The sequence below is a fragment of the Chionomys nivalis genome, chromosome 24, assembly GCF_950005125.1.
Source record: "Chionomys nivalis chromosome 24, mChiNiv1.1, whole genome shotgun sequence".
NCBI classification, from domain to species: Eukaryota; Metazoa; Chordata; class Mammalia; order Rodentia; family Cricetidae; genus Chionomys; species Chionomys nivalis.
The window spans coordinates 37,797,964-38,368,927 of NC_080109.1; the positions used below are offsets into that span (position 1 = coordinate 37,797,964).

The 570,964-nt window shown below is 44.1% G+C and overlaps 5 protein-coding genes and 1 pseudogene across 11 annotated transcripts; 4 read left to right on the plus strand and 2 right to left on the minus strand.

Moving 5' to 3' along the window:
* The first annotated feature begins 21,695 nt into the window (after positions 1-21,695).
* On the plus strand, positions 21,696-279,643 carry Kcnmb2 (potassium calcium-activated channel subfamily M regulatory beta subunit 2). Its single transcript, XM_057757021.1, has 5 exons — positions 21,696-21,956; positions 248,620-248,742; positions 259,023-259,193; positions 261,518-261,713; positions 278,096-279,643. Exons 2-5 carry the CDS (start codon positions 248,687-248,689, stop codon positions 278,378-278,380), a joined length of 708 nt encoding a protein of 235 aa, XP_057613004.1. The 5' UTR covers positions 21,696-21,956; positions 248,620-248,686; the 3' UTR covers positions 278,381-279,643.
* LOC130865900 (cyclin-dependent kinase 1-like) lies at positions 53,157-54,271 on the plus strand (annotated as a pseudogene).
* Positions 279,644-382,305: 102,662 nt separating the features above from the next.
* On the minus strand, positions 382,306-410,864 carry Zmat3 (zinc finger matrin-type 3). Of its 2 annotated transcripts, none has more exons than XM_057756967.1 (6): positions 410,694-410,864; positions 406,561-406,887; positions 392,649-392,768; positions 390,860-391,026; positions 390,640-390,740; positions 382,306-388,998 (listed from the first exon to the last, which is right to left on the minus strand). In XM_057756967.1, exons 2-6 carry the CDS (start codon positions 406,828-406,830, stop codon positions 388,790-388,792), a joined length of 867 nt encoding a protein of 288 aa, XP_057612950.1. In that variant the 5' UTR covers positions 406,831-406,887; positions 410,694-410,864; the 3' UTR covers positions 382,306-388,789. The 2 variants fall into 2 exon arrangements, with proteins under 2 accessions (XP_057612950.1, XP_057612951.1); XM_057756968.1 differs by lacking the exon at positions 410,694-410,864 and adding an exon at positions 410,346-410,597.
* A 29,540-nt stretch (positions 410,865-440,404) lies between these two features.
* Pik3ca (phosphatidylinositol-4,5-bisphosphate 3-kinase catalytic subunit alpha) lies at positions 440,405-515,684 on the plus strand. Of its 2 annotated transcripts, XR_009056277.1 has the most exons (22): positions 440,405-440,744; positions 481,650-482,077; positions 482,572-482,781; positions 483,740-483,990; positions 485,688-485,933; positions 486,614-486,699; positions 491,953-492,058; positions 492,662-492,814; positions 492,899-493,033; positions 497,331-497,455; positions 498,861-498,942; positions 499,322-499,486; positions 499,694-499,797; positions 501,096-501,267; positions 503,145-503,251; positions 503,662-503,783; positions 505,203-505,281; positions 509,638-509,808; positions 511,281-511,398; positions 511,498-511,649; positions 512,315-513,436; positions 514,670-515,684. XR_009056277.1 is itself a non-coding variant. In XM_057756904.1 (21 exons), exons 2-21 carry the CDS (start codon positions 481,726-481,728, stop codon positions 512,583-512,585), a joined length of 3,207 nt encoding a protein of 1,068 aa, XP_057612887.1. In that variant the 5' UTR covers positions 440,405-440,744; positions 481,650-481,725; the 3' UTR covers positions 512,586-515,684. The 2 variants fall into 2 exon arrangements, 1 of the variants encoding a protein (XP_057612887.1); XM_057756904.1 differs by having other exon boundaries at positions 512,315-515,684.
* A 7,207-nt stretch (positions 515,685-522,891) lies between these two features.
* Kcnmb3 (potassium calcium-activated channel subfamily M regulatory beta subunit 3) lies at positions 522,892-538,326 on the minus strand. The gene is made up of 4 exons (XM_057756739.1): positions 538,265-538,326; positions 529,017-529,190; positions 524,530-524,728; positions 522,892-523,311 (listed from the first exon to the last, which is right to left on the minus strand). The coding sequence occupies exons 1-4, from the start codon at positions 538,324-538,326 to the stop codon at positions 522,892-522,894; spliced, it is 855 nt and encodes a 284-aa protein (XP_057612722.1).
* Positions 538,327-553,309: 14,983 nt separating this feature from the next.
* Znf639 (zinc finger protein 639) lies at positions 553,310-563,799 on the plus strand. Of its 5 annotated transcripts, none has more exons than XM_057757294.1 (7): positions 553,310-553,358; positions 555,870-556,076; positions 557,137-557,206; positions 558,040-558,108; positions 560,263-560,373; positions 562,166-562,300; positions 562,576-563,799. In XM_057757294.1, the coding sequence occupies exons 4-7, from the start codon at positions 558,051-558,053 to the stop codon at positions 563,727-563,729; spliced, it is 1,458 nt and encodes a 485-aa protein (XP_057613277.1). In that variant the 5' UTR covers positions 553,310-553,358; positions 555,870-556,076; positions 557,137-557,206; positions 558,040-558,050; the 3' UTR covers positions 563,730-563,799. The 5 variants fall into 5 exon arrangements, with proteins under 5 accessions (XP_057613277.1, XP_057613275.1, XP_057613278.1 ...); XM_057757292.1 differs by lacking the exon at positions 553,310-553,358 and adding an exon at positions 553,371-553,490; XM_057757295.1 differs by lacking the exon at positions 553,310-553,358 and adding an exon at positions 553,412-553,490 and having other exon boundaries at positions 555,878-556,076.
* Positions 563,800-570,964: the final 7,165 nt, after the last annotated feature.

Below are 570,964 nucleotides of genomic sequence, written 5' to 3' on the forward strand. Positions count from 1 at the left end.
GCAACCTGAAGCCTTTCCAGCCCCGTGCAGGTCTACTTGAAGCCAAGCGAATTCTGTGACCTCATATCAAGAAGGGCAACAATGTGAAATTTCCTTGGAATTGCTCCATAAATCTCTAACAGAGTCAGCCTGGTTCGTTCAGGCGACACTCTCGTATGTGAAGACAAAACCCCACATAGTTTCACAAAGGAACTAAAGAGGCAGCAGGCAAGCAGGTTTTCGAAAGTATGGTCAGTTGTCTCCGTCATTTGCTTTCCCATACTCATATTAACATCCATATTAACACAATGGAGGAATTGCTAAAGCGTTGATTGGGCCCAGAGCACAAATCACCCTCATTCTGTCTTGAATAACGCTAAACAGAGTATACATGGCAAACAATGTTTTCAACAATATTTAGGCTTATTGAGTTAAATACACCAAACGACCTTTGTGTATGATTTTAATTACACCAAAATGAGCAGGAGCAACTGTGAGTTTCCTTCTGTATTCTGCTTTGCATTTTAACAGATTCTTTCAGATATCCCTTTGTGTGGTTCTCACAACGCCCCTTAACAAGTGGAGGTGACTTATTAGTGTCCCCACATTTTCAGACGATGAAGTTGAGTGCATGTGACTTTTCCAGTGCGGCTTCACAATTACAGTGTTCGAAGGTCCCCAGTGGTAGGTGCGATGCTGGAATCCACGCTTCACAGCTACAGAGCCAGTACCTCCGCCTCGGATCTAGGCTGCTAAGCATTAGCCAGGGCCGTTTATTAGGCTCTTCCCCAGAGCTGCTGGCCTGCATTTCTCCAGGCCTGGCCAGCATTAGTAAAGGGGATTTCAGAGATGGTAGCTGACCCAGCAGTCAGTCAGCATGTGTTTACTGAGCAACTGCTAGTTGCCCGGCACTTGCTAATTGTTCTAATAAAGATCGCTATGAAAATAAAAAGGCATATCCAGTTTAACTTTGCCCCCAGTAAAAGACATACAAACAAGTGTAATAGTGTGTCGCACATGGCTGAATGTCCCCAGGACATAAGAAGACCGGTGACTTTCCCTCACTTTGACAGGGTAAGGACACTCTAACCTCTACTGAAGAACAACATTCTAACTTAGACTATTCTACTTTATATTAACTAAGAGTATTCTAATTAGATTGGGTAAGGCTGGGTACAATTTCCTAAGCGTGTGGCGCTAAGATGAGCTTTGGAGATGGGGTGTGTGACATTCATGACCATGGGTTACGTTTAGCAAACTCGGATCCGATCCACTGAGTCACTGACAATATATGACAGTTTTCTTTTTTAATTTCTAATTGTGCGAGTTGACCAGAATTAGGACTAATCACGGTGAGTTAATTGCGAGCAGTGTGAGCTAATCGTCGCTCGCCTTGGAGAAGCACCTAGGGCAGATGTTTGGCCGAGTAGCAGGTCAACAATTTGGTAACTAGTAGTCTGACAAACAGAGAGGATGACAGAATGATGTTCACAGGAGGATAAGAACCAGGTGCACACCTGGACTGTAACCAGTGGCAGATGGCAGAAGGAAGAGCGGGAGAAAGAAAACGGGAGAAAGCTTCTTAGCTAATGCAGTTCTGGATCTGTGCTTACCTACTTAACTCCTGTGGATCCCCTTAGGAGAAGTTTCTCCCTAGACACTCCCAAGCCTTGTAGTGCAGGGCCTATGGGTACAGCCTCCACAAACCAACCTTCCTGAGAGTCAGCAGGCAAGGAAGGCACCCCAGGAGACACTAGCTGATCTGTATGAAATGCCACGCACAGGTGGAAGACTCCTTCCGGGTCACTTACCACAGCTTCTTGCAGCATCTCTTCTTAGCCAGGGCTTCACCCCATGCTGTGGGGACACAGTGGCAAGAACAAACAACACAGCCGACACAGGCAACTAGGGTTCAAGAAGCAGAACCAAGTAAAACCCATTAACAACTTCATTCGGTGTGCACAAATGTGGGTTGGGAAGTAAGAGAGAATCCAAGCGTACACAAAAAGACAGGTGCTATTGTCGTCAGCAGTGGGCCTCTCAGCAGGAAGTCATCACCTTGTCTGTCACTAGGGAGAGCAACTGAGGCTGTGCATCTGTTCATGCCTTCATACATGATTCAGTTAACATAGACTGCACATGTCCCCTTAGCTAGGTACAGTTCTGAATACGGGACATATGCAGGAAAAAGAAGCACAGAGATGCCAGAGAGATTCTTGGGCATCTTGGAGGGGGGCGTTGAATGTGTCTAGAAAATGAGGATTTCCAAATGAAGAGAGAAGTATGTGTGGTCATGGGAAGCAAAGAGGGAGCCCCAAGGAGCAGAGAGGTCCAAAGTGCCATGGAGTTTGAAGGGAGGCCTGCACAACCATGTTAACTGTGGCTACTTAGGATAGACGGGAGATGGAAACAACTGTAAGCGCCCATCAATCGGTAAAAGGACAAGAACCACATGGCACCTGCTCACAGCCAAATAGTACCCAACCACACAAAGTGAATTTTGATCAACTACAGCAACAGGGATGGAACCAGAGGTCATGCGTTAAGAGAAAGAAGTCAGGCTCAGAGAGACACATCAATCCTGATGTCACTCATTGATGTAATGTCAAAGAACTGATCTTAGGAAGAAGAGTTGGACAGACATAGGTAGATAAAGGGTGAGCAGAGTTGACGGGCATAGGTAGACAGATGGACATAGGTAGACAGACGGACAAAGGTAGACGGGGGTGGGGGGACTGGTGGGTCTCTGAGATGGCTTCCTGTTCCAGACAACACTGTAAGGCAACGGCAGGAAGGAACGGGAATGGGTATCTAAATATGATCAAAAGGAAAAACAGGAGGACCCAGGGTCCCTGTAAAACTGGTCCCAAGCCAGTTTCCAAAGAGCAGGCTCCTCGTCTTGGGGCCCCTCCCATCCCAATGGGATAAGGCTGTCACTTGCCCCCTCTTCATAGCTTGGTCTTCTGTCTTTTCTCAGCATTTAGCTCTTTGTGCCAGGGAAGAAGCCTGGCAATCCCCTCGATGATCAACAGCACCCTGTTACAGTTAGTGGGGGACTTACCGGGGATTTGAGACACTCTCTACTCAAGCTCACGCACTGGGCTGAACACCACAGAGAAAGACTCAGAAGTGGCGTTCAGAGGGCCATATCTGATCAAGGGAATACTTCAACCACAGCTAGCAGAGAGGGAACTCCACTAGGTCCTACCTACACCAGGAGTGTGGGGGTTGGGCTGGGGATCTGAGGGAGTAAGATGCTTTGATATTTATAGCTGGATAGAGATTTCTCACTTGAGAACCAGGGCAGAGGCTCAGCTGGCACTCCTAAGTCCAGAGGCAAGGCAAACCGGACCTCAAAGAACCAGCCCCCAAAGAACTGATAATGGCTGCGGGGATGGAGGGTGGGAGGGGGCAGATTTCTGACTCACACACGTGGGAGAAGTCCCTGGAGAAGGTCTCCTCTCTGTTCATTAGCTTCCTCACCCCATACCTAGCTCCTGGGCTGTGAACTTAAGTGTAACAACCCAGGAGTAGACAATATGGCTAACAAAACCCTTGATGAGCTTTCTTTCTCTTTCCTGGCGAATTCTAGCATGCAAGCAGAACCTGAAGTTCTCTTGAAACCAAGCTTGCTTTCAGTTCAAGGTGGAGACTGCCTAAAATTCAAACAGAGGCAACAATGAATGAGCTACAGGAGAGAAAGTTTTTGTGGGAAAGCCTTGTTGGGCGCTGCTGCTCCCCACCCCACGAGGGCCTTTAGCTATTTGTCTGTAACCCACATAGCTGTCACTGAGGTGGCAGAAACAGGGTATCCCTTAGCCAGACTATGGGATGGGTGGCAGCTCTGACATTACAGATGTCACCTCGACCGACATGTGTTTCTCCCACCTCCATCTACCCCAATGGAGCCCCCACACGCCCCTACTATGTGTACAAAGCTCTCCTGGCCTTGCAAAGGACACTCATCTCAGGAGTCCCCACGTTGATAGAGACTGGGGAAAAGAAGAAATGGCGAGGCAGGAGTGCTGGCTGTAGGGATGTGGGTGGGGCTACGCAGTAGAAGGCTTGCATAAACAGGCACAGTCCATGGGGTCCATTCTTGGCAAGGTTAGTCAGTCAGTGAAGATAGTAGAGGACAATTGCCCCAGTCCTGGTTTTCCAGGCATCAGTAACAGCTAAAGGCAAAGTTAGATGAACTTGCTTGTGGGGCGGGCCGGAGATGGGGCTCCCACTGGGTCTTGATGACCGCATCTCCAAGTCTCTTTCTCTGTATTCTTTCCTCCTGCTGCCTGTTTTTGTTCCTGCTCCATGGTGCCCTGAAAACTGCTTTTGTTTTCTCTTCCCAGCAGCTGGGACATAAACAGGCTGATGGGAAAGAGCACTCCATATCCTCTAGATGCACACATCAGGTTTGCTTGCAGATTAGACGTTTGAAGGGGAAAGAAGGCTAGCAGGGGTTCTCACTCCAGAGATTTTATTTTTTCAAATGATGGGTCTTACACAGACAAAATAAGATTAGGAATTGATTAAGGTCACAGGGCACCAAAGAGTCATATAGAGAAAAAATATTCTGAGCAGCCTCCTGCTTTCTTCATGGTCAGTGATGAGGAAAAAGAGGATGCAGGGACCCAGGCTCACATCAGTGAAATCTCCAGAGGACTGTCTGGAGAGGGAGATAAAATCCTGGAAGATCCTCCAATAATAGATCTTCTTTTGTCTACAGATGGGTTAGTGATCAGCAAGAGCTCCCTCCCCTTCATTGTGCCTTACCCATGGGATCGCCATTCCACAGGCTTTAAGAAAAAAATACCCAATGGCTAAGGATGTGAGCATTTCCTTAAGTGTCTTTCGACCATTTGTGATTCTTCTGTTGAGAATTCTGTTTAGATCTGCATCCCATTTTTAATTGGATTATTTGGAATTTTGATGTCTAGTTTCTTGAGTGCTTTATATATTTTGGAAATCAGTCCTCTTTCTGATGTGGGGTTTTTCTCATTCAGTTGGCTGTCATTTTGTCTTATTGACTGTGGTTTTGTTTTTTTTGTTTTGTTTTGTTTTTTTGCCTTACAGAAGCTTCTTAGTTTCAAGAGATCCCATATATTCATTGTTGTTCTCGGTGTCTGTGTTACTGATGTTATATTTAGGAAGTGGTCTCCTGTGCCCATGTGTTCAAGGCCACTTCCCACTTTCTCCAGCAACTGATAGAAGCAGATGCAGAGATCCACAGCTAACACTGGACCAGGGTGCAGTTGAAGAGAGGGAAGAGGGATAATATGAACAAAGGGGTCAAGGCCATGATGGGGATACCCACAGAAACAGATGACCTGAGCCAGTGGGAGCTCACTGACTCCAGACAGACAGCAAAGAAACCTGCATAGGCCCAAACTAGGCCCTCTGAACGTGGGTGACAGTCGTGTGGCTGGTGTAGTCTGGGGGGCCAATGGCAGTGGCACCAGGATTTATCCCTAGTGCTTGAACTGGCTTGTTTGAGGGCATTCTCTTTGGAGGAATATCTTGCTCAGCCTAGATACAGGGGGAGGACCTTGGCCCTGCCTCAAAGTGATGTACCAGACTTTGTTGACTCCCCATGGGAAGTCTTATCCTCTCTGAGGAGTGGATGTGGGGGTTCAGTGGATGCAAGGTGGGGGACACGGGAGGAGGGGAGGGAGAGGGAATTGGGATTGGTATGTAAAATGAGAAAAGATTGCTTTAAAACATGAATAAAAAGAAAATACGAGAGAGAGAGAGAGAGAGAGAGAGAGAGAGAGAGAGGACAATGTCTGGATGTTTTGATGTTGTCTGCATATGGGTTGGCCTAAATAACAACTGAAGGATAAAACAAAACTAAACTAAACTCTTTGTTAAACTATGTTTTAATAAAAGTTTTCTGAGAATTTCATGTTTAAGATATTTGACGTTGAATTTTGATAAACAATCTTCATGAAATTTAAGTCGTTTTCTGTGGTTCGTAAGGTTTTACTAGATGTTAACTTTCATCAAAGTCCTTTCAAACTTCTACTATGATCATGTAGCGTTCCCCATTGAATTTGTTGAAGGCTGTGCTGCTACACTGGTAGAAGTCATGCTTCATAAATAAAGCCTTCTTGGGAGCACGGATTATCATTCGGGACTGTGGTTTCTTTCCTCACATTTAACTTACAGTCTTTAAAGGCGTCATCTTCAGTGAGCCTGGTCTGCAGCGATCTCCGCTGCCCTCACAACGTTTTCAGTAGTGCTCAATCATGGTGGGTCCTCGTTATCCTGAGTTCATAAAGCCACAAAGAGTGAGTTCTTACTCACAGTCTTATGCTCTAGATGACAAATAGCTTTATTCCAATCTTTAGTTTTATGGTTTAGATAAAATTCTGCCTGCACATCTGCTTGTAGGGGCCATCTCACATAAGCAACTCATCATGTCTGGCTTCTGCTTCTAGGGGTCATCTCATCTGCGCAACTCATCATGCCTGGCTTCTGTGATGACTGGTTTATAAAGTTCTTGTTTTCTTTTGAGGTCAGCTTTAGTGGGTTATTGGAAAATCCTGCTTTAGCTACATTTTCAAATTATTTTTCCTTTTTCTATTTTCTTGTGTATATTTTGTGTGTTTGTGTACATGCAAGAGTATGCATGCATGTGTGGATATGTGTGCATGTGTGGATATGTGTGCATGTGTACTTGGAGGCCTGAAGCTGATGCTGGGAATCGTCCTCTGTTCTTCTACATTATTCACTGAGGCAGGGTCTCTCAATCAAATCCAGAGCTCACTCTGTGGTTCAACTAGTTAGACAACTTTCACTGGACACCCCACGTCTACCTTCTTGGTACTCAAATTATAGGTAGGCTTCCAAGTCAATCCAGTATTTCATAGCTTTTTGGGGGGAGCTGAATCCTCATGCTTGAATGCAATGCTTTGACCACTGAGCTATCTGGCAGTCCCCAAATTTTATTTTCCTCTCCTGTGTTTACAGTTGCATCTTTTTTTCTCTCATATATTTTTGCTCACTGTGTTTCATTTCACCATGTTTGGAGAAGCTATAATGATCTATAAAATCTAACTTTTAAATTAATTTCCTATTCAGTTTTCCATTTGCTATTTTACTAGTCGCTGGTGACTTTTAATGACTTTTCTATTGTCTAGTTTCTTCTTTATGTTTTATGTTGGAGGATTTTCTTAAATTTTGTTTTTATTTATATGTAAATATACCTTTATATTATGATAGGTGCCGTGTACATGAGTGCAGTTCCTGCAGGGGTCAAGAAAGAGTGTCAGATATTCTGTAGCTGGGGTTACAGATGCAGTGAGCTGCCTGGTGTGGGTGTTGGGATCTGAACTCAGATCCTCTGCAAGAGCAGTATGTGCGCTTACCCACTGAACAGTCTCCGTAGTACTTCATGTTGCGTTTTAAATACTAAAGACATTGCATGCTTTATACTCAAAACAGTGTATCCCATGCACATGGTCTGCATGGGAAGCTGTCACATGAGGGGATTCCCATGTAGTCTTCTATACAGAAGCAACCATTTCTTTTGACTGCCTTGGTTATCTCTGTATTGCTTATTTCCACCTTTATTGTATTTGAAAATAAAAAGTACATAAGGTCAAAACTTAAAAAAGCAAAATGGAAGATAGGCATGGTAGCTGTCCCCTGTAAGTCCGGCACTCAGGATGCAAATGCGGGAGGATCACCGTAAATTTCAGACCTACTGAGAATAAGACCATATCTCAAAAAGGAAACAAGACTATAAAGGCCTTCCATGTTAATCAAGTCTTAGCTATCATCAAGACTGTTGCTTCAATTGTTTAATTGTTGCTTTCTCCACTCAAAGACATGCTTTATAGACACTGACTGATGTGCAACATCCTGCACCTCTGGTTTCACTTGAATTTTACCTCTTCAGTTTGGTTGATTTTTAGGTATTACTCCTGTGAAATAGTGTCACTTATTACAATTTTTGAAAGTTCTTAAATCCCCATAGTTTTTGTTTTATGTACTTAAATCAATCGGTAGTATTTGATTATTGAAACAGGATTATGGGTGTTGTGGCTTCTACAGATGTTCTCAAATTTAGGAATCTGCAATATTTCTTTTTATTTTGTTTTAAAACTTAACTATATCAACCACCATTAATACTTCAACCTCTGTTTAACTTGTGTTTATTTGGTATCCACTTCCTGCTGTATTTTCTATCACTTACTTTTATGTAGATAGTACTACTTGGATTTGACTAGTTTAGGCCAATTTCACATTCTCAAATTTTTTTTACAAGAAATAAATTAAAAATAACCAATACATTTTGTACTAAAATCACTTTAAAGTGAAAGTACTTCTGCTTTCTCACTTCATAAATATTGATTGCATGTGTGTTGCTTTTCTTTCCTGCTTTGCTAGTTTGATTCTGGCAGCATCTGCAGCAGTGTGTGCATGTTCTCTGGTATCCATTCGACATTGTCAGTACTATTCTAGTCCATCAATGCTCAGTTTCCCTTTTCCTAAGTTTATCTGGATTTTTATTTGAAATTCAACTCTTTCAATTGAAACAGTTTTAATTGAAATTCAATTTTAGGTTTGATTAAAATTTTTATCTAATTTTCATACAGGTCTGTATAATGTGTTTGGATTCAATCCACCCCATCCACCCCATCCACCCCATTCTCTCCTCTCCAAATGTTAGCCTGCCAACTTTATTTCACCCCTTCTCTAATTAATTAACGCTGCGTCCATTTAATCCTCTTCACAGGTAGCCTATCAGGGCCCTCATCCACGTAGAAAATTGACTCCTCCTCTCCCAGTAGCCATCAGCTAGAAATGGCTCCTCAGCTAGGGGTGGAGCTTCATGAGTTCTCCACCCACACAGGGACTTTGACTGGCTTGGTAATGTGCATATATCTTTTGTGTGTGTGTGTGTGTGTGTGTGTGTGTGTGTGTGTGTGTGTGTGTGTGTGGTTTTTCGAGACTGGGTTTCTCTGTGTAGCTTTGGAGCCTGTCCTAGAACTCACTCTGTAGACCAGGCTGGCCCCATACTCACAGAGATCCTTCTGCCTCTGCCTCAAGAGCACTGGAATTAAAGGCATGCACCACCACCGCCCAACTGGTCTTGTGCATGTCTTGAGCATGCAGTTCTAGGCATTGCGAGTTCACGCATGCAACTGCTCCATCATGTCCCACAAATCCTATTTTGTGACAGAATCCCACTTTTGGCTCTTACACTCTTCCCATTCCTTCCTGATGACCCTAACCTCGGGGTACAGATGCTTGCTTGGAGAAGCTATTTTAGACATTACATGCCAGGCATTCCCTACCAGGACCTGCCATCTGCTCAGTCAGGACACAGAATTTCTCTCTGCATCAGTTACTTTTCTTGTTGCTGTGGCAAAACAGCTGACAAACGAGCTGAGGGGAAACAGCTGATGGTGGCTCCCAGGTCCAGAGTGCGTCCCATCTTGAAGGGGGAGACGTTATAGGAGCGTGAGGCAGCGGTTTATGTTGTATCAGAGTGATCAGTATCAGCTCAATTTCTGCTTCTCGTCTTGTCTGGGAACAAAATGCCTGGAATGACCCCAACAACATTTCAAATAGGTCTTCCCATCTCAACAAATCTCATCTAGAAAATTCCTCACAGATTTGTTTCCATGGTGACTATAACTCCCAGGTTGATAATCATGACTGACCATCATATCCCAACAGGATCCTCCAAATATTCCCTTTGAGATTTAGGTCTTGAGTAGAGTTTTTTAGTTTGGTGCCTACCCTTCCCTAGCTTGGTTGGTTTTCTCTGACCACATCTAGAATCTTCTGTTCCAGTTTTTATCAGAACTCCTTCCCAAGGAGGATCATCCTGAATCTAGAGGCCTCTGTGTCATGCTGGCTGGCCTCTCCCTGTGAATGCATGTGTGATGTGTGGGTATGTAAAACATGGCTACTCTTCACCTAGCTGCATTGATTGGTTTTAATAAGCATCTATTTCATGCACATAAAGATCTCTCAGTGTACTGCTATTTTAAGTCTATCACTGGAAAAATCTAGGCATCCTGCTTGCAACAAGTTTTCATACTTTTTCTGTTCAGAGAAAGAAAACGTTGGTAATATAAAAAAAGTATATTATTATCTTCTTTAACTGTTCCTGTTCCACCCCAGTAGCTTCTATTTTTACCTGCTAGGGGTTTTGTATTAAATCCTCAAGTATTAGCATTTTCTGTCTCTTTATATTTTTGCTCTGTTCCTCAAAATATATCATGCACTTGATCTTAGATCTTGACAGTGACTAGTCTCTTTGATATCAAATTAAAAAAAAAAACCAACATCTAACTTGGAAAATTGCAATCAGAGCTTGAGGTTTCTTTAGTGGTACACACACACACACACACACACACACAACACACACACACCATTTGTCTCCTCTATTTGCTGGCCATGTATTCATCTTGGATAACCTTTTTCTTTTTAGATTCTAAGTCAATATAGATGGGCTATTATTTTTCTCTGTCATCTGACTGGCCATCATGTGTCCTTTAGAAGGATCCAACAACAGTGTATTGAAAGGGTGGTGGTGTCCACTCCCAGGATGCTAAGTAGACAGAGCGTCAGAGCACTTCCAGATACCTACAGTAGGGTACTCTCCTTGGCTTAGGTTAAAGAGGAGCCAACTACATCAATCTTGAGTATTTAGAAGTTTCTTGGAGACATCAGAGACCTCACAGTTTAAGAGACTCTCCCAGTGATATTCTGTTTTCTTAAGCTAGCTGTGAAACCTCAGCAGCCATTCTCCGGGCATTTGTTTCTTTTCTGAGATCTTTTCTACTGGACATTCAGCTGAACTTGAAGCCACTCCATCAACAAGCCATCAATTGATCTGCTCAAGGAAAGGCTAGCAGTGAGATACCATGAATGAATGTACGGTAACAGTCCCCTCTTCATCCATATGGCATTGAACCATGGGGCACATCTGGCTGTTTCCCTTGAGTGCTTCTGACCTGGTTAAATCATGCTGCCAAGCTTGGTTCTGCAAAGCACCATGTAAGAACCCCTAGGCACATCGGTTTTGACACATGTCTCAGTATTTTCAGGTTATTCTTGGTTTCTCTCACTATCTTTCATAACTTATAATATCCCATCCTCATTTAAAGTGATGTACTGTTTCTAACTACTCAGTGATTGAGGATGAAATCTTAATTTTGGAATTAATATAATTTTGAAGAATAAATTTTTGTATTCAAACCACACACACAAACACACACATCATACACATACGATCTGAGCTACTTCACTGGCAGGAAATAGTGCGCAGATTCAAACAGGGTGTGTTATCACACTCTTGTAATGCCTAAGTCGTAGGTGCTAAGTCTTCGGTGACAGAGACTGAAAGACAACAGTTCAAGGTTAACCTCGGCTACACGTGGAGTCCATCTTTAAGTAGATGTAAATCTTTCTCAACAAAACAAAAGGAAGCTGGTGGTGATGATATATGTCTTTAATCTCAGCACTTGGGAGGCAGAGGTAGGTGGAGATCTGTGAGTTTGAGGCCAGGCTGGTCTACAGAGTAAGTTCCAGGAAAGGTAGGGCTACACAGAGAAACCCTGTTTCAAAACAATAAATAAATAATAAATAAATAAAACAAAAAAAGAAATGAAAAATTAAAAAGCATCTCATAAACTCATATGTAAATCAACATGTGATTGAGTAAAATATTGGCAGGAAGCTGACTTGACTTGGGCAAGCTGAAGGTTTCCTTGCCCAGCCTCCCAGATCACACAGCTTGGCAAGACAATGCTTCTCTTCAGTGGAAGTGAGTTTCCTTGCACTTGCCAGGAAGCCACTTGAGCCTCTCTTTGCTCCAGCATTCCCGGTTCATGTTTTCTGTTTATTCTGACAGAGGAAGTGCCAGATTCCACATGGTTTCCAGTCAGAAAGATGTTTTGTTTCCTAAACTTTTCCTTGAAAGTCCGATTTAAGAAGCAAAATATATGGCCCAGCAAACCTCAGGGAGATTTCCAGCACCCACAATGGCAGTTGACAACCATCTGTAGCTCCAGTTGCAGGGAATCTGAAGCCCTGTTCTGGCCTCCCCAGGCACTGACAAAGGTGGTACACAGACATGCATGCAGGTAAAACATAAAATGGTTTTTTAATTAAAGGTTCAGTTTTAATGATGTCAAAAATCTGGCTTACACACCTGCTGCAGTTTTACAGAACACAGAATTTCACAATTTTTTTGTTCCCAACTTACAAGTTGAGCCTTTGTCCCCTAGCTGTCCCCTCTGGCTACATGGCACCTGCTTCTATAAGAGTTAAAGGATGATAAGGAAGGGAAGCCTGTGTGAGAGGGAGGAAAAAGCTCATCCTCGTCCACTCCAATGACCCTGACACAGTCCAACCCCACGCTGGGAGTGAGGCTGAGATGGCCCAGCTTTCCATGGAGCAACTTAGCAGTGTAGGGTGCTGATCACTGCATCCCGGCCATACCGTGGTAGGAATCTATCCCAAATAAACACTATGGAGATGTGCATAAAAACTTCTGAACAAAGCCTCAGGAGAAGCATTGTGCTTCGGGAACACAGAAAGGTCTGTCTGTTCGCCAGTGAGGGTCACAGGGTCACCTAAACAAGTGGGGGTGTTCTCTTGACAAAAGAAGCACTTCTTGAAAAGATTTGAGGATTTCGAAATAGCAAATGTAATTTTCAAAGAGAAAATGAATTCATGAAATGTTCAAGCAAGAGTATGCTAACTTTCAAAACTCTTCACAGCAGAAGTCCTTTCTGCTTTGTGGCTTAAAATCATTTCCAACATAACCCAGTATTTTTCAACAGCAGGTACTCATCTGTTTAGTAGCAGGCTGTGTGTGAGACTTTTGCTTTGTCTTTTGCCTTTTAATTTTTCGTATTTTATTTAACTTTCAGATTATTAAAAAGCCTTTGTATATGTACGTATAAAATCCACTTACACGTAGCACGTGAGTGAGGGTGTGTATGTGTGCTCGTGCACGCGAGAACAGGCGCTACCGTGGAGGGCGGCGGATAACACGGAGTGTCGCTCTTACTCTTACTTTGTTTGGAACAAGGTCTTTATTGCTCGCTGCTGCCCATGTCAAGCTAGCTGGCCGGAGAGTTTCCGAGGTTCTCTCTCCCGTCTCACTGTGGCCCTGAAGCCACAGAACGTGTCCCCACCTGCTCTGACTGGAATGGGTTTAGCGGCTCAAACTCAGGCCCTCACACGTGTATTTTAAGAGCTTCTCCCCTAAGCCACCTCCCCAAGCCTGTTCATTCGATGCTTAAGGTAGAAGAGACTGGAGCAGGTTTTGTTCAAGCACTTCCGTCCACATTTGGCTGTGTCCTCATTTGCAGGGTAGTCAAGTTCCCAGGTTTCGCCACCCTCCTTGACCGTCAGTGTTGAGACAGCCCTGCCAATATCCACTCCGTGGTCATTTTCATTCATGAGTTAAGAAATGAGAAAAATGGTTGAGATTTTCCAGACTGCTAGAATGTGGCAAACTCTTAAAAATTATCCATACAGCAGAGATATGACAAAATTATACAAATTCTACTCTTTTGACGAGCTGGGCTTTTTACAGCGCACATGTACTCTTTGTTAAGAAGCATGTTGCCCTGGACACAGCTCTTCCTCCTTCTAAGACGAGGCAGCATGATGTGAATTGGTAAAGTACTGACATGGCCGTGACGTCAGCATGCTAATGCTGTCCTTCTAACAGCAGAGCTGTTTGTGTTTTATTTTGTTCAGAAAACAAATGACTTTTAATTAGCAGACTGGATTAAAAGCAGCAGGTACCCCACCAACACTATATAACAGCAGCCCGGAACTCCACGGTTGTATAGTCTGTGTTTCTCAGGCTAGCATGAAAATCATAGCCAGGCCCCAGGAAATAGGAGAATCCAAATAAAATAAAACTCCAACTACCGTCAATGCTCTCCTTTATGTTTTATTTTAAAACTGATTTATGTCCAACATTCTGACAGGCTTCAGAAGGTTGGAAATGCAGCCCCAATCACCTGCCTGCCAAATGCAATGGCTCAGCCAAAGAATGATGGCCTCTGAGAGTGTTAAAATAGTTCATGTGACTGCTACCTCATGGCACCCAAGCCAGGGCCCTGGGCATTGGTGTGTGGGTAGAAAGGAGAGGGAGAAATGTAAAGAAATTAATATGTGTATATTGGGTTAGAAAGGCTCTCCATCTTCCATTTCCACCACAGGGACACTAAATTGTGTTGCATGGAATATGAAACCATGGGATGCGGGGGGGGGGGGGCGTTGCAGGAATTCCCCTTCCAGTTATTATAAAGAGGGGCAGGAAAACAGGTAGCGACTGGAAGATAACCCAAATCACAGCCTTTCTGACGCAGTCTGCATTTGCAGACAAGAGAAAGGATCCCATTAGGATCCCTCAGCAAAGACTCTTCAGTACTGAGTCTGCAGTTAGAAGAGGTAGGGCAAGCCTCGCTCATTTATCATCTTTGAGCAGGTTCACCTACTCTGTTTGAAAACGCAAAAGTGCCACAGAGGATTATAAAAACTATGTTTGCCAAAGAAAACCTATGCCGGTGATCTTGATTTTATGCTTTTAAATATTTTTAAAGAGTTTTTTGCATTTTAAATTTATTTTTATGCGTGTCCATGCATGTATTGCATGGCGAGGGGTGGATAGGTCATGTATGTGCATGTGTGTGGGTTCCTATGAAGGCCAGAGGAGGGCATCTCATTCTCCAGAGTCTCAAGCTATTATAAACCACCTGGCGTGGATTCTGAGATGTGAACCTGGGTCCCCTGCAAGAGCACTATGCTTACTGAGCCACTGAGCCACCTCTCCAGCTCGGGTTTTGTGTATTTTAAGTTAAACTAGTTTCAGCTGATGTTTGAAAGTATAAATATAATGCATATCTTACGGGTTTCGTGAGCATCACTGACGTACGCAGAAGGCTTCAATCAGAGGTCAAGTCTCCTGAGGCATTATCGCTTATGATAAACATGCCAACATTCTTCTATCTTCTTTAGAATACACAGTAGACTCTCATCACCCACAGCCACCCTCTCTTGCAATAGCAAGCACAAGTTCTAACTCCGTTCCAAGCACAAGTCAGTACCCGAACTTCCTGCCGACCCTCTCTCCCCAGCCTCCCATTATACTCACTGACTGTTTCAACTCTTCCAGTTCAGCCTATGGGAACGGACTTCTTGCTAGGCGACAAAAGCAAAACATGAAGCACCAGTTTTACTTTAAAGTCGGAAATGTCACCATGAGTGAGACCATGCCACGTGTGTTCTCTCTGTAGAACTTAATTTCCCTTTACACAGTCATCTCCTGTTAAATACACCCTATTGCAAAAGGCAGAATGTAGCGCTTTCACAGCTGAATGGTACTGTGAATATGGGCCTCGTTTGCTTTACCCACTGATCAGTTTTTTGTGACTAGTGTTGTCATAAGCGTGTAGTTCTGATGCATCTAACAGACTAGCTTCATTTGGGGAGGGGGCTGAATCCAGATGGCAACTCCAGTTTCCATAAAGTCTTGGCTTTGTTTTTGGAGAACCTTCAGGCTCATGGAATCAATCACCCATTTCCATGCTCCCTACCCAGCATGCACAGTCTTCCATTGCTAGCACCCCATTCCAGAGCCTGAATTGACAAACCACCATTGCACATTGTCCGGTACCTGCATTTCACAGTCAGACTGTCCACAGTGGTGTTCTACTCTGCGGAGCCTGGGAAAATGTACAGCAACAATGGTGTGCACTTACAGTGCTACACAAAGGATCTTCATTGTCCCTCAATCAGTCAGGCCCTGATGAACCATGACTATTCGCTGTCTCCCAAACCCTGTCATTTTCAGGTCAGATACATGGAATAAATGTTTAGCTCTCTCCCATGGGTGTTGCTTCCTCACTGATACGTATCTAGGTTTTCCCCCATATCTTTTCAGAGAACACTACTCACTTCTTTTTAGCACTGAGTCGACTGTACTGCCTGGTTTAGTGGAGTCTACCCGTTCACCTGCTAAGGACTCGGGCCAGTTTTGAGGTAGGTGATTATAAAGAAAGTGTGGTGAATTCTGAGGAGCTTTCTGCGGGAAGAAACATTTTTAACCCTACTGGATAAATTCCAAGGAGCCTTGGTGGATGGATCAAAGGTGTCCCAGGTCATTTATCCCACTGTAACTGAATTCTGTAGACTGGGTGACTTAAAAACCGAGGTAAATTACACACAGTTCTGGGGGTATGGAAGTTCAAGGGTCAAGGCCCACCTAGGGCTGCTGGAAGACTCTTCTTATTAGACTGCAGAAGGTGGAAAGGCAGCGCCAGACTTTGTTTGTAAATCAGAAAACTATTCCCATCACAACGTGCCCACTACCATGACAACATCATTCCTCTATGGGGTAGAGCCCCCAGGACTCTGAGCTCTCAGGATCTCTCTTAATGGTCCACCTCCTCGCTTTGCACTGGAAACCAGACTTCCACATGTTCACCGAGGGGAAGTCAAAGTCAGCAGTACACTGATTGCTGAGTCGTAATGTATACACCCGACCATCAAACCAATGTGCACCCTTACCAGACCACCAAATCACTCTCCTATATGCAGTACCAAACTCACCCTTACCAAAACACTAAATCGTCCTCCATATACTGTATCATGTTCACCCTCACCAAACCACCAAATTACCCTCCCCTACATGCTGTACCAAGCTCACCCTCAGCACGGTAAAGAGTCCCTGTCGCCACTTGTCTCAGCAACCCTTCAGTGTCATGCCTGTTCCCCTGACTCACGCTGCCTGAAGCCTAGAGACGGCCAGTTGTTTTTATCTGCCATTTCCCCGTGACTGTGGTCTGGAACAGCTTCTCATCTGCTTGGTTTTGGTCTCGTATCTTCTCACTGGCAAGTGCTATGTTAGATTTTGGGGCCTGTTTTTAACTGGGCTGGTTCCTTCTTGCCAAGCATTGAAAGTTCATTGTCTGGTTCAGACATAGTCCTGCGTGAGATGGATCTTCTGCAAACATTCTCACTTAGCTTGTGGCTTCTCATTTATTTATTTTTATAAATTCTTTTCAAAAATTTTCCTTCAGATGCTTATACGCCTGGGTTTCCCAAAGTAGTTTTACCTGGTAAAAGTGTTGGAAACCAGCTTTGTTTAATGCAAAGAACACCGGGTTATCAGTTGGAAGATGGACACACAGGCTGCACAATCCTGAAGAATTAAGTACCTGACTTCTCCCTTCAGCTATCAAAAGAGGAAGAGCTATTACTATTTGCCCTCCTGGACAGACAGCTCTGTCAGTGAAGCACTGCCAAACAAACATAAGAACTCATCTTAAAAAGCAAAAAAGAAGGGGGTATGGCAGTGTATGCTTCGGGAGGACCCTTGGGACCTCTCTAGCCAGTTAGCATTGCCTGCTTCATGAGTTCCAGGCCAGTGAGAAACCCTGCCTCAAAAGATAATGTAGATGGTGCCTCGGGAACAATATCTGAGGTTGTCTTCTGACCACTCCATGATGCACTCACGCGCACACATGCACACATGCGCGCGCACACACACACAATATACACACCTGCACAAAACATACACATACATACATACACACACAAGATATACACATCTGCACAAAATATATGCATACACACATACATGCAGGGATGGGGGAGAGGCAGTGAGATCTGCCTTGCCTCTCATTGATTTCATTCTGAAGATTAAAACCAGTGTAAAAGAACAGGGTACAATGGCTCATACTTAAAATCCTCATAGCCCAGAGGCCACAGCGGGAGGACTGTCATGGGTTTGAGGCCAGACTAGACAACAGTGTGAGACTGTCTTCAAAAAAAATAGATGAATTTAGTTTATACATGTAAACTTTTACAGAATTGTTATTTTATTAGCTAGCTCTCTCCCACTCTTTCCTCTTTCCGCCCAGGATTACACATTTCAGTCCACACTAGATAATTCCTTTCATATGAACCTAAAGTGGAAGGACGCTCACTGCAGCGTGAGTCAGCCTCTAAACTCACAGGGCGACAGGAAGGGAAGTCGCTGCTAAACTCTCCGCTATTCCTAGAAAAATGGAGCAGAGCAAATGTTCATGCTGCACTATTCAGAGTGTGAATTATACACCCCACAATATCATTATCACTTGGATCTGTAACCAATAGCTACACCTCCAAGTTATATATCTATCAAATGTTCATTTTAATAGTGATGACTCATAATGAATGGATGTTCTCATACTTCCATTCATTAAACTATACGCTTGCCGCCTGCGCATGTAAGCTGCCAATTCCAGGCTCACATCCCTGTCAACCAGTCTGTACTCCCCCCCCCCTTCTAGTATTCATTAACACATCCCCCCACACACACACATGCAGGCATGCACACTCACACATTCTCTCGAGAACAAGTTTTCTCCTGCACACTGGGAGAACAGATGCTGTGGAAGTGTTACCAAGTGGCAGAGATTCTGCACATCCTTCTCTTTGGATGCATCCCTGCGATGCCTGCCTTCTGTTGGTCCACACTTCCTCCTCTGGACAGGGAAACTAGGCAGGGAGACACCAAATGCTTTCTTCACACCAGCTCTTTTCAGACCGACAGAAAAGCTGTCAACGTCTGTGGCATAGGTTTCTCTCTTTTGGAAGGAGTAGACTTGTAAGATACAGAAACAAAGGGGGAGCTGTTGTGTGTGACCCAGAGGGAGAGATGCTTTTGCTCTCTCTGGTTTTTGTACATGCCCCCCCGCCCCCATTCCTATGTCCTTCCTTATGCCTTGGTCTCTAGTGTTGCTCTTTCTTCCTACTTAGCCATCCGCCTCTACTCCTGTCTGGGTACAGCCAAAGTTTATTTGAGTTTCCTTTGTAATGAACTTTACTTCTCCATAATGGGCCCCATGTCACATCCCTGAAAGCATGCAAGGACCACCCTTGTCCTTTCCCTTCAACACTGGATGCTCAAAAGGGATCACATTCTCAAAATCAAGCCTGTGTCTTCTTCCAACACAATGCCACCTGGAGATGTTCTTCCCTCTCTCCCTCTTCATCATCCTCTTACAACTCCTTCCTTCCCTTCTTGCCTCTCTACTCTCTTCCCCTCCCTCTTCCTTTCCTTTCCCTTGTCTTCTTCCTTCCTTCACTCAACCATGCTCCTCCTTCCTCATTATAAAAAACATCTAACCTTGACCCCACACTTAGGGGGATGCTTGACCCCACACTTAGGGGAATGCTTGCACCTCAGAAAGACCCAGACAACCCACATAGCACCCTCTAAGGCACCTCTAAGATCCTTGCCTGCTCCAGCTCCCCTCTGCATGCCTACAACAGGCTAGCTGCTGACCTATCACAGAGGATTGGGGGTGGGGGGTGGGGAATGGGAGCACCTTTTGGCCGAGGACCTTTTCTGCCCTCCTTTCTTCCCCTCTTCTCCTTTCCCTCTGTCCCTTCTCTCCAAATTACAGACATGTTGCTTACAATGGTGTAAGCTTCTCATCTGGAAAAGTCTAGAGTATGCAAATTTTTTCTCCATCATTTTAAAAGAGAAAATCATAAATATTCTTTTACTTTTAATCCTTCTCCCATTGCAAATGGTGGGAGATATGCTTACCTGTTTACCAAAAAACAAGGGGGGGGGGAGTTTCCACCAAATCCTAAAGAATTCCCTACTAATAGTTTCATTTCGTAATTGTGCCCTCTCATCAGATGGTGAGCAAGAGTGCCTGGAAGAGGCTGTGTCCACAAAGACTGAGAGCTGGATCAGAACTTCAGGGATGCGGAGACGTTAGAATGCTGCAGATTCTGACGTAATTATATTTTATCTTGGCCTTGCTACCAAATCAAAAGTTTAGACTGTTATCAGATAGCATCCTAGGAAACAAGAGAGATTTCCCCATCTTTCTGTAACTGCCTCTCTGATGTCCCCAACAATGTATTTTTAAGACCCTTTGACTAATAACTGGATTTGTTCTAACTCCAAGAAGCTGCTTCCATTTGGGAATGTGGAACCTGGGATAACCTACCTCCATGTTTTCCGGGCTTTAGTGATTCAAATTTGTCTTAAGAATAACCTCTTATTCCATTTGAGGTGAGAGCTGTGTTTTGTGTAAAGTGTGAATTGCTCCAATTACTGCGAGACTCAGACACTGATGACAGCAACTTCAGTTCTCTTCACAGCTGTGAATATTGAACTACTCGTGTAGAACACGCTTTGTCTTAGGTGACCAGGTGATGAGCAAAAGTTCTTTTCAAAAATGTTTCTTTTCTTTCTAAAGAACTAAAAAACAAAGAGAGAGAGAGAGAGAGAGAGAGAGAGAGAGAGAGAGAATCTACTTTCTGTTGTAGAAGGATTAGCTTTCAAAATTCAAATTGCACATTCAGAACCAGGATGAGCTCCCGAAGAAATCATGTAAGAACACTCACTTAGAATGAAATATGATTATGGTTTGTGATACAAGGAGGGTCTTTTTCCTACCAAATCACATTTTATCCCCCAAAAGACACCATAAACCAGTCAAATAACTAAAATTCAAATACAATCAGGGCATATTCAAACCAACATCCAGGAGCTTGGAAAAAGAAAGAAAGAGAGATGAAAGCAAAATCTTTAGGCAGATATAAGAGCAATTCTGATGTTCAGTTATTGCATGGAATAGGATATGGGTCTGCTCAATGCAGTACTTCCAAATTGCAAAAAATGCCCATAATTAAACTACGGTGACTTACAATCACTCCCCTTGAGGTGCTGCTCCAGAGGGCCATTGAAGTGGGTTTATGTTGTTTGTTGCCCACTGCTAGATTTCTCTTCCACAGTCCAACATAGAACATTCCCATCCATATTGCATCTGCTGTTCTCTAAGCCCCTCCCTTGGAGCCGACCACTCAGTTTCCATAGTAACTACTATATAACTGTGGTTCTGAGGTAGCAAGAGAGGAAAAAGAAAATCAGACGAAAAAAAACTAAACCTAGGTGGGTGGAGCATAAAACAATCTCTACCAGGAACTTTTGTTTGTGTGTGTGTGTTTTGTTTGTGCTGTGTGTGTTCCTGTCTGGAAGAATACTTTTTACAGTGATGTTTGCATCCATAGTCATGATTGTGCAAACAAACAGCATCAAAGCAGTGCACCGGTCCGGAGCCCCTGCACCCACCTTTCATTCTGCCCATGTAGATAGTAACGCAGGAAAAAGGATGACCTCCAACTGGAACAAGGAGCTTCGCAGCCCACATGCCCTAATGAGTTAATCTGTTTACTGATGCGTGCTCTACCCGTTTGATACATCATTTGAGACGTTAGGTAAGTTCATACCATAAGGCAACTTCAGTCACGCATGACAACTTTCCCTGTTCGAAAGGACGCTCACACCTAATTCCAGAAATAGCTTCTTTCTCTAACTTGAGAGAGCAAGAGTCCCTTGCTGGGAGAAAAAGGATCTCTTGGGGATTGCAAAGGTGTTTACTCCCGAGTTCACGCTCCCTTATTTACAGGCGGAGCTCTTCCGAAGTTAGAGGATTTGGAAATCTGACCCCATAGGGCAGGGTGGTGTCGAAGAGAGGGAAGTCAGATCAAACTGGCTCCCTTTTCAGTCTGAAAATTCGAAAGCAGTGGGAAGAAATGCTGGACCTATCACAGCGATGCTAACAGACAGCCTATTACAGTATTTAATAAAAACAGAAGCAGCATGCCTGTCATAGGCTAATAAATCCTACCTCCTGCCCGCTTTTAAAAAACAGTCTGAACCGGCTTCCACAGAGCTTCAGAGAACTAATCTTAAGCACGGCTGTCTAGCGTGCCCGTCACTCCTATTGTCCTTCCAAACTCTTGCAGACATTTTGAGCGAGGAGAATTAAAGCCATGAGTTAGCGAGGGTGTGACATCAATGGTCCACAAAGGCTGCCAGCACGAAGGGTAAAGATGAGTACGGGTGGCTGTGCGGAGGACGGCACGGGATCGATCTCATTAAAAATTAAGCGTGGCTTTTGAAGAAGATGTGACAACTACCTGAGGTAGGATTTGCATGGAAAACAAAGGAATCTGTTGCTGTTTGGTGCTTTTTGTTGTTTGATCGGTGCTGGGGTGCTGTGTGGGTCAGCGATAGCAGGCAGCCAGGTGCGACGGAGAGAGGCTGAGTCGGCTGGGGGGCTCCACGTTGACCTAAACGCAAAACACAGTGGGCAGTGTGAGGTTTTATAGCTGGAAAGCCTCGCGGACAGACTGGTTCCCGGCTCTCTTGGAGGCTGCTGAGTGTGCACTCCACGTTGCTTTCCGTGGAATAGAAGGCTTAGAGGTCATGGAGAAAGCAGTTCATTTCTTACCAGTGGTGCCAGATAGGCTGGGGAGGGGGCATTGAGAGAAGACTTTGGTGGGTGGGAGGCAGAGAGATCCAAGAAAAATAGACGAGGAAGCCGTGCTGAACTTGAAACCTGTTAGGTAAATATTTTTTTTTCATGAAGTCAATGTGCTTTGGTGGTCAGAGGGTAATTTGGAGATGGTGATGGATTTCCCCCCATAATCTACTACAAGAGAAAACTGGTTTCCTACGTCCATCTTGCATGTTGAAAAGCTGATCCACACCATTCCAGTTCCTCTTAATGGCTTTGCTAAAAACAGACCTGGAGTTGGGGACCAAAGAAGGGGCTTTTTCTCTCTCGATTCCTGTCCTGCCTTTTAACAAATGCTGGATCGCAGGTGGAAGTGGGGATTTATTAGAGGTTAAGGACTTGACCTTTTATTTCGTTAATGAGCAGCACAAAAGCAGAATTCTCCTTGAAGATGAGAAGGGTAGGTGGGTTCCACAGTCAGGGAGGAGGAGGAGGTCATGAGCAGATTTGACAAGGAACTACAGCTCCCTGCACCTCAGATGTGATCTGGGAAGCTCTGCGAGAGGGGACTGTAGGAACCACCCGCTGAGATTTTACAGTACAGGCAAAACTACAATGCTCCGAAACCCATGTTTCCGCAATTTGGTCTGTGGTGCCAGTTTTGTTCTGTCATTGCCTCTGACCCTCAGTGTGAAGTGGCAGGGACAAAGTGAGTGTGTTCCTCTGCTCTGGTAAGTCCTTTCCCTGTGGACTTCACTCACTCCTCGCTGATAGACAATGCTTTCTATCCAGAAAACAAGCAAACAAGCAAAACCTCCGAAACTCCGAGTTACAATGCGTGGATTTATTTACAATGAACAGCAAAGAAGCTTCAAATGTTCACATTTATAAAGAGTGCGATGTTCTCCACTGGTCTAGAACATCTGTATAATGTAGCATAAATTAAAAATAAGTGTTAAAGACAATTACAGTATGTTCGTTTTCAGGTAAATATAAATCCTGGAGATAAGGTTAAGTGGGATGCCTGTGTGTTTGAGTTCCTGTGTACACGTTACCACTTACACACAAACTCGGGATCATTTTCCCATGGCTGAGACACCTCTAGGCTTGAAGTTGTGTGTCTGTTCCTCACAGCCGTTTACTGAACCAGCTACCAGTCCTAGCTGCTCTTTAAGTGACCTGGGACACGTGGTTATGAATAACTGGATTTCCTGGTAAGATTCAGGGCTACTATGTAGTTTGTGCTTCTCTGTGGCTAGTGGAGGGCGTGACCTTGACCTTGTGAAGTCCCCGTCCCTAGCCAGTTGAGAAGAATCTATACCGAGAAAAAGACAGAGCTCGGGCTTCACAAGCACAGATTATGTCACAGAAGTTAGCAGGCAGGGGCTGCTGTATTCCTGGACTTTAAAAAGACTTTTCGTGACTTGAGTCTAACCAATTTTACCTAAATCTGATTGTATCAAGGATTTCTTTGAGGGACAACTGAGGCCACGAAAGCAACAGTGGAGGGACGATTTTATTTTGATCAACTGATCAACTAAAATGATTTCCACACTGTGCACAGATTTGTTGGGAAAGCCCTTACGTTAACTCTGGTTGGTGTGTGTCAGTCGGGATTGTACCTCATGAAAATGAAAACCAGGAGAAAACAGGGTGACTTGGGTTTTATTTTTGTCAGTTATGAGGAAAGGTGAGCTGAGTAATTTACTTACTTGGTCAGTCTACTTTGTGTGACAAATCCATTGCCCATTTATGATGTCGGTAGGCACCATCCAGAGCGTCCCCCATCATCTTTCCCTTTCAATTTCTGCTTCCTCTAGTAATGCAAAACAAAGCCTCCTCCAGCTATACAGGAAGTGTGCCAGGCATCCTCCCTGATATAAAAAACAAACAAGGCATCTGTCAGTCTTGTTATCTCCGTCCTCCTGGCAAGAACCCACCATCTCAGTGACCAAGGTACCAGGAACCCACAGCCGTCTTTCTTTTCAGTCCCTCTGGTCTATACCTGGTCTACACATGCAGCCTCCACTCTGTTTGTTATCTACTAGAAGTGACATTTCTCACACCGACACCACCTTCTCTTCCAGATCTCTCTTCTCTTGGAAATAATAGTAGTAAAATAGTCTTCCTCCTCCAAATCCCTGCTGTAGGATCAAGAAGAAAAGTAAACCACCAAAATATATCTGCAACACAGCTTTGATTACAAGAGCATATGTGCAACTGCACAATACAGTTCAGCTTACAGTATAGATATGCAATATAACTCTAATTCTAAGAATGCATGTGTGTTTGAAAAGATAGGGAAAAAATGGACACCAAAGCAGCAGCAGCAACAGCAGCAGCAGCAGCTTTCTCAGTATGGTGCATGCATTTTTGTACTTTCTAAGATGTTTTGTGGGAAGCGTTATCCCAATGGTCACAGGACACTGGTGTAGGAGTTCCTTCCGTTTGCGTGTTACTTTCATTGGTCAAGCCCTTCCCCTACAACAGGACACGTGTCCTAAAGCCCACCCATGTCTCCTTTCCATCCACGCTGCCATTTCACCTCCTAGCTTACTTCACGGCACCAACTATGTCTTCAGCTAAAATCCCAAAATCATTTGTTTGTGCAAGCAAGACAGTGCAGGTGAAGTATCTCTGCCAAGGCTCCTTGGGTTTTTGCCTTTTTAATATTCCTTGAGGAGCTCAGCATTAACCTCTCTGAAATACTGACTCCCTTGTCTTTACTGAGGTTATCTAGAGAGGAGGAGGTGTGTGTGTGTGTGTAAAATTCTATTTATTTTTCAGGGTTTTATTATCTTCAATTAAGTGTATATGTCTGTATGTGGGCATGTGATGGAGTTCAGGGGCCCACAGAGACTAGAGGCATGGGACTCCCCAGCAGCTGGAGAAAAGGCAGTTGGGAATTGCTGGAACTGAATTCTGGGAAAGCAATCCAGGCAAGTCCTCCCTGAGAGCAGCAAGCACTCAACCACCAACCTATCGTTCCAGCCCTTTCACTTATTTCTTAATGGAGGTCATTTTCAAATTCTTTTCCTCATTCTCTGCTAAATCTTAAAATGTTTGAGTGTTTCACGGATTAACTGTAAATCTCTTCTTTATCTGTATTTAAGCTCCACATATGTCAAGTCCTGTCTGGAGTCTTTTAAGACTATCCATGGACACACAGCTCATACATTCTCGGGCCTAACCTAGACCCTCTACTGACACAGCTAACTCCCTATAGACCAGCTCCTTAAACATCTTATAGCCGCCTCACTTACTGTGTTCTAAATCAGATTTCTGGATTCCTCCTGAGACCTCCTTCCCATGTCACTGGAGACTCCACTGTTCTGTTTTCACAGAAGCGAACTCAGGAAGTCTTTGAATCCCCACATCCCCTCACAGGCCATAGTGCCTAGACCTGCTGCCCGTCCCTTCAGTGTAGACATAATACCATCGTTGTTTGTTCCGTGGCCTTTCATCAACTCCCCAAAATTAGTGGACTTTTTTCACAACTCATCTCTTCCTCTCCTTCCTTCTGTTCGCATTCAATCCTGTCTCCCAAACCAATGTCGTATCCCAACTGAAATTTAACAATATCTCTTGTTCAAAAGCCTCCCTCCTCTGCTTACCCGTCTGCCTTCATGTTGCAGTCCAAATCTTGCAAGGACCACAAGCCCAGCTCTTCCTTCGCTCTTCCCAAACCACTGTAGCCACGGTGGCTGCAGGGGGAGTCCTCAGACCCACCCACACCTAGATCTTATAGCCTTTGTCTCCCCAGGCCCTTCCCTAGAAAACCCTCTTAATCCTGAGCCTCACTGCTTTAGGTCTCTGTTACAAGCCTTCTTATGAAGTAGGCACTCCCTAGGCTATGGCCTCGTGGTTGAACATGTCACCCAATGTAGGAGTTAAATGTTTTTCCTCATCAAAATCCACTGTCGTGTTAGATCCCAAGCACTCATTATTTTCAACCTTGGGGACTAAACTCTGTGCCTTAACATCCTGTTATGTTTTACAGAGAGACACCAAATACCTTGAATAAGCCAAAAGATTTACTAAGAGGATTTTCTTCCTTCTCTCTGCATAGGAGAGGACCACTTCTCTGATCCCAATCTATGTCAAAAGAAATATAAATTCAATTTGTCTGAATTTGCTCTTATCCAAACATTCGAAAGAACACAGCATGTCTCCTACAAATGACTATGACTGTAAAATGCCCCCATCTTTCCTCTGCTTTCCTGTGTTGATCCTAGAAGGAATAGAAAGACACATTAGAAGGTTCTAGGAGAATCTAGGATACTGGGAATCAACCAGTTATATCCAACAACTGTGTTATGTTATTAAGTCACATTCTCCCCTAATCCAAGAGGTCTGTTTAACAGTGGTCTCCTCCTATGTATAAAGTAAATATTCTCCACTAAATACATTACAATACGTTACCTTATTGCCCAAAGCACAAAGAAGAGATGGTGGCCACTATGTCTATAATGTTTTAGAGCCTGGGGAGGTGTGTGCTAGAGACACAGCACCCAAGAACAGGAACTTCTTTTCTTTTTTCTTGGGGAAAGTTTTCACTCTTAATGAGCTTCAGTTTCCTCATTGCCTTTGGTGATGAAAATGCATACATCTGGACTGGAGATTAAAGACGATCACCTGGCCGGGCAGTGGTGGCGCACGCCTTTAATCCCAGCACTTGGGAGGCAGAGGCAGGCGGATCTCTGTGAGTTCGAGACCAGCCTGGTCTACAAGAGCTAGTTCCAGGACATGCTCCAAACCCACAGAGAAACCCTGTCTCGAAAAACAAAAAAACAACAACAAAAAAAAAAAAAACAATAAAGACGATCACCTATGCCCCCTTCTCCATCAGAATGCCGGGAGCATAGAACTTTAAGAAACGTTTCTGTTATTGTTGCCTTTGAGTGCTACACCATGGCCAAGCTGTAGACATGGCCCTTCCCATTGAACAGAGGAGGAAAGTAAGATACAGAAAAAGCTCAGCCAACTGAGGCCAAGAGCTCAAAAACTCCCATTTACTCTCTTTTCAGCCATGTAGGCTCCGGTAAATAGATGAGGCTAGCCCCCTTAATGTAATGAGTGGCTAAAGGCTGCCGTGATTAGAGAATTTTTCATGGAATTTAAGAATAATTTTTTCCTTCTATGAACAATATGGGCAGTATTTCTTTTTTAATTTATTTATTTATTTATTTATTTATTTAAGATTTCTGCCTCCTCCCCACCACCACCTCCCATTTCCCTCCCCCTCCCCCAATCAAGTCCCTCTCCCTTGTTGGCCCTAAGAGCAATCAGGGTTCCCTGCCCTGTGGGAAGTCCAAGGACCACCCACTTCCATCCAGGTCTAGTAAGGTGAGCATCCAAACTGCCTAAGCTCCCACAAAGCCAGTACGTGCAGTAGGATCAAAACCCAGTGCCATTGTTCTTGACTTCTCAGCAGTCCTCATTGTCCGCTATGTTCAGCGAGTCCGGTTTTATGCCATGCTTTTTCAGACCCAGGCCAGCTGGCCTTGGTGAGTTCCCTATAGAACATCCCCATTGTCTCAGTGTGTGGGTGCACCCCTCGCTGTCCTGAGTTCCTTGCTCATGCTCTCTCTCCTTCTGCTCCTGATTTGGACCTTGAGATTTCAGTCCGGTGCTCCAATGTGGGTCTCTGTCTCTGTCTCCTTTCATCGCCTGATGAAGGTTAATATTCAGGAGGATGCCTAAATGTTTTTCTTTGGGTTCACTTTCTTATTTAGCTTCTCTAGGATCACGAATTATAGGCTCAGTGTCCTTTATTTATGGCTAGAAACCGAATATGAGTGAGTACCTCTATGGGCAGTATTTCTTTCCTAGGCCAAAGTACACTCCAGTTTTCAGGAGGTAACTTCAGTGGATGCAGATGTGCAAACTCAGTGTGACGGAGCAGTGGGAAACAGCATTTGTGAAGCCCTTACTCTGAATCCCAGCTCTGCCCGCCTGCCCTCTGCTGCCAGCCTCCTGAGCCCCTGTCTCCTCAGCAGAAATGCAGACAACATAAGTTTAGAACTCGTGGAGTATTAACAATTATGTGTTAAGACTGTGCCTGGTAAGGATTGAACATGTAGTACACACTGTGTATTGTGATCCGATATGAAATCACAGACATTAATTATACATATAAAATACACATAGAAATGTTGCTTTAAAAAATATACTTTGTGTCCATTTAGTGCCAGCAGTGAGGAAGCAGAGGAAGGTAGAACTCACTGGAGGCTGGAAGCCTTCCCATTCTGTCAGGTTCCAGGTGTGCCAGGGCTATACGGTGAGATTCTGTATCCAAAACAAAACAAAATAAAACAAACAAGAACAGCAATGCTTCCATGGGTTCTCATTTTGCTATGCTTTTGGTCACATTGCTTGATGCTGCAGCTTGAACTCAGGGCTTGGTGCACACTGGGCAAATATCCTCCCCTCTCTCCAGAGCTACATGTACAGAAGTGCGTCTCCTTGCTATCGCACGCCTCTACATCCATTCAGTAGGCAGCACACGAGTCATTAGCATCGAGGTATCACACAGGAGTTCATGGCTGTGAAACATCAGGCCATGACCAGGGACAGACCCTGCTGAAATGGGTGACATTTATTTATTTCTTATCAGGCCCCAAAGAGAGAAGCAGCCATGAAGAAAAGACAAGGCAAAAGTCCATCTCTCTGAAAGGCCAAAATCAATTTTATAAACCCAACTACCAAGACAAAATTTCAGCCAAGAACCCTAGGCTCTGACTTTTATCTGTTTCTTGTATCTTTGCTCTGCCTGTGACTGCAAGGACTGGCTCCCTAAGAAAATGTCCAGGTGGAGGCACTATGACACAAAATGATGTCAAATGACCTGATGCCATTCATGGCACTGTGTGAGGTCAAAGGCTAACATACATGCAATTGGCAGGTGACCTCACCAATTATCACAGGTCTAGCAAGGATGTTTTACTTAAACCATTGAGAAACTCTCCAGTGCTGACTCTGGCGGAGGTAGACACTCCCCTCTCTAGTCGGCAGTGACTTCTTGTGCTGTGACCCCAAATTCTGCAAGTCTGAAGCTTTATTTTAAAGCTAATGCCTTGGGGTTGTTTCCTTTAACTCAAACCCACCTTTGTAACAACAACCAGTTCTAGCTTTATAATTCCAAAGTATGAATACACCATTGTAAAAATTTCATGGCATCTTATGGGTTGACTTTTTAAAGATCTTTACAAGCTTTCCAGAACACCTTTACATAATTGCAACCTGGCCCCATGGGCTTTGGTTCAGGAGTTCTCCCCATTCCTCTGTCAGCAGGACCTTCCATGTTTCTTGAATGAATCCGTGATTATTAGTCTATACTTGATGTCTCTGTATCTGGCTGGACGTATGGACAGATGATTCCCACACCTCGGCAATAGATTGTTGAGTGACATATTTTTACAAGTGAACCTAGACCTATAACCTCCTCTCTGCTTGTCTTCTTACATCTTCTGTTTCCATTCCCAGGCCATGGCAAATGTATCCCCCCACCCCCAAGACAGCTCCTTCTCCCTTCCTCCTGCTGTTGGTCCATGGTTGCTGGCTATCCTTATCTCTGTAAGGCACATGGTGGGATCTTTCCTTCAGTGCTGACAGTTCACACAGCAAACACCCTAGCCCGTTCCTCATCAAAGCCAGGGTAGCAGTAGAGCTTAGATGAGAATTTCAGTGTAGCAGCAGGAGAGGGAATACTTTAGTAAAGAAGACAGTTGCAATGCCAGGCAGGTAAACTACAATTTAGATTTGCTGGCATGCATACAAAATAGGGGAGATGTCAGATGAGCCCACATGTAGATTCCCAGAATTTGTCTTGAGTGGGAAGCGAAGCCTGGAAAGGTTTTGGACCTGGAAGCTCATTTTCAGTTTGTATCCCCTTTGGTAAACTGAGGTAAGAGGAATAGTTAAGCTCGTGAGACTAAAAAGTTAAAGTATACTTCTTGACTCCTTATCTTTGCATAGGTGTTCCTATCTGTAACTGTGGAGACACGCAACAACCATATACCTGAGGATACCAAAGGAATGCTTTGGGCGTTGGCCCTTGGCCCTTCCCTTCCACCTCCTTTGAGGCAGGTGTCTTGTGGTTTAAGGCTGCAAGAGCCAGGCTTGCTGGCCTGGTAGTTTCTGGAGAGTCTCCTGTCTCTGTCCCAGGGGCGTGCTGATATGACACACACTACTGTATCTGGGTGTGCATGGGCTCTGCTCACCTGAATTCAGATCCTGATACTTGAAAGGCAAATACCCACAGAGTCATCATTGTACCAAGCTTAAAGTATAATTTTTAAGACAGTAATTAACTTATTATAGACTTTTTGAGAGCTGGAACACTGTTTTTATAAACTCCCAGGTGAAAAGAATTGCATTAAGAATATATATATATATATACATATATATATATATATATATACATATGACTTTAAGATGCCTTTAAAATAACATGATCAATATATTCATTCCTCTTCACCTGCTTCCCTGAGTAAAGCTATAGAGAAAACAGATAAATGTTTTATCTGTATTTACCAGGCCATGCATACAGCCAGGGATTTAGGATTCTACAAACCACATAAATCTTAATTCCACGGAATCCCCTCTGTTTGCTGTGGAGTAAACAGGGCTCTTCTAAAGGGGGAAGGCACGAGAAGTCTGCAGTGTCTGGTGGCGCCTGTTAGTTCCTAGACCACAAGACTCCCAAGAGTCTCAGTGATTGGGAATCATTTGCAAAATCCACCCACACCGGCTTCCTTTTAACTGTGTATGTTAGTGTGTCTGTGTGGGTAGAGTCCAGAGGCATCGGGTTTATTGGAACTGGCAGCCCCAGTTATTGCAGGCTGCCTGACATGTGTGCTGGGGACCGAGCCTGGGAGCTCAGCGTGTGCTTTTAACCGCTGAGCCACCTCTCCACTCCCTAAATAAGATTCTTTCAAAAAGAGGACCGGATTTGGAAAATGTTCAAAATAAAGACCCGTGACACTGTGGGTCGGGAATTTCAGTGAGTTCGGGGATTGTAGATCAGAGCTTTTCATTCCTCTTTCATTCAGTTTTTCCCTGAAAAGAGGGAAAAGGTCAAGTTCCTGACTTTTAAACCCTTATCCTGGAAGTAAAGTGTCTTTCCTAGTGAAACTCTTAAGAAGTTAAAAGTAGCAATTCAAGTGCAAATATGGACTCTTGCTTTGCATCCCCTGAGGGGCTCACTCTGCCTCTGGCTGTAGAAGGTAGGAGGGTTGATTACTTAAGAGGTCACCTGCGTGTTCTGAGCTGGTTTTGAACAGACAGCTAAAGACTTCAGACCACGTGAAGAACCTTCAGAATCAGGACTGGGGAGGCAGTTCAGTTGGTAAAGTGAGTGCCGTTGCCGTGTAAGCAGGAGGGTTTGTGTAGAAACAAACTGGATAGAGTGCCTGTACCTGCCATTCCCACACTGGGGAGGTGGAGGCAAGCAGGGACTGTCTGACCACACAGCCAGACCTGCTCAGTGAGTTCCAGGTGAAAGTAACAAAGGACCTCAAAAAAAAAAAAAAACAAGGCCCTGAGGGGACTGGAGCGGTGGCTCAGAGGTTAAGAGCACTGACTGCTCTTCCTGAGTTCAATTCCCAGCAACTACATGGTGGCTCACAACCATCCATAATGAGATCTGGTGCCCTCTAATGGCCTATAGGACATAAGTAGGCAGTACTTTTTTTCCCCCTGAGGAATGACATCAGAGGATGTCTGGCCTCCACACAGGGGCACCACCTCCACACCCACCCTCCCCTTGGGATGGGTCAGGACCAAATCATAGTCAGGCTTCCTGAGGGGTTGTACTTCTGGCCTTTGCACAATTTTCATCTCCTGATACATTCCAAATGAAGCAATCAGAAGAAGGAGGGGGGAAAAAACAGAACAGGAAACTGAAAGGGAAAATTTTGAGGCAAAATTCTAAAAGAATTAGTGCGTTTCCTCCCTCCCTGTGAGAATGACTGATGATCGGTTTAACTTTGCTTCCTAGTGATTTATTTGATCCCGTGTGCTGCCTGGGAACAGTCTGTGAGGCCGTGTTTAGACAACTCAAGGTAACTATTTGCTTTTAAGATGTAAAAATAGAGCAGAAGAGGAGCCACTTCTCTGCTGGAATGAATCAAAAGAGCTGTTGAGAGACAGTGCGTCGGAAGCAGGGAAGGCTGAGATAACATATTACTGAAATGGAGGGAATGGAAAGCACATAACCATAGCCCGGGCAGACAGCGAACTGGCCAGGGAAAACCCATCATAACCTACTTCTCCATCCCCAAGCTCTGTGTCTCCGGTGAGCGGATTTAGACTCTGCTGAACTGAAGCTGACAGAGTCTGATATGAAGAAGGCAGATGTGCTCTGATCTGGGCGCCTGTTGAGAAGCCGTCTTGTGGGTAATTTTGATTTTAGACACATGGCGCTATTGAGCGTGGCCACTAAAAGGAGAACTTCCTGTTAGAAGTGCCCAGGTGCCCACTTTGGTTTTCATCCCTTCTCCATCCTGTTAACTTTTCTTTATAGGCCCCATTCATTGAGCCATCGTTCACTTACTCAGCACTTCCTGTCAATACCCACTACGGACTAGGCAGTGGACAATCAGTAGGATGGTAGGAAGGCAGTCTCCCCCAACTATGGTAGAGTTTATAGCCATGGGGGAGGCACACAAGCAAATACGCCACTACATATAGAGAAGCACTCGGTGGGAAGTTTCTCTGAGAACAAAGATGCTAAATAAAAGAAACCTGTAAAAGTGAAAAGGGGGAACAAGAGAGGAAGTGGCAGAGGTTAGGGAAGACATTCACCAGAAGGTTTTTCTCTCTGTGTCTCTCTCTGCCCCTCTGTCTTGCTCTCTGTCTCTGTCTCTCTGTCTCTCTCTGTCTCTGACTCTGTGTGTGTGTGTGTCTGTCTCTGACTCTCTGTGCGTCTCTCTCTGTCTCTGACTCTCTGTGCGTCTCTCTCTGTCTTCTGTCTCTGACTCTCTGTGCGTCTCTCTCTGTCTCTCTCTGTCTCTGACTCTGTGTATGTACATGGAGGAGCAGAAACACAGACTGAGTCAGAGAAGACAGAAATGACAGAGATGGATGCAGAAAGTCAGAGATAGGAAAACAAAGTTTCCTGCATGCATGGAGCTTTTCTTACAATAACAAACAGTAAAAACAACAAACTAAAGAAAAGAAAGTCAGTGGTGGAGAGAAAGCAGAAACAGCCTGGACCCAGGTTGTGTGGTTCAAAGGCAGGGACCAAGCTTGTGAGAGGGATGGAGAGGAGAGGAGAGCCAGACCAGAGGGAACCTCACTGCCTCCACTATTCTAACTGTGAAGTTGGGATCTGATGTTTGTAATGCACAAAGGAATGTCTACTGTTGTGGAGTCGAAATGAAAAAAGGGTACAGGTGCCAGCTAGAAAGGCTGTGGATCAGTCCAGGTGGGAGGTGGCAAGGGTTCACAACCGGGGTGAGGACTTCACATTACAGAGCTGGCAATGAACTAAATGCAGGGCGGGAGGGGCATGAGAGAAACAGGAGGGAGGAATGATAACAGATCTTGGTCTTGAGAACAGGACTAATTTCCTTCCATAGAAAAGATTTGAAATTATAATCTCTGCTCATGGTCTCCACTGTGCTGTCTCTGTCTTGATTTTCGTTGTCTCTTTAGCTACTCCCAAATCATCTCCCCGGATGCGACCTTGTTACAGCAGCCATCTTTAGACCTCAAAATACAACTGGCCAAACTGTCTCTTGTCAAGATGTGTGAAATTCACTCTATGTCTTGTTTCTATCCCCATCCCACCAAAGTTGTAGACTTTGCAGTCAGTAATTGTCTTTCAGCTCTCTTTCAACCTCTTGACGTCTCTGAATTAATCCTCTCAAATTGTCTTTTGGTTGTCTGCCTTTTCCTCCCCCACACAAGTAATGTCCTTGCTCTTATGCTCTAGTCACTAACCTCATCCCTTCTTGTCTGATATTTTTCAAATCATAATTGTTGAGTGATATGTTCAAGAAAGATTTAGAGAACTTAAAAAAAAAACATTCGCTCATGTATCAAATATTGAATCACAATCTTTTGATTACAATGTAGAGATTTCCAAAAGAGATTATGACATACAAGTTTCTAGAAACACAGTCCCAGTCTCTTCATGCCCCATTCTTTTCTTCATAGTCTTCCCAAATAGCTTTAAGTGTGACCCTGGTGGAGAACCTTCATGACCACAAACTTAGGCTCTTACTTGACTCAGCAAATAAAGTCTCACAGACTGAGGGTCCAGGACCTCTAATTCCCAGTGTTTAGACAATTTAAACGCTGACCCATATTCCTCCATTGCCCTCACCCCGGCTACATCCCGCCTTTCTCCCCACCCTCCACACCCTCCACCCATCAGACATGTCTGTTGTATACTCATGCCTCTTTCGCTTACCCTCAAAGACTTCAAACATCTAGGGAAAGAGCTCCACCTCCTCTCAGTTTGACCTCTCTGAATCAGCCAGTCCACAAGGTCCTCCCGAGCAACACTGTCCCCTTATCTCATTTTTCTTCTCTAGTCTTTCTTTGCCCTGTGGGCTAGCAGGGATCTCTACAGTTTTTGAACTTTCTCTGCGTGTTCCACCTTTTCGTACCTAATTTATCACTTGCTTATATATAAATGTCTGTCTCTCTACTTTCGCATCAAAGGTAGAAAATTGCATTTTATAAAATGACAAACTGATGAAAAGTTGATCTTGTCTCCAAATCAATCTAATGTGTGTCTCTGAGTCCTTCCTGGACTCTACATTCTACATTCTTCACCCCACACTGTGCTCAGGCTTCCTTCCTCATTACTCAAAGCACCAAACACGTCTACAGTGCAACTTTAAAGAAAAATAAGCATCTTTTGGTCTCTTTGGGCTATTTTTCTTACCTTCTGTGCTACTATTAAAAAAAAAAAACCCACAAACAATTAACCCCAAGGAAACCCTCGACTTAAGAAGGTCAGTGCTGTACTGGTGTGGGGGTAACGGAGCCAGGAGAGGGCCCGCGATGGTCTTACTTCCGCACTGGAGGCTTTAATCAGGCCAAGGCAAAAGTTCAGACTTCCTTTGTTAAAAATGACTTTCCCCACCGAGGCATTATTTGAAAGAAAGTGCCCAGGGACTTTAGGGTATTCCCAAGGTGCTTTGGGGGCATAGTGAGTCAAGAGTGGAGCAATGCCGTGAAGTAGGGTCACAGTGCACTGGACATTCTCTTACAAAAAGGAAGGCCACAAACAGGAGCTAAGCGATTGACAAAACTCCCTGAGGAGCCTTAGTATGGGCAGGGTCCAGACCCCTTTAGTCAATGTCATCCAAGGCATTGACTATGTCAGCTGGCCTCTCTGTGCCTCAATTTTCTCCTGCGAAAAGTAGGGTCATGTCTGCCACAGAAGGCTTTGTGTGGGTTAAGGGAAGGTACGTAAGCTTAGTGGCTGACAATGTGGCTCACGGGTGTCTTTTACTGAGCCAGTCGGGCTTGGCTGTTGTGTCAAAGGTTACAGAGTTCAACGAGGAAGGGCTTTGGAATTTGCAAGTTGGGGTCTTGTTGATTCAGGGGCAAAGCTGGGGATGGTTTTCCACAAAATGGTTAGAAGCCCAAATGCAGCTGGCATGACAGTAAAGCACGGAGCAGGTGGTGGTGTGGAGGCAGGCTACTCTTTCAGAGAAAAAAGATTGCCCCAAGGAATGAGAGAAGGCAATTGGCCAAGGGCCAATATGCACATGGAAGGGGTTCAGATTTTTCTTCAAGAGGCTGGCTGTGGCACTGACGAGATGGCTTGGCAGCTAAGAGGATTTCCTGTGGAAGAGTGAGCAAACTGAGCTGCCTTTAAATCCATTTAACTCCAGCTCTGAGGGATCCGATGTCTTCTCCGAGCTGTATATGCAAGCACACCGACACACAACACGCATACAAACACACAGAGACACACAAACACACACACAGGGAGACACACAAGATTAAATAAGTCTTTTAAAAATATTTTTAAGAGGTTGATGATGAGGACACCTTAGAATCTGTGCTGTGTAGATGGAACACAGATACCCTCTCAATCCCTCCCGATGCTGCTACGCACATTGATACCTTTTATTTATTTCCCACTACTCTTTCAGCTGTGGGCTGGCTGTCCTTACTTCCAGTTATGGACAGAAAACTGAAGATAAAGCACACTGAGAGCTCAGAGCCCGAGTTTCTCACCTGCTCCCCTATCTCCAAACAGGGGCCACACTGTTTGGCTTAGTTATGAACGTGTCACTCCTGCCTTTGGAGCCGGAGTTATTGAGCTATGCATTTCCAGGGAAAACCAAGGAGAAAACCCAAGCAGAACCGTTCATTTTTACATAATAACTCGCTAATAAGACCTCCCAAATACACAACATACCACACACATCAATAGCACAAGGCATCGGACAACAGGCACTTGGCATGATATCAACCACCCCAAGGGAATGTGCTGTCACTGCTCACTTAAGTTCAGATCAACCCTAATATACCCATTTCTTACCCTTGAAGAAAAGAGACTCAGAAAGGGTGATGGTTTGCCTAAGCTTCACACCTTGTTTGCAATGCTGTTGAGGTTCAAGCTCCCTGTCCCTAAGACCCTGGAGCATTACAAGGAATTCTTGCTGGTCATTCGGCATTACTTTCTGCTTGTAGCTCAGCAAGTATGTACACGATAGATGATCTAGAGATCTGAACCATGATGTCCCAAAAGGACCAAGCCAGTAGCTCCAAGACACAAGGAGAAAAGCTGACTCAATCTGCTTTTCTATGCATTAAAATCTCCCTGTCCCTGTCCCCCTCCCTCCCTCCTTCCCTTCCTCCTTCTCCTCCCTCTTCCCTCTCTCTCCCCCCTCTTTTTCTTTCACTCGCTGCTAAGCAAACCCCCAACACCTCAAGAAGATACTATCCAGTTTTACAGGTTCATTATAATGGTGAATGTGAAGAATGACAGATTTAATGTCGTTCCCACCCTGAACTCTATTCTTAGAATGAGAAACAACAACAAAAGGCAAACAAGTGATGTGCTTTATAACAGGGTTCATAGACACAATTTTCCTTACTATATCAAGTTGTTTTTTGATCTTTCTCTTCTTGTCTTTTGAAACAAATGATGCAGGGAGGATGAGTATTTGAATGATGGAGAGAGTCTTCTGCCACCAATCTCTAAGATAATTCCAACTAGAAAGTCATTTTTGGATAAAATACTATCGTATATTAATTTTGTTTGCCTGGTAGTCCCCATAACCTCGAATGTCAAGGACACTATTCACATTCTGTTCTTGTCATCTCTTGGGTTTTTCAAGACAAGGTTTCTCTATGCAACTTTGGCTGTCCTAAAACTTAATTTGTAGACCAGACTGGCCTCGAACTTACAGAGATCCACCTACCTGTGCCTCCCAAGCACTAAGATCCAAGCCACCACATCCGGCTAGATTATTCTTCCCTTGTTTTCAAGTCAGTTTGATTCCAAGCACAGGACTGATTGTATCATTCCCCCAGACCAGGTAGCACTCAGAATGCAGAGCACAGCTCTTTCTATACCTATCAGATATTCTTGTAGCTGCTCTAATTCAAGCAAATATAATAATCATCCTTCTTTTTGACTTTTCTTTTAGTTATAGAAAATCAATCCCCTTTTTATCATGAAATGATTATAATTTATATTCAAAAGTATTGGCCTGGTAAGCTCCACACTGAGAGTCACAGTAGTTAACTGGATTTGTGAGTCAACACCACAGCCCTCTGACTGCCTTAGGGGTGCTGTTTGGAGTGGATCAGTGTTAGATGTCATACGTGTTTCATAGACTTAATCGGACCCAAGGCCTTCTCACTGGTAGAGCTTTGATAAAGAGAAGCAGAAAAGACTGCCCCGTTTAGTCTATCCTGGTGGATACTGCGCTAATTCATATAAGCAGCGTCAAGAAAGCATTACAGTGAAATTCCACCTGACCCTTCAACTAAAACTTGAACTTCTAAAACGTTCTCCATTTAAACCCACTAAAGATTTATGATAGACACATAAAACGTGAAGGAAGAAACATATTTCTTTGCTGCCCTACCTATGCACGCATTTGGCATCATGTTGGAAAGTAAAATAAGAGTTTGGGATTGTTCTTGGTCTGGATGTTTTTACAAGATTTGATGAAATATATATATAGATATATAAATATATATAGATATAGATATATGTATTGTCTATCTGAAGCAGGGTCTCACATAGCTCAGTCTAGATTTAAACTGATTATGTAGATGATGATGACCTTGAACTCTTGATCCTCCTACCTCTGCTTCCTGATTTCAGATATGTGCTGCCATATCTAGCTCGATAAAAGGCTTTTTGAAAGATGAAATAGATTCTAGAAAACAGAGTTTTTGAATTACCTGCTAAAAACAGTCAGAGACAGGGACAAATGACTGAATGCAAGGAAAGATGGGGAAGAGAGAGCATGAGAAAGAATCTTTGGCTCAGAATAGGAATGTCATCCATTACTAAGCGTCAACTATTCTCTCCCTCCCTTCCTCCCTTCCCCCCACCTCTCTCTCTGTCTCTCTCTCTGTCTCTCTGTCTCTCTGTCTCTCTCTCATGAGTTTGTGGGTATATGTGTACATGTAGAATTCAGAAGTCAGTGTTGGGTTACTTGTTCAGTCACATGCCACTTTATTTTTTACTATACCTTTTATTATTTTTATTTTAATTAAAATATATCGCTCCCCTACTCTTTTTTCCCTAAAATCCTTCCCATGATGCTCCCTTACTCCTCAAATTGGTGGTCTCTTTTTCTTTATTAATCCTATATATATGCGAAAATCTGGAACTACGACTTGTGGAGTCTGTTGAGTGTGACTTGGGCATATAAGATTTCAGGGTTGACTACTGGTATTAGGCAACCAGTTAGGGGGCTCATCCCTAGCGGATCAATTCCCTCTCTCAGCAGTCAGCAGTTGTGTGTTATTCTTTGGGAGTGGGACCCCATAAGATCTCCCCATTCCATGCTAGCGCATCTGTTGGTGTTATCATTGTTTGGATCTTGTTGAAGCAGCTGTATTGTTGAGATATCATGAATATAGCAGCACTGTCATCTCTAGGAGACACAATCTCACAGCAGACTTCCTGGTCCTCTGGCTCTTACAGTCCTTCCATCTCTCTTCCTTGATCTTCCCTGAGCTCTGGTTGTTGTATTGAAGAAGTTGTATTACAGACATAACCAATGGGACTAGGGTCCCCACAATCAACTTATCTCTCCATTCATTTTGAGTAACCAATTTCACTGGGCTGGCTGACCAGAGAGCTCCTGAGAATCTCCTGGCTCCACCTCCCCAGTGCTGAGATTATGGGCATATGCCCTTGCAGGTACTCATGACTGAATGGCAAGCACTTAATAGCTGAGCCATCTCTCCCCAGCTTCAAAGACACTAATGGAGCTGTAGAACTGTTCAAATAGGTTTTTCCAAAATATCACCTCTAGGATAAATGAGGGCAAGCAGAGAAAAAAAGGGTAGCAATCACTGAAAATCAATATAAAGCAGCCAGATTGCTTTAACAAAAACTCTTATACTTAATAATAACTCTTTTGACTACTGGTCTATGTATCAGGTGCTAGACAAAGCTCTCTACACGATTAGCTAATTTGTCGTTGGATGACAAAACTCTAAGTAGGGTTGCTGTTTAGTTTTCCTAGAATGAGTTTGAGGCATGAAGATATTCCACAACTTGGCTAAAATAGAACAGTGATTCAAACTCAGGTTATCTAACCTTCATCCCGGACTTTGCATGTTTAATCTCTGGTACAAAGCTATTCCAAATATTTATGCCTTTAAAACAATGACCTTCAGAGAATACGGTTATGAGCAATTCCAGTGGAAGTCTACTAAGGATTCAGATCTGAAATCCTTGCCGGTCAAATCCTGAACTGGCCATTGCCACCGAAGCACCACATCTATTCATCTCTTGCTGTCATAGGACGGGGATTAAAAAGAAGTGAAATTGAGAATGCTCATAATCATTCATATTTAAAGAGAAAAACATTTTTCTTATCAGAATCATCTTGGACATTACCAGAAATGACAATTCCTCCCATTTCTTTCCAATGGAAGAACAAGTAACGTACTGAAAACCCATTTAACTCCATTATTCAACTGCCAGTATTGGACTGCTGCCAATAGCAGCACATGCAATTTTGCTTCTCCTTAAAAATGAAGAACACAGCTTCATAGGACTTCTATGAAATCAGTATAGCTTCTAATCATTGGTAGAGTGTTTGCAAAGCGTGCACAAAGTTCTAGAGCACACCCTCTGCATCACACAAAGTCACTGTGATACTAGCACTCGGGAAGTGGAGGCAGGGGGATCAGAAATCCAGGTCACCTTCAACTACATAGGGAAATTAAGGCCAGTTTGCTCCATGAAGTTGCTTACAAATTTGTATTGATTATTGCTCAGGAAAACACACTATCTAATATCCAAAAGCGCATGGGTGTGTGTAAAGGGTGTGACCTCCTGCTTTCTGAAAATAACCCCTTTATGGGATAGAAACTGTCTCTGAAGGACTCCACAAGGCTTCTAAGGGCATATGACTAAACCCCAGATCCTTGTCATTTTAAATAGAAGTTCTTAATGATGACACATTAATAATAAAAAGAGAGATGCTACTAAGTATGGATTCATTGACCAGAAGGTGGCTCTCTAGAAGACAGTCTTTGCCACTGGGACAGACAAACCTGTCTGTCACTTGCTTCCCAGGTGGACTTTGCAGCTGAGAGGTTTCATGGCAGTGAGAGTCAAAAACTTTAGAGAGATTGTAGAAGAAGTTGTGGGCTGGCCTGGGAGCGGCAGGCTGCGTTCCTGCCATGCGGCTCCCAGCCGCCAGCTAGCTTATGCCCCAAAATAACAACACACAAACTGTATTCATTTAAACACTGCTTGGCCCATTTCTATTCATGTGTGTAGCACCCCAAGGTGCACTTACCGGGAAGATTCTAGCCTATGTCCATCCTGGGTCGGAGCTTCATCGCATCTGCTCTGGAGAGGAGAGCATGGCGTCTGTCTCTCAGAGGAGCTGCCCTGTATCTGAGCTCACTTCCTTTTCCTCCCAGCATTCGGTTCTGTTTACTCCACCCACCTATGTTCTAACCTATGAGGGCCAAGCAGTTTCTTTATTATTTAACCAATGACCTTCCTCCATCAAGAGATGAGTTCGTTGACTTTGTTTATTTACTTGTTCCTAATTGTTTTATTTTCATGAGTGATTGTGTGCAAGTCTACATGTTCATTCATGTGTGTGTACATGTACATGAAGGTATGTGAGGATGTGTGCCTGTGCACATTAGAAGCCAGAGTTTGACTTCAACCATCTTCCTTAATCATTCTCGGCCTTAATTTTTGGGAAAGTATTTCTCACTGAGTTGATCCATACTAGCTAACAAGGGAGGTCCAGAGATTCTCTTGTCTCTTCTTACCCAGGATGAGGATACCAGGTGTACTTTGCCACACCCACATTTTATGTGAGTTTTGGGGATCAAAACTCAAGGCCTCACACTTTCATGGCAAACACATACATACTAAGCCATCTCCCCATACCAACCTTTTGAAAAGCCTTTTTATTTATTTATTTGTTGTTTGTTTCTTGTGCTAAAGACTGGACTTGCAGACTCATGAATGTCGGGGAAACTATCTAGGGATGAAGTATGCATTTCCAGTTCACAAAGATAAGGTAATTTTTCTGTTGCCCATGAAACTTTCTCCAACCCAGGTTTTCCTTGCTAGTCAACAAATTCCCAGTGTGTACCCGAAGGTCTGGTAACATTGTGACTACTGTACTCATTCCTGGGTGAGCCATGTCACCTTGAGTAAGTCACATAGTCTTACAACCATCAGTTTCTACACCTAATAAATGGATTCTCACAATTCAGCCCTTACAGTTGTGTTGGAAAGTCCTAGCAAAGTGACATATGAAACATATATGCAGGTACAATGGGTAATTAATCAAAAGCAATCCTTGTTATGAAAGTACCATGTGTGTTCACAAGCCTGTGTCAGCCATATGTTTCATACTTAATAATCTTTCTTGTTCTGCCTAGCCAAAAAGTGTATGCTATGGAACAAATAGGGCTGGTAGCTCGCTAAGTCCCTTGTTCTTGATGCTCACTCCATCAACAAAAGTCCCCATCTTTGAAGCTTAGGAATTTTCAGTCATCAATTGAAAGGTAGAATGTGCCAAATTCCATACCCGACTCACAGTGTTTGTGTGCCCCAAGAATGGGAATGCTAATTTGCCAGAGAGCTTGAGATAGTATCATGTAAGACTAGATATTTGGTTTTTGTTGTTGTTTGTTTTGTTTTGGGGGACAGGGTTTCTCTGTGTAACAGAGAGGAAAAAGGTCCTGTGTATATATGTGTGTGTAGTGACCTGAAAAGAAAACCAAGTGTATGAGTCACTTTTGAGGCTCTGCCAAAATACCTGAGATAAACAACTTAAAAGGAGTGGGGCAAGTCTAGCTTCGTGGATTCAAACTGTGGACACTTTAGCTTGGACCAGCACAGGATGAAAGGGCATTCAGAGGGAAGCAGCTCACCTGGCAACTGCCAGGAAACAGTGGGGAGGGCAGGGCATATACATCCAAACCATGCTGCCAGGGACGACCTCCTCCCACTACCACCATCTCTTTGTAATGTCATCAAAGTACGAATCTATCAGTGTGTTAATCTACTGATGAGGTTAAAGCCCCTGGTACCCAGGCAGTTCCTAAAAGCTCGTCAGCTGTCGCCTAAGACTTTAACCCATTTAAGTCTTTGGAGGACATTTGAGATTCAAATCATGAATTCCTAGAGAGCATGGAATTGTGGCTGTTAAGAGAACAGAGACTTTCACAGAGCTGACTGTGAAACAAATTGTCAAGCCCTGCACGCCCTCCAGGATGATAAAGATATTGAGTTTGTTGTTGTTGTTGTTGTTTTTCAACCTGGAAACAACAACCAAAGCCCCTTTAGGACTTAAGAGAAATAAAATCATGGGTGTGAGAAGTGGGAGGGGAAAGACACACGAAGTCACAGTTTGAGAGATGATGGAAGGGGTCACTTGGATGATGAGGAAGAGATGATTACTTGGATGATGATGAGAGAGTCCATTCATGGGTTAGGAGGAAAGAGGCAGTGAGAAGGGTTAAAACTGACCACTCAGCAACAGTGAATGAACGAACCAGGACCCGGCCTGGCACACTGGTTATCAGTTATTTCCCCTCTTAACCTAAGACTCGACCTGGCCTTCATCTGCTGAAATTCTGCGTAGATGGGCACACCCATTTTACCTGCTAGTTTTCTTTGGTGTTTTTAATGTATATCAGGTATTAGAGCCATTTCCTTAGATCACGTAGGCCTCAGATCACGGCTGTGATGAATAACTGCTGCCTGACACACACGTTCCTTCTTCTGAGACAAGGGCACAAAGGTATCAGCTTAGAGAAGGAAGAACAGGCCAAAATAAGAGCAGAAATGTTTTGAAGGAAGAAGGGTGAGAGAACTCCCAGACGGTGATTTCAGAGTAAGAGAGCAGAACGGACAGGTTAGAGTGGAAGGCCGGACAGAAATGCAAAATGTCTCCTGCAGCTCTGAACAGCTGAGCAAAGAGCCGGGCGTGGGTCTTTCCTAGTCCGTGGGTCGCCCGACATTTGGTCTCCAACAGAGACCTTTTAAAGCGTGTTAGAGCAGAGATGGTCCTCCTCCCAACTGCTTTGGTTGGCACTCTCTGAAAAAATACAGCAAAGGGATCACTACCTTTTTGTTCCCCTTGGGAGAAAAAAAAAGAAATTTGTAAATCAGAGAAGCCCCGAAAGAAGGGAGTTGGGGAAATGTTCAATTTCTTCTTCATTACTATTACTCTGTGGACCAGATTGAATTATTGTATTTATTTCTTTATTATGTATACAATATTCTGTCTGAATGTATGTCTGCAGGCCAGAAGAGGGCACCAGATGTCATTACAGATGGTTGTGAGCCACCATGTGGTTGCTGGGAATTGAACTCAGGACCTTTGGAAGAACAGGCAATGCTCTTAACCACTGAGCCATCTCTCCAGCCCTTCTCTTAGGGTTTCTTATGACTAGTGTGAAGTTGTCTATTTAAACCAAGACAATTCTAAATTGCCCACAGAATGCACAGATAAAAAGTGTAATAATTTAGTTGTTATACTCTGTCCATTGTTTGAAATGCAGACAGAAAAAGGAAAGTCCTCAACCTAAACAAACAGCAAGGTGAAGCCTGTTAAAACCTCTAAAGACTTACTATAGGAAATTACGAAGCAGTGTAAATAGAGGCAAGGCCAGGGAGTCTCCTGCCAGTAGCTGGTCCAGCTCTGGGAGATGAATGGACAGATCATCTTTTTGGCCCTTTGCATTTCTGACTTTATCTCAGGTTTTGCCATCATTCTCTCAAAGCTCTAAAAATGGTTAAAAAAAATGCAATAGATCATATCTTTAGAAGTTATAAAGAACCTCGGTTTCAAATGCTTCTTCTAGAATGAAGTAAACATTGTTGAATTGACTCTCTTTCAGTGGGCATATCACCACCTTTGTTGGCTACACCCTGTCAGTTGCTATTTACTTTGGATGGTTGAATGCCCTGTTCCCCAGCACACAGCTCCAGGGAAGACAAGAACAATAGTCACTGTATTTTTGGACCAATGTACCTGGGCGTCTTTCTTTTGTGGACATCCTACTCTTGGACCACTGGAGGAGAGGGTAAAGGCAGAGAGGGAGCAGGAAGAGACCACACTGAGTGGTGAGGGCAGCGCACACTACATGTGAGCTGGAATCTCCCAGACACCTGTACTTTGCCCACAGCCCTTCAGTTAGTGAGGCTATTGTTGCCACACACACAGAGGCTGAAGAGAGCAATATTGCTTTGCATATTTCAAGAATGGTCTAAAAGATGGAAAGTTATGGCGAGGGCAGTGTTTTGTCTCTGGATCTCTCTTGCAAAGTCAGAAATGAGGGAATGCTTTTTGCATAAAGAAGAAAAAAGTAAGTAAGAAGTGATTTTTTTCTTCTCTGAGTTTGATTTATGAAGTTTTGATGATTCTCATGTGTATTTTTTCATATTTTAAAAATAGTATGGTATTTATTTGTAGGCCTCATATTCCAACTCAAAACACTGGTATCTTGAGTTTTTCTCAGCTTGTGAAATTCTCAATTATTTTACTGTCAGAATTTTCTCCCATTTGATAAATTTCTAAAAGAAGTTCTGTCTAGACATGTACCCAGAATTGGAAAAGAGACACAGGCACCTAGATGAATCGAGAAGGAAAACATTTTAACAATGTTTTTGTCAATAGATCTTTAGACATCACAAGTATTAATTATTCAAAACTGTGCTGGTCTCTACTCTGATTTTACACCCTAGTAATGGCCTCACAAACACTCAATAATGTCCTTACTGTTAATTATTCATGCACAGTGCTAGCCTTCATTCTGATTTTACACATGTGGGCATGGTCTCACAAACATTTCATAAAAATCTTTAATTTTCCACAACTTATTTTTTCTTCCTCCAAAAATTAGATTATGGCATTTTTGTGATGAGGAAACACATACAAATTCAAACTGACAGCAATCCATGGGTCCCTAATATTCAAGGATGCCCTGGGATACAACACTCACTTTATAAAATGATTATTAATGACCTGTCCACAGAACTACTTAAGGATCATTTCATTTCAAATTAGCCAGATTATGCAGACATAGTAAGGTCTAATATTCCTTCCAATAGAAAGAAACACACACATACACACACACACACACACAGAGAGAGAGAGAGAGAGAGAGAGAGGGAGAGAGAGAGAGAAAGAAAGAGATTCATAAAGACAGTGAGAAAGAATTGCAAAAAGAGGAAAGTAAAAAAGACAGTGAGCAAGAGAAAAGAATTGGCAAAGAATTGATGAAATTATTTCATGGCTTACAGAACCCAAAAATCATCCCTTTTTTTCAACTCTGTACTGTTTATCTGAAGTCCTTTCCCTATGGGGTTAATATTAAAGCTACAGCATTGTACTGGCAACAAGGCAGGTGGGAGCCAAAGCATTTGCCAACTGATGGAGAAGTCTAGGGTTGAGAACCTTCCTGGTGAACAGGAAACACTGATAACCAAAGGCAAGAGGTTCATATTTGGAGAACACCTTTTATAAAGCAAATAGCTCAAACTTAAACTGAATCTGACACCATGGTGAAGCCACTACCATCCACAACTTAACTCAGGCTTTTTCAACAAAGACAGAGATTGTTTTGTGGATGAGCACGCTCCCAATCAAATTTAGTCGATTAGCCAGTAGCCAATCAAACCAATAGAGTGCTATAGTTTCTTTTCTTTTGGGCTTGTTTAGAGATGCAGACCTCACTGGCATCAATGTCAGTAAGTGTGAACATTAGCTGACAGTTTTGTATCTGTTATGGATCAGGAATTCATGAAATGATTCTGTCATACCTTTGAAAATGTCTTTGAAATAACTTGATGAAGTAAGAGCTATTCCATCTTCAGATGTGCCCATTGAGACCTGACCTCAGTCACCTGCCCAAAAGAGTAGAGCTGGCAAATAGCACAACCAAGATGCATACCCAGCACTGTCTGGCCTCAGAATCAGCTCCTGTCCCCATGATATTGTCCTCTCATTAGGGACAGCTTTGTGTCAGGCCCCCGATGGTCCTGGACACTCAAAAACTCACAACAGAATGCCAATCTTCTGACACTAAAAACCACACTGTGCATACATAGCCTTGGAGTCCCCTAACATGCAAGGTCAGAGCGTGGTGCCGAGCAATGTTTGAAAATGTATCTGTCGAACTGAATCCACACAGGCAGACTCTTTGTTCTGATAATTCATCATCTCTCTCTACTATGAAATCCATAAAATTTAGTCATAAGGATAATGTTATTGAGCAAGAGCAAGATGGCATGATGAATAATAGATTTCAATCTATTAAGCACAGAGCTGCAGCAACCGTTTAACAGGATAATGCGGGGATTATTATAGAATCTAAAGAGATTACTGTAAGTGGTGCATGATCCCTTTCCTATCCATCAAAGTAAAACAATGCAGAGGAGTGGGCCTTCATGTGGATTTGCTGCTGTGTGAGAGCCATGTGGAGCTGTTGGCTATATTAGTTACAACACACATGCTCTGTTCTAAACAGCTATGCTGCCCAGCAAAAGCTAATCCGTTTGACCTTAAATGTGCTCCTGGCTGGAAATGGGGGTGAGGTCAAACCAGACAGTGTCTTCAATCTGCCTAGTTCAAAGACCAAGCTGTTAAAGGGTAGAAATGGACTCTATGTTCATGCAATTGGAAATTCTCCCTTCACTTTCTTCCTTTAATGCAATTAAATTTTACATGTATGAGTGTTATGTTTTTGTGCCCTGTGAGAGCAATGCCCACAGACTCTAAAGAAGGGAGTTGGATCCTCTGGAACTGGAATTACTGCCATGTGAATTCTGGGAGTCAAACTCAAGTCCTCAGAAAGGGTAGCCAGGGCTCTTCACCTCTGGGCTGTCTCTCCAGTTGTTTGTTTCCATAAATATATTGCAAAAGTGTTCCATGTCTGGATACTCAAAATATCCTTCATGACAAAGACCAGTAGCTTTTGAGCTCAGCTGGAGGGCAGATCTACATGTGTGAGGCCAAAGGAAGGGTGCCAAGGACCCTAGCAGGAAAGTAAACATGGACTGGAGGGATGGGTGAGTGTGGGAAACATTTGCCTTGCAAGCATAATGCCTGAGTTCAATTCACTACAGGCACATAAAAAGTTAATTGTGGCAGCTCATGCTTGTAATCTCAATGCTGGGGAACTGAAGGGTGGAGGATAGATGGGATTTACTGACCAGCCAGCCTAGCCTACTTGGAAAGTTTAGGACAACTGAGAGACTCTGTTACCAAGACTGGCAAGTGGCAACTTAGAAACAATGCCTAATTTCCGGTTATCCTCTGGTCTCTAAATGTACACATATACATGTGAACGTAAAACTGCAAGTGCGCACATGCACGCGCGCGTGTACACACACACACACCTGCACAATGCACACACACACAAATATATATATACATGCACACACATATGCACATGTGCAAACAGACACACACACACAAATACACATATGTACATACACACATACTCAATGAAACTACCGTCTCTCCAGGACACCAGACATGCCAAGACATGATTAAGAACATGGCAGTGTCCACGGAGTCAAAGAAACGAAACCACTTTCTGGAATTTTCTCATTGCACTCACAGTTTTAATGAAATTCATTTTGACGAAGATAAGACAAAAGCTAAAATACTACTACACAAACTTTCCACGGTTGCAATGAGAAAAAGTTCATGTGTGCATGTGGTACCTCTAACGTCACAGTGAACAAGCCAGCCCTAGTACTGGGCTCCACGTCTGCCTCTCTCCTATCAGCTGTTGTCTTAACTAATGTGTCCTCTCTGGATCTGAATTTCTTTGTCTATAAGAAAAGAAAATCAACTTAAAATTGTTGTCTAGCTCTAAAACAAGTGATCTCCTATGATAGGAAAAATATGTCCTGCCGTTTGTAGCCGTTCCCTGTCTTCTACAGTAGATAGCTCCTGAGGAGTAGACAATCTGTTGTTCTCAGCGGTCATAAGTGTGGTCACCCTGTTGGTACAGCTAAGCCAGTATTAAATTGTCTCATATATTTAAAGGGGAGAGATTGGGAAATCCCTAGAGAGAGCATTCTGAAAATGAAGCTGTAGCTCATGAAGCTAAGTGCTAGGAGTAGGAGGGGAGAGAAGAGCCAAGAGCAGAAGCTAAGAAAATGGAGCTTACGGGATTCCATTAATCCTTCCTTAGCTTCGGATTCTAAACTCTCAATAAACCGTATGCTCTCTGATGATGCTTGAGGGCAAGAGGACTTTTATTCTGAAGATAACTATGATAATCTCTGATGATGCTTGAATGCAAGAGGACTTTTATTCTGAAGATAACTATGATAATCTCTGATGATGCTTGAATGCAAGAGAACTTTTATTCTGAAGATAACTATGATAATCTCTGATGATGCTTGAGTGCAAGAGGACTTTTATTCTGAAGATAACTATGATAATTTCTGATGATGCTTGAGTACAAGAGGATTTTTATTCTAAAGATAACTATGATAATCTCTGATGATGCTTGAGTGCAAGAGGACTTTTATTCTGAAGACAACTATGATAATCTCTGATGATGCTTGAGTGCAAGAGGACTTTTATTCTGAAGATAACTATGATAATCCAGCCTCAGAGGCTTCAGGGAGGGAGGCAAGGAGAAGTGCTGTGAGCAACCAGTCTAAACTTGTGGGATCGATTGGCTAGCATCATAGTCTGAAGTAGCCCCTGGCTGGGCTTTGGCCATCTGAAACCAGGGGTGACTGCATGCAGGGTCAATCCTGCCTGTGACACTTGACACATCTCTAACTCAGACACATTTGAAGATAAAACAGAAAAGCTGGAACCAAGGTGGTAAACAGGGCACCAGGAAGAGCAGGCTCTGTAGATTGTCTTTAAGTACTTCTTTTTTTTTTTCCATTCAGAAAGAAAAGAAATTTAAAAGATATGTGCCAACTAAACACATTGAGGGCTAGATTCTTTGAAAGAGGCATTACTAGCTGGGTGGTGGTGGCGCACGCCTTTAATCCCAGAACTTGGGAGGCAGAGGCAGGCGGATCTCTGTGAGTTCGAGGCCAGCCTGGTCTACAAGAGCTAGTTCCAGGACAGGAACCAAAAAGCTACGGAGAAACCCTGTCTCTAAAAATCCAAAAAAAAAGAAAAGAAAAGAAAAGAAAGAAAGAGGCATTACTGAATCAAAGAATGTTCAAGGGAGACTGGGTAAGTCATGAAGTACCTACAGCCCTGCAGGAGTGAGGCCAACTGGGTCTGATAGCTTGGAGGAAGTACAAAGGAGGTTTGGGGAGTGTGGTGGTTGTGTTGAATGGTGTTTAAAGATTTTTTATATGGAAAAGGCACCAGGGTGTTGTCTCTAAAGGGCGGGAAACAAAAGTGAGACATACATCAAGGTAGAAATGAGGAAAAATCTGTAAAGCGCCCAGCATAGAGTAAGAATTGTAGAACTGAGCATTAAGTAAAACTAAATGGACTTTGTTTTTAGAGGTATCTACAGAATAGAGTTGTCACAGTGCTGGTGACGGGAAGGAGACAATTGTGATATAAGTAGGTAACAGTATTATGATGGATGGAGAACTCATTCAGCATCGGACCATGTCAAATCCAGGCCCAAAAGGTTCCCTGAGCCAGCTGCAAAACTTGGGTTCAGTTCTACGCACATTAAATGCTTTAAGGCAAAGCCACCTTCCCTGTTCTGAATGGTCTTGGTATCAGCTCCCTTCTCAAAAGATTCATCCTAGTCTTGACAGATCAATTAAGCCATATTGTGGGTTAAGTTCTAATAAAACTGAAGTATGGAAAAAGTAGTGCAGTCCTGAAAAGAAGGGTGATGTCCCAGGGAAGTGTCACGGAGCCCTGCAACAACACAGGTGGAATTCTGAAGACCATAGAACCCAGGATTTACAGGACGGGGTCATCTCACAGTGCATAAGAGCACTTGCTGCACAAACACCAAGATCTGAGTTCAAATCCCAATGTGAAAAGTTGTGTGTAGTCACATCTGTACCTGCAACCCTGGCACTGTAGGGGCTGGGGACAGGAGAACATCAGTGACAGGCTCCAGGCTCAGTGAGAGTTCCTGCTGCTGCAAGGGATCGAGGCAAAGAGTGACAGAACGGCTCAACCCAAGTCCTACTCTGACAACTGCATGCACTCATGGACACAAGCACTCACAGGGCACATGCACATGCATACACACACTCACCATACATAATCATTCACACATGCAGTCACTTATACATACACACACTTATTCACACATACACAGTCACTTATACACACACTTACACACACTCATTCACACATACACACCTGTACACACTCACACACACTCATTCACACATACACACTTATACACACTCACACATTCATTCACACATACACACTTATACACACTCATTCACACATACACAATTACACATACACTCACACACATTCACACGTGCACACTTATATACACACACTCACACACACTCATTCACACATACACACTTATACACACACTCACACACTCATTCACACATACACAGTCACTTATAGACACACACTTATTCACACATACACAGTGACACACTCACACACACTCATTCACATATACACAGTCACTTATACACACTCACTCACACACACTCATTCACACCCACACACTTATACACACTCATTTACACATACACAGTCACTTATACACATACACACTCACTCACACACACTCATTCACACCCACACACTTATACACACTCATTTACACATACACAGTCACTTATACACATACACACTAATTCACACCCACACACTTATACACACTCACACACACTCATTTACACATACACAGTCACTTATATACACACTCACTCACACACTCATTCACACATACACAGTCACTTGTACACACACTTACACACTAACTCACAGACACTCATTCTCATGTACAGTCATCATACATACTCACACACTCATTCACACATACACAGTCACTTATACACATACACACTCATTTACACATACAGTCACTTATACACTCACACACTCACTCACACATAGTCATTTATACACACACAAACTCACACTCTCTCTCACACACAATTTAATTTTTGAAGACGAGCTCTTCACAATGAGGTGATATGTACATGACTTCAGAGTTTACATATCTCTTGTTATCACATCACCACCTCCTCTTAGACCAAGCAGAGGCAGATGCTTTCGTCTCAGATCATTCAAGCTACTAGATAGCTACATATGAAACTCTAAAAGCCACAGAAATGAAGAATCATAGCAGAAGGCATAGGGTAGTGGCATCTGTCAGAAAAGAACAATGATCAACGTAAGACAGAAAGTGCGATACTGGCGTGGGCCTGAGTAACACTGTCTAAGAACAACACGTACAATCCTGTAGAAGCACAGGGGTGAGGAAGAGCCACTGGCCACTGAGCCATTGCTGTGCAGAGGAGGGCAGCTGGAACAGGGAAGGGGAGGGACGGATATTAATTAAGCAGCTAGTTTGGTGTATCCAGGTGTTAGATAATTTACACGGATCATCTCGGCTAATCATCCTCTTGAGAAAAAAGAAAATAAAGCATCCTCATTGTTTACACAAGAAAATTAGGGTGATGTTTAATACATTCGCTCGGTCGCCATATGGGAATGGACTATAGAAATGGATAACTATTTTGAGAAGTCACCAAAAGAATCTCTTAGAATTTTTTCGAGACCAAAATGATTGCGTTAGCAAGTCACTTTGTAGTCAGTGACTCCTCGGAAATGCTTTCTCTAGCGTGCAGGAAGAGCACGCTCCTTTTGCCTTACAGCAGTACTATGACAATATTAAAAACTAAGAGCCAACCCAGGCATCTTTTTACAAAATAACTTAGAATTAATCTAAATTCTAAATTAGTCGGAAGGAAATAAAAATGGTGAAAACTGTGAAATTAAATTTAGTCAAGTACCTTGGAAATACATTCCCTTTCCTTAAATTTCTATTACTGTCAGTTTTGTGTAAAATGGGAAGGATTTCATGAGATTCTCACTCAAGTTTATCATGTTATACTTTTTGAGTGCGAACAAGTAATGTATAAAATAGTTAAGAATAGCTTCCAATTTACAAAATACATTTAATATTATCAAATGTTAATCTCTATGGAAAGGTCTAGAACATGGTAGGTACTTTATACCACGAGCTTGTAAAAAGTAGGAAGTAGGTCCGCGCAGTCCGGAACTGCGGGGTGGCCGCCGCGGGAACAAGAGAGGGTCTGTTGTAACCTGTTGAGTAACTATGGAAGACTATATCAAGATAGAGAAGATTGGAGAAGGTACTTATGGTGTGGTGTATAAGGGTAGACACAGGACTACTGGCCAGATAGTGGCCATGAAGAAAATCAGACTTGAAAGTGAGGAAGAAGGAGTGCCTAGTACTGCCATCCGGGAGATTTCTCTATTAAAAGAACTCCGCCATCCAAATATAGTCAGTCTTCAGGATGTGCTCATGCAGGACTCCAGATTGTATCTCATTTTTGAATTCCTGTCCATGGATCTCAAGAAGTACTTGGATTCTATCCCTCCCGGTCAGTTCATGGATTCTTCACTCGTTAAGAGTTACCTGTACCAAATCCTCCAGGGGATTGTGTTTTGTCACTCACGAAGAGTTCTCCACAGAGACTTGAAACCTCAAAATCTATTGATCGATGACAAAGGCACAATCAAACTGGCATATTTTGGCCTTGCCAGAGCTTTTGGGATACCGATTAGGGTGTACACACACGAGGTAGTGACGCTGTGGTACCGATCTCCAGAAGTGTTGCTGGGATCAGCTCGTTACTCCACCCCTGTTGACATCTGGAGTATAGGTACCATATTTGCAGAACTGGCAACGAAGAAGCCACTTTTCCATGGCGATTCAGAGATTGACCAGCTCTTCAGGATTTTTCAGAGCTCTGGGCACTCCTAACAACAAAGTGTGGCCGGAAGTAGAGTCTCTGCAGGACTACAAGAACACGTTTCCCAAGTGGAAGCCAGGGAGCCTCGCATCCCACGTCAAGAACCTGGATGAAAACGGCTTGGATTTGCTCTCAAAAATGCTTGTCTATGATCCTGCCAAACGAATCTCTGGCAAAATGGCCCTGAAGCACCCGTACTTTGATGACTTGGACAATCAGATTAAGAAGATGTAGTTTTCTGTGGCAGTCCCTGCCTGCTGTGGCAGGGCCACGTAGTGACATTTACTGTTGGCTCTCTTCCTGTCTTGTATATTTTCTTCTGTTTGTTTGTTTGTTTGTAAACCATCACCTGGACTTTTCCTAATTTCATACATATAACTTAATTAACATGTAAATATTCCATATGAATTTAAATATAATAATTCTGTATATGTGTAAAAAAAAAAAAGTAGGAAGTAAGGGCTGGGGTGGAAGAAACCTCTTTCCACTGTCTGCTCTTTCTTTTTCACTAAACTATTTCAAATCAATTGGCACCATTCCATTAAAAAAAAAAAAAAGACAAATATGGAAAAGTTCAATGAATCCTAAGTCACACAAACTGCCACTGGCTATTCCAGTTCACCCCAGTTTCTGTAGTGCAAAATGCCTCTGAGTTTACACTTGGGGAGTGTCCTCCCAAAATGAGCTCACTCTGTCAAGAGGCGGGCGTAAGGCACAGAAGAATCACTCCAGGAGAAAAGAGAGAGCTTTCTGAGGAAAATCAATGGTGGCATGGCTGGAGGCACCTCGGTAGCACCCACACTTCTGCCCAGGAGTAAACGCGCATCTGCAGACACAAGGACAGCATGTTCTCTCGAGAAACTGCGGCTCTCCCAAGCATCCTATGTAGTGACCCTGGCAGGTCACAGGGTTGTCACTGATAAGACCACTTCCGTGTCCTCTAACACTGGGCTTCTATTTCCTAAGTCAAACCATTCGAGTCTCCCCTGGCTTGTTAGGACTCTCGTAAATCATGATCTCACGCTGTGAGTCTCTCAACAAGCAGAAGATTGGGGTTTGGGAGATACTGTGATATTTGGTAACGTTTCATTATAATTATTAATGAGGTCCACAATCCTGAAACAAGGTAATCAGAACAGAGAAGAATATGATTATAAGAAATTCAAAAAATATGTCCAAAGCCCTGAGAATACTGAAAATGGAAAAATTAAGCCAAGTGATAAAGAATTATCTCTTTGAAGCAGAGCAGATTCCTGCTGGTAGAGGGGAGGTAAGAATAATTTGAACCATCCAAAGACACTTAAAATCTTCTTAATTCTCCCATTCTCTTACATACATTTTCCGAGCATATAGAAATAATAATGTATGAAGTCTCTCAAAACCACCCAAAGCAAATTTATCAGTGTCCTTTTCAAGCTTATAAAACAATGATTCGTTTGTCTGTCTCCTAAAATGGCAAGACAAAATAATACTTAAAACACACAATAACGAGAATTAATTCTCTGTTGAAATGGCTATAGGTCTAAAATTAAATTAATCCATATCTGTAGATATCAGGGCTCACTGCATCTTAACAGGCAGCGTATGGCTTCACCAAGCAAAGGCACACATGCACACACACAATTGCACACATGAACTCTGTGCACCATCTCTTGACAATTTTATTTTTATATTATGTATATGGTTGCTCTGCCTGCATGTATTTCTGTGCACCACATCTGTTCCTCACGCCTGTAAAGCCAGAAGAGGTTGTTAGATCCCCTGTTATGGGCCACCATGTGAGTCCTGGGAACTGAACCCGGGTCCTCTGGAGAAGCAGACAGTATTCTTAACCACGGATCCATCTCTCCAGCTCTACCTACTTGGTGATTTTAGCTCAAAGAAAATTTGAATGGACTGTTACAAGAAAGTCACCGGGAACCATAACTCTGAAACCAAACCAGATCAAGTCAGACTATCCCTTCATAAACCAGACACATCCCATCTCCTTACAGAAAATAGCTTTTTTTTTCCTTACTGTTTCTAACCCAAACTCAGAGAGATGTTGGTTGCATTTACACTGCGTGCTCAGGCTTGAATCCAGAACTTCACCTTGCCACTGAATTACAGCGCAGTCACTTTGGGGCTGTGTTTTTAAACAAGCAAGCATCAAGATCCATGCTTGTACTTTCCATTTACGTAAATGTCTAAAACTCCGTGTGAATTTGACTCAGATGGGGATATTTGAACAAAACACCATTAAGAATATGTTTACATTGCAAACTTTGCGAAATGTGTAGTCACATCCCACAGATTAGTCGGCTAATGGCTCCAAGGGAACCATCACAGCAGACTACGCCGGTGTGGCAGGAATGAGAAGCTTTCACTTAGAGATAAACTTCCTATGCACTAGGGCTTCAGGTGCAGGGGCTGCATAATAATAAGTAATCACACGAACTAATGAGATGGCGTCCCCCCCTTCTGACCCTCTATGGAAGTTCTGAAACTAGCTCCCAACCTGCACATTGCAACTCCATCAGAGACATCCTCGAGACAGCACAAACCTCAGCTTTTTCATTTTCATTTTTTTTTCTCTCAATATTTGGACAGAAACAGAAGGTCACTATAAGCGGAGTTCCTGAGCTGGCCCATGGGTGAACGCACATCTGTGTATGGATGTCCCTGTCTCATATAAGATGGTGTGTTAATAGCTATTGCAGTGTGTGACCAAAATGCTCCCTGTGGATGTGTTCAATTGGTAGAGTACCTGACCAGCATGGATGGAGTCCTGGCTTTAGTCCCCAGACCTGCGTAAAGCAGACGTGGTGGCCACACTCCTGTAATGGTAGCAGTCAGGTACAGGCCTGAATCATGCTTCTTATGTGTTAGCAAGTGCTCTACCGCTGAGATTGTTTTTCTGAACTAGGTTTTCACTCTACAGCCCATTCTGGCCTTGGACTTGTAATCTTCCTGTCTACATTTACTGATAATTTGGATTATAGGCACATACCATTATGCAAGGATCAGAGAATTTTTTAAAAATTAGACAGGAGAGGGAAAGAAGGAGAACATAAAATAGAAAGGAAAAAAGTTATAGAGGGATGGAAGAAAATAGGGGCTCTGGTTCAAAATAATTGAGTTTCTGTAGTACTCAGAAGATTTCTAGAAGTAAATGACAGAAATAGAATTTAAATATATCCAAGCAAAGGAAAATACATTGGTTGATAGAAACAATGTAAAGAGCTACCTAGTCTTGGCATATAGCTAAGTCTAGTTAGTAAGATTTTTTTTCTCTTTTCACTATGTGGCTCTTTTGCTTTTGAAACACTTTTATTTTTCCAGAAGATTGTCTGCCTATGGTAGGATGCATTCTGGGTAGCCATCAGAAGCTCCAGATTTGTGTTGACTTTGTCATCAAATAAGCATGGGTTGAAACTGGACTCTCTGAACAAGGCGGACAATGAAGGCTGATGAGAAGCCAAGGACAATGGCACTAGGTTTCGATCCTAATACATGAACTGGCTTTGTGGGAGCGTAGCCTGTTTGGATGCTCACCTTCCTGGACCTAGATAGAAGTGGGAGGACCTTGGTCTTCATGTAGAGCAGGGAATTTGGACTGCTCTTCAGTATCGAGAGGGAGGGGGAGTGGACTAGGGGGAGGAGAAGTGGAGTGGGGATAGGGGGAGGGGAACAGGGGGAGGGGGCAATATGTGGGAGGAGGGGGAGGGAAATGGGAAACGGGGAGCAGTTGGAAATTTTAAGTAAAAAAGAATAAAAAAAAAAAAAAAGACAGAGGAATGACCTCTCCTAACATCCACATGTTCACACTAACAGGGTTCCAAGTGACCTTACTGACATCTGATCATGGTGATCAATTATGCCCTCAGAATAGCTCATTCTGATTTGCTCCCCTTATTCTATTCATTCTATGGGGGTGTGATACCTCAGAAGTGTTCTGTGATGGTGGACTTGGAATGGGTTGATAAGAGGAAGGTCAATTTCAAAGTAAAGTGTACAGAAGAGACAAAATGGTAGCTATCACCTCCAGTCCCCTATTGTAAGTTTCCATCATATGCCCTGCTAGCTCCTCCTTACCTGAGGTCATGTTATCTCAGTTGCTCACACACCCCAGGACTCAGGGTTTAAACACCCGCAGAATAAGAAAATATTTTCTCACAACATGGTGCATGAAACACAATACACACTCATTTAAAATAATAACTTACACAAAGCACCTTTTATAAACTGTTAAGAGAAATCACATGAGCATAAACATTTACAGAACTAGAGTGAGCTGTCTCTGACTTTCCTCAAGTTTGAAAACATCAACATGGCCCCCAAATTCAGCCATCCTAAGTGACAAGGGCTGTAGCAGCCAAGACTTCAGCCCCTGCCTCCTTCAGTTCACATCTTTTCATTGCATTCTCTCCTCATTCACGAAGGACTGAAGGTAAAGCTTTAAAATTCCTGTTAATGCCTTAAAACAGAGCTCCTGACCCCCAGGTGGAACCCTCATCCACCTATCCCGCATGGGACAGCAGAGCAGGGAAGAGGCCATGCTGCTAGCTGTCATGTGATTTTTCTCTGCTGTGACTCCCCCACCGATGACACTGACTCCAGCAACTTCAGGGTTCCTTGCAATCAGTTCAGCCTTTCACCTGTTTGTCTAAAATTTCATTTCTAAGCCAATTCTCAAAATGTTCTTCTTACCATGGGTTTGCAATTACATTGGAAAGAGAAGTAATTAGCAATAATAAAACTGGGAGGAAGATGGTGTTTTAATACATGTTTCTTATCACTCACAGTGTCCCGCAGTCAAAATTACTCCTTAGAATGTGTTTTACTTAAACTGAAAAATGGCATGGTAAGTGAACAAAACGTGAATATATTTGAGACAAGATAAGAGCAAAGGTTGTATTGTGAAAAGGAAGACAACGACAATAGCAGTTCATTTCCACGCTTTCCCCGCAGTGACCGGTGCCAACGACAGGGCCATTTCACATCTGTGAAAGTAAGTTTCCTTTGTGAATAACTGAGCGTGACAAAGACTTCTCCCCTAGTGTCACCACGTAGTTGTCACCTGCTGTTGCAGAGAGAGAAAAGAAGCATGAAAACATGATTCTAGAGCAAAGAGGAACTGGGAAAATGAGGAAAGCTGGCAGCTACAACAGCATGTCACAAAAATAATGACAGAAAATACAAAGCGTTCTACTTCAAAAGGAGAAGGAGGAGACAGAATCAGTGGGGTCTGGTAGGAAAGAAATGAGCTTTGGCCAAGAATGTGAGCCCCTGTTTTATAGTACTGTCCCGTATGGGATCAACCCCAGGTCCTGTGTACATGAGGCAAGCGCTCGTCCCTGGAGCTGCCTCCCAGTCTAACTCATAAGTTGTACTAAAGTCTACCTGCATTGCCTCATAGAGCATAACCATCCAACCAAGCAATGACACCAAAATGATATTTGCATCACTTTGCCAATTGGGAAACTGAGATTTAGACTTTGAAGCACTTTTCCCAGGAGAGCAAGGCTATCCATCTTCTGATTCAAACATTGTGTTCTATTTCCACAGCTGCTTCATTTCCTTGCACAGATTAACCACATTCTTTCAGAATTCTAGAATGCAGCATGCCTTTAAAAAGACCCTCTGGTCTATTTTACTGGTTGTGTTTTTACCTCGTGCCATTTCTACATGCTCCACTTGTGATTTTAATCCTCAGCCACTTACTCTGTAGCTCAGTCTCATCTAGAGGGTGATGCCATCTAACACTTCATTACTGAGGACCCAAGTTATGTTTGTGAAATAAAGCAGCCAAAGTCATATCTTAGGCTCGTTAGTTAATGGTGGCTTTAAGAATTGACAAGCATGCCATTCAGTGAAGTATCTGCCTAGAGCCAGAAGCACTGATTGAACACAGTTCCACCATGGCTTTTCAAAATGGGTGGGAACTAAGGAAGGGGTTTTATTGGTGAGTAAGCAGGAAAGACTTCAATCAGTTTGCAACTCAGTCATAAAGACAATCAAGATGCAACCTATCGCACCGTTCCAGGTCATCTTCCAGCAGGGAGAGGCTGCAGGTCTCTGGTCCTCATTCCATAAATACTTACCCCAAGGTCATTACTTCAACCACCCTGAAAATATAGACAAGTGGTTCTCGACCTGTGGGTAGTGACCCATTAAGGGTCAAACAACCCATTCACAGAGGTTGCCTAAGACTATCAGAAAGCACAGATATTTGCATTATGGTTCATAACAGTAGCAAAACGACAGTTATGAAGTATTAATGAAAATAATTTTATGGCTGGGGGTCAGCACAGCATCAGGAACTGTAGTAAAGGGGTTGCAGCATTAGGAAGGTTTAGAACCGCTGGTGTAGACCAGTAATTTCAATTCAGGACATTGGACAGCGCACGGGTTTAATGAAAAATAGAGAGCCATCTGCTGGCCAGGCGTCTATGAGATCTTAGTCCAATTTTACATGCTGGGATTCTAACAAAAAAGAAAAAGTCTGTGTGAGACTCTTTTTCTGACATTTTCCCCCACAATGAGGAGGTCTAAAGAAGCTGACTTCAGTATCGTCCAATATCCCAGTAGCCGAGACTTCTGTGTAACACTGCCGAGGTGTCCTTCCAGACAACCTCCAAGTGTCTGACGAAAGATGAGGAAATATTTGTAAGACAAACTTTGTAAATATACTTTTTGGCTCACAGAAATAATTCTGCAACTAGTTGGCCCAGTTAGTAAATGGTATTGTTGAATAAGAATGTTCCCTCCTCTGTAGTAAATTATATACCACACAAGCATGCTTATGAGGGCCTCATACACACACTTTACACTATACTCACACAAGCATGTGCACGGATGCCTCACACATACACTTTCACCAAGCAGCCTCACTTTTCCCCCACAGTATACAAGTCCCACTCCATTATCCCTCAAAATTGCCTTCTTGGAGAAATGATCAGAATGGGAAACCAGTTTGTTTGTTTGTTTTTGTTTTATTTTGTTTTGTTTTGTTTTAGACAGGGTTTCTCTGTAGCTTTGGATCCTTTCCTAGAACTAGCTCTTGTAGACCAGGCTGGCCTCGAACTCACAGAGATCCACCTGCCTCTGCCTCCCGAGTGCTGGGTTTAAAGGCGTGCGCCACCACCGCTTGGCAAGAATGGTAAACTTTTTAAATCTAAAATATAAACTCTCACATTTACGTAACAATTTAGAATGGAAGACAGATAAGGCGGGAGGAAGCCTGGGGATGCAGGATGGTCCCAGCAGGCGTGTGTGTAGTTGGAGCACTTTGGAGAGCGTCTCTCTAGGAACGCTGTATTTTATGGATTCTCACTGCTGGCATTCTTCAGAGATGCCTTGATTTTGAAAGAATTCATGCATTAATGTGTGCTTAAGATGCTGTCTTGCATAGACTCTTATAGTGACACTTCGAAACATTTGCAGATGGAAAATTGATAAGGTACTTGCTATTCCAAACAAACACAAAGACCTGAGTTTAATTCCCACCAGAACTGAAAGAGTCAGGGGTTCCCTGATGCCCGTGGGGTAAAGAACCAATACTTCAGGAGTGTGCACACCCCCTAACTTCTCTCCCAGAGCTCCCCTTTTTCTTTCCAGCTGCACTGAATACCTTTGCAGTGAGAGCCAGGGCAGCCTCTTGTCACTGCATCCCTGGCCTTTGCAGTGACCCAGGGCAGCCTCTTGTCAATGCATCCCTGGCCTTTGCAGTGAGCCAGGGCAGCCTCTTGTCACTGCATCCCTGGCCTTTGCAGTGACCCATGGCAGCCTCTTGTCACTGCATCCCAGGTCTTTGCAGTGACCCAGGGCAGCCTCCTGTCACTGCATCCCTGGCCTTTGCAGTGACCCAGGGCAGCCTCCTGTCACTGCATCCCTGGCCTTTGCAGTGAACCAGGGCAGCCTCTTGTCACTGCATCCCAGGTCTTTGCTCATCACTTCTCCTCTTTCAGAAAGAAGCAGGCATTTTCATGGTGGCATGGCCATAGATCTTTTCACTTCTTTAAAAAGGGCCATTTTATGGCGTTCCAGGCTAAATACTTTCTGTTTCTGTGAATTGGACTCATTTTTGCTTAAACCCATCTTTCCATTCTTCTACAAAGCAGGACTCCCAACAGTTTCTGATAACTAGTAGGTCCTGTCTTGAAACCTTCCGTAACACTTCATAGTCAGTTGTTCCTATGTCCCCTTGTGTCTTTCTCCCCCATTCCTCACACAGTTCACAGCAAAATGTCTCAGCCATTCAATAAATATGATTTACATGACAATGAATACACTGACTTTTCAGAAGGGTAGAACCACCTAAATGCCAAATGCTTTCTTTTTTCTTCTGGTATTAACGTAAGATCACCTGAGAGAGTCATATGGAACCAGTACACAGAGCACGGTTTCTTAGAACCTCACACGCACCCAGTTAGAAAGCTGAGGCACAGGGCTACGGTGTTCCAGCGGTATCTCCACGGCTGTTGAGGGGCCGCAGGATCGTTTTCATTTTGATTGTTGCTTTGCTTCCTCTGTCTTTTAGTTCAATGTCTTTAAAACTAAAACAGCGAAATTAAACAAAGGGAAAATCTAATATTTTTAGGCAAATGTGGGTCCTGTGGGAATGACCTTACCAACGTTACCCAATCTTCAGGATGCCATATCCTGGAGAACAGCAATCACCACATCCACAGAACCATATTGAGATATGGTGTGAGGCGTTAGGATTTCAAAGAATAAAGACCCAAGCAAGGTCTTAGAATCTCAAAGCAGGCAATCTGGAATCAGACAAAGCGAGGGATGTTTGGATTGCTTTGCTTGTTGCCTTCGTTGTTTAAAATTCCTCATAATGAGCATTATAAGAGATTGTCCAGTGATTGGTAATGACAGAACACAAACACAATCATGAGCATATCTGGAGAAGGAAAAGTTAGAATTACAACTCCAAAGGTTTGTAATCCAGAATCCAGTTAAGTCCTAGGGATGACTACAGTTAGAACTGGTGACATCGCTCCACATCTGGTCTTGAGAGTGCTTTAGTATCTTTTGAAGGTTTTATTCAGAAACCATTGCGCAAAGTACAATTCTGAGACAAGCTGAGTTCTGGGTACTTAGTGGTGGAGATAAAGTTCCTGATCTAAAGGAGAGACTAGAGTGATGGTTAAGAACACAAGAGAGCAATCTCGCCTAAAGAAAGTCGGGAACTGCTTCTTGGACAGTGGTGTTGCTATGAGAAGCAATGAGCAGAATTTACATTAAGACACTGAAAACCATAAAATGATGTTCTAATGTTCGATTCTTTCCAAACGTGCAAAATAAATGCACTCTAAGTTAGATGTCAATAAAAGTAGTTGAATTTAAAATTTTCAGAGTTCAGAGCAGAGGTCACTAAGAGGACAAGACTCAAGGAAACAGACATTGTTATCCCAGAAGATACAGGTCCCTGGAGAAGAAGAACCTGAGCAAAGGCTTGTTTGTAGAGGAATGGTACCAAGTATGGGTCAGCAGCAGCTTCTCCATCTCTGGGTCCTCTTCCACTTTGTTCTTCATAGAACACTTTCCTCCCACTGCAGAAACATTGACACCTTTTGTTCCATAAACATCTTTTCTCTCTACTTTGTGAACATGCCTTCTTTGTATTCAATTTGCCCTCACCGTGCCAGCTTCCATGGCCACCTTAGGGATCCCTTTACACACGTTCTCACTCCAGTAATTATTATGTGATGCCAATTGCCTTTATTCTCTTCATTCTGATTGCCAAGAAAGATATCTCCAAGGGGCTTTTACCACCCTTGAGTCAGGTGATCAGCCCGTTTCAGTCAGCTTTGATTACAGACGAGTGGTCACGTGACTCCTTAAGTTCCCCATTTCCATGCAAAATGGATGCAATGACATGAATAAGTTATTTTCCCAAAGTGCGCAGCTTCAGGAAGCTTTCGTTCTAATTGGGAGAGGCAATGACAAAAATTTAAAAACCAACAAGATAAATTCAACTGGTGACAAATGCTATAGAAATTAAAAAAAAACATTAAAAATTACTAGATGAAGGGAAGGGATCAGGTTGCTACTTTGACTGCATGGTTAAGTTGGTGGATTGCACGTTTACACCATAAGTAAGGTATACTGAGTCTTCTGTGTTCTCAACGAGTTCTCTCCACTAACCAGAGTGGAAATTAGCATACCAAGATTAAACTTCACAGGTGCCCCTCACCTTACAATGCAGTCATACCCGGATACGCTCATCATGCTAACTGAGAATATAGTGAAGTTAAAAAACTCACGTAATACTACTAGCCTACTGAGCATCATAGTGACATGACCCACTGTAGTGCTAGTGGTTTGCTCTCATGTGCTCTTATGGTTGGCAAGCAGGGCAATACTGCATGGCACTGATCACTGCTGCTCTGGGAAAAAAATGAAACTAAAAATCTGAAGTCCAGGCTCTGTTAAATATGTGTCACCTCACACCATTGTGTAGCTGGAGAATCGTCAGTCAACCAACTGCAAGCCAAGCATCATCTGTGCCCAGTGTCACAAGCTGTGGACCGGAGTTTCTGAAGACATGGGCGTGCATGCAAATCCAGGACATCAAGGGCACCATCTAGGAGAAGGCAGAAACACCAATAACTTGCTGTGATTCCTGCTCCAAAGCATCATTTAGTGGCTAAGGGTTAACTAGGGAAAACAGTTGCAAGAGATTTTATATAAATGTTCAGGACAAACAAAAGTACTGGGGAGTGCACTGGCTCCTGGGCACACCAGTGTCCACCAGCTCCACATTCTGGATGCTGAGCATTCTTAATACCTAGGATATCTACTCGTGTGCTTGGCAAAAGGAACCCCGTGCACCTGAACTTCACTCAGAAAGGTTGTATTTGCGTCTTTGTTACCCTCATTTGAAATATCGTTTAAAATCAAAGTGTTCATTTCAGCATTAGCCTAAGCATGTCATAATTCCCAGACCTGGCTCTCATGAAAAAATACAACATTTTGTTGAAGTCAGAACTTTGTCCCTGATTTGTAAGTTTCCTGTCACTATTTCTTTCATTTTATTTTATTCTTTTTTAATTAAAATTTCTGCCTCCTCCCCGTTTCCCATTTCCCTCCCCCTCCTCCCACATGTTGCCCCATCCCCCCACTCCCCTCCTCCTATCCCCACTCCTCTTCTCTTCCCCCCACTCCATTCCCCCCCCTCGATACTGAAGAGCAGTCCAAATTCCCTGCCCTGCAGGAAGTCCAAGGTCCTCCCACTTCTATCTAGGTCCAGGAAGGTAAACATCCAAACAGGTTAGGCTCCCACAAAGCCAGTTCATGTATTAGGATCAAAACCTAATGCCATTGTCCTTGGCTTCTCATCAGCCTTCATTGTCCACCATGTTCAGAGAGTCTGGTTTCAACCCATGCTTATTCAGTCCCAGTCCAGCTGGCCTTGGTGGGCTCCCAATAATCAGTTCCACTGTCACAGTGGGTGGGTGCACCCCTCGTGGTCCTGACTTCCTTGCTCATGCTCTCCCTCCTTCATCTGGACTACAGACACGTTTGAAAATTGTAGCCTGACCACCCCCTCCCCCATCACCAATTCCTCTGTCAGTTTAGGTATTGGGCTTGGCCCTGGAGAATCATCTTTTATTCTTCTGCACCCACGGTGCATGTTTCTATTGGCCTTCCCAAGTCAGGAAGATTTGTATATGATTCTGTTTACACACACACTTTTAAGAACCAAACAGCGATTTTATTTATGAAACAAGATTATAAAAAAAAAATGGTCCTGGTTAGAACATTATTTTTCTGACTGCAAAAACAATGTGTGATCATAAATAACCTAGCTAACTTTCCTGCGATTCCCCAATTGTAAAATTGGAGAAGGAAAGAGATGGCATATGTTAGTTCTACACAGAAAAAAAAAGAACTTTGTGATGTACGTCTTCTTTCAAAATAAACCAACCTTCTTCATGTTCAGCTGACTCTAGGAAGAAAACAAAATGCTGAATTCACTGAACTCAGTAGAATGTGTGGGTTAGGATATAGGCTGAAAGCACACTTACTTGAAAAGTCACGGTTAACTTGGAGTTAATGCTCCACGTTGAATGTGTGTTTCAGGAACTTTAGAGCACTATTAAAATTGCCATTATGCATATGGAATAACTGGCTGTTTAAAATGTGCTCTTCTTGCCACTCGCATTTCATGAAGAAACACAGGCAATTGCATTAGGCTGCACTGATCACCAGCCAAATTTTATTTTCTTGTCTAAACCAGAATTCAATTATACCGATATGAAAAGAGAACTTAATAACGCCGACTTCCAATCTCTTCTTGGCTGGGAACTTACCAAAAACATTATCTAATTCAGCAGTGGGAGATGATAGTCCATGGTTAGAATATTCAGTTAGAAATTTAATCTTTTGGTTTCCAATATGACTGAATTACTAAGTGTTTAACCAATGACGGCTTCCCTTTGGTGGGCTCTTTGCTCTGAAAACCTTTAGAGGACAGAATTTGGAAAGAGAGAATATGTTTTCTGCCCACAGTGACAACTTCCTCTCCATCTCTACAATCTTGATAGTTCCAAAGCTTTCTGGAGCCCAGATCTCAAAGTATGTGGCTGCTGTCTGCAATACACTCCGCAGGACGACTCTCTTGAAGGATAAATGAACCAGTGTGCTAGACAGCAATCAGGAAACTGAAACAGGGAATGGCCAGCATCCCTTGTTCCTTCGTTTCGAGGCAGGATACTCAGCAGAGGTTACAGTGTTCTTCCACGCAGAAGGCAGTGCAACAGACGGGTAAAAACGGGTTCTGTGAGGTCCCAACTAAACCATCTGTCCTTTCCCAGACTAGTTATCAACCAGAAATGGCACTGTTTTATAAATGGATTGTGTTGTCCTACTTCTCCAAAAGGACAAAGAGGATATACAGAAACCAAAGTCACCAGCCAGGGGACTGCCTTGGGGGGTGCTGCATTAATCCACCTCCAAAAGGTGATGAGGGAAGGACTCATTCAGGAGGACACAGCTGTTACATCTCAGTGACGGACAGGATCTGATGACTCCAGAGGCATCCACTGTTCAGCGTCAAATCCCTCAGAAAGTGTGAGAGCTGGTCAGAGGAAGGAGAATTGGAAGAGCATCCCGCCCTCAGACTAGTGTAGATTGGTGAGGCTCCATCAGCAACAAGCGGGAACAAAAGGCAGGACACTTTGCCTTAGAGAGTATTTATTCTGAAGTTGCAAGATACTCTTCCGAGTCCCTGCACCCTCACCCTCCTCCCAGTTTGAGAACCAACATGTATGAAAGAGCATCCCAATTTCTTGGTTTCAGGCCAGATAGATTTCTACTGCATAAATAACAAGTCAGTGTGCATAACAACTCCCGTCCAAACTTTTCTCTTGAAAAAGGGGTGATTTAATTATTACGCTTGCTCTTCGTCATTGGCACAGATCTCAAAAGCTTCCTTCCGCTTCCCTCAAACACAACAGAAACCATTTGAGACACAGCCATGTGTACATACCATCCTTGGACAGCCTGTCTACAGTGCTCTCTTTTCTAACAGGGAGTGTCTGTCTGCCGGTGTTTTCAGCGCTAGCAGCTGGGCTCCTCTTGACAGACTGAGAGAGGGGTCCGCAGGGGGAAAACATTATCATCTGATTAAGGCTTTCAAGCAAATTAAAACTCTCTGGACAGGATCATCTTTCCCTGTCTTAGATCGCAGTGAACAGAAAGAAGATCATCTCTCTGGGCAATTATCAACTCGGAAAAGTGCTTGTGGTTTGAGGTTCCAGCAGAACTTAGTGCACACAGCATTATTGTAACGTACTTGCCTAGACTCAAATTTCAGTGGCTCGTCTGTTCCACGTGACCCAATGTGACAATTGTGAAGACCTGTTTCCTCCCCTCAGGTCATCTCTTTGTTTGCACACAGCCAGTCTGCCTCATTTAAGCCCAAGCCTTGTATTAACCAGCCCTTTCAATAGACTAGACAGCTTCTAATTGCCCATGTCATGGCCACCATGCAGCAAAGGTAGGACTCTTATTTTCTACTTCTATTCTTTTGCAGAGACTTGGAGTCTTTTTGGAGGCGTTTGTATGGTTGGGAAGAAGAGGGAGTAGGAGGCTGGAAACAGATCCATCCTCTCCCCAGGGCTCTTAATATATGGAGTCTGGGCTATTTTATATAACACTACATCTAGGGTCAGTCTGCTGTCTTTTCCTCCTAGATGTTGGTGGACTGGCTTAGATCTGATCCACAGAGTTGGGGAGCTAATAAGAGCAGTCTGAATAACTTTGCTCTTTTATTATTAAAGCAATATAATGTTAGTTTTCTAGGGCACTGTCGTTTCACTTAAAGCCAGTATAAACTGCTTTATTAGAGATTATAGCACTGCTGGGACAGAAGGCAACAGCAATTATTTATACGATAATGTGAACTGATAATTTAGGAATAATTCATTCACATAAATGTTCCAACATTGCCATGCAAGTTTATTAGTGTGTATGGCGGAGTGGAAGTTCTACCCAGACGGCAAAGCCTCTTATAAAAGCAATCTGAAATTGTCTTATGATTTTTCTCCTGTATTGCAGAGTGGTATAGGAACACATTGAGATTTCAGCGTGAGGAGGTTGTCATCATTACCCTTCATGCTGTTTTGCTGCCCTGCTTTCTGCTCTTTGCTTCATTCACCTAAGCTAGGATGGCTGGGGCAAGCATGCTAATGGATGGAAAGGGGATTTTTGTGGAGGCAGTTCAAGTTCAGGATGGGAGAATTGATGGAGTGAGCTAAAGGGCCCTTGTAGCCCTGACTTTCTTTTACTCTAAATGCAAGATGAAAATAATTCCAAGCTGTAAATGCCAGCAGAGATCAAATTAGAAAATATTTTTGTGATACATCATTATCAAGGCAAGAAAAAAATAAAAGCACAAACTAGTAATCGTGGTCATGAATCACACATGCCAGAGAGTCTAAGGGCTTGCAGTGCACACTCCAGTGGCCATGGGTGTTTAAAAGCGATCGTTCATCGTTTGTCAGGAAAGGGGAAGGGGTTTGCAGAAGAAGACTGTCTAGAAGCAAAGTAACAGAGATGAAATGATTTTTATCAATAAAAGAAATAGCACTAATACGTGTGAAAAAAAGAAGTACGTGGAGAACCCGTGCTGATTTCCAGACAGATTAATGAATGGCTAAATGGAAAGATTAGGCATGCCCAGGATAAATTCTCTAAGATTCCTCCAGATATGTTTCTTTCTCATGTTGTTTTAACAGCCCAAAACACATGTATACATGTGTTCTCTAGGTTGTGCCCACTAGACATGCCATTGCTAACACACTACTGAATTATTTTCTCTATCTTAACTAGATAGTATATCAGCCCTTGTATCTTTACAGGGAAGCATGCCAATCTTTTCCCATACGGTTTCTGGGTTTGACGAGAAACTTTAAAATGATGCCCCCATATCTATTTTAGTGCAGTATGCTTCTATTCCTTAAATTCTAGTTCACCTGGATTTTATTTTGGATTTTTCAGGAGAATGAAGTCTTTATTTTTCTCCAAACATGTATAATAAAATACCCCCTCTTCCTTAGCCGATCTGAAACACTGTATTAGCTGTGCAATGTGGCAATGGGGCAAAGGGCTATTCTATCCTGATTCTGCCCCCTTGGTCTGTTCTTCACTGGGTGATATCATATGGATATCTTTAATGTGTAAGCTGTATGTTCCAAGAACACTCTTCCCCATATGCCTACATTAATCTGCTTTTAAACAGACAATCCATAATCAATGTCATAGACTATATTAAGACTGGGTTGTGTTGGGGGGCAAAGGTTAAAGGAAAGACTTGAAGTCTAAGGATGTTTCTCACTGAAGAATGATCTTCTGGGGATTGACCCTCTTTCTTTGGGTATCTGCCTTGGGGGTGTCCAGAGTGCTCTGCTTGGCCTCATACAATGCAGGTAATAAGCACAGCCTGTGCATGTTATCAGCTTCTGAGCCAGTGGATGTAGATGTGACCTGATTGACCCTTGCCTTTAACAGTGACCAGAAAAGATCTCCACAGGGGAAAAAAACTTTCATTCCAGCTATGAATGGTAATGAGGATAAAGCTAAAAGTCCCATCATCATTATATAGCACAACATAGAAGAGCCTTAGCACTTAATACAGACTAGGCAGTGTGTAGGACCCTTGGACAGGAAGATGATGAGGAATAACTAGAACTGTGCCCTGGGAATATATGGACAGCCTCAATCAACACCTTGATGTGGTATTCCCCTCTGTATGTGAATATGTTTTATTACCATTGGTTAATAAAGAAGCTGCTTTGGCCAGTGGCAGGGCAGAATATCGTTAGGTGGGAAAACTAAAGTGAATGCAGGAAAAAAGAAGGCGGAGTCAGGCAGACTCCATGTAGCCACCCAAGAAGCAAGAGTTAGCAAACCAAAAGTCTCATGGTAAAATATAAAATAATAGAAATGAGTTAATTTAAGATGTAAGAGATAATAAGACATCTGAGCATTATAGGTCAAAGATTATGTAATTAAATTGAGCCTCAGAGTCCTTATTTCATAAGCGACTTCGGGAATAAGAGAGCAGAGAAAACCTGGTCCAATGAAACTTTGTTGAGCTGGAGAAAAGTCCTCTGTCTATATAAAGATAGGATAGATGTGGAGTATTTTCTCTGAATTTGTCAAATGCAAATGGACTAGGCATTGTTGATGTACTTATAGCCTGTATATTTTATATATAGTTATTATACTTACTCTATATAGTTTTTCTTACATTAACTATAGCCTTCTTTTTTATTTTAGACAAAAATGGGAAAATATAGTGGTATATTATTTGTATCTTAATAAATAAGTCTTGCATGAAGACCAGAGGCAAAGCTAAAGCCACTAGAGGTTAGGTAATGGTGACATACACCTTTAATCCCAGGATTTGGGAGACAGAGGTAAATAGAACTCTGTGAGTTCAAGGCTACTCTGGGCTGCACAAGATCAATGCAGAAACAAATCCACGTGGTGGTGGCTCATACCTTTAATCCCAGTACCAGAGGAATATAAAACAGGGAGAGAGAGAGAGAGAGAGAGAGAGAGAGAGAGAGAGAGAGAGAGGCTTAGTCTGATTAGTTTGCAGTCTCCCAGCCTCGGTAGAGGTAAGACTTCTCTAGTGGCTTGGCTGTTTTACTTTTCTGGTTTCTGGGTTGAACCCCAATTTCTGTCTCTAGTTTTTATTATTTGTGCTACAGCACCTCTTCATTCAGCCCTTGGCTTTCTTCCTCTAGAGAAGCAAGTAGGTCTCTATAGAAGGTAATCCTCATGAAGATGCGCCATTGACCAAATGATTCCTGTGTAGCACTCAAATACACAAGTATGTATAAGGGATGGATGGATAAATAGATGATAGATAGATAGATAGATAGATAGATAGATAGATAGATAGATAGATAGATGATAGACTATTTTAAGTTTTATTGCTATCATGCATTTGTACATATACATATATATTATATTGCACATGCAGACATATGTGTGTACACATATACATTTCTCACAGTCACAGGCCACACTAGGAAAAACTGTTAGCATTGTCACTCCATACCTGGCACACTGAGACTAAGCTCCCTATTGCCAAAGCCCCTGGTGATGAGTGCAAGCCCCTGAGTCCCAGGAGCCTCATGGGTAGAAAGAATTCTTGTAATTTATGAGGTAATGGATGTGAGGCCTGTAGCAAGGGACCAGTCCATGTTCATCAGACAATAGGTATTCAGCTCACACAACTCTTAAGTGACCTTATGGATCCTAGAGAAATTTAGCAAATTTCCTCAGGCACATGTCAGAACTAAAATCAGAACTGAATCTCCTTCCCTCTCTCCCATTCTTCCTCCCTCCTTCCATGTGTGTGTGCGTGCGTGCGTGTGTGTGTGTGTGTGTGTGTTTGTGTGTTGACCAGAGGACAATATGCCAATTCCCAGGTGCTGTCCACATTTGTTTTTTTGAGATATAGTCTCTCATTGACTTGGAACTCTCTTTTTAAGGATTCTAGGCAATCAAACTAGGTCCTCATATTTGCAAGGCAAATTCTCGCTGACTGATCTATTACACTCACCCTATGGTTCTTTCCCTGAAAGTTATCTTCTAGAGCTCTGAGGACTCTAAGCAAGAAGGAGGTAAGTTTGTCAACATAAAAGCACTATTTAAAACTGCAATGCAGTGCAAATGTAAGGATGCCTTATCCTAACATTTCAGTAGCTCTCCTTTTTCTACTTCCAGTCCTAAGCAGTCGTATGTCCCATTTTGAGAGCCCCAGTTTCCCATTCAAGGTCTAAAAAAGTCATCAATTTTTGCTCATAAGTTTGAACCTGCGTGTTTCTACAACCAACACAGCAGTGTATATCAATAGAACTAAATGCTGTTTCCACACCACACCTGAACCCCTCCATGAACATCCTTGGTGTCCCAAACGCAGCAGGCAGACCATAGGGGAATAGAACCCAGTGGGCCCTCAGCCCAGGCCTGGCCTACATCCCTTCATAGCTGAGAAGAGATCCCAGAAGGCCATAAGAAAGGACAATGTCTTGTCCATGCCATAAGTTTTTATAACCTATGACTAGGCCAGCCATTCACAAATCTGTACTGGTTGGTTGGACAGAGCCTCACCCATCACTGAAGGAAGTCATAAGAGTTTAAATAGTTCATTCTGGGGTGGTTGTCTATACTCACAACCTCGTCTGTACCTGCAGCTTCATCTACACCCACAAACTCTTTTTACCCACACTCTCCACTGTACCCACAGCCTCACCTCTTCTATACCCATAGCCTTCCCTGTGCCTACAGCATCCTCTTTACCCCCAACCTAGTGTATACTCACAGTCTTATCTAAACCCACAAAGAAGTGATATCTGAGCTCCTATCACCATATTAACCATTACTGGTCCACAAGTGTAACAGTGAGGAGAGCAGGCATGAGATCAAAATGTCATCCCATTGAGATTTGGGCAGGTTTAAGTAGAGACTTGCATCTGGCCAACCTCATTCTTCCTTCTCTTCCCTCCCCCCCTCCTTTCATCTCCCATTCCCTGCTGGAAGTCTCAAGGACAAAGAGTCAGTTAAGAAAAAAGGAGGGGAAGGGAATATTTTCTGGGAGAGTGGGTGAAAGGAATCCGTCTGTCCATTTCCTTTTTTTTCCTTTTCAGAATCATAGTATTTCATTCAAAGTTTTGGTCTCAGGTTCACACTGATTTTGGGAAAGAGAGTGTAGGCACAGACTGTTTGTTTGTTCCTGGCTACCCAGACCTGAAATCACATAGAAACTGTATTAATTAAAACATTGCTTGACCAATCACTTAGGCTTATTGCTATCTAACTCTTATGTCTTAAATTATCCCATCATTATTAATCTGTGCATCACCAGAAGGTCATGGCCTATGGGCAAGTTTCCAGCAGGCTTCTGTAGGCATCTTTCTCCTCCAGCAGCTACATGGCATCTCTTTGACTCCGCCTACTCTCTCCTCTATCTGCTTGGAATTCCTGCCTTGCCCTTTTCTGAGTTGCAATAGACCCAAAGCAGCTTCTTTATTAACCAATGGCATTCACAGCATGCAGAGGGGAATCCCACACCAAGAGAGGAATTTATCAAAATTTTTAACTTTCAGTTTTGAACCCAGATATTACTTTTTATGTATTTACGACCTTACCTTCTACAACACAAGAGTTAAAAACTGCATTAAATTTTAATTAAACAAGGGAAAGTATCATCTGTTACGAACAAAATAATAGCTAGCATTCACTGAAGCCATCCTGTGTGACAGTCATCTCAAGAGCTCTATGCACCATATTGCCTAGTCTCTGCCAACACTAGGGTGCAGCCATTGCTATTAAATTCCTTCCAAGGCACAGAGTAGGTGAGAAATGTACCCAGAACCATACGGCTTCTAGTTAGTAAAGATGCTTAACCCAGAAAATCTGATTCCAGCATCCTCAACTAGCTAACTTTCATGTAATATACACTTCACTTTCAAAAGCAGAGTTATACCAAGCATGGTGGTGCATGTCCTTCTAGGCCAGTCAGGTCTACAAACTGGGTTCCACGCCAGCCAAAGTTGAGTAATGAGATTTTGACTATAGAGTCATGACCACGTTGCAGTGGAAACACTAAACAGGATTAGAATAACTTTTTACTTTCAATCAGGAAGACTTTTCTAATTTGAAAGAAAGAAAAGTTGAGTCTACTAATTTTATTTCGAATTTTCCTGTGAAGTTGCATGAACCTCAACCCACTAAACTACAAAATATGGAATACTAGTGACTGACAGCAAATTGCTTCTAAATTTCACTTCTGTTGGAATTTTTTTGAGACGGTTATATTTTATTTTGTTCAATGTTACAAGCTAGCAGGCAGAAATTAATACACCACAAGTCACTTGTGGGTAAGTTCTCTACAAATCAGTGTCTCCCATCCTAGTTGGTTCATCCTGGCGAGAAGGGCCAGAAGGGAATCTCAACTTGTCCAGTAGGATCAGCATCCAGCACCTGTTCTATTGCCTGGTTCCATGGAAGGTAATAGGACTGTTGCAATCTCTTGGCCAGATCCAGGGGTGAGAGGCAGCTGTCCCCGGGTTCTGTCGCGCACTCTGGACTGTCAGCAGTCCCTTCGCACCTGTACTTGTCACTCTTTACATAGAGGGCTGAGTCTCCACTCAGGCTGTCCTGTGAAACTCTGCCCTTTGATGTCTTCTGTCTGGGACAGTCGTCAGGATGAAAAGACAGTGTCCAACTTTCCCCTGGCCCCTGGCTTCTCAAAGCAGTTCTGTCTTTACCACTTTGAAGTTGGAGGTTCTACATAAAACTGGAGAAAAAATGATTTTCCTACTACTATTTTTTTCTGCTAAAAATTAATGGATTAAAAGATTCCTGGATTCTGTTTCACCCCTATGCAATTAAAAAAAAAACCAAATCAATTTGTATCTTTCCAGACATAGCCAAAAGAAAGCCCACCCTTATACACCTGTTATCAAAAACAGTCATTGTCTTCTCTGATTTCACTGGCCTTGATCGTAGGGAGCCTGAGTTGTCTTAAGTCACATGAGCATTTATAGATGACATTTCGGCTATGTAATATGTACTCTCCCAATCTAGTCCTCTCACAAATGCGTCAGAAGATGTAGAAGGGCCACATTGTTTCAGACTGTGAGAAAGCAAAATCCCACCTGGACACAATACCACACTGCTCACTCTCCGTCTCCCCAAGAGGTGGCCTTCATGAGGCAGAGGCTCACCCAGGACAAAGATACCATTTAATATCTGTGTTTACTCAGTTCTCTTAAGAGCTATGGATATGTTAAATGCACCAAAGTTAGGGGAATTTTACTTAAATTGCAGGACAGACAAGGCTGGGCTTACATTTCTCTTATGGCTACTCATCAGCACTAGCGATGAAAGACTCTCTGTTGGACTACAAACAGTTCCCATTTAATAAAACAGACTCCACCAAGTGATAAGACTTTATGTCCTAATACATTTATTGTTTGTGCCAAGATGTTTTGTTCCATTGAAATTATCCTTGGAGTATAGAAGCTGGGCCGTCAACATCAGCACCATGGCAGATAGGTGGCTATACAAAGTACAACCTGCACTTTGTACTGAGTCCTCATCTCTGTACAAAGGGCTAGGAAGCAGCTGTGCTCTCTGGAGCCGATGAAGCCTGCCAAAGCCATCTTTTTTCTTTCTGCGTGTGACACCTTTGCTGCAACATAGCATCAGAAAATACCATTTGTGAATTTCCAAATGTTTTAGCCACCACAGATACTGGACTCACTCGCCCATTCACCACGCAATCTCATTTTTAAAATGAAATGGAATGTTGGGGCTGTAGCTTCATGCTAGAGTTCTTGCCTAGCATGCACAAGGACCCAGGTGAAATCCTCAGTACCAAAAAATAAAATGAAATGGACTGGATGTGGTAACTCAAATCTATAATGTCAGCACTGGAGAGAAGACGGCAGAAGGATTGCTGTGAGTTTAAGGTTAGCCCTCTTGGGCTTCATAGTGAGATCCAGGTCAGCCTAGGCTACAGAATAAATATTTGTCTCAGGATGGAGGAGAAGGAAGAAGAGGAGGAGTGGGAGGAGGAAAAGGAGGAGGCAGAAGAGGAGTGAGGCCTCTGATACTGGGAAGAGTGCTGTGGCTGAAGTCGGCTAACCTTATCACAATACTCCTGAGTTTGGGGTTAATTTAAACTTGGAGAACAGAGCAATTTACTACTTGGGTACTTTTCAGTTTGAGCTATTATCCATTATATGGCACATATTCAACCTGCCGAGACAGAAACTGTTAAAATATTTATGTACATATTTATGGGGTGTGAAATGGAAAATGATACACCTGGGAACAAGTACCCAAAAATGAAAAGAGTATCTAATAAAACAAGCAAGCCACTGAGAAGTCACGTGGCACCCAGCTCTCTTCCTCCTAGAGGGACAAGAGAAGAAACTGTGTCTTATCTACAGCCATGTGATGCAGGATCTACACAGAAGGTGCTGCTCCGGAATAGATTCAGACCGTTTTGACTCGGCCTTTCACTGCATAAGTTACACTTCCTAAATCTGAGTATAAAGAGTTATTTCAAACTATCGATTGAACTCTCACGGCCATTTAACTAGAAACACACTAAATCGTTCTCTCGGTTTTGACTAATGGGATCACTCTTGCTTCTCGTCTTGACTATTCACGCCGTACAGTGTGCACACCATACTTTCCGAATGTCTCTTAGCCATCCTTCTCTCTGCTACCAGTGCCCCCAGGCACTGACCCTCTGGCTATGTCATAGTCTAACTCTCCTACCTTTCTTAAAATGAAAACCCAATCATGACATCGCTTTGTTTTAACTCTTTATGAACCATCTTTATCCACTGAATAAAGTTCAACACTTAGGACAAAAGAGACTACTTGCTACTTGGCTAAGACTTTTTCTTTAAAAGCATATACACCTCATTCCCCACTCCCCCCACAAACACTGAAATTTATCTTTGAGATTCACAACTTCCAGGACACCTTTCCCTCCTCCTTAGCTATCCAGAACGCCTGGATTGTTTGGTCAATAGGCAGGAAGCCACTGAGGCAAGAATGAGTGAAGAATATTCATCAGATAATGTGAAAAGCAACACGCAGAGCAATTCAAATGGGTTCTTACATCCTTATTGAGTTGGAAAGTCCACAGAGGGGGTGAAAACAGAGAACTAGTGTGGTCTGTCTTATATTTCAAAGCCACCTCTGGCTGCAGAATCGGAATGTTTGTGCAAGTGGAAGGGTAAGAAGAGCCGAAACAGAGCAATCAATTAGGAAGAAATAACAAGAGCTTGATCAAGACACTGCTGAAGAAGTGGCTGTTGATAGTGGGAAGTGGAGATGTCGGGAAGCAGAGATGGAAGGCAGCCGCGATGCTGAGAGGGAGGTGGGATGGGTAGAAGTTGCTAGGTTCTGCATATACTCTGAAGCCAGAGCTGACAGGGTTTGCTGATGCTCTGATGGATTCTGTGAGAAGAAGCCCGCAAGGGTGATCGCTCAGTTTGGGGTAAAAGGATTGGAACATCAGAGTAGCCATTGTCTGGGATAGAGGAGGAGGATGCTTCATGGAACCTAGCAAATTCAAAGCTGGTTCCTTCCCGGGGTTTTGGATTTAAAATGCGTTAAATTAAGAATGCCAGTAGGTGGATAGATCTGTGAGTCAGACACTGAAGAGGGAGCTGACAACTAGAGAATTCAATTTGATACTTGTCAACATACAGGCATTATTTATTAATATAGATAGAAAAGAAAAATGTTAAGACATTAAAAAGCACTAAAGAGTAAAATGAATAAAGATAGGAGACTGATGGAGATCTAAATTTGAACCGTAAGTAACACCCAGATTTGATCTCTGTATCATTCCAGGGATTTTGCTCTTCACTGCCTTCTCTGATGGAAATGTGTTGGCAGCTCTCATTTCCAAGGACACGCTGCTAATGGAGTTATTTATTAGGTTAATGTAGAACAGCAAATACAATTGTCTCTTCTAGTATTCAATCACTTGTGTCCCCTAGTCTGTGTCTGTGTAGTCATGTATTTGCAAACAACAGAAGGAAACTCAATATTCCAGTCTGATGGAGTCACCTAGTTTCAGATGGCTATCACAGCTAACAAGGGCTTGGGTACATCATCATACAATGGCTTCCAATTTCTAATGTGCTCGATCGGCCACTATGTCTCCTTGACTTTGTGCCTCACCTCATCTATCCACAGGCTATGCAGTTCAACCTTCATGTGCCTGATCTAAGTTTTGAGGAGCTTTGTTTAAAGAGGTAAATGGGTCAGTGTGGCCTGAACCCTGGTAGTCTGTTTCTTCCAGTTCTGTTTGTCACCTTCATGACGAGCTCAAGGTCCTTCTCAAGCTTTTGTAGCTCTAAAGTTTCACATGATAAGACCCATGGGTCTTTGTTCAATTTCTAAATGAAGACCCAGAAAATAAACGCCATTTATAGAATATAACACACAAAGTCATCCAGGCTGCGTGTGCTCCGGAATGAGGTATGATCAGTGGATCTGAGATGCCAAAGACACACCGCGGAAGAGGATGCTGACCCTGTGAATGTGTCTGGATTTGCATCCCACTCAGCCAGCTCATCAACCCCTGATAGCATTGAGCCTCCACTTGCCCATGTAGATGTGGGGGTGCTTACAGGTCATCTTTACGTCAAATCCTCATTCCCTCGATATTTTACTTTGTGATGTAAGTTGGTGAATCTGTTCATAGAGCCCATGTATCCAGATTCAGATAGCCTTTTGGGGTAGGATGCAGCATCAGAAGAACAAACCTTGCTGATTTTATATTCACTCGTCCTCACCCTTTACCTCCATTGTACATACAGCTCAGAGGTTCTCAACGTATGGGTTGCAACTTCTTTGGGGTCAAAAGACCTTTTCACAGGGGTCACCTAAGACCATCAGAAAGCACAGATACCTACATTATGACTCATAACAGTAGCAAAATTTCAGTTATGAAATAACAACAAAAATTATTTTATGGTTGAGATCACTACAACATGAGGAACTATATTAAGGGGTCACAGCATTAGAAAGGTTGAGAACCACTGGTAACTCAACTTATAATCCTACAAAAATTATCTATGCATATACAGACAGAGAGGAAGAGAGACAGAGAAAAACGGAGTCTCATATCCAGGCTGGTCTCAGATTCACTATGCAGCTGAGAACGAATCTGAACCTCAAGCTTTCCTATTTCCACCTCCTGAATGCTGTCATTTCCGCCACACACCACCTACACCACCCAGCCTGGTTTATGCGGACCTTGAAGTGAAACCAAGGGCTTTGTGCAAGTACTCCACCAATGGAGGCACATCTCCAGCCCTAAATCCATGCTTCATGTAAAAAGCCTGTAGGGGCTGAAGAGTGAATTCTAGTCTCTTTAATTCCAAGATGGTGTTCTTCCCTAACTACAATACTGCTCACCTCACCTTAGCCCTGCCCCCTACTGTACCCTCACTGCAGTCAGCCCCACCCCCTACTGCTTCCCTCACCTCAGCCCCACTCCCTACTGTTCCCTCACTTCAGCCTCCCACCCCTACTGCTCCCTCACCTCAGCCCCACCTCTTCTGCTCCCTCACCTCAGCCCCACCCCTACTGCTTCAGCACCTCAGCCCCACCCCCTACTGCTCTCTCACCTTAGCCCCGCCCCTACCGTCCCCTCACCTTAGCCCCGCCCCCTACTGCTCCCTCACCTTAGCCCTGTCCCATCAGCATAACACCATAGCAAACAGGAGCCAAAGGATGGTCTGTTTTCCATTCCTCTCCCAGAGGACTCTAACCTGCTTTAAAAGATTCTAAGTTTCCATTGTCTTGACTGACCTCTATCCCACAGTCCTACAGTGGCCACCATGGAAATTGTCAAACCCTTTATACAGTCAGTGAAGAGCATGGTTTACCAGGAATATTTGAGACTAGAGTCCAAAGAGCCTCTGTATACTCAGCAGACAGAACTTGTGATTTTGTTTCAGACGCTAAGTCTGATGCAAGTAGATCCCACAAATTTGTGCTCAAGCCAAAAGATAGAACTTAATAGAGAGCTTTGTCTAGTTAACACACCCTCCCTTGTCTCAAGCCATGATATCACATGAGTGCCATATGGACAGAGAGAAGGAGTGAAGGGTGGGTTCCAGTTTGAGACCCCGCTGCTGCAGATGGTGCTGCCGGCTACTCTCCAGGAGATGCCATACATCAGAGACTCACAGAAGAAAGTCTCTAGTCTCAGTCTTGAGATTCTTGTCCTTAACAGGTCTCCTAGGAGCACTTTAGAGACTTTAGCATGTGAGCTGTCACTTTTCATGCCCGCAGAGGGCCTCTGTCATTCTTAAGGTGCTTCTCAGTCACGAGGAAACCATTACTTTGCCCAGTCAGTTGTGCTGTGGACGGTCACTGAATGTTGTGTTGACTGTTGTGTTAATAGGGAAAAGGTACTCTCGGACAGCTCAGTAACTATACCATTACCACCACGTTCAGTTTAGGAGAAAATGACCCACAAGCGATGGCTACTAGGCAAGTGAAGCTTGCTTCTAAGTGTCATATCTCTTCCTAAGGTCCCTCCCACACCATCTGGGCAATAGAGTCACTCTACTGAGTCATCTGAAGGGAACTTTCCATCGGAATAGGATTGGCATGCAGAGCAGGAGTGTGGGGGACAAAGTCACATTGCAGTTTCTGCTCACTGACTCTAATACCACAGGCCCTAGCTGTGTGCTGCATTCAGAAACACTGGAGGTGCTGGAGTATGCTGCGTCACTAATTTCTCATAAATGCCTTTAAATGGGATGCTCAGAACTCCTTTTCCCACCATGCTCTGTGACTGGCATGGTTGCAGGCAAGGTTATTAGAAGCTGGCTTTCATCTTTCCCTTTCTGACAGACCTGCACTAGTAAACATGGGGTCTGTTTATAATCCCTGTGGCTCCATTTGCTTGAAGATGTTAGAGGAAAAGGAAGAGCAAGGAAAACAAACCATGGGGTCTGGGGATGTGGCTCAGTTAAGTGCAGTGCCTGCGCAGCACGCACAAGGCCCTGGCTTTCATTTCCAGCAACCTGGAAGCCAGGCAAGATGGTGCACACCTGTGATCCTAGACTTGGGAGGTAGAGGTGAGAGGGTCAGAAGTTCAAGGTCATCCTGAGCTATGTGGTGAGTTCAACAAGCCTAGTTACATGAGACTGTCTCAAAGGGAGGAAGAAAGGGAGGGAGGGAGGGAGGGAGGGAGGGAGGGAGGGAGGGAGGGAGGGAGGAAAGGAAAGGAAAGGAAAGGAAAGGAAAGGAAAGGAAAGGAAAGGAAAGGAAAGGAAAGGAAAGGAAAGGAAAGGAAAGGAAAGGAAAGGAAAGAGGGAGGGAGGGAGGGAGGGAGGAAGGAAGGAAGGAAAGAAGGAAGGAAGGAAGGAAGGAAGGAAGGAAGGAAGGAAGGAAGGAAGGAAGGAAGGAAGGAAGGAAGGAAAAGGGAAGGAAAGAGGGAGGGAGGGAAGGAAGGAGGAAAGGAAGGAAGAAGGAAGGAAGAAGGAAGGAAGGAAGGAAGGAAGGAAGGAAGGAAGGAAGGAAGGAAAGTTTGTAGCCTCAGTGACTTTGGATGTAGGATGCCCAGTTTTCCTAGAACTATCGTAGGTATTCTGACTAGTCTTTGTTCATTTGCTTTTATTCATGCATTAGGAGGAAATCTACCTCAAGGATACATATCAATGATGAAACAGACACCAGTGAGGGAGACAAAAGAGAAACTTGTGATTATAATGGTTAATTAATCAGGACAGAGGGAGGGAGAAGGGACGACCATGGAACAGCAATGTCTGAGCTGTGGAGTCAGGTGCTGTGCGATCAGTCTGTCAGGGTTAGATCAGAAGATGTCAGAGCTAGTGATCATAGCCTGAGAAGCAGGACAGTGTTGAGCACGCGGGGCCCTTGTGTTCTGGAATGTGGAACCATGTTGAAGCTAAGCATAACTTGGGGGAGATTCAATTCCTTGTGTCGGGTTAGCAGACTGTACACCCTCCTCTAAGCTGCTTAGTTGTTCCTAGGTCTGGCTGCATGTTATACTTGGGGGCAGGTGAACTTTAAGAAAGTCCTCAGAGCCCATCCCAAGAAAACTGATCTGTTTGGGTAGAGGGGCCCAAGGTTGGCATTTTCAATGTTGTTCAGGACCTATAAGGATGAGTCCACACTTCAGAGAGGGGGTTATGCTTTGGATGTTTGCCTGAGGGAATGTCCAAGGCCAGTTGTGTCTTCCACAGAGACTGGTCCACAGATGTGAGAGCTGATAGAAGAAGGAACCTGGTAGGTTGACCCATTGAGAGGGGATGTAATTTTCAAATTGATTCGCCACCTCTAGGTTTTTTTGGAAGTTTTTTGCCAGAGTTACAAAACTTGTGTTTTCAAAAACATTCTTTTTCTTAGCATCTTTGTTACGTCTCTCCCAGGATACAAGTTCAGATTGCTTCTTCTCCTTGGTATTGTGAATAATGTTACTAGAGATGTAGATGATTGGACAAGTCTTCAAAACCTGTCTCAAATTCTTCTGGATACACAATGAAATGAGAAGTAGAATTGTTGGATAATGTGGTCATTTTGTTCTTTCTTTTATTTGGGAATTCACTAACTTGATAAGAAGTACAAGGTGCCCTTTAGAAAATATGTCCTCATGAGAAACAGCTTTGTCTATTCTATAAAACAAAGTTCTATAAAGAATTTTCTTCCTGGATGATAGGATAGAATCTACTTCCTTGGCAAGAATGGAATGCTATGGGGACTCCGGGACAGAGGGAGCAGGAAAAAATAGACCAGAGAAATTGAATGGGTGAGCAGAGTCTTGGAGATCTGTGCCTTGCTGCTACCACCATGGTTCTGGTACTTATAGATTCTGGATTATGTGAAAACAACATAGGACCACTGGATAGCATAATCTTTGAATCATTGACTGTTCTTGTCTGCAACTGGGGTTGTTTGAATAAAAATGCCCCCCATAGACTCATAAAGAGTAGCATTATTAGGACGTATGGCCTTGTTGGAAGAAGTGTGTCACTGGTGACAGGCTTTGAGGCTTCAGAAGTTCAAGCCAGGCCCAGTATCATGCTCTCTTCCTGCTGCCTGCTGATTCAGATTCAGAACTCTCAGCTACTTCTCCAGCACTGCGTCTGTCTGTACGATATCATACTTATCACCATGATGATAATGGACTAAATATCTGAACTATGAGCCAGCCCCAATTAAATGTTTTCTTTTACAAGAGTTGCCCTGGTCACGGTGTCTCTTCACAGTAATAGAAACCCTAAGATAGCAGCTGAATCTTTGAGTATTATAGAAAAATTAAAAGCTCCATCTATTTTTCCAGCCTCTTCTAGGAAAGAGCTCTCCTTTGGAGTCATGAAGTGAGAAGGTGTAGGGAAGGCCCTCATCTCCTTCAAAAGCCAAAGTCACAGCAGCACCAATAAACTCCACTCACAAGCAATTAGTAAAAGTCACAAAAGAACAAAAAAAAAAACAATAGGAAAGCCATTATGCAAATATCCAGCCAATAATTGACTGCCCCCGTGAAAGAGTCTCAGCACAGAATAGAGGAAGTTGCTGGCTGCAAGGGTTTAGGTCAGACTGAATTATACCCACTGGTGTTAATAAAACTGCTTGGGATGGCTTTTCCTTGGGCTTACTGACTATTTCGCTGTGGAAAAGGAGGGAGGTGTAAGAAAGAGAGACTAGGGTTCACTCCCTCATCACCAGATTACCTGGTCACCAATTTAAATAGCCATCCATTTAGCAATATGGCAGAGAAATGGGGTAAATGCAAAGTATGGGCTTAGGAGACATAGAAGAGCTTGCCCACCTAGGGCAGGTACAGCCTCTGGTTTGAAAGTAGGATGCAACCACAGTGTATAAGCTGAAGTTCAATTATTCACTCAAAACATCTGGGCTGGGGAGACCTATTGTGTGCCTGGGACAATCCTGATATAATGATCAGTTTTAGTCAGATAAATTATTAGTGAATACAGGAAGGTGGCCTGAATAAATATTCATGTACCTGGAATTCTACTCTGGACTCCCCTGAGTCCCAGGGCTCAGTGAATAAGAAGAACAGCATGAAAAATGGAAGATGGGTAGAGCTTAGCATGTAGCATGTAAGATAGGCAGAGCTTAGCATGTAACAAGGAAGATGGGTAGAGCTTAGCATGTAGCATGTAAGATAGGCAGAGCTTAGCATGTAGCATGGAAGATGGCCAGAGCTTATCACAGAATGAAATGGAGTGCTGTCAAAGGTGAGTGTGTACAGCAGCCAAAGGGACCACCCTGCCAACCTTTATGTTTAGACAAGTTATATACTATTTCCACAGTCTCTAGAAGCTTCTTCTGGATAACCCAGTGATTGGCAGGTCCACTTGGATTAACTTTGAAATGAGGAGACAATGGCATTTGTTTTTTACCAGAAAAACTTATCAGGTAGAAACATCATGGTTTCTGTTAGTTCAGAATATCAGTGCTAGAGATAGACTCAGATCCTGTTCTTTTGACCAGTAATTGGGAGTCCCAAAATTTCCATTTCTGATTTTGCAAGTAGTTTGTCCTCAATGACCTACAAGCTGCTAGTTTCTATCTACCTAGCACTAAGAATTCCCAATGATTATGGCAACCAGAAGATTAGAATCCTGACAAAGAGGGTTGACAAAACAGATGTCACAGTTCTGGCAGAGGCTCTCCAGGGGAGGTGACATCCAAGCATAGCTTGTGGAGCAAGAGCTAAGGTTAGGGTCGCAAATTAAGAGGAACAGCGCAATGGCAGCACACAGAGAAGCCATGTTTTGGGAAAGGACAAGTGTGCTGAGAAGGGGACCATTGTTGATGAGGAGAAACATGAAATGAGTCTCTAAGGGTGGCAAGGGTCTCACACTTCAGTGGGCACCAAAGCCAGCTGCAGAGCGAAAGAGTGTAGGCAGATTGAAAATACACATTTCACAAGTTCCTGTATGAGGCTGACGCAGCCATTCTGGGACTGAACGTAGAACAGCAAATCCAGCAGGCAGTAGAGTTGAGAAAGGCGGTAGAGAATGGCAGGATTAAGGCTGCATTTCTGACCATTCTCAATGACTGGTTTAGGAGAACAATGAGTTGTTTGGAATGTGAAGGCAGAAGGGTTCAGTAAAGGAAGGTAGAGAGAGGTGCCATCTTCGGGCCAGATATGACACTGGATCTGAGGGTGCTGCTTCTAAACTTCCTGAGTACAAAGTAATAAGCAATGGCGTGTGACTTCACCTGTGTCTATCAACTGGCCCTGAAAACAGATAAAGGACAGAGATACAGTTAAGAACTGTTGGAGTGCATTGAGATCACAGAGGCAGAAGATGAAGACATGGGAATGAGTTGCGAGAAGGTGGCCATCAATCCACTATAGAACTCTTTCTTGGGGTAGAAGGGTTAATTGGAGAAACGGGCAAAGAGAAAGCAGAAAAAGAAAAACAAAAGTTCATAGACATCACCAAAAGTGTCCAAGAGAGAAAGAGAGGCCCCCAAGCCTCTCCAGACCACTGAGAAGAGTGACTAGAGAGGATTTGGAGAGATGAGGGATCTCTGGGTGAGCAGAACATTGTGGGAGAATGCTAGGAGAGTGGCAGAGACAGTGCCCACGCAGCGATAGCACATTTTATTCCAAGGAAACTCTATCAGGATTAGAAATTCCACTCTCTGGCTCAAGTGCCTTAATTTTATGTCCAGGGGCACATTTTAAAATGTCATTTCTATGGGAAAGTAGAGGGACAGATACTGAACTTGTATTGGTCTAAAGGGAAAGGGGCTGGCAGCCCATCCAAAGGTCTGAGCCAGGAGTCCTCACATGGGGGAACCACAGACCAGATGAGGGCGTAGTGACAACGGAGGCTATGTCCCACTCCTGTTCTTTGTTTATGGGTACTGTCTCTCATCTCGCTGTCTCCCTGTCCTCAGGGACTGAGTGAAGAGGAATGCCAATCCTTGGCAACTGTAATCACTGTTGGAGTCAGAGAGCAAATGGACAAGGTCGCTATAAAAGTAACTCTAAAATACAGAGGACCCTACCCAAACAGGTTAACTGAGTACCACGCAATCCAGACAGCAAGCTGGAAGAGTAATCAAATATGGTTTATAAAACACAGTAGTACCAGTCCTGTTGTATCTGGAAGACACTGCTTCTTTGGTTCTTACAATCATTCTACCTCCTCTTCACAGGCATCCCTAAGCCTTGAAGGGGGGGTGATAAATACATCCCATTTGTGGCTGAATACTCCAAAGTCTCTCATTCTCTGCACATTGTCCAGCTGTGTCTGTGTTAATTACCGTCTACCGCAAGAAGTTTCTCTCAAAAGGATTGAGGCATGTTCTGGTCTATGGGTATACCATAATAGTAGTAATTTTCTTCCTAGGTTCATAATTTGTCTAGTCTCAGGTCCTGTTCCACTTTAGCAATGTTGTATCCAGGTTCTAGCTCATGGAAAGAGCCTTAAATCCAATCAAAAACTGGTTAGTTACACCAATAACATCAGTGCCACCAGTGCACCAGTGCGTCTTCCAGGCAGGTCTCTGTTGTAGGTCACAGGATCTATAGCTGGGTGGTTCTGTTGATTAATTTTTCCTCTGATACACATACGAACTCACAGAAAGAGTGGCAGCATACACAAGACCTACAGGTTCACACTGGACATAACGCTGGGCCTGAGAAAAGGAAGCAGACACAAAGTCGTATGCCTAACCAAGGAACTGCTTAGAGCTGACACCTTCTGGGAAAAGGAAAACCCATTTTCTCCACTGGGGTGTCACTGGATGTATGAGCTACCCTCCAGGGCAGACCCCATGCCCATGAGTAGTTGACAAATACAAAACCAGCTCTGTGTCTTTCTGTGTTTACTTGTTCAGCTTTGCTATTTTGTTTGCCTTTATTGGCTTTCTTTACTTTCTTTCTTGCTGTTTGTTTTAATTTTCATTTGCTTTTTTGTTGTATTTTTTGTAGGTTGTTCTTTTGAGAGAGAGAAAGAACATAAAGCTAGAGGGAAGAGGGCATTGAGGCATGCAGATCCTTGAAGGTTGTATCTGGTCCCCAGCTTCCCTTCTTTCTTTCTTTCTGCTTCCTGTTCTTCACAAAATGAAGAGTTTCATGCCCAACATGGTCCTGCCACCTGGTATTCTCCCTCACCCTGGCCCCAGAGTCCATAGACCCAGGAACTAGGGACTGAAACCATGTGACCAAATAAATCTCCCCTCCCTCACGTGGTCTATAGACAGGTATTTTGTCACCATGATGGAAAAATAGCCAGCCCCTAGACAGGTCAGCTGCCCTGTGTCAGGCACAGTTTAGGGTGGGGACACACTGCAGGACAGCCACAGCCCCTGGCTTTGGGAACTTGCTGGGGAAAAGAGACTGAAGGCGTCAGAGCCAGTCCTCCCACATGGGCAGGGGCTGCAGATCTGTTTCACATGGGGAACTGATCTTCTTGAAGAATAAAAGACCAAGAGAACCACATGGATGTTAAAATACAGAGGTTACAGGGATTATCAAGTAGGCTGCCCATTGTGATCAGGGAGAAAAGAACTGAAGAAACAGCCCAGATGCGAAGCACGCGTGCTTAGTAGAGAAGAGGATCACTGTTATGTGTGATTATCAAAGAGTTATAGGCTTTAAACAGAGCAGACGGATACACTTCTGGGCTTGCAGGGAGTGGAATGAAATAAGACGAGCTCTAAGTCATATAACGTGAAGGTTTACTACAGTGTGAAAAAATTAAGTCAAGGGTTCTTCAAGCTACATCGATGAAACCAGAAAAGTCTAAAGCCATAATTACATGTAGAATGATGGGTCAGAAAAACATAAATGAATTTAAATTCTCCAACTACAAACCACAGACTCTTCTTTGACCCAATGAGTTGCTTAAAGTACAAATTTGTATTTCTTAGATATTTGTTTTTACTAAGTCTGTGTCATGTGAGGAGCAAAAAGTCTGCCTCTTGCAAGCAGAACTAGGAATGCTTTTAGGAGCTAGGGAACCCCTTTGGGACCAGTTTTCCACCCTCCCCATTACACACTGCCATCCTCGTCTGATAGCAGCTTAGCCAGGAGAGAATTTTCTGGGGCAAGAGAAGGGATCATGACCATCATCCATTACACATCTAACATCCTCATTAATACACACCTCATTAATCTTCACAATGTTCTCCCTGGCTCCTTTTATGGGTAGATAAACAAGGTCCCATAGAGAATTAGTTTTATGATGTCCCTAGACTTGAATATTATACAGCCCTTAAAATATTTTCAATGACTTTTTGTGGATATAGCATAATAATGGAAAGCATATAAGAATTAATTTCCAACTGTAAATGGTGAATAATGAGTGTTTTATGTAAATAATTTTTTAATTTAAGAAAATCAATTTTATTTTTTAGAGGACATGCTATAGCCATGATGGTGTTTTTGTCTATGTAGGCTGCTCTAACGAAACAGCAGGAACTAAATGGTGTTATAAAGCCACAGAAACTTTGATCTCACAGGCACGGAGTCTGGGAGGCTTGTGATTAAGGCAGCAGATTCAATGGGAGGTCCAGGGGAAGCCACTTACCTCAATGGATGGGGCTTCTCTCTGTTGCCCCACAATAAGGGGCTCAACTACTTTCTCTAGAGCCTCTTTGATTGGAGCAGTGATTCCAATTATAAAGCTTATATCCTCGTGAACTAAGCCCACCCAAGGTTCATCATGACCTAAGAAGCTAAAATTTCAATACATGACTTTTAAAGAGACACAGTACTCTAGCCTGAGCAACAATAACCAATATACAGAATTCACGATAAGATAATAACTTCTAATGAGCAAATAATATTTGATACCAACCTTGAGAGATAGACTGGACTTGTACAGGCAAAACTTAGGGGACAAGGAGCACGAAGAGTTGGCCACACACAGAGAAGGTCAGAGCACAAATTTGGGGACAGACTTGAGAAAAACAAGCCTAAGTAGATTGAAGCCATGTTGGAAATATTACTGCATGCCAGAGGAATGAATATAGATTCTGTTTAATGTACAATAGTCAACTTCCTGGTAGGACATTGTCATGATCAAAGGGATGACATGGGACCTAACCTTCTGAGATTATCTATAAAAGATGGAAGAGGCAAGAGAGACAAGTCGGGTGCGTAGGTCATTAGCACAGTTTAGGTCCAAGAAGCCAGAACCTGAATTAGCATCTTATCAACAAGGATGGAAGATGGAGAGTTCCCTTCTCTCCTCCGACCCACCCCTGTGCCTGCTTCCCACACTCCATCCATTTCACCATCACTGGCCTTTTTCTCCTCCTAGAAGCTAAGAAATTGCTGGCGTCCTTACGCACTCTGCTCTGGACATGGTTTTGCACTTGACATCCTTACTTGGCATTCTATCTTTTGTGTCTTGCTTTAAATACCTTCCAGGAGTTCTTCCTGCCTTTCTAAGGCAGTTCAGACCAGGCCTTCGTGTTCTGCTCTGCCACGTGACCCTGCACTTTCCCTTCGCTCCATTTCCCCTGACCTAACAGCTGGCTTGCAGCGCATTTTCATATCGGTTCCTTCGCAGTCTTTTACAAGCAGATTCCATCTTATCCCTCAAATTTCCCGTGAAGTAGGAATTGGTATTGCTTCCTATTTTACAGCGGAAACGCTTCTTTTAAAAGAGATTTTTTTAAAAAAATGGTTCTACGAGTGCATCTGTTTGGGTATATGCACGTAAAGGAAGGGGGAAGAATGAGAAATGGGGGAAGAGGAGGGAAGGGCAGGAGAAAAAGAGAGAAAAGAAAGAATTTTTTTGTTGTTGTTTTTTTGTTTTTTTCTTTTTTTCTCATTTTTTTATTCTTTTTTAATTAAAATTTCCAACTGCTCCCCGTTTCTCATTTCCCTCCCCCTCCTCCCACATATTGCCCCCTCCCCCTCTCCCCTCCCCCATCCCCACTCCTCTTCTCCTCCCCCCAGTCCATTCCCCCTCCCTCTCCATACTGAAGAGCAGTCCAAATTCCCTGCCCTACAGGAAGACCAAGGTCCTCCCACTTCTATCTAGGTCCAGGAAGGTGAGCATCCAAATAGGGTAATCTCCCACAAAGCCAGTTCATGTATTAGGATCGAAACCTAGTGCCATTGTCCTTGGCTTCTCATCAGCCTTCATTGTCCGCCATGTTCAGAGAGTCCAGTTTCAACCCATGCTTATTCAGTCCCAGTCCAGCTGGCCTTGGAGAGCTCCCAATAGATCAGTTCCACTGTCACAGTGGGTGGGTGCACGCCTCGTGGTCCTGATTTCCTTGCTCATGTTCTCCCTCCTTCTGCTCCTCATTTGGACCTTAAGAGCTCAGACGGTTGATCCAAATTGGGTCTCTGTCTCTCTCTCGATCCATCGCCAGATGAAAGTTCCCGTGCCATTCTCCTTGGCCTCTCGTCAGCTCTCATTGTCCGCCACATTCAGAGAGTCCGGTTTTATCCCATGTTTTTTCAGTAGCAGTCCAGCTGGCCTTGGTGAGCTCCCAATAGATCGGCCCCACTGTCTCAGTGGTTGGGTGCACCCCTCATGGTCCTGACTTCCTTGTTAAGAAAGAATTTTTATTTCATTTCCCATTTCAGTAGAAAACAAAAATAATAACGTTTGACTTTTATTTAAAGTTTGGTAAATCCTGTTTGAGGCAAATTTGCTAAAGAAATCTATAAATTGATTTAGTGGGTTATTATCAAGGCCTCAATTTAAAATGACAAGCAGAAGCCACCCAAGATGTCAAATGTGAAATCCAGCCAGGCTTGCCTTCTTCTCACAAAGTACAGGCATGGCCTTTCCTGGAGGATCCCTGCCCTGTTGTGTCTTCAAGAGTTCCTAAGTAACCAGATGCCTTCAAAACACAGAACACCACAGAGTGAGAAACTACCTCAGACTCGACAGCTCTCTAGTACCTGGAGTTCTGATGGGTCAGCACCCCTTTGTTTCTTCCCAATCCCCAGAACTATCAGCAGATAACCCCAGGCCCCTGGTCCTTAGGAGACTTGAGCCGTGAACATGAAGCTGAGCTTTCAGGCAGGACCCAGCTGTTCAGTAACCCAGCCTCCAAGAGTCTGAAAAGAGAGAAGCAGTCAGACCTGTCTGGCCTGTCTGCTTTTGTGTGCTGCCTGGTTGACAGCTGGCCCAGGAACAAGTCAACTTCTTAGAATGGCATTTCTTGGGCTTAGGGGATGGCTTTGCAGATGAGAGCTCTCGGTGAGCGCACCAGGTCTGGGTCCTCAGGACCCAATTAAAAGCCAGCCTGGATGGACATGCCTGTTACCCCAGTGTGGGGGTGGACAGGAGAACACAGGGGCTTGCTGACTGCCAGCTCAGAGCCAAGTTTAGCAAGAAACCCTGTTGAATTGAATAGTGTAGAAAAGGACAGAAGCAGGGCACTAGGGCATCTTCTGGCCTTTTCACACACCTGTGCTTATACACACACGCATTCACATTCACATACAAACATGCACTCAAAAGAGAAAAGGGAAACTTTTTTCATTATCGTTTTAATATTTATACAATTTCCCCTTTCAGTAGAAAATCAGAACTTAAAAAAAAAATGATGGAACTCTAGTGCCTCAAGCTTCTGACATTGAACTCTCTGCATTTCAACCATGAATGAAAAAAATTATATATGAAAGGAGAGGAACATGACTGATCCTGAGTTTTAGCATCAGATGAGTGAAAAAAAAAAGAAAAGAAAAATAAAGTAAAGGACACAACTGGTCCTAGGTGTGGTGGAGGAGAAAGTTTATTATAGATATGTAGGAGGGCACAGCCAGAGGCAGGGACATCTGGGAAAGTCCAGAGTGGACATGGCCCTGAGCCATATGAGGAAAGGGGTGAGGAAGAGAAAGAAGGGAGGGAGGGAGGGAGGGAGGGAGGGAGGGAGGGAGGGAGGGAGGCAGAAAAGAAGAACCAGGTGTAGCAAACAGGAGGCCCAAAAGAGAACAAGGTAACCAAAATGGCTGGATTATATAAGGAAGGGCACCTGGGGGAAGGGCAGCCCAGTCCTGAACTAGAGAAGTTTGGGGTAGAGGAAGAGTATGCTAATTATACCCTGTAACAGGTAGAGACAGAAGATGCTGGGAGAACCCGGCGACCAGGTCTGCTTTGATTGTTAAATAGTCCCAGGCTTGAGGACTAACATCCCAGCCTTTGTTGGTAATAAATAAATAATAAGGGACAATGTAGTCAGACTTTTCTGTGAGCTGTCAGCTCACAAATGGAAACTTATTATTAATTATGAAAGTTTGGCCATTAGCTTAGGCTTGTCCCACTCACTCTTTTTATTTATTTATTTATTTATTTATTTATTTATTTATTTATTTATTAAAGATTTCTGCCTTCTCCCCGCCACCACCTCCCATTTCCCTCCCCTCCCCCATCAAGTTCCCCTCCCTCATCATCCCTAAGAGTAATCCGGGTTCCCTGCCCTGTGGGAAGTCCAAGGACCACCCACCTCCATCCAGGTCTAGTAAGGTGAGCATCCAAACTGCCTAGGCTCCCACAAAGCCAGTACGTGCAGTAGGATCAAAAACCAGTGCCATTGTTCTCACTCTTATAACTTAAATTAACCCATTTATATTATATTAATCTACATTCTGCCACATGTCATTACCTCATCCTGCTTCTTCCAAGTCTGACAGGACACTGTCTTTCTTCTTCCCAGAGTTCTCTCTCTGCCCAGAAGTCCCTCCTATACCTCCTGACCGGCTACTGGCCGTTCAGCTTTTTATCACATCGGTCACAGCAACACATTTTCACACAGTGTACAAATATCCCACAACAGGGTGAAGCAATAGTCTCTATGACTACTTCCTGCTGACATTGGGGCATTGTGGTTGGGGTCCCAAGGAAGCTGGAATGCTGGTCAAATCCAGGGAGAGCAAGCTGTTTTCACTCCCTGTCCATCTGGAGGACTGGGGAAGGGCAGGAGGCAGTTCCAGCAGTTGGTGAGGCTGGACCACCTAAGCTAGTCACTTTGGAGCTGTCTGGGATGTGTATTATGAGGGGACACCTGGAGCTTGTGGGGAAGCAGTCTGCAACTGATTTGAAATTTGTTGGGACAGATAGACTAGAGACAGAAAGTAAAGCTAAAGAGTTTAGGAAAAAACTTTTATATTGGGTGTACGTTTAAAACTTCAATTCTCACGGTTTTCGAAGTTGGGGAGGGGAGTCCCAAGATCAGGGAAAGAGGGAGAGATCCCCCTTTAGGAACAGGCAGTAGTCAGGAAAACTTAGTCCGTTTGACCTGTAAAAAGTGGATCCAAGTTGATTCCCTGAAGTTTACGAGAATTTTAGATATATTAGCATTGTCTGCAATCTGTACTGAAATCCACATTGTAGAAAGAGCAGCAGACTCATGCCTTTGAGTCATAGGAAAAGCTTGGGGACCCAAAAAATGATTTTGGGCTAAAAGCATGAACACACTTTCCTTTATTCAGAGACTGGGTGTATACAGATGGAACGGATGTGTTTAGCACAATGAGAAGCACTTTTAAGTCTATACTTAGAGGACAACCAAAGGAAATTTAACATCGTGAGCTTGTGATTATGATAATAGTAGCCAGTGCTTATCGGAGTTCGATTAATAGCTTAACAGAACTCCGTTGATTAATGTTAAAACTCCGAACTTCTGAAGTCTTAATATAGCATAGCACAGGAAAGAAATCTGAAATATTTTTATATATGCCTTCAATCACTTCCTCATACCTTCACAAACTGTATTTACCCTCCCTAAAACACCTCCTTAGACCCTCACAGCTTATGTTTTCACACCCTCAGACCTTCATAGCCTGTACTTATGGACCTCAAAGCACTTTCTCACACCCTACAACTTATTTAAGCTTTTACATCCTTAGACCTTTACCGTCTGTGTTTACATACCTTAAAACGCCTTTCTAGACCTTTATAACTTGAATAAACTTTAAACTTTTTTCTGTCTAATCATGTACCCTGAGACACAGGTGGTGGGTTACTGAGAGCAGTCATTACAAAGGAAATGCCTTTAACTGTTCCTGTAATCTTTAGGAAAATAGTTCCGATTTCTTTTCTGCGCTATGTTATTGTTATATTAAGACTTTAGAAGTTAAGGGTTTTAACATTAATCAGTGTTGTTCTATTAAGCCACTAAAATTTAAATGAATAATAAAAAGTTACATTGAAACCTGTTTTGAGTTTAGCTCCTGTTTAAAATCTGATAGGAAAGCAAACTGTCTTTCTCAGTGGGAGGTACAGGTGGCCCCAGAACATGCTGACAATGTAACTGTTCATTTTTCCACCCTTTCCCTCATGAACCAAGGGTCATTTGTCTATGTCCTTCTGCATAGATCCAGCTAAGGGCAAAACCAAGACACTGGGCACCCAGTAAGACTTGACTTGGCCACAGACATTAGGCTGCTTCAACATCCCTCCCTCTTACCCACTGACCTATGAAACAGTCTATGGAAAATGGACGGCGCTTCAGAAAGAAACAGACAAGCGGTACCCAGCTGACGCAGCATTTCAGAATGCTTCCGGTGCTTGAACCCATCCTAGAAACACAGATGAGGAAATTGAAAAGCAGCCCCCAATGCTTCGTTAAGTCTCATGTATGTTGGCGTGCTCTCTGATCTTCGTAGCAAAGCAAAGGTCACGGTGGGGGGTGGGGGGAGGAGGCAGAGATGTCCAACAAGAGTTCTGCTGTGTATTAACTGGCAACCTCGAGCAAATCGTTAGTTTGTCTGAGCACTGGTCCCTCATCTGTAGAATGAAAGCTATAATGAAGTCTCCCTCAAGGTTTAGTGAGAAGACTTAAAAATAACGTGAGCCAATGCCCGTAAGGTACCTGGACACGTGGATGTATTCAGCAAGTGGTAGCTTGCTGTATGTAGCCTTGTCACCCTTACGCTGGCAACAACAATATTTAAGATTAACACGGGCATTTTGGAAAGTAAGTTTTGCCTACTTGACAGCTTCTTTTGTATTTATGTATGGCTTGGGTTTATGGGTGTTTGTATATTGAAATGTAATTCATTTTCCCTCAGTTAAAAGTCAACATTTCTGAGTTGATCGAAAGAAAAAAGGTTGAAATTCTCATTATTCATTTGGGATAGTGCTTATCTTCTTTGTGTCTATTTGAGAAGAGAGAAGGATAGAGAGAGAGGAGAGACAGGTGCAGTGGGCTCGTGCAGATCAGAGGGCAACCCGCTAAGAGATGCTCTTACCTTCCGCTTTTGAGGCAGGGTTTCTCTCATGATCTCTGCCGCAGTTACGTTCCAGGATAGCTGCTCCGTGGAGCAGGTAGATTCTCCTGTCTCCATTTGCCATTTTCTTTGGAGGAGTACTGGGAATACAGATGTATGGAATTACTTCCCACTTCTTCCGTGGGTCCCAGGAACAGAACTCTGGTTTGTTGTCCGGCTCTCGTGGTGGTGCCTCTATGGAGCAGTCTTCCCCAGCGCCCCTTTGTCCTTCCTTAACGGGGAGCTTTTACACTTATTCTCTTAAAGTATGTCATTTAACTTCGTTCCTTTTACAGTAGCACGCTACATGAAGCAAATTACCCGCCCCACCCCCAGCGCTCAGCCCCTTGTCCCTGAGAAGGCTTTCATTCACAGTCACAGGCGAGACCGACAGACCCACAGCCTCTAACTATGCACTGTCGTGTTGTACTGCCTACGTCATGTCAACCTCGAAGATGCTGATCTGCTAATACTGTACTTGTTTCTCTGACTCGCAAGACTCTATGGAGCTCTAGCCACGGGGCAGCCAGCCATTCTGTCCCGGCGTCGTAGCCACTGGATTTCCAGAGAACTAAGAACACAAATATTGCTGAAGAGGGGAAAGTGAAGCATGAGCATCCTGAAAACGGGGAAGAGTCACCAGCTGTGACAGCCCGTGGAAGAGACTCATAGGACCTCCTGGAGAATGCTGATGAACAAAGGTTTCCCCGGAATTATCTCCTGTTCTAAACAGCTCAAGGTGCACTCGGAACTTGCCCTGTATGGTGAGGGACTTTAGAGCAGAGTGTTGACTCTATCGGACACGGTCTTTCCCTTGGCCCTGCTCCAGAACTTCTCCCTCCGCCCTCTTCTCCCAAATCCTCCCTTGCATGCCGCTGCATCATTTAATGCTGAGAAGAGGATCCAATATAGACGACCAGGAGGACCTGCCTTCTTCTCCAAACACTAGACTTGATTTTCCCTGAGATTTGAAAGTTAATGGTCTTTGGAAAAGAATCCAATGAAAAGAAAAATGACCAACCTGTTTTCCGCCAATTAAAGTACATCTACCTTGACATTTTACTTCCTATAGTTCAGAGCATAAAGCAGAAAATAAACATGACATAAACTCTGTAGAGGGCAGAGTGAGGTTCAATGGTTGTGATCGGGCCATATTCCCAAGGCATTACAGTCTAAAAATAGTGGGGGAAATATGAGGCTTTCAGTGTCCAGTTCAGGATTTAATTAAAATGGATTGGAGATGCAACTGTCAAGAACTCACACTATAAACAGCAGTCTCCCCCTTCCGAGAATATTTTCTGGCATATTAACAAAATCTGTGGCTTTCACTCAGATGTAAAGAAGGAAAAATCATTTCAGAGGAAAGGGGTGTGCCTGTGTCATAATTCTTTAAAGAATCATAGTTAGTTGGCTGTGTAGAAAGAGCTTCCAACCATATGTAAGTTACAACCACTGTATATGTATCCAGGAAAAATACACACCTAGTTTAAATTCTTCAAGGCCTGGAAGTACACCTCACGTCACTGTAAGCTCTGCCTCCTTAGATACTTTCTCCTGATGTTACTAAAACACAATATGTACCTGTTGCATTGAAACAACTTTAATTCATTGGATTTAATGTAACTAGTGTCTTCACTTAATGTGCTCCTATTCTCTAATAATTTAAATGACATAATTATCAATGCAATAACCCCAAACTTGCTTCAGGCCACAAATAGCTTTCCAAAGCCCTCTTCTTTTTTGCTTTGTTTTGTTTTGACTCTTTTTCTATATATTTAAATTCCATCAACACACAACCCACACACTACACACATATACATTACACATACACACAACCTACACACACCACACACACAACACAACACCACGCAAACAAATAGTATTCTAAGGAAATGGATCAAGCTGAATAACAGTGAAATTGCCAAAATCTATCCAAAGCCGAGGAGTTGATGGTGAGGGCGGGTGGGTTGGGAAGCATAGTGGATACTGAGGTCACATTGAGTCTACCTTGAGTCAGAGACATCCAAAACCACACATAAGTGGTCCTGTTCTATGGAATGAGGTTGCCAGAACTCTAGATCCCAAGCATCTTTGCGCTTTGTTGTGATACACTTTGTGAGCATCTTTTATGTTAAATACTGACATGTAAACAAAGAGCAGTAAGACAACCCATTGATCTTGAAGAATCACATAGTGAGCACTTGTAAGCTGAGACAGGAATGGAAGGCCAAGGTGGAAGAGTGAGTTTGGGCTCATGAAAACAGCCAATCTGGAATTTCCAAATTGAAAGACACTCAGGTCAAAACAGAGTAAGGTTAAACCACCTCTACCCCCACCCTCAGTGGTTAAAAAGTATTTCATACTTCCACCCTCAGTTCTGTATGACCAAGTATTCATAGTAGCTAGCGGATATGGGTGATCATTGTTCTGACCTAGAAAGACACATAATGTTTAAAGCAATGCCAGTATGGCCTGGTGACTCAACTGTGTGTCCTGATACTGTAAAAAAAAAAAAAAAAAAAGACCTGAAAAAGGGCAACTTGAGGATAAGGGGCTTCTTTGGGTGCATAAGTGAAGAGTTCTGACCCTCATGGTGGGAGATGTCCTGGCAGCAAGAACTTGAGACATCTGGTCCATTGCATCTGCAATCAGGAAGCAGAGAAGGACAAGTGTAGATGCTCAGCTAGCACACTCACTTCCGTGTAGTTTGGAGTGCAAGCACGGAATGATACCACTCACTTTTAGGTCCCCCTACCCCAGTTAACCTAACCAAGATAACCCCTCACAGGTGTGGTTAGTACCCACCCTAGGTCATCCTGCATAGGCATGGCCAAAGGTTTGACCTCTAAGGTGAATTCCTGACCCTGCCAAGTTGACAGCGAACACTATCTCCTTCTGCACAATCAACAGACTCACATTTAGACTCCATCTAGTATTAGTCTCTGCCTTTCGTGCCATGGGAGCTCTCCCAGATATCTTGATTTTTCTCACTTCCGTGTGTGGGAGACCAAGTCCCCTTGTTCGAAGTTCCTTCTAGGAAACTTTGCAGCAATCTGTCATTTCTGCTCTTACTGAGCCCATGACAAGAATGGCAGTGCCAGAGGATGCCTAGAATGGCCTTTAGTCACCAGTGATCCCCACAATTCTCATCAATACTCACCTAGAAGCCACCACCAAATAGGCATATAACCTAAGTTAAAATTCATGTTGGAACATAAAGTCAGCATCCTTACCCATCAAGATTCCCACCCTGAGCCCTCTTGTGAAAGAATTCTACACTCATAGACTCTTGGAATTTGTGGATGCTAATCATTGAGGAAATGATCTCTTCCAAACTCTTCCCTCTACATTGTCACTGCTACTGAGGTTGGGTTGGATCTGGAAGAGCTGGTGGCTTGCCCTTGTTCTGATGGAAGAATATGAAAAGACACACAGGCCATTCCCTCCATCCTTGTCCTGTCCTTCTCTTTTATCTCTTCCAATGGCCATGCTTGGGCAGATGATGAAGCTATGAGTCTCAAATCTTCTAAGCAACACATCCCTTTACAGTAGTAGTCAACTTTCTAAGATCAGAAAGGCTAAAATCGTTTTAGAAAAATGCCAACGAAGTCAAATAGCTTTTGTGTTCTAAGAAGCAAATTAAATTATGTGGAAAACGATATCTGTAAAATACCTTCTTTTTCATAATGCTCAGTATGTGGGATATTATTTACAAGCAAGCAAACAAACAAACCCACACTCGTAGTATAAATAATAAAACTCAGCAAAGCAGCAAGCCTCACACAGTGGAGGTGTTTGCACTATCAGCTGCTTAAGCTTCACTTTGAAAAGGACGTTAGCGAGTGAATTAAGGAAAGGCAGAGACTCTTTTCATTCTTCCAAACACGATCCTTGAAGGTGAAAATTACCTCTCACTCATCGCCCAGCTCTCTGGGCTGTCTTCCTCTCTCAGTCTGTCCTCTCTGTGGCTGATAGGCCTCTCAGTACCTGGAGGAGTTTCTGGAAAGGTATCATTCATAGTGATACTTCCTGCCTGACATAAGCCAAAAGGGGAATGCCGAATCATTAGTGTTGTCAGTCACAGACACACTGAGAGCAAGGGCTAGAAGCCTAGTTTCATAGCTAAAAGGACATGGATGTTGTTTATCATTATAGTCGATGAACAGAGAACGTTCTACATCCGTGGTTCTCAATCTGGGTCACGACCCTTTTGAGATCAAATGACACTTTCACAGGGGTAACCTAAGACCATCAGAAAACACAGATATTTGCAATATTATTCATCACAGTAGCAAAAGTAAAGTCAAGACATAGCAATGAAAATAATTTTATCATTGGAGCTCACCACAACATGAGGAACAGTGCTAAAGGCTTGTAGTATTAAGAAAGTTGAGAACCACTGCTCTACAGCTTCCTGCCAGCACAGCTGGGATTGTTTGATATTCTCTTGCTGTTCATATTTAAACATGGAGGATAATGGATGGATGGATGGATAGATGGATGGATGGATGGATGGATGGATGGATGGATGGATGGATCAGATGATGGTAGATGGATAATAGATGATTCATAGATGCTGCCTAGATGGATGGACACATGCATGCATGCCAGATGGATGAGTGGATGGATGGATGGATGGATGGATGGATGGATGGATGGATGGTTGGGCATATGATGGTAGATGGATACTAGATGATTTCTGGATCCTGCCTAGATAGATGGACACACGCATGCATGCCAGATGGATGAGTGGATGGTGGATGGTGGATGGATAACAGATTATTGATACTTGGATGCACAGATGTTGGCTGACTAGATGGACAGATACATGTTTGCATGCTGGATAGATGAACAGATGATGGACGATGGGTAGATGGCAGATGATAAATGGATGGTAGATGATAATGTGTAGATAGATTTGACTGGAACCAGTGAAAACAGAATCTGAAAGAGAAACTCAAAGAAAACCCAGTGGTTGCAATTCTAGTTAAACGAATCAGTACAGAAAATTAAGACAATGCTACCAAAATGAAATTCATTCCCTTGGACTAATTTGGATTTTACTAAGAGTCAACTGCTCTGATAAAATACTAAAGTCACCCAAGTGTGCCCAACATAATGAAACTGTGTATATGGAAAAAAATAGCAATTCTAGCCCAGCTTCATTGCACACATAGCTCCCAGCTTTCGTGGAAGCTGTGTTCAGCTAAAATGAAAATGCGGACTGTTTAATTAGTATTCACAGTTGCAGGTCAACACCGCAACAGGTGTGGAAACAGTCTGAGACCAAAAATTATTCTGCTCACTAGGAGGGGAGGCCTGGCTGTGGTGGTTTTGACTCTTTGGAAGTAGGGAGAGCGCGTTGCTTCAGGAAAAGTGTGCATCCCCACCCAGAGGCTCAAAACACAGGACTCTGCCTGACTGTTGATGTGTTTTTCTGCTTTTGATTCCATAACAGGCAATGGCATAATCATAGTCACAAGGAGTGTATAGCTAGGATGAACAGACAGCACACACATAAAACATCCAGATGAACCCGAGACATTTCCCCAGCAGTGTAAATCCCAACTCCAGCCTCCCTCAAAAACACCCGGTAGACCCCTGCCACGTTTTTGATGTGAAATCTCAGAAGGTAGTGCTTAAGGCAGAAGAGCAGTCATGAAGCAGCTTGCGTGTCCCTGAAACTCTAAGGCCTCTATTTGAAGGTGAGGTCTTCAAAGGGGAAAACCTTGCTCTCTTCTGCCTGGCTAAGCAGGAAGATGGAGACCGACCATGGAGAGTGTAGCAGGAGTGATTATACAATAGAAATATGGATGCTTCTTTCCCTGCCCCACCCGAAGTGTACTGAAGCATTTGGTATATGGTTTGTCAGCTTGGGATACAGCAAGATATAATGTCCTGTACAACATCTACTGCTACCGTACCCCTCTACTGCGCTCAACAGTCCTGAGATGAGCCAGCTCCCCTGCCTGGGGAGGAAACTTCTCCAATCCATTTATCTGTGAGAGCGAAACCCCAGCACAATTCTAATCCACATGCTCATTTGTTCTCTGCCTTACCCGACTGGTGAAGCGACTCAGACAAGATGCCAGCAATTCAGGATTCTGGCCTGCGACAACCGCACGTGTCCCACATACGTGTGGATGTGCATGCACACACAGAAGCAGGGTTCTCGTTGTAAAAGTTGACTCCACCTAAGGCAGAAGGAAAACAAGAGACAGATTTACATGCAGCTGCTCCGAGAAGCTGCATGTCGCGAGCTCCTACAAATCGTCAGACACACTCGATGTCTGAAACTCTCCACACCAGCATCCCATCACACCTGGCACATTCCTGCTCTGTTTCCCTTGTCCTGGTCGGTCTCTCTCCAGGGTTCACGGTCAAGTTAGAGAACCATAAAATCCTGTAATCAGATATTCATTCTGTGTCTTCTACACGCACCAGTCATTTCTGAGTCTCTGTGTCTTTGAGTGTAAAATGATCTTTTAGCTTATTACTATCATAAATATCACTGGTATCACCAAAGACAAATGACTCTAATTACAAGTTTCCAGTGCTTCGATTGCTGCTCATTACCTACTAATTGATAGAGATTAGTGTAGCCACTGTGTGATAGCACAACTCGGTAGTGAAAAACTAAGGTTTCACAATTGTGCAGACATCACAGTTTCTGGAAAGGAAAAGAAAGGGTATTCTACCTCCACAGCTCACACTACATGTGGTTTGTTCACTTTTATATGACTCAGTTAGTACTTTAAATTAGATACAATAAATAAAGTCAATTGTTTGAGGACTTCATAAAGTGGAAATCTATATGGAGCCTTAGAAAGGGTGATCCATCAGCACCAAATTTCCTTCAAGTTCTCTAACCAAGGGAGTTGTCATGTAGACTACTTCCCATGTAGACACCCTTTCATTTTGGTGAATTATGTCTTTCAGAATCCAAATGGAGGGAGCATGCCCTAGTTCACTGCTTTGTAATGCCACTGTGTATTGGAGACTTAAAAGCTGTGTAATCAAGGAGCTGGGGAGATGGCTAAGTATGAGGGCCCAACCTCAGTCCCCAGCACTCATCTCGCCAGCCTGGTCTGCTGCATTGTGTTTATAATCCCAGTGCTGGGGAGCTGGATTGCTGGCCAATCAGCTTAGATTAATTGGTGTGCCCAGATCCCAGAGAGAGACCCTGTTGCGGTAAACAAGGTGGATGGCCCCAGAAGAACAACTCCCAAGGTTGACTTCTGGCTTTCACACATACACACACTCAGACACAAGTATGCCATGTACATCCATGAACACATATGCATATACATACATACATACATACATACATACATACACACACACACACGTACTAAAACAACAACTACATACTCAGAAAGAAAATTGCATTCCCTCAGCTTCTTGATACCTTGACAATTCCAGCTTTCCCTCATCTGTGTGGAGCAAATATAAAATACCAGCAGCAGCCTACATGAGTCCTTGCAGCCCCTTCCTGGGATCTATCTCTCTCTCTCTCTCTCTCTCTCTCTCTCTCTCTCTCTCTCTCTCTCTCTCTCTCGATGGCGACTCTTCTGAGCATTGCTGCATCATTTGCCGGGGTGGGAGGAGTTTTGTAGAATGGGCGGGTTTAAGTACCTCACGGCAGGATCTTTGAGGAGAGCTAACTTGTCACACAGTAGAACATAGATAACGGTGGCAGCAAGATGAATGGATTCATCACTGGTACCCAATACCCTTCAAGCACGACTTGAAGGACAGCATTTCCGGTTTCCCACCCATAGGTGGTCTTGCAGAGCAACACAAACATCTGAGTCCCCACACAGTCCTTCAAAGATACGTCACTGAATGTAAATAACCCAGTGTAAGTGAAATAGTGTCCACAATGTAAGAAACTGGTAAATGAAGAAACTACCAATAAACTCACAAGGCAAAACTGGGACCCACTAGGCAATCATGGTGATGGTAGAGAACAGTCATGGCTTCCACCAAATACTGTGCACGGTGGTTCTTTTCCTATTTTGATAGTCCATTCCTTCTCTCCACCCTTTAGCTGACGTGTCTGCTTGGGGCTCTATAAAAGGGACTTCATGATTTCAGATTTCTATCAGCCCCACCTCTTCTACTGTTTCTGTTTCTGTTGAAGGTCCCAGCTTCCTCCTAGCCATGCACCCTTGAAGTTTACTGGACTCCTCCCTGTTTCTGGAAACACATCTGAATGGGGCAGAAAGCCTGCTGATTCTTTTCCAGTTGGCATTGCTGTCATGTCCTTTTTACCATCAGCACCTTAGTCCAGACCTCATTGTGGACTCCACAGTGCCCAAACCAGCACCTTATCCCATCTTTGCCGCCCAGCCTGAGTCATCTTCCAAAGGGCAGGGCAGAGACCATTATTCTCAAGAACATTCTATTGCTACCCTTAACCTGGGTATAAAACCCACCCACACTATTCAAGACAGGTTTGTGAGATTCCTGGGCCCGGATTCCAGCCAACTTCTATCTTTGTATTCAGTTGAATGTTTTTCATATATCCTTCTAACTTACTGAACATCATTGAATTTCTTTTATGTTTCTTCTACTTTTGTTCCCTTTTACCTTGCTTCTCTCATTATCTCCACGTGTCTAAATCTGTTTTTGTGTCCAGGCACCAATCAAAAGCTAAGTCTTCTCTGAATATGTCCAGGTCTTTCTACTGAAAGCAATCTTCACGGCCTTCAAACACCCATGGTGTGTAATCTACACCTCGCTGTGGCGCTTCTCACTTAGTATGGTAAAGTATTTACTGCAAACCACTCTTCAGTGACACTTTCTTGTTACCCCAGAGCAGAAACAGGAGAACTGCCCCACATCTGAGGCAGCCCTGTATTAAATAGCGAGTTTCAGACCAGCCAAATCATGTCAGAAACAAAAGCCCCACTGGATATGAAATGAGAGCCCTTTGAGTAACTAAGTTAGGGCCCAACTTATATATGTTTCATTCTTTCCTTTTTTATTAGTTCTTTGAGAATATCATACAATGTATCAATGTATTTTGGCGGTATTCCCCCTCCCCCAACTCCTCCACAGTCCATCCCCTTCCCTCCCCACCCAACTTTTTGTTTGTTTGTTTTTAACCCATCAAATCCAATTTGTGCTGCCCATATAATCCTGGGTGTGTGACCCTCACTGGAACCTGTCAGCCTATCAGGAGAGACACCCTCAAAGAGAACTGACCGCCCCAGGAGCTACCAGCTGCCAGTAGATCTCAGCTAGGGGTAGGGTTGGGTGATCACCTTTCAGCCCCATGCTGAGATTTTTGTCTGGCTTAGGGAGAGCTTGGGCATGCTGTCAAAGCTGCTGTGAGCTCATGTGTACAACTTCCCTGTTGTGTCTGGAGGACACTGTTTCCTAACAGTAATCCACCACCTCTGGCTCTCACAGCTTTTCCGCCTCTCCCTCAACCACAGTCTCTGCACTTTGGGAAAGAGCGGGTATAGCATGATGTCCCTTTTACAGATGAGCGTATCACAGTCTCTCATTCTCTGCACCTTGACAAGTGGGTTTCTGTGTTAATTGCTATCTACTGGAAAAACAGAGTCTCGGTTGAGGTTTGAAAGGTGTACCAGTTCACGGGTGGAACAGTAAGTCATTAGGAGTTAGTTGTTGTAGTTGTTTTTTAACCCTTTTTACTCTTTGCTTTCTGGGGGCCTGTCATCCAGCTCCCAAATAAATACACGGAAACTTTTTCTTACTTATGAATGTGCAGCCTCAGTTTGGCTTGTTTCTAGCCAGTGTTTCTTAAATTATCCTGCCTCTCTTTTGCCTCTGGGATTTTTTATTTATTTATTTATTTATTTATTTATTTATTTATTTATTTATTAAAGATTTCTGCCTTCTCCTCACCACCACCTCCCATTTCCCTCCCCTCCCCCATCAAGTCCCCCTCCCTCATCATCTCTAAGAGTAATCCGGGTTCCCTGCCCTGTGGGAAGTCCAAGGACCACCCACCTCCATCCAGGTCTAGTAAGGTGAGCATCCAAACTGCCTAGGCTCCCACAAAGCCAGTACGTGCAGTAGGATCAAAAACCCATTGCCATTGTTCTTGAGTTCTCAGTAGTCCTCATTGTCCGCTATGTTCAGCAAGTTCGGTTTTATCCCATGCTTTTTCAGACCCAGGCCAGCTGGCCTTGGTGAGTTCCTGATAGAACAACCCCATTGTCTCAGTGTGTGGGTGCACCCCTCGCGGTCCTGAGTTCCTTGCTTGTGCTCTGTCTCCTGCTCTTGATTTGGACCTTGAGATTTCAGTCCGGTGCTCCAATGTGGGTCTTTGTCTCTGTCTCCTTTCATCGCCTAAATGTTTTTCTTAGGGTTCACCTTCTTAATTAGCTTGTCTAGGATCATCTTGCTCTATTTCTTTATTTCCTACTCCGGCTTGCTGTGTAACTGGGTGATTGACCCCTGGTGTCCTTTCTCCTTCTCCTTTTCTCACTCTTACCTCTCCTCTTTCTGTTTATTCTCTCTGCCCACCAGCCCCACCTACTTCTCTCTCCTGCCTAGCTATTGGCTGATCAGCTCTTTATTAGCACAATCAAGCAGGCAAAGTAGCACAGCTTCACAGGGTTAAACAAATGCAACTTATAAGAATGCAGCACATCTTTGCATCATTAAACAAATATCCCACAGCACAAACGAATGCAACACATCTTAAATTAATATTCCACTAAAGTTGCTATGTCTATAATGGCAATAGTTTATCTCCATGATCAGGTTCTTGACCTAGATAATAATGTCAGGTATCAGTTTTATCTTGTGGAATGGGACTTAAATTCAATCAGAAAGTGACTGCTTACTCTTGTAACATTCACACGGCCAATGCGCCAATGGTCACGTCTTACAAGGCTGGCCATGCTGTAGCCCACAAGCTTCACAGATGGATAGCATTGATGACGACTTTCCTCCTGTGTTAGCATGCATAGCACCTTGGCACACTGGGGAAGCTAGCTGGGAAGGATGAGGCACCACCTTGACTTCTCCATGTTCTTTCTCTTGGGTATGTGGTGTGTTCATCAAGAAAGTCTTATCGTCAAATTCTGGAGGATAACCAGAGCACTGGCAAGAAGACTGTAGTGTTTGTGGGTCTATGGGACCTCACTGGCCAATAACTCCAAAAGTAGAAGTCCATTGAAAAACAACCTATGATCCTGGGCTTTTTATCTGTTACCCTGAAGTGTCGAATAGGGCATTATCACCCCATTATAGGGTTACTCTATTTAAACTCTCTTTAGATATTTGTATGTATATATTTTGGTAAATGGCTACAGTAGCAAATTTCCTTAATTACTTTTCCAAAAGGTATACAGGGTTAGTTATTCTTCATAGCGTTTTCTCCCCCTTAAGCTCTGTCTTCTCACCTCCATTAACCTTCTTTGTTCCATTACCCTCCCCTTCTCTGTTGAGTTAAAATAGATTCTTCTTCAAACAATATATTCTGACTATAGTTCCCCTCCTCCTACTCTTCCAAGTTTCTCTGATCTCCCCACCTATCCAGATCCACCTCCTTTCTGTCTCTCCTTAGGGAAAAAAACCAGGCATCTAAGGGATAGTAATACAATAAAATAAAATGCAGTAGGATTTTTAAAAATTGAAAAAGGAAAATAAAGCCCAACAAGAAAAAGAGCCAAAGAAAGAGCACAAGAAACACATACAGACACAGAAACACACATTCTCACACACAGGAATCCCATAAAAACACAACACAAGAAGCTTAATATATACACAAGGGACCTGAAGGGAAAAAATTTTTTTCTAAGTCCCTGAATTAACATTATGAGACAAAGAACCTTCGAAGATTTCATTAGACCTGCTCTGTGTTGGCATCTACTACTGGGCACGGGGCCACTCTCAACAGCTATTTGTTGACCCAATGAGAGGCACTTGGAGAAAACTGACACCATCTGAAAATGGCTGTCAATGCTCAGAGCAGGCTTCTAGGTTAGGGATGGGGTGTGTGTCTATTCACCCATTCAGCTCTTGGTCCCCATCTGGTGCAGACCTGTGCAGGCCCTGTGCGTGCTGCCTTGGTCTCTGAGTTCATATGTGTGCCCGCCTTGTTGTGTCTAAGAAGGCCTTGGTGTCTTGATGTCCTCCATCCCCTCTGGCTTTTATACTCTTTTCGCCTCTTCCTCTCTGAACCCCGAGAGGAGGGATTTCAGGGAGGCATTCATTGCTCTCTTTTAACCCTGTATACTACTGCATTCTACCTTCTCCCCCTTGAAAGCCAACCCTCTTTCCCATGCCCCTAATGCCCTGAACTCCAGGGATATTCCAGGGAAATTCACATCAGAAGCCCTTGAATCAGAAGACAGAGTTAAGAGCACTACATTCCGATTCATCCAGAAGTTCTTTCCTCTAGTGGTGGGAAGAACACAGAAATCAGTGGGACAGGCGGGTTGCTCCATATCATTTTTATCCAAGCCTTTTAAAGCAACATTGGTCGGGTACTTCTTCCTGTGTCTTTAAAACATTCATGTTCTGCTGAGATGTTTTGTGATATTTTGAGAATCCAAGAAATATTTTCAAATAGTGTTTGGGCTTTATGAAGAAAGAAAGCCATATTAAAGAAATCCTACCTGACCTGTGTTTAGCCTGTACTTATGCCACATGACACAGCAAAAGTCTGGCATTCATTCCATTAATGTTCATGTTACTGTAAGAGGCCATCTGATTTTCCTGTGTGACTCTTGAGCACATCTACATTAAATATTTATGAGATCATAGAGAAAATAGCTGGAGACCCCAAAAGGAGAGTCCCAAACAGTTTGGCATCCAGTTCTGCCCACTCTCTCGTTATTCTACAAGAGTAACTCTAGAGAAACAGGACAATTGGCTTTGGGTTTAGACACAGGTTCAGTACTTCCTCTGATATTTGCTATTAGTTGTGTGACTCTGACAAACTCCTGTAATTTCTCTGGCACTCACTTTATCCTCTATGAGATGATTCAAATGTGGGAGAGCTCTTGATTAAAAACAAACAAACCAGTGTTTATAAAATCCAGTCCCGGGCTTCTCACCCTCAGAATAGCATCTGCACTGGAGAAGTCACTCCATCCAGTCTCCTAGGTGGAGTATTCATCTCTTGTATGTTCCTCTTCTTCTTCCCATGCCCTGTGAGATAGCACTCACTTCTAAGGCTTGCTACACTGTTACAAAGAATAGAATGAGCCCTGATGTAGCAAACACTCCCAGACCCACCAGGTTCTGGAAAACGCCAGGTCCTTTCAGAGCAAAGCTTCTCTCCGTCACTGGTTGAGTTCTCTGCTTGAAGAGTGCTCCCCTGACATTTACTTACAGAGAGTGTGACTGCCCCTGGGAATGCTTTACGTCAGTCTAGCGGTGTAGAGGAGGGAATTTCTTCTTGCAGTTGCACACACATCAATGTAATGCCTGGTACGGAACAGGTTCTCCGTGCATATTAGACTCTTAGTTTCTTCCCTGAACTCCAAAGGAAAACTGCCATTTAACATCCAGATCACAAATACCAGCAAGGTTCCTTGTGACCTCTGTATTTCTCCTCCCACCACAACCCAGTGTGACAGACACAAAGGTTGCCAGTCACAGGTCTTGAGTCCTCCTTTGCCTAACCACATTAAAAAATTTAGCCTGGCTGAAGTTAATATTATGTATAGAAAAAACAATGAACTTCCAACACACAAAGCCAGAGTACATGTTTGTAAACTCGAGATTAACTAACCAACCACATTTCTTTCATGAGTGTATTGAAGGGACTGCACCTAAAAACTCACGACCAGAACCCAAGGTCGCGGAATTTTCTAGTGTTTGACTCTGGAAGCTTTTCGGTTTTGCACCTAGGTATATGACCCATTGTGAGTCTAATTCTGTGACGTTTCTGGATCCATGTAATATTTCTATACATATGTGGAATCTGCTGTTCTAGCACCATGTGTTACAAACACGACTTCTTTCCACTGAAATGTCTTTGTCAAAGACCAGTTGCCTCTCCTCCAGGTTCTGAAGACATGTTCACTAATGCCTGCGTTTATTGTTTCACCGTACTACACTGTCTTTATAGAACACAGACAGCTCATATAGTGTGAGCCCTTCAAGTTTGCTGCCCTTCGGTGTCGTGTTAGTAACTCTAGAACCTTTGCCTATTTGTGTTAACAGTTACTACATTAACATCTACAAATAGCATTCTTGGATTTTATTCAGAATTTTAACTCTATAGTTAATCTGGGGGGTATTTGACATCATCACAATATCAAATCTTCTGTAGCATGAAACATTTCCCACTCATTTAGATTTTCTCTGACTTATTTTATCAAGGACTTTCCCAGATTCCACGCTTTGTTTCTTCAGTTAATCAGAGTTACATCTGACCTTCAGGAACACATGAATGGTGCGGTTATGCTTGAAATCTGATGTCCCTGGAAGCCTCGTGTGTAGGAGGCTTTGGATGCAGCTAGATGGGCTACAAGACAGGGCTTGCAGACTCTGATCTAACTGACGTATTAGCCTTTAGATGAAGTTCTAGTCTGAATAGATAGGTGGAATATCTATTCCACAGGTCTTCCACAAGGAGGCCTGTGGAAGCTGAGGACTACTTGGAGGAGCAAGCTCACTGGGAAGCTGCTTTGCTCCTGGCCTTTTCCTCTCTTTCTCTGTCTACTTCCTGATCACCCTGACCTAAGGCACTTCTTTCTTTCTTTCTTCTTTTCTTTCTTTCTGGTTTTTTTTGAGACAAGGTTTCTCTGCATGCCTTTGGAGATTTTTCTGGCACTCGCTCAGTAGACCAGGCTTGCCTAAAGTCACAGAGATCCACCTGCCTCTGCCTCCCAACTGCTGGGATTAAAGTCATGCGCCACCACCACCAGATGAAACTTTATGCTACCATGGGTTCCCACTGACATGACAGTCTTTATTTCAAGTTCAAATCAATAGATCCAGTCAACCACAGACTGACATCTATGAAACTGTGAACCAACAGCAATCTTTTCTTTGAGGTTTTTCTTCAGTGTTTGTCACAGTAGTGGAAAATATAAAAATTGCTGTATATTTAATCTTATTTATTATTTCTGTGTGTGTGTGTGCATGCACGTCTATGTTAACAAATAGTAGGTGTGGGGAACTACAGACTGGTTGGGGGGATGTGAGGCCTGGGATTAGCAATTTACATAGATATGTGGCAGGTGGACATTTTAATGGAAATATGAAGGTATCTATGCATGATATTGAAAGGATATGTATGCCATGGCCTATATATGGAAGTCACACAACAATATTGTGTGGTCAGTTCTCTCCTCCTGCCTTTACACGGGTTCTTGGTATAGAATTCAGCTTGGCAGGCTATATTTACCCACGGAGCCCTCTCACCAACCTAAAGTTTTCATTCCGAGTTTCACTTGTTTTGTTGTCGGTGCATGGGAAACATCTGACTTTTGCCCACCACCCTCACATCATTCATCATCATCATCATCATCATCACTTATCGTTACAGAGTAAGGTGTCCTCTATTCCTTTGGGTTTTCTACATTAATAACCTTAACATCCATGAGTAAAGGTAATTTTATTTCTTATTTAGCAAGCTACAAACATTTGTTTTCTCTTCCTTATTTTTACTTACATGTATGTACATGTGTCTGAATACTGACATGTACATATGGATGTGGGTGTCTGTGGAGACCAGAAGAAGACATCAGATCTCTTAGAGCTGCTGATTGTGAACCACCCAGTGTGGGTCCTGGGAACTGAACCATGGTCCTCTGAAAGGACTACTAACCACCGAGCCATCTCTAGAGTCCTTCTCATTCATATTTTTACTGCAGCAAGTAAGACTTTGGGTAACATGTTGAGTGGGAGTGGGGAGGAAGGAAGTTCTCAACTTACTGCCCATCTGGGGAGCAAAATGTTCTATCTCTTCCCTTGCTCTGGTGTTAAATGTGAGGTGCGAGTTCTTTATCAGGTGGAAGACTGTCAGGTTCTTTCTGTTGCCTGAGATTTTCCACCTGAGTGGGAAGACTTCATCTTTGAAGACTCACATTGTTCTTTTAACTTTTGCTTTTCATTTTATATGGTTCCAAGTTGTGCTTATCTATCCATATCAGTTTTATGTCCTTGTTTCCTAAAATGGTATAATTAAGCCATCTGGAAATTTTTTTATAAGATTTCCTAAATAGCTAAAATGTTGCTCCCAGGTAAAATAAATTTACAGCAGCCCTGGGTAAGCGGGAACAGTGGTTTGTTCTATGTATCTTCAGAAATTTTGTGGGGGAAACAACCAAGGAAATCAGTCTGTTTACAAATACCAGAGTCAGCCAGTGAAAGCCTTGGAGATCCATATAGAGACATGTTGACATTTAGTTTGTAAAAGTCAACTGATGAAATAGTCTGCAAGAGAAAAAGCAAAGATTTCTTTCTAATTGTTTGTTGATTGATAGTTTAATATAGTTACATAATAAGTTTCAGTCATCTTACACACACACACACCACACACACACATGGACACACACCCGGGCACACACAAACCTCATTTGTGTCTCTCATCTCCCTCTATTTCCCTCTGAAAGTCTTCTTTCCAACATGTCCCCCTCCTGCTAGGACAGTCAGCTAGGCAGGGACATGGATGCCCTGAGGAACTCGGTGTTCCAGGCTCCCTCCTCCGTAGAGTCACTCTTTGTCATCTCAACTGTACTGCTTTACGCTCAGATCACATGTCTCTTTGGAAAGTAAGAACTTCGGATGCAGGCGCCTTCACACACGCAGTTGCTAGAGGTAGATGGGAACTTGTCTTGCTACTGGCTGGAAAGAATACACATTCATAATACACATCCAAGAAGACCCTGTAAAACAAACACAATGAAACAAACACAAAAAACAAAACTTTGTTTCCATCCTCCCTAAGCAGGGGCTAAAATCCCATGCTTTCTTTTTTGGGTTTGACCCAAGGAATTTACTCAAAATTTCTTGCCCAAGGATAAGTTGAAGGCTATTGACTGGAGCAAGAGCGATTCTGTGACTACACCACTGATGAAAATGACACCCCACCCCATGTTCCAACAACGATGCATTGCCAGTAGTTTCTCAGGAGGGGTGAAGCCTCGTGGGTCATTCTCATCATGATGGAATGTCGAGGGGTGAAACTGCGCAGGTAACCACAGCTATGAGCTCCCTTGCATGACAAAGACAGTAGTCTGCTAGGTTGAAGGCAGAATGAAGACTGGAGCCATAGTCAGACTCATTCACAGTTATACAGTCTTGAACAAAGTGAATGGTCCTTCCTCCCTCTGCGGTTTCATTCTCAAGTGCAATGACCCATCACCACCAACCACCACAGATCCTGTCTAGCTACGTCCTGGGATTAATTCAGGGCTGTGTAAAATGAGGAGCATGGAACTTCCTTTTATAGGAAACAGGAGGAAGAAAGAATCATATTGAGAGGCAGAAGGAAGGGCCACCAGAAAGGGTCATTATGGACCAGCTGCTTCTGTGAGCCAGTGAACCCAGCCTGGGGCTATGGGGGCTTTGTAGAAGGACACAGGAAATGGAGATCTTTGTCTAACTACTGGGTAGGTGTGCTCCTGATGAGGCATGAATGGTACCTTCTAGCTGTGCAGGTAGTGAAATAGACATGAGGGACCCAAGCAAGGACACACGCAAGCAGGTTATGCGCTGAAGAAGGCACACTCTGAGCAATGCAGTGGGAGAAAAATATGGGCCAAAGACTGCATGACAGAATCAGGAAAGCAAGCACGTCTGTATCAAACTATCAACATCCGCCACACATTATAGCTCATACTCTTATTTCCAGCACTCAAGAGGCAGAGGCAAACAGATCTCTATGAGTTCAAAGCTGTTGCGGTCTATACAGCAAGTCCCGGACCCACCAGGCCTACATAGTGAAATCCTGTCTCAAATAAAAAGAATTCAACATCTAGCCAGGCGGTGGTGGCGCACGCCTTTAATCCCAGCACTTGGGAGGCAGAGGCAGGCGGATCTCTGTGAGTTCGAGACCAGCCTGGTCTACAAGAGCTAGTTCCAGGACAGGCTCCAAAGCCACAGAGAAACCCTGTCTCAAAACAAAACAAAACAAAACAAAAAAAAACAACAAAAAAAAAGAATTCAACATCTTCATGTGCATATTTAAATTTTAACTTAAGAAAAATCTGTGGGCAGTTGACAGGTCTACTAGAATTCTGGGACCTGTTAAAGGGGGTGGAGAATATGTTCTTTGTTTTGTGGTGTGTGTATGTGTGTGTTACAGGGTCTTCTTGGGTGCATATTATGAATACATATTTTTTTTCTACTTAGGAATAAAACAAGTACTCATTTCTCTCTGGCAACCACCTGTGTACGGGAGCCTACCCCCAAAGCTGACACTTTCCAAAGAAACATATGATCTAAACACAAGTCAATCGAATTCAGATCACAAAGGTGACAGAGTACAGAGAAGCGAGCCTGGAACACTGATTTCCTCGGGGCATCCACGTCCCTGCCTAACTGATAGTTCCAGGGAGACAGTTTCAGAATCACAGGGAAATCAAACAGCTGTAGGGCAGAGCCGGAGGCGCAGTACCACCTGTGCCAGGCAGCCGACTCCATTAAGGCTCTGGAAACAGCGAGTGTCTGGCAGGGGCCCCACATCCGAGACGTGGGCTGTAATGAATAATCAGGCATGTTAATCTGTTTCCTCCACCTTGTACAGCTTGCTTGCTAAAACGAACTCACACGTTCATCTTAGCCTGAACTCACAACGGCCAGCTACTTTGGCCAGGAAAGCTTAGGCTGACTCTCAAGGGTTGAGAGATATCTGTTTCTCTGAACTAAAGTAGCATAACAAGAAATCACTCATAAGGCAATGGTGTTGGTTCCTAAAGCCCAGGTCTCATAGTCCCTGCCAAAGTCACTGCTCCGGGATGGTAGCTCTGAGAACTGGTGGTCCCTTAGGGTGGCAGAGAAGCAGGTGGTCGAAGGGCTATGACATCAATCCCCCACAGCTCTGGGTGGTAAGGTAATGGTGTGTTGCACTGTTAATGAACTTGGTCTGGCCATGATGACAGAACTCGGTAATGAACGTTCATCCTCAACCCAATAAGGAGAAAAATGACTTCAATAAAAATGACATTGGGTTCACAGATAAATTATCTATATTAAAATGGCACTTTCCAGCAGTCTTCTTGTTATATATTCACATAATGAATATACCTTATGTATTATCCCAAATATGCCAAAGGAATATACCTTATATATTATCAGATAGATGCTAAAACGTGTTACGGGAAACAAGTAGGATCTGAGGTGTAATTGAAACTGTATGTGAAAGCATGTTTGTATTCTGACTTTGCTGCCACCGTTTATAATCCAACCTTCTCGAAACTGAAGAAACCTGGCCTGACTCTGGCTTGTGTACATGCTGGTGCCAGATGTTGGGCTAAGACAGAGAGAAGAGATCCATTTTGGGTAGAAAGCTCTTAGCCTGTGTCCGTTTCCATATTGCCCCTCCCCCTTCTCAGAGTCTAGAAATATATTTGCCGCAAAAGTTAGAGACCAAAATAAAAGGAAATTCACTCAGACATGGAGGATACATAGTAAGACTGCATATAAAAATTAAAAAATGAATATGACTTTTGTGTGGGGTAGAGGGAATAGTATATGAATATGGTATACATGTGTGTAATGTGTGTGTGTGTGTGTGGTGCTTATGAGGTGTGTGTGGAATGCGTGTTGGGGTTGTTATATGTTGTATATGTATGAATGCAAGTCTGCATGTATGCCAGAGCATGTGGAAGCTAGAAGACATCCTTGGGTACCATCCACCTTTATTATTTTGTTTTGTTGAGACATGGTCTGCCCCTGGCGTGAGGTGACATTAGACCAGGGTGACATGCCAGTGAGGTCTTTAGTCTTTTTTAGTGTTGTTTTGTCTTATTTTGGTTCCTCGTGTGATACGAATGGACTTTTTCTACCAAGCACTACCTATCCCAGTCTATGACTTCACCAAAAGTGTAAATCAATGAGGCAAAAGGGTGGGCAAAAATCTTCAATACTGTTGAATACAGAATACAGAAAATGTCATTCTCTTTTTACAGTGATTATCTTAGGTAGTCTGTTACAGTTACAAAAAGCTAAACAATGTACCACTTGTATTGAAAGGCCACGTTATAAATAAGCTATCTCTCTTTGTTAATTAGTACCGCTCTTTAGTGAGGTGGTCTGTTTTCTTAGAGGCTTCAATGGGAAGTCCCATTGCTATGCTGCGGTACGCATAGGTGGCACTTTGCTTCTCCGTCCTTCTAGCAATCTTCCTTTCGTGCTGCCCCACAAACACCTTTACACACCTGTCTTTATTCATCCCTTGCGGGTGTTTGGTTTGTTTACATATCCAGGTATCAGAACTTGTAGGTGGGATGTCTGTGGTAGGTCACTGTCTAGCTTTCGGGTCCCCCTGTCCTTGCCAAGGCTCAGTGTTATTTGATGCACGAATACTTGTCACTTGGTGGAATTGTCAAATGGTGGCATTTCATTGTCTTTGAAGTTTGCATATCTCTAAACACTTGTGATCTCTCCTGTCTTCAGATTACTCAAAATCTCTCTCTCTCTCTCTTCCTCTCTCTCTCTCTCTCTCTCTCTCTCTCTCTCACACACACACACACACACACACTGCTGTGATGCCATTGCATTTGAAGGAAACATTATCCACTTTCCCTGGGTCTCCTACCATTTCTTAATGATTCTAATTGCCCACAGTGAGTCTACATGTTGGTATTATTTGACACTCTGATGAAGGAAAGCAATCTCTAAGTTGTCATCTTCTGATAAGCTTCCTATTTGATTATGGTTTCATGTCAGCCAATCACTTTTACCCTTAAAAGTTTTTTCAGTCTTGTTTATGTAGTTTCTTTCTCTACTGAGAAATTAGAGATCTTTTCAGCAGACATCACCTTCTATGATATTTATATTTATGCTAGTCTGTTTTTAGACCTTAACTGAAGCACAATTAAAAAAAAAAAAAAAAACCTCAGGGAGAGAAATTGGAGTTCAACCTGAAGATCCAAAAAGCAAAGCAACCAGACACTGGCTCTTACCTCGACCTCAGTCCGAAATGGCAATCCTGCCTCCAGGAATCTTGGAATGAGACTGTATCTGTCAGTTGTCTCCTCCAGTTTTATAATCCTCTCTAGGGGTGGGATTAAAAGCATCCTCTCTAGGACTGGGGTTAAAGGCATGCACCACTGGGATTAAAAGTATGCATAGCCCAGTTTCTACGGCTACTAGTGTGGCTACTGGGATTAAAAGTGTGTGTTACCACTGTCTGATCTGAAAGGCTGACCAGTGAGGTTGTTTTACTCTCTGATCTTCAGTCAAGGTTTATTTATTAAAATACAACTGAAATGTCACTACACTTAACTTTTTATGAAGACAGATATGGTAGCAAAGGCCTTCATTCCAAGCACTAGATAGGTAGAGGAAGGAGGACCCAAAATTCAAGGTCAACCCCTGGTATAAAGCAAGTCCAAGGTCAGCCTGTGCATGCTGAAACCTTGTCTCAAAAACAAAACAAAAACAACAGCAACAAAAACTTCTCCATCTGTCTATCTCTCCCTACCACACACCCGTCTTAGGTAGAGTTCTGTTATATTGCTAGACTGGTCTTGAACTACTGGGCTCACAGGTTCCTCCTGTTTCAGCTTGCTGAGTAGCTTCAACTACAGGCAGCACTGGCTGGTGTGTCTGGCTTTAGAATTTATTTCAATTAGAGATGTTTTCCATGTATAGTGGCAGGGCTCCATGCGGCTCCACACTGAGGGCCTGTTCTCTGATCTACAAAATATGGTGGTTTGTGTTGCTGCTTTTAACATAGGACTGTGTCTCTGTTAATATGCATTAAATTTAGTTAATTTAATAACTTACCAGTTAAGAAATATACCCTCTTTGCAAGTTTCCCTCCCAAATGTGTCTTGTATGTTAACTGTGTTTATAGCAATAGATTAATTTACATGTTGTTAGGAAGCATTAGCACCTTTAAAACAGCGCCCTATGTTATGGTGCAAGCACAGCAGGAAGGTTCATCCCCACAGGCTTCTTTTATTCATTAGTAGGATTGCACAGGGGCCATGAACTGTATCCGTTGCTTTACATTCACAGTTTTGATGATATATTTTCTATTAGATTTTTTGATAATATTAAAAACGACTAGGCTTATTCAGTCCCAGTAAGCTTGCTAAACACTCCTTACTATCCACAGTTTAGTTGTGCGTTCTTTTTCCTGTTTGAAGTAAACGTTCATGTTTACAAATAATGACAAACCTTTCCTCTCTTTCATCCCACCCCCTTTCATCTCACTTCTCACTATGTAGTTACGGTGCCATGCCCAGGAAGGACTAGGGTCACCCTTGTTCATGCCCAACTCAGAAGCATCTCTATAAGACTGAGGTTTGCTCCAGCCTTTAAGAGACCGTGAAGGAGAGCAAAGGAAGGCCTGGTTCTCCCTGGGACTTGTAGAAACATAAACAGTCTTATCACTTCTGTTGTGCTCCAATAAAAGCAACAGTTGAGCTGATTATAATCTTCTGTCATGTATTGCGCTGATGTATTAATATCAACTCCTCTTTATATTTCGAGTGTTAAACTGAGCTTGGTGATGGTGTCTGTACATTACAACTGGATTTGGCTAACTTTCGTACCATTTCTATTCAATAGCCATCAATGAAATTGGCTTTTAACAAAGCATGTATGTGTGCATATGTACACGGGTGTGCATATGTGCATGTATGTACTGTGCTTATTCATGGTGGGCCACGGAATTGGCCTATCCTCATGAAATTAGGCAATCTCACCATTTTTTTTGAGAACTTCTTTATACCAGGAAAATCATCAGTTTTTGGTTTTGTGTGTGTGTGTGTGTGTGTGTGTGTGTGTGTGTGTGTGTGTGTGTTGTGTGTTTAGCTGAGTTCCTCTGTGAGCTGGGTTGGATGTCACAGCCTTAGTTTCTTCCAGAATGCTCTTTTCTTTTTTGGATGGATGATATGGATGATAGTAATTCACACACTTCTGAGAATCCTCTTCATTTAGCTGATTCTGTAAGCTCTCAGTAATTTATTCTATGCCCCCCATTTCATTCATTCTGTAAGCTCGCAGCAATTCCTCCCCCGACACACACACACACTGTATGTACTTTTCAGATCCCAGACACTTCCCCCTTCCATTCTATATTGTATATTTTTGGATCTTTAAAAATCTACTCTCACTATGAGTTGATCTCTAGTTTATGTTTTCAAAGATTTTTGTTTCCCTTGCTTTTGGGGGTTTGGGGTATTGCTTGTTTTATTTTATTTTTAGTTATTTTTGTTGTTATGTGGTGGGTATTTTGGGGGTTGTCTTTTTTAAACCAGGGTCTAACTTATAGCCCTGTGTGGCCCAAAGTTCACTATGTAGACCAGATTAGACTTGGATTCACAAAGACCTGCCTGTCTTTGCCTCCCTAGTGCAGAGATTAAAGATGCGTACCATCATACCCAGCTCAAAGAGGATTTTTATTTTACTTAATAAAACTGGTGAAATATTTTATTTTGAGGAGTAATAATAGCATCTCATATCAAGGTAAGAGGAACACAGCTAAAATGGTATTTAGGGAAAATTCATAATTTGGAACTCATTCAACACACAACAAGAAGATCCAAAAATTTGAATGGAGTGATTCAACTCGAAAGAGCAATAGTGAAGCCCAAAGAAACAGAGCAGCAAAGTAAAGAAATTAACAACAAAGATCACTGGGGTGGAGAAGCATAAGCCAAGACCAAACTCGTTCTTCTCAAAGCACGAGTACGTGCAGGTCTCCCAGTGTTTGACTTTATACTATATTCTAACACTGGTAGAAAAAAAGGAAAGAACTAGAATATCTGCTTTTTTCTTTTTAATGTTGGAGATTTGGTTGGGAAAATCATATCGAGAGTTTCCATGTCAACAAGCAGAAAGTGTAGCAGATCTTCCTGGCTGTATTTTTGGAGAGATGCCCTACGGTGTTCTCACCCTGGACAGCCTGAATGGGTGCCACTTGGGGCCACCCCACTTTCGCAATGTGTCTTCTCAGATCTCTCAAACAATCACGAAAATGAAAAGAAAGAAAATATGCAACATGTTTAGAGCTATGTTTGTAATATCAACCGTCCTCTGTTGAGGTCTTAGGAGAGTACATTGTATTCAAGAGGATTTCCTTCCTTTGAAGCGAATCTCAGACAATCCAATAAAACATGCTCGAGTACACATTTCACTCCCTTGAATGAGGTAGCACTGCATGAGCGAGAGTGGGCTCAGGTTCAGACTTAAAGTCCTAGCAGGCAGTTTCAAACCGTGGGCAAGAAAATCAGTGGCAAATAGCTGATGCAGAAGGATGCCTGGATTCCATCCATGTGATATGGAAAGAGAAATTGGAAACAAAACATCGCAGCTGTGGCCCAGATGGAGCATGGAGAAACTGAACGGGAACGCCTTTTGAGTATCTATAAAGAACCGAACACTGCAGGGGAGTACAGACCCTAACGGTTGCTCCCTTGTGAGCCTGCCCGATATTTTTAAAGGGACATTTCAGAAAACTAAACAAAACATACGCAAAATGAGGAATTTGGGCAAGATGATACACAACCGCAATGCCATCACTCGGGAGGCTGAGGCAGGACCAGCCTGGGCTGCAGAGTGGGCGCTTGTTTCCAAACTAACAATAAAATGAGTGCAGACAGAAAGGTGGCCTGCAGAAGTGGTGAACGAACCATTTGTTGGTCTGAAGAGTGAGGTTTCCAGAGATAGAGGGTAGCTAGGTGGTACCAGATGGCACCAGCTAAATGTCCAACATCAAATCCCACTTCTAAGCAGAAAACTAAGTCACTTGAGGAGTCCTCACTGGAAAGAGAAGCTGGGGCCTTCTTAAGACTTCCTGCATTTCACAGGTTGCAACAGGGCTGACTGTCCTTACAAGCAAACAAGAGATAACTCTCTTACAGGAAAATAAGAGGGTACCCCTTACAGTAAAGTAAGAGGTACCCTCTTATAGGAGAACAAGAGTCTCCCCCTTACAGGTAAACAAGAGGTGCTTCCTCCCATCCCCCACCAGGGGCTGGAACAGTATTGTAGCCTGGTGGATGTGGGCATCTTCTCCATGAAGGATGCCATGAAAATGTGAATCTCTCCATTTTGAAAGTGACAAGATTTACTTGCTCAGATGAGCAAACATGGCATAGGCATGTTAAAAATGTCTCACATGGAAAAGGATCTAGAAAATGCTGAACACAATTCCAATTCTACTGCTTTAGCATATGTACGTCCTGCTTAATTTCTAATAAGATGTCTTCCTGGTCTCCTAAATGTAACCCTAAGTCTGTTACTTGGGAGGAGGCCAGAAACCTCCAAGAATGGATCTGTGCAAACGGGCGAGCTCTTTCCTTCACAGATTAACGAGCGTTAATGTTAATGAATTCTGAATTAAAATGACATCCCTACAAAGTGGGAATTATCACCTGAGACTTCCGCTTGAGTAATGGCACAATGGCAAGTGTCAGGAATGTGGTAATTGCCCTGATAGAGGAAGGTGCCGGTGTTCTCCCAACCAGCAGCTGAAATGCTGCCCTCATTTCAGCCCAAGGCTCCAGGGCGAAGTTCAAATACCAAATACCATACGTCACAGTGATTAAAATGAGCCTCCCGTTGGCCCGAAGGAAAAGTGTGCAAAGCCCAAGTTTGAGAAAGAGGCTGTAGGTGAAAAGGACAATCTGGGTTTACCTTTCAGAGCCTCACTCTTCGCCTGAGTGGGTGTGGGGCTGTCTCTGCTGCTTGCCTGTCTCTCAGACCTTGACTGTTGCCGGATCTCTATAAGAAGAAGAAAATAAAGCACATGGTTTGGAAGCAGCTGGTCCAAGGTGACAGAGCCAATAAATGGCAGAGACAATGGCCAGCTTCCACTCAACTCTAAAGTTTTCTCTCCTAATTAAATTCCTTTCTTTAAATGCTCTGGAAAACTCATAAGCACAGTTGACTAGAAGACTCTCCTCACTCCCTCACTGCACACTCTCCTCAAATATTTACATTCTGATTCATAACTAGCAAAATTACAGTTGCAAAGTACCAACAAAAATAATTTTATGGTTGTGGGTTCATCACAGCATGAGAAACTGTATTAGTGAGTCTCAGCATTGAAAAAGTTGAGAACCACAGGTCTAGATGGATTCCATAGCGGGAAAGTATGGGGACCACACTTATGTCTTTCCAAAGTAATCCTAAGCCTCCATGCTGTAGTCAGTCTATACCATAGTATGGTATTGTACTAAGCACAATATATATGCTGAGGATATGGTGCCCAGAGGCCCATATTTAAAGACATTTAAAGGATTATTCAGATAAATGTCAAATGCTTACAATATGCCTAGACTAAGGATGAATGGCATATGTCGGAGCCAGTTCCCCTCCCCCCATCAGACCATTCCTTTGGACAGATGTCTGACTGAGCATCAAAGATATCCAAAAACAAAATAAAGGAGACTTCTTCCCCATGCCCCATGCTAAAAGCACCTTCTCAAAACAATAGGCTGAGACACTCTCAGAATTTCAGATCAGAAATCCAGCTCATCCAGGAAGCAGTTGCTCTAGAATCCATTGCATGTCCCCAGATCAGAGACCAGATCCAATGTGACAACCGCCACGTGAAATCACATGAGCATATGATGCGATTTGATTCCAAAGCCCATTCTCCATCCTCAGGTCGCGGGCCAGGCGAGGTATCTGTGAGACGCAGACCCACAAGCAGGCAGAGACATCCCTTACCTTCAAATGTTCTCATAAGCTTTGAAAAATCAGTGGCCTCAGCATATTGCTAAAAAAATCATTTTAAGGATAAATTTCTCCAAAACAACATTTGTCAACTGCATTTTAGTTTATCATATTCTTAAAATGTTGGTGTTCAGATAGCTGTGAAACATTTTCTTTTTTATTTGCGCACGTGTGTGCATGTGTGCCTGTGTGTGTGTGTGTGTGTGTGTATGTGTGAATATGTATGTTCTGCTCAGGGGTGGAGGCACACAGGGTGAGTGTGTAGGTCAGAAGAGAATTTCATGGAGTCTTTCCTTTCACCTTTACATGATTTCTGGGAATTGAACTCGGGTTGCCAGGCTTGTATGAATGACATGCACATTTACCTCCTTAGCCTTCTCATTGCCCCTCCTCCACACACAATGAGATACTTTCTAGTACTACCTCCTCTATTTAAGGTGTTTCAGATGAAAATTAAAGGGGCATGTGACCTTTGTAAGCTCAGTCCAGCATCGCACCATGCTGTAGCCTGGGCCCATTTTGACTGCATGACTTGATCCAGGATGGAAACCACTTGGTGTTTGGGGAGGAAAATACACAACTATTCTTAAAGCGAGTGGGATAAAAGGGAGGGTTAATGCATGGCAGATCTTGACATGAACCTGCTTCCTACAACAGAAGCCCCACAACAGTCTCTCTCGTCTCATTTCAAGTGATGTCGCCGTCTTTTTAGGGAAACACTTTTCACCAGCAAGAGGAAATGCCCTAGTTAGGGTTTCTACTGCTTTAATGAAACACCATGGCCAAAAACAGCATGTGGAGGAAACGGTTTGTTTGGCTTACACTCCCACATCATAGTCTATCACTGAAGGAAGCCAGGACAGGAATTCAAAAGCCATGCAGGAACTTGGAGGCAGGAGCTGATGCAAAGGCCATGGAGGGGTGCTGCTTCCAGGCTGCTCCTTATGACTTGCCCAGCCTGCTTTCTTATGGAACCCAGGACCACCAGTCCAGAGATGGCACCACTTGCGATAGGCTGGGTCCTCCCCATTAGTCACTAATAAGAAAATACCCTAAGGCTTGTCTCCATCCAAGTATCATGGAGGCATTTTTTTCATTGAGGTTCTCTCAGATGCCTTAAACTTGTGTCAAGTTGACATAAAGCTATCCAGCAAAGGAAAGAAGGCTGAAATTCTCACATGTGCCTGCCTACCCACTGGGACTGCCAGATGTTACTTGGTTGAACTTGAGTTACTTAACTGAGTTACTGTGTCTATCTGTCTCTGTTTCTCTGTGTGTATGTGTGTTACATGCATGTGAGTATATGTGCAAGTGCATGGGCTTGCATATGTGGAGACCAGAGAAGGATATTGGTGTCATCCTCCATTATTCTCCTGCCATATTGTCTTGAAATAGGGACTGCCACTGAAACAAAAGTTTGTACTTTGGGCCAGGCTAAGGCCAATGAACTTTCAAGACCTGCCTGTGTAGACACAAACTATTATGCTTGATACTTTATGTGGGTCCTGGGGATCCACATTCAAGCCTTCAGGTTTTCAGGGCCAGAATTCTACCCATTGAGCCATCCTCCTAGGCTTTACTTACTTAATTTTACTGGACATTACTTTTGTCACCTCAAAAGTCACATGAGTGATAGCAAGCACATCACAGAGTTTGTAGAAAAGCTTCATAAGATAATGAACCCCAAAAAAAGTGCCTAGTATAGCACCTGATGACAGTCAACAGTGAACCAAAGGTTTGTCATTGTGAATATTCTCTGTGTGATAGAGTTTGTTATGGTTCATACTGGAGAGCTGTGATCAAATCAAATCTAATTGGCTCATTATGGCCCTTTTCCAGGAGTCCATACAGAACCTTGACTCTGAGTCGAGGTATGTGACTTTGAGCATCCACAGTGACATAAACTCTGGTGGCCATATCAGTCACAGAATACAAGACCCTCTTCTTCGGGTAGTGGCAACAGTTATTCTATTAACCTGGTATGGTGGGTTATGAGTTAAATATCCTTTAGATCTAATCATCAGTTCTCCAAGGGAATGCAAACACTAGCTTGGTGAATCACACCGTGCAGATGAGTTCACTGCGGCCAGAGATACGAAAAGGATGCAGAGCTGGGAGGGCAGCTGCTCACTTGTCAAGGTACTGCTGCTTCACACGCAGGGTCTCAACTCACCATGGTTCTCACTCACTGCCAGTGTCTTCTTTATCCTGTTTAATAGTCCCTGTGGGGTCCAGTGAAGCCATTTGATTCTTCCAATAGGTCCTGTCATATCCAGTTAACAGCCTGATGTTGCCTACGTTATGAGCCTACCGTGCTCTGGATGTATTGATTTTTATTTTTGTCCAGAACCAGGCTCTTAACATCTTATACCCTAGGGGCAGTGGCATCTCCATCACTTCACACCGATAATGTACAAGGATACAGACAACTCATAAACAAGAGAGCATGCTTGTCTTCCTGTAACGCTAGTATTATTAAAAAAAAAAAAAAGAAGAAGAAGAAGAAGAAGCAAGTTTGTGGCTGGATTTGGCCCATGGGCATGGTTTGCCCACCCCCGCTCTGCTCCAGCTGGGAATGTAGTCCACGCACCAGCAGCGGTGACAACACCCACAATTCATGGAAAACACAGTACTCTGGACCCCTCCCCAAAGCCATCAAGTTAGAATCCGGCCTCCAGCAAGACACTCAGGAGTGCTGTGCACATTGACCTTTATGACTGCTCTGTGTGTCTTCACCTTGCAGAATACCTCTTACAATCCACATGCCAGACCAAATACAATACGGGCAACAAGGCTACAGCTGTCACTACAAAGCAAGATGACCCTTACTTTCCCATTTCCAGTTTTGTACACAGTGATACAAAAACTCTATATCTTGAAAAACAAATAGTAAGATAGCAGACAGCATTGAGGTTGAACTATCCAGTTGTATGGGTAACCAAGAGCAATGATGAAGGCCTGTGTTCCTTTGGTGCCTCTAAGGTCTTCTTGACTAATAACCCACAGGGAGATATTTCATCTGGTTGCTTTTCTATTGCTCTGGTAAAACACCACGACCCAAAGCAACTTGGAGCTGAAGGTGTTTATTTCATCTTACAACTCTCAGGCCACCCTCCATCTCTAAGGGAAGTAGAGGTGAAAACTGAAGAAAACATGGAGCAATGGTGTGTATTAGCTTGCTCCCGTGGCTTGATTAGTATGTTTTCCTATACAACCCAGGACCACCTGCCCAGGGATGGCAACACTCACAATGGGCTACACCCTCCAACAATAATCAAGAAAATGCCCTATAGATTTGCTTATAGACAATCTGATGGAGGGATTTTCTCAATTAAGGTTCCTCTTCCCAGAAAACTCTAGCTTATGTCATGTTGACAAAAATAAATCCAAAAAATCCTCCCAGTCATATCCCATACTGGACAGTGAGATTTTCGTTTGATAGCTCATCTCTCCCCGAGCATCATGGTTCATCCATGCAAGGTACTTTTGTTCCAGCTTCTCTTTGTGTATACTTTTAATTAGCTTACAAACTAAACTAGTGTGTTTATTTAGGACTTCTTCATGTATCCTTAGCTTTACTTAACCCACATTTAACCCTACTTTACCTTATCTCCCTACCCCCATTCCCACTTAAACTTAAACTGTACTTAAAAACTACATCCAGCGCTTGTTCTATGGTACTAAGAACTCAAGCTTAGAAAATGCTTGTTTGTGGAGCCAGTGAGATGGTTCAGCAAGTAAAGCACCTGTCACGCATAACTTGGTAATCCAAGTTCAATCCCCCAAATCAGCATCAATGTGGAAAAAAGAATGAATTCCACAAAGCTATCTTCTGACCTCCACCTGCATCCACCCATACAGCATGTGCACACCACACCACACCACACACACACAAAAACAACAACCACAACAACAACAACAACAATAATAATAAAACATTTGTTTGTGAAGCATAGCTTTTAATTTCTACTATTTCACAAGCATGAATAATAATATCCCTCATAGAAAGTGTAAGTATCACCAGGCGGTGGTGGCGCACGCCTTTAATCCCAGCACTCGGGAGGCAGAGACAGGCGGATCTCTATGAGTTTGAGACCAGCCTGGTCTACAAGAGCTAGTTCCAGGACAGGCTCCAAAGCTACAGAGAAACCCTGTCTCAAAAAACCAAAAGAAAGAAAGAAAGAGAGAGAGAGAGAGAGAGAGAGAGAGAGAGAGAGAGAGAGAGAGAGAGAAAGAAAGAGAGTAAGTATAAAATAAGAAACATGTAAATGGCTTGAAGTACAGGTTATTAACGGAGCATGTGCTTAGTATGAGATCATAGACATAGGTTCAAAATCCCCTAAAACAATAACTCAACTAAAATATGAAAATATTGTATTATGCCAGTGCAAACTGAATGGCCTTTTAAGCAGTATAACGTAGTAATTTCTGTATAAAATATAATCATACTATTTAACGTTTGCTGATTATTTATTTATTCATTTGAGGGTTTCTAAATGTTTTATTCCATTCGATCTTCACAACTCTAAATTCCTAAAATTAGCCCCAATTATTTTGTGGTTCTGATTAGCTTGAAATAATTGTGCATATTCATGAGATACATTGCGACACAACACCACGTGGGCATAGAGAGTGCCAATCAAATAAGGGTGTAGCATCCCTCTCCCTGTTTCTTTGTGAAACAGCCTTTGAGCGCTTCTAGAATTTAAAATATTTAGTAGGCTGTTGTGAGCTGTAACCGTGCCATTGTGCTATAGAATAGTAAAGTATATTTGCTCTGAGTTTTGTTATCCAACTTCCCCTTTCATACTCCCTTCAACCTTTCCACTCTCTAGTAATCCTAGCCCCACTTAGATACAATAAAACAAGTCTAAGTTAAGTAACCAGCCATCTGGTATACCAGTAAGCTATTATTGAGTACAAAATCACCCAGAAACATAATTGTTTAAAATTCTGTTCCAAACTTTTTTGGTCAACAATTTAAGCTGGGTTCCCCTGGGTTGATTCATCTATGTTCCATGTGGCTTTGCATCTGAGAGGACTGGGCCCCTCTTCCCATGGTATCTCTGCTTGACAAAAGTTAGCTCTTCACTTGATGAGATGACACAATGGTTCCGGTGAGCAGCACAAAAGACAATCCTTAATGAAAAAGTGTCTGTCAAGCCTCCCATTGTGTCTACTTGGGTCTCAGAGCTGAAGTCAACATGGCAAGACCTCAGCAAGAATATGTATCTAAGAGGCAAGGTTCCTTGAAAATTACTGTATTGAACGGTCTTATTCAGAATGCAAAGGCATGTTCTGGGTTGAAACCTAAGAATTGTGACTTTAGCACCCAAGATTATAACCAGCGCACAGTATTTGCCACCAAGAGTACACCCCCCACACACACACACACACACAAAATTCTATTTACATTGTGGTTTTAACTCTTAAATAACTGCTGTCTGAAACAGCACAAAATTCAGAAGTGCTTGTCCAGACAATTTCTTTACCACAGAAAATCCCAGGAAATGTATGGTAGACTTAAGAAAACACAGATTAATGGCAGAAGATTCGTTTTCACTTCTTAATATGAGAAAGATTGAACTTTACATAAATCTCTCTAGGGGTGGAGCTAATACTGAAAGTGACATTAATGCATTAAAACATGGCAGTGTTGCCTCACTCTGTGTAACATTGTACTGTCAACACACAACTCTCCAGTGAATGAGAATTCTGTGCATACAGGGCTCTCCCTCCAGCATCTGAAAGTTAGGCACGCTTTCTTTGCATGGCACAAAAGAATATTTAAAGGTGATTCAGTTGGTGCAAAATATGTATCAGAGCTGAGTCACTAGAAGCAAGAAAACTATTAGATTATGGAACGCAGCGAGGCGTTATGGATGTAGAAAGGATAGAAATGGTCCTGGCCACCATATGAAGGAGAACAGCAATTGGTAGGGTTTTAAGGTAAGGCCCCCTACTTTGAATGTCTGGCACTTGTCTGTTTTTTTTTAGGGTCCACAGTGCTTTTACACTGGAATCCCATGATGGGCTATGGTGGTTTGAAAGAAAATGGCCCCCAAAGGGAGTGACACTACTAGGAGGTGTGGCCTTGCTGGAATATGCATGGCTTTGTTAGAGGAGGCGTGACACCGTGGAGACAGACTTTGAGGTCTCTTATATGTTCAAGCCACACCCAGCATTTTGACCACTTCCTGTTGCCTGCCTATCAAGATGTAGGCCTCTTAGATATAGCACCATGTCTGCCTCCACACCACCATTGCCCTACCATGATGATAATGGACTAAATCTCTGAACTGTAGGCCATTGCAGTTAAATGTTTTTTTCCTTTATAAGACTGGCTGTGGTCATGGTTTCTCATCACAGCAACAGAAACCCTAACAGGACAGGGGCATCACCTCAGTCATGGGTAACTTATGTGCTTCACCCAGACCCACAAGATCATATTGACTGACCCCTAGGGTACCAGAGATATTGGAGAAAGTCTAGGACTAGGATTTTAATAGGAACATGAAACAGAAGTTGTGATGAGATTGGCATTGCAGAAAGATTGCTCGAATAAGAGAAGGTGCTGTGTACCAGTTGGTTGTACGAAGACAGAGCTGAAAATGCAGGTCTGACAAAGGAGGACTATGGAGTCAGAAAACCTGGCCATGCATTCCTCTGCACTAACATCTATGTTGGTCTGGGTGTTTCTTCTTCCACAAGTAATGGCTAAGGAATAAGATCATGGGAACTGGGGTAAAATCAGGAAAGTGGACCTGTATTTATTCTCTGTAATTTCTGTATTAATAAATAATACAAGGGAACTCTTTGTATCCCCAGATGACTGAGAAATACATAAAATAACTGATATTTACATTTGCTTCTGCCTTTTAAAAAATATTCCACAATTTACCAAAAATAAAAGAAAAAAGAAGAAGACAGGAAAAGGGAAAAAGAAGGGAATGAGAAAGACAGGGGGGAGGGAGGAAGGAAAAGAAAAAGATCAGGAAAAAAGCGGGGAGAAGGAGAGGGCTAGAGGTCATCTCTGTGTATAAATGATAAAGGCATGCTTAGAGAATATAGTGAGAAAATTAACTTAATGCAGCACTCATTGATGCTCTGTTAGTATCATTATGCAACGGATGTCCTAAAGAGACACACCGCTGCAGTCTATTGTCACCGAAACTCATCTATAGAAAAGAACAAAAGAAAGAATTTTAATAAAACAATTTGCCCTGAGCAATTGTGCTTCCTGTACTGTTCATGAGAAAGGACAGCTATTTGATGGAACCTGAGCCACGTCCTTGCTGTGGGACTCTTCCTGACTCAATGCCACTGAAAGTAAATTCATGGGCTCCCAAAGGTGCAGAATCCATCCTGCCTTGTGGCTTCCTTTTCTGACAGAGGTGATCAAGGAGGGGTCTTTCCCTGTGACTGTTTACACTGCAGGCTTCGAGGAATCCCCAGTGACCTTGAAGGTTTTGCCAAAGTCACTTCTCATAAAAATCACTTCTCTAAGGGCAACTTTGAAAGAATTTGCTAACAAAGGAAGAGGGGTTCCTGGGTGTGTCTATAATTCAACAGCTTGTGCTTTCAGATAAAAGGTGATTTTTTTTCAGTATTACTCCAAAAACAAAGGCAGCATCTGCTCAAAGATAGCTTAAACTTTTTACAATGTTAAAATAGTAAGCCAACAAACAGCAAACTAGCTACTTCTCTGAAAATCTTTTTGCTGTCTAGACTGAGGTCCTTAGGTTCAATAGGGCATTTTAGAATATTTTATCTCCATACAGTATTTTCCGTGACTCAAAACCACTCACATCTTTATAAGATGTACAGCTTTAATCCCAGCACTCACGAGGCAGAGGCAGTCAGATCTCCATGAGTTCAAGGCCAGCCTGGTTGCAAAATGAGTTGAAGGACTGGCTCCATAGCTACTGAGAAATCCTGTCTCAAAAAACCAAACCAAACAAACAAACAAAAAAAATGCCTTTCTATCTAAAAGAACCAACAAACCTATGTCTGCAGAAGACACCCAAGTCCAAGTTCTCAACACAAAGAGATTTCTTTGCTCCAAAGGGACAATGGGCGGGCAGGGAATAAGAGACAAAGACAGGAGGTAGAAGGTGAAGGAAAAGGGGAAGGGAACTGGGGGGGATATTTGCCCAGAGGGACAAAGGACTGCCCCTGGATAGAGAGGAGACAGATGTGATCCATAGGCAAATGCCAGTTTATAAAGGGAAAAGAGGAACCCCCATGTTAGGATGAGTTGGCTCTTTTGATTGGGCATGTTAATTAGTAAGCCTAAAGGGGACTTTTGATTGCTGGACTTCAATACTTTGATAGCTGGACCTTGGTAGTCAACCTCAGGAGGAGGAAGTGACCAAATGAGGGAATAGACCTTAGTGGCTAGCTTTAGGAATATAATCTATGGTTTAGCAAGGCAGAGGGAATGAGGGAAGGGCAAGGCCTGCCATAGCCCTTCATTGTCTCTACAAACTGTCTCAATTCCTAGAGGTCTGACAGAATATGCATGGGGATTACCTTCTGACACAGTAGCATTTTATCCTCAGACTACCTGTCACCAGTGATAGGGACAGAGGCTGCACCTTGAGAAGTCCCTCTTTTCATTGGGGACTTCCGTTCAGGCAAAACTGGTCTCTGTGGCTTCATCACAGAAAAGAATCTCAGGATGAAGCAGAGGTGAAGACTTTATTAAAAGGCATTATTACATAGACCCAAAGGCGAGAGTTAGTAGAAAGACTGCTCAGAGAAAGAATGAGACATGCCCAATGTGGCGGTGGGTTTCACCAGGAAAAACCACAGAAGGGTTTCTTTACAATAGGCACGTACAGGAGTTTGGGGACTCTCCAGTTACAGCACGAAAGGTTGCTAAGCACCCCTCCCCATTATAACGTTGCTCTCAGAGACTGTAACTTCCAGCTATGCTAAAAGTTGGAGGATTTCCTTCAGTAAACAAAGTTAGGTAGAATTGTGGGAGGGGCTTAGTTTAGGACTGCAAACGGAGTGCTAGAAACTCAAGGTCAGACATCCTGTTGGACCTAAGGAAGCAAGACCACTCACTGTCCTTGACAAGATGGCATTTGGGAAACATATATTGTCTCTGTAGAGAATCTGAGCTTCATCGTTCGTGTCTGAAGTCTTTTGACTGTCAGTGGGACAGGCAAACCAGACCTTCCTTCTTCATGCTCTGTGTCCCGTGTCCCTATAATCTATAATTAGCATCAGGCATTGCTCTGAATATTTACTACTGAGTTTCAAATAAGCAAGCCATTGTCCTTACCTCATAGTGCTTACCTTCTGTAATGACTATCTACAAATATGGGAAGATAGAACTATGTGGTTTAATACCAAGGGACAGCAGATGGTGAGCTGAGACCATAGCCATCTGCCAAGAGCTTTTCCTTGCATGGTTCCATCACTGCAAACCCTAGGATGGTCCTAGAACAGCTCCCCACATTCCATCCTCTTATGACTCCCACCAATGCAGACAGATGCATACAACACAGCTTTCTCTCCCACGAGCTCGGGTTGTCTAGTGCAAGGAAGTGATCCTGTGCCCACGGATTGCTGCAGGCCATCAGCAAGGGCTAATGTCAACATTCTAGAAAAGTTCCTTTTAAACATGCTTTGGAGATATTACAGATAATGGCAGTTCTAAGCACCAGCATGGTTTTGTTGTTGTTTTGTTTTGTTTTTTGAGAGCCAGCAGATCAACTTCTCCTAAATACACAAGGTAAGGGGGGAGATGGATAAGAACAGCGCTGCAGAAATAGTGGTTTTGTGTCATGTCTGCCTAAATGCATATGTGTGTATGTGTGTATATGTGTGGGTACATATGCATATGTATGCATGTAGAAGTTAGAAGACAATCTCACATGCCATTTTTCCACCCTGTTTTTTGAGATAGAATTCCTCACTGACCTGGCCCTCCCCAATTAGTATAGGCACCTGGCTGGTCAGTGAGTCCAGAGAGCTACCTATCTCTGTCTCCCCAGTGCAAGGGTCATCAGTGTAGGCCACCAGATTTCCATGGATTCTGGGGATTGAACTCAGGTTGCCAGGCTTGCATGACAAACATATTAGCAACTGAGCTATATCCTCAGCTGTTTCCATATTTTAAGAGTCACCTGATTCATCTTATGAAAAACATTAATAATAACTAGAAGAACAAAAATGTCATGACTATGCTTGGTAACAAAGTATCTGTAAAGAAGGGACCCTGAATGGTTGAGTGACTTTAAAAATGTGGGTGTGTGTATGTGTGTGTGCCCACGTGTGTGTGTGTGTGTGTGTGTGTGTGTGTGTGTGTGTGTGTACATTTGTGGAGGTACCTACAGAGATCATAATACGGGCTCAAATTCCCTGGGGGAATTTGAGGAACTGAGAGCTAGAGACCAAACTTGGGTCTTCCAGAAGAGCAGCAGTCACTCTTAACCACTGGGTGGTCTCTCCTGCCCACAGTTAAGTGAATTTAAAATTATTCAAACAGCCATATCCAAAATCATTGCTATTGCCAACTCACCCGAAAACTGTCTAAATGGAGGTTTGTCTCCTTCCTGACAGTTCCTGAATAAACACTCAGAGGCTTAATATTAATTATAATTGTTTGGTCAATGACTTAGGCATATTACTGACTAGCTCTCACAAATAAATTAACACATTTCTAATAATCTGTGTATCACCCCACGGCCGTGTCTTACCGGTGATATTCTGGCATGTTACTCTTTTAGTGGCTACATGGCATCTCTCTGACTTCTTCTTTCTCTCCATATCTGTTTGGATTTCCCATCTGGCTCTATTCTGCCTGGCCATTGGCCAAATTAGGTTTATTTATCAACCAATAAAAGCAGCACATATTCTCAGCATGCAGAAGAACATCCCACATCAAAATTGCACGGTGGAAACCTAAATCCCTCTTCTTCTGATTCATTTTCAGTGCTTATTTCAGCTTCCATGAAGAAGGATGTGTCGAGACCATTTACACTTCTGACTCCATCCTCAGTCCAAAATGCTCACTATGCTGCCTTCAGAGGCGATGTTGAAAAAACAAAGCCAAGGCCTTGGGGAACCTTTGCCTCAGAAGTCCTGTGGCTACCCACTGCTGCCTCAGTCACCATTCTATTACCAGTGCGTGACCCCTCAAAGTTGCTTTGCTGATTTCCCAATCTCAGCACCTCAGAATGGCGCTGGCTTTAGAGACAGACTCTTTAAGAGGCAATTCAGTTGAAATGAGACTGTTAGGATGCACTGAAGCCCAACCCGAGTGTCCCATCACGTCGTCCTTATCCAAGGATGGAGACTCTGGCTTTGTGTATGAGAGGCAAACATACTGCCTGCTGAGCGCCATCCCAAGCTGATTAATATCGTCTATGAGATTGGGATTCAGACACACAAAGGACCACTCGATGCTAGGGCCTTAATGTGTCCCCTTCAATAGCCAGGTGCTGCTAGTGTGGTAGTGTTAAGAGATGGGGCCACTCAGAGCTCCTTAGGCTGAGAGGGCTCCTGCCTCACAGACAGCGCATGCGTTGTGCAGGGCGGGGTTGCCTTGCCCTTCCTACTTCTACGGAGTCTAGATGCAGCAATTAGACTCTCAACAGATGCTGGTGCTTTGACTTAGTTTCTCAGCACCCAGAGTCAAGAGGAAATAAAACCTCAGTGTTAATAAGCTACCCGATCTCAAGTACTTTATTCTAACAGTGCAAACGGGGTCAACATAAAGACAGAGGTGGACATCCATCTGCAACCATCCAGCGAGTCCTGGAAGAGCCTACCCTGCTCATGCCTTGACCTTGATTTCCAACCTCCAGACTGGGAAGGAATCAGCTACCAATGGTTAAGCCATCCAGTTTGTGGTACTTCATTGCCACAACTATATTAAGGCATTGTACACCCCGACAAGGGCCTCCACCACTTTGGACTTTGCCCTATAAAGCCAGAGTAGCTTCCTGCCCCAACTTCTGCTTCTGCTCCTAACCTGTGGTTTTTGACAGAAGTTTGGGCAAAATAGTTACTTTGGAAACTGCTGGAGACCGACTATTTCCTCATATTCTTAAGAGTGTTTAGGAGGAGAGAGCTTGTATCTGTTTTCACATTAAAACAATATCATTTGTGGGTTAATCACTTTGGGTGAAACAGACACGAACCTGTAGTTCAGAATCGATTCCTAGGCTGTAGATCTTCCTAGACCCCACAAGTTGAGCTGTCTGTTCGCTCACTGAGCATCTATCTCCTGGGCCCCGTTCTCCCCGAGCCCTGCTCATACTGAGCCAGGCTCACCAGGCTACTCCTCTAGTCCTTTCAATGTGTGACTCTAAGACACAAAGCGGCAGGTGTGTCAAGAGAATGTGAGGAGCCCAGGACAGGCAAAGCCTTCCGGGGCATGGGTGGCAGTATGGGCCGCCATGTGTCCAGGGAGACAAAGGCTTTTGCTGTGTCTTCAGTGAAATATGGATTGAAAACAGGGGGTTGGAGGTGTGTTTCAATCTTAGGGTCTCTCTGCTTTCATTCTTGTGTTTGAACCTCATGCCATAAAAATGGAGAATTGTCTTTTAAATCACAGTCCTGGCAGAGTGGGGCTGGAGAACAGGAAGGAATGATAAGTATAGTGTACAGTTTGGAAGTTCTGTGAAGCCCTGAGGTAATGAGTCTCAGTTTCTCCCGGAGTGATGAAGTAATGAACCGGTGTATCAGCGTGATAACACACTATTAATGCAGTATTGGGGCTGAATGCCATCCTACTCTCTAACCCAGAGAGTGGGTGCTGAGTGAATACGAGCAGGTGCAAGAGCCAGTGCTCTCCTCAACACCAAAGCTACGACTAGATTATTCTAGTAACTGACTGCAACAGTGAGTGTCTTGGTGTGTGTGGGTGGGTGTGTGTGTGGGTGTGTGTGCTCATGCACACATTTTTTTGGTTTGGTTTTTTCAAGACAGGGTTTCTCTTTGTAGCTTTGTAGCCTGTTCTGACACTCACTCTGCAGATCAGGCTAGCCTCGAACTCACAGAGATCCAACTGCCTCTGCCTCCCTGGTGCTAGGATTAAAGGCATGCACCACCACGGCCCGGCTACATTTGTTAAATTTGTTTTTGTGAGTATAGGCATGTGTGTGGCCCATGGCAAGCTTGTGCATGTCAGAGGAGAAGCTCAGTTGTAAGTCCTCACCTTTAACCTTGTTTGAAACCGAGTCTCTTCTTGCTCACCACTCTATCCTCCTAAAAACTGGTCCTCAAGCTCCTGGGGGCCCTCCTATCTGCTTCCCTTGTCACCATGGGAACACTGGAATTCCATGTATGCACCACTGCACCTAGTATCAATGGGCTCAGGGATTTGAACTCAGGCCCTTGTGCTTGTTCAGTCAGCACCTGACACTCTGATCAATCTCCCCCGCCCATGCCTTAGTTTTCAACACCAAATGACTATGACATTAACGTATTTAGATATGATCATCACTTTTTTAATGCTGAGGTTTTTATAAGTGCACATTTCAATCATAAGTCACAGGGGCAAGGCTCACTTTCCCTTCAATAACGAAACTCTCCCGTCTATTAGCAAGGTTTCCCCCTCGCTCTTTTTTTTTTTTTTTTTTTTTTTTTTTTGTCTTTTTCGAGACAGGGTTTCTCTGTGGTTTTGGAGCCTGTCCTGGAACTAGCTCTTGTAGACCAGGCTGGTCTCGAACTCACAGAGATCCGCCTGCCTCTGCCTCCCGAGTGCTGGGATTAAAGGCGTGCGCCACCACCGCCCGGCTCCCCCTCGCTCTTGATTTTGATTTAGGAACAGAGGGATCTGAGTCAAATGTAAAATGAAAGTCTGGGCAAAAATGACATGAAAATCCTCTCTGAAGGAGTACACCAGGGGAGATGTAACCCTCTCAGACAGAAGGAAGACGGATGAGCATGTGACCCACAGGGGAATTCAGGACTCCGTCTTAGTTTATAAATAGTGGCTGCCACCTTTTATCACGTTCTTAAAATAGCCCAGAACATTAACAGAAAAGAACAGACAAATGGAGTGTATCGTGACAGATTTTGTCAATGAAAATAATTAACCTTCAACAGAAAAGGAGGAGAGAGACGAGTAGGAGGGGGAGGTTGAGCGGCTGTGAAGGTACCAGCTGGGATCACTGAAGCAAGCGGGATGCTGGTCTAAGGTCTCCGTGGGCAGTGACCATGGTGGGGGATGGGAGTTAGTCATGGGGACACCATTGGAATTCGACAGATGTTGGTTCAGCCTTAGCTGCGGGCAGCATACTGAGCTGAATTCTGCACATGAGTTGAATGAAGAGGAGTCCATCCCTGCCTGTCTGGGGACTGCTGCCTAGGAAGAGTGGTTATGCCCATCCTACAGGCAGGATGAGAGGGTTGTTGTGAGGTATAAAGCTACAGGGCTCAGAGTCTGAGGTCAGGAGGAGACTTAGGAGTGATTTGGAAGAGCCACGGAAAGGAGCCCTATTTGATGTGGGTCTTCCATGGAGAGGAAGATTGCAGTAGAAACTATGACGGGGGAAGGAAATGAGACAATAAACGACAATAAATGGAGATGCGCTCCCTTGATGCTTTTTGTTTGTTTGTTGTTTGCTTGTTGTTGTTGTTTTTGTAGGTACAGCGAGTTTTTACTGATTATTCTATGCTGGGGAAAAGTTTAAAAATCATTTATCTGAGGAAGGGAAATGGAGCCTAAACTTTATAGAAAGTTAAATATATTAAAAGAGGATCAATACCCTCTTCCAACTCAACTTACAAACAAGGGACCAAATCCATCATTGCTGCAGGTGTAAACTAGTTGGCAAGGACAAAAACATGCGCTACCAAGATGCTCCGGGAACACCTGTACGTCTCCAGGTGCTCCGGGATTGCCTGTGCGTCTCCAGGGGCTCCGGAATCACCTGTACGTCTCCAGGTGCTCCGGAAACACCTGTATGTCTTCAGGTGCTCCGGGATCGCCTGTGCATCTCCAGGGGCTCCGGGATCGCCTGTACGTCTCCAGGGGCTCCGGGATCGCCTGTGCATTTCCAGGGGCTCCGGGATCGCCTGTATGTCTTCCACCAGCAGCCCAGTCATCCAGCTTCCTGTGACATAATGAACTATCTGAGATAACACGCTTACAAAGGGAAAAGGTCAGTTTGGGAAGTTGAACTCTATCATCTCTGTCCTCGGGTTCGAATCAGGGCAGCGGGTCTCAGCAGGTATGACGGGACAAACTGTTTTCTTAGTAGCTGGGGTGAAGAATTTAGAGAGCAAAGCACCAGGGACCCACAGCCCCTTTCCAGGGCACACTTCCGGTGACCTGTCTGTCACAGAGACCCACTTCTTAATTCGCCACCTTCCAAGAGCACTGCCCTGGGGAACACGCCGTGAACACACAGTCCTTTGAGCAGCATTTTCATTTTTAATTTTATTAATATTGTCATTATTGTTGTTTTTAAGACAAGGTTTTTCTGTGTAGCCCCGGCTGTCCTGAAACTCACTCTGTAGACCAGGCTGGCCTCAAACTCACAGAGATCTGCCTGTCTCTGTTTTCTGGGTGCTGAGATTAAAGGCATGCCTACTGCTTCTGTCTCCCGTGTGCTGGGATTCAAGGCGTGCCCACCACCGCCCAACTGGAGTATCATTTTAAACTGGACAGCCACTGTGTCCTCTGCAGGGAGTCTGAGAGCATCTTGGGTACTCCACTTACTAAAACCATTAACTTCCGACTGGTGTGGACAGAGCCTAAGGAAGGGCTGCCATGTAAAACAGGGGGGCAATTTTAAAGCTAGGTGGCTTCTTAATGAACTTAGCAGCACTGTTAATGCCAGAGTTCCAAGGTCCTTGTCATGGTGATTGTGGGTGATTTTCAATTAAGCCACAAGTAAGCAGATCTAAGACCAGGTCCCGGGATGTAGCTTAGCTGGTAGAATACTTACCTACTATACACAAAGTCCTGTGTTTGTTCCCCAGTGCCACATAAACCCCAGCACTCAGGACACAGAGGCAGGAGGATCAGACATTCAAGATCATCTAGGACTACATGAGACCTTGTCTTGAAAACCTAAAACGGGGTCTGAAAACAAGGGCTGAAAAGATGGCTCTGCTGTCTGCACTGGCTGCTCTTTCAGAGGACTCAGGCTCAGTTCGTGAATCCACATGACTGCTCACAGCTGTCTATAACTCCAGTCCCAGGGACTCCAATGTTCTCTTCTTGGTTTCATAAGCAGTGGATGCATAGCACAGACACACACAGAAAACACGACTCATTATCCAAGTTGAAACAAGGCTGTGCCTTAGAACGCCTCAACATTGAAAAGCAGAAACAATTGTCAGCCCATTCTACAAGTGATAAAACTGAGGTTCACAGTCATGTAACTCTTGAATTTTAAACCAGGCTTGAATACATAGTAAGTGCTGCCCTGTCAATAGGGTTGTAAAGCCCCTAAATCAAAAATCTGTTTCTTCCTCGGAGTAGAAAGCTGAGACTGGGAGGTGCTGTGTTGGGTCATCTGTTTGTGGGTACTTGTTCTGATGCTAAAATCTATAGCTACTGGCTAGGATGTAGCTCAGTTAGAGTGCTTGCTCAGGAGGCATAAAACCCTGGCTTCTATTCCCGCACCAAGTAAACAAGGTGTGGTCAGAGGTGGGAGTGTCTTGTCTCAAAAATAAAGAACAAAGAAAACCTTCCAGGTCTTAGGGCTCCCACTGCAGATGTTACCCCAATCCTTGCTGACAGCTACTTAGTGAGATACTGATCTATGCTTGGCTACAGGAGAGGCTGGATGGAGCAACAAGTGACAACATACAGGGAAAACACTTTCAGTCCCAATGTGAAATCTGATGCCTTTGTTAAAACAATTAGCGCGTGCTCGCTCGTGCGTGCGCGAGCACACACACACACACAAGCACACACAGAGAAGCATACACATGACATACACACACCCAGGCACACACATGGCATACATACAGGCACACACATGACATACACACACCCAGGCACACACATGGCATACACACACACAGGCAAACACACAAGCACACACAGAGAAGCATACACATGACATACACACACCCAGGCACACACATGGCATACATACAGGCACACACATGACATACACACACCCCAGGCACACACATGGCATACATACCGGCACACACAAGGCATACACACACACAGGCAAACACACAAGCACACACAGAGAAGTAGATTACTTGGTTGCTGCTGGGTGAGTCTGCAAGGCTCTAAAGAGGTGCCAAAAGAATCAAAGCACCTGTGTGCATTACTTTAAGTAACTTCTAGGAGCACTGTAAGAAACATTCATGATTCAAGTTCCCCTTTCAGGGTAATTCCACTAAATTCCCAAGCTGAAGTACAGGAAGATGTACTTCTTGGTTGCTTGAGGGATGAAATAAGATGTTTCCATTGCATCCTTCCCTTAATTGTATAACCTTGCAGCGCTTACAGGAAGGATCTGACTCTCTGGCACTGTCCAACCTCTAGCAAGCCAGCCTGCCCCACGGCGTGTGCTCCCATCTGCCAGGCACAGCAAATGAACAGTCTAGACTCATTATCTCAGCCCCAGAGCCTCTGAGCATGAACTCCCAGCTCAGGGAGAAAACAGAGTCAGAAGGCAGAATGAATGGTCCACGCTGTCTTCTGACCAGTCGGAGGCTGGGTGCTTACAAGAGGCAGAGAGAGACTGCATGTGACCACGTATATTTTAGCTCAGTTCACGCTGCTGTGTCTATCCCTGTTTCCCTGGCTGACACAGAAGCCCGCAATAGCAGTACAGTTTCCTTCCTAGGTAACATGCAGATTAAGATGCTACTACAGTCCTAGGGATCCCTGGACCAATAGGTGAACACCTTTTATTCAGAGAACTCAAGACTCTAATTAAAAATGTTATCTTTCCCTCATCAGTTCTCACTGGGGATCACTGGAGAATAGAGTTGGCTTCCTTCGACCCCCACCCCTGCCCCAAGCCTTGCTACACTGGCTGACTGGTATAGAAATGCAGTCCTGGAAGAGCCCAAACAAGAAGTCTTGTTTTCTTCAGCATGAGTGGTTAAAATTGCCCAGGCATTTTCTGTACTGAGTGAGCGCTGCTCCTGTAAAGACTTATCCTCATTGGCTGCCACACCTAAGTGCCATGCCTCATTTGCAAAGGTAGCAATGGGTTCAAGCATGAGGCTAATGTGAGGGAAGGAGTTGAGAGCCATAGGCTTGGAGATTTTAGAATAGGTATTCTTGACCTCTGTGGACTCCGGGAGGGCATTGCTCCAGCCTTTGAAGCTTCTATGACTAATTGCAGCACCCATATTCCTAAAGAGCTGGTGGCTGAGTCAGGAAAGCAGCTAACAAAGAGAAGGGACTGCAGTGTGATGCTGTCAGGAGGGGTTCAGTTTGCCCAGGGATACACAGAGGGACAACACATAGGTGCGGGTTCTCCAGCAGATAGGGCTGAGGCAAAGCTGGTCCCCACCAGTCTCTCCCAGTGGCTGAGCTGGATGGTGAGTATCAAAAGACCCAGATACCGCCCCCCCCCCACCTCAACCCTAGCCACCAGGGAGAAACACACATTGAGCTGGGAGTCTGTCAAAGCAGGATCTCACTTTATTGCATCAGGGCAGGAACTTATATAGGGCTGAGGTGATGGGCAGAAGTCTTGGGAAGGGGTGAGGTGGAGTGAGGAATAAGGACCAATAATATCCTGCTGCGTCAGCTGTGGATGGGCAGAGGCAGGCCTAGGTCGGGCTGTGCTGAGTCACTCCTCTCCAAACTCATGTTAGGCTCAGGAAGTTACACTGGGCCTCACCAAACTCAAGTTAGGCTTGGGAAGTTATGCTGGGTCTCATGAGGCCTGACACATAGGGATTGCTATAAAAGAACGCCTTCAGCTCCTTCAGTCACACTTACCCACCGCCCAGCATCTGGGCCCTAAGGCCCCCTTCCCACTGTAATGTACAGCCCGGCACCTGCAGTGTTCCCTCTAAATGTGCGCTGCATCTTAAGCCCATTCAAGGCGTACACCTTCATTTCCTGCGCTAACACGGGCTCCTCGGCTTTATGAGAGTGCAATCCGAGGAGAGCAGCACTTGATGCGTACCTGCAGAGAAAACTGATAATGCACTCCAAACAGAGGCCTTGCTATCTAAAGGAGAGGAACTCGGTAAATCCTTAATACCTCCAGTGGATGGAAGCGATAGAATCTGGAGTCCCTCAGAAGGCAAGCCTCCAGGACACCCAGGAGGGTTGTTTAGGGTAGCCTGTGGGCATGCTTGTAACGAATTGCCTTCAAATATTAATGGGATGGCAAGATCCACCCTTAAGGAAGACGGTACCACCCCTGCACTTGGGTCCTGGAGCACATAAGGAGAGCGGAGCTAGTAAGCACACTCTCCCCTACAGATACAATGTGACCAGCTGCCTTGACTTCCCTGCCACACTCAACTGCACCCTCAAACCATGAGCCTAAATAAACACTCCCTTCTTTAAGTGGCTTTTGTCTGGGTATTTCAGCACAGCAGCAGGAAAATTTACTGAGACCATGAGTCTTCCAGAACCCTGGTCTTTCAGGGTCTGGATAACCGGTCCTCCAATATTTTCCATCCCATCTCAGGGCTGTGGCCCCATGCCTGTCCTCCAACACCTCAATATGTCCACAATCTGATCCTGCAGGATGCTCGCTACTGACTGCCACACAGTGACCGTTTTCTCGGTTCCGGGATCCAGTCTCTATCTTACCAAACACTGTTGCTGGCACAGTTCATGACTGGCTACCTGCCCAGCCGCCGTGCACAGTGGAAGGTTGCCTCACTTTTTATCCATAACCATAAACTTCGGTGGACCTAAGGGCAAACACATTCCCTATTGCACTGTAAAATGTAATATTCCTTCACTCTCTTTCTTATTGCTTCTCGCATTCCTAGACTTTCCTCCTGCAGCATCATCCTCAGTTGACGACCTTAATTCTGATTCCATTGAAGGAGGGTAGAGCAACTGTGTAGAGAATCCTCAGGGCCTCCAGAGTATCATTTCCCCCACCTCCCTGCACCTGTGCCTCTAAGGTTTCCGTGCTGTGAGTGACAGGAACCACAGGTGGGGCACCCTCGCACATCACCTCACAGCATCCCACAGCGGCACTCTTCCCCTGCCCTGTTGAACTTTGACCTTCAGCAGCAGCCCAAAGCCAGACTACCGTCTCCACTCTTTAAAGAACCTCCTCTTGGCGCCACCTCTCTGCCAGAACTGCCTCCTGTTCCTACTTTTGTTCACAACAGCATCTCGCCGTCCACCCTCTGGACTCCCTTCCCTATCTACGTCAGTCAGCTCTCAGCGCCGTAGAAAGTACCTGGGAGAAATGATTTACAAGAACGAAAGGTTTATGTTGTCTCCTGACTGGAGAGGTGTCAGTTCCAGGGAGACTGGATCTGTTGCTGCATGTGATGAGGCGGGATGTCATGGTGGCAAGAGTGTGGAGCGGAGGCTGTTCACCTCCCAGTGGCCGGGAAGCAGAGAGGAGAAGAAAGGGGCCAGGACAGGATATAACATGGAAAGCACACTGCTGTAAAAGGAGGACGCTCTACAGGGGCAGGCAATTGCATTGTTGATCTTCAGCACCAGATGTCTGGTAAAGGAAGGGCCTTGGTTAAAAAAAAAATACTGAATGAAGAATAATATAATTTTAAAATATTTTTTGATTGATTTTATTCACTCATCCCCATGTCCTATGCAAAGCTTGACAGCATTTTAAAGCCCAGGGAGCCTTTAAAAAAAAAAACACATTGAAAAGCCTGGTGTATTCCAGTTGCTGAGTAGCAACATCAGCCAAGACACCAGAACCTGAAGATGTTCAAAATGATGGAGTTTGTCCCTCTGCATTGAATCAGGCCAAGTACCAGGCATCATGACTGAGGGCATGCCAAGGAGACCAGGGTGGAGTTCAGTACCAAAGGACGAGGTGCTAGATTTCCAACAGGGATCAGTTTCTGTGTGTGTCAGGACTTCTGACACATCTGCATAGAGTGGGGTTAGGACACAGCTGAGCAAGGACAGGCATGGGCAAGGTAAGGGCGCAAGTCATCTCTGGGCATATTTTCATTGTTTAACATTCATAAGTTGCTTCGACAGATACATGGACAATATCAGTGTTTCCATGTTTTCCTGGAAAGGCGTATGTAAAAGAAAAACTCTGCTCTGGTCTTCTGACTACTTCAGAGGAGAAGAGGGGAGGCCCTACTTGAGAAATAGCCATCAATAATCAAGGTCAGAGTAGACTCCAGAGTGTCCAGGACATCACTGTACCACAAGCTTCGTGTATAGCTATGAAGGAATCTCAGACACTGGTTAGACTGACAGGAACACCTATTTTTATTTTTATTTTTTTGTGAAAGCTGTCTAGTTGTAATAGCTACAGTGCATTGAGTACATAACTAGCCAAGAATTCTGTGGTGGGGCTGTCCGGTATTTGCATGTCTCATGACTACGGAAGACACGTTACCGCCATTCTGAAGAAGAGAACCCTGAAGCCCTTAAAGGGTAGACAGCTTGTTTAGGCTCGCTCAGAGAGACCACAGTGGGGTCAGAGTTCATGCCTCGAGCCTGTGTTGATGATCTTATGGGAGAATGAAGCAGCTGTTGATAGGGCATCCAGCTTGGAAAGGAAAATGGGTTTGGCTTGGGAAATAGGCATCACGACCAGGGACAGGCTCAAACAAGGAACTGAGGCCCACCCAGCTCAAAAACCTGGACACACCTAATAATACGAGTCTCTCAACATAATGAACACAGCCTTCATGCCAGTGGGTTCTTTATTCAGGTCCTGGCTGATGGAGAAGTAGATGGCTATACGGAAATTCAGTCACACAGAGAGGGAGAACATACCCTGACCCTGAGAGCAGGGTCGTCCATCCCTCTCTTTCTCCCTAAAATCCAAGACGACTTTCGCATCCTGCCCCGCTCCCTCCATCTCCCTCTCCAGCTCCGCCTCAACACTGGAAACGGAAGGGACCTGCTCTGATGACTACAATTATACTCTGCCTTTCTTCTCCCCAGCTTGCCACTCAGCACCGTGCTCAAGGTTTACATGGGCACCTGGGGAGCACAAGCCCCAAAGAGTTATAAACTAAGTCACGTGACAACACGGATGACTAATATCTTTAAAATAATTGCAAAGCCTAACCAAATGACCTAAGGTGGCCAAGTCAACACACACACTAAACCATTTTTCCCCGTGTTGCTTGACACTCAGTCCTGGCCTTTTCATGATGACAAACCAAGTGTAGCACATTTCCCTCTCAGAATCCTCAAGGGACCATGGGAGACAGATCGTCCTACCGAAGTCAGATGAAGGAATGCTGATTCTGAGAAGGTAATTGTGCGCAGTATCGAGCTTGCCACCCCATGCTTCTTGTTTACCTTCAGCTTTGTAAAAACATTTGATCAGAAGGGGGTTTACCCTGGGGAGCATTTTGTGTATTCCAGTTATCTCCTTTCTGAGAGTCTAGAACCAGCACCCCTGAAGGTCCCCCCCAGGGTCCTGGAGACTTAGACCCCTTCAGAAATTTTCTCCTTACCTTACTGGGATTGATGTAAGAGCACAGTCTGCTTTTCTTGGTTCTCCTTCTAAAACAGGTTCCCCACTGATTCTCACAGCTCCCACAATCCCTGCCGTTGTTTTTGTTCATTTATTAACTGGCCCCAGATGGTCATCAGCTATATTAGCATGTATTACTAGTGTAATATAGTATTATTAACTAAAGGCTCAAATCATACCAGGAAAATGAACGTCTGAGTACTAAAATGTCTAGAGACGGCATCCACGTTTCAAGGACTTTTGACACAGAAGTTATTCCCTACTCTTACCTAGCAGGTATTAGTTCAAACAGAGATGACCAAATGCCAGAACAAGAAGCCAGGCAAGCACATGCAGACCTGAGATATGAACACACACCAAAGGACAATGGGCAACAACTGGCTTCTCCAGGGCTTCTAACGTTTAAGTTCATTGCCTACACTTTTTTTTTCTTTTTTTTTTTTTTTTTTTTTGATGAAGATTTGAGTGAGATGGAGTGGGGGCTTTCAAACGCCCCCGTTCTCAAGGTGCCCTCTCCTTGAAGTGTCTTCTAATACTATCTCAAAGCTCTCTGCCTCATGGTTGGATGAACAGATGCACAGTGGACTGAGTTTAGCAAGGAAGCGAGGGAGGGTAAGCACTGCCCAGACTTCGGGACTGTTATCAGGCAAAACAGGAGACCTTGAGGAGCCCTAGAGCATCCCCCCTGCACACAAATTAGTAGCTGATTGTTCCCACCTCTACCTTCAGTGGGAATAAGACTGGCACACAGCATTCCCAATCCCAATAATGTCACAGCAAAACCTGTGGGGGAGAGATAAGGTTAGTCAGCTGACCGGGTAGGCGAGCTGGGCTGCTTCCTTTAATCTGACTCTACCTGTGCCTGCCTCTTGGGGGCCAAGGTCTCCTTATGGCCCATCAGGCTAAGGACACACATTTTATTTTTCACATCCTCTGCTTTGATGATGACTTCTACCCCTCCCACCACCTCTTTCTGGAACCTGCATGAGTTGTTGAGAGAGGGAGAGAAAGACAGAACAAGAGAGAGAGCCTGTATCCATGTCTTGTATACGTGGAGGCCAGAGGTCAACCTCATTTTTTCAACTGCTTTCCACCCTTTTGTTATTGTGTTGTTTAGTTCTGAGACAAGGTCTCTCACTGAACCTGCGCTCACCATTTCAGGGATGCTGGTTGACCAGCAAGCCAGGGATCCACCTGTCTCCACTCCAAAACAATGGCTACAGGAAGGCCCTGTTGCACCTGTCATCTGTGCAGGCGTTGGGGTTGCAAACTCAAGCCCTCATCCTTGTCTAGCTGGCAATTTACCCGCTGAGTCGTCTATGCAGCCCAAGAGTTTTGATTTACCATTTTAAAAATCGAAAACATAGGACAACAGAAGCAAAATTAAAACACCTTATAATTTAATGGAGAAGGAAATGTTGGAATGCAATCTTCACACAAGTAAGCGGCAATTTAACTTCATGGCTCTCCTAGAAGTCCTTTCTCTACCATCTTTCCTCTCGGGACTCTCAGCGGCTCAATTTGCACAGAGTCTAGACAGCCTAAGGGCCCACACTGGCTCTCTCCTCACTCACCAGCCTTGTCTGAGGTTCATTGACAGCATCTACCCTATTGCTTCAGTGATGTATGTGGTAAAGGAAGAATGCCCTGCAAGGCTAACAAGGCTGTTAGAATAAACTCCCTGGCCCTGTTTCTTCAGTCAGCCATTTCTAGAGAACATTCAGAGACATGAAGGGCCGAGTGGAAGGGTTTGGGCAGCCCTGTTTGCCTGAGAACAGAAATGGTGCCAATCATTAGAAGCTCCAGGAGGCAGACAGTGATTGCTGTCTCTGCCAGAGCCCCAGCTGCCTGTCAGGACACCACAGGCATGCGAGAGCATGTAAGGACAGCAGTGCCTAGGCCCATATCCTCATGATAGCTGTCCAAAGCTTTGTCATGTACACAGTCACCTAGGTTTGGTTCCAAACCTCGTACTCCAGGCAGCTGGAGAGCAAAGAACATGTCGACTTATGACCCTGCGTCCACACTGACCCACAAGGTTAAACTTCCTCATTTGTGAAATCTACTGAGCACACCAATTTGACAGCATTACTTTAAAGAGTACGAACTAAACAACATCCTTGATAACTTACTTACTGCTTTTCTGAAATAATATTATAATTGCATCACATCCTCCTTCCTTTCCTCCCTCCAAGCCCTTATATATCCCTTCTGGTTCTCTTTCAGATTCATGACTTTTTTTTTTCACTAACTGTTGTTACATACGTATATGTGCATACATAAATAGTCTTAAATACATAAATAACATATGCTTAGCATATAGTGTTACTTGTAAGCATATTTTCAGAGCTGACCATTTGGTAGTGGATAACCAACTGATGTGCACTTCCCTGGGGAAGACTATTTCTCCAGCTCCCGGCATTCCTTAATTACCTGTAATTCTTTGTGTACCATTGAGGCCTTGTGATCTCTCCTCCATCCAATTAGAAAGCCTCTTGGTGTCGTCCTCATTCAGGTCGTGTTCAGGCAGCCATGTTGGTGAGATTTTATGGGTGTAGTTTCTGACGTTCCTAGGAGATATAGTCTCACAGCAAATTCCTTGTTCCTCTGGCTCCCACAATAATTTTCCCTCTCTTCCACAATAATCCCTGAGCCTTTGACACAAGAGTTACATTGTAGATGTATCCATTGGCAATGGTCCTTGATAACTCTTTAAAAAAAACATTTTGTTACATTTTAGTGTATATTCGTGTGTGTGTGTGTGTGTGTGTGTGTGTGTAAGCATGAGCAATTGGAGGTCAGAGGACAAAACATGGAAGTCAATTTGCTCCTTCGCTATATAATCCATGGATAAAACTGGGGTCATCATGGGCACATGCCTTTACTGGCTGAGTCATCTCACCAGCACAGTCCCAATGACATTTTAAAAATGGCACAGCCATTGCTTTTCCTGCTTGAGTGTGGCTAGGTATAAGTTGGAGGCTTGATGTAATGATTTAGTTTTTAATGTCAATAAGATGCAGCATAGAGCAACCTGAAAAGGAGAAACAAACCTCTCAATGGACAAATCGCCTCAGATTGACTCGTGCCTATGTCTTTGAGGAATCACCTCAACTGATGATTGATGTGGGAGGGTCTGGCCCACTTGATTGGCAGCACTCGCAGGGAGATGGGCCAGGCTCTTATACACAACAATCAGAGAATTATGATGGAGAGCAATGAGCTGGAGAGCAAGCCAGTGAGTGGCTTCCCTCCTTGACTCCTTCCATCGTCCTTGCTCGAGTTCCTGCCCTCACTGCCTCAGTAAGGAACTGAAACCTGCAACTTTTTCTCTCCCAGTTGCTTTTGGCCATGGCATTTACCACAGCAACAGAAAGCAAAGCAGGATGCCTGTTGACCTCTGTGGACTTGGCATGCCCACAAGAGTGGCTCTGTTCTGTTCCTGCCTCATCCCAGCCAGTGAATGGATTTCCAAGCGGATACAGCACTTTACAGTTGACAAAGCTCATTCATGCTGTCACTTCTCAGTTTTCACTCTCACTCTGGCAATTTCCCAACTCTCTCGGTGCTGCTGGGGGTGACACGTTCGTTAGAAGCCACAAGTTGAGTTTTGGATTTTGGCCTTGTCCCCTCAGCTGACAATATGCGGTTAGGTACTGTCTTGCCATGCTGGGCAATAGCCATTAGCTGTGGCTACCAGTTAGCCATGAGATCAAAGAGACACGACTGGTACTCTGCACTGCACACAGTGTGGTTGAGCTATGATGTGCAATGAGCTAAGCATACGAAATTTACTTTGACTCATAGTATTTTCAGAATTAAATGGGTTACTAAGAGCGTAACGCTATCATAACTTTGGGGCACCATCAATATGTTATCAATTCTGAATTTTTATCCTCTCAACTTCTATGGTGGATACCAGGGGCTAGGAATGTAGCTCGGTTGATAGAGGTAGCTCTGTAGACCAGGCTAGCCTGGAACAACAGAGATCTGCCTGTCTCTGCCTCCTGAGTGCTGGGATTAAAGGCGTGCACCGCTACAACCCCATTGGTAGAGTTTTTAGCGAGCATAGTTGAAGCCCTGGGTTCCATCCCCAGATAGTGTAAATTAGGCATGGTGTCACATATTGACAACCCCAGAACATAAGAGATGGAGGCAGGAAAGTGAGAGAGTTACGGCCATCCTCTGCATTAGAGAGGTTAAGGCCAACCAGATGCATGGCACTATATCTCAAAATAAATAAATAAATACACTCCAGCTTTATGGATGAGAAAACCTGGCACTGGAAGACAGAAGTGACTGTATATTCTCACACTGAAGATCCTGGATGAGAAAGAACTTGTGCCTCTAACACCCACTGAGGTGCTGCTATTTCTACCATAGCAACCCTGCTGCCTCCGGATGGCTTCAGAGGCTTGCTCACAGAGATGGGGTTATATTTTATAGCCCTTTTATCTTATCTTATTAGACAATGCCTTACATACAGTGGAAGCCCACTACATCTATATGACTCAAATGAATTCTGGTAATAGGTTTGGAGACCCTGAGATTTTCTGTTAACCAACAAAACTAAGGATTTTATTATACCATTCTCACTGTTCCCATGTGTCTTGAGTGTAAGGTGGCTTAAATCCTTTGTCTGACTGCTCAGAGCCCGCGGGTCTTTGGCTGTAGTGTTTCTAGGCGTTTCTATTGCCAGAATCTCACGTGATCTAATCAGATCATTCTCTGTTCCTTCGGCCAAGTGCAAGGATATTGTATACTAGTTACTTTCCTCATCCTTGAGACCAAATACCTGAGAAGGGGAGTCTAGGGGAGAAAACGCTTGTGTGGATACCAGTTTGAGGGGACAGCATGGCAGCAGGAGTGCGAGATAGGGGTCACATTTCTTCCATAGTTGACAGGAAGTGAACCTGGGCTATAGAACCTCAAAGGATGTCCCCACTGACTCACTTCCTGTATTGAGGCTCCACCTCCTGCATCCCTCATTGAGGCGTGGCTACCTGCACCAGCCCCTAGGTCTGTGCTCACAGATGGAGAAGAGGCCTGTGATTACAAGCTATGGAGTACCTTGATAAAGAATTAGGGGACAAGTCCGAGCTTATATTCGCTGTAGCTTCAGACACTATCTATCTTGTTATACAGGCATGGTGCTGGGGCTGAAGCCAATAGCATCAGTGTTTTAAAAGCTCATGAAACAGACTGCAATCAACAACCATAATTCCAAAGTTTAGCCCTATAAACCTGTGCTTAGTGACAAGATACTTCATCAGATAAAGGCACTTGGCATACAAGTCTGCCAATCTGTTCTATACCTGGAACCTGTGTCCAAATGGGAGGGCAGAACGGACTCCACCAAGTTGCCCTTTGGCCTTCACACGCTGGCCATGGAATGCACACTCCCACTTCATGAGAATAAATAAATATTTAAAAAAAAAAAAACACATACACCATAATGACCATTTTCACTATTAATTTCTTTTTTGGCATTTTTTGTACATGTATTTATTTTATTTAGATTATAGTCACCGTATCCCTTCTACTTGTCCACCTCCTCTTCCCACTGAACCCTATCTTCTCAAAGAGTAACCTTTCTTCTTTCCTCTGTGTCTGTGAGTGTGTCCACTGGGTTTCGTTAGGGTTGCCTGCAAGGTCATGATGAGGAATTATTTATAGGAACATGGGTAACGTAGCTGTACTGACACTAAGGAAGGAGACACTCTCCTCCAGCAACAGCTAGATGCCATTGCCGGCATGTCCATTCAGAATAACCCGTTTCCTGGTGTTTTTCTCCATCCTCCAGCTCTTATAGTCTTTCCATCCCTTCTGCATGATGTCCCCAGGACCTTCAGAACTTGACAGAGATAACCTATTTAGGGCTGAGCATGCTCCAGTCACTTGTTCTCAGTACTTTGACCAATTATGAGTTTCCTGCACCAATGGCTGCCTTCCACAGGCATATCACCTTGTGACCCTGAAGCATGAGGTTAGCACAGGCCACGCTGGGTGTTAGGATCGTTTTAAGACAGCCCGGAGGCAGAGCAGTGATTAACCATTCATCCTTGCTAGGTCATCAGCACTGGTTCCATTTTTAAATTACAAGATTAAGACTTAATATTTTAGTCCACCTTGTTCTGCGCAACATCATCTACTGGCTGGCAGGGCTAGGGAAACACAGATGGGAGTATTTTGTCAAACCATTATTAACTCCAAACCAGAATAATTTTTATCTCCCTACCACAGAGTTCTTCACAAATGTCCCCACAGTTTGGCAAGAGCTGTCTCCTTCAAAGTTTCTAGAGAAACAAGCTGTTGTGCGTAGGAGCCAGTGTGGGAAACTATTTACATATCTCGTAAATCCATTCAACATTTCTAAAGTAGATGTTCCTTTAGCCTTTCTAGTCACAAAGAATTGTTGTTGCTACATAGTAATAGCTGGTTAATCAAAGTAGAAACTCCCCCCCCCACGTGTACTGGAAAGCACCACTACTACAATCCCATGCTCTTGTAAAACCACTATGACATAGTGATCCGAAATCCAGCTAGCCTTCTCCTATAAGCTACTCCTAATCACTTCACTGAAAAAGAAACAAAGAAAACCTCGACAGCCACACACACACCTGCAAACAGGAAATTGGACTTTAACTCGAAAAGAATGAGAAATGTCTGTGTTCATCCATTCCAGGTTTGTGACTTTTATCTAGATAAAAGATCAGTTAGCAAGAGAAAAAAAATACATTTGAACTTCAAATAAGTTTTCATAATGCAGAAACTTCCATAAAGAAGTGGAAAGCCAAGCAAACACTGCCTGTGTGTTTGTAATGCTAGTTTTGGTGAAGAAATGGGTCTTCGTGGAGACGTGGGACAGGACTATAACCTATGGTGATGAATCATGAGGAAGGTCCCAGGGCCAGTCTGCTCATGTTCTTTGTGCCCTTAATCTTCAGAGATGAGGATGACCCTTCCTTTTGGTTTAGGGGAGGAATTTCTCTCATGAGGGACTTATGACTCCCCTCCAGAGAAGATCAGAAAAGTCCTTCCCAGGTTGAATGACTTGCTTCAGAGGAGGAGGGGAAGGGGAAGGTGGCCGTCCTGGCTGTGCTGTTCCTTCAGATGCTACAGGGTTACCTTTGGTGGGTGGCAGTGGAGAACCCTACCACTCAGAGGTGCACACACCTCCAGGCCCATTTCTGTATCTGGTGTGCCACTGTTGCGTTTATCTTTCATTGTAAGTACCTTCCTCAAACACAGACTGTGAGAGGGAAAGTTAGCTGCCAACAGGACTCACTGGTGGGTTAAGAGTGTATCTAAACATATGCTATCTGTCTAGTTTGGGGAACCTTGAATTTAAAAGAGGAAAAACCATCTTCCAGTTAGCTTCAGATCGTGAGTTTAGGTGAAGTACAACAAAGATGGATTTGTGGTTGTTGTTGTGGTGGTGGTGGTGGTTGTGTTTTATGAACTATGGAAGCAAGTGAGCAAGCCCCTTTGTGTTGCCTATGAGATTTATGTGGGTGTGGAATTTCTCTTAAGCAGGCTTGATTTAGGGAAACAAACCCCAATCAAGGACAAGATTGCCCAGGGTCAGTTACAAAGGAAAACGTAAGTGCCCTACACTTCCATCCAGGAATTTGCACAAGGATGATATAGGGTATCAGAATGGAGAGCCCTGCCTACATCTCTGACTGTCGCTATGATATTTTCCAAACTGAGGACAATGTCATTAAAAGAGAGCTAACTCTGGTTTCCCTCCACTAGAGGACAAGGAACTTCATGAATGACAATGCAGAAAGTCAGATCGGTATTCTCGGGTCACATCCTGATAAGAGGAAGATGAATGTTCAAACCCAAGTCTCCTTGTTGCATCCCATTACACTTTTATGCTAAACCTGTGCGTAGGCGTAGCAGTTTCTGCATTGCTGCGCGGTGGGAATCAAGTCGATTTTACTAACAAGGACTCTTGCAGAGATAGCTAGAGAAGCCTGCATCCTGCAGGAAGCTCAAGTGTCCTGCTGTTTGTAACAATTAGCATATTGCCTAGGATTCAAGTAAGGAGGAGACCTGCGAAGGCCACTGCAGACCAGAGGAGACACAGAGACCTGCAGTTCGCCTGCGGGACCTGGACTTACTGACGTTCAGGATTCCTCTGTTTCCCAACAACACAGACTAGTGGGCAAACACTACAGAAGTTTTAGGACCATTCGACGCTGTTAGAAAATATAACAGGCACACTGGCATTTGGCACTTGATTCTTTTTTTTTAAATTTTCTTCTCTGAAAATGTAAGTGAAGAAAAAGAATGAAAAAAAGATGAAATAAAAAAGTAAAACCAAACTTTTTGGTAAGAGAAGATTTCTACAAACTACGACTTATTTTTGAATAAGCTTTCTTCTTTGAAAAGAAAGTACAAGCGAATATAATCGGAAGGAAAGTACCCGTTTCTTCCTACTGAGAACTGCAGGCACACTGTTGCTAAGGTGACGCATCAGCTGAAGTTTCAGTAACATTCCTGGGCTTGTGAAATAAATATGAGGGCCGGAGCAAAGATTAGGCAAAAGTGAGAAAACCGAGTCCTGACTGGCAGCGCTCTGCCTTGGTTTTAAGTTTCCGAGGAGGCTCTCAGAAACAATGGCCGGGAAAGATGACTTGAGTAATGGAATCCCAAGCATTCAGGTGGAAGGTATTCCAGGGTCAGTAATTTCTGGTTTAGTTTGGGGACACAGCTTCTGCCTCCTTGTCTCTGGGCTAAAGAGTGCTCACATGGAAGTTGCATCCTGAATTTTTAAGCTTCAATATATGATTATATTGTTATGACAACTTCAGGAACTTTGTCATCAAACATTATTGATTGATGACATCTTGGATTCTGTATTAAGTGACAGAACAGTAAATCACAATTTATTGGAAGATTTTGATTTTATGGTGGGGAGAATCCACAAAATAGAACCTATGTGATACAGAGCTAGATAGACATACCGACTCTAAGGCTGATGGTACCAACCTTTTCACTGTAACAGCAAAACCTCTTCCTCCGAGGCCTGGGACATTTTTGTTTGTTCGTTTGTTTGTTTGTTTTATTCTGTCTGAAGTCTTAGAAGCAATGAAAGGAAATGGAAAAGTAAGTAGTGAGGGTGCATAAAGGTAGAATTTGTAATGTTTATTCTACAAATTAAGTTTCTAGCTCAAATTCCATATTTTTGTGAAACTTTTAAATTTAGCAGTACTTGTATATACGTTCATTCTTTTGAGACAAAGGGAGCTTTGATTATAAGGAAAAGTAGAGTTGAGTAGTTAATGTGTTGAGACCTCTCTGTGCTCCTGAAGCCCGGGTGTATTGGCTTTGGTACCCGTGCTTGTTGCTCCAGGAACAGCAAATGTTTAAAAGAAAACCCAAAGGAATGTAAAATGTAAGGAATAGAAAAAAATATTCTATTGTAAGGGTCTAGTGAATAATCCCAGTCCTCATGAAGCTGAGGCAGGAGGATTGCCACGAGTTCAAAGTCAGCCTCTGCCATAATGTGAGATCTATTCTCAACATCAGTTTTGGTGCAAAACACTTAGAGACGTCTCTATGTCTTATAAAATTCAAATGAAAAATTCTACGATTCGAGAAAGGCCAACCAAGCCTTGTGTGTTACAACGTACATTTCTATTTCTATGACTGGAATCTACTTATGCTATTCTCTCATCAAACGTGATAATAAAAGCAGAAACACATGCTGAGACTACAGTCAGTGGCAGAGTACATTGCAGTGGGGTACACTCACCCCTTGGTAGCCCCAGATGCAGGAACTGAGGGAACCAAATTTCCAATAAGAAAATACATACAAACACATATCTACGAAAAGCAACAAATTTCCACGTAACTTATGCACGTCTTCCTGTCAGTCATCTGCAGAGCACTCCGGAAGGTGTAAGTCACAGTCACGCTGCGTTGCTCAAGGGACAGTGGCAGCAAAAGTTGATCTTTCTCTTCTTAAAAACGTATTTCTTTCCGCTCCCTGAGTCTAATTGGAACTCTCATCACGCACTTGGGGCCGTGGGACGCACACCAGGTGGCACACCCCCAAAGGAAAGTGACTCTCCCTCCTCCAGTAGCCTCTCTCCCTTCCCTGCTGTGAGCTTGTGGGGGGGTCTCCTGAGGGGAGCACAGCTACGGAGAGTTCACGAGGAGGCAGAGGACAGCATTTCCTCCTGCTCTCCGCCTAGCGCCTTCCAGCACTGTGAATGCTAACCAGCAGGCAACGTGTCCTGGGCTTTTCAAGAATTTCTGGGTCTTACAACCAAGTGAGGGGCGCCTTAAGCAATAGTGTCTTACCACCTAGTTATGAAGGGCAGCTAAGAGCAATGTCAATGGCCTGTATTGTTTTGGGTGACTCTGAGATGTCCCTGGCCACTGGTTTGTGGGACAGTATCTGATTCATGACACTAAGGTTTTCATTTAATCCCCCATGTCTTCTAGGACTGTTCACTAATGTGTTGTATTTCTATTCAAACTCCATTTTGCAAATTGTATTTTTAATTAGCTCACAAGCTAGTGTGGTGTCAAGGTTTTCCATCCACCCTTAGTTTTGGTTACTCCACCCCTTAGTCTCCATTGCTCCTACTATCGCCATCCCTACTAATCCGTTAGTTCCTAGTACACTCCCTCTATTCTTTCGTGTCCCATGTACTCCATAATCAACTCTTATTATACTTTTAGACTGAATATTATAGGCCCCCAAGTAGCTTTTCACGCACAGTTCCCTTAGGTTAGGGATTCCTTGGGCCCCTTATTTCCCTGTTCCCACCACTCCACTAACTTCTTGACCCTTTTGCCTCCAGAGTTCTCCTCCCTGCTTCCATTTCATCTATATTTTATTCCTGCCTCCCAACACACACATACACACACACACAACACAACACAACACACATCAGTGCTCTGTTTCTAGTCTCCCTTCTTTCATGTAAAACACACAAAACATAATATTAAACCCAGGACCCACAAATAAGGGAGCACGTATGGTGTTTGTCTTTTGTAACCTGGGTAACTTCACTCAGTATATTTTTGTCCATCCATTTGCAAGTGAATTTCATTATTTTATTTTCTTTATAGATGGGTAATACTTCAATTTATGTATATAAACTACATCTTCATGATCTACTCTTTGGATAATGGCATCTAGGTTGTTTCCATTTCCTAGCTTTTGTGGATGGACAGGGAGAACCCAGATGAGCAGGTAGGACAGAGTTTCTGTCAGAGATTATTTTTGGTCCACAGTTGGTCAGACCCAGGGACATGAATTCCCCAGGATTCAGAGGGCTGGTTTATACGTTGACTTCATAATAATGAGCACATTCATAATCATGAGATTTTAAGAACACTCTTCTCCCACCTGAGGATGATTTGTGTGGTGTTCAAAGAAGGGATGTTTGGACAGTTAGTAATAATCACCTTGAATTTGCATAGCTGTTCAGAAGTTATGGAACAAGGTCACTCAGATGACCCCATTTAATACCTGGATCCTGCAGGAAGTGCCCAGCTCTCACTTTTTCTCTGAGAAGAAATTAGAGAATGCACATGTCTCCGTGTCTTGGTGCGATCTTGGAGAAGGAAGGGAACTGATTACAAATGGAGTCTTTCTCGCCATCATACAAAACATTTATTCCACAGCAGCCCCTTCAGAGGTGGAAATGAGACCAAGCAAAGGGACAGGGGGTGACAGCAGGGCCTGAGCAGCAGCTGGACCTTCCTTAGCTCGTGGGTGGTGAGACACACACGAAGCATCCACTAAAAGGAAATGGGATGTTTCCTCTGGAGCTGATGTTCTTTTGCTTTCTTATGTACTGTTGCCCTGCCCATTCTTATAAAGTTTGGCTGAACTGAGGTTCCAGAAATATCACCTGAAAAACAAGAAAGATTCTGCCAAAAGCACACCTAACTATTGCTTACATTATGGTATGATTGACATTCTGTACAAATTTAGATTATGTACATTTAAAATTACATGATAGAGGTTAAGTAACAGTGCAAAAGTATGTAAAATTACAAATCTCTGCCTCTTTTCTTTCTTTCTTTCTCTTGATTTGTTTTTCTAGACAGAGTTTTACTGCATAGCTTTGGCTGTCCTAGAACTCACATTGTAGACTAGGCTGGCCTTGAACTCAGAGAGATTCATCTGCTTCTGCCTCATGAGTGCTGGGATTAAAGGTATGATCCACCACCAACAGGCATCTTTTCTTAAAAATAAAAAAACAAAATGAAATTTCAGCATTGGCAAACAGAGTGATTTATAAATTGAAAAATCTTCATTGAGTGCTACTAATAGCCATTGCCTACTAGTACCCATTGTCTACTAATAACCATTGTCTACAAATACCCATTGTCTTTTGGTCAAAGCATGTGACCACACTGCTGAACATCACAAAATGATGGCTGATTATCTTGCTGATTATTTTGTTGTATTAGCACTCACTGTTACAGTTATATGTAGCCTTTTTATATTCCAAAACAGTTTATACCCTTTCATCAAGTTACAATAAAACAACCCCCCCAAAAGAGCTTGGTACAAAGATTTGATATGCTAAAACAATCAAAAGAAAGTCACATAGCTGCCACAAAACAATGAACAGCTGAGCTACTCTCAGAGAGAACAGATAATTCTGAGTCTAAACAAACACAAGCATCTTTAAAGAAGGAGAAAGAACATGGAAGGGGAGGGGGAGAGAGGAGAGAATGGGAGGAAGAGAAAGCTCAAGGGAGGAGGAAAAGGAGAGGGGTGAGGGAGGAGGGAGTCAGGGAGGAGATGCCAAAATAGACGGGGAGATCTGTTCTCTTTATATTTAGTTTTGGGGGGAAATTAGCCTTACACTATACAAATGATGCCTTATAAAAAATGTTTAGGAACAGATCACTCCCATGAAACAGGGATCTCAATAGAAAATCCTGTGCTCAGGTGCAGCACGTTGGAGAGTTCACCCACAGAAGACTTTGGTCTCACAGGCTCCTGGTTGGAAGGAAGCTTAGAGACCATGTGCTCTGACCAACTTCCATTTCAAACATAGAGGCCCCTGTGAAAATACCTCCAGTGACCCCAGTCCACTGGCTAGCAAGACTTGAGTTCACAAGCCCCTCTACACTCCCTATGCATACAGGTATGTTCACACACACACACACACATACACACACACACACGCACACGACATACAGAAAGAGAAAGGGAAGAGAGGAAGATGAGAGGGTAGAGGGGGTAAATATACTCTGAAATCAGGTTCTTAAAGCAACAGCACTTGCCTGGTGAATGCGACACTGAAACCTTCCCAGCTGCTCTGCAAGAGCCAAAGGCCCTCCCTGCAGCTCCTCATGACCTGGGACAGCCAATCTATGCTAACTCCATGCTGTCGGTGTTCTACGTGGGGTTTTCAAAGCAAAAATGGATTTCATTGGATGTTTTTTCTTTGAAATTCCAATAGCATTCACTTCTAAATAAATGTCAGTGTCAAAAATTTTCTAATCAAGGCATATGAAGCCCCCTAAGACTTGACTATCACACCTCCATCTTGTAGAGAAGCACATGTGGTCGGGACATGGACTTTCCACCCGAGAGTGTCTAATTCAAAAGGTACACGTATGTTCTCTCTCCTTTATTCCCACCTAAGCAGCTTCATCCTGGCCTCTTCCTTCTACTTTATCAGTCATGTACAGATAAAGGTAGCTGTGTGCTAATTTGTAAGATGACCACAGGTCTTCATTCCAAGGACAAGAAGGGATAGCTGCGAAGAGAGGATGGGGAATTACTCAGACTCCTGATTCCACTAAAGGTGTCATATAATGAAAAAAGATGGATGCCTATATGCTTCCGTGGTCGAGTACAGACTGACTTGATGGAGGTGGGTTTTGTATTAATCTGTTGTTTTTATTGGTTAATTAATAAAGAAACTGTCTAGGCCCATTTGATAGGCCAACCCTTAGGTGGGTGGAGTAAACAAAACAGAATGGGAGAAAGAAGCCGAGTCAGGGAATCGCCATGATTTTCCCACTCCAGACAGACGCAGGTTAAGATCTTTTCTGGTAAGCCAGCTCGTGGTGCTACACAAAATATTAAAAATGGGTTAGATCAATATGTAAGAGCTAGCCAATAAGAGGCTGGAACTAATGGGCCAGACAGTGTTTAAAAGAATACAGTTTCCGTGTAATTATTTTGGGACATAAGCTAGTCGTGCGGGCGGCCGGGTGGCGGAACACAGCCCTGCCGCTAACCCTGCTCCTCTTAGTTCAACACTGACTCTTCCACACAAAGCATTATTACCATAGAGTGAAGCCCTCTCAAACTTGAGTGATCCCAATGAGTGATTTCAAGTATTGATCATCATGAGGTGTTGACATAAAGGCTCACCAGTCTGGATGAGGGCATCCACCCACACACTTCTAAGAGTTCTGAGCTAAAAGAAACCCCAGGGGGCATGTCCAAGGTGACTATCTTATGCAACAAAAGAAACTCCTGTCTTTAGAAAGGACTCTTGGAACCCAGCCAGGAATCCACTGAGGCTGTTAAGCTGGGACTGGAGAAATACGGCTTTAGTAGTCAATAAAGCATTTACTTGTGATTGGGTAATTTCCATTTGACATATCTCCTTAGACAACAGTATAGTTTAAAGTGTTCAGTTAAAATAATGATATGCCCTGTATTTAATCTGCTTTATAATTTAATTTATGCTCCCAAGTCAATGTTCTCTGGTAGTTGAAACAGTCATAATAGCTTCCAAGGAAACATACAATTTTGTAAAAGACAAATTATTCTTACTTGTAAAATATATAGGACATTGTTTCTCTATGTGTTCTGTATACAGAGGTATACCGTAGGTTCAAAGCCATCCAGACCAGGGCTGTGCAAATGGCAACCATTGGTCATAGGTGGTACATTGTGAGTACTCAGCAGTCAGAAGTGTCTAGTGATGCTATGCAGCACTGCTATAGTCAGACATCTTCCCATCTTTAAAGACCCCACGAAAAGGGGAGAACATGAGAGTAAATCCCTCCACCTCTCTTACAAAGGGACAGTGTGAAGCTCAGAAGGCAAGTGGACCATCTCATGCTGTAACACCAGCTAATGGTGGACCCTCTCATGCCGTAACATCAGCTAACGGTGAGCCCTCTCATGATGTAACACCTGCTAACGGTGGGCCTTCTTGGTGCGGGAGAATTATCTGTATTCTGTCAATCATGTTTTAAATAAATGCTGATTGGCCAGGCAGGAAGTATAGGTGGGACAACCAGACAGGAAGTAAAGGTGGGGCAATGAGAACAGGAGAATGCTGGGAAGGAGGAAACCTATTCCTCCACAATCCTGCCCAGATCACAGAAGAAGCAGGATGTGACCTGCCCCGCTGAAAAAGGTTCTCAGCCATGTGGCTAACATAGATAAGGAGAATGGGTTAATATACATTATAAGAGCTAATACGAAGCCTGAGCTAATGGGCCAATCAATTTATAACTTATGGAGACCTCTGTGTGATTTTCTTTGGGACATGCAGACTGTAAGAACTGGGCAGGACAGAAAGCCCAACAAGCAGGCCCTCATATTACACCTTCTCATGCCGTAATACCAGCTAACGGTGGACCTTCTCATACAATAACACCAGCTAATGGTAGACCCTCTCATACATTAACACCAGCTAACGGTGGGCCCTCTCATGCCATAACACCAGCCAATGAAGGGGAAATTCTCCAGTTACAATCTTGTCCTATCTATCTATCAAGAAAAAATAAATAAATAAAATAAAAATAAAAAATTAATTATCCATTTAAATATCTTCTGGGCCACACCCACCCTGCACCTTCACAAAGTCTTTTAACTTCATTCCAGAAAGTAAGAATCGCTGCGTTTGAAGGGCCAGGCTACTTTCTACTGGGCCTGACTGACTGCCGTCCATGGCTGGCTCCTATAAAATGAAACTTTCACCGATTTCCAGATCATCTCGTTTCTATTTCCACCTCCCCAGGGAGCTGCCACCACCTCAATCATCAGGATCGGTCATATTTTCTTTTCTTCGGACTCAAAAACATACTTTTTTTTTTGAGTTTCTGGCTAGGATTCTCTGGTCCAAAATACCAGGCCCTTTCTCTCAGTCCCCTGAGAGCCTCTTCCTCTAACAAAAACACTGAACTTAGGCTCCTCCTCCAGTCATATCGGGAACCTATGATTCCATATTGGCTCTGCGGTGGCTTCACCCCCCACTCGGGTCAACACCTGTCATGAGTCCTTCGCCCATCAGCCCAGCATTGCCCACACATTTGGCTTCCTGGGAGTCAGTTCTACATCTCAAACAGCAAAGCAGAGAATGAACAAGCCCATAGAAACCACACTGTCACCTCCAAGCCATTTCATGGGAGTGGAACAGTTCCTGTGGTCACTGGGGATACCTGTCAGGAATCAGGCTGCCCAGGTATCAAATCCCCCTACGAATAAGATCAGCTTCACCAAGAACAGGATCAGACATCACGGCACTGTGCAGTGTGTTACTGCCTGCTGTGAGCTGACATGTAAGAATGGGCTGTGTTTTCACAAAATCGATGATTACAGAAATGTCGAAACTGGAGCTGAATCACACAGGAAGCAAGGCTTGAAAATGCGTACTCAACACCACACACACACACACACATGTGCACGCATACCAGAAGGGCTATGCAATGCTTGTATTTTGGGAAAGACTGGAAAAAGAATGCTTTTTATAGTTGTATATTATGGTCTCGTCCTTTCTAACAAAAAAAATTTAATTATCTATTTCTTAGCTTTGAAATATTTAGAATCAGTATAACTGAAATAATTACGCTTAACACAAAACATCCAAGTCAGGGGGGATGGGGAGCCATCTCCTCCAGGAAATAGGAGGGTAGGAGAGAGTTTGCCAAGTCCTCCTAAATGAATTTACCTCGAAAAATAGAAACAGAGGGAGTTACCTAGATGTTTATATGCGTGGAAACATACTGTGAACTTTATCAACCCCTGATTCCGTTCTTCTCATCCCTGCACCGTGTGAAAGCAAAGACACCTACAAGTGTTCAGAAGGGAAAAGAGAACTTGGCAGGTGGCAGGGATGTGTCCATGTGTGTGCTCCTGGGGACCAGGGGTCAGCCTTGGGTGTCCTTCTTCAGGCACCGCCATCTTGCTTACTGAGACAAGGCTTTTCATTGGCCTGAAGCCCCAGAAGTCCCCAGTCCTACCTCTGCTGGGCTGCAATTGGGAACAGAGGCTACTAAGCCCAGCTTTTTTTTTTTTTTTTTAATGTGGGTCCTGAGCATTGAACTCAGGTGTTATGCTTGTATGGTAAGCATTTTACTGACTAAGCTATTTCCCCAGGCCGGAAGGCTGCAAGGGAAACTCTTGTCCTTTCTGATCTCCAGTTAGTTGAGGTTGAACACAAGCTACAGCTCCATCACAGGCTCTGCTAGCTCTTCCTCTCCTCATGGATGCTCTGCACTTGGAGGCAGCAAATCTTTGCCTAGTGTTCAAATTTCCACCCAGCTCGCGTTCTGAAAAACACTTTCTTCGGTGGTGGTGGGGGCCATGCAATTCAGTGCTTTCGTTTTCAGCAAAGTTATCACATCCTAAAAGCACCTCTTTTGAGATTAAATGCGATAAGATATGCAAAATGCCCAGGGCAGTAGGGCCGCCTCCCACAGCAGCTGCTGGTTCCTTCTGTGATTAGGAGCTGTCTGGACTGTGAGGCAGTACTAGCTTCTCCCAGGGGCCAATCTTTTGGAGAGCGTTTAAACAACCTAGAGCATGTAAAAGGCACACACTCCTCTAAAGCCCAAGCAGGTGGCTAAGCAAGAATGTCTCCCTCATCTTTATGAGCATATGGTCTGACTTTCAATCAAAGTTGGGGTAGCTGAGTCCTTGGGAATGCCAAGAAACGAAGATGGTGCTCTTGCCTGGCGTGTATCCCTAGGCCAGGTCCCAACTACCAGAGCAGCTGTGTCCCAGACCTGACCCAGCCCTACCAGCAACTTTCTTTTCTCACCCCTCCCAGACCTCTTCAAGTTCACCCTATAGTCTAGGAAAAGCTTCCGTGTTTCCGTGAGGACCGAGCCTCTATTCCACCAATGATGTCCTGACTTATTTGATGTGTTCACACACCAGAGCTCCCTCAGAGTGAGCAAACCATGCCTTCCATGTACAAGTAGTGATGAAGGAGAAAAGGCCTGAAGCTGACTTCTAGACTCCAGCTTCAGGAAATCTTGTCACTTTTAGCAGACACAGTTGCTGTTCACTGCCTGTGAGATTCTCAGTGAAAGAGTTGAGCGCCTTAACCACTGCTTTCCTTGTCTGTGTAAATAAGATAAAAGTATGCAGATTTTAGCATCATTACGGTGGTTAAATACGAAGAGAGCTTCCAGATAAATGTCAGTACTACCTTCTTGAAAAGTCAGATGCTGTGTTGCTACTTGTGCTAGCTTTCTGTCAGCGTGACAAACTACCTGAGGGAACAAATTTACAGTAAGGAAACCTTTGGTCCGTGGTTATTTGATCTATTGCTTTGGGACCTGCTGTGGCATAGTGAATCTGGTGGAATCTGTGAAGGAAGAAACTGTTCCCCTGATGATGACCAGAAAACAAAAGGGACCAGGATCCCAATGACCCTACCCAAAACGCACCCCTGATGATGGGCTTTCTCCTAGTAGGCCCCACCTTTTAAAGTTTCATGACCTCTTGGCAACTATATGGGCTGGGAACCAAGACTTTGACCTATGATTCTTTGTAAAGCATTCCAGATCTAAACTACAACGCCACTCTGCGATTGCTGCTCTGAAGATCTACACTCACCACAGGGGTCAGGGTGAGAGAGACACTCACAGCTCTCTTGAGACTCTTCTGCCACCTGCGGTGTAGTGATTACTATAATCCCATACTTGGCTGCCCCTTAAAGCCATTGGAGAACTTTTAAAATGTCCTGAAGACATGTTATACCCACAGTTCTTAGCCCCTCTGTAGGGAGAATGCGAGCACCAAATATTTTTAAACACAATTCTAATGTGTGGCCGAGCATAAGAACTATTACAACAACACCAGAGTCTTTCAGAACACGAGTTTCTAAAGCGCTGGCTCCTCCCAAGCACACAGAAATCCAGCTCACGTCTGAGTCCTGTGAGCGGCAAGTTGAAAGCAAACAGACCTGAAGTCTAGCACATTTCAAGCAGGTGACAAGCCCTTGGGTCAGCTGTCTTGAATTCCTTCTGTTATAGTCTGGGCAAGGCAGCTGCTCAAGCTTTAGCTCGTCTTCAGCATCTATCCTAGGAATGTCTTCTTCAGATGTTTCTTGGGTGGGACTCCCAACTGCACCCTGTTTGGAGCTGCCCTATTTATGAACCACTGTGTGCTGAAATGTCCGTTTGGAAGCCTACTGCTTGTTCCTGTTCCCAATTTGACTATGAGAAGGACCACAGTGGGATGTCCCCAGTCTTCTGTTCACACCTTCTGGCTTCTTTGAGGTAGGCACTTCCTTGGTCCCTGAGCTAGGTGTGAAACACAGGCATCTCAGGATGACAGGGGTATGGTTTGTTCTTTCTGGGAATGCCCCTCCTGCGGGGCCTGGATGCCCAGACTGGCAGGGGGTGCCGGGATTGAGACAGGGAGGCTTCTTTTCAAGTGGAAGAACAGCAACCTTTATTTTGCCTCAGCTAAAGCCTTTTATACCTCTACTGCTTCTGTGGAAAAACACCGGCCAGAAAGAACACTAACATCCTTGTCAATTACAGACCACAAGGCAGTTCCTCTGCCGGTCAGGGGTAGTGAGGGCAGCTAGATCACAACATGGGAACCCTGCCAGCTGTGTCGGACAATGATGATGCCCGTGCTAGCAGCCAGCTCCCAGTATGCACCAACACTACGTACTATGTAAGAGTTCGCTGCTTAAAGAACAACCTTCTGTGTCTGTCCTTTAATTCTCTGGTCATGCCACCTATACCAAAAAACACCAAGACACTAACCAGTTCTAAAACTTGCTGAAGGTATATATGAACAGGGTGGCTGTAGGGGCGACACTCATGGCCATTAAATAGACCTGTTATAAACAAAAGAAATACAAGCAATCATATCTCAGCCAACTGAGAGCTCCCTATTTCACGAACTGTATTGGTTTCATTCTTTAGTCCCTTTCGTTCTTACCCATAAAGCCCCTAAAAAGCAGGTCCTATTTATTAGTCCTATTATTATTCGCCCTTGTGAAGAAACTGAATCGTAGTAAGAGGTTAAATAACTCCAAAAGTGGTCATTGAGAAGGAGGCCAGCATTGGAATACTGCTCTGTCAGATTTGCGGCTGTTCATTACTAAACAATATGGCACCAGCTGATCTGCCTGTAGGTAAAGGAATGAGTGAATGAATGAGTGAATGAATGAATGATGTTTGATCTCATTTTCTGTCCGCGCCTTTCTTATCAACATTCTCATCAAGCATCCCTGGTTTATAAGAAGCTTAACTCCCCTCCTAGGTGAAAGGGAACAAAAATAGCACTGTACAAGTTCTATTTCAGGGAGGGAGCAGGAAAATCAACATGAAGGAAATGAGTCTCTGCCAGCTCCCAGCTTGGGAGCTGGAGCCAGTTTGTTAGTTTGCAAAGGCGAGGGCTGGCTCCACTTTCCACTACTCTGTTTGATGCCTTTAAAATTCAAACAGGAAGCTTAGCATCTGCCTGGTGTTTTGGGAAGTCAGGAGGGCTACAAACACCAAACCCAAGATTTACTGGATCTTGTGGATTGTTTCTGGTTGCTAGGCAACAAGTCTTCCTGAGTTCCAAACATCCTGGCTAAGTCACCTGTGCTTTGGCTGTGGGAAGTGTTGAACATAGGCTACAACAAGTGTTAACACCAAACTTTTGAATTTTGTACAGGTTTTTTAAACTAGCTGTTAGTTCAGGGCATTAGCAAAAGCTGGGTTAGCACATGGTTAGTCTAGAAACGGCTCTTTATATATAGTAAGAGTTTAAACACAACAACCAGAAAGGACATTTCATATATTCATATATACATATATATATATATATGCACATATATCATGTTTTAAAATATTATGTTGCTCATTTGGTTGAGTTCGGTGACTTCAAATAAACAACAGAATTGCCAGGTAGAAGTTAGAAATCTTCTAAATAGAAATCAAAGCCTCCTAAAAACCAACACACTGACATCTCAGTCCCGGTGGTCTTGCTTGCCCTCATCTCGGGGTTTCTTTCGTAGTGTGGTGCTCATCCAAGCGGCTCCGCATGTATCTGGTTCCATCCTCATCGCAGTTCTAGAAGGGAAATGTTTTGAGCACTTTTACAGCCACAGCATCTGGGATCCCATGGGTAGAATTTCTTTCTAGAATTCATTCTTGGGTGCTGCAAGCTTTCAGAGGTGCCACAGATAAAACGCACTTTCTACAGGGGCCTCTTCCACCTCAGGCCCAGTTCTGGAAATGCTTGTTGCCTTTTCCTGAGCCCAAAAGCCTACTGGAGCCCCACCGCTAACCTGGCACTTGTACTTTTCACTGAGCCAACTGGTCTGGATCCCTCCCAGCCATGCCATGGTCCTCAAGGGTCTGGAAAAATGTTGTTAACCCTGAACACCACACCCAGGCAAGAGGAAGTCTAAGAAAGAATGGCAGGGCACCCAAGAGCTACTGAGTCAGCAAAGCGCAACTCTGGCTCATGTGCAGAGTGAGCGATACTGTCCTGGGTCCCTGGAGCTCTCCTCTGTCCTCACACAGTCCCTGAACTGCTCACGTCCAAACTGGGAGAGGAACCAGGGCAGTGTGGGACACTGGGAAAAATCTTACTAGGAGGGCGCACTTCTCAGGTAAAATGATTCCTAAGCACAATAGTCTTGAGTTCCAGAACTGTATGTCAGCTAGAGGAATTCAGAGGCCTGAAGATAAGGCTGTTACCAATGGGCTTCCCTTGGCATTGTGTATGTGCATGTGTGCGTGTGTGTGAGTGTACAGAAATGAACCCAAATGAATAACGGATTCGTCTCCACAGAACTGACTGAAGCAGGAAACGAAGGGGCTCAGTTCATTTCGTTTTACTATTACTTTCCTGTATGACGTCATTGTTATAATTCGGCCTCGGGCTTTGAGGTCTTACCCTTCTAATGCTTTCTCTGCTATACCCATCATGCATTCCTTCATCTTTCTGACCCACATTAATGGGCTTTGGTGACCTGCTTGTGTTGGAGCAGTTGGAGACAATGCGGCGGAGAACTGGATAGACTTGGGTCCTATCCTCACGGAGATGCTGTCAGCAGGGGGTCAGTCACCCATCCATGACATTACAGAACAGCGTGAATTCCTTCCTACCTTATGTTTGCTTACTATGGGTTGCACCCAGCTCCTACTACAGTCACAGAAGTCAATACTCCTTGAAAGATGAAGCAATGACTGCCTTCACGGTGAGTCGAAATTTAGGGAGATAACTTTGGGGGCCAAAGATTTGCCATGCAAGCCTGATGACCTGAATCCAGCCCCCCAGAGCCCACATAAAGGTGGAAGGAGAGAACTGACTCCATACGGTTGTCCTCTAGCTTTAGATATGAGCCATGACATGGTGCTCACATAGACCTCCCCCCAAAACACATGCACTGCAAACCCAGATCGTGAAGGACGCAGCATTTTCCCACTGTGTCCCGCGCCCTTATTTTTATCGTGGAGATAAAACGCCATAAAGCAAATAAAGCCATAATGCCAAGGCTGGCATTTGGTCTGTGTGTGTTATTCATGTTCCCTCATCCTCCACAGACAGACCCTAAGTCATCCTGAGCTGCCCAAACTTCCCCTTCCTGCAACACTCCTCAATTATGACACCAGCCTGTCTCGCTCCTGGCCTTGCCCCACTGGCCGTTCAGGACAGCTTTGCTCTAACCCTGTGCTATCCCAGCAGGAATGTGGGGGTTCCTGCTGCCTATTGCCACAATCTAATAAGCAGAAACAGACCGAATCTTCAGGAGCACTTCATGCAATCTGAGCGGACAGCAGGACAATACTGGGGAAAATTGCGTTACAGCTCATTTCCAGCCAGCAAGCTGGGGCACAGGGTGTGGGGAATGGAGACAAAGGCAGCGTTCAGTCTTGACCCTCTGCTCTGGTGCTGAGCCACGTTTCTGAGTCTGTGTGTCTGTGCCTTTCTCGAGGTCATTCCTGCATTTTCCCCTCACTCTGCAGCTATCAGGGCTCGAAGGCTTCTTAGAGTACTGAGTTCAGTTCGTGTCTGTCTCTATAACCCTTGTCTTCTCCAGGGGCATCTGGGGTGAGCACAGTTTAACTCAGAACGAACAGATCAGTGCTAAGCTACTAATAACATGTATACGCAGATCCTTCTATACAGTACGGAATTTCACTGTGTGTGCATCACACTGTGTGCATGTGTACCCTTACCCAGTCCCCATCAAAGTATAAACACTCAGGATACAAGTGGCATTCTGGGTCAGCTTTATTTGGGGCTTAGTGGCATTGCCAAGCCCAACAGGATCCTTCCTCCAGGGCCTTAGTCCCTCCGAAGAGCAGGAAAATAAATGAGCCTCCAGGATAGTGCAAAGTCCTAGAACTCAAGTGATCCCGGCATCATTGCTGTTAGCTCTGACTGGCCAGGAGATATATATATATACTTTTCTTTAATACTCTCCACTGAACGGCAATTTTCTATCAGACTTTGTTTAAAGTAGAAAGCCCTGACTCAGCATAATTGTGCCCTGTCTGCGTCAGTTGCAATTATCTGTCTGAGCTTTACCTCTCTATCTGCAGGATGGGAAGTAGAAATTCTGTAGCTACGAGAACTTGGGAAAACTGATTGCACGCTCTCAGGAGACACCAAGAACCTCTAACTCTTTCATTCCCACCCTTCCTCCATTGGATAAGATGTCTACTTGCTGCCGGGAGGTGGTAGCGCACACTTTTAATCCCAATGCTCAGGAGGTAGAGGCAGGTAGCTGTCTGTGAGATCAAGGCCAGCCTGGTCTACAGAGCTACTTCCAGGACAGCCTGATTTGCCTTCAAGACAGAGTTTCTCTGCCTTGAAAAGCCAATATATACATACATACATACATACATACATACATACATACATACATAATACATACATACATGTGTGTATATGTATATATGTGCATGTATATACATGTACATATACATACATACATGTGTATATATGTACACACACATAAATATAAATACACATAGATATGCATATGGCAAACTTCAGATCAGATCTACTTTCTACCTGGGTGTTGTGACTAGAATCTTACTCTTCTGCCATTTAAGTTTTAAAGTGTCTTCACTTCGAGGAAGGGCCAGAGGGAGGGGAACACCATATTAGGACATGTATGTATGAGGATGCCTTCAGGAGATCCACTATTTTGTATGCTAACTAACCTAAAAAAATGAATTTCAAAACCATTTTCACCTCACCATCCGCATTCACCAGAGATCACCAGTGCCATCTGAGGGCTTCCTGTCCCTTCTTCTCCAAAGAGAGCAGTGGCATTAACACCTTAAGGGAACTCACCACCTCGATGCTGTAAGCTATGGAGGTTGTGTATAATGGGTGCAAGTTGGAACTGATTAAATCTTGCATTTGGGGAGCTGGGAGATACTCAGCAACTAAGCCCAACTGCCACCCTTGCAGAAGGCTAGGTTCAACACCCAGCATCCCGATGGCCTTCTCCAGCACCTAGCACATACGTGCTATTCATAGATGTGTACAGGGAAAACACTCATGTACATAGCAAAAACAAACAAACAGCTCTTCTTAAATCAGACATTTTGCACAAAAGTCTTGTGACAGCAGGTGAATGTTGCTCTGTTAGTAGCTTATGTCCTCTAGAAGGAGACCAGGTAGCATCACTGAGCGTGGAAGCTAACGTGACTCAGTGAATTTCCTGCCAATGTTTGCAGGTGGTACTGGGTGGTCTGGGTGGTTGGGACATGCAACAGGCAGGCAGGAATGTTGCTCTTCTGGCACTTAGTCTAGGGAAGAAACGTTAGGAGTGGCAGATGACATTTATGGCACATTTAGCACCAGGTGTTGGGATGCCTGCTGTTTTCTTAAGGGCCCCAGAGAAGCTGAATTCATTCACTTCATCTTATAGAAGGCTACCTAAAACCAAAGAGGTGCAGTCATCCTTCCAAGTCACCCTTATGATAAATATCAGAGCTAATTCAGGTCAACCACAAAGACCACTGCTTCAATCACAGTGCAAAGGTCCTTGTAGGCAACCTGGAGTTTTCAACATCTGTTACGTTATTCAGAGATTTCTCTGTTCAGCTTGTGTTCCAGAGTACGCATATGACCCAGAGTAGCAAGGGTAGACATTAGCCCTAATACAGCACACATGTGACCCGGAGTAGCAAGGGTACCTTTAGAGAGTGCACAGCCAGGCATGGGGTGGAGAGAAAACATCCACTCTTCCCCAAGGCATCCAGGAAAGATTCCTTCAAGAAAGTTTCTTTGACCTGTGAGCTTGTGTCCAGTCAAAATAAGGGAGGATACCTGGGAGGAGGGAGCAAGCATATGATACAGATGGAAGAACATTGTGTCATGAATAGATATGAGACAAGGAGAGGCTAGGACATGGGGCTAGGAGAGGAGGCAGCCAAGCCCTGTTACCAGGGACACAGAACTGTTGTGTCAGAAATGTTCTAGGGGTCAAATAAGCTTGTAATTGCTAGAGTGTGCCCAGGCTATTTTGCCCCAGTATGAGCTTAACCACCACAGTGACCAACATCTACCATGTGCCAAAGCTTAGCACAGCCTCTGCCCTGAGGCTGGGCCTCTGAGAAGCTGAGGGAAGCCTGACCTTGGGAATCACAGCTGAAGTACTCCTCTGTCTAGAAAAAGCACGGCCAGTGTTCTGCAGCTCTGAGCCCTTCACCGGGAAGGCTGTATGTCACCCCGCCCCGCCCCGCCCCGCCCCGCCCAGGTGGCCAGAGAGCACAGAAGAGAAAGCAAACACTGGGTCTCCTTTTTAGCGGTAAATTACAGAGGGTTTTGAAGGTGCTAGCCTACTTTCCAGTGGGAGGGCTTCAAAGAGAGGAAGAGTTTCAGGATGATGTGAATAGCAGCTTGCGCTCCCCGGAGCTTTGTGCAGTGCTAAGCAAAGTGGCTGATTGTTGCCTCGTGGTTTTCAGAAACAGCTGTCTGTCTCCTTTTAGAGCTCTATTCCAGGGGGATGGCAAGAGCCACGGAGAGTTAACTCTTCACCACTCGGTTCCCTAGGCTAGGAGATGCATGAAGAACTGCCATCACTCCACCTGTCTCTCTGTCGGTCTGCCTCCCTGTCTGCCTGCCTACACAGTGCATGAATGTCTGCCTGTCTATTTGTTTGTCTTCCTGTCTGTCAACCTGCCTGCTTGCCGGTTTATCTGCCTGGCTTCCTAGCTATAGGCCTGTCTGCCCACATACCTCTCAGACTGTTTGCCTGCCTGTGTGTCTCGGCATTCCCAAAGCTCTGCTGTGTGAATCCTCACAGCAGACCTGTGGCTATCGCTCACCTAACGTCCATGTCCTCAGCACTATGATGGATGTCCCAAGTGTGCCTCAGGAGTAATGGGACAGGTTAGGTCCACTATCTGTGCTGCTTTACTGATGACTACGTACTAAATCTGGAAGCCATCCTGTGCTGCTCTGCTTAGATTTATTGGTGTACCCAGTTGGGACCTGCCTTCTTCTCAGTGGGTGGTTATTTATTAAAGGTTAGGTGCTTCTGGCATACTTAGATGTCGTGTGTGTTGGCTGATCTTCTGTCACCACCAGCTCAAGTGACACAATCAACAAAGAGTTGTTGGCATCCTGAGCTTCCCTTTCACAGTATGAGACAGCTGAATAGAGCAGAACAAGCCCCAGGTTCCTGGGAACAGCGGGTCAGTTTTTCAGGACCTTGGAGAGCCAAGATCTATAGTGGAGGATGACCCTAATCGTCACTGGAATAAGCTGCCAGGGTGTCTTCCCCGGTCCTGCGTCATCAATCCTTTCCCTGGTTGTAGGGAGGGAGGTATTCCTTACCATCAGCCATTCCCACCTGAGTACACACACCCCCATTTAGCAAAGCCAACAATTTGTCAAACTATAAGTGATTCTTCTGAATTGACTGCTTCATCCCAGTGTATAGTCAGGCTTCTCTAGACGAACAGAACCAACAGAATGAATACATATTAACAGGGAGGGGGTAGATTGGCTTGACTTGCACAACATGGTATGGGTAATCCAAAATGGCTGTCTTCACATTATAGAGGCTGAGGAGCTGCCAACTCAACCCATGAGGCAGCTGCCCCAGCAGCTCCACTCTGGTACTGAAGCCCTGGAGGATTCCTAAAGAGACACTCACATTTGGTCCACGTTGAAGGCCAAAGAAATGAGATTCTATTTTCAGTGGTGATTGGTGGCAGCAGCAACAATGGTGGGGATGATGGGGTAGATGACTCAGGAACAAGACTCAAAGACAAGCAAGCAAACAGCAAGGCTTTTCCCTTGGACCTCCTTATATCTAGACCATCTCTGAAAGGTACCACCCACATTCAGGCAAGAGGTTAGCCTAGTCTAGAGAATCCCTCACAGGTATTCCCAGAGATGTCTCTCAGAGGTGACTCAAGATCCTGTCAAGTTGACAATATTAGCCATCATGTCAAGAGACAGAGGAAGGCTCTCTGCAGGTACATCCCACACCTTCTAGCAGAGTTCCTGGGCTCTCTTCCGTTTGACAGTTCTGACATGGACACTATCAAAGGTTTGTGACCCCACATGTTGGAGATTGGCCTGAGGAGGACTCTGTCTATGTCAGGCTCTTGCTGAGGATCCACATGTTGTCTGTCACCGCCTTAGACTGTAGTTTTCACTTTGTCACTAGAATTGTAAACATGAAGGAATAAGACATAGATTTCTTCCAGTAAATTAGAAGAGTGGATGCATGTGGTAATACTTTTAAAAGCTGAAGTATTTTGTAAAGAATAAAGGTATTGAAAACAAAACAACAAAATGATCTTCTTTTTTTAAAGAAGCTAATGTACAGCCCCATGATGGCTATGTGTGCATCATGGTAAACCAAGTGTATATTCAGAGAGGTAGAGGCAAGGGGAACACTGTAAGGTAGAACGGGAAGGATTACATAAGTTATCTTGAATCAGTTTTCCTTGGAGATAGTGAACAATGACCAGAGTGGTGTCAAAGACTGAGCAAGCACTGTTCAGCAGAAGTCCTTGCATAAACACTTTTGTGAAGTTCCAGTGTCCTTTGCAATCACTGTTGTTTTGAGGCACGGGTGAGTGAAACACCCTCTTTTACAATCTCTAAATTTGTTTTCCTTTTTGCTGTTATTTGTTTTTGTTTTCTGTTTTTTTATTGATAGTTATTGAGCTCTACATTTTTCTCTGTTCCCCTCCCTGTCTCTTCCCTCTCCGCTTCAATTCTCCCCCAAGCTCCCCATGCTCTCAATTTACCCAGGAGATCTTGTCTTTTTCTACTTTCTACTTCCCATGTAGATTAGATCTATGCATGTAGATTAGATCTATGCATGTCCTCATTGTTGTCTAAGTTCTCTGGGATTGTGATTTGTGGGCTGGGTTTCCTTTGCTTTATGTTTAAAAACCACCTATGAGAGAGTACATGTGATAATTGTCCTTCTGTGTCTGGGTTACCTCACTCAAAATAATGTCTAGCTCCATCCATTTTCCTGCAAAATTCAAGCTGTTGTTATTTTTTCTGCTGTGTAGTACTCCATTGTGTAAATGTACCATATTTTCCTCATCCATTCTTCAGTCGAGGGGCATTTAGTTTGTTTCCAGGTTCTGGCTATGACAAACAAAGCTGCTATGAACATAGTTGAGCACATATCCTTGTGGCACGATTGAACATCCTTTGGATATGTACCCAAAAGTGGTATTAGTGGGTCTTGAGGAAGGTTGTTTCCTAATTTTCTGAGAAATCGCCACACTGACATCCAAAGGGGTTGTACCAGCTTGCATTCCCACCAGCAATGCAGAAGTGTTCCCTTTACCCCACAACCTCTCCATCATAAGTTGTCATCAGTGTTTTTGATCTTGGCCATTCATACAGGTGTAAGATGGACTCTCAGAGTTGTTTTGATTTGCATTTCTCTGATGACTAAGGATGTTGATCATTTCCTTAAGTGTCTTTCAGCCATTTGAGATTCCTCTGTTGAGAGTTCTCTGTTTAGGTCTGTACTCCATTTTTTTATTGGAAAAATGATCTTATGAGTTAAATACCATGCCCTTTCCCCTTCGGTGACTAAGAAATTAAATTTTGGGGGGTGGGGGTTGTATCACAGCCAGCCCTAGAACTGGCATTCCTTACCATCACAATGCCTTGGAATGACTTGGAGTCAGAGGGTTCCCCTGCATTTACACAATGGTGACTTTGAAGGTCCTAGAGCACCTTGGGTCAGGTGACATCGGACCCAGGCCAGAATGTGAGGCCCTTTTAGCAGCATCACTTTTTCCAGAGCACAGTTTACTTGAGAAAAAATGAACATAGCATAGTCTTTCCCTTCAGGCATTGCTTTATAAAACATAAGGCACTGTTTAGGGGGTAATAAATCAAAAGACCACCTTTCAGGCTCCTGTCGGTGTTTTATTTGGGCAAATTTTAATAACACTAAGAAAGTACTACCTATTCAAATTCCAGAATGATCAGGCTAATAAAAAGTCAGACCTACATCAAACATATGTGTGCATGTGTTTATGAAATATAGATCTCAACAGTAAGATGTTTCTAGAAAACCAAAGAGAAGAACATTTGTGTTTTCATGGTACAGTGTTCTGCCTCAGTTGCCCTTCAGTCCATTCTCAGATAGATAGGGATCTTTGAGGACCACCTATCTATTCCTAAGGAAACAGGCCTCCAGCACTGCCTGGCCATATTGCTGAAACTGTTTCTAATGCCCTCAGGTCCCACCCAGAACTTTTCTTGTGCCTTCTAATTATGTGTTCCTCAAGCCGACATGGCCATAAGGTGCTCCATGTAATGATGACGCTAACTGCAGCCACAAGTCAGAGTCTCCACCTTAGCATCAGCACCCAAGAGCCAAAGTTCTCCCCACCGCCCCACCGCCCCTCACCATAAGAGGAAAAGCAACTGGAGCCCAGCCCTTCCTCTGCTTACATCAAACAGCATAACTAATTCTACACCTGGAATTAAAACAACAGAGAGTCGTCAGGCGCAGGAGAATTGTCTGTATTCTGTCAATCATGTATTTTAACAAAATGCTGATTGGCCAGGCAGGAAGTATAGGCAGATCAACCAGACAGGAAGTAGAGGCAGCGTGATGAGAACAGGAGAATGCTGGAAAGGAGGAAGCCCATTCCTCCAGTCCAGCCCAGACCACCGAAGAGGCAAGATGTGACCTGCCCAGCTAAGAAAGATACAGAGCCACATGACTAACATAGATCAGAATAATAGGTTAATATAAGCTATAAGAGCTAATAAGTAGCCTGAGCTAATGGGCCAATCAGTTTATAATCTTATGAAGATCTCTGTGTGATTTTCTTTTGGGCTTGCTGGCTGTGGGGTATCGGGTGGGACAAAAACCCAACAAGCCGGCCCTCAGGTTACAGTCATCTTCTTGGCCAACACAGTAATGTGTTTCTGTGGCCCCCTGGAGCTTACAAAGCCCACATTATCAGCTTATTTGGGGAGCATTTTTTGAACACCTACTGCATGGTCAGCCATCTATTATAAGACAAGTGTACAGGAACCAAAGGTGTATGACAGCCTCAAGATTACCAGAGGAGGAGCAGGCAACTCCAGCAGTTACTGATGGGGACTTAGCTCAGGAAACAAAAGGAGACCCAGAACCAGTTTGTCAGTGTTGTTATCTTTTGGTTACAAACGCGTCTTTGTTCTGATGGCTACTGAAGAGTTAAAATGAGGCGAGCTATGGGAGCCCAGCCTCTGAACATGACATTGCTGATGCACACATAGCTCACAGCTGCTGTGGTTAACTCGACAAGGGCAAGCCAGTTGGAAACCCCAGCACAGAGGATGGAGGAGCTTCGGATACCCTATCCCCAGCCGAGGAGCTAGCAGCAGCTGAGGGATGCTGAGGCTGCAAGTCCCTTTTCTTTGCATGGAACTGGCCACATGCATGTTACTCATGCTCCGCTGGATGAGCCCACAAACACACGCATATAGGAAGCACTTACTGGATTTGGTGGATTATAAAAATAAAAATGAGAAAAGGAGCTGGGAGATTCTGTCTCAACCAATATGATAGAGAGGGGCAGAGGAAGACTCAATGCCAAACACATACACACACACACACGTGCAAATATGCATATATACATACATACACATAATATACACATATATGCACACACATACAGCATGACCAAGTGCATGCGATTTTGTCTATCTCTACCTCTGTACAATTTTCCCCTTGAGAAAAATCATCTTTTAGTTTCCAAGTTAGGTAGAATAGGATCATTTCCTCCACTTGACCCTAGGAACATAAGATCTGAGTTAAAGCCAATGATGGTATTGGATGATTCTGTCACTGAGACAAATTGGTTCATCTTTGGGGGGCTCTGTTTTCCAGGTGCAAGGTCAGAGACATTGTAGATTAGCTGAGTTTTGAGGGTGCCACTGCTACGGCCACGTGCTAAACTGGGGTGATGTGAGGACTGAGAACACTTTTGGGGTTCTGTGCATTATGCCATGCCATCTCGGGGACTCTGCAGGCCCTGCACTGCACTATGATCTCATATGTTCCTCTGTGCCCTCAATCACGTGTCGGCTGACAGCACAGAAACACATCTCCTCTGCCTTAGTTAACTCAGAGTTGAGCATTTGAGGTCCCGGGTGTACCAGGAGCTACTCCCCCATGGAGCCAGGCAAATCTCCGAGTGCTGGAAGATGGGATCTAACAAAAACGAGGCCGCCTGGAGACAGTGATGGTAACTAAGCGGAGAGACTCACAATCTCCAGGTCAGCACTGTGACTGTTTCCTGATCATCGCACCCCAGCCTGGATAAGCTGGTTCTCTCTGCATCAGGAGCACAGCGTTTTACAGCTGAGCTGCTTCTTGTGTTCTCTCAGCCCTGGCGATACTCCTTCCCTGACAGTTCCTGAGACCCAACCCTTCCTCTTCCTTCATCATACCCATCGGCCCTGGGAAGGCAGGAATTTCTGCCAGGAGGCCAGTCCTGGGCTAGCTAGCTAGTCTATGCCACAAGGGAGTCACAGAATGGTTAGCGTTCTTGGTAATCAGTTTCAGTATCCTCTTCAGCATCTGGAGACACCACATTCGACCTTTATCTTCAGGGACTAGACAAGAAAGAAACTTGCTGCATAACACTTAGGTGGCAACTGGCCCAACTCTGGGCCGGGGCTGTCAGCCATTGCAAAATGATCAGCTCTCGCATCAGAGGGGAAGTGCAGGGCTCTGCTTCACTGTGCTCCTTCCTCGAATTTGAAGTCCTTTCTTTTCAGAGTCTTTGTCTCCTTACAAAACTTGACTCTGAGATGCTTATGAGTTTTAAATGAATGAGCTCACGAGGTTTATAGTTCTTCTGGTTTGACATAAAAGTCATGATTGCAAATTAGAGACAGACAGCATATTCGCTGGCTTCTCTTATTTCCAAATCCAAATATTTCATTCCCCCGCCCCTGCACACACACATATTTAAAAAAAAAGAGATTGGCAGGATAACTCAGAGGTAAGGGTGCTTTTCTAGAAAGACTGAGGGGCAGAGATGGCTTCCCAGGACCTACATGGTGAAAAGAGAGCAAACTTCCAAATGCCACCCTCTGACCTCCATATACATGTTACCCCAAATGCTACCCTCTGATCTCTACATACATGTTACCCCAAATGATACCCTCTGACCTCCACATACACATTATCCCAAACGCTACCCTCTGACCTCCACATACACGTTATCCCAAAAGCTACTCTGACATCTACATACATGTTACCCCAAATGCTACCCTCTGACCGCTACATACATGTTACCCCAAATGCTACCCTCTGACCGCTACATACATGTTAGCCCAATGTTACTCTCTGACCTCCACATATATGTTATCCCATATGTACCTGTAAAAACACAATCACATCACTCCCACAATAATAAATTAAATAAAGTTTTAATTAGAAAAAGAAGAAATAAAAAGTAATTGTCATGTAGTAAATTAGGTTTATAAGGGTGCTCACTGATTTATTTCTTTTGACATTTGGCCCACAAACTTTAGTATATATATGCACGTATATGACTACCAATATAGTCCCAACACAGAAACCCCTCAAGCCTACTAATAACCATCTTTGTTATGGAGTCTCCCCCTACCTGGAGCCTTGGATAACCCTTTCTACTCATGCCTTTTCCAGAATGCCACATAAAAGAACCCCAGTGGTCACCTTGTCCCTGTGACTTATTCCGATGAGCACAATGGGCTTGCATTTGCTCACGGTGACCAATCCATCTTTTACCATAAGATAATGATCCATCATCCCTTGCGTTTGGGTAGGTTTACTTTATGGCAATAAAATGATCTTCTACACTCATCTGTGTTTCCACTTACTAACTGTAGGCTCAGTTCTGTAAAAACCTGCTCAGGGCACTATTTCACATTCCTGCCTGGCACAGGGTCTCTCTCCTTCAACCTGAGGCTTTTCCATTCAGGCCCCTGGTGTCTGCTTGTCTCTGTCCCCGTTGCTGGGACTAACGCTTGCTCACCCCTATGGCCTGCTTCTACCGTGGGTGCTGGAGACCTACAGTCCCTCCTCACATTAGTTCAGCAAGTGCTTTACCCACCACAGCATCGCTCCAGCCCCTCATCCTGGCTTTAAGTCATGTTTTCCACATGGGTAATGATTTGATTGTCTTTTCTGGGCTAATTTTGCATCACTGATGACAAAAGACATGCACATTTTAAAAATCAAATCGCTCATGCTCTTACTTTGTCTCTTACATATGCTGGATTGAATCCTTCGCCACTTGTGACTTACAAATAATTTTCCCTCCTTTCATAGCTTGTATTTTCTTTCTCATATAAACCGTAAATTATGAATGTTGGCGTCATGTCTAGGAACTCTGCCTAATTCCTGCATTTCTTGTCCCAAAAAGTTTCAACCCAGTGTCTATTCTAGTCACTTGTATAATGAAGAATGAGGCTAAATTAGAATTCTTCATTTGCACGCACTTGTTTCAACACCGTTGTTGGAAGAAAAACATCCTGTCTCCATTGAATTTTTTTTGTACTTTTGTAAAAAAAAGAAATCAGTTGGTCATTGTTAGGAAATGCCCTGGCACAGGCTCCCATGTTGAAGGTTGGGTTAATCTATGAGTGAGCACATAGCAGATAGGGCTTTCAGAATGGGCTTAGCTGGCTGGAGCAAGCGTCCCTGGAATAGTTCCTGTGAAGGGTGGATCTGTCCCTGGAATCGTCCCACTTTGAAGGCTGGATCCCTCCTTCTTGCTGTCTTTGCTTCCTGGATGGTGGGCTGGGTGGCTGTCCACTTGCTTCCTCCATGGTCTTCTCAGTCTGTCTCTGCCTTGCCTCAGGCCTGGAGCAGTGGAGCCCAGCCCTGCTTGAAAGAGTGACTCAAAATCAGCCTTGCCCCTTTTAAACTTCTCCCAGGTACATTGGCACGGGCCCAAAACCTGACCAGCCTGACTGGCCCAACTCTTCTTATGGACGACACGCTGAACTTGGCTTTAGCTCCTTTTATCTGCATGTCTTTTCCTCATCAATAACAAACGGTTTGATCACTCTGCCTTCATAGTAAGACTTAGACCTGAAGCGCAGTCCCTCTGATTTTATTTATGTTTCCAAACCATTTCAGATCTTCTAATTCCTTTGACTTTCCACATAACATCCAGAGCTGGGTAGTCCCTGTTTAAAACACCCTGCCAGAATTCCGATGGTGACTGCTCTACGCCTGCATATCAGTTTAGGGTCCACATCTTTACTGTATTGAGTATCAGCTTAAGAATTCTCTTATTTCATTTCTCAGTGTTTTGTGTTTTTTACCATATAAATAGATACATATTATTTTGAAGATTATTTTTAGCTATGAAGTGCTGGGAGTTTTTTTTCCTGGTCTCTTGCAAATAGATGGTTTTAATTCTATTATGGCCTGGAAACATATTTTGGATTATTTCAGGTGGTGGCGCACGCCTTTAATCCCAGCACTCAGGAGGTAGAAATAGGCGGATCTCTGGGAGTTCGAGGCCAGCCTGGTCTACAAGAGCTAGTTCCAGGACGGGCACCAAAGCTACAGAGAAACCCTGTCTCAAACCCCGCCCCCCCCCAAAAAAATCATGAATCAACTTGTTTAACATTGCTTTGATACAGAACATGGGCCATCTGGATGGATTTGCCACATGTGATCAGAAGGATCATTTCCTGTGCAGGGACTGGGCAGGACACTGCAAATGCCAACCAGACCATGCTGGCATGTGGTATCGTTTGGGATCACTGGTCTTTACTGATTTCATATTTACAGTTTCTGTGGGTTGTTGGTAGGGAAACTGTGGAATCTCCAACCGTAATGAGGAATTTCTTTTTTTTATTACATTTACGTGTGTATGTGTGTGTTAATGTATAATTTCACTTATCCCTGGATGTGTAGGTAGATGCCAGAAGACACCCTGAGGGGGGTCAGTTCCCTCCTTCCACAGTGTGGGACCCAGAGAGTGAGCTCAGGGTCTCAGGCCTGGCAACAGTCATCCATTCTGCTGAGACCTCTCGCTAGCCCTGAATGTGAATATGTCATGTCTAAGTTATACCAGGCTTTTGTTTTGTATATTTTGAAACTTGTTAGATGATTACACGTTGTGAACTATTACTTTTTTTTTCCTGAATTGACCCTTTTAGCACGGAATGAACCATTCTTTAGCCCCGATAACTGATGCTCCCAGACACTAATGTAGCCACTCCAATGCTCTCTTGATCAGAGTTTGCATGACAAAGCATTTCCATCCTTTGCTTTTACCTAACTGCATCATTTTGTCTGAAGTTTCTTTCTCCTAGTCTTATTACACTTATTTTTTAGATGTAGGTGTGCATATGTGTGTGCATGTGTGCCACAGGCACATGAAGCTCAGTGCACAGCTTGAGGGAGTTGCTTCTCTCCTCCAATCATATGAGTCAAACTCTGGCTTGGTGACAGGCACGTTAACCCGCCGAGCTATCTCTCTTCTGGTAGAAACCACACTGTGGATCCTGACAATCTCTATATTTTTTTTTTGATGTACATAGATCATTTGTACGCAGAGTTATTGTGGGTTTATTTCCACCATTTCATTGCTTATTTCCACCACTTCTCAATTTTTGTTCACCATCTGTAGAACACTTTGAGCATTTGAACAATTTTGGTTTTACTGTCTTTTTAAGACAAGGTCTTACTGTGTGGCTGAGGCTGGCCTCACACTTACAGTCTTCCTGCCTCGGCTTCCCAAGACCTTGGATTAAGATGTGTTTTGCTTACTGTGTCTGTCAACTATTTAAATATATTTAACACTTAACTTCAGTGTATGTGATTTGTCCTTTTACAGTTATTCTATTTATCATTATTGCTGCTGCTACTGTTGTTGTGTGTGTGCGTGTCACATGTACCGCAGCACACATGGAGGTCACATGTACCACAGCACACGCGGAGGTCACATGTGCCACTGCACACATGGAGGTCGCATGTGCCGCGGTACATATGTGGAGGTCGCATGTGCCACGGCACGTATGTGGGGGTCTCATGTGCCACGGCACACGCGGAGGTCCCATGTGCCGCGGCACACGCAGAGGTCGCATGTGCCACGGCACACGTGGAGGTCACATGTGCTACAGCACACATGTAAAGGTCAGAAGACAACTTTCAGAGTTAGTTCTGACTTCCATCGTAGGTCCAGGGATTGAACTCGAGTTGTTAGACTTGTGGTAGGCACTTTGCCAGCTGCGTCATCTCTCTGCCCTCCAGTGTGTTTTCACTGTCTCTAACTGTATCATTTTAAATGTGTGCTCTGGGTATTGATAACATATAGCATACAAATAGTTAATTCTGCATATGGAACTTGAAAATATCACCACTATATGCATCATCTTAAGCTCTTCCTTTTGTGTTGTAATTATTTCCATATCACACCTGTACAAATTGAAAACCCCATACATAATGTTCTTATTTTTCTTTCAACCATCAAATATTTAAGGAGCTCGTGAGAAGAATGCTGTGGCACTCTCTTTTCCTGCCTGTTTGAAAGCATCTTAGTGAAGGTTTCTATTGCTGTGATATAACATAACCAAAGCAACTTGGTTAGAGAGGGAGTGTTCCATCCTAATACTTCTATGTAGAAGTCCATTATTGAGAGACATCAGGGCAGGAATTCAAAGCAGGAACTGAAGTAGAAGCCATGGGAAAACATTTCTTACTGGCTTGCTCAGTCTGCCATCTCCTAGCACCCAAGGCCTTAACCCATGGGTGGTACTAGCCGCAGTGAACTGAACCCTCCTACATCTGCCGTCAATGGAGAAAATGCCCCACAGGCCTGTCTGGTGGAAACACTTTCTCAGCGGAGGCTCCCTCCTGCCAAACGACTCTTGCTTGTGTCAAGTGACATGCAACTAGCCAGGTTCCTTTCTCATTTTAGAGCTGGTCTATAGTGATACGTTCTTATTATTTCCTGTATTTGAACATGCTTTCACTTCCTGTCATTTCTGGAGGTTATCTTTACTCAGGGTAGAATTCCGAGTTGACAGGCGTTTCCCTGCTTGTTCCCCAGTGTACATGAGTCTGGGGAGCAACGGATTGCATTCGCAGACCAGAGCCCACAGTCCACTCTTTCCTGCCATCTTATGACAAGAGGTCCTACAAACCACACATTCAGGTACCCAGCAGCACCTCTCCGTCTCCCTTCCACTTCACTACAGAAAGCCTTCTCTAGAAAACCTAACGGGAGGCTTGGGGCTGGAGTTCAGCTAGGAGAATGCTTAATGAGCTTGTCCAAAGCCCTGGGTTCAGTCGCCAGCACCACAGAAAGCCAGGGTGTTGGCACATGTCTACCCAGATATGTAGCGGTGGATGCAGGAGGATCCATAGTTCAGGTCTTCCTTTACTACACTGTGAGTTCAAGGCCAGCTTGGGCTACATGAGGCCCTGTCTCAAAAAGGAGAGAGAAAGGGGGGAGGAAGGAGAAGAGAGAGAAAGAGAGAAGAAGGAAGGAGGGGGAGGGAAGGGGAAGAGAGATCAAGGTGAGCAGAAAGGAAGGAAAGAAATGTTCACTTCGGATCCCTTGAGATGCTGAGTTTATGATCACAGCCTCTATGTCAATAATTGTTTTTTCTCTTTACTTAACTAACCAAGAAGATTCTCTCCCTCCCTCCCTCCCTTCCTCCTTCCCTCCCCCCCCTCTCTCCTCTTCTTTGATCTTGCCATCTGTCGTGACCTTGCCCTGGCTAGCAATCACTATTTTGAAAGAAAAGATTAAATAACAAATTCTCCCATGAATCATAGTACCAAGTGGCCTCCCTCATTTGGGCTGCTAATTAAGCAGTAATTATTAAGTTAATAACCTTGGTCTACTTGTTGAATTAACGGGATATACCAAGGAAGAAATACCATTTATAATTCTTAATGTGTCTCAAATCTTTCTACTGACTCAAGACATCTTCCCCCAAATATGAGGTTCTCATATGCACAGAATCCTTTCTCTGCATCTCTCTGCTTTCCCTGTTCATGCTGGTGATGCTGGTTGGGCTTTAGGACTCAGTCAATCATCACCTCCTTTTAATATGTCCTGCATCGTTTCGTATTACTTATTATGTTAGGCTGGACAACAGGCATCCAAAGACGCCATGTTCTGTCCTAGACCAGGGATTATGTTACCATATTTCACAGAAGGAACTTTACAGAACTGATTCTGCTAATGACCTTGAGCTGGAGAGATGGCCCCTGTGTTAGTCTCCTAGGCCCAATGCATACATAAGTGGAAAACATCTTTCTGGCTAGATGGAAATATGACTCAAGAAGAAGGCTCATAATGGTGCAATGTTGCTAGTTTCAAAGGTGAAAGAGGGGAACAATAGGGAGAAAAATGAGTGACCAACTCTTAGCAACTCTATCAAGCCATGAGTAATGTCTTGTGGCGGCAGTGGGAAGCTAATACCACCCATCTGTGATGGGTGAAATGATGCCTTGAAGTTCTTGTTCTGCTCCACGCACACTGCTAATGATGCACACACCGCACTTTTCACACCATCCTGCCACCATCTGCTCCCGCGCCTATTTCTTGCGGTACACAGTGCCTGGAAAGCAGGTACAGGCGTCACGTGGGAACCTGGCATTTTGACTGCCTCCATTCATCACACGTAATAATTATTGAGTCATCTCTCCGTGCCAGGCTCGGGGACAGACTCTGATCGTGGTAGTGCATATTAATATTGCTTTCCTTCCAAGCCATCTCTGGACTGTAGCTTTTATTAATGAATTTATACAGGGATCAGCCATAATAAAGATGAGTGACTCACCTAGACTTGGACCCCAAAAGCACTGATCGCTTGAGATCTGGGAGTCAAAGGACATGAAGGATGTATTTGGTGCCATAAAAATCTTTGCAGTGATTCAGTGTGGTTATTTGGGGAAAGAACGGGCCAGCCAGAGGGGAGCACCTGCAGAAAATAGACGGGATCACTTAGTTTTCATATAGGGAACACTAGGCAGGGACATCAAGCAACACTGCCCTCCATCAGACAAATGTCTGTTTCTAAGTCAGGTTGTGAATCGTGTTAGCACTGTCTTTCCAAGAGGTAAAAACAACGAGATGGACTTCAGAATGAGTTTTGTCCTCCTTGGCTTACCTCTGTCAGAACTGGATCTAGGAGGGTCCGTCTCATCTACTCACTCCTCTGCCTCCACCTGATGAACACTCACTCCCGATGCGCAGCCCCACCCCAAGGTACACTTGTCCCCTAAGAGTGACTGTCCACCGGGGATGCTCTCTACACTGAAATTAAAAGAGCTTGAACACTTCAGACTTGGTGCCTTTTCCATCAATAGATTGAGAGCATCTCCACTTCTGGAAATTTCCTCAAGAATCAACCTTATGTCATCATTTTCATTTCCCGCATTTTTCTGAAAGCTCAACCTGATTGGAACCGAGGGACCATGTGTTGCTCTATAAAAGCATATCTAACCTCAGCTAACTCTTTTTATTGTATCTGTTTGGTTTGGGTTTTCCTAACTCTTAATAAGAAAGATGTATGTGTTATACTGGCCTATGACATAAATATTTTATTTTCCAAAAATACAATATAGTCTAAGCAAAAGTAGCTACCTCTACAATGTCAGGTCAGAAAACATTGCTCAGTCATTACAAAAGGAAATTGGAGCCGGGCGGTGGTGGCATACGCCTTTGATCCCAGCACTCGGGGAGGTAGAAGTAGGCAGATCTCTCTGAGTTTGAGGCCAGCCTCATCAACAGAGTGAGTTCCAGGACAGTCAGAGATACACAGAGAAACCTTGTCTTGAAAAAACAAAAACAAACAAACAAAAATAAAAAAAGAAAGAAATTGGAATGGGTGCTGGTAGATTTGCTAAGCAGGGGATACACACGCATAGGGGAAGAGAAAAAGAACGTCATGGCTCCCCAGTCATGTACCCAGAGCAAATGAGTAAGTCAGTCAGGCTGAACGCATCCTGCTGTCCAGATCCCCTGCTTCCCTAGATAATGTTTCATGTACCATACAGTCAGCCTGGTCCCATCTCACCATATTGATTAGGAAGATGGTTAAAAGGAATGGGCCTTGCAGAATCAGGGTCAGTGACTGCCAGCAAGCCAAAATCCAATAGAGTGTTTCATCCATTTTGTACCTTCTTCTATTTTTTAAAATCTGCAGCATAATCTATGATCGCACCATCTTTATCTCTTCGAGCCATTCCCTTTAGCGTCATGCTATCTTGACTTTCATATTTCATGGGATGAGATTTTCAGTTACGCCAGTGCTGGGCTGAAGTTGGCCAGGTCAAAGGCGTCTCTGCAAAGCTCTTTGCTAATAAATTACCAAACTGGAGGTGGACTGTGTCTGGATTCCCTTTCCTGGAGTATTTCACACCTTGCCTCGTTGCAGCTTGTGAGCTGTATTTCGACAGATTGGGAGGTTTGCTTTGCACAGTGATTATATTAGCAGCTTCCTTGTTGTCGTGATCAATACCTGACAATAAGCAAATTAAGGGGTGGGAGAGTTTGCTTTAGTTGATGTTTGGAGAGTACAGTCCTGCCAGGCTGGGAAGGTGCGGCAGCAGGAGCAGCCCACACATGCAGCGGTGGGAAAACACAACTGTGTGCATCTGGAGGGAGAGAAGGGGACAGGAGAGTGAGCTGGAGAGAAGGGGACAGGGGAGTCAGCTGGAGAGAAGGGGGAACAGGAGAGTGAGCTGGAGGGAAGGGGACAGGAGAGTGAGCTGGAGAGAAGGGGACAGGAGAGTCAGCTGGAGAGAAGGGGGAACAAGAGAGTATGCTGGAGAGAAGGGGGAACAGGAGAGTGAGCTGGAGGGAAGGGGACAGGAGAGTGAGCTGGAGAGAAGGGGACAGGAGAGTCAGCTGGAGAGAAGGGGACAGGAGAGTCAGCTGGAGAGAAGGGGGAACAGGAGAGTCAGCTGGAGAGAAGGGGACAGGAGAGTCAGCTGGAGAGAATGGGGAACAGGAGAGTGAGCTGGAGAGAATGGGGAACAGGAGAGTGAGCTGGAGAGAAGGGGACAAGAGAGTCAGTCTTTTCTCCCTTTCCCTTTTTGTTCCCTCGGGGCTCCCAGCTTACTGAGTGCTTCCAGCCACATTGAGGCTGAGCCCTCCTTCCTCTGGTGATCTCTCTGGGAACACTCTGAGACATGCTCAGAAACAATTCCCTAGGTGATTCTGAATCCAGTCCAGTGACCGTGAGGATGAAAGCCCCCTGGTAGTCACCCTCAAATATAATCCTAAAGGATGGTTTAGTTTGGAGCCTTCAAATTTTGCCTTTTCAAATCTACATTAGATTATACTGCAGAAAAAAAATCTCAGAGGCTTAGAATAAAAGGGCATTATTTCTCCCTTATACACAATACATTGATGACTGACAGGGGTCTTTTCAATATAGCCACTAAATGAGGTGATGAAGCCAACAGCATGGCCATTTTCTCATATCAGCAGCCAAGTACCATGGCAGAGTCAGAGTGACAGGCATCACTTCAGTTCACAGCAGAACATCCACCAAGAGCCGCAGGGAAACCATGTTCCCAATTAAAATGTACAGTGCACAACACTAAACGCAATCAACTGGGTGTTGCTGTAGAGCCATACACAGTGCTTTGCTATCACGTCATCTTCAAGTTATCAGTTGCATGCCCTACCCGTGATGCAGGTGCTCAGAATAAGAATTAGGAGCGGCCGAGGCGCCTGCTCAGTGTTGACAGTGCTTGCTTGCTGAGGACCTGACTTTGGTTCCCAGGATTTCACTGGATGGCTCCACAACTACCCATAACTCCAGTTTCAGGCTTCCAACATGTTATTCTGTCCTCTGAACAATCCCCTACACACACACACACACACACACACACACACACATGGCATACATACACACACATACACAACTAAAATAAAAATAAATCTGAAAAAAAGAGAGTTTCCAAGCATGGCAGCAATTAAGGCAGAGAATATCTGTATATTTCCTATTTTAATATATTAATTCTGTATCTATCATTGCTACATACACAAACATCTCCTCATTCAAACCTAACTATTCCAGAAATTCCTAATTTCCTGGCTTCCAAAATGTCTTCAATAGTATCTGGACTCTTCTTTTTTAAAAAAGTAAATCATATCAAAGTCTTCTCCGACTCAAGGCTTTTCTATGTCTACTCTCCAAACAATAAAAGGCCAGCTCTTCTCGATAGCTCAGGAAACTCCCACCTGGTCGCTATGACGTCTGCCACTGCCCACAGGACCCTTCTTCTGATCCTCAAAAGCCAAGCTTGTTCCTGCAATAGAACCTTCTATTACATCTTCCTGTGCTTTGCAGGTTCTTTCTGTAAACCCCGTGTGATTGACACCTCCTTGCCATCCTTCTATCAGTACCTCCTACAGAAAGGCTGTCCCTCACCACACAGGCTAAAGCTAAATTACCCCATCTGGGCTCACTGTGGTGCGTCCATTCACCAGGTATCTAAATGTCAGTTCTGTGTCAGACACTAGTACTGATACCTAAGAACTATGTGAACAAAGTAAGGAAGTGCATCTGTTTATCCAAGAAAGGCCTGGCATAAATATTATATTTATATCTTATAAAATAATAAGTAATAATAAAATAATAAAGTTGTTGCTGTGTTGTTTATTAAAAGATGATAGAAATTCAGAGCCAAGTAGGGGTGCTCTTGAACAGGACCCGGCTAGCCAGCGTCAGGACAGCATTGAATTGTTCCAATGTAAATTCTACCACTTTTGTGTGACTTCTCCTCAGGGTCACAGAAAAACATGACTAAGCTTTATGGAAAAGTTCCTCTCTACAAAAGTATTTCTGCCCCTCAGCAAACAGGGATGACAGATTTGTAGTGTCACTACCTGGCAGCCTTTTGGGAACTTTCTACTCTATGGCTACTGTAACACAGGTGAGACAGAGTGCAACACATTTTCTTGCCTCTTGTGAGTGGGTAGCTAGCACCTCCTACAACCACCACAACAAAAAAATAACAAGAGAAAGTTACAATGGACTTGACTGATTCATTTTAAGTTTAATTTATTTAATTAATAAATTCAATTAAATTTTCATGATGCAGAAGCCTTCAGAAATGAAGGCCCAAACACTCTAGATATTGTGCATTTTTGTGTGTGAGTCCAAGGAAGAATATCCAACCATGTAGAAACGGATAGAATGGAAGGGACTGATGTCATGGTAACAACCAGGGAGAAGCCGGGAAAGACCCGTCTTGCTAGATCTTTCTTGACCTCTGTGGAGCATCCTTTCCTACCAACAATGAGGCAGGACAATCAAGAATGAGAGACTTCAGTAGAGAAGAAAGAAATAAATTGTGCTATCTCTGTGTTTATGGCTTGCCTGAGTCTCTCCAGGATGCAGAGGTTTCCAGAATATAGTTCCTGATGTAAACAGTAAAAGATACATGTATGGAACCAAAACATATTTTCCCTAGCCCTGACTCCCCTCTAACTCTCTGTAATAGTTAATACATATACGCACTGTGTAAATGGTTGTCATTCTGTAGTGCTTAGACAACCAAGGGCACTACATAGTCAATGCAGATGCAACTGTCTTTCCAAAATATTTTTGATTCAAAGGGGAACCCATAGACTCCAAATACATATTAATTTATTAATTGATAATTTTTGTGTTTCTTCTGTTTCCTTTTACCGAAGTAAAAGTGTTTGAAGGCAAACGCCTTGATTTCTGGTCCACAGACATGCCTGTGACTTCTACAGGAGAGCCTGGAGCCTGGTTTGTGTTCAGCATTTCCTGTCTTAATGAACCTCTGGGTGACTGTCTGTGAGAATTGGCCTTCATTTCACCTTAAAAACAGCTCCTGACCCAGAGTGCGAAACCACTGCTGTGCTCAAATGACAGATAAATAGCTCAGTTAAGTTTTAGGTCTTAGTTTTTGGTTTCCAAGGACTGTTCTGGAAACAGATTCCAAAATAATCCTTTATTCCAACCAATCTTACCTTATTAATACCAGCCACTGAATTTAGTGCAGTGAATAGTGTCAATCACCTAATCATGTATACTAATCTCAAAGGCCTATGAGGACCATTTGTTCCCATTTCTAAAGACTTACAGAGATGCTCCTCAACCTTAGATAGTCAAGGTGTCTAAAACCCCCAGTGTCTGTACACCAACAAAGACCTTTCACCTTCAAAGATATATTTAATCATTGTCAAAGAATACTTCCTCTTTGCTTTGTCTCTACATCAAAGAGCAGTGGTTCAAATTCACCTCCGGGGCAGCCCTACTACCTGCAGTAACAGTACGCTGGGCTAGGAAGGGAGTCGGCTGCTGGTGGCAAGCTGGAAACAGACTTGAAGAAGGTAGGAAAGTTCTTTCTTGTCATAATGTGGCAGACGACAGAAAGCCACGGGGGAGAAGTGAGTAGCCTCCGCCCGGGCGGTCCAGAACAAGGCTCAGAACTGAAAGGGCCCAGGAGACAAACTGGATCAAAGTTCTTACACCAACAGTTGTCTACTTCAGTGGCAGAGCACATCCTCTGCAGGGTGCCAAGACCGACACCAAGAACCAAGGTCATGGCAACCGAAGGACCAAAGTCTTGGATCCAGTTGCTATCTAGATGAAAATGGGAGAAGTTTGTCTCTATAAAGCTACACTGCCTCGTGTATGAGCAAACATGCATGCAAGACTAGCCCACCTTGGGAGTAAGAGAACAGTCTGAGAGCATAAATTTAGAACGAGGTCATGTTCCAGGTTCCTCACAGTTCACCATGAAATAGCTCAACCTTTCTGAGATCAATTCCCAAATTTGACTATGGTAGACCTAGGCTAGAAGAATCTAAAGCAGAGGGGAGATGTGTTTCTGGGCATCATCTCCCTTCTACATGTGCTACACATAGCATGCTGGGCTTAGCACTGACTCATATAATCCCCCAATACCTAAAATCATTTGAAATGAGTTGTTTCAGCAATTTATATTACAACCCAAAAGTCAGAAACAAAGTGCGAGATGCAAACTAAGAGCTTCCGGGTTAAAGGAGAAGCAATTAGAGAGACAAGTGCCGAGTTGGTTGCTGAAAAGGAAGTTATAGGGCTGAGGACGGAGAGGCAGAGCCTTCGCCCAGCACTGAGGGCTGAGCGGCACAGCCTTTTCCCAGCACTGGATACTGAGCGGCAGAGCGCTTGCCTAGCGCCTGCAAAGCCCTGGGATGAATCCTCAGCACTGGAAAGATCATTTTAATGGACGAATTGGAGGAAAGAGAAAGGAAAGGAGAAAGAGGGAGAGGAAAGGAAAAGTAAGAATAAATATTAAAAGAACCAAACCCAAAACCCTAGCTGGGGAAACAGTCTAGCAATAGTGCACTAACCTTATACACTTGAGGTCCTGGGTTCAATCTCCAGTACTACAGAAGAAACCAATAAAATCCCTAGCAACAACAAAAAAAGACCCCAGAGCTTTGACAAAGACAACACAAGGGGCAGAGAAAGGCAGGCAGATTGGCAGGCCACAAATCGAGGGCAACCACCCTTTAGGGCCCAGTTATGCCCAGTCCTGTGATGAGACTTCTCATTTGTTTGATGTCTTCACATATCACACTCCCTTTTTTAGTGACTGTGACATGTCTGAGAGTCAAGGAACACAAGGCCTTCCCAGGACACAGGCTAGTGTGGCAGAAGGAGGCCCAGCCCTCTGTGGGCAGTCTTCTCCAGAACAACACATGCGCTTGAAACTCTATTTCAAGCATGGCAAAGAAGATGCCTCACAATCAGCCAACACTCTGAAGGAAACAGAAAACATCTATTCTGTGCCACACGCTAGGACTTAGTGACATTACTAGATACCTAGGCTACAGGGCAAGAGGACAAAGCAGCAGTGTTCGTCAAAGGGCCCAAAGTTCCCATCAGACTGGAGCAAAATCTTCTAGTGGTGGCCACAGTTTGCCACAAAACTAAACAGCAAATGAAACATGGCCTTTCCAACGTGTTAGTGAATGAGCTGTGTGAACACCCGGGCCATAGCGAGTGGTGGTTTGAACCTGGGAAGTCTTGATTCCAGCCTGCTATTGTTTTGCCAGACCACACTTCCCACCTCCACACCTGCTAGAGACTTCTAGTACTCTTCCCCCAAGCACAGTCTGTACTCCGTTTCTGGATGCTGCCTTCCTGCAGCTAAGTAGCAATGTCTAGCACCAGGCACAGGAGCAGTTACAACACCTGACAGGACGCCAGAGGCCCATTCGCCTCTGCCCACGCGGCAAGCAGATTGACAGATGGAATTGGATGACATTCAGAATGGACACTGGCTCCAGAGGAGATGCCTGGAAATGAGCCTCACTGGAGACAGATGCCAAAAGCACACACACACACGCATGCACACACACGCGCGCGCGCACACACACACATGCTCACATGCACACACACGCACACATACATACATGCACACACACATGCACACACTCACAAACATGCATGCACACACGCGCGCGCGCACACGTACACACACGCACATGCATGCACACACGCACACACACGCATGCTATAGAGAGCCATCAAAAATAAGCTGAGAAGTTAGAGAAAGGAATAAGGCTAATGAAGTATTTCCCTCAAAAGACATAACAAGGATGCTGAGTATTTTAAATGAATTGCTGATACCGAACACATGTAACCAGCTCTGGCTAGGGAAGCATCCAAGAAGTGTGTACATAAAGAACATCTTTCAGCCCCATCAAAGAACAGCAAAAGGATGTTTGGAGGAAGGATGAGTGAGACCTGGAATTTGTCTCCCAAATTCTACAGTCAAATATGGCTGGAGTGGTGAATGACAATGGCAACTCCTCCCCAGGCAGCATTTCAGAACCAGAGGGAGAACTGGTTTTCATTTACATTTTAACAGGCTACAGTTACAGGGAGTGTTGCTTTAGTATCTGAACCTCTTCCTCGTTATTTTTCAGGGAGTGTTACAGAACTGTGTCAGTGAGATCAAAGGTACAGTGAATGTTAACTTGTTTACAGTATCAAATATTTAGTCAATGGTTTGCAGAATCAGCACCATGTATTAAGTATTCACCAAACTCACCTCTGGCCTCAAGAAGCTTCTTTTGTTGTTGTTGTTGTTGGTTTTTGGTTTTTTTTCTCTGTAGCTTTGGACCCTGTCCTGGAAATAGCTCTTGTTAGACCAGGCTGGCCTCAAACTCAAAGAGATCTGCCTGCCTCTACCTCTGCCTCCTGAGAGCTGGGATTAAAGGTGTGTGCCACCATTGCCCTATCCTCAATAAGCTTCTAAGAAAGGGTGGAAGTAGGCAAATATATATATATATATATAATTTAATACAAAAATGGTGCTAATGGATATATGCATGCTGGCTTGATCTGGTGTTCATAAAGTGTAAACTGTGGGTGATGTCAGGAAGTCATCTTAGAGGAGACAGGATTATTCAGGACTAGAATCAAGTTCTACAAAGCGGAATCCATTGTAATGACTTCTGTCAAGGCAACTCAAGACATTCTTTAGAAGAAGGCTGCGTACCTGCTGACGCCATCGATGGTAAATTCTCAATGATGTGCTGAGAGATAGTTCTTGAAGCTAGATAGTAGTTCAGGGCTGTAATCTCAAAGCTCATAAAGGTAAGAGAGGAAAATTCAAGTTCAAGGTTAACCTGGGTTACGTAGGACAATGGAGACTACCTTGTGCTGTATAACAAGAACCTGGCTTAAAATAATTAATAATTATTATTATTTAAGTCATCAATGTTATCAATTTTCTGTCTACCCTTCCTCTCCATAATTCTCCCCAAGGTTTCACTCTGCTCTCAATTCATCCATGGTTTATAAATGGAAAAGGATAGAGACTTCCTTTGTCTTGACCCCACTTGTAAGGCCATTACCCAATATTATTTGAGTAGTGTCTGTTCTCCCTCTTCATCATATAAGTGCCATGAAGTCAGAGATCAAATCAGTCCACACCGTCCTTGCAAAAGCTACTGACTGACTTTCATTCTTTCCCAGTGTGTGGGAAATGAAGTTTTATACTAAGCAAGGATTTTTATTAAGAAACATAATTTCCAATGCCTGGTTGTAGATGGTGAGTGTAAGGGGCTGGGGGCTTAGGTTAGAACAGTTCTCTTAGTTACATAACAGGGGAAAATGTGTGTGGCAGAGATAAAAAGAACATGAGCAGAGAAATCAGAATAAGCAGGTCAGTGTCGACTCTATAAGCTACAGACTGTGTGACTCTGTGTGACTTTAGGAACTTTTCTAGTTACTTTTCTCATTGCCCCACCAAAAGGCCTGGCAAAAGCAATTTAAAGAAAGGTTTTATTTCAGTTCACAGTTCAAGGATACAATTCATGATGGTGGGAAAGTCGCAGAGCAAGAGTGAGGTAGCCAGTTACATTCTATCCTCAGTCAGGAAGCAGTGAGAGGAGGATGCTGCTGTGGTCACACTGTGTCAACAGTCAGGAAACAGGAAGAGGAGGAGGATGCTGTGGTCACATTGTGTCCACAGTCAGGAAGCAGGGAGAGGAGGAGGATGCTGTGGTCACATTGTGTCCACAGTCAGGAAGCAGGGAGAGGAGGAGGATGCTGTGGTCACATTGTGTCCACAGTCAGGAAGCAGGGAGAGGAGGAGGATACTGTGGTCACATTGTGTCCACAGTCAGGAAGCAGGGAGAGGAGGAGGATGCTGTGGTCACATTGGGTCCACAGTCAGGAAACAGAGAGGAGAGGTGAGTGCTGCTGCAACTGATTTCTCCTTTTCATTTAGTTCAAGATCCTAGTCTGTGAATGGTACCCACGTTTAGGTTGGGTCTTACAATGTCAATGAACCTGATCTAAGAAATCCCTCCTAAATATACCCGGAGATTTGTTTCCATGATGACTCTAAATCCTGCCAAGTTAGCGGTTGGGAATAGCCATTACAGGCACTATCACATAACCTCTCTGATGGACTGTCACTGGTAAATCTAGAACGAGAAAGTCTACTTGGCCCAGGTGACATGTTGAAGGAGAGAATTCTGCAGCAAGGGCAAAGAGCACCAAAGAGGCAGCAGCGTGGTCACACAGCCAGCGATAATAACCTCTTATTCCTGTGGCTTTAAGTGTTTCAAAGAATTTTCCTCTGGGGAGAACTCTCGATTCTTTTTCCCACTGCAGAGCTGAAGGAATTCCTCAAAGGCAAATGAATTATCTAGTTCAACAGCCTGGGTCTCGCCAAATTTTCCAGCAAATTAACAAGCAGCCCGGTGGAAGCTCTCCAGAGGGTAGATAACTTAACAGGGATGTTACCCTCGCCTTGCATTTGGGATGATGAGTGAACATTATTGCTGAAGGTGGAAATGCTCAACCTTTCTGACCTCCAGAAACAGCGCGCTATCATTGGAATGCCAGCAAGAGGAAGAAGATGCCCTTAGCGAGAGTTCATAGGCACACATGCTCACAGGGGCAGGCGGATGGCATAAAGATGAGAGCCCTCGAGTCCAAGAGCACACTAGAGATGAGGGCCATATGCAAAACCAGAGGGTACCATGGATGGCACCAGGGAAACCCGGCTGTGTATCAAGCCTCAAGGTGCAGCTTGGTCTTGCATAAATGATACAGTTAATAGCTTAGCTCCCACGAATGTGGAATGTTAACCGATTGTTAATACATTTTTATCACTTTTTAAGAGAAGGCAAAAATTCAAACTTTGTTTCAAACTTTCTGATTTCATGGCTAACAAATCTTATCTCCCCCCTTCTTCTCCTCCTCATTCCCCTCCACCATAACCAACTCTTCTTCCTCCTCCTTCTTTCCCTTGGAAACACTGACTGTGCTATGCAAAGCACAGCCTACAACGGCCAGCCAGTGAGCTGCTTTTTGTCATTATCTACCATCATGGTTGCCATAGTTACTTTTCCCATTGCAGTGACAAAATGCCCTGACACAGTCAATTTAAGAGAGAAGGAGTTTAAAATTCACAGGCAAAGTTTGTCTTAAGGCAGAAGGCTTGGTGGCAAGAGCCTGAGGCAGCTGCTCTCATTTCATCCACATTCTGAGAGCAGAGGAATGTTGGTATTTAGCTTGCTTTTGTCTTCATTCAATCCAGGACCCAAACCTAAGGAATGGTGCTGCCCACAGTGAACACCTCATCAGTTACTTGAATCAAGACAATCCCCTGCACACATGCTCACAGGCCAACCTGACTGAGACAACTCCTCATTGAGACTCTCTTCATGGGTGATTCTAAGCTAGGTCAAGTTCACAATTAAAGTAACCATCCCAAGAGATTTAGTTTTGAGGTGTGTGTATGCGTGTGTGTGTGGTGTGTGGTATGTGTGTATGTATGTGTGATGTGTATGCGTGTGTGTGTATGCGGTGTGTGTGTGGTGTGCCTGTGGTATGTCTGATGTGTATGCAGTGTGTGTGTGTGGTGTGTGTGTGTGTGTGATGTGTATGCAGTGTGTGTGTATGTGTGTAGCATGTGAATATGTGTTTGTGGTATATGTGTATGTGTGTGGTGTGGGATATGTGTGTATATAATGGACACAAATGTAGTATTGGTCTCGTTTGCTGCTACATCAGATCTATGAGCATGTGTGTTGAGAGCCTGTCATCTGCCCACCATTCTGCTAACACATACATTATTTCCTTTGCAATACTCAACATCAAGAGGTTTGGATGCTTACTGGGCTCCATTTTACAGGAGAAAAATCACAGGCTCAAGGGAACAAAAGAATTTAATTTTCTAAACAGCAGACCTAAGATACACATCATTCATCTTTCAAAAAAGAAAAAAAAATCAGGTCTACAAGAACTTAACAAGACAAGGCTCAGAAGCTGCTGGGCTGGGTAAAGAAAAGAGAGTAGGAGAAATCTTGCTGCATCTGGACACAGCCGATGTTGAGTCTATAGTTGAGGTCCAGCATCAGCTAAGCACCTGTACTTGAGGGTCCCCTCCACCGTGGCCAGAAATGTGAATCCCGGTGGATATTTAATCAACCTCTTTCCCTCATCTACAAAATGGTTACAAGTACTTTGAGGTCTGTGCTAAGAAGCAATGAGTACAGCCTGCGTAAATTCCCTAGAGGCTGTGGAGCCCGCGCGGGGAACTTAGCAAATGCTTCTTTACCTCCACTTCTTTTGAGAGGATAGGGACGCATTCCTTGTGTGTCTTGTCATGGCGATTTTTTTAAATTTAATTTTCTACAAAGGTCTCTAGTCCCCATCGAAGTCAGGCTTGTCCTGTTCTGCCCCTCTACTTTTCTCCAGTAACTGAGTCTGGCCTGCTCCTTCTAAGTCTTCTCCCTCTGCCTTTTCCCAGAGAGGCTCCTTTCCCTATTGTCCTGTGTGTCTGGACTGAGAGAACAATGGGAAAACCTTGACTTCTCTGGAATTCCCACTGTCACCCTGGGACTAAGGTTCCACAACTGTCATTCAGCTGTGAAACCACCCGGTGTACTCCACCACCCCGGGCAGACTCTTGGCTTAGCATGATGGCCTGCTGTGAACCGCCAGTGGCTACCTAGTGGAAAGTGAGCTTGCTTCACAGCCTATTCAAATCCCACTGGAATACATTCTAACCGCACCGAACCGTAGCTCGCAGGATGTGTGGAGCTGCCTATTAATTTAGAGCTACCCGACATTAATGGGTAACTAATCTGCATCATTCAGTTCTTAAGATCCTTATGTGGAAGAATAATAGCAAATTTTAACCAATTCATCTTTCCTAACTACTGTAGATGCCCTGATTTATGAACACAATGGGCAGGTGAGGGGAATCTAACCAACTGTTAATATCCTTCATAAAAACACATTTGACAAAGAAACGATTGCATCAGAAGTCATGAACATCTTGTAAAGGCAATTTCCCCGTCAGCACGTATTTCATGGACTAAAGCCATTAAAACCACTCTGTGGTGAATGGGTAGAGAAATCAGGGGCACTCATTCAGAAAGAGTCAAGCATAGCTCACATTCATAAAACCAGCAGTGGAAGAGTGCACTCTCCTTCAAGGCAGAGCTCTGTGTCTGGCATGACTTTGCACACCTTTGCACACCTGCCCTCCCTCATCAAGCCCCTGATCTGATGCCCACTCCATACTTGTAGGGTAGTGACTGTGGTATAGCAAAGAACTCCGGTGATACTGGCGGCTCCACAAATGTGACTCCCATTTGACCTCTTACACGCTTAGAGGACCCTGGGGAAAGATGACTTTTTTTTTTTTTTGTCAAGATGAAAGCTTAAGCAAGATTTTAAATCTTGTTTAGTTTTAAATTTTAAATCTCTGTTTAGATTTCCTGAGATACACACACACACACACACACACACACATTCAGGCGCTTCTATCCCTGGGATAATCAACATCTTCTCTGTTGAAATCTGAGGCTCATCTGGATCCTATAGTGTAATGAGGCAGTCAGCCAGGACTCTTGTAAGCTCCGTAAATAGAAGCTGTCAAAAAAAAAAAAAATCCCAAAGTGGTGCCAGCAGAAATAGCACCAAGATATGGCTGGGGACAGGCGATCGCTAACATGGAGTAGAATTGCTGGCCTCCCACACACTACAATTGTTTCAATCCCATGTGGGGTCTACTCAGCCATCTCTGTGTTATCATTTGTGTTGGCCAGAAAGTATCCAGTCCTCCCCTGATAAAGGGAAGCTGGGGTTGGAACCAAGGCCTTGTAATAGGCTTGTTTTGAAGCATGGGTAGACTCCAGGGCAAAGTAAATTGCATCATTTAAGGAATGGTCTAGGGCAAAGCTGCGTACTACAGAGAGTGACAGTCCTGGAAGGCAAAGCAAAGAAGGAAAGCATCTCCACATAGCGCTGTGCTCCTCACAGAGCTCACAGAAAGGGCCTGCAGGACTGTTGTTTCATAACAATGTATCCTTGGCTCAAACTTTCTAGAGACAATGTATCCTTGGCGCAAACTTTCTAGAGATAAGTGTCTATAAATATTTAAAATACACTAAAATAAACCAACTTTAGAAATTATGGACATGAATTCAATACTTAGGTTTTCATAAAGATAAAAAAAATTAAAGCAACACCCTTTATAAGGGCTGGCAATTCATTTTGATTGTCATCTTAATGGGATTTAGAATCTCTATGGAAATAAACCTCTGGGCATGTCTGTGAGGAAGTTTCTAGACTGAGTTAAAGGTGAGATTGGTACTAGTCCGTTGGCTGGGGATTAGCACTTCTAGCACCAGCGTTCATCTCTCTCTGCTTCCTGGCTGAGGGTGCGGTGTGACCAGCTGCCTCATGCTCCTGCAGCTGTAGCCCTCTTACCATGAAGGACACACCCTTGAACTACGAGACAAAATAAATCCTAAGAGGGCTTTGTCAGACATTCCGTCACAGAAACTAGGAAATGAAACCGCAAGCGTAGCCTCAGCAGGTATCAGACTGTGTCCATCCCTCTCCCGCGCCCCACCACCACCCCTGATATCAGACTGTATCCATCCATCACCTGCTCCCCGCCACCATCCCTGATATCAGACTGTATCCATCCCTTGCCTGCACCCCGCCACCATCCCTGATATCAGACTGTATCCATCCCTTGCCTGCACCCCGCCACCACGCCTTGAAGCCTTTTCTACCTCACAGCCAACAAGGGCTGTCAGGTGCTCCTGCAAGTGAGGTGAATCCCAGGCTCCTGATTTTGACAGAATTCTGCAGGCACAAACAGACTTAACCAGAAAGAGCCCTGCTTACTGTAGTTCTAATAGCAACATTTTTCAGTCTTGTGCGGTGTCCCTCACAAAGTTCCTCTGAATACGTTCTCACAGCTAATGGATTCAGTTGCCTGAGGGTAGGAAACACATGTGTCAAGCCAGCACGAGGGTGCAGCCTGAAAGGTTGGCTTTTCATTTACTTCTGTCTTTGGAGCTCATAGTGCTATAAGCTCAGGCATTAAATTTTGAGCATTTGATGCAGACTGATCAAAGGGAAGCCAGAGAAGTGTTGAACTGTATCGACCGCTGCTATTGCTACACATTTTCCTAAAGAAAAATAAAAGCAGTTTTGCTTGGTGGGAATGAGACGACGTTTGGTTATAAAAAAAATCTATTTCTGGCGATTTGTGCAGTAGCATTAACAGATTTTACATCATCACGTGTAAGCACCTGACCCTCTAGAAGGTCATATTCACAGCGATTGTTTTCTGTAGTGATGGGCATTAAATCTTATTTTAACTACTGACTGAGATGGAGAGAGACTGTAATCTCTTTGAGATTACTATATTTAGGAAGAAATACATTTAATGCTGCAAGATAATGACATGGCATTTCACATTAAATGAAGCTCTAATGGGTGTTTTGTTGTTATGCATGGTGCCTGGTGAAATTGTTAACATAGTGGAGAATGAGAAATACCTTTATCTTTCTTGGCCATCAAGTAGCAAGAACTATAGGGGGGACTATGATAAATAATCTTTTGAGCAAAAGTTCCTTTTCTGTGACTGGGTAAGCTGATATGCCAGGAATACTTAAAAAAAAAAAAAAAGACCATTAGTGTCAGCCATTAGAAGAAAGGAGACAGCTCAGTGGTAAAGGTACTCACTCCCCAGTCTGATCACCAGGACCCACATGATGGAGGGAGAAAACCGACTCTGAAAGTTGTCCTCTGAACTCTACTCAGGCACTGTGCTGAGTACACACACACACACACACACACTACATAAATAAAGTAACAAAAATAATTTAAAAGGAAGTAATAGTATTTTACATTTGTTTAATGCTTGCTGATTTTCCGTCATTTAGAGTATTTTAGGAACGGAGCACTGACCGTGGGCTGTACTGTTAAATGGACAGCAATGACAAGAACACACCATTCTGTTTCCAAGGGCACAAACGTCCTTGACAAACCGTCAAGACGGGAAAAGAGTTGATATCCACTTTGTCCATCTTCCCACTTCTCCTTATGGCACCTGGAACAGATCCTCACCTCAGTCGAGGCCAGAAGATGAGTCCTTGAAAGATTTAGTGGATTCCAGGATGAGACATCAGTACTACCAGCCTTCTCAAGACCTATGACTGGGCCCCAGCCAGCTGTCTATGCTGGCCGACTCCACTGTCTTTAGGCTGTCCTCTCTCTCTAGTGCTGGGCTACCCTGCCGACCCACTTGGATTTTCTCCTGTGATCCCAGTCCACAGAGAGGCATTGGTAGACTGAAGCTAACAAGCAGATTCCAGAGCCAGAGAGACTGGGTCCTACCAGCAGCTAAATGATCATGGAGATGTTAATTAATCTTTGTGCCTCAGTTTCCACATTCAAAAAGATATTAATAGACTCTACTTCACCATGTTGTTGGATTCTGATATAAATACTTAGGCTACCGCTTCTTGGACAATAAATGTCATAGCTGGAGCTGGCACAGGGGTAATAAAATACTTTCCAAGAATGAATGAAATCCTGGGTTTGATCCTCAATACTGCCTAAACCAAGGGCAGTGTTATAGGCTTGAAATGCCTGTAGAAGTAGAGACAGGGAAATCAGAAATTCAAGGTTATCCCCTGCTACATCCTGAGTTGAAGGATAACAATAACTTGAGATGCATTAGACCCTGAATCAGACAAAAGCATTGAAGTAGTGAGCTGAAAAGGATTGCTCAGTGGGTAAGAGCCCTTTCTGTCCAAACAGAGCAAATGAGGACCTAAATTTGATCCACAGAACCCACATTAAAAAGTTTGGCATACCTGTAACACCCCCCCCCATAGAGGTTCAGAGACAAGTGAACCCCAGAATTCACTAAGCACCCAGCCTAGACAAAATGACAAACCTTCTGGGTCAGTGAGAGGCCCTGTTGACAGGCAATGAAGCAGGGGCAGAGAGCAACAGAGGAAAGGCCTCCACATACTCACATGCATGCAATACACGTGCGTGCACACGCGCACACACACGCACACACACAACTGCACGTGTGAAACAAACAAACAAAAAACCACCACAAAAGCCAAAAACACTGACATAAGATTTGGCAAATCACAGTTCTAAGGGTTTTCTATACCAATTCAGCTAATCCTCGCAGCCCCGTAATGAAAATATTGCCTTCATTTTGTGAAATGTGAGAGAAATTAAATTACTGACAATCACTGAGCTAAATAAGAGTTCACAATCATTTCACCCCAAAATCTGTGGATTTAATGACTATGCCAACAGAACAGTCACTTTGTCTTGTGCTTGAATCTTTAGCCTTTCTTTGTGTCAAACACTTTTGACTGAAGAGCTTCCCTCTTGGGCTTACCATGACCTCCGCTGGTCCTGATGCTCCGTCACAGCTGCAGGCTCTCCTACCTCAAATCCTACCATGTGTTTCCATGGCAAATGCCCTGGGCTTGCTCCCCCACTTGACGACAGGTCTACTGTCGTGACGTTTCTGTCGTCAGTCCACCACCAGCTAGCAATGACTGCAAACAAGGCAAGTCATATGACTGACTTTGCTAAACTATCCCCAAGGCAGGTTTAGCAGCCAGGGTTTCCAGAGAGGACTCCAACATGGGACTTCTAAACTCAGACCAGAGCCTGGATAGATAGCTCCATCAATAATGTGCTTACCACACCAGTTCAATCTCCAGCACCCCCATAAAAAGTCAGGTGTGCTATCAAATGTTAGTAATCCCAGCTGGGGAGGTAGAGACAGTCAGATCCCTGGGGCTTAATTTCAGGCCTGTCTACGTTACTTGGCAAGTCAGGCCAGTGAGAACCCCTGTCACCAAACACTAGGTGAACACCCAAGGAAGACATATATGTTTGTTCACCAGCCTGTGCATGCGTGCATACCTGTGTGTACAAGAGCATAAACATGCTTGCATGCAAGAACCTAGTGAACCTTCCATATTTACATATGGAAGATATTCCATATGAATATCTCTTGCATACTTCTAGGCATACAGAGATTAAACTCTATGGAACTTGAGTCATCGTCATATTTAAAGAGATTATAGCCAAAACTGTATTCAACAATAGCAAATGAAAAGAAGACAAAGACTAATCGGCTGTGCAAATACTTTATTCATCTAAATATAGCAAATTCTTTCAAGTAAACATATGCTCTTTTCCCTCTTGATTTTTATGTCAAGATGCCTGCTTGTAAATGAGAGAGAAAAACTAACTTCTCACAAATCCCGTCTTAGTCAGAGGCCTATTGCTGTGAAGAGATACTATGACCAAGGCAGTGCCAATAAAGGAAGGCATTTAATTGGAGCTGCCTTAATCAGAGTCTAGTATCCTCATGGTGGGAAGCATGGTGGCGTGCAGGGCTGCAGACATGGTGCTTGAGAGGCAGTGAGACTTCTTCATCTTGATCCGCAAGCAGCAGGAAGGGAGAGAGAGCCACAGTGGGCCTGGCTCGAGCATTTGAAACCTCAAAGACCATACCCAGGGACGCACTTCCTCCAAGTAGGCTACACTTACTCCTACAAGGCACATCTCCTAATAATGCCAATCCCTTTGAGCCTATGGGGGCCATTTTCATTTAAACCACTACATCAGCTCGGACAATGCTAGATATCATGGGGCACAGGATGCTAAAGCCTTGGGCAATAAGCTCAAAATTCAAAGTCCAGAAATGAAAAATGATGGTTTAAGCATAGGTACAGTGAGGTAGACAAATGGGACAACCCTGCTTCCCATGCCTCAGTGGGGGCCGTACACTCTGGCTCATTCTCAGGTTTGGACTTGGAGCGGTGGTTTTCTCTAGGCCTAGAAAACACACAATTAACAATTGTGGATTGATGTCCCCAAATAGAAGCCAGCAACTAAAGACCGTGAGCAAAGCATCACACTTGGTATTACCTTGGAACAAAATACTGTTTTTGAGGGATCCACAGGCCTTGTGTCTTAGTCCATTCTGCTGAAATATTGACTGACGCTTGTGTTCTGCTAGGAGAGACCAGACAAGTGCTTGTACTTAGGAAACTCAGGGAAACTTATCTCTCCCTGATGAGTAATAATGGCTGTAACAACCCGAGGAGAATGCAAGCTAACAAACAAACCGGCACCAGTGGCGCCGAGGAGAACACGATGTGCTTTATTGATGACATTCCATTTTGTCAGATAGTGTTTTCAAACACCCGGAGACAGCATGGTCCAATGGAGATAGAATGGCTACCAGAGCCTGACAGACCTGAGTTCAAATCCTGCCTTTGCCACCACTCAGGTTTCTTATCTCTAACAGTAGGTATATTTAGACCTATCACAGAACTAGCACAGATACAATGAATTAAACTTGTCTTCCTCTCCTTCCTAAGAAAACCTTTAGAAGACCAAATTCTACTATGACAGGGTGAATTGGCATTCATAACACATGTGACATCTAACTGTAGCACCTGGCACAGAGCCATAAGCCCCTTTTGCCTTCAGAGAAGTTCTTCAACATCAGTGTCAGCTCAGCTCTCCGAAGCTGCCTTCCTCTGACCCTCCTCGCCTGTTCCGTAAGATGAGTGAGAATGTTTCTGGACAGCTATGTACAAGTTAAGAAAAAAAAAATGTCACCTAGATGCTGTCCTGTGACCCCTGCTTGTCCTGTGCCCTGCAGACTCACTCCTGGCTCTTCAGAAAAGTCCTGTGGAGGGAGGAGAAGCCAGGGTCTTTGAAGAGCTGAATGCCTACACTCACCAAGAATTTCCATAGTTTGAATCCAGGAGATGCTTAAAGCAATAAGCTTAGATAATTAACTAACTTGGCATTGCTCAAAGTCCTTAGTGCAGAGAATTAATTAAAGGAGCATTGCAATTGCTTGCATGGGTAAATTGGGGTGAAATCATGACAGCTGAACGGAACAGATTGGGAGACTGATGGATGGGGTGGACTTGTCAGAGTGCTTCTAACCTCAGGAGAAAGGCTGGGGTAACACTTCAGCAGTTTCTTCTTTGACCGTGGGAAGACTCCTAGAGTAACTATGTAAGACTACAGACACGGCTAAGCATGTAGCTTAGTTGGTAGGGTGTTGTCCTAGCACACACAAAGTCCTGGTTTCACCCCCAGATCCACGGAAAACAGGGCGAGTGGTGCACACCTGTAACCTCAGAATTTTGGAAAGTAGGGTAAGGAGGATCAGAAGTTCACGATAAGCCCAGGTGACCCGAGACACTGTCTAAGACAGACAGGCAGAGAGAGAGAGAGAGAGAGAGAGAGAGAGAGAGAGAGAGAGAGAGAGAGAGAGAGACTATACGTAGGGAGAAGGATTATTTCCCATTGATGTGGCTGTTACCATCCCAATAGGACTTGCAATGAGAGACACTCCGAAGGAGAAATTGTGGCAACTCTCCTCATTACTAAAGAAAGCCCTTGGGAAAGAAGCTAAGTGGGGGGGGGGGGTGCGAATAACCCACACTTTTGTCACAGTCTTATCAGCTAATGAATTCTGGGAGAAGGGAACATGAGGAATTAACACCAATGGTCTGGAGCAAGGAAGAACAACTTAGACATTAGTTTTTCCAAATGAATCTTAAGGTTAAATGATCTCAGCCTGCAGCATATGCAAAAGCCGACTCTATCAGCAACTGAGCTGAAGTGCTCTTCCTGGTGAGACATCAGTACAGCCACTCGGCCATCTGACTTACACGGGGAGCTCCAACAGCATCATGTTCTAGGGCCTGCTCCATGAGCCAGTTTCTGAGCTAACTCAATCTTCCTTAGGTGACTTGGGCTCTCTGTGGCCTTGTGCAGTCTGGCATGGGCTGGAGGCAACTGTGTACAGTTTTGTCGTCATTCAACACACACAGCCCATAAACAACCAGGTAGACTTTCTCACCCACACAGACCTAACCTCAGAGTCAGGCTTTCTGTAAGAGCCTGATTACACACTGCTCTGCAGGTGGGGGAGGTTACAGGTCTCCCAGCTGGCAGAACCTCATCAGGCAGCAGGAGGGGGCTTCTCGCACTAACAGCCCTACAGGAGATTGATAGCATTTCTCCAGTGTTACATCCTCATCAACTCTAGTGGGCAAATTGATTTCCTCTTTCTCGCACTGTTCATGTTCCTTTGACCTGCATTCCCCATAGCCTGCTCCTCTCCATGCATCTACTTATTTGAAGAGGAATGGGTTCTTCTACCCTAGGAAAGAAAAACAGCCTCAGGCAGGCTACCTGGGAGTTTCATACATGGGCAACTCAGATACTAGTTTGTGAGGTTTGGGTTTTCCCGCCTGTTTGTTTGTTTGCACCAATCACTCATTTCATATTAAGGAAGCCAACAAAGTCATTACTTGCCTACTTTACTCTGGACAAAGTGTATTATTAAGTGATCTGGGATCAAAGACATCCACCAGACACTGTGAAGTAGATTTCCTGCCTTAGAACAACTGGGCATGGTAAATGCCATGGTAAATATCCTTACTGGAAAGCCTGACACAGAAGTACGATGGGGAAGAAAGGATGTGATGCTTTTCTGTAGACTGTTCTAGAATCAAGCTGTTCTTGTGTTTTTACCACAGACCATAACTGGACTCTTTTGCATTGTTATGACAAGATGTCTGACTGAAACAAATGAAAGGAAAAGGGGCTTCTTTTGTCTCGTGGTCTCAGAGGGATTTCGACCCATGGTGACAGGAAAGGCCTAGTGACAGGAATGTATGGAGTCCATTCAGGTGGTAGATCAGGGAGCAGAAAGACCCAGGCAGGAACCAGAGGCAGGAATAATTTCACAGACCTCTAGTCACCTACAGTAGGCCAGCCTCCCAAAGGCTCCAGAGACCAAATCCTCCAAATGTAGGCTTCCATGGGACATTCTGACTCAGTAACCATCCCTGGGACCCAGAGACTCACCCCAGGGCATAATCACAGAAAATGTGCCAAGTTCAACCACAGTGCTATCCATCAATGGCTATTTCATTGAGTTTCTTGCTGAGCATCCAGCACTGTGCAGATTTCCCTCCCAGAAACGACAGGAAGAAGGAACTAGACTTAGCGCCTTCTTTCAGAGATCATCCCTAGTGTTACCTGTAGGAAGTACAACTCAAGTCAACTAATGAGCCAAATATGAAGGCTAATTCATGTTATAAACAAGCGATCACTGTCCACCAAAAGCCCCAGTCGAAATGGAGGAACCAGACCCACACATTTAGAAAGTTGAGATATAGAAGGGCCACATCTGGTGCCGTGCAGCTACAAAGACAGGTACAAGATGAGAAGGTTCAAGGAGCTTCTGGCCCAAGAACAGTAAGAGCAGGTGTCTGCAGAGAAGAGAGAGAGTGTCGGGCCTGGGAGTGAACCCCAGCTCAGTGCAATCTCTAACTGACTTGTCAGCTGTTTTCTAAATTTTCATAACAGGTGAGAAGGAAAGGTATGCTTTGTTTTTTGAGATGTGGTCTCTCATATTCCAGGCTGACCTCAGACTTGCTAAGTAGCCAACAATGACCTTGAACTCATGCTCCTTTTGCCACCACTTCCCAAGTGTGTTCTACCGCACCCAGTTTATATCTTGCTGAGGGTCGAATACAGGACCTCACCCATGCTAGGCAAGCACGCTAGCGAATAGGATATATTGCAAGCCCCCCAAAAAGGAATAGTTGATATGAAATGTCGGTATGAGAATAAACTGTTGGCACATGTCCCAGAAACGTGTGTATATGACCACTACAAGAACAGTATGGTGTGGCTGCAGCATGAGGTCAATTAAGAATGTGATGGATGATGGTACCCAAAGGGCAGGATGCAGCCAAGTTGTGGAAAGAGCCTACAGTCCATCGCGAAGGCAATCGGAAACATCAACGGTCGTTAGGTGTAAGCACTATTATCAGATGTACGTTTAAGAATGGAAAACGGAAAGAAATACAGTTTGTAGCCTGGGATGCGCATGAGTCGTCTGCCGCAATGAAGCTTTCTGAGGTGCTGAAACTAAGGGCGGAGTAGCCAGGAGAGCCCCTTGGCCCTCTGAAGGGTTGACATTATGAGCAAAGTAGCTGGGGAAAGGATAATCTCTGAGGACACCAAAAGGAGATTCTGCCCCAAACAGTTGGAGCAGGACCACTGGAGATGTCATGTTGTCTCTCTAATGTACTCAGAAAGAGTATTATGTGAGGATAAGAGAGTCAGGGAAGAATCAATCTGGGGACAAAAGCTAAACACCATTCAGTTTCAGGGAGGTACCCACTGCGGCTGGAGCCAGGAAAGGAAGCCACATAGGGTGGCGCTTTATACATTCCAGGACCCGGAGCTGAGGCTGGGAGAGCCGGACTTCTTTCCTTCTAGATGTCTACCCCTGAACTGCTCTGCACTATTTGACTCTGCTCAGGTGTCTGTTCTGTTACTGAACTCCACCATCAACAGTGCAGTGCTGGCCTGTCCATCACGTTCTCCTAACTCCACCATCAACAGTGTAGTGTTGGCCTGACCATTACATCAATATCAACAGTGCAGTGCTGGCCTGTCCATCACATTCTCCTAACTCCACCATCAACAGTGCAGTGCTGGCCTGACCATTACATCAATATCAACAGTGCAGTGCTGGCCTGTCCATCACATTCTCCTAACCCCACCATCAACAGTGCAGTGCTGGCCTGTCCATCACATTCTCCTAACTCCACCATCAACAGTGCAGTGCTGGCCTGTCCATCACATTCTCCTAACCCCACCATCAACAGTACAGTGCTGGCCTGTCCATCACATTCTCCTAACTCCACCATCAACAGTGCAGTGCTGGCCTGTCCATCACGTTCTCCTAACAATAACTCTGTCTGTAACAGCTGGAGCAACCATTTAAACTTACAGAGTACTTCACGTTTTTTGGAAACAGGCCTACACTTATCTGACGAATATCTCTGGATCTCACCCTCCATGGGAAATAGTCAAAGTCATGGGGGTGTGATCAGGGAGATGACTGCCTAAGGCGGGATCTGGTTCTGAAACCCTCTCGCTGTGTGTCCTTGGGGAGGTGTCTTAAATCCCCTGGGTCATAGTCTCCTCTCACCAAGATGGTAAAATAGCAATAGCACTGAGTGAGTTGATTACTGAATATATTTAGCATCTTCTTGTTGAGACAGACTCTGCTAAGACTTTATGTGTAGTGAGAGCCCAATCTCTCTCACAGGGTTTAACTTTGTTGTCCCCTGTAGTAGGAGGACTGGGCTGCGTCCCACCACCCAACTAGCTTATCCCCTGAAATAACCACACAGAAATTGTATTAATTAAATTACTGCCTGGCCCATTAGCTCTAGCTTCTTATTGGCTAACTCTCACATCTTGATTTAACCCATTTCTAATAATCTGTGTAGCACCACGAGGTCGTGGCCTACCAGCAAGATTCTAACCTACGTCCGTCTTGGGCAGGAGCTTCATGGCATCTCTCTCTGCCTGCCTCCTTTCTCCCAGCATTCAGTTCTGTCTCCTCGCCTATCTAAGTTCTGCCCTATCAGGCCAAGCAGTTTCCTTATTGATTAACCAATGAAAGCAACACAAATACAGAAGGACCTCCTACACCACTTATGGGACACAAGGGGTGTTTTTAAGGGCAGTTTCTATAGGAAAGAATGGGAAAATTTAATTTTTTTAAACTTTTACATTTTCCATATGCAAATATGTGCTTCTGCGTGTGTGTGTGTGTGTGTGTGTGTGTGTGTGTGTGTGTGTAAGCCTTGGGTAGATGACTAGAACCATTCTCAATTATACTTTACCATCTAATTCATTGACACGAGATACCCCAGCCAAACCCAGAGCTAACAGATATGGCTAGTCTTTCTAGCTAACTTGATCTGGGGCTTCCCTATCTCCACCTTCCTGGCATGGAATCACAGGAGGGCTGCCACACCTACCTCCATTTATATGGGTCCTGGGAATCTAAACTCTGGTCCTGGTTCCTGCCTGGTAAGCACTAACTGGCTGAGCCATCTCCCCAGACCAAGGAAAAGTTTGTTTAAAGGAACAATGAGGAATAGAGATAACTCAGTATTTAATTGCTAAGTCAAAATTTGAGAGCATGGTGCTTCAAAGTGCATGTGTATTCTGTAGGCTATCTGAATGCACATACCTAACATTTATATAATTTTTGTGAGGAGAAAACTGAGAATCTAGTTTCTTAGTGACTTTCACGTATGCTGTCCTGTCCCAGCTGCACCGTCAGCATCTGTGCTGACGGACCCTTGAGCTTCTCTCTCCTAAGGGAATCACACATCATCCAGCCAGTATCTCCCTATGCCTGTGCCTCCACTTCCAAGCAAATAAAGAGAAAAGCAATTGGAAACTCTACCGCTAGGCACACCTACAGTCACAATTGCTCCATTCCTGAGGAGTCTGTCCCTTTGTTTACATGCAGTAGCCTTTATCTCGTTACCAATTCTAATTTCTATCTGATGTTTTCCTTACTGCTCCCCTTCGGGCTGTGACTCCAATGAAAGCAGAGTCCATCTCCTTGTGCTCAAATGTGTGTCCTGTGGGCATGTTTGATAAATCATTCTCTTTATCAATATGTCAAAGTGAAGGTCTTCTCTGTTTGGGATTCTAAATGTCTCTGATGCCTGTATCTGTTTATCTACGTTTGAGAAATTTTTATGCTATAATTCCATTGAATAAATTTTCTGTCTTTAGTTTTTAATCTCATTTTCTTCTTGTGCCTGAGGGATTCTCCGTTATAGTCTTCTGATCACATCTAAGAGTTCTGGGGCACGTGGTCACGCTGATTTAGTGTTTTTCCAGTTCATGTTGAACATCGAGTTTCCTTGTCCTCCAACCCGACATTTTACCTTTTGCTTCAGTCAGTCCAGCGGTGATATCTCTACTGTCTTTTGTATTTGATTCATTGGTTTTTAATGCCAGACTTTTCTTCTTCAAAATCTCTTTCCTTCCTTTGTTATTTTCTCACCACATTGCCGATTTTCTCAGCCCCTTTTACTGGACTCTTCCTCCGGTTTTGACTTTCCTTTCCGGTCTTAAATTGGACCTCCCTGCTTGTTTGTACTCAGATATCTCACCAACATTTTTGGAAGTAAACTTTTGGAATTTTCCTCTAGTATCTTACCCACTTCAGTATCTTTGGATTCAGTAGTCAACTACTTGTGATCTTTTGGAGGAATCAGGTTGCCTTGCTTTTGTATTTTGCTGTTTCCTTCCCCCTCATCCCTAACTCTCTCTGCATTCTGCACAGCTATCGCTTTGAATGTCTCTTGTGGTTTTATTTGAGGATCTCCTCATGGAGCAGCTACTCTTGAGGGCTCATCCCACTGTGCAAGTGAAGAGGAAGCAAGCGTTGTAAAAATGGCAGCATCCTCAAGCCACACAGAAAGAGAAACACTTACGATCAGCCAAAGTCACCTGTAACTCAGTGATCATATGCCAGAAAATGAGACCCTCGTAGAAAATATACTGTCGTGTTGATGATTATTAAGTTAATATGAAAATAGCAAATAAATAATGTGAAAGAAAGGGGCAGGGGATTGGGGAAAATTGAAAAGTAAGGTTAAATAAGTGAAAAGAGAAAGGAATGAATAATGTTTTGGGGGGGAAAGGTAAGGTGTTAAAAAAAGAGAAAACAAAAAACTTCTCAGTAAAGAATTAGGCAAATGTTTAAAGGAGGGATAAAAACTAAAAACAGTTGTTAATGTTTTTTTCCTGAAATCATTCTTGCCTTCAAAGAGGCCAAACTTTTGCCAGTCTTTGTAGCCAAGCTATGACATGCCTATATGCTTAACCTGCTGTCCGACTGTGTGTCTGGCATGTTTATGTTTAAATTGACGTGAAGAAAACAATGTAACCAATCTTACTATGCCTCGGATTTCCCACTTCCTTTTACAACCTAAGCTAAATGTGTACCTTAACCCTGAAACTATCCCAGACCCAGAGTACTGTTCGTCTGTGAATGTGTTGTGAATGCTAAAGGTAACCAACAGGTTATAAGCAACCTGAGACAACAAATATCCCATAAATGTTGACAGCAACATTTGTATAGGTTGGTAACATCTGTGTGCAATTTTGAGCTTCTCTGCACTTTTAAGATCCTCTTCCCTACTTTGGTGACCTGAATAGGAATGACTCTCATAGACTCCTGTGTTGGAATGTTTGGCCCATAGGAAGTGGTGCTATTAGGAGGTGTGGCCTTGTTGGAGTAGGTGTGGCCTTGTTAGAGAAAGTGTGTCACCATGGGGGTGGACTTTGAGGTCTCGGATGCTCTAGCTATGCCCAGTGCAGAGTGTCTCTTTCTGCAGCCTGTGATCAGGACGTAGAACTCTCAGCTCCTTCTCCAGCACCATGTCTGCCTGCACACCACCATGCTTCCCTCCACCGCAATAAATGGCTCTGAAACACTAAGCCAGCCCCAGTTAAACGTGTTCCTTTATAAGGGTTGCTGTGATCATGGTGTCTCTTCACAGCAATAGAAACCTTAGCTAAGACACCCATCTTGGTGATTGTCTGAATTTTTTTTTCTTTCTGTTCTTTTAATCCTATGACTTTTCTATCAGCTAGCTCCTAACTATTCAGACCCTGCCCCAGTGACTTATAATGCCAATACAAACAAATAACTCAAATTCCTAATAGAACCTTAATCCTCATTCCAAAATTACACAATAAGATGGTGATCTTGAACTCATGAGTTCTATAATAAGATCTAAAGCCAATGGCCCAGGAGATGAGGCCAGGTAGCTTCTCCTGACTTCTGTAAAAGAACTCCATCCTTCTTTGGAGCAATTCTCTGAGAATTCACTCGCTGTGTTTCTGTCCATCATGCCTGTGTCTTTCCTAAAACTCTTATAGCATGGCTTCAGCTGCCACACAGTGGGCTCATTGTTCTCGCCAAGACGCTAAGGTTTATGCTGAGTTGAATCTATATTGGACAAGGATCTGATGGCCACCAAAGCTGTCTTCACTAGTAGCTTCCCTTCTTGCATGCTAGGGGCCTCTGTTGGCCATAGTTAGCTTTGCCATCTGTGGGCTGGCAAAGTCTCTTCCTTTCTAAGGCTTGGGAGAAGTAGCAAGGGTGTGAGTAGCCCTAGCTGGGATTTGACTGTTAAGTGCACTGAGAGTCTGGGTAGCAACCACAGCACTAAGTCTAAGGGGGGGGGGGGGGGGAGTGCAGACACCCTACCTGTCTCCAAAGTCTTGGGGATATTTGAAGTGTTCATCACCCCTATGAAGGCATGAACTTCCCAGTTCTCCCTCTAAGGCAGAGAACAGCAGCCAGAGGGCTCCAGAGATGGATCCACCCACTGACTTAAGGTTCAAGGCTATCAAATGTCAGTGTTATTATTAGTCAAGGAGATCTGTTCCCAGTCTTCAAGGGCAAAGTTACACACTCCCTGCCAGAGTAGAGCCTCATCTTGGGGCTGCAGCAGATTGCACTCAGACTCCCTGGCCATGATCTCGGGCCCAGGAACAGCTCAGCTCCCAACAATGTGTTCCTCCTCAAGGTGGATACTGACCACTGCCCTCCCAATCATAGGGAGTGGTAGATGGGGATTCCCCTCCATTGCTGAGCCACTGCTAAGGAATCCACTGTCTCAGCAAACACGGCTACATTGGGCTTGTCCTGCGCAGAGGATTATCAATCTCTTTTCATGAGAGCCACCCAGTTTGCCTTTTGGATGAGGTCTTTCCCTCTAGCAGCAGGCAGTCATGTGACTAGACCTTTGTCACACCAAGAATCACTCTTTGCAGTGCATCCTGTATCTTTTTCTCCGCACTTCTAAGAACCTCATCCCTCCTGTCTTAGGGTTGTTGCTATTGCTGTGAAGAGACACCATGACCATGGCAACTCATAGAGTAAAGCATGTAATTGGTGTGGCTCTCTTACGGTTTCAGTGGTTCAGCCCATTATCATCATGACGGGGGAGCATGGGGCACGCAGGCAGACATGGTGCCGGACCTAGAGTGCTACATCTTGCAGGCATCAGGAAGTCGACTGCCAGTCACACTGAGGGAAGAAGCTTGAGCAAAAGAAACCTCAAAGCCCTCCCCCACAGTGACACACTTTCTCCCACAAGGCCACACCTCCTAATAGTGCTACTCCCTTTGGGAGCTGTTTTCTTTCAAACCTCCACCCCTACCATGGTGATTCTCTGGGGCTCTTCCTTTTTCTTTGTCCTCCTTACGCTGTGACTCTTCCCCTGAGCACATCATGTGGTGAGTGTCTGGCCTGCCACCTTACCTGGAAGTCAGATTGGTTCCTCCTCCCAGCCCTTGTGCACTGTGCTGTAATGAACAACGAAACTGCAGCTTTTCCTGAACTCACTGATTCTAATTCATGGTTTTGTTTTATTTTGTTTTCAAACAAAACCTCAAAATTTGATTAGATCTTGGTAGGGGGTCCCACCCTTTCCTCTCCACCGCTTCTGAAATACTTAGACTAGTACCTGGGATCAAGCGGGCAAAACTAACTGTTTGCTAAAATGGTTATCACCAGTTCCAAGAGTGGCATTAATACAGCCAGGGAATCCAAAGGGTTCGATTCAGCTGGGGAGTCAGAGATAGGCATCTCCAAGATCAGTGAGTGTGGATGCTATGCCACATGTCTACACACGTCAGAAAGAGAATTTACTTGATTTTTGGCTAGGAGAAAGCCTGAAGGTGGAGAGACTTTTCAAGGTCATATGACTTGTGCAAATCAGTGGACTAGAGAGGCGTGAGTGTACCCAGCTCTATCCTGCAGGGACTGCTTAGTTCCTGCAGCTTCAAAGACAGCCTGTTCGTCACGCTTGGCCCTTGTTCTGGGTTGCAGGCTGTAAACAGAGTGACTAAAGCTTCTCTTCCATTTATGTGATGCATAACTGCGTACCATGCATCCCACCTTCCCCACATGGGCCATGTCCCAATTCTCAGCAAAAGGGAAGCGGGGCACGGCCAGCACCTCACAGGGAGCCTTCTCCTCATTGGCTCAGTCAGCAGCACTACCATCTGGGGTTGAAGCCACAGGAGACAAGCCTCGGCCCCCACATAGCATGGGCCCATGAAACCCCTCCATAACATACCTGGTGAGTTCGGAGAAGGGAAAAGAGAACACAGTGTACTGCGAGCATGCTCATGCTTTCATTAGAGCTGAGCGCTGTCTTTATTTTCTATGGCGTGTTGGTGGGAAACACTCTAAAAGTTGTGTGCTCAATCTTTTGTTTAATATAGAATGTACTTTTAGTTAGGTTTGAGTGCTTTTCTTGTTGGGGGATTTTTGGGGTTTGTTTTCTGTTTTCCTTTTTTGAGACAGGCTGATCTCAAATTCACTATAGAGCTGAGGATGACCTTGAACTTCTGATACTCCTTCTGTAATGATTGTTTTGTCTTTTTAAGAGACAAGCCACACCCACTCCCTCCCCCATCCACTGAGGGAGGCTGATCTTCAGCTTCCAGCCTGAGCTAACTCTTTTTGCTCTTTCTCCCTCTTCCTCTCAAAGAGGCAGCTTCTGCTTCTCTCTCTCTCTCTCTCTCTCTCTCTCTCTCTCTCTTTCTGCCTCTCTCCCCACTTCTTCCCTTCCCCCCACCCCACCCCCGCTTCTGTCTCTCTCTTCTCTCTCTCCCTCTCTCTCCTTTCTCTCTCTGTTCTTCTCCCCTTCTCTCTTCCCCCCATAACCCCCTGAATAAATATACAACCTCACTCTACATGTGATACCTATCCATGTCTCTTGCCCGCCCGGCACATGTCTCCCTGACAGGGACCAGCCACCGCTCCCGGGCCGGCAGCCATCTCTGCCTGGGACTGGCTGCTCTCAGGGCCCACTGCCTACTGCCACATGGCCTGCTACCACCACTTGGGGACCTACAGCATTTCTGTTGCCTGCTGCCGCTGAGTATCCTGCAGAATTTTTAATTTTTCCATTTCACTTTCCTCGACCTCCCAAGTGACAGGTGGCAGGTATGTTACTGCCATGCCTGGTTTAATATGATGCTGGTATCGTTCCTGCTGAGCAAGCACTTTGCCAAATGACTACATCCCCAGCCCACAGCTAAAACCACGTGAAGAACAATATTTAACCCAGAAGAGGTTCTAGTACGTTTTTGTTGTTCTTGTTGTTGGGTTTTTTGTTTGTTTGTTTGTTTGCCAAACAGAAAAAACAAAATGTCAATTTTACTATACTACAATTGAGGTTTACACAAAGTGTTTCAAAAGTAACTAACTGGAGGTAGAAAATGAGACTGAGCAGTGGGAGCTTGATCTTCTCTAGGCTCCTGCAAGAGCCTCTCTGTCACCAATCTTCCCTTTCATCAGCCTTTAGCAGTTGGGAGTTGGTCAAATCTAACTCCTGGACATGGCTACACCATCTACGATACCCCCTGATTTCAAAGTCCATGCATCACTGTCATCAAAGCTAATGGCAGGTCTCAAAACTGTCTTCATTCCTACATGATTTACATTTCAGGTCCCTCAAGGCAGGAATGGGAAACTAAGAAGGAAGAGTTTAAAAATCCAGCATCAAGACAGTAGTCTACCAGGCTCTCACACTAAGTAGAACACAAAGGTTCTGGCTTAGAACTTGAGGCAGTCACTCAACACAGAACCTAAGTTTTTAAATAGACTTATTTTAAAAAAGATCTTACATATATGAGTACGTCTGTGTGCAAGTATGTGCATGTGAGTTCATGGGTACATCTATGCGTAAGTGTATGCATGTGAGTTCATGAGTACGTCTGTGTGTAAGTGTGTGCATGTGAGTTCATGAGTACATCTGTGTGTAAGCGTGTGCATGTGAATTCATGAGTATATCTGTGTGTAAGTGTGTGCATGTGAGTTCATGAGTACATCTGTATGTAATGTGTATGTGAGTTCATGAGTGTATCTGTTTGTAAGTATGTGTGTGTGAGTTCATGAGTATGTCTGCATGTAAGTGTGTGCATGTGAGTTCATGAGTATGTCTGTGTGCAAGTGTGTGCATGTGAGTTCATGAGTACGCCTGCATGTAAGTGTGTGCATGTGAGTTTAGAGCTGGAGGAGGCCGCAGGAAGGCATCCAATCTCCATAGTTGGAGTTACAGGACTGTGATCTGCCTAATGTGGATGCTGGGTACTAAATTCAGGTCCTGTGGAAAAGCCATAAGCACTTCTGAGTCATCTTTCCATCCCAAACCTTGTTTGATATCTAAAAATTGGCCCAACGCTTTCTTGACCATGGGTAACATGAGTGAAACCTCTTCAGCTCTCAGCAGCAAGGCATTGTCCACATGTCCTTTTAACTGTCTGTCGTCTCAGAGACCCAGCCACATTCCCTCACTGTTCATAACGTCACCACCCACTGCAGGTGACTGTAACTTCCCATATCCGTTATTTTTGTCGCTTCTCTAAGGGTGACAAAATGAGTAAAGAAGCAGCTTAAGGATAGGAAGGAAGGCCACCCTTTAGAACCTTCTGAGTCCCGTGTGGCAGGGCAGGCATGGTCCCAGGAGCAGCTCTGCCTATTGTGGGAGAAGTCAGAGACCATACCTTTTTCACTTGGTATAGACAAGAAATCAAAGAAAGGCTATAACTGGGAGCAACAAAGACATGCTCTATGTGTCTGCTTCTGCCAGCTAGGCTCCAACTTCTAAAACACAGCACCACAACCTGGGACAAGGCACCCCACTTGACTCTATGGGACACATCTCAGATTCGGGCCATAACACTATTGTGGAACTTTACAGTCAGCATCACTGTGACCTTTGCCCGAGTGGAGCTTTTCTAGCTTCTGTGGGCTAGACGTGGCTTGAGTGTGTTCCCAAGTGTGCATGTGTCGGAGATGTGGTCCTCTGCTTGAGAATGCTGGGATCCAGTAGAACCTTTAGGACCCAGAGTGCCATGCAAGGTTACTAGTCACTGGGAGGCTGCCCTTAGAAAGGAGTGCTGTAGTTCCCAACAGAGGGGCAGTGGTCACTTCCCCACTCTCTTTGGCCTCCTGCCTGATCATGTGATCACTCTCTCCTACATGCATTGCCACCACATCATCATCCACCAAGAGGACAGTGCACCAGAACATAACAGATCCCAAAACCACATCCTTGAGCTTCCCAAACTGTGATCCAAGTAAACCTCTTCTCTTTATATGTTCTATTTGCTAGTAATGGAAAAATGCCTAATGCAATAATACTTGTGTTTACTCTGTGTGATGTATCACCACTATACCCTCCGTGTGTGTGTGTGTGAGGGGGGGGGTGTTGTACTATATAACCCAAAGTGGTCTCAAATTCATGATCCACCTGCCACAGCCCCTCAAGTGCTGGGATTACTGGAGTGTATCACCAGGCTCTACCGTCACAACCTTCAGAAGTTAGGAGCACTGAGTAGCATTTCAGTACTATATTTGAAGGCTGTGTTAAACAGTGAAATCACCCATAAAAATGTGGCACTAAATAGACTATAAAAAGACTTTGGGATATATAAATAATTTTAACTGCAATTGATTTTTGTAAACAGAGACTGTGCTTCATTTCCTGGATGCCCAGGCTGAAATAATCACACAGAAATTATACTAATTAAAACACTGTTTGTCCCATTAGCTCAGGATTATTATTAACTAGCTCTTGAAACTTAAATTAGCCCATAATGCTTGTCTATGCTTAGCCACGTGTCTTGGTACCTTTTCTCAGTGAGGCATTCTCATCTTGCTTCCTCTGCCACTTTCTGGTGATTCCATCTCTGCCTTTCCTCTTCCCAGAATTCTCTTAGTCTGGTTGCCTCATCTTTACTACTTGCCTGGCTACTGGTCAATTAGCATTTTATTAAACTAATACGAGTGACAAATCTTTACAGTGTATAAGAGCATTATCCCACAGCAGATTTTTAGGAGTCATTTTCCTTCACTTAATTTTTGTACCTTTTAGCATTTGCTAACTTTCCTTATTTCCATAAATCAGTTTAAGAAAAAGGAAAAATAACAACACTGGGTGGGGACCACACAGAAGTTATGAAATGATAGCTATAGTGAGATCAGACTTTGAAAATTGACTCAAACAGAAAATTTAAATAACTAAATAGATACCCTAATTAAAAATTTCACAAATCAATCATTTCTTTACAGATAAATAAGATGTAGAAGAGAAAAAGATGCATGGGTTTTAGTCAGTCAAAAAAAACATTACAGAAAACATAATTAAGGTTTACTTTATCACTATGTGTATTGCTTCCTGGTCCTAAGAGGAGCTGGGGCAATGGCTCAGCCTGTGAAGAGCTTGGCACTCAAGACTAAGAACCTGATCTTAATTCTTGGAATCTTTATTTTAAAAAAGCCAAGTATGACGGCACATACTTGCAATCTTTGTGCTGGGAAGAAGAGACAAAGGATTCTGGTAGCTCAACAGTTAGCTAGTCTGGCCAAACTGGCAAACTCAAAGTTTTAATCAGTGATAAATCTTGTATCAAAAATAAGGTGGAGAACTACTGAAGAAGACACTTGGGATTGACCTCTGACCTCTACACAATGCACACAATCATGTACATGCACACACAAAGAGCACATAGGGGCTTAAGTTACTGATGAGGATGTATGCCTGTTCAGATTCTGCTAGAGGGGTTCTGCATTAAGAAATGAGATGATTCCTTTAACCCCTTGGGTTCAGTACGAAGGGAAGATGCCAGGTGCTCAAAGTGAATCTGTAGCTGCTCCATCAAAGCCTGTCAGTATTAACTCTCATTAGAATGAATTATAACTTATTTAAAGAAAATCTGCAAGGATAGCAAAGGAATCGAGGAAAGGCTCGTGGCGAATGCACACTGGTTCCTATTCCTTGCTTCATGATGTGAGTATTTAAAGACCACTCCACATGGCTCCAGAACCATAGAGCTATTACATAGTCTGCTCAGGATGTCATCAAGAATAAGCAGTATAAATACAATGTTGTTTCTGTAAACACAGGAGGAACAAAATTATATTAATCTTATGTAATGCCATTTTTTCATAAATCTCTATTAACAGTTATCATTTATCTGAGTCAATATTTCCTGTGTTCCACCTACAATTCAAATTCTGATTCTAGGAAACAAAAGACAAATCTTCACATGGGATTAATGTGGTTGTATAGAAATTTAGCCTGTTGCAAGTTTTTAGGCCAAGGGCAGCAAGCAGTCACTTTTTTTTTTTTTTTTTACCAAAATATCACAAGAACTGTCTCTAGGTCACATACTAATATTCTCCTATGAAACCTTTGAGCTGAGCCGCTGGAGCTCAAATCACTCTCAGCTTTCATGATCCTTCTAGATGACCCATCAGGCCCTGCTTACAGCATTCAACTACTTTCCTAACCCAGAGTACCAAAGTCCACATTCTACCAACAAGTGGCATGGTAGACCTGTCACAGTGATACCCCATTCCTGGTACCAAGTCCAGTCTTAGTCAGGTTCCAATTCTGTGAAAAGACACCATGACCTTGACAACTCTCATGAAGAGAAGCATTTAACTGGAGCTTGCTTACAGTTTCAGAGATTTAGTCAACTTCCATCATGGTAGGGAGCATGGCTGTATACAGGAAGACAGGTACTGAAGAAGTAGCTGAGAGTTCTCCATCCAGATCCACGGGCAACTGGAAGAGAGCAACTCTGGGCTTGGATTGAGATTTTTTGAAACCTCAAAACCCACCTTCAATGACACACTTCCTCCAACAAGGCCACACCCCCTAATCCCTTCAAAGAGTTCCACTGCCTGGTGATCAAGTACTCGAATCTATGAGCCTCAGGGTGGCATGCTCATTCAAATCACAACAAACAGCAAAGGCTGGTAGTAAGAAATTCGTGGTGGACGACTGAGCAAGACACATGTCTAGGAGAGGGAGAGTGCCAGACATTACACCTCTAATCTCCACGCTTGGAAGGCCACAGCAAGATTGTGTGTGTGCTCAAGACCAACCTGGCCTACAGACTGCATAGCCAGACCCTATCTCAGAAAATTAAGACATCAATAAAAAGATGAGAAAGAACAGAATCTTGAGTGAGGCCAAGGCAAGGGAAAGCTGATGTGGGAGTGTCATATCAATCTGTTGATTTCATTGGTTAAGTAATAAAGAAACTGCTTGGCCCTCATAGGTTAAAACATAGGTGGGTGGAGTAAACAGAATAGAATGCTGGGAGGAAGAGGAAGTGAGCTCAGATGCAGGGCAGCTCCTCTGAGAGACAGATGCCATGCTCTCCTCTCCAGAGCAGACACGATGAAGCTCTGACCCAGGATGGACGTAGGCTAGAATCTTCCCGGTAAGCGCACCTTGGGGTGCTACATACATGAACAGAAATGGGCCAAGCAGTGTTTAAAAGAATAGAGTTTGTGTGTCGTTATTTTGGGGCATAAGCTAGCTAGGCAGCCATGAGCCGGGCTGTGGGAAGAGGCCCGCAGCTCCCTACTACAGAAAGCAGTTGATGGAAACAGGGGTGCACATTTCATGAGGAAGCACACGAGAGATGAGAAGAGGCACAGCTGCACATGTGGGGGAAGGCAAGATCGTCCGCTCAGGAGCAGGGAGTTCGGAGAGTTACAGCTGGAAAGAAGTACTCAAACTGGATGTTCCAAAGGGAAAGACGCTGGATTCACTAGTGATGTCAGAATGAGTGTTGAAATCTGCAGTCATTCGTTAATATGAACTACTGAAGCAAATCAGGATTCTGTGCCGTCTCTGCTACTACAGCAGCAGAAAAGAGAGCTGCTTCCATAGAAGGTTGGTTAGTCAGACAAGGACAATGAAGAGAAAAGCGAAGGTAAGCGGCCAGAGCTGTATTTGAGGGGTGAAATATTAATGAAAGACTATGAAATGAACTCAGGAGAGCAGCAGTACAGAAAGAAGCTCACAGATCTTTTTAAAAAGCAGTGATGTTGAGTAGAAGCTGTGTCTTAATCCTTAATAACTTCCTGTAAGAAGACGAAGCCAGACATATCACTTTGGAGAGGTGGGTCAGTTACTCGGGTTGGAAGGCAAGAGTCATGGGTGATCTAGACATCTGTACCTCTGAAGAGTGAAGTTTGAAAAGCCCCTGTCTAAACAAGGCGGGTCCCCAAGGAGGAAAGCAATGGTTGCAAGATGATGTTCCTTTTCAGGCAGGATGACATAAATATAGCAAACTCACTTTCAAGCAGGAAACCACAGTAAAAATGCAAGCTGTGATAAACACTACAGGGAAGGACACCATGGCTCAGGAACACTGAGTGACCAAGGGAAGCCAGAGAGTGATGAAGCTGGAATTAAATGATTTATGAATTGCCCGTTCTTTCCAACACTACCGATTTATCATTTTGCCAAACAAACACCAAATCTGCATCCCATTTGTCAGAAACATATGACTTTGCATATTTCCATTTTTGCACAAATAAACTCAAGGGTCATAGTAGCACACTTAATTATAAACAGATTTGTTATCAATGAAGCAGTTATCTTTAGTCCATTACAGAATACGATTTCTTGAGTCAAAGAATTGTGTTAGGGGACTGGCAGCATTGCTCCGTGGGTGGCATGCTTGCCTTGTATCCACATACCCCATGTTTGATCCCCAGCACTATATGAACCAGGCCTAACTCAGAGTGACATATGCGTGAATTAATACATGCCCCAGACCATGTGCTCATGACAGGAAACGGCAGAGGTAGAAGCGAAGTTTCAATACACATTAACTTGGGTGGATAACTGTACCAACACCAGCAAGCTGCCACTCCACGTGACCTTAGGAAAAGCAAATCAATGGGAGCAACACTAAATTTAGAACAGGGAGAACAGGAGGAATTGTGTGTTTATCCTCCCCAGTTCACATCTGGAGTGAACATGTAGTGGGGAATTAGCTGACCGCTTTAGTGTTAACACACTCAACCTAAATTGCACGCTGCTATTCACAAATTATAGTGTCATAATCAGATCACGGCAGTTATGTGCTGTCCTCATGTAAAATGGCAACATAGTGGACAGTAACACCCAGAACCCACTGTCCCCTCTAAGGATATTGCTGGGGCCATTAGGCACCTTCTATTGGTTATCAACCTACTGTTCCAGGACAGCTGTGCCAGCTCGCCTCTGCTACAGGAGGCTGAGTGACTGAGGGGAGACTTCTTCCAGCCTTGTTCATTTACCCTTTTATAAAGTGAAGCTTTCTGTGGCTTTCCTGTTCTATCCTTTTCCTTTATTTTCCTAAGAAAGCCAGAGAGGAGATAAACAGGGACAATCGCTGCAGGAAATGTGATTCAACTTGCCTCCTATGCAATCTGTCACAGATTCTCTTCCAAAAACCCCACCCACACTCTCAGTCAGTGACTGAGGCCAGCTTTTCATGGCTTCTCGAAAGAGGGGACCGCGGGGAGTGAGTGTGTCTGTCTGTACCTGTGTGAGTCTCTCTGAATGTGTCTGTGTAATCTGATGCCTATGTGTATGTGTGAATGGGTGAGCACGTGCACGCACACACATGAACGTGTGTGTGTGTGTGTGTGTGTGTGTGTGTGTGTGTGTGTGTGTATAAAGGTCACAAAGAGTTATTTTGGCTCATGGTTTGAAAGGATACAGTCATACTGTCAGGAGCACTGGAACAGCTGGTCACATTGTGTCCACATCAGGAGGCAGAGAGGGGACAGAAGCTGAGGATCAGTGCTCTCCTCCCCACCCCCATCTTTTTCATTCCATCCAAGGCCTGAGCCAAGGGGATGGTGCCAACCACATTGAAAACAAGTTTTCCCTGCTTGTAACATTGATGCTTTTTACTTTCTCTCTGTCTTCGCCTCTGAAGTCTCATTCACGATCCACTAGGCATCAACAATATAAGCCCTGAGAGCACAGAAACAGGCTCATGTCTCTTCCTCTACGAGATGGCATATCTCTTATCCACATACCCTCTACATCAGACTAATGTACTGCACAGGACCTTATGAAGGTGTGCTCTTCCTTGGTCTAGCCACTTGCAAACATCTGGGCTACAGCATCTGCATTTACTCGGCTGTGACCTAGACAAGCTGTTTCTGGGTCTGTTTTCCCAGGAATATCTTCACTCATTTTGCGTGGCATGGAGGTAGAAACATAAGCATGGGTATATGCACTAGAGCAATTTATTCAAAGATGCTTGCAGCAAACCACTAAGTGTTGTACCTGGCATTCAAATCTTTATACCTGCATGGCCTGCTCCAGCAACATCTCTATGCTGTTTCCCCCTCCTCTACTTCCTCTCCGAACCCTCAGACCCCAGACTTCTGAATTCAGCACTGCATGCCCACCCCAGCTCAGCCCAGAACATCCACAATTGTAGTTTGCATCTTGCAAATTATATCTCTCAATACCTTGAAAGCTACCAAGTCCTGACAGCAATATGAAGATTACGGTCTCCGTTCTAAATGCTGGTTTTTGTTCAAGCAAATGAGTCAGGGCTGAGATTTGTGTGCTGTATGTTTTTGGTTTTGGTGCTGGGCATTTCAGAAAGGAAAATTCAGCATCTTGGCTGGCAAAAAAATAGAATGAGCGGCGCGGTGGGAGGTATGGATTTTCAAAGGTCAAGAAGCCTTGCTGCTAGGACAGCAGCTTTGCCATTTCCCTTCCCCTGAGGGGCCCTGCCTGGCCTGTGGAGACAATGAGTTTCCGTAGGCAGCAGCAGATCTGCACTTTCTCCTCACAGCTCCTACTGACCTGGGTCTTAATTCCCCTCACATAATGCTAAGGGTAACCAAAGAGCAGGCGACTGTCTCACAGAGCAAATGAAAAGGAAGCCACTCATCAATTCAGAGCGTCTAATTTTTCATGGACTTCCGTTTTTGCATGAGTACAAAAAAAAAAAAAAAGCCATATTCCACCCCCAAACCAAAAAAAAAAGGAAAAATAGATGTTCAGTGGTGCCTGCCTCTGAGCAGCACACAGTAGTGTGCACAGTTATCCAGGACGTGGCCAATGAAATAAAACCAATGAACAACCCCAACCTTGTTACATTTCTGCCTTTGTGCACCTGCAGCCAATCCTCAGAGTGATGCTGAAAGTTAACCTTCCGTTTATAGTGCAAGATATTGTCAGTTTTTCAAATCGGCCCTCCCTCAGTGACCTCGCCAATCCAGCTTTCCGCTCCAGTGGTGTGTGCACAGTCCCCAATTTACCTAGAGCTTGCCAGAACCATTTCCTATGCTGGCCAATATTTTCCCATTAAGGGTGTATGTGACATAGATGTACTTTCAGATTCAGTGAGAGCTCTAAAAGCTCATATGATCTCATGAAAGTGCATTTTGTAATGCCCGGTGGTTTGTACTATGTGACCAGTTCTTGTACCATGGGAGGGTAAATGGAAAAGAGCCACACTTGTCTGCTTGATGAGATCTGACCCAGATTAAAGCACTGAGGGCTGAGAACGATTAGAGAGATGGATAGATAGATAGATAGATAGATAGATAGATAGATAGATAGATAGAAAGATAGATAGAATAATGATTAAATTAAATAAACCAGTGAATATATATACACATACATGTATATATATACACATATATATTGCACACACCCATACATACACATAACAAGGAACTTGAAGTTGCCATAACACTGGGCATCAGTGTGTTGGTCAGCGAAGGGCTACCTCAGGCCTGGGGTGATCAGAAGGTGAGGACCAACTGTGGCATTTTTCAGGACAAGGACCCTGGGAACCAGACAGATCTACCACAATTGTCATTTAACTGCTTTTATTTACATCATAAATGGCACATGGTTTTAGTAAAAGTTTTGAGACATTGGCTATTATTTTTAGCAACTTAAAAATGCTAGGCCATCATAAAATGGTTCTCAGTCAAAATTTTCTCCCTAACTGAAAAATAAGGTAAAAAAAAAAAAAAAAGTGTGAAAGTGCCGTCAGGGCTGCCAATCATGTCAAGAATGCCCCACATGGTTTACTAATGCTGAAATTTGCATAAAACCTCTGTTGCTAGGCACCTGTCATGCATTATCTCCTTTAACCACAGCCACGCTCCAGGTCCTTAGTTGGCTACATCTACCAGAGGAAACTGGGGCTTCCAGAAACTCTGAGTGCATCATAGCACCACTGAATCCACTTCTGGAACCTCAGTTTTTTTGTCTTGCTGGCACTGGGATATCACTGTGGGCAAATAAAGATACTCGCAGACACAGAAGTCTAACAGACACTCACAAAAATAATCGCATAAAATCCGGTCCACTCTGCGTTTGTTTGAAAAGCGTATATCTAATCATTCATTCGTGATTGTCCATGTCGCTCCCTGCATTAGTTACTGTTCTCGTGGCTGTGACAAAATTGGCAGAACACATCTAAGGAAAGACATGTTTACTTAGGTCAGTTCAAGAATTCTGTCCACTGTATCAGCAAAGTCATGGTGACAGAAAGGTGGCAGTGCGCATCCATGGGCAGGAAGTAGCTCCCATTCTTATAATTCAGTCCAGGAACCAGCCCAGCCCAGTCCGTGGTACCACCACTTTAAGGGGGCGGGGGTCTTCCCACCTCAGTTAGCCTTATCTAGATAGTCCCTCACAGATGTGACTTCGGGCTCATCTCCTTGGTGACTCTAGATACTGTCAGGCTGGCAACCAGTATTGACCACCACACCTGCTCACAGCAAAACCGGGACGTCCTTCCAGAGCCACCTCCCACTCTGCTTTTTCTCACACACCCTGCAGCCATGTCTCAGGAGAGACTGTCAGCTGACCTTCGAGGGGAAGCCAGCATCTCCACTGCTATCCAGTCATTCTCTGGACACCAGCATGGTGTCCTCTGCAGTCAATACTCATCTTGTCCCTCTCTGGAAACCCTGGCACTGGTCTGCAGCCTGTTTGTCACCTCACGTCCTGTAATGCCTGAACCCTTCTAGCAACTTCCATGTGAGTCCCTCTTCTCCAGCCACATTAGCCTCTGCGCTGTTCCTCAAAAATAAGAAGTACAATTCCACCTCAGTCTTCAGACTAACAGACGTGTTGCGGCCAGGACTTCTGCTCTTCTTAACTTCATAGCTGAACCCTCCCTCCCTCCCTCCCTCCCTCCCTTCCTCCCTCCCTCCCTCCCTCTCTTCCTCCCTCCCTCCCTCCCTCCCTCACTCCCTCCCTCCCTCCCTTCCTCCCTCCCTCCCTCTCTTCCTCCCTCCCTCCCTCCCTCACTCACTCACTCCCTCCCTCCCTCACTCCCTCCCTCCCTTCCTCCCTCCCTCCCTCCCTCTCTTCCTCCCTCCCTCCCTCCCTCCCTCCTTCAGGTTAAACTTTCCCACCTCCCTCCCTGTACCTTCTCTCCTTCCTCTGAATAAACCTCCCTCCCTTCCCTTTTTCTAACTAAACCCTCTCTGATTATATCCTCCCTCCCTCTGACTAACCTTCCCTCTGGCTACCCTCTGACTAACCCTCTGCAGTAATTTGGATATAATTAGACAGCCCCCTATAAATTCAGAAGGGGTGGCATTGTTAGAAGTGTGGCCTTGCTGGAGGAAGTGTGCCACTGTGTGGGGTGGGCTTTGAGGTCGCCTATACTCAAGCTATGCTCTGTGTAGACACAGTTCACTTCCTATTACCTGCAGATCAAGATGTAGAACCCTCAGCTCCTTCTCCAGCACCCTGTCTGCCTGCATGCCACCATGTCCTGCCATGATGCACTGTAAGCTAGCCCAATTAAATATTTTTCTTTATAAGAGTTGCTGTTGTCATAGTGTCTCTTCATAGCAATAGAAACCCTAACTAAGACAGCCTCCCACCCTCCCTCCTTCCCTCTGGCTAAGCTCTCCCTAACTCCTATTTTATTTTCCCTTCTTTGTTTCCTTCAGGTTCTTCAAAAAATGTCAGTTTATTAGTGAGGCCTCTAGGACATCAACTATCCACAGCCCCAACACCTGAGTGATACTTTCCAAGTCACAAGGACCAGATGGCAGGATAGACTCGTCTGTGGCTTCTCTTCATCTTTCTCCCTCCTTATATGTGCTGGGTTGAGTCATACAAAACTGCTATTTTGTAGGCCCAAACTACCAAATGTCTACAATTCCATGCTGATTGGTAGCTCTCTGAAGATTGGTGATTTTCTGTTGTATGTCCTATACAGGTAACGAGTACTCCATATACAACAGGTGTTTGATGTGTGCTTGTTAACACCAGTGGTTGAGGCAAGCTTTAATGAACTACACATAGAGGAGTGAGGAGGTGCCTTGCCAGTCAGGCAGTAATCACTTTCCCTCTGGGCCTAATTTAGCCTAGCTTGCCAGGTCTTACTCAGGACTGGGAATCAGCTGGCCTAATTTATCCTTGAGAGTCCCTGGAACTCAAAGCCAACTGTTCGTAATTCTGATTTGTGCCACTTCAAAGACTTCAAGTCTTAGCGCTTCGTTGACAATTTCAGAAGAGAAAGTATGGACACTTTATGCTTGTGAATCCCCTTGATATTCCACACAGGGCTGGGAAATCTGTGAACCAAGTCCAGCCGGTCGAGACGGCACACAGGCTGCGTCCAGATCATAGCCTGTGGCTATTTCCAGAGTGAGAAGTAGGAAGAAAGAGAGGAAGCCTACTTTCCCTCCCGAAACTGCCTCAGAGAGCCCTAACCAATCTCATTACATATTGGATATATTTTATGTCCCATTTATTATTCTCTTGTAATTCTCTGCTCTTGATGTTTTCTCAGTGATCAATATGACCTTTATGTACCTGCAGAAAATGATTTCTGTACTGGAGTAAACGCTCAATGATTTCAAGCTTGATTCCTCTGGATCTGAGTCCAGCATAACAGAGAGGCCGAACCCCGTTGTTCAGAACAGCGCATTTTTAACAGAATGAGGTAGTCACCACCAGGACACAGTTGCTGCTTCTCCCACTACCTTTATCAGATCCACGTTTGCTCCAGGACTCTGGGGGTCTACTGGGACATTAGCTTGCTCTTCTCTTACTGGACCAATTACCAAGCTGCATGAAGTTAGGCGTTCCACTCTCTGGTTCTTATCTGCAGACTGGAAGCCATACTATCTGCATTTCACCAATGAATTCACATCCAGAAGTATCAATTCAGGGCTAGCAAGATAGTTCAGCAGGTGGAAGCACCTACTGCCAAGCCCATAGACCTGATCTTGGTACTCATGTGGTAAAGGGTGAGAACCAACTCTCCTGTTGCCCTCTAGCATCCATGTGCACACTCAGACACGCAGACGCAGATAGATAACCGTAATATTTCACATTTAAATACTGATTCAAAGTCATTGCAGTGCAGGGCTTTCTGCTTCCGTCGCTGTCTTAGTCTGTTCCTAGTACTATAACAAAATGCCGCACGCAGGGTGATTTCATGGGGAGGGGAGGTGTTTACCTTCTCACGGCTCTGGAGCTAAGAAGCCCATGATCCAGATGCTGGCCTGGCATCAGGTTGGGGTTTTCCATGGGTAGGCATCATCTCAGGGCAACATCTAACATGTTACAGGAAACTCTGGTTTCCACTGTCTCGGCTGCTGCCTCAGTTCTTATGGTTTTCAGATTCAGGTGGGACACACAGTGGCAGGGTTAGCAGCCAAGAGTGTAGTAAGAGCAAGCGATGAAGCTTAATGCTTTTTTAAAAGAGAAAAGGTGGCGCCAAGCAGCAACAGCACAAATCATCACTTAGTGGGCTTGTATTTTTGTATTTCTCTTCGTCCTGTTGCCCCTTCCCTGTGCATAGGATTATGAATGGGGATTTAGGTACCCTGAAAACTGGACGATCACTGGGCTCATGATTCCCTGACCAGGCACTCTGAAGACAGTCTAAACTGACCCAGGTTCAAATACCACCACACATTCTTTTTGCCCCATGTCACGGCCCTGCCAATTTTCTTCACATCTTATATTTGAGGCCTGAAGCAAGCCCATCTGAGGAGACTACTGACACTTGTTATTCTTTATGTCCTGTTTTTGGTGGCCCCTTTGTCTATCCCTCACAGAGCTAACTTCCTATTTGACAGGAAAAAGAAGTCCAGAAGAGAGACTGTGGTGCATTAATCCTAGTCATAAAGTTCTGCCCCATGACTGAGTCACCCCCTAAAGTCCCACCTCAAAAGTACCAATGAATTTCAAGTGATGCTCAGACTGCAGTAGGGATGTAGCTTAGGGAATAGAATGCTTGCCTTGTATGTATGAAGCCCTGGGTTCCACCCCCAGCACTGTATGACCCTGTGTGGTAGTACACAAATGTAATCCTAGGACCAAGGACAACCAAACAGAGAGATCAGAAGTTCTAGGTCATCCTAAGTTACATATTAAATTAAGGCCCATGGGAAGAAGGGAGAGGGTAGAAAGAAATAACCTAACACTGATACTCTAGACCAAATAGACTTTTTAATAATTATTTTTCAGCCGGGTGGTGGTGGCGCATGCCTTTAATCCCAGCACTCGGGAGGCAGAGGCAGGTGGATCTCTGTGAGTTCGAGGCCAGCCTGGTCTACAAAGAGCTAGTTCCAGGCCAGGAACCAAAAACTACGGAGAAACCCTGTCTTGAAAAATCCAAAAAATAAAAAATAATTATTTTCACTAGAAAATAATATGTTCTTAAATTGGAAATAGCTTTCTTGACAGATAATCACCTGCCATCATCGGCTGTATTAAGCAAAACATGAACATTCTGTGGCAAACACGCACACTGCAGAGAATACGGGGAATGGTTTGGTGTGATGATTGTGAGTCTTGTCAAGCAGACTGTTCCTGACATAAACACAAATTCATTTACAAATGACAAGGCAAAAAAATAAAATTAGACCATTTGACTTGAGTTTTGACATGGGGAATCAGTAAGGACAGATCAAGGACTCTATGCTCCCAAAGCAGACTCCCAGGAACATAAGCATCCCAAATTACAGCGCCCTGTGTAGAAACAGAGGAAGATGGGCTGGAGGCATCACCTGGAATTCTCCAAACAAATTTCTCCAGTGTGCTCAGTGTAAGCACACTTTCCCTTCTCGCCACCCACAAACACTTTGAAAATCCCATGAGCACATAAGAGTAGAACTTTCTTCTCAGCCCCAGCGGGCAGCCATGACCTGCAGTGCCCTCTGTGGAATGTTTCTGACATCGTTCTCCCATCCTCTTCCATATTCTACCCAAGACCTTTTCCAAAACACCTTTCATTTTACCATATTCCCCAAGCTGTTAGGTGACACAGCTCTCTACCTGGCTCCCAGGGAGAAGGTGGGAAGGCAGTTCAGTTCCTCTGTCTCCTTAACCTAATTAGTCACCCAGTCCTGACCCAAAGCTTCCAAACTCTGCCTGATCTTTTCATTATCTTTCATTCTCTGCCTCAAATCCTCCTTGGATCGCTTCTGTGATATCAAATTCCCTGTTCCTGCTTTCATCCTTATCTACCTTATATCAGCACTATCTTCAGACACACACCAAATATTGTGATCACATGACTTACTTCTTTAGCCAAAATATGAAAATATGTGATTGACTTCCGTGTAAAATTTAGGGGCCGGGGAGACGGCTCCACTGAGAAAGCGTCCGCTGCGCGAGGCTGAGGGCTGGAGTTCCATCACAGCACTCGCCTAAAAAGGGAGGCACAGTGCTGAACACTTGTAATCTCAGGGCTGAGGGAGAGAGAGACAGGAGGACTCTCAGGTCTCATTGACCAGCTGGCCAAAGCAAATTCATGAGCCTTAGATTTAAGTGAGAGCCTTTGTCTCAAAAAATAAAATGGAACCACATCCAAGGTTAACATTCGACTTCCACATGAGCACATGTAAGCGCACACAGGCACCTGTACACATACATACACATACACACGCAATAATGATGATGATGATGATGATGATGATGATGATGATGATGATGATGATGATGGAGGAGGAGGAGGAGGGGAAAGAGAAGAGGAAGAGAAAAAGAAGAAAAGGAAGAAGAGGAGGATGAGGAGAAGAAGGAGAAGGAGAAGGAGAAGGAGAAGGAGAAGGAGAAGGAGAAGGAGAAGAAGAAGAAGAAGAAGAAGAAGAAGAAGAAGAAGAAGAAGAAGAAGAAGAAGAAGAAGAAGAAGAAGAAGAAGAAGAAGAAGAAGAAAGAACCTCAACTTTGGTCTCCAGCAGCAGCAGAAAGGTCACTTGACCCCAGAATTTTGAAGCCAGTCTGGACAAGACCCCATTACAGAAAACAAAAGTAAAAGATTAAACACTTAATAGAGTTAGTGCATAACAGGACTCTACCTTCTTCAAGACAAAATGTAGAACCTCTGTCTACCCTTTGTGAAGCTGATAACTTCCAAGAGCTGACACATCCTTCCATTCCCCTTATGAACCTAGCTTCTATGCAAGCCAGAAACAAACATGAACCACATCCCGAGATGCCTAAAGAGAAGACCCAGTAGCACTGTTATCCTTGGCATTGGTCAAGGGACAATAGAAGAACCATATTCAGAAAAATAACACTGTAAAGGCTCCACACGGGCTGCTGGGTGACGCCCCACTTACTCCCTTCCCAGCCTTGAGAAGGCAAATGGCTTCTCCATGCTATAGCTTCCTCATCCGTGGGTAAGGATTGTAGCAGTTTGTAGCAACTACATTAATTAAAATACACAGAGTGCCACTAAATAACAGATATTATAATTCCCATAGCACCTTTTAGGAGAGAGAAATAAAGCACGCAGATGAGGGTCTGCGGAGGTGACCAGAAAAAGAAGAGGAATTGAGATCACACCATGGTGAGAACAGCTGGACTGCGTGCAGTTCACAGAGAAGCAGTGTTGCCAAGATTGAACAGCTGCTTTAAAACATCTGGAAAAGAACCCAGAGAATAGATAGAGGAAGAGTAATGGGACTCTGAGGAGAGATTCTGGCGCAGATTAAGGGAACATTTTCAACCAAACAGAATGTCTAACAACGGGGTGGATTGTATCCGTGAGGTCCCTGCCTCTAAGGTATTTAGCCGTGGCCGGGCAACTGATACAGTGGAGAAGGGAGAGTCTCAGGTGACAAAAGTCTTCTGTGTCACTAACACCATGGTGTTTTAGGTTCTATCTGGAGTGAGTCTTACAAAGCATGACCATCACATCCATCTTCTAGTTGATCTGTTATCATGTTTTTACGGTAACCTAGGGTCCCAGTGCTGAGCAAATTCCTTGGAAACGAGGTTCCGGCTGGGGACTCAGGGTGGACATCCAGGACACATCCTCAGGCGGCAGCTACCTTTCCCACATTTCCTTTTCATATCCGTTGTGGGGTATTTTTACACTGAGTAGAGATGTATTGCTATGATTGATTTAATAAAAGACTGAATGGCTGATAGCTAGGCAGGAGGTACAGGTGGGACTTCTAGGCAGAGAGAGAACTCTGGGAAGAAGGAAGGCAGAGTCGCCAGCCAGACTTGAAAGAAGCAAAATGGACGGTATGGAGATGAGGTACTGTCACGTGGTAGGACATAGATTAATACAAATGGGTTAATTTAAGTTATAAGAGCTAGTCGAGAAGAAGCCCAAAATAAGGCCAAACTTTCATAATTAATAATAACTTTCCACGTCATTATTTGTGAACTGGTGATCCCAACAAGAAAGAACTGCCACAGACATCTCTTTAAAAACAGTCATCACCAGACTGTGGTGGCATCTGCCTGTCATCCTAGCACTTGGGAGACAGAGACAGACAGATCTCTGAGTTCAAAGGCCAGCCTCTACAGAGCAAGTTCCAGGTCAGGTCAGGGCTACACAGAGAAATCCTGTTTTGAAAAGCCAAAAACCAAATGAAAAATAAACAAAAACCACAGCAATCTTTTCCTGTTCATCAGTCATTCTTCTGCCTTGCATCCATTAATATATTTTGAAAACAGAATGGACCTTTATTTTGGCACGAATTATTTCTTTAAAGATTAATTTCATTACTGTTTTAATTATAGGTTATGTGCACATGAGAGTGCAGCTCCCACAAAGGTCAGAAGAGGTCAATGATCTGGAGTTACAGGGAGTGGGGAACTGCCTGGCATGGGTGCTGAGAACCAAACCCAAGTGTTCCACAAGACCGACATGTGCTCCTAACCACAGAGCCATTTCTCCAGCCCAATATCACTTTAAATAAGGTGAGAACAACAAAAATTTAACACAACCGAGGCTTTAGTGGGCCTGCATTAAAAAGAACTACTCATTTGAACTCTAACTTTTCCAATAATCTCATTTTAAGATGAACGGACTTGGGGCTGAAAAGATGGCTCAACCATTGAGAGTATTTACGCTCTTCCAGAGGACTGGAGTTCAGTCCCAACACCCACATCAGATGGCCCGCAGCTACCTGTAACTCCTACTCCAGGGCATCTGACATCATCCTCTGTCCTGTACATATGTGACATGCATTCACACAGACACACACACACACAAATAAAAAAATGTTATATCTTTTAAAAAGTATGGTAGGCAAGGTTTATAGCCAACTCAAATACACGCTAAATATACAGAAAAGTTAAGTTAAAGCTACATCATCTGGAAGCCAGATATATGTTCTGCAAGATAAGCATACTCATTTCAAACACATATGTGCACACGCGCACACACACAAATAACACTGTGAAGTCAGGGGTTACACCCATCCAGCTTAAGTGTCCTGATTGGTTCTCAGGTGGCCTTGTCTTGCCTCATTTTCACGCTGGGCTTGAATCCTCTGGAAATAATCAAGAAAGTCTTTCAGGAAACTTGATACCTGGAATGATTCATCTTGCATAGTCCTTGCCCTGCGTTTATGACTATGTCTTTCCCATAAAATCTCATTCCTTTTGGGGGTCTTTTTCCCAATAGTCTTTTTTCTTGTGTTATCTTACATTTTAAATTAATATGTAATGATTATGTGTATTTATAGAGTGTGATAATTCACTAACTAGTATTCTGTATGTAATGATGAAACCAGAGCAGAACATTTTCACCTCCTTAAACATCAATCATTGGCTTATATTGGGGTTCTTTATAACGTGTAATAAGCTGCTGTAAACCATAGTAATTCGGTGCCTTTTTCATTCCACCCTTGACCCTAACCACATACTTTAAGTTTGGACTCAAAATGAAATGAATGAGTGGTTCAAAGTTCCTTGCGGATGTGATGAAAGAATGGCTTAGACTAAATGTTTGCTGAAGGCTAAGAATGTCTGGCGTGGGGGTAGACAACTCAGTTGGTAAAGTGCTTGCCTTGCAAACATGAGGGCCTGAGTCCCATCTCAGAAGCCATGTGAAAAAGCCAGACATGGTAGCGCAAGCTTGCAGTCTGATGACAAGAGAGGGAGAGACAGGGAGAGATGGGGGGGCTCTAGTGAGTTCCAAATCAGTGACACTCTTTATATAAAATAATAATAATAATATAAATGATGTCTTAGAAATAATACCTAAGGTTCATCTCTGGCCTCCATGTGCACAGATATGCCCATGCACCTGCACACACAAACATATGCATATATATGCCCATGTACCTGCACACACACACGTGTACATATATGCCCATGCACCTGCACACACAAACATGTGCATATATATGCCCATGTACCTGCACACACACACGTGTACATAAATGCCCATGCACCTGTACACACACACACATGCACATATATGCCCATGCACCTGCACACACAAACATGTGCACATATATGCCCATGCACCTGCACACACACAAACACACATGCACATATATGCCCATGCCTCTGCACATACACACACGTGCACATATATGCCAATGCATCTGCACACACACACACACGTGCACATATATGCCCATGCACCTGCACACATACACACACATACACACACATGTGCACACATATGCCCATGCACCTACACACACACACGTGCAAAGAATGGCTGCAATGTAAGTTATTTGGTAATGGTAATAAAATAAACATAAATAATAAAAGTTGAAGTAGGTATTTTGGCATAGTCATATCAAACCATCCTGATAGGCAACAAGTAACCATTCAGGAGAGTATCAAGTAACTTGGGAGAGACAGTACAATGGGAGTTGGAGTCAAACTGATCTGTGTTTGCATACTAACTAGTTTTTCCTTTTCAAAATCTGAACGGAGGCTGTCTCTGACTCTCTCGACTGTTTGTGGGACCCTTTTTCTCGCATTGAGTATGTGCCTACTATGTCATAGCTGATTGATGTCCCTGGGAGGCCTGCTCTTTTGTGAAGGGGGGCAGAGGAAAGTGGGTATGGGGAAGAGGTGGGAGAGAGAGGATGAGGGGAGGGAAGGGAGACTGCAGTCATAATATATGGCAGAATAATAATTTTTAAGTGAATAATAAGAAAAGACTTGCATGACCTTGAGCAAGCTACTTAATTCCTCCTAACCTCAGCCTCCTCTTCCAAAAATTAAGAGTGCATACTAACACATACCTGGTAGGGCTATTATCCTTCTGGAGCTGAGACAGACCAGCTGAGGCAGCAGCTTTGGGAAGGAAAAGTTAACCTTGGCTCACAGTTCCAGGGTACAGTCCACCCTGGAGGGGGAATCATGGCGTCAGCAATCCTGCAGCTGATCATGCTGCATGCACAGTTAGGAGGCAGGAGAGATGCCTGCTGACATTCAGTTCCTGTCCTGCTTTTCCTTCAGTCCAGTTTCCACACCAATAGCTAATCCAGAAATCCCATCAAACACAAACACGTGCCCAGAGATTTGTCTCCAGGATACTTTTAGACCTCATGAAGGTGACATCAAGTTGGTGCTGGGATTCATGTAAATTACAGGACCTATTGCATACATGGAAAGAATGGAGAGTTTATGTTTGTTGTTAAAGGGGATGCAGTCAGGCCTGCAGAGGCTAAAATAACCCCTGGCAGCAGCCACTGAGGTTTGAATGTGCCATCTTCAGCGCAGTATTTACAAGCGTAAATCCACAAGAAACCTCAGACCTTGGCTTACAGGGTCCATTGTGCCAGAAGTAATTTTATCGCATGTTGAAATGCTAATACTTAGGGAACATTAGGCTAAATATAATGAAAGATACACTATGAGAATTAATCTCCCCCGCTCCTCTGTATTCTAAATGTAGTTCCTAGGCATTTTCAAATGATTCCTGTGGCTCTCACACTCCCGTTGATCAGCTGCTTCTCCCAGATGTGATGAGGGCATACAGACAAAAGGCTGGCTGACGGACCGGACAGTGCAAGAGGAGTGGGTGACATGGGTGCCTCTTGGCTTCTGTCTGGCTTGCTTCCCTCTTTTCCTCCCGGCACCTGGATCCTTCTAACCTGTATCTCAGAACTGCTCCCTGCCGGGTCAAGTCTATCTTCCTCAGAAAACAACTCCGTACCCTGACTGCTCTCTGGTTCTGGTTTCCAGCAGATGTCGGGCACAATGATCAGCTCACTTCCTTTGGGGGAAAGAATTTACATTCATTCCTGCTACTCCCATTTCCCGGCGCTCAACACGTCTCTCTCAGAAGCAGAACAATTACAGGAGACAAACATTGCAGCCTTAATTGTCACAGATAAGGAAACTGGGATTCAGAGAGGTTGACTATTTTAACGCCAGTCACACAGCAAAGAGAGTGAGTCGTGAAAGCAATACTTTCTGCTCCCTGATGCCCGGAGCCTCTCCCCAAATGGGTGAGTCTTGAGGAACAAGTCCAGACAGAGAATTCAAGGCTCTCCTCCCTGCCCCAGTTCCGTCAGCCACTCTCCTTCCTAGGTGCTTTCTCCTAGAATAGTAAGTTCCTAATGCAGAACCCAGAATTACACGCTACAAAATGTAGACAACATGCACTCTTGAAGCAAATCCTTTCAATCCTTCAGATCATTTGCTGACTCCCTCCTAACTGAATCATCTTCTCAATGGCGTCTTTCAGACAACTGTGAAGCTATGGATTTAAAAAAAAAAAAAAAGATGAAAAGTCTAATCTGCTATTTCTCAACAGTCTGTCACCATGGAATCAAACATTTGAGCAGGTTTTGCCTTGACCTGGCACCATCAAAGAAGAAACATTCCTTTCCGTTTATCTTTAGTTTCCTCTCACACTGAGTCTAAATAGCGTTGGAAATTAGAATGCCCTTTTCTCCAGCTGCCCACTGCCCTTTGGGCTCCAAAATGTCTCACTGTTACACTCTGCAAAAGAATGCTTCTCCCTCTGGACTGATTTGCTTCTGAATGGCCTTTTATCTACAACTGGAAGAGAAGCAATTCAATAAAACAAACAGAACAAAACATCCCCTCTCAAAATTGGCATCTCTGGGGCTAGAGAGATGGCTCAAGCAGTTAAGAGTACTTGATGCTCTTGCAAAGGACCCAGGTTCAGTTCCCAACACCCACATTCCAGGTCACAGCTGTCTGTAGGCTTGGTTCCTTTGGACCTCCTCGGGCACTGTGTACATGTGATGTCCATATAAATATACAAACAAACATTCATCACAAAAAAATACAAATAAGTATTTTTAATTTTTTTTTTTAAATTGACATCTAGCTCAAAATATCTCTGCTCTATCTTTCAGCTTGTAAATGCTAATATTCTGTGCTGGAGAGATTGCTGAATGAAAAATTTTTACACCCCCATAAACCTCTCGGCCGACACAAAAATCCAAATCAGACCAAATCAAACCAAATTAGAAAAAGCCCAGGTTTAATGGATATCAACGCTCCTGGGTGGCCTTCCAGCCCCAGAGAGGAGATGGGGAAGAAAAACCAGAAAACCATGAGTTTGTTCTCTGGGGGGCAATTTAAATACCCTGTGGGAGTGATCTTGAGCATCTCTGGGGAAGAGTCATTGTTTGGCAAGATTTCTTGGAGGTGGAGTTTGGACTAGGCAACTCCCAGGGGGAAAGGGGATTGGGATGGAGCTTCCACTCAAACACTGAACAGCCATTTAGGGGCACACTGCTCTCTCAGCGGACCCAAGTCAGGTGGTTCACAACTGTCTGTGACTCCAGTTCCAGGGGATTAGACACCTTCTTCTGGCCTCTGAAGACAGCCACAATTCACATGCACATTATAATATAATAATAAAATGCTAATAATCAGTTAATTTTCTGAATTCTAAAATCCCCTCAGTCAGGACAATGGCATATCAATTAACTTGGCCTGTTATCTATGTTAGGATAAGTAAATAGCTGTGTTTATAACATAAACACAATCTTCTGTAAGCCTGAAAATAAATAGGTATAAACAACAGCAACAAAGAGCTGCAAATAGTGTCAGCCTCTCAGAATAGCTCTCACAATGAGTGTAAAAGGCCACACGAATAGTTCCATCCTATAGGTGCAGACTGCCACTGGGAGGGGTTGGCCAGTTAGTAACAATGACAGCGAAGGAGCAGCAATGGATTTCAGACTCAGCCATTCTCCCTCCAAGATCTCCTAGGTCCACACCACCACCTTCTCAGACAACAGTATTCAAAGCAAAGCAGGCTCTGTTCTTCTGGTGGGAACAGAAGCCATCATGACAGACCCAGCCTAAGGCTGAGAGCTCTGGTTCCAGAATACCAGAAACAGATCATTTACACATATGAACACGGTCAGCGGCATTACTGGAAGAGGCTGTGGACAAGCTTAATCCCAGAGCATGCAGTGACCACTGTGGTGGACGGGTGGCACCCACAGGATGTACTCCCTTGGCCCTAAGTATCTCTCACTAACTTGCTGTGACAGCTGAACCTTCCCAGGATCACGTCCTTAGCTCCTCTTTGTGTGGAAGAAACAAAGGAGGCTGACGGCAAGACCAAGCTCCGCTCTGTCTTACACAGGTCTGAACAAGTCACTTGGCAAGATCAACAGTGACTTTTATTTGCCTTCCCATTTGGTGCTAAATCTCCCCTCGCTTGATTTCCCTAGATTTCCCACGAGCATTGCTGAGCGCTTCGTTGAAGAAATCAACAGAACATAAAATAGAAATTATATTTTAACCAAAGACAGATTCGAAGTCAAGTAACTCATAGGAACAGACCTTGGTGGCAATTTTCCAAACAAGAAGAAAGTATTTTTCAGATGAGAGAAACCTTGATTATTCTCTTTGAATTTCCTCATGTTATGTATGAGGAACAGGAGCGAAAGAGCCTCTGTTACAGACAAATTCCTAGTAAGCCAATGCTACTCTTTCTCTTTCTCTTTCCTTTTTCTTCATTCCTTTCTCCTGGAAAAATTAAGGTTTGTTATGTGTGTCTATGCCCTGTCTTGGGTACTGTTCTATTACTGTGAAAAGGCACTGTGACCAAGACAACATTTACAAAAGAAAGGATGTGAGAGCCAGGGAAGGGGCGGGTTCTGTGGAACCTGTCTTGTGGGCAGCTCCCAGACTGAGCCATTGCTGTTCCATTATGGAGACCCTCCCTGAGGATCTGTAGGTTGTAGAGGATAGCTGGGAGAGGAGGAAACAGTTTCTCCATTGGTGTAGGCCCTCCAGTGAGGTGCCCATGCTCCTATAAGTGATTCCTTAGCTATGTTCTAATAAGTAATCCTAATTAAACTCATCGGTTCACCAAAATTTTTACAGATTCATGAATGTCTACTTTGTTCAGCTTTTGTCTCTGTTACTGTGGTCAACCCATGACCAAAAGGAACTCAGGGAGAAAGGGGTTTGTTCCAGCTCACAGTCCATCACTAGAGTAGTCAGGGCAGGAGCTCAAGGCAAGAACCTGGAGGCAGGAACTGAAGCAGATGTTGTGAAGGAGTGCCGCTAATTGATTTGTTCCTCATGGCTTGCCCAGCCTATATATATAACCCAAGATGACCTACCCAGGGAGGACACTGCCCACAGTGGGCTCGGCCATCCCACAGCAACCAATAATCAAGAAAATGCCCCACAGACATGCACAAATGCCAATCTCATGGAGGCATTCATTCAGGCAAGTTTCCCTGTCCCCAAGTGATTCTAGATTGCTTGAGCTGGCTAACACTAACCAGCATAATATTAAACTGTGCCATTTTTCAAACTAAGTCCATTCTCTTATCGATTTAACATATATTTAATTCTCTCCATATAAACACAATGCTTTGACATTGCAGATGTCATTCAGACATTAACTCACACGCATGATGTCACTTCGCCTTCACACACCTAGTTTGCAGATATCCATGTCACATATATGCAGTTTCCTACATGCATGTATTACGTATAACATTCTTTCATCCTATCACCAAAAATGTAACAAATTATTAACTCATTCATCACAAAATTTCTATGAGGAAAATCCTATTGTTGTTCGACTCATTTCATATAAGACAGAGATAGAATAATAACAAATTCATCTAAGGCCATAGCGATGGTTATGAGTAACGTCTACATGGGCCTGCCCACCCGCATTCTGATCACAATGTTTTACTTCTTGTGGGTCGTTTTTTGTCATTGTTGTTTTCCTACTATCCTTCTCTCAAATCGGATGTGCTAAACACTGTAGCTACTCAGAGAATAAATAAGAAGATAGCCACAGGACTCATAAACAGTTTGTCTTCCTTTGAGGCAGGCTTTGGCATGTGGCTTTCTCAAAGACATACAGGATGAAAGGGTTGGCTTTGGAGGGGAACTGCAGCCTTGGAATAAAACTCTTCCTCACACTGCTTTGTGCTGTGTAGTTGGGAAAATGTTGCTTTTCTGAATGTCAGTCTTCTCTCTGGTAAACAGAGATCTATGAAGAGTCCCCGTTGGGATTGAATGAATGCGTTAGTTACATAGTTATATAGAAGCACCTCATTCTTCATGGCTGTCATTGTCATCTCCAGTTTTCTATAAAGAGCTCTTGTTAGGACTCGTTCCCCTTGATTCTTAGCTGAAATAGTGGTGATAGCTAATACAGACTCAGAGAATGAATGACAGTTCCAGCATGAATGTGTCATTTGTACCAATCTGGGCGGCTCACATGAGTCACGAGCAGGTTTTCTTACAGCAGCTGTGTATGCATGATGCCCAATAGAGCAAAATGTTTAACAATTACGCTTTTTTAAATATGTAACATAGAGGGAAGGAAAATGAACACCAGTTGTGATTATCCACTTGAAAAGCTCATTAGGAAATGAATTATGGAATAGTGGATTAATTAAGATCATGTAGAAATGTATTTTCCACTTCTGAAAAGGACTTTTTAAAAATGATATGAATCGCACATAATGGCTTGGTATGGCCAGTTTGAAAAAAATCTGCCATTTCCTCCAAGTGGAAAAACCTAACATTTACTGAGTTCCTGCTGAATGCCAGACATTACTTTCAATCAGCCCGTGGCAGTTCTGCCTGATGCCTGTTATTACTACCATATTCTTGATGAGGGAAATGAGGCTGAGGGAATTCAACAATGTATTTAGGTAACATAATCACTATACAAGGGCCTGGGGCTTTGACTTGAAACTAATTTCAGAGTTCTTCCCACTGAACCCGGAAAGGGCCATTTCTGGAAGATACTGAGACTGGAGATGGGATATTAGACATGTTTCACTCCTCGTGAGCATGCTCGGCCATCTCCAGCATCCAGTGCAGCGTCTCACTTCACCTGTCCCCACTTCTGGACTGAGAACTCTGTAAGAGGTGTGGTGACGTCAGCTATGTTCATCCATTCATCCCTAACAGCAGACTCGGGGCCTGCCACGTTGTTACATCTTCAACACACATGTCAGGTGAAGATTAAACGCTTAACTAAGGAAAAGCATGAAGGTCAACCAGTCCTCTCTTGTAGGTGGTAGCCTTAGAAGGAAAGGAAATGTTTTGGTCTTAGTCATACAGGGACAGAAGGAAGCTGCTCCTAGAGCTGCTGAGTAGATGCTCATAGGAGTCAAGTAAAGAACGGTACATCGTTTAACCTGGGCTGGCATCCTCCCAGAACACAAATCAAGCATATAATTATATGAGCAATCGTGTTCTGTGTGTCACAGGGCGGAGATCACAAGTGATCACCATCCACCTCCAGGCCCAAGGCTCCATGAATGGTCTCCCAGCTATGGAAAAACCATTTCCAGTAAACACCAGGGAAATACTTTGCCACTTGTCTGGCTCTTGTCAAGGAGACAACCTTTGGTTTCCTCATTAACTCTCCATTAGCTCCTCATTAACTGTCCATCTAAGCAGCAAATGGGGCCATTTGCTCTGCCTTCCAGACACCAAGAGGGAAGAAAGTCCTAATTCCTGTTAGATAGAAGGTATCATCAAGACTTCTCAGTCTTCCAGATCTCGAGATGAAGCCCACACTGAATGAAAGGGTGGAAAATAGGGACCCATGAGAGAGATGGAAGACACAGCTAGAAAGAACCAAGGTAGGATTGGTCACTAAGTTAATCTCCTAAAAAAAAAAAAAGAAAGAAAGAAAAAAAGAAAGAAAGAAGAAAGAGAAAGAAAGAAAGAAAGAAAGAAAGAAAGAAAGAAAGAAAGAAAGAAAGAAAGAAAGAAGAATGTAATCAGTGACATAAAATTAAGCAAATTGAGAGGTGTGGTAAGATGTGGAGAGACAATAACTATTTGAGACACACTAAGAAGGTCCAGCAACCCCTAGGAAAATGAGGCTCAGGGGCCAGTAGAGGACGGAGGTTGCTTTGTCTTCTGACTCCTCCTTGAAGAGCACAGTGCTTAGGGCAGGGCTGGGGTGATGGTGCTCACAGCAGGCAGTAGACTGGGGCGTGCAAGACACCTTAATAAATGCTTGGCAAGTAGACACCCAAATAAATGAACTAAAATAAAGTATATAGCTGATTTGGGAGGCAAACAGCAATAGTATTAAAAAATTGTTCCCAATAAATAATGTTTTCTAAACTAAATCACTTGATCTAAAATTACTACCATGCATTTCGCTTCTCCTCCAAAGGCCCTAGAGCCAAAACAACTCACCCCTTACAGAGGGAACGTACAATTTGCTGTCTGCAAAGACAAAGCCTCACGCATTAGAAGCAACCCTAAATGCCTGTGCTTAGAGTGACCTTTTGCATTGCCACTGTGATGTCATTAGTGTGATAATTTTATGCAAGATTAAGCATGTAATTATGTGTTAAATAGTTTCCTTGGCTCCTGTGTGCTCACTCAATAAAGCAGAGTGCATTAAGAGTGTCCTATACGTATAGCTCCAGGCCACTGACATTCTAAAACTGCTTCCTCTCTGCTCTTCCCCAGCTCCATATCTCACTCACACTTGCAGATGTACCCTCCAGGCCCAGCAACTGGGAGCGTCTAGCTCCCAGAAGCCACTGTGCAGAGTGGCCCTTGTAGAACAGTTGAAGTGTCTACAGTGGATGTCGCTTAAGTAAATTCAGAACCCAAGAGGTTGCAGCAGGGTTTCACACACTGGCTACCCCTCGGAATTACCTGGGTAGAAACCATGGAGATAGCTCACAGGACAAAAGCACTTGCTTCCACGCATGACAACCTGAGCTCAATCCCTGGGACCCATATGAGAGGCGTGAACTAGCTCCTGCAAGTCATCCACACCTGCGCATACGGCTCTGGCACTAGCATGTGGAATTTATTCATTTATTCACGTCTTTATTTGTGTATTTATTTATTTATCTGGACACAATGGGGGGTGGGCAATGTCAGAGACCCAAACCTAGAGCCTCCCCTCCTCCCAAGCAATTATGTCCAACCTACAGCCCACAGGGCATGCACACCCCGGGATAGTTGTGAGGGTGGCCCAACAGAGAATCATAAATTCACTGAAGACATTATGAGATTATTTTCTGTGTGTGCTGTCTTGTGATTCAGTTGTGTGATCCTGAGTGTGAACACTACAGATGACAATGTCATATTAGATGTCAAAAGGTTGGACGGACCTGAAAGACCAAGTACTAGAATTTTCCTTAAGATTTATTAGCTTAATTTGTATTTGTGTTGTGTGTATATGTGCCTGGGTGAGTTTATGTTCACCACATGCATGTGGCTATCCTAGGAGGTCAGAGGGTATCTGGTCCCCTGGATCTGGAGGTATAGGTGGTTGTGAGCCACATAATGTGGGTGCTGGGAACTGACACCCTGTCCTCTGAAAGTTCGGTAAGTACCTTTGGTACCTGACTTGGTAATATAATTTGCAACCCCAGAAATTTTCAATAGTTCCCCGAGCTGTCTCCAGCACATGATCACATTCAGAGGCACCGCCTTCCCAGTCCTCTTGCTCAGGACAAGTGTCAGAACTCGGTACTAATGAAGACGTATTTTGATTTTACCATCTCAATAGCTCTGACCGCCACCAGCCCCATAGGACAGGAAAGAATCGATTTGCTCCACGTTCAGGTACAAGGCAACTTAATTGGATTTTCTTCCATCCACTTGTTTTTAAGTTTAGTAGTAGGGAGGCAAAATGATGGGAAGCAATGTTTAGTATCGGCCTATCACATGCAAATATACCTGAGGTCCCCTTGCATAGCTTGTTTATCTTCCAAGCCACCAGGTGGCAGGAATTTTTCCTTCCGTATTTACACAGAAACTCAGAGCTGTTAATTGGCTTGTACAAAGTCACACAGTTGGTGATGCCGATGCCGAGAGGCACACAAACAGCTGGACCATCTGCTGTTCGTGCTCAGCTTCTTCTTAGGCCATGCTGCTCTTCCTAAAAGATCCATATTGAACGATACGGCAGCAATCTAAACTTTCTGTCTAAGTTAATGAGAGGAGAGAGGACACATAGCAGTTTGAAGAGATTCACAGGGCTGGGATATAGTTCAGTTGTTGGCATACTTGCCCAGCACGCATAAAGCCCTGAATTAATCCCCAGGACCCAAATGCCAACTATAAGGGCACACACCTGTCATCCTAGCACTCAAGAGACAGAGGCAGAAGGATCAGAAGTGCAAGGACATCTTCTGGTACAGAGTCAGTCCAAGGCTCAAACAAACAAATAAATAATAAAAACTGGGAAGCAGCAGAACACCCTAAGCTAAGGGAAGGATTGAGGAGATGCCAGCTGTCATTGTCAGAATACGCAGCCAAAGTCAAGGCAGCCATCTGATGGTCTCTTAAGCTGATAGAGCAGCAGAGCCATTTCCTGCCGACTGTTCTCTTTGCGTGGCGGGCATAGACCCGCTCTGCAGATGCTGATGCCTTACCTAGCAGGGAAGAGGGAGCATGTGCAGACAGGACCATCACTCCTTGCTTAGTCGGGAGAGTGGAGCTCCTCAGGGCCACTGAAGAAAGCTCCATAGAAGGGGACATCTGAGGTGGCTACCCAATAGAGAAGAGAGGCAGAGGGAATGGCAGCATCTGAATCAAGGCAGCAGAAACATTGAAGGTGGGCTTGGTTTTGGACTTGGAAAGGGTCTTAGACCAGTTCCCGAGACAAGGGAAGCATCCCCACTCTTGCTGACTCCCTGTTTTCTTTGAAGGCTGAGGAGTATACCTTTGTGTGTAGATGCATGCGTATGTGCTTGTGTGTAAGACCAGAGGTCAGCCTTAGGGTCATCCTCTGGAACTATCCACTTTGATTTTTAAGATAGGGTCTCTTGTTTGCCTGAAACTAGCCAAGTAGGCCAGCAAGTCCCAGGGATCAGCCTGCCTCCACTCCCCAGTTCTGGGATTATAATCCCACACCACCGTATCTAGATGTTATATGGATACCAGGGACCAAGTTCAGGACACGGGGCAAGCACTTTCCTGACTGAGCCATTATCTCCCTGTCCAGACACAGGTCTCTTAGGTCTGTGGTCTTAAACCACACCCGTCTGCAGCCATGAGTCGGTACTCTGCGGAGGTTCTTCACTTCAGAACCACACACAGTGCAGTGGACCTGACCTACCTTCTCCCCCGGCCCACAGTCTAACACAGCCACTTCACATAGGATTTAAAATTGCGGACGGGGCTGGAGAGATGGCTCAGTGGTTAAGAGCATTGCCTGCTCTTCCAAAGGTCCTGAGTTCAATTCCCAGCAACCACATGGTGGCTCACAACCATCTGTAAAGAGGTCTGGCGCCCTCTTCTGGCCTTCAGGCATAAAGACAGAATATTGTATACATAATAAATAAATATTAAAAAAAAAATTGCGGACTTTTATAAAGATTTCCCATGATCCTCTGTGCCACTTCACTGATGGCAACTCAAAGGAACTGTTTGTGTCTCCCCTCCCTGGGGGCAACTGGCTTCCTTAACTAACGGGTTAAGAGAGCCGTCTCCAAGTTGGGAGGATACCTTGAAGACAGCTTCTGTTGACGTGGTTTGAATTCTGGGCATTTCTTTTGAAGCCTGAAAATAGGGTCTGTATACTGTAACCTTTAAAAGAACAGAAACTCCGTTCATTTTAATTAACGGTAAACTTAGCGGGCTTTAAATAACGATTTGTCTTCATGAAAGAAAACTGGGGTAGAAAACTCCAAATCTGCTTATTGGAATAACCTCAGCAGCCGGTATGTCCCTTCCAGTGGGTTTCAGACAGTTAATTAAAATAAACATATCTTTCATCTTCTTTTCCTGCATCAATTTAAAACAACAGAGCCAACGTGCTTTCTGGTGACACCCAGTCAGAAAAGTACCCAGAGGACAATGGATCACTGCAGCCCCTTCATTTTGAAATATTTCAGAACACTTGGGATTTCTGGCCAGTAAGGGATAGCGTGGCAAGGCTAACTAACTTACCGCTTCACCTGCCCTCAAACTGGGCAGCTTATCTTTGTCTCCCCTACACCCCCAACCCTTTGAGGGCCTAACTAGAGGAGCCAGTGAAGTCTACAAGACTACCCTAAAATAACTTCGCAAAGTTCAAGTCAGTCCTATTCTTATGATGTGACGCTGTCAGTCACACCGAATCGCCCTGATCTCCTGGAGGCTGCCTAGGTAAAGAATGGATTTAGTCCGTGTTCTATGTCATACCTTCTAGTGGGCTAATTTTACATTCCTCATCCTCTTGCCTCCACTGCCCGAGTGTTGGGATTCCAGGTTACCACATCTAGCCTAAATTCAGTCTCTTCTCTTCCTCGAGCTGTGGAGGGAATCTGTCCAGGTGGGTCATATCCCTCCATTGTCCTAGGAGACCAAGAAAGACCTCTGCATCCCCACTGGTGACTAACCTCTGTGGTTTCTCCCTCCCTCCCTCTCTCTCTCTCTCTCTCTCTCTCTCTCTCTCTCTCTCTCTCTCTCTCTCTCATCTGAAACCAGGGTTTCAGAAGAGCCCAATTCCCAGGCTTGTTCTTATAAACTCAACCTGTGACGGCCAACCATATTCTTAGATTCATTGTACTGAATGTCAAAATAATAGAACTGAGAAAGACCTTAAATAATTTGTCTGAAATTCCACGGATACCAGGGAGAGTTGGAAACAGATTTTATGCTATCACTCAACTCCAGAAAGGTTATGTGACTTTATCAAGGTCAAACAGACAAAAAGCCAACCCTTTCTTCTGAGCCCTGGGAACCCTTGCTGTTCAGTGTTATCTTCAATATTGATCTCACCCTTGAGCTCCAGATTCGGGGTTCTGGGCGAGTTCTGGGCCCACTCAGATCCACTGATTCAGCTTTGCAAAGTCCTGGGGTCATCAGGGGTCACTTCAGAGAGAATGAGAACTCAGGAAGGAAGCATGCTCACCTTTCCTCAATATAACCAGGGACTGGGGTGTGTACACAGCTCAGGGGTAGAGCCCTACTCTGGGTGGAAGCGGAAAGCGTCATTGGTTATCTTGCAATCCCATCACTGCCCGCTCTTCTGGTTTTCATGGCCCTAACATAGATACATGGCTGTGGTCTCGTGTCTTGAGGATAGAGAGTGGAAGTGTGGTGTACCATGCGTGTAACAGAGAACACAGTCCAGTCACTAATACTATTTCCAGCCTCTCTTTCACCGTTCATATCACTCACTCCTATTAACCATGCACACCGAAGGGGTCACTTTTCAGCCTTCCTTGGTTTTAATGCATTGAGTATCATTTAACTTTCATGTTGAATTGTTATCTTTAAATGTTGTGTTTCTGTCTCTCTAGAAAATTACTAAGCAGAGGGCTGGAGAGATGGCACAGAAAGGACCTAAGTTTGGTTTCCAGCACCCACATCAGGCAGCTCACAACTGCCTGTACCTCCAGCTCCAGAAGATCTGATGCCTTCTTTGGTTTCTGGGCACCTTCACCCAAGTGCACACGTACCACATAGACACACACACATAAATAAAGAGAAAAAAAAGAAAAACTAGAAAAATAAATCTTTCTTAAAGAGAATGAAGGTAGAAAATACTGATAAATAGTTTACTTTGGTGCCGCTTAAAGACTAGGGAACACTTCTCAAAACCCAAACCAAAGAACGCCACCTGCCTGCCATCTCCTTCTTCCAGATCCAGGAGGTCAGGCTGCTGACAGCTGCTCGGCACATGTGGCTGATCTGTTGCCTACACTGGCAACTACACCCCTTAGGGACAAGGCTTTCCTGCTGTCCCAGCACTTGGGAAGCTGAGGCCAGGCTGGACTGCAGAACGAGACTCTGACTCAAAACCATGTCCCATCTGTGAATAGTAAAGAAAAATGTGAAGAGAAAGAAGTCGAATTTTAGTATCCAAAGCTCAACTAAAATTTGTTAAAGTACATCGTACTTGAGACAGAATCCATGCTGATTCTGTATTGTGAAGGAAGCATTGTGATTTCGACAGCAGTGAGAAAACCAGGATTCCAGAAGACAGGCTCCCCAACCCGTCAGTGTGGACAGTGAAGGATGGGGCCTTATAAAAATGGGATGCAAGGTTCTGAGGGCGGCACTAGGCTTCAGTGGGGTTTCTCCAGGGAACAGACCCAGCACCCCACAGTGTAAAAGCCCAGGATAGTTCAAGAGAGCTGAACCTCTGAGTTGTTGGTGTTGTCAGAGAGTTCCGAAACCCCAGAGGCAGAATTAACCCCAGTGTGTCCTCTGCAGGTCTCTCTGCCACTCCCCTAGGACTTCCACCGTGAGGAAAGGAGCGGCAGGACCAACATCCTCTAAGATGTTTATATGGACCAGTGGCCGGACCTCTTCATCCTACAGACATGATGAGAAAAGGTAAAACCCTTGACTCTGGGTGCTCCTGGGCAGACTTTACAGAAAGATGGTTACAGAGGGCAGTGAAGATGGTGTTAGCTGCCCTCTTTGTCGCTGTGGCCTGAGAACAACATAAGCAAGGGTTCACTGCAGTGTGTGCGTGGAGAATACAGTCCATCGTGGTGTGGGCTACATGGTGGCAGGAATGTGAGGCAGCTGGTCAGGTTGCCCTTGTAGTCAGCAAGCAGAGACAATGCTCCTGCTCTGTTTGCTGGCTCCTTATTCGACTCAGGAGCCCAGCCTCTGAGATGGGGCTGCCACATTCAAAGTGACTCGACCTCCCACACTTATACTCCCACCCACCCTTTCCTTCACCAACCATAGCACTTCCTGAAGACACTTAGTCAAGACTTGAACCGACTCCTGGTCTTACCATCCTATTTACCCAGACAGACTTCGCTCTGCTATCTGTGAATTTTCAGAACCTTGCGCTATGTCCAGGACACAGTGGACACTGAGGAAATTGACACGGCATTTCTAGGCAGCAATACTGAAGGAGGAAGGCTGAATTGCGAGAGGGCCCAGAGGAGGTTGGTAGGTTCATAGAGCCTTCAGAGGGGGTTGGTAGGTTCGTGGAGCCTTCAGAGGGGGTTGGTAGGTTCATGGAGCCTTCAGAGGGGGTTGGTAGGTTCATGGAGCCTTCAGAGGGGGTTGGTAGGTTCATAGAGCCTTCAGAGGGGGTTGTAGGTTCATAGAGTCTTCAGAGGGGGTTGGTAGGTTCATGGAGCCTTCAGAGGGGGTTGGTAGGTTCATAGAGCCTTCAGAGGGGGTTGTAGGTTCATAGAGTCTTCAGAGGGGGTTGGTAGGTTCATGGAGCCTTCAGAGGGGGTTAGTAGGTTCATAGAGCCTTCAGAGGGGATTGGTAGGTTCATGGAGTCTTCAGAGGGGGTTGGTAATGTTCATAGAGCCTTCAGAGGCAGTTGGTAGGTTCATAGAGTCTTCAGATGGGGGTTGGTAGGTTCATGGAGTCTTCAGAGGGCATTGGTAGGCTCATGGAGGCTTCAGAGGGCTTGCAGGAACAGCTGACAGGAGGGAACAAACAGGATGCGAAAGAAGGCAGGTGAGCAAGGTCACATGATGCAAAACTAAATGGTTATTCAGCTCAACCCTTTCTCCTTTGGATTTAGTGAGTTAAATATGTTCAAAAAATTATATAACCCTTACTCTCTGTCTCTCAGTCTCTGTCTCTCTGTGTCTGTCTGTCTGTCTGTCTGTCTGTCTGTCTCTCTCTCTCTCTCTCTGTGAGTGTGTGTGTTGTATGTGCTCATATACACATGCAAGTGTGGAGGCCATTGGGTGTCTTCTTCAGCCTCCCCTCCAACTTAGTTTTTGAGGTACAGTTTCTCCCTGGACCTGGAGATCAATTATTGGCTGGACTGGTAGCCAGTTGCCTACCTGTCTCCACTCCACACCCAAAGCTAGGTTTGCAGGGGTGAGCCACTGTGCCCGGCTATTTTTATGTGGGTGTTGATCCTCATGTTGGCATGGAAGGCACTTTACCCTTGAACTGTCTCCCCAGGCTCTCTACATCTGTTTAAATAGTTACACCCTCCCCTTGTTACCAGTGGTTGGGGTCCAAGCCCAGTGTTTCCAGGTTCTTGCTTTTTATACAAAGAATTGAAATAAAGACTCACACAGATTGCAAAGTAGCAAAGAAGCTTTATTCCAAAGCAAAGCAATGGTGCAGATCAGAAATAAGTGCATTGTGAGTGAGCAGGAGACCACATGCCTGATGAGTGCTCAGAGGCCCTGACTCCTCGCTGGAGCTTCCGTTTACCTAGTTGAAGAGGAGGAGATGCCTGTAACTAAGAAGTGTGGTGAGAGTGGTTCTTTCTTTTGATCGGTAGATTAAATCACAAAATAATTTTCTGCCACGTATGTCCATCCCATAATGCATCTGATTTTAATCTTATTCCTACTCAGGCACATAGGTATATGATGCTAAGTAGGGGAGTCTCCCTAAACGTTCACATGAGAAACCAGTTTTGTCTTATCATGCACTACAAGCCAGTTCGGGTCTGACAGCCCTCCTATCCTTATACACAAATGGGTTGGGAATTATCTATTTGGTGGTTGTCAAGGAAAGAATGTAAACAATTGTTTAAAATAAATACTTGCATCCTGATGCACCTGGGGGAGCCACAGGCTGCCACCAGGTTGCAAGTTGACATTTTCAGAGATTTCTATGTGCACACAGTACATGCTGTAGGGTCTCAGGCTCCCAAATGCCTTGTTAGAAGAGGGGTATGCACAGCCCAAGCCAGGTGGAGTCCCAGGCTGCTCTGCTATTCCCTATGCTTCCCCACCTCATGTTTGCTTTCTTCCTGTTCCTCAGCCTGGGACCCTAACCCACCGGACACGCACCACCCACACCCAGGCAGACACTCCTGGGCATGCATTTCCACACTAATTCTACATACCGCCAAGCTGATAATCACGATTAGTCGGCTCATGGATGAACTGAACACGACTTTCTTTGATTCTATCTGGGCTTCTGTGTGCTCTTGCTCAACCAGGCAGCAAAGATGGCGATATGGCCAAGGAAAGGCATGAACAAACCAAACACATTCAGCTGGGAATGCCGGCTTGCAGCAGAGGCTGGCCCTGTGTCCTATTCCGGCTTGCAGCAGAGGCTGGCCCTGTGTCGTGTCCTTAGGCTATTTCTGCTGTTCGCTGTGTAGGCCAAGGGCATACACATTGACAGTCTGTTCCACAAATGCATTTATTACTTTAAATCCCATAATTACTGAAATCATCCTTGAAAACAAAAAATAAAGCTATAATTTAGGTGTCAGAGAGTTGTACTGATGCATAAAAGCAACCGAGTTATATGTTCCTTTAATTCTCAAGAATTACCAGTTTGTCAGACCTGGGCTGGTTTTGGGTGAATACCCAATAATCACACCAAACAACAAACAAGCAAAAGCAAGGAAATGAGAAAATTATGTTTAAAAGCTGGGTTATTGTTCTTTTTTTTTTAAATAACACGCAAACTTTTCAATGTGATAGTAAAGACTGTTAAAAAGTGTTCAGCTTAAAGGAGACGCTCATTAGTGAGTCTGTGATGAAGTCCCTATGTCACCAAGCCTCTTTCTGATTGAACAGGATCCCTCATTGACCTTTGAGGAAGAAGGGAAAAGCAGTCTTTAAGAGCAATCATAATGTCGACAGGGTTCTGAGACAGAAGATGGATTAACAAGAGGAAAACAGGGAAATTCATTAAAAACCCGCAGCCCCTGTCACAGGGTGGTGCTAGCCACTGAAGGCTTACAAGCCTTCTTACAGAAGTGGTCCAGCAAAGAGTGACAGACTTCTTAGAAGCAGCGGGACTAAGGAGAGGGTAGGAGACCGCGGAAGAGTCAGCCTGGCTGGCCCGGTCACTGACCGAGGATTCTACTTCCCAACCCACCGAGGGCACCAGTAGGAGCGGGACAAAAAGTAGGACTGCCCCTTTCTGCACTAATCCTTCCCCAGATGTTAGGTAAACGAACACGGGCAGCCAGGCCCCTGCACTTCCATTTTCTTTGGCTCAACAAGGAGAAAGAGTTCTGTTTCTTTCACCTACAACCTCCTAGTCCAAAGAGAACTGTGCATTGTCTCCTTCAGGAAGTCCACTGCACTTCCTTCATGTGCAAATACATTTTACTTTTCCGCTCATAGATGGAAAGATTACGGTGTGTTGTTTATCAAATTTGGTTTGATATCTCTGCAAAATATCCTTCTTCTTCCTCTTCCTCTTCTTCCTGTTCCTCTCCTCCTCCTCCTCCTCCTCCTCCTCCTCCTCCTTTCTCTCTCTCTCTCTCTCTCTCTCTCCTCTCTCTCTCTCTCTCTCTCTCTCTCTCTCTCTCTCTTTGTGCATGCACACACATGCGCACATGTGTGTGGAGAGAGAGAGGTAGATGTGCGTGTGCCATGCTACACTGTGGAAATCAGAGGACAGCGGTAGGGGCGGGTGCTCTCCTACCTCCACACCTATTGGAGCTTGACTTCAGATCGGCAGGGTCAGAGTTGGTGGCAAGCACCTTTACCTGCTAGTCCCTCTCACCAACCCCCTGCTAAACTTTAGCAATGATTTATCTGATCATTCTTTTGTATTTTCTTCATAACTGGATCAGTGGTAAAGAATTTGCTTATTTTATTCTGTATTTGTGAATATTACATTCCTTTGTTACTCTTGCCCAACTATGTTAGCTTGTGCTTCAATAAATTAACACTGGTGATGGTGGACATTTTCAGTCTGACTCATTAAGTGAGCCTTTTTAACACATCAACATTAGATAATTGTATCAACTACAATACAGGTAGCTTTTCTCTCCCTTTTATTACATTGGAAATGAATCTATTTCTAATTCAATAATACCTTTTATTATGAATGGGTGTTAATATATTTCTAAGTTACATTATCACATTAGCAGTTTATAATGCTGTCCATATATTAATAAAAACATAATGATGACCAAAGTTATATTTCTAAGATATAACAGTAATAGCTTTTCATGGTAGACTTCAATTTTTAAAATATGGCTAGGTTTGGTGAACTAAGTTCTTTTAGATTTTATATTTGTGGTGACAAATGAGGCTGGCCTGTAGTTTTCCATCACACGTGGCTCTCACTGGTTTTGGTCTCAGAACTTTCCAATCTTATAGCCAGGTTGGCCGGCATTCTTTTTCTGAACTCGGGGATGAGCTCAACTGTTAAGTTGCTACATCATTTTAGTTCCATGACCAAAATACTTTGAATTATTTAAAACCTTTAGCTATTTCAAATTTCAATGCTTTAGAATAATTTAAGCCTTCTGGCTATTTATGAGTTGGTTTCAGTAAGTTACATATTTGCAAAGCCTTACTATATATTTCAATAAGTTTAATACCTAAGCATTTCCAAATGTACCACTGCAAAGTTGTTTAGCTGTTCCCTTTCTAAAGCATGCAGTACCCACAACTACGGTTTTTAATTTTTCATGTTTACCCAAACTTTATATGCTTTCTTTGTCACTCTTGTCAAAGATATATTCATTTCTTTAGCTTTCGAAGCACATTAGCCTTTGAATCCGTTGCCCCTCTTACAGTGACCTTCTATTGCATTATGAGTGCTTACGGTCTTTTCCTGCCTTAGTCCTTCTTTTTAACGTCCCACTTAGCTCCTAATTTCCTTAGATGCTGAGTGCACTGATTTTAGGGCTTTCTTATTCTCTAATACAAGCATTGAAAAATGTTTAAGCCACACCCACTGGATACTCCATGTTTTCCATATCGTTCATTTCAGCGTTCTTTCTTATTTGTCTGATTTTATTTTGTGGCCCATAAATTCTTTGTACGACACCCATACATACATGCATACATATATACACACAAATATATATTCTTTTGGTTATTTTTGTTATCATTTCTTTCATTATTGCACTAAAAGCGAATACCACAGTCAACATAATGATAGTTCCTATGAAAGGCTATTTAACAACCAGACTCATCAATATTCATGATGTTTCTAAAGTGCAGATCTACTTGTCACACTTGTTTCATTGCCTTTAATGTCCTCTTGAACTTCACAAGCTGATCTTTTTCTCTGGCTTGTGCACAGCTCACCAACCAAGAGCATTCCTTTCTCATCCTGGACCCCAGCAGCACTCAATCCTTCTACCCCATCTCCCAGAGACTCTTCTCAGTCCTTTGCCTCTCCAAGGCTTGGTTCAGACACCTAAGCCATTCCCACTTACATCAGTGGCAGGCTTCCAAACCTCCTTCACACATATACACATATATACACAGCCCTAGGCTGTGTATCTATCTGCCAGTGGTCCTCTGAATATCAGGAGATCCAGTACACCAGTGACCAATTTGCCTGAAACCAGTTTGACAAAGAACCCATTTGCTGATCAACCATTTTGGTGAATTTATTAAGTTTCATTGTGCATCAAAATTTTAACACAGTTATTATAACCCTACAGTGTTTGATCACAGTTCACACTAACTAACAAGGATCAATATGGTGACAGGCACCCTTAATTAGGGACCCCTTTCTTGTCTCCTGTATCTCAGAATCTGCAGTCATTGCCCCCTTTACATTCCTGCTGTCTTTGTCTGTGTCCAGACACTTTCTGAGGTCTCCTCTTGTCTCTGTTCCCTGTTCTGCTCCCTGGGGCCAGCTTTCTAGATCAGCAGCTAGGCTATGCATTTTGTCAATTTCTCCTTCTCAAACAAAGGCTCCCCTGCAGAGAGTCCTGATGTTCTCACCCAGAGCCTTCCTGTTGGGGAAAACAGGACCAGAACAAAGATAAGTTAACCATTTCTTTAATGGTTCCATGAGGACAAAATAAGAGCCATCTAAATAAATCAGAGACTCTCCAAAGAGTGCTTAGAAGTTTTCCTCCAGGACAGTAGAGATTGCTCAGTAAGAGCTTTTGCTGCTCTTGCGGAGGAGCCGCGTTCAGTTTCCAGCATCTGTACCAGGTCGCGCACAGCTTCATGTAACTCAAGTTCCCAAGGATTCTGTGCCTCTGCCTCCGCTGGCACCTGTTCTCTCCCTCTCCCTTTCTCTCTCCCTCTTCTTTTCCTCTCCCTCCCTCTCCCCCTCCTCACACACACACAGAGACCTATACATGTAATTTAAAATAAAAACATTTGAAAAAAATTCCCACCCAGTGGGTGGGGCCATCCTTGGGCTGGTGGTTCTGGTTCTATAAGAAAACAGGCTGAGCAAGGCATGAGGAGCAAACCAGTAAGCAGCATCCCTCCCTGGCCTCTGCATCAGCTCCTGCCTCCAGGTTCCTGCCCTATTTGAGTTCCTGTCCTGAGTTCCTTCGGTGATAGACTATGATGTGAAAGTGTAAGCCGAATTAACCCTTTTCTCCCCAGCTTGCTTTTACTCATGGTGTTTTGTCGCAGCAATAGTAAACCTAAGACTAACTAAATCCCCCAAAAGGATTTGAAAGTAAATCAGTATAAACTAAACAAGCCCCACAGGAAAGTGAAATTGTTTTTACATTTCTTAGAAGAACATATTTATGCACATGCCCTGGAATATGCTTGTTAAAATATATTTATAAAGGGATTCAGAAGCCCAGTCTTTTTTAAAAAAAAATCAAGCAATCTTAAAATACTGCTGAGAAGAACATCTTCATGACAACATACTTCATGATGAAACATATTAAAATGTGCCATTAACACATAGGGGAGAAAAATATAGCCATATCCACTATATTAAATTAATTCTGCTTAAAACAAGTCTTTGTGGAGTCTGTAAGTTGCTAAAGCAGGTAGGCTCTGTTCACAGCGTAAACTGAACCTTCAGGCCTCTCATGCCTTAGCCTCCAGTAACCCATCCTTGGATAGGCTGCCTCATGAACTGACCTGCTCCCCTTCTGTCTGTCCAGTCGACATGATCACCAGGTGTGCAGTGAGTCTCACTGCCGTCCGGGAAGACCATCTGCATTATGCATCTCCACAATTAGACGAGATCGGGCGCGTTCAGGGTGGTATGGCCATAGACGATCTCTACAATTATAAACTGAGTCTTGACATGAAATTTCCAAAAAATTATGTAGACATCGAGGTTGATTTTTTTTAAGTGTGCTAACTATTGCTTGGGGTAAAACAAAGCTTTACTGGAAAAACTGAACATCTGTTTACAAAACTTTTTTATGTTTTAGATTTACTTATTTTGGCTTTATGTGTATGCGTGTTTTGCCTGCATGTATATCTGTGCATCATGGGCATGCCCGTGTCTGCAGAGGCCAGAGGAGTGTATCTCAGGAACTGGAGCTACAGATGGTTATGAGCTCTCATGGAGGTGCTGGGAACTGAACCAGGATCCTTTGTAAAAGCAGTCATTGCTCTTCGCCACTGAGCCATCTCTTCAGCCCAGGCTTTTCAGTTTATATATGTTTGTTTATTACACATATGCCTTCATGTGGCGGTCAGAAGATAACTTGCCGGTGTCTCTCCTCTCCTGCATATGAAACCCAGGGCAAAAGCTTGGGCTTAGGGGCAGACAACCCAAGTCATCTCACCAGTCCCCTCCAAAGACTTCTATTGTCCCCTGGACTCAACGATAACTTCCATTCTCCAAAAGGATGTGGACAGAAAAGAATTGTGCCTTCCTACTCTTCACTCCCCCCACCAGACACAGCAACACTGCCTCCTTCTCTCAATGCCTCCTCCTCCTCTGCACTGACCAGCCACTGCCTCCTGAGGGGCTCGTGCTCGTCCTCTGAATGTCTCTCCACATGCTGCCTCCTCTCTCTTTATCCTGACTTCAACCAAGGTGCATCCCTCATCATCCTCTGCCAACACTACTGGAACCATCTCTTAGTACCTCCTCCTCCCTCCCTGATTTAAGACTTCTGTTTCTAATCTCCACACTGCAGGCGCAGCCATCACTCTGAAACTCAGTTCTGCCTACATCACTAGTTGACAGCTTCCCTTTAATTACAGGAGGAAGGCTACTTTCTAGAATGACTTTCAAAGCCTTCATGACCCCGCATTTCTCATCTGGCTGTGCTGTTTCTGTGGTGGGTGACTTCCTAGAGCCATCAGCATAGTACTTTCTGGTACTTGCTCTGCAGCTCTAAGCACCTTTGCTTCTGCAGTCCCTCAATCCAAATATCACCAACTCTACGTCCCACTGGCTAGACTGCAATCAACCTTGAACGTTCTGTTCCAGACCTTACTCTTCCAGGAAGTCTTTGCTAACATGCACTGACTCCCTGTCCTGGTTTCTGAAGCTGGGGAAATTGCCAAGGCACGGAATTGATCCACCAGGGAGCTCCCATCTCAGATGACACTAATTTTCATGTCTTTCCTCTTATTTAATAGGGGCCATGTCCCCAACACAAGAGGTTATAGTGCTCACAATACATGTGTGAACCTAACCTCCTCATTGGAATCTCATTCTTTTGTCGTATTAACATCCCCTGATTTATCTATCAATTCAAAAGCCATTTATTGGTGGATTTCAAAACTGTGTCCCTCCCACTCAAGCCTTTCATTTTGCTGTGAATATTCTGATTTCCTAGACACCTACAAGCCATATAGAACCTACCATTTTTCCTTTTACGTACCCATTCTAGAGCTTGCAAAGAACATTTATTTTCCAAATATGTTTTGCGATGACTCAGTCGGATCATTTTATGTGTTTCTTGTTCCGGCGGCAACTGACACCACCCATTCTATTCTATGGCAGACTGGTATGTTCGGTGTAGTGTGGCAGCCTAATAATCTACAATAGTGCAGATCATCCTCGCTGACTTCCATCTGCTGAGCGCATATCTCAACGGCAGCCGTCAGAGTTAAATACATGTTGATAAATGATATTAGCCAAGTAACAACAGGTTATTATTATTTCCCAGTGGGTTTTTGAAGCCACTCAGCCTTAGCCTGTCTCCCTGCTTCAAAAGTCAACCCTCCCACTGCCTTTCACAGCTAATGGGGACCAGTTTGTTCTTCAAGTTCATACAGGGTCAAGTTTAATGAGCTTTGATGTAAATCTTAAACTTTCCAAATAAATCTCAAAAGCGAATCATGGAACTGAGAGGGCAGGTGGGTGCCGGTCAATAGAATGTTTTTATAGGGTGGTTGTATAGTCTAAAGGCCCTGGGTTTGAGCTGGGAAGTCATGAGAAAATGTCTGTCATTCCAGGCATCTGGTGGCAAGAATAAGCAGAATAAAGTGATATTTACACACACACACACACACAGAGAGAGAGAGAGAGAGAGAGAGAGAGAGAGAGAGAGAGGGAGAGGGAGAGGGAGAGGGAGAGGGAGAGGGAGAGAGAGAGAGAGAGGTAGATTCAGAAATTATATATCAATACTGATCAACTTCATTAATATGAAGTTAACAAACCCAAGACATTTTTTGAGAGTTAAGGGAATTGCTGCCTTTCATAGAATGGGACAGAAAAAAGAATTACTTTACAGTTAGACATGAATCCCCAAAATACAGAATTAGGGATCATTACTGCTCAGGTATGGTACAGGTATGTATGTCTGTGTTCTCCTCTTTCTATGCATGTAGAGGGTGTGCGTGTGTGTGTGCATGTACATGTGGGTGTGTGTACATGTGTGTGTATGTGATGTGTTAAGTGCCAGGGGTTGTGCTGAGATTCAACTTCCCTCAGGTGTGTTTGGGGCATTCCTACAGGTTCTTCACCCTAGGAAGGCAGCGGCAGGAAGGTAACCTCCCTCGAGGGACATGTAATAGAACTGTGAGAGTCTCATGTAAGACTGTATTATTTTCAACCTCAGAAATATCTACCAGAAAATCAGGGACCATGACCTCCTGGACAAGAGGAAAACTGTGACAGCACTGAAGGCTGGAGAGGACCGGGCTATCCTTCTAGGGCTGGCCATGATGGTGTGCTCCGTCATGATGTACTTCCTGCTGGGAATCACACTGTTGCGCTCATACATGCAAAGGTAATGCCATGGCCACCGAAGAATCTACTGCCCTCTCCTCCTCTGTTCCCCATTGCTCATTCAGCCCTGACGTCATCTTTCTCGCCTTTTCTCTAATGTTATCTGATAATAATAATAATAAACGGAGGCTGTGTGCAAACTGTCTACTGTGAGCTGGCCACCTTCCACATATTGCTCATATCTTGCTCATGACTACTCCATAAGGGACGTATAGGTAATCCCATCATTGCAAGACACCAAGGCCCAGAGGATGTGATACAGGGACTTGGGAGATGCCTTCATATAAGCAATCTTACTACATAATCATGAGAACCTTAGTTCCAAACCTCGAACCCACATAAAAAGCCCAGGCATGGTGGCGTGCTCTTGTAATGCCAGTGTTGGAGAGGTGGAGACAGGCGATCCCTGGAGCTCACTGGCCAGCAAGCCTAGCCTAATTGTTGAGCCACAGCCCATTGAGAGACCCTGTCTCAAAAGAAACAATGTGGGTGACATTTGAGAAATGACATCTGAGATCATCCTCTGGCCTCAACAAACACACACAGAAATATATTCACATGAGCATGTACACATGCATCTGCACACACAAACATGCATATGGACACATGCAAGCATATCTGTACACATATGCATGCACATGTATACAAATATGAACATGCACACATGCGTGCAAATGCACCCACATACGAGTGCACATGCACACACACACACAATGTCATACAGTTCAGTGTGCCATAGCACAAGCATGACAGTTAAGCTTCCAAAGCCACATCCTACAAAATAAGTCTTGACTCTTTCTACTCACAAAGTCTGTCATGGACTTTTTTTTTTTTTTTAACTCGCCCTACTTCTCCATCACCCAGTTTCCTTGGAAACTTTCATATGCTGAAGCCAAAGAAGGTCAGAATTGATTGGTTAGAAGACAGACCCAGCGCTAGGTATTCTGAAACTCTTTAAGTGATTCTAATGTGTTGTGAAGATTGAGAGACTTAATCTCTTAAAGTAACAGAGTTTGAATCCTTTTCATTTCAATGTTTACCTTGGGTTTATTGAGTAAGGAGAAGCCACTAGGTGATGAAACCAAAGCGTGTCCTCCTGCATAAGCCAACTGAGTCTAGTCGCTGGCGCATGCAAAAGTACAGGAGCTATCCACATGTGTCCAGCAAAGGGCAAGGTTGTTATTCATTGTGAACACGTGTTTTCCGCTCACTGCAATACAGCTCATATCCAGAGGCACACATCGATTGCCTCTGTGTTACGTCCTAATTGCAAATGCTCGACTTGATCACAAAATGTAAGTTATTGTAAAACGAAATTCAACCAATGGTTAGCTGGAATCTCTCTGGCTAAAATGACCCCGAGCAACCTGATGGAGCCCTTTATCCACACTGAAGGGGTTGTCTTCTGTTGGTTTCCTGGGGGTACACCATGCCAGAATAAAGCAGAGCCTTAGAGCAGGGGAAAGCCACAGTTTCTGCCACTTACCAACTGTGTGTTCTTGACTATGTCACCTGATTTCTGTGGCCCTCTTTTCATTCACTTTTCAAAGGGATTAATAACCAATATGTAAAGTTGTTGAGAGAGAAAAAAGAAAGTAATTTGTGTAAATTGCCAGTTGGGAGAAAGGCGCCAAGTAGCCATTGCTCTTGACAACTTCAAAAGGTTGTCGTTATCTTATCTACCATGTTGGAATGAGTTTGTTGTACAGTACTGCCCTCCCTCTATCTTAAGTCCAACCCTAAACCACTCTGCCTTTTTGCCACCTTTTCCTAGTCACTACCTTAATAAAGACTCTTCTGCCTACAAACCAGGCTGTGGTGGAGTTTGGAATGGGAAAAAAAAAAAAAAACTGAGCAAGAGCTGTGCAATGCAGGCATACGGGGAAAGAAAAGGTTACGCTAGGCAGGTGGCACAGAGCTGCCGTCCCTTCCCTCAGAAGACTAAAGCAGCAGAATCACACCATTGATGCCAGCCCAGGCTGCAGAGCAAGACCGATGCCATTCTTGCCTACCTGGTGAGACTGCCTCAAGAAATAAGAACTAAAATAAAGCATTTGTTAGGCTTACCAGTGGATTCAATAAGGAGAAAATAATGGCTTAAAATATTAGTGAATATTAATATATTAGTGAATATAGTGGTTGTCACCAAGAAAGTTCTTGGGCACCAAAGCGTGTGCTGCTCAAAATCACAACATTGCACAGACCTATGGATCACAGATTTGGGGGAGTTCCATGCAGTTCAGTCGACAAGAGACAGTCCTCTGCAACCTCACCTTCCTGTCCGGTGCCTCCCACTCTGTGATCATTCTCGCTCTTTCTCTGCAGTGTATGGACAGAAGAAGCTCAGTGCACCCTGCTGAACGTGTCTATCACAGAAACATTTAACTGTTCCTTCAGCTGTGGGCCAGACTGCTGGAAGCTCTCTCAGTACCCTTGCCTGCAGGTGTACGTGAACCTGACTTCCTCCGGGGAAAAGTTCCTTCTCTACCACACCGAGGAGACCATGAAGATCAATCAGAAGGTAGGAGCTCTGCTCACTGCAACCGGGCATCTGTCCGCACAGCTTAGCCACCTCTCCTTTCTCTCTCTCCGCTTTTCCCCTTTGCAAATATTTCAAAGGAAACACACCAGGAAGTAGGCCCTGCTTGCTTCATTCACAGAACTCACTCTGGATCTTTCTATAGAAATGCTGGTTTTCCGTACAAGCAACGGACAAGTCATTCCTTCATTTCATGGCAGAGCAATTTAACTGTGTTTTCTGTTTGAGAGAATATTTCTATAAAGAACCTAAGTCTTTGAGAGCAAGAACAGAATTTAAGAAGGAATGTGCATGCCCAAATACCTACCGTGACTTAGAAGACATGGAGTAAAACTGGCCTTTTCTTTTCCACATTTAGTTCTGTGACTTTGGGTATATAACTTACCCTGACCCTTGGCCTGATTTTTCAAAAAGAAAATAACAGTCACTTACAAGGTCATTATTATAATTAAGGATTAGAGTAGAGGATGTTGTAGTACGAAATTGAACATGTGGTCAATAGTGCGTGTGTGTGCATGTGTGTGTGTGTCTGCACATGTGTGTATGCATATTCTTTCTTTACATATGCTATATTCATTGAGGCCTAATTTGTAATACTGCTCATATCAGTCACTCTTCTGATGCTAATACCATGACCAAGGACAATTGAAGGAAGACGGTTTATTTTGCTGAATTGTTCCATCATGGCAGGGAGGTAAGGCAGCAGGAGTTGAGAGACAAGAAAGGGAAATGAGATGAGGCTATCAGCTCCCAAATCTTGTCCCACACACACAAACATACAACACATTTCCTTCAGCTGAACTCCACCTCCTCATAATCTTCCCAAACAATGGCATCAACTAGGGACCAAATATTCAAATAACTGAGTCTGTGGAAGATGTTTCTCATTCAAAACTCCATACTAATGTATTAAAGTCTGCATGGATGGGTGCTTAATAAATATGCGTTATATTGTAGCTATACATAATATTTGCTTGATGTTAGGCATGGTGGTTTCAAGCCTATAATCCCACGCTCAAGAAACTAAAGTGGGAGGATTACCACAAGTTCAAAGCCTACCTGGGCTACTAAGCAAATACACAGCAAGCCAAAACCACGTAGCAAGATCCTGTCCCAAAATGTTTATATTTATAAGGTCTATGAAGGACTGTGATGACCAGTAAATGTTTAGTTGAACCAATCTGCCGTATGAATTTCAAGTGATATGTATATTAGGTTTGGGTTTTATAGTAGCCACTTAAATACCCAGAATATTCTTGAATAAGCCAAGACAATCTGATTCTGGCCTCCAATAGCACCATTGGTGCTCATTTCCAAGAAGCAAGTGAGCCTCATGAATGCTAATCGTTCTTGTAAAAACGATTGCGATAGCCATGCCTTCAGTGATTGCTTACAGGGGTTTAGGTAGCTTGGGTTCCATATTAGCACATGGGCAGCAAACGGTGTTGCCACAAAGGAGTGAAAACAAACCCACCTTGCAATTTAGTTACAACAACCTGAAAGAAGTCTTGCAAATATCTCTGAGGACTCTCCTTGACAAGTATTCCAGAGAGCGTTATTTGAAAAGGCTGTTTCTGATGTTCTTTCATTTGTGGTAGGCAGAAACCAGAGTAGTCACGACAAGGCTCCGCAAACCTGGAAAGCTTAGCCCTCCCCAGCTGTCTGTTTTCTCCCCGCCAGCCAGATTTCTAAACAAAGCTGGCTTGTGCTGGCAAGTACCTGGTCTCCGAGGAACTGGAAAGCCACAAAAGCTGAAGAGGAACCAGACAGTTAGGGCTCTTTCCTCTTCCTCGACCGGGTATCCCATCACTTGGGCTCTGGCTCCATTATTTAGGTGACAAACAGGGACTGTGGTTCCCATTATCAATCCCAGGTACATGTTTAGGATCCGGACCTTGTCGGCGCTCTGTGTGATCATGGGCCCCTTTTGGTTTCTTTGATCCACTATCGTGTTTATAAATGTGAGTCATGACCCCATCCAGAAATGTGCATATAATACAAAAGGAATAGCTCAAGTATTTATTGTCAAGGGCTCCCCATTAACCACCACAAGGGAAACAAAATGACACTTTCGTTTTCCCCCAAAATACCCTTCCTGCCCCTCCCAATAAACACAGGCATTGCTCCCTCCTGAATAACCACCTCCTGAGCTATCACAGCAACTGTCTCTGTGTTTTCCTTTGTGGTTCTTATCACCTAAGCACATATCCATAAATACTGTCTTATGTTCCTCCAACTTAAGCCTCTCTGTATACGGAATCACACAGACTGCACCCCTCTGTCTGGCTTCCTTCACAGAGCACGGTACTTGGCATCATTCTGTTGGGGTGAAATTCATTCATTTCCATTTCACTTGGAACGTCAGCTTAGTTTTCCACTCTCCAGCTGATAGACATTGAGTTTTCTACAGCTCAGGGCAAGCGTAAATAGCTCTGCTGCAGATGCTCTTGTGTATAACTCTCCGAGCCCAAGCCACCAGCCCCCACACTCTGTCAGGCGTAAAGCTGAAGGCAAGCTACCTGGGTTGTAACATGACATATGTGTGTCATAAAGCTCAGAAAATAATGGCAGGGCTTTTCCAATGCACCTGTAGTAAGAGGATTCTTCGTGTCCCAAACACTCACCATAACATTACAGTTGATGTGATGGGGGTCTCCTTCTGGTTTGCGTGGCTTTTTGAGTGTCTGCCATCCGAATTTCCTCTTCTCTTTCCTCCCCCAGGTTGTTCATTTTTCACATTCCTTGTCGGGTTGTTTAAAATTATAGACAAGGGGGCATGTGCCTTTTGTCCCAGCTACTCCAAAACTGAGGCAAGAGGATCATTTGAACCCAGGAGTTCAAGACCAGCCTGGGCAATCCGGTGAGAGCCTGACTCAGACAACAACAGTTGTGCGCCCAAGCCTGTTTCCTCCCTCTCTGGAGCGTCTTCGTATGGGAGACTTTTCAGTTTTACTGTAACCGTGTCTTGTCATTTTTTTCCATTTGGTTTAGTACTTTGGTTCTTCTATTTATTATTCTTCCTTAACCTTTTGTTTAACCTGGCCATTTTCCTTAATTAAGGATTACTGTTATTTCTTCCCCGTACACCATCAGTCTTCCTGAAACTGACCTTTATGTAGGGGTCGAGTCTGTGGGTCTCTTCACATTCATTTCTTGTTTGTAGGTGTTTGTTTATGAAAGGACAGCAACTGGCTCAGTCTATTCTGTGAAAGGCTACCCTCCTTCATGAGGTCGCTTGCAGGACCCATTTCCTCTCCTGGAAACTACTAATCTGCTCCTGCAGTGTCCAAGTTTAGCCCAAAGACTACTGTGGCAGTTTTGAGGCCATTTGTATGACATTCTTACCATTCTCTGTTGACCTAGACTTCGGCACAGATTGTGGAAGTTGGTGTGTGCAGTAATATGAACTTCCATGGGCCCAACAGCTCCGCATTTTCATTATGTTCAGCCTTTTATTCCGTCTTCCCATCTGCAGCCATTTTCCCACAGCCTGAAAAACAATCTCTCATTAGAGATGCGAGAACAGTGTCTGATGTGGAGAATTTCCTTGGTTTGTGTTGTCATGAAAGCATTTCTCCCGGGCTTTGCTTCTTGGAGGATGCATTCACGGAGCACACGTCTCTAGGTCGGCCGTTCCTTTGTTCCATTGTCTCTTGATGAGCAAGGATGCTGTCATCACTCAGCCCTCGGTTTCACTGCTGCATCTGTGAGGCAGTCTCGCCTGTTTAAAGATCATTTCCTGTGGTTTTCTACAGTTTATCACACTCCCAAGTGAGAAGTTACCCTATTCAGACTTCCAAGCATTCACAGAGTTCTTCCCCTTCCTTAATATTTTCTGGAACAGAAAGTATTACCAGGCTATCTCATTAAACATTGTGTCACCTCTCCCTTGCTCCCTCTTTCCCTTCTGGGACTCCAGGTGGCCGGATGCTGGACTTCCTCACTGAATCTGGTCCATTTCTCCCTCTTTTTTTTTTTTTCCCTCTCTTTTCCTCTTGCATCACTTTGTTAGGGATTTATACCTTTCAGAAATTCTTTTCTCAATTCTGAAAAGTTTATTGCCAGACTCATCCACTAAGTTCTGAATTTTTCTTACTATGTTTTCTTTTTCCAATGCTAAAATTTTATTCAATTCATTTAATAGTATTGCCTACTATCCTAATGTAAACTTATTTTTCCCATAAATGTGTGAACATCTACAAAACATGCTGAGTACCATCAGTAATAACTTGAAATGTATTTTGTCATATAAATTTAAAAGCAGCTGTAGTCTTCATTTTAAATGAATTAATTTTGCATTTATTGGAGCTGTGTGACAAAAATTACAGAAAGTCTCTAATGAATTACAGACCATGAAATATAAAGTATATGCTTATCTTCTAACAGGAGGAGCAAGTATCAAGTAAAACTTCCACAAATGTATGTAAAATATAAACAACATTTGATGTTTTGATATCACATGGAAAATGCAATTATTACCAATAACTATAATAATAATAATAAAAACAAGCTAGTATATATCAAATGGCTATTCTGAACTTGGAGTGGTCCTAAGCACTGTACATGGACAGTTTCATTTAAATTAATACTTCAGATACTCATTAATGCTTATAAAATGTCTACACAGAAAGATGGAAATATAAATATTCCTTCTTTTATCAGACACCATAATAAAATCTTAAGGCAACTTTTTGTTGCTGATGCTACTCCTATTATTTATTCTCTCTGTGTGTCACTAAGAGCTATTTTCTGTAAAATGCAAGTTTCATATTCTTACTGTTCTTATCTTCCAAATTAAATTTGGTAAGTAACTATAGAAAAGAAACAAACAAACAAACAAACAAAAAAAACACTACAGTCGAGATTTGTCTATTTTCTTCCCAAAGTTCAGCATACTATTTTTCAATGTTTTGTTTTGTTGTTTTTCTGCTTTTTGCTTTGGGCTTATGTTGGGTCACCTTCTCCTTAGCCTTGCTGTCTTCCTCCCCCTTAATGTACCTCTTCTTTCTCTTCTTTCTGCTCTCTCTCCTTCATCTCCATTTTTCACCCCCAGTTTTCATTTCCTCCTCTGTTGAAAATCTTTTACTGTCAAATAGCATCTGTTTTCCCAGTAAGACATCTAGAATTTGAATATACTATTAAAACTATCATAACAGAAGCACAAACATGCCGTCCTCAGTGAAAATAAAGCACAGTAACCACACACAAGTGGGCAGGGCACTTCCCAAGATGAATCCTGAAACTGGTAATATGGGACTTGGTCATGATATGTATTATACCCCAGCTCCCAGTCTGGTTAATTGTGGAGGCCATGGGAATGGCAATCAAGAAGAAACCTAATCCAGACTCTGAGGACTCTTCACCATTTGCTCGGTCTGTGGCTTCAGGAGCTCAGGCCAAACTCCTTTGCTTTCTTCTTCAGCATATCCAGGTGCCTGTTGTGTTGGCCCTGGTGCACAATTGCATATGAAAAGGGCTGTGTATCTAATATGTTCATTTCTTGAGCGTGGAGTAAAAGTGCATTTTCTTTGAAGGAATTGTCCCAAACAAGCTGAATATAATGAGAACAGTCGCCAGTACAAGTGTCATCTTGAATACTATAATTTTCCTTCTTTGCACCAACTTCCAATAAATTCATTTTCAGGATCAATCCACATGTTTTCACCAATAATAATAAATAAAGGGTAAGATGTGTGTACTTTATCTAAATGAGTATTACGCCAATACTCATATTTTCCCTCATGCTCCAGTAGTTGTGATAAACCTAGATTCCAGGTTTATTGATAAAACTCCTCCTCCTTGTCTGCATTCCAACCAGCGTCCACCATAAGCCGCAGCTTCTGTACGTCCCTGGCATCAAGGGCTGCGAGCGAGCACACAACACCACAGGCAGAAGCAGACAGGCCTTCACACTCCTCCTGATGTATTTTCAGTTCTAGAGTACTCATTTGGGTCTTCTTTGGTTGTTTCTAGTTTCTTATCATAGTCTAGTTCCTGTCCTTGGAATTCTTGTGCTTGTGTGAAGACCTTAACAGCTGCAGCCCTGTTCCACTTCAGCTGTTTACCTTGTCTTACCTTAATGAGCAGTTCGTTACATTTCAGGAAACATATTCTCATAGTTTTTAATAAATATTTTTAATTGAATATATATACATATATACATATTAATTGAATACATACATATTATATTATATTTTATATAGTGTATAATATATTATAACATACAATACCATACATACATATTAATTGAATATATACATACATATGTACATATATATGTGTGTATATGTATGTGTGTGTGTATATATATATATGGACGATGAGGTGTGTGCACAGGTATGTAGCACGGATAGAAGCCAGAAAAGGGTATCGGGTCCCTTGAAACTTGAGTTACAGGTTATTGTGAGCCATCCTATACTCCAGTCCTGGTAACCAAACTCTGATCTTCTACAAGGGCAGTAAATCACTTAACCACTGAGCCATCTCCATCTCTCCAACCTCTTCAAAGTGTTTTTTTTTTTTTTATAAAAACCTCTTTCAGCCTAAGTGGATGTCGTTTTCTTCCAGTGTTTCCACTCGCTTCTGCCAGAGAGGAAGGAGGGGCTGTAAAAGTCGGGGTTCAAGGTCATGACCTGAGTCCTTGGGAGCTCACAGACTCTGGACCAACAACTAGGGAGCCTGCATGGGACTGACCTAGGCCCTCTGTATGTGTGTGACAATTGTGTAGCTTGGTCTGTTTGTGGGGCTCCCGACAGTGGGATCAGGACCTCTTCCTGGCACTTGAACTGGCTTTTGGGGACCAATTCTCCATGTTAGATGACCTCACCCAGCCTTTATGCAGGGGAAGGAGCCTGGTCCTACTTCATCTTGGTGTTCGATGCTTTGTTGATTCCATGGGAGGCCTGCCCCTTTCTGAATGAGGAGGAGGAGCGGATGTGGGGTGGGGAGGGGGTTGAAGGGAGTTTGGGTTGGGGAAAAGGAGGGGAGGAGGGAGGTAAAATTGTGATCAGAATGTAAAATAAATGAAAAAAAATAATTAATAATTTTAAAAGAGAAAAAATACCCTCAGTGTCAACCTCATCTACCTGCTACTTCCTCCAAACTCACAAGAATAACAGGAACCCCATATACTGAGAAATAGCCATGCTTCTGCTGAGATTCTAGCTACTGCCTACGGTGTTAGAACTGAGACAGCAGGGGGCAAGAGGGATCAACTTAACCGTCTGCATCTTTGTGGAAAAAAAACATTCAAAATATCTGATTATACCTTTTCAGTTTCTCCCTTTAGTCTTTAAACCCAAGTCACATTGTATTCCTGTACTGCACGTAATGGCTTTGTGGGAGCCTAGGCAGTTTGGATGCTCACCTTACTAGACCTGGATGGAGGAGGGTGGTCCTTGGACTTCCCACAGGGCAGGGAACCCTGATTGCTCTTAGGGCTGACGAGGGAGGGGGATTTGATTGGGGGAGGGGGGAGGGAAATGGGAGGTGGTGGTGGGGAGGGGGCAGAAATCTTTAATAAATAAATTTGAAAAAAAAAAAAAGAAAAAAAATAAACCCAAGTCACAGCCTCTTGACAACAGGCAAGCTCAAGCTGCCAGACCGGAGAAGCCGGCTAGATTGGAGAAGCCGGCATGCTCTCTTGGCACTCTTAGTTGACCGTCAGCCTCTGGGAGCTGTGAGTGGCCTGGCCTCCCTCAGTCACTGGCCACTAGGCTGTCAGTAGAATGACAAACAGCGGTTGAGTGTTAATTCAGCATGGTTTGGGACTTTTCCTTCCCTCGGCCTCCAGAATGTCACTAGAACCATAAACAGCAGCTGAATATTTATTCACCGTGGCTGCTGCTTACATCCCAGACCTGATCTCCTTCCGGAGTTAAACTTTCCACTAAACACCAGTGACTCTCCACACATACTCATTGAAAGGTGAATTTAAGATGAAGTTTGTAGTGAAACAAAAGATTATATCCATTTTGATGCATGCTGATAAAGACATATGATAGGTATGATAAATACAAACATGTATGGCATTTATACATAACTTTCACGAGGAAGATGATTACTTCCAATGGGGCAGTCCATTGATTAGCCATATTCTCAACTCCAAATTCAGCATGGCTCTTCGTTCTGTCACCCATAAGCACGATGGATCTCCTAATTTCAGAGACTAATATATCTAGATCAGAGCTTCTCAGCTTGGGTGCTCTAGACGTTGTGATCATGACACAGAGACCCTCCCTCTACTGCCAGATGCTTGGTGGTGTCCCCACCCTCTTCCCACCATGTGATTAGCATTCTCCCTGATCAAATCGTGACAGTTAGACACGGTTGCAGACAGTGGCAGGCTGACTGCTTATATTTTGCCTAGCTTCAAGTTTTCAGGCCGTCAGATCTTTGTGGTGTCTTCAGCAGAGCCCTGGCAAGTCACAGAAACCAGAGAAGATAAACCTGAAGCAGCAAATGGAAAATGGTGTCAACCAAGTGCTCACCATGTAGAACATGACCACTACTGTAATAAGATGTCCAAAACATTATCTTGCTTACTCCTGCTCCTAAAATAATCATAGTCAGATTGTATCAAGAACTCACATTGTACCGGGTGCTGCAGAACGCTGATATTCTACATATCAGCATCAGCATCAGTTCCCTGTGTACCACACCATCATCATTCTCACTTTAGAACACTGAGGCTCAGAAAAGGAATTTCCCCGAAGTCCGGCATTCCCCAAGTGGCTAGGTCTGCATTAAAATCGAAAACTCTTTATCTTGCTATCTCCTGAAGAGGAAATATTCAACACATGCTCTTGAGAGAGCACAGAGGAAGAATTCAGACTTATGGCTCAGTCAAGTGCTCATTGCACAAGCATGGGGACCTGACTTTGATCCCTGGAACCCATATACGTAGCAGGATATGGTGTCCCGCATCTGTAATCCCAGCACTGAGGAGAAAAAAGTGGAGTTCACAGGCCAGCCACAGCCTACTTTGTAAGTTCTAGGCCACTGAGGGACAGCAAGCTCTGAACACAAACATCCCTCATTTTCTGCTTCCTGGCTGTGGATGCAATGCCATCAGCTGCCATTTTCCCTGCTGGAATAGACTGTTCCCTCAGACTGTGAGCCACAGTCAACCCTTTCTTCCTTAGAATGCTTTTGTTGAGTGATTTACCATATCAACAGGAACAGTAATGAATACACTGCTTCACGCTGGGCAGCAATGGTGCAATATGTAATCTCTCGGCAAGAATGACCAAAGTGAACCTCTCTGGAAAGAGCGGAAATGGAGGAAATAGTCATACTCAGCAAGGCCTGCCTTGTTCTTGCTTTGCTCAAACACTTCCAACGGTCCTGCTTGCCAAGTCCAAAATCCGCTGAAAGCCCAGACCAAACACATGTACACTTCATGTGGGAGGACCTGTCACTTATCGGGAACTCACCAAGGCCAGCTGGCCTGGGTCAGAAAAAGCATGGGATAAAACCGGACTCGCTGAACATAGCGGACAATGAGGACTACTGAGAACTCAAGAACAATGGCACTGGGTTTTGATCCTACTGCACGTACTGGCTTTGTGGGAGCCTAGGCAGTTTGGATACTCCTCTTACTAGACCGGGATGGAGGTGGATGGTCTTTGGACTTCCCACAGGGCAGGGAACCCTGATTGCTCTTAGGGCTGACAAGGGAGGGGGACTTGATTGGGGGAGGGAAATGGGAGGTGGTGGTGGGGAGGAGGCAGAAATCTTTAATAAATACATAAATAAATTTAAAAAAAAAGTGGTCCATGAGGAGGGTTCTCAGAAGAGGAAAGAAAAGGAGGTCCTGGTTTATGCTCCCAACACCTCTGTCCCTCACAAGTGTGTAGAACTCACAAGTCCCGAATAACACAAGGCTTCCTGACTTCAAAACCAAGATCATTGTGTTCACATGAGTGATTTTGTTTGTTTAACTCAGAACACATGGACTAAGGTACCCTGGGAGCTGATGAGCTTTTTAGAGCAAGATTCTGATGTGCCTCTGTGATGGTCCATCTTTTCAGAAAGGCTTTAGGCACTCTCCTCTGCCATCTCACCAACCCACCCTTGCTGTATTTTCTTTCTAACATCTGCCCTGCATTGTTTATGTTTTTGATACTTGTATATTGCCACCTTCTATATTGGCCCCATATTTTTTGGACTCAATGAGTATTTGGATTTCACTAAACATCTAACCTCTTCTTGAAATACAATAGCTCCTTTCTTATAAAATAACAAATAAAACACAAGACTTCCTTGAAGTCCCAAGGAATCGATGGTTCCTCCCCATCACTGCAAAAGAAAAAGCAGAGGCAGACAGTGAGGTTATTCAGCCAGATCCTGCCCCTGTTGCTGGCCCCATCTTCCATCTCAAGGATGACGGCCTGTCTCTCTGCTTCACATGAGCCTAGTGAAGCATATCTAGAAACACGACAGGTAGGTTTTTTTTTTTTAACTTCCTGTCTATCATGAGAATGGAAATAACTCTGTTGACATAGAAGGTCCTGGAAGTGAGGCAAAAGGAAGGAAAATTCAGTTGTGTTCCAAAGAACTGGAGAGAAGATCTGGCTGGTGGGTCTTCATTGACCACATAAGGGAAGAAGCAACCAGGAGATGCTAAAGATCAAGTTTCCACAGCAAGGAGAAGAAGGTTACGCCATGGATGTCCTCTGTGATTTTCATTACTAATAAGAAGTTTCTGCCATTCAGAAATCAGAGGGGCTAGGGGGAAAAGCCAGTTTTATTAACAAAACTCCAGGTTAAGAAAAGACTGTTATGGACTGTGCGATGACTCAGTAGTTAAAAGCACTGACTGCTCTTCCAGAGGTCCTGGGTTCAATTCCCAGCACCAATATAGTAGCTTGAATTCCAGTGTCCCCTTCTGCTGTGTAGCTGAACTTGCTGACAAAAGATTCAAGAATGAATCTTAAGAAAAGGGGTTGGGGTAGGGAGAAGAGACTGTTAAACCAACTCCTAATGATTTATCCATAGATCAACACACCTCTCAAATCTCGTCAGTGTTCGTCCCCAAATGCAATATCTTTATCACATTCTCTCTTTTGCAGAAGAGAAAGTGAAATGGTTGTAAGAGCAAGGGGTGGTAGGTGACTCCAGCGAAATTCCTTCCTGGATAAACAGGACGGCTGCACATATGAGCTCACAGCACTCGAGACAACATGCATGAGACCTGGGAAAGCTCAAACCAGACAAAATCCCAACATGGGGTCAGGCAGTACGTCGCAAAGTTTCCATCCCCTGGGAGAACTACGGGATTGACTACTGCTGAGACAGGGAGAGTTAGTTCCCTTTAAGTGTGTGGCTCTGGCTGGCTGACCGTCCAAGAGTATATACCTGGCACTAACTGGACTTTATTTTTGTTGAATGAAGGCATTGTTGAAAACTCCATGCATTTCAGATGCAAAGGACCCTGAGCGAGAATTCACCTGAAAGCTTCCTGAGGACTAGGCTTCCTGGTACCGGAAAGCACCAGGCAACCTTCCAAAGGAGAGAAATAATCAACAGTTCTACCCAACTATGAGCCGCAACAATGACCAGCAAGGCTTGATAGCCCTAAGAGTGCAGTAGTGGCACACATGCCTGGGTGATAACCAAAAGCTCTCTAAAGGGACGCAAGATCCGCACAGCAAGGAGGAAACTAGTCAAATCATGGAGCATCATGGAGCACTCTAAACATTTGTCGTTGAAGCCACAGACAAGTGTAGTCCTCATCCCTTATCATGGAACCTTCACTTTGCAACAGACGGAGACCATTACAGAAAACCACAACCAATCATAACGAAGAGTTGTGGACCCCAGTCCCAATGGATACATCTACAAAACAATTCCTACACCCAAGACTCAGAAGATGGGGCAGGAAGATTGTAGGAGTCAGAGGATCAGGGAGTTTGCTTTGAGATTGTGCCTCCAAGGAATATCAAAATTGGCATCCATGAAGTCCTACTAACACAGCTGTCCAAAGATGAGCTGACCAAGGACAGCAATATACATGCCAACATGGATGGTGAAAGACTATGGGGCCTCAACCTTAAATAAAGAACCACAGGCAGTTAAGGGATGCTGAGAGGGGGAGAAATCGTCTCCCCCAGGGGAAGAGCACACGGTTATCCAACACCATGTGGTCAGTCCTGAAAACATGCATGCAAGTGACATTACACAGATTGTGCAGGTTGTATTTAGAAATATAAATGTATATATGTATATGCATGTAACAATAATTAATGAAAAAAGAAGTCATACATTTGAAAGAGACCAAGGAGGGGTATATGGGAGGGCTGGGCGGAAAGAAGGGAAAGGGAAATGCTGTAATTCTATTATAATCTCAAAAAATAAGAGAAGTAATTAAAAAGATGAGGAGTCAAAGTTAGATGAGTATTGAATAGGGAATGGATCTGGGAGGATTTGAAGAAAGGGGGTAAACATGCTAAAAATATAATGCATAAAAATCTGAAAAACTATAAACTATAATATAAATAAAATGAAGAAAAAAAATAAGAGACCACAAGGCTGGGGAGACAGCTCAGTCAGGAAAGTGCTGATTGACAATCTGAAAAATTAATACATCCTCCTGGTAACAGTATTTACATACTTTGATCACTATCTTTCTGCTATATATCATTCCCAGTTTAAAAGTTAAATCTTTCCAATCCCACCCACACCCACTAAATAAAATAATTGCCTAAAAAGGATGAGATCTTTATTCTCATGATCATATTATAATTTCTAAATTAAGTGTAGATTGTATAGTAGTCAGATATTATTTATTGAACCGTGTTCTGTGTATTCTAGATCACTCACATAAAATGACCCCGCAAATACATGATGAAGGCAGGTGATAATTAAGTCGTCGTTCCTTGTTCTACCTACTTCTGTAGCAAGCATCTGGGTACAGCACAATAGCTAAATCTTTGCTTTAAATCCATACTCACTTCTGGAGAATACATAGGACTAAAGCTGGAGCTCCAGAAGTAAACACCCACACCCTAAGGTAGAATCCTGTTCACTGCACATCTCCAAAGGCCACAAGGCGAGCTGACCCTGTCAGAACCCCACAGCTGTTCAGCCCTCTTTAGAACTTCTATAACTTAGTATGTGGCACCCGATTAAAGCCTTCAGAAGAGCATGTGGGAAAATGTGATATTCTAGTAGGAAAATGTGCTAATAAAAATTTATGGAGGCCTTATGCATATTCATCATCTAATTCTGAAAGATAGCTGCCGGGAAGTCTCGATTAACCTCATTACGGAGATGAAATTGGTTCTGAGGGCCACGTGCCTACAGCCACCGGACCACATGAACTCAAGTCAGGAACTTGTTATACGACCTCATTCATTCCTTATCACAAGGGATCTGTCGACAAGAAAAAGAAATGAACAGCTGACATATGGTAGAGTTTTCATGGGCAGAAACAGAAAGGGGCAGATAACCACATCAGGTGGGCTCAGAGCACCCTAGACTCTGGCCACTAGCATCTGCGTGTTGCCCCAGTGTGTGCCCCTGGCACAGAGTTCCTGAGGGTAAGCGAGTGCGGAGTGCAGTCAGACCATACCTACACCTCTCAGGCCCTGTCATCTTTAAACTGGAATAAGAAGCTCCTGTATTACAACTTTGCCAGATGGTCTCAGAGCTACTTTATATCTTGTTTTGTTTGGAAGAATCTTACCTAGTGACAGAATTATTGTCATTTGCCTGACAGATGTTTCTTTAAAAAAAAAAAAAAAAGTAAGTTGAATTGATTCACCATAGCAGAAGAAAATAAAGAAAAGCTCCATTTTTAATGGCATGCCATATTTTATTGAGATCATTCCTGTAACGTAGCTCTGTTAGACACTGAAAGTACTTCCATGTAAGCACAAAAACATACCAAGACCTGATGACTTTATAATACAGATTGGCTCTGCCTGCATCCGGCCATAGAAGGCTTATCTGTGTTCGCTTTGCTTTGTTGTTGTTAAAATTGTTTGCTTCAAGAAACATTTCCTAAAACTCTTGAAGCCCTGATCTGCATGTACAGCTTTGCGATGAACAGAAAGTCCCACGATGTTTGAAAGGTACCATCCTGCTGGCCAGACCCTTAGCCCATGAAGCCCCTGGCCCATTGTCACCCCGAATTATCACTTTCTCTGGAGATACTCTCAGCCTTCTTCCCTGCCCCAGCCCCAGGCTAAGTCCAGCACTCTACTGTGTAGTGATGAGCGGCTCCCAGCCGCCTGGCTAGCTTATGCCCCGAAATAACAACACACAAATTGTATTCTTTTAAACACTGCCTGGCCCATTAGTTCTAGCCTCTTATTGGCTAATTCTCACATCTTAATTAACTCATTTCTAATAATCTGTGTAGCACCACAAAGTGGTGGTTTACCGGGAAAAATTCAGCATGTCTGACCTGGCGGCTGGCTCCACCGCGTCTGACCCAGAGAGGAGAGGCATGGCAATTGTCTCACTTCTCTCTTCCTCCCAGCATTCTGTTCTGTCTACTCCACCCACCTAAGGGCTGGCCTATCAAATGGCCAAGGCAGTTTCTTTATTAACCAATGAAATCAACACAAAACAGAAGACCCTCCCACATCACTACTGGGTTCACACGTGTCCGTGAATGGGCACTGACTCACAGCTGGTCACGTTTTAAAGTGTGTTGACACCATCTCTGCGACAGGAGCATCATATTAAGCAAGGTGAAAGGTGTGCTCGTCCTTTTCACGCCATTGTGACACGGCGCTGTCATCTACAACGTTCGTGCTTGAAAACCAGGCAATCGAGTTACCAAAATGAAATAAAATCATGTGTACTTGCACTTGCTCGTGCACACACTCAGGGTTCTGAGTCAGAATATAAGGCACTGGGCTGCATTCAGAGCTCATCCTCGGCCCCATGCCAAAGCACTGCCAGAATGCTCATCTTCCATTCTTAACTAATCAGAGAAACTTCTGCTATTTAGAAACCTCAAAAACCTCATGGTTACAGCTACACAAGTTCCTGATGCTGTTGATAAGTCAGAGAAAAAATTGTTCCAAAGAGACAAGGCCGCACTAGCTGAAACTTAACTTGTTTGTAATTTTCTCCCTGTGAGATGTATAGATGGAAATCTCTCCCAGATTCCAGGGTCCCACTCCAAATCCATACCAATGCATACGTACTACCCACAAGCCGCCTCGTATGACGGCGTGGAAAGAAAAAAGAGGGAGAGAGGTAGAAGGGACAGAACACAAGAGATCTCTGTGAGATGAGCCAATCAAAACAGCGTTGGGTCCTCAGGTCAGAGAGTGCACTCTGTTGCCATCCTGCTTTCTGTTCCCCTGGCTGGCAGGAAGGTGCCCGCTTGGCAAGCGGAGGCCCTCCCTTTCCTCACAGGCCTCTCTGCTCAGCCTCTCTGAATTCTCCAAGATCCACCAAAGCTGTAGCTGGCTTTTGTTTGTTTGTTTGTTTTGATTTGATTTGGGGTTTTTGTTTTGTTTTGCTTTTTCATAATAGTAACAAGATGCCCAAGGTAGCTTGGTTAAATATCATGTGGTCAAAACAAATATATTTTCATAAATTACTCTTTTATACTAGCATCGTGTTAATTACGTTTCCTTTTGTTGTGACAAAATTCCTGACAAAAGTGACCTAAGGAAGGATGGACCTGCAGCCTGGGGTCACAGTGTGGGTCACAGTTAGGGGAGGCACCGTCGGTTGTGAGCAGAGGGAGTAAGTGGCTCATCACATTGTAGCCACAGTCAGGAAGCAGAGAGGACTGGAGAGTTGCGCTCAGCTCCCATTTTTTTCATTCAGTCTGGCACTCCAGCCAAGGGACACATGCCACCTACCTTCCGTGTTACTGCCTCCTGAGATAGACCTTTCTGGAAACACTGCCACAGACATTCCCACAAGTGTGTTTCCGTGGTGACTCTAAGTCCAGTCAAGTTGAAAATTAAGATTAACCATCACAGTACATTATAACAATGTCTTATATTATATGGGCAGACAAAACTCAGGAAGATTTTCCCTCTGAGCCCCTGGACAAGTCTGCTTGAGAAGAGGGAATTAAGACCCACCACTCTTAGCGATAGCAAAAAGCACTACTTACTTTTTCTACATATGTGATGTGAGATTGTTATATCAAACAAACAATTCATAATCAGATTTTAATCAACAGCTAAGTCATTTATAGAGGAGTTACTAAGGCAAACTTTGTCTAGGAATCCTGAAACATCCCTTTTATCAGTATGTGACCTCTCTGGTCTTAGGAGACCTTAGTTTAAATATGTAAAAGTGAACCACCGTGATTGTCTCTCAGAAAAAGCTAGGTTGACTACTATCCGCCTGGCTCTCTTGGTGACTCTCCACCTTGCTCTTCACAGTGCTCCTATATCCCTAAGTGTGGAAACAACTTTGAAGAGTCTATGTCCCTGGTGAGTGTCGTCATGGAGAACTTCAGGAGACACCAACACTTCCCCTGCTATTCTGACCCGGAAGGAAACCAGAAGAGTGTCATCCTGACCAAACTCTACAGCTCCAATGTGCTGTTCCATTCTCTCTTCTGGCCCACGTGTATGATGGCTGGGGGCGTGGCAATTGTTGCCATGGTGAAACTCACTCAGTACCTCTCCCTGCTCTGTGAGAGGATCCAACGGATCAATAGATAAAAGAAAAATCATGGATAAGATATTTTTCTTTAAAGCTCAAATACTGTTTTCTGTCATTCTTCACCAAAGAACCTTAAGTTTTTAACGTGCAGTCTGTTATGGGTTCCTTACTGTATTATTATTCTAAGTAGAGCAATAACGCAGATGCTGTCTTATATGCAAACATGATGTCATTATTATTCAGGAGAGTTAACTGTTCCTTGTCAGTCGGTGGTTTCATTATCTTGTTTTGATGCTGGAACTAGTCAGTCCTTCTCTTTCCACCAGAATAGGGCTCAGCTACTCATTGCTAAGTCTTGTGGCAGAATGGAGGCACTGTCCACGTGACAAGGTCTGTGTTCTGAGTTTCCAGACCTCTTGAAGACCAGATTTTTCTTCATTTGTTGTTTACTAAGGCTACAGCCAAAAACGTGGTTTTTTTTCTTAATCTATATTGAGTCCTGTAGCAAGTGAAGGGGTGTTTTCCTGACTAAAGCATGTTTAAAAAAAATTTTTTTTATTTTTACTGTAGTGTTGTAATGAAGGGAGGAAGCCAGATTCTTTTCTTTCATTACTTTTTATTCGCTACTTCAGATTTTTAAAATGATCTCCAGCTCTATAATGTCTTCCGAACAGAGCCCTTTTCCATCTATGACCCTGCTACTGTGTGGGAGACAAAGGTGGTGAGTTTGCTCCTGCTGAACTGACTGGGTGTCGGTAGGTATTCCACTGCAATGCAAAAAAGTCTCAGCTGCAAAGATACTTATGTGAAATCTTAACTCCATTTCCTCTGGTCTGTTAGAGGCCAACGTTAATGTGGTAAAGACTGGTGAGTTCATTGCAATGGGTGAGTCTCTTACGGCAAATTATAGTGTAATATTACTCTGTGGGAATTTATGTTTCAGTGATCGAATGTATAGTCTCCTGAAAACTGTTGCCTGTTGGAGTTTTAAAGCTACGTGTGCAGAATCTTTGTCTCCTCTACATATTTTATTTTTCTATTCACTATTCCCTTTTTGTTCTATATTTTATATGCAGAACAGACATTTTCCTAACACGCATTTGAACTGAATAACAGAGTTAAAGGAAGCCTTTCTCCACACTGATGTTTACTCGTTCTGTTTGCAGGGAGGGGGGATGAGGGGTTGGTTTTAAATAAAGACATTCCATCCTTTATTTGATATCAGTATCTAAGAAGACAAACATCTATCTTTCTCATCTATATTTAAGTACCTTTTGTAACATAGTATTGATGTTTTTTAGGTAACTGCAAAATTTCACAAATCATTTGTGGGATGGAAGGTGAACGTAATGTGAGGAGCAGAATGGTGTAATTCATAGTCTGACTTTTCACAAGCAAGTAAATGCCTAGGGTGTACTCAGGACTTCAAATGTGTGATTAAAAATTTTTAAGACCAATTCAATCACAAGATTCAAATACTTCTTGCATTCAAAACAGATATGCCTGTGGCTGTTTAAACAATTCTAATTACTATATTTGAAAACATCTTATTAGACTATAAAGAAAATCCCTTTTTCTGACACCTAACGTAATATGTAATATCATAAACATTTGCAAAACACCGCAGAAAATTACTTATTTCTACTTCTTTCTTTAAAATGTATTTGTCAAGATGGGCGAAGAATCTTCAGGACCGTGGGGCTGAAGTTTGCAACCTTAAATATTCCCTAGGCTTCCCTTCAAGTGATCCACGGATGGAACACACGTGACGACACATGACGTGTATTATTTTTATCTTCTTTAGATTGCTTTCACTAAACAACCTAAGGCCTGGGGCTCTATGTCAAAAGTAAAACACTTGCCTTACCTGCAGGATACTCTAGGTTCAATCCGCAGTACTGAAAAAAAGAAAAAAAAAAAATCCCAGTTGTTGGGTTAGATAAGAATGTAGAAAAACAAAACCAAAAAAAAAAAAAAAAGCAAAAACGGCATCAAAAGGTGTTGACTAGGACCTTCTGGGATGTCAATCAGCATCAACACCTGTAAACTACCTTAGCCGCAAACACACCTGGATGCTTGCTCTCAGAGCAGAAGCCTCAGGAGTAAACGCGTTAGATGCCTTGCACCCGTACCTATTTGCCCTTCCTAACAACTCTATTGGAAGATCATTATGACCTTGGCCTACGGATCTTAGACAACTTCCCAGCAAATTTCAGTGATCATGGAAAGCAAAGGAAAGACTCACTGTGCAGTTTTTCCACTGTGGAAGCCATTACTGTGGCTTTGGCATCTTTTAAATTAACCCTGAGGAGTTCTGAGGTCTTGAAAGGATCATAGAAATGACAAAGCAAGAGAATGAAATGGGGAGATTTTGATCAAGCGATGGTGAGGAGGTGGCTCCTGAAGAAGTCATTTATCCTCTTGGCTGTAAATTTAGGTGTCCAACCATCAGATAGATATAGGGGCCCTTGTAACATTGGCATCCTGAGGGCCAGTGAGTTGGCTCAGCAGGTAAAACCACTTGCCAGCCAGCCTGAAGACCTGGGTTCAATACCTGGGACCCACAAGCTGGAAGGAAAGAAATCTCCATAAGTTGTTCTCTGAGCTACGCACCTGAACATCATAGCATACACACATTTGTGCACACACAAAACAAATAAATAAAAGCAAAATAAGACTAGAATTCTATGCTACGCGTGTGTAAAGAAGATCAACACTGGCCTTCAGGGACATTCTGATGCTCAAATAGAATCTTTACGTATTAATCTATGGGTGAAGAGAAAAACAGCCTCCCTGTGGTACTCCCAATAACCCACTTATTTCTTTAAGGACCCAGGGGCTTGTTTACACTGGCAACAACAGCCCGCAGTCTCCACATTATTCACCAAGAATGAGTTCCCCAAATGTTACAAATGTCTATGTGTCCAAATCACTTTCATTATCCATTTGGCACATCCCATCTAAAACTTTATTGATTTCAGATTGCCCGAGATGCAATTGTATTAAACCCCAGAAATGATAAATGTATCAATGACTGCTTGCAAATAGCTATAATAAAAAGATATGGTTCCGAGGAAAGCTACCAGCAAAGTGCCCGCTGACGCTAATGTGTGGGCATCGTAAATTCTTCTATGCAAGGTGGGTGACAGCCAGAGAGTTCCAGCATGCTGTCTTTCTCCCGTCGCTGCAAATGACCGAAGAAATACTTACACATGACATTCGGAAAACAAACGTTGCTTTCACACTGTTGTGCTATAAACAGCTCGCTGCCTTCCTGTGGGTAAAACATGTTGACTGTAATTGTTATGTTGACATTAACAGAGAGAAATGTGAGATGAGCAATTGACTGAAGTGAGTTTAGACAATAACTTTAACACAAACACAGTTACAATGCTCACTTCCAAAAAAAAAAAGAAAGAAAGAAAGCATGATTAATAGTTGAAGGTTGTTCCTCTTCTTAAACTTCTGGGTTTTTAATTTTATATTTATTTATTTTTATTTTACACATATTGGTGTTTTTCCTGCATGTGTATCTGTGCACTTTATGTGTGCCTGGTACCCTCGGAGGCAAGAGGAAGGAGTCAGATCCCTCTGTGACTGGATTACAGTTGGTGGTGAGCTACCATGTGGGTGCTGAGGATTGAACCTGGGTCCTCTGGAAGAGCAGCCAGTGCTCTTAAATGCTGAGCCTTCTCTCCAGTCTCCCTTCCTTCCTCAATTCCTTTCCCCATCTCCTCTTGTGTAGGAAATTGGCCAGAACGCTCTCACAATTCTGCCATAACCCTTCCAACACGCATACCACATGGAACTTTGACTTGAAGGGCCTTGCTTCCAGATTCTTTTGAAAAGGTGTCATTGTGGCAACAGAGTACCAGGCACCCACATGGTGCACACACACACACACATATATATATAAACAACCATATACACAAAAATAAAAATAAACAAATCTTTAAAGCAAATTCAATTTTACCAAAACTCATGCTAATGCATGACTCCCTCCCTTCCTAGCATCCTTGGTGAGAGCCATCTGATGACGAGGATGGCCACTGTATTGACTGCTACGTTGAAATACTTGAGGTGGGGTACTTTTGCAACAACACCAAAAAAAAATGTTTACTGAGTGCATGGTCTTGGATGCTCCAGATCGGAGGACTCTTTGGGTCATTGATGAGACCCCTGAGTGACAGTGTCAGGATAACATGTGAGCGGACACATATGAGCCAGGAATCAGAGAAAGAGAACGAGACTTGGCCTCACTTGGTCCCTTAGAAGGCATACCCTTGACGGCCTAAGGACTGTCCATTAGACTCAATAGCACTTCCCAGTGTCCCCCCCCCCAGATGGATCCAAACTGTGACAGTTACCACCTGAAATACAGCTGTTTGTTAAAAAGAAAAACAGCCATCACTTAATGCTAGAACACACATCAAAACTACTTCAAACCCCAGTCCTCCCACCATTGACTTACTTTCCCAGCGTGATATTTTAATGAAAAGTTGATGAAAGCATTGTAACATTGTGAATGAGCCATTTCCACTTGTTTAGAACGAAAGTCAACAGAAGTACGTCTGTTCAGCCAGGATTATTGGCATAAGTGGAAATTTGTGCAGGTAGCATAAATGACGTAGATTTCAAATGGTCAAAGATAGACCCATTATGACCTAAAGTTCGTGAGTGAAATCAATTGATGAGCCAGCTAAATAAGACACCTTGTGAATTCTAGTCCTGAGCCACGTGTCATGTTGAGTTGATCTTCTAGAAGGTAACACCTTCTGAAAATCTACAGCTGGCAGGAAATTGCTGAGGGCACAGACATTGCGGGCAAAACTTTCCTACAGCTGTGTTTGCCTTGGCTAAGGCATCAGCCTTTGGTGAAACTGTCAAAGACACTATCAGGCTGCAGATTCCAGCTGTAGCCAGACATTTCATGCACATAGAAAGGGGAGCTGTTCTCTCAGATAATATACTTTCTAAGTTGGGCTTTGAAAACTGTTCTTTAATTTAGATAAATGTGATTTCCCCAAGCCCTTAAAAACTATATGACTTGGTGCCAATATAGTTATGAAAGGACCGTGGAGAAGGCTTCAATGACATTCACATAATTCTACCAAAATGAGCAATGCCTGAAATTTCTTCAAGTAGTCCTCCTTCTCCCTCCCCTCTCTGTTCCCCTCCTCCTCTCCCTCTCTCTCTTCCCCTTCTTCCTCTCCCTCCTCCTCCCCTCCTCCCCTTCTCCTTCCTTCTCCCTCTCTTTCTTCTCTTCCTTTGCTCTCTCTCTCCCCCTCTTCTCTCCCCCTCCCCTACCCCTCCCTCTGTCTCCTCCCTTCCTTCTCTCCTGTCCCTTTCTCTCCCCCATTCCCCTCCCTCTGTCTCTTCCCTTACTTCTCTCTCTCCCTCCACTTCTCCCTCCTTCTCCTTCTTCCCCTCCCTTTTCCTCTCTGGGTCCCTCCATTACTGGGGACCTGACCTGTTTCTTCTAGAAGTCATGCTTTCTGGGGCCCTGGTATGTCTATTTGGCCCGACAAAGATGCAGTGGCTCTGACTACATTCTTCCTTTGGAGTAAATTAATGTAAAAAACCCATGAATAGGTGAGGTAGGTAAGGAGTTTGTGGGGGTAAGGTAGGGGTGTGTGAGGGGTGAAGTAGGGGTGTGAGGGGTGAGATAGGTAGGGGTGTGTGAGGGGTGAGGTAGGTAGGTTTGTGTGAGGGGTGAGGTAGGGGTATGAGGGGTGAGATAGGTAGGGGTATAAAGGATGAAGTAGGTAGGTTTGTAAGAGGGGTGAGGTAGTTAGGTGTGTGTGAAGTGTGAGATAGGTAGGGGTGTGTGAGTGGTGAGGTAGGGGTGTGTGAGTGGTGAGATAGGTAGGGGTGTGAGGGGTGAGATAGGTAGGGGTGTGAGGGGTGAGGTAGGAGTGTGAGGGGTGAGATAGGTAGGGGTGTGAAGGGTGAGATAGGTAAGGGTGTGAGTGGTGAGATAGGTAGTGGTGTGAGGGTGAGATAGGTAGGGGTGTGTGAGGGGTGAGGTAGGGGTTTGAGGGGTGAGATAGGTAGGGGTATAAAGGATGAAGTAGGTAGGTTTGTGAGAGGGGTGAGGTAGTTAGGTGTGTGTGAAGTGTGAGATAGGTAGGGGTGTGTGAGTGGTGAGGTAGGGGTGTGTGAGTGGTGAATAGGTAGGGGTGTGAGGGGTGAGATAGGTAGGGGTGTGTGAGTGGTGAGGTAGGGGTGTGAGGGGTGAGATTGGTAGGGGTGTGAGGAGTGAGATAGGTAGGGGTGTGAGTGGTGAGATAGGTAGTGGTGTGAGGGGTGAGATAGGTAGGGGTGTGTGAGGGGTGAGGTAGGGGTGTGAGGGGTGAGATAGGTAGGTTTGTGAGAGGGGTGAGGTAGTTAGGTGTGTGTGAAGTGTGAGATAGGTAGAGGTGTGTGAGTGCTGAGGTAGGGGTGTGAGGGGTGAAATACGTAGGGGTGTGAGTGGTGAGATAGGTAGAGGTGTGAGGGGTAAGATATGTAGGGGTGTGTGAGTGGTGAGGTAGGGGTGTAAGGGGTGAGATAGGTAGGGGTGTGTGAGTGGTGAGGTATGGGTGTGAGTGGTGAGATGGGTAGGGGTGTGAGTGGTGAGATAGGTAGGGGTGTGAGTGGTGAGATAGGTAGGGGTGTGAGAGTGGTGAGGTAGGGGTGTGAGTGGTGAGATAGGTATGGGTGTGAGTGGTGAGATAGGTAGGGGTGTGAGGGGTGAGATAGGTAGGGGTGTGAGGGGTGAGATAGGTAGGGGTGTGTGAGTGGTGAGGTAGGGGTGTGAGGGGTGAGATAGGTAGTGGTGTGAGGGGTGAGATAGGTAGGGGTGTGTGAGTGGTGAGGTAGGGGTGTGAGGGGTGAGATAGGTAGGGGTGTGAGTGGTGAGATAGGTAGTGGTGTGAGGAGTGAGATAGGTAGGGGTGTGTGAGTGGTAAGATAGGTAGGGGTGTGAGGGGTGAGATAGGTAGGGGTGTGAGTGGTAAGATAGGTAGGGGTGTGTGAGTGGTGAGATAGTAGGGGTGTGAGGGGTGAGATAGGTAGGGGTGTGTGAGTGGTGAGATAGTAGGGGTGTGAGGGGTGAGATAGGTAGGGGTGTGAGGAGTGAGATAGGTAGGGGTGTGTGAGGGGTGAGGTAGGGGTGTGAGGGGTGAGATAGGTAGGGGTATAAAGGATGAAGTAGGTAGGTTTGTGAGAGGGGTGAGGTAGTTAGGTGTGTGTGAAGTGTGAGATAGGTAGGGGTGTGTGAGTGGTGAGGTAGGGGTGTGAGGGGTGAGATAGGTAGGGGTGTGAGTGGTGAGAAAGGTAGAGGTGTGAGGGGTAAGATATCTAGGGGTGTGTGAGTGGTGAGGTAGGGGTGTAAGGGGTGAGATAGGTAGGGGTGTGTGAGTGGTGAGGTATGGGTGTGAGTGGTGAGATGGGTAGGGGTGTGAGTGGTGAGATAGGTAGGGGTGTGAGTGGTGAGATAGGTAGGGGTGTGAGAGTGGTGAGGTAGGGGTGTGAGGGGTGAGATAGGTAGGGGTGTGTGAGTGGTGAGGTAGGGGTTAGAGGGGTGAGATAGGTAGGGGTATAAAGGATGAAGTAGGTAGGTTTGTGAGAGGGGTGAGGTAGTTAGGTGTGTGTGAAGTGTGAGATAGGTAGGGGTGTTTGAGTGGTGAGATAGGTAGGGGCGTGAGGGGTGAGATAGGTAGGAGTGTGTGAGTGGTGAGGTAGGGGTGTGAGTGGTGAGATAGGTAGGGGTGTGTGAGTGGTGAGGTAGGGGTGTGAGGGGTGAGATAGGTAGGGGTGTGAGGGGTGAGATGGGGTGTGTGAGTGGTGAGGTAGAGGTGTGTGAGGGGTGAGGTAGGAGGGGGTGTGAGGGGTGAGGTAGGGAGGCGTGTGTGAGGGTGAGATACGGGTGTGTGAGGGTGAGGTAGGGAGGGGTGTGTGAGGGTGAGGTAGGGAGGGGTGTGTGGGGGTGAGGTAGGGGTGTGTGAGGGTGAGGTAGGGAGGGGTGTGTGAGGGTGAGGTAGGGAGGGGTGTGTGAGGGTGAGGTAGGGAGGGGTGTGTGAGGGGTGAGGTAGGGAGTGGTGTGTGGGGGTGAGGTAGGGGTGTGTTAGGGGTGAGGTAGGGAGGGGTGTGTGGGGGTGAGGTAGGGGTGTGTGAGGGTGAGGTATATAAGGAACCTGTGAATAGGTGAGGTACAGAGTATGAAAGAATGAGACTTCTCCCAGCTCTTATATTTTACACATCAAAAAAATTAACAAAGTTGTTTCTTTTGGACATTGATTATCACAATTAAATCAGGAAGAAGCATGCACTTGTGTGGCCTCACCTACCCCTGCAGTACCATGGTTAGGTCAGCACCCAGACTTCTCTATGATACCTTTGAGTTTTTAAAGTTTATCTTCTTTATTGATTCTTTGGGAGTTTCACATCATGCACCCTATTTCCGCTCACCTCCCAGCTCCCCCATATCCTCTCCTCACCTCTGCAGCACCCCCTCACAAAAGAAAACAAAATGAAGCAAACAAACAAACAAGAACAAAGCAAATCATGAACAACAAACCTCCCTCACTTCTCCTCTCCTGCCTCTGAACACCTCTTCTTTATTCCTCCTGGTGGCATTGGGGCCCTCAATGTGCCACACAGAACACCCTTTTTGTCCTGTCAGCTTTACTAGCAAATGCTCGTTACAATGAGTCACGTGTCTGGCTCAAGGCCTCTGGTTTCTGGTACACCGTTATCACTGGATCCTCCCAGGGACTCCTCTGCCATATCCCATGGCTGCAAACCTGGAGTCATGGAGATCCTGCAGGTACTGTTCCACAGGACCAATACTTTCACGAGCTCCAGCAGGTCCTAGATGGGGTAGATGCTAGCTAGGGTGGGCCAACCCAAAGCCCAGATGTGGGCCTGGATGGTAGCTGAGCTGGCCAGGGGGCAGAGTCAGCTCCTCTACCCCCATATCCTCAGGGTCAGGTCACTCTGGTGAGGTGATGGGTGGGGCCATCTCTCCTGAGTGCTGGGGCCAGCTCTCCCGTGAGGGTCTGAGCCAGCTCTCTTGCTGTAATGTCAAGACAGGCAAGGCCAGCTTTCTCTGGGCCAGCAAAGGGTATGGCCATCTCAGCGTGGCCCTCTGATTTTATCTCTCATAGTTCCTAAGGACCCCTGAGGTGACGTGGTCCACAGACATCAACAAAGAAAGACCCAGTTGCAGCTGGACCACGAACCCAGACATGGCCCTCTGCAGCAGCTTTTACCCTAGACATCATCTAAAGCTTCAGGCTGTGGCCTCAACCCTGAGCTTCTGTGTGACCTTTGGTGGCAATACGGGACTCAGATTTCAGCACAGACGCCAGATGCAGTTGTTGCTGTTATTGTTTTAAGCAAATCTAGTGTTTGCTTTTATGTGCATTGGTGTTTTGCATGGGTGTTGGGTCCCTAGGAACTGAAGTTAAAGACAGTTGTGAGTTGCCTTGTTGCTGCTGGGAATTGAACCCTGGTCTTCTGGAAGAACAGTCGGTGCTCTTAACTACTGAGCCATCTCTCCAGGCTCTGGTCCCCTTGATTTTCACCTTCCTAATTCAGCATCCTCCTGTCCGTCACCAGACCTCAGCCCTTCCCTTTTAACATTAGCCCTTCCTTCCCGAGAGCTACGCTGCCAGAATGAGCTCCTCTTAGTGAGCCAACACCACAGGCTTCGCTGTGCCCTCCGGGAGCATGGCAGAAGCCTCATCCTGCAGTCATTAACAGTGTGTGTCACTAACCAAAAACAGCAGCTGTGACATCTGACATCCGGTTGTCCTGAGAAGTCAGGCAGTTCAAACAGAGGACGCAAGATGTGTGTAAAATATGTCCATCCCTCTCCAACAGTAGATGAATGCAGAATTCTGTGCCGGTACTGTACTCTGATCCATCTCTAGGAAGTTATAACCATCTCGGCACTGTCAGCCTCTAGCGCAGTCCCAGAATCTGCCAGGAACAATCCTAGGCACCAGGCCTACAGGCCAGGAAAGGCCTTGGGTAGTAGTCTTGGTTTGAACCAGCGCAAGAAAAGAGCATTTCCTGTTGCAGCCTTCGCTGCCTTTGCAGATGCCAGTCTGGCCAGCTGACTAACCCACCCCATGAGCGCTAACAACCGTCAGGCTAGCCCATGGGCATTCAAGGTTGTTTAGGAGGTCTACTGGGTGTTCCCAGGAAGCAATATGCCCAAATCCTCCAACCGAAAACCAGTGAGTTTTTCTTTTAAGAAGGAAGTACTTGATTAACTGACCAAACAGAAGTTAAAATATAAAAATAAAAAATAAATAAATAAATAAACTTCACCAAGAGCTGAAGTCCAGGAGCTCTTTGGAAAACCAATACCAGCATGGAACCTTACCTCCGACTGTAGTGTGGCCAGCATCACTACCTACCAACCACACAGTCATTGATGGCCACTGTGGGGTGGAAATCAAGAAGCCAAACCTGCCATTTGCTGGCATTAAGAGAAACTTCAATTTTCATCCAGTGAGGGACCTAGACTTCATTAAGGGAGACCTACGCATCAAGAAAAGATAACAATATTTGTCTCTGCAAATGACTTAGACAGCGGCCTGACCTTCAGAGGCCACCAGTCAACTTACACCTCAGTCTAGCCGTTCCAACCAAATGTCACTCGGTGTTCTGAATTCCGGCGCCCTCTGAGCGTTTGCATACTGCTTTTCCCGCAGCACTTCTGCTCCGCTCCTCTCAGTTCACCCTGCCTACATCATTTGTGCTTCAGACCTCATGTCCAACCTCATCCACTCCAGAGAAAATGCCCAATGCACCCCCAGGCCCCACCTATCTGCCCTCTTCTACGCTTCTCTAATCCTGTCACATCCCTCCAAAAGAAATATTTATCAAGCCAGGCTAAGTGGTGCAGAGTCAAAAACCCAGCTTCTCAAGAGCCTGAGGCAGCAGGATCACAAGTTCAAGACTAGCCTGAGCAAATTTGAGGACCCATCTCAAAGTGGAAAAAAACAAAAAGACAAGAGATAAAGCTTAGTGGTCAAGCAGTAGCTAAGTATGCCCAAGCTTCTAGACTCACTCTCCATGAAAGACACATGCAAAGGATGAGAGGGAGAGGGAGGGAAAGGAAAGGATAGGGAGGGAGGGAGGGAGGGAGGGAGAGAGGGAGGGAGGGAGGGAGGGAGAGAGGGAGAGAGGGAGAGAGGGAGAGAGGGAGAGAGGGAGAGAAAAGGGAAGGAAAAACCACATCACACATTTCTCTGGAGATTCTTGGAGAGGAGTTTTGTCGTAGCTGTTTTTGCTTCTCTTTTCTATTTCCATCTCCTAGACCAGGTACAGAGGAGGGGGACTCAACAATGTTACTTAAATAAAGCAATGAACAATTGGATCATTGGAGCAGAGCATTGCTCCCAGAAGCTCTACCTACAAGACAGAACACCCGATAAGTGCACAGGTTGCTCCTAAACCCCTGGAGTCCATCAGGAAGATAGCAGATGGCCCCAGGCAGATGCTGTTCATCTTGAACATTGATTTCTCACTCAGCACAGGAACATGCTGAGAACCTGGGAGCCAAGAGCATCAGTACACGGGAACATGAAGGGTAAGCGACGATAAGAGGAAGAAGCTTAAATGTGTAGAAAGGGACACCTCAGAAAGGACAGGGTGCTCTAAATAAGTGCTCACATGCTCAGCGCCTGAACTCGCTCAGGCCTGGCTCTGGTTCTTCAGTGTGTCACCACCCTGGTAGCTGCAACACTGTGTGAAATATATTTAACTTGTTCGTCCATTTCAGCACTTACAAAACCAGCCTAGCAATAGCTGTGCCCAAGACTATGTGATACCATATATTAAAATGCTAAGCAAATTGACCACCATAGTCAAGAAAGAAGGCAGCTGTTTACTGATAATTCACAGTCTCAGGCCAAGACAATTATTATTATTATTATTTTTAAGAACTGGGAATTGAAAAACAGAAGCAGCTCTGTTCCCGTAGATCCAATCCCCCAGTCTCAGCCCCAGTGTTGCAACAGTACACCAGCAGCAGCCTTCCCTGCTGCACCCCATGTTTCCATCTCCTGTGGCTTCCACAGATCTCCTCTTCTAACACTCCTCCTTCCACTTGTTGCTCTGTCCCAGGCCCCATCTCCAGCAGGCGCCCTGTGCTAAACCAAGGGCTCCTCCTCCCGAGACAAGTAGGCTGGAGGTAGATGCAGGCATTTCCTACTGTTCCTGAGATCCAAGCCCCCAGTCTCATTCCCAGCTCTGTAGCAGGGAACTTGCCATGGTCTCCCTTTGTTTTTTCCAACCCCATTCCCAACAGATCACAAAGAACTTCTCCATCCTTCTTTCCCCTTTGTGGGGAGGGCTTCATCCCTCTACTAGAACCATCTGCAATGTCTGAAGACCCAGAAACCCCTTTAAATAAAGGTCTAAGAAACCAAGTGACTGAGCATCTATGTTTAAGGGCTCCACAAAACTATCTTAAAAGCAATTGAGTGTACAGGAGGTGCAGAGGATGAGCAGAGGTGAGTGTGGGGCACACTTAAACCAATCATTGAACCTTAGAGCCAAAAATTGGCGGCGATTGCCATGCGCCTTATCTGAGAATGCTCACACTCTATCCAGGGATTGCACAGCAGTTATTCATATTCATAATATGTACATAAACAGTAGCTACCAAGTCAGAAAATGGAAATGCTGCTTACCCCTCATTTTCTGTGTCTCATTCCCAGCCAACTGGGAAAAGTCACCATGCTGGAAACATTTCCTTCTCCCAAGAAAGGAAAGATAGCTGCAGATAACAAGGGTGTTCTCTATGATGTAACACTTCCTGCACTCAGGAAAAAATTAAATGCACAAAAATGGAGTAGTGGGGAAGGGGCTATGGTATGGTTCAGAACACACATACACACCACAAACACATCACATATACACACCATGCACACATCACACATACACACCACACACACACATCACACATACACACCACACACATCACATGTACACACCATGCACACATCACACATACACACCACACACACATCACATGTACACACCATGCACACATCACACATACACACCACATACAACACACATACACACCATGCACACATACACCCCACATACAACACACATACACATCACACACATCACACATACACACCACGCACACATCACACATACACACCACACACATATCACACATACACACCACATACAACACATATACACACCACGCACACATCACACACACACCATGTACATAGCACACATACACACCAAGCACACACCACATATACATACCACACACATCACACATACACACCACACACACATTACACATACACCCCACACACATCACATGTACACACCATGCACACATCACACATACACACCACACACACATCACACATATACCCCACACACATCACACGTACACACCATGCACACATCACTCATACACACACACCTGCACCCACGTACATACGGTGGGATAATTTGAGTTCTGCCTGACAGGGAGCACCTACTTCCTGTCTGATGTCGCTCTGTTCCTGACACTGTACAAGGGAGGGAGAAGCTTCTGGAACTACCCATTATCATACATGAGTCATCTTTGGTTTCTGTGACAAAGCACAAAATAAGCACATTCTATGATCAAAGAAAAGTAGGAGATGTCAATGTTTCCTCCTGAAACAAGACCACTGATATATGTAGTGTATATCAATGATATCAGTATCACTGATTTGGAAACTAGCTTTAAGAGTAGCAAGTTGGAAAGCACAGCATAGGTCAGGCACCATAACCTGTTCTTCTAAAACCCCCTAATATGAGCTTAAAGAGGTGGGAAGGCGCAGGAGAGATGACTCAGTGGTTAAGAATGCTTGTTGCTATTCTAGAGGACTGGAGTTCAGTTCCCAGCACCCTTGTTGGACTGCTTACAACCTCAGCTGCAGGGGGTTGGGCGCCCTCTTCTGGCCTCTTTGGATACCTTCATGCACATGCATACACAAAGACACATACATAAAAATAAAATAAATTTTCTTTATTAAAAAATATTTTCAGACAATATATTTTGACCATGTTTCCCCTCCCCAAATTATTCCAAGATCCTCCCTATATACACCCAACTAAGTCTCTCAACAAAAAGAAACAAACAACAAAAAAAAGACATAAAAATGTCAAAAAGATAAAAAGTTCACAAAAATATGTAGAGTTCATTTTGTGTTTGCCAACTAAACCCTGGCATGTGGCTTGCGCTGGAGTGTGGTTGATAAACTCAGTGATGCTCCACTGGACAAAACTGACTTTCCCTTTAACAGAGGGTATAACAACGGCAAATAACTTTAAAGAGAGAGAGATGGGTACACATAGTACCAGGCATGGAAGATGTGGCCAGCCCCTCCCTCTATGTCTGCTGCACAGCCCCTCCCATGTGCTTGGCTCAGTTCTGATTTCGATGGCCTTCAAAACTCCACAAGGACTTGTCTCACACACATTATACTATGAGGCCTTTCACCTAAATAAATAAAACACAGGATACAGATGTCACAATTTGTCGTGCGTGAAACCTTTCATGCATGATTTTCCAAATGTCACTGTCATCTCAACATTGGGGGTGGGGACACAGGGAGAGAAGGAAATGGATTTTTTTTTATCTTGACTATAAAATTGTGACTGTTGTGTCTATATTGATTGCAAGGTGGCTATCAGGCTTCTCCAGTCAAGATGTTAGTCAGAGAATGTTCTCTGTAGTTCATCAGAGTAAAAGAGGAAACCATCAGGATACCTGACTTCAGATACTAAAGACGTCATTGAACAAATGAGTCATGAGAGCCTGAAACATCACATAGTTAGTCAGATGTTTCAAAAACAATGAAAGGTAAGAGAACCCTGGTGACAAGGGATGCCAAAAGGACAGATGGAGAAAAACAACCGAGCACAGACTGAGGCTGTAAACTCACCTGCACTGTGAGTCCTCCTTGCAGAGAGAGATTTATGTCACTGATGCCTGTCCATCATTATGTCTTACCAGCTATAGGACAGGCACAAATTGCAGAAACAACTGTATGTGTCATGGTTTGGTATGAAGCAGTTCATTTTTATAAAAAGAAAGATTTATTTTATTTTTATTTGTGGCTGGCTGGGTGAAGGTCACCACGAAAGCCAGAAGAAGGTGTCAGATCCTCTGGAGCTAGAGTACAGACAGTTGTAAGCCAAACAGTGCGGGTTCTAGGAAGCAAATGCAGTTCTTGAAAAACAGCAAGCATTCTTAATGGTTGATCCAGCTCTCTAGCCCTGAATTTTCCTTTCATTTTTAAAACATTTGCATGTGTATGTATGTCCATATGTACAAGTGTGTGTGAGTGCATGTGTGTATGTAAGTATGTGCATGTTTATGTGCATGTGTGTGCACATTTGTGTGTAAAATTGAGAATGTTCTTTCATTTTCCGGCTGCCCAGACTCCAATAAACACACAGAAGCTATATTAATTACAATACTGTTTAGATAATGGCTCAGGTATATTTCTAGTTAAGCCTTACATCTTAGATTAACCATTTCTATCAATCTGTGATACCATGAGGTTGTGGCTTACTGGTAAGGATCTGGCATCTTTCTCCTTTGGCAGCTACCTGGCATCGCTGACTCTGCTTTCGTTTTCCCTGCATTCAGTTTAGTTTTCCCACCTTGCTATATTCTGCCCTGCCATAGGCCAAAGCAACTTCTTTATTAATCAATGGTAAAAAATAAAAATAAAAATAAAAATAAAATAAAAACAGCATACAGAAGATAATACCACATCGTCTCCCCTTTTCTGTCTAAATAAAAAGAAAGTTTTAACTTTAACAGTAAAATTACAACAAAACAATTATTAAGCAAGAAATATAGTTACAATATTTCTTTATGAGTTTAAAGATTCATATCTAATTTATCTTTTATCATAACTAAGGAAAACTATATCTATATCTATCTGTCTTCAGCTCCATTAAAGTCCCCAGAAGGATATAATATTACCTAAGTAAACAAAAAGTGCATTATAAACAACTTCCAAAACTCTAGAATTGACAGAGATATCTTGCTGCCTGGACAGTCACCCAAAGTTCTTCTGTAATGCTGGAGCATCCATCTTCAGCCTACAGGCCCATGGTAACTGACAGGCTTTTCCATGAAGCAGGAAATTTCAAAGACAGGTCCACCTACATTGGCAGTTTGTCAGTAACTTTCTTCTGAATCCTACAGAATGTCTGGCAGACTCTTTCATGAAGCAGGAACCCTGAAGGCAATGAGGGATGGAGACATACTGCTCCAAGTTCCTTTAGAAACTGGGAATTTTAAAGTTATGATTTAATGGATTACTTATTCAAAGATTGTTTTTTAATTATTGTGTTTTAATACTAAAGCTATATTATTTTTGTGGGTTTTTTGTGGGGGTGTTAGTGACTTTTCCTGATGTTTGGATTTAATACCCAACAAAAGCAACATAAAGCACAAAGGGATTCTTTGGCAGACAGTTTAAAGACAGTCCACACAGATTCCGTGTCAGCTGGCTCATATCCATCAGTAACCGCAGCTAGCTCCGGGGCGCCCAACGCCTCTGACCTCCGTGGAATGGGTCCCTGCATGCATATGCATATATCCACATGCTGGTACACACACCTCCACCTCCCCGCACCTAAGCAAATGCAATAAAAACAAACCTGTCAAAGGGCTCCCTACAGGAGAACAGGTGAGGGGTTACTTGCAGGAAGATGAACAACTAATCAGAGGCTACAACACTGAAGAAAATCTCTTCCTCCCCCTCGCAGATGTTAACCACCAATAATTCCACAGGAGAAGGGGAGTGTCATGAGCTCTCCGGTAACCACTAGCACAATTTTAAGGCCTCAGAAGTATCTGTCCCAGCCTAATGTTCATGAAGTGTGAAGGAATGCTTGGGGGAAAGTGTTTAAAGGGAAAATTTCTTTTTTTAAGATTTTTTTTTTAACCTGGGCAGTGGCAACACATGCCTTTAATCCCAGCACTGGTCTGCAGAGTGAGTTCTATCTAGGACAGCCAAAGCTATTGCATGCGAAAAAAAATTACTTTATTTTTAATTACATGCACAAGTGTGTATTTCTGTGTATGGTTATATGGGCATGTATTTAGGTACCTGAAGAGAGAAGAGGCACCAGATGTCCTGAACCTGGAATTACAGGCAGTTGTGATCCACCTGACATAGGTGTTTAGATCAAACTCAGGTCCTCTGGAAGGGCAGCAAGTACTCCTAACTTCTCAGCCATCTTCAGCCTCTAAGGAGGGAATTTCCTAGTAGCTGGTCACATTTAAAAAAATAGTGCTGAAATTACCTTGTGGCCCAAAGTGGCCGCAAACTGAACTTAAAATCCTCTTGCCTCTACCTCCTAAGCTCTAGGATTACAGGTGGTAATCAGTCCCGCCCAGTGACTACAGGAATCTAAGATACATGCATATTTTCACGCACCATTTGTATATATTGTATAAAAATCAGATACATCTCTGTGTCTAGAGAAGTGGGTGTGAGTTCACCAAAAACTGAGAGGGCCTGGTTCATCCATAAAAACCTGAGGTCTGATTCTCATCCTGTCCCTCCTTCTCTGAGCCCTCATCCACGAAACGGAGTAAGAACACCTTCTGTGCTATCCAAAGCAAGGGTCCAAAGTTGTCTACGGTCCAATCTCCACAGCCTGTTAGCATGCTGCCTTATTTCCCAGGTGCCTTTTGTTACAGGTCTTGAATAGAAAGGTTATCTGGTACTATGGCAAGGGGAGCAGGTGACTTCAAGTTCAGAGTCAGAGAAGATGGGACAACAATGTCAGAGCCAGAGGGGAAGGGTTGAAGAGAAGGAGCTGGGGTGCTCGGGTCAGTGGCTGAGTACTTGCCTCGAATGTGTGAGGGAATCAACCCTAAGCACCACACAAAGGTGGAAGGACAATGAGCCAAGGGACAATGACAGCTTACAGAAGCTGTGGTGACAAATACAGTCCTTCCCTTCAGCCTCCAGAGGCAATGCATTTGCCATCGACACCTTCATGTTAGCTCAGGGAAGCCCACCTTGAATTTCTAGCCTCCAAGTCAACAAGACGACAGATCCACGTTATTTTTAACACATCCGGGTGAGGATCCATGGAGAAGGGACCGTTACATACACTGTTGGTGAGAATGAAAATTAAGTATAAGTCAGCGTACCAACTACAGAAAGTGCGGCGAGTCACGAAAATGAAAGTCACGGCTGTAGTATGGTCCAGCTCTACCACCCTCAGGTATACACCCAACGGAAGCTGATTGTCAAGTCACAGCAATGCCCATACATTCATCTATTGTTGTGTTACTCATAAGAGCCAAGTGGTGGAATCAGCCTACAGGCCCATTGGCAGAGGAATGGACCAAGGAAAGGCGGCATAGAGGTGCCATGGGTCTTTATTAGATGCAATGGGTCTTTATTCAGCCATTTAAAAAGAAAAGAATTTATGTCATTTGCAGAAACATGGATGGAACTAGATTATACTGCTAAGTGTGGGGCTGAGAGGGGACCCAGCAGTTAAAAGTGCTTGTTTCCCTTGCAGAGGACCCCAGTTCAGCTCCCAGAACCTACACTGTGCAACTCACAACGTTCAGCTCCAAGCAATCCAACACCCATGAGAACCCCACACACGTGAACATACACACACAGAAAGAGATACACACAAACACACAAACAAAAATAAAATAAATCTAAATTTAAAGCACGAGCTGACCTCAGACAAATATTTCATGTTTTATCCTGTCTGTAGTAACGAGAGCTTAAACATGTATGTGTGTTTGTGTGCGTGTGTGTGTGTGTGTTAAAACCAGAAATGGGATCATTTGGGGGAATGAATGGGGACCATAAGAGAGAAGTAGGTGACCATGAAAGAGAGAAATGAGACATGAAGTTAGGTGCAATGGAACACATGCACATGAATATCAAAATGAAATCTATTTGTATAGTAATGTTTCATCACCTGAGGCCAGGGTCCCACAAGTCGACTGTGATATAGCTTTCACAGCCAGCAGTGGTACCTCTTGTAGAAACAGAGTGTAACTGTTCTCGGCTATGTAGACCATATGCTCTCTGTCAGGACAGCTCAGCCTGGCCACTTGGGTGTAAGAGCAGCCACAGGCAGTACATAAGTATAGGAGCATAGCTGTGTTCTAACGAACACATCGGCTCGAAGAAGGCTCGCATTCATGGAAGACAGCACTTTCTAAAACTTCTTTGTTAGGACGGCAGACATAAGAGTACCAGCTCACATCAGGGTGTGGAGTTCTACAGCATGCACATCATCGGGGTGTGGAGTTCTACAGCATGCACATCGGGGTGTGGAGTTCTACAGCATGCACATGGAGGTGTGGAGTTCTACAGCACAGCGTGCACAGTCTGTAAATCACAAAGCAGTGAGCAGAGGAGCGACAGCAAACATGCCAACAATAGGAACGAGGGGACGTTCCCATGCAGACCAGTCAGCCCTTGCTGTTAGGAGATTACCTGCTCACCATCATCATCATCATGTATGTCCCGGCAATGTTTAAGCATGCATGGGCAGCCTGTTTATGGCAGTTCTCCAGTTGTTCCTATCCTGGGCAGTCCAGATTCTTGTGTTATTGTCATACCCAAGGTTCTACAATCTTCCTTGATGCTATCTATCCAGAGTTTTGTGGGGGATAGGGGACTTCCTCTTCACCTTATCCCGTGTACTCTTCCATCTTTGTGTATCTGCCATTATTCATTCTCTAAACATGGCAAAAATATCTCAAGCATTATTACCGTATCCTGTAGATTATTTCCTTTTGTAGGTGGAGATGTTTCTTAATGTCATCACTGGGCAGCCTATCTCTTTGTGTGACACTAGAATCCTCCTGAGACATGTCATCTCAAACGCGTTCAGCCGCTGTTCGGAGGAGCATTTCATTGTCCAGTTTTCGGAGTTGTAAAGAAGGCAACTCGAGACAAGTGTCTCATACACTTGTAATTTTGTTGTTGTCGCTATGTCTCTTGCTGACCAAACCTTTGCTAGTGCCTGGAATGCAGCCCTCTCTATCTCTATCCACCCCTTGATGTCTGAAGTAGTTCCTCCTTTGAAAGGAGGGATTACCTGCTCAACATATGTTGTTTTTACTGTCTGGATCCTCCTTTAATCTGTATTCACATCCAGTGCAGTGTAAGTTTTGTGTGCTCTTTCAACTTAAGCAAATTACTTGAGACAGTTTCCTGGCAAGCATTCAGATAACACCCAATGGACTCACTCCAGTGTGTCGTGAAAAGCCAAACTGCCATGAGGCAATTGTTATTTATTAAGTTGGGGAAAAGTGATTATCTACTTGTTTTTTTACTAAAGGTCTTAATTCCCCCTTTCTGGTTCAGGGGACACAACCTACTCTCCTGAGACACAGAGAGGAGCAGAACCCTTCGCTCATTGTCCAAAGTATTCTCAAGAACGGGAAGGGAAGCGTTTTGCTTCTCTAGAGCACCTCTCATCTGCCATTTAAATTCTCACACATTTGGTGCTGGTTTGGGCTGCGGTAGAGAACTGCCAAAGTTATGTTCAAACTTTGATTCCATACCTTTCCAAACTTTACAATGTCTCCATTATCTCAAGAAATGTATCCTTTAATTTCCCCTTAATATACTTAATAACTTTAACAAAAAAAAAAAAAACTACACAAGTCATCATGGCGGTAGCTATGATGTTTTTCTCATCATGCCTCTAGAAACCATGGGCAAAGATGTTCATGTGCAACTTTCATACAGATTCACACTAAACTTGGAAATCAGAAAAAAATTAAAGGCATCTTCTGCACACGGTGGGAGGAGATTAAGTTCTCTGTCTCTACAAAAAGACTTATTCTTCTAAAAATATGCAGTAGTAAGAAGTCATTCAAAGTAAAATGTTAGTGACCAAGCCAGGCTTGATGGTACATGCCTGTAATCCCAGCTCCCATGAGGCTGAGACAGAAAAACTGAAAAGAAGTAAAGAAAAATCAGTGACCAGCAGAAAGATGCTGTGCACAGAAACTAACCTTGGGGAATTGAGTAAGGCACAGGCTCAGAGAACTAAATGGTTCAAGTAGGCTTCAACACTCTGGACCTTAAAGAAGCTTTTGTCCTTGGCATAGAACTTGAGAAAAGTCATCAAATTCTACTATATCTCAAATATAAGTGATGAACTCTAAAACAATTGATCTGTCTGCTCCCAAAGCAAATATTTCGTTGCTAATTTTAGTTCCCAGCTACCTCAAAACAAAGAATGAGAACACCTTAGAATGAGCCACGAACCAATCTGAGCCATACCAAGAGATGACTCTCTGTGCTATATTAAAGTGCCCTTTGTGGTTGTCCAATTGTTTGGCTAGTGTGTGTTAGTATCCATGGGGAAAAACCTAACTTCTGTAACTGCAAGACTGTAAAGCTTGTTAGGTGGCCAGTTTGTGACCTCCCTCCTCGGTTTCTTGAGTCACAGGGTGTATGCTCCCTCTAAAACATCTCATCTATTACAAAGAGACTTGATGAGCAAACATTGAAGGTATCCAACCAATATGATACATACATAAAATCCATTGTTTCTATTTAGTGTCAACAGTAGCTAGTTACAAAATATAAAATCCTTTCTCTGTGGCAAAATAGAAAATTGAAATACATAGACCCTTTAAGATCAAAGCAATAACACATAGCCAAGGCATCCAAGATTTTATCAACAATAGAAAAACCATACTCGTCTGAAAAAAAATGCTTTTGTAAAAAAGTCACAGTCAATTTATATAGCTAATGAAATGCTCATCAGATTGTAAAAACAGTTTGAGGGAGCTTGAGAAATAGTTCTAAATTTCTTCTTAAAGCATAAGTCAATAAACTGAAAATGTCTTCAAGAGCTAGTTTAAAGGAAAAAAAGGATGCAGGGAACCTCTCTATCCAGAATAGTACAGCAATTGTTTGGTACACAGGTACTGGAAAACACACGGAACCACACAAGGCAAGTCCAGAAACACACCTACTCTTTGTTTGACAAACTTGAGTGTTTAAGATAGCTATTCTTAGCTGTCAGAGTGACTACATCTGGAATTAATTAAAACCAAGTGGGTAGGTACACTTGTGAGAGGTTTTTTTCTTTCTAATTAAATCATGTGAAGTGGGAAAAATCCATTTTTAATTTGGGTCTTTTGAACTGGGCAGATACACCTTTAATCCAAATCTTTTGAGGTGGGAAGATAAGCTTTTAATCTGGGCCACGCCCTCTGCTGGCAGCCTATGTAAAGAACACGGAAGAAGGAAGCTTGCTCTCTTGCCTGCTTGCTCTCGCTCTCACTGACAAGTCCATCCCTTCACCGGCATTGGAGCCTACTTCTTTGGAATTTTGGCATCTACTGAAGAACAACTGAAGCATCCAGCTTCATAAACTAAATAACTGCTGAATCTTGGCCCTTCCGTTGGTAGACAGTCATTTTTGGACTAGAAGGACCATAGCCTGTAAGCCATTCTAATAAATTCCATATGTGTGTGTGTGTGTGTTTTGAAACACACACATATAATATATGAATAAATAACATGCATCATATAGAATACTATATAGGTGGTGTGTGTGTGTGTGTGTGTGTGTGTGTGTGTGTGTGTTTTGAAAGAAAATGACCCCCAAAGGTAGTGGCACTATTAGAAGGTGTGACCTTGATGGAGTACATGTGGTCTTGTTGAAAGAAGTGTGTCACTGTGGTTTCAAGGTCTCATATATGCTCAAGCCATGGCCAGTGTCTCAGTCTACTTCCTGTTGCCTGTATATCAACGTGTAGCAGCTCCTTCTCCAACATCATGTCTGCCTGCATGCCGCCATGCTCCCTACCATGATAATGGAATAAACTTCCGAAGTTATAAGCTGCTACCTCAATTAAATGTTTTCCTTCATAAGAGGTGCCATGGTCATAGTGTCTCTTCACAGCAATAAAAACCCTAACTAAGACAATATATCCAGGCTATCTAATAAATTCCATATATATTTACAAGTATATATATGCACATTATATCAGTTCTGTTCCTCTAGAGAACCTTGTAATAAAATGAGATTTCTTACTTGTTCTCATTTTGGTTTGGTTCCATATTTAGCTTCTTGAAATGGGATCTATTGCAGTTCATGCTAACCTTGAATTCCATATGTAGCTGAGGATGACCTTGAACTCCATAGGTAACTGGGGATGACCTCGAACTCTTAGTTCTCCTGCCTGTGCATCACAAGAGTATAGTTACAAGCCTAAGAAAACAGCTGGATCAAAGATAAGCGTTCATCTGGAGGGAACAAAACCAACTATCACACACGCCATCACTATAGCTCGCTGACACCTGGACCAAAGAGGCAAAGATAATGTGGCTGGGCTGGAGAGAAGGCTAGGGCCTGCATTTAATCCCCAGACTCACATAGAAAGTCAGATGTGGCAATACAAGCTTGTAATTCAGTGCCAAGGAGGTCCAGGCAGGAGACCCCCTGATGCTCACGGACAGACAGTCCAACTGGGGAACCCCAGATCAGGCACAGAAGCCCTGTCTCAGAGGAAATAGAAGCACTTCTCAGGATGAAGCCTGAGATTGTCACCTGGCCTCTGTGTACATCACACATGATTTGTACCCATACATGATGTGTACCCACTCAGGATGAGCACCCCACACATGATATGCACCCACACAGGATGTGTACCCACACAGGATGAGCACCCCACACAGGATGAGCACCCCACCCAGGATGAGCACCCCACACAGGATGTACACCCCACACAGGATGTACACCCCACACAGAATTACACTCCACACAGGGCGTACACCCCACACAGGATGTACACGCCACACAGGATGTGTACCCACACAGGGTGTGCACCCCACACAGGATGAGCACCCACACAGGATGAGCAACCACACAGGATGAGCACCCCACAAAGGATGTACACCCCACACAGGATGAGCACCCCACAGAGGATGTACACCCCACACAGGATGAGCACCCCATACAAGATGTACACCCCACACAAGATGTACACCCCACACAGGATGAGCACCCCACACAGGATGTACACCCCACACAGGATGAGCACCCCACACAGGATGAGCACCCCACACAGGATGTACACCCCACACAGGGTATCTACCCTACCCAGGATGAGCACCCCACACAGGATGAGCACCCCATACAGAATGGGCACCCCTCACATATGCAAACGCATATGCAAACAACACACACCTGAGATTATGTAGTTAAAGTTCCATTTCAAAACATAAATACAAATGAATTCATATAGATGAATGATTTAAGTGAAACCATAAAATATCTAAAGAAAACAAAGCTTTCTTTTTTATAACATAATTCTTTATTAATTCTCTGGGAATTTCACATCATGCACTTCAATCCCACTTACCTCCCAGTACCCCAAATCTTCCCCTCACCCCTGTAGCTTTTCCCAAAAAAAAATTAATTAAAAACAAACAAAACATTACCTTGCTCCTCCTCCTTTCCAGTACCTCCCCGTTCATCTTAGTGGCACTGGGTGCTGCAGGGTGTCACACATGCACACTTTTGTCCATCAGTTCCACCCAGCAAATGGTCGTTGTAATGAGTATTGGCCTGGTTCGTGCCTCTGGCACACCATCATCACTGGACCCTCACCAAAACTCTTCTTGGATATTCTGCTATTGCACCCACTGAGTCTTGGGGATCCTGAAGTTATAGTTCTGCAGGACCACTCTCTCCATGCCCTGCAGCAGGTCCTAGATGGGTAGATGTTAGGGTGGGCCAACCCAAGGCCCAGAATGTAGATCTGAGTGGCAACTAAGCAGCTGGGCAGTCCAGGCTACTGGGATCATGCCTCTCAAGTGAGGGGCAGAGCCAGCTCCCTATGCCATTAGAGCCAGCTCTCCCATGCCAATGGTAAGGAGTAGGGCCATCTCTTTCAAGTGCAAGGGCCAGCTCTCCCATGAGGAGGGAGGTGGAACCAGCCCTCCTGCTGCAGTGACCAGTGAGAGGCAAGGCCAACTTTCCCAAATCCAGTGTGGGGAAACCCTCAGATTTCAAATGCATAGTTTCTATGACCCCTGTGGCTACACGGGCCATGGACACCATCACAGACCCCAGCTGCAGCAGCATACTGCCATGGTCCTGGTGGTAGCACAGGCCACCCAGATCAGTATGACCCCAGTGGCAGAAAGATCCTTAGAAACCAATAAGGTCTCAGTTGTCTGACCAAATAGTAACACGAGCAACAGGCATCAACACAGACCCTGGCTGTGGTAGGACCACAGACCCAAACATGGTACCAGACCATAGTCCCAGGCATGGTCCCAGGCATGCCTCTGTAGCAGTCCAGGCCTAGATGTCACCATGGCCCAGGCCACTCAGATGGGCAAGGCCCCTGTGGCAGCAGGGCTCTTGGACACCAACATGGACTCAGGTGTCTGACCAGGTCCCCGTCATCTGCATGGCCTTCAGTGGTTATTGAAGTCATGGATCCTGGCTGCTACAGGGCCATGGCCCCAGACATGCCCACCCACCCATCCTTCACCCTCCCAGCAGCAGCTCAGGCCCGGATGTCATCATATCCCCAGGTGGCAGCACAAGTCACTCAGACCAACATGGCACCAGCAGCGGCATGGCAGGGCCCCGCCCTCAGACACCAAAATGGCCTGGTAAGCAGGCCTCCAACATCAGCCCATTCCACACCACCCATGCCTCTTCAGATCTGCCTCTATCACAGCACATGAACCATTCTGCCTCTCTTTCTCTCCTATTTCTCCACTGTGTACTTGCTCACCATAATGGCCCCCACGCAGAAGGTGAATGCCTTCAGGCAGGCTAGACCATGAGGACATAGGCTGCCCTGTGGGTATCTCTTGCCTGCCTGAGCTCCAGGACATCAGGAGGCCCTTGGATACTTTCAGACAGCCCAAACCATTGAAAATAGAGTTTTCTAATGGGGTTGGGAAAGACTTTATAATAAAAGTAAAAAATATGAAACAAAAATAAAAATGTGAATGTCCTACAAAATATTACAGTGGGAAATGTCACTAACAATAACATCTTTAAAAGATTGGATAAACAAGTTGTCCTGACTAGTTATATATCAACTTTAACAAGCTGGAGTCATCTTGGAAGAGGGAACCTCAATTGGGAGAATGCCCCCATCAGAATGGACTGTGGACAAGCCTGTAGTGCATTTTCTGGATGTGGAAGGGTCCAGCTCACTGTGGGTGGAGCCACCACCCAGGCAGGTGGTCCTGGGTGTCTAAGAAGGCAGGTAGTGCAAGCCATGAGAAGCCAGTAAGCGGCACTCTTCTATGGCCTCTGCTTCATTTCCTGCCTCCATGTTCTTGCCCTCCTTCAGGTCCTGCTATGAGTTCCTTCAATGACGGACTATGACGTGGAACTGTAAGCTAAAATAAAAGCTCTCTCTCTCCCAAGTTGCTTTTAGTCATAATGTTTTAGCAATAGAAACCCTAAGACATGGCATGTTTTAAATTTTAAATGTAGATAGATAGATAGATAGATAGATAGATAGATAGATAGATAGATGGATGGATGGATGGATGGATGGATGGATGGATGGATGGATGGATAGACAGACAGACAGACAGATTTGGCAGTTAATATCCCCAGTATTCAAAACTCAACCAAAAGATATCACTCAAACAGAAAAAACTCAAAAAGAATAAATAGGCAATTTGAAAAAAAAAAAAACCATAAGGCATTCAAGCAACTCGAGAAGGCATGATGACACGACCCTTCCCAAAAGGGATGGAATGTCATTGAAAAACAGAGACACCACTTTTTTTACCAAACTGAGAAATATTTTTAAACTTGCCCGAACAACCTTTGAGTTTGGGATGCTGCACAACTCATGTGTTTCTTATAGTGATGTAAACAGTCACAAACAGCCAGAGCGCCTTTTGGAAATGTGCATTAGAAAATCTTGAAAAGCATAAATAGCCTTTATGCCCACAACTAGCCTGCTGCTCATCCTAACAAAATAATTCAACATTAGCCAGTTGATAAAAGGGTGTTCACTCCATTCATCTGCATCCTCAAAACTAGACTAAATTATAAATTCAGCCGTTCATGATGAATAACAATGCCTCAGTATCTTGACAGCCAGACATAACCATGACCATCTAACTGTACACATGTTCATTTGGAAACATATTATTGAAGATTTTAAGATTTTTAAATGACATTTGAAAATAACGATAAATGAAAAAGAAAAAAGAAAAACTTAAACACAAAGTTGTTTGGAATCACTCTTAGGTGATTTTCTTGTTTATTTTCCTATCATGTACCCTATTATATGCATTTATTTGTGTGTACAAGTATGTATGTGTGTAGGCCCATGTTACACACCACGCATGTGAAGGTCAAAGGACAGCTGGGGGGGTCAGTTTCTCTGCTTCTATGTGAATTCATGGAACTGAACTCGTTGTCAGACTTGGCAGCAAACACCCTCACCAACTAAGCCATCCTGCTGGCCCAACCTATGCATTCTAAATGAGCTTGTTTCTTGTTACGATTGTGTGCATGTTCATGTATACATGTATGCACAGATGTACATGTATGTGCTAGAGGAGGCAGAGGTTGACAGGTGTCTTCCTCAGTTCCCCACCTTGTCTGTGAAGACAATGGTTTCCAAGGAGCCTGGAGCTCACCCATGGCCTGAGCTGGCTAGCCCACAAGCCCTAGGGATCTGCCTATTTCTGCCTTCCCAGTGCTAGGATTACAAGGGTATGTCACCACACTTGGGTGCTGTGGCTCTGAACTCAGGTCCTCATGTTTGTGTGGCCAACATTTTACCAACCATATTCTGAGTTTTAAGGCCTATTATGAATATTGAAAATTCTTTACTTATTTTTATTTTCTCTTCATCACCGGTGCCTATTTTATAATTTATCCCACTCTTAAATCTGGGATAACTTCTATAGTCATGGAATTTTCTGATCTTCAAAATTTGTAAGTCTTAAGTGCCACATTCATATAATCCTGCCACTCATAAAGCTGAGCCAGGAAGATGGTGAGTTTCCGGTCAGCCTTAGCAACATAACAAAACAATGTACTCACATGTGTCTCTGCTTCTCTGTCACACACACACACACACACACACACACACCACCTAGGGAAAACTGTATAGCAGAATTAACTCCATCAGAAAAGCAACTATCAAAATCCTTGTTCACTAACCTATGAAACAAAAACCCCTAGAAGAAAAGTCTGAAAAGGCCACGAAATTGTCTCTAAGGTCCCCATAAGGAGCGTCTCCCTCTCTGGCCTCAGCCAGAAGCTGTTCCTTTTCTCTCCCAGCTCACTTCTGCCCTGCTGGGGTCAGCACCTCCCCAAACTCCTGTCTGCACCCTCAGGCCCTGAGAAAACATCTGCAGTATTATTGATTGTTGAGATAGACATCTGCAATAGATTCCCAATGCGGGCCATTCCTTCTCTCCCTCCCAGCACATCCTTCGTTTTGTTTAACTCCCATGTCTCCTCCTTTAAGCCTTTCTTTTTCTCTCTATTTTCTGGTATCTTCCCAGGGTCTGAGGTCAGGGACCAGCCATCTGCTTGGACGCACTCATCTACCAAAAAGAAACTTCAGGTCTAAATGGAAGGAGTGGAAAGGAGGACGTGATCCCTGAACCATGTGTGCAAATGTTCCATTAGCACTTCCTATTCAGCATTTGTTGTGGGCAGGATGCTGTGCTCCTGGCTGGGAGCTCAGAACTCACAGTAGATACATAAATAAATTATGTAAAATGCTTGATAAAAAATAAGTGTGGAGGGATATGGTGCTTTGTGGACAAAGGTATCTGCCTCTATGTCTAGCAGAGTTCAGTCCAATCCCTTGGACACTTGAATGAAGGAGAAAACTGACTCCAGCAGGTTGCCCCTTGACCTCCATATGAGAACCATAGCATGTACCCTAGAATGTGGGCACACGCACATATACACCAAGTAAATTTAGAAATTAGTCAGTGGGTGGCATCTATTAGTCATGATTATCATCATATTATTATTTATGTAATTCTTATTTTCAAGTATATCACCTTGAACAGTGCATAAAATAGAGCACATTATACTCTGAAAATACTGTGATAACATTTAATTACATATGTTTATAACAATATTCAACCATGCCTCATTAAAATTTAAGAACAAAAGTTTGGAAAGGGAAGAAAAGGTAATAAAGCTTCTCTTAAATTTTTTTTAGATTTATTTATTTATTATGTATATAGTGTTCTGCCTGCTTTCTCATAGAACCCAGGGCCACCAAGCCAGGGATAGCACCACACACAATGGCTGGGCCCTCCCACATCAATCACTAATGAAGAAAATGTCCTACAGGCTTGCCTACAGATGGATCTTACGGAGGCATTTTTTTAATTGAGGACCTTCTTCTCAGATGACTCTAGCTTGTGTCAAGCTGACATAAACTAGTCCTCTAAGCAAACAGGTCTCCCAGGAAGAGAGAAAGGAAGGAAAAGCTCACTCGAGAACACCTACGAAAGAGCAATGGCAGACATCGTGTCTATATCATTCAAAGACTAGCTTGTCTCCATTTGTTAGTAAAAAAGGGGAAAACTAAGAATGAGAAGTTAAAACACTCCCAGCAAGCAGCTGGGCCTCCACATGGCGTCATTTATTGTATTCCTAGCTCAGTTTGTTCGGGGTCTAAATGGCTACGTACAGTTCACCAAACTATGACATAGAAAGACGGGGAGGGGGGGTCAAGGAAGTGTTAGACTCGTATAGAGTGGATCTCACCAACAGGGCTCTCCGGAGCTTGCAGTTTGAATCCAGACACCTGATTTGTTAGCTTAGGATTTCAAAAGCCACACAAAACACCAAAGTGAACAAGATAAGTCAGTGGTGGCTGGGTGGCATTTCCATAAACATCACACCAGTCATGTGACACATGCAGTCCCTCAAGGGGGGGGGGAGAGGAGAGAGAGAGAGAGAGAGAGAGAGAGAGAGAGAGAGAGAGAGAGAGAGAGAGAAGGGAAATCATCTTAGTTTCATTCTTTTCATTGACTTAACCGTGGGTTTTTTTTTTTTTTTGAGACAAGTTTCCACTGACATGAGAAATGTGTAGGTGTAAACCCTTCCCCAGACCTGTCTTCTCCAGGTCCATTTCCTGGGCTTAAGCAATAAGCTTCCTGGAATCCATTACGAGAAGGAAATGGCTGTTTTTTAATGTGTGCAGAAAAGGGAAAGAGGCTGAATTCACCCAGCCAGCTCATGGAAAATCTTCCTAAGTGCATCAAGAGAGGTCCCAACAGATCTGGAGATTTCTTACAAGAATCTGAGCCCCGGGAGACCAGGAGTCATTTCACCTGTACAGTGCTTGTTACATGAGCACAAGGATCTAAGTTCAGATCCCCAGTCCCTGTGTCAAAACCAGGCAGTGTGACCTGCAGTTCCAGCACTCAGGAGTTGTGGGATCCCAGGGGCCCACTGGCCAGCCAACCTAGCTGAATCAGTGAGCTCTTGCTTCAGTGAGAAAGCCTGTCTCAGAAACCAAGGTGGAGAGAGACTGAGGGAACTTGGGGCATTGACCCCTACATCCACCTGCTGGCTCACACACATGCATGTGCACATGCTATCCACATGGACACACCACATGAGCATATCCACATGCATACACCCTACACACACAGATACACACAAGAATGAGGCACATAAGGACAGAGTTCTCTACATTTTCTACCCACTGTCTTCTTAGTAGCTAGAGCCAGGTATGGAACACCATAGCTACTCAGTAAATACTGTGCAAAATTCCATTCTGTTAACCATAAATTCCATAGCAGGGATAAACCAGAAGATCCTTGAGGGAAAAGAGAGAAGGAGGAGGAAGTAAATGAAAGGAGAGAAAGTATAAAGGGACAGACAGAAGGAAAGAAAAAGGGGCCAGAGAAAATTCCACATCAGTAAATAAAAGCCCCACATTAAATAACTGATCAGAATAACATCACATCACACTACTTATTTGCACAGCCTTCAGAATGTAATTTCACCCTGGTTGTTATGGTTCCCGGGTCTCTGAAAGCTTCAGCTCAAATCTCCTCAAACTGTGGAGTAAATTGCTATAAAGTAGAAAAACAAATCAAACAATAACACACAAACCACTTTCAATTGGCTACCCATCTGTTTTTAAGATTTAAAATACATAATTAAAAAACATGTAGCTAATGTAATTATCTGGAGAAGAAAATTGCATGCACCCCCATTTGGGACAAATTTTAGAGGTTTTGGTGTCAGATGAAAACTTCTATTTTTAGCTCTGCTCATCGTCTACTTGTAACTTGGGGCATCACTGATGACCATAAACAATGAAGTCTTAAAAAATGAATGTTGTTTCTATATCAGTGAGATAGTCCCCACAAAGACCAAGCTTTAAGTTAGAAGGCTAGCTCAGTGGGTAAAGTATTTCTGGTATGAACATGAAGAACTAAGCTGGATCCCCAGAATCTACATGGAAAAGCAGGGCACAGTGGTACACAGTTGTAATCCCAAAACTGGGAAGCAGAGACAGGTGGATCCCCGGCACTCTGAACTAATAATGAGTTCCTGCTTAGCAAGTGACCCTGACTCAGAAAACACTTGGTACTTGAGGACACCCTTGTCAGTTGACTTCTGGCCTTGCACACGCACTCACACACACTGTGCTAGTTACTCCTTTGTCAGCCTGACACAACTAGAGTCGTCTAGGAAGATGGAGCCACGATTGGAAAACTGCCTGTGTAAGCCTGGCCCATACACAAGCCTGTGGGGCATTTTCCTTATTAGTGATGAATGTGGTAGGGTCCAGTCTATTATGACGGTGCTGCCCCTGGGTGGGTGGTCCTCCCTAAATAGCTTTGGCCATAGAGTTTTAGCACACACACAAGTTTCTCTTTAAGTGTCTGCATTAGAAATCCAGTGTTCTTTCTTCTGGAGTTTCCTTTTGCTTATCGGTAATTAATAAAGAAATATACAACTGACTAGGGCTGAGTATTCAGTAGTAGAGACCTTGCCTGACATGGATTAAACCCTGAGTTTGATTTCTCACGATTCTCCCCTCCAGTATCCAGGTCCTCACCAGACGGACAGTCAGCCTTCACTTGTGCTGCAACCCCCAGCTTCCACTGCTGTAGAAACGGTTGACTGACCCAGGCTGAAAAATGATGGATTTCTCCTGGGGCTAAAGGTGCACAGCCACACCCAGAAAATCCAATCTCCTCCAGGCTGGACCCACCTCCTGCTTTCTCCTTGGTGACCAGAATAATGAGATGCCACATAGCCTTTTCTCCCAAACTTCAGGAGTCATTCTTTCTTTACAAAGTGAAACTTCTATTCATTATAAAGAGCTCCTTGGGAAATGGTGACATGACAACCCATCACAACCCAGCTAGGGAGGAGCTTCCCTTTTGTGCTTCCTTTTGGATCAACCTGAATGGCATGTGACATCAACATCCATCTAGAGGACAAGTCTTGAGAGCCCTCCAAAGAGGTCCTGTCCCTCTTAAACTGTATCCCGAACCTTTAAAACTCTTCCTCGAGGAGCTTGCCAATAAATAAATTTCTTCCACAGGGAAAAACTTGTGAAAGAAAACCGACCTTAATATGTGTAGTCTGTAGTAAGTTCAGAATACACATAAATACAGCAAAATAATAATAAATATATCATTGCCTCCAACTTACAGCAGAAGAGACAAACCTGGAGAAGGACAGATACTTCCCCAGCTGCACACATCTGGCAGACACAGAGACAGATTTCTACATACAGGCATGTGATGTCATCCCATCCTACACAGAGCTGGTGTTAAGGATACACCAAGGAATAGTGACAGATATGGGAAGCTTCCATGAGCTCAGATCTTTTAATGTCGTCTGACCTGTGAGAGGAGACTGTGGTCCTCAAGAAGAGAGTGGAGTGTATACAATGAAATGGGAAACACCAACATCAGCCTCCCCAGACTCGCAGGATCGCTCTAACTGCCATTGCAGCCTCAGCTATGGACATGAGTTAATCATGGAGAATTTTAGTCCATAACATCAAGTGTTCTACCCATTATATGGCCTCTGAGTCCTGAAGCCAGTGTCTTGACAGCTTCTGGAAAACCAGGTTTTTGATTAGTTCATCACGCCTGGGAATACCCTATGCCCAAGCAAAAGAGTTGGTGAGGAGAAGTGAAGGCGGTGACCTGAACTGCCCCAGGTGGGCACCATTGTTTGAACTATCCAGTGTGAAGCCAGTGACCTGAACTACCCCAGGTGGGCACCATTATTTGAGATAGCCAGCGTGAAGGCAGCGACCTGAACAGCCCCAGGGGGGCACCGTTATTTGAGCTGTCCACTGTGAATGCTGCTTGTCACATGTAGCTAGTAAAACTGAGTCCTGAATGTGTAAAGTTATGTAGTTTTGCCTTTTAAATTGAAATAATTCTAAGTGGTTAGTGGTCAGCATTTGAGGCGGATCATTTTTCCCATCCCCACATATCCTCTCCTCATCTGGGCATCCTTTCTCATGTGGGGACCACTCAGTTTCAACTCAAGTCGAACCTAGACCCATGATGATGATGAACTGGACCCAACTCAACAAGTGCCACTAAGGAAGAGAGGTGTGGAAGGGTGGTGAGGTTAACCTTGATTACCAGTGTGTTGTTTATTTTTATGTTCCTGAACACGACCCAAAGCAGCTTAGAGGAGGAAAGGTTATTTTGGGTTACAGCTTCAGAGAGGACACTGTCCATCATGGCTGGGAAGACATGGCAGTAGGAATGTGAGACTGGCCTGTTAATTATGAAGCAGAGAAGTCATATCTCATCCACACACCACAAACAGAGAGAGAACAGGAAGTCAAGCAGGGTTATCAAGCCCCAAAGCCCATACCCAGGGACAGTTCTTCTAGTGAGGCTCCACATTCTAAAGGTTGCACAGCCTCCACAAGTGGTCCACCAACTGGGGACAAAGTATTCCAATACATGATGCTATGAGGGCATTTCTCACTCAGACCTCCACATTCAGTCCCTGGGCCCCTTAGGCTCGTGGTCATCTACAGATGAGAAATACACATATTCCAAGTCTGCATAGCTTTCAACATTTTCAAAACTGTCCTCTGAAACTCAGAACTCAAACTCAAAGCAAACTCCTAACTATAACCCCTTGCAAATATTTTTAATTATACACCCCCAAAATACAATGACACCTACACATTCCAAAAGGGAGGAATAAAGGCAGAGGAAAGAAATATTGGACCAAAACCCAGCAGGGCAAATACCAAATACTGTGGCTTCATGCCTCCAGCTTTGCTGACTGCAATATGCACCTCTGTCTTAGGGTGGTTCCAATCCCTGTGTGCAGCTCTCCGTGACAGATGTCTTACAGCTCTGGACTCTCAGCATCTTGGGATCACCACCAAAACCCAAACATCACAGCTCCATACAATGGTCTCCCAGGGCCTTCTCGTAGAAACTCCTACCCTTCCACATGCTGCCTAGACTTGCAGACTCTCTGAATTATGGAGGAAAAAAATCCACCAACTCCTCAATCTTGCATCATTTTTGTCTCCTGTGGTGGCGAGTTTTTTGTCAACATGACTCAAGCTAGAGCCATTTTGAAAATGAGAACCTCAATTGAGAAAATGCCTCTACCAAATATGAGGAAGCTTGTGCTGCATTTTCTTGATGGATGGTTTATATGGGAGGGCTCAGTTCACTGTGGGTGGTGCCAACCCTGGGCTGTTGGTTTTGGGTGACATAAGAAAGCAGGCTGAGCAAGCCATAAGCAAGCCATTTGGCAGCACGCCTCCATAGCCTCTGCATCAGTTCCTGCCTCTAGGTTCCTAGTTTCAGTTCCTGTCCTGAGCTCCCTCAGTGATAAGATTTAAGAGCTAAAATAAGCCCTTTCCTCCCTGTGATAGTCTGAATGCAATTGGCCCCCATATTTTCATAATCTCATACAGAGTGGCACTATTAGGGGGTGTGGCTTTGTTGGTCTAGTTATAGCCTTGTTGGAGAAAGTCTGTCACTGTGGGAGCAGACTCTGAGGTTTCCTATGCTCAAGATATCACCCAGTGTCAAAGTCTACTTCCTGTTGCCTTCTGATCAAGATACAGCAGCACCGTGACTGCCTGTACACAGCCATGCTCCCCACGATAATGATAATGGTCTGATGAAGACAGACACTAAAAAGAAATCCCACACTAGCTTCATCTACCTGGGCAATCACCCAAAGTCTCACTTGCAATGTTGGAGCTCAGAATTGAGTACAATACAGGGTTATTTATTTAGTCTTTGTCACCATCTAAGGTTTTGTTTAAATGAACTATTAGATCAGCTGTCAACTAGCTGTTCCTTGTTAGTCTGTAAAGACTCTATCATTTCTAAAAGTGCCTCATTCTTGGCTCTGTTATCAAATCATTTTCTTGAAGATATAATATGAAGAAATAAAACTGAGTTCCAATATCCAACAAATGGATGTATCACCATAACCATATAAGCCTTGCAGAATACATTCCATAATATTAACAAAAAGGTTACTAAAAGTTTCATTGTTAATGTAGTCTGCCATATGGATTTATTAATTACCTGTTATGAGATCCGGTAAATTGTTTTAGGTGTAATAATCTCTATTGTCCAGCAGGTGTGGTGGTTGCAGAGTCGCAACTAGCAGCAATGCAACCAGTGGTGACACGGACAGTCCTGAGCCGCTTTAGTTTCCGCCTTGGTACTGGTTAAATACTGAGAAATATGCTTTGCTTGACAAATTAAAAACAATTAGATCAATTCCATACACGGAGCAAGAAGCACAGAACTCATGGGCAGGGAGCACAAACCAGAAGCTGCACAAGAGATACCATGTGGCAAGGAATGAGGCAGTTAGGGAGGAGATGCTTGCAAGCTTGGGAAATTTCCAAGTCACTGCATACAGTGAACTCGGCTGTGGTGGAGGTTTTACAAAAAAAAAAAAAAAAAAAAAAAAAAAAAAAAAAAACACTTAAGTAAAAACCAGCCAAGTGGGCAAGGTTGGGACACTTTCTGGGCCGTGGACCGGTAGGCCTTTAGGCCATCCACCCGGTAGGTTTGGAGTCTGAATCCACACGGCGTACCAGATGAAGAAGGATGCTTAAAAGACATCCCACCCTAGCTCAGAATTGAGAGTAATAATGGGTTATTTATTTGGAGGTAGACTCACAGACCACAATCCTCTGCTGGAATGGGGAACAGCAACTGAATCCTGCAGCGGGAAAGGAAGCAGGATGAGCGCTTTACAGCGGTATAATAGTATAAGAGGCCACGCCCAAGTGGGCGGGTAACTGGCGGTAGGAATTCCTATAGCGCCTGCACGGTAGCTCAGAACCATCTGTAACTCCAGTACCAGGGGATCCAAAACCCTCTTCTGAATTTTGTAAGCAACAGGCCCTCACAAGGTGCACAGGCATACATGCAAAACAATCACACACATAAATAAAAATAAATCTTTAAAATGAGGTCATTAGGGTGACCTAATCTTGTAGTGGTCAGTCTTGATTGTCAAATCGATGGGATCTTGAGCCAACTAAAAGACACACCTCTAGGCAGGTCTCTGAGAGAACTTCCGGAAAAGGGTTAACTGAAGTAAGAAGACCTTCCTCAGAGTGGGCAATACCTCCAGGAGGATGGCCCAGACATAAAAAGGTCTGAAGGAAGAGCATTGTGGGTCACCTGTCTACCTGACTTTTGGAGTGTGTGTGTCCGTGTGTGTCTCTGTGTGTCTGTGTGTGTGTCTGTGTATCTGTGTGTCTGTATTTCTGTGTATGACTCTGTGTGAGTCTGTGCATATGTATCTATGTGTATCTATGTATGTGTCTGTGTGTCTCTGACCATGTTTCTGTGTCTCTCTGTGTGTGTGTCTGTATCTGTATGTCTATGTGTGTGTCTGCATATGTGTGTTTGTGTGTGCATATGTGTGTATCTGTGTGTGTCTGGGTGTGTATTCATGTGTGTTTCTGTGTGTGTCTGCGTGTATGTCTGTTTGTGTGTGCCTCTATCCTTTGTCCTCCTGCTCTGTCTCCTGCTGTCTCTGCTACCACTGATTCTATGATCTACCATAATTTACTGACATCAGACTCCAGCTTCCTTGACATTCTAGTGCTAACTGAAGTCCACTGACTCTCCAAGAATTTTCCATACCTCCAGTGTCATATTGGGACTGTCAAAGCAGTCAGATTTGGGAATGAGCAGCTACCAGATTTCCAGCATCCCCAGTATGCCAACAGCCATTGTTGTCCTGCCCGGGCTCTATTGTGTAAGAGATTCTAGTAAGTCCTCCTTTGTATACAAATACAGCCTCCTGACCTGATCCCTAGAACACCCTTCCTAATGTAATATACCTTCTAAGATTAAATGTAAATATAGAAGATTCATGTGAAGACAGTCAGAAGATGACCATCCACAAATGAAGAAGGGGCCCCGGTTCTCAAGGGGTTTCTGTTATGCTGGGAAAGTAAGCCCCCTCAGAAGTCCTTGAAGGGTTTAAAGCAGTAGAATCTAGCCTGATTTGCATTCTTGAAAGTTTATTTTGGATTTGGTTTAGAACTTGACCCTTAGCATTTGTCCCAGTCTCCAGACGTGACTCAGCTTTGAGTTTCAGCACTTCATGGAAGCAGCAATCGCTGTGATAAGAACTGTTAACTCTCTGGAACTTGCCCAGGTCAGTAGACACCCCTGTCTTGGCATGTTTTAAAAGCCTGTGCTTGGTGCACCAGGGTCAAGCCTGATTATTTTGCAGTCGCTGACTCAAATTCCCTAAGTGCCTAAGTGGCTCTAAGACAGAGGAACTGAGCAAAGGGGAAGCACATTAACCCTTTCAAGTCACCCGTTTCCCATTTCACTCATTATAACCAATGGGCTTTTGAATAACTAATGGGTTGTGAGAGGTATGGAGACAATTTGCTTCATAATCTGGCTGTAACAAAATGAGACAGAGGGTGCTGAGCCACAGACAGGATGACTATGACGTAATGAGGCCTCAAATAAAAACAGATCCGAAACATTTACACGTGAATGAGCGCGGTCATTTTAGGAGCCAATTTGTTTATTCTAACAATCCTCTAGTCACCTAGAATATATTAAAAGCTGCTACTGTCAGGAGCTGTCTACTCTGTTGTTAACTTGACACAATTTAGAGTTATTTTGGAAGAGGGACTCTCAATTGAGAAAATGCCTCCAGAAGGCAAGAATGCTGTGCATTTTCTCAGTTAGTGATTGACGTGAGAGGGTTCAGCCCGTGGGCAGTGGTGTCACACCTGGGCCTAGATTGTTTAAGAATGTAGGCTGACAAGGGCCAGATCGGGTCCATGGTCCTACCACAGTCAGGGTCTGTGTGGCCATCCATGGCCCATGTTTGTAACATGAGGGCTGGCTTGTTTGTTGTGGTTTCTGTCCCGCCCAGTACCCCACAACTGTTTAGCCCCAAACAAAATCACACATAGGTCTCCATAAATTATAAGCTAATTGGCCCATTAGCTCTAGCCTCTCACTGACTAACTCACATATCTTGATTAACCCATTTTTCTGATCTATGTTAGCCAGTGTGGCTCAGTACCTTTTTCAGTGAGGCAGATCACATCCTGCTGCTTTGGTGGTCTGGGCAGGAGTGGGAGGAATCAACGTCCTCCTTCTCAGAATTCTCCTGTTCTCATTACATCATTTTTACTTCCTGTCTGGTTTTCCCACCTATATTTCCTGCCTGGCCAATCAGCGTTTATTTATAATGTGATTGACAGAATACAGACAATTCTCCCGCACCACATATTACCACCGAAAGCCACAGGATGCCCAGTGTATGGGCTGCCACCGATGGCCATGTAGGTGTCCGAGAGCCTGGGTGGCCTCTGCTGCCATCCCAGGGTTATAGTGCTCTGCAGCCCCAAGCTGCTGCTGAGGGCCATGTCTGAGTTGGTGGCCCTACAGCCAGGGTCTGAATCAATGTCTGTAGCTCCTATTGCAACCAAGGGCCCTGTGGATTTCTGGAATCTGATCATCCACCTGAGACCATGTTGATGCCCAGGTGCCACGCTGTATCCAGGACCATATAGCTCTAAGTGGCGCATAATGCTATCTGGTGTCATGGTGACTTCCGGGTCACGGCTGCAGCTAGAAACCATGGCTGGGTCCGTGGCCTTACTGCAGTCAGGCTCTATGTTGATGTCTGCAAGCAAGAGTGAGTGTTACAGCTCTGGAGGGTAAGGTATCCTGACCTGTGGGGAAATCAGGCTATCTCTAGAGCAGCGATAGGACAGGCATCTGTACTGGTCTGCCCTTGGGGTCCTCAGCTTCAGCCACTAAGAGCACCTTCTGTGCACCTTAGCTACGTTCCCTCTTAAAAGGTGGGCCTTGCCCACCTCCCGTCTCTTCCTGTCTTTCTTTCTTTCTGCTTCTCTGTCTCTCTCTGTGTCTCTCTCTTCTCCTCTGCCACTCCTGTCCCCAGAAGCCAGTCTCCCCTCTTCCTCCCCCCCCCATTTCCCCATTCACTTTCCCCTGAGCTCTGTCACATGGTGTCTTTCTCTTGCATGCCACTTTTTCTGAATTATAGCAGCACTGCTACCTGGGGCCATGGTGACATCCAGACCTAAGCTGTTGCCGTGGACCATGTCTAGCTAGGTCTGTGGTCCTTCTACAACCAGGGTTTGTATTGATGTCTGAGGTTCCTGTCACCACCAAAGGCCATGTGGAGGCCTGAGATCTGGTGCCTTACTGGTGTCCCAGGTTAGGCCACCACCGGGGCCATGTCAATCGGAGTGGTCTACATTGGCAGCTGGGACAACGGTGACATCCAGACCTGCTTCTGCTGAGGACCATGTCTGTGTCTGTTGTCCTACCATTGCCAGGGACTGTGTTGAAATCTGAAATTCATGTTGCCACCAAAGGTTACACGAAGCCCAGGGTTGGGGTCACAACCTGTGGCCTTGTTGGTGCCTGGGGCCATGCCACCACCAGGTCCATCCTGATCTGAGTGGTCTGCACTTCCACCTAGAGCCAGGATATCATTCAGTTCCAAGCTGCTATCAAGGGCCATGTCTGAGTCTGTGGTCCTGCTGCAGCTAGGGACTGCATAGGAACTGCACATGATGAAATCAAAGGGCTGTGCTGAGCCAGGTCAGCCCTTTGCAGGCCTGGAAGAGCTGACCTTTCCTCTCACTGGGCACTACAGTAAGAGAACTTCCTCCCCACCCCACAGCGTAAGCAGATGCCTTTCTCTGCCTTGCCTGGTCCCACTGGGCTGGTTGCTCTCCCGCCCACAGGTCCCCACAGCAGCTTATGAAATAATCATTCGGAGGCTTAATATTACTTATGATTGCTTGGCCAATGGCTTAGGCTATTGTTAGCTAGCTCTTACACATAATTCAACCCATTTTTAATAATCTGTGTATTGCCACATGACTCCGTGGCATTACCTGTTCTCTAGTACGTCTTGCTGTTCCTGCGGCTTCCTGGCATCTTCTCGACCCCATCTTCTTTTCCTGTATCTCTGCTTGGCTATCCTGCCTAGCTATATCCTGCCCTGCCATTGGCCAAAGCAGCTTTATTTATCAACCAATAAGCAACACATACTCTCAACTTACAGATGGGCATCCTCCGTTAACCCCCACCCCCTCACTCAGGAGAGATGCCCTCCCAGGGGCAAGTGAGAACAAACCCTAATGGCTTGGGTATACAGGAGTTGGCTCTGCCCCTCACCTGAGGTAGGGAGCTGAAGATAAGGGTCTGGGGAGGACTGGCCAGCTCAATTACCACCCAGGCCCACAGCCAGGCTTTGGGTGGTCCACCCAAACATCAACCCCATCTAGAATATGCTGGCGTTCATGAAGGGACTGGTCCTGTGGAACAATACATGCAGGATCTCCATGACTCGGGGCAGGCACAGGATATCTGAGAGGAGTTTCCATGAGAATCCAATGATAATGGTGTGCCAGAAACCAGAGGCCTTGAAGCAGACCAATGATTCATTGCAATGAACGTTTGTAAGTAAAGCTGATTGGACAAAAGGTTCTACTGTGTGACAAACCACGACTCCCAATGCCACCAAGACAAGGGAAGAGGTATTGGAGAGGCAGGAATGGAGGACCCAAGATGATGTCTGCTTGTTTTGTTTTCTTTTGAGGGTTATTATTCTTTTTGTTTTTGTTTGTTTGCTTGCTTGCTTGTTTTAGGTTTTTCTTTTAATTTTCTTTGGGGGATGTGCTGCAGGGATGAGAGGAGAATCTAGAGGGACTGGGGGGTGAGCAGAGCTGGGTGCATGTTGTGAAATTCAATTCAATAAAGAAATTATGTTTAAAAAAGAATAATGTTGGTTGAGCAAACAACGAGGAGCGAGCCAAGAAGCAGCATTCCTCCACAGCCTCTGTTTCAGCTCTCATCCTGTCTGACCATACTCTCCACAGTGCGCCTCCTAAAGTGTCCACCGTCGTCTATGGGAAAACTCAGTGCTTCAACTCAAAAGTTTAAATGTTTGGGGCTGGAGAGATGGCTCAGAGGTTAAGAGCATTGCCTGCTCTACCAAAGGTCCTGAGTTCAATTCTCAGCAACCACATGGTGGCTCACAACCATCTGTAATGGGGTCTGGTGCCCTCTTCTGGCCAGCAGGTATACACACAGACAGAATATTGTATACATAATAAATAAATAAATATTTAAAAAAAAAAGTTTAAATGTTGCTGTGCTGCTTCAAACAGAAAAGCATTGCCACACAAGATCCTCTCTCTGCACGCCAATCCTAAATGATACAATGCTGTTAATTTTTCATTGCGGTGATTTGATAACTGCCCAATTCCCCCCATAGTCTCAAACATATGAACTCTTGGTTCCCCATTGGTGCTGTCTGAGGAGGTTCAGGCAGTGCAGCCTGACTGGAGAAAGTACGTCATTTTTGAACATTTGAGAATGCTTTGAAATTAGCAGCCTCGTGCCACTGCTTCCTGCTTCATACCTCTCTGCTGATGATACGAGCGCTCTGCTTCCTGCTCCAGCTGCCATGCCTGCGGCTTGTTGAAATGCTTTCCTGCCACAATGGATTCGTATCCCTCTGGATCCATAAGCCAAAGTAAACTTCTTCTATATATTGCTTTTAGTCATGATCCTTTATCATAGCAATAGAAAATAAGTAATGCTATTATAATTTGTGTACTTGTATAAGCAGTCAAATTCTTTTTTAATGAATATACTTAATTTCTGTCTCTGTTGGATGGTCATTTATGCCTTATATATATGCCACTCTTGCTTGTTTAGAACCATAATTTTCTATTATTCCAAAGAGTTTACCTACACTGTCTTTTTATAAAAATTAAATAGGTTTTGATATAATAAAGTCAAATATCCTTAATTAAAGACATTTTACCATACAGTTACAACTCTGAATACCCACTGGGCACAGTCTTTTGGCATGAGTTAATAACACCTCTGTGTTCGCTGTTTTAGTTGACCTAAAACCTCTAAGAACTGAGGTTCTTAATCCCTCCCCATCACAAAACTTTAACCCACAAATCAACCTAATAAATAAAAAATAAAAACAATTTGGGTCAATTTACATGATTTTTGGCTAAGATCTAGCAAAAAAAATAGGATTCGTACATGGTGAAAGAGACATGCTAACACATGTTTAAAATTATTTCACATGACTTTAACTAGGCAGCCCAGCTCATAGGGAAATAAAGTCTACCTTTTCATACCTTTGCATGTATGAAAACAATAGTGCAGGATTATGATTCTCGAAGACAACCAGCCTAAAAGTAACGTTTGATTAGGAGTGTAGAAAGCCACAGTCGGCTCCAAATACCAATTAGACAACATAGAAAATACCGAGAGGGGGGATAAAAATCTATATGACTTTGTTGGGGAAGGGTCTTTTCAAGCAGCATAGCTAGTACGATGTCCACCACGTGGGGCAAGTCCAGTTCAGCAGAACTCAGTAGCCAGTGTTGGTTCAAATTGAGAATCTGACACTGAGCTATTTAAGGCATATTTAAGCACAGAACAATTTAGAAAATAGTTTCCTGGTGTTATTTAACTCAATCCCATGTGTACAACAAAGCTCAAGCTATGACGACATTGAAACCCTTTGTAAAGAATATGTGACCTCTCCCATCAAGGTGGATTCTATTGATTGACTGAGAAACAATGCTGAAGATAAGGGTCTGGGGAGGATGAGACAAACGTAAGCCTCTGGGGGAGCCATGTAGAGCCCTGGTCGTATAGACAGTGCAGAAGTCACCAGGCTACTAGCTACATCATTTCCGGCCTTCCAGGCTGAAAAGAGACGGTCTGTATGTTTAAGGTTCCTGTTTCCCTTCTTTCCTTATCTGCAAGCACAGGGAACTCCTTGCCTCCTGCATGGCTTAAATTGCCTCTGGAGTTTTTTTCTCATGTTGTAGCAGTCTGAACTTAGACATGATTCAATTTCTTCTCTCAAATCAAAGCTGCAGGTTAAAAGGCTGTTCCTTGGCAGATGTCCTTAGGAAATGCCTGGCATGTAGGTCAAAAGGAATGTGTTTGCTAACTAGTAATCCCAGGTAGCGACCTTCTATAATCTGTCCTGAGCACATCAGCCCACTTCCAGGCTGCATTCAGGAACCACCAATGCTGAAAGTCTTTTTGTTGCGCTCTTACCCTGCCAGGTTCTTCAATGAGCTCGTGGTGTATCCATAATCACCAGACTAATAAATACAACATGACATCTATTGCTCAGAGAGCTAGCCATCATGGCTTGTTTCTTAAATGTATTTTAGTTGTCTTTCTATAGTAGCCTCTGCTTCAATACAAGGACTGCAGATACAGTAATGAACAAAACAAAGATTTTATGCTCTATTCTCATGAACTATGAAGCCATGCATGAAAAGATAATATTAAAAATAATCACACACCTCCAAGCCTAGCAAGCTTCTCCCCTTGTATTAAGGCTGGACAAGATAACTCAGTATAAGGAATTGGTTCCCAAGAACCATCCAAAGCATTAGGGACAGGCCCTGCCGGAGGTGAGAGAAGGGAATGGGAGGAGAGGAGGGAGGGGAAACTGCAATTAGGATGTAAAATAAATGAATAAATGTAATTAATAAAAATAATAAAATAGTTTAATGTGTGTAGCAATATTGTTTACATTGAAATTTTGTACTAGTTTTTACAAGTAAAATGAAATCTGGGCAAGTCACACCCAAAAAAAAACCATATGCAATGCCAAATGTTGTAAAACTAAAATTGCACAGTTATTAGGGTAACCTGGGAGAGAGTGTAAATGTCTTCAAGATCCAAGGCTTCTGGATAAGTTGACACACTGGAAGCTGCCTCCATGCGAACAGCTGAAGGGAAAGAGTCGGTCAAAGAAAAAAATAAAAGCAAATAAGGGCTCTAGAAATGTGCAAAGGTAGTGATAGGATTCGTGAAACATCTGGAAAAGAAGACAGGTGATGCACAGCAAAGAATCCAAGTCAAGCACACCCTGAGCCTGAGGTTAGTAGGTATCTCTCTGTAGCCACCTATCTGCTAGTCACAGTCAGAGAGCCCAGGAACTCTCAGGGTTCAGTGGTCTGTGTAGTGTGTGAATGAGCATAGCCACATTGGCTCATAGATTTGAATACTTGATCCCCAGTTGGTGGAACTGTTAGGGAAGGATTTGGGGGGTGTGGTTTTCTTGGAGAAGTAGCATCACTGGGAGTGAACTTCCAGGTTTCAAAATCCATACCATTCCCAGTTAGTTCTCCCTGCCTTGTGCTTATGGGTCAAGATGTGAGCCTTCAGCTACTGTTCCACTGCCATGCCTGACTAACATGCTCCATACATGATGGCCATGGACGCTAAGCTCTGAAACTGTAAAACCCAATAAGCTCTTTCTTCTACAAGTTACCTTGGACATGGTGTCTTATCGCACCAGTAAAAGAGTAACTAAGGGTGACTAATGCATGTGGTCTTGAATAAGTGAAGACAGGATTTCTGCCTGTACAGATCTCAGTGCTGTGGTTGCTTCTATACTCCCAATACTGACAGGAAACATCCCAGATGGAATAGTACTAATCCCAAGAATATATGAGCTAAGGACTCTTGGAGACAGAGAAAACCTTCCCTGTTCACAAACAGCAAAGCTACTTGTGGCCAACAGAGGAGACAAAGAAGCAGATTAATTAATTAATCAATCCAGGACCAAGAAAGGAAAATCAGCAACAAGAGAGAAAAGGAACGGCATAGATAAGAAAGTTATCAGTACGAATAAAGTAGACAGAAAAAGGAGAAAAATTTCAGCAAGGATATTGAAATTTTGAAGGGAAAAATTGCAATGTTGGAAATGAAAAACTCAACAAAGCAAATAAAGACCCAATGTAAAGATTCACCAGTCAGCTCACCCAAGCAGAGGGCTATCGGGGAGGGAGGGCAAGGTTGAGGACACGCTGTACCCAAACACCAATAAGAAAATAAATGAGTGTGACCACAACAGCTAAGGATTTGGTGATATGATTAAGACATTGAATATAAAATATGTATGTGTATGTGTATGTGTATACACCTACACATCTAAAGGAAGAAAAATGATCTAAGACTTCCTGAAAAAAGTATCATTAAACACAATCCTTAACTGTTTAATCTCTGACTTGAAAGGAAAAGAGATACAGGAGGATGAAAAGAAGCAAGACAGGAGGACACAGGAATCTAAGTACCAAGATGCTGACCTATGAGGTCTTATTGAACTTGACATGTAGTCAGAGGGGATAGGCTTCCAGCTCAGTTTGACCACTGTCATGTGACCATGGGATAGATAGAAAGATAGACAGACAGACAGACAGAGATGGGGGAGGCTTTTTGAGACAGGGTTTCTCTGTGTAACATCCTAGACTGTCCTGGAACTAACTCTGTAGACCAGGCTGGCTTCAAACTCAGAGATCCACCTGCCTCTGCCTCCCAAGTGCTGGAATTAATGCCATGAACCACTATTGCCCAGTTATAGGCAATATATTTAACCTTTCTTATCTCCAGTCTCCTTATCTAAGGAATGTGAATTATAGTGATTCTACAAGTTTGGAACATTGAATAGTTCATCACCTACTATAGTTATTGGCATGGAAAAAATATTCACAAAGTCGTGATTAATTAAAACATTAATTTCTGCCAAGTTTTGAATGGGTATATAGAACAGGCATTAAATTTTCCTAGTTCTTGTTCAGCCTGCAGAGGATAAGAGACTGTGGCATACTCATCCCTAAAAAGGGTGTATATATCACACCCCTCCCCAGAAAGGCTTTGGGAACTTCCCAGAAGAGAGCAGAAGGATTGTAAGATCCAGAGGTAGCAATGACTTCAAGAAAACAGAGTCTTCCAGACACAGTAGGGCAGATGCTCATATAAAGTCACAGCCACTGCGACAGCAGGCACGAGACCCGCACAATCTCACCACTCTCTTCTGGCTCAAGCCAGACAAATATCCATCATGAAAGGGGCGAGACGAGCATGAAATCCCACCATAGCTGAGGAGTTACTGGAATTTGACAGCTTCTGGGAAAGAGTCAGTCAGTTTTCTCTAACAGTGTGGCCACACTGGTAGGCTGACCACTTTCTAGGGCAACACAAATGGACTCCGTGAATTTAAAACAACAACAAAGTTGAAAAAGCAAAGTTGTTTGGGTAAGGAGGTGAGGGTGAATCTGGGAGGAGTTGGAGACATGGCTGTGATCAAAATTCATTATATGAAATTATTAGTTACTTCCCTATTGCTGTGACCATGACCACGGGAACTTAGAGAAGAGTCTATTGGGGCCTATGGCTCCAGGAAGCCAGAGTCTGTGATGTCAGAGCAGGTGTAGCAGGCAGCAGACAACTAGAACAGCAGCTGAAACTCACATCTTGAGCCAAAACCAGGAAGCAGAGAGCGCTCCTGTGAAATGGCCTGAGTCTTTCGAAACCTCAAAGCCCACCACCATTAACGTATGGCCTCCAGCAGGGCCACACACCCAAATCCTCCCCAAAAAATCACCAACTGGGGACCAATTATTTAAATTCCCAAGACGGATGGAGGAAATCTCACTCAAACCACTACAGAAATTCTCAAAGAATTAAAAATGTATAGTATTTTTATAAAAGATTTTGCTTCTTTGGGGCTGGAGTGATGGCTCGGGGCTTGGAAGCACTTAGCTGCTCTTCTGCAGGATCCGCATCCGGGTCCCACCACCCACATCGGGTGCCTCACAATTGACTGGGACTCCGACTCCAGGACATCCTCCCCAGGGAACCACACGCGTGCAACATACACACAGAGAGACACACATAAACAATTGCACACAGAGAGACACATATACACACAGAGAGACACACATACACACATACACACAGAGACACACATACACACAGAGACACACATACACACAGAGAGACACACATACACACAGAGAGACACACATAAACAATTACACACAGAGAGACACATATACATACAGAAAGACACACATACACACATACACAGAGAGACACACATACACACAGAGAGACACACACAGAGAGAGACACACATACACACATACACACAGAGAGACACATATCCACACAGAGAGACACACACATACACACAGAGAGACACACATACACACATACACACAGAGAGACACACATGCACACAGAGAGATACACATACACACATACACACAGAGAGACACACATACACATAAAAAAGATTTTGTCTAAAAAGCTGTTTCTAATTCTTACTTTATCAAGTTCTAGGCTCAGAGGAAAGTATTCTCCTGCTGGGAGTCACTTGTCCCCAAGCCTATATCTTCTTTCTTCATGGAAGGAAATAAATTACATCAAAAAGGGAAGCATGGGGGTAGGATAGGGGTAAGGGGAGATGGGGAGAGAAAAGTGAGAAGGGGAGGATGGGGGGAACTTGGGGAATTGGGATGGTTGGGATAAAGGAAGGATGGATATGGAAGCAGGGAAGCATATATCTTAATTAAGGGAGCCATCTTAGGGTTGGCAAGAGACTTGAACCTAGAGGGGCTCCCAGGTGCCCAGGGGGATGTCCCCAGTTAGTTCCTTGGGCAGCTGAGGAGAGGGAACCTGAAATGGCCCTATCCTATAGCCATACTGATGAATATCTTGCATATCACCATAGAACCTTCATCTGGCGATGGATGGAGATAGAGACAGAAACTCACATTGGATCACCGGAATGAGCTCCCAAGGTCCCAATGAGGAGCAGAGGAGGGAGAACATGAGCAAGGAAGTCAGGACCATGAGGGGTGCACCGATCCACTGAGACAGTGGGGCTGATCTATTGGGAGCTCACCAAGGCCAGCTGGACTAGGACTGAAAAAGCATGGGATAAAACCGGACTCTCTGAACACAACGGACAATGAGGGCTGATGAGAAGCCAAGGACAATGGCACTGGGTTTTGATTCTACTTCATGTTCTGGCTTTGTGGGAGCCTAGCCAGTTTGGATGCTCACCTTCCTAGACCTAGATGGAGGTGGGAGGACCTTGGACTTTCTACAGTGCAGGGAACCCTGACCGCTCTTCGGACTGGAGAGGGAGGGGGAAAGGAGTGGGGGGAGGGGGAGAGGAGTGGGAGGAGGGGGAGGGAAATGGGAGGCTGGGAGGAGGCAGAAAATTTTTTTTTCAATAAAAAAAAAAGGAAGCATAGAGCTGGAGAATGGCTCAGGGTTAAGAACACTTGTTGCTCTTCCAGAGGACCTGGTTAAGATTCTCAGCACCCAGTTGGTGGTTAACAGCTGCTTGTAATTCCTATATGGAGGAATCCACTCTGATGCCCTCTTCTAGCCTCTGAAGGCATCAGGCATTCACATATATACATGCAATCAAAACACACCTAAAATAAAAATAAATAAGTCTACAAAAAATATTTTAAGGAAACAAGACCTAAAGGGTTTGAAAAATTAGAAGAATTTGGAGAAAATAAAATCATTCTTAGTGAATTCTATGGATGATTACAAGTCCCTGCACAGCCAGAACCCTCGTGTCTCTGAGATGTTCTGAATCTCAAGCGTAAGGGGCTGTGCAGTGGAGGAAATAGGAGGGTGTATGTTATCTCGGGATCTTTTGTTTTTCTTGAAGTAACTCAAAGACATAAATAAAGGAAAGTAGGCTCAGAGCTGAGAAATAAATCTGGGGTAGGGACAGCCCTGAAGTTTCAGACAGGAAGACAAACTTGGTTCAATGATGTTCCCGTCTCCAAATGTAAATGGAACGACACACAGCAATAACAAAGTTTAATAACACCATCGCCTGTCCTTAGCCACCTTTCTAGATGCCCACACAACAGCAGTGACAACTCAGAGGACCCACATCACAAGAGAATGGAAAAGCTCCCTGTTTTATGAGAAAGGTGCCTCCTCTTTAATCGTCTCAGTGAGGGTATTAATATTTTAGGTTTTTTATAAAAGATTCAGAATTGCTTTTTTGAGTGACAGCCTCTTTCAAAAGAATCTCAGAGAGAGAAAACTTTTCACCTCTAGCTGCCTATACTGAATCAGTATACTGAGACTGACTACCATTTAAAAGGCAAATGTTGACCTCAGTGGAATCAAAGGTTATGGGAGATAATGCCAGAAGGACAGAGTTCAACAGCTTGGAGTCACACCTGGGTCAGTGCTGCAAGGAGAAGAGCTGGAAGGCATAGAAAGAGTTAAATTCCTCTGGATGAATATTTGACTTTTTTAACAGGCCATAATTACAAAGTAGAGGATCATTTGACATTCTAGAGACACTTGACTTACTGTCTCGGCACCAGCTATGCCTGCACCTTGTAAAATGTCTAATATACAAGAACCCATGTGGCCACACATGTGAACACATATGCACACACACACACACACACACACACATATATGCACACAGAAGAGCCACTTGTTGTTTGGTTGTTTGTATGTTTGTGGCTCCATATCCTTTCTTTTCTTTTTTTTTTTTTTTTTTTTTTTGGATTTTTCGAGACAGGGTTTCTCCGTAACTTTTGGTTCCTGTCCTGGAACTAGCTCCTGTAGACCAGGCTGGCCTCGAACTCACAGAGATCCGCCTGCCTCTGCCTCCCGAGTGCTGGGATTAAAGGCGTGTGCCACCACCGCCCAGCTCATATCCTTTTTCTTAAGAATCTCTTGCACAGTAACACTCAGAATCTTATGAACCAAAAAAGTGACATTTTGGCTTTTAATTTCTCAAGAAGGGTGAGCAGACAAAGAAAAGAAGACTGAATGCACATCTTGGTCCACTCACTGTTTTCTTAGACGGGGCCCCAAAGCAGCTGTGCAGCAGAGGACACCGGTGCTGACGTCAGTAGATGGACACCGTGAGCAAAAGATCAAGAACTGACTGGCAGGAAGGCACAGAACCAGCACTTTCCAGACTCACTTCCTCCCTGCAACTATGCCACACAGAACAAAGAATTGGAATGTCATTTCAAAGTTCTGCTGTCTTTTAATAGACTGTTAAAAGCTAACGCTTTAAAGAATAATGACTTACTTCATCCACAGATATTATAATTGTGTGACCTTGTCTACACCAAGATGTATGATAGAAAAAAGATGAAAGATAAATAAAATAGAGAGAGATGATGGATAAATAGATGATAGATAGATAGATGATAGATAGATAGATAGATAGATAGATAGATAGATAGATAGATAGATAGATAGATAGATAGATAGATGATAGATCGATCAGTCAGTGGGTGGGTGGGGGTGGGTGGATGGAGAGAGAGAGAGAGATTTGAAAAAATGGCCCCCATAGGGTGTAGCACTATTACGAGGTGTGGCTCATTGGAGTGGGTGTGGCCTTACTGGAGGAAGTGTGTCACTGTGGAAGTGGACTCTGTGGTCTCCTTTGTTCAAGCTGTGTTCAGTGTGGTACACACAGTTGCTCCTGTTGTCTATGGATGAAAATGTAGAACCCTCAGCTCCTTCTCCAGCACCATGTCTACCTGCACGCTGCTATGTCCTACCATGATGATAATGGACCAAACCTCTGAGCCCCCTCCCCACTTACCCAGACTTCTCGGGAGACCTCTGTATGCAAACCCATTTGGTGGCCAGCTTCCCACGTAGCTGTTAGATGTTCCCACCTGAGTCTGATTCTTCCAAGGCAGTAACACTGAATAGATTCATTCCTGCCACCTTCTCCAGCCCACTGATTCAGTAACGCTATTCAGCCAGCCTCCATCTGGTCCACGCTGATACCAGTTCCCCCTTGATGTTCCATGTTTCTCTTGCTCTGACATCTCTGGCTTTGTCTGGGATATAATTAATAGTTATTTGATTTTGAAGACTTATGTCCAAATTTTGTATATCATTGGGACCAGAAAGACTGGCAGAGAATCAAAGTACTTGTTTTGTAAAACCTCACTCACTGTAAAAGAAAGCATAAAATACTAAGCAGAGGACATATTTTTAAAACACATTTAATATTCCTATAGAACATCTTCCATATAGTCAAACCTCGTCTTCTGGCACAAATACAAAGTTTAAAATACTCAAATGACATGTGAAATATAAACATTTCCATCTACTAATTTTAAATATATATATATCCCACAAATTCTGTCCATTTTTACAAATAATTTGAAGCAAAACGAGGCATGATTGCATTTACCAGTAACCCCAGGCCTTGAGAGGGAAAAGCAGGGGGTTAGGAGTTCAAGGTCATCCTCAGCTATGTAGCAAGTTCAAGTTCAGCTCACCCTATATGAGTCACTGTTTCTCTGAAGTAACAATATCAATAGTAATCATTTGGACTGATATACAGAATCAAGGTATGTAAAATAAAATACGTAAAATAGGTATAAAACCATGATCATTGATCATTAGAAAATTTTAATGTGCTTTCTGAGTATTAAACTTAGTTTTAAGTTTTATATCAGGTAATCAAAAAATAGGTGAGTATTAGATTATACCAATTTTATTATTCAAAGAAAGGAAGGGAGGAAGAGGAGGAAATGGAGAACTCGTACTTGCAAAGGCTGTGTTTTCCTGAGAGCACTGGCTCCTCGACCTCATCAAGGACGCACTGCTCTTGTCCTCGTTTGTTCCTGTGGCTGTGATAAACACCATGACCAAAAGGAAGTTGAGAGGAAAGGGTTTATCTCACCTCCCAGAGTTAGTCAGTTATCAAGGAAATCCAAGGCAGGAACTCACGGCAAGAACCTAGAGGAAGGAACTGAAGCGGAGACGGTGGAGGATGAGGCTTCCTGGCTTGCTCCCAGTGACTTGCTCAACTAATTTCCTTAGCCAGCCCAGGTCCCCCTGCCTAGGGATGACACTGCTCACGGTGAGACCAATCGGCAATCAGAACAGTACCCCACAGAGACAGCCACGGTGCTGGCGAATGGAGGTAGCTCTTCAGTTGAGGCTGCTTCTCCCTAGGTGCGTCTAGTTGGCAACAGAGATTAGCCACAGAAGTCCTGTAATGACAGAGATGTTTCTCAACTTCAGCTCAAAACTCTGAAGTGGGATTCGTTATCTGTGCTGGAGATGCAGTCCAGTCCATAGCTAGGTAAGTCATAGAGACTTACCTAGCTTGTTTGCTAATTACATTTCCATGCTGCCAAACGTTAGAAACTACATTACTTGTCTATTGCGGTATATACTGCATGTGAGTATATATTAATGAATATAAATGAATTCAGTAATGTTCTTGCCTCAATAATCTGAACTAAATGCTAGGCATGTTTCCTGTCTCCCTTGCCTCACTAAGTGGTCATATTAGTGACAATGAAATTTCTCAGTACAAGAATCAAAATCACTGGTTTTAAAATAGTCCATGAATAGAAACTGGATTGAAACTTATTTCCAAAGAAATAATAATTGAAAGCACTATGCTTTATATGTAATATAATGTTATATATTATAATTATATTATAATCCTATGAAGCAAGGCTACACTCAGTGCCCTGCTGGTCTAGCATATAACAGATGTTTGATATTCACTTGCTTGTTCCCATTGAATTGTTCCAGCATTATTAGACCCAAACACCGTATGTTGAAGACCCCAAGACGTACAGGCATGTGACAAGATAGTAGAGTTGTCCTCTGGTTGACAGTTTAAGGCTCTGACTCACACACCCCAGAAGGGTTAAGAACATCTATCCCTGGCTTACCTGTGGTTACAGGCTGGGGGATACCCATAAAGTTGGTACCAGCCTCCTAGCAAAAATTGTTTTCCGACACTGTTATTTCCAAGTTCCTTCTCTTTGGTGGCCATGCAGTTGTAAGAACAGATGGGTGCTCCTAAGCAAGACTTAGTGCTCCTAGTGTCAAAATTAGATTAGCTATAGGGGTGTCCTGGAGCTTCTGGTTCTCAAAGCGAAACTTTATGCTATGGAAACTTAGAGCCACAAGGAATCCCTTGTCGTGACTGCTCATCCCACTCCTGACGACCTCTCCTTGGCGGAACGTGTATGTGTGTGTGTGTGTGTGTACGCACACGCACATGCCGGTGTACAATAGCAGCACATCTGTGGAGGTCAGAAGGACAAACTCCTTCCACAGTGTGGGTCCCAGGGATCAAACGCAGATAATCAAGTCCTTACCTGTTGAACCATCTTGCCATCCCTTGACAGATCAGTTTTTAAAATCCCATAACCTCCCTGTGAGCTTCCACCTGTCAGTCAAATTCCACCCCTGGAGATTGTATGATTCTGTCTTCCACAGGTCCAGTGAGAGCCTTAAGGTGTCTGAAGGCAGGTCCTGTATCACCTAATAGTTACTCAAGTTTCAGCAGCCTCTAACTTCAGCCTGCTTTCCACAGCCGGGAATCCCCTTCCTCATCTTGGTTCCCTTCATCTGAATGAGCTCAGGTACCTCATCCTTCTCCCGTGGGCTGCATGTGTTTACCCCTCCACTCACCTATCATCCTTCCGCCTGCAACTAAAGCGCATGCTTGCCTGACTAGTACCCTCAAGGAATTTATAGTACTTGGTGCTAACTAAAATCACACCCAAAAGCTAGTGAGGCAGAGTTATTTCTCTATTTCTGTGCCTCAAAACATTTGTTAACCGAGAGAAGAAGTTGACATCTACCCGGACAACACTAGTCACTCTAGCCTGAGCCTGCTCAAACTTCTGCCGCTCTACATTCAGTGACCCAGTACAGTCATCATTTTATGACTGTAATCGAGGGGAAAATCCACTTCAGATGCCCTGTGGATTGGGTTTCAATAAATAGATATAATGTTTCTGTTATAAAACATGCTCTCCATATTCTTTCTCCTTTCTGAACATCTATCACAAATGGCTGGGAAGAAGCAAATGCTGCCATACCATGACCACCTGGGTGGTCATAATATAAACTCTTCTCTAGTCCTTGAAATTCCAAACTAACATGGGCCATCACCTGTTAACCTCATTCTGACAAAATACTACAAGCCCATTGTGGGTTGAACGTGAATGTCCCCACAGGCAAGGGTTTGTGTTTAAACACTTGGTCCCCACTGGTGGTGCTGTTTGAAAGGTTATAGAACCCTTCCGAGGTCCAGCTTCACTGGAGGAAATGGGTCTTTAGGGGACACGCCTTGAAGCTTTTATAGAACACCCCACTTCCTGTTCATTCTGGGCTTCCTGTCTGCAGATGAAATGTAACCAGAGTCCTCACATTCCTGCCACCGTGTGTCCTTCCCTGCCGTAAGGGACTGTATCTCTTGTGGAGCATTCCTTCACGCTGTGTGAAGATGTGTCTCTGTGACTGGTTGGTTTAATAAAGAGCTGAATGGCCATTAGCTAGGCGGGACTTCTGGGGACAGAGAGCTCTGGGTACAAGAAAGGAGGAGTCGCCAGCCAGACACAGAGGGAACAAGGCATGCAGGTAAAAGCCACAAGTTACATGGCAACACATATATGAATAGAAATGAGTTAATTTAATTTATACGAGCTAGTGGACAAGCCTAAGTTATAGGCTGAGCTTTTATAATTAATAATGTCTCTGTGTCACTTTTTGTAGACTCAGGTAGTCCAAGGAAAATCTGACTACATGTATCACCTCAAACGGTGAATCAGAATAAACCCTTCTTCTTAAGTCACTTCTTATCAGGTGCTGGTCACAGACAGAAAATAACTAAAGCACTCATCATATCCTAAAGGCACTGTACTGTTTTACAGCCACTGGAGGACCTCAGAAATATGCATTTTTACCTAGTGTCACACAGTAAACCAGACCCAAGGATGCCACATTTGTGTCATGTGCCATGACATCTGATTTCAGCTAACAATCACACCTGAAGTCTATAAACATAATTCCATTTTTGACAGTCAAATGCCTTCTTTTTAGTGTGTGTGTGTGTGTGTGTGTGTGTGTGTGTGTGTGTGTGTGTCACACAGTGGTGATCAGAAGACAACTTGTGGTAGCCAGTTATCTCTTTCCACCCTTTCACCCTGTGGGTCCTAGGGCTTGAACTAAAGTCATGGAGTTTGGCAGCAAGTGTCTTTACCCATTGAGCCATCTCAGCAACCCAGCCAAGCACTTTCTAAATGCTCCAACGAATATCCATCCTTTGACCTATACATGAAAAACATCCTGTGGTTCAATAAGATTAAGAAACTGGTTTAGAAATTAAGAATCGTCATTAGCTTTGGTTTGAAAATATACAGCAATCTGTCTACAGAGCATTTCCTGACTCTTTTAACCCTATAAACCCCCACATGACAACCTCAACATGTATTAGAAGAACACAGTGAGACAAACGTTTGCCTCCTGACTTTCCCCCACTCATTCTAGCCACAATCATGCTCTAACCTGTAGTCAGCTTTACGTTTCCCTCCCTTTGATGGACTTCCAAACATATGAAGAAACCTCGAGAGTTCCTGCAGGATTTTCCAGGGACTGGTTGCATATCAGCCAACTGTTCTTTTCTAAAGGAAGATGGACACAAAGATGTAAGAAGAGGAAATACTGGCTGGGAATGCCAGTGGCTTTGAAGGCACTGCCGATCTTCCGTTCCTTGGAGCTTTCTGGCACAGTTGTAGAGATTCAGGTGTGATGTCACAGCAAAGCGATGTCTTCAGCAACCCACAAATGAGAGGAGAGAGTGTGGAGACAGGCAGCGCTCGCCCTGCAAATTGGTCATTCCTCTGGAGGGGCCAGTGTTGGAGGAAGAACCAGTTATCTTCCCTTGTCTGAAGACTCAGACAAGAAAAGGTGCCCTGTGCCTACTCGGGTCCTGGTATTTCTATGGTTGCTTAAAGGAAGAGGAATGTTCCAGAAGGGTGAACTGGCCAGCGCTGAAAGCCTATTTTCTCAGTGTTGACAAGGGGCTCTGACACACAGTGGAAGGAAAGTGCTTTTCTCCACCAAACAGAAAGGCACCCAAGGAGAAATGTTTACCCGGATACTCCTCAGTCCTTGTAGAACTATGCCCTAGGGACATTGAGAAAAGGAACTTTCCTCACTCCAGAGGTGGCCTTGCTGCCTTTTCCAGCATATGCCCAGCAAAAGAAAATATCAGGAGCTTTATAAATAAGTCTGTTTAGAAGAAATCTAACCCAGAGTTCAGATTGGCTGTGCTCTGAGACCCGCAAAGGTCTGCACCAAACTCTGGCTAGGTTTGTTCTGTGAGTAGCATTTCCAAACACTTCCTTTAAAGTGTGTACTAGTCAAGTTCCAGAAATAATTATGTGTCTAAAGAAAGGATCCTTCCATTGAAGATCAAGAAGAATTACAGGTGAACAGAGGGGGAATCAACAACACATCAGCCAGACTTCTTTTAGCCTTTACCCTGAAGCAAACCATACAAAATTAAATATTTAATAAATTCTCAGTCTGCATCCAACCATTGCAAGCAGAAAAATGCCAAGATGGCTTCTAAACTTAATCTTTAACCCTAGGTCCCTCGCCCAGGGATGCCGCTAATAGTGTGTGACAAGTGAGGCAAGCAGGACTGGCTTATGGGGTGACACAGAGCTCATGTATCCTTAAAGCTGCAGTAGTGTCAAATGTATTTCGGCTCATTTAAACGCTGTAGCTGCAGGAGCACTGAGAAATGCCGCGGGCGGGTGAGATCCATGCTGCATATTGTCCCTCAAAGAAGGGATGGATTTTTACCTGTTGCATTTTTGGAACAAATTAATAAATAACGCAAACAAAACATAAACACAAAACCTGCAGGGCCATACAGAATCCCAACAGGGAGAAGAGAGGGAGAGCCCCTTTGATGTTAATGGTCCATTTCGTAAAATTCTCAGCATGCACTAATGGAATAGCTTCTCCCGAAGATCTCCTGGCGGGCACCCCAACACAAAGCAATCCATACGGACCGTCATAATCACTTTCCTGCTCTAAAACAGAAGTACAGGTTTGGCACAGAACCCTTCCCTCCTGCTAACCCTCACCCCACCCCACCAACTTTCCATTTGTTCTGCCTTCCCACATCCTATCCTGGCTGCTGATGCGCAGTTCCCTGTCTGGACCACTTCCTCGGTAACGTCTCATACCCAAGCCTGTAAACCCTGTGCTGTCCTCTCTCCCCCTTTGTAGATATTCTACTTTCAACCCATTCCCTGGGAAACTACTAATAGATCAAAACTTGCTTTTGAGCTATAAGCTTTTCCATGAAGATTTTCTTGGTTCTGCTGGGCTAAAATGTTCTCTTCCTTGGGCTCCTAGGGTACCTTCCATCTTAGTAGCAAACAATAATAAATTAAAATTACTAAGTACTTGCTACTTACCAGGCATAGTTCTAAGTACTTTCATTCATTTGTTTTCTTACTACCCACCAGGTCAGTGCTATTGTTGTTATGCCCATTTTGCAAGTGAGAAAACGGACAAAGTGACTATCTTGCGCGGCCCACTTCAGTGGCCAGAGGCAAATACAAGACTGAAACTTCGCAATGTCAAGGGGTCTATCCCTGTGGCATCCATATGCTCTGAGAACTACATCATAAGGTGTTGTAATATGGAGCGGTGGGGCTGCGTCCCCAGCATCCGGCCATCCGCATGGCTTTTTTTACCCAAAATAATTACACGGAAACTGTATTCTTTTAAACACTGCTTGGCCCATTAGCTCTAGCCTCTTACTGGCTAGCTCTCACATCTTCCTTTAACCCATTTCTAATAATGAGTGTAGCCCCACGAGGTGTGGCTTACCAGGAAAGATCTTAACCTGCGGCTGTCTGGAGTGAGAAAATCATGGCGACTCACTGACTCGGCTTCTTTCTCCCAGCATTCTGTTCTGTTTACTCCACCCACCTAAGGGTTGGCCTATCAAATGGGCCTAGGCAGTTTATTTATTAATTAACCAATGAAAGCAACAGATAGAAAGATGACCCTCCTCCATCAATAAGGCCTTACCTCTATCTACTGGATCCACCATCAAAGGAACCAGCAGTATTTTATCCATTTATAGGTGAAGGGGCAAGTTTTCAGACACCTGCTCAAGTTCTTTATCAACATTTTTTTTTTTTTTTTGGTTTTTCGAGACAAGGTTTCTCTGTAGCTTTGGTGCCTATCCTGGAACTAGCTCTTGTAGATCAGGCTGGCCTCGAATTTACAGAGATCCACCTGCCTCTCTGCCTCCGGAGTGCTGGGATTAAAGGTGTGTGCCACCACCACCTGGTCTTTGTCAACATTTTGACAGTGAGCAATGGTCTCTGCTGTTCACATTCTTTTGTGCCAATTCAAAGACACAAAATTGAATTCATGTTACCTTCCTTAATTGGTAATGGTATGTGTGTTCCAGGGCAGCTACCATTAACGTGAGCAGAATCAGTTTTTTCTTGAAAAATTTTTATGGGTCTTTGTATATATTAACCTATTTAATAACACAATGTAACAGATGTATTCTAGGAGAAGATGGCTTTATGCATGAACTGCCTGCCTTCCAAGCATAGGGCTCTGAATTTGATCCTTAGAAACCATGCGATGGCAGGGGGAGGGAGGTGGGGGAGCAGGCATGGTGCCCTAGGTTGTGATGCCAGAGCTGGAGAGGCTGGAACTCCTGAGATCCACTTGGAGAGTTCTTGGTCAGTGAGAGATCCTGCCTCAAAATATAAGGTGGAGGGTGGCTAAGAAAGATCCCTTGTGAAGCCTGTATGGGCACAGGAACACACAAGCACCTCTGGACATGAACATATGCAAAATACATGTACATACATATAAGTAACAAGAGAAATAAGCAAACAAAAAGGACTGGCAATGTAACTCACTTGCCAATTGCTTATCAGGTCCTTGGTTTAGTCCTAGTACCAAAAGGGAAGCCAGATGTATTCTGCTTCCCTTCTACAGTCAAGAAACTGAAGCTCAGCGTGGTTAGCAAATTATCAGGTTCACACAATTCAGAAGCACAACTAGGGTTTATTGCCAAACCTGACTCGATCTGACCATGGAGATGAACAACCCTAGTACCAACCTGCGTTTCCTAGCCTCCATGTGGTTGGGGTGAATCATATGATCACAGAGCTATAAACAGAATAAATTATAAGCCCAAGACAACTATGTGTGTGCCTCCAGAGCTGAGGAACTTAAGAGTGGCACCTGAAAGGCATGAGTCATGGTGACAGGCTGCAGGATCCTGTATGCTGTGAATATGTTTTGCTCCCATAGGTTGATAAATAAAGCTGTTTTGACCTACAGCAAGGCAGGATAGAGCCAAGGGGACATTTAAGCAGAGATACAGGTGAAGAAGGGCAGAGTCTGGGAGACACCAGCTAGCCACCAAGGAAGCAAGACATGTAGAAAATGAGGTAAAGCCATGGCCATGTTGCAATACATGGATTAATAAAAATGGATTAAATTTATAAATTTAAATTATAACTGGTAGCTAGTAATAAGCCTGAGCCATTGGTCAATAAGTAATATTAAGCCTCTGAGTGGTTACTCGGGAATTGAAACCTCTGTTTTTAATTCAATTTCAAGGCGGGAGAGAAACCTGTTACAGTGGCATGGTCTCAAAATAGAGAGGCAGGATCCGTGAGACACCGTATGGTAAGTTTTCATTATTTTAAGCCTCTCACACTGGAAAAGTAGACATTTTGTCAAAAAAAAAAAAGGAATTTAATAAAAGAAGCAGAGTCAAAATAAAACTCACTCTCCTTAAAAAACTTACACAGGCCAGAATAGAGCAACTTAGACCTGAAAACATTGGAAGATGACAGTAAAGGGGAATGATTATAAAACAGCTTCCAGGGCAGTGCTGAAGAGAGGTGTCCCACTCGGGGACATATAAATCAAAAGCACCTTCAAGGCTAGTTGGCCCCCTAAACAAATGAATTGCTCAATAAGAGTTTAAGAGTTTGCAGCGTGCCTGGCTTCAGAATCTCCCTAATCTCCCCCTACAGAAGCATAGCAGTTTTAGGTTCAGGGGAGTCACACAAAGATGGGGACAGACCACCACAGTCTAATAAATAAGAAGCAAACTTTATTCCAGAAACCAGAATCCAGGAAAAGAAATAAAATAAAATAATCTCCATGGGGCACAAAAAGCTTATCAGCTAGCTGAGACCACAGCCAGAGATGGATTCTGTAAGGCTGTGGCAAAGGCAGGTTTCTGAACCCACCTTTTTATAGTAGGGGCACCAAGCATTAGGTCTGAACAAAGGAATTTTTACAATCTCAAGGTAAAACTCAGAGATTGCCTTACTTTACAATCTCCATTAACAGAGTTTTTCAGTTAAACTAGTGTTTGTACTTAATCTATTGTCTTCCTTGATACTCCCAGGTAGTGTTTACTGAAGCCCTGTGTTCTCCCCTTTGATGCTGCCAATTTCACATATATTTATAATATATAATCTAGAGGTCTATCTCCTAAATGTTGACTCTGCCCATATCCGTAGACTGGCTCTCAGTCTGCAGAGAGATGCTCTGGCCTTGTAAACAGAGCTATGGGTTGTAAAGCAGAGTAACCCACAGTTAATCCTCTGAAAGACGCCCCCCCTCCCCGAAGGAGGATGTCTTTCTTCTGGAGAGACCCCCTACCCAAGGATCAGTCGAGACCACTCGTGCGGATGCAAACAGCAAGAGGTTTATTCAGATGCACAGGTACCTGGGGCGGCAAAGTCTTTTGAATGACTCTCGCGCCCGCCAACTGGGGTAGGGGAATTTTTATAGGGGTTGAGAAGCAAAAGCGCAGGCACAGAAGCGAGAAGCGTAGTTACAGGGTTTTCATTGGTCAGTCTGAATGTGGCCGAGTCCAAGGCTAAGTCAAATTTTTAAATATCAGATATGAACTGACTTGGCTCGGTCTAGGATACACGGTTATTTTTCTCGGTGCTTTTTCGTTCCTCCTTCAGACAAAATGTCTGACCACAGATATCTTGTTTTGGCTGTCTCTGCATTTATTTTTATTGGCAGCCTCTCATACTGTCCTCAGTTGAACCCTGAACGTGTAGTACAAGCCTTGCAAAATGGCGTTACTGGTGCTAAGCTGGGCGGGGGTCCTTCATTCCCCCATTTCTCTTGTAACTTTGAATGGAATCTTTTATTTAGCTAGTTTAGGACCCTGGGACCTCCGGGTCATATTGTCTCAATTGATGATATTGTTGGGTTAGTACCAAAGTCTGTATAACTGATAGCCTGTCCTTTACAAACTGGACTAATTTATTAAGAATGTAGGGCCCAAAGAGTAATATAAGTAGGAGGATCATTAAGGGTCCCATAATGGAAGAGACTAGGGTGGTAAACCATGGTGATCGGTTAAACCATCCTTTAAACCAGCATTGTCCTATTTTTAACAACTGTTGTCTCTGTTTAAGTCTCTCCCTAAGTTTGGTCATACTGTCTCGTACCAACCCAGTCTGGTCTGGTAATGGGACCCTGGCCAAACTTTTTGAGTTAGGTTACATAGTACCTGATGAGATGGGGGGACCTTACCTATGCAAAGTCCCCTTCCTGTTACCTCAGATAATGTTAGTTTGTGCTCTGAAAGGGCTGTACAACTGGTTGGGGCAGAAGTGTGACTGGAAAAATTTTGCGAAACAGCAATGCCTTTATAGTACGGGGGCTGTGAAACCAGACATAGCCAACATTTCTGCGTCCGGGTGGGATCAGAATAGTTTAAGGTTAAGAAGGCTCCCTCAACTAACTTTAGGAGTCAATCCCCCGTCCCGGGTTGCTGGAGGGCCATTGTGATGCTCGGGGTTTTGGGGCCAGATCTGGGGGGCAAGCTGGTGGTTTTGTGTGAAGGTGATGCCGTAACCAATGGTATGGGTTGAGGTTTGGGGGGAGGGTTGGACTTAGAGGGGGACTGTTGGTCTCTTAAGATAGTATTGGGGCTGACGGACTGTGATGGGGTAGCACTCATAATTTGTCGGGAAATTGAAAACAAAGTGATGGGGTCATATCCAGTACGGTAGAGGCTTAACCCCAAAGACTTAGGTTCATCCCATGCTGGTTTTTTTTCCTGTTTAGTAAATTGTAAGATCAAGGGGTTGCATCTGCCCCCTGGGGTAGAGCCCTGAACGTTGGTGGTGTTCAGGGAATCATAACATGGACCACAGGCTTTACCCCCGCATATCCATGGTCCTCTCCCTGTATACCCAGAAATTGTTTCTCGTTTGAGGGTAATTAAGTCCCAGGAGGAGCTAGGCTTTTAATAAGCTTTTCCCGTGGTCTCACATCCCCATCGAGCACAGTACCCCTCTCCGGGACCCCCACATCCGCGGGTCCTGCCTTGACCAGGGCAAACATAAATGTCTTTAGTCCGGGTCCCATGTCTTCCTCCTGGATGGTGGCATCCGTAACCGGAGAATGGTTCTTGGTCAGAAGGATCCCAAGATGATCCTACCAGGTCACAAAGATCGAAATAAAGAGTGGGGAAGGCATCCGTCAATGTCCCCAATATGGAGGTGGAATTCGCTGTAGTTCCTGTCATAAGATTGGTAACCCTCCAGGTGATATTATATACCTGATGGGGGCTTCCCTCCCCGGCAGTCATCCCCATTCCTAGCAGGACCCCCAAAATGATCAAGGGGCCCCATGTATGAGTCTTAACTTTAGCGGGTTTTGAGTGCGCTGGATCTTCCATCCTTTCTTCTCGCTGTCCGTCTGTTGTTCTGGGTTGGCTGCTTTCACGTGTGAAGCGTGGATCCAGGCAGCAATCCCGTCCACCTTCAGTGCCGTTGGGGTAGTCAGGAGAACAGTGTACGGTCCTTTTTAGCGTGGTTTTAGGTTTTTAGTTTGATGTCTGTGGACCCAAACAATGTCCCCGATCTGATACTGGTGAGGCACCACCGGCTGGTTAAGGTTATCCTGGTATGCCGCTGCCAGGGGCTTCCAGATCTCCTGTTGTACCAGCTGTAGGGCCTGCAAATGAGCTTGTAAGGAAGGGGAGTTAGCATAGTCTGTAATGTCCGTATCAAAAAAAATGTATGGCTGGGGGTGGTGTCCCATATAGTATCTCAAAAGGGGTAAGGCCATGTGGCCCAGGAGTATTCCTGGCCCGATATAGGGCCAGGGGCAGGAGCAACACCCAATCTTTTGAGCCAGTTGTAAGCGTTAATTTAGATAAAGTCTCCTTAATAGTTCTGTTCATACGTTCTACCTGTCCTGAACTTTGGGGTCTATATGCACAGTGTAGTTTCCAATCAATCCCCAACAGCTTGGCCACCAACTGACTTACCTGGGAAACGAAGGCCGGCCCATTATCAGAACCCAATACCTTTGGCATTTCCGTATTGGGGAAAAAAAAATTTTAGTAGCTTTTTGGCAACTATCTTGGCAGTCTCATGCCTGGTAGGGTAGGCCTCTACCCATTTTGAAAAGGTGTCTATAAACACCAGTATGTACCTATATCCATATAGACCAGGTTTTACTTTAGTAAAGTCTATTTTTTAGTGGACACCTGGTCGATGTCCTCGGAGACGCACCCTTTGAAGAGCTTTTGAGTGGCCTGCATTAATTTGAGCACAGGCCCTGTAGTTATCTGTTGCCCGTTGGAGTGTCCCATCTCTGTTTAGTAGGTATTGTCTAGTTTTTATTCTGTCTAAAAGAATCTTTATTTTTTTTGTACCCAAGTGGGTCATTTTATGTAAATAGTCTATAAGTTTATGAGTTATTTTTATGGGCACGGCTATTTTTTTTTGTAAACCCATTGTCTGTTTGTAGGGTTATATTTTGCCCCTAATTTTTGAAGTAAATTTATATCGTCTTTATCATAGGTCCAATCTGCAGTGGATTGGACGGGCTCAGATACTATGGGGAGTATCTGTGGTCCCAAAGCAGCCTCTCGGGCCGCTTTATCCGCCCGCCGATTTTCTCTGGCCTCGGCGCGATCTCCTTTTTGGTGGCCAGGACAATACATAATACTCAGTCTTTTGGGGAGGAATAAGGCCTTTAATAGAGCAAGGATTTTTGCTCTGTTTTTGATTTTTTTTTTTTTTTTGAGGTTAGGAGCCCTCGCCTCCGATAAATCTTTTTATGTATATGTGCAGTGGCAAATGCATATCGACTGTCAGTATAAACATTTAGCTTTTTACCTTTTGCCAGCTTGAGAGCCTGGGTCAGAGCAATAAGTTCAGCTCGCTGAGCCGAGGTGCCACTGGGTAATGCACTGGCCCAGATTACCTGAGTTTTCGTGGTAACCGCGGCTCCTGTCTTGCGCTCACCATTCAGTAGGTAACTGTTTTTATCAGTGTACCAGGTGTGGTCTGCATCTGGGAGGGGCTGATCAGTCAAGTCTTCTCGAGTTTTATGCATTTCCGCAAGGATCTGAAGGCAGTCGTGCTGATCGGGCCCCTCTGGCAGAGGTAGCAGGGTAGCCGGATTGAGGGCAACCATAGGTCCGAATTGGACTCGGTCCGCGTCCAACAGGATTGGTAGTGCGTCATACGGGCATTGGAAAGCCATCTGTCAGGGGGCTGTCTGACCAGCGCCTCAACAGCATGAGGCGCCAGGATAGTCAGAGGCTGTCCCAAGGTCAGCTTGTCAGCGTCCTTTATGAGAACAGCTATAGCTGCCACCATCCTCAAACAAGGGGGCCAGCCTGAAGTCACTGGGTCCAATTTCTTGGACAAGTAGGCAACAGGACGCTTCCATGGCCCAAGTCTCTGGGTTAAGACCCCTTTGGCATAGCCTTGTTTTTTATTAATGAACAGTTTGAATGGCTTTGTGATGTCAGGCAGGCTTAGAGCCGGAGAGGATAAGAGGGCTTGTTTAATATTTTTAAAAGCCTGTTGTTGTTTATCTGTCCATATGAAGGGGACCCCCTGTTTGGTGAGGGGGTATGGGGGGCCTACATGTGGTCCTTTCAAAGGATTCTTTGTCTTTTTATTAAAATAACATATCTGGAGTTTGCTTCAAAATGACACCACCTATAGGCAAAGAACCTGCTGTTGATTGTGGATAGATAAGTTTTTTGAGAAACTATGTTCACTTTTATATGGAGGTTTCCATATTTCTACACTTAAAAAAAAAGTCATTTTGCAGGGCAGTGGGTATGTGAAGGTGTAAGTCACTAACAATCCCACACCAGTTTGGAATTATGATTAATAGAATGGCTATTTATTTAAGGGGGGAACTTACAGATCACTGTCCCAGACAACTGCCCTCTGCGCAATCAGGAAGGGAGCCTACTCGCAGGAAGCAGAGCCAGAAGCGAGGGCAGTTGCTGCTTTTTTAAAGAAAGAGAGACCACGCCCCAATGGGTTGGTATCTCAGCAGCTACTGGCCGAAGGAGCGAAAGGAGCTCCCGCAACAGGTATGGCTTAGCAGTTAAGAGCCAAGTATTTGAGTCAATTTCCCAACATCCATATGGGACAGCTCACAGCTGTCTGTAATTCCAGCTCAAGGAATCCAACACTCTGGCCTCCTCAGGAAGTTAGTTTTTCAAATCTCTTCATCTGGGGCAGGTGAGATGGCTCAGTGAGTAAGGTGCTTGCCACCAAGCCTGTTGACCTGGATTTATTCAGTTCCACAGGTCTGAATGGTGGGGAAAGAGAACTTCCTCCTGAAAGTTGTCTTCTGGTCTTGAAATATGCCATGTGGTGCGTGTGTGCCCACACAGAGACACACTACACATACTACACACACACATACACACATATACAAGTATAATTTTAAATTCTTCAGGTTTTGTGCACAAAATAAAAAATACGCTAAGTACTGTATGTTTTTTGTTTTTTTTCTCACAGAAGTGGGAAACGTTGATCCAAACCAGCCAGGCAGTCCCAGGCAAGCCATACAAGGACACCAGCTGCTCTTGACAAAGGGAGAAGGGTAAGCTAGACTCTCCTGTGTTTTGCTAAACTGAATTCGAGCCCCAGCAAAACCTTGCAAGTGCTGCAGGTTGTCTTCATGCTCCGAAAGGGCAGTCGGCTCGAGCGTCAGGTAGCGCCTCTCTTTGGACTTTTCTACGTTCTCTACCAGGGGAACTGCTTAAATCAGAGTCCTTCAGAGCATCTCTCAGTTAAGACTGCCAGTCTTTTAGTGGAAATATGTCTCCCTGGGAGCCTTTGACACCCCTCAAATATAGTCATAAATGAACGCATTTACTCGACATCTTTATTAAATCTGCCTGGCTTCGATAACATGGTGTGCTCAGAAAAGGTCTAAAAATTAGTTTTCTGTCCTAGTTAATAGAGAATCCTGGCATACATTAGATGTAAATTGATATTTCCCAAATTAGACTTCGATTTTTTAAATATGTTACACTCACATGAAGCCAGGGAATCAGGTGTAGGAAAAGTCAATACAGGGAAGCTGAGTAAGCCCGGTTCAGCCCTCAACTGCCACAGCCCCCTCATGGGGGAGGGGGTCCTCAGTGCTGTTCTTCCTGCTTAATGTGGTAGTTTTGTATACAGTTTCATTTTTTAAAGGTTTCCACTAAATTACTTATTTAATTTAAAAGTCATTTATTTAAAAGGAAATTGGGAGTTCCACGGTGCCTCGAGGCAATGCTACTATAAATTCTTCCTGCCCTGTAACTGCACAGGAAAACCAGGTAATAAATCAATGCAGAGCTAGCATGCTAGAGAACAGAACATTTGCAGGGACATTTCTGCACTCCGTGTGGTATTTGCAGACAGTTAAAGCACACTTCTGAGACACAGAGCAGGCTGTTCCCCCAGGTCACCTGTGCTGCTCTCTCTCTCTCTCTCTCTCTCTCTCTCTCTCTCTCTCTCTCTCATCTCCTAATTCACACCAAGGTTCATTTCATAGGTACGCCCTGTCACACACTGAACCCTGGGAATGTCTTCCTGCAGGGGGTTAAATCTCAGAGCAGAGCTGGGGATTCTGCTCAGCAGGTTAAGAACAGGCTACACAAGCCTAAGGACCAGGGCTTAAATCTGAACACCCACACTAAAAAGCCAGGTGTGGCTGGTCCCGGTGACACAACCTTAATCCCAGAACTCAGGAGGCAGAGGCAGGTGGGTCTCTCTCTGAGTTTGAGGCTAGCCTGGTCTACACAGTGAGTTTCAGGACAGTCAGAGAAACCTTATCTCAAAAGATCTAAAAAGGTATGGTGAGTATCTATCCCTGACACTTGACTGCCAGAGAGGGATAGAGCAGGACTCCCCATGTCTTCCTCTGGCCTCCAGGCATGTACTTGCACACACATGCACATATACACACAAACACACACACACATGCATGCATGTGCAATCTCTCAGTACCAGGGGGTCATTTTAAAAGCTACTCTTGTTTCACAAGGTAAGCCTGCTTCCCCCAACAGATAATAGAATAGAAACTCAGAATCTACACTGAAGAACATTTCTTCTGTTTTCACCCTATGTGTGTGTGCATGTGTGCGTGCTTGCGTGTGTGTCTATGTGCATGTATGTGTGTGCGTGTGTGCACACGCGTGCATGTGTGCGTGTGCGTGTGCGTGTGCGTGTGCGTGTGCGTGTGTGTGTGTGTGTGTGTGTGTGTAAAACCTTCCATGGCACACATGTGAAGGTTAGAGGACATTTTTATGGAGTCAATTCTCTCCCTCTACCATGGGCCCTGGGTATGGAGCTCAGATCGTCAGACGTGGCCACAGGCACCTGTACCCACTGAACAACCCTGGCAGCCTGAAGAGTATTTCTTGCCATTTCTTATTATTCAGATAGGCCCTCTCACTCTAGAGAACCACAAACCTTAAGATGAAAAGTCCCACAAAGCTTTTTTTTTTTTTTTTTTGGATTTTTCGAGACAGGGTTTCTCCGTGGCTTTTGGTTCCTGTCCTGAAACTAGCTCTTCTAGACCAGGCTGGCCTCGAACTCACAGAGATCCGCCTGCCTCTGCCTCCCGAGAGCTGGGATTAAAGGCATGCGCCACCACCGCCCGGCAAAGATATTTTTTTTATGTATGAAAATAGATCCGTTAGCTTTTCACTGGAGAGGAAAGAAGGAAAAACAGCACCTGAAAGCAAAAAGAGAAAGGAAAGCCTGAATTTGGGAAGGGATGCTGAACTGTGGAGAGGAGAGAGCAGGCCTGAGCAATCACATCAGCTGCTCCTCGGCTTCCAGCTCTGTGCACACAGATGCCTCTGAGCCCAGCCCCTGCAATGTTCTCTCTGCTCCCTTTATTTTAACTCCATTGGATGCTGCTGTCAGGAGGCCCCAGTCTCACATCTTGTTTATATGCATGTATGTATTAAAATACATATATGCATTTACATATTAGGAAACGAAGACAGAATTGGATCCCCAGCACCCAGGTAGACACCAAGGTGTCCGGAAGTGTTTGTAATCTTGACACTGAGGAGAAGAGGAGAACAGGACCCCAGAGGCTCCCTAACCAGGTCCCTGAATCAGCAAGCTCCAGGTTCACAAGAGACCCTGCTCAAAAAAGGAGGGTGGAGAGTAATGGAGAAAAACACCTGACTTTGACCTTCAACCTTCACATACTTGTGAGAACAGTGCACACGCACCCAAGTACAAACACACACATCATGCCTGAGCCACACCGCCAGGTCAGGCTCCCTAACGGAGCAATAATGACCTTTCAGGTTAGAGTTAACTGTCTGACCCGAATGCTCGAGTTCTACCTGAGATGATAAGGCTTTAAGAAGCGGTTTAGAGGCTGTTGTAACAGGAACGGCGGGCTTCGTCCCGCCACCCGGCTAGCTTTAACCGAAATAATTACACGGAAACTGTATTCTTTTAAACACTGCTTGGCCCATTAGTTATAGCCTCTTATTGGATAATTCTCACATCTTTGATTAACCCATTTCTAATAATCTGTGTAGCACCACGAGCTGGTGGCTTACCAGGGAGGATCTTAACCTGCGTCTGTGTCCGGAGGGAGAATCATGGCGACTGCCTGACTCGGCTTCTTTCTCCCAGCATTCTGTTCTGTTAACTCAACCTACCTAATTTTCTGTCCTATGAAAGGGCCAAGGCAGTTTCTTTATTTAACCAATGAAATCAACACAAAACAGAAGACTCTCCCCCATCAAGAGGCCTCACACCTAAACTATTAATGCAATTTAAGAACTGTAGTAAGAAAGCAATTGTTTGTCCCAGCTGCCCAAAACCAAAATAACTACATAGAAACAGTATTAATTAAATCACTGCTTGGCCCATTAGCTCTAGCTTCTTATTGGCTAACTCTTATATTAATTTAACCCATTTCTATTAATCTGTATATCGCCACATGGCTGTGTCTTTCCGGCTAAAGTTCCCAGCGTCTGTCTCTGGATGCTCCATGGCTTCTCTTTGACTCCATCCACCTTTCTTTCTCCCATCATACAACCTAGATTTTCCTGCCTAGTTCTGTTCTGCCCTTGCTATAGACTCAAAGCATTTCTTTATTCATTAACCAATAAAAGCAACACATAGGCAGAAGGACCTCCCATACCAAAGAACTTTCCTTTTCAAATTGAAAAGCTACAGCAGAGGGAAACTGCAAAAGGTGGTTCCGTGTCTCGACCTTGAAGCCGAGCACATCACGACCTTCATCGAGTAAATGCAGGCGTCACTAAGTCCCACGACTTTAAGCTTTAGAGGAAAATGGATTTATTCCTTTTCTATCTCTTCAATTGGTTTTTTCCTCTTCAATTATCAAGGTTTATGTTGGGGTGCCAGTCCCCCTAAACCTCTCAAGATTCAGAAGGACAACTAGAGCAAACAAAAACTGACTAGAAAGGTCTGAGGGTAGTCTTAATAAATTAGCTCACATGAATCCTTTTCATTGTGTCCCCTTTATTCTTCCTGTGTTCTCTCCAGTGCTCTTTGTGTTCCTCACTGTTCCTTGCTGTTCCTTTTTGATGTTCCTCCCAGTCCCACAAGGTTTCCCGTTTATATACTCACACGGGCATAGTTAGTGATTCCATAGGCAATAACAATGGCACTGTGCTATTTTCTAAGGCTGATGAGATGGATAGAGACTGATAAGGCAGGTAGGTGCCTTATATCTCAGAAGGGCCATGGCTGTGGCGCTCCTCTGTAGATACCAGGAGGATTGATTAGTTAAGGATAGGGCTTAAATCCGTACAGAATTCTAAGAAAAGAAAAGGGGGGGGTTGTGTAAACTACATTTGTGTGGTTAGTTAAGTCAGAGTTTGTAACTGATAGATGTAGGGAAGAAATATACTATAGAACTGTGTACTCTTGAGCACTTCTGCTCCTTCCACAGAAACTGGGAGCACGGTGGTGAATTTGTGGTAGCCAAGGCAACCAGTGCAAGCTGCAGAAGGAAGGTAATGGCACTTGATGTGTATCTTGCTAGCTGAATTAAAGGGAATTTCTTGGAGACTGCCACTTCCAGTCCCTAGTGGGGTGCCTCCTGGCACCCAGGTGAGAAGGAATTCCTTTCTCTGGGGCTAGTTTAGTGACCCTACCTTTTTTCCTGCATCTCTAGGGGTAAAGGCATAAACAGTTAATTTCCTAGGCTAAGATCTTGTGTTAGCAAAACCAAGGTGAAGGTAAGTACAGAATATTAATAGCTTGTCAGGGTAGAGCAAAGGCCAGCAGAGCAACTCTCCTGAGTTGGCTGTTGAAGATTTTAGGGCCACCCAGACTTGTTTATCTGTAAGGGCAGACATGCTATCTCTCCTGCTCTGTGCCTGTGTTTTTGAGGTTCCTATGTGGTCTATTAGAAGGACTCCTTTCCTTGTCAGAAGTCCTGTCAATAAGAATAATTGCGAGGGTGTAGGTTTATGTAGATTTGCCTATGAGAACAAAGGTTTGGCTGAGTGAATGCTTTCATATCAGGGCCCCACAAGGTGGGAAAAGACCATTCCGTTGCCAGTAAAGTAAGGAGCTATTACTCAATGATATATACACTGCTGGGATATTTTGGGATGAACCCCACTATGAAAAGGAGGAAGGCTATGGCTTCACAAGATTTTTACAGAACTGGAGGTAACTATTCAAAGCTCTGCAAACAGGGTTTCTCACTATTGCCGTGAGTTTGTCTAGTGATCTGTCAGCTGTGCTTTTACATATAATGCTGGGGGCCCACATCATTTGATCTTTTAGCTATGACCTATTCTTTACTCATCATTATATAATTACCAGAAATGAGGATTCAGAACCAGGAAGTTTTTAGATATGCTTAAGAACATAGAACTTCAATTCTGAAGAAAATCCAAGTTTAACTCCTCTTGTTGAGGGTCATGCACACACATATTTACAAAAAAAAAATCACAAGGACTGAACTGCCTTTCCCAAGGGATGCTGAGCTTCTTTCTCTTTATCTTTCTACCACAGCACCTGGTCCCATTAAACACAGGTGAAACACCATCTCCAGCACTCTTGTGTTCTAAAGTCCTAGGCTTCTTGGAAGTGTGAGGGGGGATCAGGCGGCACTATTCTACAGAAAATCATATCTTCCATTTTCTATGAAACTGAGAGAACTCTTGAGCCTATGGATTTCTTAGGTGCCAATGGCAAAAGCATCCTGACTCACTCAAAAAGTAAAAAATATGTTTGCAACTATTACTTTGAAAGACCCTACAGACCCCCTCCTCAGAACCCGCAGCTAGCAGGCTCCCGGGAGAACGTCCTGTTTGCTTGAAAGATTCTCACCAGGAGAACGTCCTGTTTGCTTGAAAGATTCTCAGGATCAGCAGCTAGCCTGCTCTCGTGAGAGGAAAACAGGATATCTATAAGATAGGACATCTACAAAGCAGGATGACTGCAAAGTAGGATATCTATAAGATAAGAACAGGATGTCTGCTGCCAGACATCCATGCTGGGAGAGGAAAAACCATTCATGCCCCCCACCTCATTCCGATAACCACGCTTCTGCTTCTGTAAAACTTGCTTTTGCTGCCCTCTTTCCTATAAAAAGACCTCCTCCCAGTCTGCAGGCGCGCAAGTCCTCCGAAAGACTTTGCCGCCCGCAGGTACCTGTGTCTACCTAATAAACCTCTTGAAGTTTGCATCTGACCCGTGGTCTCGGCCTGGTCTTTGGGTCCGGGGGTTTCCACCTGAGGGAAGATCCCTACCGGGGTCTTTCAACTTTACAGCTCCCTAAATCACCAGACAACATGGAAGTGCAGGCTAGTAGAACAGTCAGGGATAAGCAATTTAGGCAGGAGCTGGGAGCAAAAGGGAAATCAGTTATAGAGTGTGTGGGTGGCTCGCCTGCACTGCAGTCACTGCACATTGGGCCTGAGCAGCTGGAAGGAGGGTGAGGAACTTGTATCTAGCTTCTCAGCTTCATCCATGGATGATAGACTCTGGAAAAGGACTTGCCCACATATGGGGAAGGGATTAGATCCAGGGACAAAACCCAAGTTAAAAAAAAAAAAAAAAAACAGAGAGGAAGAGGAGAATATGAGATAAGAGAGCTATATAGACATAGAAGATACACATAAGCAGATAGACATGGCTGGATGATAGATGATAGACAGATAGACAGACAGATAGATGGTTGGATATACAGGTGATAGATAATAGTTACATAGAGGATTGATTGATTCTAGACAGATAGTTGATGATAGATAGATGACAACATAGTGCTAGATAAACATAGATTATATATAGATAATATACCAAGGGAAATAGATAAAAATAATAAAGATAGATAGACAGACAGACAGATAGATAGACAGATAGAGATAGGTAGATAGGCAAACAATAGATATATCCCTTTTCTAAAACAATTATTTTTAAAAGTTAAATGCATGTGAGTTTGCAAAAATGAAGCAATAAATAATGATCTTGGTATGTTATCTTAACTAATATCGGTAATAGTGTGAAAGCCCATTTTAACACAAACACAGATATTGATCTTGTCCTTTAGACAATGGGAAAAATGAGTAACATGTACCTTTAAAACTTTGCTGTTTTCTGAGTGCTCACTCAGTAGCCTAAGCTGGTCTCACACACAGTCCTCCTGCCTAGGTTCCTGGACTCTGGGATTACTGCTCATGACAGCAAGCCCAGCGGAATCATTTCTACAAAACTAGTAGTGGAACAAGTTCTTTCATTCTCCCTGTAAGTTTACATCAAACCACAAATCTTCTGATGCCTTCTGAGGACGTATACATGGACAGCTTCTCACCACACTCTGTTGGACCAAAATTATCTCAGGGCTTGTACCTCGAGCCCTATAGGACAGAAAAAAGCCTGGCTCGAATTTGAGTAAGGATGAGACAGCAAAATTAGGTAAATGCCCCTCCTGCTAGAGGGGAGGTTTGGCTGCCTCTCATTGGATAGAGGTACCCCCACATCACACTATGTCACTTAACCTATACAAGCTGTCACTCACAGTAATAAACAGAGTTCCTGCTACTGGACTCCCTATCGCCTCTGATTGTCCTGCATTGTGGGGCTACGGAATGGGCAGAGAGTGCACTCACCTTTCCCTGGGGAATAAGGAGGCCTAGCAATGACTAGGGGTCGCTCAAGAAGCCTGGCAACTGGAGGCTCAAAAAAGCCAGCAACACTCAACAAAATAAAACCCTTTAAGGGCTAATCTTTCTTATGTAACTGTTTAACAAACACAAATATTTCTACTTTTTACATAAAATGTACACAAGTAAACTCTTTTCAGTTCTTTTCTTAGGAAGTAACACAGTTCTGATGCAGAGTATTTGGCATCTCAAAACACCTTTTTCCTCTTCCCAGTTTGCTTCCTGGTGAGCCTTATTGCTGTCAACTCATGGTTCTCTGTAGCTTCCTGCTGTCAACCGATGGCTCCCTGTAGCTTCCTCTGCTCTTGCACCTGCTGGGTTAATTTATAATACTTAGGGGGTTTTTTGGCAGGCTTTCCTTCCTTTCCCCTGAGATACCCAAACCCTATAACCCTTAATTTTGCAAGTTGATTCTGTACTCAGCTACGATCTATAACTGAAAATAACCTCGGATTTGAACAGCTGGTGATGAGTAATTCTGAAGCTGGTAGCCCTACTTTGTTTTGGTACTGAATATGTGGAGGGAATGTGTATGTGCATGTAAGTTCAATAAAGAAGAAATGTCTCCAGATATGGACCTGGGATTACAAGGACTGCAAGTTTTGCTTTAGCAGAGAGAGAACTCACAGTGCAACTAAGAATACCTTTGGCATCTCTTTGGGCGGAGATAACGCTTCCTCTGGATGTCAGTGACTTTCCTCATCGCTGTGAGAGAATACTGGATGGAAGCAACTTCACAGAAGGATTTATTTTGGCTCACAGTCTAGGAAGGGATGGTCCAACGTAATGGGGAAGTCATGGCAGGGGGAGCAGGAGGTGTCTAGTTACAGTTCATGCCAATCAGGAAGCAGAAAGGGTGATCAGTATGGTTCTCCTTTTCCCAATTTTATTCCATCAGGAATCCTGCCTTATGAGTCTTGCCTCCTCGGTTAAACCTCTTTGGAGACACTCTCATAGATAAGCTGAGGTGTGTCTCCTAGGCGATCCCACATCCAGTCTAAACCACACCCTCTACTCACAGGCTCCTAGCACCCTGCCTGCATGCTTCCTTCATTCCCACAGACCCCTCTGCAGTTGAAATTTGCCCTTCTCAAGACTCACGTTGTCTATTTGCTGACAGATGAGCTGACATGGCTGAATATGGAGTGGGAGACACAAACCATAAAGACAGGCACACATGCTGCCGTTACCATGTTCCCAATATCAGGCTCGGATCAGTAGGTAAGCACAGACAAGCACATCTACTCCAAAGAAGATAAGGTGTCTACCTTATTCTAGATATGCCCTTGGAGAGTTTTCAGTCTACAGGAGTTTATTCCTGGCTTTATTTGGGGAAAGTCTCCCTCAGGGAAGCTAGTTTTATAGAAATGAAAGCTGAGGTCTACAGAGGACAGATGCTCATATCACTCACTAGTAAGGGGTGGCGCCAGAAGTCAGACTCTGAGCCCAACAGTTCTATTGTATTATGGGAAATTGCCCTACCTGTATACTCCTGATACAAATCATCAGAGTTTCCTAGAGCTGCCAGAACCAATGGCCAGAAACTTGGTGACTTGTAACAATATAAATTAATTCTCTCAACAGTTCTGGAGACTAAAGTCTCAAAGAAAGCTGTTAGAAAGTTGATCCCTTCCTAGTCTATTTGGATGCATACCTTCCTAGGCCTGGATGGAGGGGAGAGGGCCTTGGACTTCCCATAGGGCAGGGTACAGTGCCCTCTCTTAAGACTGGAAGGGGAGGGAGGAAGGTGAATGGGGGAGCAGGCGGTGAATGGGAGGAGGGAAGGAAGTAGAAATTTTTGAATGGAAAAATAAAAATAAAATAAAATATCATGACAAAAAAAAAAAAAAAGAAAGTTGATCCCTTCCTAGGGTATAGGAAAATGTACCCCAGGCTTAGCTCCCAGCTCTGGGTGGGTGTCAGCAATCTGGGTGCTCCTTGGGTGAGAGATGTACCATTCTGGTCTCTCCATCCTTTCATGACCTTCCTCTCTGCGTTCTCCCCCACATCCATAATTTAAATCACCCTCTCCTTTCTCTTAAAAAGACATCAGTCATGAAGCTTAGGGTGATTTAGATGATTTCATCTCAAGGATGCTAATTACACCTGCAAAGACCCCATTTTCAAACAGGACCCTTTCACACATGCCAGGAGTGATGATGGTAACCCTGAGATTCACGAGAAAAACCAGTTCCACAATTCTGAGCCAAATTTGAAGCAAATTTAATTAAGTACTGACCAGAAAAAATGGACTATGGCCGGGTTCACCCCTGAGTTCTCAGCGAGAGACCATAAGACACATTTTTGCAGGGGCTTAAAAAGGCAAAATCCATCATTTGTGGCATTTCCTATCAGATCCAATCAGGGGCAAATATGCATCCTGACATAATTCCTGTCTATGTACCTCCCACTCACGTATGATCAAGCACATCTGGTGTAGCTGGTTCAAACAAGTTTGTTTAGGGGAATAAAACCATGTGACTTATTTCCCCAGAACTACAACTCCTAGCATTCCAGGACGTTACCTGGTCCTTGAGCAGGTGGGGCTTACAGGTTAACTGCTGTCTCTTATACTGACTTGGCCTCATCTCCTGGGGCATAGAAGATACCTTTGATCTGCTCTATCACACTTTGTTTATAGACCCATCTTTCACCTCCGACTAGATCATTGGTTCTCATCCTGTGAGTCATGACCCCCTGGGATACACTGATCCTTTCATAGGGTTATCTAAAACCATCAGAAAACACAGATATTTACATTAAGACTCATAATAGCAGTAAAATTATGAAATTATAAATAGCAATGAAAAAAATTTTTGGTTAGAGGTCACCACAACATGAAGACTTACCCAAGAATGGAAAAACTATAGCCTTAGCCCCCCCCCTCCACTTCTAGCGCTAACCAATTAGAAATGTGCTAATATGATTGCCATCTGCATAAGCCAATCCTAAGAAGAATGGTCACACTGCTTTTAAAATTCCTATACCTGTGCTCAAAAGGACTTTACACGTTCCTCTTGGGGTCATGGCCATTTTGTACAGACATGCAACCCACATGCATGTGGTATAACAAACATTCTTTCTGATTGCATCATGACTGGTGATCTTTTGGGGACTTCTCGAGGACCCTAACAGCAGGTTGCTGCTGTGGTGCAAATTAACAGATCCGACTCCAGGATGGGGCATGGTGGGACCTTGCAAAATGGCCAGCCCTTGTGTGAACTGGTTACTTCCTCTGGTCACCTGAATATTGCCCTTGGAACTGTGCAATACCTGAAGGGACCCATGTGGGGTGCTGCCTTCCAGGACCCCGGATTAGGCACAGACCACACCCAAACACCAATTCCCAGCAAAAAGAGATCCTTTATTAAACAAGATAGAGAGACAAGGTGGCAGAAACAACAGCAAATGGCTTAGCGGGAGTGATTTTTAAGGAAGAAAAGGTGAAGTCTGGACTAGGATGAGTTGGTTAGTCCTGATAAGACATGTTGGTCATGGTAGCCAAATAAAGAATTTCCAGCCTCAGGAATAAGGAAGTGGCCAGTTAAGGGTATCTATTGGCTTAGCCAAAGAGGATATTAATCCTGAGATTCAACAGAGAAAAAAATCAGTTCCACCATTTTGACCAAATTAACGCAAGATTTAATAAAACTTTATATATGGACTGTAATGGTCTGTTTTGTCCCTTTAAGAGACAAGCCCTGCCCACTCCCTCCTCCCCCCCAGTCCACTGAAGCAAGCAGATCTTCCTTTTGCTTCCAGCCTGAGCTCCTTCCTTTCTGTCTCTCTCCTGAAGAGGCAGCTTCTGTCTCTCTCCCTTCTCCCCACTTCTCCCCTCCCCATCTCTCTCTCTCTCTTTCTCTCTGCCTCTCTCTCTCTGCTCTTCTCCTGTCTCCCCTTTCCCCTTTTTCTTTCCCCTCCATAACCCATTAAATAAATACCCACTTTCTCTGCATGGCATGCCTAAAATGTCCCTATCTCTCACCCACCATGCGGCTCCCTGCCTGGGACCAACTGCCTTTGTGGCCCGCCATGGTCTTGTGCCTGTTTCCCACTGCCACCACGTGGGGAACTGCAGTGTTTTATTTTTACCATAACTTTTAAAAATGCTGTAAGATCCCCCACAGAGCAGCCACGAGCCTGGCCGTCTAGAGCTGCTCATGGCAGGTCCCAAGCTGCTCATGGCGGGTCCAGCTGCTCCTGCCGTGCGGTAAGCAGGTGTGAGCAGCAGATCCCTGACTGGAAGAGCCGCCAATCCAGGCGGCATCCAGTCATGTGGCACTGGGCTGGTCCCAGCTCCCAGCAAGTCCCAAGAAGGTGCAGTTTCCCAGCAGCAAGCGGCTGAGCAGGCAGCGGGTAGAAGGCACATAGACAGGCACATCGTACAGAATAGAATTGGATATTCATTACTTGGGGGGGAGAGAGAGAAAGAGTGGGGGAAGAAGGAGAAGAGAAAAGAGAGAGACGGAGAAGGGCCAAAGAGAGAGAAGAGAGGCACGCGTGCCAAGAGGGGACAGTGAGAATTCAAGATGGCGAGAGGAGGTCAGGGGTTGCCAGGAGTGGGCATGGCTGGTCTCTTAAAGAGACAAAAACCATAACAATAACATTGATCAAGATGAAATTTTGTCAGAACTACTCCTGGAAACTCTCCAGCTGAGTGGTCCCGAGGCACATGTTGTGGGGCTTATGTGGGCAAATCCATACTTAGGCCACTACACTTTCCCATGATACTGTGTTGCTATTTTCAAGAACTACAGCTCCCAACATTCCAGGAAGTTACCTGGTCCTTCCAGTGGAGCTTACATGGTTCATTTAGGGGAGAGATGCCTCAGTGGTTAAGAGCACTGCCTGCTCTTCCAAAGGTCCTGAGTTCAATTCCCAGCAACCACATGGTAGCTCACAACCATCTGGAATGAGATCTGGTGCCCTCTTAAAGAAGAGACCTGGTAGCTGTCCTCATCAACTTAGACCATGAAACCCAGTAGGGACAAATTCAACAGAGCCGCCATATACAGGCTGCCCATGCATGCTTCAACATTGCCAGGGCATAGATTTCATTCATTCATAACAAAAGAAGGGAGCAGGCAGGGCCCTCAGTGCCATGTTTGAGACCTTCGTTCCTACCTTTGTGTTTGCTATTGAGCCACTGGGTATGTGGATGTCATTCTAAATTCTGGTAACCTCAAGTGAAAGGAGAGGGTGTAGGACCCAGCCATGACAATCTCAAGAGAGGCCTGATTCTCAGTAGTTTACCCTAAGGCAATACCTGGTTCTAAGAAAGACCACAAAATGAGACCACCCAGGCACCACCCAGGAACAGACCATCCAAAGGAAATTCCTAACATTCCAACCATTGTTGGATCACCTGCCAGCACACACCCATCGCTTTTCACCAGGACACCCCTAGACAAATGTCAGCCAATCAGGGGTCCTGAACCTTAGAAGTCCCTCACCCACACCTTTACTACTATAAAAAACCAATCCTAACTGAGCTCAGGGTTCTCAGACCATTCCAAAACATTGGACACAGGAAGAGTCCAAGTTTGCAAACTTGTGTTAAGAATAAAAGCTCTTTGCTTTTACATACAAGACTGGGTCTCCTAGTTGGTTTTGGGGGACTTCATGATGTGGGTGTAACAAGGGCACTGATGCCTCCGGAAATGCTCACACACTCTGCATAGCTAGGGCGAGCTTAGGTAGAGAAGAATTGAAACAATGCTGCCCTCCCACCCTCCAGACTTGCTGGTTTTCTACTCTTTCTTAGTATCTTAGCAGTGAAAAAAAAAAAAAGTAAATAAATAAAAAAGAGGAGAATTGACTAAACCTATATTTGTACAGATAAAATGAATATATTAAATATCCATCCATCAAGATGTAAATTACTGTAGCAAATGTAGATTATTCTATGCACAGAGTAAAACTCTCCTATTATTATTGCTCACAGGTCACACTAATTCACTTTAAATATTTATGAAGATTTTTTTATACTTCATCAATATATAAAGCTATCATTATGAAAAGTTTTCATAGCTCTTCTTTCTCTGCCTGGGAAAATACTCCTGTCTGTGATACAGCCTCATTTATGATTGACGTCGGCGCTATAGGGAATAGCCTATGTCCATCTATTTCCCCTTACCTACCTGCACACTCCCACTGTAATATGCAAATATTGCCAATCATCACGAGATGTCTAAACTCACCAGGAAGCTGGCTTCGGAAGCGGGGTAAGGCCTCCCTGTACCCACTTCACATCCAAGCATGGTTGTATCTAAGTGTCCTCTAAAGTCCCTTGTGCAGCAATGGGCTGGCTCCCTGGATTTGAAATGAGAAAATGAGCACCCAAAGATATCAAAAACATTGTATACCAGAGAAAGCCAAAGGAAGAATCCCTTTCCACCAGATTACTCTTCTTGATGAAAAGGATTTGGAGGTGTGGCCTTATTGGAGGAAATCCGTCACTGGGGGTGGAGCTTTGATGCGTAAAAAGCCCATGCCAAGCGTCATGTCTTTCTCTCTGCCTAGAATCAGGATGCAGCTCTCCGCTACCGTCCCAGCACCTGCCTGCCTGCTGCCATGCTCCCCACCATGATGTCAATGAACTAAACCCTGAGACTACAACCAAGATCCCAATTAAATGCTTTCTTTCATAAGAAAAGACACCTTGATCATGGTGTCTCTTCATAGCAAAAGAATGATGATTAAGATACATTCAAAACATAATCTCATAAGGAGTAAATCATGCTTCATAGAGGGTACCTCTTGCCTTGAGAAGGACCAGGTATAAAAGGTTGGGCCAATTTTCACCACTTTTCAAAATTAGAGAGGGTTGACTTAATAGTCCAGTTCATGTGTTGAACCTGTCCAGAGCCCTCCAGGGGGTAGGTGCAGTGGAGATTCCAGTTACATTTAAGGCCCGACTGACCACTTGAGCTATGGACAAAGTAAAGGCAGGTTTCATATCTGATCCAATTGCCAGGGCAGCCTCCACCTAGGAATAACCACTGTAAGAGGGTCTTGAGCACTGTCTGAGCAGTCTCTCTGTGGATAGCAAGGTCACACCCATCCTGAGAAAGGGTCGACTAACACTAACAGATACTTAGACCCAACATGAAGAGGCCTCGTCTCTGTGAAATCGACCTCTGATTTCTCACAAAGAGCTAGTCCCCTCACACGAATCATGAGGACGCATTTTGCCCCTTGCCTTGGCTGGCCTGTGAGCAGGAGAGACATTTAGAGACAGCCTGCCCTCTCTCAGAGGTGCAGAATCAGATACCTGGAACATAATAACTCGGTTAGTCGGCGGGCACTCAAATGACTAGCCTGATGCAGCTGGTGCACCGAAAGGAATTCAAGGGAGGGTAATTCCCGAGTCTGGCGAGATTCACCATCCAGTTGGACCCTATTTTGTGTCTTGGGAGCAGACCTTGTTCTCATCTTCCTGGGAGTAGGTCAGCTGGGGAAGGAGCTGTGGATCAGGAAAAGCAATGAGCAAAACAGAAAGGGGCTCCTCCGGCATCTCTCTCTTCTGCTGGTCAGGTTGCCTGCTCTGCCCTCTGATTGCCTTGGCTTCAGGTGTGCTGCTGTTTGATGCCCTGTGTACTGACTAACAGCCACCTCCTTGGGAAAGCAGACCATTGTAAGGATAGTGAGAATTTTTTCTTTGTTTTGAACAGTTTTTTCTTCAGCGGTCAATAGGTCTCCATCTTTATAAATCATGGCATGGACATAAAGGATAGCAAGAGCATACCTGCTCCTGTATAAATGTTTACTCATTTGTCCTTTCCCCAATACTAGGCCTGCATAAGAGCAAACTGCTCTGCCTTCTGGGCCAATGTACCCTGTGGCAAGGCTTATACTGATACGGTGGTCCATTGTATAGTTTCTGCTGCTCCAGCTCTTCTCACTCTGTTGATGAAAGGGGAGTTTCTATTGGTCCTGGAAGCCTTGGCAACTGGCCTGAGAAATGTTCAGAAAATCCTCATATCATGGAGGGGGAGCTCAGGGGACCTCAGGGTCTTCATCAAGCATTGATGTCACAGGGTTGAGATTCTGCACAGCAGTGAAAGTGAACCAGTGATGTGGGAGGGTCTTCTGTTTTGTGTTGATTTTGTTGGTTAATAAAGAAACTGCCTTGGCCATTTGATAGGCCAGCCCTTAGGTGGGTGGAGTAGACAGAACAGAATGCCGGGAGGAAGAGGGAAATGAGGCAATCGCCATGCCTCTCCTCTCTGGGTCAGACGCGATGGAGCCAGCTGCCAGGTCAGACATGCTGGATCTTTCCCGGTAAGCCACCACCTCGTGGTGCTACACAGATTACTAAATATGGGTTAAAGCAAGATGTGAGAATTAGCCAATAAGAGGCTGAAACTAATGGGCCAGGCAGTGTTTAAATGAATACAATTTGTGTGTTGTTATTTCGGAGCATAAGTTAGCCAGGCAGCTGGGAGCCGGGCGGCAGTTCCACAGCCCGCTGCTCCATCTACAAACCAGAACTGACTCAGGCAGTAGACTCTGATACTGAGCACTGTGGGCATTGGCATCCGTTGGCCATGTGTCCATCTCAGAAGGGCTCTCACAGCATAGGAAGTCATTAAATTCAGGTCTGGCCCAGGATGAATTTGTCAGCTTCCCTTCCCAAACCAGGAAGAAGGTTCCCTTCCCACCATACCCTCACCCAAAGAATCTCCATGTCTCAAGGAGATCCCAAATCCTTCGGGTCTGTCTCCATTTACACAGAACCGGAACTGAATTCAGTACAGACTTACTTCCTAGGAGTGTCAAAAGGATTCTACTTTGGCATGGGGTACATGGCAGTCAGTGCAAACCTCTCCATACTCAGTCACAGGTGAGAGGCCCTGAAACACTTGTCAGGGGGTTGTCCCCTGCAACCTTTCCTGGCCAGGATGGCCAAGAGTGGGACTGAGTCCCACGGAGTGTAGGGGATCTCGCTGGGGACTCCAGCAAAATGATTCACATAAGGTAATTATTCACAAGCACACTGATTACGCCTATTACAAGTTTTAAGTCCTTTTTATTGAAGGCCAGACTGAAAGCAAACCTGTGCCTCTCTGAAAAGTCTCTTGGTGCCCAAACTCAGAAGTACAGAGTTGTAAAAGGCAGAAACCACAAAGACCATGATTTACATCAAAGTAAAATGAGGGTCATAGTAACTTTCAAACGTTATTTCCTAGTAGAGAGTAACAATTATTTTAGATATGGCATACAAGTTATCTTTTAAAGACATATCTTTTTGTTATTTTAGTTTACATTAATTATTTTGAGTAATACATCTGGGCCATAACAAGGCCATGGGAATCTCAAATGTATTGTCAAGGCAAATATGACTGTAATGGAGAGAGAGGGTGAGGGCTGAAAACTGTCTAATCAAACACAAAATGCAATAAAAAAATGATATCACCTTAGGCATTTCAACTCCGTCACCCATAACAAGCAGGGTATGTTTCATACATGCCTGCAGTAACCCCAGCACTGGGGAACATGAAGGCAGGGTGGTCACTGAGGTCACTGTGGCTGCCAGCCTAGGCAAAAAACAAAAGTGAAATACATGTCCACAGGGATACTTTGCCTCAAAAGTAAGGCACAGTGATAAAGGACACCTGATGTCCTCTTCCGGCCTTCACATGTGCTATATGTACACACAGATATGCACATGTGTACATACAATACACACAAATGATAAATGTAAGTGAAGTATTCCCTGAGGTTTATAAGATGTTTAAACTTTCCCGGAGCTTTCTAAGGTATTTTAACAAATTACTGAACCAGAGAAAAGCATCCAGAAATCCCTGACTTACAGGTGGTTGGCAAGAAGAAGAGGCGCAGACTTAAGGTTGGCACTGGAGCAGGGACCGTATTATGGAACTGAACCTATGAGCTATTTGAGGATATAGTGTCAGAAAGGAATTGAATCAGGAGACCCCCAGCTAATGTCTGCCACAAAGTGGTTGGCATGTGTGGGGAAGCATCCATGTATCTGGTTACAAGTGCTCTTTGCCCCAAGGGTGGTAGGAGTCTGTTGGTTTGTATACCTCAGCCTGGAGTACAGCCAATTCTTTGGACACAGTTGTTGTTACTGTGAAAGAAAATCAATGGCTGCCAGCTTTGTCCAGGACTAGTGGGATTGGCTGTCAAATGTAGAAATGGCCTATTGCCAGAATATATTCATAAAGTTATGACTATGCAATTAAAATTTAACAGTGAATGAAGCAATCATCTAGCAAGTTATCATCAGCTGATGAGTTAATACAGACCTCTCATTTGCTTGAGCAATTCATATCCTAATTTTTATATTTTTAAAATATTTATTTTTTTGATAATTTCATAAGTGTGTGCCATGTATCTTGATAATAACCAGCTCTTACTCTCTCCTCCCTTTCCCTGCAGCCCCTCCCTACATATCCCCCTCCTACTTTATGTCTTCATTTATTTTTCATAACTCACTGAGTCCAGTTAGTACTGCTCACATGAGATGGGTGTGTGGTCATCCAGTGGAAGATACCGTTACTGAAGAAAATTAACTCTCCTTTTCCGAGTGACCTTTAACTGCTAATAGAGGTGGAACTTCATGAGCCACCACCACCACCATGCATGCTGCAATATTCTTTGACTTGCCGTCGTACGGGTCTTGTACAGGTCTTGCGCAGGCTGCCCCAGCAGCTGCCACTTTGTGACTGCAGTGCCCATGCTATATCCAGAAGGCATCATTTTGCAGCATTCTCCCTACCCGGTAGCTCTAATATTCTTTCTGGCCCCACATCAGCAATGTCCCTGAACTCTGAGGACTTAGGGAAGGAAGTCTCATTTAGACTGAGCACTCCATCGTCACTTGACTGTGAGGCTCTGCATTGTCTGCTTCTCAAAGGAAATGAAGCTTCTCGGACTAAGAGCAAAAGCAGCAGCCCAGGTCTGTGGGTCCAAAAAGTAAATGTGCAGAAGGCAATTTGTCCACATTTAACAAAATGCTAGTAGGTTCTTTCCTAGGTTCCCTAGGGTCTGTGAATCTATGGGCTTTGGACCGGGCTAAAGCACAAAGCACGTAGCACCTCTAACAGTCACGCCATTGTTACACCAGTGGGCGAATCTTGCCCAACAGGTTGCTATTGCAGCATGCAGGGACCAGCAGTGAGTAAGGTCACTGATGTCTTTTCTCTACCAACAGCCTGCATAGGACCTTCTAATGATGTGAAAACTGACCAGCAGGAGGGAGTTTCCACTCCGCTTCAAGTCTGTCCTGCAGCTAAACCTCATTTTTCTTTTTTAACCATATAAACTTAATAGTAGATATTGACCCTAAAATGTGTACCCATTTCCATCAGTTCTCCCAGTTTGCATCCTAATTCCAATAATATTGATGCTCAATTTAACCAGAAGCCCCTTAAGCAACTTTCTCTGTCTCCTTTTTCCTCTCCAAAAGAAGGCATTTAAAATTAATTTCCCTTCCATGGAGCAAAAAACTAAACTCTGCTTAAATGGGTAAAGATTTATAACAGAGTGAGAGCTCACAGAAGGCAGGGAAAGAAAACGTGAGCCTACTACAAAGGAATGCACAACCATCAGTCATAATCTTATGAGGAAGAAAACACAGACAGATGTTAGATTCAGATGCACATAGCCCAGAATTACACTGAGCAGGAAGTACATGGGCATGGACCCCGGAATACAGCCAGTTATGGTTATCTGGAAACATCTGAGACACTATCCAGCAGAACAGAAGTGTCCTTAGGTCTCAGACATGACTAGAACTGAAATCTAGATCCATCGGAGAAGCCTGTCCTAGGACATTATGGTCCCCAGTGGTCAGTACTTTGTACTTCAGAATAATTAATCACATCCTCTAGAAAACCCAGGGCAACACTAGACTTTATAGTAGATGATTTTATTAGAACACATGAAACCGGTCACTTCAAAATGCATGATTTTTTTTTAATGTGCAAGTTTTCTTTTTCATTACCAAACAATGTACACTGTAGCCATACCTCTTCTTTGCCCATCAGTGTTCAGGGGAGAACACAAGGCTCAGAAACAAGGTATCTCATAAAACAAATAGTATTTGGGGCTTTTTTCCCCTAAAAGTTTAATAATTTTTAGGTGTTTTAGATGCTCTCATTTCTGATGTGGGAGTGATTTCTTTCTAATCTGTTGCTTCCATTGGTTAATTAATAAAGAAACTGCCTAGGCCCATTTGATAGGCCAACCCTTAGGTGGGTGGAGTGAACAGAACAGAATGCTGGGAGAAAGAAGCCGAGTCAGGAAGTTGCCATGATTCTCCCACTCCCGACAGACGCAGGCTAAGATCTCCCTGGTAAGCCACTTCGTGGGGCTACACAGAATATCAGAAATGGGTTAGATAAATATGTAAGAGCTAGCCAATAAGAGGCTGGAACTAATGGGCCAGGCAGTGATTAAAAGAATACAGTTTCCATGTAATTATTTCAGGTAAAGCTAGCCGGGTGGTGGGAAGTGGCCCGCTGCTCCTATTACAACACATTTCCATGGAAGCATTACAACAAACAATTTCAGATATCAAACGGGACTACTAGAGAGACCATGTATTCAGCCAAAAGCACTGTGCTCTTGCATACCATGAGAATCACACAAAGTTCAGAGGTTAACTAGAAGAAACTCTTGTCACCTTGCCAACACCCTGCCCTGCTTTCAAACTTACTTTCCATTTATTAAATTCATGTTCTCATATTTGAGTTAAGCATCATCAGATGAAACTATGCTATGCAGGACAACCTGGGAAAGTAACTGTGTATATTTTTCTGCTTTTTTTTTTTTTTTTTTTTTTTTGTGAAGAAGGATTGAGACATGGTCTCTCTGTGTAGCTTCGACTGTCCTGGAACTCATTCTGTAGACCAGGTTGGCTTCAAACTCACAGAAATCTCTGCCTGTCTCTGCCTCTGCCTCTCAAGTGCAGGGATTAAAGGCATGCACCACCACCATCTAGCTAGTTTTCTGCCTTTAAAGTGTTTACTTAGGGGCTGGGGAGATGACTCAGAGGTTAAGAACACTGGCTGCTCTTGCAGAAGACCCAGGTTCAAGTTCCACACAGGCATACATGCAGAAAAAAACACCCATATAATAAAATAAAAATAAATAAAACCTCAATAAATAAATGAAGTGTTTACTTAGAAGATCAGAGGCTGTAAGTGCTTACTGCTCTTCAGGGGACCCAGTTTGGTTCCAAACACCCACGTGGCAGTTCACGGCTGCCTGTAACTCCAGTTCCAGCAGATCCAATGCCCTATTCTGGCCTCCTCAGGCACCTGCATACATGTGGTACAAACAAAAATAAAGTAGGCACACACATACAGAATAATAATAAGTAAAGCTTTGAAGTGTTCACTTACAAAATCAAATTACTGACAAATGTAAGATGGCAGCAGAACAATATAGGATTCCAAAAGTAAGTCAGAGTAAGCCTTAGACCAAGCAAAACCCAGACAGAAAACAATATATAACACAGGTAAAAGCCTGGTCTTTAGTCCTGACTTCAACACTCCCTGCCCGGATAACCCTGCAGGGTCATAAAGCAATGTGATCAGACCAGACCAGATTAGCTGGAAAACTCCCTTTTGCCTTTGACTTAATGACTGGCTCCCCCCACCCCCACCCTGGCTTTGAAACCATTGACGGAATCATGCATTCGTTCATTTAGAAAAGCAAATATTACCATTTTCATTCAAAGGCCGGTTTTCTAGAATTCTAATAAAGTCTTTCATTAGGCATAGTGAGCTGCCCTCTTCCGGTCTTAGGAAGTCGGTGCAGGGCAGTCAGTGCACTCTGGCCCTGGGAATGGTTTCACGTGCTACCGTGAACACAGCAGGAGTTTAACACCCAAGAGCATCCTATCGACCTCCAGCAACTGCAATATCCCCTTACGCAGAGAAGCTCCTCATTGCCAGATTTAGAAGTGCCCATTCCTCTCCGCAACAGCACGCTCTTTTCCTGGCTAAAAAGAAAACAAAATTGACCTTGGTGCTGATTTCCCTGGGCTAGTGAATGACCTCACCAAATGTGTAAACAATGCACATTCCTTGCCGTTCCTTTCTGTTTGTTTTGTTTTCCCGCGCAGCGCCCAGCTTTGAATCTGATTCCAAACTGCTAATGTGTGCATACTTCCCCCAGCACTGTGCCAAATGGTCATGAGGACCACCCCAACTTCCTCTGTGCCTTGGCAGAATGCTGGTGTGCAGCTGACAGACCAATCAAGAAACAAACAAGACAGGGCTGGTCCAGGATGGGGTGCAGGAGCAAGCAGTTTTTCCCAGAGTGCCCATTGAGCTGCTGCCAGTTGTATCTGGGCAGGAAGGAAGGAAGTGCAAAGTAAAAGGAAAGAGGCCGCTTTAGAGCAAAGAGAATCCTCGGCAGAAGCCTGGCGCTGACACTGGAGAACAAAGCAAGTATTCTTCATTTTAAACGGGGCTGGTCGACTGCGTTCCTCAGTTACTCTAAAGCACTTCTTTCTCTCTTCCCCAGGGTGCACTGAGATGTTTTCATGAGGGTTCTCATTCTTGGCACAGGTTTTCCCTTGGCTCTCTTTCTGGTCGGTCGCTCCTCTGAAGAAACGGCAGGTCTTTGTGTATTCTCTCTCTCTCTCTCTCTCTCTCTCTCTCTCTCTCTCTCTCTCTCTCTCTCTCTCGCTCTCTCTCTCTCTCTCTTCCATACACTTGGACTCAGGGTCCCATCTGTGCCCCCTTCTCTCCTCTTCCAATAAACCTCCCACCTCCCACGTGAATCCTGTTGTATGGTGTGAATTCTCTTCCTCGTGCTTTCTAATTTACATTGATTGGTGAAAGAGAGAGAGACACACAGAGAGAGAGAGAGAGAGAGAGAGAGAGAGAGAATACACAAAGACCTGCCGTTTCTTCAGAGGAGCGACCAGAAAGAGAGCAGGATGGGCAGAGCAGGTCTCTCAAAGGGCCTTTTGCCAGCACTATGCCTGAATCCTAACACTTGGCTGCCTCGAAACTCCCTCTGTAGATCAGGCTGGCCTCGAACTCACAGAGATGTGCCTGTCTCTACCTCTGGAGTGCTGGATTAAAGGCGTGCGCCACCACTGCCTGGCTCATGAAACGTTCTTAATGCTGGCTTTCCATCATTCTGTTCGTCTTCCTCTGTCCTCTTTTTATTTCCCAGATGGTGAGAAGGGTGAAGACAGTGGCAACAGACAGTTATTAAAGTCCCGCTGATGGGGTCACTTATTCCGTCCAGTTGACTGTGGCACACAGTAGATGTCCGAGAAAGAATGGGCAAAACTAAGCAGTGAATAACAGTAGCCTGTATCCAAGCAGCGGGTGCTCCGACTAGACAGAGGCTGTGGCCCTGGGGTCCAGACCATCAACAGGTGCAGCTAGCAGGGGAGAGCAGACAACATGCCTCGGTCGTGTTATCTGTAAAGCGCAGAAATACTGTTCTATGTGTTGTGCGAGTGTGAGTGTGAGTTTGTGTTTGTGCGTGTGTGTGTGCACAAGGAGGCCACAGAAAGGCACTGGCTGTCTTCCTTTACTCTCTGCTTTATTGCCTTAAGACAGAGCTCACTCCCTGTATGCAAACTCCTCTTTTAATCTAGGCTGGCTGAGCAGCGAGTGCTCTGCCTGCCTCTGACCTAATGTTGGGGTTATTGCCATGTGCTGCCACATGTGGGTGACGGGGATATTAACACAGGTCCTTGGGCTTACCAAGTAATGCTCTTACCCACTGAGCCGTCTCTTCTCTTCAGTTGTCCTTCTATCTTTCAAACTTGCTGCAAAACTTCAATGCTTTACTAAGTAGCTGACAAGCAGAGCCCCTGCTAGATGCAACGCATCATGTGCTGAGCTGTTCTGGAGGCTCTCGTTTTACCCTGATAGCCACTTGATGTGTATTTCTATGCCTAGCAGATGAGGAGTCTTCAGCTCATGGAACTGGGAGGTAGGAAGGGCTAGCACTTAGTTCTGATCCCAGGCTGGGCTTGCTTTCTTTCTTTCTTTCTTTCTTTCTTTCTTTCTTTCTTTCTTTCTTTCTTTCTTCTTTCTTTCTTTCTTTCTTTCTTTCTTTCTTTCTTTTTTTTTTTTTTTAGTACAATAGAGGCCTGGGCTACAAAGCAAGACTTTGGGGAAGAGGGACAGAGAGAGTATTTCATCTTAGAATGAGAGAAGAGGCCTTGTTTGCTGAGACATGCCTAATAATCCTAGCACTTGGGAGGCAGAAGCTGGGGGATCACCGTTTAAGACCAGCCTGGGCTATGCCGGGGCGGTGGTGGCGCACGCCTTTAATCCCAGCACTCGGGAGGCAGAGGCAGGCGGATCTCTGTGAGTTCGAGGCAAGCCTGGTCTACAAGAGTTAACTCCAGGACAGGAACCAAAAGCTACGGAGAAACCCTGTCTCGAAAAAAAAAAAAAAAAAAAAAAAACCAGCCTGGGCTATAATAATGAGACACTGGCTCAGAAAACCAAACAAGGCCATCAGTAGTTCACACCAATGACATTTCTTACTCAGGTATCTGTGCCAAAGCTTTCAGTTAAATTTCACTTCATTGCTGTTACCTGATGCGTGGATTTTCCTAGGGACCCTAAACTATAACATTTGCCCACTTCAGGGAGGGCACCAGGAGACTGTAAGAGTATGAGGGTGTGGATGGCTACAGGAGCATGGTGGTGGGCTCACAAGTGCACGAAGAGGCTGCTTGCAAGAACATGGATGACTCAAAGGCAGTTGCATCAGCGAATAGCCCACCCTAGCATGGGTGACAGCTGAAAAAAGCTCATCCTGGCCCTCCCTGCACCACGAGCAATTCCCTGGGACAGTCTTTTCTTCTCAACAGTCGTCCACTCTTTGTAGGATCCTGGGGAAGGGTCTCACATCTTGTAAGTCTCAGAGATTTCTAAGTCTTTGGAGGTTCCTGCCCTCCCAGGAGGGGAATACTTTCATTCAGAGGAGATATGTGCACAGTGCCCTCTCTAAAAGGTACCCACTGTTCCTTTAAGGAAGAAAGTCTCAATGGAACAAGAATGGACAGGCATTGCTCTTTTTCCATAGTCTGCCAGGAAAGGCGGCTCCCATTGGTGAGCACGCATGTTTTTCTAGTTGTAGGCATGGCTAAGATGGGTTTCTCTCCTCTCCTACAAATATTAGTAACACTGATATGGAAGGCTCAACAGACCCTCCTTAGCTCCACTTTCTAGGGTACACTGCTCTCTGACACACACTGTAAAACTTTAAGACAATTCTGAAGCCATTTCTGAATCCTCTCAGAACTTCCCCTCCTCCCCTGGGAATCAAGGACATAACAGCTATACATGCACCTTCTGAGATGTTGGGAACTTTCCATCTCCCTGAACAGGGGCAAGATAACCCTTAGGTGTTGACTCAGTTACTGATGTTTTGACTTAGTCCCTGGGAAAGGGGCAAAGTGACCCTCAGACGTTTCCCCTTACCTCATCTGATCTGACAGCCACTTTCCAGCCAATTATTGGTAATAGCCCTTTTGAATAAGCCATCATAGTAGTTAAAGAACAGACACCCCTTCCTTGTGTGGTTTTTCCCTTTAAAAGTAGCCTGTACCAGCTATTCGGGGTCTTTTTAGCATCCCTAATGCTGAAAGACCCTGTCATGACAGAATTAATAAAATCCTCATGCTTTTACATCAGCTGTGATGTGAGAGATGGTCTCTTGGGGCGACTCCTCCTCCTTGGTGATTGGACACTAGGGTCCAACAACACCACACACACCTACATGTGTAACTGGGCACGGTGCATTACTTCTCCCAGGGAAGTGTGAACTATTCCTGATAGAGAACCAAGAACTGACCAAGGAAACAAGTCTATCCAAGTGCCGCTTAGTGAACCAGGGAGTTTGTAAGACTTACAGACGCATGGGTAAGAGGCCATTTCCAGAAGCATGTGGTTAAAGAAGCTGATGTATCAATGAAAATGCCCATCCCTGTGCAGGTGATGAGCTCATAAAAGCTACATTGCCAGATTCCTCCAGTAACCTTCCACCTCCTGTACACTCTGCCCGCTCACCGAGAGAATTGCAGCTGGAAGGAAGGAACAAGCAATGGGTGGAAGCCCAGGAAAGGTCCTGACCCTTCCCCTTCTCCTACTAACCTAGAAAACACTATATTAGCTTGCTTATTTTGTTGCCATGGCAACAGGGCCAACTTTCCCTATATGTCACTACAGTAATCTCTGCTCTGTGAAAACCTGCTGGAAGCAAAGACCTGTATTTCCTTATAGCCATCTTAGTCACAAATTAAGTAAGCTATTCAGAAGCTTCTGTAGGGCAAGTTCCAGCCTAGGATATCCCTTATCTCCCTGTGAGTTAAGATCTCCTGCAGACCTGTGGATCCCAGGCACCAGAAGTAATTCCTATTCCTCTTGTTAGTAAATATTTACAGACTCTCAGCACTTCCTTATTTCTTCCTATTAGCTAAGGAAGTCTCCATTCCTGACATTCCAGTTAGATCAATGACATTCCTGCATCCTCCCCTCCCCCCTGCCTTTTGCTATTTAATGCTCCTGAAAAAAATAAATAAATAAAGTTGGCAACTTGATCAGACTACAGACTTGCTGTCCGTTTCTTGTGTCTCTTGTCCCTTTCATTCCTCTTCCCTCCAGGGCTCAGGATCTCCATTCATGTCCGCTGGTCAGGACAAAAATCAGTGGTCATGCCATTGCAGACAAAGCAACTCAGTAGAACAGCATATATACCACTCTAGCCTGAACTTGATGGAGGAAGGTCATTGGTTAATTAAAAAAGAAACTGCTTGGCCCTCATAGGTTAGAACATAGGTGGGTGGAGTAAACAGAACAGAATGCTGGGAGGAAGAGGAAGTGAGCTCAGATGTCATTTCCTCTCCTCTCTGGGGCAGACGCGATGCAGCCAGCCGCCAGGTCAGACATGCTGAATCTTTCCCGGTAAGACTGGTGCTACACAGATTATTAGGGTTGATCGGGATATGAGAATTAGCCAGTAAGGGCTAGAGCTAATGGGCCAAGTGGTGTTTAAAAGAATACAGTTTGTCGTTATTTTGGGGCATAAGCTAGCCAGGCTACCAGGAGCTGGGGCGACAGGAACACAGCCCGCAGCTCCCCACAACATGAACTTGAGATGGTTAATTCTTATTATTGAGCTGATCTGATTAATAAACACTACGATTCGTCAAACACACCTCTACAAATGTCAGTGATGGTGTTTCCAGAGACAGAATGACAGGACTCTGCCCTGATCAGTGATTGATCTCTTGACAGATTCACAGTACGATGGCATTATGGGAAGACAGGAAAAGGTAGGAGGGGCCTAGGTGTAGGAATAGGTCCCTAGGAACAAGTCCTTGAGGCCTTTTTCTTGCCTTGGTCCCTCGCTGCATCTCATTTTTTGCTTCTTGTCTACCATGACTTGAGAACCTCCTCATGTTCCCATTGCAGTGATGTCCTGTGTAAGACCCAGTGACTGAGGTTAACCCCACTGAAACCACAAACCACAAGAAATCTCTCCCCATTCAAATTGTTCTGCCGGGTATTTTTTTCACAGTGGAAAGTAGCTCATACAGCTCGACCTTGAGAACAGAATGGGTGAGAAAGGGTCACCCCGTTCACTGTTGTCAGAGAAGCATTTGAGAGCAATTCTGAAACTTACGAATTCACAGCTGCCTTGGAAAATCACAATAACAGACAGAAATGAACGCAGACATTTTCAAAAGGAAAGTGAGAGAGTAAAAGGTTGCAAAATAAAAAAGATGGGTGTCGTGGTCAGTGCTGCTCTTCTGCCCGAGAAGCCAGTCATTCCACAAGCAGAAATCTAAGTCTCCTACCCTGTGGGACCTGGAAGCATTTCAAACTCAACTTTGAAGAATCTGGAAGACTCCCTCTATTGAAAGGTTCTCACTCTTACCAGACAAAATGCCTCAAGGTAGAACAGCAACACAGGAGTCATCAGAGACCAGCAAGAGACAATGTAAGCTTTGTAGTCCGTGAACCAACCCAAAGACAGCACTCCTACAGCGTGCAGGTCTGGCAGTGTGTTGAAAACGTAGACCCTACTCCCATCCAGTCAGGTCTTGGCTCTTCTACAGTTAATAGAACCTAACGGCAGAACTACACTCTACTCCTGAGCTAAAAGAAATATGTTTTTCCTTTCATATTTGCCTAAAATCTGCAACTGTGATCGTTCACCAGCAGCCATGGTGTAGGAGGGCCTTTTGTATTTGTGTTGCTTTCATTGGCTGAATAAAGAAACTGCCTTGGCCTTTTGATAGGGCAGGAACTTAGGTAGGCGGAGAAGACAGAACTGGATGCTGGGAAGAAGGGCAGTGTGGCAGATGCCATGAATCTCCAGCCTGAGACGGATGTAGGTTAGAATCTTGCGGGTGAGCCACAGTCACGTGGTGACATACAGATTATTAGAAATGGGTTGAATCAAGATGTGAGAGTTAGCCAATAAGAGGCCATAGATAATGGGCCAGGCAGTAATTTAATTAATACAATTTCTGTGTGATTATTTCGGGTATAAGCTAGCCGGGCGGCAGAACACAGCCCACCGCTCACCCTACTACACAGCAGAATTTCTGGAACAGTGCTGTGACTTAAATAAGACGTGAAAGATCAAGATAAGCGTCAACTCTCTTCATGCCTGGTTTCCAAACTAAGTATCTGCAGTTAATTACAAAACCCAAGAATTTATGCTTTGTTATCCAACTGCACTGTGCCTAATCTTCTAGAAAGCTCATATGGTCATGAGGGCTCCTGGCCACACACCTCACATGCGTTTTGATTTAGGCAGAGTATCTAGGTTGGACTGCAAAGACCCATGTGTAGTGCAACGTTTTTCTCTTTTGGCTTTTTGAGGGGCCCACTACCCAGCTCTCAAACAAGCCATACATGGAGTCTTACTCTTTCTTAAAATCATCTAGTCTTAGCTTAGCTTGTTTCTTGCCAGTTTTTCTTAAATTATCCCTGACTACCTTTTGCCCCTGGGCGTTTCCCTTTTTTGTGCTTCTGTGTATCTTGTTTCACTCTTACTCCGTGGCTGCCTGGGTGGCTGACCCCTAGCCTCCTCTGCTCCTTGTTCTCGCCTTCTTCTTCCTTGTTTCCCCTATTTATCCTCTCTGTCCGCCAGACCCTTCTAGCCTTGCTCCTGCCTCGCTATTAGCCATTCAGCTCTTTATTAGACAATCAGGTATTTTAGACAGGCAAAGTAACACAGCTTCACAGAGTTAAACAAATACAGCACACATTAAAATAATATTCCCAACACCATGTTTGAAAAGCCATGTCCCCGATGGCTCAGGTAGGCTTAGCTCCCAATGCCGTGAGTTTATAACTACCTTTCTGTTGTCATGAGAACACTTTGATCAGAAGCAATTAGGGGCAGAAAAGGTTTATTTCACTTCCTGGGCACAGTAGTAATGCCTTTAATCCCAGCACTCGGGAGGCAGAGGCAGGCCGATCTCTGTGAGTTTGAGGCCAGCCTGGTCTACAAGAGCTAGTTCCAGGACAGGAACCAAACCCACAGAGAAACCCTGTCTTGAAAAACCAAAAAAAAAAAAAAAAAAAAAAAAGTAAGTAAGGCAGAGAAATTTCTAAGAGAACAGTCTAAGAGCCAGATTAGTTCAAATACACAAAAAGAACGCATAAAAATAAAATAAAACTGAACATATTGATTAATGTTTTTAAGTTGTTTTTGTAAAAAATTTTAGTCAAGCTTAAGTCCTCACAGCCTCTTCACCAGTGCCCTACACTGATAACAACTGATAAGCTGCTGTCAGCCACAGTCAGAATGCCCTCCCTCACGTGACCTAGGCCTTACTCAGTTTAACCGGCTTTGCATACCTGCCTTCCTGTGTTTCTGTAATTCCTTTCTCAATACCCTGCAAAAGTATCAAGAATTCAAACAATGTTGTGGTACTAGGAGCCGGACAGGCAGAGAAATTTTTAGAGACTAGATGGAGAGAGAGAACCAGGTTAAATCTCGCCCCACCCCATACCCTCCTAAAAACACAGGAAAAGACAGAAATCCTGCTTTAGTGTTAGCTGCAGTATAAAAATTGAAAGTAGACTAATGTCAAAAAATAGGACATTGGTTGAATAAATCAAAGCCTATAGAAGAGATATCACATTGTATAATCACTGAATGTGGTATTTCAAGCCAGGATTGGTAGCACACAAGTGTAATACCAGCGCTCAGAAGGCTGAGGCAGGGTGATTCCCATGGGTCTGGGGCCAGCCTAGAGTACACAGTGAGCTCTAGGCCAGCCTGGGTACCAAACAAGCCCTGGACCCAAACAAACAAAAGTGTTTAGGGAACTGTCCACGCAAATGGAACATCACAGTGGGTTAGCTCCCAGTTCCCTTAGTGGTGTATGTAGTGGAAACGTTTGGCAGGGGAGGTGTTTGCCCTCTGCAAAGGTGGAGTGCTGTGGTCTTTCTGTACACCTAAAGATTTGTCTTGGACTGGTTTAATAAAAAGCGGAATGACCAAAGTTAGGCAGGATTTCCGGAGCAGAGAGGACACTGAGAAGAGGACAGATAGACGCGGAAAGCCGCCAGCCCGGGGTCAAAGGAAGCAGGAAAGCAGCATGGGCAATATAGGGTAAAGGGGAAAAAGTCACAAGGCAGAAAGTCAAACTAATAGAAATGCATTCATTTAAGTATAAGAGCTAGTTAGAAATAAGCCTAAGCTATTGGCAGAGCTTTCATAATTGATAAAGTCTCTCTATGATTACTTGGGAGCTGGATGGTGGGATGGGAAAATCCACCTACAGTGGAGATAGACACTTTCCTGTTCCCCTGCTAAGGGAGATATAATCCACGAGAGTGCAGGGAAAACAAGCACACAAATACACAGAAAGACAGAGATGCACACGGGACGAAGGACCTCAGTACCCAAGGGATGCCGTGCACATATACAGGCACACACACACACACACACACACGATAGAAACACGTGATTGCCACCAAAAACAGAGGCAGCTGGGACGGGGTGCGGGTGGCTTAGAGGGAGTTTGTGAAGATGAGCACAAACAGTGAGCCAGCCAGGACAAAGGAGCAGCGGGAAGCTGCAGAGACCTTTGGGAATGTCTACCCTGAGACGGACAAGAGGAGTCCCCACCCACAGTCCAGCTTCCAGGCTCGTCCCTTTGGCAGCAAAGCTGAGCACAGAAAGTTTGCCACACTGTGGTCCCAGCTCAGTTAAAAAAGTGACGTCAAATGAGTCCACACTGGAAGGGGTTCTGCCAAATGGCAGAGAGCCTACATCCCCAGCAAGGTGCATGACCTGAATTCTTTCATCTACTTACCTGGAGATGTGGGCCAGTAGGGCAGAAATCCTTATTTCTTGTGAAATCCCTTGCCCTTGATATTCTAGTTTCCCTATAACAGTGAGGGCCTAATAAAACCCAACTGGCTACCCACCTCAGTCCTAGGCCTCTGGCCTGTGACCTTACAGTGAGAAGACTCTCTATAATTATTTCAACAACGGGGTCTCACACACTCTAGGCTGGCCTCAGATTTGCTGTGCAGCTGAGGAAGGCCTTGAATGTCTTCTCATCCTCTGCCATCCCAAGTGCTGAGAACACGGGTATATGCCGGCACACGTGATGTCTGCAGTGCCAGGGATCAAACTCGGGGTTTTGTGCAGGCCAGGGAAGCACTCTACTTAGTCGGTTACACCCCTAGCCCCTCCCTATAGTTCCATACAGGTGTGTCACGTATCTGGATCATATTTGCCCCCATGCCCTCTCTTCCCTCCACTCATGCTGGTCCCTCTTCCTCTTCCCAAATAATTTCCTTTTAATTTTATGTTTTATAGAGATAGGTAGGGAAATAGTAGGTATAGATAGACAGACAGACAGAGAGAGAGAGGATAGATGATTTATAGATGAAGGGATGGATGGATGGATGACTGGTTGGAGGCTAGATGGCTGGACTGAGATGGGTAAATGTAGTACACATATGATATTTCCTTTCAGATTCTGACTTATTTCTCCTAACATGATGCTCTCCAGTTCCAGCCATTTTCCTGCAAACAGCACATCAATCTTTATGGTTGAACAAAAGTCCACCAAATACACACACCACATAATCTTTATCCGATCAGCTACTGATAGACACCTAGACTGATTCCAGTACCCAGGAGTGCGGGAGTCTTTCAAACCGTGCTTTTGTGCAGGAATTAACTCTTCCTAAATTAACCTATTCCTCCAAGTGTTGTTGTTGTTGTTATTTTAAAGTCCTGTCCTGGGCGAGCAAATGCATTGCTAATGTAACAGGCGGGTGAAGGGTGGAAAGAAAATAGTCACATAAGGAGCACCGTAATAGATACTAAAAGCTCAGGCCTCCAAATTCTTTGACAGTAGCATGTAAAAACATTCTGGAAGTACACAGGAGAAGCTGGACAGGGCCCGCAGACTATACTGACAATGCCGGTCACTTCTGAGAAAGGCAAACCGGGCTGATGAGATGGGAGTCTGTGGGAAGCGTCGTGAACACCTGAAAGTGGAAACATGTGTGTGTTTATTGAGCAATGGGAAATCCCGTGGTCTGGGAAAACCCTGCACAGCACACAAACATGCTTTGAAAGGAAGGATGCGGTCACTGTGGATGTGCTCCACTGTGCTCTCTCTCATAGAAATGGAGAAACTAGGCGGACGCTATCTAAGCCCGAGCCTACACTGAAAGCCCGGGAGTTGCTCACTTCCCACCACAATAATACCACGCCCTTGGGTAGAAGCCTGCAAGTCATGAGCAGACTGACTTCCTTGAGTCCAGTCACTTGGCACCACATGGTGGGTTTCAGTTTCTCCAGGGAACAGTGCAGACAGTGTTGATATGGTAAGGAGCCTCACATTCCCTTGGTGAGCTCTGAACGTACACATTCTAAGGATCTTCCATTGAAATGAATTTCATTCAAGATTTCGGAGTCCCCTTACGTGGGAAGTTCTCCAACAAACACTGTTTGTTGCATCCTTAACACAGCTCTTCCCAGCTCACTTGACACATACTTAGTGCCTTGCAAGTGTCAGCGAGTAAACCAAACTGTAAACTAAGAGCTAATTGTACTTCAAATAGGACAAAATATTCGCTCAAGTGCTCCGTTAATTTACTGAATTAGAAATTGCACTACTCATTTGATTCTGCTCCCTGAGAACGAAGCCATGATTTGGGGAGATTACATTAAGGCCAGTGGCACGCACTCCATAGGTATGTCAGTCGCCCTAAACCTTGGGGTACATTAGTCCCTAGACACCCGGGGACACAGCGGAGTGATTAAGTTGAACTTCCTAAGGAAAACTTTTCTGCATTGCTTCACGTCTCCGGGTCGTTCGTTGCAGCTGGGACTAAGTGTGAGAATTTTAATATAGCCACAAATCACCTGAGTTCTTCAATAAAAACAGGTTCTACAGGAAGGCCTGCAGCCACTGCATAAGTTCCTGGGTGGTGGAGTATCTTTCCAGAGTCCTCACACAAGAACCGAGGAAGGAGGGGTTAGAGAGATGGCTCAGTAGTTTAGACGCGGCCAGACAGCCATAGTTCTCTAGAGGATCTGATGCCCTCTTCTGGCCACCAAGGGTACTCACAAATGTGACTGATGCACAGAAATGAACCGAGTCTTTTACAGAAAGAATAAGGGACCTCCAGCACTCGGGAGGAAAAAGCAGGCAGATCTCTGAGTCCGCAGCCAGCTTAGTCTACAGAGTTCCAGAACAGTTAGGGCTGTCTCAAAAAACAAGATTTTTTTCTCTGTTCTTTAAAGTAACTTATTTATTGAATCTTTGGGAATTCCACATCATACACCCTAATTCTGCTCACCTCCTGGTCCCTCCACCCACGCCATCAGGCCAGTTCTCCCTCGCCTGTGGTGCATGGGGGGGGCATCCCTCCCGAGTTCAGGAGGAGGGAAGGCTAGCTCTCCCAGGAGGGTTGAGGCCAGCTCTCTTGCTGTGGGGTCCAGTAAGGGGCGGGCCCAGCTCAGCGTGGCCCTCTGATTGTATCACGCATGGTTCCTGTGGTCCCGAGGTGATACAGGTCACAGACATCCACAGACTCCAGGTCTGGCCGGACCACGAACCCATACATGGCCGTTGACAGCTGCTGGAACCCAAATGAATGAGAGAGATTCTCATCTGTGGCCCAGTTGGTGGAGCCCTTGACCAATATGCTGAGTCCCCAGTCTGACCCGTAACACCAGGCATGCCGCACACCCTAGTGAACCCAGAACCCAGAAAGTGGAGGCAGGCGGATCGTGAATTCAGGGTCATCCACAGTTATATAGGAGATTTGAGGAAAGCCTGGGCTACATGAGATGCTGTAAGAAAAGGAGTAAGAACTTATCCTAGATGCATTACAATAGCATGTGCTATGGAATAAGAATACTGCCTGGGGCTGGAGAGATGGCTCAGAGGTTAAGAGCATTGCCTGCTCTTCCAAAGGTCCTGAGTTCAATTCCCAGCAACCACATGGTGGCTCACAACCATCTGTAATGAGGTCTAGTGCCCTCTTCTGGCCTTCAGGCATACACACAGACAGAATCTTGTATACATAATAAACAAATAAACATTTTTTTAAAAAAAGAATACTGCCTGGTCTCTGCACATCAGCCGGCAGAGCAGGAGCTACGATGTGTTCAAACAAGGAAGCACAGTAAATAAGGTAAACAGCAATGCTCAACAGACCACTCCTCGTCAATCTGTAGGTGGTACAAGCACACAGGGACACACTGAAGTAGACCGGGAGGGGAAGGATGCACAGTGAGCCGCTTCCAAATCTGCAATGTTTAAAACACACACACACACACACAAAATAAAAAAGCAAAGTCTTAGGAGAGGGCAGAGCTCTGTGGTGTGTGCATACAGATTTACTTGATTATCCGATTTACATGTATTGCGTAAGTTCTAATTCTTAATTTATACACACCCTCATACACTCATATTCTTACAGATGTCATTTCTAACAGCCAAAGGGTAGAAGGAACCTAACTGTCCATTGGTGGGTGAATGGGCAAGCTACATGAAGCCTCTACATGCAATGGGACGTTATTCAGTCTTTTTAAATGAAGGCAGTTTTGACACACAGTTCAGTGCTGAAGAACCTTGTGGACATTGTGTTTAGTGAAATAAGACAGTTGGGGGTAGGGAACCACAGGATCCCACTCACGTAAGACTCTTCCATCGGTCAAATTCATGTGGACAGAAAACAGGACGGTGGCAGCCAGAACCTGGAGGGGTGGCAATGGAAGCCCGTGTTTGGTTTCGGACTGGGACGATGAGAAGTGCTCTGGAGTGGGCTCCGGATCATGCACAAGTGAAGCAATGAACTGGACGCCACCCAGCTGTACACCAGAAGTGACCAGAGCAATCCATTCTGTCGCGTGTCACACTTTCAAGTTCTTAACTGTAAAAATCACAGTAATTATATGTGCCCGTCAGGAGGGGAATTCCCTAAAGTTTGGGTTATCATGTAAGAGAATATTATACACGAAAGAAACTGAGAGGGGGGCAGAGGGAGAGAGGGAGAGAGGGAGAAAGGGGAGGGGTTGGGGAGGGGAGGGAGTGAGGGAGGGAGGGAGGGAGGGAGGGAGGGAGGGAGGGAGGGAGGGAGGGAGGAAGGGAGGGGAAAACAGGTCGCGCCACATTTCTGGCTGTTTGCCAAGACATAGTGGCGGTCACCAAAAGGAAGTGAACCCTGGGGAAGGGCAGCATCATCAGCACTGAACAGACCATCTCCAAAAACTACTCAAGAAACAAGAGAGCATGACTGCTCTGATCAATGGATGGGGAAAGAGAATTTAGAGGGAATTCAAGATCTAGCTTGTCAAAACAAAATCAACAGGAACATACTCCTTCCACATCACCCACCCAAAGGAAGGGAGGAGGAGGGCTGTGTGCACCCACCTGACACCCTGACTCGGGCACTGACCTTGAGACAGAGCAGGGACAGGTGTCTGCCTGAGCCTTTTCCAACTGTCCCGGATACTCAACAGAAACTGTTTCCTGAGCTGCAGCTCACTGAGCAGAAACGATTCTGTTCCTGCCCCAAATGCATTACATTTGTGCAACGCTTAGTGTTTGAGCCTAGTTTTCATGCTGCTACTGTGCGGCGACTCAGTCGGCACCACTCTGCTCTTAACGTCATTTTCTTTTGAACTTCCAGCAGTCTCTTTGGAGGCTCTAATTCCTTACTTGTGAAGAGAAGAAGCGGTTTTGTTTTAAAGAAAGTAGGCACTCGGAAAGAATTGTATTTGTTTTAAACAAAACAGACATTCAGGATTTCTCCCGCAATGTCACTTTAGCGACTCAACCAAGGAAAATATTCATGGACAGCTCTTAAAAACGCTTTGGCTGGATTTGATTTATTTTAAAATAAATCTGAGTTTTGCTTCACTTACCAGTAAAACTCACACCCTCTCTGAGTCAATAACCAAATCCCTGATTTGAAGGTCATCCCAACAGCTAATTGCAATACTGTAAAAGTCCACAAGGTGGCGCTAGAGACCTATGGGCCAAGATTCATAAGCTTGTAAACATCACAGCAAAGGAGCCGCAGTCTAAGCCAGGATTAGAAAAATTAAAAATAAAAAAATAATAAAAATAGATAGATAGATAGATAGATAGATAGATAGATAGATAGATAGATAGATAGATAGATAGATAGATAGATAGATAGATAGATAGATAGATAGATAGATAGATAGATAGATAGATGATAGATAGATGATAGATAGATAGATAAATGGAAAATTAAAAATAAGAAAAAATAGGCTAAAAGTCATTTTGCTCTTGTCTGGAGGAAGGCTGCCATCCTAATTACGTTTGAAGGTCTAATTACATACGTAAAGACCCAAACACCAAGCTCAAGTTAATGAACTTTTCCCTCTTCAAAGTAGGTCTACATTCGGGGGCTGTATCATGAGCGCGCCACCTTAAATACATTCCGAGGGCTCCCAAGTACACAACCCACGTGTGTTGGGGGTGTTGGTCACATTTGTATTGGGAAGATTTCGTCACGGTCCTATTAATATTCTCATTGCATTGTAGTAAAACGTTCATCCTCCTACGTTTTCAAGAGTTTCTGAGTATCCCGCAAACAGGAATAAATCTTCGTGAGTTGAGCTTCAACTCAAAACACACTGTGTGGCCTTCGCAATCTCCTATCAGGTCAGCAACATCCCGGGCGTGTTCGCCGCTGCTGCCCTTGTTCTCACAAGCAGCTGTGAAGGACCGACCTGTGCATGGGTTCGGAGTGTGAGCCAATGGAGCGGCCTCAAAGCCTAAAGGAAGAGAAACCGCAATGGTCCTGTGGCTGCCGCGCTGCGGGTGCGCCTCGCCCCAGGTGCCTTTTATGCTCACGGTCTCTTGGAAATGATTTAACTAGTGCGCATGCCTCAAATCTGTCCATCTCACACGTTCAATATCATACACCCCCTCATTCGGAGGCATCTCTTCAGGCGGACACAAGAGTTTTCTGATGCCCTGCACCCCGGTTTTAAAAACCCTAATGGCCATTTTAAAACTTACGATCCGCTTTCCTTTTTTTTTTAATATTTATTTATTATTTATTATGTATACAACAGTCTATCTGTGTGTATGCCGAAGGCCAGAAGAGGGCACCAGACCTTATTGCAGATGGTTGTGAGCCACCATGTGGCGATCCGCTTTTCTAATGGGCACTTAAATTCGAAAGCCCGCTCCATCTGACCCACTCCGAAGACTGTGCCTCTGCGCTGACTGCATTCCACAGATTGTATCTATAACCGCAGAATCTAGGTGAAGCACCCCGAAAAGAGGGATGAGCGCCTGCTCTGGCGTGTTTCTTTCAAGAAGCAGTGGTCAACATTCTTCTGGGCTCGTTTTCTTGGATATTAGAAGGTATCAACAAGCCAGGCGGTGGTGGTGTACGTCCTTAATCCCAGGACTCAGGAGGCAGAGGGCAGGCGGATCTCTGAGTTCGAGGCCAGCCTGATCTACAAGAGCTGGTTCTAAGACAGGCTCCAAAGCTACAGAGAAACCCTGTCTCGAAAAAAGAAAAAAAAAGGTATTAACAAAACAGAATACATACCAGTACCACGCTAGCTGGGGGGTGGGTGGGGCAGACAGCTATGTCAATTCCACAGCAAATCTGAGAACTGGGAATTGGGTGTTTGAAGCCTAGGGAAAGTGTGCGGTAGGCCATGCGCCACCATGAATGGAAAACTCACAGACCTGTTAGCCTGTGTGCTAACTATTTAATACCCTTGATTTCCAACTCATAATCACTTTTGAGACAAGACTCAAAAACCATTTTATTAAACTGAACAAAAAGCCTGTTACAATATCATCAAGCCTTTATCAGAAATCAGTACATACGTGAGAATACACAGCCAAGATGAGCCATCAACATAAGCAATAGAAGCTTAAATAACATTCAGACTTCTATATTTAATAGGCAGAAGAAAATAAAACTGAAAGGGCAATTTCAATTTCACAATTCACAGTTGATTGGTTTGAAGCCTGTGACATATCAGTCAGCTCTGTAGCCCCCCCCCAAACAGGAGATCTCCAAACAGAGACGGCCTGCTCAGATCAAGCAGAGAGCATCCCAGGGCACAGCCCCACTTCTCTGGTTCGGACTGGCACTTCTCAGCTGCATAAGCACATTTACAGCTTGCCTTGTGATTGATCACGTGAAGGGTTCCAAACTCTCTCTTGGCTTTCTACTACATTCTAGCTTAAGACAACCACTGTGTTAAAATGCACCCTTGATACTGAAAGCGAGATCCGCTCTGCGTTGGATCAAGAGCACGCATCCCAGAAGACACGTGGGTCTCAGCGGACAGCTGGGAGGCTTGACAACAGAGCCTGGCATACCCAGTAAGGCATTTCAAAGACGACACACCAAACCCACGCCAGGTCACTGCGGTTGACTGGGGGACCACAGGTAAGCAGAGTCAACATGAGACTCTTACGAAACGACACACTGGCTTACAGAGCCTTTGACAGGTATTCAGGTACCAAAAGAAGGCAGAACAATGACCAGCCACTTCCAAGAGGTTCGTTCCCAAGTATGGATGCTGCCTTTGCCCTAAGACAGTATCACTCATCCCGACATACGGAGTCACTTTCTTTAAAAAGAAAAGAAAGTAAGGAAGAATCAGGTAGAGAGCGCATGAGTGGTGAGGGATAATGAACACCACGTCCACAGGGAGGGGCTGCTGGAACACTTACAGTAACAGTGACCATGAACGCCATCTAAAGACCGAAGAATCAGACAGACCCTGCATTCGTTAGTGTTCAACAGCGCAGTGAGAGTTTAGCAATTGCTTTGGACTTAAAAACTACGATTATCGCCTGGCACGGTGGTACACATCTATAATCCCAGCACCAAGGGATGGAGGCAAGAGGATTGGGAGTTCAAGGTCATCCCGGCTACATAGTAGATAGAATTAAGACTAGCCTGGGCTAGATGAACCTTTACAAAAGAAAACCACAACAAATGCCCAAGAATATCTTTATGTCAAAAGAATTGTGAAATGTCAAAAAATAAGATTCTAATTCACAAAAATAAACACAGTCCTACTAAGAGTCCAAAAGAAGCATTCAGTTCACTTTGGAAGCCTAAGATTAATATCCAGAAGCAATCAAGTTTGGGCCCTGAGTTATCTGCCCATCAGTCTCCCTTCAGTTCTGCAGAGCAGGTGAGCACAGGATGGAGACAGGCAGATTTCCTCCGCGTGACTGGCTGCAGACAGCCCTAAGGCTCGCCCACCCCTCAACGGACGGAACTGTTGTCTTAGCGTTGATTCTGCTACATACAGGATAGGAGGTGAGTGGCCACAGCGCCCAGGGAGGGCTCACAGCTAGTCCTGTCGGGGATGTAGCCTGTGAGGGCCAGGTGACCTGGTGCAGACTTGCTGGAAACTCTAAGCAGACTCAGGAACAGAAACAAGGAAGGCTGATTTCACAGGGGAGAACCAGGACTGGTCACTGGCTCACGTGATGACCTACACGTGCGGCTTTGCTAAGGTATTAGCGGTTAAATGTTAGATCCTAGTGCACAACACCCACAGCATGGGCACTGTCTGAAACTGATGCGGAGGCATGTGTCCTGACGGACGGACAGACAGACGAGCACGGTGATGGGCTCCTGGGGAGAAACGTGGAAACACAAGTGGGAGGACGCCCACCGTCAGGTACCCTGCAAACGCTTTCCGCCTTGACAGTAACCGAAATTCCTCATAATAAAATGTTGAGGCCAGCACTGCTGTTTCCACACAAAAATTAGTTTAGTCATACATTCGAAAGATTGTAAAGACTCAGGGAATTTGAATTTTGGTTAATCAAAGTAAGAAAACTGTTGCTTTCAAAGGCCTCAAGCTTGCTTGGGAAGGCCTCCATCCACACCAGATGACCTGGAGCTGCTGTCCCAGGCTGTCCCTCAATGCACTTTATGTGCAGATACGTAATTCTCTCTGCCCTACAGAAGAACCAAGCCAGGGCACCATCAGCATAGGAAGTTTTTCTAACATCAGCATCTCAAGCTGAATTCTCTGCATCATCAAACATAGCCCGCCCAGAACTACTGCCAGCCGGGGCGACCAGGACATAGCCCACCCCGGCATCTACTGCCAGCTGCAGTAACCAGACATAGCCCGTCCAGGCGACTACTGCCGGCCGTGGCAAGCAGGACACAGCCCACCCAAGTGACTACGGCCAACCACGGTAACCAGGTTTCTATAGAGTGCAGTTTTACCCAATAGCAAATTGAGATTGCACTAAGAAAAGGGGGGGGGGGGGCACAGAACAGAATTGACAAGGACCTTTACTATTTCACGCTATTTTATGGACGGTGGCTAGCTGCATTAATTCTGTCACTTCCACCCTCCGTGAAATGCTATCGCTTGCTAAAGGCACTCATATTTGGGGCTTAACGGACACAAGGTCACGTGGGACCACGAGCCAGGACTTTTTTGGTAGTGACAGAGAAAGGGAGTTCCATAAAGAATCTCTATGGATAATGGGAAGGAAAGCCACCACACACTGTTCATACAAATGTCTCATGAGAAGCTAGTTCCACGGTTAGTGTCCATCCACTCACTCACCCACCACAAAAAGCAACGAAGCATTTTTACATCGTACAAAAAAACAAACTCCTAAGAGAGACAAAGTAGGAAGGCAAGGCAGAACGTTCCTAAAACACCTGTCCAAATAACTGCATTAAACTTCTGCTAGACCAACAGAGTATGCCGCCCCCCCCCCTCGAAAGACACTCCACTGCTTGGGCACACACCTCACAGCTAGTAAATACTTTCAGCGAAATTCTGACTCTTACAGAGCCAACCTGCTGTTCCAGAGCCCCTCCACAGAGAAAGCCCTGTGTAGACGCTTCCTGTCTGTCCAGACTAATTCCCCATCACCATCTGTAGACGGCCATGGCCGAGTCCCAGGCGACACAGGATGGAAGAGCCTGCTGTCACAGGAAGAAGAAGATGCACCATCTCTTCTCCTTATTCAGACTGCAGACTGCCGGCTACTCAAAGCTCTGCAGGGCAGCTTTGCGGGGCGAGGGGGTTGATTCACCTTGGATCACCGGAGGGGCACACGCTCTCTCTGAGCATGGTCCGTCACTCATTGCTGACCTCCCAAGCTCACAGTGAACTAAAAGGTAAAGACTTGAGGAGAAAGTTTTACTCAAGACAAACGGAGTGGGGGAAAAAAACACACACACAAAATTCAGCTTGTGTGAGGCAGGCAGACAAGCATAAAACAACAGGCACAGGTTTGCAAGTGGCAGGACACAGACCAACCCAAGTCTTCTGCTCAGAGTAACGTCTAAGAGACCAAAGGACACGGGCTGTAGCTGGACTTCAAAGCTGATGCCCTCCAAAGGCAGAGGGATCCAGCGGGAAGTGGGCCCTTCCTTTCGGCCTTGGATCTGGGTGTTCCGATGGCCCTCCTAACAAGACAAAGAGAGAGGACAGCAATGCTGCACACGGATGGACCTGAAATCTACCTTGTTCTGGACTAAGGCTGTCTTTGTTTGGACGTCTGTCCGTCCATGACTGTGGCATGTCATGAGACAGACGATTCCTGGGGAAGAGGGGGGATCCTACAGCATGTCATATACCAGGACAAGGCTTCACAAAATGAAACCGACAGAGAGCTCACTTAACTGACTCGGACGCCACCACAGCTTGGTCAGACAAGGGATAATTTCCACACCGAGTTCATTCCGCAGGACACTACCATGCAGCCTCAATACCCTGCTACCCTTGGCCCCACCTACTGCACGGTACAGCCTCAGCCCAGGGAACTTCCAAGGGTTCCGCAGGTCCACACGACCTCTGACAATGACCTTGGCAGTTACTTATCAGCTTCCAGAGTTTAGAAACAAAGTTGAGTTTTTGTAGGCAACCTGGCACTGGAGTGTCGTAGAACAAGTGCAAAGGAATATAGAAATAACTCTATAAATCTAACATTTCTCTCTAAAAGAAACCATACTTAGGCATCCCTAACATCCATTAAGGGCACTGGGAGACTAGAAACCTGAATTCACGAGGCTTGATAACACATCAAGCCCTTAAGTCCACTGTTTTTTTGTACATACAGGAGAGTGGGAGATGTGCAGGAGAGAAGGACGTAGAGAGTTGGGGAACATACAGGAGGGGGGCATAGAGAGTGGGTGCACATACAGGAGGGGGGCGTAGAGAATGGGGGCACATACAGAAGAGGGGGAATTCACAGGAGAATGGGATACATACAGGAAAATGGGGGCTATACAGGAGGATGGGGGTATATAGAAAAGTGGGGGAAGACACATCCTTTGACTTCATTCCCAAAGGAAAATTTTAGAGCAGATGAATGTCACTTTTATAAAATGGAAATCTATACCCAGAATCTTTCAACATTATTCTGAGATAAAGATGAGGTGAAATTCTCTCTGGGGTATCACATAAAACTAGGGGGCAGGAAGCATGTATCTTCAGACACCAACACAGAGATACACAGACACACACCCCTGCAGAGAGAGCAAATGAGATTGTTAAAACAATCACAGAACCGAGTGGCCAGCACTATGCTTCAATCTACTGAAGAATTATAATAGCAGCAAAATGAGGAACCAAATGGCTAACAAGACATGTGCTAAATGGCCCTAAACTGACCAGCTCTGTAGATAGCCCCAGAAGAGAGGGGTTCTGGGACAAGGAGCTGCAAACGGAGATCAAAGCTCAAGGGAACACTGCTCTTTCTTCTGTTTCGAAGGGGGAAATACTTTAACCAAATAGCTCTACTTTTCAGGAGACCATCATTTCAACAGGAGAAAGTAACCGGGCACTGTTCTAGAAGCTAATCATAAAACTGACCTTTAATTGTAGTCTCAACTGTTCTGAAGCAAAAGTGGAAAGGGGGATTAGCTGGCGCTTCCTTCCTCTCCACCTGTTTGCCTGGAGAATTCTCAAGGTCCCACAGCGGTTTCCAGGAGTGACATGATAATAAAATGTGCATCTGTCCTAGTACAAGATACTGCTTGCTATAAACCTGCGGAATCGCGCTTCCCTGCGAAGACAGGCGCGCCGCTCTTAGCACATGAAGGAAGGTAGAAAACAGAAGAAACATGGTGAACACAGGTTCACATAATACTCCGGCAGTCGATCTAGACATACACCATGGCCTTTTATTTAAAAAATAATAATCCCAATAGAATCATTAGACACCACAGCCATCTGTGTTTTCAGTCTTTTCAAGGAGGTAAAGAAGAAAACACAACGTCTGTGTGTTTTTCTACTGGAGAGGACACTGAAACTTGATCAGCTTTAAAAAAAACTTTCCACGGAAGAAAGAGTAGTATTTCCCAGGAGCGCCCGTCACCTGCCAGGGCGGTGCCAGGACACAATCATCAAAAAGCCAGACAATGAGGCGTTCACGCAATTATCAGTGAAAATATAATTCCCAAATTGAAATCGCAAACACATCCATGCATGTCCTTTAATCATCCGAAAATATATATATATATTTTAAAAGAATATCCGTCTTCAACTCATTCGATAGTCAAATCTGGGTCTCAGACTGACAGTCCAACCAGGGCATGAGATGATCTCAGCAAACACACTGGCCCAAGTAAGAGGGAGGAGGTGGGGATTAAATGTGTGCAATTCACAACTGGAGATAAAGTCACAGCTTCAAAAGAACCTAAGTATTCTGGAAGTGTCTGGATTCAAAAGAGCCTGCGTGTCAGTTACAGAGAGACACGCCACAGGGGACGAACTGTTGCCGAGAGACCCAAGCACACACCACAACGGCACATGTACTGGCCTGGCACCACACTGGGGTGATGGCTCTCCAGGAACACCAGGAAATGGGAATCTGTTTATCTTTTCACTATAATCTGAAGGACAAACTGAAGTCAAGTTTTCACCTACTATGCATAAAACTAAAATTGCGAAAGTAGATGCCGTTTTTAAACGGTCAGAGCTCTAAGCAGTCAGGCTACCCCTGGGGAAACAGAACTTGGCCAAGATAAAAAGTTACTTCTGACGGGGCAGGTGGGCCGCATCCTATAAGTCGCTTGACAGTACGTATGGTGTTTTCCAGGAGAGCCCATCATCTGCTCAAACCCCACCCCAAGTGGTACTCATGGTACCACTGCAGATACCCATCCTAAGCAGAGGAATGAGGAATGTATGGATCAAGGGGACCACAAAGCAAGGAAGGCTGACAGAAGGCAAACAACAGGCAGGACCAGTTTCTCCATGAGCGCGGGCGGCCATCGCTACACGTAGCCCAGATTCTCCATCTCGCTCCTGTACCGCTGTTCAGACACTTTGCTCTTGTGCTGCTTGCTCTCCAGATGCTGCCGGAACTCGACTTCTTCACCAGCGCCGACATTACACATCGAACAGTAGAACTGGCCACTGGGAGTCACGCACATGGCGAGATCTCGCGGGATCCTCTGCCGAGAGCGGGCATTGAAGTAAGGTCCTGCGGAAGTGAGATAATCAGGGGCTGGGAGACGGCTGAAGGATCTGAGTTCAGCTCTCCAACACCCACAGAAAGGCCAGGCACTGTGGCCTGTGCCTGTAACCCCAGTGCTGGGAAGGTGGAGGCAGGAGGATCGTGGGGACACACGACCAAACTAACCCAGTCGATCAGTGAGCTCAAAAAATAGCTAGAGGGCAACAGAAAAAGATATCCCAAAATTGATCTTAGCCTTGATACACCTTTACACGCCTTTGCACGCATGCACACACACACACACACACACACACACACACACACGCAGATACTCAGAATGCCCACTTGGTAAAATCAACCCACCAGTTCTCATTGTAATAAATAATTCTAAATTCCAATTCAGATTCTAACTTTAAATAAAGGAGAGGAAAATGGACTGTTTTTTTTTAAACTACACGCTTATACAAGTTCAATCTATAAACACAAACGATTCTCCAACTAGTGTTAGGGTACTGTCTACAGAGACAAGCCCAGGTTCTAAATGCTTATGGCTCTTAAAAATAAATTCAGTGTTTAAAGACTGTAGCCAAGCACGGTGGCTTGGGCCTTTAATTCAGCACTTGGGAGTCTGAGGTAGAAAGATTGTAGCAAATTTGAAGCCAGTGTGGGCAACATAGTAAGACCCTTCACTCCTTCACTCCAGCTGTCTCTATATTTTTAATACTCTCCATAGAGAACACAATCTCCGACACCCGCACCCTAAAGTGCATTTTCCTTGACATTAACACAGTTATGGGAGGCTCCTTTATCTCACCTAGTTTTTGAAATCCAGACCCACCATCTTTGTCTTTTAGCTGACTTTGGTCCTAACTAGTAACACACTGAGATTGCACTCATCAGACCACAGGTTTTTCTGCCTCTGTAATGTCACTAGCTGTCGCTTGTTAGCCAGTGCAATTTGGTTTTGTTTTGCAGTTCGTGCCAATAGGCTCTGCTGTTGGAGGCTGTGGCTGCCCGGACTAGGATGCACACAGAGCACTTTTGTAGACACATGGCTCCCCACTGAACGTGCACATCACGAGAACGTCACAGGTAACCGTCATTCATTACCTGGTCAAAAATCACCCTTCCTTCCCCCAGTAGACAAGACCTGAGCATGGTGTGAGCACACCAAGTGTCTTCCTCAATTTCTCTCCATTGATGTTTTGAGATGCAATCTCACTGCCCCTGGAGCTTACTGACTCAGCTAGGCTGTTTGTCCAGTGAGCTCCAGGGACCCACCATCTCCACCTGAGGCTAGAGGTGTGAACTGCTGTGTCTGGCTTTTACCGTATGTGCTTGGGATCGAACTCGGGTCCTCAAGCTTGCATGACTACACCACCTTCCCAGCCCTTAAAGGGCCCATTATCTGATGTGCTTTATATATTTCTTCTGACAAATATTTTTAAAACCAAGAACTATAAGAGGAATTATAAAACACTAAGGTTTAAAAGCAATGTAAGTAATATACCGAATAAGGAAGAAAGAACACCAGAAATAAACAGCAGTCTAGACAGTCAGCAGAGCAATTCGGTAAAACAATCACTAACCTAATTTCTTGGGGCTATCTACTGCTATCATTTGCAGATTTTTTTACACCTGCGAGGTACATGGGAGCATGCAGGATACCTGAATTGTTCTGGACTGTGTACATATTCCTCCTGGTGGCCACCATCTTAAATTCACTCCCTTCCTTCCGGGTCCGCCTTTGCCCTGCCTCTGCAGAGTCCCTGGAGAAAATAAATTTGAAATGAGTGAGACATCCAAACAGGGCTCCCTTTTATCTCCTCCTTTAAACACGGTTGCTCTCCCATAACAATCTGGTCTCAGAGACAACAGCAATACCTACGAGAACGAGTTGCTCTGAGCTTCAGCCAGACGAAGTCTCTTGGCGTGGTTCTTCCCCTGGTAGTGGGCCTGGGCCACCGCAGGGGAGCTGAAGGAGGCATCACACAGCTTACAGTAGTCGTTCTCTGTGGCCAGGATCACTCTTCCCCCTGGCTTGCCGGAGCCCACCTGCCAGGAAAGACACAGAAGGACAGTTACACCTTCCCACTCCTCCGAGATCCTTAAGAACAGAGCCAAAGCCTAGGGCAGGGCCGCAGGCATTGAGTCGTGTAAGAAGAAAACAATTCCAGGGGAGAGACTAGGAGAACCTTCATCCCATTTTGGATTCCAACACCTATGAACCAACTAGGATGAGTCTATCTCTACTGAAGAAATGATTTCAAAGTGTGGACATTTAGGGCAGGAGGCAGTAAGTACGCCTAAAACCTTCCCAGAGAGAGGGAAGTGTGCTCCAACCACCAGCAAACACTTACTGAGCACCAACTGTGTACTGAGCAGCCCGCCTAGACTAAAGCTGCCAAGTCTCGAGAGCTCCAGTCCTACAAACTCTCCACACCACGTGTGGGTAAATAACCAGGGGGAAAAGACTTAGCGAAGCCAGATAACAAGTAAAAGAAACCAAACGCCATCAGGATTAAATTCCATTGGGCCAACAGAAATTATTACAAAGCAAATTTTGTCTAGAAATGATCATATGGTTAAGATTGTGGAAACCACACCTTATCTAGAGCAGTTCAAAAAAACAGCACTGTGTGACCTGGAAGAGAAGACTCTCGGGGGACAGTACAACATCTTCCTATTTCACAGAGGTTCGTGCTAAACAAACAAGGTAGGCAGCGCTGTTTCCCAAGGAGGAAGGGCACAGCCACCTGACTCTAGAGCGCCTATCCTGAAGAAACCCCTAATGTGAAAACCACTGGGCTGCAAGTGCCCCTGCTGCCATTAATATATCCTATCTTCTGTAAGTCTGGGGAGGGCCCAGCAGGGGCACCTACACACACTGTAAGCAGAGAAACACTCAGGAAAGTAACATTATACCTTGGTAGTTAAGAACACTGAGATGACAAAAAATTTTTGCTCTGCAACATTTCAAACTATGCGACATCATGGAAAGTTACTCAGCTTTCCCAGGCTTTTAATAAAGCCCCATGAGGCCCATGCAGCTGGCCCACGGACCACGCTTTGAATAATAAGGCTAACACTTCCAAGTAATGGCAAATACTAAATGAGGCCAGGGCCCAGCACTAGAACAAAACCAATTATAGACTTATCTAGTGTGCAGGATTTAAGCCAGCATCAAAAGCATTCAAGATAAGTAATATTTTAGTGGAATTTTTTAGACTTTATACATATGAGTTTGTTATCTACATGTATTCTGTGCGTCCCATGTACCAGACTAGGAACTGGAGGGACAGAGAGTTGTGAGCCACCACATGGGCGCTTGGAACAGAATCCAGATCCTCCGCATAGAATCCTTAACCACTGAGCCATCTCTCCAGCCCTTCAATTATTCCCCCAGGGCCAAGCCTAGCTATCATATGGTCATTTAACCTAGAATTCTGAAAGCTATATAAAAATAGACATAACTATTTTTCCATCCTCTCACACATCACGGTCAAGTCCAATGAGAGATCTCGAGGGTCAAGTGCTGGCAGGCACAGCTCACGGGGTTAAGAGTACCAAGAACCCTCCAGGATGCTGCCGCCCAGACTGGCCCTGACAGACAGAGTCACAGGATCTGTACTCGTGACAACATGCATGCGACAGCCCCTTCACACTGCTCGCCTCACCTGTGGCGGGACAGGAAGGAGGGGTGTGGCTACAGGCTCTACCACGCTGCTCACCCTGGCTGGAGGAGGGCAGCTGTTAGCTGCGTAATAATTTCGGAGCTTCTTGCCATGGTTTTTACCCTGGAGGGAAACACAAAGAGGACAGTTTATCAGGTGGCAATCAGTGGACGCTCACAGGCATGCAGTCAACTGGCCCTCACCAGGATCGACGCCAGGGAGCCTTTCGTAGGCTGTGTATGTACTCAGCAGGAGAGTGCTTGCCCAGCAAGGGCAAGAACTAGGTTTGGTCCCCAGCACCAGAAAGAAAATCTACGGAAGTCTCACAGATAGGTGTTTTAAGGTCCTACCTGCTCTGACCCCGCCCACCTCCCATATTTGTGTCTCCCCAAGTACTCCTGCCTCTGCCTGCCATTCTCCTATCTTGTTGGCCTGCTTTCCTGAGCTGCTGGCTCCAGGACCTTTGTCCTGCTGTGAATTCTGCCCAGGAATTGGCTCTTTTAGACTTCTGCGAGTCTGGAGCATTCTCTTCGTCAAGTGTCAGCTTCCAGGACAACTCGTGAAAGCCCCCGCGTGCTGCACATGTATACATGTGTCGATCACATGACCACATCACCTGATGTCACTTTATCACAGTACCACAGCCCCAAATCTCATGATTTGTCTTTTTCCCCTCCTCTGAGATGTAGACTCCTTTAAAGAAGGACCTCCACCATCCTGCTTTCTGCCATGTCTAGAGTGCTTTCTGATCTACAATAGGTCACCCATAAATACTGGTTGGAGAAAAGAATCAGGTATTGTAGTGGGAATAATTTCAAAGAAGAAGAACAAAACTAGGAAACCACGGGGTGCCCTATTTCTGTCTGTGCCAAGGAGGCTTCTCTGAGAAGGTGACCACGTCAGCTCTCAGACAAGTCCCAAGGCATTTTCACTACCATCAGGAACAAAACACTGATTTGTCCGCTCTCTCCATACCTGCTCAATACAGGGCTTGAAGTCTTCGCTAGAGCAACAGACAACTCAAGGAAAACAGAAGGGTACAAATAGGAAAGGAACCTAAGACAAGCAAAGTCAGAACAAACTGATGTGGGAACTGGAAAAGACAGAGGTCAAAGATCAGTCTTGGGAAGGATCACTTCCATGGAGCAACATGGAAAGTCACGTGGGTTGGACTAAGGAAAGGATGGAAAGTGGACAGTGGAGGAAATGAGACAGGCTGTACAAAAGAGCTTCCAGAGAAGAGGAGGACACAGAGTTAGTCATAGGAAAACGGGGTCACTGGGACCCAATGGGGGCAGAGGAGGAGTACACAGAGTTAGTCAGGGGAAAACGGGGTCACTGGGATCCAATGGGGGTAGAGGAGGAAGACAGAGTTAGGGGGAAATGAGGTCACTGAAACACTTTTTGAAAGACATGATGGTAGATGGTCATGTGGTACACGCCTTTTAACACAGCACTAAGACGGCAGTAGCAAGTGGATCTCTGTGAGTTCAAGGCCAACCTAGTTTACAGAGTGAGTTCCAGGTCAGCAAGGGCTGTGTAGTGAGATCCCATCTCAAAACCCAAACAAACAAACACAAGAGACGTGGTAGTCCACACCTGTAATTCCAGTTAGTTGGGAGGCTGAGGAAAGACAGGAAATCACACAAGATCAAGGCCTGCCTAGGAGACAGGAACGTCACACTGGTGCAAGATGGAGTCCTGCGAGGGGATTCTGGGAAAACAAGACAAGAGTCTTGTGACCGCAGTTTCTTCAAAACACCGAACTGCTCTTGGGATGTGTTTTCATGCTCCTCCCAGGCGTAGCAGATAGGTGTGAGTTTACTTTAGATGTTGTTATTCATGTGCCTCTATGGAAAAACGTGGTTTTGCCACATTGGGCTTGAACTTGAGATTGTACACCTTACTCAGTGACTCTCCTTAACCCTCAGAGCAAAAACTGTATGGAGCTCTGAATGAAATTTACTATTGCATGAGGCTTTCTTTAGTCCGCCTCATTTTTAGACCCTGCTCTTCCAGGTTCACGCCACCAACAAGAGCAGCAAACACAGGAATATCTCAAAATTAAGAACTGAGAAGGGGTTAGGGACATTGCTCAGTGATGAGAGCACAGGCTTCGCAGGAACAAAGTCCTGGTCCCATCCCCAGCACCACCGCTTCCGGTCCACACTACCTGGCAAACCCCACTGTAATTAACAGCCACTGCTGATGGAAATCATCCTAAGTGAGCAAAAGTGTGATGATAAAAACACACTTGTGGCCTCAAAATCTCTCTCCATCTGATCCTTACTCAACAGATAAACAATGTTTTTTTCCAAGGAGATCCTTGTAGGCACCACCTTAATTGAGAGACAATTAACACCATGAGAACCTCTGGTGACTCATGCAGCATGACGGTGTCTAGTACTATCACCCAAAACCACAAACCCTGAACCCAAGTAAATAAGGCAAACTCTGGACCACTACAAAACCTGTAAGGTTGTTAGCGAAGACAAACACAAAGAGGAGGTGGTGAAGGAACGGCCTGTCCAAACTAAAGAAGACATTAAAATTACATGTAAATTTTCATTTTGGACTGGGCACCAGAGGCAGGAGGAGCTATGTGTAGACAGCGAGTGAAACAGAAACAGTTGAGCGTAGAGTGCAGACGGTCTCCATCCATGTTCGCCCTTTGGTTCGCTTTGGTTGAGTTTGTTGCTGCTTCTGTAGGCTTAGGTAGGCAGCTCAGGCTGGCTTGGAACTCACGATGAAGTCAAGTTGAACACACATCCACCCTGCCTCCAGCTCCCAACTGCTAGGCTTATCTACATAAAAAAACTAACTAACAAAACAAGATCAGGCACCGGGAACTGTTTAGACTACCTAATACATACTGACTTGAAGGTGCTATGTCAACAGCCACCCAGCCAGGCGTTGGTGGCACACGCCTTTAATCCCAGCTGTGTTTCTATCATGAGACAAAATGCAGACACTTTTTTGAAATATATGAGAAATGTTTACTTCCTGTTACTCTCTCATATCATTTAAAAGTGAGATTTGTTGCTGTCTTAGGGTTTCTATTACTATGAAAAAACACCAAGACCAGCCGGGCGGTGGTGGCGCACGCCTTTAATCCCAGCACTCGGGAGGCAGAGGCAGGCGGATCTCTGTGAGTTCAAGACCAGCCTGGTCTACAAGAGCTAGTTCCAGGACTGGCTCCAAAACCACAGAGAAACCCTGTCTCGAAAAAACCAAAAAAAAACCAAAAAAAAAAAAAAAAAAAAAAAAAAAAAAAAAAACACCAAGACCAAAAGCAACTTAAAGAAGGGAGCATTTACTTCATCTACAGCTCAGAGCCCACCACTGAGGAAGGCAGTAGGAACCGAAGCCATGGAGGGATGCTACATACTAGCTTGCTCCCCAGGACTTGCTCAGCCTTTCTTATACCATCCAAGACCAGATGCCCAGGTACAGTCCTGCACCCAGTGGGCTGGGCCCTTGAACATCTGTCACTGATCAAGAAAATGCCCCCACAGCCTCACCTACAGACAATTATAGAGGCATTTTTTCATTCGAGTTCCTTTTCCCAAATGACTCTAGCTTGAGTCAAGGTAACATAAAACTAACCAACAGTTAGGACACACAGAGTTGCTCTCTCTTCCTTGGAGTACTGTGACTATATTATACTCTGCCTACACACACACACACACACACACACACACACACGATATATATCTGGAGGTAGGGGACAAGAAAAAAGAAAATAGTAATATTAGTTGTCTAAGAAGCAATTGTATGAAGAATCCAGAGGACAAAATGGGTTAAAAAATGAGGTAAGATAGAGAGATCTAAGATTTGTTTAAAAAGGAGCATTTTATGTGATAATGTAGGTGTGAGTTTGTGGAGGCAACTATTATAAACATGAAATAAGAGGAAGGAAAGAAAAGCAAGTAAAAACTCCAGGAACAGGAAAGCTACACAAGGGGTCATGACCCAAAACAACCAACACAAATCCAAAGAGCAAATCAGAGAGCTTCCCGCAATGAAGTAATTAAAAACAAGAAAGAGAAAGACTGAAGAGGTGATACAAGGAGGAAAGATGGCAGTGGACTTCTTTAGGCCGTAGGATTATTTTTCCTGTTTTCAAGAAACCTAACACGAAGTCAAGGGAAACGACACAATTTCAAGTTTATAAATCCACGTATGGACCAAAATAAAGAAGACATTAACTGGGAGCAATTTCGATGTTGTCCACTTGTCCACTTGTGGGTGTCTGGACCACAACCCTAGATGGAAACATAAGGAAACAACCGCTGGACAGTGTCCCTTACTCACAAGGATGCAAAAGCCCAAGGTCAGCCTCCAACAACTGGAATAACCTGCAGACAGAGCACGGAACAATCGCTTTGTAATAGACTAGCCAAAATTAGGACCAAGCTTCATAGGGTAAACCATGAAACTGCAACCAATCCAAGCTGAGAGCTACAAAGAAGAACGGAGAGGAAAGACAAGACACAGACCATGTGGGAGACGTCAGCCGGCATCCCACGCTGTCATCACAGGACGTTCTTTGTTCCACAGACATTACTTTGAGTAAAAAGATATTTTTTAAGGTTGTTTAAGAGGGAAAGTGTTACCTACCAGTCCCAAATGTCACCAAGACGTAAACACAACTAAAGTTGGCCTACCAGGCCCCTGGTGACCCCAAAAGGACCAGGGAACACAGTGGAAAGGGGGGCAGAAAGAATTTAACAGCTGGAGAGTGAGAAACAGGGCTGTGAAATGCTGCCTTCTGAGGACGCACACATGAACCCAGAGCAGCCGCAGTTACCTTCAGAAGACTTACACAAGATCAAGCCAGGCACCATCCCCGCATGCTGTGGTGGGTGCATGACATCCCACCTCTAGCTGAGATGCTACTGGCAGGTGATAGCTTCTGGGGGGTGGAGTCACTGATCTTCAGAGGTGTGAACTCTACTAAGCTGCCCAGTTCCCAGTGGATGAACAGTGGGTGGCCCCATACTCAAACACATAATCAGACTCAGTGACTTATTTTTTAAAAAGAAAAAAATAATAAAAATAAAAGGACATGGAGTTGGGAGGGAAACAAGGACGCAGGGGCTGAAGGAGGGAATGGGAGGTAAATATAATCAAAATACATTGTATACAGATGTGAAAACTCAATGAATAAATAAAATGGTATGTATTAGAAATGAGCTGGCCGTGGTGGCACACACCTCTAATCCCATCACTTGGGAAGCAGAGAGACTGGTGAATCTCTGTGAGTTCAAAGCCAGACTGGTCTACACAGTGAGTTCCAAGACAGTAAGAGCTACAAAATGAGACTCTGTCTTAAAAAAAACAAAGTATATATGTGTGTGTGTGTGTGTGTGTGTGTGTGTGTGTGTGTGTGTAAATGGTGAGAAAAAAGAAGACATGAAGGTGGGAGAGGGGCATGTTGAGAAGGTGCCAGAGGGGAGCTGGAGGGGAAACTTGGGGTATATGACAAAGATACATTGTATATGTATAAATTTTTGAAGAATAAATAATAATTTTTCTTAAAAAGAAAAAATAAAGGAAAGGTTGCTGTTGGTATTTCAATATATTCAGAAGAGACCTAGCCGGAGTTTTTTATAGTCTGAAAGTAAAGAGACGAGGACAGCTGGTAAAACCCAAAGCACAGGATGGAGAGCCCAACTGGTCCCAAGCAAAGACGTCTCTCTAAAGGGGGAAATGAGAAGCAGACTCAACTGGAGAAGCAGCAGGCTGCCGGGATCCAGTTGGTAACTGGGTAAGGAGAGTTGCTGTCCCATAACGGGGCCAAAGCAAAGACTGGAAGCACTTGTCATCCAGACAGCAGAACAAGAGAACCAGCAAGGGTTCCTCCTCAGGTAAATGGGCCAAGCTTCCTGCGTAATAAAAATCACATTTGTACACGAGGATCATTTTCTTTGACCTCATCTATTGGTTGAACTATTCTTGTGAGGATCCTTTAAGATACTAGGGAGTCGGGCCTGGTGGTACTCTTGTAATTCAACTGCTGGGGAGGCTGAGGCAGGACAACTGTTAGTTCAAGTTCAGCTGGGCAACTTGGTGAGACCAAGTTTAAAAGGCTGGGGATGTGGCTCAGTAGTAAAGGACTTGCCTAGCATGTACAAGGGCACTAGCTTAATCGCCAGTGCCGGCCAAGCAAACAGACAAACTGGTGTCTGGATGTAGGAGAGCATCCTCGGAGACATGAAGCTTCATTTACTCAGACAAGGTCCTACTCACTGTCCGAGTAGCTGCAACACTGAAGTAGCTGCATTTCTTCACTCCGTACAGCCCTCCAAAGCAGCAAAATGAAACACGGGGGCAGTGGTGGCGCACGCCTTTAATCCCAGCACCAGGGAGGCAGAGGCAGGCGGATCTCTGTGAGTTCGAGGCCAGCCTGGTCTATAGAGTGAGTTCCAGGACAAACTCCAAAGCTACACAGAGAAACCCTGTCTCGGAAAAAAGAAAAAAAAATGAAATACAGTTTTGTATATTTGTGCTGGCTGGGTTTTGTCAACTTGACACAACCTGGATGTATCTGAGAAGAGGAAATCGTAATGCAACAGGCTTCCTTTAAAATGGACCTTTAGGCAAGTCTATAGAACAATCTCTTGATTAACAACTGATGTGGAAGGGCCCAGGCCACTGGGGGGGTGAGGGGAAGTACTAACACAGGGCAGTTGGTCCTGGGGTGTGTAAGAAAGCAAACTGAGCAAGCCAGGAGGAGGAAGCCAATAAGCAACACTCTTCCATGTCCTCAGCATCAGTTCCTGCTTTAAGGCCCTGTGCTGACTTCCCTCAGTGATGAAGGGTAAGCTGAGAGTTGTTAAGGTGAGATTCCACCCTCCCCCCAACTTAGTTTCGGTCATGGTGGTTTGTCACAGCAATGGAGACCTAACAGAGACACAAACTGGTGTCAGGGGTGGGGAGTCGCTGTGACAGGCCTGACCGTGCTGGGTTTCAGGAGGAGTGTAAAAGGACTTTGGAACTGGACCCAAGAAAAACGGAGTACTCAGAGCCTACTGAGCTACTGTGGGACTTAGAAGATAATGCAGATAATGTTGGGGTAAAGTGTGGAGGATGGACGCCTGGCTTGTGAAGTTTGAGAGCCGCGTACTGTCTCTATCAGGGACACTCACTGTTCTGATTTAAAAACCTGTTGCTCTAGTCAGCTGCAGCTGAAGAACCGCCTGTGATTAACAAGAGACCAGAACCAGAGAAGTAAGACCTTTGCTTTGCTGGACAGCAGGGCTGAAGAATCAGCAGTGAAGTCTTCTGGGAAGCGTTTCCTCGGAATCTACACACACAAGCTGTTGTCCAGAGGGGGCCAAGGCTGCACTTTGCACTGGCAGCCTAACTTGGTAATGTGTAAGTTTCTCAAGTGGTACCCGTCTGAAGGCATGAAAGGCTTGGCACTCTGAGAGGCGAGGAGAGGCTACAGGGGAAGGTGAAGCCTCAGTTTTAACAGAAGCTCCAGGATTGAAGGGATTATGAAGAGAAGCTGGGGTAAGTCAAGTCCCTGAAGAGAGCCCAGGAGAGGTTTTTGGTGAAGGTGCAGCCCAGCTCCAGAGGAAACACCAACACGTTTGAGTACCATGGGAGGACCACTAAAAACAGCAGCAGCCGTGGAGTGGAGCTGCCTGAGCCTGTGAGACACACTATGTGTGCTGTGGATGGCAGAGCCAGAGAGCTGGAGCTGCTCAGGCCCTGGGAACCCAGAAGACCGTGAGTCCCAGATGTTGGACACTGAGCTTCACGCTGTCAGACTTCGGTCTTGCTCTGGTTTTGAAGCTAACTGTGTCCTGCTTCCTTCCTTTTGCAGTAAGAAAGCATTTAACTTTTTTTTTCCTATTTTACAGGAACCCACAGCTATAAGGCCCATTTCAGAAAGTCTTTAGATATTTCAGAGAAACTTTGAACTTTTAAGAGAAAACTTAGACCTTTAAAGTATTGAAACTTTTAAAGACTGAGGGACTTTTAACATTATACTATGTTTATATTACGGTATTTATATGAGATCATGGGGATGAATAAGAAAGGACACGTTATGCTTTAATAACTGATGCACTTGTGTGTTAAATAACAAGTGGTCAGTTGTGCTGGTTGGTTTTTGTCAACTTGACACAACCTCAAACATCTGGGAAGAGAGAATCTTAATTGAGAAGATGCCTTCAGAAGACTGGCCTGTAGAGAAATCTGTAGGGCATCTTCTTGCTTCATGATTGATAAGAGGGCCCACCCCACTGACAGTGGTACTACCCTTTGGCAGATGATCCAGGAGTGTTAAGAAAGCACACCAAGCAAACCGTAAGGATCAAGCCAATAAGCAGCATTCATCCATGGTCTCTGCTTTAGTTCCTACCCTGATTTCCCTCAGTGATGGAGTATAACCTGAGAATGGTAAGCCGAAATAAACCTTTTCCCACCCCACCTTTGGTTATGGTGTTTTATCACAGCAATAGAAACATTAAACCAAACACTCTAAACAACAGGAACCTGATGTGGGATTCCCCTCTGTGTCCTGTGAATATGTTTTACTACCATTGGTTAATAAAAGAAGCCGTTTCAGCCTATAGTAGGGCAGAATATAGCCAGGCAGGAAGAGCTAGAGAGAGAGTAGGCGGAGTCAGAGAGATGCTATGCAGGGAAAGACGTCAGCTGCCAGCCACAACCTTACCAGTAGGCCACAACCTTGTGGCAATACACAGATTAATAAAATATGGGTTAATTTAAGATGTAAGAGCTAGCTAGAAATATGACTAAGCTACTGGTCAAACAATATTGTAATTAATATAGTTTCTTTGTTATTATTCAGGTCTGGGCAGCCAGAAAAATGAACAAGAAGTCTGTTTATATGCAAGATGGCTCAGCAGATAAAGTCTGATAACCTGACCCCATACACACACACACACATACATAATGTAAAAAATACACATACATAAATGTAAAAATACTTTCTGCTACTCTCCTCCTCAAAGTAGCTCTTCCTCTGGGTATTTATGCTGATGAAATCCTATTATATTTCTTCATGCCAGGCTTGCACTAAGTAATCTGAGCATACAGACAAATTTCAATAAAATGAAAACTCATTTCTCTTCCAAAAATTTGATTTTAAATTAAGTTATAAGCAAAGCCATAATTTTAAAAGTGAAAAATTAGATAGCCTCATTAAAACATAAATGACTCAGCCGAGGCGGCTAAAAAGCTAAATGACTGGGCTACACAGCCTGGAATATAAACCATCCGTGATGCCCATCCTTGGCTCGAGAAGGCAGCCCCTGATCAGGAGCATCAAGATGTCAGGAGAAACAGAGACGAGGCTGAGGGGAGGGTTTACAGAGCAGGAGCATCAAGATGTCAGGAGAAACGGAGACGAGGCTGAGGGGAGGGTTTACAGAGCAATCGCCACTGTACCCTGAGTACTGGAATGTGATACAGTCAGACTCCGGTGAACAATGGCTGTTTACCACACCGAGCAATAGGAAGCTTCGATTTCAGCGGCATGAGCTCACCAAAGAGGGTTAGGTAATTCAGAGAGTGTATTCATCCAGGGCCTTTTCACTTATGTGACAGCACTGACAGATGTATGCCCGTGATATCACCCTGAAACAATAATCACAAAGCAGGTTTGTCATCTTGAAATAAAACTTGACACCTGCCCTCTCCTTTCATGGCAAGCCGTTGGTTTTACCAGTCTGCACTCACTGCCCCTCAGCCTGCACTAGAGCCTAGTGGGTCCTCACCCCCTGGGGGCAACCCTTGCCTCTAATGGTTTTCTTTTATCACCACCCACTGATCCTTACAAACTGATCCATCTTCCAGTCTGACATTTCTGTTTTATGTGAACAGGGTCTCAAGCAGCCCCAGGATGCTCTGGAGTTCCTGGCTTACTATGTGTCAAGAATGCTTGAACTCTGGGCGCTTCTGCCTCCACCTCCCAAATGCTAGAATCACAGGTACCACCATTCCTGGCTCCAGGCTAATACTGCTATGGTTTCCTTCCGTGTTGGGTCATGTTCGTCTCCATCCCACATGATCATGCTCTGATTACATGTTCTTTGATTCACTCTCACACTAACTACTTCTCTGAAAGAAATCCAAATCTCAGACAGCGGAGAGATGACTCCGTCAGTAAAGCCTTTGGCTCGTGAGCAGGAGGACCCGAGTTGGGATCCTGGCATTCACATCAGTTTCTGTTTGCTTGTTTTTGAGACGAGATCTCTCTAAGTAGCTCTGGCTAGTCCAGAACTTGCTGTGTAGACCAGACTAGCCCTGAGGAAGCAGGGAGACGGGCAGCCTAGCCAAGCCGTGAGCTCTGAGTATGGGAAGAGACCCTACCTCAGAAAATATGGTAAAGAGTGATTGAAGGAAACACCCAACAGGGACCTCTGCCCTCCAAATACTGCCACACACACGTGCACCCACACATAGGAACACGTACAAACACACACGCCATGCACGTACAATCCGAAGTTCACGTCTAAGGTTGTCCTCTTCCACACTCTGATACAGACACACAAACTCCTCTGCCTTGCTTTAAAGGAAGAGAGAAGGAAAGGAAGGAGGAGAGGTTCATCCTAGCATTCACCAGTAACATTGGCCTCATTCAAATCTTTGCTTCACAGCTAACTTAGAAACATGCATTGTCACACCCAAACATCTTTTTTTTTTTAAATTAGGCTCTACTTTCTTTTTTGGAGGGGTATTGCAGGGAGCTGATAGAAAGTCTCATGTAGCCCAGGCTAACTTCAAAGTCGCTCAGCAGCTGAGGGTTTCCTTGGCTTTCTACTTCCCTGCCCTCTACCTCCCAAGTGCTGGAAAGGTGCTGCATCCTTCATACCTGCCTGCTTCTCCCTCCCTCCCTCTCTCCCTCCCTCCCTCCTTTCCTCCCTCCCTCCCTTCCTCCCTCCCTCTCTCGCTTTTTCATGGTTGGCTATTTGGTTTCTGCTCTGCAACAGGCTGTACTTCTCCCCTAACTTTTCCATGTGAAAATTTTATTATTGGAGAATTTTTTTCATTTTTTTATTTCCAGTTTATTTACTCACCGCATCATGGAGGGAACAGGAATGAGTTACAGATCTTGTCAACTTAAAAAGGTTAGAGCAAACACATAAAGATGTATAATTTTTCTAAAGGTTTATCTTTTTAAGCCTAAAGCCAATGATTTTTCCATCAAACTGAACTCTCCATGAAAAACCAAAAGGTTCTATCACCGTGTAGACACAAGAGTCACAAAAGCAACACAAGGTAGAAGTATAACCCACACAAATAGAAAAAAAAATCACACACTGCCTCATTTTCCCTAAAACGTAACGACTATACAGAAGGCATAAAGCAGGCTTACACCCAATAAAGACCTAGCTAAAATTTTAACCGTCCAAGTCATCCTTAATCTCTGAAAATGACTCTACGCAGATGGAACATCTCATGGGAATGAACGCAGAGGCTAGCTTATGTCTGTCTGAGATGGGCCATCATAGAAGCCACCACCTGAACGGAAGACAGGAAGAGCAGCCACCAGTACCTGGTCATCAGCACGGGGAGTAGCACACAGGGATGAGAGAAGAGACTGCGGAAGAAATGAGAAAGAAACACAGAAGCCTTCACTAGCCAAGGTTGTACTAAGGTCTGCTGCAATGAATTCTGCTCAACTGCTGGCAGCAGACAGACCTGAACAAGGCAGAGCAACCGACCTTTTCCTCCCAAGGAAATATTTTCAAAGCAAGATACAGTATTCAATTACCCATCTTTAGGATTAAACCAAAATTAAGTAAACAAAAACTTTCAAGTGGAAAAAAGTATGGGGAGCCGATGAACTCCTGAATGAATATGTCTTATTGACACGAGCATAGCAGGGCCTTAGACTCATGGGAATGGCAAGGCCTGCCTCGGATCAGGGCAGGGCTTATGATTCCTCTGAATGTGAGCACTAAGGCTTGCAGGGTGTGCAGAAAGAATCAACACAAAGATGACTGCAGTCTGAGGCTGCTCCCCTATGGAGCCTACTCCCAAGAGTAGCTAAGCTGCCACCTCCTCTCTGCTATAAAGCTGAGTCTCCTGGCCACTACATTCGGATGCATTCCCATCAGATCACTGCCCATTGGATCCCAGCTTTTCTAATTGGTGTCTGTCTTTTCTTCAATCTCTGTCACTTCAGTCAGGTCAACCTGAACACAGTGAAGGTCACGACAGAAAAGCATAGTTTCAGGCAAGTAGCAATACGTTATAACCAACAGCTTTCTGCCATGTGGTCTTAGCAGCGATCAAAAACTAAATCAACAGTGGTCTAGGAGATAACCCTCCATTCAAAGAGGGTTTCTATCTTCAGGTCTCTTTTCTCCAAAACAGAAAAACATCAAACTGTATACAGACAACAGTATAAAGTAAAAAGAAATACTGGGGAGAGATGGCTCAGCAGTTAAGAGTGTTTGCAGCTCTTGCAGAGGACTGGAGTTTGCTTCCCAGCACCTATATTAGAGGGCTCATAACCACCTGCAATTCCAACTTCAAGGGGCACACCATCCTCTTCTGGCTTCTGCAGACACCTATGTGCACATATGCATACACACAAGCATACATGTGCATGCCACAAAAAAACACATAACTAAATAAGATAAAAATTTAAAAATAAAACCTTATATTGTCTCAGTTCCCCATTTATTCTCAGGCAATAATATCCTTTATGATGGCCTTTTCCACAAGCTATTCTACATAGAGATAAAATGCTTTACATCTTAATATTCAGTACCTAAGATTCAGAAACTAAGATATGTTATGAGGAAGGTAAGACTCAATAACTGAATATCATATTATTCTCTCTATAAAAAGACACCATATTTGCTCAGCTATGATAGGATGCATAGGAAAAGTCTGAAGTAAGAGAAAGTACAAGAGTCGTGTGGTAGGTGGCCTTGAACTGATGCAAGCTGTACAAACTTCAGAACAATTTTACAATGAATTCATGTATTACACTTCTCCTTGGATCCCTAGGCAGAACTCACTGTGTGAAACATGGCACTCTCTTCCCGACTTCTGAGTTTTCCAGTCTCAACTGGCCATACCTGGAGGGTAACTTGTGGCTACACAGTGCCCAAAATGTTCACCCCACTGACCCCTTCTCCACCCAATACCCAAAATGATCACCCCATTGACACCCTCTAACCAACCAGCCCCCAAACACCATCTGTGGTGGTTTGAATGAAAATGACCCTACAAGCTCAAAGGAAGTAGCTCTATTGGAGATGTGGACTTGATGGAGTAGGCGTGGCTTTGTTGGAACATGTGCATCACTGGGGGTGGGCTTTGACGTCTCAGATGCTCAAGCCAGGCCCAGTGTGACATTGTTCTTCCTGCTTCCAGCTGATCCAAATATAGAACTTTCAGCTACTTCTCCAGCACCATGTCTACCTACATGCCATCATGGTTCCCACCATAATAATGGACTGAATCTCTGAGCTGTAAGACACCTCCAGTTAAATGTTTTCTGCTCTAAGAGTTGCCACGGTCATGGTTTCTCTTCACAGCAAAAGAAACCCTAAGACATCATCAAACAAAACAGCACCCAAAATGCCCACCCCAATAACATGATCTAACCAACCATCACCCAAAATGCCCACCCAACTAATACCATCTAACCAAACAGCACCTGAAAAAGCTCACCCCACTGACACCATCTAACCAAACAGCACCCAGAAAGCTCACCCCACTGATACCATCTAACCAAACAGCACCAAGAACACTCACTCCACTGACACCATCTAACTAAACAGCACCCAGAAAGCCTGCCCCACTGACACCAACTAACCAAACAGCACCCGGAAAGCCTGCCCCACTGACACCATCTAACCAAACAGCACTGGGAACGCTCACCCCACTGACAGTCACTTCCCTTTCTTCTTCTTACCTGATAGTGTGCCTGGGCTTGCTGAGCAGAGTTCAAGGTGACATTGCAGAGTTTGCAGAAGAGGGGCTTACAGAGCTCCTCCAGGGCAGAGTCTGGCTCCCCTCCCTTGGCTAACTCCTCTTCCCCTGCCAGAGGCAAGGATGCCTCCTGCCCAAAAGCCTTCTGTGGTGGAAGCTGCAAGGTCCTTGTGGACCCGGCAGCCACTGACATAGGAGGAGAGGTCAAGGGCCGCTTAGGTGGAGGAAGTCCAGCCTGCTGCAAGAGAATCATCAGGTAGGAAAGCCACGGGCATAATCCAGTGGGTGATCAGGGGTGGCGTCTTCAAACCTAAAGCAACCAGGGAAGAAAATGAAAATGAGATCTCAGCAATACGACATAGAAATGACACCAACATCTTTCTCTTCTCTAAACCCACCTTTGGAGCATCTCTCCTTAACCTTAGCCTAGCAGACGTTCCCTGCCGGCTTATCCTCACTGACTGAGAATAGCTTCTGAGATTTGCTTTTTATTTTGCTTGGCTCAGTTCCAAACTCCACCCCTCTGGCCATGGGCATTAGCAGTATTGCATCCATGTCCAATTAAGTTGAAAAGTCACATGACTGGAACTGAACATCAAAGGTCATCCTCCAAACCCTTCTCTCTGGAATGCTGAACCACTCTTGATGGTGATATGCACAACCAAAACAAACAGGCAAGCAATGGAACAAACAAGGGAAAGCCACCCACCCGGTGAGAAGCTCTTCCACCCAGAGGATGCCAAAGAGTGAAAAGATCATCACCTCTAAGACTCTCTCTCTCCTTTTCTTTTATGCATTTCATCTTATTTGTTTTTACTGCGTGCAAATGTGTATTGCAACACGGCAGAAGCTCTTCTTCCACCTGTACACACACGTGTGTACCTAGGAGGTATAGCAAGCACTTTACCCACTGAGCCATGTCACCAGCCATCATTTTTTATGACAGGATGTCACACAGTACAGGACGGCTTTCAATTTGCTGAGAATGACTTTAACTTCTTGACTCCACCTCCCAAGTGCCAGAATTACAGTTCTGTACAGCCACACCCAGCCACCTATCAGATCTTTAAGGCATTTCTACAACTAGTTGGAAGGTGGGTGGAATCTAGGAAGGAGGACAGCATTAAAGTTCTGCAAGGCACAGTGGACAGGGGCAGCCTGTAGACCCCGGATGGCACAGTGAGCTGTTTTGGAAGATAGTTTTGTTTTGCTTTTGTTTGTAAGTTAAATAAACTGTCAATATTTAAAAATTAAAAGCTTCACAGAATCCAGCAATAGAAGGATAATCTGGCAACACTACACCCACGCCCTCCACTGCACACAACCACCTGTTTGGTGCCAAAAACACTATACCCAGGCCAGCCTTCTCAGGGCCCCTTCAGCCCTACTAGGAGGGCTGCCTAAAGGCCTTGGGGTGACGAGTCTACTCCATACAGCCTTTGACTACACTCCTGAGACCCTTGTAAGTTTAAAAATACCTTCTCTCCATCAGGAGGTAAATCACACTCAAGACAAAGCATATAGATTGAATAGTGTCCAACCAAGTAATGGACCACACTATCCTAAGCCCTGTGGTGACTTATAGGCCATTTCTATCATCCCCTTTGCTTTCTAAAGAATACACTCAGTGATGGTTATAATTCCAATTGTCAATTTGACAGGATCTGGAATTACCTAGAAAAGGAGCCTCAGTGAGGGTTGATCCAGATTAGGTTGGCTGTGGGCATGCCTATTAGGGATTTTCTTAATTAGGGGGAGGTGGGAAGACCCATCCTAAAAGTAGGTAGTACCACAGCATGGTCCTGGACGGCATCAAAAGGAGGTAGAACGACACCCGCATTGCTCTCCTGACTGTGGACCCATGAGACCACCCACTATGACAGCGTGAGCAGCTGCCTCGGGCTCCTGCTGCCTAGACTACCCCACTAGGTAACTGTGTGCCTTAAACTATCAGACAAAATAGATAAACCCTTTCTCCCTTAAGTGGCTTCTGCCAGGGTACTTTATCATAGCAACGAAAAAAGAAAATCAAGGCACTCTATTCTGTTTTCCTCAGACAAGACTCACTATGGCCAGGCAGTGGTGGTGCCTTTTATCCCAGCCCTCAGGAGGCAGAAGCAGGCAAATCTCTGAGTTCAAGGCCAGCCTGGTCTACAGAGTGAGTTCCAGGACAGCCAAAGATACACAGAGAAACCCTGTCTCAAAAAACTAAAAAGACCCAATATGTCCCACTCCCTCTTTAATTCTACTCCTGCATCTTTTAGTCCTAACCACCTAAAAAAATGCACCACGGTAACATCTTCTAGTAGTCCAAGTTCTAATTATCTAAATTAGAATCCTCATTCAAAGTCTACACTTTCCTCCACTCCCAGTATCGTTAAAAACTTTTCTTGGTCAATAGGATGTGGTGTCTTCGGCTGCTGAGGTTGCCATATGTGAGGAAGATGTGTGGGCTAGGGCAGTAGCAGGTTTCCTAAAACGACTCAAGGGCTCTTTATAAAGGAAAAGTCTACATTTGGTAAACACACAGTGAGGAGGAGCCTCAAGATGAAGAGACGATTAGTCGTAGAAATACACAGTACTTATTGTTTAATTGTAATAGCTAGAAAGGGATAATATTCAACTGCCCATATCTCTGGAAACACAAAGAAAAGTGATACAGATTTGGAACATTTAAACAATAAGCTTCTCTGAAACAATATTATTTCTCCCAACTAAATAAAAGACATCCAAAAAGCAAAGATGATTATGGAGGTGGGCAACGAAACTAAAGAAGCAAAACCAACTTTTAAAATAGTTTAACTACTCAGTCATAACTGACCATGTCACTCACTAACTTGTCACACAGATTCGGTTAGGTCATCGATGCTGTCGGGTCATGGAGAAAGGACAGAGCAGGGTACCAAAACATCCGATAAAGAAAATCAGCAACAGACACAGCAAACTGAAGCAACCCACAGCCAGGCATGCCTGGGCTTGTCTCTAGCACGCTTAGTCCCACCTGAGGAAACCCAGCAGGCAGGCGTTGCCCCCACTGTGACACACTGCTTTCCAGCAGAAGCAAGGGCCTCCTCGGGACAGATGCACAAAAGGCCTAATTCCAGAGCAAAACACCGGTGGGGGTGGGTGGGGGTGTTTACAGTGCAGGCTTACCCATTACTACATTTTATCTTCATAATGTTCCAAGAAAGGGTAGAGACCTCAGAAACACTGCTGTTATATTTATAACCAACATAAAGCTAATCCCCTCTCAAAAAAATCTATAGGCATCAATCACAACAGGTATTGCATTTGAGTAATAAATAAAACCAAAACGTCAGTGAACGCACAAACTGTGAAATACAGAGACCCAAAACACTCGGATCAAACTGCAAACCGTTCAGACTGCTGCATTAATTTAAGAGACTAATTTACAAGCCGATATAAAAATACTTCTCAGATCTTAAAATCCATCCGATTGGACGTGTACAATGGCATACATGAAGGATGCACAGGGCTTGATGTCCTAATTTGGAAGGGAGCTGAGAAGACACTAAAGAAAAATCACAGCTCCACCATGTACCGGTTTAAGGGAAATGAATGACCACAGCACACGTTTCCGTGGCTGGGCTGGGGCCTACTCCTCCCGGGCTGTATCGCAAACAGCCCTCCCCGTGGCAGAAATGGACCCAGGGAAAAGAAGAAAATCCAGGAACAGGTTCCTGGCTTCCGCTTAAAGTAGGGAAGGATGTCCCTGGGTATTCTGGAGAAGAGAAGAGAGAACCTTACTCGGAGGTCACCAGAACGCGGCAAGCCGAGAAAAAAGAGTTCCGGAGGCTATTTTACATCACAGAAGAAGGCTGAGATGGGAAGGAGGCCCCGGCGACCCAGGCTCTGCTCTTAGGACTCAAAGCTGCGCCCCTGCAGCATCGCCCCCGCCTAAGCCATTCCTGGGCTGGGCGCGCACACACGCACTCCGGTCCCGCGCGGATGCCGGCAGGGAGCACCCAGTCGCCGAGGTGGCTGCGCGAATGACTGCGGGATCGGGCTCGGGGGGCCCTCCGGTCGCCGCGGGCGGCCGAGGCTGACACGCGCACACGGACGCAGCCGCGCGGACCCGCGCTCCTCCGCACTCACCGGAACCGGCAGGCAGCCGCCGCCCCCGCCACCCCCGCGCGCCGGTGCGCGGCTCCACGACCACTTGGTGCGCTAGCCGCCGCCGCCCGCCCGCTCGGCTTCTGGAGGTTGACTGTCAAAAGTCGGTCGGACCGGAGCCACTGGGAAACAGCTGCAGGAAGTGACTGCGGAACCGGGAGGCGGCGGCAGAGGCGGAGGCAGGGCTCCCGGCGGTGCCACTGCGCATGTGCATGGGCCTCGGCGGCTCCCGCAGACCCGGGGCGCGGGGCAGGTGCGGGACGGCGACGCGAGAGGGTACACTACCCGGGCACGGATGGCTCCTCGGGGCTGCCCCACCTACCCTGACAGCGATGCAGGCAGAAGCCTGGCACAGCCTGGTAGGAGGGCGGAGGTTCTCGTCTGGTACCTCGAAACTACACTCCCTGCGCCCCCGCCCCGAGATGTAGGGAAGCGGCGCTGCTGTCCTCTCCCACTTCTCTCAAGCTTCCAGGGTGCCCTCAAGGCACTGCACGAGAAGCCACTCTGTCCATTCCCCACGTTTTTAATTTACTATATTCGCCATCTGCCTTAAACTCCTTGAGTGCAGGAAGAAACAGGTCTTGGAGTTTTCTGCTGTAAGGGCGGAGGCTGCTTATTGGTTCCCAGCTGCTCAGCCCCAAAATAACCATACTGAAACTATATTATTTAAAACACTGCTTGGCCCATTATCTCTAACTTCTTATTTGCTAACTCTTCCATCTTAATTTAACCCATTTCTATTAATCTGTGCATCATCACGAGGTCGTGGCCTACCAGCAAAGTTTCAGCACATCCGTCTCCGGCAGCAGCTCCATGGCTTCTCCTCTCTGCCTCCTTTCTCCCAGCAGTCAGTTTAGTTTTCCCTGCTTAGCTCTGTTCCCCTATAGCTCTGCCATATGCCCAAAGCAGTTCCTTTATTAACCAATGGCAATCACAGCATACAGAGGAAAATCCCACATCAGTTATCAGTTTATATTTTATGGTTTTATGCATACATAGATGTCAGGATAAAAATTTAGAAACAGAATGTAGGGACCTCACTCTCTAGCTTGTACTTACACAGACATTCAGTATTCCATATTTGCTACTCATGACCGTACACTCACCTCAGACAGCTAAATGATTTCCTTCCCTGGCCCAGGAAAAAGTAGGCAATCTGAAGATACTTGTTTCATAGACTGATAACTCTCATGGCAGAGACAATGCCTGCATAAGTTGGAACTTCTGTTGAGAATCACTGGATCTTATAAATAAATAAATAAATAAATAAATAAATAAATAAGTGAAAGAAAAAGAAATAGGTCACAAACCATTCATCACTTTTACTGCAGGACAAAAACAAATGTCAGTGACTTGAGGCTGCAGCCACAAGTATGATCGTGTGCTGAAGGTGAGCTGGCCGAAGGCACACCTTTCTAGGATGTGGACAATTCTTGAAAGAAATGAGAGGATCCGAGGTGTTAGTGGAAGCTAGTGGAGCTGTTTAAAGCTACATGTCACATTGTAACACTGATGTATTATGACCCATCCACACAGATTCCAGTGGCCGAAGCCACTCCTGTCACTAACCTCAAGTCAGTACAGCCATCACTGCCTTCACAGGCATTTGGCAGGGTGATAGAGGGCAATGGAAATGAACCATTCCAAAGGAGAAAGAATACAATCTGGGGCCAGCGAGATGCCTCAGAGGGCAAAGTGCTTTGCTACCAAGCCTGGTGATCTGAGTTCCATCCCTGGTACCCACATAGAAGCCAAGTGCAGTGGCATGCATCTGTAGTCCCAGCTCTGCAATGGTGAGGTGAGAAGCAGACAAGAAGGCCTCAGGCCAGCTGGGCTGGGGTATGCAGAACAGCAGCAGAAATGAGGGCAGCCCCTGCCTCAAGGTGGAAGGTGAGAAATGATTCCCCAAAACTACCGTCTGACCTCCATGGCAGCCCTGCATTCACACATGCATGGGGTAATAGTAATGATAATAATTGTTTTAAACAATATAATCTGATGCAAATATGGGCAGCCAATCTTGTCACTTAGAGGTGTTCTTATAAGCACAGGAAAGATCTCATTTCTACTCCCTTCCCCCAAACAAGAAGTTCCTGAGGTTGTCTGGAAAGAAACTGTGGACACAGAAGTAGTGGAACTCTTAGAAAGATCCGGAGATCTGCACCCGGGGTTCCAGAGTTCGTGCATCAGGGCGATGGGGTCCTGAGGTCTCTAACTCAGTAAGCCCACAGAGAAAGCAGCGTGGCTCAAGCTTAGTGTTTGGTCATGAAGAACCAAAAGTCCCCAAATTTGTCATTTCTTTAATACCTGCAGCCTTAAAATCCACTCACAGTAGCTAGAAGTGAAAGGAGAGAGCTGAAGGTACAGATTGGTCACCCCAAAGCTGTAGGCAACATGTGAACTTTTGAGGTCAAAGTCAATAGGGTGCAAGATTTTACCTATCAGATGTCTGTTTTCCACCCTGCCTGGCCCCCTCAAATGATTCACAAACTCTCCTCGGGGAGCAAAAGGAGATAGGGCATTTTCAAGTGGCTGACCCACAACGGTCTTGAGGGCAGAAGAGTTCTGTGAGGAAGAGAAGCATGTAGGGAACTGGCTACAGTAAGGTTTTCTCCATGGGAAAAAGGGTCTCTCGGCATTAAGACCAATTTCAATTTTTTTTCTTTGAGGTGTGCTTGTGCTATTATCCAGCTGGCCTGAGCCTTCTGAGTATTGAGGGTATAGACATGCACCACTATGTCCAATTCCGATATCAGCAAGGAGGACAAGAGGAGGAAAACTCAGTTCACATACTTGAATTTTGTTAGCTGATCCAGCACAACCAGCCTATTCCAGAACCACAGTTAACTGAGTAACAAATGCACGAATGAGGAATTGCTGTCCCTCTAGTCGTTAACAGGATTACAATGTCTGACAGTGTACTTGACAAAAAAAAAAAAACTTAATTAATATAACTATTATATGGGAAACACTTAATTCATCAGTGGAAAACTCCCATCTTAAAACAAAGATAGTCGGGCAGTGATGATGCGCATACCTTTAATCCCAGCACTCGGGAGGCAGAGGCAGGTGGATCTCTGTGAGTTCCAGGCCAGCCTGGTCTACAGAGTGAGTTCCAGGACAGGTTCCAAAGCTATAGAGAAACCCGGTCTCAAAAAGCAAACAAACAAAACAAACACACACACAAACAAAAACCAAAGATAAAGGATCTGGAGAGATGACTCAGCAGTTTACAGCTACTGCTGATTTTGCAGAGGACTCAGCAGTTTACAGCAACTGCTGCTTTTGCAGAGGACCAGGGGCCAGTTCCCATAACCCACATGTTGATACCCAACCATCTGTAATTCCGGTTCTAGAGGACCAGGTGCCCTGTTCTGGCTTCTCAAGAACCAAATATGTGTGTGATACACCTGTATATGTACAGGTAAGGAATGTATATACATAAGATAATTTTTAATAAGTGATAAGTTGGCACAGGCAACCAAGGACATCAGCGTATACATGGCCAGTTCAAGGCCAACCTGGGCTACGTGAGAATCTGTCTCAAAACATAACAAAGAGAGAATTATTTTCATTATACTAAATTATTCGCAGCAAAAACTACAGTGCTGGCTTGTTTACCAATAATATAATTAATTCTAGAACACTTTGGTGACTTGGTTTGAGGTTTTGGGGTGTCTACACCAGGAATCTCCATGTGGACCCATAATCAGAAAAGAAGAGACATTTTATCATCTCCAAGGACTGGTGTATATGTCAGGTCGATTTCCCCTCTTCTGTGGAAATTTGCATGGAGTTTGAGACACCGTGAGCCTTCACTTTGGTACTCAGGGCACAATGCACGATGCCTTCCCATGTTACTTTTTCATTGTCTGCATCAGAGAAAGACTCCCAAGTTACTTTTGCTGCTCTCAGGCACACTTCTTTACAACAACAGCAACGTGATATACCAAAAATTCAATTCAAGCCAGTCCTTCCAGTGTCTTCATAGCATTCCCCTCCCCAAAAAAGAATGTGGGGCAATAGTGGAAGGCTGTCAATGGAGGGGCAGGTATAACTTCCTTTCACTCCTCTAATTAAAAGCTGGATCCTGTAGGCAGCGGAGCCAAAGCCTGTAGCCAACTACCACACTGATATATCCTCCCAGGCCCCAAACACAAACTGAGGATGGAGACAAACCAACCGTAAAGACCTGGGTGTCATGGTCAGACTGAAACCAAAATCGCTGGCAGGACTCTCAGAGCAGATTTATGTGGAGGGGGACACATGAAGTGGATTGGTGTGCCCTGTCCCAAAACTAACTAGCACAGATTTGCTCTCCAAACCGTGAAGAAAATGCTGGAGCTGGGATCCAAATGTGTAGGTTAGAAGAAGAAAAGGATCCAGAGCAGGAGGAGAGGAGGAATCAGGAGACATCTGACAGTGGTCACCACCACTGTGAACGTTACAGAAAAACAGAAGAGGGGGAAGTAAAAAGACTCCCACCAACACATCCTGCAGTGTCAATCATGAAGATTCAATTTAAGAGCACAGGAAATGGAGCCAGGTATTGTGGCACACACCTTTAATTCCAGCATTGAGGAGGCAGAGTCAGGTAGCTCTCTATGAGTTTAAGGCTGGCCTGATCAACAAAATGAGTTCCAAAACAGTCAAGGCTATGTAGAGAGATTCTGTCTCAGATAGAGATAATGATAGATAGATGATAGATAGATAGATAGATAGATAGATAGATAGATAGATAGATAGATAGATAGATAGATAGATAGATAGATAGATCCAAAGAAATGTAGAAGTCAGGAGTCAGGGCTAGGGAGATGGCTCAGGGAGTAAAGTGCCTGGCTGCACAAGCATAAAGTAGAGAGTTCAAACTCCAGCACCTACAGAAAAGCAATCCTAATGGAGCATGCTTGTCATCCCTGCACTAGAGAGGCAGAGACAGGCAGATCTGTGGAGCTCTCTAGCCTTTCAACCTAGCTCAATCAATGAACCCCAGTCTCAGTGAGAGACCCTGTCTCAAAACAAGGTGAACAGCGTCTGGGGAATGACAATAAGGCTTGGTGTCTGGTCTCCATGTTTATTTCCATGCACTATGAGACATGCAGAGGACGTGGAAATGATATTTATGGTGCCTACAGAGATGGCTGCTCTTCCAGAGAATCCAGGTTCCAAACACCCACATGGCAGTTCAGAGCTATCTGTAACTCCATTTTCAGGGGATCTAACACCTTCTTCTGGTCTCTGTGGGGCTCCACACACACACACACACATACACACACACACAGACACACACACACACACACACGGTGCATAAACACATGTGTAGACAAAACACCCAAACACACAAAATAGTAATTCTTAAAAATTTTAAAAGAAATGCCATGTACAGACATTTACTCAGCAAAATCCAGATTGTGGGACATTAGTTTTATCACTAATTTACACAGAAAAGGAGGGACAAAGACTGAGGGAAATGAGATTGTTTTTATCTTGAAAATGATGTTTAAAGACTGACAAAACTAAATTAATTACAAAGTTTAAACTCCCATACCTATTTGATATGTCATAATGAAAAGCAAAGATGCATTATCACAGAAATCAGGATGATGGTTACTTTCAGGCATACAGAAAAGGGATGCTTGGGACAAGGACTAACGGGGACTTCTGGAGTCACCAGCAGAGTTCTTTCTTGACACAGGTTGTAATCAAGAAATCCAACTTGCATTCATGAAGCTACCCACCAGTTTTACCTAAGAACATTGCATCTACCCCAAGCTGGTGTTGAAACTCTGTTGCGGCTATGACTGCTGGAGGCAGAACTTTAAAAGGCTGACTAGTCTGTTAAGAGAGACAACTAATGTACTTCTCCCAGGGCTGGGTCAGGTACCAGTGGAGCAGGTTGGCATAAAACATGCCGCACCCTGCTGTGTTTTGTTTCTGTCCTGTTCACTCTCCCTTCCACTCCACCACATCAAGATGCAGCACCCAGCTCCCACAAAGTACATGTAGCACGCAGCTTCCACCAGGTACATGTGACCCAGAGCTCCCACCTGGTACACGTGGCCCAGGGCTCCCAACAGGTAGAGCCTCCTGATCTTGGACTGCCAGCCTCCAGAACCATGAACTAAATAAACTTCTTTCCTTTTTAAATTATTGGGCACTCTTCTGTAGGAACCTAAAACAGAATAAGACACTATGTCGTATATTACACATAAAAAGTCTTATAAAAACAGGAAAGCAGCCAGTTTATGTTCAATGCAGAAAATGCAAATGTAAATAAGTGGTCTATTGAATTAGGCAAAAAGCACATGTTTGTTGTTTGATGTTTTTGTTCTTTTGAATTTTGGAGGGACTCATTACTCAGCTCTCAAATAATTCACACGCAGAAGCTTATATTTAGTTATGAATGCCCGGCCTTGACTTGTCCCTTGCTCACTTAAATTAACCCATCTACCTTTTGCCTCTGGGTTTTTATCTTTTCTTACTGCTGCGTGTCTTACTTCTGCTCTTACTCCATGGCTGGCTGGGTGGCCGACTGTGTGACTGGGTGACTGGCCCCTGATGTCCTTCTCTCCTTGTTCTCTTTTGTTGCCGCTTTTCTTGTTTCTCCTTCTATTTATTCTCCCTGCCTGCCAGCCCTGACTGGTCTTGTTTTTCGTCCTTGCTATTGGCTGTTCTGTTCTTTATTAGACCATCAGGTGTTTCAGACAGGCAAAGAATCACAGCTTCACAGAGTTAAACATATGCAGCATAAACAAAAGTCACACACCTGAAAATAATATTCCCCAACAGAGGTTTAACTTTTTAGACACACACACACAGGGAGGGAGGGAGGGAGGGAGAGAGAGAGAGAGAGAGAGAGAGAGAGAGAGAGAGAGAGAGAGAGAGAGAGAGAGAGAGAGAGAGAGAGAGAGAGAGAAATGGGGGGAGTGGAATCTGCCAATGGTTAATCTTCCCAAATATGCCGAAGACCTGAAAGCCTCCTGCTTTAGCTTCACCCTAAAGATTTACTTTACTAAACAACTTGTGGACCACGCCCTCTAGAGGTGGAGGCGGAAGAGTCAGGAGTTCAGGTCACCATCACATACACAGTGAGTTGCAAGCCACGCTGGGCTACATGAGACTCTCAAAAACAGAAACAGAAAAATTCAAAGTGTGGACCAAAGTGATGTCCACACATCACTGAGACTGGCATGGGTATAATTCCAATCTTAACTATTAATTATTAATGTGCAGGCCATGCATTACGTGTCACAGAGTAAATATGTCTGTATGAATATATGTATACATGTATGTTACAGAATGACTATGAAGGGTTAAGAGGCTGTGACTAAATTCAAGAAGTCCCAGAAGGCTTACCCCAAAGGCAGACTGCTGAAAAGGAATGGAGCAAATCTCTGCAAAAATCAGATAATGAATCTGCTGGAGTTCTGCTGTAGAATGTAGGCTACAGGGTCCAGTCAGGTTGCAGAAGTGAGGTGTGAAGCCACAGAGGCCATGGAGACAAAGGGCAGGATGAATAAGGTCCACACAGGTGAGCAGACAGACAGATGGCAACAGGAGTCAGTTAAGTCCTCTGATGTAACCACATAGAGCTGAACCTCTAGTCCATCGGGAGCCCTCTGCCTGTGGTCAGTCCACACCATTGCAGTGTGAGTCGTCCTGCTCAGCGTAAGGAAGGAGTTGCACCAGTTCTCAGGCTCACGGGCTCGACAAGTTCTGGGGTCTGGCTTCCCTGGTGCAACTTTGATGCCCATATGCATATATGATCCTGCTCAAGCCTGATGAGTTTGCCAGGGGGCAAGCATAAGTTATCTATCCAGTCTGTACCTCGTGGCTGGGTCTAGACCGACGGGTGGTGTTTGCGTGCACACTGAGTGCAGAGCCATCCAGCTTCTGGGTTTGCAATGTCAAAAGCTGCTTGTAAGACGTGCTCTCGCAGGGCAAGGCAAAGCCGCGGAGCTGCTGTGTTTGTTGTCATTGTTTGTGTTTTGAGGCAGGGTCTCACTGTCATCTTAGCTGGTCCGGCATTCACAATATAATCCAGGCTGTTCTCAAATTTGGGAAGATCTGCCTGTGCCTGCCTCTGGGGTGCTGGAATTAAAATACGGTGCCTCACTCAGCAGAAAGCTACTGTGTCACCCAGACCGGAATGAGTCCAGGCAGGACTCAGCCTGACCTCAGTACCAAGCCGAGAAGCTCTTGCTTATCCTGTCCTTAACTCCGGTGACCTGGGTCAGGACCTTGACCTAGCTCCTTCCAGTGTGTGACTCTTTCTTCCCACGTCATTTCAATCATGCTTGAGATGAGTTAGTCTGTAATTTGACCTCAATTGCTGGCCTGACAGTCAGAAGAGGAACAAAAGACCGATCCTGAGGGGTCTTCTGTTGTCACATGGAAGTGACCTCTGCAGGGTCTTTTCATGTAGGGACAGGTTACGAGAGCCTACGGCAATCTGGATCCAAATTCCTTTCAGCTGTCCACAGATTTACTCATCCACACATCAGGACCCCACTTTCCTACCATCCCTGCCTGAGATGAGCATGTAATTGTCTTTGAAATTTGATGACTCATAAGTCCTGAGTGTGGCTTTCAATTATTTCTGCTCTCCCACTGTGGCAACAAAGGCTTTGTAGTTACCAAAAAGACCTCGTGGTCATCGTACTCGCTTTTACGCATCTCTGGAGCACTCACTTAGTAGACTTCTGTACGGTTTCCAAAGCGCTGAACTGCCAGTCAGTTCACATCTCTGTACGTACTGTCTTCCTCTACCACCAGGCACTTTTCAAAAGCCGGAATTACTATACCAGCCAGAAGGTTCTCCCTCCAGAATGCTCGCCTGAATCACCGCTCTCTTGAGTTGTTTTGTTTTTTCCGGTTGAGGTGACAAAACACCATGACAAAATTTATTTAAAGGAGAAAGAGGGGCTGGGTGTGGTGGCACATGCCTGTAATCCCAGCACTCAGGAAGCAGAGGCAGGTGGATCTCTGTGAGTTCAAGGCCACCCTGGTCTACTGAGTGAGCTCCAGGACAGCCAGGGCTACACAGAGAAACCCTGTCTCACAAAACATAAAAAAAAAAAAAAAGAGGAGAAAGAGTTCGTTTTGGTTCACAGCTCAAGACAGTCCACGAGAGTCAAAGCTGCAGCAAGAGTTTGAAGAAGCTTGTCACACAATTCCCATGAGACCTCAAAGCCCACCTCTACAGTGACACACTTCCTCCAAGAAGGCAATACCCACTCCAACATAGCCACAATTCCTAATAGTGCCACTCCCTATGAGATTGTGGGGGCCAATTACATTCAAGCTACCATACTATATTTTTAAAAAAAAGTGTTTGCACATCAATTTCAATTAATTCAATCTAGATAATGCCCACGGGTTAGCCCAGAGGTTCATCTCCCACTAATTCTAGATTCTTTCAAGTAGAAAATATACATTGATCCTCACATCACTTTAATAAATTCCAGCATTTGCCAAATTGATTTAAAAAACTCTATGTTTCATTCTTCATCTTGGGTTGGGTTTACAGTGGGAGCCATTCAATTGGCGTGTGTGTGTGTGCGCGCACACGCATGCATGTGTGTGTGTATGCATGTGTGTGTGTGTGTGTGTGTGTGTAGACATGCATTCATGTGTGGAGAACACTTTCAGGAGTTGGATCTCTCACAGGTCCTAGAGTTCAAACTCAGGTTGTCGGACTTGGTGGCAAATCTTTACCTACTGGGCTACCCTGCAGGTCCACCATCAATCTTTGCTGCTGTTGTCTGCTTTAGGTCCTGCATAAGCAGACACTCAAAGTGTCATCGGGGTTACTCAGGAGCTGTATGTCAAAATGGAGGATGCAGTAGTCCTGGAAAGAAAAGCCACCAGATATCAGGAGAACTCCCACTGCCTTAGCAAAGCCCACTGAAAGCTCCAGAGTGAGAACCCCATTCTACTACACATGTTGGCTCCAATATAGAAACAATTTTTTAAATCATTTGTCACTAGGAGAAAGGGTAAATGAACAAGATTTTATTGCAACAAAGTGTCTATTTTGCAAACTGTACACACATTGCTGCTCCCCAAATTGGTTTTAAAAAGTATCAATTTTCTCTTTTTGACTAAAGATACTTCAGAAATCTTAGCTTCTTGTAAACATGTGGACCGAGGTGACCAAGAAAAATCTGAATCTGAATCTGCAATGTCCTCGAAACTTGTGTTTTGAATGTTCTATCCCTAGTTGACAATGATATCTTCTGGGTTCGACAAACTTCAGGATGTGAAGCGGAGCTGGCAGAAGTGGGTCATTGGAGGTTGGATCTTTGAAGGACCCTGCTTCCTGCCTTTCTGTCTCCTGAACTGCAGTGATGTTGATGGTCTGACGTATAGTGAAATGAGCCGCTCTCTCCATGACCCCCACGCCATAAGTAACTGAACACTGAAGATGAGCTCCAAGGAGACATCTCCTCCCTGAAGTCAACTATAGCACACACAAGTATGCGTCGCAGTCACCCAGAAGTGTGCAGTGTGTTGAGGTCTGCTTGTTTTTACCACACACGATAAGTTATGGAGTAAAGTCGAGGAGAAAGTCTTTGATAGAAAAGCTACAAGGATAAGATGCAAGCATAAAATTCAGACTGCCACAATATGCTGGGAAAACAGGTCACCGAGACGGAGGAGACTGGTGGCTCCCTAATGTAGGTCAGTATGTATAGCTTTAATTACGCTATTCCGTGTGGTATTCTTAGTGTGTGGTACAGCACAGTCGGAGAACAACTTTTGAGAGTCAATTCTCTCGCTCTGCAGTGCATTTGGGGACTGAACCCACGTCATCAGGATAACTAACCAAAAAGTGTTTTTAGTGAAACAAGTGCTATTTTACTTTTGTTTTGTTTTGGTTTGGTTTGGTTTTTCTGGACAGGGTTTCTCTGTGTAGCCCTGGCTGTCCTGGAACTTGCTCTATAGACCAGTCTGGCCTCAAACTTACTGAGATCTGTCTGCCTCTGCTTACCAAGCACTGGGATTAAAGGTGTGTGGCACCATCACCCAGCTATTTGAACATTTTTAAAATCACGTGTAAGTTGCAATTTTTTCTTTATTTTTTTTTTTTGTTTTGGTTTTGAGATGGGTCTCATATATCCCAGGATAGACTTGAAGTCTTTGAGAAGCAGAGGATGACCCTTAACCTCCGATCCTCTTGCCTCTGCCTCCTGAGTGATTTCCAGGGATGTGCCACCACAGCCAGTTTACACAGTGGTAGGGATTGGACCCAAGATCCCGTGTAGGGCAGGCAGGTAAGCTATCCTGATTCCATCCTGTATCTCTGTTTGGATTTCTACTTGGCTATATTTTACCTGGCTACTGGCCAAATCAGCTTTTTTATTAACTAATGGTAATAAAACATATTCACAGCATACAGAAGGGAATTCCACATCAGAAATCAGAGGCCTTGAGTCAAACCAATGATTCATTGCAATGACCACTTCCAAGTACGGATATACAGACCAAAGGATATACTGTGTTACTCACTGTGTCACACTGCAGCTGATGACAAGATGTTTCTTTTCTTTTCTCTTAATTTTGTTTCATTTTATTTTTGTGAGAAGGGTGCAAGGGCAGATACAAAGGGATGGGGAGATGAACGGGATCAAGATGCATAATGTAAAAGATACACAGAATTTTTTTTTTTTTTTTTTTGATTTTCGAGACAGGGTTTCTCTGTAGCTTTTTGGTTCCTGTCCTGGAACTAGCTCTTCAGGACCAGGCTGGCCTCGAACTCACAGAGATCCTCCTGCCTCTGCCTCCCAAGTGCTGGGATTAAAGGCGTGCGCCACCACCGCCCGGCTAGAATATTTTTAAAAAAGTTTAAAAAAGAGAGTTTAAAAAAACATCCTGAACTCTTCCATTTCAGAAGCCCTTTAGGTAGGCGGTGTGGACCCTGCTGTAGGAGGATGAGGCAAGAGTCACACAAAAGCTGCTCTGAGCTTCACTTTTCTCAAGTGTAAGGTTTAAGTGTGCTGGGTTTTGTTTTCCCTTTTTCATCTAAGACTTCCTTCAATTCTTCCTCCCTCCCTTCATTGCTTCTTATTTCTCTCTTCCCCTCTCTCTCTCCTCTCTCTCCTTCCTTTCCTTCCTTTCCTTTCTCTCCTCTCTCTCCTCTCTCTCAGGCAGGGTCTCATATAGACCAGGCTAGCCCCAAAGTTGCTATGTAGTTGTGACTCTCCTTGACATCTTGATTCTTTTGCCTCCCCCTCCGAAGTGCTGAAATTCCAGGCATTGGCCATACTCCTGGCAACATACTATGTCGCATGCATGTGCACGTGTGTGTGCTTGTGTGTATGTGTGTGCGTGCGTGTGTATGTAATCATGCACATGCAAATTGGCATGCATGTGTGTTCCTGCATTCATGTGTATGGGATGCCTATATGTATATGGTACATGTATGTCTGGGTGCATATGTATGTCTGGTGCATATGTATGTCTGGGTGCATATGGAAACTACAGGACAACCTCAGGTGGTATTCCTCAGGTGCCAAACACTTTAGTTTTTGAGACAGGGTTGTCACTGGCCTGGAGCTCACCAAATACACTGTTAAGATGCCTGGCCAGTGAGCCTCAGGAGTCTGCATGGCTCCATCTTCCACACTCATATGGTTTTAACATGGATTCTGGGGCTTGACCTTAGATCCTCATTCTTGACTGGCAAGCATTGTACCTACCATTCACCAGATCCCCAGGATATAATTCTTTCTTCTTGTTTAGTTTTATCTAGACTCTGGGAGTGAGGAGAAAACAGCCTATGGTTACTAAACATCCTAGAGGCGGTGGGAAGAGTGACATGACGTCACTGCTGGAGAGTTTATCAGGGCAGCTGGCGGCCATTCTTCCTGGAGGGCCATCTGTATGATCTTCATCTTCCACAAAGAGACATGATGACTAGATTGGAGAAGGCTTGTGTTCAGAGTGACTCATCTTCTCAGAGCAATGAGATGCTCCGGTGAGATAAGGGAGTGGAAAGCACCGAGCACATTTCAATGTCCAACACATACAGTAAAGACAGAACCTACTGACCCCGCCAGAGGCTATAGCTGGAATCTCTGCATGCTGTGAACGGTGGAACTCTCGCTGTTAGAGTGTCATGGGAGCATCAAGCTTATCATCTCATAGATACCATATTAAATTTATTGAACAAATTATTAAGCTGTCCTGCAAAAGGAAGAATCTTGCCTTTTGAAGTGAAGCGATTTAACTTCACTTGGGGATGGAGGCAAGACACCACTTAATTCTATAAAGAAAATTTAGGCTCTGCCCAAGCAGTCCTGGTCTGATTGATATTTGCATTTGTAGGCTTTGTTAATAAGTCCCCTAGCCCTCCTCCCCCATTTTTCCTGGATCCAGCCCCAGCAGCCAGCCACACCCAAAGTCACTGGTGGTAAGTCCCCTTGGCCCTGTGCCGCCTGCCCCAGTACTTTGCCCAATAAACTACTCACATAGTCAGGGTTTAGAGACTTGTCCCAACCTTCATCTTGTTCCAAGACCTCATCCAAGCAGCCCCCAGCTGCCTCGACCCCAGAAGTGCTCTGGTAGCCACTGCAATGGAACTATCCTCACCTCCCCACTCGACACTGAGGGCTTGAACAACTGAATTCAGATGCTTTCCCACCTGATCGGAAACCAGCCAAGATGGCACAACAGTGAAAAGAGAACCCAAACTCCCCGCATACAGGTGCTCCAGAAACCCACAACAAACACGCAAACAGCAAAGAGTCCAGTTCCAGATACCAAGCTCTCGGTGGAAAAGCACAAGCAATATGAAAGAGAGAATTTCCCCCCACAGACATCGTCCTCCCTGCAGCAACGTTCTCCAATAGGAATAACCCAGATGACTCTCAAGGCAATCTAAAAGAACAGTTATGAACGTGTTCAAAAAGTTCAGGGAGTTTAAAGAAGAGACAAACACCTGAATGAATCTTAAGAGGACAGGCATCAACCGATTAAGTTCAAGGAAGCACAAATTACTGAATGAAACAATGGAGAAAATTAGGGATAGGAAAAATGAATTCAATGGAAATATTGAAAAGAATATAAGCTGACATGAAGATGGAAATGAAAAACAATTCAACAGAAAGAATTTCAGTGGGAAGACTTACCAACAGTGTGGATCATACAGAAGACAAAATATCAGGACTTGAAGACGAGTAGAACATTGGGTCGTTCGATGAAATTAAACTTGGAGATATCCAAATCTGCAAATCATGGGAATAGGAGAAGAATCCCAGGAAAAAGACAGAACAGACCATCAACAGACTCATAGGAATTTACTCAAAATGAAGGCAGGCGATGCCCTTCCAGATGCAAGAGGCATACAGAACACCAAATAGACAGGACCAGCAAAGAAATTCTCCACATAGTTATAGGCAAATCGATGAATAAATAGAACAAAGAAATGGCATTACAAGAGTCAGGAGAGGTCACAAGTCACACATAAAGATAAACCAATTAGAATAAGAGCTACTTTCCAACAGAAGCTTTAAAAGCCAGAAGAGCCTGGGAGTTGCTGGGGATGTACGTCAAGGCCTAAAGACCACAGATGCTAACCCAGACTCCTTTACTGAGCAAAACTATCTACCACAGTTGAAGAGAAAAAAGAACCAACAGGCTAAAGGACTTCGTGTGCTTTGAAAAGGAAGAGGTCAATTCCACAGGAATTATTTTTTGATCCAGTAACTGGAAAAGGATAAAACCATGAACTTAGATTTATGTTTAGTGGGATTTGATCAGTTACACCTGGCAGAGCTGCACTTTTAAAACTCATTTGTGTAATCTGAAGACATTTCATCATTCATTTTTAAAATATCATTTAAAAATAAAGAAAAATCAAACCATTTTGCCTCTACCTTCTTCTCCTTCCCAACTCCCTCCCCTTGCTTCCTCTCAAATCTATGGCCTCTTTTTCTTTAATTATTATTGTTTTACACGAACACATACTCACACACGCAAGCTGGAGAGATGGTTCGGCAGTTAAGAGCACTTGCTATTCTTGCAGAAAATATAGGTTTAGTTCCCAGCACCCATATGGTGGCTCATAACCATTGTAACTTTAGTTCCAGGGGTTCTAATGTCTGTTTCTTTCTTCCTTAGGCAGCAGGTACACATGTAGTATACATAAATGCTTGGAGACAAAACACTCAAACACATAAAATAGAATCTAAATGAACTTTGAAAATTAAAATAAACACATTAATGTGCAAACACAGCATGCTGAGTCTATTTAATATTGCTTGTAATATATATATATATATGATGACAGGGTTGACCACTTGCTATTGGATAACCAATTAGAAGACTCACTCATTGGGGGGCCTTGCGATCACAGGCTCATACCATGATATCTGGCTTCTTACATGGATTCTAGGGAATGAATCAGCTTGTCTGGCTTGGGTGGCAAGCACATCTTTTCTTTTTTAAAATTTATTTATTTTTATTTTGTGTGCATTGGTGTTGTGCCATGGATCTCAGGTCCCCTGGAACTGGAATTACAGACAGTTGTGAGCTTCCATGTGGGTACTGGCGATTGAATCCAGGTCCCCTGGAAGAGGAGATGAACTACTGAGCCATCTCTCCAGCCCCAAGCACGGTTTCTTAATTAGTGATTGATGGGGAAGGGCTCAGCCCATCGAGGGTGGTGCCATCTCTGGTCTGGCGCTCCTGGGTTCTATACAAAAGCAGGGAACTCAAGTCAGAATGAGCAACACCCCTTTCCTCCCCAACTTGCTTTGGTCATGGCTTCTTATCACAGCAATAGAGACCCTAACTAAATGTCCTACAAGAGGTGAATGGTAATGAAAATGTGGCACACACACTGGAATGCTATTCAGTGGGAAAGAGAGAGAGAGAAATCATAAACTTTGCGGGTAAATGGATGGGACTGGAAAAGACCGTATTGAATCAGGTAACCCAGGCCCAGAACGATAAACGTCATTGTTCTCTCTTACTGGAGGCGCCTAGCTCCAAATCTTCAGATACATAGCCTGTAGGAACTGCAGAAACTAGGTAAATAAAACAGGACCATTGCCAGGATAGAGGAGGTGGGAAGCAATAGAGGGAAATAGCAGGGCACAGCAATATGACCGGAGAAATTGGAAAAGGGGGCTCCTTGAGGGGAGGTTACTGCAGAAGGAGGTGGGAGGTGGGGAAAGGGGAATATATAATACAATTGATCTGATATAGGAAAAGGGAGGCTCCTGGAGGGAGGGTAAACAGAGGCAAAGAGGAGGGATGGAGGCAAAATATGGGTGGTTGAAAAGGCCATAAGGAACCAGAAAGTGGTGGCACACACCTTTAATCCCAGCACTCAGGAAGCAGAGGCAGGCAGATCTCTGTGAGTTTGAGGCCAGCATGGTCTACAGAATGAGTTCCAGGACAGACTCCAAAGCTACAGAGAAATCTTGTCTCAAAAAACCAGGAGGAAAAAAATGAAAAAAAAAAAAAAGTCATAAGGAATTATACTACTAAGTATCTATTTTTCAAAATTCCTACAATGCACACAATTCAGTATATAAATATATATACATTGTTTTATGAACATTTATCATCTGGACTGATGGTGTTCCCTCCAAAAGCCAAACACCACCTAACACAAACCCCAGGACCATAAATGAGGAGCCTTTTTGTGTGTGTGTGTGTGTGTGTGTGTGTGTGTGTTTTGTTGGCATAATTGGTTCACAAAACATTCATCTCTTAACTCTGAGTCCTATAACACCAACCACAGTACAGAAAGAAAGAAAGAAAGAAAGAAAGAAAGAAAGAAAGAAAGAAAGAAAGAAAGAAAGGGAAAGGGGATATAACAGACACTGACGAAATCCAGAGAATCATCAGGTCATATTTTGAAAAACCTGTACTCCACAAAATTGGGAAACTTAAAGGAAATGCACAATTTTCTGGATAAATATCATTTACCAAAATTAAATCAAGAACAGATAAGCAAATTAAATAGACATATAACTGCTAAGAAATAGAAATACCAATACTCCTCAAATTGTTCCACACAGTAGAAACAGAAAGAACATTGCCAAACTCTTTTTATGAGGTTATAATTACCCTGATACCCAAACCACAAAAAAAATTACTAAGAAAGAGAATTACAGACCAATCTCACTCATGAACATTGATGCAAAAATACTCAATGAAATACTGGCATACCGAATCCAAGAACACATCAGAAAAATCATCCACCATGATCAAGTTGACTTCATCCCAGAAATGCAGGAATGGTTCAACATATGAAAACGGGAAATGTGGCACATTTACACAATGGAGTACTATACAGCAGGAAAAAAATGACATCTTGACATTTGTTGCAAATGGATGGAGCTAGAAAACATCATATTGAGTGAGGTAACCCAGACCCAGAAAGACAAATATCATATGTACTCAGTCATAAGTGGCTTTTAGACACAAAGCAAAGAAAACCAGCCTATAATTCACAATCCCAGAGAACCTAGACAACAATGAGGACCCTAAAAGAGACATACATAGATCTAATCTACATGGAAAGTAGAAAAAAGACAAGATCTCCTGAGTAAATTAGGAGCATGGGGACCATGGGACAGGGTTGAAGAGGAAGGGAGAAAAAAAAGGAGGGGAGCAAAGAAAAATGTATAGCTCAATAAAATCAATAAAAAAGAAAGAAAATCTGTCAATGTCATTCACCATATAAACAGAATGAGCTGTATGACAAGAACTTTAAATTTTTGGGAAAAGAAAGTGAAGAAGACACTGGAAGAATGGAAAGATTTCCCATGCTCTTGGGTAGGTAGAATCAACAGAGTAAAAATGGCAATCTTACCAAAAACAATCTACAGATTCAATGTAATGCCCATCAAAAACACAGCAAAATTCTTCAAAGACCTCAAAAGAATAATACGGTCTGTTCTGGATGGTCAATTTCACTGTAATCCTCAGTCTGGGGTTTGGGTTCACCAAGAGTAGTAGCCTCTTTGGCAACTTGATCTGCATGGTTGTTATCCTGAGGTTGGGGGCTTTTGTCTTTTTGATGTTCTGGTCAATGAATAAAAGCCAGCTCAGTTGGTAGCCAGATTGCCTTTGGCAACTGGACAATTTTATGTTTATTTTTTCATAGTCCTGATCTCTAAGGTGAATAAGCACCTCTGTTTATATGAATATGAGCCATGACAAAAGCATTTCAGCTGTCTGTGTAGATGTTCATCTTTTCTCCTTCAGCCCATCTTAAAGCCCATGTCAGAGCAATTATTTCTGCTCTCTGGGTAGATGCCCCTTGGGCAAGGCTTGTGCCCAAATGACCTCCTTCTGGCCTGTAACCATCGCCACCCCTGCATACTTGGTTCCTTCTTGAATGAAGATGCTGCCATCCATATAGAGATCTGTGTCTCTGGTAGTGAGAGGAAAGTCTGTCAGGTCAGGTCACATATCTTGGATGACATGCAGCATCTCCAGGCAGTCATGAATGTCCTCCTCAGGGTCATCATCTGGCTGCAGGGTGGCAGGATTAATGGCCAAGGATTTATCAAAAGTTAATCTGTCCTTACCCAAAAGAAAGGCTTGGTACTGGATCAGATGGGCATTGGACAGCCAGCGGTTGGTGGCATCTCTCAGCAAGGCTTCCACAGCGTGTGGAGCTGTTACAGTTAGAATTTGCCCCATGTGAGCTAGTCAGCTTCTCTTACATGAACTGCAGTGAAAGCAATGGTTCTTAAACAAGGGGGCTACCCCCAGAGGCTACAGGATCTAGTCTCTTAGAGCTGTAAGCTACCGGCATTATCCAAGGTCTGAGTCAGGACTCCCTTGGCAATACCCCTTCTTTCATGGACAAAATGATAGAAGAGCTTAGAGATACCAGGGAGAGTTAATATGGAGGCCTGTGCCAGGGTCTCTTTTAAGTTCTTAAAGTCTGTTCATGCTCCTCAGTCCATTCCAAAGGGGTGTTGCCCTCCAGCTGTGGCAGAGTACAAGGGTTTGGCAATTTCAGCAAACCCAGGCATCCAAAGACAGCAGTGTTGAAGGAGCTGCCAGCTGCTTCCTGCCACCCGGCTCCTGGCCACTGGCTAGCTTTACCCAAAATAATTACACGGAAACTGTATTCATTTAAACACTGCTTGGCCCATTAGCTCTAGTCTCTTACTGGCTAACTCTCACATCTTGATTAACCCATTTCTACTAATATGTGTGTAGCACCATGAGGTAGTGGCTTACTGGGAAGATTCTAACCTGTGTCCATCTAAGAGAGGAGAGCTATGGTGTCTGTCTCACTGCTTTCTTCCCAGCATTCTGTTCTGTCTTCCCTGCCTACCTATGTTCTGACCTATCAGGCCAAGCAGTTTTCTTTATTAATTAACCAATGTAAGCAACAGATAGATAGAAGACACTCCTACATCACAGCAGTATCAACCGGCTCCCAGAAATTCTCTACCTTCTTTCTTGGTTGGAATTGAATTTTGCAGTATGGCAGCTATGCAGGCCTGGGGCAACAGTCTTTTTCCTTCTCTCAGCTCATATCTCAAGTAAGTAACCGGGGATGAGCAAATCTGAACTTTCTTTTGAGAAACTCTATAGCCTACCTGGGTTAGAGTTTCCAAAAGGCCTCTGCTGGCTCGTGTTTGAGCTCTCCTCATCTTTAGTAGCCAAAAATAAATCATCTGCATGCTGAAACAAAGTTACCTCAGAATACTTATTACGGAGGAGACTTAAATTCTGGTTGAATGCTTCATCCAAGATGGTGGGAGAGTTTCTGGACCCTTGAGGTAGACTGGTCCAGATTAGTCATCATGGTATGCTCAGTTCAGGGTCAGCCCACTCAAATGCAAAGATGGGCTGGCTTAATTTCCACAGAGGGATGGAGAAGAACGCATCTTTTAAGTTCGATATCATGTAAACTTTATGTTCTGGTAGTAATAAACTGAGCAAAGTGTAGGGATTTGGAACAGTGGGGTAAATGGATTCTACCCTCTTGTTCACTTCCCTTAAGTTTTGTACTGGTCTATAGTCTTGAGTTCCAGGCTCTTGGACAAGTAACAGGGGGTATTTCAGGCTGACTGGCAAGGAATAAGTATGCCTGCTTCAGGGAGGTGCCTGATGCGAATCTTAATCCCTTCCCTATCCTCTGAACTGATGGGGTACTGCTTGCCTTAAATGGGAATTGCCCTAGATATTAGTTGCATGATGATGGGTGGCATGTGTTTTGCCACACCAGGAGGAGTGTCCTCTGTCAAATCGTAGGAATTTCCTGGATCAACAACTTTCTATTCCTCTTCCAGGAAATGGGCTGGGTTTTGGAAGAGCAGGTTAAAAAGAGTCCCCAAATTCATCACTTGGGTCCCCTTTAAGGAGTAAAATAATCACAATTAGTTTTGCAGAAGGGAGACCTTGCAGAGGAATCTTGGGTGCCTGTCCAGGCAGCCAGCTGTTTCTGTCATTTCTTACATTTTTGGAAGTCAATTGCCTGCACTTCCTGCTTATTCAAGTAATATTATTTCCGTCTGGATCTTTGGTAAAGTTGAAGACTAGATAGTAATAATTAAAGTTTTCCCTAGCTATGATAAAAAGGTAACTTAAATATAAAACTTTAGACTCACCAAGATAAGATAGAGTATTTTCTCTAATTTAGCCAAATACAAATGGACTAAATATTGTAACTGCAACTCTTGCTTGATAACTGTTTCGTTGTATGTAATTTTATTATGTTACAGTTGAAAACTTCCATTTTGATTAGACAGAAAGGGGGATCCTTCTGTATGTTGTGAATATGTGTTGCTCTCATTGGTTAATAAACAGGCTGCTTTGGTCTATAACTAAAGCCTGGCAGAAAAGCTACAAAGAAACATAGGGAGAAAGAAGGGGGAAGTGAGAGGTAGATGCAAGCCAGCTGCCCAAGAAGCAAGATGCCAGCAGACCAGGAGAGCCACAGCCAAGTGGCAATGCATAGGTTAATAGAAATGGATTAGTTTACATGGAAGAGCTGGTATATGGAAGGACTATAGGCTGAGCGTTCTGTAATCAATATAAGCTTTTGTGTGTATATTTGGGACCAGGAATGGTAGGGACAAAAGAAAAGCTCCATCTCTGTTTACAGTCATGAGTTGGGGAAGGTCAGATTCTAGGAAACAGAGGGCAGCTCAACTCTCACAGTAAATAGACACTTATTTTTAAAAATATAGCATAATGGCTCCTGCCTTCAAAATGGTATCAGGTAGGTTTCTAACACGGAGGGGTCCAGGGAACCTAATAAGTTTCATGAACTTCCTGAAGCTATTTTGAGCTGTTTACATTTTATTTAAAAATAGTTTCCTTACAGGATGGAATGTTTAGGGCTTAGAGGAAACTGTTACATAATATTCCATCCCCCTTTGTGGTGGTTTGAAAGAAATTGGCCCCCAAAGGAAGTAGTACCATTAGGAGACTTGGACTTTTGGAGTAGGTGTGACCTTGTTGGAAGCAGTGTGTCACTGTGGAAGCCAGCTTTGAGGCCTCATATATGCTCAAGCCACAGCCAATGAGACAGTACACTTCTTGTTGCCTTTGGATCAAGATATAAGGACTCTCATGTCTGCCTGCTGCCTTGCTTCCCGACATGTTTATAATGGATAAACCTCTGAACTTTAAGTGAGCCACCCCAATCAAATATTTTCTTTTATCAGAGTTGCTGTGGTCACGGTGTCTCTTCACAACAATAGAACCCTAACTAAGACACCCTTTTTGCAGGTTTTGCTGCCTCTTTTGTAAAGATCTCTGAGCCTTGGAGAAGGTAGCTATAGTTTTTCATCTATGTCTAAGAATTAGGCCACAGGGGGCTGGAGAGATGGCCCAGAGGTTAAGAACACTAACTGTTCTTTCAGAGGTTCTGAGTTCAATTCCCAGCAACCACATGGTGGCTCACAACCATCTAATGAGATCTGGTGCCCTCTTCTGGGGTGTAAGTTCGCATGCAGGCAGAACACTGTACATAATAAATAAAACTTAAAAAAAAAAAAAGAATTAGGCCACTATGCAACAGAATGATTGTGCCACAAGAAATCACTGTTGTCCTGAGCATTACCAGTGGTTCTGAGCTGAGATAGAGAACAATGGTGATCTACGGGTATAAACACATGTTTAGAAGGAATCTGACAGGCACATCACATCCATTTAGTAAAACCATAGAAGTTGTTTCCCAGGGGGACCCATGGCCTCTCCAGACACAGGTTTTTGATCTGGAGTACAGTTCCAGATGTGAATCCCTCTTGTGGAGCAGGCCTTAAATTCAATCAGAAGCCTGTTGGTCTTCCCGTGGTAGCCAGATCACTATTGCACAAGCAGGGACCGCTTGCCTTTCATGTCAGTGTTTAGCCGTGAGTACACAGCCAAGCAGAAATGTTGGTGACAGTTCTCCAGCAGCAGCCTGGATGGCCACTTTTGCCCTTCCGAAAGTCAGTCAACAGGTTGGTTTCCAGCTCCACCCCAGTTTAACTTCTCCAGTCCTGCAGTATGTGCAGAGTCTTCAGCAACAGGCTCTTTGCACAAAGTCTTGGCATAGAACTAACAGCAGTAGCAACTGTCTTTATGGTTTATGGGGGCTCAGGGCTTCCCTAAGCAGCAACTCAGAGGAGGTAGCTCAGCCCTGGTACTGGGATTTTTATTTAATAACCTTATGATCCTTTTCACCATGTAGGTACCTTTTGTGTCTAAATTTTGTAGGGCTTTTTGTTTTCATTTTTTTGTTTGTTTTGTTTTGTTTTTCAAGACAGGGCTTCTCTGTGTAACATTCCTAGCTGCCTGAACCTAGCACTGTAGACCAGACTGGACTCGAACTCACAGAGATCTGCCTGCCTCTGTCTCCCAAGTACTGGATTAAAGGTGTATGCCACCACTGCCTGGCACAGCTACTGTTTTAACAACCCATTTTTTAAAAATTAACCCAACCCAGCAGAGTTTTAAGATAGGTGGAAAAACCCATGTATCTGGTTATCTTTCCCAGGGCTTTCCAAAGCTGCAAAACCCTCAGAGGTTAGTATTACACCACCTATATAATAAAATAATTTCCAGAGGATGGGCAGGACAAGGCGACCTCCCAAACCACCATCACAGAGTAAATAGTGGGGTTACAAAGATAACTTGGGGAAGTCTGTTGTCATCTGTTCTCAGCAAGCGTCAGGCGATGGCAGAGGTTTATAACTAGAGAGATACAAAGGATGAACATAAGTAAGGTCTAATACAGCACACAAGTGTCTCTTCCACTTGTTCAGCCGTTTCCTCCACAGGCCGAGCTTGGATAAGAGGCGCTCAGTCATCCTCTCTGAATCATTATGTATACATAGCCTGGAAATTTCTTATGGAGTTCCCCTTTTTCATCCTTGATGAACTCACTGGGCCTGACATTATCTGCTCGAACCTATTCAGGGTCAAATGTAAATTTGGTCCTGCTTTACCCTGTTGCTCTTGCTGGCTTCCTGGGTCAGAGTAGACCTGGGTTGGTACTGTGGATGTACCTGTAGCTATAGCTAAAGATATTCTCTCTGTCTCTCTGTCTCTGTCTCTGTCTCTGTCTCTCTGTCTCTCTCTCTCTCTCTCTCTCTCTCTCTCTCTCTCTCTCGTGTGTGGTTTTCTTTTTGAGACAGGGTTTCTCTGTGTAGCCCTGGATTCCTGAAACTCCCTCTGTAGACGAGTCTGGTCTTGAACTTAAAGACCCACCTGCCTCTGCCCAAGGGCTTGGATTAAAGGTATGATGCGCCACCTCAGTTCTACCTGGCCATGTAAACAGGGGTTCAGACACAGCTTATTTCTAGTTCTCTCATGAGTCCCTGCCCTGCTCTATTGTTTTTTATTCCTGGTTAATTTGCAGTGCTAGTTAGTAACAAGTCTAAGCAATTGGCCAAACATTTATAATTAACAGTAAGCCTCTTGTGGTTATTTGGGAGAGACTGGTGAGACACAGAGAAACTCTGCCTGCAAAGGATCCTAGAGAATATGGTCAGTTTCAGGGACTTCCTGAGCTATTTTGGGTTGTCTACTTTCTGCCTTAATGGAGCCTACTGAAAGATGGAATGTTCCAATCTTGTAGGAAACTATTACACAACACTGTCATCTATGTTGCCTGAATAAGGAGTAAAGTAACTAATATGATATTTTTCCAATTTATTTGATTATAGAATATTTCTCATATGAAAGTGTATGAGTAGATCATCTTCAATAGGAAGTTTTAGGGCCTGAAGTGATGCGTTGTGGCTAAGAGCACTTACTGCTCATGAAAAGGACCTGGTTTGGTTCCCAGCACCTACATGGCATCTCAAAACCATCTTCAACTGCAGTTTCAGGGGGTACCAAGCACACGCATACATACATACATATGGTGATATTTTGTTTGTGTTTTAACAAATAAAGCTTGCCTGAAGATTAGAGGGCAGAGTTAGCCACTAGTTAACCATAGAAGCCAGGCAGTGGTGGTGCACATCTTTGATTCCAGCACATGGGAGGCACACACCTTTAATCTCTGTACTATAGAGGTGGAGACATAACATGATATGACAAGGCAGAGAGAGGAATATAAGGTGAAAGGAGACAGGAGCTCGGTCCTTTTCAGTCTGAAGTTTTCATAGAGACTCTCTAGTTCAAGGCAAGTCTGTGTTACATGATGGGACTCTTGTCTCAAAACAAAAAATTCAACATTGTTTACAACTTTTATTTTGTATTTAGATAAAATGTAACTGATGGAGATAGAATAGGAATCTGATTTCTGCGCAATCAAAATAATATGATCAAAGTAATAAAATATCTAGCAATAAGATTTCAGGAAATATTCCATACCTATTTGAAGAGCCTCAGTAATATGCTCAAATATATTGAAGAATATGTGAATAAATAGAAATTTCGTAAAATGAAGACAATATTTCAAAGATGCCAGTTTCCCCAAATTAGCTCAGAGTTGTAATGCAATTCTGAATAAATTCCCATGAGATTAGATGCTTTCCATTGGTGTTTAAAAAGAAAATACCAAAGTAGGAACTGTTGTGCAGCAGTTTCCTTTAGATTAAAACCTTCTATCTTAGAGGAAATCTTAAGACATATGGAGGGTATACAGGGAAAAATGAAACAACATGCTGTTTTAGGATAGGATGTTTACAAAAAAAGTGAAATAATGGGATGTTCTGGGGGAGGCAAGACACTCCATTCTGCAAGGAAGATCCATTAAGACAGAAAGTAAACAACTCAAAATAGCTCAGGAAGTCCCTGAAACTGACCGTATTTTCTAGGGCCCTCCTTTACTAAGAGTATATAAACAGTAAAGACTCAATGATAACCCAACCTGCAAGAATGACTCTGAGAGACACCTCCTAGAATGAGCAGAGACCAGTCTGGCTGCCCAGAAGAAACAAGACCAGCTGAGCCGCCTGGAAAGGACAGTCTCCAACTTGTAGAGTTGCTTCCTGCAGGCTGTGCTGTGTACTCCGGGTTCCCAGCTTTTGTGAGTTGTCACCCATGCTGGGGTGGGCTTTGGTGATGCAGCTGTCTTTGATTGACTTCTGCTCCTGTAAGGAACCCCCAATAAAACTATAGACTCACCAAGTTGGGCTTTAGGGGTAACTGCCTTTTGGCATGTCGTCAGTTCCCTCTTTGAGATGAGTAGACATTTGTTAACATTCCCCCAAGACTAGTTCCACATATCAGGGGCCAGCAAGGTGGCTCAGCAGGTAAAGGCGCCTATCCCCAGGCCTCACAACTTCAATTCAAACCCCGAGAACCACAAGGTACAAAGAAAGATTCCACTCCGAGTTGTTCTCTGACCTCCATAGCTATCCATGGCATATGCATCGTCTCCTTCTATGTTAATAGATATGTAAATGTTAAAAATTAAACCAAGGTAAACAACTTCGAAGGTTTACCTTGGTTGATGGTTTCTGAAGTTTTGGTCTATGGCTGTTTGATCATGTTGTTTTGACCTGCGGAGGCACACTTTCTTATGTAGGAAGCAGACGGCAGAAGAGGGTGCTTACTTCACAGCATTCTTGAAGCAGAGATAAAAAGCTACCAAAGTCCCAGGGTTGTGAGGAGCAAATGTATTGTGGGGAGCCTGTGTGAACGAGCATTCGTGACATGAGTGTGGCATGTCAAGGATGCCAATGCCTGAGAGTCATGGGAATGGCAAGGCCCTCGTCCAGTCAGGCTCAGTAGAATGCAAGGTATTTCCCTGGACTGAGTACAGATGCTGACCAAAGGTTGATCTTTAACTGAAAACAGTCCTGATAAGAGTACAGAGTACCAACTGCAGCTTCTTCCTCCTGATGACTGCGTGATCCCACACCCTGAGACTCCTCCCCTGCAGAGACCTGTCTCCTCGTTCACATTGTTTATAATAAGCTCCCTGAATATCTGGGTGGCTACTGTGTAGCAGGCTTTCTTGTTGGGACCATCAGTCCTCAAATAATGATACAGAGACTTATTAATTATGAAAACTTGGCCTTAGCTTAGGCTTGATATAACTAGTTCTTATACCTTGAATTAACCCATATTTTTTAAAAAATATTTATTTATTTATTATGTATACAATATTCTGTCTGTGTGTATGGCTGTAGGCCAGAAGAGGGAACCAGATCCCATTACAGATGGTTGTGAGCCACCATGTGGCTGCTGGGAATTGAACTCAGGACCTTTGGAAGAGCAGGCAATGCTCTTAACCTCTGAGCCATCTCTCCAGCCCTAGCCCATATTTTTTAATCTGCGTTCTGCCACGTAGCTCATTACCTCATCTCTGTACTGCGTGTCTTGCATTTCACTGTCAACTCTGCCTTTCATCTTCCCAGAGTTCCTCTCACTGCCTGGAAGTCTTGCCTATCCTCTCTTGCCTAGCTATTGGCCATTCAGCTCTTTATTACACCAATCATAGCAATACATCTTCACATAGTATACAAATATCCCACAACACCAATGTATCTCCATTCAAGCACCCACAGTGATCCCAGATTTATGTTGCTCATGCCTGTCTTTCTTCATCTCCTGTTGCTCCTAGACAGGTTTCCAGGATCCAGCTTTGAGGGACATGGCACAGTATCACCTTCGAGAACATTCACTCAGTGACTTAACTTCTTCTTACTAGGCCTAACCTCCTAAAAGGTGCGCCATGTCCCCACAGCAACAAATGGTAACTTATAGTTGCAAATGAATTGGCTTATTGTAGCTTTCCTGTGGACCTGGGTAGACCATCGTGGAAGTGGGTAGACCATCGTGGAAGTGGGTAGACCATCGTAGAGGTGGGTAGACCATCGTGGAAGTGGGTAGACCATCGTGGAAGTGGGTAGACCATCGTGGAAGTGGGTAGACCATCGTGGAAGTGGGTAGACCATTGTGGAAGTAGGAGTGTAGCAGAGCCTGTTTGTCACTTCTTGGGAGCACAAAGCTGAGTTCAAAATATAGGAAGAGACCAGGACAAGACAGAATCTTCCCCTAATCCCCATGAACTACTTTCTCCCACCGAGCGCCATTGCTTCCCTTTCTTCACCTCCCAACACTGTTACTAGACTCTGAATCTATCAAAGGATTAATCCATTGATTTGGTCAGAGCCTTCCTGGTCCACTTGTCCTAGGAAATGCCACCACACACCCAGAGGTGAGTCTCAACAGTTCCTTAGGAGTTTCCTAATCCAGTAAAGTTCATGATCCATGTGAATCATCATTGTCGTTAATGCTAATACATCCAAAGGCAGCAAAGGATAATCACACACGCCTGCGACCTCGCACTTGGAAGGTGGAAGGGAAATGATCATCGGCTCAAAGTCGTCCACAGAAAAGTTTAAGGCCAGCAGGAACTACTAATATATTGCCTCCAATGAAGTCCCGAAAGCAAGTAGCTATGATCATAATTTCAGTGTCTTAGAATGGAACAATAGCTTCATTTTGAACATTTCAACCTCAGAATGCTTTGCTATTAATGAGGTATGGTGTTTCATGCCTATAATCTCCTACTCAGAATGATGAAGCAAGGGGATTGTGGTGAGACCAAGGCCAGCCCGTGGGCTGATAGTGAGACCCTGTCTTGATACAAAAATAAACAAATAAATACTTAAGTAAATGAATTAATTTTAATAAAAAGATGTTCGTGGTGAAATCACTTAATTCTTGAAGCATTTCATTTCTGTTTTCTTTACAGTCAAATAATCTTTAATTTTTTTTCCTTTAAAGAATTTTTCTTTCAGTGTTTGAATGATAACTTTATCACACAGATGTCTAATATACTCGAAGCATTTAATAACACTGCAGGCAGGATCTGAGGCTGTAACTCTGTGGTAGAGGACTTGCCTAACAAACATAAAGCCCCTAGTTTGGGCCCTAGCTCACAAAAAAACAGAATAAAATAAAACTCACCAACATTTCTGAAAACAAGGTAAGCATTATAATATCAGTGGTAACCAGCTAAGTCAAAAATACCGAGTATGAATTGAACAACAAATGGTACTTGCTTCAAGGTAAATCGTCCATGCACTTAAGTACCCCAAAGGGCATTTTCTGTGACACATGATATCATATAATGTAATTAGCATTTTCTTTTTAAAATAAATTTTAGTAGGCAAAACATTGCCTGGATAAAATTTCCCCACCAAGTACTATCTATTAATGTTGCCCAGAAAGCACAGTTTGGGTAATGCTGCTTTAAGGTTCCAGGACTGACTACGCAACTCAAAAGTTATATATAACTCCTTGCTCCGGGGTGAGGGTGTTCTGAAACTGCTGGAAATGACTAGTTAAATATTTAGAAACAGAGATTCTCTGGAATGTGGGATGAAAACAAGCGCTTACGGGTGGAAAAGAAAGAAAACAGGAAATACAGAAACCCAGTCCAGTGAAACTGTGTGACTACACGGAGGAATGAATCACCAAGACTGGGTTGGGATGTGCGGTGGTGCTGCTTGGATGTTAAGCTGGACTGTTAACCCCTCTAGAGTGTTATTTCTAGGCAGTACTCGCCTTGTCTTCAGATCCTGGACCTCAGGATTTTCAGTGTGATAAAAGACCAGTAGGGGGAGAGAAACGCAGAATACCGTGGAACAGTAGTACTCGTAAAAGCAAAAGAGATTGACACGTTACGCAGTACCAAATCACCATCTTGAATCTAACTTGAAGCCAGCATAACTTTTTTGAAGCCTCAAAATGAAAAAAAAAAATAACACATCTTCTATAGCTAGAATACAAGAAATAGGGATGGGACACAGTCAAAGGTCTCCGGGAGCTGAGTCAAAAGACTGCAGAGGGCTGTCCGTACGGGTTACAATTTAAACCGGTGATCGTAAAGGACTTCTAAAATCACCATCCGATTTGGCATTAGTAACCATGCCCTCATTTCGTTTTCTCTTTAGGGTCCCTCGCTCCCAACTTCTCTGTCAGCTTCTCCCAAGACAGAACGTCGCTGGAAGAAACTAACAGGCGTGACACGTCCGCTGTCCCAGGATGACACCACAGCCCAGCTACCGCAGCGCTGAGTCGCACTGCCACTCGGGGCGGAAGAACAGAGCGCAGGCGCAGTGAGTCACTGTTTCCAAACTTGCCCATCGCCCGGCCTCTTCTTTTCCCCCCACTTCCGGTCTCTGGTAGATCTATTTCCGGGGCGTTGCAAGTTCGGCCCCTCCTCAGCCCTCAGCCTCCTCTGCCCCAGGAGGGGGGGAGCGAGGGGGTGGGGAAGAGTTCGTTGTTTGTTTACACGATGTGAGCGGAAAGAGAGACCAATAAAGTTTATTCTGGAAACAAAAGGAAAAAGAGCCCGGGCGCCGGCGAGCGGAGCCGGGGGTGGGGGCGTGCGGCGGGGCCGGCGCCGAGCGGAGCGAGCAGCCGAGCGAGCGGCAGTTCCGGTGCCGCGGCGGCCGAGGCTGGGGCTGGGGCGGCCGGCGAGGCAGCGCTCGGGCCCGGCCGGGCCGCTCCGCAGCGGCGGGGGAGAGGGCCCGGGAGGCGGGCGCCGCGCCGCCCGCTGTCCTCTCCCTCGGCGCCGCCGCCGCCGCCGCCCGCGGGGCCGGGACCCGATGCGGCGGGAGCCGCGCAGCCTGGAGGAGCCGGAGCGTGAGTAGATGGCGGGGAGGGCGGGCTCCGGGCGGGCGGACTCCGGGCGGGCGGGCTCCCAGCCCTTCTCGTCGTAGCCGGCCGCCGCCCGGTCCTCCTCCTTGGCGCGGTGGTGGGGCGGCCGGGAAGGGCACGCAAGGGCCGCACGCCCCGGGCTCGGGTGTCGCCTAGCCGCGCCGCCCGCACTCCTGCCGGGCCTTTCCTCCCGGATCGGGGTGTCGGCTCGCGGGCGCGCCTCTTCTCTGTACCTCCTCTGCGCTCCGGGGACCGGACGGCCTCGGCCGCCGCTCCCGGACGGTGTCAGTCCCCGCCGTACGTGGGTAGATACGGAGGACGAGCCCAGGGCTTGTGCAGTCTGCGTCTGTGGGGAACCGAGTCGACTGCAGCCCGAAGCTCGTGCCTCCACTGCGCCTTTGTGCACACGCGGGGCGTGGGCTCCCAGGACCCTGGGGAAACCGGCTTGGGAGGAGCCCAGGTAGCCAGGTCTGGTCGTTGCCACTGCAACTTTTGAACCACTTTGGACCACATCGGAGGCTAGCCTCTCTTGGTATTTGTTGACATCGTGTGCTGTGGAATCTGTACGTTTGATAGTGCATTGGATAAAAAGTCCTGGGCCAAAAAAATAAAAATAAAAGATACTGTGTTGTTGAATTAATTTGGATGAATCAAACACGATGTTTTGATTAGTGAGCTCCCTTTGCAATGGCGGTTCAAGAATTTGTTAACGTGTCTCTATTCAAGTTGTAAGGTATTTTTGTTTTAAACTAAAGCGTTGGGTTCTGGTTGACAGCGTAGATCACGGTCTAAACATCACGTGTTCTGGAAATTTTTAATTATCAGATTAACTGTTCTGCAGTGTCATCAGTCGAAATTATCTGAAGGGTACGGTTGGTGTTGATGTGTGGCTTTTTTTTGAGTTTGGGGTTTTTTGTTGATTTTAGTTTTTCATGTCGTGTTTTGGGACCTTTTTAAAGGAGGCAATAACAAATATGTTAGTATCCAAACCTTTTATTTTAACTGTACGTTTTTCAAAATAGCGCTTTCCCACTTTAAAAAAAAATCACAGAACGAGTGATTGAAACAAATGGTAGCACATCAGAGTAGTAATCACCAGGAGAGAAATAAAGTAACAAATGTTGCCGTTTTATTGATAACCGAGCATAAAGCAAGGCTGTTCAAGTGGAAGGAGTTAACAATGAACACGCAAATAAACGTAAAACCCTGTCTTTATCTAAGATTTTAAAAACTTTAGGCAAATTAGATGTAGTATTAAAGAAGTGTCATTAGATAGCTAAGTGAAGCCGTGAATTTGTGAGTGTATTCTCAGGAGGGCGCTTTCTGTGGAAGACTGGTAACAGCACCTGCGGGCCCTAGAGGCCTAGCTTCCTTCCTGCCATAAGGTCCTCCATCCCCAGTCAGTACTGCCTTCTAAAACCGTCTAAATTTAGAAAGAGAATACTCATACACAGTAGGCGATAACTTTTTAAAGGCAGCTTACTGTTTGCTTCACCGAACGGAGATTTTAAACAGTTGCAGTCATGTACAGAGCATTTGCTCTGTTGGTCTGTTTATTTGAAGAGAGCGAACTTAATCCTATTTGATCTCTTTAGCAGCTTGAGTGGCATTAAAAGGATCAGTTCTCTCTATTTTACTATTCTGTGTCTCGAATTCCAAAGTGGGGAAATCTTTAAATGAAGTGTTTATGTAGCATCATGAAAGATTTCCCTTGCACAAAAATACTTAAGATCCAACTTGAGAAATCTCAGAGTATCATTCCTAGCTCATCCTGTAAGGTATAGTCAAGTAGGGTTTTTAGAAGGTCTGGTTTCTCTTAAGTTATTTTACCTGTCCTATTTAGGCCGAGCAACATCAGTCTCCCTAGGAAATGATACTCTAATCTGAGGCCAAACAGGTGGCAAGAGACACAGATTCATTGACCAAACAACCATTTTCTGACTTCTTTCACCCACACTAGACTCTAATCTTCTCTGGGTCATTGCTCATTTAATAGAACTGGGAAACAGGGCCCAAAGAGGCTTAATTAAGATCATATTTTCTTTTTTAAATTTGCAATAGTAAATATGTTAAGCATGTTTGCTTGCAGGTTTTTGTTTGCTTGGTTTTGGTTTATTTGTTTAGGGGAAGGTTTGCGGTTGCCACCACTGTTACTGAGCTGGGGTCTTGCTGTGCAGTTTATGGCCTGCACAGAGGTGGATCATCAGAACCCACTCCCTTGCCTGCTCCTTTAAAGCTGGCAACAATGTTTTTCAGTCCTGGCAGCACAATCTAGGTAGCATTTAAAGTTGTGTTAGACTCTGTTGTGCTTTGTCTGACATGGAGCCAGACCTGTTTTGTTTAGTTTGTTTTAAAGTTCATGGTATTCTAATGGACAGGATTGTGAAGCCCTGTCTCCCGGGCCTGTCTGACTTGGTCCTTGTTTCTCCCATAGTGCAAACTTTCTGACCTTTGCTTGCTCTCCTCTGTAAATGCTGCTCGTACTTCCTGCAACACTAGTACTCTTAGTTTTGCTTCCCTGACTCTCTGGTTCCTCTAATGTTTCACATTGCCCCCTTTGAAAAGTGCAGTCTGGGTTAGGTGTCCCTGCTTCCTGTTCCCATGGCATCATGTCCCCCCACGGTAACCAAATTTCCTCACTGCATTGTCATCTGTTTGTCTGTGTCCTCCACCAGGATGTGAATTCCAGGAGGACTGGGACTTGGTCTGTCACATACACAGTTGTGCCTTTTAGTCAGTTACAGTTACACGTTATAGGCAATTGACTGAACAAGCACTTTGCTGATGCTCCTTTACAGTGTGTGATAATTCATAAGTACCAATTAAGTTTTTAACTTTTTTCCCCACTAAAAGTATGCATCCTTGAAACTACTGCTCACATGGATTTGATTTGGAGACATTTGAGATGTTACAGATTACGTCAAGTGGTACTCCATTCCAAAAGACACATGCACCCCAGCAGCATACAGACCATTACTAGACCCGGTGGACTGGAAACCAGGAGACTGGAATGCATTCAGATATTCCTTTCCCCCTAAATGTTGTGTTTCTGCGGAAGTCTTGAGCTTTTCAGCCTTGGTCTTCCTGTCTCATAAAGACTGTTGCATGTTCTGTGTGATACTCAATGATCTAGCCTTTAAATTCAGAGCAGCAAAGGTAGCCTTGAAATCTGATGGTGTTCAGAACCTACGCTCCTGTGAGTGCTTGCTGCTTTGCACAGATGTCCTAATCTGTGTAGTGGGGTTGTGACTACTCAGTAGAGAGAGTTGAATTCATCTCAGATCTAGGAGTGTTCTTGACTGACCTTAGTCCAAGGTGTTCATTTCCATTAGAGAGGAAGGGTCTCCTCTAATCAGGTGAAGTCGTTTCCCACCTTTCAGCTGCTGGCGCTGCAGGTGTTAGGGACTAGGCTCCCAAACCATTGTGACTTTTGGTTTCCTTTTTTTAGAATCCTGTTCAGTTTCCAGGCACCCAGACTTTGGTCAGGTTGAATGGAAACCACCGTGCCTAGATAAGAAGTGCCAGGTACTAGTGCGTGTGTGAAGGGTGGACTTCCAGGGCTCCCAAGTTAAGAAAAATAAGATTTAATGTTCACAGAAAGGGAGCAAATTAAAATTAACAATGACTTTAAAAGGAAAGTCTTAACAAATTTGGTGAAATTTCTTTATAAATCCTTAAAGTTTGGGGGCTATTATTGAGTAATTTCTAAGTTATAAAGGAAACACAGGAAAATTATCTCAGGGCTAATTCTAGAAGCAAGGCACTAAGCATGTTCCCATTGTACAGACAGGAAGTAGTGGAGAAAGCCCACTGAAGTTGAAAAATGAGAGTGATGCTTAGGAGAAACTGAAGGATTTGATAGAACAGATAAATACAAGACAACACGATCGTGAAGTCTGAGGCTCCACCATGAAGCCTAGGATTACCGTCTTCATGAAGGCTCTGTGGTAGGTAGACTGTACTCGAGGTTCATGTCAGAACGAGTTGGCCCTAGTTAAGGAACTGTGGGGTATTCGCTCTTTCTCTGCACCTCTTCATTTCGGGAGCTGATCTTAAAATGCTGCAGTGATGAGGTTTTAAGTCAGCGATGAAAGAGATGGAGTACAGCAAAGCTGCCTTCCCTCTAAGGAAGCAGTTTCTGCTTGTTCTAGAGTGCTGAACTTGGGCTGGAGGGATGCCTCAACAGTTGAGAGCCTGTACTGCTCCTCCAGAGGAGTTCAGTTCCCAGCAACCCTGGAACTCCAGCTCAGGCCAGATCCTCTGTGGGCTCCAGGCCTTGTGTGCACATACACACTTGTAATTTGTATTTTTTTTTAAAGAGCTCTGATGCCAGTGCCTGACCCCTCACTGCTGTCTTTGGGGACACACTTCTGGACTCTGCCTGCTTCAGGACAGTATGAGCTGCATTGTGTTGCCTGCTGAATAATTAATGTATTAAGGAGAAAATTTAAGTGATTCACCAAGCTCTGGCATAAAACCATTTAGGAAATAAAATACACATGATAATTATTTTAAATTTATATCTAATACAAGAATGTTTTTTCTATTTGGCCTGGAAATAAAGTACTTGGTTTTGGTAGTTAGTACAACACATCTCCAAATTATACTCATTTATAAGCAGTTAATTTCCAGTAGCTTTTAGCATATAATTGGATTTATAACAGAGAAGTCTTTCTGTCAAAATCCACATTGCCATCTGAAATAAAGTGTTTTGTCTTAGTTACACCTATTTATTTCACCGATTGTTGAAAGCTTGCTGTGTAGTTCACAGTAACCTGGTCCTCAGTATGTAGACCCAGGACATCCTTCAGATTGCTTTGATCCTCATGTCTCAGCTTCCATTGTGCTGAGATGATAGGCATAAGCTGCCACACTAGGCTTAAATATGTTAGTCTTTAAAACTCTTTAAGAACTAAGGGACCGCACACAGGAGGTACATTTTAGGTTCTTACTGTTTGTTTAATAGAAGCTGGAGAAGTCAGTGTGTTTGGTGAAAGTTTGTACCATGGTAGACTCATAATGTTGTGATGCTGACTCTATTTGAGGGTGCTTGTAAGGCTGACAGAAGTGTTCCATCGCGTACCTTGGAAACATCACTATGTAGACTGAGGGAAAACAGTGTGTGCATTCATTCATTCTAGGTTCCTGACACAGAAGCTAGTGAACCTCTCAAAAAAAAAAAAACAGTGATTTTTAAATTTAAACTCATTTGGAAATCAGGATCTTTATATTTATTTCTATCAATTAGTAGCTATACACTTGAAAAAGCAATTTAAGAAGAAACTGCCAGTCTTAGGTCATCTTTATGTGAAGTACATAAGAGACACTTTTGGGCTGGAGAGATGGCAGTGGTTAAGAATGCTTCCTTCTGGGGGAACCCTACTTTGCTTACTTACTAGCATCCATGGCACGAGGCTCACAATGCCTCTGACTGCAGTTCCAGGAGATCCGGTGCCCCGGCCTCTGAAAGCATTGTATTCGTGTGCCCATTCCCACATGCAGACATGCATGTACAGTTTTAGAAAGGGACACTTTTATAAGTTGTTGATGAATTTCATATTTCTATTCCTGTCTTGGGAAATTTTTAGCAAGGGTTGCTAGTTCAGGGAGAGCTGTGCTGGGAGACGAGAAACCTGGGTCGGATTGCCCAGTGCTGGAGCTCTGCATTCAGCTCGGAGCTTAGCTACGTGCCCTTAGATTGTGGCCTTTCAGGGTGCTTATTCCTTACCTGGAAAATGTCTGGAGTTCTCTGCAATTCACAGACTGTTTCTGATTTCAGGCTGAATAAAGCCACCCTTTGGAAGGACTATAGTCCTCAGTTCCTTTATTTTCAGAAATAAAAAAATAAAAGTATGTTTGTAAGATTGCACATATTTGAAAGCTTTTGTGTGAAATTCTGTGGCTTCCACTGGGGGGAGAACTTCCCTCCTCCATCGGTGACTTTGGGATTCAAGCTCATGGCAGGTGTGGTCATTTCACTCACTGGCATTGAGAGTAGGTCACCGGTGTATGCCAGCGGCCAACGCAGGAGGCCAGCACACCAGTCACAGCACTCTTAATAGCACTGAGCATCATCTCACTGGTAAAGACTTCTAGGAAAATATGTTCCCTAGCACCCAGGCGGTGCACAGAAAGCTTTTCTAGGCCTGTCCCCAGTTGTGCTGACAAGCACACGGAAAGATGGCACCAGCCACCGCTCTCCATCGGGCATGTTGAGCTGCTGTTGGCCTCTCTGGAAACACCAAGGTCATTTTCTACTTGGTGGTGGTGTTCGTCAGTGACCCCCTTAGGTAGTGGGTATTTAGGCTTGCTTTGCGTGTGTACTTGTTTTTCAGCATGCTAAGCCGATTTCTGTGGCTTATTTTTCTTTGAGAGCTCTTGCTTTCCTGGTGATTTTCATGATGGACTTGGTGCAGGTCTAGACTTGAAGGACTGCTGCATTTCACAATGCACGCACTGCCTTTAGCCTGAGATTGAAGTGTTCTGTTTTTCCCCTTAGGAAATCTGTTAGCAGCTTCAAAATTTTGGGTTTTTATTTTATTTTTTATTTATTTATTTATTTTTTTTTACCAAATTTGCCACTGTTCTGAGAATCCAGGTTTATGAAACATAGCATCAAGTATAAGGTACATCAATGGGAAAAATAGTGAAATCAGTCATCACTTAAGTAGTCTTACCTGAAACGGAAGGGTCACATCAGTAGTGTGTCCTCGTGAATTTTTCTGAAAGTTTAACAGCTCTTGTGGTTGGCAGGTGATGCCCTCAGAGGCAGTGTCTAAAGCATATGTGAAAGGGGTATTTTGTATTGCTTTTCCTGACTATATGCTAGCTGTTCAAGTTGAACGTGACTTTTTCAAAGCAGTATCTGGTTTGCCCAGATAAGCGGGAATGGTAGAAAGAAGCAAAGCAGCTGTTTTTCCATGGAGTGACCAGCTTTCAGTTCCTTAGTAGTGTTGTAAGATTCCCAGGTCTACCAAATTGTTTAATTAAAATTTGAAAATTTATTATTGTGTTTATGTGTGTGGATATGCATGCTAGGTTACACGTGGGGTCAGAGGACAACCTGATGGAGTTGGTTCTCTTTCTCTACCTTTGTATGGGTCCCAGAGGTTAAAATCAGGTTGCAGGTTTGCGTGGCAGATGCCTTTGTCCACTGAGCCGTCTTACCACCTGTCTATAACTGGTTCTAAAGCACTGTTAGATGTACTCTGTGGTCGTCTTTATTGAGGAGAGCATACCAAATCACAGGTTAGTGTACTCCTGCAGATAAATTTTCCCAGTAAAGATTAGGGTGAGTAATCCGGCAACACCGAGGAACATGGAATTCAGGAGAGCCTTAGAAATTAAGAGGATAGCCAGTGTGTTGGACTGCCTGGTTAGGAGCATATACTCTAAAACCAGAGTAGAGACACAGGGGAAATAATTTAGTCTATCTCAGTTACATATTCTCTGAGTGATACATGTTTTCTCATTTGAAAAGGAAGGTGGTCATGACTGCCAGTATCAATAAAGCAGGAAAGCATTTAGGAGCACCCAGTACACACTGGGTGTTCAGTAACAGCCCCTGGGCACCTTGAGAGTAAGGACTACATTGTAGTCATTCACTTATTTTGGAGCTGTGACATTGTGCAGTGGGACATTCTATTCTAGAATGTTGTGTGGGGTTCTGGCTCTGGGTAGCTAGTGAATGCTGCCATCTAACAGGCTTAGAGTTCTTTACTGCTTAATTTCTTCCCATTGAAACGGTAACATTTGAGAGGAGTGGAAAATAAGTGGACAGCAAGTATCAAGGAAAATGGGCTTAGGGTTCTCTCATCTTTGTCTCTGCTTCCTGAGCCAGGGCGTCTCTGACTATCCCTAGGCTCTCAGCAACTCCAGTAACACCTTGAGTAGCTCTCTGTTGAAATGTGGGTGTACCTTTCCCGTCTTCATGTACTGAAGGTTGTAGTCATGTCCTTTGGGCACATGTGACAGGCCTGTATGCGATCCTCACTGGATTAGGGTCTTGCATATGGAGGGTTTTGACTAGACATCATGTAAACTTTATGACTCCATTATGTGAAAATAAGGAAGGCAGCCATGTGGTTTATATCCATGTGTCTAATCTCTTTTTCCCTTTAATCTCTGAAACAGCTGTGCCACGGATTTCTGTCACGTCATCGCCCTGGGTTTAGTGCTATTGTGGGTGCTCAGATTTAAGTTCTAGAAAACAGATTTCTAGAAAACAGATGTTTCTGTTTTCTTACCTCACTTTGAGCAGTGTGGGCCTTACTGCTCTTGATGAGATGCACAGGCAGTCACTATTCAGGGTGTGATCTCATAGTGGCATAGCTCTTAGAAACCAGGAAAATCTATGTGCTTTAGGATTGTTTATTACGTACTTAGTTATTTGGGGAGGGGTAGGGAGCTCATGCCATGTGTCATACAAATGGAGGTCAGAGGACAGCTTGCAGCCGTCGTTTCTCCTCTTCACCTTGTGGGTGCCAGGGATCACACTCATGTTGTCGGGCTTGGTGGCATTATCTTTATCCACTAAGCCATCTGCTAACCCAAATCTATATGTTTTTTAAAAATTAAATATGTTGTTACTATTTTACATCAATAATTTGTCATAATTACTGAATTTTTCATTGTCACTTAATCTAAAGACTGATGTCAATTGATACTTGTTTGGATATTTTTACCGTTTTTAAAGCCGTAGAATTCAGAGATTGCTGTGCATGTGCAGACAGTGTGACTGGGGACTGCCCCAGCACTAACTCAAAGCTTGTTTCCTTCTGTGCTATTATGACTAATCTAAGAATTAACGTTACTATCTTGGACTGGTAAAGTGATATGCTTTTGTAGTTGCAGCATCTGGGAGGCTGAGGCAGGAAGATCAGGAGTTCAAGGCCATCCCTGTATGTATGTATACATAGACTGATTTTTTTTTTAGCTGAAATGCTGTGAGAGATAATTATTTCCTCAGTTTTCTAAATGTATCTAGAGAGAGAGCAAGGGAGTGAATGTGTGAGTGTTCATGTGTGGGTATATACATGTACATGTATAGAGGCTGTGAGTCAGTGTCATGTGGTTTCATCAGCCTTTCTCTAGCTCTTTCTTTTTGTGGTGGTCTAGCTATGTAGCTCTGACTAGCTTGGGATTCTCAAGGATCTGCCTGTGCCTCATGAGTGATATGATTATAGACATGAGCCAATATATGTGGCTCCACCTTATTTTTTTGAGATAAAATCTCTCATTGGGCCTAGAGCTCACAGATTTGGCTAGACTAATCTTTGGGCTACTGAACCCCAGGGACCCTTCTCTCCATCTTCCCTATGCTGGGCTTGCTAGTGTGTGTCACCGTTCTGATGGCTTTTTAAATGTGGGTTTTAGGGATCAAACTCAGGTCCTCATGCTTGCACAGCAAGCACTTCACCTAAGCCATCTCCCCAGACCCTCCCTGAGTAATTTTGAGTTCCTTCGTATATGAACTTTAATATTATGAATGTCAGGAATGAACATAGGATAGAGTCACTACACGTTGTTTCCCTCAGTCTTCACAGCAGCACTTCAGTACACACGTGAACTGCAATCCCACACCCAGTCAGCACACTGGAGTCTTGTCATATTTGTGAAATGGTGATGAAACGATAATTTAAATATGGCAATCACATCCACTGTTAAGCTTTGCTTCAAAGTGGAGGTAAGATCACACTGTGAATTTGCTGCCCCTGTGGTTTGTGTCAGTGACTAAGTATGAAAATCTCATGGTATTGAGTGTGACTTTGTTACTCATGTTACTTTCCTCTAGTATTGTCTTGATTAATCCTATGATCCTGGAAGAGGAACTGCCACTTGGGTTGGTTGAATAGTTTTATTTGTTCCCAGGTAGCTTGCTGATGTGGCTATAGCAATCTGTGCATGTGCACACATGGTTACTCAAACATACAGATATATCCTAATTAAGTATAAAGCATAGTTACTACAAAAGTCATTAGCACTGTACTTTTTTGTGGCTGATTTAAGAGATTGTTCAAGGGTAAAAAACCCTGTTCGAATAAGAGTTTGAGACAAATATGAACGACTGTGTCTTGGGAACACAGATTTAGGTTGTCTAGAATGATGTATTCTGCCGTGGAGGTGGCAGTGTGAATTTTTATAGCCACAAAACAAAAGGAAGACTCGGGAGGCAGAGACAGGCGGATCTCTGTGAGTTCGAGACCAGCCTGGTCTTCAAGAGCTAGTTCCAGGACAGGCTCCAAAGCCACAGAGAAACCCTGTCTCGAAAAAACAAAAAAAAAAAAACCAAAAAAAAAACAAAAACAAAACAAACAAAAAAAAAGGAAGCCATAAATAAAGATATTTACGAAATAGAGTTGTGAGGAGGAAAATGCTGAGCAGCCGTCCCCCCTCCCCCCACACCCACACACAAAGCTGATTTCTGGAAGCTTTAGTACCTCTGGAAGTGCCTCTCTCAATCAGTAGCCATTTGTTGTGTGACACAACTTTTGGGGGGAACACAACACATATATCTACTTGCCCAGATTGAGTTTCAGTGACAGACTAAAGTATGGATGCCTCCAAAGTCAAACTTGGTGAACCAATGAGTTTTATTGGCGTTACTTACAGGAATATGGGTGAGGGGTTACTTACAGGAGCAAGAATGACTCAAAGATAGCTGCATCACCAAGGCCTACCCAGCACAGGTGACAGCTCACAAAAACTGGGAACCTAGGGCACACTACCTAACTTGCAGGCCACTCAATGGATTGGAGAGTGTCCTTTCCAAGTAACTCAGGATTGAATCCCTTCCAGGCAGCTGATCTGAACTCACTCTTCGCAGCTCAGCTTTTATTGTTTAATCTGAGACTGGTGAATCTGGTCAGTTTCAGGGACTTCCTGAGGCTGTTTTGGGTGGTTTTCCATTCTGTTTAAGGAGCTTCCCTGTAGGATGGAATGTTTAAGTCTCAGAGGAAACTGTTACACAACACCATTCGGTAAGATGTTCTTAGGTTTGTCTGGTGTCATACAGTTAACAAGTAACATAGTATTCTGGTTGTATTCTAGAAATGTAACAGTTCCCATTTTTCTGCATTAAAAACAAACATACACTGACCCCATTAAGAGTTCCTTGGCCAGGTAGCAGAGCCCTGGCCAGCTACAAAACCAGCATATGGAGGCAAAGGTATACTTCCTTTCCCAACTCTGATGGACGACAGTTGGTTGCTTACATGAAGAGCATTAGTAAGTATCACATGAGGAAGGGAGAGCGAGGTATAGAGGCTGGCAGATTCTCACTTGGTGTTTTATAAAATATGTTCTACCCTGTATGGTTAAAATCATTTCATTTAGCAAATCCACAGTCTTAGAAAAGAATAGAGGCGAGAAGCAGAGTGACAGTTGAGTGGTCACAATACAAGATGCTATAAGATAACTGTAGTTCTTAAAGTCAAGGAGTAAAGATTTTTCGAAAGTGCCTTCACACTTTAGCCTGAAGAAAGATGAGTATGTGGGTTGGTGTCCTTGGTGATCACTGACCTTGGACAGCTTCGTCCTACATTAGGTAGAGTTAGTATTCAGCAGTTCTCAGCACATGGTAAGTGACGACTACACGCTCCATATAGATGTGTATAGTTACACTGACAATGTAAAAGTGTATTGAAATAATAAAATTATGTGTGATTATGTTTACCTGTCAGAATACACAAGCACAGATAATAGTTTGTTGTAGCCATTCAAGGCCATTTTTTACATTCTTAGGATAATTCTTACTTGGTAGTCATAAAATGTACTTAACAGACTGTCGGGTTATCTTTGCTCTTATTTTATAGTTGTCATTTTATTTGGCTTCTAAATTGTAGTCATTGGTTTACTTCAATACATTCAGACATGACTTAGAAGAGGGATGAATACTGAGAAAGAAACTGGAAATTTCCGTTTTGGGTATAATTGTATTTCTAGGAACACCAAGAGTCAACCAAGACATTATTAGATTATAGAGTAACTGCATATAAAATAATTTAAAAATCAGTAATTCTCCTTTATGATCATAATAATTGTTTAGAAAATATGATAATTTAATGGTAAAAAATACATGAGTTGTAGTTAAACAATAACTGTATTCAGTTCTGTGGTAGAGAGGCACAGGATATTCCTGGATGGGAAACTCAGCTATTATAATAATCTGTTCTTCCTGTTGATTTATAAGTTTATCATAATTTTTATTTAAAATGCACTTGAGAAATTAGGATAGCTCTTAATTTTGTCTGAGAGACTATAAGTAGTTAAAAGAAAGATGACTTTAAGTAAAAATCAAAGCCAGCTAATTTTCCAGCTCTCTGAGGTATCAAAGTGCACTATAGAGTTAAAATGAAAGAGTTGGGCACTGGTGTGAGTGTGGCTATCCAGTTGCTCACAAGGAGTAGGAACCCAGAAGTGTTCTTCCATAAAAAGACTCACCAGAAATCCAGAGGAAAAGACAAAGGTGTTTTGGAGACTAGAATATATGTAGGAGAATATACTATGAATTGAAAGTGTTTAGCAAGTAGAAAGTCATATATTTTACTCTTAAATCATTGACATTTTTTCCTCTCCCATCCAAATAAAAAAAAATTAAAACTATAATCAAGAACTCTGCAAAAATTCAAGACACAAATGTTTAAAAATATTTTAAAATACAGACATTTTCAAAAGCTCAAAGTTTCCTTCCCTGAGGTGAATGAACAACAGACCTAGAATATGGGCTCATTACTGGACTCACACATGCAGGAGATGTGTTTAACCCCCAGAGGGAATGGGTGAGGAATGGGTGAAGCAAGCTTAGTATGCAGTAGTCCATATCCTACAGAAGGAGGTAGTCATATAAAAACTTTCATCTGGAAGGCTGTTCAGAGTTCAGGGTTGAATCCTAGTACTGCGCACTCATGTAAAAAAATACGTTTATTAAGAATTTCCAGTAATTTAAGGAAATGTTTTTAAGTGAATAAAGCAAAATACAAAGCTGTATGTACTATGTGTGTACAACTATAGCAAAAGAAAGATGTTAGAGAATGGGAGGACTCAGTGGTGTCTAAAGCAGTTTGTACGTGTTCCCGCATCTGTGCGCATTTGTGCTGCACACAGCACTTCATGCCCATAACTCAGTCAGCATTTGAAGTGAGTGAATTTCTGTAATCTGCATGGAAGGGTTTTACATTGAAAGAAACAGAAGTCATTTCTGTGTGTGTGTTAGGCCATGTGGGGAATACTCAGAAGCCGCGTTAACATCAATACTTGTTCCCTAATGTCTCTGCATCTCTTCTGTGTGATCTTTTCCTGTTCAATGTGGTAATATAGGAATGTTGTAAATTACTCTATCCTTTTTTTAAGAAGTAATACCCAACTTATTTGGGTATTATTTCTTAGAAACACCTCTTGATCTATCCGGTCTCTTTTCAGCGTCCCCTTCACACTGTGCTGTGTCACTGGATCTCACCAGACTCTGCTTCCTGTCCTGTTTACATGTCCATACTACTGCCAGAGTTGTCCACGTGGTATCTGGCAGAATTTCATGAGCAAGCTGTCAGAAATAGGATTTATGGAAAGAGACACTACTTCCACAGTTGCAGTGGGCACCCTCAACCATCAGATGTGCCAGCCTAAAGTCCATTGGTCCCAGAGAACTTGCATCGCTCCTCCTTGCAGATTTCATAATAGTAACCACAGAAACTTTCTTTGCCTTTCATTTCCTTGGATGTCTTTACTTTTGTCCATTGAAGTCTTGTTATTTGCTTTAAACAAGACCTTACACGTGTAGGAAATTTTGTTAAGACATCAATTTCCCAGATCCTTGAAATTCTGACCCAACAGATCTGTAGTGGTGGGAACATGGGTCTTAGTGAGTGTCCCTTATGCAGCCTCCAGGCGAGGATGTGAAGGAAGCCAGCCTTGGAATAAGGTACAGTGTCTCACACTGACGTTTTTCCTTGCAGACTGGCCTCCACCCACTGCCGTGTGCTCATTTTTTTACCCTGGTATCACAATCCAGCTTTCTATCTAGACACCCTGAACTGCTTCAGATGCACGCACTCAGGCTTTTCTGACTTGAGTTCCTGTGGCGTTGATTCTCTTCTGTCTTGGCTGCGCCTTCCTGATAGCTTGTTGACCTGGCACTCTGGATCTTGTCTGAATGTCCTGGATGCACCCAGAGGCAGACAGGCTCTCCCTTGATGTTTCCATGGCTCTAGAATTGTTCAGTTTCACTTGTTTATTTGTACATCCTCACTAGATTTAAAAGCCTCTGGAGGTTAACATTGCATTTTATCTAAAACCTTGGCTGTTTGGCATAAGATCACTGCAGAGTCATTGCACAGCAAGTGTTTGTTCAGGAAGGAAAATGAAGCCTGGAGAAATCATCTGCTTATTTCCCAGATTTTTAAGTATAGGGCTGTGAACACAGGACACATAAGTTCTGATTTCAGTCTTTACAGGAAACATAGCAAAATTTTTCTTACTTTCTGAAGCATTTTTCTTGTGGCCGACAGACAGTGTATCTTGTATTTTGTTTTTCTTCATCACCGTGGTTTGTAAAATAATGCTCACTGCTCTGGGGTGGGAGCTGACCATTGAATGGGTACTAAACTGCTGGTCCGCTGCTCTCACACTTGGCCTTCTCTCCTCTGCCTGTAATGTCTATTTGTTTCTTTGGCAGAACAGGCTGTGTACTCACTAGTGGGTTGTTCAAAACTCGATTAATCTGAGCTAAAATATTTATGTAGGAAATCTCTTATTCTCTAGCAAAAGCTTTTCTGTGTGTAAGTTTTCAAGTGGACATCCAGATCCTGTTTTCTGAAACTTAGCTGTGTAACCTGACTGAAGACTGAGTTCCTAAGGTGTTGATGGAAACCAGTGGCCAGCTGCAGAATGAGATCCTAGGAGCCCTAGAGGACATGTAGCTGAGTTTTAAACCAAATGCTAACAATGCAACATTTAGTAGCATCTGTTCTTTTAAAAGTAACAGTTTGGATAATTGGAATCATCTTATAATATCCTTATACCCAGCTGTCAACTTTTTCTGCCAATATTTCTTGAACCAAAACCAAGAAAATGTAAGTTAGGGTCCCATATTTTGAAATAAGCCAAACTGAAAAATTACTCTATCTTAAAAGATTTCCAAAAGAGCTCCTCAGCACCTAGAAAGATTCATAAAAAGCGGATATCTATCTGTTAACCCTTTTAAATATTAAGCTGCAATACAAACTTTAGAAAATCATGGGAGTGGCCTGGGGAGCTGATTCAGTCCATCCAGCACTTGTAGTATAGAAGTGTGTCGACATAAGCTGAGTCCCAGAGCCCGTGTGAAAAGTAGTAATCCTAGAGCTGGGAAGGTGGAGACGGGAGAACCCTTGAGACTGACTCATGTGGTCTGTCCTGGTAGCCAGTTGGTGAACTCCAATGAAGCCAGAGACCTGTCTCAAAAAAAAGAAAGAAAAGAAAAAAGATGAAGAGAGATTGACAAAGACGCAGCTTTAACAACCTCTGGCTTCCACATGTACAGGCTTACACATACCTGCAAGTGTACATACACCCACATGGACACACGTACATCACACCACCATGCATGCAGAAATACATAAAATAATAAACGCATTTGAGAAACAGAAATGCTACTGTTAGTAACCACTGGACTTGAGGGTTAATAAAGTCAATGTGAACATTCTAATCCCAGTTTCAAACATTCTACTCTTTCTTTTTCAGTTTTTGTTTGCTTGCTTTTGTTTTTGTTTTTTTGAGACAGGGTCTTACTATGTAGTCTTGGCTGGCCTAGAAGTTGCTACATAGAACAGGCTAGCCTTGAGCTCATAGAGTTCATAGATGTGCCTCTGCCCCCTGAGTGCTGAGGTTAAGGTATCTGCCACAACATCCAATGCCCTACTGTTTCTAAATCTTTGAGATTTTATTGCTGTGTGTATGGTGTGTGCATGCGTGCACCATGTGTAGAGTGGTCAGAGGACGGCTTGTGAAGTCGCTCCTTTCATCTTTACCTGGAATCCCAGGCTGAACTCGGGTTATCAAGTTTGTGACAGGTGCTTCAGGTGCTTTACCTGCTGAGTCATCTTGATTGACAGCCCTGTTTTTCACTGCTTAATCAACATCTCCATACTTTTCCATTCCCCCCCCCTTCCTTTGGTGTGTGCATGCATGTTTTTGCATGCACGTGTGTGAGGAACCATCCCCAGTCTGCTGCTGTTTTATTCTTTGAGGTGGGACCTCAAATACAGACCGTGACACTTATAGCCAGCCAACTTGTTCTGGAGATTCCGTCTCTGCTTTCCCAGGCCACCACACCCACCTGGCATTTACATGGTTCTGGGGATCTGAAATCTGGCCTTCCTTCATGCTTACAGGGCAAGCACATTTCCCCAGCCCCGCTTTCTGTGGTTAAGGTGCCGAAATCTCATTTCCCAGAATATTAGCTCGGTAAATACTCCTAATTGCTTCCTGTGTTAGAGTTTATTAGTTATGCCCAGTTCTTCCTTCCCAATCCTCTGACAATTACTTGTTATGCTGACAAGAACTGGTGACATTTTGTTGTATACTCTTTCTGAACTCTTGGTTTTGATTATAAGTAGATTTTAATAGTTGAAACTAATATCATTTATATCTATGTGTAAAATGTTTCCCTTTACAACCAAGTGGAATACTGTTAATGGATTTGTCTTCTGTACCACATTTAACATCACAGTAGTCTTCTTCACAGTCAGGTCTTAGGATTTATCTTTTCATGCATACCACATAGAGCTCAAATCTGCTGTTTTCTTCATTTGAAGTATGATCTTATATAATTTTGGGGCTCTTTCCTAAAATCTCCACTTATTTGCCTTTTTCTTATTATGAAAATCACACACATTCTTCAACATGTCCTTAATGCCACCTGACTCTAATCAGAACTTCTGTTCGTCATACAGATTCTGTTCTCTCTGTCTTCTAGTCTGAAGGTACTAGCTTCTGTAATTAATGTGAAATGTTGTCGCCTTTCTCCATTGTTTACTTAGGCTGTTGTTCACTGTGTTGGTTTCCAGCAGTCCCCATGTGTGGGGTCTCGCCACCTCTTAGCCTCCCCCTTTAATTAACTGTAGTCATTTTCTGACTAAGCCTGGGGATTGGCTCAGGGGAAATAAAGCTTTGCGAACCTGATTGTCCAGAAATACCTTCTTCGTTTTTCCTTTCCTCATGATAGTTTGGTAGGCATAAAATTCCTTGTCCTGCTGTTTTCCAACAGGTTTTCATCACAGCAGTCTTCTGCTCTGTTGCTGCCAATCCAGTCTTTGCTTGTTATGTGTCCTCTACAAGCTATGTTATTTATTGTCTAGTCTAGTTTCCTTTTGTTGCTCAGTGCCTTTCTTTTTAATGCCTTCCACCAGTCTTACCTTTTGGAGAGCCGGGGAATAACAAGTGTTTGGTCAAGGCTTTTATTTATTTCCTTGAGGTTGGGATGTCCTCAAAGGCTTTTAATTTGACAAATCTGATAGGTGAACTGTTGTATCGTTTAATTTGCATTTGTGAATGTGTAAAGATGAAATTTTTGATTAGCATCACATTTGCATCACTTTTCTGTGAGTGCTCAGTACACGCTCTCGTGTCTCCTATTCACAGTTGCTGCTTCTGTCAGCCATGACAGCCAGACAGCTTTTACCTGTCTGTTTCCCTGTAGTGTGTCCTCATGTGCATTTGTCACTTACTTTGGTTTTATTTAGGAAGATCTTTTTCATGCATATTGAAAAACATCTCATGTTTTCTTGCAGTCTTTATGTGGTTTTATTTTTATTCAGTTTATTCCAAATAGGCTTTAGCTTAATCTGTAAAGTTAAATTTTAAAACATCCCTTTTTTCATATTTTGAAATAGTCTCACACTAAAGTCCTGGTTGTCCCACCAAGCTGTTATGGTTACAAACACAATCCACCATGTAGGGCCTTCTGTGTTACATTTCAGCACCCTGTTCATTCATTTGTTTGTTATATGGTAGCCCTGGCTGGCCTGGTATTTGTTATAGAACCCAGGCTAGCCTTTAATTGTTGGTGAGCTTCCTGTCTTAGACTCCTGAGTGCTGGCATTAGAGGCATACATTCTTCATTCTAAAGTAGTAAAAATTCAGCTGTGGCACTACTACCCAAACAAGTAATCAATAAATAGTTCTGTTGCTTCACTTAGAGATTCTGCTTCCTGGATCTGCATGGAGTACAACATAATATACTGTGTGGGGATGGGGGGAGGGAGAGGGAGGGAGATAGGGAGAAAGAGGGAGGGAGGCTTTAAGATACGTTAAAGCTGACTTCTCAATTGACTTCCATTCAGACATTTGGTGTATTATTGTGAAACTTCTTGAACTTTGAGATTGACATAAACAACACATACTCACCACTGCACACCAGCCTCACTTAAAGCATAAATTTATCCTAAAGAACTGGTAAATCTAATGGCTCTATGGCTTTATGACACACACACACCCTTAGTAAAATAGGAATAGAAAGCCGTTTCTGGACTTATTAAATGATAGGTGATTCAGATCAGAGGACACAAATTCCTGCAAGCGGTGTAATTAAAGAACAACTAGCAGCAGTGTTCGCATTCATATGCAATGTTAATTTAGTCAAGTTAGAAATTAATCATTATTTATAGATGTTCCTTCCCATGTCCATCCCTGTCTCGTTGACTGTTTTTTTTGTTTTGTTTTGTTTTTTTTCCAAAGAGAAGAAGACTTTATTGGAGATTTTTATGTTAGGGAAGGGAGAACCAACAGTTTTCTGAGACCAATGGTAGGAGAGTTTCTAAACTGTGAGAATGTACTGAAGGATTTTGGAGTCAGGCTGTTGAATGTGATTAGGTCATCCGTGTCTGTTAACTGACAATTTGGGGAGTTAGTCTTCTGTTTTCCCACACCACACAGGCAAAGATAATTTGGGGTCCTCTATTCCTCAGCGACTCCATTTCAAAGAAATGGCTCATGGGCCCTTAGTCAAGCTAAGAGAAAATGTGAAATTTTCCCACTGCCTGGGTACTATTGCTTCCAGCTAGCCTGAGAGAGGCTAGTCCATGTACATTAACATTATCACAACTTCTGTTCTGTTAGGACTTGAAGTTTTATTTACGTGCATGTGTGTGACTGTACGTCTCATGTATGCTAGTGTCTGCGAAGGCAGAAGGTATCAGAGTCCCTGCAGCTGGAGTTCCACGTGCCTGCGAGATGCCCACCGTGGATACAGGGAACCAAACTCAGATCTCAGCTACTGAGCAATCCTCTCTCCAGTTATTACTCTCTTTTAAGCCAAGAAGTCAGGTTATGATTTTTAAATTCACTTCCTTGTTCTGAGCATAACTGTTGTTAGTCTACCGGGAACTATTGGCTGGCGCAGTGCCTGTACCCTGAACACACCTCCTTTTGCTGCCCCAAGTAATCTGGACTTTTCCTTTCCTTATCTCCGTTTATGAGATTATTTAGAGAAATAAATCCATGAAGAGTCACCCTTTCTAATTAAAGAGCAAAGTGCTGGGTGGCTAGAGAGATTTAGGGTGCTCCAGAGTCCCAACCCTGTTTTCCTACCTGAATCAACTGATTGACATTCAAGCCCCACCTTTGCCCACTCCCTCATAACTCGCCATGAATGACTGACAAGCTGTGACTCAGCTGCAGAGGTCTGAAACCATGCTGTCCTTATTGACTTCCTGCCCTTCCTCCCCTAAGGGGCGTCTGGCAATAAACCATTTCACGTTCTTTGAAAATGAAAGACTCATTCTCAATTAAGAGATCTAATAATCAATCAGTACTTCATTAGGGACAATTATAGAAAAATACGGCTATTTAAAAAGACAATTTTTTTCCAGGTTCCCAATCCCTGATGAACTGCATTGTTACCCTTTTATAAAGTCTAGTTCCATAATCCTACAAATTGTTATTGCCATGGCATTGTTAACAATAAATTATAATATTTTTAAAATAATGTTTTTAATTGTAGTAACTGACTATGCTGACATTAACCTGAGGGACAGGACAACGCTTGTGAACCTTGAATGTGAATCATCAGGGGTCTTTGCAGACAAGCATGCTTGCTCTGACTCAGCAGTGCAGCGAGAGTGGAGGGAGAAGAGACTCTGCTCTTTTCTCCTTGGGGGCCCCTTGGGCCACATCCCCAGTGACAGCAGCCTGTAGGGTTGCTTATCTTTCCGGCTCCTCTCTGCTGCTGTGATAAATGCTGTGACAAAAGGGGACTCTGTGGAGGAAAAGCCTCCTTTCTTCTCACAATACCCAGCTAACTAACAAGGACACCTACATAAAAGCATTACTCAGAAAATACAGTTACACCAGGACTATTTTTAGTAATTTATCCTACAATATAATATATGCATAAGTATGCATTTAACTGAAGCTAGCACACAAGAGCCACGCTTGAATCGAACATTCTACAGTGCTGATTAACTAACTGATTGTAGCTGGAATGGTTACAGAGAGTTTGAATGTTGCAGACCAAGACCCACTGTATCTTGGGTTATGTTAGCCCATCTCTATGTGTGATCTAACATCCTTGGGGTGTACAGACCAACCCAAAGGCTAATTATGACATCAGATTGCATCTGAGAGCTACAACAGGAATTTCTCACTTTGCTGTACCCACTTGCCTTAAGTTTCTACCTGTGTATTTGAAAAGTCTGTGGATTTATAAACTATTCCATTGTTCTGATACTATAAAAATGTCATGAAACCATATAGGCACGTGGATTTTGGCATAATCTGAACCATTGGGGGTTTCTTGGCCATGGTCACCCATGTTTGGTTTTAGAATGAACTTTTACTCCCTTTGAAGTGAGACCTGTATGTTTTGTATTGACATAAAAAGAGAATTAAAATAAAACCATATTTATGTGATACTAAATATTAAAAGAGATGTGGGATCATAGGGGAATTTTTGTTGTCTTTTAGTCTGTCTTTGTAAACCTCATAATATTTCCTTAATTTTTTTTCTAGATGAGCAAACTTTTTCTCATTTTCTTTCTCCTTTTCTTTTCCTTTTCTGTTTTGTTTTGTTACAGGGTTTTACTGTTTGTATTCCTGCTAGCTTTAGGATCCCAGATTGCCTCCAGATTGCTCAATTAAAGGCTTATGCTACCATACCGGGTCCCAACAACCTATTTTGAAAATAAAACTTTTTCTTTCTTCTTTTAAGGGTCATTTTCAGTCCTGAACAATGTCTCAGCAGTTAAGAACTCTTTCTGGGTTCAATTTCCATTACCTGCACAAAGGCTCACAACCACCTATACTCCAATTTTAGGGAATCTAATACCTTTTTTTGCTCTCTGTGGGCAGCTAGTAAACACAGTGAACATATACACATGCAGGCAAAAGCCCATACACAAAATAAATTTAAAATTCAAAAATTTTAGGAAAAAAAAAGAGGTCACAGTGAGTTTTAATAGCAAGACCTGGTAAGACTCCTCAATACAACAAGCAAGTCAAATACAGTGTTCATCACGGGTAATACCAGGTGTGGAAAAGGAGATTAAAGAGAGGTGGCAGTCCGAGAATCTGGAACACACTCATCCCATTATGTGGGAGGCTGAGGATCATCTCCAGGTCAGTCATCACAGGCTAGACATCAAGTCCAAAGTAAGCCTGGGATACACAGCTAGATACTGTCTCAAAATAAAAATATATATTAATAAAAAACAGAGGTAGACACTGGCCTGATGATGTCTAATTCATACGTCCTCGTTTCTCCAGTTCTCAAAGGAAAACTCCAGTCTGCTCCGTCTGCTCTTTTATATTCTCCCCAAAGTATAGGCAGTGTGATGGTTAAGTCTAGGAAGAAATTCTAGTAGGGGAACAAAAACATGTATTTATTTTTGTATACATTTAAACTCAGATCTTGTTTTATTAGGATAGTTTAGTGTATTTTTAAAATTTTTTATTTTATGGGTAAGGTGTTTTGCCCGTGTTCATGTCTGTGTGCTTGCCACATGTGTTCCTGTTGCCTACAGAAACCAAAAGAGAGCATCTGATCTGGAATTGGAGTTACAGAGAGCTGTGAGCTGTCGCACTGTTGCTGGGGCCTCACCTAGAAGAGCAGCCAGCTCTTAACTCCTTAACTACTCAGCCAGCTTTCTGACTTCAGTCTTGGGGCCTAGATAGAAGAGGACAAGTTATCAGCTAGCATGTTACGTCAGTGGTCGAATCCTTGTTCCCATCTGTCTTAGGGTTCCCTAAAGTAGCTTGGGGGAGGAAAGGGTTTAGTTCAGCTCACACTTCCACATCACAGTCATCATTGAAGGAAGGCAAGGCAGAAACTCAAACGAGTAGGGTCTGGAGGCAAGAACTTAAGCAGAAGCCATGAAGAGGTGCTGCTTCCTAGTTTGCTCTTTCTTGCTTGCTCAGTCTACTTGCCCCACAGCATCCTGGACCACCAGCTCAGGCTTGGTTCCACTCACAGAGAGCTGGGCCCTCCCACAGCAATGATTAATCAAGAAAATGCTCTGAAGGCTTGCCCTGAGCCAGTCAGGTGCCGACATTTCTCAGAATGACTCTAACTTGTGTCAAGTTGACATAAAACTGGCTAGTACTAGTACACCGTGAGAAACCCCACGCCCGCTGTCTTTGCTCTTTATGCCTGATGGCTTCCCTCGGAACCATCTATTAAACGCCATAACAGCACTCGGGTTTTTCTAGCCAATATCTCTAGACCTCTGAATCCCTCCCACAAACCACTTCCAAAAAGCCTGGGCCACAAGTTGTGTAACCATTTCGAGATTGAAACATTTCATCCTGCAGGGAAGCTCTTAAACAGGAAGATAAACATTTCAAGGAAGAAGTCCCTAAAACTGACCAGATTTACTAGGTCCCTCCTTGCCAGAGTAAGCATTAACAGCTAAGAGTCCCTCTCAGACAAGCCAAGCTGAAAGAAGACTCTTGAGACCAGACCATCTGCCTGGAAGAAACAGAAACCAGCGAGCTTCCAGGAAGAGGGTTAGACCAGCTGAGGCGCCTGAAAAGAACAGTTTGCAGTCCTTGAGCTGCCTGCAGGCTGTGCCATGTACTCCGGGTTCCCAGCTTTGTGAGCTGTCACCCATGCGGAAGTGGGCATTGGTGATGCAACTGTCTTTGAGTTTTTTATGCTCCTGATAGTAATGTCCTACCCAGAGTCCTGTAAGAAACCCTTAATTCCCATGAGTAACCCTAATACAATTAATTGGTTCACCAAATTGGACTTTGATGGTATCTTCACTTTGGTCTCTTGTGAGATCCCTGTCTGGGGTGGGTAGGTGTGTATGTTGCATGTCTAGAAGCTTTGTCATACAGTATTGTGTGGTTAGGTAGTCTGTCAAGGACCTCACTTTTTGATACCATCATAAGTCTATCCTTTGTCAGTTTGGTACCCAAAATGTCTTTTTCTACCATACTTATTCTCCAAATAAAGACAGTAGCAAGTTAAAGTTAATATAAGAATTCCCCGTGTGCTACCAACAGAATCATTCTCCTCCTCCCAGATGACTTGCATGGTTTGCCAAAGGGTCCTCACTCTTGTCTGACATCTCCTGACACTTGATAATGTATATTTAGCAACTCTTAAGTACTTATCTTAACACATAGGTGTTTATCAGTGTGTGCCGGTACATGATAAAGCAACAAGAAAAGATCTGCCTAATGTATATGTATGTATGTATGCACAAACATTCTTAACAAAATGAGAGGTAAGAACTAGGCATGGTAGTGCACACCTTTTTTAGTCCCAGCACCCAGGAAGCAGAAGCAGGCAGATCTCTTGTGAGCCTGATGTTAGGACAGCCAAGAGAGACCCTGTATCGAAATAACAGCAAACAAAATGAGAGACAAATACTCTTAACACAGACATCCTCATTTCTGTAGCCAATCACATGACCAGAGCTCCTATGTCTGACTTCTCATGTGTACGTTTTCCTGCGGAAGTTTTCTGTTCACCTCGGTTAGAAAGGGCAACTACAGACCAAAGAAACAGTTTCATCCTCTTTCAGCTAGGTGCTGAGCCAGTGAGTTTACTGGGGTTGCTTACAGGAGTACACAGGAGGCTGAGGTAAGAAGGCCACCAAAAGCTCAAGACCACTCTGGGCTACAGAGTAATTTCAGGACCATTCCGGTGTACATAGTGAGACCGTGCCTCCTGAAAGTAAATAAGTAAAAATAAAATAGGAATTTGTTGTCATGTCTCCCAAAGAGTTTCAGTCTCCAGCAACAGTCTGAGAGCTGTCTTTCTAACATCTGGACTTCCTCAAGCTTAATTTGATCTCAGTCAGATAAAAACGGGACTGGGACACTATTTGAAGTTAGTGTTTTCTCCGGCTTGCTGACTAAGTTTCTTCTGCTGTAATCTGTATTTGTAACTTTTTTTTCTAGTCTATATTGGTTTTTGGAGCAGCTGTAAGTTGTGGGCCAGCCCTTTGGTACATGTGCTGCAGAATGTGTTTTCCCAGGGCCCAAGAGATTTTTCACTTGGGCTTATAGTACTTTTACCAGACCACAGGTTTTGGCTTTTAATCATTAGTAAAATTGTTTATCCTTTGATCTTAATATATAAACCATAGCTTTCCTTTTATAAACAGTAGCCAGTTATATAAGATAATGGAAGGTAGGAATCAATCACAAAGTCAACAAATTTTGCACCTAGAAATAAACTTAGGTCACAGCTGAACATACATAAAGAGATCTTTTTCACTGGGCGTGGTGGCACACACCTGTAATCCCTGCTCTTGGGAGGTAGAGTTAGAATGATGAGAAGTTCAATGCCAGCCTGGCCTACATGTAGGTAGCTCTTGGACACTAACTACAGTGCTTAAAAAAATCCCAAGGGGGCTAAAGAGATGACTCAGTGGTTAAGAGCACTGGCTGTTCTTCCAGAGAGCCAGGATTTGATTCCCATCAACCACATGGTGGTTTACAATCATCTGTAACTTGAGTTCTATGGAATCTGATGCCGCCTTCTGGTCTATGTGGACCAGGCACACAGGTGGTGGTGCATAGACATGCATGCAGGCAAAACACCCATACACATAAAAAAATTTTAAATTGTTTTTAACTACTGAAGAAAACTTAGATAAGTGGAAATGCAAACTTGACTAGTAAACTGCTTAGTTAAAGCAGTCAGTCTAGGCTGGAGAAATAGCTCAGAGGTTAAGAAATGTGATGCTCTTCTTTCTAGAGGACCCAAACTTGCTTCCCAGTACGTGTGTCAAGTGGTTCACAACCCACCTGTAACTCCAACTCCAGGGGCATCTGATGCAGGGCCCTCTTCAGGTGCCTGCAGTTAGAGGCGAGTCGTGTGCTCACATGAACACACAAACACACACACACACACACACACACAAATATTTATTTTTTTTAAATCTTAGGTCTGTTTTCCTTAAATGACTACAAATATTCTCACTTGAAGTGTCAACTGGTTCTACTTGGTCTTTGTCTCTGCATGTAGCAAAGCCTTTCTGCAGCTTATCTGGGCAAGACATGGAACTCACATGGAAGCTGAGTACCATTGTCATGGTAGCAGATGACAGTAGAGATGGAAGGAAGATGGTTCCTGTGCCCACGACAGAGAAAACCGCAAAAGGGAGAGGCGGCCCCAGTAAGACTAGAGCTCAGGTGTGCCGAAAAGGCCGGTGGTGCTTGGTCTGCACCTGCTCAGTAAGAGTGTGCTTCAGGTGAGAGCTGGGTGATTAGACGCCAGTTTCAGCCAGCACTCGTAGTGACACCACTGGAAATGAACTAGGAAGGGTTGGGACTGAGTACTGTGCCTTCAAGGATTTTCTGCCTTCGTTTACCCCACCTGCCTAAGATGAGGAGCCGTACTCATTCTCTACCTGTCAAAAAGCCTTTTCCTTCTTTGAAAATGTAGTGTGTACACACACAAATACTTGACAGAACAGCTTTTGGAAGGGTTTGTGCTTACCCTTTGGGAGTGTATGTCCATCATGGGGAAAGATCATGATGGCAGGAGATTGAGGCAGCTGGTCCCATTGTGTCTGCAGTCAGGAAGCAGAGAGAGGTTGTTGCTAGTTCTCAGCTCACTTCTTTTTATTCAGGCTGGGTAGCCCAGCCCTGCAATGCACTTTTAGCACAGGTTTTCCCTGTCAATTAATCTAATCTAGAAAACCCCCTCACTAGAGGCTGGTTTCTATAGTGATCCTAGATTCTTTCAAGTTGACAATTAAGGTTAATGGTCAAATGCACTTTATTCTATGATCACTATATTTTACTTTATGGATTGTGAGATAATAAAAACTGGAACTCTACGTAAAAATATTGCCCCCTTCCCCAACTTTGCCTGACAGTATTTTTGTTTTTTGAGATGTTGGGGTCCTTTTGGTTCCTTCTTACAGAGACATGTCACCTTGGCAGGCCCTCGGTAGACTAGACTAACTAGACTCAGAGATCCACCTGTCTCTTCCTCCCAAATACTGGATTAAAGGTATGCACCACCACATCCAGAATCTAACAATATCTTTTAGAATTATTTAAAGAATGGTTGCTGAATTAGGGACAGGTTACTTCTCCAGGAAGAACTCTTTCTGACCTAGTAGAGATAGAGAACGGTGAAAATACTAATAATGAGGGCCAGGATGTAGCTCAGCAGCAGAGCTTGCTTATGTGAAGCCTTGGGCTCTGCCTTGGAGACTGAGGATGTGCTTGGCTGTGGCGTACCTTTGTGAAGTCAGCCTGAAGCAGAGGATATCCCAAAGTGGTACTGCACTTTGACTTCCTGCTGGAAAGTTAGTTAGGGCTTGAGCAGCTTTGCTTTTTATTACACCAAGTACCTTTCAAACCTTTTTCATTCATGAAGGTGTCTTTAAAACGAAACATAGGATGTTAGCCTCGGGTTTTTTTAAACTGTTGTTTGTGTTGGTGCTGGGGACTGAATGCGGGACTGCCCACGTGCATTGCCCAGGTGCCTAAAGCACGGTGCCAGAAGCTTAGTTAACAACAGCTCCCTTCCTGACCTGGTCCCCACAGAGGGGAACAGCTAACGCTGTGGAAATGAGTGTTTAACTTTAGAATGTTTTGCATGTGAGTCGTGGGGACTTTGTAATATGTGCTCAGATAGGGATAAGAGCCGGAATTGTCCTAGAAAGATGACATCCTGACAGGACAAAAGAGCAGCTCTGAAAATAACTAGGCTAAGGTCATCTTCCTGCCACCATACACCAATACAGACAACAGCTCTGATAGTTTTGGAGTGTGTGACAGAGTAGAAACATTTTGTTCCTCTTGTTCAGAAGAGGAATTTCTAAGCTAAATTGTTGGTTTCGATAGTAAGATTCATAGTCTCACCCAAGTTTTTCTTTTTTTTTTTCTTTCTTTTTTTTTCACTCTGGGGCTAATGACTCATGTTCTCAGAATTGTGCTTTTGTGGGAACTAAAGCACAGTCGTAAATACAGCCCTGTCATTTAGGCTTCTGTGATAGGATAGCTTATTGTGGCAGACCAGTGATGGGTGCTATAGGTGCAGCTGTGATAAAGGAACCAAGGCGGTGCGAGCTAGCTGATAGTAAGAGACATTCAACTTTTGTTTTGTTGTACTAGAAGTGAACCCAGGGCCTTGAGCCCATAAAACAAGAGCTCTTATCACTGAGACATGTTTTGGAATTCAAATTGGGAATACTTTCAAGTATTTATGTGTGTATCCTTTTTCCTTACATGCTTTAAATTTGGTGTAGTTATCAAATTCTGATGGCATACGTGGTCTGTCAGGTCACACAGACTATTCGTACTGATGAGGGGAAGTTGAGCAGTTTCGGTTTAGGTTTCCTCCTATAGATAAAGGAAGGGTTATGCAGGCACCATGATGTATACTCCCTAGATTTTAACCCCATCAAGATAGTTCATTGCACACTCACCCCGTGATTACTGAATTGGGTGTGTGCGTGTAAGTCTGTGCCACTGTTCATTCAACCTGTTCACCTTATTCTTTGCATCATTTTCTTTTTGAGTCACTCTTTAATTTCTTAGAGAAGATGTAACTTTGCTTCTTAAAGATCTTAAGTCTCCTGTACCTTATTTTAAATTCAGAAAAAGTTTGCTGATGCTTTGTAATAGGAGAAGGAATTGGGATAATAGCATAGTGGCATGGTAAATAGCCTGCTGAAATGGTTTTGTCATATGACAGATTTGATGAGCACACACCTTAACTTACATAAGTTCAGTCAACAATCTGCCTCAGTCTGTCCGCTGAGGACGTGAGGCATCAGCCAGTAAAGATGAAGGTACCTTACTAGTGCCGCCCTCGTGACGGCGCCTGACGGTAGCTCCACCAGTTCACATTTTCATGGCTTTCTTAAGATACAGGAACTGTCATTTTGAAGTAATTGGTTCATTGTGCATTAACAAGTTCAAAAACAAAACCCAAGAAACATTTAAAAGGGAAAATAAAGACTCGGTGATTAGTTAAATAAACGTGTTTTGAATGCCTTGCTCATCATGCATATTGTATGGTGGTGGTTGTTTTTTAAATTCTCATCTTGTAAGTCTCTGACATTGTTGGCCGCTGTTATTCATAGAACTTCTCACGCCTTGGCTGTTTGGTGCTTGTGCTAAAAGTAAGTCCCCTTCTCCCAATTGCACTTTGGGGAACTGTCTGTTGCTTTGCTTGCCAGTCTCCCTCCATCACATCACATTTGCTCAAGGCTAGAAAGTGGGTCACCAGTTGATCACTAGTTGTTTATAGTTGAGTTTTTAGTCATTACTAATGTGATAATCTTCTGTCACTGCCAGGAAATGAGGCAGATGGTAGGCAACTAAATCAGAATACGTTATCAGAGAAATTTTGTAGTATTAATTTTGTTCTAGCTTAATCTCATCTCACACTCACTCATGATCCTCCTGCCTTAGACTTTTGGAATTGCAGGCATTTACCAATACACCTTGGCCAAAAGAGAGAACAATTTTAAGAAATACGTGGTATTGTTATTAATTCTTGGAAATTTTCACTCAGGCATGCAATATATTTTTGTCTGTGTGAGGATGTTGGATCCTCTGGAACTGGAGCTACAAACAGTTGTGAGCTGTCGTGCGGGTACTGGGAATTGAACCCAGGTCCTTTGGAAGATCTGCCAGTGTTCTTAACCACAGAGCCATCACTCTAGCCCTCCATACAATGTATTTTGATCATATTCATCCCATATTCCTTCCAGACCCCATACCTAAAACCCCAGACTCTTTCAGTTTCAAGTCTTCTTTTTGAGGGGTGGTGTTTTTGAGACAAGGTTTCTCTGTATAGCCCTGACTACCCTGGAACTCACTCTATAGACCAGGCTGGCCTTGTCTCACAGAGATCTGCCTGCCTCTGGCTCCCAAGTGCTGGATTTAAAGGCTTGTATCACCACTCCCAGCCAAGTCTCTTCTTTTAGATAACTTAGTAAATCTATTTTGTGCTGTCCATACTGCCCATACACTCACAAGTATGGAGCCATCTATTAGAGCATGGTCAACTTACCAGGGTATTACACCTTTAATGACAACTGACTCTTCCCTCCCCCAGAAGCTATCAAGTGTCAATAACTACTCAGCTAGGGGGGAAACTTGTAAGTCCCTCTCCCCTCTTCTATAATGTTTACTGACCTGGACTTGTGCAGGTCACCACAACTGTGGTAAGTTCATGAGTTCAGCTGGCCTTTCATGTTCAGATGACACTGTTTCACTTGGCTCTCTTTGGACTCTGTCTCTTAGAGTGTCTCTGCTCTCTGTGATGTAGATGTCTCATTTGTGAGTGAGCACTTATTCTCTACATGTTGAACATTTGTGAAATTTGTGAATTTCTATAGTAACCACTGCCCACCACACAAATAAACTTCACAAAAGGTCTGTGGATTGCACTAATCTATGGTATGAGAGATAGCAGTTTAGAGGACAGTTTGATAGTAGGTACATCTAACAAGATAATAGTAGTAGCTTCACTCTTGGTATCATGAGCTCCCCAGCTATGGTTTCTTAGCTGGGTTTATTTATAGGCTCAGACATGCATTTCCTCTTCTGGAATGAGCCTTATGTCAATCAGGAAGCAGTTGGTTGCTTATGCCTATAACATTTGTGCCACTGTTGCGCCCATAGGCATGTTTTGTTCCAGTAGTCATTATTGTGGTTCACAAGATTCACAAGGAAGATTATTTATGACCTTTTTCTCTTAGGAGCCTATAATAGCACCTTCCAGTATTTTGAGAACTAGCCAGCAAAGAAGCTTCTTCATCAGTATTAATTTGATTTTTCCTTGTCCTGTGTCAAAGTGTGCAGTGTCTTCAGTAATAAGGGCATACCATTATGAACTGGTGAGTCACCAAGAATACTGGTACTAGTCTATATTATTTTAAGGGTCTCCAGGACATTTGTGACCAACAGCTCAAAGGGAGGTACCCATACTTTTCACTTGGAAACCTGTGGGTTCTGGAAAGGAGCGTTGTACCCTACATAAGGAAACCCCAAATGGACTGTTTTATATGAATATGTATGTGAATATATATGTATGTATAAAATTTAGCATCTTTGTAAGATAGTAGGTTTCCTATGACTGAAAATTGGTTTTCAAAAATTTTGGAAGACTTATTTTAGATGAGTGTTTTGCCTGAATATATGTGTATACCACATGTGTGTTTGATGCCTGGGGAGGTAGAAACAGTCAGAACTAGAGTTAGGGGTGGCTGTGTGTTATGTGGGTTTTGGGAACTGAACCCTTGATATTAGAGTAGCCAAATAGTCTTAACCACTGAGCCTTCTCTCTAGCTCCCGAAAAAAAGGCAGCTTTAAAACTCAGGTTTCTGTTAGGTTTCATGTCTTCTGTCCAGTGTTGTTACTGTGAAGAATAACTAAATGAATATAAAATTTCATGCTTATCAGAATATAGTCCGAAAAATGTAGAACATCTGTGTAAGTGGACCTTTATTCAATTATGTTATCAATTGGGACTGGGAAACATTGATTTGGATCAATATGACATGAAATGAGCAGGTTAAGACTGAACATTAAGTAGTCAGGTTCAGTGAAATAAAATGTTAGTGTATTTTGTATTTGCCATGTCATTTTATAAGAATGTTAGTCAATTGATAGGGCATAAGAAGGGAGAGTGTTTGAAAAGATTACAGCTGTAGCAGCCTCTGAGGAGATGGGTTAAGCACAAAGCTGAAATTGTGATTAGGACAAAAGACAGCATCAAGGATAGATAAGAACTAGACAGAATGTCCGGGAGCTAAACATTGTTGTGAAATGAGGTACTCTGTGCTTGGAGAGCCAGGGTCCCCTGTCTAATCTGCTTCAGGATGTAGAGTCACACTGTTGTTTTCACAGAATGCCCACAACCAGGCCTGCCCACCGGGGATGCATATAGTTAGAAGAGGAGGACTTCCTCCTTCGGGTCTGGGTTTGTTTTGTATGTGAGTACATTAGATGGTTGTTGTTGGGCAGAAAACTACCCTGTCCTCTCTGTCAAATTGATAGACACATTTGGGAATCACTCCATATTTTTAAGCAAATCTGTTCATTTGTTTTTGTTTTTAAAGATTTTGTTTTTATGGCAGGTAAGAGGGCTCAGAAGGTAAAGGCACTTGCTGCCAAGCTTAGCAATCTGAGTTCAGTACCTGGGACCCACAAAGTACAGGGTTGTCCACAGATCTCTACACATATGGCTGTGAGATACTTGCATCCAGATATTTACACAAAACACGTGCATATAATAAATAAACGAATTAATAAAAAGATTTATTTTTATTTATAATGACAAGTATATTTGTGTGTGCATTTGTATATATGAGTGCAGTGCCCATGAACGCCAGAAGAGGGCGTTGGATTTCAGTTAGTTGCTGAAGGAAGTGCTGGTAACCAAACTCAGCTCATCTGCAAGAGCTGTGTGCATTCGTAACTTCTTTCCAGCCCAACAGATCTTTATTTTTGAATCACTTACCAGCAGGCTGTTTTCCTGTTGCAGACTTTTTCTTTGGCCTGGTAGTATTGACCAACAAATAAACACTGGTCACAACGGTATAAGAGAAGATGTCATTTAATTTTGAGAAACACTAAGGGCACTGATGTCTGAAGGTTTACTTTTCTCCCTTTTTGTCTCTGAGGGTGTGGGATTACCAGCACTTAAACCATCACTGGACTGCTATTTATTCAACCTCAGGAAATGAGGTACTGTTGGAAAGAGTGAGCTATGATGGAGCTTTTTGACTGTCCTTGGTTTTTCTCCCCAAATCCTTTTGGCTATCTGGAGAAGCCCTTCTAATGGAACATGGTTACATACACATGGGTATCTATACTGTGTCTGGTAGAATATTCTGATGAAAGTTGCTAGCTGTGTCTTCATTGAATCATGCATCTATGGATACAGACACACATTCACAGCAGTCAGAGGCATAGGCAGGTTCAGTTGAGAAACCTGTAGCTGACCCACATTTCTTTTATGGTACACTGTAAGGTTGTTCATTATTAGGATCTGAACATTAATCAGAGGTGCAGACGTGCTTTTTAAATGTATATAGATGCTAGAGCATACCACCCAAAAGGAGCAGTATTTAAATGTCCTCATCTAATGGTATAAAGAAATAGGGTATCATTCTTAATGAAGAAAGACAGGAAAAATGGTATAATGCAAAGAAAAAAAGAACCTGCCCTGACTGAGGAAGTCCTAAAGATGGTAGGGCTCTCTCTAGCATCAGTGGTACTGAGGCTTGAGAAAAACTGGCCCCACTAAAACAGAAACACTGGTTGCCTCTGCCTTGGACAGGACTAGGTAACATGTATTATTGTCCCATCATCCTAGTCTAAAACTGTAAGTGGACTTTCTGGATGTGCCTGGCTTACTTTTCTGACTGGGATGTTCTTTCTCACCTGTCTGTCTTGGTTTATTTTGTTTGGCTGGTGGTTCCATCATGGTGGGAAAGACAGCATATAGGGAAGGAAAGCCTAGTGATAGACAGGAGCCAGAGGAACTTGGTCACACAGCATCACCACTCGGAAAGCAGAGAGCAAACAGGAAGTGGGCCAGGCTAGAAAGCCGACAGGCCAACGCCAGTGGCCCACTTCCTTCAGCACACTGGAGAGCCAGTGTACAAATGCATGCGTCTGTGGGAGCCACTTCAGGCTCAAACCACAGCACTGTCCTGGGAATATGAGAAAAGTACTCACTAGAAATCACGTAGTGTTGTCACGGTGAGAGCATTGTGTGCTATTAAATTATGCAGTGGTATCAAGTCCTCTTGTCTTTTCTGCACTCGACTCGTAATTGTGCTTCTCACACCTTCTCCTGGACTCTTCTTCCCTGTTTTCACTTTGGTACTAAGATTGAATCTAGGCCCTCATGTCTGCTAGGACAGAGCTGTGTCCCCAGCTGGATTAATGTCTAGTCTTCTGGGCTTAAACTATACAAAGCGTTAGCTTATCAATGTACATTAAAATTTGATTTTCCTGTTGTTACTGTCCTTGCATTTTGTTTTTATTGGGACTCAAACCCAGAACCTTGAGTGTGCTGGGCAAGTGCTTTTATCACAAGCTACGCATTTGGCCTGTAAAATTTAAACTTCTTATCCCACATTTCAAGATATGGTTTATATCGTTATGTTTTTAAGTACATTTACCTAACAGCTTAAAACCAGTATTACTAATTTGTATTTCATTAGTGGCTCTGAAGTGCAGTTGCTTTGCTATCACATTAGAATCTTTAACCTGCCTGTTCAGGCCATGGTCCTAAAGTCTGTATTGTGGCTGGATGTGCTGATGGACTGTAATCGCAGCCCTTGGGATGGGTAGGAGGATCATCAGTTCAAGATCAGTTTTTTGCTACATAGTTCAAACCCAGCCTGGGCAACATGAGACTCTGAAAAATCAACATTTCATGCACACTACTCGCCTAGATCTTAATTGTCTTATTTAAAAATTTATATCAACACATAGACATTTCCTAAGCCACCCATTGACCACGAATCAGGAAACCTTTGTCTTATTGCTGTAGTAATCTCAGAAATATATTTTCATGATGCCTTCTATACTTCTGTGAGTGTGAATTTAATATGAAGAACAAATTGTAACCCTTACTGAAGGGTTTATAGTTTCCTACATACTGTCATAAGAACTTGATCTCTACAGCTCTTCTGTCTCATTGAAAGCCTGTTTTCTCATGGCCAGCTTGTAAAGGTCAGTGAAGGACAGCATTCTGAAGGAAGTGGATAGAGCATCCTTCCAGAGCTAGTGCGTATCACAGCTGTCTCTCTGGACTTGCTCCAGCTCCAGCTCAGTGGCTCTTACAGAAAGGAAATCTTGGAGGCCTACACTGGGACTCAGAACATGGTACTGAAGGACACTTGCTTCCCAGGAATCATCACTCTGTGAGATGTGTTTATAATTATACTTCTCGTTCCACATGCAGTTGGCCTCTTGGAGACTCTATTCCTCAGGTGGCTCCAGCCTCTTTCTGACTATCCCTCTTGCTCTAACTCTTTCTTCAGGCCCTTGATGTTTTCTCTGGAATAATTTCTCAACTAATTTTTCTATTCTCTATTTTTTTGTTTGTTTTCTGTGTCCTTATCCCCAAAATCCTAGAAAAATTTATAATCTAGTAAGAAGTTAGACATGGTTATAAATTATTTTAATGAGATTGTAAAGCTACAGTATAAATACCTATAAGAGACTGTGGTAACTAAAAGAAAAGGAATAATTAACTCAAAGCATTTGCAATCGTCTTCAAATAGGGTAATCAGATAATTGGTTATTAAGCCATGTTTGAATCACGCTGTGTCTATAGCAGGCCTAGACAGGAGGCTTTAATTCTGTTCTAAGTCAGAAGAAAGGTTCATTTGGTAACTTAAAGATTTGGGAAGCATATTTCTATTTTCTAATAGTAACCAATAAAGAGATGTAGGAGATAATATAAAACTAAACACAGTTTTCTTGTTGATTTAAGAGTAAAAGTATAATCTTGTCTATGTCAATACATAAGATTCAGAAATAATATACGGTTTATTCAAAAACCTTCAGCAACTTCTGTGTGTGTGGAGGTCCAGAAAATACAAGGTGCTTGCTTCAGCAGTTGTGGCTGTTGTATGCATAGACTGCCATTTCAGTCAGCATAGATGCACCTAAGCTTACAGATAGATGTTTCCAGATAGCTTACTATTGTTCATGCTTTCTGATGCAGATAGAAATTGATTAAACAACATCTTAAACATATATCTCCAAAATCAGACAGTGTCTGCTTTGTTCGCCTGATATATAGACTTCCTGTGTATGGTTGAGTAATGGTTTTGCTTCGCGGGCTGTTGTAAAATGGTATCCAGCTAGACAGGAGTGGTACTGTACAAGATGATGCTGTGATCAGTCAGTTGGCCTTAGCCAAGAAGTGACCTTCTTATACTGGAAATACAGTCTTCCTCCAGTCCTCACGAGCATTGGGAACTTTGCCTGCTGTGTCCTGCAGGGCAGCACAGTAACTGAACCTGATAATGAGGAATATGATTTATCAACAAGGAAGGAATCACGTATACCTGCTTCTAAGAAAATAAGACTACCTTAATTGAACAGTTTATTTACGTAAGTAGAAAGCTAGGGAAAGCAAAGCCAATTTTATTTTTCTTTTTTATCTTTGTTTTTTTCAGGTGGGCATAATAACATGAACCTAATATAAGCACATGAGACATAGAGGTAGGAGAAGTAGTTTAAGGCCAGCCTAGGCTAATGAGATTTTTTTTTTTATTTTTTGGTTTTTCGAGACAGAGTTTCTCTGTAGCTTTGGAGCCTGTCCAAACCTGTCCTAGAACCAGCTCTTGTAGACCAGGCTGCCTTGAACTCACAGAGATTTGTCTGCCTCTGCCTCCCGAGTGCTGGGATTAAAGGCATGTACCACCACTGCCCACCATGAGATCTTGCCTTTAAAAAAAAAAAAAAAGGAAGAAAACACTTCTTCAAAGTGTAAAAATGAATATATAGTCCCAACTTTCTGAGCCATAGATTTTTCAGTGACATATCCCATCTGTAGTAGAGCATACTCATAGTCCAAGTACTTAGGAGGCCGAGGCAAGAGGACTGTGAATTTGGAGTCAGTTCCATCTGCATAGTGAGTTAATGACCAGCCTGGGGTATATGAGAACTTTGTGTCAAAAGCAAAGAATAGAATGCTTGCGTGAGTAAGGCCATGGATTTCATCTCCAGCGGCCTCCTTAAATGAAAGTCTGTTTCCTAATGATCATATCACATCTCTGGTCTTTGGTTTACTTATAGGTAGAGTGGTAGTACCTACACCCCAAAGAATTATCCAGCATAGTTGTGAGGTCCCTTTGCCTTCTCTGCATTTCTGTGTGTGAGCTGAGGGTTAGCAGTTTTGTTCTGAAATGAGGTTGCCGCGAGAAGGCAGAAAGCATGAAGCAAATAGAAAGATGTGTGCCCTGGCTGCTGTGTGGTTATTTCTGTGATGCTAGTCAGTCCCTGCTTTCCAAAATCCTGAAGGGGGTTTTGACTGTGATCACATTTCTCGTCCATGAAAAGAGTTAAGGCCAGGTGGTGGTGGTGCACACCTTTAATCCCAGCACTCAGGAGGCAGAGGCAGAGGCAGATAGATCTATGTAAGTTTGAGGCCAGCCTGGTCTACAGGCTCCAAAGCTACATAAATAAACCCTGTCTTGAAAAACTGGAAAAAAAGAAAGAAAGAAAAGAGAGTTAAATTATGAAGTTTGTTGGCTGTAACCATACCATTATACAGTAAGCCATAAAGTCGATAACCTGTGTGCCCTGTTAGCCTTCTCCTTTAGTCCTAGAGAACATATGAATTTCTGGGTTATTGTAGAAAATAGATGTTGCAGTAGTTCTGTGTTGTAGACTTCGAAGCACCGTTCAGCAAAGAACTGTAAGCAGAGCTGCTCTTTTAGTGTGGCTTGTGGTTTGGTTTTGTTTCTATTTGAACTTTTTTATGTTTGTAGAAAGTCAGTACTCACTTATTTGGCATTTTCTTTTCGGGGAAGAGCTAAATATATACTTAAAACCTCCATGTAAGTCACTTCAGTAATTGTGCACGTGGATTTGATTTATCTAGTCTTTTTACTGGGCTGTGATTTTTTTTTTTAAAGCGTAGGAAATACATGGGACTGGATAAGTACATGAGTGGGTAAGTGTGCTTTCTGCACAAACATGAAGACCTGAGTCTGCTCACTACACTCACAGTAAACTGCACGTGCTGGTATATTCTGGAGAGGAGGAGCGGAGGCTGATCCCTGGGTTTGCTGGCTAGACAGCCTAGCCTACTTGGTGAGCTCTAGGTCAGTGTAGGAGCCTCTTATAAAATGAAGTGCAGAGTAATTAAGGACACCAGCAACACCAGCCTCTGTTCCCCGCATACAGGTGCATGTGCACCTGCACACATTTAAATAAAAGAATAAAGGACGCAATAATTAGAGAATGCAAGCAGAATCGAAAAGCAGCCATTTAGGTCTTTGCAGTGGTCTCTACCCAGGGTGGGAATGAACGTGAATATAGGATGGGTTAGATGTTGGAGGGTCTGAACCTGAGGAATCAGGGAGTGACAGGTCTCTAGACTGTGTCATGCCCCTGCACCCTTTCCCAGGTCACTCTCTGATTCTTTGTTGTGCTCCGTAGGCTGTCTTCCTTCGCTACCTCCACTGAATCTGCTGGACACAGGATGTTTATAGAAACTGTCCACCCTAGTTTTTCTTCTGCTCTGGAATTCTGAGTATAACTACCATCACACATACGGCATGATCTTCACACTCTGGAGTTTGTCTTCTGAGGGGCAGAAAAGGACATCTGTTTTAGTCTTCTTTACATACTATGGTGGTTTGAATGAAAATGGCTCCCATAGGCTCATAGAGAGTGGCACTATTTGGAGGTGTGGCCTTGTTGGAGGAAGTGTGTCAGTGGGAATGGTCTTCGAGGTTTCAAATGCTCAAGCCAGGCTCAGTGTCACTCTCTCTTCCTGCTGCCTGCCAATCCAGATGTAGAACTCTACTACCTCTCCAGCCCCATATCTACCTGCTCCCATGTTTCCTGCCATGAGGATAATGGACTAGACTCTGAACTGTAAGCCAGCTCAATTAAATGTTTTCCTTTGTGAGAGTTGCTGTGGTCATGGTGTCTCTTCATAACAATAAGACCCTAACTATGACACCTACCTAATACCAAACATGATGCTGGGACAGAACCAACACCCCTGGGAAGAAGCAGTGTCAATTATAACCACCTGGTCCTGCTATCGTGTGCCACAGGTTAGAGTGACCACATCTGCAGGATGTCCAGGGCGTTTCCCACCCATTTCTACAGTTCCACTTTGCTTTTTTGTTTTTATTTCACCTTAATGTATGTCTGTGTACCATGTGCATGGCTGGTATCCATGGAGGCCAGAAGAGGGAGTCGGATCCCCTCGAACTGGAATTATAGATGGTTATGAGCCACTGGAGACTGAACTTGAGTAGGGTCCTCTGCTAGCCATCTCTCCAGCCCCTTCATTCCTTTTTCATTTTGTACCTCCTGCTTTGCTTTGTGGTGACTGACTTCCAGTTTCACTTACTAAATGAAAGAACCGTGGGACAGCAGGGAGTTAACCTGCATTTTCTCTTTAAGGGAAGACTTGGTGGGGTTGTGCGGGTTAAGATGGAGGTCACTCTCGTGCATGGCAGAGATGTGGTCAGAGGATGGTTCTGGGAGTTGGTCTACTGGATCCAGGGGTCAGGTTTGCATGGCAAGCACTTTTTACCCACTTAACTAGCTTGCTGGCGTGAGTATTTTAAGGGTTTCAGTGGCATCTTCCAATTGAACCCTCAAAAGTGTTGTCATGTAAAACTGAGTCTTTCAAATCCTACTATACTTAATAGTTTTTAAAATGTTATGCTACTTAACCAGAACTGAGGGGATCATTGTACTGACACAGAGTCATGTATCCCTCAGCATCTAAGATAGTGTATCTCAGGAGTACAAAGGTGGTGTAGATTCATCATCATGCCTCAAGGAAAACCACTGATATTTTGTTTTATGACAGAATACTTAAATCATCGTTTAAAAATCAAATGGGGTGGGTGGTAGCACACACATTTAATCCTAGTACTTAGGAGGCAGAGGCAGGCGGATCTCTGAGTTAGAGGCCAGCCTGGCCTATAGAGTGAGTTCCAGAACAGCTAGGGCTACACAAAGAAACCCTATCTCTAAAACAAATGAATGACTGAGGGGCTAGAGAGGTGGACTTTGATTTAAGCATATTTGCTGCTGCTCTTGCAGAGAACCAGAGTTCACATCCCAGCACCCAGATCAGGCAGTTCACAACCACCTGTAACTTCAACTGTACCTCTGAATTTAATGCTTTCTTCTGGCCTCTGCAGGCACACACACACACACACAAATTAAAAAAAGAAAACAAACCTTTAAAAACAGAATGGAAGCCAGGCATAGTGCCATACACACCAAACCCCAGCAGTCAGTAGGTGGAAGCAGAAGCATCAGAACATAAAAAAGGTTAGGTTTGGCTATCTCACAAATTCAGGACCAGCCTTAGACTACCTTAGACTTTTTCTTGGACAAACAAACAAAACCTTAGAGTGGTCTAAAAATATCACTTGGACAGAAAACAACCCTGTTGCAAGGAGGAGCTGTTTGTCCGTCCCAGCTGCCTGGCTAGCTTACACTCGAAATAACCACACAAAAACTTTATTAATTAAAATACTGCTTGGCCCATTAGCTCTAACTTCTTATTGGCTAACCCTTACATCTCAGTTTAACCCATTTCTATTAATCTGTGTATCGCCACGTAGCAGTGGCTTACCAGGAAAGATTCAGCATGTCTGATTCTGGCGGCTCCATGGCGTCTCTCTCTCCTACTCTGCCTCTCTTCCTCCCAGCATTCAGTTCTGTCTTCCCCACCTACCTAAGTTGTGCCCTGTCAACTAGGCCAAGGCAGCTTCTTTATTCTTTAACCAATGAAAGCAACACACAAACAGAAGGAACTCCTACACCACAACCCCACCACCAATAGGAAGGAAATTGCAGGGATCCTGGAAATATGGCTTTGAGTTAAGAGCACACTGCTCTGCCAGAGGACCCATAACATGTGATTGACAACTGCCTGTAACTCCAACTTCAGGGGATCTGTCACCTCTGGCCTCTGCAGGCACCTACACTCACTTGCGCATATCACACAGATGTATACACATATATGTGGATTTAAATAATAAAAAATATTTAAGGGAAATTAGAAAGATTAAAATGTAAAGACTTAGCCATTTAGTATCACATTACGAAAATATGCTGGGGGAAGAGTAAAGAAGGAAAAGTATTTGGATTTTTCTGGGCTGTACTTATATTTAAAATCTCTTGCATCATAAAATGATGGAGAATGATAAATGTGACAGAACCCAGTCACCTTTAGAGAAGACTTGGTGGGATTTTGTGTGTGTGACTGGGGGGAGTTTACTCCCTCACGTGCCAGGCAAGGTCTCTACTAATCTGTTGGTGTTGATTTGTTCTTCAGACAGCCTTGCTAAACTTTTCAAGCAAGCCTTGAACTGCAGTCCTCTTGCCTCAGCCAGAGTAGCTGAGATTGCGAGCCTATACCACCAGCCTGGTGAGCTGGGAAGTTTTGGTTGAGTTGCAGCTTATTTTTTCATTTTTTCCATTGCCTCTGTTTTTATGAGACTTCACTTAGGAAATCTATTTACATTTTAAAATTTTTCATTAAATCTAATTAAATGAAAGTTGTTCTAGTATCTGTTGTAATAAGATCTTTATAGCATAGTTTAGAGCAACAGTCAAGATTAAAACACATAAGTTATGATTGCTCTGATCATTCAGACAACAGGATGTGAACAATTACATTTCGCAGTGCAGTCATCATTGGTGTACGCTCAGGAGTTGCTTCTCTCTAACAGGTGGTTTTCTTCTCTTGTTCAGGGCACTGTTTGGGGACAACCATCTCTCTGATTCCATAAAGTGGTTTTCTATGTAAAGTTGGCAGAGGCTCAGAACAATGCCTCCACGGCCATCGTCGGGTGAACTGTGGGGCATCCACTTGATGCCCCCACGAATCCTAGTGGAATGTTTACTCCCAAATGGAATGATAGTGACTTTAGAATGCCTCCGTGAGGCTACACTAATCACCATCAAACATGAACTATTTAAAGAAGCCAGAAAATACCCTCTGCATCAGCTTCTGCAAGATGAATCTTCTTACATTTTTGTAAGTGTTACCCAAGAAGCAGAAAGAGAAGAATTTTTTGATGAAACAAGACGGCTTTGTGACCTTCGGCTCTTTCAACCCTTTTTAAAAGTAATTGAACCAGTAGGCAACCGTGAAGAGAAGATCCTCAATCGAGAAATTGGTATGATATAATTTTCAGCTAACTGACATTGTCATTGCTAAACTGCAAATGACTGGCATCTACTCTTTGTTTCATTGTTAAGAATCTTTGTCTGAATCACTACCTTTGTAATCTTTAAGTAATTTCTTTTAAAAAAAAAAAAATCTAAAGTAGTGGTTTAGCCCTGAGCTATAGAATATTTTAAAACTTTGATGTTCTGTAGGGTTTTCCGTAAAAAATGCAATTAGGAGGAGGATTTAGATCTGCTATAGCCAAGTTTTATTACTCTGTAAAAAAGTTGATAGTGATTTTATTTTAATATTAATATGTGTATGGAAAATACATATATTTAAAATGCTTAAGGCTTCATCAGCTCTTAAATTCATCAGTGATTTTTTTTTTTTTTTTTTTACTCAGAAACTTTCTTGACTTTTAGGCTTTTCCAAATGTGCACAGTTCTGAGTTTGTAAGGACCACATCTGCCCTGCATTCTTTATAAATACCTTATTTTTCAGGTTTTGTTATTGGCATGCCAGTGTGTGAATTTGACATGGTTAAAGATCCAGAAGTCCAGGACTTCCGAAGGAACATTCTGAATGTTTGCAAAGAAGCCGTGGATCTGCGGGATCTCAACTCGCCTCACAGCAGAGCAATGTATGTCTACCCTCCCAATGTAGAGTCTTCCCCAGAACTGCCAAAGCACATCTACAACAAGTTAGATAAAGGTAAGGAAACCGTCAGCAGTGAACGCCTGTCACTGCTCTGATTTCTTCTGCACCATTGCTTTTTGCTGGGTGGATGCTGAGCTTGGAGACAAGGTCTGCTGCCCCACGAGAGTAGAGTGCTAAGTGATAACTCGTAGACAGGAAGCACAGACTCCCTAACTCAGCCCTTGGTGAATGCTTCTCTCGCTCAAACTAAAGAACTGAGTTTAGAATTCACTGTTGACAGAATGCGAACAAAATTAGAGCTACTTATCTTTTTCTTTTTTATAAATAAAAACAGAAGGAGCTGTTGTCTAGAGCATTTGCCTTATGTGCACAAGGCCGTGGGTTTGATACCCAGTACCACCAATAAAAAAGAAGGAAAAGAGTTCATAAAAACAAGCACAGAAACATACATTTTAATGATCTGTCCTCTGACAGGAAAATACTGTCATGCTTCACTGTGGTTTTTTTACTTTTCTAAAGACATAACTAGAAACAATGTCTAGTTAACCTGACTGACTAGAGGTGAAGATTTGGTGGAAACAGGCAATGTTCACACCTGGCAGATTCTCGGTGTCCATGACTTAATTGGTCTTAGTAAGAGAAAAATTAAAACTTCCTTTTCCCTTTTCCTGTTTATTCTTCTTCCATCTTTTCTTCATTCTAACGATGGTGCTCCCTTTCCTTTGAGTAGTTCATGAACTGGTAAACTTGAGACCCTCTCGTGTCTTTCTGTGAAGTGCAGCTTGCAGTTTACAGTGGAGGTGAGCTTGGCCTTGGGTTTTAGTGGTTCACTAGGCTTGTGTGAAAGTCTGCCAGATGTGAGCATTGCCTGTTTCTGCATCTAGTTAATCATGTTAACTCGAATCCTATCTGGTTGTAGTTACAAGACCAGAGAGTGAAAACTTCTTGAGACTTGTCTTCAGAGAGATGAATTGACACCAATACTGCATCCAGCATTGTTTTCTTGTTACAGGACAAATCATAGTGGTGATTTGGGTAATCGTCTCTCCAAACAATGACAAGCAGAAGTACACCCTGAAGATCAACCATGACTGTGTGCCAGAGCAAGTCATTGCTGAAGCCATCAGGAAGAAGACTCGGAGTATGCTGCTCTCCTCCGAGCAGCTGAAACTCTGTGTCTTAGAATACCAGGGCAAGTATATTCTGAAAGTGTGTGGCTGCGATGAGTACTTCCTGGAAAAGTATCCTCTGAGCCAGTACAAGGTGAGTGATGGATGCCTACGCCAGGGCTGCATATGTTTTAGCCTGTACTTTTGATGATTAATAGTTAATATTAGCAAACAGAATTTATAAACTTATTTATTAGCATATTTTAATTTTGTTTAATACAGTAAGTTTCACTGAAATGACATTTCCCTTTGTGAGTTGTGTCTTTTTGTTTTGTTTTGTTTCTGCCACTACCAGAGATGGAACCTAGGACCTCATGAATGCCACCCAAGTCTTCCACCACTGAACTACCTATCCTCCTGTGGTCATTTGTGTCATATATGTATATCATGTGTTTTGATCATAGTCAACCCCACTGGGATGAATGAGTTTCCCTACTCCCTCTGATCGCCTTGCTTTCAACCAGGCCCCCCTTCTATTTAAGTTTTTATTCAAATAATATAATTGTTTGAGAGCCTGAAGATGTGACAGTTATACTAACTACAAAATAGGGAGTATTTCATGACTTCTTGCTCCCCAATAATGATACGGGGACAGTGTTAAAGTAGAGCATTGTTTATTAAGATCACTACTGACCTTCCTCCTCTTTCTGTCCTTTGAGAAGCAATGGTGGTGTGCACACCAGTCACTGTTTATAATACAGACTCCGGCTTCAGTTGCTGATAGATAGGAGAGTGTGGGGTTATGATGTATATGGAGTAGCGTAGACCAAAAACCTGTGTCCTGGGGCCACCAAGATGGAGAGAGAACCAGCTTTAAACTTGTTTGAATTCCATGCATGCTCTGTGTACGTGTACATTAATAAGCAAATACCGTTTTTAAAGAACCTTTATCTTTGACTTGGGGAGATGGCCGTTTGGTAAAGTGCTTTGGTGTACAATCTGAGGAGGACCTGTGCTTGGATCCCTAGCACCAACATAAGAGCCAGGCTTGGCAACCTGTGCCTGACATCTCGACACTGGGGAGGCAGAGACAGGAGGATCCCTAAAGTTCTCTGGCTAGCCAACCTTGTCCTTACTGAACTCCATGTTCCCTCTCCCAATAAAATAAGTGGACAGTGATTGAGGAACATTCCTGACCTTGAACTCTGCACACACACATCCTGCTATTTCAAAACTCAGATCAGTGAATTTTAACGTTTTTAAATTTCTCTATAGCTCTGAGTATCATTTGCTTATTGTTTTTATTGTTTGGAATTTTGTTTATTCGAGACGGGGTCTCATATAGCCCAGGATGGCTTCAAATTGGCCGTGTAGCTAAGAAACCGTAAACCTTCATCTTCTCCTCCACTCCTCACGTGCTGGGATTGCCAGTGTAGGTGACCATACTAGCTTACTTATGGGCCTTTATTGTTTTAGTAAAATAAATGTTTCTCAGGAACTGTGTGGAGGCAGGGGTGTGGGGTTTGGCCCTGGTGACGTATGACATGGACTGTGACAGAGGAAGCTGGTCTTCCCTACAGTGGTCATTTCTGATCTTTGTTTTTAGTGTTTTGCAGTTAAGAGTAACATGATAGTGTCAAAAATTGATCCTAGTTTTTTACTTTATAAATATATTCAGAAGTTCTTTGAAACTAATTCCAATTTAATAAAAAAAAACAACTGGTAACAAGTGTGGTCTATGTTTGATTTTTAAAATCACCTTTGGAAATGCTCATAACATTCCTGCATGTTATCTTTGGGATGAAGAACCTCACGGGCAATGGTTGCTTCTCTTACTCTGATCTCTTACAGTACATCAGAAGCTGTATAATGCTGGGGAGGATGCCCAACTTGATGTTGATGGCCAAGGAGAGCCTTTACTCTCAGCTGCCGATGGATAGCTTCACAATGCCATCTTACTCCAGGCGGATCTCCACAGCCACACCCTATATGAATGGAGAGACATCTACGAAATCCCTCTGGGTTATTAATAGTGCACTCAGAATCAAAATTCTTTGTGCAACCTATGTAAATGTAAATATTCGAGACATTGATAAGGTAAGGTCACAAAGGCTGATGTTTGTTCTATGGAAGTCATTGTTTTATTAGCCTAATTTGAACACAGTGTAAACTGTTGACCTGTGGTAGCTTTACACGTGACTTAAAACACAAATCTCAGAAAATATAAATGAGTCATGATTTCTTTTTGAGTTACACCTGCCTCAGCTTTCACACAGTTAACCTATAATTGTAATATCCATAACTGTAGGCTTTTTAAAGTAGAAAGTTTTACATTCTGTTTAGTTAAAAACAGTGATCGGACCTAAAGTGAGTCTTTTTATAGTCTTTATTTAATCCCATTGTGCGAAAGTCTTGGCATCTCATAACAGAGCTGTTCATGTCTTAGGGAACTGTTTCTCTAGCTTCAGGAGTTTGAAGGAATACCTAAAACCAGTTTATCTTGGAAAAGTGAAGGCCTCTGTGTTTTATGCATAGTGCCCCGGGCTCTTGGCTATGCTAACTTCCTACTGGGTCAAAGACCCATCATTAGTTGGCGAAGGCAACAGTTAACTGTAAATTTATACAAAGAAGCCATCTGAACAAAAGATCTCATGATTCTCTCATTTACATCAGTTAAGTTATTTTGTAGTGCTTGGTTCTGTTGAGTGTGCATATATATGAGTGGGTGTGTGGGTGTGTATACACTATATATAGTGTATATTTTCCTTCTCTTTCAGATCTATGTTCGCACAGGTATCTACCATGGCGGAGAACCCTTATGTGACAATGTGAACACTCAAAGAGTACCTTGTTCCAATCCTAGGTAAGAGGGGTTTGGACATATTTCATGTCACTAATTTTATGCAAGTTATTACATTTCCATTATTTACATAAAGAACATAAGGACTGTCTGTGACTGACTCTGTCAAATTTTATCCTAAAGGTTTTTCTGCTTCACTCCTGCCATTGTTTCAGGGAGTAAAGGGAACATGGTCAAAGTCTTGTTCTTGATGAAAAAGTCAAAACCTGAGCTCTAAGGCAGTCTCCTTCGTATGATTCCCACGAACACATAGCTAGGGTCTTTGATAAAAGGCATTTACTGTAGGAAAGCGGGTTTCTGGGCACCTTGGACTCACTCTTGCTCAGATATGCTCTGGAAGGTGGTCCAGAGCTTTCAGGCCTTCTCTTTGGTTTTTCTTGTGAGAGACCCCTTGATTTCATAGCAGTAGAGTGCCGGAAGAGCTCGGCTGACACTGCAGATTGAAGGTGGACCTTACAGAGTGCAGTGGGGCTCACAAGTGAGACCTAGGAGGAAGGGAGACTCAGTTCTGACCTTGTTACTACATTTACAGAGTTAATGATTCTCCTAGAGCCTAGGACAAGACAAGTTCAGGGAGATGGTCACTTGTCAGTCAGTTGCCACCTTACCCAAGTCACAGCAGGTCAATCAGGACAGCATTGAGGTTAGATGGTACACAGGCAGCCAAGAGTCGTTAAAATAACAGTTCAACAAATTTCCCTCTCATACTTCTTGTTTGCCAAAGTGGGGTGATTGTAGGAGATTTAAAAAAAAAAACCTAGTATTTTTAGGACATTATAGAAACCTATTGAAGAAAATCTAGAAACCCACCAACCCAAAGAATTCAAAGAGCTTCAAGAAGAGGCTGCAAAAAAAAATCTGTCCTGGTTGTTTGAAAGCCAAAAGTAAGATTTTAGGAAAATAAGAAGGAAGACTTCATAGTAGTTGGTTACAATATTGATATTTTAGAAAATTAAAGTAACTGTTTAAGCCAGCTGTGGTAATGCCTGCAGGTTTTTACAGCTTTTCACAGCTGGAGGAAGGGTGATCAGTTCAACTTTTTAGCTCAAAACCAGCCTGGGCTGCATGAACCATCCTGACCAAACAAACAGGTTATACAGTTCTTATGTTCATCTGCACCTCATGACTTTTCTGGTCAGGGACTGGAGAGATGGCTCAGCAGTACTGCCGTTCCTGAGGACACACATCCGTTCTCAGCATTTACACTGATCAGCTCATACCCACCTGTAACTCTGGCTTCACAGGACCTGTCACCCTCTTCTGGCCTCTGCAGGCACCTGCACTCATGTGCATGTATTCCCAGACAGGCACGCACACACAGACGTATCTTTAAAAAAAAAAAAAAGGATTCTCAATTCTCAGCTGGGTGATGTGGCACACGCCTTTAGTCCCAGCACACACAAGGCAGAGGCAGGAGGATCTCTTGAGTTCAAGGCCAGCCTGGTTTACAGAGTGAGTTCCAGACAGCCAGGGCTACACAAAGAAACCTTTTCTCGAAACAAATAAATAAAAAAATATTCTTTTTAAGTAGAAGTTAAATCCCTGTGGTAGTAATGTGAAAATGTTATTAAAATCAGAAATAAATATGAAATTATTAGAAAAATAGGAGTGTAGACTTGAAAAGCATTGAGATTGGTGTGTGTGTGTGTATGTGTGTGTGTGTGTGTGTGTGCCTGCCTTTGCCTGACTGTATACCTGTGCAGTGCCCTTGGAGATCAGAAATAGGAACCAGTTCCCCTAGGGCTGGAGTTAACAACAGGTGGTTGTAGCCGCTATGTGGGTGCTGGGAATTGAGCAAGAGTTCAATGGAAGAGCAACAAGTGATCATAACCCCAGCTCTATTTTTGAAAATAAATTATTTTATTTTTGAGGGTCTCACTCTGTAGCCTTGACTGACCTTGAACTCACAGAGATCCTCTCCCTCCTGAGTGCTGCTGGTACTAAAGGCATTCGCCCCCACGCCAGCCAGCCTTTGAAAACTCCTGAAAGGTGAGCTGGTGTCTCAGCAGATACAAGTGTTTGCCATAGAGCCCACCAGCGTACATGGGGAAAGGAGAGAGCTAGCTCCTGAAGTTCTCTTGGACATTCCCATGCACATGTGTGCACACACAGTAAATATAATAAAAGACATTTAACACCAATATAATAAACATGTTTAGAAAGAAGACTAATTACTGAGATTGTTGGCTCCATATTTATGCTTCTCATTTACTGGGTGAATTTAATATTTTATGATATTTTTATATATATATACCAGTTATTTTCCAAAAAGAACAATCAATTTGGACCACATTTATAAAACTATTTCTTAAAAATAACTTGGTTGGAGGAGACTAGAGAGATACCTCAGTGATTAAGCTCTTTAAAAACAAATAAAAATATGGGTATCTGTGTGTTTGCCTACATGTATGTATGTGCATGCCCAGTATCCACAGAGGCCAGAAGAGTGCATCTGATCCCTAGCAACTGAAGTTACTGTTATAAGGTGCCGTGTGGTTGCTGGGAATTAAACCTGGGTCCTCTGCAAGAACAGCAAGTGATGCACTGTGAGCCATCTCTCCAGCCCTGGCTGAGAGCTCTTGATGTACAATCATGAGGACAGGAATTAAGATCTAGCACTCTTGTAGCAACCTGGGCTTCCTACACATGTCTATAATTCCAGTTCAAGAAAGATGGAGACATAGGACCACTGAGGCTTCATAGCTGCCAGCCAAGCTGAGTAAATAAACTAGCTTCAGGAAAGACCCTGCTTCAAAGGAGTGGACAGAGATTGATGGAAAACAACACTCACTTTTGTTCCCCACGTGCATTCATTCACACACGTGTGCAAATATGCTCATGTAAGCATATCCATATACGTAAATAAATCTTTAACAAATAAATAACTTGGTCTGTGTCGCAGTGGGTGTTAGAAAAAGGACTGTGCTAGTTCCACTGGACCCAGGGGACAGTTCTCTGGGAGTGTGGATGGCAGGGGACAGTTCTCTGGGAGTGTGGATGGCAGGGGACAGTTCTCTGGGAGTGTGGATGGCACTTTCCATTTGTTCATGTGCAGCCTGGGAAATTTCAAACATATAAGTCTGGTGTGTCCCCCAAAATAATAAAATTTAAAATACTTGGTCTGAAGACAGCGGGAAGGACACACATTGGGAAATGGAAGCCAAAGATTATAACCCTGGGTTTCATTCTCCAGAGGCCCTCCACTTTTTGCTTGATACATTCATTGACTTTAATAAATTTTCAAGTAGATTAGGTGGGCTGACTAGCAAGGCCCAGGGATCCACCTGTCTTTGCCACCCTCATCCCCCACCTGGCTTTTATCACGCAAGTTTTAGGGGTTTTACTCAAGTTCCTGTGGCTTGCAGGGAAGCATTTTACTGACAACCATTTCCCAGCCCTGTATATAGCCTTCATTTCGTGTATATGCTGAGATTAGGGATGTTGTTCTGAATGAAACCGAGTGTGTATAAAAATAAATAAAACTGTAATTGTTAGCTGGTTCCCACTAGCTAATTTCCCTTTTCTGTTTGGTTACATTTTTAAGAGATCAAATTTTATTCGTGCATAAAAGTATACAGATCATGAGGGCTAGAGAGATGGTTCGGTGGGTAAATAAATGGCTTGCTATTTCAGCATGGTGTAAGTATGGTGTTCCAAATTCAGATCTGCAGTACCTACATAAAAACCTGGATGACACAGTGTGTGTCTGTAATTCCAGCACTGGGAGAGATAGAGACAGGTAGATCTTGCGGGCTCATTGGCCCAGCCATAAAGCTAAAATGGGAAGCTCCAGGGTCAGTGAGAGACCCTGTCTCAAAAAATAATATGAAGGATGAGTGAAGAAGACAGCCAACCAGCATTTGGCTTCCACACGCACATAATGCATAAGTACATGGACATGGTGAGTATTCATGTGCACACGTACATGCACCACACAGAAGTATGGAGATCATAAGTATATAACTCAACTATCTGATCACAGCTCTAGGACATGTCCCAGCACACAGAAAGCTTCTCCTGCGTTGGGAAGGTGGTTCAGTGAGTAAAAGCACTGACTGTGAAAGCCTGGTAGGTAGACTCGTTTTAAGTTCCAGAACTCACATAAAAAGCTGGATGCGGAGGCTGAGGGTATAGCTTAGTTGGTAGGACGTTTACCTAGCAAACATAAAACCCTGTGTTCAGTCCCTAGCACTGCATAAAGTCAGGTACAAACCTGTAATCCCAGCACTCAAGAGGTAGAAGCAGGAAGAGCTAATGTTTCAAGTTACCATTGAGCACAGCAAGTTCCAGACCAACTTGGAATACATGAGACCATGCCTAGAAATAAAAAAGAAGCTGCGTGTGGTGGTTCACATGTGTAATCCCAGCACTTCCATGGAGAGATGGAAGGGAGAGACAGGAGACTGTAGGCTGGGAGCCTGTAGTGCACAGCACAGTAGTAGAAACAAGACATCTGCCCCAAAGTAGAAGGCAAGAACTCACTCCTGAAGTTCTCTCTCTCTCTCTCTCTGTTTCTCTCTCTCTCTCTCTCTCTCTCTCTCTCTCTCTCTCTCTCTCTCTCTCTCTCTCACACACACACACACACACACACACTGATCATAAAATAAAAACAGAAAGAATGGTCCCTTGTGCCCAGGCCCAGTCTATTGATTTTGCCTCCCCTAAAGGGAACAAGTATCCTGGCTTCTGCAAGTGTAGTATTTCCCTTTTGGGTTATTTGCAGTTGGAGGCTATTATGAAAAGTTCAGTTAGCAGACTGTAGATCATTACTGTGTTTTGTTCATAATGAAGTTGTGTATGTATTTGTACATTTTACAAGGCTTTCCAGTTCGGTTATAACAAATGTTGTATTTAGTGCTAATGCATGAGGTTTGCTGTTAATGTGTTCTTTGCCACCTGCCCTTTATCTTTTCATCTCTGAAGTTTGAATTTTTTGCATACTCTTTATGGCCAGTAGTACTGACCCAGACATCACCCCTCAACACAATCCAGGTTTTTGAAACAGGGTCTCACTATGTAACTCTGACTGACCTGGAACTTGCTATATAGGTCAGGCTGGCTTTGAACTCAGAAAGCCTGCCTTTGCTTCCTGAGTGTTGGGATAAAGGTGTGAACCACCACACCCAACTCTTTGGCCGTTTTAATACAGTTCTGTCCTGTGACTTTGTTTGATTGTCATTTCCTTCGTCTTAGTGTTGATGTATTGTGGAGCCATGTGCATTCTGGGAATAGCTTTGTTGTACCAATTCTCTATAGGTGGAGTGAATGGCTGAATTATGACATATACATTCCTGATCTTCCTCGTGCTGCTCGCCTCTGCCTTTCCATTTGCTCTGTCAAAGGCCGAAAGGGTGCTAAGGAGGTAAAGTATCTCAGGTGATATTATCTCTAGATGTGGCTACCTCCAGAATCCCTTGAAAGCTCTGATTCATGCTTCCTTACAAAACGGGCAAATTTCCTCTTTTGTTTCTTGGATCGGACTCATCCTGCCATGTATGTAACCCAGGGTTCTCTTGAGCACCGAATTGTCTTTCTCATCCTCTCAAATGCAGATGGCAGGTGTGTGCCACCATGCTGACTTTTTTTAAAGTAAAGTATTAATTGATTGAAGCTTTGTAAGATATTAGTGAGTGTATCTTTTAAGAACACAGTAGCAGAGCTTGAGAAATAAATGGCTGGTGAATAAGTAGGTCCTGAGTTTACGTGTAATTCTTTAAGCATGCTGGGTGCTGCAAGAGTTACTACACACCTCACTCCTGTGCACTTAAAATAGAGAAAACACTGGGATTTCCAGTGCGAAAAGCACAGAAAACCCTGATATATTGGAAAGCCATTGTGGCTTTGGTAGACTTTGTATTCCTTTAACTATAGATACAGCTGTTGAATTCTCCTCCAAGGGAAGAAGTGTATTTGGAAATGTGTGATTTATTCACAGAATCGTGAATGTTTTCTTTGTTTCATTAAGGAGCACTGTCCATTGGCCTGGGGAAATATAAACTTGTTTGATTACACAGACACCTTAGTATCCGGGAAAATGGCTTTGAATCTCTGGCCTGTACCACATGGGTTAGAAGATCTGCTGAACCCTATTGGTGTTACTGGGTCAAATCCAAATAAAGTAAGCTTTTTATTATCAGAAATCAGTTTTCTTTATGACAGCTAAGCATAACATGTATGCAATAACCTTTGTTCTTTCTTATAGGAAACTCCTTGCTTAGAGCTGGAGTTTGATTGGTTCAGCAGTGTGGTGAAGTTTCCCGACATGTCTGTGATCGAAGAGCATGCCAACTGGTCTGTGTCCCGAGAAGCTGGGTTCAGTTACTCTCATACAGGACTGGTGAGACACACACCTGAATTTCTTTGTCTCTGCCATAGTGTCTAGAGATGAGCACCTGCTTTGTGTCCATGAGAGTTGTGTAGCTCGGTCATCCTGGTGTGGATACTACTGAGCTCTGTTGTAGATGGACTTTTCTTTGGGTCACGAGCTCACACAAAAAAAAAAAGCACAGAGACTTAACTAATTATGAAAGCTTGGCCAATAGCTTAGGTTTGTTTTTTTTTTTTAACTAGCTCTTATAACATAAATTAATCCATTTCTATTACTTTACATGCTGCCACATGGCTAATGGCTTGTTACCTCATCTCCTACATACCAGACTTCTTCCTCATCTACCTAGCAACACTACCTTCTTCCCTGGCCAGCTATTGACTGTTTATCTTTTTATGAAACCTTTCACAGTGACGTGTCTTCATACAGTGTAAAGGAATACAACACTCTGTAGCAATGCCACAGTAGAGATCTTTCTGTAGCCTCCTGTCCTCCTGTACCTGTTTCTTTGTACTTTATTTGAAGCCCTATTGAATGATGCCGTGTATAAAACACTCATATAGATGCTGTAATGAAGTTGTGGACTAAAGAGATGTCCAAGATCATGCAGCATGTATGGTAAGGGCCGTGGAGAGGGATTGGGGAACAATAGTGTAAGGATAACTGAGGTGGGCAGAGCTAGTGTACGTTGGGCCCAGCAAAGGCCTCTCTGAGTAGTGGCTGGGAGTTGAAACTGAAGTATAAACATGAGTTCTACTTGGAGGCAGCAAAGCAACTCTTCATCACAAAGTGTTAGTCCAGGTCTCCAGAAATAAAGTGTGGAAAACAGTGTAACTGTTTACCTTGTTATCTAATGCTAACCGTAGGCTGAACACCAGTGCACTTCAGATCAAAGACCACTTACTCGTCGTGCTTGTTTCCTGATGACAAAGGGCGGGTGCTCAGAGGTGCTTCCAGGAGGGTGTCCTTTCCACACGATGTGAGACCAGCTGACTAATAGTGGACTGAGGTTGGCAAGGGTGCCCGGCCAGGCACAATGATTGCAGTGCCTAAGAACTTGAGAGGACATCTTGCCACACAGTTGAAACTGATTGTTTTCCTGTGTACACAATATAAAAACAAAGGAAAAATAAAGAAAAAACATCTCTTTTTTGAGTAAGGTAACACTTGGTGAGGGCTGAGGTTTTATGACTTGTAGTGTGTTTTATTTATTTTTATAGAGTATATGGAAGTCTTTGCCATTTAGATATGTAGGGAATGTTTCTAAGTGTAAGATAATTATGGAACTTTAGTTTTCCTAGATATTAAGGCATTTTTCTATTTCATTCCTTCCAGTCACCCTCAGAGAAGACTAAACTAATACAGAGATGTAGAGGAGGGTCTAATAGACTGGAGAGTGCCACAGGGAAGTACAGTAATTAGTCCATCACCGTCCTTTCCTCCCTGAATTGCCCAGTGTCTGTGACATCTTCTAAAAAGTAGAGATTTAAATGAGTCTGCAAATACCAGTTTTGTAAAAATTTTTTCCTTGTGGTGTTTAGACATTGACTGGACAGAAATTCTCACTCTCCCTACTTTGGATAGAAGTTATAGAGGAAGCTGTTTCATCATTACTGGGGAAATCATGGGGTGTGGGCAGCACTGTTTCTCAGCCTCAGCCCTGCTCTGAAGGCCGCGTGAATCTATTTTGTAGATTATGCTGCATGTCACAGGGTGCCGAGCCATATCTGTGGCCTCTGAACCACTAGACACAAACTGATGATCAAAAAATTTCTCCAGATACAACCAAAGGTCCACGGGAGGTGGGAAATCACTCCACTTTAGAACCACAGCTTCAGACTCTGGTGTTGGTGAGATTTGTCTAGTAAACACAATGTCAGAGAGTGTACATTTTCAGTAAAGATGAAATGAGTGAAAGTATTTTCAGTGATAGGCTAAGTCTACTTCTGTCTAGTCAACTGAGTGCTAATCAAGGAATGATTCTGTTTCTATATTTTCTGTCAAAAACTTTGCCACACTTTCATAGTATTTCTTCCATGCTCCATGGTGTGCAACACTTTTCAATTACTGTAGCATCCACTGAGAGAAACAAGGAAGCTAGGCTAAGGAGATGACTTGGCATTGAGAGCACTTGTTCTTGCAGAGGACTCATATTCCCAGCACCCATACATATCGTGGCTCACAACCATCTAGTTCCAGGGAACCAGTACCTTCATCTGACCTTTGCAGGCACCAGGCATGTACAAGGTACACAGCTATATATGCAGACAAAAAAGATTCATATGCATAAAACATTTTTTTAAAATACCTGAAACAGAAAATCAAAGAAGGGAAGACCTATTTTGGCTCATGTTTAGGGGTCTTTGTCCCTCATAGAGAAGAAGGCACATAGAGCAGAGCAGCTCTGTGGTAGTGTTCCAGGGTGTAGCTGATGGGAAAGGAAAGGGGAGGCCTGAGCACAGGCATCCGTCTCTCCCTTTATTCTGCCCAGATCTCCCATCTGTTGGCTGATGCTCACATCAGGGTAGTCCTTCCTTCCTCTTTCTCATCCGTCTGGAGCTTCTCAAAGCCACTGTGTGCTTGACTAACCTAAGCTTTGCCAGTCCAGTCATGCTGACTATCCAAACTAATCATTGCAATGTTGGGCATCAACAGTGACTTGATATATTTCTCCATGAAGAAATGCAGAAGGCAAATGTTTATACAGAGGCCTGTGAAAGGAAAAAGGTGATGCAGAATTCATTCCATGATCATGTGATTTAGAAATATAAATGTAAAATGGAATGTTGAGTGAGAAAAATAACTATCTTGATGTCGTTAACAAAAATATGAACCCTCGGTGTCAAGTGTTGTTTTGACAGTGTTATTTACAGTGTGACAAAGATATTTCAAAATGAAGCACATAGGAGAAAATTTAAGTTTATTACTCTTGGATTCTTGTTAAAATATATAGTAAAATGGGTTTTTTATTTTTATGTAAATTATTTTATATTAACATAAACATTTTAAAGACTATAAAAGCGATGGCATGCATTCTGATAATAATGATGATAGTAAGACAGCAGGTTTCTCTTCTGGACCATATAGTAGCCTCCTAACTGACTTCCCGTCTGCTTTAGAACAGCTGCAGAAACTATTACAAAATGTAGAATAAGCTATGGCATTCATCCCCTTGGTAGTATCACTAAAAGCATTCAACCTGAGCTGCCAGTTTCACGTGTTGACCCCTCCTCTGCTGTGGTCCTCCCCTTATCCGTGGGCCTTTCTCACTGGCTTCTTCACCTTTAAAAAAAAACTCTCCTACTAGATTGGGCGCTCTCTGAATAGGATCTACTTTCTAAGCCTAACAGGAAGAGCAAAGCAGGGTACAGCACACACGGAACCGATGCTCACTGAAGGGTTATGTCCTTCCTCATCCTGTTATGTAGCTTCAGGATGCATCGGTATATAAAGACCAACTAACACGGAGGACTCTTTTTGTTTGTACTGTTCCAAAGGCTAGAGTATGGTATCTGATTGTATAATAATCATCCATGGTATCTGATCAGATGATCTATTACATCGCATGTTTTTAATTGTGGGAAGTAAGTGTGCATGCCTCAGCTTACCTGTGGAGGTCAGGGAGAGCTTGATGGAGTTGGTGAATCCCAGGGATCAAACCCAGGCTGTCAGGCTTGACAGCAAGCGTCTTTATCCAGTCAGTGTACCATCTTACAGACCCTCTTGTTTTGTTTGTTTTATTTTTACATGGTGACACTTGGGATTATTTGAGGTGTTATTCAAAGACTCAGAAGCAAATAATCTGTATTTAAAGAGAATAAATATATTACATGTCATTATATAATGTTTGTTACTTTCTGCTTTGTTCTTTAATGTTGAATGCACAGTGCTTTAATGAGTTAATTCATCTTTTTTATCTTTCTTAATTTGTTTTTTAAACTTAAAAGCTTGCCAACAGTTACAAGGAGTTAGCATTTTTATTTTATTATTCTGCTGCTTCTGGCTCTGTTCTGCCAGATGCATTATCAAGCTGTAGTTAGTGGGGTAGTAGGGGGCCCCATCAGGGAGAGAGGACGAGCTGCCCCCTTCCCTTCGTCCTGGTCTCACCTGACTGCATGGTGGCCATGATAACCATGTGAATGCATTGCTTCACATACAAATACTGTTTTAAATTGGTTCCATAGGAAGAATAAATTATTTTGTGTTAATAAGCTATGTGAGCTTTACTAAAAGTTTTTTTGCTTTTCAAAACATATCACTCATGAGTCTCAAAGAAACCTGTGTAAAGTTATACTTTACTTTACAGAGTAACCGACTCGCCAGAGACAATGAACTAAGAGAAAATGACAAAGAACAGCTTCGAGCACTTTGCACCCGGGACCCACTCTCTGAAATCACTGAACAAGAGAAAGACTTCCTATGGAGCCACAGGCAAGTGTTTGGGATTATGGTCTCAAGGCAGGAAGCCAAGGGAGTGACCAGCATGGTCCCTCACTGTCGTCCAAGCTGGACTTGAGTTCACTGCAAAGTCCAGCTGCCTCTGTTCCTGAAAACCCTCCACCTCAGCCCACTTCCTGAGAGCTGGGATTACAGGTGTGACCCCTCTATCACTTCTGGTTTGTTCTTGCCATATTCATACATATATACATATACATACATTTTAACTATACACAGTAGAGTAAACAAAGTGTATTTTAATTGTTATTTTTTTTTATTTATGTTGACTTTTTCAAAAGTATGGATACAGACGTTTCTTTCTAGAGACATTTGCTGTGTTGATACTTAAACATTTAAGAGTTGTTGTTGTTATTGGGGCAGGATTACAGCCCAGGGTGGCTTTGAACTGTAGGTGAGGAGGGCTTTTGAACTTCTGATCTTTCTGCCTCCACCTCCCAAGTACTAGGATTGCAGGTATGTCACCACACCTGGTTTACAAGGTCCTGGGAATTGGGGTGAAGCCCAAGGCCTCGTGCATGTTAGGTAACCTGGGTATATCCCCATCCTCAAGCTTTTTAAATTCCTTATTAATAAATTGGTGATGGAGATTTACCTATAGCCTTCTACAAACCAAGCACATACTCTACCACTCAGTTGTAGCCTCAGACTGACAGATTGTTGTCTTAGATTTTTTTTTAAAGTAATATTCAAGCAGGAACACGTACGCACTCATGCATGCACACATGCACACTTTAGACAAGCTACTTATGGCTTCATTGATATAGATGCTGTATTTGGCAAGTTCCTTTCCCCTTCTCCTTGAGGAAGAAAATACTGCCTTATCCTCACTTGTAAATCATGTTGCTGCTTGGAACACTAGTATATTTTTTCTTTATTACATTTTATTTATCATTGTGGGGTGGAGGTCATATGTGTCACAGTATACATGTGAAGGCCAGAGGTCAGTCTGCAGAAGTCCACTCCCCATATCACTGTGTGGACACATTGCCTATCTCACTAGCTCCCCATACTGATGGATCTAACAGAGGGAGTTGTAGTTCAGATCTGCAGGGAGTCTGTGAAGCACACGCCTTGTCCAGTAAGCTCATGGGGGTCACAGAGGTCAACAATTTTGAGTGCCCGAAGAGCAGAGTAACACATACGTGATTGTTCTTAACTGTCAGCCAACATTTATCCTCCATTTGAATTCTTGGTCTTTATCATTTTAACTGTAACTGCATAGACATGTAAATGTATGTACAACCATAGTCTTCAACACAAGTTGGCTTTTCAGATAGGCTAATAGTAATAATAAGCTTTGGACTTCTTATAGATGTATAATGGAGGAATTAGATGTTAGAACTTCCTATAACACGTTCTCTATTGTCTTCCCTAACAGACACTACTGTGTAACTATTCCTGAAATCCTACCCAAGTTGCTTTTGTCTGTCAAGTGGAATTCCAGAGATGAAGTAGCCCAGGTGAGACCCTTTAGGTGCTCTCACAGAACCCGTATGTTCCCTAAATCATGAATTCTCAGAAAATCTGCATCGACTTAGATATAAATTGTTATGATGTCATAATTAAGAAACATTAGTCGTAATCATTTTATATATAAAACTATTTTTAAGGTGTGTGTGTGTATGTGTGGTTTTTCGAGGCAGAGTTTCTCTATGTAACAAACAGCCTTGGCTATTTTGGAACTCTGTATAGACCAGGCTGGCCTCAAACTCAGAGATCTTCCTGCCTCTGCCTCCCAAAGGAATGTGCCACCATGTTTGGCTTTAGACTAATTTTAAAGTCAAATGTTAAAGCCGCTTTAAGTTTTACATATGATGTGCCGTCTTTCTCTGCCCACAGATGTACTGCTTAGTCAAAGACTGGCCTCCAATCAAGCCGGAGCAGGCCATGGAACTTCTGGACTGTAATTACCCGGATCCCATGGTTCGGAGTTTTGCTGTTCGGTGCTTGGAAAAATACTTAACAGATGACAAACTTTCTCAGTACCTCATTCAGCTCGTGCAGGTAAGACACTGGAAACTGAAAATACTTTACACCACATCTTTATAACTTATCAAAGCAGTAGCATTAGTTTTATGCTTTTTTTAAAAAAAAATATTTATTACTAATGGTAGGAGCTACTTTGTTTATAGCATTTTTTTAAAAGTCCAGCCACGCAGAAATGGGCCTGATTCATCTGAATTTTTGTTTTTGTTTTTTCTAATTTCTCAGGTCTTAAAATATGAACAATATTTGGATAACCTGCTTGTGAGATTTTTACTCAAGAAAGCGTTGACAAATCAAAGGATTGGCCATTTTTTCTTTTGGCATTTAAAGTAAGTCAGATTTTTTTTTCTACCAAATTTTTTAGATATGTATAACTCATCTCCCAAATAAGTGTATGAATCTTGCTGCCTTGTCTGTCTGGAAAGCTGTTTCAAGCCTGTTCTTTTCTTTGGAATTAAATGAGCAACAGAAGTCATAACTGAACTCTGTACTGTTATTGCAAATATTTTCAAAGGTTTTGCTTCCACTTTGAGCCAAGTAAAATTTGCCAGATGCAAATTCATGTTGTGATATTTCACTGTACACATAGATGAAGTTGTCTCAAAATGAGGATCTTACCTTGGAATTCAGAACAGTAATGGCAGAGTCCAATGTTTCTTGTTAGAAAAAAAGCTTTAAAAATGAAAGTGGATTTTGCAAGTGATCCCAGGACTTTAGGAAGCTGAGGCAGGGAGATCACAATTACTAGGCCAATTTTTGCTCCAGAGAGGGAGAGGGAGGTTGGGGTCAGGAGTGAAAGACTACTTTATTCAGTGTGATGAAGTACTCAAAGTTGCCATGACCACCTAGATTTCAGGAAATTTAGAAACAGGTTTGTGTCTAGTGTGGCTTTTTTTGTTTGTTTGTTCGTTTTGTTTGATTTTTAATTAAAGTTGGTATCTAGAGAAGCTGTGTTTAAAATGAGCATAGAGACAGTTAGGAATGTATGAGCATGCTTCCAGGAATCTCAGAACTCAGAGAGTTTTATCTGCCTCAGTTTACTTTATTCTGCTTTCCTGTCTTCCTTTGTATCGCATATTGAAATTAGTAGCCAAAGTAAACCTAGATCAGTAAAATACACAGTTGCTCACTAAATTATATGGGGCCAAGAACTACTTGATTATTTTCTTCTAAATTGGTAGGTGTTTTAACCATTGTATTGTTAATTAAAACATTTATTGGGCTAGAAAATCGGTTTTCGTGTCTTCTGAGAACATGTATATGCTCATTTAAGATTATGTAGATTGATACGCGAGTTAGAATCAAATCTAAGCGCACTTCCTGTCTGCATGTATTCAGTTTTCCTAGCACAGCCTCTTGATCAAGATTACAGTTTCGCCTTGTCCAGACACTTTACTTGTAGGGCTGAAGCAATGTCTCAGTGACGAGAGCACAGGAGACCCAGCACCTACATGACACCACAACAGTCTATAACTATAGCTTCGGGAGATCCAGGCTTCTGGCCTCCACAAGTACTGAATACACATGGTACACAGACGTATGTGCAGGCAAACACCCATATACATAAAATGAGCAAAAATTAGCAAAGCTGTATATACACATAAATAAATCTTGCTTATTCCTTTAGATCTGAAATGCACAATAAGACTGTTAGTCAGAGGTTTGGCCTGCTGCTGGAGTCCTATTGCCGTGCCTGTGGGATGTATCTGAAGCACCTGAACAGACAAGTCGAGGCCATGGAGAAGCTCATCAACCTGACTGACATCCTCAAGCAGGAGAAGAAGGATGAGACACAAAAGGTATGTGAATGACTTTCCCATTGACTTTGGACTCTTGAAGTGGGCCTGAGTTACTTACAAGCCCAGTATACACATAGATTGTGGTCCTTACAATTTGGACTCAAATTCCACTGTCTGCCAACTTTGTGATTACATATATTATGTGTAGGTTCCTAAGACTCATTTTCCTCAACTGCAAAATAGAAATAATACTTTGAATAGTGTTTGTGAGAAGGAAGTTAATCACATGACCTGAGCAAAGTTCCTGTCTCCTCTCTTGAACATAGGATGCCCACTGTGTACTCTGCTTATGGAGCTGTAGTAATTAAATGGTCTTTTCTTACCTCATTTGTAATTTTGATAATGACCTGAAAACAAGTAGTGAGTTTAACTGGACTCAGTAAACATCTGCTATATCAAGGTTCCTAGGACCTTTTCCCATCCCTCTTCATTCATCACTGCCGGCTGAAAAGCAAACATTGCCTCCCCTCCAGTGAAACAGGAAAATCCATCCACCAGTGAGTCCCAAAGGCAAAGAACAGAAAAATAGGTTTTTTTAAAGTTGAGCAATTAATCTTAAAAAAAGCTACTGTATTAATTTAGATTCCTTAAAATATGTGATTGAACTGACTCTTAAAGTTGTGTAGTATATAGATGCAAATGTAGATTAGTAGTAAAGATAGAGGAAAGACCAGGATTTAGCTGTTGGTGGTATATGAATATGTGAATGATGTATGAGACAGATGAATGCACAAGTTCAGTCCTCAGCAACATATAAACCAAACTTGGTGTAGTGTGTGTGGTACATGTAAATAAATAAGTAAATAAATGTAAAAGGAAAGAAAAATTAGAAAGAATTGTTCTGTTTCTGACATGGTGGTTACGGACAGTGGGGCTGCTCTGAGGAAAATGATTATATTGCTGTAGTTTGAAAAGCTTTACACATATAGTTTGTTCAGTGCTAGAGTCTTCATATCACACACTGACTTTGTACAGTGCTTTCATTAGGAAATTGGAGTTCATCACTCAGTGACTTGTCAGCTTAGATGACATTATGGTGAGGAACTGAAGTTCCACTCTGGAAATAGAAACAGTTCCTGTGGTAGCTGTGTGCTTACAGTAGAGTGTGAGGGCCCTGTGCTAATGTTCGAGCAGACAGAGGTCTCTTTCTCTTATAGTCAGTGGTGATGAGATTTTCTAGCCATTCACTTAATATAGAGATATAGCTTCACTACTTAAATTCCAGTGGGGAATTACGACTTCCTAGCCTGTAGCTTTGGTTCTATCACATTTTATATTTTCAATAAATGAAAGTTTCCTTAAAAACATATCAGGACTGCTTGGGAATTCAGAGTTGATGGCTCGGCTAGGTCTTCATAATGTGAACTGCATGTGGTGTGAGAGCCTGCACACCAAGTGGGTTCCAGATCCTTTAATCCTCCTAACAGTGTGAATGCTTGAAGTTTTCCAAGAAGCCTTAAAAGTAAGAATATTAAATTCAGATCGAAAGTAGCCTGGTCTTTTTGTTTATCTTCTCAAATAAGGATCAGCAGACCACATAATCTAGCCTTACCTACTGAACTCAGCTGTAAAAGCAGCCAGTGTACAAGTGGCAGGACGGTGTGTGTAATGCACCTTGATTTACAGAAGCCACAGCTGGTCTGTAGGTAGTACTTAAATAAATACCGTGCTCAGAGCTGTGGAAGCTGGCAGAGCTTGTCTCCCAGAGCCATGCTCCCACCCTGATGCTTCCCTGACAATACTGCGCAGTCATGGATGTCACCAGAGTTAGCCCGCCTAGGGATGGAGTCACTGCATTCTCAGTGTGTGAAGGAAGCAGCAGCTGCTTTTCTCACATGAAATCCACTTCTCACACAGATTGTGCTTTTTTTTATCAGGTACAGATGAAGTTTTTGGTTGAACAGATGAGACAGCCAGATTTCATGGATGCTCTGCAGGGTTTTCTGTCTCCTCTGAACCCTGCTCATCAACTAGGGAACCTCAGGTAAGGTTTTTATGTCCTTTATTGTCATGTTTAAACAAGTACTTTTCCAAATAAATCTTAACAAAATCCAATCCTCCAGTTCTTGTAAAACAGCTATAGTAAAATACTAGTAAAATAGGCTCAACTAGACCTATCTTTATTTAGAATCAGTTTCTGCTACTTCGATAATAGTTTAAATCTTTCTGTGGTTAGACGTTGTGATATCATACACAGAATGGTCTATATAAAACCAATGATGTGTTCTAAGATTGGTTGAAAATTTATGTAAACATTTTTAAGATTATTTTCCTTTGGAAAAGTTTTAATTTTTGTAACACTTCAAAAAGCTATATTGTATATGTCTTTAAAATAAACCCAAAGGACCAAAAGTATAAAAAACTAAGGTGGTAAAGTCTTCAACTGTCTTACAGGCTTGAAGAGTGTCGAATTATGTCGTCTGCAAAAAGGCCACTGTGGTTGAATTGGGAGAACCCAGACATCATGTCAGAGCTACTGTTTCAGAACAATGAGATCATCTTTAAAAATGGCGATGGTGAGAGAATGAGCTCATGCTGAATGCATGTCGCTGTCTTTACACATGGGGTAGTTAGGAACCATGGGAACCTTTGAGATCCATTTAAGGATTGCTGTATAAAGTGTAGAATATTAAAATGCCTCAGGTTTTGCAGTGTGCATGTGGAGGACTTTGGGAAATGGGATATTGTGCTATAATGAGTTTGAACCCAGGACCTGGAGAAAGTGGGTATATGCACTCTCAGCTCCCCTCATCTGACTTGAAGGTAGACTCTTGCCACAAGGAACTCAATTGTCGTATATCTTAGCAACCAGGGAAATAACTGAAGGTTGACCCTGTAACTCCAAGACTAGTAATCCTTCGTAATCCCACAGTGAGTAGGAAAGCAAAAAATGACATACATCTGCCCTCATTCATTCCTGGGGTGGGCTACAGATTAAAATAGCAGAAGCCAGACTAACAGGAGAAAGAAAGTGTATCTGTATGCTTAAGAAATCACACAGAACAAGACCCCCAAAGAAGTGGCTGAAGCTGGGTCCATCCTCCTGAACTGTCCTGAGGCTGACCTGGAGGAAAGCTGGCGTTAGAGGAGGGTGAAAGGGCAGAACTAAGATGAGTACAGATGGTCCTGATACTCTGGCAAAAGTCTTTCCATCAAAGTTGTTTGACACACAGCTATAATCGCAGCACTTGAGAGGTAAAGGCCAGATGTTCAAGGTCTACAGCTAAATATCCAGTTAAGACTAGCCTGGGCTACATGAGACTGTGTTTCAAAAAAAAAAAAGAAAAAAGTTATCTCAAAAAAGTCCTTATGGAAATGGGTGCCAATCTGTCAGGACCTAATCTTAACCTCGAGCTGACTGTCAGCCTTCATAATTGAGGTGGAAGTTGATCTTCAGAATCAGGAGCCCTGGAGTCAGTGTCTGCCTTGGCTTACTTCATGTGTGCATGGGCGGCTTGCATAGCATCCATTCCTTAATTATTCTGTGTGCTGGACCCTGGGACCATGGCAGAGCCTGCCTCTTGTAGTTTAAAGTATGACTGGGCAAAGAATATTCAACAGATAATGACAAAAATGAAAGAACCGCCAGACAAAGAATGTATTTAGTCATCTGAGAGACTGTTTTAAAGAAGGCCCTGATTTATGTTGAGAAGGGGCTGCAGGAATGGGGGAGACTCACCAGCAGTGAGTGCTCTTGACCCCAGCATTTCATCACAGGCCACACTCACACTGGATTCTACACAAGGTAAATATTGTAAATATAGTTGGAACTTTTTAAATACCTTGTCATTACTCAGATGATTATGCAAAGTTTAGAAGTAGATTAAAAACTTAAAACATTGCTGTCTTGTGAATTATTTTAAAGGTTAAATATAGCTCTTTCTGACAAAAGTGTTGATATGGTATTAAGTGTGCTATACATTTTTGAATTTCAGATTTGCGGCAAGATATGTTAACACTTCAGATCATCCGAATTATGGAGAACATTTGGCAAAACCAAGGCCTTGACCTTCGGTAGGTAATCAAAGCATGGAATGAAAATTATCTTAGGAGAATGAACTAAAAGTCTTTATGAAAATATTCTTTTTTTTTTTTTTTTTTGAGACAGGGTTTCTCTGTAACAGCTCTTGGCTGTCTTAGAACTTTGTTTTGTAGACTAGGCTGGCCTTAACTCACAGAGATGCACCTGTCTCTGTCTCTTGAGTACTGGGATTTAAGATATGTGCCTCCGCTGCCCAATAAAGTCTTAATGGTAGAAGTCTAGAAGCTTATATTAAAAATATTTGCAAAATCAAAAAAAAGTGCAGTAGTGATTAAGAGGTGATCTTAATTGCCTTTTCATCTGTTTTCTTACTTGGCCCCGTAGCTGATGAGACTCACCTAAGTGAAAAGAACTGTCTCATGAGTGCCCTAAGACTGCCCGTGCCTTGCAGTGGCATCAGCAGTAGAGCAGACTTATTAAAGTTCAGACATGAAGCTGCACAGGTGGCCCAGTGGTGAATAAGTTTTGGCTGTTGGAGAGGAGCGGAGTTTGGTTGTGAGCACCCACATTGGGTGGCTTGCAGCTGCCTGTGACTCCAGCTCTAGGGAATCCAGTACCCTCTTTGACCACAGCCACCCACATTTTTGTGCATACATACAAACACAAATAGAAATTTAAGAATATTGAAGTTCAGAAACAAGTTTCATCGTAGAAATTTAGTAATTCTACCTTTTAATAAACGTTGTGGCAAAACTTAGGAAAGCAGCTGAAGTTGTTGTCTATTTTCAGTTCTATCCAGTGTTCTCTGATGGATCACTTGTGTTCTCGTCCTCTAACATCACAGGACTGTGTTATGCTCTCATAGTCACTGCTGCTAATAGCACTTCCTTCTCTCACTTGATTCTTGCAAATCCTTAAGTCACACAAGAGAAGCTGTCTACTCAGAAGTGCTTTTGTCTGGTGGACATCGTCTCTGTCACTGTTCTGTCACTGTAGAGACAGCACAACCAAGACAATTCCGAAAGGAAGCACCTAATGGGGGAGGCTGTAACTTACAATTTTAGGGGGTTATTCCATTATCATCACAGCAGAAAGCAGACAGGCAGAGCACACTGAACTCTTGAAACCTCAAAGCCCACACCTACACATCCCCTCCAAGAAGGCCACACCTCTAATCCTTCCTAAATTCACCTACTGGGGACCAAGCATGCAGATTTTTGAGCCTCTAGGGGTCGTTCTCCTTCCAAAGACGACAGTTCACTCACTGTCCCCATAGGCTTACATGTTATATCAGAATGCAAAATCCATTTAGTCTCATAGTCTCCATGGTCTTTTACCATCTCGGTACTGTTTAAAAGTCCAAAGGCTCTTCTGAGCAAAGCCAATCTCTAACTGTAACCCTGTAAAATCAAAGAGAAGATGACATGCTTTCAACATAAAATAGCACAGTGTATGCCCTGTCGTTCTAGAAGGAAGGAAGGGAGCATAGTCAGGGAATACTGGACCAAAGCAAGACTGAAAATTAGCAGGGAGACTCCAGATCTGCATCTCCGTGTCTGATGTCAAAACTCTCTTCAGATCTCCAGCTCCTTTCAACTCTGACCACAGAGGAGAAGTACTCCAGAGCCCTGCATCTGTCTCTTTTTAATACTCAGTATAACAAGATAGAACTCCCTAAAATCATTTCTTCCGCATCCCAAACACAGGTCACAGATGAGCATTTCTGGATGGAGGTTGTAAAACTAGCTGCTTTTTCATGAAATACTATTTTTATTTTAAAACAAACTGATGACCAAGTATAGGTACATGCGTTTAAGCCCTGAAGTGAGAAGATTAAGGAGGGAAATCCACAGTTAAGGCCAACCTGACTACCTAACAAGACCAGGGCCATCATGGGCTACATAGCAAATCCCTGTTCCCAAAACACCAAAACAGAAATATCTAATGGACAGGCATAACTCAGCTAGGCTCTTTGCCGAGTGTTTTTATTAAAAATGAACCCCCTCACGTGTCTCTCATAGGAAAACTATGCCAGTATGTATTGCCAGTGATAGAGTTTGAATTTTAGAGGGAAAAATTAGAATTGTAGAAAACCTGTTTATGGAGTATTCCCCAATTTAGACTTTTCTGAATGAGATTAGTGGTACCATTAACAACTGTGACTGGATGTGGTTCGCATGCCTGTAACCCCGTATTTGAGAGACTAAGGCAGGAGGATTGGCAAGAGTTCAGCTGACTTGACTTCACAGGGAAGAGTACCAGACTAGCCTGGGATACTCAGAAAGACCACAGCTCAAAAAAAACCAAAAAAATAATATATTTTATTTATTATTTGTTATGCCATTATAAAAAAAGAACCAGCATTTAGAAAATCTATGAAACCTACAAATCATGATATCTTCTAAATGATGCGTACAGGAACACATAATGTCCTTAATGTTAAAACACACATTCAGACACAAGTCAATTTAGATGTAAAAGCATGAAGTTTATTAGTACAGCTTTATAGTTCACATTGCAAATTGAATATCTTATTAATTATAGAATAGTGTAAAAATACCATCACTGTTCTTCCTTTTCCTGGCTGCCTGCCTGTATGTAGATCTTTCTTCATGTGCTTAATTAAAGCATCATGTGCCGGGCGGTGGTGGCGCACGCCTTTAATCCCAGCACTCGGGAGGCAGAGGCAGGCGGATCTCTGTGAGTTTGAGGCCAGCCTGGTCTACAAGAGCTAGTTCCGGGACGGGCACCAAAGCTACAGAGAAACCCTGTCTCGAAAAACCAAAAAAAAAAAAAAATTTAAAACATCATGTATAAAACTTAAAGAGTGATGGCACATACCTGTAACCCATACATTCAGGAAGCTGAGGCAGGGGGATCTTGAGTTTGAGGCCAGCCTAAACCACAAGGCAAGACCTTGTTTCAAAAAAGATAATAAAACAACCATCAACATAAGAAAAACTGCTCATGTCTGTTACTTATAGAAATGTAAGTAACACCACTGGCATGGGGCTAGAGAGATGTTTAATAGCAGTTGCTAATCTTTATTGGGTTCCCAGCACCCACGTTGCAGCTCATAACTCTATAACTCAAGTTGCAGGGGATCTGATGCCTTTTTCTAATCTCTGCATGTTCATGCATGCGTGCGGTGCATGTGAACTCACATTGGCACATACATACCCATAAAAATAATCAGTGGATGAATAAATCTTTATTTTTTAGACAGGGTTTGTCTGTTTGTTTGTTTGTGACAGAATTTCTCTTTTTAACAACCTTAGCTGTCCTGGAATTAGCTCTTGTAGACCAAGTTGGCCTTGAACTCACAGAGATCCACCTGCCTCTGCCTTTCACGCGCCGGGATTAAAGGCATGCATCACCACTGCCCAGCACGAATAAAACCAGTTGGCCATCAAACCCAGACATAAAAACATTTTGAAAAAAAAAATGTGACAGTTTCTCACTTTTTTTTTTCCATTCATTTTTTTTTTTATGTGTACAAGTGTTCTGCCAGCATGTGTGTTGATGTACCACATGCATGCCTGGAAGGGTCTCCAGGAACTGGAGTTACAGATAGCTGTGAGCTATCATGTGGGTGCTGGGAACCAAACCTGAGTCTTCTGAAAGAGCAACCAGTACTTTTAACTGCTGGTCCATTTATCTCTCCAGCCTCCCTCACTGCTTTTTTAGGATAAGTTGTTTTGTTCCATCTGAAATGATCTGTTAATACACAATGACTTGGTTTTAGCTTAACTCATACATTTTTTGTTGTTGTTGTTTTTGTTTTTTTTTTTGTTTTTGTTTTTCGAGACAGGGTTTCTCTGTGGCTTTGGAGCCTGTCCTGGAACTAGCTCTGTAGACCAGGCTGGTCTCGAACTCACAGAGATCCGCCTGCCTCTGCCTCCCGAGTGCAGGGATTAAAAGCGTGCACCACCATCGCGCGGCCTAACTCATACATTTTTAAGAATAGGTTTGTCAATATAAAAAAGAAAATAAAGAGAAATAAGCTAAGACAATAAAGGTCATTCATGTTCAATTTACTAATTTAATATATTTTTGGCCTACTAGAATATTTCAGTTTTATTGAACAAAGATGTCAGCAGCAGTGCTACAGAAATCTGAAAGTGAGAGACTGTTTTCCCAGGAGAGACCCGTCATTTGGTTATTTAGTACCAAATGGTCTGCCCTGAAAACATACATACAAGTGACATTTTGTATATAGAGAACAGGTTATACTTACATATTTAGGAAGATTGTGTGCGTGCATGTGTGTATCAACAAAGAAATAAGCCAGGATTTAAGACAGAACAAGGGACTATGCATGAAAGGATTAAAGAAAGGTAGAGAATTGGGGATTTAATTTCAATCAAAAACATTTGTCAATTTTCCAGAATGCTACCTTACGGCTGTCTCTCCATTGGGGACTGTGTGGGGCTCATCGAAGTGGTGAGGAACTCTCACACCATCATGCAGATCCAGTGCAAAGGAGGCCTGAAGGGGGCGCTGCAGTTCAACAGTCACACTCTGCATCAGTGGCTCAAGGACAAGAACAAGGGCGAGATGTGAGTTTGCTCCTGAGTTTGTTACGTGCTAGTGGCTGCCTCAGTGGACTTCTTGGCTAAGGAGAAAACCACTGTGGTCAGGAAAAATGTACGTCCCTTTTCAAGTAGTGAAGGCTGTTGTGAATGAGCGAGAGGGTTGCTTATGATTTGATGGGTCCCCATCATTCACCTTGTATCTCACATCCTCTTACTCTTAATCATAAACAAAACGAACATTTGGTGGTGCAGCAGTTAAGAATGCATGTTCCTTTCCTGAAGGACTCAAGTTCAGCCCCCAGAACCCATAATGGGGGTGCCTTAGACCACCTCCAGGGTGTCTGGTAGCCTGTTCTTGTCTCCAGGACACCGTCACTTGGATCCACATGCCCATGCATGGATAGATACTTAAAAGTAGAATAGACTTACTCAAAAAATAATATACATTCAAATTTTTACTTCTAATATGCTAAAAATGCTGTTTTAGAAAATAATTTTCAACACTATCAATAATGGCGCATGCCTTAATCCCAGCATTTAAGAGGCAGAAGCAGGTGGATCCTTAAGTAGCAGACCAGCCTAAACTACAGAGAGAGGCAGAGGCAGAAGCAGGTGGCTCTCTCTTGAATGTGAGATCAGCCTAGACTACATAGTCAGTTCCAGGCTAGCCAGGGCTATATAGTGAGACCCTTAAAAAAAAAAATTAATTTTCTCCTGCAGATTGTGGCTTATCCCAGCACCCAAGAGGCTAACCCAGGAAGATTGTTGTATGCTGTGAGTTCAAGGCCAGCCTGGGTGCAGTGTAAGACCCTATCTCAGAATAACAGAAAAATTGGGGGCTGGAGAGGCGACTCAGTTGATGACCTACTTTTGCACAAGCATAAAAACCAAAATTCAATCTCTAGCACCCTTATAAAGCTCTGTGGTATGGGTTTTTAGCCTGGAGGCAGGCTTGAGGCAGGAAGCCGGGACAGCTCTCTTTAGGGGCTGGCTGGCAGTGAGTCCCGATTCAGTGAGGCATTGTCTCAGAAACTAAGGTGGAGAGATTCTGAAGAGAAGGCAGAGGTTAAGGGCTCTCACTGCTCCTCCAGAGGACACGCCCACATTGACATTGCGCTGCTCGTCTCCAGCTCCGGGCTCCAACCCTCTTTTGACCCCCACAGATGTGGATCCAGTCACACAAAATTCACGTGTCAGAATCCTTAAATGAATGAGATGGCGAGTAACAAAAGGCACTAGTGTTGACCTCTGACCTTGGCACATGCACACACACATACCACGGGGAGGGAATTATGATGATGTTTCTTTCCTTCTGGTTAGAATTAAGCTTAGGTCAAGGAACATCTAAAAATTTTCTTGAAAACTTAAGAATCTCAAAACTTCTCAGGTCTTCAGACATTGTTTTCCCCCGATGTTATTGTGAAACTTGAGCCATCTTTCCCCAGCTACTCTGTTTCCACAGCACCCACCCATGAGGTGTTTATTTCTTTCTGTAGATACGACGCAGCCATTGACCTGTTCACAAGGTCGTGTGCTGGGTACTGTGTGGCAACTTTCATCTTGGGAATTGGAGACCGGCACAACAGCAACATCATGGTGAAAGACGATGGACAGGTAGTAACTGTTAGCGTGCTTTCGGGATCTTTAAATGTATTGGCTCAGGGTCTTTTATATCTGCATATTAAACTAAATATAATTTCTTATTTCTGAAAGCTGTTTCATATAGATTTTGGGCACTTTTTGGATCACAAGAAGAAAAAATTTGGTTATAAACGGGAACGTGTGCCATTTGTTTTGACTCAAGATTTCTTAATAGTGATTAGTAAAGGAGCCCAGGAGTACACAAAGACCAGAGAGTTTGAGAGGTGAGCTTGGAGACTGTGGTGGGGAGGCGCCTGCAGCACAGCAGGTCTACACTCTGTGCTTCAGGCAGCGGTTGTCAGCTGGAGAAGCCCAAGGCTCCGGCGGCTTTGGTTTTACTCATTTGTCTGATATGGGGGACGGGGGGAAAAGGGGATGAAAATGAAAACTGATTTCGTTCATCGAGCTAAGTGAGACCTACAAAGAAACCCTAAAACCTTAGGACACATTATTAAAGTAATTAACTTTATCTTGTCAAAAACATGTAGTGTGGTTAGGACGTGGGTTTTGGTCCTAACTGGAGGAAAGCTAGCAAACTGTTAACTCTTATGCATGCTTATTCTTTTTCCTGCCACCTTGTGCTACATTGTTAGTCTGTCTTAGATTTCAAAAGATTTTTATAAGATTATGTTCTGTGTATAAGTTAGTCCCAACTTTAGGTGCCCAAACCCTTGAGATGTTACTTTAGTATAGACCAGTTCAGGCATTTATGTCAGGTGCTTGGCAGGCAATAAAGTACTTGTGCACAGAGTACACATTCTAGAATGGTGTGAGCCAGGGGAGCGGGGGGAGGAATAGTCGTTTTTAGACCTTCACCCAAGGCAAGTGTGCTAATTCTGTGAAGTCAGAACTAGTTCGTGCACTGACCAAATGTTCTTCCCACTTGCAGGTTTCAGGAGATGTGTTATAAGGCTTACCTAGCAATTCGGCAGCATGCCAATCTCTTCATCAACCTTTTTTCAATGATGCTTGGCTCTGGAATGCCAGAACTGCAGTCTTTTGATGACATTGCGTATATTCGAAAGACTCTCGCCTTAGACAAAACTGAGCAAGAGGCTTTGGAGTATTTCACCAAACAAATGAATGACGCACATCACGGCGGTTGGACGACAAAAATGGATTGGATCTTCCACACCATCAAGCAGCATGCCTTGAACTGAGATGGGAGCTGGGAACTGCAAGCTGGCGCATTGTTTCTCCACTGCATGGCAGTGAGTGACAACAGGCAGATGGTGGCACAGGGATGGCACAGTCAGGAACAACATGCTCTATAATTGAAACACTGTACACGCAAACAGGGTTCGATAGCACTAAACTAGTTCATCTCAGAATCCAGCTTTAGAATAATGAGCAATTTCATGTTATGCCTTAAGTCCAAAAAAAGGTAAACTTTGAAGATCGTTTGTATCTTTTTTTAAAAAAACAAAACAAAACAAAAATCCCCAAAATACATACAAATGATGGAGACGAAAAGAGAATGCTGTTCCGTTTGTCTTGCCAGGGTTCTGTTTACAATGTGGACACAACCGAGGCTGTGACTGCTTTAGGTCTGAGTAAGTTGGAGTTTATATTAAGTAAATGAAATTGGAGAAGAATGGAAATGCTTATTTTCCCGTTGCTGTTCAGACTTACGGTTTGAAGTGGGGTTTTGACTCCCGGCTTAATGACGAACAACATTGGGGTGACGGGCTCGCTTTTTGCTCTGAACACACAGCCCTTTGATGGACTTGGTCTCTCCCCTGTGGTTTGGAAAGCAGTCACAAGTGACAACCTGCAGACAGCTGTGTTCTTGTTGGGTTTTGGTTTTTGTTGCTTTTTTCTGGACAGTATTTACAAGGATCTGACTTATTTCCTAGGGAAATTCTGGGCTGGCATCAAGTACAGCAATGATCTAGAGGAGGCCAGCAGGGCTCCTGTTTCTGACCTGTACAGTATTCATTTTGAGCTGATTGTTTCTCCTTTGCAATTGAACTGAGTACTTTTTTTCATGCATGTTTTCCAGAAAATAGAAGTGAGTATTAATGTTATTAAAAAGATTATTTTTTTTTATTAAAGGCTATTTATATTATAGAAACTATCATTAATATATATTCTTTATTTACATAATCTGTCCCATAGTCATGCATTGTTTTGCACCCCAAATTTTTTATCATTGGTAACAGCATGGTTAGCTTTTTTCTTGGTCTGTAGATGAGGCTCAGGCACTATTCCATTTATCCAGATCCCCCTGTATGACTCCCTAAGGAACAGGTTGAGCTGCACATGCTTTCCTTCCACTGCTGTCCGTTTTCTCCCGATGCCCTCATCGTCCATCCATCTGTAGCTGAGAATGGCACAACCCTCTGAAACCAGTTACTAGATGAATACAAAGTAGACTATCATCCTGACTCTTAAGCCCTCTACTGAGAACTGGTCATGAATGACTTTTATATTATGAGAGACTAGAAACCATGAATTTTTTACCTTGGTAAGCTATGTATTCATATATCAATGATAAAAGTAAGGACATTAACCCATTTTACTATCATGTCCCATTTTTAAGTGGTCAGGTCTCACTCCAGCTTCATTAGTACATCCCGCACAGAGTGCGTTATTGAGCATTCTGAAATCATCCATCTAAGATGTAGGGCTAATGCTAGTGGTCACTCTAGATTTCTACTCAGTGTTTGAATGATTCCTGTCCTAGAAAATAGCTTTAGCAGATGTTCAGATGCCACACCAAAAAAAGAAAAAAAGCGAAAAAAAAAGAATAAATAAAAAGAAAAAAAAGAAAAAATGTGCAATAATTTCCTGACAGTTCCTAGCTTAGGCGTGTTCCTGGAGAGCCTCTTTACGAAGAGTGCACATTGTACACTCTAGAACAACAGCATCCCTTTGAAGTGCTCGTCTGTGATTTCAGACACCTAGAATAGAAGTTTTGAAGAGTAAATGGGACTCTAATAAAAATACTCTTAATATCTGGCTATTTTAGAACCCTTAAAGGGCATAATTATTGAAGATTTAGGTACTTCACTAAAGCATGTATATATTATTGCCAACAAGAAAACCTGAAGATTAGGGGAACTTAGTTCTGTAAACTGTCTTGGAATAGTTAATCAGAATTTAAACTGTTTTAAGCAGAAAACCAGATAGATTCTTTTGCAGATAGAGAAAACTTCCTAACTTATTTACTTGGCATTTAACACTTTGTGTTATTTAGATATGCGGTTGCTAGGTACTAACATCCCATTCTTTTCTATATCAGGGATTATTACAGTCAAACTCAGTGACATGGTACAAATCTACAGCTCTGATGGTGGAAACTGAAGAATTACAAAAAGAACTGTGTTTTCCTGAGTGCCAAAACAAAAAACAAAAGCCGTGAGCCTCCTTGCACAAAATTGGTAGTTTTTGCCTTTTTTTTCTGCATTAGTTCAAGTAGTTACCACCTTCTAGAGTCTCTGCACAATTAAAACACAGCCACATAGCTTATTATGCCATTGACAACCACATTAATTGTACTGATAGAAAATCTATGTTCTATAAAGGATATACATAAAGAAAGAAAGGAGAATGGTTTGTATTTAAAAAGACAAAGGACTAAAACTCAAATCGAAACTGGGGTGATCAGAATCTATTTTCAGCAAGCAATAATGTGCCACTCCCAGGTACTTGAGAATCAGAAGGACCTGCGGAGCAATCACCTCTGTAAATGGCTATCCTTGTCATTGAATATTGTGTCAATCTTGACTTTGGCTCCATAATCTCACTAAGTCACTTGAGGATGTTTCGTCAGTAATTATTTCTGGAAGGAAAGAAAGCAAATCTAAAGAAACTACACTGTAGCGAGGAGTAACTCAATCATGCTTTCACTTCTTGCCATCGCAGCGATACAAGACCTTTAGTTGGAAGATTAGACTGCTGTTAATTTGAAATCTGTTCATCTTACTGTGGAGTTTGATTTGTCTGTTTGTTTGCTTTCTGTTTGTTTTTAAAGATGTTTCTAATTAGAATTTTTACAAGAAGAATGGAATCTGGTTGCTATTTTATCGTAGAACCTGAGACTTTGTGGTTCTTCGTGTCCTCTGTAAAACTTGGTGTCAGAGTCATCAGACTTGAGGTTGTCCCTTCTACTCTGCTTTATATTACTGCCCATCAGGAAATGGGAGCCTGGGGAATATATAATGAATTGTAAAATATTTTAATGTGTAACTTTTTCAACTGTGAAACTGACTATTGGTTTTTTTTTTTTTTTGATGAAAACAGCTGCTGATAAAGTATTTTGTGTAAAGTGTAGTTCTTATTAATCAGGAAATAATTACTTGGTTAGATGTATATGCCCCCTTGAACTTTATCTTAAACTGGTTGGTAATCATCATAGATAGAGCACAGCCCATGTGTGTTCTGTGCCCATCAGGAGATGAATGGCATTACAGAAAAGATGAGGAGCCTATCTTAAGGGTACAGTGGAAACCTCACAGCACATGAACCTTGGGTCGTTCCTTAGCATACTTTTTGTAAATTTGTTTGATTTGTAGTTTGGTCACAAGTCCATGCCTGCCAGCTCTTAGGAGAAATGTAATTTCCAGCAATATGTTACACCTAGTATGTTAATCTTTTCTGAATATTAGAGTGTCCACTTATTTCTATGTCCCTGCAAACTGCAGGCCTGGGCTGGACCCACACACTCAAGAATCCACCTTAAGAGTTATTCTGATGTCCATGACATCGCCAAAGCAGCAAGTTCAAAGGCAGTTTGTGGCATTGGGGTCTGAGCTGCTTCTGCTCCAGATGTTTGGGGAGGGGGATGAAGGAGGGGTCTGAGCAGGGGAAGCTCGGAGGGGCTGGAAGTTATGGGGATGATTTGCACATACTAGAATCATGTCCAGCTTGGAATTTGAAAGGCTGATCTCAATCTTGACAGCATCTTTAATTAGTGACTCTTGGTGGCAGAGCAGTACAGCTGAGCTGTTGTAAACAGAAAAAAGCATTGCAGTGAGTAAGACTGTGAGCCGATCTGTGTCATGCCCTGGGCAGCCTTTATCTCCAAAGGCTCATAAGGGGGGTAGCTAAGTTGCCATTCTGTGCCTCAGGTCTCACAACACAGAGACTCTGTAGGGCTCTGCCATTTTTATATTTGCAAGTCAGACTTGGCATATTTTACAGCTCGGGAGTGCTAAAATTTCATGGCTCCAAAGCCATACAGTCAGGGCAGCCTGTGGTGCTAGTTCTTGAGTTTGGCATCCGCAGCTCGGTTACTCTCTTACTGTTTTGTTAGCACAGGCTAACACATAGAAAAAGGTTCTAAAGTTCAGAAGGGCCTTGAGGTTATTAGGAGTCCCCCAGGCTGTAATGGCACTTTTGAATGAGTTTGTGTGGAATCTTCATTTGGTGGAGCTTGTGCACCTCCATCTTACTATGTAGTGCCTTTTCTTTTGCTTGGCTTTGGGTATGGTGGGTCTCAGCTGTGTGCTAGTTAGAGCAGTGGGAAAGGAACTGGAAGGGGGTTCTCTCTCAGGTATCAGAAAAAAAGTGTTTATTGGCGGGCAGGATTAAAATGAATCTCATAGTGTATTGTGTAGGCTGATTTTCACTGCTAACAATAGACTCCATTCTTCATGTTACGAAGTACAAAAAGAAAAAACATTTTATAAGCCAAGTAGACTTTGTTTAGCCTCATCTGATGTGTCACAGTAATAATTGTGTGGCAGAATGGTGTGTATTTCTAGGTGTTGTTTTTTGTGGATCTAGTTTAGCAAGGAGGCAGACAACCTGCAGTGTTTCCTCCTCAAGTATGGGAATGTGGCTCAGTTGTTGGAGGGCCTGACAAGTATGCATGGAGTCCTGGGCTTGAGTCTCAGCACTGTATAAAAGGGATGATGGCACTCGCCTGTAACCCCAGCACTAGGGAGGTCAAGGCAGGAAGATCACAAGTTCAAGGTCATCCTCAGCTGCATTAGTAAGTTCAGAGCCATCCTAGGATATTTGGTCTCTGAAACTTTTGAGTATGAATTTTCAAATGTAGTTATTTCTGTTGGTTCATAAGAAAAAATAGTCAGGTTTTATGTATGTCTTAAGAATGTCTGGGAAAAGTAGCTTTTATCTGATTTCTAGGAATGTTTTTGATTATGGAACCCAAAGGAATTTGTTGTGGTGATGGTAGTTTTTTAGGGTTTTGTCATTTGGTGGCAAAAAGTCTTAACTGTAGCCCAGGCTGCCCTCAAACTTAAGATCCTCTAGTCTTAGCTCCACAGTGCTGAGGATACAGGTGACGCAACCCCTCTCCCCCCAGGCGCCATAGCGCTGAGGATACAGGTGACACACCCCCTCTCCCCAGGCTCCATAGCACTGAGGATACAGGTGATGTACTCCCTCTCCCCCCAGGCTCCATAGCGCTGAGGATACAGGTGATGCACCCCCTCTCCCCAGGCGCCATAGCACTGAGGATACAGGTGACGCACCCCCTTTACCCCCAGGCTCCACAGTGCTGAGGATACAGGTGATGCACCCCCTCTCCCCCCAGGCGCCATAGTGCTAAGAATACAGGTGATGTACCCTCTTCCCCCCCCCCCAGGCTCCATAGTGCTAAGGATACAGGTGGTGCACCCCCTCTCCCCCCCCCAGGCTCCATAGTGCTAAGGATACAGGTGATGCACCCCCTCTCCCCCCAGGCGCCATAGTGCTAAGAATACAGGTGATGTACCCTCTCCCCCCCCCCAGGCTCCATAGTGCTAAGGATACAGGTGGTGCACCCCCTCTCCCCCCCCCAGGCTCCATAGTGCTAAGGATACAGGTGATGCACCCCTCTCCCCAGGCTCCATAGCACTTAGGATACAGGTGGTGCACCCCCTCTCCCCCCCCAGGCTCCATAGTGCTAAGGATACAGGTGATGCACCCCCTCCCCCCCCCAGGCTCCATAGTGCTAAGGATACAGGTGACGCACCCCCTCTCCCCCCACCCCAGGCTCCATAGTGCTGAGGATACAGGTGACGCACCCCCTCTCCCCCCAGGCCCCAAGAAACCAGGTTTCAAATGCAGTTGATGGTTTTGTTATCATTCAGTCTTTGGACTTAGCTTGGCTAAATAAAATCTAAAAGAATGCATTGCTTTCGAATACAATACTTTAATACCTTGGAATAAAGCACTACAAAGAGATGACTGGGGCTGGAGAGATGGCTCAGTGGTTAAGAGTACAGGCTGCTCTGCCAGAGGTCCTGAGTTCAATTCCCAGCAACCACATGATGGCTTACAACCATCTATAATGAGATCTGGCTCCCTTTTCTGGCCTGTAGGCAAACATCCAGACAGAATGCTGTATACATAATAAATAAATAAATCTTTAAAAAAAAAAAAAAGATGAATGTACACCACTTGTGCGAGGAACTTTTCCCTCCCTTCTCAGCCAGATGGTTTCTCTCCATTTTGTTCACTCAGTAAGTTGAGGTTCTGTGTAAGAGGAACTAGTTAGAAACATTCTTTCTGGGCAGCACTTGGGAGGCAGAGGCAGGCAGATCTCTCTGAGTTTGAGGCCAGCCTGGTCTACAGTTCCAGGCCAGCCAGGGCTACACAGAAAGAAGAGTTGTTAGTGTTCTTGTAACCCTTGCCTCAGAAGTGCTTAGCACAACGACGCTCCATTTGCTGCTTTCTTAGAACTGCTGTTCTCAACCTCTAGGTCGCGACCCGTTTGGGATCAGATGCCCCTTTCCCAGGGGTCACCTAAGACCACTAGAAAACACAGACATGTGTGTTATGATTCATAGCAATAGAAAAATTACAGTATAAAGTAGTATCAAAATTATTTTATGGCTGGGGGTCACCACAACATGAGGAACTATATATATTAAAGGGTCACAACACTAGGAAGGTTGAGAACCACTGGCTTAGAATATAGACAGCTGTACTTCACTAAACGGGAGACCTCTTCTGTCATACTGTTCCCAGCAAGGAGTTCAGCCTGTGACTGCACTGGCTGCGCTAGTCACCACTGTCAATGTCTGCTTGTCCCTAACTGCAGTCTGTACCATCATGTTCATTAAAGAAGAAAGAAAACTTACCTCGTGTCCAAATGGTGCCTAGCATGTGGTGTAAGCCAAAAGCTCTGAGAAGCCCTCTTGCTGTCTCTCTTCAAAGGCAAACTAGTGTTGCTATGAACAGAGTCTAGTTAGATTTGAATTTGCTACGTAATTACTACGAATATTTGATTGAAAAACTGAGTCAAGCCAGGCATGGTGGCATTCCCAGCACTCAGGAGGAGAGGCAGGAGGATTTCTGTGAGTTCAAGATCAGCCCGGTCTACAAAGCAGGTTCCAGGACAGTCAGGGCTGTTATACAGAGAAACCCAGTCTAGAAGAAAAAGAAGAAAACTCAAATTTTTTTTCTGCCCTGGCATTAAGTACTAGAAAAACAAATGTTGATCTCTCTAAAGCATAAAGGAGTATTACTACATCCCTTGGCTAGTATGCTGGCAGTCACAGTATCACCCGGTGATAGAGCATGTGTGCTGTAGTGCATAAGGCTTTAGGTTCAGTTCTCAATAAAAAGAAGAAAAATTGAGACCTGAGTACTTGTTGTTCAAGCTGATATATACATAGGTAGGAGTAGGTGTGAGTATATGTGTGGAAATGGGTAGGAAATGAACCGTTTTCTCAGGTCTGTTAGGAACTAAAGTCTGTACATGAAGTCAGTGTAGAAGCAAACTGTTTTGCCCCATGCCTATTATAAACGGTGCCGAAGGTAAGCTGCCTTTGGTAACAACATGAGCATTGATGCTTCCTGCTTCCACAGTAAGCCCACTGCTGCTTTAATTTACTGGACTGCTGAATGGCTTGAGCTTCAAATTGACTCTTCTCCAGCTTCATGTCTGTCTTCCCGGGGATGATCCAGTAGTCACTGCTTGGGAAACCTCTGAGGAAACACACCTGACACACTTCTATGTTGAGCACAGTGGGGAAAGCACAAAACGGTATATTGGTAATTTGGAAGTCAAGTTCACTAGGAAATGGGTTTGAGATTTATCTTTAATTTGAGAAAATGACAGAATCTCCATTTACAGTTTTCTTGGACATGCATAGTTGTGTATTTCATTCTGGGGAGGTTTGGTATATAGCATAGTATTCCCAACCTTTACACGGCAGATCAGTTAACCAAGGGACTAGGGCGGGGAAGCAGAGGGACACCTGTCAGAGCTTACCTGCTCGCCACTGCCACCAAGCGTGACCGAGGAGGCTGCTGCAGCTCAGCACAAGGATTTCACAGCTACTCTCGTCTCCCATTAATTCTTAGATATCCAAAACTAAGCTTGCTGTTTCACACACCCCGTCTTTATGCCTGGAGATCATCAAAAGACACATTTCCCGAATCCCACCCCTGAGAAGCTATGGATGGAAGGAAAGCCCACAGTAGGGAGAAGGTGAGACACCAAGACTCATGGCCTGTAGCTGTCACTCTGCTGGCTTAGCCACTTTGCTAACTGGTGACTTGAGTTTACGAACACGCTTTAAACTGGCTTAGAATCAGGTGTGACTTTGATTCCATCAACACCTCAAAAGTGGTTTCAAACGTCTCAATTTGTTGTCTACAGAGAAGGGTGTTCATTTTTGTGTGTGGAACTGTAAAGATGCGTTGAGGTGCTTTGGAAAAACCGTGAGCTCCTCAGCTCATATGCTCATCTTAAGCTGGAAGGCCTTGCTGGAAGTCTTGTGACACTTATATAGTCACCTTCTTTGACTTTTTTTTTTTATTATAAATATTTATTTATTATGTATACAATATTCTGTCTATGTGTATGCCTGAAGGCCAGAAGAGGGCGCCAGACCTCTTTACAGATGGTTGTGAGCCACCATGTGGTTGCTGGGAATTGAACTCAGGACCTTTGGAAGAGCAGGCAATGCTCTTAACCACTGAGCCATCTCTCCAGCCCCATTGACTTTTTTTTTTTTAACTTTTATGTGTATGAGTCTTTTGCCTGCATGTATGTATAAATGTATAAGCACCCCACTCATGTAGTGGCTGCAAAGGCCAGAAGAGGGTATTGGATGTCCTGGAACTGACGTTACAGATGGTTGTGAGCCATCTTGTGGGTGCTAGGAAGCAAGAGTTCTTTCGTTGTTGTTTCTTTGTTTTGTTTTTCTAGGCAGGGATTCTCTGCGTAGCTACAACTGTCCTCGACCAAGCTGGTCTCGAACTCAAGAGATTGACCTGCCTCTGCCTCCCGGGTACTGGGATTAAAGGCGTGCATCACCACCACCCAGCAGAAGCAAGCATTCTTAACTGCTGAGCCCCCCGGCCAATTCTGTTAGAGCACTGGCTGTCCACGCAGGACCATTCCACAGCGTGCATTATTTGAGGTGGATGTTGGACTTGGGTACAGCTTACTTCACGCTTGTCATTTCTCCCGTTCCCACAGAGACTGAAAGGAAGTTAGGGAAAGGATAATTAACTGGAAAGTGCCATAAAGTAAAGAGAGCTGCTTCACGACAAGGTCAAGTACAAGCAAGTGTAAGCTGGGTTTTCTAGGCAGCGGCTTTCCTCTTGGAATGAAGAGTTAAGGAAGAAGGAACTGCTGTAAATGTGGCAGACTTGGGTTTTCGGACGCTTGGGGCAGTTTTTAATCCACAGTAAATGAACTGCTGGCTGTGAGTGTGTGTATGTATGCTGTCCACATGCCTGCGTGCACGTGTTGGTGTGTGGCGGCCAGAGCAACTTCAGGTGGCTGTCCTCAGGTGCTGTCCACCTTGGTTTTTGAGGCAGAGTCTCTCATTGACCTGGAGCTCACAGATTTGCTATCTAGCTGTCACCTGTCTCCAGCTCCCCAGTGTTGGGGTTTCAGATACGGGTCAAGAGGCCTGGCCTGTTTGGTCTTTGTTGTTTTGTCTGCTTGCGTGTTTTGTTTTGTGTGTCTGAGAAATCAAACTCGGGTTCTCACTTTACCAACTGAGCCATCTCTCTAGCTCCCAGTAGCTTTTTCTATGAGAAATGTTTTCACGTGAACTGCACGTGCTGACACTTGAATGCCCGACAGATAGACTCAGTGATGGCTTCCTACATGCCTTACATGCCAGCACATTCCACGGAGAACTGAGGTTACACAGAGAACTGCCTTGAATTCATTTTGCCTCTGAGAAGAAAAGTGCTTCCTGGGCTCGTGTGAAGAAGACTTGAAAAAGATAAACTGTTGAAACTACATGTTTACAGAATAGATAGAAAACACTGAGCATCTGAAGACTGCCTCCCATGTGGAAAGCTGTGGGCCCACCTTTGTCTTTTACACACCAAGTTTGTACGCAGACATGCCTGGTTTTAGTGCTGGGGATCAAATCCAGGGCCTTGTGCGTGCTAGGCACATGTTCTATCTGGAAGCTACGGCCCCAGCTAGGTTTTTCTTAGACAAGATCTGTATATAGCCCAAGCTGACTTTGAACTTGATCCTTCTGCATCAGCCTCCCACATGCTGGGATCACAAGTTTGTTTGACCATACGCCGCACTGCTCAAGTCTTCAGCTGGAGCCTCTCGGGGTGGGAGAGCTGGGGCCGCCTCCTCAGCTCTCTCTTCCTCCCCTGGCTCTGTGCCACACTGCACAGCGAAGCCCTGCGCCTGCCCACGGAAGGTGCTCTGCCTCCTGACTGAACTCTCAGCACTGTGCTGTACTGCTCACACTGAAGGGACAGATGCTGTGTCAGCCTCACCAAGCCAACAATCAGGGCCCCGCCCAGCAAAGTCAGTAAAGGCCAAAATAAGCAATGAAAAACAACCTTGTGGCCGGACTTCCTCAGGACAACTCCCATCTGGTCGTCGGGACTGTAGAAGCAAGTGAAAGTTCCATTTCTGTTATCGAAGAATTCCTTGATGTCCCGGGCACTGTTGAGCAGATCATTCCTGTCTCGGTGACACTTGGGCGTGTAAAAGCACTGGAAGGTTGAAGGAGGGAAAAAGCACTCTCAACAGCGGCCAGCAGTGAGGGCTGCAGGCTGATGCTGGGCTGGGGGTCATGGTGTAGAGCACAGTCGTCTCACATAGTGTGGAGAGAAGGGAAAGGCTGGCAGCAGGCACGGAATGAAATGACCATGTCTGTTAGCTATTGGGCTTCCATGTTGAGGACACTACAGAAATGTGAGGCATGGAGCAAGGGAGATGGCTCAGCAGCAAAAGTGCTGGCTGCCAAACCTGACCCCCTCAGTTCTATCACCAGGATCACATGGTGGAAGGAGAGAACTCATGCCTGTGAGTTATCCTCTGACCTCTACACACCATGGCATGCGTGTCTACACACACACACACACACACACACCCTCTTTAGTGTGTGACTTTAGAAATGACTGTATCCAAAATAGAAAATCAGAAATCATTAGATTAAGTTATAGCATGTCATCTAATAAAACCTTAATATATATGTAACTATGAACTGTAAATCACATGAACCAGTGGTGTAATTTATTCAAACTATAAGTTCTTTAAATGTCTTAATAATTACCACAGGGTGGTAGTAGCGCATGCCTTTAATCCCAGGACTCAGGAGGTAGAGGCAGGTGAATCTGTGAATTCAAGGCCAGCCTGGTCTACAGAGTGAGTTCCAGGACAGCCAGAGTTATCCAAAGAATTCCTGTCTTTTCACCCCTCCACACCCCCCCAAAAAAAGAATTACCAGCTTGGCTGAAGGAAGACTGAATTCATTCACTCTAACCAGGTATACAGCGGGGAGACATTGCCTGCTTAGGACTTCACACTGAACCAGAAGCTGGAATGTACCTCTCCTGTCCAGGTACCCCATTTCTCCAAGACTGTGCAGCTTCCTCTATCCTGATGAATTGCTATGAACATATTCTGAAGGGGCTGGGGCTTTGCTCAGTAGGTAGAGCCCTTGCCTCGCATGCACATTCCTGGCTCAATCCCCAGCCACTTCTCACAAGACTTGGTAATTTCAGTACTTGGGAGGTGGAGCTAGATGATTCCAAAGATCAACATCATCCTTGGCTACATAGCAAGTTTGGGAACATGACCCACACCCTCCAAAAAAGACAATGTTCGCTAGAAGGAAACTGGCTTTCCACGGATGGCCTGTGCCCCACCCAGGACAACACTATGGAAGGGCAGCAGAGAGAACTCTTGAGTTGTCAGATCCATGTTACCTTGGGGTTGCTTCTGACGGCCTCATCATCGTAGTGGAGAAGCACTTTCTGGCCTGAGTGGGTGAGATTTACGAACACCTGCAGACAGGGATACCCACCCTGGTCCTGGCAGCTGCCCTCACAGGTAAAGGTGAAGTCCAGCCAGTCCTCTGCAATGTGCGTGTGGATGGTGGTGCAGTTTGACTCCTCTCTGTTGGAGCTGTGAAATGGAAAGTGCTCTTCTAAGTAGGGGTGTGAGGATTTTAGAGCAGCTACTGGAAAGTCAAATTGTGCCTTCTAAGACACAGCTGAGGTGATGGGCCATCCCATACACCAGCACAGGCATCACATCTTGACCAAGGAATGAATGGCAAAGAGCCAGGTGTCTTCAGCAGCCCTAACACAATCCTGTCAGGCTTCAGACTCACCCAAAGGAGTTCACTTGTTAGCATCAAGACTGCCCAGTGGATTCCAGGGATTCTCTCCCAGAGATTCTAGCTCAGGAGGTCTGAGCTAAAGCCTGAGAGCCTCTATACTAATATTTAATCAGCCAGGTGGTGGTAGCACACGTTTTTAATCCCAGCATCTGGAGAGGCAGAAGCAAGCAGATCTCTGTCAGTTCGAGGCCAGCATGGTCTACAGAGTGAGTTCCAGGATAGCCAGGGCTGCACAGTGAAACCCTGTCTCATCTACCCCACCTCCGAAAATGCAAGTATTAGGAGAAATTAAATACCATTGCTCTAAATACTGAGCCACTTGCCTAGCAAGCACAGAGCTTTGGGTTTGAGCCTCAATAGTAAGCCAGAAGTACTAGTACATTTCTGTGATCCCAGTACTTGGAAAGTGGAGGCAGCATTGGGTGTGAGAAGTTGTCTTGACTGTGATTGATGTTGGACAACCAAGTCCACTGTGGGTAGCACCATCCCTAGGCAGATCGATTGGACCCTATAGGTAAGTTAGCAGAGCATGAACAAGTGAGCCAGAGAGCAAGCCAGCAAGCAGCATTCTCTTCATGGTTCCTGTCCCCAGATTCCTGTCTTCGGTTCCTGTCCTGACTTCCCTCAGTACTAGACTCTGACCTGGAAGTATAATCCAAATAAACTCTTTCCTCCCTTGAGTTGCTTTGGGTCATGATGTTTATCACAGCAACAGAAAGAAAACTAGAGCATTATGGACACCTAGAAGACAAGGCTCTAGGCATGTCTGTAAGGAAGTTTCTAGAAGACCCACACTAACTGAGATTACATTCCATGGACCGGGGTCCTGTGATGTCTATGTGTTACTTTCATTGGTTAATAAAGAAACTGCCTTGGCCCTGATAGGACAGAAAGTTAGGTAGGCGGAGTAGACAGAACAGAATTCTGGGAGAAAGAAAGCCGAGTCAGGCAGTCGCTATGATTCTCCACTCCGAAATGGATGCCCGTTAGACTCATCCTGGTAAGCCACACTCAAATGGCAATACAGATATTAGAAATGGGTTAGATCAATATGTAAGAGCTAGCCAATAAGAGGTTATAACTAATGGGCCAGACAGTGTTTAAAAGAATACAGTTTCCGTGTAATTATTTCGGGGCATAAGCTAGCCATGCGGGCGGCAGGGTGCCAGGAACGTAGCCCGCCGCTCCTAATACTACAGTCCTGGACTGAATAAAGAGAGAAAGACAAACTAACTCACCCCTCTTATTGTCTGTGCCATCCCACCATGTTGGCTTGTGCCCTCAAAGTGGGAGGCAAAATGACACTTTCTTGAGTTGTTTCCCATTAGGTGTTTGGTCACAACATGAGAAACATGACTAACAGATAATCTGTGGACTCTGCTCCCATGAGCCCCTCCTACACACGGCAAAGTGGGCATGTCCCTTTACTCCCACTTACTTTTAAACGAAGTCCCTATCTAGAGTCAGTGCTTCCTACCACACTCTCAATATCAGTCACAAACAACAGTTTTCCTCCAAAGCAAATGTGCCAACATGGAGACAGGTGTGCGTGTGTGTGTGTGTGTGTGCCAGCATGGAGATGTGTGTGTGTGTGTGTGTGTGTGCCAGCCTGGAAACAGGTGTGGGTATGTGCCAGCATGAAGACAGGTGTGGGTATGTGCCAGCCTGGAGACAGGTGTGGGTGTGCCAGCAGAGGCCACAGCAAAATGCTGGGGTGGATAACAGGAGGCAGGTTAGGAGGTGGAGGAGCTAAGACCACACAAGCCGAGTTGTATGGGCAGCTTCTAGGATCCTCTAGGAGGGACCAGGCTCCTGTAAGCACCTAGAAGAGAATTCAGTCCAGCTAACACCGATAGAACTGGGTCAGAGTTCTGCTCTCAAGAGACGTGAACTGCCAATTGTTACGCCACCAAGTGCACAGTGCTCCATTGCAACAGCAACAGAAAGCTCTGGAAATGTCACTGTGACTCCAAACCTGAAGAGAAACACGGTCACTGGAAAATGTTAGGCAAGTGAAAAATTACAGCAATGAAAAGGTATTGGGGAGACGGTAAAGGCATTTGCCACGTGAAGGCTGGTCACCTCAGTGCAATCCCCAAAATCCACATGGTGGAACTAACTCCTAACTGCAGCTCTCAGCAGGAGTGTAAGGCGCTCGTGTGCATGCACACGCACACACACACACTATCAGACAGGAGTGTGGAGCAGACACAATATCAGACATGAGTGTGGTACACACACACACTCGGACGTGTGACACACACTAATAAGCACATTTTAAATTTGAAAACAAAAGTTCTTTCTGAGCTTCTTTCTAGCCTGCTTTTCTGCTTATCTGTTTAAATTCAGTATCTTGAGGTACTACTTTGGAGCTCTGTGTGGATCTGATGGAATGTAAGTGCGCTGATTGGGATCTGGCTCTCTCAGGAACCTCAGAGAGCTGCAGTAGAGTGCCACGGCCCCATACACCAAGGCCTGAACCCTTGAGACATAACAAGGTGGGTTTAGAGCTTGGATGTCACTTCACTAGCTCCATGTCCCTTTGACAATGTGCCTCTCCTTTTATTGCTTGAGAATTTCATTTATGCATGCAATGTGTTTGATCAAAGCCAACACTCTCTGTCTTTCCCATTCCCCTCCCACTTTCCCTCCCGCTTCACGTGTTTGTTGGTTTAACCCACAAAGGCCACTCATCAGTGTGCAGAGTGTAGGACCATCCAGGGGAGCATGGGTGACCTCTCAGGGTGGAGCCCCTGGAGAAACCGACTGCCTCCGGCATCAGCCATCAGTCGCGATAGTTCCTCTGCTAAGGGTGGAGCTTATTCAAGTGTCTCCCATTTGTGCTGGGAGTCTTCTGGCCTGATCTGCAACTCCCGGTCCCTTGGACTGAAAGATGAGGGGTGGAGAGGAAGGTGTGAGTTACCCTAGAAACCTTAACTGCTGTCGGTTAGGGACCACTCCCTCGGATGATAAAGTATAACAAGGTGAGACAGAAATGAGCACTGACTGTCCAGGCAGTGTCTTCACGGCTCTCATCAAGCGATTTCCAGAAATACTTAGAAAATAGAACTAACATGAGTTGCAGATTGACCTCAATTTACAGCAGATAGCCTGCAACCATCTCCCTGACACCTCGCATGTTTAAAGAGCAGTCGAGGGGCTGGACAGATGGCTCCGCAGTTAAGATCACATGCTCCTCTTCCAGAAGACCCAAGTTTGATTCCCAGCATTCATCAGCCAGCTCAAAAGCCCCTGAAACTCAACTACCAGGGACCGGACACCCCTGGTTTCCAAGGGTGGAGACACGTTCATACACATGTTTCATAACAAAAGTCTCAAAAAAAACTTCTGAGGTTCTCAGAATGTCTCAGAGGGGATAGGCACCTGCCTCCAAGCCTGAAGCATGACCCCAAGCCCTTGGACCCACATGGTGGAGGGAGAGAGCTGACTCCCCAAAGTCGTTTTTCACATGGCTAGCTGGTACACACTCTCCCTCTCCCTGAATCTGCCTGTATGTGCACATGTGTATGTAAACACCCGTTCCTTCAGCTCACATAGGCATATGAAATGCAGCCCTGTGCCTCTTTAAAGGTGAGGGGAAATGGCTAACAGGAAAAGGAGAGAGCACTGAAGAAATACTAAGAGCTACAAATGTCTCCCTCGGAGGTCACACAATCCTTTATGGTGACAAGAATGAGCTGGACTCAGAGCATCCGAGTAGCCAGTGCCGCTTAGGGAGCAAGCAGATGTAAGATTCCAGTAAGAGACCTAGCTGAGCAGGAGCAGAGCGAAGTTTCTTCTGCTGGTGATACCGGAGAGAAAGCTGGACTGGCATCTCCTAGCAGGGTGCTTTTGTGCTACCAACCACGCCAGTCTCAACTGGCAATGAGACCGTGTGCAGAAACACATGCGAACTGTGGATGTGGGGTAACTCAGGAATGCTTCACAGCGCCTTCTGCGCCCCACACTGTCCCCAGCATTGACAAGCGAGCCCAGGGTGTGCCCAGGAGAATGGACTCCAGGGCCGGGCTGGGCCCATCCGGGAGCTCTGGGTATTGACCTGTGTCTCACCTGAGCATGAAAGGCTTCAACACCGTGGTCCCCAGCAGGAAGAACATTGGCACAGAGGAGGCCATCATGACGATGCCCAGCAGCATGGCACGGTCCTCTCCCGCGCTTGATGGAAGTTTCGGGTGCACCTTCAGCGGGTCTCCATCACTTCTGCCTGAAGCTGCAAGTGCTGGCCTTTGGGGTAAGTCAAGAAGGATGCTGTGTGAGCTTAAGAGAGCTCAGGCGTTTACCATGTGGCCAACCTGAGTCTGGCTCACTAAAGTCATAGACAGCTTCCTGCAGTGCCCCAGATCCCACACCCAGACCTCAGAATGGGCGCCATCAATATAAGCCAATATGATACGTTGTCAAATATTTTTAAGATATAAAAAGCTGGGTGTGGCGCAATTTACATTATATTGGCAAATCAGCTTGTTGAAAGCGGACTCTGGGACTCACACCAGGTGGCTCACAACTGCTTCTAACTAGTGTCAGGGAACCCGAGGCCCTCTTTTAGATTTCATAGACACCTACATGATAGGTGCACATACAGACAAGTGGGCACACACACACAAACACACATACACACAAAGCAAACAAAAATAAAACTTTAAGTTCTTTCTTTTTTAAGTAAGAAAAAAGGGAGGGAAGGAGAAACTGTAACAAGATTAGGGGCCGCTGTGCCAGGTGGCATCTCAGGAGAGCCATCGTATCCATGACTAGAACAGAATCAGTCGCCTGGCTATGGCTCTCGGTCATCACCTGGAATGCAGGTTCTGGGCCTGCTTGTCTTTCAGTGGCCTCTATGGCCTTTCTGAGTGTGATTTCTCCATATTCCTAAGAACTCTGCATAGAGAGCACAGCTGCAAAAACCACGTTCACAATGACCTGGGACAAGAGGTTGCCCCCCATCACCTGGGTGAGACAGCATGCCCTTGGTCTGGTCTACTGCTCACAGGTTCAAGGTCCCTCCCTGATGGAGGAGGGTCATCTGTCTATGTGTTACTTTCATTTGTTAATAAAGAGACTGCCTTGGCTTTTCAATAGGGCAGAAAAGTGGGTGGAGTAGACAGAACAGAATGATGGGAGGAAGAAGGCCGAGAGGCAGACGCCATAGCTCTCCTCTCCGAGATGGACGCAGGTTAGAATCTTCCGGTAAGCCACCACCTTGTGGTGCTACACACATTAATAGAAATGGGTTAATCAAGATGTGAGAGTTAGCCAGTAAGAGGCTAGAGCTAATGGGCCAGGCAGTGTTGAAATGAATACAATTTGTGTATTGCTATTTCGGGTGTTAAGCTAGCCATGCGGGAGCCGGGCGGGATGAAAAGCAGGCCTGCTCGCCTCATCACTACACCTCCCCTCCCCATACCATCCCTCCCTCTTTGAACAAACCCGTGTCCCTCCTGTCCTGGGAACTGAGATAATCCATTCACAGGGATGTCTGCTGAGTGGTGAGGCCATCACAGTTAGACATGCATCCAGCCACGCAAGCATCTGCTTGCTCTTTTCTGTTTTTTTTTTCTTCCTGATGTGTTATTGTTTGCTAACACTTTAAAATCATGACAGTTCTCATTAAAATACTTATTTCTCACTTCGCCAGGTCAGCCTCCATCCATTCCCATTCCAAGCCGAAAAGATGCAGCTCCAAGCGTGGGAACTCAGACCCCCCATTCTGCTGAGAAAGCTTCTGAAGTTTAGAGCCAGGCGAAAGTCCCGTGGAAGGAACTGCCAGCTGTGTTTTGCTTTACTTTGCTTTCCTAAAGCATATGCCGTGCTTGATCTCATCCCCTTGCTCCTTCCCGTCTCCTCACTGCTGGCACTGCAGACTGTGACGGTGGAGAGCCCAGACTATCCTGGACCCAGTGCTGAGAAGAACATCTTTCTCTCTGGCTAATGCCACTGTGGGTCCCAGAAAGACTTGCTTGAGAGAGGTTCTGTTTTGTTGGTTTTGGTTTTGGACAACTTGCAACAATCACTTCTTTCCTTCCACCACGTGGACTCTAGAAACTGAATTCAGGTTACCAGGGGTGGTGTTTGGTACCATTTCCCATTGAGTGATTTTACCAGCACTGCTTGGCAATTTTTAATTCCCTGCCCCCGCCCCGTGTGTGTGTGAGAGAGAGAGAGACAGACACACACAGAGAGAGAGAGAGAGAGAGAGAGAGAGAGAGAGAGAGAGAGAGAGAGAGAGAGTGAGAAAGAACATTTTGGTACACACCTCCATGTGGGATCAGAGAACATGTCTCTTTCATTTTCTTCTCTTTCCTTTCCTCCCCCCCCCCCCCCGCCCCCGAGACAAGGTTTCTCTGTTTAACAGTCCTGGCCGTCCTGGAACTAGTTCTTGTAGACCAGGCCAGCCTCGAACTCACAGAGATCTGCCTGTGTCTGCCTCCCAGGTGCTGGGATTAAAGGCGTGCACCACCACTGCCTGGCTTCTTTCATTTTCGTTTAAGCACTCCATATGCCAGGCTAGGAGCCTCTGGAGATTCCCCTGTGTGAGCCTCCCATTTCAATATAAGAGCACTGGGGCTGGGCAGGGGTGGCACGGGTCTTTAATCCCAGCACTTGAGAGGGAGAGACAGGCAAATCTGTGAGTTCGAGGCCAACCTGGTCTACAGTTCCAGGACAGCCAGGACTGTTTCACAGAGAAAAACAAAAAACCGAAACAACAACAACAACCACTGGGATTTCAGACGCCGAGCACTGAACCTAGCTTTTACATGGGCTCAGGAGGGTTGAAGTCAAGTCCGCATGCGTGCACAAGTGTTTCACCCACTGAACCATCTCTCCCCGCCTCTCCCCTTTCTGTTTGAAACATGATCTCTCCGTGGAACCTGGGGCTGTGGCTCCAACTGGCCAGCAAGCCTGGAGATGCTCCTGTGCTGGCCTCCAGCAGTGTCTGGGTTTTTGTGTCTTCTGAGGGATCAAGCATGGGTCCTCGCGCTGTACCAACTGAGCTGTCGCCCCAGCCCTTTCTGCGGTACTTTTAACATTCTCGCCGCATACACTCCATGAAAACGGCCTGACTTGCCAGATCCTGCTCATCCCAGGTCGGATAGGTCGTCCCTTCTACTTCTGCCTACTTTATACCAAGTATGTGTGGGAAACTGGCAGTCACAGAGCGCCGCTGTAAGGAAGTGACTTCATAGAGAGTGTGATAATGTAGTCACTGAAAAGTGGCATATAGATTCCCTTTTGAGAGGATAGTTTATACAGTAACACAGAGGACATCGGGTAGAGGGGAACTAGAATACTGTCTGCATTCAACAGACTGATTATCTTATGACTATAAAAGTAATAGGCTTCTACTTCAGCCGCGTGGCAAACTGCGTACCTACCCCAACTGAGTACACAGTTAACGTAGACTAAACCTTAAAAATAAAGAGAAAGCCACAAAGGACTAAAAGCATCTGAAAATGGGAACCCTAGCTTGGGCATCTTACTATAAGCTTGTAGAACCCACCCCCAGGAAGCTGAGGTAGGAAGACCATGAGTTTGAGGCTGGCCCAGACAAGATTGTATTTTATTTAAAAAAGAAGAGAGAGAGAGAGAGAGAGAGGGAGGGAGGGAGGAAGGAAGGAAGGAAGGGAAAAATGAAAGAAAAAGCCCATAGAACAAAAAACAGAGTAAAGTTTCACCTTCTGGGACCCAGGTTTGTGGGGTGACAGGGACTGATGCCACACCCAGGTCTACCCAAGCACAGAATTTAATTCACCACCCAGCTGGAGCCTGGACTCCAAAGGATCTGAGATCCAATGTCAGGGAATGCAGACGTGATACACATACCATTTCACGGGAACCCACATTAGAACCCTTTCTAAACCAGGATGCAGAGGAGAGGAAGGGCATCCCAGCTGCCCCTGGAGTGTCAGCAATCCTTGGGGACTTGGCGATCAGTGTTCCGGCTCTACATTTGCTTGTGTGGTTGGTTGATTAATTGCTTAAGCCAGGGTCTTCCTCTGTGAATAGGCTGGCCTTGAACTTATGATCCTTCTACTTCAGCTCTCTTGCAGAGAACCTGAGTTTGGTTCCAAGCACCTGTGTTAAAAATGTACAACTGCCTCTAAATCCAGATCTGAGGGATCTGACACTCTATTCTGGGCTCCAAGGGCACACACACACACACGGCGGGGGAGGAGAGAACATTGATATGAACCTTAAAAATCTATATTAAGCCGGGCGGTGGTGGCGCACGCCTTTAATCCCAGCACTCGGGAGGCAGAGACAGGCGGATCTCTGTGAGTTCGAGACCAGCCTGGTCTACAAGAGCTAGTTCCAGGACAGACTCCAAAAAAAAAAATCTATATTAAATGTAAAGATGGTATAACATTGATTAATTCTTCTGGAAGATTCAGTTCTAATTTATATATACCCAGTATTACTGCCTCATTCACAGAAGTGTGATAAACAGACACAATTCACTGTCTTATTTGACATCTTTTTACACCCTCTGTAAGTGGTTCATAAACGAAGATATGAAAGGGTCTGGAGATGTGTCTCATCACTTAGAGCATTTATCGCTCTTACAGAGGATCTGGGTTTGGTTCCCATCACCCATACAGTGACTCACAACCATCCATAACTCCAGGTCCAGGGCATCCGAAGCCCACGTTTTACCTCCAAGGGCACCAAGAACACACATGGTGCACATGAATACATGTAGTCAAAACATTCATACATACTTTTTTTAATATTTATTTATTATGTATACAATATTCTGTCTGTGTGTATGCCTGAAGGCCAGAAGAGGGCACCAGACCCCGTTACAGATGGTTGTGAGCCACCATGTGGTTGCTGGGAATTGAACTCAGAACCTTTGGAAGTGCAGGCAATGCTCTTAACCTCTGAGCCATCTCTCCAGTCCCCTCATACACACTTTTTAAAAGTCCAAAAGCCTTTTAGAAAGTGAAGAAGCATAAGGGATCAAAGCAATCTCTTCTCTAGGAGATGGATGTGGGCTGCACATTCTCCGTGAGCACAGACAGTTATGACCTGGTCACAGAATGGACCATGAAAATCAGTGAGTGTGACTCACCTTCCAGCTCATCAGTGTGGGAAACCTGAACACTGCGGGGAAATTGAAAGGGAACATTCTCTCTCTCTCTCTCTCTCTCTCTCTCCTTCCTTCCTTCCCTCCCTCCTTCCTTCCTTGCTTTTTCTTTGTTAAGACTTGTTAACACACAAGCGCACACACGCACACACACGTGCGCATGCTTGAGTGAGTGCCGACAGAGGCAGAGAGAGAGGCATTGATCCCATTGGAGCTGGGGTTACAGGTGCTTGTGAGCTGCCTAATGTGGGCCGGGAACTGAACCTCAGCCCTTTGCAAGAGCAGTGGGCAATGTTACCTACTGAACCATCATCTCTCCAGCCCCAAGTCTGTCATTAAAAGAAAAATTACTTTTATATGTATAAATGTTTTTCCTTCATGTGTTTTGTGCACCATATTCATGCCTGGTGCCACTGGAGGCCAGAAGAAGCCATTGGATCCCCTGGAACTGGAGCTACAGGGGATTGCAAGGCACTGGGTGGGTGCTGGGAAGCAAACCTGGTCCTTTGGAAGAGCAGCCAATGCTCTTAACTACTTCGCCATTTCTCCAGCTCCTCCAGCTTGTCGTTTTAAGTACAATTCCCTTCCTGGGTTATTCTTGTCTTTATATTCTTTTAAACAAATCTGACCAATTAGATCATTTAGGGTTTTTTATTATTGTATTTCTTGTTTAATTTCTATGTGATTAGCAATTCTTTGTAAAGAATTTTTTCTACTAATGGTTTAACATCAGTCCGTCAGTCAGATAAGATGTCCAGTTCTTTTTTTTTTTTTTTTTTTTTTGGTTTTTCGAGACAGGGTTTCTCTGTGGTTTTGGAGCCTGTCCTGGAACTAGCTCTTGTAGACCAGGCTGGTCTTGAACTCACAGAGATCTGCCTGCCTCTGCCTCCCGAGTGCGCCACCACCGCCCGGCTAAGATGTCCAGTTGTTGCCTGCATCCCCCGAGTTGGATGTTATTAGCTTGTCCTCAGTTGCTAAGACTGTAAAGGCCCCGTCTGGGATGAACTAAGTGGAATTTCAAGCACTTTTTGTCCCAGGATCTCAAAGTGGTTAAGAATGGTCTCATCTAGTCAGTGAGATGAGTCAATAGCATTTATCTTTTGCCAAGAATATTCGTATTCTGGAGACATCAACAAATGTCCTCTGTGGCACTATCATCCTTTCCTGTCCTCCCACCCAGTCCTCCCTGGCCTGTCCTCCCTGTCATCCTCCCAGCCCTGCCCACCAAGCCCTATTCACACTGCCCTGTCCTCCCTATTTTACTCCTGCCCTGTCCTCCCTATCGTACTCCAGCCCTGTCCTCCCTATTGTACTCCTGCCCTGTCCTTGCTGCACTGTTCACCCTGCCCTGTCCTCCCTATGCTGTCTATCCTGCCCTGTCCTCCCTGCCCAGTCCTCCCTGCCCTGTCCTCCCTATCGTACTCCTGCCCAGTCCTCCCTGCCCTGTCCTCCTTGCCCAGTCCTCCCTGCCCTATCCTCCTTCTCTATCCTCCTGCTCTATCCTCCCTACCCAGTCCTCCCTGCCCTGTCCTCCCTGCCCTATCCTCCTGCTGTCCTCCCTGCCTAGTCTTCCCTGCTCAGTCCTCCCTACACAGTCCTCCCTGCCCAGTCCTCCCTATGCAGTCCTCCCTGCCCAGTCCTCCCTATGCAGTCCTCCCTGCCCAATCCTCCCTGCCCTGTACTCCTTGCCCAGTCCTTCCTACACAGTCCTCCCTGCTCAATCCTCCCTACCCAATCCTCCCTGCCCAATCCTCCCTACCCAGTCCTCCCTGCCCTGTCCTCCCTACCCAGTCCTTCCTACCCTGTCCTCCCTGCCCAATCCTCCCTACCCAATCCTCCCTGCCCAATCCTCCCTACCCTGTCCTCCCTACCCAGTCCTCCCTGCCCTGTCCTCCCTGCCCAGTCCTCCATGCCCAATCCTCCCTGCCCTTTACTCCCTGCCCTGTCCTCCCTACCCAATCCTTCCTGCCCTGTCCTCCCTACCCAGTCCTCCCTGCCCTGTCCTCCTTGCCCAATCCTCCCTACCCAATCCTCCCTGCCCAATCCTCCCTACACAGTCCTCCCTACCCTATCTTCCCTGCCCAATCCTGCCTGCCCTGTCCTCCTTCCCTACTCAGTCCTCCCTGCAGAGGGCAACTTTCCCACCAGTCCTGAGCACAGCAGCAGTTCCAGTGCGCATGAGCAGGCTAGCTGCTGGCTGCCTAGCTTTCTGGGTGTGATCAGGACAGAAGCCAGCAGCCTTGCCCTTTGACATGGGAACTGTGTAAGAACTGTTCCTTAAAGGCTCACTGTAGCTCTGCCACATGTCACAATTCACCTGGCAAGAATTCCCTGGCATTTGTGACTCTGGGCATGGGGCATATTCAACTAGCACCTTCTGGAAATTGGTTTCTGTTTAAAAAAAAAAAAAAGAGGCTTTGGTCCTTCTGGTTTAATTACAAAACTGCTTAACTTTTTTTTTTTTTTCGAAACAGCAGATGAGGTTGAATAAAGCCACCACCAGGTTCAGGGTGTGAGCAAAGAACACTATCCAGCTCTGCATATCAGGAATAAAAGTGAGATGCAGGTGCATGGGACAGACTGACTGTCTCCCTTGTCGTGAGCAGTGTGGGGACAGACTGTCTTCCACATCGTGAGCAGTGCGGGGACAGACTGACTGTCTTCCATGTCATGAGCAGTGCAGGGACAGACTGACTGTCTTCCACATCGTGAGCAGTGCAGGGACAGACTGTCTTCCACGTTGTGAGCAGTGTGGGGACAGACTGACTGTCTTCCACATCGTGAGCAGTGCAGGGACAGACTGACTGTCTTCTATGTCGTGAGCAGTGCCGGGGACAGACTGACTGTCTCCCATGTCATGAGCAGTGCAGGGATAGACTGACTGTCTTCTATGTCATGAGCAGCATCTCAACTTTCACTTGCTGGCTTGGTTGCTGCTCAGTCTCCGCCATGCAGAGACTCATTGTAATTGCTCATAAACGCATTAGTCCATAGGTAGAAGACTTTCTTTGCTCTGTGGTCTGACCCTCCTACCTGCCTGAATCTCATCCCCAACCCATCCGACCACCTCCCTCTTCTTCACGCCCCATCCCAGGAGGGTAGTTAAAGTGGGTGGTGAGCTGGTACCCAGCTTCTACTAGCAAGCTTCCTGTGGTGGGAGAGCTCGGCCTCAAGGTGTTTCCCTCCCAAGAACATGCCAGCACATCTTTAATATCTCTTTACTCAAAACCCCGGCACTGTTCTCCTTTCCTCTGCCCGTTGCTGACTGTACTGCTGCCCCAGCTCTAGGACAGGTGTGGGAGCCCCACTTCCCTGAAGCTTAAAACTCTTCTGCTTTGCACACCCTGGGGGAGCTGGGGCCCTAAAATGATCCTTTTCACTTCCTCCTCTCTGCAGCATAGCTGGGTGGTGCGCACCTGCCACCTCTGTACTGGGGAAGTGGGAACAGGAAGATCAGGAGTTCAAGGTCAGCCTCAGAAAGTTTGCAGTCAAACCTGGGCTACAGGAGACCCTGTCTCAAAAAACAAAAACCAACCAAACAAACACCCCCTCAACTAACAAAATCCAAAATAATAATATAAAAAAGCTAATGTACACAGGACACACAGTCTTACCTAGTTTAGAGAGTTCAAGGATGGTTTACCCCTGTGCTAGGGCACACATAGATAAGTGTCACTATTTCAAGATAAGAAGAAGGGTGGCAGACACCCAGAATCTTACAGCTGCCTAGATGGGGAGCTGGCACCCGAGTCTGGATCACCAAGACTTCACCACTGAGACCAAGGCTAATGTCATTTCTTCATTTCTTCACACAAAAGGCATTGAGCACTGCCTGAGAGCTGGGATCCAGAGCCCACACCGCCTGCCTCCATCACCCGTGCTCCAGGTACATTGGTCCATACCTGTAATCCCAGCACTGGGGAAGTGGAGGCAGGAAGATCATTCTTAACTGTATAGAGAACTTGGGGCCAGCTAGTCTACCTGGGTTCCTGTCTCAAAACGACAACCAAAGGTGGTGGTGGGATGGGGTAGGAGGTATATGGGGGAGGGGTTGGGGAATAAGAGGGTGTAGTTTGCGGGTACCTGGGAGGCATTGCAACCTGGCCTCCTCAAAGCACCTACCAAGCTGAGCCTCCAATCTCAGCCTGTCCTCTAGAAGTGCACATAGCTTGTTCGGCAGGATGAACTCTAGTGGGAGATTCAGGTGGGGACTTACCTCCCCTGGCGCCTCCGGCCACCCTGCAGTGTGATTTGGACCGGGATGCTGAAGGGCTGCATGAGGCCTGCGGCTGGCCAGAATGGATGCTGCTTGCCCGAGCCGTGCCCTTCTAGAACTCAGGAAGCTTGAGCATCATCAGAAATGGGGTCCCAGAGGGAGTTCCCAACTCCCTGCCTAGCCACAGCCACCAGGAGCTCTCTCTCGTTCGTCCAGAGCTGCAGGACTTGTAGAAGTTTCCTAGAGAGGTGGGGGACTCAGGCAGTCTGGCTGGGCTGGCAGGCAAAGCAAAGCACTCGGGCACAGAGGCTCATGACGTTACCTGTGCGATTCTGCAGTCGACCAGTCTCCCCCAACATTGCCTGGCACCTGCACCACCTGTCACCTGTGCTTCCTCTGAGGCCACAAGCCTTCCTCTGAGGCATTGTCATAGAGACCAAAAGGCTATGGAAAGTCCCGAGCCTTCAGGGACTTGATGTAATTGGAGACAGACATACCTAATACATTGCACATAACAAGAGGACACAGTCCTTTTTTTCAAAAATTATGTGAGGGTACAGGTTTAACATAGCAGCTTTTCTGGTTAGTTGTCTGTTCTGGTTAAAAGAATTAGCTTTACAATCCTGCAAAATGACTCAGTAGGTAAAGGGTCATTTGGCCAAGACTGGGTGACCTGGGTTCTGTGACCAGACAACAGGAAAAGGTGGAAAGAGAGAGCCAACTCCACACACCTACACAAACAGATCATGAGCATGCACTCAATAGTCATAATATTAATCAATTTAATCCTTAAAATTAGATTTACAGCAGACACAATAGCACACACCTCTGTTTCCAGTAAGAAGGTAGAGGCAAGAGGGTCAGAGTTCAGAGTCACCCTCAACCTCAGAGTGAGTTTGAGAAAGTCCTGTGCTACATGAGAATTCTATCTCCAAAACCATCATTACATTTATATCATTTATATCATTACCTGATTTTCCAGAATTTCTAAGACTCAGCGATGGGCTAGAGAATTGGCTCAGTGATTAAGAGCACTGGCTGCTGTTCCAGAAGACTCAGGTTCAATTTCCAGCACCCATATGGTCCTCACAACCACCTGTACCTCTAGTCTTATGGCATCCAATGCCCTCTTCTGTCCTCTGTGGGCACCAGGCATATATATGGTACATCAACATACAGCCAGAGAAAACATTCATACACATAAAGTTAAACAAAAAAATGAAAAACAAAGCAATATTGTCCCTGGAAGAACAACTTAAATGAGGAAGAATTTAGTTTGGATTTTTGACTTTGTCAGTGTGAGACAGTCATCGCTGAGCTATAGGAAGCACGGAGGTCCTTGTTCTCATAGATAAGCACCAGCAGAACCAAGAACATCCAATACACGGGATTGTCTCTTCAAGGGAGAGACAAGACGTACAATCTGTTTTCTGCCCAGAAGGCTGGGGTGGATGTGGTTAATAGCCTGATGACCTTTTCAGAATTTGTGTAGCCAAGGCCACCCCACATCCTCCCTCAGACCCTAAACTTGAGATTGTTTTCTTATTTACTCTATAGGAGGTATCTTTATGGAAGACATCGCTTGTACTTTATAAAAAAGTTTCAAAGTAAGCAAGTCTTAAGCTTTGGACACATGGGACTGAGCTCACTATAACCAAGAAACTCTTTCCCAAACTGTGCTGCATTTAAATATGCCTAGAATAAACTACTCAGGGCCAGACTCTCAAAGTTGAAGCAACACCAGCATATAGGCATATACCACCACATATACCAGAGGTAGAAGCAGAGGCAGGTTAATCTCGATGAGTTCGAAACCAGTCTGGTCTAAATAATGAGTTCCAGGATATTCCAATTATGTAGCGAGATCCTGTCCAAGAAAAAAATGTTAGGACAGCAAGAAGGGAGGCCTGGACAGAAGCCTGCCCACGGGCAAAGCAGAGGCTGCTGGGAGAGAGTACGCATGCCCAGCCATCTGCCTTCTGCTTCAACTGGCACTAGAGTCACCACGCCCTCTAGGCCTGTGGTCAGCAGTGCAGGCCTAGCAGTAACATTTCAGAAAGGGTCTAGTGAGTCAACACATTAGCCAGGACTTTTCAGCCCTCAGTATAACTGTGTGCTTGAGCGGAGAAGTTCCTGCCTATCGGACCCTTTTATTCTGTGGGGAGAAATAGAGGCCCAAGCATGGTTAATCCAAGTACTTGAATGTGCAGAAGAAAGAGAAGCAAACTCAGTTGGAGGAAGTCATGGGAAACGGCAGCACAAACACACCAAGTTGAGAACTTAGTGGCAAGGAAAAGCCTACGGAATGGAGAACAGGACACAGCTAGGCAACAGGACACAGCTAGGCAGGGGGAAAGATTGGTTGGGAAGAAGAAGCAAACACAGGTTTCTGTAATCCCTGCACTGGGGAGGCAGAAAACGGGCGAGCAGGGGTCCAAGACCTGCCTGGGCAACATGATACCCTGTCTCAAAAGAGGCCCATCCAGTAGTGCCCCACCACTAGAAGGGGATTTACATTAGCTGGGCTCAGCTCCGCTGCTCTCTGTCGTAAAGAGCTGCTGCAGCGTCTCCCTGCACCCCGCTGAAGTCTGAGTCATCTGTCTTTTTATTCACTGTCCTGAACCCACAGTTGTGAGTCACCGGAGCCAGCTGGTAACCCTGTTTGATCTGCCAGCTTCTTCCTCCCACAGGGCCAGGGCAGGGGCAAGACAGTCATTCCCTGGCTTGGATTGGTCACAGATTTGGGGGCTGTGTGGAGTGTGCAGCGGGCTGTCTCTGTGCAAATCAGCTCCCTCTCCTGGAGATGGCAGGGTCACAGCCTGTGTGGGGTTATTAAGGGGATTTATGGAAGAACTTTGGAGAAGTAAACATACATGGCTCTTTAGTGAGCCATGAAGCTAGGAACAGGACGGATTCAAGACAGTCACCCCACCCAGCCCCTCACCCCAGGCTCCACCCTCACCTCCCACAAGAGGCCAGATTCCTTTCCCACCGTGCATACTGTGGGTCTCCTTTGGCCAAAGCTTAAGGATGATTAATTATAATGATGAAATAAACTTGGTTTATTTTTCCAGAGCTACATCTATGACCTTGAAGATCACCCCGTTAATCTTTAACATTGAAACTAGGTCAACTGAGCTGAGTGTGAAGCACATGCCTTTTATCACAGCTCTTTGGAGGCAGGGGCAGGGGCAAAGGTAGGTGGATCTCTGTGAGTTGGAGGCTGGCTTAGTTTACAAAGTGAGTTCCACAACAGCCAGAGCAAGGAGAGAGACCCTGCCTCTCAGAAAAGAAACAATAACAAAATCAAGTGGGCTTGGTGGTCCATGCCTGTTACCTCAACATCTGGGAGGTAGTCAAGAGGGCGTGGTGGTCCATGCCTATGACCTCAACATCTGGGAAGTAGTCAAGAGGGTGTGGTGGTCCATGCCTGTGACCTCAACATCTGGGAGGTAGCCAAGAAGGTGTGGTGGTCATTGCCTGTGACCTCAACATCTGGGAGGTAGTCAAGAGGGCGTGGTGGTGATCCATGCCTATGACCTCAACATCTGGGAAGTAGTCAAGAGGGTGTGGTGGTCCATGCCTGTGACCTCAACATCTGGGTGGTAGTCAAGAGGGCATGGTGGTCCATGCCTATGACCTCAACATCTGGGAGGTAGTCAAGAGGGTGTGGTGGTCCATGCCTGTAACCTCAACATCTGGGAGGTAGTCTAGAGGGTGTGGTGGTCCATACTTGTGACCTCAACATCTGGGAGGTAGTCAAGAGGGCGTGGTGGTGGTCCATGCCTATGGCCTGAACATCTGGGAGGTAGTCAAGAGGGTGTAGTGGTCCATGCCTGTGACCTCAATATCTAGGAGGTAGTCAAGAGGGTGTGGTAGTCCATGCCTATGACCTCAACATCTGGGAGGTAGTCTAGGGTGTGGTGGTCTATGCCTGTGGTCTGAACATCTGGGAGGTAGTCAAGAGGGTGTAGTGGTCTATGCCTGTGGTCTGAACATCTGGGAGGTAGTCAGGAGGGTGTGGTGGTCCATGCCTATGACCTCAACATCTGGGAGGTAGTCAATAGGGCATGGTGGTACTTGCCTATGATCTCAACATCTGGGCAATTGAGGCCAATCTGGGCTACAAAGTGTTGAAATTGTAGTGAAATATATAAATTCTAAAATGTATAACTAGCCAGGCGATGGTGGCACACACCTTTAATTCCAGCACTTGGGAGGCAGAGGCAGGTGGATCTCTGTGAATTCGAGGCAAGCCTGGTCTACAAGAGCTAGTTCCAGGACAGGCTCCAAAGCTACCATTGCCCAGTTACATAATAAGTTCTAAGCCAATCAGAACTACATAGTGAGAGAACCTGTCTCAAAAAATGTTTTTCTCTTATTTATATTCATTTAACTTGCACACGTTTAACAACTATATTGAAAATGTTTATTAAAAATAAAAGTGGGACAAATTCAACACAATGCCCATCAAAATCCCAGCAAAATTCTTCAAAGACCTCAAAAAAAAAAAAAGGTACTCAATTTCATATGGAAAAGCAAAAAAAACCAGGATAGCCAAAACAATCCTGTACAATAAAAGAACTTCTGGAGGCATCACAATCCCTGACTTCAAACTCTACTACAGAGCTACAGTACTGAAAACAGCCTGGTATTGGCATAAGAACAGACAGGGGGATCAATGGAACCGAATCGAAGACCCGGATATCAATCCACACGTCTTTGAACACCTGATTTTTGATAAAGAAGTAAAAAATATCAAATGGAAAAAAGAAAGCATATATAACAACGGGTGCTGGCATAACTGGATATCAACATGAAGAACGAAAATAAACCCATATCTATCACCATGCACAAAACTCAAGTCCAAATGGATCAAAGACCTCAACATAAAGCCAGCCACACTTAACTTTATAGAAGAGAAAGTGGAAAGTATACATGAACTCATTGGTACAGGAGACCACTTCCTAAATATAACCCCAGCAGCATAGACACTGAGAGAAACAATTAATAAATGGGACCTCCTGAAACTGAAAAGCTTCTGTAAAGCAAAGGACACGGTCAACAAGACAAAATGACAGCCTACAGATGGGAAAGGATCTTCACTAACCCCACATCAGACAGAGGTCTGATCTCCAAAATATACAAAGAACTCAAGAAATTGTACACCAAAAGATCACATAAACCAATAAAAAAAATGGAGTACAGACCTAAACAGAGTTCAACAGAAGAATCTAAAATGGCTGAAAGACACTTAAGGAATTATTCAACATCCTTAGTCATCAGAGAAATGCAAATCAAAACAACTCTGAGATTCCATCTTACACCTGTATGAATGGCCAAGATCAAAAACACTGATGACAACTTATGCTGGAGAGGATGTGGGGTAAAGGGAACACTTCTGCATTGCTGGTGGGAATGCAAGCTGGTACAACCCCTTTGGGTGTCAGTGTGGTGATTTCTCAGAAAATTAGGAAACAACCTTCCTCAAGACCCAGTAATACCATTTTTGGGTATATATCCAAAGGATGCTCAATTGTGCCACAAGGGCATGTGCTCAACCATGTTTATAGCAGCTTTGTTTGTCATAGCCAGAACATGGAAACAACCTCAATGCCCCTCGACCAAAGAATGGATAAGGAAAATGTGGTACATTTACACAACGGAGTACTACACAACAGAAAAAAATAACTACATCTTGAATTTTGCAGGCAAATGGATGGAGCTAGAAAACATTATTTTGAGTGAGGTAACCCAGACCCAGAAAGACAATTATGACATGTACTCACTGAGACCCACACAGAGGAAGGAGGCCAGCACATGTGCTGGATGGCACGCTTGTGTTGACATGCATGTTCCCATAGGCTCAGAGATTTGAATGCTTGGTCAGCAGGGAGTGGCTCTACTTGAGAAGGATTAGGAGGTGTGGCCTTATTAGTAGGTATGCCCTTGCTGGAGGAAGTGTATCACTGCAGGTGGGGCTCAGGGATTCAGAAGCCCAAACCAGTCCCAGTGGCTCTCTCTTGCTCTTCCTGCTGACTGCTTATAGAATATAGACCTCTCAGCTCCTCCAGCACCATGTCTGCCTGCATGCCACTATGCTTTCTGCTATGACGATACTAAACTAAACCTCTGAAACTGTACACCAGCCTTAATTAAATGTTTTCTTTTATAAGAGTTGCCGTGGTCATGGTGTCTCTTCATAGCAACAGAACATTGACCAAGACAAATGGCATCACTTACGGTGGGTTGGGTCATCCGCATCAATTAATGCTATGGGCTCTATTCACTCTGTTCATGGTTTCCTGTAATTCCATTTGTCAGGTCTTGGCACTATTTCCTATGCTACCGGAGTCATTTGCATAAAGGCATTGCCTATGAAGATGCCTTACAGCATTTTCCTCTTTCTGAGCTTCCATTCGAATATTAAGGCAACAGAGAGCTACCCAGATTATCTCGTCACAAAATTCTGGACACACATACACACACACATATACATACACTCACACACACACACTCTCTCTCTCTCATACACACACAGACACACACACATACACACACAGACACACATACACTCACACACACACACATTAAATAAAATATTTTTTTTTTAAAAAAAAAAAGGAAGAAGAACAAAAGAAATTCTGGGAATAGGGTCAGGACCGACACTGAAACACTGGTTCGGCAGTGCCTGCCTGTAATTCCAGCATTAGGGAGGCAGAGGCAGAAGGGTCCTTGCAAATTCAAGACTAGCTAGCTTTACATAATGAGTTTCAGACTAACCAGAGACACATACGGAGACTTGAGAAGATGAAAGAACACACAATTCAACAGGTACACAGTTCTGAGAAGTCAATGGAGGATGCCCACTTAGTCTCTCATGTGTCCTGCACATTCTCAAATTCATCTTCTCAGGATTAAAGTGGACGTAAGATTTGGGTAACTTAGTCCACAGCTATCAGATGAGACTTCTCCATGCTTCCCCGAGGGTGGAAATGCTAATTACTCAATAAGTTCTGTCTCCTGTCTGCTGAGGCATTCCCTTGTAATTAGTCTCTTGCCTCTGAAATGAGGTGGAGTGTCCCCCAAGGACAGACCTTCCTTTTGTGCCTGAACTTCAGAATTAAACTTAGTTATCTCATCTGATCAGTTTCCATGACCAGGTCACAAGCTGAGAATCACTGAAAGGGAAAAGAAATGCAGCTGCCAGAGACAAGGGACTGTCCGCAACAGGAACATTTCCACCAGCCACCCCAGGGAGTTGTGTTCTGTGGGGAAAGTGCAGGCTCAGGGACGGCCTGTTGGTCAGAGCTCCGTGCTCAGATCTCCTTGCTCAGCATGTTGAAGGCCACAGGCCCAATCTCCAATGCTCAAAGACCAAAACAACAACAGCAACGGTGGACTTACCTATTCAGATCACCCCCTTTCTCTGTTGATCCAGGGTCTGTGCAGCCCAGGCTGACCTCAAACTTTTACTACACAACAAAGGATGACTTGAAGTCTCTGTGTGGTTATTTGGGGAGTGGCTGGCAGAACAGGAAAGTCCATCTACAGTCCCCTGCTTCTACCCACAGTCAGCACCATCATGTCTGCCCAAGCTACTTTTCCAATGGTCACTCTCCTCAGGGCAACCATGCCTTCTCTAAGAAGCTCACTGGGTCTTGTTCTTGTTTCCTGAGAGGACAGTCAGTCTAGACCACAGCAGAGCAGAACCCTGGGGATCTAGAAATGTCCCCCTCCCTTTGTCATCCCTAGTCATTCTAATGTCTTTCCTTTAAGAACTGGCAGCATTGCAGAGTCACCCTTCAGCGTCTGGACAATGCACTGACCTAGGACCTTTCCCAGGAAGCTGACTGTCTTCTTCGGCCATCTCTGTCAGCACACCTGCACATCGGCAACACCTCCTCCTTCAGTTTCTTATCACACCAACTCACCTTATGTAATCATGATCAGTTAATATAGATTTGAACCCATCCTGATGAGTTTAAAGGATTCAAAGTTCCAAGTATTTGGATGTGATGTCCATGCTGGGTGATCCCAGCCTGTAAGAGGCAAAAAGCAAGTGGATCTCTACGAGTTCATGGCCAGCCTGGTTTACACACTAAGTTCCAGGCCAGCCAAGACGACATAGAGAGACCCTGTCTTATTTTTAAGTTTAAAATGATTTTCTGTGGGCAGATGAGACTGTTTGGGGTGTGTAAAGATCCTTGCTGCCAAGCCTGACGATCTGAGTTCAGTTCCTGGAACTCATGATGGAAGGAGAGAACAGACATGCTCAGGAGAGCGTGTGTGTGCACGTGCGCGCGCGCGCACGCGCACACACACACACACACACCCTATATATAATTTTAAAATGTTAAATTACCTTATGCTACTTCACACAATATGGAAAACTTACCTTAAAATTATCAAAAACCTAAACAAAAGCGTTAAAACTATAGATTTTTTTTTCCGTTCTTTCTTTTTTTTAAACTAAAGATTCTTAAAAGACAGTGTTAGCTGAGCATGGTAAAGCAGGCACACAATTCAAGTACTTTAGGAGGCTGAGCAGGACGGGAGTTCAAGGACAGTCAGTCTCAACAAAACTGATTGATTAAAATGTGCAAAGAGGAGATGCAGCCAGGAACCGTGGATTCGAGCCATGGTGAGTGAGAAGCCAGAGGACCAAAGCCCTCTTTCCCTGGGGCCATCCTGTTCCCCACGGATTTTCATGTGACAAAATGTGAATCTTGTTGGATATGCTCTAGAAGCTTCCTGTGCAAGCTTTGTCTCCCACCCGGGGCGGGAAGGAGCTGTCTCTTTTTCTGAGGTGACGGAGGCTCAGAAGAGTGTAAGCATGCCACTCACAGCCTTCTCAGTAACAGGATCAGTCACTTCATTTGGGTGAGTCCTCTCTTCCTCTGCTTCTTGTACACAAAATCTACCGGATGAAACGGTTTCTGAGGTTGTGTGTTGCGGACTATTCCTTTACACTGTATGAATATATGTCGCTGCGATTGGTTTAATAAAGAAGCTGACTGGCCAATAGCTGGACAGGGTAAGGTTAGGCAGGAGAGCCAGACTAAGGACAGTGGGAAGAAGGGAGGCATCAGAGGAGTCGCCAGAGCCAGACACGGAGAGGAAACAGGAGGTGCAAGATGGAAGAGAGGCTAATACACATAGCCATAGCAGAATGTCTATTAATATAAATGGGTTAATTTACATTATAAGAGCTAGCTGAGAGAAGCCTAAGCTAAAGGCCAAGCTTTCATAATTAACAAGTTTCCATGTCGTTACTTGTGAGCTGGCAGCCCAAAGGAAACTGTCGTGTGATATTTTGACTGTGTTCTGAAAAATAAAGCTTGCTTGGTGTCAGAGGGTAGAGCCAGCCACTAGCTGACCACAATTACCCATAGAGGTATGGAGACTGTAGACAGGATACAGGAAGTAGTAAGGTGGGGCTGAGAGAGAGGATCGCTGTCCTTTTTGGAGGAAGCAATGGAAAAGTAGATGCTGACTGGCAGTGTTTCCCTCCTCCTCCCATCTTTCAGGCTCTTACCCCAATATCTGACTCTTGATTTTTCTTATTGATAAAGAATAATTAGATAAATGCGTCAGGAAATGATGACTACAAGAGAAAGAGAGAGGTTGGACCCATCACAACACACTCCACATACAATGAGCTTTGCATGTGGTCCAGCCACAACCTTGCCTCCTTAACCCAGTAACAGCACTCCCTCCTTGGGGCTACCCAGAGTAGCCTCCTCCTCTGACTTGGGTTAAAAAGGTGACAGGCTCATCTAGCATTCAGGGGCCTAGGATAGGATGAAGTCTGGAATTGTTTCAATCAGCCTGGCTGGAGCAGATAACAGCTGTGCTGTTGCTGGCACAAGGAGAGTCTGTAGCCAGGTGCAGTGGCCCACACCTTTAAACCCAACATTTGGGAGGCCGAGGCTGGTGGGTCTCTATGAGTTTGAGGTCATCCTGGTCTACATAGTTTCCAGGACAGTTACACTAATTAGTCCTGAACTTCTTTTCTGTGTTTAAGCTAAGGGTCTGGTTTTTACCAGAGCCAAGATTCCTAGAAGATGGGGGACTCCCCGGGCTGCTGCGGTTGACAGGTCATGTCGCAGCTGACAGAACCCCTGCCCAGTGCCCTGGGAGAGGCAAGTCCCCTTGATCTAAGTCAACATGGATAACTCTGTGCAGTACAAACTTCCATCACTCCTCCCCTTTCTTTGCTCTTTCTCTCTATTTTCCTTTCTTTCCCAGTTGTTAAGTATCTATTTCCCAGCTGCCTGTGCTGGCACGAGCCCTTGTGTTTGTGAAGCAGACAGAGGTTGGAGGATCAGGAGTTTGAAGCCAGCCTGGGTTATAGGTGAGTCTCAGAACAGCCTGGAAGAAAATAAGAAGAAAGGAAGGTGGGCAGGAAATAAGAAGGAAGAGAAGAGGAAGGAGCTGAGGAAGAGGAGGGGTAAGAAAAGGAGGGGGAAAGGATAAGGGAATTATGGGAAATATGCATAGAGTCCTGCCCTATCACTACAAGTAGAAGTTTCAAAAATTACAATGAGCAATCTTTCCATAGTGATTAGTCTTCAGTGAGGGGAAGCTCTGTTGCTCACTTTGGCTAGTTAACCTTTACAGCAGGGGAATATTAATTCCAGTGTTCGAAAGTAAGAACTCTACCACAATTTTTGAGCCAAATTGGAAGCAAGCTTTAGTGAATATTGGTCAGAATGACGGACACGGGCCAAGTCCACACCCAGGATTCCCAGAGAATGGCACTGAATTACATTAGTCAGGGGCTTTTTTTTTCTTTTTATTTATTTATTCATTTATTATGTATACAATATTCTGTCTGTGTGTATGTCTGCAGGCCAGAAGAGGGCACCAGACCTCATTACAGATGGTTGTGAGCCATCATGTGGTTGCTGGGAACTGAACTCAGGACCTTTGGAAGAGCAGGCAATGCTCTTAACCACTGAGCCATCTCTCCAGCCCTAGTCAGGGGCTTTTAAAGGCAAAGCCCGCAAGGCTCTGTCCTTTACACCTTCATCCAGTCAGGGGCAAGCGTGAATCCTGATACGTGCCTCCCACCTACTTGTAGTCAGGCACACCCTGCGCAGTTGGGCAACCAAGCCTATTTACAGAAGTCAAAACATGCGGCTTGTTCATGAACAACAGTCTCAGCGCTCTAGGAAATTGTCTGTCCTTTGCCAGTGCTGCTTACAGGTTTAGAGGCATTTCTGTTTTACAGCTCTCTCAAGCACCGTAGCTTAAACTTAGCACATAACATTAGCCCTCAGAGTAAGGTGGGTCTTCCAGGTCCCAGGCTTACCAGTCAGTGGGCAATGGGGCTGGGACTTCAAAACTCAGAATATGGGAATACTCCAGACAATTATGGCCCACAGAGGACTGAAAAGATTTCCCCAGTGGCCTTTCAAGCCTGTCATTAAAAGAAAAGGCTCAAAAGATATTCTTTTTTTTTTTTTTTTGCTTTTTTCGAGACAGGGTTTCTCTGTGGTTTTGGAGCCTGTCCTGGAACTAGCTCTTGTAGACCAGGCTGGTCTCGAACTCACAGAGATCCGCCTGCCTCTGCTTCCCAAGTGCTGGGATTAAGGGCGTGCGCCACCACCGCCCAGCTCAAAAGATATTCTTGTATTAACCCCTGTACCATGGCTACTGCAGTCTCCTTAAAATGCTAAGCAGGAGGCTCATTAATTAATCCAAATGCATATTCATTGAACACAGGTGGGAACAAGGGGTTTGCAGCCTAGGCTGGCCTCCAACTTGGTGTGTAGTTGAGACTGTCCTTGAACTTTTGATCCTTCTGCCTCCACTTTATAAGTGGGATTACAGTCGTTTACCACCATGCCTGGTTTGGCAAGGTAGTTGAAAAGGTGCAAACAGCTTAAATACCATGGTTTAACTTATATCGTCATTTACAATAAATGTAAGGTACCACTAGGACTTTAATAATATAAGGAATGTTTATATTATATTAACTGAAAAAACCTGCCACTTCACATGATAATCTGCTTTTGAGAAAATATTTGTGCATGCAGATATAAAAGTCATGAGCAGACACAGATCAAAAACACAGTTCAGGGATGTGGGATTTGGTAATATTTTCATTCTTTATACTGTTCTATTGTCTACTATGTAACTCACGCCTGTGTAATCAGGAAAAACTCAAGCTATAATACACGCGAAGCAAAGGGTTGGGAGGATGGCGGTTAAATATCCCTGTAAAAACGTTGTCCTAGGGTTTTCAAGAGTTTACCCAGCTGCCCCTCTAAGGGGAAGGAGAAAAGGAGAGGCTTGAAAAAAGACCAAGAAAGACTCCAGTTAATCATCTATGACAATGATGCATGACATCTAAATACTATGACATAGGCGACTCCGTGGTTCACCCAGCAAGCTTTTCTTGTTTTTTTGTTTTGTTTTTTAGTGATGCAGACAAAAGGATGTGTGTTTACTTTTGACTGCAAAATGCTTTGGAATAAAACCGCTGCGTAGAAGACAGACAAGGCGAGGGCAAGTATGAGAAACAATAGCTGACGGTTGTGGCATGGCGCCCCCTGTTGCCACTACTGGACTCACTCTGAAGCCAACATCCGCGGCAGCATCTTTAAGTATTCAACAGTCTTGTAGCGATCACTCAAATCGATTTCCTATTCTGTGCCAGGTACTAAGTATACTAGGAGTGAACTGTGTCTGCAAATCCTTTCTTACTTTATTCGGGTCACACTAACGTCTGTGAATATTCATTTGTCTAAGCTGAGAACGCCTGTGGATTATCAGGTCACTAAACTGAACCTCACAAACACTAACGTCTATGAATATTCATTTGTCTAAGCTGAGAACGCCTGTGGATTATGAGGTCACGAAACTGAACCTCACAAACAAGCACTGTCTCTCCAGTACCGCACAGATGGATTTCCCGTCATGGTGTGTGTGTGTGTGTGGGGGGGGGTCGGTAAAGACTGCCTGAGTAGCAGGTGACTGTCAGCAAGAACACAGTGTATGAGAGGGGGCAAGATAGGGAACCCCAGCTGGGACTTTGCAGGTGACCTTGGGAATAAGGTACCCTGACTCAATTTAGCCATTCACTTACAATTGGTTGAACCGCGGCTGCTTAAATTAAAAAACCAAGTAACACAGTTCCTTTTTTCTAATTGTACTGATGTCTTTCACTGGCACCAGATTAGAGGTTGGGGAGGCAGCTCAGTGGTGGAGGCCTGCAAAGGCATGCAGTGGCATTTCATTTGTATTTTAATAAATAAAACTTGCTTCGGGATTGGGAAAGTAAAACAGCCACACTGGCCAGCCTTACAGACCAGGCAGTGATAACACACACCTTTAATCCCAGTAGCCACACTAGTTTACCATAGAAACCAAGTGGTAGTGACGCACGCCTTTAATCCCAGAACTCGAGAGGATTATAAAACAAGAGGAGACAGCTCTCAATCTCAGTCTCATTCTGAGATTCCTGGATCATCATTTTCAGACTGAGGTCAAGGTAAGAGCCAATGCTGGCCATTTTGGTTTTCTGACCTTCAGGTTGAACCCCAAATTCTGTCTCTTAGTTTTTATTAATCGTGCCTCAGAAGCAGATTGAGAATTCAAAGCCAGCCTGATCTATAAAGCAAGTTTCAGGACAGCTAGGACTGTTACACAGAGAAACTGTCTCAAACAAAACTGAAGTTTTGTTTTGTTTTTATATATTTTATTCTCTTGTGTACGAGTGTTTCCCTGGATGTATGTCTGAGCATTACGTGTGTTTGTAGTGCACATGACAGTCAGAATGCAGCATTTGATTACCTAGAACTGAATTCATAGGCAGTTGTGAGCCTCATGTGGGTCCTGGGAATTGAACCTGGGTTTCCTAGTAGAGCAGTTAATTTTTAACAGCTGAGCCTTCTCCATCCCCTGGAGTCCATTCTTAACACTGAGGGAGGGGCGAGAAAACACACAGTCACACTCTAGACTGTAAGGACAAGGGATCAATCCTTAGTTCCCACCCTGCCAAGCACAGACCTCTACTGAACTCTTCCTCCAGTCTAAGGGATAATTCAAAAACTATGTTCACAATTATGTTCATTTAAATTTTCTCTTTTTCTTTTCTTTCTCTCTGTCTCTGTCTCTCTCTCTCTTTTTTTTTTCTTTTGGTTTTACGAGACAGGCTTTCTCTGTGTAACAGCTCTGCTCGTCCTGGAACTAACTCTTGTAGACTGGGCGTAGACCAGGCCGGCCTCGAACTCACAAAGATCCACCTGTCTCTGCCTCCCGAGGGCTGGGATTAAAGGGGCGCGCCACCACCGCCCGGCACGTTCATTTAATTTAATTATTTTCCATCAGCTCATTGACTGTCAAGGTCCGAAAAGTATTTAAATGATGAAATCCAATCCTTTGTGATAGACAGCCTCAGTTAACTCCACCAAGACTTCTCTTTTAGGATTTATTTGCATTTAGGTGTGTGTGTTGTGTGCGTCTGCGGAGGCATCAGAACCCCGCAGTTGGAATTACAGTACAGGCGGTTGTGAGTACCCATGTGGGTGCTTTTTGTTAGAGGAATAATACTCATGTACTCTTGCTTAACCGTTGAGCCATTTTCTTCAGCCTACCTCACCCCACCTCCAATCCCCAAGGCCTCTCGAATCTCGGGTGTGGCCTGAGGACACGTCTCGAAACGTGTCGCCTCTTCCCGGACCTGTACTTATCTAGCCCGGATGCTCTTTGTTAGGACTTGAGTGCAACCACCACGCGGTGTGTGTGACGTCAGGCTGCAGAGATACTTCCAGGTGAAACGCTAATGATCGTGAAGCCCCGCGGATTGATCACAGCCGGCCTTCAGGGTCCCCGCCGTGTAGGAAAACACTGAGCACAGTGGGGTGGAGGGGGGAAAGGGGGACACGGTGGGGAGACGCCCGCAGGGGGCGCTGGGCCTCGCAGGGCCGCTAGCCTCTCCCAGCCCGCGTCCTGTTATCAGGCCCCGCCCACAGCACGAAACCACGCCCTCCTCGTTCTCGGGCCACGCCCTCAGCCTCGGGTTCAGGGGTTTCTCCCCCCCCCGCCCTCGCGGCCTGCAGCGGCGCATGCGCGGAGCGACGGGGTGAGTGCAGCCGGGCCTGGCGGGCAGGGCAGGGAGGGCGCGCGCGGCGGGGGAGGGCGCGGGCGATCTCCCGGCAGCCACCTCCGTACCATCACCCGGGCGGGCCTCGGCGGAGCTGCGCTGCTGCGTGAGGTGAGGGCCGGCCTGCCGGGGCCTGTGCGCCGAGCGAGGGCCGCGGGGCGAGCGGGGCCTGCCCAGCTGGGTGCGGGTCGGCGGCCGTGGCTCGGGTGGACTCTGCGGCGTGGAGGCCCACGCCGGCCTGCAGGAGGCCGCTCCTCCTCAGCGGGGACCCGGCCCTGCATCCTCAGGGACGGCGGGTCTCGGGAAAGGCCAAATGGGGCCAGCACTCTCCGAAAGCCGCTTCAATTCCTGTTATTTGTGACAGGGTCTTGTGTAGCCCAGGCTGGACTTAGAGGCGTGAGCCACAACGCCGAGCTTCAATCAGAATGTGAAAATTCTCTTTTTATGCTTGAAATTGTGTGTTTATTGTGTGCATGCATGCACACGTGTGGCACAGCGTAAGTGTAGAGGTCAGAGGACAACTTTCAAGAAGTCTGTTCTTCCACCATGTGGGTTCCGGGAATCCCTCAGGTTAGGCTTGCCGGTAAGTGCCTTCTGAGCCATCACGCCGGTCCTGAAAATACAAAAGTAATTTAAACGTCTTGAAAACGCAACGACCCTGTACAGTTGGGAGCTGGAGAGAACAGCCAGTTGGAGCAGGCTTATGATTGCCTGTAACTCCATCTCCAGGAGATTCGACACCCTCTCTTGTTCTACACAATACATACACGCACACGAAAACAAGGTTTTTAAAAATCCATCTTTCCATTGTGTAGAAACATCTAGAGATGCATGGAGTCTTTGAAAAGGGAAGCACTGGTGTTTTGAAGATGTCAGGTGCCAAGATGCCTACGTGTGTTACCCGTTTATTTTGTGTTTAGGAGATAAGTCTTTCAGTGTAGCCTTACCTCAGCCTCCTGAGTGCTGGGATGCCAGCTGTGAGCCCCTGAGCTCTGCTGTTGACATGGAAGATGATTTTTTAAGTTTTTCGAGACAGGGTTTCTTTGTGTAGCCCCAGCTATCCTGGAACTTGAGATCCGTAGACTAGACTGGCCTTGAATTCAGAGATCCACCTGTCTTTGCCCCCCAAGTGCTGGGATTAAAGGCATGCGCCACCATGGCCCAGCTATGGAGGAGGATTTTTAAAATATGATTTCACATATTGTGCTCCCAGATTTTTAGGGATGTTCACGTAGGCTGCCAGCCAGACCGCCCTTTGCCTGAGAATGGGGTTGGGCCTTTTTAAAGTGGGACTTTTTCCTTTCATGTTTTCTCAGAAATGAAGACACAGCCAGGAGTGGTGGTGCATACCTTTGATCCCTGCACCCTGGTGAAGGCAGAGGCAGACCTTTGAGTTGAAACAAGTAAACAAACAAATACAACCTCAAATATAGATTAAATTCAGAGTTAACATATGACCACATCCCATCTGTTCATTCTTTTTTTAAACACAATGTACTCCTGACTGGTTCTGGAACTCATTATGTAGACCAGGTTGACCAAGAAATCAAAGATCTCTTGTCTCTGCCTCCTGAGGGCTGGGAATAAAGGCATGCACCACCACACTCAGCAAAGTAGAGGGGTTTTGTTTGCTTTTTTGGGGTGGTTCTTCCGCCTACCCCAGACAAGGTTGTCTGTGGATACAGCCCTGGCTGTCCTGGAACCTGTTTTGTAGATCAGCTGGCCTCAAATTCACAAGAGATCCGCCTGCCTCCACTGCCGCCACCTGGCTTTTCTTTTCTTTTTTTTTTTTAAAGCACTACATTATAAACTGTGGATACATCATCAAAATTTGACTTTTTCTGAGTGGATAGATTTTAGGTGGTTTGATTTTAAATGTCCTGGTTTTCTACAGTGACGTGTGTATAGTTGGGGGGCAGAGGTAAGTTTCAGGTGATTCACAATCTTTTTGATAGGAGAATTAGTGAGCACAAGTTTATCTGATTTATATTATTAGATTAAGAAGCTAAATTTCTGGAGCTGGCAAGATGGCTCCATGGGTAAAGGCGCCTGATGACCTGAGTTCAGTCCCCTGGACACACCTGTGCTGTGGCAGTTTGCATGTGTGCATGCTCCGAATGTCTTTATGAAGGCACTTGCATACAGAAAGCCCATACTGTTTGCGTATGTGAAGCTTGATTAGCAGGTTCAGTTGTGAGTGGTCTTAATAAGCCTTTGGTGGTGTTCGGTCCTCAGTAGAAGTCAGACCTGTCTTCTCTCTCTCTCGACAGGCCAAATCCAACTTCCTATTTTAAATCATTTTATTTCCATGCTTGATTTCCCTTTTATGTTCTGAACAATCTGAAATATCCTCTTGACTTATTAATTAACATATATTAAGATATGGGCTACAAGAAACCCTGTCTCTAAAAACCAAAGAATGCTGTTTATGGTGTTGGGTGAGGCATTTTGTATATGTACCTAATGTTTCTATAAGAATATGGCTGTCAGTTTTCCAGGTATCGCTTCCCACCTCCGACCTGTGGCTAAGAACGTGAGGCAAGATGAACAAACTTGCTGGTGGCAGTATGGAGCAATGAGGGTCCATATACACAGAGTTAATTGACACCAGCAGTCCAAAGACAAGTGTTCCATCTTTGGTCCTGCTATGTCATAATGGACTTTATCAGAGTTGGTTTCTTCATTGCTTAAAATGAGGTGAGTTTGATAGGGAACCCTTCTGTGTTCCTCATGGGACTGTTGGGAAGATGACATAAGTGAGAAGAATGTGCTTCATATCTGGGAACTGCCACCTTATCATTGTGTGATCATGTGACATGCAGCACAGTGACTAACCTAGTGTGTGCCCCTCGGGCAATGACTCCAGAGGCTAGGACAAGACCACCATAGATAGAGTCTTAGGACTAGACAGGACTACATAGGCACTATCTCAAGAAACCAACAGGGAAGAAGTGGAGAGAGAAAAGCAGCATTCAGGGTGCTCCCTCCCTGCACCAGTGGACAGATGTTAAGCTGAGATGGGAGAAGGAGCTTGGATATTTTGTCATTTTTCTTGTGTTTTTTTTCTAGACAGGGTTTCTCTGTGTAATAGCTCTGGCTGGCCTTGAACTCAGAGCCACCCGATTCTGCTTCTTAGTGCTGGGATTAAAAAGGTGTGGACTACCACAACCAGCCATTTGTGACCAACCTACCTACCTATCTACCTACCTACCTACCTACCTCCCCCTCCCTCCCTCCCTCCCTCCCTTCTTTCCTTCCTTCTTTTTATTGTTTTTGTTTTTCTGTTTTTCGAGACAGGGTTTCTCTGTAGCTTTGGAACCTGTCCTGAAACTCACTCTGTAGACCAAGCTGGCCTCGAACTCAGAGATCCACCTGTCTCTGTCTCCTGAGTGCTGGGATTAAAGGCGTGCGCCACCACTACCTGGCCATTTGTGATTTTTCTAATGACTGAATAAATTAATGCAGACTCACACTGTGATTTTGATGTCAAGATACAGCTGTGGCTATAAATATAAAATTTTTAAAAGAAATATGAAAATTTTACATATAATTGAGTATTTAGCTGGGCGGTGGTGGTGCACGCCTTTAATTGGGTATTTATCAGTATATACAATTGTTAAGAGTTTAGAAAGCATAAATATTATGTCTGAGTTCATTCTTTCTGTGGCTAATTTAAGATGTGGAAGCATTTTACCATGAGCTACGGCTCATTCAGTGGTGCTATTGCTTATATGACTGCTGGTCTCTTTACTTGTAGGTATTTTTTGCCATCTTGGAAATTTGCCTGTAATTCATTTTCCTTGCTGCAGTACTGATAATTATACCAAGTAAGTGGAATACAGCTGAACTAATTAGTAAATTTTCTAATGGTTCATGGGAATTTAATTGTTTGGTGGCAGCCACACTTCTCAGTAGAATGTTGAATGTGACATCATAATCATTATTAAGATTTTTTTCTTTCTTGAAAATTACTTATATTCCAAGATTCTGTATAACACATTTTTTTTTTCTGGAAGCCATTGTGTTAATAGACTCAACTATATTTTTAAAGGAAAGATATCCATGTTTAACTTGAAATCTGTAGAAATGTTGTATGCCCAAAGATATAATGGGGTGGGGGGAGTATGTGGGGGGAGGCAGTGGTGTGTGTATTTGATTGACAGGGTCTCGCTTTGTAATCATGGCTGGTCTGGAATGCTTTATGTAGACCAGTATAGTCTCAGCTTCCTGAATGCTGGGACTAAAAGGTGAATGTTGCTTTTCTAGGCTTATCTGGTAGGTTTTCTATAATTTTCAATAGAGAGAGGCATTGTGCAGTGTTGTTCTTATGATACCTATTTTCATGTTCCACACAGATTTCTTTATAAAATATTTTATATGTATGGATGTTTTGCACCACATACATTCTTGGTACCCTTTGAGGCCACAGAAGGGAATGAGAATCCCTGAGATTCAAATTACAGATAGCAGTGAGCTGCCACATGGGTGCCGGGAATTGAACCCAGGTCCTCTGGAAGAGTAGCCAGTCCTCTTAGAAAACTGCTGAGCCATCTCTCCACCCCCTCCCATTTCCTATTGCTAATAAATTCTTTGGCTCAAAAGAATTTATACAATAATATTAGTTATTGTACCATGTCTGTGAATGTTTTTCATTTTTTAGATTGAAAAGATATGAATGAATATCCTAAAAAAAGAAAAAGGAAGACTTTACACCCTTCTCGTTATTCAGGTTAGTGTATAATTATTATTTTCAAAAGAGTAATGGATTAATTTCCGCGTAGTTGTTATTCCCATCTAGTTTTGCATAAATGATAAGGTGCTGTCTGGACCATTTTCTCGTATGTCTCCTAGATGGAGTGCTACAGGGTGCTTTGCCATTTGACATTTTAGAGTTCCCAGCTTACTCCTCATGTATCATCAGGGTCACAAACTGTGCTTAAGGTGCAGCAATAACTTCAGCAGAAAATATTGAGGGAAAAAAACTTTATCTTGAACACTTTTTGGAACTGTGACCTTTATTTTATGTGTCTTGAGTGTTAATCTGCATGTGTGTGTGGTACCATGTGTATGCCTGTTGCCTACGGAAGTCAGAAGAGGGTGTTGGATCCCCTGGAAGATGGTTGTGAACCATCATGGAGGAGCTAGAACTGAACCCAGGTCCTCTGCAAGAGCAACCCAAGTGTTCTTTGTAATCACTGAGCCATCTCTACCTCCCCAATTTTTATCTTGATTGTGTAATTTGTGATAAAGGTTGGCTCTGCTCTGTTAACATAAGAGGTCTGGGCTGGGGGTATAGCTCAGTGTATAGAATGTTTGCCTTGCATACATGAAGCCCTGGTTTCGCCTCATCCCATCACTTAAGAGATGGAGGCAGGACAGATCCAGAGTGAGGTCAGCTTGGGCTACATGAGATCCAATTTCAAAAAAAGGAAAACGAGGCTGCTAGTGGTGCATGCCTTTAAGCCTAGCACTCCAGGCCAGCCTGGTCTAAAGAGCAGAGTTCCAAGACAGCCAAGGTCACACAAAGAAATCCTGTCATAAAAAACAAAGAAAGAAGATCATCTTTGTGACCATCTCTAGCACACATACTTGAGACAGCATACCCATTAGCTTACTTCTTGCACATGTCCTTTATGAGGAAATGAGCTTGGTCTATTGGTGCTTACCAGGCAATGTTTGGAATGACTGGTATTCAGAAGCCCTCTCTGCTCCTGAGACTAGTTCTCCTCATGTATTAGGCTTTCTTGGCACTTACGTGGCATGGCATGCCTTCTTAGTAGTTCATGGTAGCTAATTCACTGTTTTAATCCTTAACACAGCATTTATTATATATGTATATTTTGTGAGATTCAAACTTTAGGCAAATGTTTCCTTGTATGTGTTTCAAGGTACATTTATTTTTATGTGTATGAGTGTTTTGCCAACATTTATGTATGTGCACCATAAGCCTAGTGCTGGTGGAGGCTCGAAGGTGTTAGATCCCCTGGAACTGAGTTACAGACAGTTGTGAGCCACCATGTGGGTGCTGTAAACTGAACCTAGCAACAGAGTATCTGAGCCATCTTTCCAGCCTGTTTCTAAAGGTTTCAGTTTTATCTTATGTAATTCATTATAGAATTAAAGCCTTGCTGATCCACCTTAGCCTCTGTGTTCCTGACACCATAGGTGTGCAGCAGTCACTCAGCTTCTTAAGTGTTACTACAGTGTAGTCTGTGGCTCTTTTTTAAAGCCAAACGCCAGTGTCTGATCTAAAGTGTAAAACTGAGGAACATGTGTAGTAGGCTGCGGGCAGGCCTGCTTTTCATCCCACCTGGCTCCCGCATGGTTAGCTTTACATCCGAAATAACAACACACAAATTGTATTCTTTTAAACACTGTCTGGCCCATTATATCTAGCCTCTTCTTGGCTAATTCTCACATTTTGCTTAACCCATTTCTAATAATCTGTGTAGCACCACAAAGTGGTGGCTTACCAGGAAAGATTCAGCATGTCTGACCTGCGTCCATCTTGGGCCGGAGCTTCATTGCATCTGAACAGAGGGGAGAGGCATGGCGTCTGCCTCACTTCCCTTCTTCCCAGCATTCTGTTCTGTCTACTCCACCTACCTAATTTTCTGACCTATCAGACCAAGCAGTTTTCTTTATTGATTAACCTGTGAAACAAGAGATTGACAAATGACCTTCCCACATCAAACATGCTACATTTTTCCTATTGAAACTCATTAAAATCATGAAAATAAAGGCTAGGGCTATAGGTGGAGGGCTTGCCTGGTATGTGTAAGGCGTTGGGTTCAGGGGGGAAGTAGACAAAAAAAATATGTCAGACTAGCTCATGCATCTGTGTACTATGCTGGGAATTGTCTTCATTTTGTTTTACATTTAGATTCTTCTGGAATAAGCAGGATCACAGATGGAGTCAGTGGAATCTTTTCTGATCATTGTTACAGTGTCTGCTCTATGAGACAACCTGACTTAAAATACTTTGACAACAAAGGTAAGTCCCATATCTTCCAGAGTACTCAGTGTAACTCGCTTTGACAGGACCTAGGGATGTCCCTGTGGGTGAGCCTCTGCCTCTGTGTGTAAGAACTGACTCCTCTGTAGTACTGCAGAAAACAAAAGCCCAACAAGCAGCAAGGCTGCCTTTGCATGTTTTCCCTTCGGGATTATCTGAAACGGTAGTTTGAAATGTGGGTTTATAGTTCCAAGGCAGGCAAAGATTTTAATTGTTGTAATATCAGAAAAAAGTAGTTTTTTAAATAAGTAACTTCCATTTTTAAGCAAACTCTTAATTTCTTTTATTTGGCTAAGAGTTGATCCAAAGCCGGAGTGACCTAGAATTGGATATTGGCAGTCAAGTGTCTTCTCTCAGTCTGGAGTGCTGAGAGAAGGGAAGGGTCAAGAGCAACTGTTAGGTATTTTTCAGTCTCAAATTCTCTGTTGCCCCCACTTCTCTAGACATTGGTAAATGATAAGAACATGCACGCTTTTCTTTCTCTGCACCCACTGCTGCTCCTTATCATTGTGAGCCCACACCTGGCTCAGTACAGACTCTCATGCTCGCACACAGAGGTGCTCACGAATCTGCATCTGCATCCGTGACAGTTAATAGAACTGTTTTAGGCAGTTGTGAGGCCTAAAAGAAGCAAATAGTAGCAGTGAGCATATTTTATGTTCAGGTCTTGGTTTAAAATACCAATGAACTAAAGCCCCTATAGCCATGGCTGGCTCCAGATTTGAGGAGGAGATAGACAGGATGAGTTTGGAGCATCTTGTAGTGCTGGAAAATAGGAAGAATTAAAAAACAACACACACAGTACCGATGAGCTCAAGGCGCTCTTGAGGGCCTAGGTGGAGCTCAAGTGACAGTGCTTGTCTAGCGCACATGAGCTAAGGTGTGAACCATAACCACCTGGCATGAATTCCTCCCTTAAGGAGAAGAAACCCAACTTTCCACCTCTTGGTGTAGGCATCACAGTGACGTTCAGAGAGGAGAGTAGGGGAGGACAGAAACCAGGTGCCACACTGGCCAGGTCAGGAGACTAGCTCAGCAGTTGATGTGCATTCTGGAAGGGAGGGATGGCAAGCGGGTTGCCTTCCAGGATCTCGTAATTCCAGTCTAATCATGAGAAAAAGAAACAGATAAGTTCCATTAGTAGAGCATTCTACAAAATGGCTGACAATAGTCCTTAAGACAGTCAATTTTCAGTCACCTAGAAAGACATGACTAAATGTATATGGGATCCAAAAGGACACTGGATAAAAACAAAGTAAGTCTGGATGAAGTATGGGCTTCAGTCAGTAATAATATATCACTATCAGTGGCCATATATCAATCATTAATTGCAACAAATGCCCCATACTAGTGTAAAGAATTAATAGTGGAAATGTGGTGATATGTTAGGAGTACTTTATACTGTTTTCATGATTTTCCCCCTAAGTTTAAAATTGTTCTTTTAAAAAATAGTCTATTAAAACACACACACATATACTGCCATCCAGTTTTCTCTGTTGACCCTCAGATCATGCTAACTTGGAGGGAACGAGGCTGAAGTAAAGGAATAATGATTCATTCTCATTCCTTAGGAAGTTCAGAGTGTAATCCAGTAAATTGGACATATAAACAAAGGCAGTGGATTATTCTGGTATATTCTCAGTGTCTATAGGGATCTGTAATATGTAATAGGCAATATGTCCTTTCATGGCTAAGTCTGTTGTTCCTATTGGTGTCATTTTGTGATGGTTAATGCTTTGATATAAAATGTTTTTCCAAATTCTTTTTACAGATGATGATTCTGATCCTGAGACATCAAATGACTTGCCCAAATTTACAGACGGAACTAAGGCCAGAAACAGGAATCAGAACTACCTTGTTCCCAGCCCTGTGCTTAGAATTCTAGACCACACTGTCTTTTCCACAGGTTAGAGGAACTCATTACCCAATAGCATTTAATGTATTTTGTACAGAGCAGGTAAAAGCAGTGCATGCTGTAATTACTGTTCACACGGCTGTTTCTAATGGGACTTAGCACAGTGCTACAGTACTGGGACAGCTGGTTCTGAAGGGCTTCGTGCAGTGGGGCAGCAGTGGACCGCAGTATCTAATGGGGTGTACTGTGGATAGTACTACATAGGACGCTTCTCTAATAGGGCTTATGTAGTACAGTACTATAACAGCGGGCTTCCTCTGTTTCAGAAAAGTCTGCTGATGTGGAAATCTGTGATGAAGAATGTGATTCGCCCGAGTCTGTGCCTCAGCACACTCAAGAGGAGAGCCCTATAGAGGTTCACACCTCAGAAGATGTCCCAATTGCCGTAGAAGTTCATGCCATTTCTGAAGATTATGATATAGAGACAGAGAACAATTCCTCCGAGAGCCTCCAAGACCAGACTGATGAAGAACCACCAGCTAAACTCTGTAAAATACTTGACAAGAGCCAAGCTTTGAATGTGACTGCCCAACAGAAGTGGCCTTTACTGAGAGCCAACAGCAGTGGCCTCTACAAGTGTGAACTTTGTGAATTCAACAGTAAGTACTTTTCTGACCTAAAGCAGCATATGATCCTGAAACACAAGCGTACTGACTCGAATGTGTGTCGAGTGTGTAAGGAAAGCTTTTCCACTAATATGCTTCTCATTGAGCACGCCAAACTTCATGAAGAAGACCCCTACATCTGTAAGTACTGTGACTATAAGACAGTGATCTTTGAGAACCTCAGCCAGCACATTGCGGACACCCACTTCAGTGACCACCTTTACTGGTGCGAGCAGTGTGACGTGCAGTTCTCCTCCAGCAGTGAGCTCTACCTGCACTTCCAGGAGCACAGCCGCGATGAACAGTACCTGTGCCAGTTCTGTGAGCACGAGACAGGCGACCCTGAGGACCTGCACAGCCACGTGGTCAATGAGCATGCTCGAAGACTGATAGAGCTAAGTGACAAGTGCAGCGGTGGTGGGCACGGGCAGTGCAGCCTTTTAAGCAAGATCACCTTTGACAAATGCAAGAACTTCTTCGTGTGTCAAGTATGTGGATTTCGTAGCAGACTTCACACAAACGTGAACAGACATGTTGCTATCGAGCATACTAAAATCTTCCCCCACGTTTGTGATGACTGTGGGAAGGGCTTTTCCAGCATGTTAGAATATTGCAAGCATCTAAATTCACATTTATCTGAAGGGATTTATTTATGCCAATATTGTGAATATTCAACAGGACAAATCGAAGATCTTAAAATTCATCTTGATTTCAAGCATTCAGCTGACTTGCCTCATAAATGCAGTGACTGCCTGATGAGGTTTGGGAATGAAAGGGAATTAATCAGTCACCTTCCAATCCATGAGACTACCTGACTGTTAACTTTACATAATGTTTATGTAAAATAATTTTTTTTAATATTAAAATGGGTGATCTGAAACATAACTTGTATAATTTGTCTTTGACAAGTTTTCTGGCATTACTGCATTTTTCAGTATATAAGTATATTTAATGGAGGTGTTTTCAATTGCATGACAGTCTGTAGTTGTCACTTTTGGTGACTATTTTCCAGTTTCTTGCCTATGCTTTCAAGTTCCTGAATGCAAACAAAGGTGCTTAGACGGACCACAGTTTTCTTTCTTTACCACAGGACTGCCGTCTTGTCTTTAGAACTGAAGACCACCTTCTATGAAGTCTTAGCTACTGCACTACCATAGCTAGGGCACAGAGCATATACGTGTAGTGTGGTGTTTACCTATATGTAAGCACACCAGATGTGTGCAGTATCCATGGAGGCCCGAGGAGGGCATCAGATCCCCTGGAACTGGAGTTAATAACTGCTGTAACTGGGTTGAGACAGGCTTCACTCTGTAGCCCAAGCTGGGTTCCAGCTATCAAAGTCCTGCCTCAGCCTCTCGGTGCTGGGAAGGCAGGCTTAAAGCACCACACCAACAAACATTTCTAAAGCCTCTGCTTAAGTTGAAGAATGTAAACGGGGAGAGCTGGGAATGTGTGAAACTAAGCACCTTCATAACCAACTGGCACTTTATCTTCATCTAAGTGCCCGTTACCAGAGCTCCTAGCATTTCATCCTCAGTCATAATCCTACAAAGTCATGCCCCAACTTCTGACAAAATGTACGGATTGAGAAGACCCACTCAAATATTAGCATAGAGTTAGGGGTATGGGGATGAAAGGTTTCTGGTGTAATGTATTGATGAATCTGCATCCTAGTGGCTGCTGTAACCGCTACAGGGCAGTTCTCAGTCCTGACGTCGCTGGCAGAGGTGTTGCTCCTGAGGACCACTGAGGAAGGATGCAACCCTAGCTTCTCAGCTTGTCAGTGGCCGTCTGTGCCAGAGTGTTCTGACTTGACTGTCCCACATCTCCTTGTCTAATGGATCACCAATCATATAGCCAGTCCTACCAAGCTCACTGAAGAAGGGTCTGAGCCAGGGGGTGGTGGGGCACAGGGGCAACCCAAGCACTCTGGAGATAGAGGTTTAAACAGCAGGAGCTCAAGGCTTTCAGATACAGCATGCTGCTTTTTTATGATTTATTTTTATTATTTTATGTATATGAGTGTTTTGCTTGCATGGATAGCTATGCATCGCATGCATGCTTGGTTCCTGAGGAGGTGGTGAGCCTCTATGTGGGTGCTAGAAATCAAGCCCGGGTCTTTGGCAACAGGTGCTCTTAACCACTGAGCCAACTCCCCAGCCCCACAAGCCCAGGAGGTTAAGGTAGAAAAACAGCATTGAGGACCAGCCTGAGCCATAAAATAAAATTCCATCTCAACCAAAAACATAACACTATTTGATAATGGATAACTCAATGAATATTCTCACAATTCAGCATCTATTTCTATTATGCATGCCTGCATTCCTAGAACTCACTTCTGATTATAACATTCCTGGTAGGGCTTTCCAGTTAACTGTCTCCTAAAAGCTTGAAATCTTAGCAGTTTAAATTTCTTGTAAAATAGCAAGCTGTCAAAGAGTCAAGGTCATAGCACCCAGGAGTGGAATCCAGGTCTGCACAGTTCACTGAACTTTGTCCTTGCACAGCTTTCACCACCTCACGCCTTAGATTCTTGGTAATTCTGCTGTTTCTGCTTGCTAGGAAACATCTAGTTCACGGGGGCTGGCTTTCAGGAAGCAGACCTCCATTCAGTTTCGCATTTTTCCATGAGTCCAGCATGAAACCAGATTCCCTTGAGTTCACAGGCCTTAAACTGCTGGTCTAGCTGAACTGTACATTTAGCTCAATGATCTCTGGGAAAACAGACCCAGGTAAAGAGAAAAATTTCATAACTGGTGAGATGGTTTAGTGGGTAAAGGCTCCTAAGTGTGGCAAACTGAGTTTGGTCCCCAGGACCCATGTAGTGGAAGAGAACCCACTACAACCTGTTCTCTGACTAACACACTTGCCCACACAGAAATGTAATTAAATAAGATGGAGAACGCTGAAGACTTCCGGACACACAGAAAATTTCCTACTAGATTCTCCCCTTTAGGAGCAGGCATTTCCGTTGACACATGCGTCCACTCCCACTGCTCTTCGCTCTCCGCTAGTCCTCCTCCTCTCATGTCTTTTTGTGATCCAGACAGTGGTTGCTTACAGGATCACGACGGAGGGCTTTACAGGGTCAGGGACAACCCTGAAGAAAATGTTTTTCCCACCTCATTAACCATTAACTGCTTAGAGATCCTGAAAAGGAAAGGTAGGGCCCCCTCTAGCCCTCCCGATTCTGTACTCTTGGGGTTTAACCACATTCCAGTCAGAGCACGTCTCTGATGGAGATGTCCTGAAACTAGTCTCGGCAGGGGAACAGCAGCGGTGAGTGCTTTTTTTTTTTCTTTTTTTTTTTTTTTTTTGGTTTTTCGAGACAGGGTTTCTCTGTGGCTTTGGAGCCTGTCCTGGAACTAGCTCTGTAGACCAGGCTGGTCTCGAACTCACAGAGATCCGCCTGCCTCTGCCTCCCGAGTGCTGGGATTAAAGGCGTGCGCCACCACCGCCCGGCTAGTTGTGCACTATTCAAAAGCCTTTCCTGTGTATAAATTTGCTATGTCATTTGGAATAATCTTTTCTAGACTTCTCTAAATGTACTCATCACATATTAGTCAGCTGCTTATCTTCCCAGGGATCTATGGCATCTCAGGTGATGGTTTCTGAACTGTTATAAGAAAAATAGATAGGCTTTGAGAAAATAACACTATTCCTAATTTCACTTTTTTGTTTTGTTTTTCGAGACAGGGTTTTTCCGTTCTCCGTGTAGCCCTAGCTGTCCTGGAACTGCTGTGCAGACCAGGCTAGCCTTGAACTCAGAGACCCACCTGCCTCTGCCTCCTGAGTGCTGGGATTAAAGGCATGTGCCACCACAACCACAGTTTTATTATTGTTATTATTAGTGTGTGGAGGTCAAAAAAAAAAAAAAAAAAAAAAGACTTGGTGGAGTTGGCTACTTCCCTTCTATCTGTGTGTGGATTCCAGGATCAAATTAAGGTTTCCAGGCTAGTAGGTAAAGTTCCTTTACTTTTTTTTTTTTTTTTTTGGTTTTTCGAGACAGGGTTTCTCTGTGGTTTTGGAGCCTGTCCTGGAACTAGCTCTTGTAGACCAGGCTGGTCTCGAACTCACAGAGATCCGCCTTCCTCTGCCTCCCGAGTGCTGGGATTAAAGGCGTGCGCCACCACCGCCTGGCACTCTTTCTTTCTTCCTTCCTTCCTTCCTTCTTTCCTTTCTTTCTTTCTTTCCTCCTTTTTTTTTTTGGTTTTTCGAGACAGGGTTTCTCTGTGGTTTTGGAGCCTGTCCTGGAACTAGCTCTTGTAGACCAGGCTGGTCTCGAACTCACAGAGATCCACCTGCCTCTGCCTTCCGAGTGCTGGGATTAAAGGCGTGCGCCACCACCGCCCGGCTCCTTTACTTTATTTATTTGTTTGTTTGTTTTGCTAGGGAGAGTTTCTTTGTAACTTTGGAGTCTAGCCTATTCAGGAACTCGCTCTGGCCTTGAACTCACAGAGACCTGCTTGCCTCTGCCTCCTGAGTGCTGGAATTAAAGCCTTATGCTACTATCACCTGGCAGAATTTTTTTCTTAAGTGCTTTTGATCAAACGTAGGCCAAGCAAGTACTCCCACTGAGCTACGTGCACAACCCTCTTTACTACCCAAAACCAACCAACCAACCAACAAACAAAAATCACACCTTTAAATTCCAGAACTCAGGAGGCAGAGGCAGGCAAATCTCCAAGTTCTAGACCAGCCTGGTCTACAGAGTGAGTTCCAAGAGAAACAGGACTATGAAGAAATTCATGTCTGTATGGAATGAGTTCTACAATGGCCAGGGTTACAAAGAGAAACCCTGTCTTGAAAAAAACCACAAAACAACAAAAATCAAAACTGTGAGAAATTCTTAAGTTATCTGGTCTATGAACTTTAATTTGTTTGAAAGTGTCACAAGTGCTCAAGCTGGCTGTGTAGCTCAGGATGGCCCTGAAGTCCAGGTGCTCCTGCCTCCACTTTCCAAGTGCTGAGGTTGCAGGTATGTTGTTTCCCTTCAGCAAATTGCTGCTCTGCGAATGGCAACTCAGGCCATGGCCCAGCAGGAATTCTGTTCCCACAGGCACCAGCTATATTGCTGTCGCCAAATTGAATCCCCCTCCCCGTTTCTTTTTTTTTTTTTTTTTTGAACAGGGTTTCTCTGTGTAACAGTGCTAGCTGTTCTGGAACTAGCTCTCATAGACCAGGCTGGCCTCAAAACACACAGAGATCTGCTGCAGGACAATAGTTTTACCCTGCAAAGATTTGTTTCTTGTACTTTAATAAAATGCTGAGCCGGGCGGTGGTGGCGCACGCCTTTAATCCCAGCACTCGGGAGGCAGAGGCAGGCGGATCTCTGTGAGTTCGAGACCAGCCTGGTCTACAGAGCTAGTTCCAGGACAGGCTCCAAAGCCACAGAGAAACCCTGTCTCGAAAAACCAAAAAAAAAAAAAAAAAAAAAAAAAAAAAACCTATGCCACGCAGAGTCCCTTCCTGTGCATCTGTCTATCATCTTCCAGACACCCTCTGACTCCCGAAGATTACTTTCTGTCAACTAGTTGCTAACCCAGCCTCCCGACCCAAGGTTGATTTTGTTTAATTAATGCAAATGCAAACTTGGGGTTTACAGTGTGACTGAACGTCCTGTAACACAGGTGCGCACTACCATACCAGGCCATGGCGACCCAACTAAAACACAGCGGAGGTTTCTTTTGGTTCTTTCTTCTATCTGACCTCTAAACTTTAAAGTTTCCTCCCTTGGTACATGTACCATCAGACATAACACAGCCTATACATGCTGGAATGGATTTTCGTATATCTAGTAGATAGCACTCAATTTGTACATTTCAAATGTTATCTATTTTGGATTCTAAACAGCAGAACTTAATAGACAACTTTGTGTGTGTGAACTAGTGAGATTCATCTAGCCCAGTTGGTTTGAGCCTCTTTCAGGCAGCTTAGCAGATCTGAGCCTGTCCCTCAGTAGTCCTTACTATTTACAAACATTTGTAGAGTGAGGAGCTTGGTGCACGTGGTCAGTTTAGGGACGTCCTGAAGCTTTTCAGGTGTTTTCCTGAGCTTTTTTGTTTGTTTGTTTTTAGACCAGGCTGGCCTTGAACTCACAGAGATTCACCTGCCTCTGCCGCCCCCCCCCCCCCCCCCCCCCCCCCCCGTGCTGGAATTAAAGGCATGCACCACCACTGCCTGGCTTCTTCCAGAGTTCCAGAGTTTTAAGATGATTTTCCACAGAATGCAATATTTTTGTCTCCATTTACAGCATTCTAGGATTTAACTGGCTCACCCCCTCCCCCGCAAAAAACCTGAGCAGAAATGTTTTGTCTTAGAGGAAACTGCTAAACACCACCACCTCCCAACCTTCACAGAGGAGATGGGTGCTCTAAGAAAATGGGTTGACACTTTTTTTTAAAACGGTGTCTAACTCTCTAGTCCTTGGTGACCGGGTACTCACTATGAAGAACAGGCTGTTCTTGAACTTGTCCTCACATCCTGAACATGGAGTGACGGGTATACATTACTATGCTTGGTCCTTTGCTTCCATTTTTCTGTCTTTTTTATTTATTTATTTTTTTTTTATTTGAGATAGGGTCTAGGTATAGCCTGACCTTGAGCTTGTCAACTGAAATGACTGGCCTTGAACTCTTGATCTTTCTGTCTCTCTTTCTCCCATTTGGGGATTATAGTCACGGGCCAGCATACCTTGAAAAAGCATTTTGTAACAAAAAATATACTGGATGTCACTGAACACTGAGTCTCTATGAAAATCCATTATCTTTCATGACAAACTAAAATGCAAAGCTAAATTACGAAGCTCCATTATTAAGAAGCATGAATTATTTCAAAGTAACTCTAAGATTGCAATTGCCATTGAAGTTAAAAATAGAGACTGATGAATTTACAAGGAGCATGGCAGCTGAGGGCTTACCTTTCCCAACTGCCATGGTTTGGGATTGTAAGTAGGAAGGAAACCAGCAATCTAACTAATGGCATGGAACTGAGCTATGTAGAATTTGTCAAGGAAATAGCACTACAGCTCAATTTGCTTTTTCTGGATAAATCTTCAAATTTAGCTGGGTCTGTGGGTGATGGTGGCACATGTCTTTAATTCCAGCACTCAGGAGTCAGAGGTATTCACATTTCAATGAGAGCAGAGACCTCTATTCTATCTATGCTTGGGAGGCTATGACAGTAGAGTTGTGAGTTTTTTTTTTTTAATCATTATATGCTTTCCCTCTTTTTTTTTTAAAGATTTATTTATTTATTTATTTATTTATTTATTTATTTATTTATTTATTTATTTATTTATTATGTATACAGTGTTCTGCCTGCAGGCCAGAAGAGAGCACCAGATCTCATTAGGGAAGTTGTGAGCCACTGTGTGCTTGCTAGGAATTGAACTCAAGACCTCTGGAAGAGTAGCCAGTGCTCTTAACCTCAGAGCCATCTCTCCAGCCCCCGAGTTGTGAGTTCTAAGCCAGCCTAAAACAAAAACACTGAGACCCTACCTCAAATCAAAGGAGGGAGGGAAGGAAAGAGGGCGCAGTGGAGGGTATTTAAATGTAAATTTTCCCCTTATAAATTGTGCTTTCTGTGTCTTGCTTACAAAAGTCTAACAGATTACAGAAATACAAAACCACTTTCCTAGCTTTTTCTTTAAAAACCACTTTTACGTTTATGGATATTTTACATGCACGTCGGAGGTCAGAGGAGGGCAGCACATCCTCTGGAACTGGTGCTGTGAGCTGCTGTGTCGATGTTGGGAATCAAACCTTGGTCCTTTGGAAGAGCAGTTAGTGTTCTTGATTACTGAGCCATGTGTTTAACTCCCTACCTATGTCTCAACAGTTTTCCTATTTTATTTTTTACGTCTAGAGTTTTTATCCATCTGAATTTCTTTGTGTGAACTTATGATTTAAGTTCAACTTTTATTTGTTCATTCAAGTGTATCACTTCCCCAATATTAACTCATCTCGCATAGGAACTCATGACTAATTTCGCCGTGTATCCAGTGTTAGAGCTTAGCGTCCATACTTCCGTCAGGGCTGTGAATTTTAGT

Excerpts from the sequence above, each read along its gene's own strand:
- Pik3ca (XM_057756904.1), top strand. The coding sequence starts at position 481,726 with ATGCCTCCACGGCCATCGTCGGGTGAACTGTGGGGCATCCACTTGATG. Across the intron at positions 493,034-497,330 it reads GTTACTCTCATACAGGACTG|AGTAACCGACTCGCCAGAGA; the intron begins GTGAGACACACA and ends TTTACTTTACAG. Across the intron at positions 498,943-499,321 it reads CCAGAGATGAAGTAGCCCAG|ATGTACTGCTTAGTCAAAGA; the intron begins GTGAGACCCTTT and ends CTCTGCCCACAG.
- Znf639 (XM_057757294.1), top strand. The coding sequence starts at position 558,051 with ATGAATGAATATCCTAAAAAAAGAAAAAGGAAGACTTTACACCCTTCT. Across the intron at positions 558,109-560,262 it reads ACACCCTTCTCGTTATTCAG|ATTCTTCTGGAATAAGCAGG; the intron begins GTTAGTGTATAA and ends TTTTACATTTAG. Across the intron at positions 560,374-562,165 it reads AAAATACTTTGACAACAAAG|ATGATGATTCTGATCCTGAG; the intron begins GTAAGTCCCATA and ends TTCTTTTTACAG.
- Kcnmb2 (XM_057757021.1), top strand. The coding sequence starts at position 248,687 with ATGTTTATATGGACCAGTGGCCGGACCTCTTCATCCTACAGACATGAT. Across the intron at positions 248,743-259,022 it reads TACAGACATGATGAGAAAAG|AAATATCTACCAGAAAATCA; the intron begins GTAAAACCCTTG and ends TTTCAACCTCAG. Across the intron at positions 259,194-261,517 it reads TTGCGCTCATACATGCAAAG|TGTATGGACAGAAGAAGCTC; the intron begins GTAATGCCATGG and ends CTTTCTCTGCAG.
- Kcnmb3 (XM_057756739.1), bottom strand. The coding sequence starts at position 538,326 with ATGCAGCCCTTCAGCATCCCGGTCCAAATCACACTGCAGGGTGGCCGG. Across the intron at positions 529,191-538,264 it reads GGCCGGAGGCGCCAGGGGAG|GCCAGCACTTGCAGCTTCAG; the intron begins GTAAGTCCCCAC and ends CTTACCCCAAAG. Across the intron at positions 523,312-524,529 it reads CCGTCAGAAGCAACCCCAAG|TGCTTTTACACGCCCAAGTG; the intron begins GTAACATGGATC and ends TCAACCTTCCAG.
- Zmat3 (XM_057756967.1), bottom strand. The coding sequence starts at position 406,830 with ATGATTCTCTTGCAGCAGGCTGGACTTCCTCCACCTAAGCGGCCCTTG. Across the intron at positions 390,741-390,859 it reads GCTCAGAGCAACTCGTTCTC|GGACTCTGCAGAGGCAGGGC; the intron begins GTAGGTATTGCT and ends TATTTTCTCCAG. Across the intron at positions 388,999-390,639 it reads CACAGTCCAGAACAATTCAG|GACCTTACTTCAATGCCCGC; the intron begins GTATCCTGCATG and ends TCACTTCCGCAG.